This window comes from Salmo trutta, chromosome 9, assembly GCF_901001165.1.
Source record: "Salmo trutta chromosome 9, fSalTru1.1, whole genome shotgun sequence".
In the NCBI taxonomy this organism is placed as follows: domain Eukaryota; kingdom Metazoa; phylum Chordata; class Actinopteri; order Salmoniformes; family Salmonidae; genus Salmo; species Salmo trutta.
In genome coordinates this window covers 5,207,230-5,783,945 of record NC_042965.1, presented here as the reverse complement: position 1 = coordinate 5,783,945, position 576,716 = coordinate 5,207,230, and the positions used below count along the sequence as shown (strand labels likewise).

Below are 576,716 nucleotides of genomic sequence, written 5' to 3'. Positions count from 1 at the left end.
ACATGAAAGTGTCAGGGATATGGAAGGCAATTAATTGCATCTCAAACTGACGTCACCTCAAGGAGGCTGGAACGGGCTGCAGAGGATGTGCTCAATTAGAGCTCTCTCAACATTTTACCCAGGATGCTGAGGGGAATGTCAATATACAGGAGTCCACACAGCAGAGAAAGAGAGCAGACGAATCAGGGATTTAACGTTAAATGATGGATGCGCAGAGTGATGCAACTGAAACCTCTCAAGGATAGAAGGCATCAGCACTGAAGTAAATTAAAATGTGTAAATAGATATTGTGAGTCAGTGAGACATTCAACAAGTTCCCAACTTCAAAATATTTCTCACCCCCTGCATTTGTCACGTCCTGACCATAGAAAGCTTTTATTTTCTATGGTAGAGTAGGTCAAGGCATGACAGGGGGTTTTGTCTAGTTTACATTTTCTATGTTGTGTGGTTCTAGTTTCTGTTTTTCTATGTTGTTGTTTTTTTGGGATGATCTCCAATTAGAGGCAGCTGGTCATCATTGTCTCTAATTGGGGATCATATTTAAGCTGTTGTTTTTCCCACTAGGTTTTGTGGGAGATTATTTTGAGTTAGTGTACGTTGCACCTCTTCGTCACGGTTTGTTGTTTTGTTTATTAGTTTATTTTGTATGTCTTGCATAGTTTCACAGTTTTAATAAAATGCGACTTGGTCTCCTTCATCGTACGACAAATGTGACAGCATTCAGAAAGTATTCAGACCCCTTGACTTTTTCCACATTTTGTTAAATTACAGACTTATTCTAAAATGGATTAAATCGTTTTTTTCCTCATCAATCTACACACAATACCACATTATGACAAAGTAGATTTATTAAAATGTTTAAGTATTCAGAACCTTTACTCAGTACATTGTTGAATCACCTTAGGCAGCGATTACAGACTCAAGTCTTCTTGGGCTCTGGACCCTGCCTGGGCCACTTAAGGACATTCAGAGACGTGTCCCGAAGCCGCTCCTGAGTTGTCTTGGCTGTGTGCTTGGGGTTGTTGTCCTATTGCAAGGTGAACCTTCACCCCAGTCTGAGGTCCTGAGCACTCTGGAGCAGGTTCTCATCAAGGATCTCTCTATACTTTGCTCCGTTCATATTTCCCTCGATCCTGACTAGTCTCCCAGTCCCTGCCGCTGAAAAACATCACCACAGCTAACACCACAATGCCTCACCGTAGGGATAGTGCCAGGTTTCCTCCAGACGTGGTGCTTGGCATTCAGGCCAAAGATTTCAATCTTGGTTTCATCAGACCAGAGAAGCTTGTTTCTCATGGTCAGAGTCCTTTAGGTGCCTTTTGGCAAACTCTGTGCGGGCTTTCATGTGCCTTTTACTGAGGAGTGGCTTCCATCTGGCCACTCTACCATAAAGGCTTGATTAGTTGAGTGCTGCAGAGATGGTTGTCTTTCTGGAAGGTTCTCCCATCTCCACAGAGGAACTGTGGAGCTCTGTCAGAGTGACCATCGTGTTCTTGGTCACCTCACTGACCTAGGCCCTTCTCCCCAGATTGTTCAGTTTTGCCAGGCAGCCAGCTCTAGGAAGAGTCATGGTGATTCCAAGCTTCTTCCATTTAAGAATGAAGGAGGCCACTGTGTTGTTGGGGACCTTCAATGCTGCAGCCAATTTTTGGTACACTTCCCCAGATCTGTGCCTCAACACAATCCTGTCTCTGTGCTCTACGGAAAATTCCTTCAACCTCATGGCTTGGTTTTTGCTCTGACATGCACTGTCAACTGTGGGACCTTAAGTAGACAGGTGTGTTCCTTTCCAAATCATGCCCAATCAATTGAATTTACCACATGTGGACTCCAATCAAGTTGTAGAAACATCTCAAGGATAATCAATGGAAACAGGACGCACCTAACTTCAATTTCGAGTCTCATAGCAAAGGGTCTGAATACTTATGTAAATAAGGTATTTCATTATTCATTTTTTATTATTATTCATGACAATGTCAAAGAAACCTGTTTCCACTTTGTCATTATGGGGTATTGTGTGTAGATTCTTAAAATAAAGTGGTGATCCTAACTAACCTAAGACAGGGCATTTTTACTCTGATTAAATGTCAGGAATTGTGAAAAACTGAGTTTAAATGTATTTTGCTAAGGTGTATGTAAACTTCCAACTTCAACTGTACGTTGTAATATTTTTGAGTGGAGCATTAGTCTGCCTATTACCTGGTATTTGTATCAGGAGCCAATGTTTTCACCCCATTGAGTCTTTCTCAGTGGTTTATTGGGAAAATCTCAGGAACAATTGCATGGGTGTTTTAAGTAAGTTTTAATAAGAAAATAGTATAGTCTCCAGCACACCTCCAGAGCAAGAGAATGAGTGCATTTTTCAACATGACATGTCACTGCTGGAGATACTGTAGATGTGGGTAATGCCACTTTGAATTGTAGATTAAACATGTAATATGTTCACATTGTAGTCTGTTTGTTCCATTAACTCTATCTTGAATTGAAATGACCACATTCCCCTACTATAAAGTCAACCATACTAGATAGTGATTCCCAGCAGTGTTACAGAGTTCATGTTTACTTTTAAGCTGTGTTTGTGTATGAAATGAACAAGAGCTAATAGCCAGTTATTACCTCAGAACAAAGATCATTAGTTGGATGATTACTGCTTGGGCTCCCGAGTGGCGCAGCGGTCTATGGCACTGCATCTCTGTGCAAGTGGAGTCACTACTGTCCCAGGTTTGAATCCAGGCTGTATCACATCTGGCTGTGATTGGGAGTCCCATAGGGCGGTGCACAATTGGCCCAGCGTCGTCCAGGGGTTGGCTGGGTTAGGCCGTCATTGTAAATAAGAATTTGTCTTAACTGACTTGCCTAGTTAAATAAAGGCTAAATAAATTAAAAATTAAAAATTAATACTGGGCTTCAGAGAGACAGAGTATCTTTTGTAGTACAATTTCATTAAGATCTTATCTAGGATTAATTAAGCATCTCGCTCACTCTCGGCGAGTTTGCTCGGTCACCCACTTCTGTCACTGCTGAGAGAGAGACAAAGAGACAAAAATATGTTATTAAAAGTGTCAATCACGTTTTAAAAACTGATAATGTCCCCTGCGGGAGTAATGTCAATGGTCACCTAGTGCCGTCAGAGCCAATATTCATTAGCAGACTGTCACTATTGGAGGAGAGTGGGAGGGCTGGATTAATAATTCAAAAACAGAGTTATTCACAGGCTTGAAGGCAGACAGATTGAGTTTGTTTACCTCCAAAATATCCTCCACAGAAGCTGCCACTGAGCACACACCTGGGGGAGAAGCCATTCTGCTGCTGCTGCCTCCACACAAAGACACTGGGAGTGTAGGGTAAAGCCAACCCTCTGGGTCCCCTGTAGGTCCCTGGAGCAGGGTAGTAACATGCTGGCTGCCCCAGAGGGCGGCACTGGGCTAACTGGCAGTAACGGATGGGCCTGCAGGGCCCGGGAGACAGCCACCAGCAGAGCAGGCCTGAATTTGTGGCAGTAGAGGGGAGTTGGGGTGTTGAGGGCGGCGGGATGAGATGAAACTGTAGGTGAAAGGAGATGGGATGGTAGAGGTAATGTTGTAATGTGAGGGGATACGGTGATAGGGGGGTATATGGCCCAGAGTTTTACTTAGTCAGGTCATGTGGTCAGCAAAACCTCTTGGCTGATCCTAGTGATGTTGGAACAATTGTAACTTTCTGGAGATTTAAGAGTTCCTTTTTTTTAACTGTGTTTTTTTTTTTTTTGCTGTATGTTTTATGTTATATGAATATGTTTCTAAACACTTCTACATTAATGTGGATGCTACCATGATTATGGATAATCCTGAACGAATTGTGAATAATGATGAGCAAAAAGGTTACAGAGGCATAAATATCGTAACCCCCCCCAAAAATGATAACCTCCCCTGTTATTGTAATGGTGAGAGGTTAGCATGTCTTGTGAGTCTGATATTTGTGTGTCTGTAACTTTCCCATTCATCATTATTCACAATTCATTCAGGATTATCAGTAATCGTGGTAGCATCAACATTAATGTGTCTAGAAACATATTATATTCTTATTTACAATAAAAGTGACTCCAAAATAACACAATACATTATTTACCATTAATTTACATCGGGAACAAAATAATCTGAAACACAACCAAAACAAACAGCAAATACAGTAATATGGGAAGAAATATATATATTTTTACTACTTTAATACACATAAGTGAATTTGTCCCAATACTTTTGGTCCCCTAAAATGGGGGTACGATGTAGAAAAATTGCTGCAATTTCTAAACTGTTCACCCGATATGGATGAAAATACCCTCAAATTAGAACTAACAGTCTGTACTTCAACATCATAGTCATGTATCATTTCAAATCCGAAGTGCTGGGGTATAGAGCCAAAACAAAAACAAAAATGGACACTATCCTACTACTTTTGGAGCTCACTGTATATGAAGAGCTCTGTCTGGTGAAATTAGGGAAAGGCTTTTTATGCAGAGTAATGACAGATGCTATGGTGCTGTGTTTTTGCATTCACTTTTGATCTTTAACATCTCTTATTCTCTGTCTGTTGGTTTTGAATTATTACTTGGGTAGTATACTGTATTTCTAACAAAGCCATTCCAGAATCAAGGAGTAAGCACTTTTCAGCTAGCACTAGACACAGTCCAATGTGGTTTGAGTTCAAACAGTCTTTTCCTCTGTTGTATATTATTTTTATGACTTATTTCAGGCTTTGATTCTTTGGTAGCTTAAAATCCGTCAGAGGTCTCTCTTGTGTTGAGCAGACAGACTGTGCAGCACAAGTCTCAGCACACAACCACACAATATCACACATCAAGAACCCATAGGCCTACTGTGAGAGAACAACACAACCACATGTTTAACCCAAACAAATCCATTCACACTGGAATGCACCTATACAGTAGATTCACCATCCACCCTCTGTCTCAACCAGTCATAGGTGTGTGGCTTGACTTGAATGTAAATAAATAAAAAGCGCCAAAATAAGGAATGCTGCAGAGATCAATTCATTATTGAAATATTAAGTGTGGTGGAAGAATCCAACTTCCTTTATGGGCATGTATAAAAGTGTCATGCCAGCATTGCAGCGAGAGACTTGATTGATCTGCCAGAAGCTGCAAGGTGTTGTGCTGCATAGAGACATGTTCGTCAGTCATTGCTCAAGCCAGGCGAAAAGTCCTGCACTGTGTTTGCAGGCCCACCCTCAGTCTGAAATGTTAAAGGGGCAGTGCTGAGGAGAAATCCACACCAAAATATATATAAATATATATATGATTTTCCTGTTTTCTTTTTCTTTTCAAACTATGAGTTTGAAATAACACTGCAATTGTGATAATGCCCTTTTAGTGTAAGAGTTCTTAAGAAAAACTGCTGGAATTTCAGCCTGTTCAGGCTGAATGGAGTTTTTGGCCCACAGCAATACGTCACAATCTGATAGGATTATGCTGACCAATGACCATTCCTCTTTTATTTTGCACATGTATCCTCCTACTCCTAGAACGAGACAGTGGCTTTTGTCACATAACACGTCCTGCCCTAGGCTACTAATGTTGCCGTCAATATTTTAATAATGACAGCTCTTTGTATTACTCATATTTTCATCAAAGTGAAGCTACAGCATTTTCAATAATGTGTTGCCTTAAATTCAGCTGGTTAATGCCGAATGAAAATTGTTTCACTTTGTCTTCTGCCATTAATCATTAATAGCTACATACACAGGTAAGAGACTGTTACAGTTAAAATTGCAAGCTAGCTACATGTGGATATATTTTTTGTTCAACTGTGTCATAAAGTTATTTGCTTTGGTAACTTTACTGTTAGCTAGATAACTACCTACCCAGCTGCATACTGGTAACTAGCTAGCTAGATAACTAGCTAGCTAGCTGAACGGCAGCTGCATAGCAGACGTTACTTTTGGGTTAATGGTGATTGCTCATGTGTTAGCTAGCTAAGATGATCATCTTTGATGTAATTGTCAGGTTTTCATGTGTAGCCTAACTGCCAAAAACATTAACTTTGGTTTAAATTGTTACTGGAGCCCATGTTGAGTCAGTGGTACAAACTGGTTGTTAGTTAATTTGGCTAGCTAGCTAGCTTGGATTTCTCCAGTCAACTAGGTTTCTAGCTAGATGAATACTGTATGTATACTGAAAAAATATATAAATTTACCATGATACAATTTCAAAGATTTTACTGAGTTACAGTTAATAAAAGAAAATCAGTAAATTGAAATAAATTCCTAACATTTTGGGCTCATATTTTCACATAAAAATGTGTTTTGTGGCAAACTGTTGCGGTACATTTGCGGCAACTTGTAAACTTCTTGCAAACAATTCTGGAAAACTTGTGACGAACATTCTTTTTGATGCAAATTAGATCAGGTTTTTGTTTATTGTGTTGGGGCTAGGGGGCAGTTTTGAGAATTTTGAAAAAAATATGTGCCCATATTTAACTGCCACCTACACCAACTCAGAAACTAGGATATGCATATTATTACCAGATTTGGATAGAAAACACTCTGAATTTTCTAAAACTGTTTGAATGGTGTCTGTAAGTATAACAAAACTCATATGGCAGGCAAAAACCTGAGAAAAAAAAATAATTTTGTGGCTGTACTATTTTTTTTGAGTCATTGTTTAATAGATAATACAGTGAGAAAGGATTCATTTCGCAACTCCTACGGCTTCCACTAGATGTCAGCGATCTTTATAAAGTTGTTTGAAGCGTCTATGATGAACAGAGACCGGATGACAAGGAAGAGAAGTTGACCTCCCTGGGATGTCGTCACTTCATTATTGGCCGCACCTGCGCAATCTTGTGACGCGAGACATTTTTCAAAAACGTTTTTCTAGACACAGGAGAGGTCGGGTTGAAACATTACTGATGTTTCACGTTAAAAATGGCTCTAAAGATTGATGCTAAACAACGTTTGACATGTTTGAACGAACGTAAATAGATAATTTTTTTTCAACTTTTTTTACTTTTCGCCGTGACTTCCCACCCCCCCGCGCTACTTTTTAGTAGCCACCGAAGCCTAACAACTTGGAGTTATTTGGACATCAATTATGAACTTTGTCAAAAGAAACCACATTTGTTGTGGACCTGGGATTCCTGGAAGTGCCAATGGATGAAAATAATCAAAGGTAATGGATTATTGACAATAGTATTATTGATTTTACATGGTTACAAGATGATGCTAACCTATATAGCCTAGCCTATTGTTCTTAGCACAGCACCCGGTTTATTGCTTATTTTGAAATCTGGCAAGACAGTAGCATTTACGAAATGTTAAACTATAATTATTTGAATGACAATATTATAATTTACCAATGTTTTCGAATAGTAATTTTGTAAATTGTAACGTTGTTCACCGGAAGCATTTCAGAGAAGAAAAAAATCTGAATTTCACCGCTACTGTAAAATGCTGTTTTTGGATATAAATATGAACTTGATGGAACAAAAAAATGCATGTATTGTGTAACATAATGTCCTAGGAGTGTCATCTGAGGAAGATTGTCAAAGGTTAGTGCATAATTTTAGCTGGTTATCTGTTTTTGTTGACACCTGTCTTTGAATTGACAAAACATTACACACAGCTATTTTCAATGTACTCTCCTAACATAACCTAACTTTATGCTTTCGCCGTAAAGCCTCTTTGAAATCGGACAATGTGGTTGGATTTAGGAGATGTTTATCTTTCAAATGGTGAGAAATAGTTGATTGTTTGAGAAATTGAAATTATTAGATTCTTGCAGTTTTGAATTTCCCGCCATGGTCACTTGACAATGAATCCCATTACCGGGATAAGATCCCCAAGAGGTTTTAAACAACATTGAAATGTATCTGCATAAACCAAATCGTATAACTTTAAATGACCTTACTTCAGAGAAAAAAAATGAAACATACAAAATGAAGTAAATATATGAAACAACATGTATTCAATGTCTTTAATGGATCAAAATAAATCAAATACAACTTGAAATCATCAGCATGGTAATGAAGAAAATAGCAAAGACTGGATATTTCCCAAATAAATTGTTTATTTAATATTGTTATGTAGCTACAACATGTACATGAGAGAAATGTGAACACTATGGGGATGTTGACATTAGGCTGTTTAAAGGGACAACTACATAATAATTTCCATGAGCCAAGTGACACTGAGCAATAGATTAACCAATGGAATTTCAAAAGATCATTAACAACATTACAAAAAATAAAACAACAAAAACTAAAATCAAATGCAGTTCAGAAATATTGCCTTTTTGAGTGAACTTTGGTGTTGGCAGCACTGTGGAATTCCTTTGTCCAAAGCTTGTTGAATGCATGCACTGAAACTATCAGAAAACAAAATTAAATTAGGATACTGAAAACAATTACTGAAAATAATTTATATTTGTAGAAATTGAGTTATGCCTAATATGGCAATTCATATAATTTTTCCAAAATGAATGTTGGGTTAAAAATAACCCAACTTGGATAATTTCGACAACCCAGTGCTGGGTCAATATTGGTCAAACAGAGCATTGGCCTAATTCAACCCAGCGGGTTTGGGTTGCTGCTTCTAACCCAGCGCCTTGGGTTGAGCTCTTGACCCAACCGCTGGGTAAACTATACTATATTGCTTAAGACAACCAAGTGTGTAGAGTTGTGACATAAACCCAGCACATTGGGTTGGAAGATTTGCAGAGCATCCTAACTTCAATTTTGCTTGACTATTTTTGCCTTCTCTACCATCCCACCCTCTCCCTTTCCTACACACACAACCAAGATACATTTAAACTCAGTTTTTCACAATTCCTGACATTTAATCCTAAGATTCCCTGTTGTAGGTCAGTTAGGATCACCACTTTATTTTAAGAATGAGAAATGTCAGAATAATAGTAGAGAGAATGATTTATTTCAGCTTTTATTTCTTTCATCACATTCACAGTGGGTCAGAAGTTTACATATACACTCAATTAATATTTAGTAGCATTGCCTTTAAATTGTTTAAGTTGGGTCAAATGATTCTAGTTGCCTTCCACAAGCTTCCCACAATAAGTTGGGTGAATTTTGGCCCATTCCTCCTGACAGAGCTGATGTAACTTGCTCGCACACACTTTTTCAGTTCTGCCCAAACATTTTCCATGGGATTGAGGTCAGAGCTTTGTGATGGCCACTCCAATACCTTGACTTTGTTGTCCTCTTGCTTCTAGGTGTTCCGCCAGCGGAACCCCTAGCCAACAGCCAATGGAATAGCAGGGCGCGAAATACAAAACATCAAAAATTGAATAATTCAAATTTCTCAAACATACGACTATTTTACACCATTTGAAAGATACACTTCTCCTTAATCACACCACATTGTCCAATTTCAAAAAGGCTTTACGGTGAAAGCAAAACATTAGATTATGTTAGGACATAATAAGCCTACCACCCCAGCAAAAAAACAACAACACAGCCATTTTCCAAGCAAGGGTAGCTGTCCAAAAGCTGAAAACGAGCTAAAATTATGCACGATCTTTGACGATCTTCATCAGATGACACTCCTAGGACATTATGTTAGACAATACATGCATTTTTTGTTCATCAAGTTCATATTTATATTAAAAAAAAAACATTTTACATTGGCGCGTGATGTTCAGAAAATGTATTCACCCCAAAATTTGGGCACATCAATTTACATTTCATAAACGTTGACAAAATATATAACAATTAATTAAAGAATTATAGATAAACTACTCCTTTACGCAACCGCTTTGTCAGATTTCAAAATAACTTTACGGAGAAAGCACCTTGTTCAATATTCTGAGTACTGAGCCACATCATCAATCCAAGCTATACAGTTAGCCGTCCAGCCACGGCATCCACAAGACTCTGAAATATGTTTAAAATATTTTTTTACCTTTGCTGACCTTTGGCTGAATGCACTCGGAAGGACTCCCACTTCCACAAGAAATGTTAATTTGTTCGATAAAGTCCATCATTTATATCGAAATAAATCCGTTTTGTTGGCGCGTCCAGATCACCATTCCAAAATGCATAAAGCGCATCTATCCACCGTCGACGAAAAGTTATAAAGTTCCCTCAGCGTTTGTAGAAACATGTCAAACCATGTTCACAATCAATCTTTAGGGTGTTTTTAACGTAGAATTACGATAATATTAAAGCCGGACAATAGCACATTCATTACAGAAGAAAAAGAAAATGGCTAACTTTCTTGACCGCGCATGAGGTAATGAAGTGACCCCAGCCAGAACACTTACTGTTCCGGGTATTAATCAATCAAATTGCATTGTAGAAGCATTGTAGAAGCCTCAAACAAGGTTCTAATGACTGTTGACATCTAGTGGAAGCCTTAGGAAGTGCAATATGACACCTTTGTACCTGTTTCCTGCAGCATCTTCACAAGATAATTTGCTGTTGTTCTGGGATTGGTTTGCACTTTTCGCAACAAAGTACGTTCATCTCTAGGAGACAGAACATTGTCTCTTTCCTGAGCGGTATGACGGCTGCATGGTCCCATGGTGTTTATACTTGCTTACTATTGTTTGTACAGATGAACGTGGTACCTTCAGGCATTTGGAAATTGCTCCCAAGGATGAACCAGACTTGTGTAGGTCAACCATTTTTTTTCTGAGGTCTTGGCTGATTTCTTTTGATTTTCCCATGATCTCAAGCAAAGAGGCACTGAGTTTGATGGTAGGCCTTGAAATACATCCACTGGTACACCTCCAATTGACTCAAATTATGGCAAATATCCTATCAGAAGCTTCTAAAGCCATGACATCATTTTCTGGAATTTTCCAAGCTGTAACTGGGAAATATACACATTCAGAGAAACAGGTTGTTGTTGTGCTGCTGTGGTAGTTACATTACAAATTATTAAGGAATTCGACATTACTGTTCTTGAAGTACCCACGGACAATTTTACCTGGAAAGAACATATAAATATTGTTACATTATTCAACATTTTTGAGGTTACTGTACTGCAAAGTCTCTCTCTTTGGTAACAAAGGGATTCTCAACTTTCATTTTGGCATAGTGGGGAAAGGAGTTTGGTATTTACGACCGTCATAAACCTGTGGTGGGGGAGAGAGAGTGGGCTATGATCCTCACACAAAAGGGGCACATCATGACACACCCTTTATGACAGCTTTGCACACTCTTGGCATTCTCTCAACCAGCTTCATGAGGTGGCATGCATTTCAATTAACATGTGCGCCTTGTTAAAAGTTAATGTGTTTGAGCCAATCAGTTGTGCTGTGACAAGGTAGGGGTGGTATACAGAAGATAGCCCTAAATTCATTAGAGTTTACTGCACGTCAGATTGCAGCCCAAATAACTGCTTCACAGAGTCCAAGAAACAGACACATCTCAACATCAATTGTTCAGAGGAGACTGTGTGAATCAGGACTTCATGGACGAATTGCTGCAAAGAAACCACCACTAAAGGACACCAATAAGAAGAAGAGACTTGCTTGTGCCAAGAAACACGAGCAATGGACATCAGACCGGTGGAAATCTGTCCTTTGGTCTGATGAGTCCAAATTTGAGATTTCTGGTTCCAACTGGCATGTCTTTGTCAGACGCAGAGTAGGTGTCCATGCAAAGTGAAGCATGGAGGTGTGATGGTGTGGGGGTGCTTTGCTGGTGACACTGGTGATTTATTTAGAATTCAAGGCACACTTAACCAGAATGGCTACCACAGCATTCTGCAGTGACATGCCATCCCATCTGATGTGCTTAGTTGGACTATAATTTGATTTTCAACAGCATATGGACCCAAAACACCTCCAGGCTGTGTAAGGGCTATTTGACCAAGGAGAGTAATGGAGTGCTGCATCAGATGACCTGACCTCCACAATGTCACGTTGGCATAAATGATTCGGGAGACAGGCGCAGGAATGCGTAATAGTTTTTTTTATTATACCCAAATTACGGAGTGCCTTGTAAAGGCACGGGGGCGAAGACCAAACAAACACGTAACAAAACACAGGGTAGAAACCCAAACCAAAAGAGCGAGGAGTACCTCGAATAAATAACATACGCACACAATGATTAACTCACGGGACGAGACCCGTGACCATCTGTGCAATCCACTAAGGCATGAAAGCCAAAACATACAGCACAGGTACTCACACACACCAACGGATATTGTAACAATAATCGACACCACCATGGTGAACAAAGGGCACATATACACAAATACAATCAGTGGGATTAGGGGCCAGGTGTGCGCAATGAAAGTTTCAGAGGGATCCGTGACACACAATCACCCAACCTTAACCTCAACCTAACTGAGATGGTTTGGGATGAGTTGGGCCGCAGAGTGAAGGAAAAGCAGACAACAAGTGCTCAGCATATGTGGGAACTTCCTCAAGACTGTTGGAAAAGCATTACAGCTGAAGCTGGTTGAGAGAATGCCAAGAGTGTGCAAAGCTGTCATCAAGGCAAAGGGTGGCTACTTCGAAAAATCTAAAATAACACTTCAACAATTTTGTGGTTAGTCCATGATTCCATTTGTGTTATTTCATAGTTTTGATGTCTTCACTATAATTCTACAATGTAGAAAACAGTAAAAATAAAAAATAAACCTTTGAATGAGTAGGTGTGTCCAAACTTTTGACTGGTACTGTAAGCTCCCTGAGCTTTCTTGCAGTATATCTCCTTGATATTGGACACTTCTTAACTTGTTTCTTCTGATACATTTTTTTACTGTCTTTTTATATATACACTACCGTTCAAAAGTTTGTGTTCACTTAGAAATGTCCTTATTTTTTAAAGAAAAGCACATTTTCTGTCCATTGAAATAACATCAAATTGATCAGAAATACAGTCTAGACATTGTTAATGTTGTAATTGACTAATGTAGCTGTAAATGGCAGATTTTTTATGGAATATCTACATAGGCGTACAGAGGCACATTATCAGCAACCATCACTCCTGTGTTCCAATGGCACGTTGTGTTAGTTAACTTCTTACATCTACACGTTCCGCTAGCGGAACGTCTGCTCCAATATCCAATGATGGGCGGGGCGCGAAATTCAAACTCCTCTAAATCCGAAAACTTACACTTTTCAAACATATGACTATGTTACAGCTATTTAAAGACAAGACTCTCCTTTATCTAACCAAACTGTCCGATTTCAAAAAGGCTTTACAGCGAAAGCAAAACATTAGATTATGTCAGCAGAGTACCCAGCCAGGAATAATCACACAGCCATTTTTCAAGCTAGCATATCATGTCACATAAACCCAAACCATATCTAAATGCAGCACTAACCTTTGATGATCTTCATCAGATGACACACCTAGGACATTGTGTTATACAATACATGCATGTCTGTTCAATCAAGTTCATATTTATATCAAAAACCAGCTTTTTACATTAGCATGTGACGTTCAGAACTAGCATTCCCACCGAACACTTCCGGTGATTTTACTAAATTACTCACGATAAACGTTCACAAAAAGCATAACAATTATTTTAAGAATTATAGATACAGAACTCCTCTATGCACTCGATATGTCCGATTTTAAAATAGCTTTTCGGATGAAGCACATTTTGCAATAATGTAAGTACATAGCCCGGCGTTACAGGGCTAGCTATTTAGACACCCACCCAGTGTAGCCTTCACCAAAATCACATTTCCTATAAGAAAAATGTTCTTACCTTGCTTGTTCTTCATCAGAATACACTGCCAGGACTTCTACTTCAATAACAAATGTAGGTTTGGTCCCAAATAATCCATCGTTATATCCAAACAGCGACGTTTTGTTCGTGCGTTCTAGACACTATCCCAACGCTAAATCTCGGCCACGAGCATGACGCAAAATATGACAAAAAATTTCGAAATATTCCATTACCGTACTTCGAAGCATGTCAACCGCTGTTTAAAACCAATATTTATGCAATTTATCTCGTAGAGAAGCGATAATATTCCGACCGGGAATCTGCCTGTCTGTAAACTGAGGAAAAAACCAAAAGCCGGGGGCGGGGCGTGTCACGCGCCTAAGGCTTAGTCCATTGACTGACCACTCAGCATTTGCTCTCGTGTGCTTCAGCCAGGGCTTTGAATGACATCATTCCTGTTTTTCCCGGGCTGTGAGACTCCATTGTTGACGTGAGAATTGTCACGTAAGAGCAGAGATCCTTTGTAAACGACAGAGATAATAAAGAAGGGCAAGAAATGTTCAGACAGGGTACTTCCTGAACAGAAGCATCTCAGGTTTTTGCCTGCCATAGGAGTTCTGTTATACTCACAGACACCATTCAAACAGTTTCAGAAACTTTGGAGTGTTTTCTCTCCAAAGCTAATAATTATATGCATATTCCAGTTTCTGGGCAGGACTAATAATCAGATTAAATCGGGTACGTTTTTTATCCAGCCGTGAAATTACTGCCCCCTAGATGTAACAGGCTAATCCAAGTTTATTATTTTGAAAGGTTAATTAATTGATCATTAGAAAACCCTTTTACAAGTATGTTAGCACATCTGAAAACTGTTGTGCTAATTAAAGAAGCAATAAAACTGGCCTTCTTTAGACTAGTTGAGTATCAGGGGCATCAGCGTTTGTGGCCAGAAACAGACTTTCTTCTGAAACTCGTCAGTTTATTATTGTTCTGAGAAATGAAGGCTATTCCATGCGAGAAATTGCCAAGAAACTGAAGATCTCATACAACGCTGTGTACTACTCCCTTCACAGAACAGTGCAAACTGGCGCTAACCAGAATAGAAAGAGTAGTGGGAGGCCCCAGTGCACAACTGAGCAAGAGGACAAGTACATTAGAGTGTCTAGTTTGAGAAACAGACACCTCATAAGTCCTCAACTGGCAGCAGAAAAAGCCATATCTCAGACTGGCCAATAAAAAGAAAATATTAAGATGGACAAAAGAACACAGACACTTGACAGAGGAACTCCGCCTATACATTTTGTTATATTCCGTGACAACACTTCATAAAGCTAGTGTCATGAGCATGGTCGAGATGCTAACATTAGCTAGCTACAGGGGATGAAGATCCGGGTGCCTTGTGAGAATTCGTTGGTGAGTGGGTAACCCACTTCGACCATCTGTCCTATTGACAAATGTGCAATCATTGGAGAATAAACTGGATGAGCTCTGTTTGAGACAATCCTACCAAAGGAACAAAAACTGTAATATCTTATGTTTTACAGAGTCTGAATGACAACATGGATAATGTACCTTTGGATGGGTTTTCCATGCATCGGCAAGACAGAACAGCTACCTCTGATAAGACAAGGGGTCGGGGTTTATGTTTATTTGTCAATAACAGCTGGTGCCCAAAATCTAATATTAAAGAAGTCTCGAGGCTTTGCTCACCAGTGGTAGAGTATCGCATGATAAGCTGTAGACCACACTATTTAACAATCTATATTTTTTTTGTAGCTGTCTATTTACCACCACAAACTAATATTGGCACTAACATTACACTGAACAAGCTGTATAAGGCCATAAGCAAACAAGAAAATGCTCATCCAGAAGCGGTGCTCCTAGTGTCCGAGGACTTTAATGCATTCAAACTTAAATTCGTTTTACCTCATTTCTACCAGCATGTCACATGTGCAAACAGAAAAAAAACTCTAGACCACCTTTACTCCACACACAGAGTAAGTAGCACAGACTGGAATATGTTCCGGGATTCATTCAATGGCCTTGAGAAATATATCACATCAATCAATGGCTTCATCAATAAGTGCATCAATGGTGTCATTATCACAGTGACTGTACGTACATACCCCAAACAGAATCCATGGATTACAGGCAACATCCGCTCTGAGCTAAAGGGTAGAGCATTCAAGAAGCAGGACCCTAACCCGGACGCTTATAAGAAATCCCACTATGCCCTCTGCTGAACCATCAAAGAGGCAAAGCGTCATTACGGGACCAAGATTGAAGACTCCAGCCACCCTAGTCATAGACTTTTCTCTCTGCAACCGCACGGCAAGCGGTACCGGACTGCCAAGACTAGGTCCAATAGGCTCCTTAACAGCTTCTACCCCCAAGCCATAAGACTGCTGAACAATTAATTAAATGGCCACCCGGACTATTTACACTGACCCTCTCCCCCATTTGTTTTTACACTGCTACCATTCGCTGTTTATTATCTATGTATAGTCACATTACCCCTACCTACATGTACATATTCCCTCAGTTACCTCGACTAACCTGTACCCCCACATATTGCCTCGGTACCGGTACCCCTTGTATATATAGCCTCATTATTGTTATTTTATCGTGTTACTTTTTTAAACTTTAATTTATTTAGTAAATATTTATTTTCCTTAAAACTGCATTGTTGGTTAAGGACTTGTAAGTAAGCATTTCACAGTAAGATGATACCTGTTGTATTTGGAGCATGTGAGAAATAATATTTGATTTCATTTCATTAGCAAAAAGAGGATCAGGGAAAGAAATTATATTTTGGAATTCTTTTTATGAAGTAGTTATTAGACAAATAGTGATTTAAAATGTTATTAAAAAGACTGCATGGGGGCTTTAAACAGAAATTAGGGAAAATATTTGAGTCAGGGCCTCACCTTTGCACGTGTCAAAAGAGTGAAGTCAGGGCCTCACCTTTGTACGTGTCAAGACAGTAAAGTCATGGCCTCACCTTTGTGCATGTTAAAAGAGTGTAGTCAGGTCCTCACCTTTGTATGTGTCAAAAGAGTGGAGTCAGGGCCTCAATGTTGTACCTGTCAAAAGAGTGGAGTCAGGGCCTCACATTTGTGCGTGTCAAGAGTGGAGTCAGGACCTCACCTTTTTGCGTGTCAAAAGAGTGGAGTCAGGGCCTTACCATTGTAAGTGTCAACAGAGTGGAGTCAGGGCCTCACCTTTGTTCGTGTCAAAAGAGTGGAGTCAGGGCCTCACCTTTGTGCGTGTCAAAAGAGTGAAGTCAGGGCCTCACCTTTTTGCGTGTCAAGACAGTAAAGTCATGGCCTCACCTTTGTGCATGTTAAAAGAGTGGAGTCAGGTCCTCACCTTTGTATGTATCAAAAGAATAGAGTCAGGGCCTCACCTTTGTATGTGTCAACAGAGTGGAATCAGGGCCTCACCTTTGTACCTGTCAAAAGAGTGGTCAGGGCCTCACCTTTTGTTTGTGTCAAAAGAGTGGAGTCAGGGCCTCAATGTTGTACCTGTCAAAAGAGTGGAGTCAGGGCCTCACATTTGTGCGTGTCAAGAGTGGAGTCAGGGCCTCACCTTTTTGCATGTCAAAAGAGTGGAGTCGGCCTTACCATTGTAAGTGTCAACAGAGTGGAATCAGGGCCTCACCTTTGTTCGTGTCAAAAGAGTGGAGTCAGGGCCTCACCTTTGTATGTGTAAAAAGAGTGGAGTCAGGGCCTCCCCTTTGTATGTGTAAAAGAAGTGGAGTCAGGGCCTCACCTTTGTACGTGTCAAAGAGTGGAGTCAGGGCCTCACCTTTGTACGTGTCAAAGAGTGGAGTCGGGGCCTTACCTTTGTAAATGTCAACAGCGTAGAATCAGGGTCTCAATGTTGTATGTGTCAAAAGAGTGGAGTCAGGGCCTCAGCTTTTTGCGTGTCAAAAGAGTGGAGTCAGGGCCTTACCTTTGTAAGTGTCAACAGTGTGGAATCAGGGTCTCAACGTTGTATGTGTCAAAAGAGTGGAGTGAGGGCCTCACCTTTGTTCCTGTCAAAAGAGTGGAGTCAGGGCCTTACCTTTGTACGTGTCAAATAAGATGAGTTTGATGGAACCCAGGCATCTTACAGGCATTGTGCCAAGCAAAGTGGAGACTATACCTACTATAACTGATTCTGGATTTGTCTGAACTAGGGGCTTGCGAGTGGTCAGTGAGGGAGCCTTCAACTGCAGCTCCTCTCTCCTCTCCCTCTACCACACACTCCCTCCCAGCTTCATTAGAATTATTCTACTCCAGGTGTCTTAATCTACTGATAAGGCAAAGCTCCTAATCCGTCAAAACAGATCTCAGGGCTAACAGTTTCCTTTACCGTTGAGGAATCAGCTTTTGCCCCACATTTTTTTCTTCCTTTTGCTCTAAAACGTTGACTTTGCTCTTTTGTAAATACTGATCTGTGTAGAATAAAATATACTGTTCTGACAGAATGCCTGGTTATGTCTTTTTCTCTTAAATTATTTTGGTGGTGGTGGTCGGGGTGTGTGTACTGTGAACACTTCTAACTTCAATGTATCATAATGATATTTGAAGCATATTGTGTGATCTTGCTAACACTAGCCGGTAGCTTTATCCGGCTACCCGGATAAAGCACTAAACAAACTTCAGTTAGTGCTAAATACGGCTGCTAGAATCCTGACTAGAACCCCAAAATTTGATCATATTACTCCAGTGCTAGCCTCCCTACACTGGCTTCCTGTTAAGGCAAGGGCTGATTTCAAGGTTTTACTGCTAACCTACAAAGCATTACATGGGCTTGCTCCTACCTATCTTTCCGATTTGGTCCTGCCGTACATACCTACACGTACGCTACGGTCACAAGACGCAGGCCTCCTAATTGTCCCTAGAATTTCTAAGCAAACGGCTGGAGGTAGGGCTTTCTCCTATAGAGCTCAATTTTTATGGAATGGTCTGCCTACCCATGTGAGAGACGCAGACTCAGTCTCAACCTTTAAGTCTTCACTGAAGACTTATCTCTTCAGTAGGTCCTATGATTAAGTATAGTCTGGCCCAGGAGTGTGAAGGTGAACGGAAAGGCTGGAGCAACGAACCGCCCTTGCTGTCTCTGCCTTGCCGGTTCCCCTCTTTCCACTGGGATTCTCTGCCTCTAACCTTATTACAGGGGTTGAGTCACTGACTTACTGGTGTTCTTCCATGCCGTCCATGGGAGGGGTGCGTCACTTGAGTGGGTTGAGTCACTGACGTGATCTTCCTGTCTGGGTTGGCGCCCCCCCCTTGGGTTGTGCCATGGCGGAGATTTTTGTGGGCTATACTCGGCCTTGTCTTCGGACGGTAAGTTGGTGGTTGTAGACATCCCTCTAGTGGTGTGGGGGCTGTGCTTTGGCAAAGTGGGTGGGGTTATATCCTGCCTGTTTGGCCCTGTCCGGGGGTATCATCGGATGGGGCCACAGTGTCTTCTGATCCCTCCTGTCTCAGCCTCCAGTATTTATGCTGCAGTAGTTTATGTGTCGGGGGGCTAGGGTCAGTCTGTTACATTTGGAGTATTCTCTTGTCTTATCCGGTGTCCTGTGTGAATTTAAATATGCTCTCTCTAATTCTCTCTTTCTCTCTTTCTCTCGGAGGACCTGAGCCCTAGGACCATGCCTCGGGACTACCTGGCATGATGACTCCTTGCTGTCCCCAGTCCACCTGGCCATGCTGCTGCTCCAGTTTCAACTGTTCTGCCTGCGGCTACGGAACCCTGACCTGTTCACCGGACGTGCTTGTTGCACCCTCGACAACTACTATGATGATTATTATTTGACCATGCTGGTCATTTATCAACATTTTAACATCTTGACCATGTTCTGTTATAATATCCACCCGGCACAGCCAGAAGAGGACTGGCCACCCCTCATAGCCTGGTTCCTCTCTAGGTTTCTTCCTAGGTTTTTGGCCTTTCTAGGGAGTTTTTCCTAGGGAGTTTTTCCTAGCCACCGTGCTTCTTTCACATGCATTGCTTGCTGTTTGGGGTTTTAGGCTGGGTTTCTGTGCAGCACTTTGAGATTTCAGCTGATATTCGAAGGGCTATATAAATAAATTTGATTTAGTGTCAATGCTACTCTCATTTTGAATGCAATATGTGACAGCAGACCTCAATGAATGACAGCGCACATTGGGATATCTGACAACTGTAGGTAAAATATTCAGTTTCTTATTTGCTAACAAAGAAAATATCTGCCTTTGCTACACGGTTCGCCATTTTGGGCTCCAGTTACCCCAATTCAGCCACACAATACTCAAATGTATTCTGTGAACGTACTGAAAAATGTTCAGTGGAAAACAAATAGATCCATGCAATAGTTACTCTGTAGTACAATAACACAAACCAACACCTTTGTTACTCTGATTAAGGCCATTATAGGAAAACCTTCCTACAATTTATACTGAGCCATAAGTCAATCAGGGATCCTTATACAGTACACTGGTAGCAAGGCACAAGGAGAGACCCAAATGCTGACACAGGAGGCAGATGGTTGGAGTCTTACAATGTTTATTAATCCAAAGGGGTAGGCAAGAGAATGGTCGTGGACAGGCAAAAAGGTCAAAACCAGATCAGAGTCCAGAAGGTACAAAGTGGCAGACAGGCTCGTGGTCAAGGCAGGCAGAATGGTCAGGCAGGCGGGTACAAAGTCCAGAAACAAGCAAGGATCAAAACCAGGAGGACTAGTAAAAGGAGACCGCAAAAAGCTGGAGAACGGGGAAAAACCTCTGGTTGACTTGGAATTATACAGGACGAACTGGCACAGAGAGACAGGAAACACGGGGATAAATACACTGGGGAAAACAAGTGACACCTGGAGGGGTTGGAGACAATAACGAGGACAGGTGAAACTGATGAGGGTGTGACAGCTGGAGCAACTTGTTCCGCAGGCCATGAACCCTGGCAGAGCAGCTGTCTATACCGAGATTCATAATGAACCTCTGAATTACCTCGAAGGTATACTTCAAGCCCTTTAGATAGTCAATGTTCAGGGCATAAAGAAGATCCATCATCACATGAATGGGTTGGTGACGACCCTCAGCTCAAGCAGGATGCTGTGCTCCTCCAAGATCACAGAAACATTGATGATATCCTTGAAGAATGCATCTTCTCCATTTTCAGTCACGATGACTATTCCAATGTCTACTCCCTTTGTGGTCTGCTTTTTTGGACAGACAGGATAATGTAACAGGACAATACAAAATAACCAATAACTAATGTGTGCACACACAAAGCCAATGTTGATATCATAAATCTTATTCACTTATGAATTGACTTAGGTATTGGACACCAAACAACCCACTGGGAACAAACTGGTGGAATCAACGTTGTTTCAATGTAATTTGTCAACTTACTGTGATGTGGAATCTACGTTAAAATACACTCGATTTCAAAAAATGTTAGATTTTCAACGTTATATCCACTTTTAGAAAATAACAGTAGACTGGACAGAATCTCTAACTGGAGAGTTGATCTATCTAAAGCTGTTAATTCGGTTTCCCAGCCTGGGTTTTAAACAAGCCCACCACTGCTTAGCTTTGATATTTGTCACTGACTACTACCAATGTGCTATCATGAGAATTAATATTGATAGATCTCTTAATAACTAAATATATTCACTGTTGCTATCAAAGTCATTCCAAGGGGTAGTTTTAGCAGAGCAAATGAAATGTAACCATACTTTATAAATCCAACCCAATCTGCAGTAGCATAATTGGTGCTTGAGTCTGCGACTTAAAAATTGGTTACATGTCTGGGATAGGGTTAAACGAAAGTTTAGGCATGAATTCCAAATGGATAAGGTTAAGGTTTGATAAAGGCTTAAATTGTATATTATTTTAAATGAGTGTCTAGCAGTGGGATTGAACACACAACACCTCGGAGCCAGAGTCTGTGGCTTAAAAATTGGTTACAAGTTAGGGATAGGGTTCAATTTAAAGCTGCATTATGTAACTTTTTGGGCAACTGGACCAAATTCACATAGAAATCTGAGTTATAGATCTGTCATTCTCATTGAAATCAAATCTAAGAAGCGATAGATCTGTTTTATGTGTGCTATTTCTGTGCTTCTTGTGCTGAACATTCGTTTTTGCATCTTTTACATTCGGTTTTGTTCACCAACTTCAAACAGCTGAAAACACAATATTTTTGGTTATGGAAAATATATTCCACAGCGGTTTAGATGGTGTGGCTTAAACGGTTAAGGTGGGCATTAAGGTTTGGGAAAGGCTTAAAATAAAGTAAAATAAAAAACGAGTATCTAGCACCCGGATTGAACACGTAACCTTCAGAGCCGGAGTCTGCGGCTTAAAAATTTGTTACAGGTTAGGGATAGGATTAAACTTAAATTTAGGCATTAATTCCAAGATCAGACAGTTTACCACTCATACAGCCACTGTACGCCCAGCCTCGACACTGCCATAGACCTAGAATAGGACAACAGACCGTATTGGAACATGCACGCACGCACACACACACACACACACAAATCCCCTTCTAGCTGTTTTCCTATTGGCTACGATTCTGTAACAGAGAGTGTTAGCTAGCAAGCTGAGCTGCAGTAGGTTCCCAAAGCGGCGGCCACATGCGATGTTCACACTTGGCTCTCTACTTTTGTGTGCTGTATAGGTGGAATGCATACAAGACTTCAAATTATATTGGTCACATGCACCGAATACAACAGGTAGACCTTACAGTGGAATTCTTACTTACGAACCCATAACCAACAATGCAGTGCAAATAAGAATAAGAAATAAAAGTAACAAGTATTTAAAGCAGTAAAATAACAATAACGAGACTATATACAGGGGGTACCGGTACAGAGTCAGTGTGCGGGGGCACCGGTTAGTCGAGATAATTGAGGTAATATGTAAATGTTGGTAGAGTTATTAAAGTGACTATCTATTCATAGATGATAACAACAACAGAGAGAAGCAGCGCTGTAAAAGGGGGGGGGGGCATTGCAAATAATCTTGGTTGCCATTGATTAGATGTTCAGGAGTCTTATGGCTTGGGGGTAGAAGCTGTTTAGAAGCGTCTTGGACCTAGACTTGGCGCTCCGGTAGCGCTTACCATAGCAGAGAGAACAGTCTATGACTAGGGTGGCTGGAGTCTTTGACAATTTTTAGGGCCTTCCTCTGACACCGCCTGGTACAGAGGTCCTGGATGGCAGGAAGCTTTGCCCCAGTGAAGTACTGGGCCTATACGCAGTACTCTCTGTAGTGCCTTGCGATCGGAGGATGAGCAGTTGCCATACCAGGCAGTGATGCAACCAGTCAGGATGCTAACGATGGTGCAGCTGTAGAACCTTTTGAGGATCTGAGGCACCCTCCAGGTGTCGCTTATTTTCCCTGGTGTATTTAACCCTCTCCAGATGTCACTTATTTTCCCTGGTGTATTTATCCCTGTGTTTCCTGTCTCTCTGTGACAGTCTGTCTTGTATGTCTTTCAAGTCAACAAGCGTGTTGTTTTCCCGTACTCCTGCTTTCTGTTCTCATTTGCTAGTCCTCCCGGTTTTGACCCTTGCCTGTTTTCTGGACTCCGTACCCACCTGCCTGACCATTCTGCCTGCCCTGACCTTGAGCCTGCCTGCCACTCTGTACCTCCTGGACTCTGAGCTGGTTTTGACCTTTTGCCTTTCCACAAACATTCTCTTGCTTACCCCTTTTGGATGGATTAATAAATACCAAAGACTCAAATCATCTGCCTCCCGTGGTTGCATCTGGGTCTCGCCTTGTGCCATTATATTCTTAGAAGGCCGCCAGCCCGCCCCTTTTTTCCACCTTCTCTTCACGCAAATGATGGGGATCTGGGACTGTTCCCGGGAAAGCAGTATGTCATTCACGTCGGGCTCGTCGGACTCGTTAAAGGAAAAAAAGTACTCTGCCAGATCGTGGTGAGTAGTCGCAGTTCTGATGTCCAGAAGTTTTTTTTGCTCATAAGAGATGGTAGCAGCAACATTATGTACAAAATAAGTTAACAAATCAAAATTGTATTTGTAACATACACATAGTGTCACGCCCTAGGGTGTGATGTGGGTGGGCATTCTATGTTGTTTATTTCTTTTTTTTTGCCAGTATGGTTCCTAATCAGAGGCAGCTGTCTATCGTTGTCTCTGATTGGGAATCAAACTTAGGCAGCCCTTTTTCCACCTGTGATTGTGGGATCTTGTTTTTGTGTAGCTGCCTGTGAGCTGCCCCAGTACGTCACGTTTCGTTTTTCTCCTGTTTTGTTGAGTTTCATTTTCATTAAAAGATGTGGAATTCCATACACGCTGCACCTTGGTTTATTTATGATCGGGAGTTTGAAGATAGCGACCGTGAGTTAGCAGATGTTAATGCGAGTGTAGCGAAATGCTTGTGCTTCTAGTTCTGACAGTGCCGTAATATCTAACAATTCCCCAACAAGTACCTAATACACACAAATGTAAAAGGGTGAATGAGTATGTATATGGAGGAGCAATGGCTAAGTGGCATAGGCAAGGTGCAATAGGTGTCATAAAATACATGTGATATGAGTAATGTAAACATTAGTAAAGTGGCATTATTTAGAGGGCATTGTATAAAGTGACTAGTGATCCATTTATTAAAGTTGCCAGGGATTGGTTTTCAATGTAGGCAGCAGCCTCTGAGTTAGTGATTGCTGTTTAGCCTGTTAGGGCTAGGGGGCAGTATTTACATGGCCGGATAAAAAACGTACCCGATTTAAACTGGTTATTACTACTGCCCAGAAACTAGAATATGCATATAATTATTGGCTTTGGATAGAACACACCCTAAAGTTTCTAAAACTGTTTGAATGGTGTCTGTGAGTATAACAGAACTCATATGGCAGGCAAAAACCTGAGAAGATTCCAAACAGGAAGTACCCTCTCTGACCATTCCTTGGGCTTCTTGGCTCTGTTTAAAGAAAATTTAGGATCTTTGCTGTAACGTGACACTTCCTACGGCTCCCATAGGCTCTCAGAACCCGGGAAAAAGCTGAATGATGTAATTCCAGCCGCTGGCTGAAAAACTTTAGCGCGTTTGGATGGTGGTTGATCAGAGGGCCATCAGACTGAGGCTCGTGCTCGAGGGGATCCCATGTTTTTACTTTCTCTCTCTTTGAACGTGAACACGCTTTCCCGGTCGGAATATTATCGCTTTTTTTACGAGAAAAATGGCATAAAAATTGATTTTAAACAGCGGTTGACATGCTTCGAAGTACGGTAATGGAATATTTAGAATTTTTTTGTCACAAAACGCGTCGGGCGCATAACCCTTATTTACCCTTTCGGATAGTGTCTTGAACGCACGAACAAAACGCCGCTATTTGGATATAACTATGGATTATTTGGGACCAAACCAACATTTGTTATTGAAGTAGAAGTCCTGGGAGTGCATTCTGACGAAGAACAGCAAAGGTAATAACATTTTTCTTATAGTAAATCTGACTTTGGTGAGTGCTAAACTTGCTGGGTGTCTAAATGGCTAGCCCTGTGATGTCGGGCTATCTACTGAGAATATTGCAAAATGTGCTTTCACCGAAAAGCTATTTTAAAATCGGACATATCGAGTGCATAGAGGAGTTCTGTATCTATAATTATTGTTATGTTTTTTGTGAGCGTTTATCGTGAGTAATTTAGTAAATTCACCGGAAGTTTGCGGGGGGTATGCTAGTTCTGAACGTCACATGCTATTGTAAAAAGCTGTTTTTTGATATGAACTTGATTGAACAGATGTTCAGCACTAGCATACCCACCGCAAACTTCCAGTGAATTTACTAAATTACTCATGATTAACGTTCACAAAATACATAACAATTATTTTAAGAATTATAGATACAGAACTCCTTTATGCAATCGCGGTGTCAGATTTTAAAATAGCTTTTCGGCGAAAGCACATTTTGCAATATTCTGAGTAGATAGCCCGGCCATCACGGCTAGCTATTTTGACACCCACCAAATTTGGCCCTCACCAAACTCAGATTTACTATAAGAAAAATTGGATTACCTTTGCTGTTCTTCGTCAGAATGCACTCCCAGGACTTCTACTTCAACAACAAATGTTGTTTTGGTTCCAAATAATCCATAGTTATATTCAAATAGCTCTGTTTTGTTTGTGCGTTCAGGTCAGTATCCGAAGGGTGACGCGCGAGTGCATTTTGTGACAAAAAAATGCAAAATATTCCATTACCGTACTTCGAAGCATGTCAAACGCTGTTTAAAATCCATTTTTATGCTATTTTTCTCGTAAAATAGAGATATTATTCCAACCGGGCAATGTTGTATTCATTCAAAGACTGAAAGAAAAACATGGTGTCATCTCAAGGACGCGCATCTCCAGTGTCATTGTTCCCTGCCTGACCACTCACAAAAACTCCTGCTGTTTTTCGCCCAGAGACTGCAGAGACGTCATTTCACTTTCTGGCGCCTTCTGAGAGCCAATGGAAGCCTTAGAAAATTTGACGTTACAGCAGAGATGCTGTATTTTTGATAGAGATGCCACAGAAGGAGAACAAATTATCAGACAGGGCACTTCCTGTATGGAATCTTCTCAGGTTTTGGCCTGCCATATGAGTTCTGTTATACTCACAGACACCATTCAAACAGTTTTAGAAACTTTAGAGTGTTTTCTATCCAAATCTACTAATTATATGCATATTCTCGTTTCTGGGCAAGAGTAGTAACCAGTTTAAATCGGGTACGTTTTTTATCCGGCCGTGCAAATACTGCCCCCTAGCCCCAACAGGTTAACATAAGACTTGAATGGACATTATTGAATTGTAATGCATGTGTTTCAATATATAATGTTTGAATTGTTGGTTTGCTGAAGGAAATGTGCAGATCTTACAATTCCAGGAAATGTTTTGTAATTGGTTCTACTGTGCCACTTGACGGAAGGTCCTGCTTAAAAAGAAGGTTCAACGTCGGACCTTACAGGTGTTGGGGGGGAAAAAAGTAAAACATGCAGCCAGCTAGTTATTAGGGATGGGCATGATCATGTGACATAGCATAACTAGAAAAGTACTGCTCCCTTCTCCCAAAGGAGGTCCCAAAGTCTGGTAAAGAACTCCAATTGATTATCAAAATAATTCATACTTTCAGATTAATTAAACATATTTACCTTTTATGTTTTTCCCGACTAAAAAGGTTAACTGGTTAATTATACTGAACAAAAATATAAATGCAACAATTTCAACAATTTTACTGAGTTACATAAGGAAATCAGTCAATTGAAATTAATTAATTCGACCCTAATCTGTGACCGACGGGCTCGATTCGTTTTTATGTAGCAAAATTTGAAATAGTGTTTTATACATTGGATAAAAGTAGAGAATCAGAGCTAGAAAATGGTATATCATACATTACAGTTGAGGAACAATGGGAAAGTATTTCTGCTTTGGAGGTTGAGAGAATTTTGAGAAAATGACCCTTGAATATTTTTATTACACCTACTGGAGAGCTCTTCTTTGTCTACACCCATTCAGCAGCATTCACACCCTCTTTCGCCTTAGTAGTGTACTTTAAAAAAAATATATATTTCACCTTTATTTAACCAGGTAGGCAAGTTGCGAACAAGTTCTCATTTACAATTGCGACCTGGCCAAGATGAAGCAATGCAGTTCGACAACATACAACAACACAGAGTCACTCAAACATACAGTCAATAATACAGTATAAAAATAAGTCTATATACAATGTGAGCAAATGAGGTGAGATAAGTGAGGTAAAGGCAAAAAAGGCCATGGTGGCAAAGTAAATACAATATAGCAAGTAAAAACACTGGAATGGTAGATTTTGTAGTAGAAGAGAGTGCAAAGTAGAAATAGAAATAATGGGGTGCAAAGGAGCAAAATAAATAAAATAAATAAATACAGCAGGGGAAGGGGTAGTTGTTTGGGCTAAATTATAGATGGGCTATGTACAGGTGCAGTGATCTGTGAGCTGCTCTGACAGCTGCTGCTTAAAGCTAGTGAGGGAGATAAGTGTTTCTAGTTTCAGAGATTTTTGTAGTTCGTTCCAGTCATTGGCAGCAGAGAACTGGAAGGAGAGACGGCCAAAGGAGGAATTGGCTTTGGGGATGACCAGAGAGATATACCTGCTGGAGCGCGTGCTACAGGTGGGTGCTGCTATGGTGACCAGTGAGCGGAGATAAGGGGGGACTTTACCTAGCAGGGTCTTGTAGATGACCTGGAGCCAGTGGGTTTGGCAACGATTATGAAGTGAAGGCCAGCCAACAAGTGCATACAGGTCGCAGTGGTGGGTAGTATATGGGGCTTTGGTGACAAAACGGATGGCACTGTGATAGGCTGCATCCAGTTTGTTGAGTAGGGTATTGGAGGCTATTTTGTAAATGACGTCACCGAAGTCGAGGATTGGTAGGATGGTCAGTTTTACGAGGGTATGTTTGGCAGCATGAGTGAAGGATGCTTTGTTGCGAAATAGGAAGCCAATTCTAGATTTAACTTTGGATTGGTGATGTTTGATGTGAGTCTGGAAGGAGAGTTTACAGTCTAACCAGACACCTAGGTATTTGTAGTTGTCCACATATTCTAAGTCAGAACCGTCCAGAGTAGTGATGCTGGACAGGCGGGCAGGTAGCGATCGGTTGAAGAGCATGCATTTAGTTTTACTTGTATTTAGGAGCAGTTGGAGGCCACGGAAGGAGAGTTGTATGGCATTGAAGCTCGTCTGGAGGGTTGTTAACGCAATGTCCAAAGAAGGGCCAGAAGTATACAGAATGGTGTTGTCTGCGTAGAGGTGGATCAGAGACTCACCAGCAGCAAGAGCAACATCATTGATATAAACAGAGAAAAGAGTTGGCCCAAGAATTGAACCCTGTGGCACCCCCATAGAGACTGCCAGAGGTCCGGACAACAGGCCCTCCGATTTGACACACTGAACTCTATCAGAGAAATAGTTGGTGAACCAGGCGATGCAATCATTTGAGAAACCAAGGCTATATTATATACTAAACAACCAAAGATTTCAAGACTAAAGTCTGGTTTAAACTATGTCTTTTGACATATCTGTAGACAGTTATCGCAGTGACATCATGAACATTCTATTGTCGTCCGACATCAAACTGATCGTTATGAAAAACTATAAACACACAATGACAAGCTGCATGACAGCCAGCTGGTCCAAAATCACATAATATGTTCATTTTAACACGAATAAACCCATCAATTTAAAAATGAATTTAGTATGTCAATCTAGCATACCAGACAACTAAAATAAACTTTCTAGCTTGTTAGCTAGAAACGAGAAGTTAACATGAAGTTAGCTGGCTAGCTAGGTCAAATAATGACTATATCATATAGCTGACAATGTCTTAAATTGTATTAACTTTCCCAAAATAATGAACTCACAACAAGTTCATTATTTACAGGCTTACGGTTGTGAGTGTGACAAAATAAAAGCAGGGCATTCTACCGGACAATTTTAGAACGTGTACACTGTCTCATTGACCTAACCATATATCCTAATTTAACTTTGGTGCAGGTCAAGTTATTCTTCACATTAACGTCTCTGGTAAACACACTATATCAAATCAATTCTTAGTATATTTGTCACATGCACAGGATACAGAAGGTGTAAATGGTACAGTGAAATGGTTACTTGCATAGTGGAATCTATTATTTAGCCTTCTGTGTGTTCTCTTTTGTACTCCCTCCGCATAGTTGCAATCAAACGCCAGAATTTTCTCCATCTCCTTAGCTATTATACTATGCGTCCACCGGACATTCCACGGATTTCAAAACTCGATCCTCCAGAAAGTGGAGAACATTAAGCAACACTTTTTCGTGATATCTTTTAATAAAGCTGCGTTAGAATGGATTTCCTACTGTACACATACTGAGCAGCTCATGTTATAGACAGAAGTGTGCTACATGGCAGACCAGTCCGAACGGCATGTTCCCCACAATAGGCTTTATTACAGACAGAAATACCCGTCAGTTTCATCAGCTTTCCGAGTGGCTGGTCTCAGACGATCCCGTAGATGAAGAAGCCGGGTGTGGAGATCCTGGGCTGGCATGGTTACACATGGACTGCGGTTGTGAGGCCGATTTGGCTTATGGTAGAGAAATTAACATTCAGTTCTCTGGCAACAGCTCTGGTGGACATTGCTGCAGTCAGAATGCCATTTGCACTCTCCCTCAAAACGTGAGACATCTGTGGCATTGTGTTGTGTGAAAAAACTGCACATTTTAGAGAGGCCTTTTATTGTCCCCAGCACAAGGTGGCTCAGTTGGTAGAGCATGGTGTTTGCAATGCCAGGGTTGTGGGTTCGATTCCCACGTGTAACCAGTACGGGGGAAAAAATGTATGAAATGTATTCACTCCTGTAAGTCGCTCTGGATAACAGTGTCTGCTAAATGACGCAAATGCAAATGTGTAATGAGCATGCTGTTAAATCAGCTTCTTGATATACCACACCAGTCAGGTGGATGGATTGTCTTAAAGGAGAAATGCTCACTAACCGGGATGTAAACACAGAATTTGAGAGAAATACGTTTTTTGTGCATATGGAAAATGTCTGGGATATTTTTATTTCAGCTTATGAAACATGGGACCAACACTTTACATGTTGCATTTATATTTTTGTTCAGTGTACTTAGAATATTTAAGTCGGCATAAATAAACATGTTAAAGTATCTTAGTTTCAATAGCCATGTAGAACATACTTTTACATTATTTATATTACTTAAATAGTTTGTATAAATAACTTGAAGAAATACAATTGAAAAGGAAAATAATTGTTTACTGAACATGTATTATGTTCCTTTATTATTTAGAGTACAAATAGCAAACACATAGTAAATAATTCAGTTTACAACCAATATTTAAATCTGAAATGGTTACCCTTACATAAATTCTAATATTGGCTATTGTCACGACTTCCGCCGAAGTCGGTCCCTCTCCTTGTTCGGGCGGCGGTCAACGTCACCGGGCTTCTAGCCATCGCCGCTCCACCTTTCATTTTCCATTTGTTTTGTCTTGTTTTCCTGCACACCTGTTTTACTTTTCCTCATAATTATTATGTGTATTTAGCCCTCTGTTCCCTCCATGTCTGTGTGGGTTATTGTTTATTGTCAGGTTGGCACGCTTCCGGCTGGTTTGCGTCAGGTTTTGTTTTACACCCATGCTTTGTGGCAGCTGGTACTTTGTACTTGGTTATTGTACTTTGTGCTGCCTCACTTGTTGTTTGGGCATGTGTTTTTGTGATGCGGTTGCGTTCTGTTCAAATAATTGCCTCAGTAAAGTGCTTTGTCCACTCATCTCTGCTCTCCTGCACCTGAGTTCCTTGCACCGGCTACACCCATCACTGACAGCTATATACTGTATTCACAAGAATGACTATCGAGGACTGAAATATGCAAAATACTGCCTCTTCAATGGACAAGTGTCTCACAAACGTCTTGTAATACAATGTAGTGGGCATGTTGACTTCATTGACATTGTGAATTTCTCATCAACAATGGAACATTTTCCTTAAAAAAAGAAAAATAAGTAACTTTGTCGTGGTAGACAACCCTTTTTAGACCTCTTAAACAACAAACTGGTGTGACTAACAATTTTACTGAAAATGTTAACTTGAGAAATTATTAAATCACAATAATGTGTACAACACACAGGCGGTCTAATATTGCAACTGAATCTCATATCGAACATTTAGAAAATGGTCGTTGTAAACTGGTATTTTACACTTGGCCAAGTTGTTTTTATGAGAGTTCTGGTGCTTTATTTAGGTCTGAAATATCTGGACCAATTAGATTGCGAAGTAGCAGTTTTATCTACAGAATCGAATGTTTGTCTTGATTAATGTGATTAAATCAGTGTGCAGTCATTATGGACTTCAGAACTTAAAGCTGCAGTATGTTACTTTTTAGGCGACTCGACCAAATTCACATATAAAAGGGAGTTATACTGTACATATTTTATTCTCATTGAAAGCAAGTCTAAGAAGCGGTTGTCCTATGTGCACAATTTCGAATAAGTTTTGTTTTAGCATTTCTTACTTTCGGTTTTGTACACCTACAGTGGTTCGTCCTTTAAAGTTGTATCATACTGCAGCACACCTTGCGAGCTGCTGCAGCATTCTATGGCACGTTATTTAAATGTTAGCCATTTTCACGTGAATGCAAGTTAGTACTAGTTTGACCACCAGAGGGCATCTTTGAGAAGCATTTGATAGTCTCCCATATTGGCATTACAAGATAATTTAAAATTGTTTTTGTAATAGCATATTACATGGGATTGATTTGAAGAAATTTGGCTTATTACATTGTATTAATATTATTGTGTTTCTATTCCAAGAAACGAAACCCTCAGGGTTTCCGTTAGGATGGAATGGAAAATATGGCTGTACAAAGTGACGGTCGGGAATAGGCTTCAGCATAAGAGGATTGGCGGATTCTAAATTGTTTGCCTTCCTTAGACAACTTTGTTCTAATATTTCTGTAAGTCAGTGATATTTATTCCCATAGTAATTAATTATGGATCCATAACTAAACCAACATCTGCATTTTGAAAGAGTATTTTTAAAGCATAAAGATGTTGATGAAGAAAAACAGTACTGTGCAGTATATGCTTTTACATTTGGATAATAAATCATTTTGAAGGTATAAGCCACCTGCATTTGTTTATTAGGCTACCCTTTAGTCTGACAAGTAAACATACTGTAGTAAACATGGGAAAGCTAATTCCTTACATAAGGGAGAGCAGGCCAAATCTGTACGAGAGAATGCGGGCACACAGGAGACCGGGGTTCAATTCCCCGACGGGGAGGAAGGAGTAGGCGGTCCTTGTAAATAAGAATTTGTTCTTAACTGATTCCATATGTATTATTTCATGGTTGTGATGTCTTTGCTATTATTCTACAATGTAGAAAATAGCAAAAATAAAGAGAAAGTACAGTAATGGGCTATTTAGCTTGTCGTGTCTTTGGCTATGCCGGATTAAGTGATATGACATGCTAACTTATAAAATTATTTCTCTGTAATTAATATTACCTGATTAAGCTAATCATGTAAATGTAATTAACTAAAAAGTCAGGGCACCACGGAAGAATGTTTATAGAGCTGTTATCTTCCGAATAAACTCTTAAAATACTTAGTAATATTTTACATCGATAGCAGTCAATATTAACCCTTATCTTATTTTCAGTCTCATAATGAAAGTTGTAAATTCTTGGTTATCTTCACGAACCCTGGCTAACAAGTTGAATCAGCAATACAAAATTGGGTTTAATTATTTATTTACTAAATACCTAAACTAATCACACAGAATTACAAATACACAGAATACAATGATGTCATACAGAATTCACCCCTGGTGAACGGAACCTGTATGAAAGCTGGTTACACAAAGGAAAAAGGGTGAATTCTGTATGACATCATTGTATTCTGTGTATTTGTAATTCTGTGTGATTAGTTTAGGTATTTAGTAAATAAATAATTAAACCCAATTTTGTATTGCTGATTCAACTTGTTAGCCAGGGTTCGTGAAGATAATGAAAGTTGTAAATTCTTGGTTATGAGACTGAAAATAAGATAAGGTGATGTAAAATATTACTAAGTATTTTAAGAGTTTATTCGGAAGATAACAGCTCTATAAACGTTCTTCCGTGGTGCCCCGACTTTTTAGTTAATTACATTTACATGATTAGCTTAATCAGGTAATATTAATTACAGAGAAATCATTTTATAAGTTAGCATGTCATATCACTTAATCCGGCATAGCCAAAGACACGACAAGCTAAAGAATCCCAGTGCCGTGTGGGCAGGCGGGGCACGCAGGTGTCACGTCCTGACCCTTGTAAGATGTCATTTTCTATAGTAGAGTAGGTCATGGCATGACAGGGGATGTTTTTGGGTGGTTTTCTTATCTGTTTCTATGTGGTTTTTCTAGGTTGGGGTTGTTGGATGGTCTCCAATTAGAGGCAGCCGGTCCTCGTTAGAGATCATATTTAAGTAGGGTTTTTTTTTACTTGTGTTTGTGGGTTGTTAATTTTTGAGAATTGTTATTTCTCTCTGCGTCACGGTTTGTTGTTTTGTTATTGGTGTATTGCAAACGTTTCACGGTAATAATAAATATGTGGAACTACAACAATTCTGAGCTATGGTCCGATCCTTTTGACAGCCGAGACATCGGGAGACCGGGGAGGAAGGAGCAGGCTGCCCTTGTAAATAAGAATTTGTTATTAATTGACTTGCCTAGTTAAATAAAGGTTACACTAAGAGCATAACATTTCTGCACCCTCATTTTCTAATTATAGTCTAACCAATACCCAAATGGAGATTCAGTGACAATGAAATCTCATTGATTGATCAAGACCAGTCACAATGATTGTCTCATAGCAGCACGATACGATGCCGAAATCTTACTGCTTAAAAATCGTATTGATTCAAATCCTAATGCTTCTAACTTCAATATGCTTTTTAAATAAAAAGACCTACATCATTTTTAACAGCACGTTACGCAACACTAGTGAAACTCATTTCGCCTATGGTAGGCCTACAGTATATCGAAAAATATTTTTTTACAATGACATGACTCTCCACCAATAATTACAATTTGAGGATTGGAGGATTCTAAATTCATATCTAAGGGATATTTTCTGTTTAGGATCTGTGAGGAAATCTAAGGGGCTTTTTTATAATTCTAAATGAATATATAATAATCGCTTTGTTTAAAAAGTAACAATATTTTGGAGGTTTCGTTTTCATTTAACCTAGAGTGAGCGAGGAAAAAGGCATTTCTTGAACATGGGGTGAGACATTCTCACTAATTTGTAAATAAAGCCGCCAATAATTACATTTAGAGGATTGGAGGATTCTAAATTAATTTCTAAGGGGCATTTTTCATTAGGATCTGTGAGAATATCTAAGGGGCTTTTATATAATTCTAAATGAATTAATAATAAATCACTTTGTTTAAAAAGTAATGATATTTCGGAGATATCGTTTTCATCATGTAAATCATGTAGCGCAGTGTGTCATGTACGCGGATTTATTTTTTCCGGTACATGTGTCTTATATCAGCTGAAAGCTTACATTCTTTTTAATCTAACAACATTGTCCAATTTACAGTAGCTATTACTGTGAAAAAAATGCCATGCTATTGTTTGAGGAGAGCTCAAAACACCTTTTTCACCGCGACAGGTTTGATACATTCACATCTAAAGGTGAAAAATGTACTTAAATTCTGAAATCTTGCTCTGATTTGTCATCCTAATGGTCCCAGAGATAGCATGTAGTTTTGTTAGATAAAATCCTTTTTCATATCCTGAAAAGCTCCATATATCATGCACAATCAATTTTGTATTTCCACTCATTCAGCTTGCAAAGAAAGGAATCTGTGAAAAGCTAAATGTTTCAATCAGTCAAATTATGTTCATTTTTATTCCTCAGACACCCTATAATGTAACCAGACTTTACTATATTGTTCTGAATTTAGTATATCCAATAGGACACCAATTTTAGCAAGGGAGCAACGCCATCATGGCACGCCGATGACACGGGCGGTGTTCACTTTAGTGACTAACTTTGTCAAATGAGCACCAATTATGTTCCAACCAGGCTAGCTAGATAGCCAATGAGCTTGGCTTTATGAGAGTATGTGGAAACCCCGTATCTGTCGCACAATCGTCCAGCTAATGTTGCGCGCCAGGAGGCTAATTACTTTTAGACATTCATGCAAGAATATGGCAAAGTCAACATATAATACACATTGGGCACCCGACTGGCACAGTCGTCTAACACACAGCAGTACATGGTTTGAATCCAGGCTGCATCACATCCGGCCATGATTGGGAGTCCCATAGGGAGGCTCACAATTGGCCCAGCGTCGTCCGGGTTTAGCCGGGATAGGCGTCAATGTAAATAAGAATTTGTACTGACTTGCCTAATTAAATAAAGGTTTATTAAAAATATATAACAATAATAACTGGTACACAACCTTCACCAGTTTTCTCCACTCAATATAATTTATGTTTATAGATGGGTTGTTAATTTGATGTATTTCTAAAATAAAGGTTCAATATAATAAGTAATAAACTTGAGTCCTGACTTTTTTTTGTGGTAAAGACTGACTTCAAAGAGACAACATTCACGTCCTCCATCTCCCACTTAGTCTGACTGCTGCTCTCTCTGGCTCCACAACAAACCCCCGCCCGGCCATCTAGAGGTGTGAATTCCCAGACAGCTTACAAGTAGAAGATGGTAAGTGCTTTACAGCTGAAAGGGACTTGGGACCAGCAGCACAATACTGTGTAGGGGGTGTGCATTAAGTACAGCCATTGTAAATAATATGTACTTTTTTTTGTTTTTACTTTGTTTGTGGTATTAGATCAGTGTTGGCTGCTAACTTGGCCCTTTCACCTATGTGTTTGGAGACATTGGATCAGCATTCTTGTCGGGAAAGCTAATGATCCAAAATGTTTGACATTCCTGGGAGTGTGTAAACTTGTATTTTTTATTAGCATAGCATTTTTGTATGTTTTCAATACTTATGTTCTTGAAAATGTATCAATTCGGCCACTTGGGTACATTTGGGCAAATCGTGAAGGACACCTCGGTGACTTCATACTGAATGACATGTAGTTTGCTCATTCTTCAAGTTATCAGTCTGAAACTTTGCACATACACTGTTGCCCTCCTGTGGACACCATCTAAATTAAATCCAGCTTTATGGCTAAATCTGACCTTTCGCTTGCATTTCAGAGATAATAATACAACTCAAATATTTGAGTGTCATTTTAGGTGAAAATGTAAAAAAAACAGGGCTGATCCCTAATTAACAGAGTGAGTGAAGAAAAAGACAATCATTGGACATGGGGTGAGACGATCTCACTAATTTGTAAATAAAGCCAGTTTGTTATTTAGAATAATTTATTTCTGGAAAAACCTAATTTGAATATTTAGCAGACATCACTTGCTTAAATTCAATCAACACTTACTATATCTTAAGAATATTATGGAATATAAAATTAACATTTTCATTTCTCCATGCTTGTCTCAGAGCAGCGAAACGGTGCTGAAATAGATGTCCACAGAGGGAAAGGCCATATATATATATATATATATAAAACGATATTTTGGAGATTATATATATATTGAGCGATTGTACTCTGAATAAAGGCTAAAATTATATTTCTGAAGTCCAAAATATAGCCCTGCTAATAGCCATAATGTCCTATAGTTTCGACCCAATGATTCGTCTGACAAACTACCGAACATCGCATCCTGCAGGCCCAGGCATGGATCAAAGCTGGCGAGACATTCAATGACGTCATCTTCACAGACGAATCAACCTTGGCCCTTGAGCAATTTGCTCAAAATTGCTACAGAAAAAAGGAAGAAGATCAAGCAAGCCGAGTCCCAAGCATCCGCTCAATGTGTCCATGTGTGGGGAGCAATTTCTCACCAGGGACCAGGCCCATGTTTGATTTTGATGGTAAGTTTCGCTATTTACAAAGCAAAAGGTACATAAAATATTGTACCCAACACCTCAGACTTATGTGTTCCACAATAATTCACTCTTGCCTCCTTTTTCAGGTATCGTGGCTTGAGATTTCTTTGAGGAAGAAATCATCAAGAGATATGCTGGACCCTATGTCACAGAGGTGTTTCTGGGACCACGTTGTTTCTTTCAAGGTAGGATTATAGCAATATTTTGTTTCGTTTGGCCTATTTATATGTATATTTTCTATTAGTGTACCTAATGTTGGCTGTTAGGCTAAATGTATTTTTTTCTTCTCCAAATGCAGACAATGACCCAAAACACACTGCCACCTGGGTTTGCATTGCAAATGAAGGCATAAACTGGGTCAAGATGCCAGCAGAGTAAGTCGACCTTCATGTATTAAAATAAAGGATAAATAAATAAAAGGCCTACAACACCTACGGTAGGCCTACAGTATATCTACAAATATTTGTTTAATCTCTCCTGATTTAAACCCAGTCGAACCTGTTTGGCATCAACTGAAAACATTAATCCGTAACTCTGTCAAGTCAACAAGCAAAGATTAACTGGTCAAGGCCATCAAGATATTTTGTCTATAGAAATTGCTGATGCAATGAGTACATTGATCATCTCAGCAAGGTTTTACCTGTGGTCGTGGAGCTGGGTGGAAGTGCGACTAAAATGTAGTTTAAATAAACATCCACATTTGAATATATATTTTTTCTCGTTATTTTATTAACGAAAGCATAATGATGTTGATGAAGAAATACTGTACTGCTGTTTTGAGTTGTACTGCTGTTTTGAAATGTAACACTTTAGAGTACTTAAGCATCGAATACATTGGAAGATGAGGGATTTTCACAACAGTAGCCGGGCTATAAAAAGTCTATTGTCCTGGTAATAGGAAACATTTGCATGATGGGCTACACCTGCTATAGTACTACAGTACACTTTTGAAAAACAAGTGTGTGAAAACCTGTTTTTAAAATGGCTCCAGTTGTCCATCACTACTGTAAATAAAAACACAGCATCTTATTTACATTCTTTATTGAAACCACAATGTCACAAATAATTTGTATCTACCTTTCCAATTACTTTTAGAGTTTAGGATTTACAAGTGTGCGCTTTTCATTATTAGTTACAATGTTTTAGTTCAAACATGAAGACTTTTTTCTTTGAAATGATTGTTTTATGTAGGATGCTACATTTTTGACCAGTTGCAATTGTAAGTAGGCCTAATAAAAAAAATCCTACTTCTATGGGGCTTATCTCAGCCAATTAAGTTATTTTATATAGGTCTAGGTGTCGAAGAAATAGACTCCAATTAAGCCCTCTTGTTGTTTGTAAAGTCAAATGAAGATTATTGATGAAATTAATTGCTCGACTGGTGTAGGCTTTCTCCATCAGTTGGTGCGCAAAACTTGCATAACAAGTTAGCTATATTTTTAGCACCAGCCACTGTTCACCTCCTATTGATTGCGTGGAGGTTGCCACCAGTTTTTTAAATGGTAACCGTTATTTAACTAGGCAAGTCAGATAAGAACAAATTCTTATTTACAATGACGGCCTACCCCGGCCAAACCCGTATGACGCTGGACCAATTGTGCACCGCCCTATGGCACTCCCAATCACGGACGGATGTGATACAGCCTGTATTCGAAGCAGGGACTGTAGTAAAGCCTCTTGCACCAAGATGCAGTGCCTTAGACCGTTGCGCCACTCGGGAACCACGACCAATATATATTTCTGTGGAGATGTGGATACAAATGATTTGTTGTAAGCACTGCATCTTGGTGCAAGAGGCTTTACTACAAGGGGCATTCACACACAGCTCAAGTTGGTGGGGGTTTTCACACCTAGCTCAGCTATTAGACAATTCTTTAGTAAAGGTTGAATAATTTATTGTTCAGCTAATAGCCCATCCTAGAAATGATAATAGCAGAATTCACAGCCTGCTACGCTTGTGGAAAACGAATAATAATACTTTTTCCACTTGTCAAAGATTCCACTTGTCAAAGATTCCAATTGATTAAGTGTTTTTATTCACAATCAGCTCCAACCCCAATTAATAGATTTGGGCACAGTCGATAGTGTGCTGGACTTCAGGCTAGAATGTTGAGTGTTCGAAACCTGCTCCCTACTTGTTTCATTACATTATTATGCCGGTCTCAGAGCAAATAGCCTGGATTGTCACTCCCATCTCATTCCTCGCCCTCTTCCACACATCATTCTCCGCCTGAGTGACTTGCATGTGGGCGTGCTCGCAGGATATGGCAGCATCTTTGGTTGTGCGTCAAGAATTCAGCATAGCAAGTTTGTATGAAGGTCTGGTTATTCACAGGTAAATAGTAATATGCTCTAAACCGCTCTGGTGAAAACTTTGCTGCCCCAGTTTTCAATCGTCCACATGGCTGGAAGAACCTCCTTAGATTAATGCAGATGAAGGGAGTTAGGTGTAGTGTACAGTTTTTTTGTATATGTGAATTACAAATCAGCCTTCACTTAAATCATGTTTCTAGTCTATTGCATAGTTACAATGTGTAATAATTGATGTCCCAGGAACAGGAGTGGTAAACACTGAAGTGTATAATTGTAATACATACACGCAGACACAGCATCATTCAAAGAATGGAGTTTGATACACCTGGTATTGGATATGACTGAAAAAAACGTAAGTGATTTTCGTAAATCAACTTTATGACCAAAAAATATGCACAATCGTTTGTCTGTACATTAACTAACATATTTCTCTCCATCGTAAAGTTTTTGCTTGACTCATTATGACGTTATTACTAACATTTGATTCCACCGTAATGTTTTGTCAGCTATCTTTGCTGATGAAAGTCACCAGCGATGGGTGGCTCGCGTCAAATTCGTCATTGGAACCACTCGATATGATTGGTCATACAAAAACCTTGGGACCCAAATGCATGATGAGTGCTCTAACTCCCCCTTGCGGTGGTCTGGAGCAATGAAGCCGTGACGCTGGGTACCTCTAAGTCCTGCGGAATAAGCTCGCAACTTTTAACTTCTTATGGGTATATGGGATGCTACCGTCCCATCCTGCCAACATCCGGTGAAATTGCAGAGCGCAAAATTCAAAAACAGAAATACTCATAATAAAAATTCATAAAACATACAAGTGTTATACATCAGTTTAAAGATTAACTTCTTGTTAATCCAACAGCGGTGTCAGATTTCAAGAAGGCTTTACGGCGCAAGCATATCATGCGATTATCTGAGGACAGTGCCCAGCACACACAACATTAAACAGTTACCAGGTCAAGCATTGGAGTTACAAAAGTCAGAAATAGCGATAGAATTAATCACTTACCTTTGATTTTCATATGGTTGCACTCAAAAGACTCCCAGTTTCACAATAAATGTTCGTTTTGTTTGATAAAGTCCCACTTTATATCCAAAAACCTCATTTTGTTCAGTAATCCAATGGCTCAAAGGCAGTCACAACATGCAAACAGTATTGAAAAATCCAAATAGTATTGGTGAAGTTCGTAGAAACATGTCAAACAATGTTTATAATCAATCCTCAGGTTGTTTTTAGTAATAATAAATCGATACTATTTCAACCGGACAATAGCGTCGTCAATATAAAAGAAAAACAAAGGCGCGCTCTTGGTCGTGCGCAGAAAACAGGTCTGGGGACTTCCCAGGGTCCACTCAGTCAAAGTGGTCTTACTCCCTAATTTTTCAGAATACAAGCCTGAAACAATATCTAAAGACTGACATCTAGTGGAAGCCATAGGAAGTGCAATTTGAGTCCTAAGTCATGGGATACTCTATAGGCAGTCAATGGAAAACTACAAACATAAAAATATCCCACTTCCTGGATGGATTTCTCAGGTTTTTGCCTGCCATATCAGTTCTGTTATACACAGACATTATTTTAACAGTTTTGGAAACGTTAGTGTTTTCTATCCAAATCTACCAATTATATGCATATCCTAGCTTCTGGGCCTGAGTAGCAGGCAATTTACTTTGGGCACGCTTTTCATCTAGAGGTGAAAATAGTGCCCCCTACCCTAGTGAGGTTGAAGGAGGAACCACTGTACTTCTAACAGCTCTAAATACAATATCTTTGTTTATGGAAAATATATTTCACAACGGTTTAGATGTTACAATGATTCTCTACACAATGAATGCTTCTTTTGTAAAAAATTTACATTTTTGCAACCAGATGGCTGAGCGATTTCTACATATCACACCTTTAAACATGTTTAGGATTTAACACCAAGAAATTGAAGAATTCAGTTGAGTGACAAAAAACAACATTCATAAAAAAAAAATACAAGAAATATGCAGCACATGCAACATGTGTCCCAACAATTTCTGTTCCTCTATGGAGAGGAATATGTTGACAAGTTACAAAGACCCTATTGTCTTTGAGTGGTTCTGACTCAGCTTTCCCAACTCGTTTATAGCTGGTTTTTCAATGAAAGGAGCTTTGGTTCAGTCTGTCACCATCGATGTTCAGCAACACTTTTTGTGTGATGTCAAATGTGTTCTTCATGCATTTTGTGTATTCCTTTTGGCGCGAGTACAGTAGTCCATATAAACACAAGAGCATCAGGCCAGCATAAAAAAATCCTCCATCACTACCTTCTCTTCAAAGACCACGCAGATTATTCCAGGATGGAATGAAAAAGCATGTGAGTCTTCCTCAATGACGGAGATGATGGCCGCTGGACTCTTGAAGACTATAATATTATCGTATTAATGTTTCAGCAGCACTTTCAACCTCCAGGCTGGTGGGGTACGCTTATATTTGTACATCACTACAGCCATACCATCAAGAATATTGTGTTTTTGGTTAATGTCATACGATTCCCAAGCAGCTCCGCAGCTTCGCTGCCCTCCCTGAGAGCAGACACAACATTGTGTGAAAATCTGGTCACCACAAACACGTCTGGCCAACCAGTTTGCCTTCAGGGTGTCAATAATTTCAAAAAATATTACATGTTCCCGAAGAGTTGCAAGTCAATCTAAGGTCCGAGTTTAGTACTTTGACCAACTTAACAGTACCCAAGTACTTCAGTTCATCAATGGTGTTCAGACTAAATAGCTGGATACCAAAATCAGGGTCCTCAAAGTGGACAATGATACTTTCACGCAGTACAGCATTCAGCTGTGGGACAGAATCTGGACCGCACGGAAGCGTCAATCTCTCAAGATCAAGTAAGATCACCCGCAGTTTAAATGGTTTGCTGAAAGACTCTGCCATAACTCCGTAACAAAAGAACAGGGGAACAAAGGTTCCAACAATTGGCTATATTATAATTCACATACAGTTCTCACAATGTTATTGATAAACTTTGACAACAAGTATTGAAATTAGGCACACAAACTGTTTCAAGTCATAAGTTTGTTACTTACTCGTAATCAGCAGTATGAAGCACGTAGGTTTGACACGGAGACGTCCATTCACCCTGGAGGCAGTCAGGGGCATAAGATCATGGAGATTAGATGGTGTGTTTACAACATACTGTGTGAATCATTTGTCTTCAACTTGTAGGAACGTATGTATCGATGTACCATGCAGAGGTGGAAAAAGTATTCAATTGTCATATGAGTAAAAGTAAAGATGTTTATTAATAGAAAATGACTCAAATAAAAGTGAAATTCACCCAGTAAAATACTACTTGAGGAAAAGTCTAAAAGTATTTAGTTTTAAATATACTTAACCTGTTAGGGCTAGTGGGCAGTATTTACACAGCCGGATAAAAAACATACCCGATTTAATCTGTTTACTACTCCTACCCAGTAACTAGAATATGCATATAATTATTGACATTGGATAGAAAGCACCCTAAAGTTTCTAAAACTGTCTGAATGGTGTCTGTGAGTATAACAGAACTCATATGGCAGGCAAAAACCTGAGAAGATTCCTTAAAGGAAGTGCCCTCTCTGACAAGATCTTGTTCTTCTTGTCTCTGTTTATTGAAGACTGAGGATCTTTGCTGTAACGTGACACTTCCTACGGCTCCCATAGGCTCTCAGAGCCCGGGAAAAAGCTGAATGATGTCACTCCAGCCCCAGGCTGAAACACATTTGCGCTTTTGGCAAGTGGCCGATAAGAGGATAATGGGCTTAGGCGCGTGCACGAGTCGATCCCGTGCTTTATTTTCTTTCGTCTATTTACCTAAACGCAGATTCCCGGTCGGAATATTATCGCTTTTTTAACGAGAAAAATGGCATAAAAATTGATTTTAAACAGCGGTTGACATGCTTCGAAGTACGGTAATGGAATAATTCGAATTTTTTTGTCACGAAATGCGCCGTGCTCGTAACCCTTATTTACCATTTCGGATAGTGTCTTGAACGCACAAACAAAACGCCGCTGTTTGAACATAACTATGGATTATTTGGGACCAAACCAACATTTGTTATTGAAGTAGAAGTCCTGGGAGTGCATTCTGACGAAGAACAGCAAAGGTAATCAAACTTTTCTAATAGCAAATCGGAGTTTGGTGAAGGCTAAACTTGCTGGGTGTCTAAATAGCTAGCCCTGTGATGCCGGGCTATCTACTTAGAATATTGCAAAATGTGCTTTCACCAAAAAGCTATTTTAAAATCGGACATATCGAGTGCATAAAGGAGTTCTGTATCTATAATTCTTAAAATAATTGTTATGCTTTTTGTGAACGTTTATCGTGAGTAATTTAGTAAATTGTTAGTAAATTCGCCGGAAGTTTGCGGGGGGTATGCTAGTTCTGAACGTCACATGCTAATGTAAAAAGCTGTTTTTTGATATAAATATGAACTTGATTGAACAAAACATGTATGTATTGTATAACATAATGTCCTAGGTGTGTCATCTGATGAAGATCATCAAAGGTTAGTGCTGCATTTAGCTGTCTTCTGGGTTTATGTGACATTATATGCTAGCTTGAAAAATGGGTGTCTGATTATTTCTGGCTGGGTACTCTGCTGACATAATCTAATGTTTTGCTTTCTTTGTAAAGCCTTTTTGAAATCGGACAGTGTGGTTAGATTAACGAGAGTCTTGTCTTTAAAATGCTGTAAAATAGTCATATGTTTGAGAAATTGAAGTAATAGCATTTCTTAAGGTATTTGAATAACGCGCCACAGGATTCCACTGGCTGTTACGTAGGTGGGATGATTTGGTGCAACCTACCTAAGTATAAAAGTAAATGGAATAGCTAAAATATACTTAAGTGTCATAAGTAAAAGTATAAATCATTTCAAATGACTTATTAAGCAAACCAGACGGCATAATTTTCTTGTTTTATTTCATTTATGGATAGCCTGGGCACACTCCAACATTCAGACATAATTTTCAAATGAAGCATTTGTTTTTAGCGAGTCCGCCAGATCAGAGACAGTAAGGATGACCAGGGATGTTCTCTTGATAAGTACGTGAATTGAACCATTTCCTGTCAAAATTGAATGAGTTCTTTTGGGTGTCAGGGAAAATGTATGGAGTAATAAGTACATTACTTTTTTTAGGGAAGTAGGGGTGGCAGGTAGCCTAGTGGTTAGACCATTGGACTAGTAACTGAAAGGTTGAAAGATTGAATCCTCGAGCTGACAAGGCAAAAATCTGTCATTCTGCCCCTGAACAAGGCAGTTAACCCACTGTTCCTAAGTCGCCATTAAAAATAAAAATGTGTCCATTGCCATGCTCACTGGCAACGTTCTTATCCCTTGCTTGCTGGCCAACTAGCTACTGCTAACAAAGTCAGGACCTTTATAGGCAGAATAACCAACCTTGTCTCAGAGTATTTCATATTCTGTCCGCAAATCCAGAACATTTTACATTTCGTAAAGTATTTGTAGATGTCCATCTCCCATTTCATGTTAAATGTTACAAATTACAATTCATAATATATGTTATGAATATTCAAAACGTACAATGTGTTACAAATTTGCAAAACGTACAATATTTTATGAATTTGCAAAACATATGACATGTTACAAATTCTAGCTAGCCGGCTAACGTTATCTAGGCTAGTGGTTAAGGTTAGGGTTATGTTTAGAAATTAGGTAAGAGAAAGGGTTAGCTAACATGCTAAGTAGGTGTAAAGTTTCTAAAAAGTGGTAAGTAGTTGAAAAGTTGCTAATAAACTAAAATGCTAAAGGATCTCCGTGATGAGATTCAATCTCGCAAACTTTGTGTTGCTAGACGTTCGCGTTATACCATACTAAATCATATCATACTAATTTTAGTGTCCCGGATGTACTTTCACAACATCTAGTCTGAGACCAACAGCAAAGTAGCTGCATTAGCGTTTGTTTAAGCTGTTTTCTATTTACATTTATTTGGAAACATCTAATGAATGATGATACCTGATTGTACCTGGCATAGATAGAAAACTTTCTCGTCAGGACACTTAAAACTGTTCAATATGAGGAGATGGCATTGCATATCAAACACTAGGCTAGAAGCTAGCTAAATAGTTTGTTGCTAGCAAACCTGCCAGTATGACAACCAAATTTTAAAATATCAATTGCTGGAAACAGATGGTCAAACTAGAAACAGGTGGGACGATTTGACAGCATAGCACCACTTGCGTCATGACTGCAACAGTAGGGCTCTGAGGAATTTAAATCTCTGGAAAAGCAAATCTATAATGGAAGTTTTGCCTTGTAAAATCTGCATTTACATTGTATCCAATTTTGGTTTGTGTGGTTGTTGGTTTAGCTTTCTGTAACTTTGTAGCAAGTGGTCCTTCTGTGTATAAGCATATTGGGTCACAATTTCATGCTGTCCCGATTATCTTTTCCAACTGTCCCGTTATCTGGTTTTAATGCCCAATCTAGAATGCCATTCTAGACAATCAGAAACTAGTATTCAATAATGCCAGGTGATAAATGTTAATATTGTAGCGTTATCAGTTATTACACAATTGGAGCAGAGAATGTGCAATTCATCTAGTAGTGCAATTACACTACTAGATGAAGGTTATTCCACAGGTGTAATTACCCAGGAGCAAGCGACTTAACGTGAAGTAACATTTTTAATTACTTTGTAGTTACAATGTAACAACCTTTGCAGAAAATAGGCTAAAAATAAGGAGAAAGGGTATATGTTTACAGTTTGACATTTCTTTAATGGAATTGACAAAGATTCATATTCAAACCATTCAAATTCAATTACCCATTTCAGACGCAAAGCAACAACTAATTTAGTTAGCTATTAACCCATAAGAGTCTAAGCCCTGTCTATGCCAGCGGAGGAGGCGGTTCTACTAAGCTATATGGAATATTTTTATGAAGGTCATACCAAGAATCATTTAGCTATTTGATATAGAATTTTACGACCCCTTGAAGTATCAAAAAAAAAAAATATATATATATATATATATATATATATATATATTTGCATAACAAATATTTTGGGCCTTACTGCTATTAGTCCATACAAATGCATTGAATAACAGATTCCCTACATGGAACAACAAACAGTTCAAACATAAAAAAATCTAAAGGGAGTTTGTTCTAAAGAGTCTGTCCTATATCTGAGAGAGACATAAGAAAGTTCAGGAAACTATTTTTTTTTTTTACATGTTTTTAACCCCTTATTTTTGGCACTAACCAGTCTCCATATACAGTGCATTCGAAAAATATTCAGACCCCTTGACTTGTTCCACATTATGTTACGTTACAGCCTTATTCTAAAATTGATTTAAATGACTTGCCTAGTTAAAGGTAAAGAAAAAAAGGTAAAAGTTGGCAAATATATAAATAGTAATGTACAGATTCCCCAAAAAACGACTTAAGTAGTACTTTAAAGTATTTTTACTTAAGTACTTTACTCCACTGGAATTCTGAAAACTGAAACACCCTCAAATGTTGAATAGTTGCTCTTTCGAGACCCTTGATTCCTTTTTGAAATAAGTTGTTTATTCAAGCAAGTTATTGGCTGCTCATAAAGCTGAATAAAATCTTGCAACCATTCAAATGTCTATGTTATTGTAATACTTAAAATGACTGTTGGACGTGCAGCGGTTCTGGATTGGGCCTTGAACATGTTCCTGAAATGTTTTCCCCCTTTGCATACTAACGACTGCAAACTTCACTTCCCCAATTCAGAGTCGCCCCAACCTTGCTGTGGAAGTGTAAACTCTGCCATTTCTCCTGCCATTCAAAAGGCAATCTTCTCAAGCATTACTGATTAATGTATCATTAGCACTCAAGAATTAATCCGTTGCCATGTTTGGATAAAAGTTGCATCTGCACCCTTGGCTCTCTCAATTCCCTGAAAATGTATTTGTCAAGAGTCCATGCAGAGTTTCATCAGAGGCCAGCTGGTGAGCTACATCTGGCCTTCCACTGCCTAAAATGTGCTTTTACACAACCATTTGATGAGAAAGACATGTTTTCTCATTTTATAGGACATTTGAAAAATCACGAAATGTTACAGGGTCCAATTAAAGACTCACGATTTAAAACAAATGTCTACTCAACATTCAACTAACATAAATCGGGAGACCATCTGCATTTAAGCTCAACTGATTTCAATGATATGGTTGTGAGACACAGAAGTGAGTCCCAAGACTAGGTAATACCAACAATGATTTGTCAAGTGATGAGTGTGAAAGCACTGCTTCATTGAAATGACAACTGCAGCCAGCAAAACTTGGCTTCTTACCTTTTGAAACCAGTCGGTTCTTCATGTGTCACAGAGTGCAACTCAATAAATATTAGTCAACTTTGAAATACTAGTCAAACCACTTCTCAAAGAAATAGTTTCGCAAATTCTGGAGAAAAATATATAAATGAAATAGTGAATGGCATAGAAGACAATTAGTTTCTTCACAGTTGCACATCCAAAGATTTGACAACAGAAATACCAAGGAATTATTGCTTTGATAAAACAATCCATATGGTGAAGCCAGTTGAATACAGGCCAGAAGGCAAAAAACATTTGACCATGTACTGTGCATTCGGAAAGTATTCAGAGACCTTGACTTTTTTCACATTTTGTTCAATTACAGCCTTATTCTAAAATGGATTAAATAGTTTTTTCCCCCAATCAATCTACACGCAATACCCCATAAAGACAATGTAAAAACAGGTTTTTAGACATTTTTTAAAATATATATATAAATATATATATATAAACGGAAATATAACGTTTACATAAGTATTCAGACCCTTTACTCAGTACTTTGTTAAAGCACCTTTGACAGCGATTACAGCCTAGAGTCTTCTTGGGTATGACGCTACAACCTTTGCACACCTGTATTTGGGGAGTGTCTCCTATTCTTCTCTGCAGATCCTCTCATGCTCCATCAGGTTGAATGGGGAGTGTCACTGCACAGCTATTTTCAGGGCTCTCCAGACATGTTCGATTGGGTTCAAGTCTGGCTCTGGCTGGGCCACTCAAGGACATTTAGAGATGTGTCCCGAAGACACTCCTGCGTTGCCTTGGCTGTGTGCTTAGGGTCATTGTTCTGTTGGAAAGTGAACCTTTGCCCCAGTCTGAGGTGCTGAGCGCTCTGGATCAGGTTTTCATCAAGAGTCTCTCTGTACTTTTCTCCGTTCAACTTTCACTCAATCCTGACTAGTCTCCCATTCCCTGCCGCTGAAAAACATCCACACAACATGATGCTGCCATCACCATGCTTCACTGTAGGGATGGTGCCAGGTTTCCTCCAGATGTGACACTTGGCATTAAGGCCAAAGAGTTCAATCTTGGTTTCATCTGAACAGAAAATCTTGTTTCTCATGTTCTGAGAGTGCTTGAGGTGCCTTTTGGCCAACTCCAAGCGGGCTGTCATGTGCCTTTTAATGAGAACTGGCTTCCACCTGGCAACTCTGCCATAAAGGCCTGACTGGTGGAGAGCCGCAGAGATGGTTGTCCTTCTGGAAGGTTCACCCATCTCCACAAAGGAACTCTGGAGCTCTGTCAGAGTGACCATTGGGTTCTTGGTCATCTCCCTGACAAGAGTGTTGATGGTTGCAAACTTTTTCCATTTAAGAATTATGGAGGCCACTGTGTTGTTGGGGACCCTCAATGCTGCAGACATCTTTTGGCACCCTTCCCCAGATTGTGCCTCGACACAATCCTGTCTCGGAGCTCTACGGACAATTCCTTCAACCTCATGGCTTTGTTTTTGCTCTGACATACACTGTCAACTGTGAGACCTTATATAGACAGGTGTGTGTGCCTTTCCAAAACATGTCCAATCAATTTAATTTACCACAGGTGGACTCCAATCAAGTCCAATCAAACATCTCAAGGATAATCAATGGAATCAGGATGCACCTGAGCTCAATTTCGAGTCGAATAGCAAAGAATCTGAATATTTATGTAAATAAGGTATTTTATTTATTCATATTTAATACATTTGCTGAAATGCCTAAAAACATGTTTTCACTTTGTCACTATAGGGTATTGTGTGTAGATTGATGAGGAAAATGTTTTATTTAATCCATTTTAGAATAAGGCTGTAAAATAACAAAATGCAGAAAAAGTAAAGTGGTCAAAATACGTTCCCAATGCACTGTATGTCTCCATCCGCTAGATGCTGTTGCAGAAGCTGCTTAAAAAGTAATGTTTTACAGGAAGCAATGAAAACATCTGGACTGTCAAATGGCCAATATGCCTCATATTGTGAAGGATAATTTTGTAAGGAGAATGGACTGCTGGCTTGTGAGGATTTAAAGCGAGCTATTCAAATGTTTGCTGAACCCACTTGGGTAAAAAAAAAGAAACATAATATGTGGTGTTTACTGTACTATCTCAAATATTTCCAACATCCAACAAATATGGTTCATATTTGGATACAATAAAGGTGGTCTTGCTATGCAATTGAAATTACATTAAGACTTTGGATATGTCAAGGTTTTTGGGCAACTTACGAATGACCTGAAAATGATGGAAAAGGATATCTACAGTTGAATTCGGTAGTTTACATACACCTTAGCCAAATACATTTAGACTCAGTTTTTCACAATTCCTGACATTTAATCCTAGTAAAAATTCCCTATCTTAGGTCAGTTAGGATCACCACTTCATTTTAAGAATGTGAAATAATAGAATAATACTAGAGAGAATGATTTATTTCAGCTTTTATTTCTTTCATCACGTTCACAGTGGGTCAAAAGTTTACATACACTCAATTAGTATTTGGTAGCATTGCCTTTAAATTGTTTAACTTGGGTCAAATGTTTTGGGTTGCCTTCCACAAGCTTCCCACAATAAGTTGGGTGAATTTTGGCCCATTCCTCCTGACAGAGCTGGTGTAACTGAGTCAGGTTTGTAGGCCTCCTTGCTCACACACACGCGAGTTCTGCCCCACAAACGCTCTATAGGATTGAGGTCATGGCTTTGTTATGGCCACTCCAGTACCTTGACTTTGTTGTCCTTAAGTCATTTTGACACAACTTTGGAAGAATGCTTGGGGTCATTGTCCAATTGGAAGACCCATTTGTGACCAAGCTTTAACTTCCTGACTGATGTCTTGAGATGTTACTTCAATATATCCACATCATTTTCCTGCCTCATGATGCCATCTATTTTGTGAAGTGCACCAGTCTCTCCTGCAGAAAAGATCCCCCACAACATGATGCTGCCGTGCTTCACAGTTGGGATGGTGTTCTTTGACTTGCAAGCCTCCCCCCTTTTCCGCCAAACATAACGATGGTCATTATGGCCCAAAAGTTATATTTTTGTTTTATCAGACCAGAGGATATTTCTACAAAAAGTGTGATCTTTGTCCCCATGTGCAGTTGCAAACCGTAGTCTGGCTTTTTTATGGTGGTTTTTGGAGCAGTAGCTTCTTCCTTGCTGAGCGGCCTTTCAGGTTATGTCGATATAGGACTCGTTTTACTGTGGATATAGATACTTTTGTAACTGTTTCCTCCAGCATCTTCACAAGGACCTTTGCTGTTGTTCTGGGATTGATTTGCACTTTTTGCACCAAAGTACGTTCATCTCTAGGAGACGGAATGCGTCTCCTTCCTGAGTAGTATGACGGCTGCGTGGTCCCATGGTGATTATATGTGAGTACTATTGTTTGTGAAGATGCACTTGATACCTTCAGGCATTTGGAAATTGCTCCCAAGGATGAACCAGACTTGTGGAGGTCTCCAATTATTTTCTGAGGTCTTGGCTGATTTCTTTTGATTTTCCCTTGATGTCAAGCAAAGAGGCACTGAGTTTGAAGGTAGGCCTTGAAATACATCCAGAGATACACCTACAATTGACTCAAATGATATCAGTTAGCCTATCAGAAGCTTCTAAATCCATTACATAATTTTCTTGAATTTTCCAAGCTGGTAAAAGGCACAGTCAATTTAGTGTATGTTAACTTCTGACCCACTGGAATTGTGATACAGTGAAATACGACTTCAACTGTATGTTTAATCTTTTGGAGAATGTGTGCATGGGACTAAGTTCTGTGTTGTGGCTGATACTTTGGCTGCAGATGGACTTGGAGGGTTTAAAGAGAGGTTTAGTGGAAATACTATTGCAGGTTTTGTCTTGAATATAAGGAGGACATTCAAACACATGCAGTTCTGAAGATTATGGTGTGAATAGTGCTTGTGTTTTTTCACAGCAACTGCAGTACTTTTTCAGTAAGTGGATTTCCTCCGGACATCTTTTACAATTTACTGGAAGGTGTTGTGGTGGTAGAGTTGGCATTGTACCTACAACAACTGATGAAAAAGCATAAGGAATCTTTTTGGATTTGAAAGACCTTGTGCAACTTTTGTCCCATGTTTACTCAACATGTATACAGTACTGGAGTTAAACAATGTCAGACTATAGACAACTACTGTAGAGGGTATTTCCTGATTTACGCATACATCCAAAGCACCATTTCATTGAACATTGTTTCAACCCACTTGTGCATGTCTGGGTCATCAGATTTGAAGGAAAGCACAAAGTTTTCAAGAAGATTGTACAAGATGCACAAAACATGAAGAAAGTATTTTTGATCATGATTTTACAAGCAGCTCAGGATTTCATACAGGGAATAACTGACAGCATCACAGTGAACAGTACGTTGCATGTTGTCGTAGACAACATACATTTTGTCAATGGCATGTTTGTGTAAACTGAACCGTACGGGGGCTTACCCTAATTCAAGTAAATTATAAACATTGTACTGATCAGGAATCAAAATCTACTCATATCCAAAGACTGTCAATCATGGTACCAGTGGTGTAAATTACTTAAGTAAAATTATTTTGGTTGTTTTTGGGGATATCTGTACTTTACTATTTATATGGGCAACTTTTACTTCAATAAATTCCTAAATTAAAATAATGTACTTTTTACTCCATACATTTTCCTTGACACCCAAAAGTTTGACAGGAAGGTGGTCCAATTCAAACACTTATCAAGAAAACATCTCTGGTCATTTTTACTGCCTCTGATCTGGCGGACTTGCTAAACACAAATGCTTTGTTTGTAAATTATGTCTGAATGTTGGAGTGCTGGCTATCCATAAATAAAATAAAACAAGAAAATTGTGCCGTCTGGTTTGGTTACGCGGCGTGAACACAGGGGAACCCAAGAGCGGACTCAGATGCGGAGGCAGGGATGAATGAACCAAAATGTTTATTGTACACAAAGAGATATGGAGTGCAGCTCAGATGAGTTGCAGAAAAACCTGAAGTGTAGAGTGAGGTTGGAGTTGACTGAGTTGAACAGGGTAAACTGGTCCTGAGGGGAATCCAAGGTGGTGAGTGAAATCCAGAGCAAGGTGGTAGGGTGGTGAGAAGTGGTACAGGAGACAGGAGCCAGAGACAGAGCTGTAACTGCAATGAGAGGACAAAATGGTGTGAGGCAGGGAAACAAGCACAGCAGAGCAACATGATCTTGATAATGAACAAATGGCTAGGATAATAACTGACTGAGCAGAGATTACAATCTGGCAGAGTGGATGTGGCAGGAATGAGTATTTGTAGAGTTCTTGATTATGGAACAAGTTGCAGCTGATAGGGATCTGCTCTGACTCCAGCACACCTGTCTCCAACCACACAATTAAACAGAGAGGGAGAGAAAGAGAGTACAGTGGGAGAACTGCAGGGCAAGAAGTCACCGGACGAACACCAGAGGGCATAGCCAGAGCAGATGTGACAGGTTGCTTAACATAAGGAATTTGAAATGATTTATGCTTTTACTTTTAATGTTTTAGTAAACCCATTCAAAACTTTTAGACTTTTACTGTATTTTACTGGGTGAATTTCACCTTTACTCCAGTAATTTTCTATTAAGAGGTATCTTTACTTTTACTCAAGTATGACAATTGAGTGCTATACCGCTGCTTCAGAATTCGGATAAAAAAAATATATATATTTTTTGTGCGTTAATTTCCAGATTTAAAAAATAACGCACTTCAAATGCAGATGATATCAAATAGCCAAACGTTGAGAGATTAGCTAGCTAGCTCTGATAAATTGATAGTCGATGTATGATGTGGTTGAGAGGTGACTAGTGTGTAGCTTCGATATCACATAAAATGCAATTGCACACAACATTGTTCTGTGTAATTGCGGGCTATTCTTTGGGTGCTGAAATCAGTATTTTAAATTAAAATAAAATGTTATGTGATGTTGGAGCTCCATTCCACCAACACTAGTCTTTGCTTCGTAAATTGTTGAGTTTAATCGGCTAAGTTATTGAGGAACCACTTGTCAAAAATGGTGTAATTGTCCTTTAATGCAAATCATTTATGACCATTGCTTTAGCCAAACAAATCACAGTTTCAAAGAATAGCTAGCTAGCTATCAGCTTAGCTAAACCTTTTCTTAAAACATGTAAAATGTTGCTTCATTGCAGAATACAGACAACATTAGGTAGCTAGCTAGTAACCATTTTCATTTAACATTACAAATAGCAACTAAGTTAGCTAGCTACCTGGGACCCAGCCCGCTAAACTGCCTCGTAAATGTGTGGCAAGCAAGCTAGCTAATGCAACTAGCCAGTCATATTAGATAGTTGACTCAAAGAGAGAGAAAGACAATAGTTTTGCAATTGTAAACAAATACATTTTTTCAAAAATGAATGAGAAGCAAGAGAGAGTGAGAGAGAGATGTTCTATTTTTTTCCTCTCTCACTTGCAGCTATCAAGTTTAGCATACTCAAACACGCGGCTCAAACAGAGAAGGATGCTATGTTAACTAGATGGCTATTGTTTATCCAACACCGGAACTTTTCCAAGTCAAGGTAAGCTTTTGATTTGATTAATTTATTGCCACCGGGTTACCACAGATATAACTGCTAACTGCTTGCTGACTGTACACTGTTTTGCATGATTGTAGCAGGTTTGCTAACACATTCGTTCTAGTAGCTATGCTGACTATGACGTTAGCTAATATGGTAACAATGATGTAGGCTGTGTGTAGCATTTAGCGGTTATGATATGAAGGCTTGGATTTTTTTGCCTGGTCACAGACAGCTGATGTGTTGTGCACTGAAGTCCACAAGCGAAGGGAAAAGGTGAGAGGAAGAGAGCAAGAAGGAATTATACAATGATCAAAGTGATCATGCTGTTTGTATGTGGCTGCTATGAAAGTGAACTGTGTTTGCGTGTGATCAGGGGTGTATTCACTCTGAAGATTCTGTTGAAAAACTTCTTCAACAGAATTTTTCCAATAGAAACTTGTGTTGTTGCAACTGATGGACTAATGATTACACCCTAGATGCAGGCAAGAGTGTGAAATCCGGTACTGAATGTGTCACTGTCTGTCATCTTGATTACTCACATTTTTCTCTCGACCTGTTCTCCTATGTTATACATTTTGATTAATAGGCTAGGTTGTAGCAACCTTGTGATGGGTATAGGGAACATTTGAGTATCATGATGTAGCCTAAACCTATTGATGTCACATTGAGCTGGGTGAATGGAATATGAATGACAGTCATCCAATATGCTGTAATAGAAATAAGGCCATGCTCATGAAAAAAATATTCGTCCTCCCTCGTCTTAAACGTCACCGACCACCACTAAGTGACACTGACAGCACAGCCAGCTGAGACACACTGTCTGAGAGCAGAGGAGGAAAGAGGAGAACTGGAGAGGGCAGGAAAGGAGATGGGCAGAAGGGGAGAGGGCAGGAGAGAAGATTAGGGTAAGAGGAGGCTGAGACTGAATTAGGCTTAGTAGCCCCCTTTCCAGAACACAGGGCTGATCAGGGCCATCCATGTTGCTCATTATTCATGCCATTGCATTTCCCCTAAAATGTAATTAATTTGGCTCCCTTTTCATCTTTCTGCCTCCAGAGATGATTTGTCAGCCGGTGTGTGGTCTAATATTAAACAATAGTGCCATCGACCCCGTGTTACATGTTGAAATTGGCCCTGCAAGCACCAGTTAGCCCTGCTGTTGAAAACTGGCTAGTGTGTCCCTCTCTGCTGTCTTTCCCATGCAACCACCAGACAGCATGCTGATACCACGCATCTGATGTGCCTCAAGCAACATTCACCAGAGCAGTGCTGTTAATCCCTATATGCCCAGAGGAGCACCTTTCCTCCCAAGAGGGCCTGCATAGCCTGCCTCAATGCCCTCCAATCAACAGCACAGCATTATACCACAGCAGCACGTAGATTTTTAGCCTTAAACAGCCCTCCAGGGGAGAAACCAATGCAGCACATGCATCAGGAAGCATCATAGTTTCACAGCTAACTTTGCCAACTAGCTAGGCTAATGACATATGATGAACAAAAATATAAACGCAACATGCAACAATTTCAAAGATTTTACTGAGTTACAGTTCACATCTGGAAATCAGGCAATTGAAATACATTCATTAGGCCCTAATCAATGGATTTCACATGACTGGGCAGGGGCGCAGACACGGATGGCTCCCACCTTCTGAGGAACCAGGCCCAGCCAATCAGAATGAGTGTTTGCTCACAAAAGGGCTTTAATAGAGACGGAAATACTCCTCAGTTTCATCAGCTGTCCAGGTGGCTGGTCTCAGACGATACCGCAGGTGAAGACGCAGGATTTGGAGGTCCCGGGCTGGCGTGGTTACACGTGGCCTGTGGTTGTGAGGCTGGTTGAAAGTACTGCCAAATTCTCTAAAATGATGGTGGAGGCAGCTTATGGTAGAGAAATTAACATTCAATTATCTGGAAACAGCTCTGGTAGACATTCCTGCTCTCAGCATGTCAATTGCATACTCCCTCAAAACTTGAGAGATCTGTGGCATTGTGTTGTGTGATAAAACTGCACATTTCAGAGTTGCCTTTTATTGTCTCTATCACAAGGTGCATCTGTGTAATGATCATGCTGTTTGATCAGCTCCTTGATATGCCACACCTGTCAGGTGGATGGATTTCTTGGCAAAATAGAAATGCTCACTAAAGGGATGTATACAAATGTGTGCACTACCTTTGAGAGAAATAAGCTTTTTATGCGTGTTAAACATTTCGGTGATCTTTCATTTCAGCTCATGAAACATGGGACCAACACTTTTGTCGTGTCTTTGAGATCATTAAATGGAAGACTGTTATTTTATTAAATCAATTATCTGTAATTATTATTATGTGATTAAACTAATCATGTAAATGTAATTAACTAGGAAGTCTGGGCACCAAGGAAAGTTTCAGATTACAAAAATAAAATTTTCCTAATATAACTTCTGTTATTTTAATATCTGATCAATTAGTCTTCTAATTAATTAATTATTCTTTACCTCACGTTAGTCTCATTCCAAACGTCGCAAATTGTTAGTTATCTGCACGAACCCAGCCTTTACTATGAATCATCCATACACCAATTGTCTTAATTTATTTACTAACTAGCTAAATAATCACAGAAATGCATCACCAAATAACAGCTATGGTTACAAGGAAATGATAGGGGAGGTTCCCTAGTGGGCTAAGCCGATATGATGGCTTGGTGGACAAAGGGAAATAGGTGTGGACTGAGAACAGGCGGGAAAGAACAGAGGGCTCACTACACACAGTACTACAATAATTATATTAATTGAAATGCTAATCCTTTGCACATGAATGCTCACTCATTCTGGAATAATTGCAATCAATATATATATTTACGCCCAGTGTGTCGTCGTGATCTCTGTTAGAATCGTCAGTCTTTCTGTTGGAGAGTCAGTTCATCATCATCTCTCTCTCTGCTTCCCGGAAGTTCAAAGTCTTTCGTGGTTAGAATCGATACTTCAGAGTACCATTCAAAAATGTTCTCATAGATAGATGCTTCGGCGGTTGTCGGTCTTTTCATCCCAGGTTGACATAAATTCTAACTGCAGTAATTATTATCTAAGATTTGCTCTTATTCTGCAGGGATCGATTGTCTCAGAGTTTAACCATTTCCAGGCGTATAGCCAATGCTCCACGCGGTATGGTTAGGAATTCAACAACAATTACAACCTTAGCTTATACTGAGGTTTTTGTGATCTGAAGAGGATTTCGTCAGAAGGGGTTTTTATTCGTAACAATAGAAAAGGCGGGTCTATGACGCCAGATCATGTCTGTGCTCACGGGGACGGGTCAATGACTTAGTTAAACTTTAAAGGGAATACAATTCTCTCACATTAAAGGTTTAATATCACAATACATCATTTGACAAATAAACTCAGCAAAAAAAGAAATGTCCCTTTTTCAGGACCCTGTCTTTCAAAGATAATTTGTAAAAAATCCAAACAACTTAACAGATCTTCATTGTAAAGGGTTTAAACATTGTTTCCCATGCTTGTTCACTGAACCATAAACAATTAATGAACATGCACCTGTGGAACGGTCGTTAAGACACTAACAGCTTACAGATGGTAGGCAATTAAGGTCATAGTTATGAAAACTTAGGACACTAAAGAGGCCTTTCTACTGACTCTGAAAAACAGCAAACGAAAGAAGCCCAAGGTCACTGCTCATCTGTGTGAATGTACCTTAGGCATGCTGTACGGAGGCATGAGGACTGCAGATGTGGCCAGGGCAATAAATTGCAATGTCCGTACTGTGAGATGCCTAAGACAGTGCTACAGGGAGACAGGACAGGCAGCTGATCGTCCTCGCAGTGGCAGATCACGTGTAAATACACCTGCACAGGATCGGTACATCCAAACAAACATCACACCTGCGGGACAGGTACAGGATGTCAACAACAACTGCACGAGTTACACCAGGAACGCCCAATCCCTCGATCAGTGCTCAGACTGTCCGCAATAGCCTGAGAGAGGCTGGACTGACGGCTTATAGGCCTGTTGTAAGGCAGGTCCTCATCAGACATCACCGGCAACAACGTTGCCTATGGGCACAAACCCACCGTCGCTGGACCAGACAGGACTGGCAAAAAGTGCTCTTCACTGACGAGTCACGGTTTTGTCTCACAAGGGGTGATGATCGGATTCACGTTTATCATCAAAGGAATGAGCGTTACACCGAGGCCTGTGCTCTGGAGCGGGATCGATTTGGAGGTGGAGGATCTCTCATGGTCTGGGGCGGTGTGTCACAGCATCATCGGACTGAGCTTGTTGTCATTGCAGGCAATCTCAACGCTGTGCGTTACAGGGAAGACATCCTCCTCCTTCTTGTGGTACCCTTCCTGCAGGCTTATTCTGACATGACCCTCCAGCATGACAATGCCACCAGCCATACTGCTCATTCTGTGTGTGATTTACTGCAAGACAGGAATGTCAGTGTTCTGCCATGGCCAGCGAAGAGCCCGGATCACAATCCCATTGAACACATATGGGACCCCCCTTTGTTCAGTGACACATTGTTCCATTTCTGTTAGTCACATATCTGTGGAACTTGTTCAGTTTGTCTGTTGTTGAATCTTGTTATGTTCATAGAAATATTTACACATGTTAAGTTTGCTGAAAATAAACTCAGTTGACAGTGAGAGGACGTTTCTATTTTGCTGAGTTTAGTTTCATCTTTACTTATTCATTTTATACAATAATTAGATGCAAACCCCATAATTGAGAAATGTACACATTCAGATATATAGTTTTGTGTGTTTCCTGTCCTGTCTGAGGTCACCAAATGAAAAACAGTCATCATACCCATCCCTTAAGTGTGCACAGACCATTCCCACCTTCTCACAAGTGGACATTTTATATCAAATTCCCATTTTGGGGATTTAGGAGTTCACCATGTGAAATTCTTTGTTCTCTCTATGTGTCTCTCTTTCTGCATGGCCAGGGGGAGAGAGTCTCCGCCAGGAATTTATGACCTGAATTATCAGAACCTGGGTGTAGGAGAGAGAGGGAGAGAGGGGGATGCCACGATCTATACCCAGAAAGGGCCACGTCATGACACTTAGCATTGTTATGCAACATGAACATATAATGTTAGAAATGGTCAGTGGGATAAAATGGCCAGTGGTGAACTATGTAAAACTGATGTAATATTGCTTTTCATTTTGTGATGTCATTAAAAACTGTATAGTTATTTAAGTGTCAGCCATTGTTTCCAGAATGACGCAATTCACAACAATCTGCCACCATCTACCACAAACGGTCGTGGCATAAGCTCAAAACCTTTAAAGGAAAAACCACTGTATAAGAGAATATATCTCCTATATACTGTGCATAAGTAAGTAACCATGCTCCGAGTGAGGTCGGAGAGTGTGTCAGACAGACAGAGCCGTCCCCTTTGGCCAGAGTGCATAAAAAGCCTTGGTAACGAAATTAACATTAGACCAGAAAAGCATGGAGCAGTAGCTACAAGTTTGAAATGGTTGGAACTTTGAACCTCACCACAAGGTGAAAAAATAAACTCACCTTTTTTTAGACCAGGAAAGCCCACGTTTAAAGTGGTTTAAATCCTGACTATCAACACAAGGAGGAAGAGGCGACAAACTCTCCTCTCAGACAATCACTGGTACGGCTGATTAGCTGTCCTAAGTCAGATATCAAGGAAAGCGAATCAGAGAGGGACCAACCTACTATGCTTCAAACCATCCCATCCTATTACGAGTCTCAAATCACCATATTCTCCAACTATCATCACCAATGGGAATCATCGACACGGCTGGCTGTCTTCCAGAGTGAACAACAGTAGAAGAGGGAGGTCCGGACCCTTACAAGCGTGCCGCTGAAAGGCCAACCCACCTCCTTCCTAAGAAGGCCTGGTTCCGACAGAGATAGACCCCGAACAAGGGCACTCACAAGTAAATACATTCATGATATCTTATTCCAAACAGGCGGTGGTTCATGTGCAAAGTATTTGATTAATGGAGAATATGTATAGAATGTGTCCTTTTTCTCTGTCTCTATCTTTTTCCCCCTCTCCATCTCTGTGTAATAAGCCGTCATAGTGTCAGTCCGCTGGGGACTTTCTTCTCATGTATTAAGTGTGTATGTTATCCTGTTTTCTCATTTTAGTTAGCAAGTAAATAAATAATAAAACCAATTGAATCATGATCAAGGCTGGGGTTTTTGCAAATGCATGAGGTCATGCCTGTTCAGAATGATGATATGATTAAATAAGATGAATGTTTGTCGATGAAATAGATATATACCTTATAGAGTTTAATTCGGGAGATGGTAGCTCTTTAAAACAAACTCTTCCGTGGTGCCCGAAATACTAATGAGTTAATTGTTACATGATTAATTTAATCGAGTAACAATTAAACATAGTTAGTGGATTAAAAACAGTCATCAGAATAATCAAAGTAAAGTCACAACAATCAATTTATTTTGAATTCAAGGCACACTTAACCAGCACGTTCTGATGGAGTGCTGCATCAGATGACCTGACCTCTACAATCACCCGACCTCAACCCAATTGAGATGTTTGGGATGAGTTGGGCCGCAGAGTGAAGGAAAAGCAGCCAACATGTGCTCAACATATGTGGGAACTCCTTCAAGACTGTTGGAAAAGCATTCTAGGTGAAGCTGGTTGAGAGAATGCCAAGAGTGTGCAAAAGCTGTTATCAAGGCAAAGGGTGGCTACTTTGAATAATATAAAATATCAAATATTACACATTTTTTTGGTTACTATATGATTCCATATCTGTTATTTCATAATAGTGAAGACATCAAAACTATTCTACAATGTAGAAAATAGTAACAATAGAGAAAAACCCTGGAATGTGTAGGTGTTTTCAAACTTTTGACTAGTACTGTATATATTTTCCAAACTGAAACCAAAGTGACCTCAAAAAGCACTTATCGCTCAGCACTAGAAGGTCTATTTTGTAATAGCCTTTAAATGATGTGCTTGGGAAAGCAAGATGAGCACAAAACTACGTTCATATTTTCATCGCACACACCTCAGGAAAGCAATGGGTGCGTTGTGGGAAAAGATGACGCATTACATGGTTTTGTTATTTTGTTCAGAATGCAGAAAAGGAGGCACTTCAACTCTCAGAAAAAACGCTGTATATCTCAAACTGGCAACATGCACCCAATTCTATAAACTCTATGTTGAAGATAGTTAGTCAATGGACTTAGTTTACCTTGGAAGATTGTATCACCTTCAACACCAAATATGAGATGAAAGGAGTATTGTGTAAACATTTCCAAAACATTGACCGTAGAAAGGCAGACACAGCAGAAAATAAGCAATATACAGAGTAATCATGATTCAATATGTGGAGAAATGGGTTGAACCACCAGAATCACACTGATACTGTATGTCGACAAAAGTCTAACAAAAAATGTACCTGAAGCCACTACACTCAGAGATAGATATCAGCAGACCCTGCCTTGGGTTATGTCACATCCATAGCCTCAAAGACGTACAGCAGAAGCTTGCATTGAGATTGTCAGCCAGGTGAGCTGTGAGCGGTTTTGACAGGTTTTCTCACGAGCCTCCTCGGGCCACCGGCCGAGCGGGGTGGTAGAATTTACCAGCCAATTTCTCAGGGCCCAATACCCTGTGTGCTGAGGGACCAAGCATTTCACTGCTGATCACAGAGACCCAGCCCAGCAGCAATGCTTGACACGTGAATATACGATCCAGGAGCAGCGCTGCTCATGTATTGAGGCAAATTATAGCTCTCGGAGGCTGTGACGCGGAACATTTGCTTGACAAATTGTTCCTAGGTCACCCCAAAGGAACAGGAAGGAGAGGCCAGACTAGGAGAGAACCTCTGGAAATACATGGCTGTTCCCAGAAATGAAGGACTGCTGCTGCTATTTTCGTCTTGCCTTTGTCTTCTGCTGCCTGTTGTTTGTACACTTAGCAATTGCTTTGAGTTTGTGTGTGGCTTTGAACAAATGTGTCATCGATGGGAAGTGAATAAAAGATGAAGAGGTTACAAAATGGTGTGTGGGGGGGGGGGGGGTTGGTGGATATACAGTTACACAAGCCTTGCACAGTCTTCAACATTTTCTGCCTTATAATTAAATCTCAAAAGGGAATAAATTGTATTTGTTTTTATGTACCTATAACAATATTTTGAAGATAAATACACAACGCAGAGGATGAGAGGACGAGAGTACTAAACTAAATATAGCACTAATGGTCAATAGGGAATTGTCAATGTAAATAGTTGGTCTTCAGTTCAACAGCTGTTTAGAATATGTGGAATTTCACTCCTGAACTCAGAGCTACGTGTGCTACGGTCTGTACATTGAGTCAGGAGCAGGATACTTGTTAATTGGCCATTGGTCCAGTTTTACTGCAAAGACTTCTGATTGGTCAACCTCAGACTAGGGCGGGGGGTTATAAATGGCATCCTGTTCCTTTGTTCGGTGGAGAAAAGGACAGGGGAGACTGAACATCTACCTCCCAGCATAACATGTTGATTTGTCCTTCTCAAATAAACCAATTTTTCTACCCCTGATTTGCTTTGGAGTTTGTGTTATTGAAGAATAACATCAATTGCTAAGACTACCGATCTACACAACCTACTCCAGATTTTTAAAGTGAAAGAATATCATAGAAAATCTTCCAAATTAATAAAAAATATAAACAGTCTTGATTGCAAATTGCTTCACAACCCAGAGTTAGCACTTGGTGGAAGCACCTTTAGGCAGCCATTACAGCTGTGAATCATTTTGAATAAGATTCTACCAACTTTGCACAACTCTTAGGGCAACATTTATCTAATGTTTTTGTCAGAATTGCTCAAGTTCAGTAAATGTGTTTGGGAGTCATTGAAACCTTGTCTCTGATTTCCAAGTAAATGTAAGTCATAACTGAGACTGGACCACTCAAGACCACTCAACACCTCCTGGAAACCTCCTAGCACAAAACATTTTGTAATTGTCTGGCTGAAAATAAAACTCTATCCCAGGGTTAGGTTTTCAGAAGCCTAAGGAAGGTTTTCCTCAAACTTTTTACCAACAGAGGCCTGCCGAGTGGTGCAGCAGTATAAGGCACTGCATTGCAGTGCTAGCTGCGTGACTACAGATCCTGGTTCAATACCAGGCTGTGTCACAGCCGCCCGCGACCGTAAGGGAGGATTTGCACTGCTGGGATGTCCTTGTCCCATCGCACTCTAGTGACTCCGGTGGCGGGCTGGGCTCATGCACGCTGACACGGTTGCCAGGTGTCTGGTGTTTCCTCTGACTCATTAGTGCAGCTGGCTTCTGGGTTAAGAATGCATTGTTGTTTTTTGGGGGACTCACGGCTCTCGACCTTCACTTCTCCATATGGGAGTTGCAGGGACAAGACCTTAACTGACGAAATTGGGGAGAAAAAAGGGGTAAAAATAAAAAAGAGCATTAACTCTGAGTTGTGAAAACACGCAGTAAAAAAATACATATTTTTTTATTTTCCATAATTTGTATTTTACTTTGGAAATGTGGAGTAGGTTGTTAAGGCAGAAAATGTGAAGACTGTGCAAGGGATGTGTAGACTTTCAGTAGGCACTGTAGGAGAGGATTCAATCGATTGTAAAATGTAGATATGCAAAATGGTTGCAAATTGACATAAAGCCCCAAATCATCTGGTCTTTCAAACTTAAATGTGGCTTCTTGATATATTCACATAATGGAAATACACAATATACTTTATTCAAAAGTGTGTGGACACCCCTTCAAATTAGTGGATTCGGCTATTTCAGCCACACCCATTGCTGACAAGTGTATACAATCGAGCACACAGCAATGCAATCTCCATAGACAAACATTGGCAGTAGAATGGCCTTACAGAAAAGCTCAGTGACATTTAAGGTGGCCCTGTCATAGGATCCCACCTTTCCAACAAGTCAGTTTGTCAAATGTCTGCCCTGCTCGAGCTGCCCCGGTCAACTGTAAATGCTATTATTGTGAAGTGGAAACGTCTAGGAGCAACAACAACTGCCTCTGGAAGCAATGTCAGCACAAGAACTGTTGTCACTTAAATAATGTGTCATATGTACAGTTGAAGTCGGAATTTTACATACACCTCAGTTTTTCACAATTCCTGACAATTAATCCTAGTAAAAATTCCCTGTCTTAGGCCAGTTAGGATCACCACTTTACTTAAAGAATGGGAAATGTCAGAATAATGGTAAAGAAATTATTGATTTCAGCTTTTCTTTATTTCATCACATTCCCAGTGGGTCAGAAGTTTGCATACACTCAATTAGTGCTTGGTAGCATTATCTTTAAATTGCTTAACTTATGTCAAATGTTTCGGGTAACCTTCCACAAGCTTCCCACAATAAGTTGGGTGAATTTTGTCCCATTCCTCCTGACAGAGCAGGTGTAGCTGAGTCAGGATTGTAGGCCTCCTTGCTCGCACACACTTTTTCAGTTCTGCCCACAAATTTTCTAAATGATTGAGGTCAGGGCTTGTGTTGGCCACTCCAAAACCTGGTCTTTGTTATCCTTAAGCCATTTTGCCACAACTTTGGAAGTATGCTTGGGGTCATTGTCCATTTGGAAGACCCATTTGTGACCAAGCTTTAACTTCCTGTCTGATGTCTTGAGATGTTGCTTCAATATATCCACATAATTTTCCTTCCTCATGATGCTACATATTTTGTGAAGTGCACCAGTCCCTCCTGCAGCAAAGCACACAAACAACATGATGCTGCCACCTCAGTGCTTCATGGTTGGGATGGTGTTCTTCGGCTTGCAGGCATCCCCCTTTTTCCTCCAAACATAATGATGGTCATTATGGCCAAACAGTTCTATTTTTGTTTCATCAGACCAGAGGACATTTCTCCAAAAAGTACGATCTTTGTCCCCATGTGCAGTTACAAACTGTAGTCTGGCTTTTTTATAGTGGTTTTGGAGCAGTGGCTTCTTCCTTGCTGAGCGGCCTATCAGGTTATGTCGATATAGGACTCATTTTACTGTAGACATAGATAATTTTCTACCTGTTTCCTCCAGCAACTTCACAAGATCCTTTGCTGTTGTTCTGGGATTGATTTGCACTTTTCGCACCAAAGTACGTTCATCTCCAGGAGACAGAACGCGTCTCCTTCCAGAGCGGTTTGACGGCTGCGTGGTCCCATGGTGTTTATTATTGCGTATTATTGATTGTACAGATGAACATGGTACCTTCAGGCATTTGGAAATTGCTCCCAAGGAGGAACCAGACTTGTGGAGGTCTTGGCTGATTTCTTTAGATTTTCTGAGAGGCACTGAGTTTGAAGGTAGGCCTTGAAATACATCCACAGGTACACCACCAATTGATTCAAATTATGTTAATTAGCCTATCAGAAGTTTCTAAAGCCATGACATAATTTTCTGGAATTTTCCAAGCTGTTTAATAAAGGCACAGTCAACTTAGTGTATGCAAACTTCTGACCCACTGCAACAGTCAACTTAGTGTATGTAAACTTCTAACCCACTGGAATTGTGATACAGTGAATTATAAGTGAAATAATCTGTCTGTAAACAATTGTTGGAAAAATGACTTGTGTCATGCACAAAGTAGATGTCCTAACCGATTTGCCAAAACTAGTTTGTTAACAAGAAATGTGTTGAGGGGTTGAAAAATTAGATTTAATGTCTCCAACCTAAGTGTATGTAAACTTCCGACTTCAACTGTATGTACTGTATTCTATACTATCTACTGTATTTTAGTCTATGCCGCTCTGACATTGCTCATCCATATATTTATATATTCTTAATTCCATTCCTTTACTTAGATTTGTGTGTATTAGGAATTTGTTGAGAAATTGTAAGATATTACATGTTAGATATTGCTCTCTTCCATTGGACTCTGGAGCAGTGGATATGTGTTCTCTGGAGTGATGAATCACGCCTCACCATCTGCCAGTCCGACAAACAAATCTAGGTTTGGCTGATGCCGGAGAATGCGTAGTGCCAACTGTAAAGTTTGGTGGAGGAGGAATAATGGCCTGTGGCTGTTTTTCATGGTGTAAATTATTTTGGAATGAGATGTTTGACGAGCAGGTGTCCACATACTTTTGCCAGTTAAGTCTACTTTGCAGTTAAAATTTAATTGTGACGGTTTTGGGGAACCCACATCCACTTGCTGGCTACACACAGACAAACGATTGCACCACACAGACGGACAGGGGCAATATTGCTGGGAATTAATTGGCAGATCGTGTTAGGTTTGGCTTTTTAAGCCAATAGTGGCTAAACAGGGGTGGGATAATGTAAATGTTGCGTTGATTAGATAGTAGCTGGGAGCTGATACTTGTGATATTTGTTTATGCCAGTGTGCGGTTGATCACTTAAAAATTGCACGTACTTTCAGAATTGTTTGGTGAGCTACTCATAGGTGGGCTTCGTACAACTGGTAGTTCGCGATTGAATGATGAAAGATATCTTCACTCACAATCCTGTTGAGTGGAGATACTCATCATGCTGGTCATATGCTTATGGCCAGGATTTAAATCAATGCAGATTAACAAGCTTCACACTGATAAAGTACATTTAAGTAGATATTTAAAGGTGATTTCGCAGTGGATGTTGGCTCAAACATAAGTCACATTTATGAAGTAAATTGCATTGGAATGTTTGAATCTTTGTTGGTTTGAGTCCCAGACAGTGTTTTAATGCGTATTTGTATGTTATGGGCAAATACACAGTAATATTTTCAGATTTGTACATGAAAATGTCTCAGTGGCTTCCCAGCAAACCGGGAATATTAGCTAAGATTTGCATGAAGTTCTAGATAGGGTTTTATCTAACATTAAGATGATAACGTCCCAAAAACATTCAAAGAACTTTCGAAGAATTCAAAGAATGCTTTTGATAGCAACATTTTTGTGTTTTGGAAACATATCTCTTGTAATTTACCCACAACCTAATTAAATGCTCTGGGAACCTTTACAGAACTCACAAAGGTGGTTCTGTCAACATTCTTGCAACATCAAAATAATGTTTTGTGCACCCTGATACAAACATTGTCTGAATGTCAGCACAACTGGACAGTTTTAGTGTTTTGGGAACCTTTCTTGTCATATCCCAACAATGTTCCAACAACCTAAAAACACTTTATGGGAACCTTTAATGAAAATATTAAATGTGCTCTGGGAAAGTTCTTGTAACATCAGGTAAATGTTTTTTGCACCCGAAAATAAACATTCTATAATCATCAGCACGACTGGACAGTTTTTGTGTTAAAATAACATTTGCCAGGACCTAACGAATGTTCTGGGAACTTTCACAGAATATATTTTGGTTTGCTGGGTTGTGACACAATGTAGAATAATGACTTCAGACTGTGCTCAGGAACTTTGCCTCTCGTAAATGAGACACTGTTGTTTCCTTTTTGCCTTAATTTACATCCTCTTCCCCTGAGGCATGGGGGAGGTACAGCAGAAGCTGTGACAACAGTATTTTGTTGAGGTGGCACTGTCATAGGATGCCACCTTTCCAAAAAGTCAGTTTGTCAAATGTATGCCCTGCAAAAGCTGCTCCGGTCAGCTGTAAGTGCTGTGAAATGGAAACATCTAGGACCAACAATGGTTCAGCCGCAAAGTGGTAGGCCACACAAGGTCACAGAATGGGACCACTGAGTGCTGAAGCGCATAGCGCGTAGAAATTGTTTATCCTCGGTTGCAACACTCACTACTGAGTTCCAAACTGCCTCTGGAAGAAACGTCAGCACACATGTAGTGTACGTTTCCAAGGAAGACATCTGTTTTTGGGAAATGCTGGGTTATCGCATATCTGGTCGCAAAATTTCCTGTCATGGATACCCGGAGTCAAAGTCACTCATATAGACAGAGGCGTGTTATATGGCAGACCAATCCAAACTGATCTCTCGGCATGTCTAGCCCACTCATTATCTCAGCCAATCATGCCTAGCGGGAAGGCTGCTGGCTTTTTCTATGGCTAAACCAACTAGGCTCGTAATTTAACAGTTTTATTTGTTTTTACAGATGATATTCAAGTTTGCTACTAAGGCACATGAAAGTTCTGATATCCAAGAAGGCATTTCCGCCACAAAAAACGCATTTTGATTAAAAAAAAACTACATTCAAACAGCTCTCCTGTGAAGTAGTGACCCACGACATACGCCTAGTTCCTGAAACGGGTCACATATACACAGACACGGTGACTGAGTTTCTCAAGAAGTGTATAGGCGATGTTATTCCCACTGTGACTATTAAAACCTACCCAAACCAGAAACCGTGGAAAGACGGCAGCATTCGCACAAAACTGAAAGCGTGAACCACCACATTTAACTTTGGCAAGGTGACTGGGAATATGGTTGAATACAAAAAGTGTAGTTATTCCCTCCGTAAGGCAATCAAAAGTAAAAACGTAAGTACAGAGAAAAGTGGAGTCACAAACAATGGTTCAGACATGAGATGTACAGTACCACTCAAAAGTTTGGACACACCTACTCATTCCAGGGTTTTCTTTATTTTTTACTATTTTCTACATTGTAGAATAAAAGGGAAGACATCAAAACAATGAAATAACACATATGGAATCATGTGGTGTCCAAAAAAGTTTTACAGGAACAATAGTGGACACCTTGAAGCAAGTGGGGACAGCTGATTGAAGTAGGGAGAGATTGATTATGTTCGTAAACACTCCAGCCAGCTTGTCTGCGCATGTTCTGGGGCTAAGGATGCCGTCTGGGCCGGCAGCCCTGTGAGGGTTAATGTGTTTAAATGTCTTACATCGGCCACGGAGAACGAGAGCCCACAGTCCTTGGGAGCGGGCCGTGTTGGTGGTATTGTGTTATCCTCAAAGCGGGTGAAGAAGGTGTTAAGCTTGTACGGAAGCAAGATGTCTGTGTCAGAGTATTACAGCTGTGAGCGTGTATTGACCTATTTTGGAACACTAATGTGGAGCTTACTGACATAGATTGAAAGCATTACCATGTTGATTTCAATGATTGCACATAAAGGAAGATAGTTCCTACATGATTGAGTGCTTGCTTTGTTTTCTAAGAAAACAGTTTTGAAATTGTTTGATGTTAAAACAATTATTATTTAAATTCATTATCGCAGGTCCTTTTGCATTGGATGTATAATCTGAAACAGGGATATGTTCCGGGTAGCCTCTGAGAAAAACATTGACACGTGACCGACCGGCTGAAATCTGTCTTATGTAGCAAAAGTTGAAATTGTGTTTTTTACATTGGATAAAAGTAGAGACTCAGAGCTACAAAATGGTATATCATACACTACAGTTGAGGAACAATGGTAAAGTAATTCTGATTTGAAAGTTGATAAACGTGGAAACTCACTTTTGAGAAATGGCCTTTGAATGTTTTGGTACTACTACTTTAGAGCCCTTCTTTGTCTACACGCATTCAGCATCATTCACACCCTGTTAAGCTTTAGCCCTTCCATCTCTTTCAGGGTTGATCCGAGCGTTCTGTACTAAAAACAGCAGTTAAGTACCCAAACTAACTTGCTAGCTACTGAACTAGGTCTTTCCTTGCAGCACTGGACCACACAACTGGACAATAATCAAGATTAGACAAAACTAGAGCCTGCAGAACTTGCTTTTTGGAGTGTGGTGTCAAAAAAGCAGAGCAACTCTTTATTACGGCCAGACCTCTCCCCATCTTACATTTTTGTCATTTAGCAGACACTCTTATCCAGAGCGACTTACAGGGTTGAGTGAATGCATACATTTCATGCATTTTTTTTATACTGTCCCCCCGTGGGAATTGAACCCACAACCCTGGTGTTGCACACACCATGCTGGTGTTGCAAACACCATGCGCCACCAACTGAGCCACAGGGAAGGATCTTTACAACCACTCAATATATATGTTTTGACCATGACAGATTACAGTTTAAGGTAATGCCAAGTAATTTAGCCCCCTTAACTTATTCAACAGCCACACCATTCATTACCAGATTCAGCTGAGGTCTAGAACTTAAGGAATGATTTGTACCAAATACAATGCTCTTAGTTTTAGAGATGTTCAGGACCAGTTTATTACTGGCCACCCATTCCAACACAGACTGCAAGTCTTTGTTAAGTGTTGAAGTGACTTCATTAGCTGTTGTTGCTGATGCGTATATGGTTTAACTTGTTAAGGATAGGGGGCAGTATTTTCACGGCCGGAAAAAACGTACCCGAATTAATCAGGTTATTACTCCTGCCCAGAAACTAGAATATGCATATAATTAGTACCTTTGGATAGAAAACACTCCAAAGTTTCTAAAACTTTTTGAATGGTGTCTGTGAGTATAACAGAACTCAAATGGCAGGCCAAAACCTGAGAAGATTCTGTACAGGAAGTACCCTCTCTGACCATTTCTTGGCCTTCTTTGTCATCTCTATCCAAAACAGAGGATCTCTGCTGTAACGTGGCACTTTCTAAGGCTCCCATAGGCTCTCAGAAGGCGCCAGAACGTTGAATGATGACTCTGCAGTCTCTGGCTGAAAAACAGTAGCGCATTTGGGTAGTGGTCGATCTGAGAACAATGAGGGCGCACGGGTGCACGTGATGAATCTATTTTACATTTTCAGTCTTTGAACGAAAACAACGACTCCCGGTCAGAATATTATCGCTATTTTTTTAGAAAAATCGCATAAAAATTGATTTTAAACAGCGTTTGACATGCTTCGAAGTACGAATCGCGCCGGTGCGTCACCCTTCGTTACCCTTCGGATAGTGTCTTGAACGCACGAACAAAACGCCGCTATTTGGATTTAACTATGGATTATTTCGAACTAAACCAACATTTGTTGTTGAAGTAGAAGTCCTGGTAGTGCATTCTGACGAAGAACAGCAAAGGTAATCCAATTTTTCTAATAGTAAATCTGAGTTTGGTGAGTACCAAACTTGGTGGGTGTCAAAATAGCTAGCCCGTGATGGCCGGGCTATCTACTCAGAATATTGCAAAATGTGCTTCCACCGAAAAGCTATTTTAAAATCAGACACCGCGATTGCATAAAGGAGTTCTGTATCTATAATTCTTAAAATAATTGTTATGTTTTTTGTGAACGTTTATCGTGAGTAATTTAGTAAATTCACCGGAAGTGTTCGGTGGGAATGCTAGTCACATGCTAGTCACATGCTAATGTAAAAAGCTGGTTTTTGATATAAATATGAACTTGATTGAACAAAACATGCATGTATTGTATAACATAATGTCCTAGGATTGTCATCTGATGAAGATAATCAAAGGTTAGTGCTGCATTTAGCTGTGGTTTTGGTTTATGTGACATTATATGCTAGCTTGAAAATGGGTGTCTGATTATTTCTGGCTGGGTACTCAGCTGACATAATCTAATGTTTTGCTGTCGTTGTAAAGCCTTTTTGAAATCGGACAGTGTGGTTAGATTAACGAGAGTCTTGTCTTTAAAATGCTGTAAAATAGTCATATGTTTGAGAAATTGAAGTAATAGCATTTCTAAGGTATTTGAATAACGCGCCACGGGATTCCACTGGCTGTTGAGTAGGTGGGACGTCCAACTGGCCCAGAGAGGTTAACGACTATGGGCTAGGTGCGTTCAAGACACTATCCGAAGTGTAAAGAAGGGTGATGTGCACGACGCATTTCGTGACAAAAAAATTCTAAATATTCCATTACCGTACTTCGAAGCATGTCAACCGCTGTTTAAAATCAATTTTTATGCCATTTTTCTCGTAAAAAAGCGATAATATTCCGACCCGGAAAGCGTGTTTACGTTCAAAGAGAGAGAAAGTAAAAGCATGGGATCCCCACATGCACGAGCCTCAGTCTGATGGCCCTCTGATCGACCACCATCCAAACGCGCTAAAGTTTTTCAGCCAGCGGCTGGAATTACATCATTCAGCTTTTTCCCGGGTTCTGAGAGCCTACGGGAGCCGTAGGAAGTGTCACGTTACAGCAAAGATCCTAAATTTTCTTTAAACAGAGCCAAGAAGCCCAAGGAATGGTCAGAGAGGGTACTTCCTGTTTGGAATCTTCTCAGGTTTTTGCCTGCCATATGAGTTCTGTTATACTCACAGACACCATTCAAACAGTTTTAGAAACTTTAGGGTGTTTTCTATCCAAAGCCAATAATTATATGCATATTCTAGTTTCTGGGCAGTAGTAATAACCAGATTAAATCGGGTACGTTTTTTATCCGGCTGTGTAAATACTGCCCCCTATCCATAACAGGTTAACACCACGGCAGTCCTACAATCTAAGCTAGATGCCCTCAATCTCACGCAAATGATCAAGGAACCCACCAGGTACAACCCTAAATCCATAGATATGGACACCCTCATGTGCCCTGGACACCATATGTGAATTGATTTCCCCCCATCTCTCTTCAGAGTTCGTTCTGTTAGGTGAACTAAACTGGGATTTGCTGCTCCAATATCCAATGATGGGCGTGGCGCGAAATACAAACTCCTCTAAAATCCGAAAACTTCCATTTTTCAACAATATGACTATTTTACACCATTTTAAAGACAAGACTCTCCTTTATCTAACCACACTGTCCGATTTCAAAAAGGCTTTACAGCGAAAGCAAAACATTAGATTATGTCAGCAGAGTACCCAGCCAGAAATAATCAGACACCCATTTTTCAAGCTAGCATATAATGTCACAAAAAACAAAACCACAGCTAAATGCAGCACTAACCTTTGATGATCTTCATCAGATGACAACCCTAGGACATTATGTAATGCAATGCATGCATGTTTTGTTCAATCAAGTTCATATTTATATCAAAAACCAGCTTTTTTACATTAGCATGTGACATTCAGAACCAGCATACCCCCGCAAACTTCCGGTGAATTTACTAAATTACTCACGATAAACGTTCACAAAAAACATAACAATTATTTTAAGAATTATAGATACAGAACTCCTCTATGCACTCGATATGTCCGATTTTAAAATAGCTTTTCGGATGAAGCACATTTTGCAATATTCTAAGTACATAGCCCAGCCATCACGGGCTAGCTATTTAGACACCCGGCAAGTTTAGCCTTCACCAAAATCATATTTACTATAAGAAAAATGGTCTTACCTTTGCTGTTCTTCGTCAGAATGCACTACCAGGACTTCTACTTCAACAACAAATGTTGGATAATATTCCGACCGGGAGTCATTGTATCCGTTCAAAGACGATAGAATAAAAACATGGGGTCGTCTCGTGCACGAGCATGAGTCCCATTGTCCGCTGATAGACCACTTAGCAAATGCGCTAAAGCTTTTCAGCCAGGGCTTGGAATTACGTCATTCAGCTTTTTGCCGCCTTCTGAGAGCCCATGGGAGCCGTAGGAAGTGTCACGTAACAGCAGAGATCCCCTGTATTGGATAGAGATGATCAAGGAGGGCAAAAAATGGTCAGAGAGGGCGCTTCCTGTTTGGAATCTTCTCAGGTTTTGGCCTGTCAAATGAGTTCTGTTATACTCACAGACACCATTCAAACAGTTTTAGAAACTTTGGAGTGTTTTCTATCCAAAGCTAATAATTATATGCATATTCTAGTTTCTGGGTAGGAGTAATAATCAGATTAAATCGGGTAAGTTTTTATCCGGCCGTGAAAATACTGCCCCCTATCCATAACAGGTTAACACCACGGCAGTCCTACAATCTAAGCTAGATGCCCTCAATCTCACGCAAATGATCAAGGAACCCACCAGGTACAACCCTAAATCCATAGATATGGACACCCTCATAGATATTATCCTGACAAACCTACCCTCCAAATACACCTCTGCTGTTTTCAATCAGGATCTCAGTGATCACTGCCTCAATGCCTGCATCCGGTATGGGTCCGCGGTCAAACGACCACCCCTCATCACTGTCAAACGCTCTCTAAAACTTCTGTTAGCAGGCCTTTCTAATCGACCTGGCCCAGGTATCCTGGAAGGATATTGACCTCATCCCGTCAGTAGAGGTTGCCTGGTTGTTCTTTAAAAGTAATTTCCTCACCATCTTAAATAAGCATGCCCCTTTCAGAAATGTTGTAGAACTAAGAACAGATATAACCCTTGGTTCACTCCAGACCTGACTGCCCTCGACCAGCACAAAAATATCCTGTGGCGGACTACACTAGCATCGAATAGTCCCTGCGATATGCAACTTTTCAGGGAAGTCAGGAACCAATACACGCAGTCATTTAGGAGAGCAAAGGCTAGCTTTTTCAAACAGAAATTTGCATCCTGTAGCTCTAATTCCAAAAGGTTTTGGGATACTGTAAAGTCCATGGAGAATAAGAGGACCTCCTCCCAGTTGCCCACTGCACCGAGGCTAGGAAACACTGTCAACACCAATAAATCCACAATAAATGAGAATTTCAATAAGCATTTCTCTACGGCTGGCCATGCTTTCCTCCTGGCTACCCCAACCCCGGCCAACAGCTCCATATCCCCCGCAGCTACTTGCCCAAGTCTCCCTAGCTTATTTTTCAGCCAAATCCAGATAGCTGATGTTCTGAAAGAGCTGCAAAACATGGACCCGTACAAATCAGCTGGGCTAGACAATCTGGACCCTCTCTTTCAAAAAATTTCTGCCGCCATTTTTGCAACCCCTATTACCAGCCTGTTCAACCTCTCTTTCCTATCATCCGAGATTCCTAAAGATTGGAAAGCTGCTGTGGTCATCCCCCTCTTCAAAGGGGGTGACACTCTAGACCCAAACTTTTACAGACCTATATCCATCCTGCCCTGCCTTTCTAAAGTCTTCGAAAGCAAAGTTAACAAACAGATCACTGACCATTTCGAATAACACCGTACCTTCTCCGCTGTGCAATCCGGTTCCGATCTGGTCATGGGTGCACCTCAGCCACACTCAAGGTAGTCAACGATATCATAACTGCCATCGATAAACGACAGTACTGTGCAGCTGTCTTCATCGACCTGGCCCAGGCTTTTGACTCTGTCAATTGCCGTATTCTTATCAGCAGACTCAACAGCCTTGGTTTTTCAAATGACTGCCTTGCCTGGTTCACCAACTACTTCTCAGATAGAGTTCAGTTTGTCAAATCGGAGGGCCTGTTGTCCGGACCTCTGGTAGTCTCTATGGGGGTACCACAGGGTTCAATTCTCGAGCTGATTCTTTTCTCTATATATATCGACGATGTCGCTCTTGCTGCGGGTGATTCCATGATCCACCTCTATGCAGACGACACCATTCTGTATACATCTGGCCCTTCTTTGCACACTGTGTTAACAAACCTCCAAACGAGCTTCAATGGCATACAACTCTCCTTCCCTGGCCTCCAACTGCTCTTAAACACTATTAAAACTAAATGCATGCTCTTCAACCGATTGCTGCCTGCACCCACACGCCCAACAAGTATCACTACTCTGGACGGTTCTGACTTAGAATATGTGGACAACTACAAATATCTAGGTGTCTGGCTAGACTGTAAACTCACATATTAAGTTTCTCCAATCCAAAATTTAATCTAGAATCAGCTTCCTATTTTGCAACAAAGCCTCCTTCACTCACGCTGCCAAACATACCCTCGTAAAACTGACTATCCTACCGATCCTCGACCTTGGCGATGCCAATTACAAAATAGCCTCCAACACTCTACTTAGCAAATTAGATGCAGTCTATCACAGTGCCATCCGTTTTGTCACCAAAGCCCCATATACCACCCACCACTGCGACCTGTATGCTCTCGTCGGCTGGCCCTTGCTACATTTTCGTCGCCAGACCCACTGGCTCCAGGTCATCTATAAGTCTTTGCTAGGTAAAGCACCTCCTTATTTCAACTCACTGGTCACCATAACAACACCCACCCGTAGCACGTGCTCCAGCAGGTGTATTTCACTGGTCATTCCCAAAGCCATCACCTCCTTTGGCCACCTTTCCTTCCAGTTCTCTGTTGCCAATGACTAGAACGAATTGCAAAAATCACTGAAGTTGGAGACTTATATCTCCCTCACTAACTTTAAGCATCAGCTATCTGAGCAGCTTACCGATTGCTGCAGCTGTACACAGACCATCTGTAAATAGCCCATCTAACTACCTACCTCATCCCCATATTGTTTTTATTTACTTTTTGCACACCAGTATTTCAACTTGCACATCATCATCTACACATCTATCACTCCAGTGTTAATTTGCTAAATTGTAATTAGTTCGCTACTATGGCCTACTTATTGCCTTACCTCCTTACTCCATTTGCACACACTGTATATAGATTTTTCTATTGTGTTATTGACTGTACTTTTGTTTATCCCACGTGTAACTCTGTGTTGTTTGTGTCACACTACTTTGCTTTTTCTTGGCCAGGTCGCAGTTGTAAATAAGAACTTGTTCTCAACTGGCCTACCTGGTTAAATAATGGTGAAATAAAAGACCCGTCCTTGGTCTTCAGGATACCTGGAAAGAGACAAGCAGTCCCAGCAACTGATGCCACCTGCATCGCGGGATCCAAACTAAGAAGCTAGCTAGCTACCAAGAACCTTCCAATGATATCATGTATGTGCACATTCGACTTTCCATACCAAACCCAATACCTTTGCAATGCAGCCTCCAAACACAACATCTTAGGAAACAATGATTATATTTTGTCAAATGAAAGAGAATGACAAAGGAAGTAACATATTTTTTTGTTGCCATATCACCTTTAGCCATTTTTAACCCAGCTGGTGGTGAATGGAATCCTATTGGCTCCCACTGTGTTGACAGGGGGCTATCATGTACTGCAATGATACAATAATCCCACATAACTGCTGCATCTGACATTTTCCATGGCTGCTGTCCATACTCACCCTCCCTTTGATATATGGGTGGACCACTGCAACGCCCATTAAGAGAGATAATAACCACACCACACACATTTAAAAGGTCAAAGGTCAGGAGCAGATCCAACGGTGCTGGATCGATTTCCAACTCCTCAGGGCGGAGGAAGTCACCCTTGCACAGTTCATTTGCCCGCCTCAGAATTCATGATATGAGTGATTATGATCTCGCCCTGTTTCAATGGAGGTTGAATAAAATCCAAACCTGGCTTTGTAAGTTCTAACAAAATATAATAAATAGTACATTACTGTTATTATCGATCAGAATAGAGGCAAAGCAGTGACATGACTCAATTTAACATTATCTTCCTCAATTTAGTCATCGAGGTAGATTTGATGAATCTTAGTTGTACCGCAGTGTCTTCAGAAAATGTTAATTAATGTATTAATAGAGTAAATGTTTTCATTGTGTGAAGACAAAGATATAAATAAATTCCTGACGAAAAGTTAGAAAAGCAGTGTATTTGGACTGTGTCTGGTTCATGGACTGAGGCAAGTCGCAGGTGTTCTTCAAAAGTCTGTTCAGCCTTTCCCTGGTGAGACTCAGATGTTAAACTCATGCAGCAAGATACAATCGTCTACCAACAGAGCCTTAAAACCATGTTCCAAACATATACAAAAGAAAAACAAAACAACAAAACCCTTGGACAGCCAGTCATGCATAAACAAGCCTGTAATAAATTATGCACTATTCATTAATAATTAAACCAAGACTGAATTGAAGGTGAGGGCAAAGCAAGTTCTAAAAATAATAATAAAGGGAATGAAATTTTCACAGTCTTGGCCAATCCACTAACCCAAATTAACCTTTATGGGCACACAAATGATTTCCTGTCACAGCTAGCCAACAACATTGCACAGATCAGATTAGGTACACAGTTATCTTCACGCCTGCACTCCCACAGATCTACAGTTTTTAAGTGGGCATACACAAAAGCGAAACAAATGAAAACAAATCACCATAAGAGCTGAATCAACATTAGAGAATTATAATAATAACACATAATTGGGATGATAAATCAAATGATCTAGCACCTACATTAAATTAAATAACACTTTAGAGGAAATTAGTTACTAGCCCTAAGAAAACATTTACAGTAATAATATAGTTATTTCTCTTTATAACTTACCATTTTTTTTGAACTGTCAAAAACAACAATCATCAGATTTCAAGTTTGGACCTATGGGATAGGATAGAGAAGCAAACTAACCATTGTCTGGTTGAAAGAGAGAAGACTCCAACAAAGAATTGGAGGGTATTCTCAAGAGCATAGACTTGACATTTTACGAGAACGCATGAACATAAAAAAATGTGTCATTTAGCAGACACTCTTATCAAGAGCGACTTACAGGAGCAATATAGATAAATGCCTTGCTCATGTGCAAATTGTCAAATTTTCCACCTAGTCGGCTCAGGGATTCAAACCAGCGACCTTTCGGTTACTGGCTCAAAGCTCTTAACTGCTAGGCTACCTGGTCAATGTTTCCCAAAAGCATCTTAAAAGGCTATGTTCATTGTAAGAACCTTCGTAGAGGCATCGTTAAATCTCAGAGCTGTTTCACAAAACTATTGCTACAAGTTAAACTTTGAAACAGTCGTTATTTACCGATTTCCTCAGATCACTCGTAGAACAGATAAGTGCATCGTTAGAGATATTTTTTTCTCAACCATTTGACTCATGCAGTGCGACACATCTCCTTCACGTAGAGTTGATCTGGGTGTTGATTGTGGCCTGTGGAATGTTGTCCCACTACTCTTCAATGGCTGTGCAAAGTTGCTGGATATTGGCGGGAACTGGAACACGCTGTCATACACGTTGATCCAGAACATCCCAAATGTGCTCAATGGGTGACTGGTGAGTATGCAGGCCATGGAAGAACATGGACATTTTCAGATTCCAGGAATTGTGTATCAATCCTTGTGACATGGAGCTTTGCATTATCATGATGAAACATGAGGTGATTGCGGCGAATGAATGGTACGACAATGGGCCTCAGGATCTCGTCACGGTATCTCTGTTCACAACGTTGACATAAGCAAACCGCTCGTCCACACGATGCCATACACGTGGTTTGCGGTTTTGAGGCTGGCAGGACGTACTGCCAAATTCTCTAAAATGACATCAGAGGTGGATTATGGTAGAGAAATGAACAGTCAATTCTCTGGCAACAGCTCTGGTGGCTATTCCTGCAGTCAGCATGCTAATTGCAGGGCCCTTCTAAACTTGAGACATCTGTGGCACTGTATTCTGTGACAAAACTGCACATTTTATTTTATTTCCCCAGTAAAAGGTGCACCTGTGTAATGATCATGCTGTTTAATCAGCTAACAGAAATCGAATAATGTGTCCCTGAACAAAGGGGGGGGGTCAAAATCAAAAGTAACAGTCAGTATCTGGTGTCGCCACCAGCTGCATTAAGTACTGCAGTGCATCTCCTCCTCATGGACTGCACCAGATTTGCCAGTTCTGGCTGTGAGATGTTACCCCACTCTTCCACCAAGGCACCTGCCAGTTCCTGGACATTTCTGGGTTGGAATGGCCCTAGCCCCCACCCTCTGATCCAACAGGTCCCAGACGTGCTCAATGGGATTGAGATCCGGGCTCTTTGATGGCCATGGCATGACACTAACATTCCTGTCTTGCAGGAAATCACGCACAGAACGAGCAGTATGGCTGGTGGCATTGTCATGCTGGAGGTTCATGTCAGGATAAGCCTGCAGGAAGGGTACCACATGAGGGAGGAGGATGTCTTCCCTGTAATGCACAGCATTGAGATTGCCTGCAATGACAACAAGCTCAGTCCGATGATGCTGTGACACACCGCCCCAGACCATGACAGACCCTCCACCTCCAAATCGATCCCGCTCCAGAGTACAGGCCTCGGTGTAACGCTCATTCCTTTGACGATAAACGCAAATCCGACCATCACCCCTGGTGAGACAAAACCGCGACTTGTCAGTGAAGAGCACTTTTTGCCAGTCCTGTCTGGTCCAGCGACGGTGGGTTAGTGCCAATAGGCGACGTTGTTGCCGGTGATGTCTGGTGAGGACCTGCCTTACAACAGGCCTAAAATCCCTCAGTCCAGCCTCTCTCAGCCTATTGCGGACAGTCAGCACTGATCGAGGGATTGTGCGTTCCTGGTGTAACTCGTGCAGTTGTTGTTGCCATCCTGTACCTGTCCCGCAGGTGTGATGTTCGGATGTACCGATCCTATGCAGGTGTTACACGTGATCTGCCACTGTGAGGATGATCAGCTGTCCATCCTGTCTCACTGTACCGCTGTCTTTGGCGTCTCACTGTACGGATATTTCAATTTATTCCCTTGCCACATCTGCAGTCCTCATGCCTCCTTGCAGCATGACTAAGGCACATTCATGCAGATGAGCAGGGACCCTGGGCATCTTTCTTTTGGTGTTTTTCAGAGACAGTAGAAAGGCCTCTTCAGTGTCCTAAGTTTTCATAACCTTGACCTTAATTGACTACCATCTGTAAGCTGTTAGTGTATTCACAACCGTTCCACAGGTGCATGTTCAATAATTGTTTATGGTTCATTGAACAAATCAAATCAAATGTATTTTTTAGCCCTTCTTACATCAGCTGATATCTCAAAGTGCTGTACAAAAACTCAGCCTAAAACCCCAAACAGCAAGCAATGCAGGTGTAGAAGCACGGTGGCTAGGAACAACTCCCTAGAAAGGCCAAAACCTAGGAAGAAACCTAGAGAGGAACCCGGCTATGAGGGGTGGCCAGTCCTCTTCTGGCTGTGCCGGGTGGAGATTATAACAGCACATGGCCAAGATGTTCAAATGTTCATAAATGACCAGCATGGTCAAATAATAATAATCATAGTAGTTGTCGAGGGTGCAACAAGTCAGAAACTCAAGAGTAAGTGTCAGTTGGCTTTTTCATAGCCGATCTTTGAGAGTATCTCTACCGCTCCTGCTGTCTCTAGAGAGTTGAAATGAGCAGGTCTGGGACAGGTAGCAAGTCCGGTGAACAGGTCAGGGTTCCAGCAGGTCTGGGACAGCAGGTCTGGGACAGGTAGCACGTCCGGTGAACAAGTCAGGGTTCCATAGCCGCAGGCAGAACAGTTGAAACTGGAGCAGCAGCACGGCCAGGTGGACTGGGGACAGCAAGGAGTCATCATGCCAGGTAGTCCTGAGGCATGGTCCTAGGGCTCAGGTCCTCCGAGAGAGAGAAAAAAAGAAAGAGAGAATTAGAGAGAGCATATTTAAATTCACACAGGACAACGGATAAGACAAGAGAAATACTCCAGATCTAACAGACTGACCCTAGCCCCCCGACACAAACTACTGCAGCATAAATACTGGAGGCTGAGACAGGAGGGGTCAGGAGAAACTGTGGCCCCATCCGATGAAAACCCCAGACAGGGCCAAACAGGCAGGATATAACCCCACCCACTTTGCCAAAGCACAGCCCCCACACCACTGTAAGGATATCTCCAACCACCAACTTACCATCGTGAGACAAGGCCGAGTATAGCCCACAAAGATCTCCGCCACGGCACAACCCAAGGGGGGGCGCCAACCCAGACATGAAGACCACGTCAGTGACTCAACCCACTCAAGTGACACACCCCACCTAGGGACGGCATGGAAGAACACCAGTAAGCCAGTGACTCAGCCCCTGTAATAGGGTTAGAGGCAGATAATCCCAGTGGAGAGAGGGGAACCGGCCAGGCAGAGACAGCAATGGCGGTTCGTTGCTCCAGCCTTTCCGTTCACCTTCACACCCCTGGGCCAGACTACACTTAATCATAGGACCTACTGAAGAGATGTGTCTTCAGTAAAGACTTAAAGGTTGAGACTGAGTCTGCGTCTCTCACATGGGTAGGCAGACCATTCAATAAAAATGGAGCTCTATAGGAGATAGCCCTGCCTCCAGCTGTTTGCTTAGAAATTCTAGGGACAATTAGGAGGCCCGTGTCTTGTGACCGTAGCGTACGTGTAGGTATGTACGGCAGGACCAAATCGGAAAGATAGGTAGGAGCAAGCCCATTTAATGCTTTGTAGGTTAGCAGTAAAACCTTGAACTCAGCCCTTGCCTTAACAGGAAGCCAGTGTAGTGAGGCTACCACTGGAGTAATATGATCACATTTTTTGGTTCTAGTCAGGATTCTAGCAGCCGTATTTAGCACTAACTGAAGTTTATTTAGTGCTTTATCCGGGTAGCCGGAAAGTAGAGCATGGCAATAGTCCAACCTAGAAGTAACAAAAGCATAGATTCATTTTTCTGCATAATTTTTGGACAGAAAGTTTCTGATTTTTGCAATGTTACGTAGATGGAAAAAAGCTGTCCTTGAAAGAGTCACAGAGATGAACTGATATCTTTCCGACAGATAAGATCTAAACCAGGCCAGACCAGGACAAGCATGGGAAACAGTGTTTAAACCCTTTACAATGAAGATCTGTGAAGTTATTTTGATTTTTCATGAATTATCTTTGAAAGACAGAGTCCTGAAAAAGGGACATTTCTTTTTTATCTGAGTTTATTTTTTGTTCACCATAGATAGCCTTTCGTATAGGCTACATAGGCCTGTATACAGTGCATTCAGAAAGTATTCAGACCATTTCACTTTTTCCACATCTTAAGTTACAGCCTTATTCTAAAATGGATTAATAAAAAATAAAACATCTAATCTATCTACAAACACTACCCCAAAATGACAAAGCGGAAACAGGTTTAAAGACACATTTATGCCCTGTAAGTATTCAGACCATTTACTCAGTACTTTGTTGAATCAGAGTTGGTAGCGATTACATTCTTGAGACTTCTTGGTTATGACGCTACAAGCTTCACACACCTGTATTTGGGGGTTTATCCCATTCTCTGCAGATCCACTCAAGCTCTGTCAGGTTGGATGGGGAGCGTTGCTGCACAGCTATGTTCGATCGGGTTCAAGTCCGGGTTCTGGCTGGGCCACTCAAGGACATTCAGAGACTTGTCCCCGAACGCTACTGCTGCATTGTCTTGGCTGTGTCCGTAGAGTTGTTGTGCTGTTGTAAGGTGAACATTCGCCCCAGTCTGAGGTCCTGAGTGGTCTGGAGCAGGTTTTCATCAACGATCTCTCCATAGATCCTGACTAGTCTCCCAGTCCCTGCCGCTTTTAAAAACATCCCCACCACCGTAAGGATGGTGCCAGGATTCCGGCAGACATGATACTTGGCATTCAGGCCAAATAGTTCAATCTTGGTTTCATCAGACCAGAGAATCTTTTTTCTCATGGTCTGAGAGTCTTTAAGGTGCTTTTTGGCAAAGTCCAAGTGCGCTCTCAAGTGCCTTTTACTGAGGAGTGGCCACTCTACCACTCTACCATAAAGGTCTGCTTTGTGGAGTGCTGCTGAGGTGGTTGTCCTTCTGGAAGGTTCTCCCAACTCCACAGAGGAATTTTGGAGCTCTGTCAGAGTGACCATTGGGTTCTTGGTCACCTCCATGACCAAGGCCCTTCTCTGCTGAGTGTTCAGTTTGGCCGGGCAGCCAGCTCTAGGATGAGTCTTGGGGATTCCAAACTTTTTGTTTTCAATTTGCAAAAGATTCAAAGAAATCTGTTTTCACTTTGTCATTATGGGGTATTGTGTGTAGATTGATGAGGAATTGTTTTTATTTAATACATTCTTGAATAAGGCTATACTGTGGTAAATGTAAAGAGGTCTGAATACTTTCCGAAGGCACTGTAATTAAATAACAATGAAAATATTTTCATGTTCATTCAGTTGAGTTCTATTTTGCTAATAGGCTACTGTCTAATTGTTTTGTCTCGATATATTTCATGATTTGTAACAACATGCAATGATGTGCCAAATCTTTGCAGCCTTAGGTGATAGTATATATTCATAGGAGCTGATCTATTGTCAGTATTGTGGAATAATTGTAATGTTAAGGTAAGATTTAAATGGAGAAATCTGATCCTACAGCAGTGCCACCTTTCTTTCGATCCTATCAGTATCGCCACTATGTCTCATCAACTCACTTAGCGAACGTTCTCTCTGCGTGGTATTTTGGGAAACATCTTTGGCCGTTGTAGGAAAGATGCATCATTAAAACACTCGTAAGCCTAAGTTCCATCGCTTTGATTAACCGGGCCCTGGGCTATTCACAGACATGTCCAACTCCTTGCTTCAGGGTAAGTTAAGACACTTCCTTATATAGAAATAGGATCACTGCTGTTGATTTATGTTTTATTTGGAGAGGTCTTGCTCTGTGAAGATGACACATAGATAGACCTCATTTAAACCCAATTTGTATGTGTGAGTACATGTATGTTTTTTCAGTTCAAGTTTGAGAGTATACAGGAATATACACTGAGTATATGTGAATCACCACCTTGATTCGGTCTACATGTAGCAACGTTTGAATTTGTGTTTTTTACATTGGATAAAAGTAGAAACAGAGCTACACATGGTGTACATACACTGCATTTGAGGAAACAATGGGAAAGTAATTATGCTTTGAAAGTTGATCAACTTGTAAATTCACTTTTGAGATAACCGTCTTTCAATGTTTTGTACCACTTTTGGAAAGCCCTTCTTTGTCTACACCCTCTTAAGCCTTAGCCACACCCATATCTTTAAGGGTTGATCTGTGCGTTCTGTACTAACTTGCCAGTCAGCTACTTCCAGACATCTAAGAGAGAGAGAGAGAGAACAGCTCACTGAACATTTTTTTATTTATTTATTTCACCTTTATTTAACCAGGTAGGCAAGTTGAGAACAAGTTCTCATTTACAATTGCGACCTGGCCAAGATAAAGCAAAGCAGTTCGACAACATACAACAACACAGAGTTACACATGGAGTAAAACAACATACAATCAATGATGCAGTAGAAAAAAATAAGACTATATACAATGTGAGCAAATGATGTGAGATAAGGGAGGTAAAGGCAAAAAAATGCCATGGTGGCAAAGTAAATAAAGTATAGCAAGAAAAACACTGGAATGGTAGATTTGTAGTTTGAAGAAAGTTCAAAGTTAAAATATAAATAATATGGTGCAAAGGAGCAAAATAAATAAAATAAATAAATACAGTAGGGGAAGAGGTAGTAGTTTGGGCTAAATTATAGATGGGCTATGTACAGGTGCAGTGATCTGTGAGCTGCTCTGACAGCTGGTGCTTAAAGCTAGTGAGGGAGATAAGTGTTTCCAGTTTCAGAGATTTTTGTAGTTCGTTCCAGTCATTGGCAGCAGAGAACTGGAAGGAGAGACGACCAAAGGAGGAGTTGGCTTTAGGGGTGACCAGAGAGATATACCTGCTGGAGCGCGTGCTACAGGTGGGTGCTGCTATGGTGACCAGTGAGCGGAGATAAGGGGGGACTTTACCTAGCAGGGTCTTGTAGATGACCTGGAGCCAATGTGTTTTGCGACGATTATGAAGCGAAGGCCAGCCAACGAGAGCGTACAGGTCGCAGTGGTGGGTAGTATATGGGGCTTTGGTGACAAAACGGATGGCACTGTGATAGACTGCATCCAGCTTGTTGAGTAGGGTATTGGAGGCTATTTTGTAAATGACATCGCCAAAGTCGAGGATTGGTAGGATGGTCAGTTTTACGAGGGTATGTTTGGCAGCATGAGTGAAGGATGCTTTGTTGCGAAATAGGAAGCCAATTCTAGATTTCACTTTGGATTGGAGATGATTGATGTGAGTCTGGAAGGAGAGTTTACAGTCTAACCAGACACCTAGGTATTTGTAGTTGTCCACAAATTCTAAGTTCGAACCGTCCAGAGAAGTTATGCTGGACGGGCGGGCAGGTGCAGGCAGCGATCGGTTGAAGAGCATGCATTTAGTTTTACTTGTGTTTAGGAGCAGTTGGAGACCACGGAAGGAGAGTTGAATGGCATTGAAGCTCGTCTGGAGGGTTGTTAACACAGTGTCCAAAGAAGGGCCAGAAGTATACAGAATGGTGTCGTCTGCGTAGAGGTGGATCAGAGATTCACCAGCAGCAAGAGCGACATCATTTATGTATGCAGAGAAAAGAGTTGGCCCAAGAATTGAACCCTGTGGTACCCCCATAGAGACTGCCAGAGGTCCAGACAGTAGGCCCTCCGATTTGACACACTGAACTCTGTCAGAGAAGTAGTTGGTGAACCAGGCGACGCAATCGTTTGAGAAACCAAGGCTACTGAGTCTGCCGATGAGGATGTGGTGATTAACAGAGTCAAAAGCTTTGGCCAGGTCAATGAATACGGCAGCAGAGTATTGTTTCTTATCGATGGCGGTTACGATGTCGTTTCGGACCTTGAGCGTGGCTGAGGTGCACCCATGACCAGCTCTGAAACCAGATTGCATAGCGGAGAGGGTGCGGTGGGATTCGAAATAGTCGGTAATCTGTTTGTTGACTTGGCTTTCGAAGACCTTAGAAAGGCAGGGTAGGATGGATATAGGTTGGTAGCAATTTGGGTCAAGAGTGTCACCTCCTTTGAAGAGGGGGATGACAGCAGCTGCTTTCCAATCTATGGGAATCTCAGACGACACGAAAGAGAGGTTGAACAGGCTAGTAATAGGGGTTGCAATAATTTCGGCAGATCATTTTAGAAAGAAAGGGTCCAGATTGTCAAGCCCAGCTGATTTGTAGGGTTCCAGATTTTGCAGCTCTTTCAGAACATCAGCTGAATGGATTTGGGAGAAGGAGAAATGGGGGAGGCTTGGGCGAGTAGCTGTGGGGGGTGCAGTGCTGTTGAATGCAGTAGGGGTAGTTAGGTGGAAAGCATGGCCAGCCGTAGAAAAATGCTTATTGAAATTCTCAATTATAGTGGGCTTATCGGTGGTGACAGAGTTTCCTATCCTCAGTGCAGTGGGCAGTTGGGAGGAGGTGTTCTTATTCTCCATGGACTTTACAATGTCCCAGAACTTTTTAGAGTTGGAGTTGCACGAAGCAAATTTCTGTTTGAAAAATCTAGCCTTGGCGTTTCTAACTGCCTGTGTGTATTGGTTTCTAACTTCCCTAAAAAGTTGCATATCACGGGGGCAGTTCGATGCTAATGCAGAACGCCATAGGATATTTTTGTGTTGGTTAAGGGCAGCCAGGTCTGGGGAGAACCAAGGGCTATATCTGTTCCTGGTTCTAAATTTCTTGAAAGGGGCATGCTTATTTAAGATGGAGAGGAAGGCATTTTTTTAAAATAACCAGGCATCCTCTACTGACGGGATGAGGTCAATATCCTTCCAGGATACCAGGGCCAGGTCGATTAGAAAGGCTTGCTCGTTGAAATGTTTCAGGGAGCGTTTGACAGTGATGAGTGGAGGTCGTTTGACCGCTGACCCATTACGGGTGAAGGCAATGAGGCAGTGATCGCTGAGATCTTGGTTGAAAACAGCAGAGGTGTATTTAGAGGGCACGTTGGTTAGGATGATATCTATGAGGGTGCCAGTGTTTGCGGCTTTGGGGTTGTACCTGGTGGGTTCATTAATAATTTGTGTGAGATTGAGGGCATCAAGCTTGGATTGTAGAATGGCTGGGGTGTTAAGCATGTCCCAGTTTAGGTCACCTAGTAGCACGAGCTCTGAAGATAGATGGGGGGCAATCAGTTCACATATGGTGTCCAGAGCACAGCTAGGGGCCGAGGGGGGTCTATAGCAGGCGGCAACGGTGAGAGACTTGTTTTTGGAGAGGTGGATTTTTAAAAGTAGAAGTTCAAATTGTTTGGGTACAGACCTGGATAGCAGGACAGAACTCTGCAGGCTATCTCTGCAGTAGATTGCAACACCGCCCCCTTTGGTCGTTCTATCTTGTCTGAAAACGTTGTAGTTAGGGATGAAGATTTCACAGTTTTTGGTGGACTTCCTAAGCCAAGATTCAGACACAGCTAGGACATCCGGGTTGGCAGAGTGTGCTAAAGCAGTGAATAAAACAAACTTAGGGAGGAGGCTTCTAATGTTAACATGCATGAAACCAAGGTTATTACGGTTACAGAAGTCATCAAAAGAGAGCGCCTGGGGAGTAGGAGTGGAGCCAGGCACTGCAGGGCCTGGATTCACCTCTACATCCCCAGAGGAGCAGAGAAGAATAAGTATGAGGGTACGGCTAAAAGCTATAAGAATTGGTCGTCTGTGACGTCCAGAATAGAGAGAAAAAGGAGCAGGTTTCTGGGGGCGATATAATAGCTTCAAGGTATAATGTACAGACAAAGGTATGGTGGGATGTGAGTACAGAGGAGGTAAACCTAGGTATTTAGTGATTATGAGAGAGATATTGTCTCTAGAAACATCATTGAAACCAGAAGATGTCATAGCATGTGTGGGTGGAGGAACTGAGAGGTTGGATAAGGTATAATGAGCAGGGCTAGAGGCTCTACAGTGAAATAAGCCAATAAACACTAACCAGAACAGCAATGGACAATGCATATTGACATTAAGGAGAGGCATGCTTAGCCGAGTGATCAAAGGGTCCAGTGAGATTCAGACAGCTAGCCGGGCCATAGGTAGCAAGCTGGTGGAAGATGGGAGGGAGGTCTGTTTTTAGCCACCTCGTGCGTTTCCGTCTGTGGGTTAGTGGGGTTCCGTGTGGAAGGGGGGACCTGTCCAAGTTGGCAAAATAGTTAGTTATAGTGGCCCAAGAAAAGTGTCCGATAGACCTATTCAGATCGCAGCCGAAAAGACAGCTAACGATTAGCCGGCCGCAGATGGGCGATCAGGTTACGTCGCGACGGAGGGGCCAGTTGGATAACTCCCTCGGGCAGATAACGTCGGTGGTCCAGTCGTGAAGACCCGATGGGGCTCCGCGTCGGCAGTAAAACGGGTCAGGATAGGTGAGTTGTAGCCCAGGAGACACTTCAGCTGGCTAGCTCAGGAATAGCCCAGGAGTGGCTGACGGAACTCTTCAGCTGGCTAGCTCCGTAATAATGTGTGTTAATTCCGTGACCGATGTTGCCAATAGTCACTCAGGTAGCAGCTAGTTACCCGCCCTAGCAGAGCTGGATTGGCTATTTTATCCAGAGCGTTGGTGACTGCAACTGTGCTGTCAGATTGTCTCAAAATTCAGAGCATTTCGCGTTCAGAACGCACACTGGATGCTCTGGCCAATAAGTAGGGTTGTTCCGAAAGCTCTGACCTCACAACGACAGTCAAGCAACAAGCTAACTGGCTAACATTGGCTAGCTACTTCCAGACACATAATGAGAGAACACCCCACTCTGACCATCTTACTCCCCCTAGCAGAGCTGGTTAGGCAGTTTTCATGTTATCCAGAGCCTTGTTGACTGTAACAGTGCTGCTGGCAACAACTGAATTGTGTTTACTGACACCGGACATATTTAACCGGTGTTGAGCGTTCAAAAAATCATTAGTTATTCTGTGGTCTGGCACACTTGGACGAGTCTTTTGTTAAGAAATGTATCTAGATAGCTAGCTAGTTAAACAATGTATCCCAATGCATGACGTAACATAAGTTAGAGAGCCAGACAGCTAATGTTAGCTAGCTAGCTAACAGCACACTAACTTGAAATGAAAATACTTTGTCAAAATTAGAGAGGAGTCTTTTGTTAAGACATGTAGCTAGCTAAACAATGGACCATAATCACAACTCATGACGTTACTACCCTGCATTAATCTGCAGGTAGCTAACCAACCAGGTTCTATCGCAATAACTAGTCAAGCAAATGTGTCTGAAATACGAAGAATAAGATCATACACAACGTTAGCTAGAGACCCAGCCAGCTAATGTTAGCTAGCTAACAGTACACTTGAAATGAAACCACTTTCTGTCAAAATTAGAAACGTGTACTTCCAAATCAACTGTAATATCAATACCATTGTAAAGCACAATTTCTCCCCTTTCCAACTAAATCAATGACGAGACCTTCATGATGCCCATCTCTGCATGATTCAAGAAGGTAATGAGCTCCGTCAGGTCTTTTTAAAAATGGCGGGTGGGGAAGCTAAACCTATTGCGTGATAGTGAGAAGAAGAGATGTCGTGTGGGGAAACTGCTTTTTTTACTCGATCTGTTAAACATATCACCTTATCGCCTCTAAAATGTAAATAAAACACTATACAGAGTTTATATAATGTGTCATTACATGCCTATTTGAAGGTTTGCGTCGAATTTGAGTCGGGTTTTTAGGGTGGTGCTAAAGTGATCTTCATAAGTAAACAGCAGCTTTTGAGAGTCATGACAGCTTGCAGTGATGATGCAAAAAATGACTAGGTATCCCCGCTTACCCTGTCCTTGTCCCTTTCTTGTTTTTAAACGGTGAGAGAAGTGCTACACCTCTTGGAGAGAGGCTATAAGACAGCATTAGATGCTTTATGCGTGCTGCACGTTTCAAGATGTAACGTACAGCGTCGGAAGGGTCAGGTTTTTTTTACTTTTCTCCAATGCTATAGAGCCATTACAATGTCAATCAACGCTTGAATAGAAACGTAGTTCACACCCCAGAGTTTGATGTCAACACAGTCGCTACAGTCCCATTAGTTTTCTTTGCAGCCTCGCTTGAATGTCGCGGTTGCGCACATTTGAACGGAATGAGGTTAGCTTACTAGCTAGACTATCTTACCAGTAAACATCATGCTTGGAAGCGTCTCCTGTCTGATGCCATGCATGGTTTCCCTTAATTTGACGATGTAATCCAGACTGGTGTTTTCTCCATCTCCTAAACTATCATACTCGAATTCCACTGATTTTAAAACTGGAAGTGGAGAGCATACACATAACGTTAGCTAGCGAGCCAGCCAGCTAACATTAGCTAGCTAACAGTACACTTTAACTTGACATTAGGTTTACGCAGTTTTACTGTGTGATACATTTCAAAGAAAGCCACCGTTTGACACGATTACCTAGACATACTGACCAGCTCCAATCCAAACTGATCTCTCGACATGTTCAGCCCACTCATTATCTCAGCCAATTATGGCTAGCGGGAAGGTTGCCGCTTTTTCTGTGGCTAAACCAAATAGGCTCATAATTTAACAATGTTATTCGCATTTACAGATGGCATACAAGCTTGATATTTAGCCACATGAAAGTTCACAAGTTCGAGAAGGCATTTCTTCCAAGAAACGCATTTTAATAAAACAATATTTTTTACATTCAAACAGCTCTCCTGTGAAGTCGTGACTTCCGATATATGCCTAGTTTCCTGAATCAGGTCACATATTGACATTGACTGACCACAGGGGAGTCAGGGGGTGGGGGGGTGCAACTCAATTTTAAGGTTTATGTTGTAAGAAAGTGCCCCATTTAACTGTGCCAATGGACTACTCCTTGGCCCGACTGAGTAATGCTAACCACTCAGTTTCATGGTGGCACGTGTCCCTTGTGAATTAGCTGTGAATCAGGAGCTCTGATTGGCTATGTTCAACCGTGTATTTACTGTTGGCTTCCATGACAGTCTTACTCTCTCCTTTTCTCTGTGATAGGAGCTTGGTCGGATCTGTCATTTAGGCTACTTCATAACCATATCTGTGATGAGATGGGCCTGGAGCTGATCTACTGGCACACACCTCAGAAAGGACAAAAGGTGATTACTAATAAGACAGGACATCACAAGTGTGTAGTAATAGAATCAGAATCACCTTTATTCGCCAAATGCAAATACAGGAATTTGACTCAGTGAAATAGTTCTGCCACAATAAACAGATTTTACAGAGACAATAAACTGAAAATACGGACAAAATAACACCACCCTTTCAATACATGTCACTCATCAACTCTACCTCATTTCTTTTTATTTTTTATTTTATTTTACAAATGGAGGACAGGAGAGTGGCTTTGATCATGGAGTCTTCTGACTGAAAGACAGGTTGATACTGATGTCTGAAATGGGAAAGACCTTGTGCTCAGCATTAAAATTATACAAGACACAGCTGTTACTTTTTATTGTATTTTTTTATTGTTTCAATTGAAAGTTGTAAAAAAGATTTGTTTATAATATCTACATAAGTTCACCAATTGCATTGTTCTCATATTACTCTGTAGGCTACTCGGTATGAGAAGAGTGCCATCCTCCTGCATCTCACTTCTGCCTGTAGTTACAGTGGCTTGCGAAAGTATTCACCCACTTGGCATTTTTCCTATTTTGTTGCCTTACAACCTGGAATTAAAATATATTTTACTGAAAAACAGTAGCGCATTTGGATAGTGGTCGATCTGAGAACAATGAGACTGGGGGCGTGTGCACGAGAAGACTCCATGTTTTTATTTTTTCGTCTTTGAACAAAAACAGGGTTTCCCGGTCTGAATATTATCGCTTTTTTACGAGAAAAATAGCATAAAAATTGATTTTAAACAGTATTTGACATGCTTCGAAGTACAGTAATGGAATATTTTGTCACGAAACGCACCGGGCGCGTCACCCTTCTTTACCCTTCGGATAGTGTCTTGAACGCACGAACAAAACGCCGCTATTTGGATATAACTATGGATTATTTGGAACCAAACCAACATTTGTTATTGAAGTACAAGTCCTGGGAGTGCATTCTGACGAAGAACAGCAAAGGTAATCCAATTTTTCTTATAGTAAATCGGAGTTTGGTGAGCACCAAACTTGGTGGGAGTCAAAATAGCTAGCCATGATGGCCAGGCTATCTACTCAGAATATTGCAAAATGTGCTTTCACCGAAAAGCTATTTTAAAATCGGACATAGCGATTGCATAAAGGAGTTCTGTATCTATAATTCTTAAAATAATTGTTATGTTTTTTGTGAACGTTTATCGTGAGTAATTTAGTAAATTCACCGGAAGTGTTCGGTGGGAATGCTAGTTCTGAACGTCACATGCTAATTTAAAAAGCTGTTTTTGATATAAATATGAACTTGATTGAACAAAACATGCATGTATTGTATAACATAATGTCCTAGGAGTGTCATCTGATGAAGATCATCAAAGGTTAGTGCTGCATTTAGCTGTGGTTTTGTTTTTTGTGACATTATATGCTAGCTTGAAAAATGGGTGTCTGATTATTTCTGGCTGGGTACTCTGCTGACATAATCTAATGTTTTGCTTTCGCTGTAAAGCCTTTTTGAAATCGGACAGTGTGGTTAGATAAAGGAGAGTCTTGTCGTTAAAATGGTGTAAAATAGTCATATGTTTGAAAAATGGAAGTTTTTCGATTGTTGAGGAATTTGTAATTCGCGCCACGCCTATCATTGGATATTGGAGCAGGTGTTCGTGCACGTGCATCTCAGTGTCATTGTTCTCAGATGGACCACTCACAAAAACCCCTGCTGTTTTTCGCCCAGAGAATGGAGAGCTCTCATTCCACTTTCTGGCGCCTTCCTAGAGCCAATGGAAGCCTTAGAAAATGTCACGTTACAGCAGAGATGCTGTATTTTTGATAGAGATGCCCTAGAAGGAGAACAAATTGTCAGACAGGGCACTTCCTGTATAGAATCTTCTCAGGTTTTGGCCTGCCATATGAGTTATGTTATACTCACAGACACCATTCAAACAGTTTTAGAAACTTTAGAGTGTTTGCTATCCAAATCTACTAATTATATGCATATTCTAGTTTCTGTAGTAACCAGATTAAATCGGGTACGTTTTTTATCCGGCCGTGAAAATACTGCCCCTATCCCAAACAGGTTAAAGAACAATTATGTCAGATCAGTTGTTGTTTTGGGATCTCTTTCAGGATGGTATAACATAACTGTATCTCTGAATGTGTATATTTCCAAGTTGTCAGGTTTACATCCAAATGATTTTATAGGATTAAATATGAAACTATTTGTGCGAAGATGAAATGTGATCTTTCATGTCAAGTTTATCCAGTCAGTAACCACGCCTATGTGAACACAGACATTATGCCAAATGTAATGGAACACCCTTTTTCACCAAGTGTTTGAAAGGAACCGCTGAAGAACTCTCTATAGACCAGTTACGTGCAGCGCCAGCTGAATACATTGAAAGACTAAAGACCAAGCAGGAAGACTGTGTTGAACCGGACATCACGAATGGTTAGACTCCACTAGACCAGTATACATGCAGTGCGAGCTGAATTCGTCACAATAGGTCAGGAATTCTCGACAAGTGAAGAAGATGAAGACTACACAGTCACTGTCTGCAGCTGCATATGTAATATAGTCTAGGAAACTTGACTGGGTAAAATAACATTTCCCTATCGAACGAGCAGTGGTTAGTGTCAGAGGCACAAACTAAAAGGTTGTGCCCTTTGTACGAGTTGTTAGCAGCCGCATTGTTAGTAAATTGGTTGTAACCTTTCAACCCAATTTCCTGGTGTTTCCACTTCAAAACTCTCCGTGGCTGTCGTGTCCTGCCCTTCACCATTGCGTCCACGTGTGGCAATCGTTCCAGTACCTGCGAACTAAGACGAGGATATCTTTTGGCGATATCACACTGTTTCACCATTTGGAATCACCGGATCAATGGCGGGACAGACGCCGTTAGCTGCATTTTAAGGGGTTTCAGTCCCCCTCAAAGCGGAAAATGTATAATTGAAAGCAGTCCACTCTGAACATTGATGCTTTCTTTCCTGAGACGGCCGTTGTTCATGCGAACGACAAGAGAAGTTAATTTTCGCTACAGTATTGCATGACTCCAAGGAGGAGGGAAGTTGCTCACTCACAGAGACTGCTGGCTTAAAACAATTAAAAGAAAAGTCATTCAGGTTTGCTGATTGAATGTGACGAGATATCGTAATATCTGCTTGAGTCAGATTCTGCCCCAAGAGGTTTCAAAACGTATTTTTCCAAAGAGGTCCTGTCGACAGATACTCCTTGTGGATGACTGTGTTGCAGCCAGCATTAGGAGAAGACAGTGTGGACAGTGGAGACGGCACGGTTGCTTGTGTGATGAGATTTCCTCCGTGGTCAAAATAGAAGATCTGTTAAGAGAAGTACAGAAGCGGCAAAAATTTGAGATGGAAGAAAAATGTAAGTCGCCATGACTAGGCGTGGAATTGATGGAGAACAGGTCTGCCGAAATTAGCGATGAGGTCAAATAACCTCTCTCACTCAAAACACAAGCGGCGCCCACCCGATCAAAGAACAAACAAACCAAATTCAGCGATAAACACAGATAAAAATGTCGTAACACATGAGGTAAACAACTTTGCAATAACCAATTCCACTCAAACTCTAATAAGTCGATCTGTTTTCATCATGAACACAAATAGTTTTGTTTATTTTATTTTTATTTCCCCTTTATTTAACCAGGTAGGTTAGTTGAGAAACAAGTTCTCATTTACAACTGCGACCTGGCCAAGATAAAGCAAAGCAGTGCAACACAAACAACAACACAGAGTCACACATGGAATAAACAAACATACAGTCAATAATAAAATAGAAAAAGTCTATATACAGTGTGTGCAAATGAGGTAGGATAAGGGAGGTAAGGCAATAAATAGGCCATAGTGGTGAAATAATTACAATATAGCAATTAAACACTGGAGTGATATATGTGCAGAAGATGAGTGTGCAAGTAGAGATACTGGTGTGCAAAGGAGAAAAATAAATAAAATGAATAAAAGTATGGGGATGAGGTAGTTGGATGGGCTATTATTGATGGGCTATCTACAGGTACATCACGCCGTTGTGAACAATCACTCAACTTTGTGGGGAATATGACCACAGAACGCAACTATGAAAGTCGCTGAACCTATGATGCGCTAATTGTTTCGGGCTCAACAATATCGCTCAGCTCTCAGACCTAGTTCAATGATCTCAAAAGGGCTGTGAACCCAGCTAAATGTTGGTTAAAAGCAGAACGATGCGACACTAAACTTTGTGGACACAATTCTTGCATAGGTTGCAATGAGCACATATTATGTGTGCAAAATTATTTTTTGAAGGTTGTATTGATTATGATGAGCTAAGCTAATTCCAGCTATGTGTGGAGCCATGTTTGTTGACATACAATGCATTCTGGGTGTCACGTAATCGTCTGTCGGACCAAAGATGTTATAACAAAATGAGGTGAGTAAGGGTTCACTCATTTTTGAGAACTTCCAGAAGTGAATGGTGGGTTGTGAATGATTGTAGATGACACACTCCCTTCAAGATGCATACTATAAACACACCAAACTCATCTTGTCTTCATCTTGTCTTCTCTTATTATCTTTGTTTTCTTTGAGAAAAAAAGCATGGCAGCGTGCAGAAACTACCCATCGTCAGATTACTTTCAATTTCTAGAAGTGTTTTACTCAATTATTTCGATCAATGGTGAGCTCACCCGTGAAGAGATTAATTAAAATAGTAATTGCTATTAGCCATTAATATTGTAGTTTCTGTCAGCCGAGAGTTATAAAAATATGACCGCTTGTGTTACGTCAATCTTTCCTCAGTTAGCGCTAGGACAAATGTAGCCTACATTTTTTTGATTTGGATGATTGTGTTATTCTTTAGATACTTCTGTGAATGTCTGATCATTGCATTCAAAAATAAACTGCTCACATTCATTGTAACAACTGTGTTTGTGCAAAATGTTTCTGAAAAAACAGTGTGGCCAGCTCAAATGCTGATTGTTGCGTCATTCGAAACAGGACCTTCTAAATAAGAGTTCTAAATAAGTGTTCTAATCACACCAGTTTAATCTTACACTACAGGGACCACTGTAGAATGATCACACCCATGTGTTGGTACATGTGAAAAGGTTAACTGATTGTCTTTGGTCTGCAGCTTTTGGACTAGAACATTATTGCTTTGACGTTCATCAAAACTGCTTGATGTTAACTCGTCAGATTTATCTAGTTTGGCGTGGATTTCATCATATTTATTTGGGGCAAAATCGAGTTGTCCCTGTAGAAGACGATTTTGTTCCTGTAGAAAACGATTTTATTCAATAGTTTGTGCTCGTTCTTTGTCATAAGGTTGTTTCGTTCTCAAACGCAGTTCCTCGGCTGGCAGTATCTTTGGCTTTTGTCATTCATTTCCTGGTTTTCTCCACCTGTCCCTTCATCACAACCGTTTCTTGCTTGTGCTTCTGCTGTGCACTGCGGTACTGGACCGATGTCAATCACTGCTAGCGTCCATACTTCAGGGCTAAACTGGAGAGAACCTTTACAAGGCCTGGTTCTGATGGTTTATTTTGGAGTGTGTTTGTTGCTTATGACATTGTGATCTAACATTCTCAGCCAGCCATTGAAATCAGTGGTAGGATGATTTAAAAAAAAAAAATTGTGGGGGGGGGGGGGGGGGTGGTTTGTCCTCGGGGTTTCGCCTGCCATTTCAGTTCTGTTATACTCACAGACATTATTTTAACAGTTTTGGAAACTTTGGAGTGTTTTCTATCCAAATCTACCAATTATATGCATATCCTATCTGGGCCTGAGTAGCAGGCAGTTTACTTTGGGCACGCTTTTCATCCGGACGTAAAAATACCGGCCACCAATCCCAAAGAAGTTAACAAAAACACTTTCAACATTTTTCATAATACATGCACTACGCATAGTATGGAACATTCATATATGTAGTGGGTATACTTTCCAAGTTACAGAATTACCTTTAACACTTTTAATAACATCACAAAGTTTGAGTTTATTTTATTTTATTTTTACAGGGACAGTGCACATTAATCAACGTTTCAGTAAAAGTGCCGGTTTTAGCCAGCCGGCTAATTTTCAACCGCAGTCCCTGGGCAGGTTATTAAAAACAATTACAATATAAGTAGCAAACAAATTTACATTCGTATTCTTATAGCTCGCCTGTGACCATTCCCCATGTTCTACATTAGAAATATTGTTCCAGTATTCAATTTTTAACACGTTAGAGTTTCAGCGAGAAAAAGGTCTGTTGAGACAAAACACATTCCTTTGGTGAATTTGGAGAGTGCAAATGCTGGGCTCCCTTGATTTACAACAGGATTGTTAACCCCCACTACAGATTCCTTCCCCCTCTACAGGTGAGAGGGGGTCTGATCAAAGGTATTCATTGCAAACCTGATCTGACCTATTTTGAATTCTCATTGCAGGTCAAGACATATAGCTGAAATTTCATGGACAGTTTGGAAATACACTGAAAAGTTATTTAAAGCTCTTTTGTTAGAGAATCATATCCCTGAAATTAGAAGAAGGCTGGGACTAAGTAACAGAACAGTACAGATGTTGACTCATGTGGCAAATCTAGCCACAACAAATAACATTGATAATAGCTAATGACAATAATTAGATTGTTAAATAATGTGTATTAAGATGAAAAGGTAATTGTGTATGAGGGAAAGATGATGTTCATGTTTTAATTCCACCTGTAGCTAGCTAGTTACTGTAGCCTGCACATCTTCCTTTTTTCACAGCTGTCACAAATCCTGCTGTGCTCCAGCAACCTTGATGTTGTTGTAAAACTACATTTGCTTTCGTTTTGTAAAAAAACATCTGTGTTTTGGCAAGTTGTTGGTATTATAATATACATTTTTTTTATATCTGGACATGGGCCAATTTGTACAACTCAGTGGTGTTTAACGTTGTCTAAATAAAAATAAATCCTTCATACATCTGTGCTCTCAATTGCCCATATTTATTGGAGACCCTTTGAATCGTAACGTTATGTGATTCTCAACTCATCCTGTGGAATAAGGACATTCATAACTGTTTAATAACACCTCAAATTAATGTCACTTTGGTCTATAATGGCATATGATATAGTTCTGACGCCCATCATTACATTCAATGTAAAAATGTGAGATAACACCCTGAAATATAATCTGGTTTATAGACTCTTATTAACCATGTAGTCACTGGCGTAACACAGTTTGTCTGGACCTCTGCAAGAACCGGGGCTTACTAGGGATTGTTTCATTATGCAGTGTATTTGTCACATCCTGACCATAGAAAGTTGTTGATTTCTATGGTAGAGTAGGCCAGGGCGTGACAGGTTTTTTTTTCTAGGTTAGATTTTCTATGTTGGGTTGATCTAGTTTTTGTATTTCTATGTTGGATTGTTTGGGATGATCTCCAATTAGAGGCAGCTGGTCCTCGTTGTCTCTAATTGGAGATCATACTTAAGTAGGGTTTTTTCCACCGGGGTTTGTGGGAGATTAATTTTGAGTTGTGTATGTTTCACCTCTGCGTCACGGTTTGTTGCTTTGTTTATTCAGTTTATTTATGTATTGCATAGTTTCACAGAGTAAATAAAATGTGGAACGACACACACGCTGCACTTTGGTTAGCTTCTTCCTACGACAACGTGACAGTATTATCTATAGCTATATACCTAATTTAGCTGCTATTTAAAACGTTTGATAAAAATGACACATTGAATAGTTTAACAATGAGGAAAAAAGTAGTCGGCTTGAGGATAAATTCAGCCACTATTTATAGTTGAACTCAGCAGGTTTTGTCTGGCTTAATAGCCCACACAAACAGGCTGCAATATTCAAGGTGAATTCAAATCAAATTAAATCCAATTTAAGAGACTCCCCTGTTGTCCTGAAGTATTTTTTGTGTGCAAATGTTTTCACCACAGCCTGTAGGTACAGGTTTGCAGCCCAACTGTTTTCTATACTGAATATTGCTAACCCAGACACAATTTCTTTCCTGAGACATTGTGCATTATACAGTACAGTGGTTCGTCCTTTAAAAGTTGCAGCGTACTGCGGCGCAGCTTGCATGGTGCTGCAAAATTCTATTGCACGTTATTTAAGTGTGAACCACTGGTGCCATTAATGCTAGTTACTGCTATTTTGACCACCAGAGGGTATCTTTGAGAAGCATTTGATAGCCTTCAATAGTAGCTGTACTAGAGAATTTTAAAAAAAAAATTGTGTAAGAACATAGTAAATGGGACTGATTTTAAGAAATGTTGCTTCATTAATTTGATTAATATTATGGTGTTGGGCTATTTAGCTAAAGAATCCCCGTGTCATGCAGGCACGTGGGAGACCGGGGTTCAATTCCCCGATGTGGAGGAAGGAGAAGGCTGTCCTTGTAAGTAAGAATGTGTTCTTAACTGATTACATGTGTTATTTCATAGTTGTGATGTATTCATTATTATTCTACAATGTAGAAAATAGTAAAAGTAAAAAATAAAACCTTGAATGAGTAGGTGTGTCCAAACTTGTGACTGGTTCTTGGTTATTTCCATTGCACTGCACACAATTTAAAAAGTTTGTCTTGAATGATTCCTTCCAAGATATACCAGAGATAAGGGACTGTTGATATTGCAGCCAAACATCGCAAACAGATTTCTTTGTTAAAGCCCTCAAGAACTGTTGTCTGCTAAAGATGATAATCCGTTTGCATCTGCCAATTTATTGAATGTCCAATATCCAGGCAACCTGTCCCCAGAGATTCCTATAAAGTTAATCTATTTCTGTAACGTGTTGAGGCTGGCAACTAAGAAGAATGAAAGACTCAAAGATTTTACAGAACTGCTGTATTTAAAGCACAGCTCTTCTGCCCAGTTTCCCTGATGTTGCTACAGCAATCAAGCTGTTTTTACCACCCTTATAACTGTCGCTTCAACGAAGAGATCGTTTTCTACACTAAAACTCAAAGAACTACCAAAGATGCACTAGGCTCTAGGTCTGATTTGCGCTTTTGAACACCTGAGTAAGATCCACTTATTGGACTGGCGCCATCGCAGCCTTGACCAAGGCATTTGTTCACTGATATCTCCTTATGCTTTCTATCAGTACATTTTTTCATTTTAACTTTTTCAGTCACATTCCTGAAGCCCATGAAACAAACACTTAACTTCATAGTACGTACATATGGAAATTAGTTTTATGAATTACTCTTTGAGGACCTGCCCAAACACCAACCACCCTGCCCAGCCTCACCTTGTGTGGGCTGCAGGGGTGTCCGGTACGCCACTGCATGTAATAACATATTACAGAAGTTTTCATGCAGACTTTGTAATAGCAGTTGTTATAACAGTTGACATTAGAGCATATGACAACAGGATGAACAGTCATCTATAACACGCATTATAAGATCGTATACGGTTAGTCAACTTTTAAAAACTTCTTATGACAGATTGACACGTTATATAGCTGTTATAAAGGCTCAAAATTATGAAAAAGTGATGAAAATTTGAAAAAACCTGATATAAAGATGAATGCAGTAACATAAGTAGAGTAAGATCACTCATTTAAATAACCTTGATTAAAATAGTGGAGTGCTTCATTAATCTTCATGTCATTCCCAAGGATAAATGGGAGAAGTAATTAGAGCTAATAGGAAATTCATTTCTTCCCAATTTCCCAGGGTTTTTCTTCACTATCTGTTCTGATGGAAAAGAATGGCACAAAAATAGTTCCTGCTACCTAGGTGGCATAATTGATGAAGATAGCGTTTCTCATTAAAATGTTCCCATTGAGTTTGAATTTCAGATCCAAAGCTGCTTACAACAGAATTTGCATTTGTTTTGAGTCTTTTCTTGAAAACAACTTCAACCATTTTACGTTGACCAGCTATTAACCCACTATTTCCCTATTGTATGAGCATCAGTCATCTGACAGAAAAATATATGACTCCTCCATTATTGGGGTAAAGCACCACTTAAGCATTACACAACTCATATGATGTAAGGGGGTTTTCATATACAGTACAGTACTAACTTGAAGCACATTGCTAATGGTATTATGTAAAGTATCACAAACATCTGCTTATGCTTGTCATAGTCTTTGTCTTAGATATTCAAGTCCATAAATTCATGGTTATTCTCAAACCACCTGCACATTCTCACAACCTCCAAATACTTCCTTTAATCACCAGGGTCTTAAGTACATTTGAAAACTCCAGAAAATGAAAATGTACTCAGGTAAGCCTTAACGATCCTGATTGGCCTCTAGCACAAGAAGAAAACCACAGGCTAAGTTAATTTGAGATTTTAATGGGGCCGAAGGAGAAGGCTTTCGTTTTACGATCCAGGAACCAATTTCGAATATTTTTTCACGTTATTTATAACTTATTTTGTACATAATGTTTCTGCCACTGTGTCTTATGACCGAAAAGAGCTTCTAGATATCAGGACAGTGATTACCTACTGGAGGAATACATTTTCTTCAACGAGTCAGACAGGAAGGATTTTCTTCAGTCGCCCGACAAGGCCCTAATCCCGTCATTCACAGGAGAAAGAGACGGAGGTATCAAGGATAAAGGTCCGGGTGCCTCGTAAGGATCCGTCGCCGAGAGGGTAATCTACCTTTTCCATCAGTCCTATTAGCCAACATACAATCAATCGATAATAAAATAGACAAACTACGATCACATATATCCTACCAACGGGACATTAAAACTGTAAAATCGAATGTTTCACCGAGTCGTAGCTGAACGTCGACATGAAAAACACTTTTACGCTTTTTCAGCAAGATAGAACAGTGGCCTCTGGTAAGACAAAGGGTGGCGGTCCATGTATATTTGTAAACAACAGCTGGTGCATAAATCTAAGGAAGTTTCGAGGTTTTGCTCACCTGAGGTACACTATCTCATGATAAGCTGTAGACCACACTATTTATCAAGAGAGTTTTCATCAGTATTTTTCGTAGCTGTCTATATACCACTACAAACCGATGCTGGCACTAAGATTGCACTCAATGAGCTGTACATGGCCATAAGCAAACAGGACAACGCTCATCCAGAGGCGGCATTCCTAGGGTACATGGAGTTTTATGCAGGAAAACTCATATCCGTTTTACCTAATCTCGACCAGCATGTTAAATGTGCAACCAGAGGGGAAAAACAACAACTCTAGACCACCTTTACTCCACACAGAGAGATGTGTACAAAGCTCTTTGGAAAATCTGACTATAATTCTATCCTCCTGATTCCTGCTTACAAGCAACAACTAAATCAGGAAGCACCAGTGACATGGTCAAAAAGAAAGTGTTCAGATGAAGAAGATGCTAACCTACAGGACTGTTTTGCTAGCACTTTCTGGATTATGTTCTGGGATAGTGCAGATGGCATTAAGGAGTACACCACATCAGTCACTGACTTCATCAACAAGTGCATAGGTGAAGTCGTCCCAACAGTGACCATATGTACAGTTGAAGTCAGAAGTTTACACACACTTGGGTTGGAGTCATTCAAACTCATTTTTCAATCGTTCTACACATTTCTTGTTAACAAACTACAGTTTTGGCAAATCGGTTTGGACATCTACTTTGTGCATGACACAAGTAATTTTTCCAACAATTGTTTACAGACAGATTATTTCACTTATAGTTCACTATATCACAATTCCATTTGGTCAGAAGTTTACATACACTATGTTGACTGTGCCTTTAGACAGCTTGGAAAATTCCAGAAAATGATGTAATGGTTTTAGAAGCTTCTGATTGACATCATTTGAGTCAATTGGAGGTGAACCTGTGGATGTATTTCAAGGCCTTCCTTCAAACTCAGTGCCCCTTTGCTTGACATCATGAGAAAATCAAAAGAAATCAGCCATGTCCTCAGAAGAAAAATGTAGACCTCCACAAGCCTGGTTCATCCTTGTGAGCAATTTACAAATGCCTGAAGGTACCACGTTCATCTGTACAAACAATAGTACACATGTATAAACACCATGGGACCACGCAGCCATTAAACCGCTCTGGAAGGAGACGGTTTCTGTCTCCTGGAGATGAACATACTTTTGTGCGAAAAGTGAAAATCAATCCCAGAACAACAGCAAAGGACCTTGTGAAGTTGCTGGAGGAAACAGGTACAAAAGTATCTATATCCACAGTAAAACGAGTCCTGTATCGACATAACCTGAAAGGCCGCTCAGCAAGGAAGAATCCACTGCTCCAAAACCACCATAAAAAAAGCCAGACTACGGTTTGTAACTGCACATGGGGACAAAGATCGTACTTTTTGGAGAAATGTCTGATGGTCTGATGAAACAAAAATAGAACTGTTTGGCCATTATGACCATGGTTATGTTTGGAGGAAAAAAGCCTGCAAGCCGGCCTGCAAGCCCAACAACACCATCCCATCCGTGAAGCACGGGGGTGGCAGCATCATGTTGTGGGGGTGCTTTGCTGCAGGAGGGACTGGTGCACTTCACAAAATAGATGACATCATGAGGCATGAAAATTGTATGGATATATTGAAGCAACATCTCAAGACATCAGTCAGGAATTTAAAGCTTGGTCGCAAATGAGTCTTCCAGATGGACAATGACCCCAAGCATACTTCCGAAGTTGTGGAAAAATGGTTAAAGGACACCAAAGTCAAGGTATTGGAGTGGCCATCACAAAGCCCAGACCTCAATCCCATAGAACATTTGTGGGCAGAACTGAAAAAGCATGTGCGAGCAAGGAGGCCTACAAACTTGACTCAGTTACACCAACTCTGTCAGGAGGAATTGGCCAAAATTCACCCAACTTATTGTGGGAAGCTTGTGGAAGGCTACCCGAAATGTTTGACCTAAGTTAAATAATTAAAAGCAATGCTACCAAATACTAATTGAGCGTATGTCAACTTCTGACCCACTGGGAATGTGATGAAAGAAGTAAAAGCTGAAATAAATCATTCTCTGTACTTTTATTCTGACATTTCACATTCTGAAAATAAAGTGGTGATTCTAACTGACCTAAGATAGGGAATTTTTACTAGGATTAAATGTCAGGAATTGTGAAAAACGGAGTTTACATATACTTGGCTAAGGTCTATGGAAAATTCCGACATCAACTGTATATACCCCAACCAGAAGCCATGGATCACAGGCAACATCCGCACTAAGCTAAAGGGTAGAGCTGCCTCTTTCAAGGAGCGGGCCTCTAACCCGGAAGCTTATAAGAAATCCCACTATGCCCTACGATGAACCATCAAACAGGCAACGCGTCAATACAGGACTAAGATTGAAACATACCACACGGGCTAGTACCCTCGTTGGATGTGGCAGGGCTTGCAAACTATGACAGACTACAAAGGGAAGCACAGCCACGAGCTATCCAATGGCACCAATCAAGCTAAATAACTTATATGTTTGCTTCGAAGCTAGTAACACTGAAGCATGCATGAGAATATCAGCTGTTCTGGACGACTGTGTGATCACGCTCTCCGTTGCCGATTTGAGTACGACCTTTAAACAGGTCAACATTCACAGACTGATTACCAGGACATGTACTCCGAGCATGCGCTGACCAACTGGCAAGTGTCTTCACTGACATTTTCAACATGTCCCTGACTGATTCTGTAATACCATCATGTTTCAATCAGACCACCATAGTCCCTGTGCTCAAGAACACTAAGGTAACCTTCCTAAATGACTACCAACCCGTAGCACTCACTTCTGTAGCCACGAAGTGCTTTGAAAGGCTGTTAGTGGCCCACATTAACCTCTTATGGCTAGGGGGCAGTATTTTCACGGCTGGATAAAAAACGTACCCGATTTAATCTGATTATTAGTCCTGCCCAGAAACTAGAATATGCATATAATTATTAGCTTTGGGGAGAAAACACTCCACAGTTTCTGAAACTGTTTGAATGGTGTCTGTGAGTATAACAGAACTCCTATGGCAGGCAAAAACCTGAGATGCTTCTGTTCAGGAAGTACCCTGTCAGACCTTTTATTTTCTTTCTTTGACATCTCTTCCAAAAACTAAGGATCTCTGCTGTTACGTGACACTTCCCACATCTCCAATGGAGTCTCAGAGCCCGGGAAAAACAGGAATGACGTAATTCAAAGCCCTGGCTGAAACAAAGGAGAGCAAAAGCTAAGTGGTCACTCAGTGGACTAAGCCTTACGCTCGCGACCCGCCCCGCCCCCGGCTTTCGGTTTTTCCCTCAGTATACACACAGGCAGATTCCCGGTCGGAATATTATCGCTTTCCTACGAGATAAATTGCATAAAAATTGGTTTTAAACAGCGGTTGACATGCTTCGAAGTACGGTAATGGAATATTTAGAATTTTTTTGTCACATTCTGCGTCATACTCGTGGCCGAGATTTAGCGTTGGGATAGTGTCTAGAACGCACAAACAAAACGTCTTGATGGAACATAACGATGGATTATTTGGGACCAAACCTACATTTGTTATTGAAGTAGAAGTCCTGGGACTGCATTCTGACGAAGAACAAGCAAGGTAAGAACATTTTTCTTATAGGAAATGTGATTTTGGTGAAGGCTAAACTGGTTGGGTGTCTAAATAGCTAGCCCGTGATGGCTGGGCTATGTACTTAGATTATTGCAAAATGTGCTTCATCCGAAAAGCTATTTTAAAATCGGACATATCGAGTGCATAGAGGAGTTCTGTATCTATAATTCTTAAAATAATTGTTATGCTTTTTGTGAACATTTATCGTGAGTAATTTAGTAAAATCACCGGAAGTGTTCGGTGGGAATGCTAGTTCTGAACGTCACATGCTAATGTAAAAAGCTGGTTTTTGATATAAATATGAACTTGATTGAACAGACATGCATGTATTGTATAACATAATGTCCTAGGTGTGTCATCTGATGAAGATCATAAAAGGTTAGTGCTGCATTTAGCTGTGGTTTGGGTTTATGTGACATGATATGCTAGCTTGAAAAATGGGTGTCTGATTATTTCTGCCTGGGTACTCTGCTGACATAATCTAATGTTTTGCTTTCGCTGTAAAGCCTTTTTGAAATCGGACAGTGTGGTTAGATAAAGGAGAGTCTTGTCTTTAAATAGCTGTAAAATAGTCATATGTTTGAAAAGTGGACGTTTTCGGATTTTAGAGGAGTTTGTATTTCGCGCCCCGCCCATCATTGGATATTGGAGCAGACGTTCGGCTAGCGGAACGTGTAGATGTAAGTTAACTTCTTGGGGCTATGTGGGACGTTTGCGTGCCACCCGTGGCGCACCCTATCAACAGCAGGTGCATTTCAAGAGCGGCAAATTTGAAACCAAATAAATGTCAAAATTCAAATTTCTCAAACATACAACTAACTTACAGCCTTTGAAAGATAAACATATCCTTAATCTAACCACGTTGTCCGATTTCAAAAAGGTTTTACGGGAAAAGCATAAAGTTAGGTTATGTTAGGAGAGTACATTGATAATAGCTGTGTGTAATGCATTGTCCATTCAAAGACAGGCGTCACCAAAACCATAAAATCAGCTAAAATTATGCACTAACCTTTTACAATCTCCATCAGATGACACTCCTAGGACATTATGTTAGACAATGCATGCATTTTTAGTTCTATCAAGTTCATATTTATATCTAAAAACAGCGTTTTACTATGGCGTTGATGTTCAGGAAATCGTTTCCCTCAAATACCGGCAGTCAAGTCATGACAACAAAATAATTAATTAATATTAGAAAACATTGGTAAAATATTATATTGTCATTCAATGAATTATAGATTTACATCTCTTGAACGCAATGGACTTGCCAGATTTAAAATGAACCTTACTGGGTAATCACACTTTGCAATAATCTGAGCACTGCGCCCAGAAAAATACGCATTGCGATACAGACTAACCGCCATGTTGGAGAGATCTAAAATCGAAAATACTATGTAAATAATCCATTACCTTTGATTCTCTTCATCAGATGTCACTTCCAAAGAATCCCAGGTCCATAACGAATGTAGTTTTGTTCAAAAAAGCTCATCATTTATGTCCAAAAACCTCCGTGTTGTAAGCACATGATTTAAGCCAGCCGGACTTCACTTCACATCACGAACGGAAAAAATATATTTATGTTCGTTCAAACATGTCAAACGTTGTATCGCATAAATCATTAGGGCCTTTTTTAACCAGAACATGAATAAAATTCAAGGCGGACCATTGGGTTCTCTTTTAAAACGTTTCGGAATGAGAGTACCCACCATCAACTCGCGCGCAAGGTCTCTAATGGGCCATCACAGTTCCAAGGCTCTTATTCGGTCAGATCTCACTGTAGAAGACTCAAAACACTTTGTAAAGGCTGGGGACATCTTGTGGAAGCAATAGGAAGTGCCAAAACATTCCTCACCCCCTTTGTTTTTCAATGGTATAGGCTTAAAGTCAATTCAACACATCAGGTATCCACTTCCTGTCAGAATCTGTTTCAGGGTTTTGCCTGCCAAATGAGTTCTGTTATACTCACAGACACCATTCAAACAGTTTTTGAAACTTTAGGGTGTTTTCTATCCATATATAATAAGAATATGCATATTGTAGTTACTGGGTAGGATTAGTAACCAGATTAAATCGGGTACATTTTTTTATCCAGCCATGAAAATACTGCCCCCTATACCCTAACAGGTTAAATAAAGTCCACCTGTGTGCAATCTAAGTGTCACATGATCTCAGTATATATATATACAGACCTGTTCTGAAAGGTCCCAGAGTCTGAAACAGCAATAAGCAAGGGGCACCACCAAGCAAGCGGCAGCATGAAGACCATGGAGCTCTCCAAACAGGTCAGGGACAAAGATGTGGAGAAGTATGGTTTAGGGTTGGGATATAAATATCCGAAACTTTGAACATCCCACAGAGCACCATTAAATCCATTATTAATAAATTGAAAGAACATGGCACCACAACAAACCTGCCAAGAGAGGGCCGACACCAAAACTCACTGAACAGGCAAGGAGGGCATTAATCAGAGAGGCAACAAAGAGACCAAAGATAACCCTGAAGGAGCTGCAAAGCTCCACAGGAGAGATTGGAGTATCTGTCCATAGGACCACTTTAAGCCGTACACTCAACAGAGCTGGGCTTTACGGAAGAGTGGCCAGAAAAAAGTAATTGCTTTAAGAAAAAATAAGCAAACACGTTTGGTGTTCGCCAAAAGGCATGTGGGAGACTCACCAAACATATGGAAGAAGGTACTCGGTCAGATGAGACTAAAAGTGAGCTTTTTGGCCATCAAGGAAAATGCTATTTCTGGCGCAAACCCAACACCTCTCATCACCCCAAGAACACCATCCACAGTGAAGCATGGTGGTGGCAGCATCACACTGTGGGGAAGTTTTTCATCCGCAGGGACTGGGAAACTGGTCAGAATTGAAGGAATGATGGATGGCACTAAATACAGGGAAACTCTTGATGGAAACCTGTATCAGTCTTCCAGAGATTTGAGACATGGACGGAGGTTCACCTTCCAGCAGGACAATGACCCTAAGCGGTTTAAGGGGAAACATTTAGATGCCTACTCAAAGCCCAGACCTCAATCCAATTGAGAATCTGTGGAATGACTTACATTGAGGCAAAAAAGTATTTGATCCCCTGCTGATTTTGTACGTTTGCCCACTGACAAAGAAATTATCAGTCAATAATTTTAATGGTAGGTTTAATTGAACAGTGAGAGACAGAATAACAACAAAAACATCCAGAAAAAAGCATGTCAAAAATGTTATAAATTGATTTGCATTTTAATGAGGGAAATAAGTATTTGACCCCCTCTCAATCAGAAAGATTTCTGGCTCCAAGGTGTCTTTTATACAGGTAACGAGCTGAGATTAGGAGCACATTCTTAAAGGGAGTGCTCCTAATCTCAGTTTGTTACCTGTAAAAAAGACACCTGTCCACAGAAGCAATCACTCAATCAGATTACAAACTCTCCACCATGGCCAAGACCAAAGAGCTCCCCAAGGATGTCAGGGACAAGATTGTAGACCTACACAAGGCTGGAATGGGCTACAAGACCATCGCCAAGCAGCTTGGTGAGAAGGTGACAACAGTTGGTGCGATTATTCGCAAATGGAAGAAACACAAAATAACTGTCATTCTCCCTGGGGCTCCATGCAAGATCTCACCTCGTGGAGTTGCAATGATCATGAGAACGGTGAGGAATCAGCCCAGAACTACACGGGAGGATCTTGTCAATGATCTCAAGGCAGCTGGGACCATAGTCACCAAGAAAACAATTGGTAACACACTACGCTGTGAAGGACTGAAATCCTGCAGCTCCCGCAAGATCCCCCTGCTCAAGAAAGCACATATACATGCCCGTCTGAAGTTGCCAATGAACATCTGAATGATTCAGAGGACAACTGGGTGAAAGTGTTGTGGTCAGATGAGACCAAAATGGAGCTCTTTGGCATCAACTCAACTCGCCGTGGTTGGAGGAGGAGGAATGCTGCGTATGACCGCAATAACTCCATCCCCACCGTCAAACATGGAGGTGGAAACATTATGCTTTGGGGGTGTTTTTCTGCTAAGGGGACAGGACAACTTCACCGCATCAAAGGGATGATGGACAGGGCCATGTACCATCAAATCTTGGGTGAGAACCTCCTTCCCTCAGCCAGGGCATTGAAAATGGGTCATGGATGGGTATTCCAGCATGACAATGACCCAAAACACACGGCCAAGGCAACAAAGGAGTGGCTCAAGAAGAAGCACATTAAGGTCCTGGAGTGGCCTCGGCAGTCTCCAGACCTTAATCCCATAGAAAGTCTGTGAAGGGAGCTGAAGGTTCGAGTTGCCAAACGTCAGCCTCGAAACCTTAATGACTTGGAGAAGATCTGCAAAGAGGAGTGGGACAAAGTCCCTCCTGAGATGTGTGCAAACCTGGTGGCCAACTACAAGAAACGTCTGCCCTCTGTGATTGCCAACAAGGGTTTTGCCACCAAGTACTAAGTCATGATTTGCAGAGGGTTTAAGGTTTAAGATCCAAATCACGTTCTGCGCATGTGTTATTTACACACATGAACGTTTCTCTCTTTACTCACCCTCTTCTGAACCTTAAAGCAACTTGATCAATATGATGATGTAGTGGCAGCCTATCGATGGGTTGGTTGCTTAGCAACAAAACTGACGTGTGCACAACTATGGAGACAAAAAAGACAGGGTTTGCTTAGGCTGTTGACATGTTAACTATATTTTGTCTCCAAATGTTTATTGAAAACATAAATACATTTGCACAATGAGCACTTGTTGGCTCTCAAATACATTGTTACAGTTGATGGTTACTATTGCACTTATATTATGACCTTGCAAACATCCAGTGTTGTCAGAGAGAAAAAAATAAACAATGCTCAATTATCCAAATGATCACAAAAATATCCAACAGGAGTTTCACTCCTCCTTATCCCAGGAATGACCAGGCCACTTTGCCTTACAGAGTGGAGATGGAACCAGACTCATTAATACATTCGACACTCTCATTGCCCCCCATACAAAAACTCCTCACCTGCTTAATGTGGACCAGCCGCTCCCATCTTATCATTGGTTTTTAGGAGCATACTAACCCACGTGGGTGATTGTAAGATGGACGAGGTCCACACATCTGTCCAGTTTGTGGCAGTAATGCTCTTTAAAGTTGACTGCCAACTGCCATATACTGTACAATCCACAGAAGAAGAAGAAGAAAAAACAGCACGCTAGCTAAATGTCCATAAATAGATGATATGTGTTTCGACCTGTCCCCAAGTTAATATATCTGGTTCACAGTTGGTTTTGGTATTTTAACCTGCGTGTCATGAAAGCATCTGGTAGGGATAGACAAAATCAACATGCGTACAATGGCGCAAGCGGACGCACGTGCACGTCAATGAAAAAAATATAGAAACATTTTGATTGTAGAATTTATTACTCAGCATTGATGCAATAAAGCTGTCAGTCTGATCGAGGCGTAACTGTCGTCCTGAAATATAAAAATAACATGAAATTGCTAAACAACCTGTTTGTCTTGTTTATGTTTGCAATATCCTACTGTTACAACAGACAAATAACTAAGTTTGTTCCAAATGTTTTGTGTACAAGTGGCATTTGAGTCACAGATTGACTGAGCACTGAGCAGCAGCTGACAGGAGGTAATGCTAGTGGATCTCACATGAGAATAAATCTCCATATTCTTTGCAACATAAAGTTGGGTTCCAGAAAATCCGAAACCGCAGCCACTCCATGTATTATCTGCTTGACTGTGAGCTTTGTTGAATGTATGACATGGCCTTTCTCTCAGTTGCCTGCAGAGCTCTCTCCTTGGTATGTGTGAGTGTTACTTTGTGTGTGTGTTACTTTGTATGTGTTACTGTGGGCTGGGGGATGCACACGCACGTGTGTATGTGTGTATAGGGGAGCTTTAGACAGTTTCATAGTTGATGGGGTTCTTTTTTGCACACTCTGCAATATGCTGATGCAGTTTTTCCACCTTGCTCACATAACTGCACATTGAGATCACACTCTAAAGCTGACTCTGAAGTTCTAGGAGGACATGATTCTGCAGTGGGATGATAATCAGACTAGTTAAAACTCCTGTAGGTTTAAGCCCTTAGATCGCAATATCTACTAAGCTAACATATGGAATTCTTTTAAGATGGTCATAAAACATTTCATTTACCCATTTGATTTTAGGACCAGTGTAGGTAAAGAAAATAATTAAAATAATAATAATAATATTAATAATAATATATATATATGTATATATATATGTATATATATATATATATATATATACACAGAACAAAAATACAAACACAGCATGTAAAGTGTTGGTCCTATGTTTCATGAGCTGAAATAAAATGTTCTATAAGCACAAAAAGCTTATTTCTCTCAAATTCGTGTTTACATCCCTGTTAGTGGGCATTTCTCCTTTGCCAAGATAATCCATCCACCTGACAGGTGTGGCATATTAAGTAGCTAATTCAACAGCATGATTATTGCACAGGTCACTCTAAAATGTGCAGTTTTGTCACGCAACACAATGCCACAGACGTCTCAAGTTTTGAGGGAGTGTGCAATTGGCATGCCAACTGCAGGAATGTCCACCAGAGCTGTTGCCAGAGAATTCAATGTGAGTCCTCTACCATAAATCGCCTCCAACATTGTTTTAGAGCATTTGGCAGAACATCCAAGAGGACTCACAACAGCAGAGCACATGTAACCACGCCAGCCCAGGATCTCCACATCCGGCTTCATCACCTGCAGGATCGTCTTCGACTAGCCACCCAGACAGCTGATGAAATTGTGGTTTTGCACAACTGAAGAATTTCTGCACAAACTGTCAGAAACTTTCTCAGGTCAAACTCATCTGTGTGCTTGTTGTCTGAACCAGGGCCTTGACCTGACTGCAGTTTAGCATTGTAACTGACTTCAGTGGGCAAATGCTCACCTTCGATGGCCACTGGCATGCTGGAGAAGTGTACTCTTCACAGATGAATCCCGGTTTCAACTGTACCGGGCAGATGGCAGAAGTTGTGTATGGTGTCGCTTGGGTGAGCGATTTGCTGTCAACATTGTGAACAGAGTGCCCCATGGTGGCGGTGGGGTTATGCTATAGGCAGGCATAAGCTACGGACAACAAACACAATTGCATTTTAACAATGACAATTTGAATGCACAGAGATACCGCAACAAGATCCTGAGGTCAATTATTGTGTCATTCATCCGCCGCCATCACCTCATGTTTCAGCACGGCTCTGTGCCGTGTTGCAAGGATCTGTACACAATTTCTGGAAGCAAAAAATGTCCCAGTTCTTTCATGGCCTACATACTCACCAGACATGTCACCCATTGAGCATGTTTGGGATGCTCTGGATCAGCGTGCATGACAGCATGTTCCAGTTCCCACCAATATCCAGTAACTTCGCACTGTCATTGAAAAGTAATAGGACAACCTTCCACAGGCCACAATCAACATCCTAATTAACTCTATGCGAAGGAGATGTGTCACGCTTCATGAGGCAAATGGTGATCACACCAGATACTGCCTGGTTTTCTAATCCATGCCCATACCTTTTTTTAAGGTGACCAACATCTGAATTCCAAGTAATGTGAAATCTAAAGATTAGGGTAAAGATGTATTTAAATTGACTGATTTCCTTATATGAACTGGAACACAGTAAAATCTTTGCAAATGTTGCATGTTACGTTTCATATTTCTGTTCAATGTACATGGAGGTGGGGTAAAAGTGACAAGGTAGACAGGATAGATAACAAACTGAGTAGCAGCAGCATATGTGAAGAGTGTGAATGAGAGTCAATGTGGTCTGTGTGTGTGTGAGGGGGGGGGGGGGTAGATTCCAGGGAGTGTGCATTGAGCCAGTGCAAGAGAGTCAGTGCTAAAAAATAAAAGGGTGTTTGCAAATAGTCCGGGTAGCCATTTGACTAACTGTTCAGCAGTCTTATGGTGTTGATGTGAGCCATGACCAGCCTTTCAAAGCATTTCATGGCTACAGAGTGCTACGGGGTGATAGTAATTTAGACCGGTTACCTTGGCGTTCATGGGAATGGGAACTATGGTGGTCTGCTTGAAACATGTAGGTATTACAGACTGGGTCAGGGAGAGGTTGAAAATGTCAGTGAGGACACTTGCCAACTGGTCAGCACATGCTCTGAGGACGTGTCCTGGTAATCCGTCTGGCCCTGCGGCCTTGTGAATGTTAATCTGTTTAAATGTCACATCAGCAACGGAGAGCGTGATCACATAGTCATCTGGAACAGCTGGTGCTCTCATGCATGGTTCAGTGTTGCTTGCCTTGAAGCCAGCATAGAAGTTGTTTAGCTCGTCTGGTAGGCTCGCATCACTGGTCAGCTCGTGGCTGGGTTCCCTTTGTAATCCATAGTAGTTTGCAAGTCCTGTCACATCTGACGAGCACCAGAGCTGGGGTAGTAGGATTCAATATTAGCTCTGTATTTTTTTTTTGGGGGGGGGGGTTTCTTTGTTGATTATTCAACAACAGAACAATACAATACAGCAAGAGTAAGTACTACAACAAAAGTCAATTGAACCCTCCTCACCCTTCCCCCCAAAATAAATGTAAAACAATATTACAAAAGAAAAATAATAAATAAATATAACAATTATAATAATAGTAATATCACTATTACTGACTATGTAAGACAAAAGACAAGAGACCAACACAAAGAAATACAAACAGTACATTACAGAGAGACAAAATGTACATCGATCTACAAGCCCACATCCACCAACCCCAATGGAAGAGCTTCAATATGGTAATGGTAGGGTTGCCATATTTTCACAAAGTAGTTTAATTCATTTCTTAAAGCATAGGTAATCTTCTCCATAGGAATACACTTATTCATTACAAAGAGTCCTCGAGTAATTTGGAGACGGGAATCTGATTTCCATGTCAATGCAACACATGTTTTTGCAGTGGCAAGGGCAATTTCTGTAAATTTTAAATTTAAGTTATTCTTCAAATTCACGTTTGTAAAGTTAACCAGAAGACATATTTCAGGGTCAAGTGGAAAAGGGACCTCCGGCCACGGTATCACAAACATCATGTCAGAAGGCTTGTAATTTAGTATACTGCCAAGTAGAAGAAAAAAAGTGCCTTCTGCATTTCCACATCTAAAACACATATCAGATATTTCAGGGTTATATCTATTTGACTTCTGAGTTGTCAGATAGAGTTGGTGGAGGAAGTTTTAATGTATAATTCTGTATCTAGAGTTGATGGTTGCTGATACACTATCTTGACATAGGTCCGAACATAGCCCATCATCAATTGTAATATTAAAATCAGGTTCCCATCGCTCTTTTGACTTATGTACATCTGGTTTTGGGCATTGTTGCATCAGCAATGAGTTCACTCAAGGTATAAATCTAAATGAGCCATGGTTTTTATGGAGTAGAGGGTCAAACTTTTCGGGTAGCCTTCCACAAGCTTCCCACAATAAGTTGGTGAATTTTGGGCCATTCCTCCTGACAGAGCTGTTTGTAGGCCTCCTTGCTCGCACATGCTTTTTCACACATTTTATATAGGATTGAGGTCAGGGCTTTGTGATGGCCACTCCAATACCTTGACTTTGTTATCCTTAAGCCATTTTGCCACAACTTTGGAAGTATGCTTGGGGTCACTGTTCATTTGGAAGACCCATTTGCGACCAAGCTTTAACTTCCTGACTGATGTCTTGAGATATTGCTTCAATATATCCACATCATTTTCCATCCTCATGATGCCATCTATTTTGTGAAGTGCACCAGTTCCTCCTGCAGCAAAGCACCCCCACAACATGAAGCTGCCACCCCCGTGCTACAAGGTTGGGATGGTGTTCTTCGGCTTGCAAGCCTCCCCCTTTTCCTCCAAACATAACAATGGTCATTATGGCCAAACAGTTCTATTTTTGTTTCATCAGACCAGAGGACATTTCTCCAAAAAGTACAATCTTTGTACCCACGTGCAGTTACAAACCGTAGTCTGGCTTTTTTATGGTGGTTTTGGAGCAGTGGATTCTTCCTTGCTGAGCGGCCTTTCAGGTTATGTCGATATAGGACTCGTTTTGCTGTGGATATAGATGCTTTTGTACCTGTTTCCTCCAGCATCTTCACACGGTCATTTGCTGTTATTCTGGGATTGATTTGCACTTTTCGCACCAAAGACAGAACCCGTCTCCTTCCAGAGCGGTTTGACGGCTGCGTGGTCCCATGGTGTTTATACTTGCATACTATTGTTTGTACAGATGAACATGGTACCTTCAGGCATTTGGAAATTGCTCCCAAGGATGAACCAGGCTTGTGGAGGTCTACAATTCTTTTCTGAGGTCTTGGCTGATGATTTCTTTTGATTTTCCCATGATGTCAAGCAAAGGGGCACTGAGTTTGAAGGTCGGCCTTGAAATACATCCACAGGTACACCTCCAATTGACTCATATGATGTCAATTAGCCTATCAGAAGCTTCTAAGCCATGACATCATTTTCTTGAATTTTCCAAGCAGCTTGAAGGCACAGTCAACTTAGTGTATGTAAACTTCTGACCCACTGGAATTGTGATACAGTGAGTTAAAAGTGAAATAATCTGTCTGTAAACAATTGTTGGAAAATGACTTGTATCATGCACAAAGTAGATGTCCTAACCGACTTGCCAAACTATAGTTTGTTAACAAGAAATTTGTGGAGTGGTTGAAAAACAAGTTTTCATAACTCCAACCTAAGTGTATGTAAACTTCCGACTTCAACTGTACATCTCCGACTTCAAATGTACATCATCTTAAGCAGAAAGTTCATCTTAATATAGTTATTTCTCCCAAATAATGCATTCCCCCATCTATTCAAGTCATCCACCATCTTCAGAACCAAAACAAGTTAAGATTGTACACATCTTAAGTAATTATCAACTGTGATTCCTAGGTATTTGAACCACTGTGGCAACCCTCTGAAGGGACCTGTCTGAGGGACCTGTCTGTTAAAAGATGCTATAATCAAAGCAAGTCATTGGAAGGATTTCACTTTTGTCCATGTTGACTGATGTCCATGTTGACTGAACCTGATATAGAGCTGCATGTATCCAAAAGCATCTGTAGTTTTGAGAGAGATCAGGTCAGAGAGGAACAAAATAATGTTGTCTGTTGAATAATGAGATCTTTTGCATTACCTGGCTCTTTATGCCAGGATCAGTTCTTATGGCCTCAGGGTTTCTATACCTAGCACAATAAGGAGCAGGGAAAAGTGAACAGCCCTGTCTACTACCTCTAAAGAGTGGGAAAGTGGCTAACATCATGCCATTGGTGGTGATCTTGGCTTGAGGTTTATGGTAAAAAGTCTTAAACCAGTTGATAAACGACGGACCAAAGTTAAACTTACCTAGTATGGCCACTCCAGCCTATCAAAGGCTTTTTCAGCTTCTAGAGGTACTGCTATATTTGGATCACTCCTCAGATTGGCCATGTGAATTACATTAAATAATGTAGACAAATTATTGGTGAAGGATCTTTTCTGTTTGAAGCCCGCTTGATTGGTGTTGATCAGGTTTGGAAAATATTGTCCTAATCTATTAGCCATCACCTTAGAAATCGATTTATAGTCAGCCTTGAGGAGTGAGATCCGGCTATAGGAAGAGCATTGTAGAGGATCTTTATTTATCTTATTTATAACTGTTACAATAGCTGTGAAAGAGGACTCTGGTAGGCTCTTTGTCTCAGCAGCAAAATTTAGAACATCCATCAATAGAGGAATAAGCAAATCCTTAAACTCCTTATAAAGCTCTGGGGGAAAGGCATTGTCTCCTGGTGATTTGCCGGATTGTACAGAGGAAATCGCCTTTTCGATGTATGTTTTTGTAAAGGGGCGATATACTTTGTTTTGGTCTTCCTGTGTGAGGTGTGGAAGTTCAATAATAGACAGATTGTGTATAACTTAGACTATTATTGCTTACATTTGTTGTGAGGCACTTGACCGTGCCAAGACCTTGTTCCTTTTCTCCTCCAATTCATAATATCTTTGCCTATTCTAAGAGTAGCCTTTTCAGTTTTGTAAGTACTTAGGGTATTACATTTTAGTTTTTTATTCACCAATGAGTGGTATGACATATTTTTGGTGTTCCTTTTCTAGTAATAGGATGTTGTTCTGTAATTCATTCAATTCAGCAATGTATTTATTTTTTTGACCTTTGGTATAGGAAATTATTTGACCCCTAAGAAAGGCTTTTGTATCCCAGAGTACAACACTATTTGGAGAGGAGGGACAGTTTGTTTCACAGAAAAACTTAATTTGGTCTCTGATAAATTGACAAAATTATGCCTGTTTCAAAAGAGTTGGGTTTAGGCGCCATGTATAGGTCCCTTGCACTCTATCCGGCATCCAAACAGAAAGTATGAGGGGAGAATGATCTGAGATAGTTCTGGATAAATAATCAGTTTCTACAACTCAATGGGTTAACTGTTCTGACAGGAGTAAATAATCAATCCGAGGATGAGAGTTATGAGGGCAGGAGTAGAATGAGTAATCCCTGTCTTGGGGGTGCAGCTGGGTTCCTCAAATTCAAGTCTTGCATAAATTATGAAGTGCATTTTGCTGACTTACGCTTTGAACACACCAACTGCGTAATTGCATCAATGCTGCATAACATTTTGCGCAGCTATACTGCTGCAGGTATCTTTTGCAGATGGTGCATGCGTTTGGACAGATGGAGGAGAGAATCAGGTTCGCAGTATCCTCAAAACCGTGTCTTTTTGACACATCTGTTGACAGCTACAGGGACATGAACACAAAAAAATGCTGCTTGGAGACAAGTGTCCACAATAGTAGGATTGCCAGGTCAGTTTAGTAGTGAGCTTGTGCTAGATGTGGCTAGTTAGCTAGCTAGCTAACCTAGCTTGCTAACCAAGCCAATGAGGTGTGTGTGTGTGTGTGTGTGTGTGTGTGTGTGTGTGTGTGTGTGTGTGTGTGTGTGTGTGTGTGTGTGTGTGTGTGTGTGTGTGTGTGTGTGTGTGTGTGAGTGAAACAAATAGTAATATAAATTATGCTAGTTGCTACCCCTGATAACTTGCCCAAATAATCATGTTTGAAAGAGTGTGAGTGTGTATGTCAGATAAATGGTAGATACTACTGTACCCCTGATAATTTGGTTAGATGTCTGTGTGTACAGTAGATGACATGTCCATGATACCTATCTAAAAACTATAGTTATGCTAGGTGATGGTTTTTCTTATCTTCATGTCTCTGTAGAAGAAGACTGTAGGAGGAAGTGGAGAGGACTCAGGAACAGGTATCAGAGAAAGAGAAGGGCAAAGAAAGAGAAGAGGTCTGGGTCAGCAGCTTCAGGCCAGCAGCCTTGGTACTTCTGCCACATTCTTTCTTTTCTGGATCCATTTATTGTGCCTAGGGCAACGAGTGGCAATTTTACAGCCAGAAACCTTTACGTCATCCACAAGTGTGGGCACCACCGGTGCATCAAGACCCTCTACGTCATTTACAAGTGAGACCACCACCTCCACCGGTGCAGCGAGAACCTCTATGTCATCTACTAGTGCGACCATCACCGGTGCAACGAGACCCTCTACAACGTCTACATCATCCACAAGTATGACCACCACTGGTGCAGCCATGGAAGATGATGAAATGGAGGAAGCACCTCTGGATCTATGACCACCTGAGATTATTATGACCCTCACGGAAGTGACCACTGAGGACCTTGTTGAATAGGATGTGGCCATGGAGACAAACGAGGAGAGATACATGGAGAGAAACGAAGAGGAACAACGTCACACCAGGCGCCATCAGAGGTACCAGCCCCCAGATCCACTCAACTCATTTCAGCAGACTCCTCCAAGCCGTCGAGAGGAATGCAGCCCAACCTGATGCCTCACAGGAAGGAAGATGAAGAGACCCTCTTTGCCATGAGCCTGGTCCCAACCCTGAAGAGGCTACCTCAGCAAAGAAAAGCAGCAGCTGCTTTTCGATGCCGAGTTCAATGGTATGTTTTTTTTCTCCACAACACAGGTAGTGTCATAAGTATTGCGACAGTGAAGTAGGTCATTTTTACAGTATACTCATGTAGGCTAATTGGTATTTCAGATCAAATGATTAATATGAGGCAAATGTACAGCTGTTGTTTCTGGGTTAGAAAATATCCTAAAACAGTTTGCTGTCTAAATATTTGTATGTCATATTCATCTTTTTATCTGAAATACAAATTCCATGAGTAAACAGCAATAATTACCAACTTTACAACACTGTTCCAATATTTTTGCCACTAACTACACTATACAAGCAATATTTAGTTAACATAAATCTCACCTTTTATGGTGTTATATTATGTAATGCTATATGTGTTGTTTTTCTCTTCCCTTCCAGAAATGGAGTCAATTTAGCCGAGCAGCTCACAGGAAGGACAGGAAGAGGAGAGTTGTCTGGTTGTTGTTCTGACCTTCTCCTTCAATGGGTTTTGAGCAGGAGGTGAGGAGAGAGGACGTGAGGAATCAAGGAAATGCACCTGAGATTTTCCAACTGTCTTCAACTGAGATTTTCTAACTGTCCTTATTCCGCTTACTATGTCCTTGTTAGTAGTTTCTCAATACTTAGGATAGCATTCATTATTAGTTGTACATTACTTAGGAGAGCATTCATTATTAGTTGTACATAGATTGCATGAAAATTGACTGAATTGAAACTGACACACCGGATAATTCAGATTCTCTTGTTCTTTTACAAAACTAAAGGTGAAATGTGCGTTTACCTGTATTGTGACTACACATTCACTTTAGTTTTTTCAGACACACCCACCTCTCCTCCACTCCTCTCTGTGCCTCAGATCTCCAGTGCCCTGCCCTCTCTATGGCCATGTCTGAAGTTCTCCTACTACATCTAGGCTTTATGAGTTGTCCCTGTATCTGTCTGCAGTTGTGCTAAAAATGCATGCTCTTGTTGTTCTCTTACAGATTACAGGTTACACCTTAATTTTGGGATTTTTACACACACATACATGCACACACACACACACACACACACCTCTTTCAATAGTTTTAATTTTTTTGTAACATTTTTACAACACACATACCTGTCATGTTCTTTCCTGCACTTGAATACTTATTAAATTATAATGTTTTCATAGTCAGTTGTTTCATTTGTTTATTAATATCTCGTTTAGACTTCATCTGCTTATTTCTTCCCCACACCTTTGCAGATCTAAGTCAAGATGAAAGTAAAAACATTATCTTCCTAATAGTTTTTTTTTTACACCTGCATTTTGTCAGACCCGTGAAGATGGTGGTAAACTGTACTATTTTTATGGACCCTAGCTTACCTTTTCCCATTGTTATCATACTAACTGTATGTTGTTTAAACTTAATTAGAGGTCCTGCTCACCTGATGTACCATGCCAGGTGTGTAATACTGATGTTAATGGGAGAGGGAAGGGGTTAAGGTGTGGTCTTTACTCCCAAATTTCACTTAGATATAACTTCCAAATTAAGAGAGACAAGGAGATATAAAATAATCAGGGAAAAAATGCTATTTTATGGACAATGGTGGATAGTTATTCAATTATCCTTGGTGTCTGGGGTCTCTAAAAAAGAGCCGTTTCACTCCACGGCATACTGCCATGGGACTTCACCTGCTGGCGATGAGAAGCAGGTGGTCAGCTTCTCCCTCACCTAGAGTGCCTGTCTGGGGGCGTTGTTGACACCTGCCCTGGTGACATCAGGTAGGTGACCATTTGGCATGCCCGTCTCCATCCGGAGCAGCTCCTGGAATGACCTCTGCAAGTAGTTGTGGAGAACACATGTGGCCTTCACGCAGGCATCAACATTTATTGGGCTGAGACCAAGCACTCTCCGATACATTCTCCACTGGGCTGCCAGAATCCCAAAGGTGTATTCAACATCTAACCTTGCCCTGGATAGTTGTTTGTTAAAGATCCTTACAGGCTTTGGCAATGGCAGCTGGCGTCCAGTGTAGGACCTCATGAGGTTGTGTCTCAAGGGAAGGCCTCGTTGCCGACAAAGATGTGGAGAACGGGTCCCAGGTCATCAGCCTCAGGGAGTGATGCAGGTGGTGGAATCTCCAATGTGCCATTCTGAAGTGCCTGGCTGAAGGCAGAGTCCCGGAGGGTCCTGCCATCACTTCCCTTGCCGTAAGCACCAACATCAACGACACGGAAACAACAGAAGGCATCTACAACAGCCAGGAGTACAGCTGAATATGTACCCTTGTAGTTGTAGAATTGTGAACCCGAGCACAGTGGAGCCTGGATTACTACATGTTTCCCGTCAATGGATCCAAGACAGTTGAGAATATTCCACCTCTCCAGGAACTCAGCAGCAATGGCCCTCCTTGGGGACAGGCATGTATTCACCAAGCAGACAGTCCCAAATGGCGTGTGCCACAGAGGGGAACATGCCTGCCACTGTGGACCGTCCAACTCCGAAGCTGAATCCGGTGGTCCTGTAGGAGTCCCCTGTCGCCAAGAATCTGAAATATAATTCAAAATAAAAATCAATATTGTGTGTAACTTGAAATTCCACCCACAAATTCTATCTACTCATATACCTACCTCATTACAGTTTATTATGCTCTACTAATTATATTGTAATACTCATCAACCATCATTAACAATGCATTTACATTTACATTTAAGTCATTTAGCAGACGCTCTTATCCAGAGCGACTTACAAATTGGTGCATTCACCTTATGATATCCAGTGGAACAATCACTTTACAATAGTGCATCTAAATCTTTTAAGGGGGGGGGTTAGAAGGATTACTTTATCCTATCCCAGGTATTCCTTAAAGAGGTGGGGTTTCAGGTGTCTCCGGAAGGTGGTGATTGACTCCGCTGTCCTGGCGTCGTGAGGGAGCTTGTTCCACCATTGGGGTGCCAGAGCAGCGAACAGTTTGGACTGGGCTGAGCGGGAACCGTGCTTCCTCAGAGGTAGGGGGGCCAGCAGGCCAGAGGTGGATGAACGCAGTGCCCTTGTTTGGGTGTAGGGCCTGATCAGAGCCTGAAGGTATGGAGGTGCCGTTCCCCTCACAGCTCCGTAGGCAAGCACCATGGTCTTGTAGCGGATGCGAGCTTCAACTGGAAGCCAGTGGAGAGAGCGGAGGAGCGGGGTGACGTGAGAGAACTTGGGAAGGTTGAACACCAGACAGGCTGCGGCGTTCTGGATGAGTTGTAGGGGTTTAATGGCACAGGCAGGGAGCCCAGCCAACAGCGAGTTGCAGTAATCCAGACGGGAGATGACAAGTGCCTGGATTAGGACCTGCGTCGCTTCCTGTGTGAGGCAGGGTCGTACTCTGCGAATGTTGTAGAGCATGAACCTACAGGATCGGGTCACCGCCTTGATGTTAGCTGAGAACGACAGGGTGTTGTCCAGGATCACGCCAAGGTTCTTAGCACTCTGGGATGCCTTGAAACAGTACAATTCAGTCTATGTATGTATCAATAAACTGTAGCCCAGGCCAACTCTACTCTTATAAAAAAAGGTGCTATCTAGAACCTAAAAGGGTTCTCCGGCTGTCCCCATAGGATAAGCCTTTGAAGAACCCTTTTTGGTTCCAGGTAGTACCCTTTTTGGTTCCAAGTAGAACCCTATTCAGTTCCATGTATAACCTTTTCCCCAAAGGGTTCTACCTGGAACCAAAAAGAGTTCTCCTATGGGGAAAGCAGAAGGACACTTTTGGAACCCTTTTTTCTAAGAGTGTAAGTGATTGCAATAAGAATATAATGAATGACTCACTGACTGTCTTGAACAACAAGGGGTCCTGGAGAAGATGAGCCTACCTTCATCAAAGCAGAAGTCACCCCAACTTTCTTTTCATTTGGTAACATTGCATCATTAAAAAAGGATTTTAAACCAACTTTGGGAAAAGTTATAATCCTATTGAACATTCTGTAAAAGTACATCTCATGTCACATAGGGGCTATTAACTAGAGAGCCCTTTAGCTAGTTAAGTTGCACATAAAATATATCTAATATCAATCAATTACGGTATTAAAAAGGCTTTATAAATTCACTAGAATTTAGCTTACCGGAGACAAATCGCCAGGTGTTCAACTGCCTACTGTCTGCTAATTTGACTATTTATTATTGCATTTCGCTCCGAAACTATGCATTTTGGAGGCAAATTATATTATAGGCTCTCACAATAATTTTTTAGATGTCATCGAATAAATAATATTTAAGCTAATTGGTAAATGAATAAAATATGTAAAGAAATTATGCAATCAAACTGTTTTTATTATGTAATCCCACTTTTTTTACTGGATATGTGTGCAACAAAAACATAACATTCACATTTTGCTACTTTCTGTCAAGTCTACGCATACAATTTGATGCATACGTTTCATAAATCGAACGTAGCAGCACACATTCAGACCTCCACATTTTGTTACATTTCAGCCTTATTCTGAAAAGTATTAAAAACAAATCCTCATCAATCTACACACAATACCCCATAATGACAAAATGAAAACTGTTTTTTAGAAATGTTTGAAAATGTATAAAAAATAAAGAACAGAAATATCTTGGTTAGATAATAATTCAGACCCTTTGCGATGAGACTCAAGAATTGAGCTCAGGTGCATCCTGTTGAAATTGATCATCCTTGAGATGTTTCTACAACTTGGAGTCCACCTGTGGTATATTCAATTGATTGAACATGATTTGGAAAAGCACACCCCTGTCTATATAAGGTCCCACAGTTGACAGTGCATGTCAGAGCAAAAACATACGCTCCCAGCATCACTATTCCTAAATTCAACTACTGACATGAAGGAAAATGTGAAATTAACAAAAATCGATCATTCTTCACCCATCCTTATATGATACAAGTTAAAAACAAAACCAATAAAGGGTGTCCTGATCCCAACACACATACTAAAAGAGGGAGCAAAATAAAAGTATCAGATATCAAGTCTTAGCCATACAAAAAGGTCTAACATTAGCAAATCACATTGATGCCTCTGAGCACCATGCCTGTCCAAAATAACAATGTAAAAAAAGTATCTGGTGAAAACAAATAGTTTGTTTACATGGATATTGGGATCTTACCACATTCATATGTCCTCAGCAAGTAAGCCATAGTATAATCCAGCAAATCAGTCATGTAGTAAGGCAGGCTAGTGGGACACAGCCCAGCTAGCAAAGAAGTCAGCCTGATCCACTAGCCAATGTCCTGAGCCAGTCGTCTGCAGTCCGCGGAGAAAAGTTGCAACTTATTTGGCCGTTTTGAAGAATCTTCTCTGTCTACCATGGATGATTATCATTGTTGCAGGTTGAAGCAGCACAAAGGGAATGTTGGAGGTAATTTCTTATTTCACTTGATCGAATACCTTCCTGCTTTTGACCATCCCAGGACTCATGTCTGGAAAGAATGTAATCGCCTCCCCGTTGTGTAGAATCCCTACCTTCTCCTTGAAATGTTTAGCCGCGGTTCGGATAACTTTTTGTCTGTCCTGGTACCTCAGGAACTGGATGAGGAAGGGTTGTGGGTTCTGATTAGGGGATGGGCGAGGGGCCTGTGTGCCCGTTCAATGACCAGGGACTCAGTAAAATGTTATTTGCACAGTAGGGAGGGGATAACGGCAGCAGAAAAATGAATTGGGTCTGTCCACTCACAGCCCTAGCGGAGATCGATGATTCTAACATTGCTTTGCCTACTGTAGTTTTCCAAATGGTCAACCTTATTCATCAGGTATTTGTTGTTTTGCGCAAAGCAAAGTTAAATAAAGGCAAAATAAAATATTAGCAAGAGCACATTATAGCATATAAATAGGCTTGGGGTACTTGTTAAATGTTGGGTCCTAGAGTGAATGTACACTGAGTGTACAAAATATTAAGAACACCTCATGCTCTTTTTGAAGCAAGACAAAAAAATATTTAAGTGCCTTTGAAGGGGGGTATGGTAGTAGTTGCCAGGCACACCGGATTGTGTCATGAACTGCAACCCTGCTGGGATTTTCACACTTAACAATTTCCCCTGTGTATCAAGAACGGTCCACCACCCAAAGGACATCCAGCCAACTTGACACAAATGCGGGAAGCATTCGAGTCAACATGGGCCAGCATCCCTGTGGAACGCTTTCAAAACCTTTTAGAGTCCACGTCCCAATGAAATGAGGCTGTTCTGAGGGCCAAAGGGGGTGCAACTCAATATTAGGTAGGTGTTTGGTATACTCAGAGTATAACAGTATTTCTCTAAGCCAGGTATACTCAGACCATGAACCCAACTGGATCGAGGTCCTGTACAGTAGAATAGAGTACGAGAGCCAACAACCCTAAATCTGTGATAACTTCTGAATACGTAGGATTCTTTAGTGTAATATTGATCCAGAATGAATTTGTTGTTGATGTGCCTGAATACTGTTCTGTGTTCATAAGAAATACAAAACACTGAAGTCTATCTTTGTCACGCCAGGGTCCAGAGTAACGCCGAGGTCCTTCACATTTTTATTTGAGACAACTGTACAACCATCAAGATTAATTGTCAGATCGAACAGAAGATCTCTTTGTTTCTTGGGACCTACAACTAGCATCTCTGTTTTGTCCGAGTTTAAAAGTAGAACATTTGACACAATCCACTTCCTTATGTCTGAAACACAGGCTTCCAGGGAGCGCAATTTTGGGGCTTCACCATGATTCATCGAAATGTACAGTTGTGTGTCGTCTGCATAGCAGAGAAAGTTAACATTATGTTTACGAATGACATCACCAAGAGGTAAAATATATAGTGAAAACAATAGTGGTCTTAAAACTGAACCTTGAGGAACACGGGAATTTACAGTTGATTTGTCACAGCACAAACCATCCACAGAGACAAACTGATATTTTTCCGACAGATAAGATCTGAACCAGGCCAGAACTTGTCTGTGTAGATCAATTTGGGTTTCCAATCTCTCCAAAAGAATGTGGTGATTGATGGTATCAACAGCAATGGTGAGGTCTAGGAACACGGGGACAGATGCAGAGCCTCAGTCTGACGCCAATTAAAGGTAATTTACCACCTTCACAAGTGCAGTCTTAGTGCTATTATTGGGTCTAAAACCAGACTGAAGAGTTTTGTGTACATTGTTTGTCTTCAGGAAGGCAGTGAGTTGCTGTGAAACAGCTTTATCAAAAAATGTTGAGAGGAATGGGAGATTCGATATAGGCCAATAGTTTTTTATATTATCAAGGATCAAGGTTTGGCTTTTTCAAGAGAGGCTATATTACTGCCACTTTTAGTGAGTTTGGTACACATCCGGTGGAAAGAAAGCCGCTTATTATGTTCAACATAGGAGGGCTAAGCACTGGAAGCAGCACTTTCAGTAGTTTAGTTGGAATAGGGTACAGTATGCAGCTTGACGGTTTAGAGGCCATGATTATTTTCATCAATGTGTCAAGAGATATAGAATTTAAAAAATGTGAGTGTCTCCCTTGATCCTAGGTCCTGGCAGTGTTGTACAGACTCAGGACAACTGAGCTTTGGAGGAAAACGCAGATTTAAAGAGGAGTCCGTAATTTGCTTTCTAATGATCATGATCTTTTCATCAAAGAAGTTAATGAATTTATCACTGCTGAAGTGAAAGCCATCCTCTAGGGGAATGCTACTCTTTAGTTAACTTTGCGACAGTATCAAAAATACATTTTGTATTGTTCTTATTTTCCTCAATTAAGTTGGAAAAATAGGATGATCGAGCAGCAGTGAGGGCTCTTCGATACGGTACTGTCTTTCCAAGCTATTCGGAAGACTTCCAGTTTGGTGTAGCGCCATTCCATTCCAATTTTCTGGAAGCTTGCTTCAGACCTCGGGTATTTTCTGTATACCAGGGAGCTAGTTTCTTATGACACATGTTTTTTGTTTTTAAGGGTGTCACTGCATCTAGGGTATTATGCAAGGTTGAATTGAGTTCTTCAGTTAGGTGGTTAACTAATGTTTGTACTCTGATGCCCATGGGTAGATGGAGGGAGTCTGGAAGGGCATCTAGGAATCTTTGGTTTGTCCGAGAGTTTACAGCATGCTTTTGATGATCCTTGGTTGGGGTCTGAGAAGATTATTTGTTGTGATTGCAAGCGTAATGAAATGGTTGTCTGATAGTCCAGGATTATGAGTAAAAACATTAAGATCCACAACATTTATTCCACGGGACAAAACTATGTCCAGAGTATGACTGTGGCAATGAGTAGGTCTGGAAACATGTTGGACAAAACCCACTGAGTCGATGATGGCTCCGAAAGCCTTTTGGAGTGGGTCTGTGGACTTTTCCATGTGAATGTTAAAGTCACCAAAAATGTGAATATTATCTGTCATGACTACAAGGTACGATAGGAATTTAGGGAACTCAGTGAGGAACGCTGTATACGGCCCAGGAGGCCTGTAAACAGTAGCTATAAAAAGTGATTGAGTAGACTGCATAGATTATGACTAGAAGCTCAAAAGACGAAAACACAATTGTTGCATGGGGGATATGGTTACTAGTGTAACCAGGAGGTGAGGCCACATTGAACACAGTATATTCATCAGGATTAAGCCATGTTTCAGTCAGGCCAATCACATCAAGATTATGATCAGTGATTAGTTCATTGACTATAACTGCCTTGGAAGTGAGGGATCTAACATTAAGTAGCCCTATTTTGAGATATGACAATCTCTTTCAATAATGACAGGAATGGAGGTCTTTATTCCAGTGAGATTGCTAGAGCGAACACCGCCATGTGTAGTGTTGCCCAACCTAGATCAAGGCACAGACACGGTCTCAATGGGGATAACTGAGCTGACTACACTGACTGTGCTAGTGGCAGACTCCACTAAGCTGGCAGGCTGGCTAACAGCCTGCTGCCTGGCCTGCATCTCATTGTGGAGCTAAGGGAGTTAGAGCCCTGTCTATGTTTGTAGATAAGATGAGAGCACCCCTCCAGCTGGGATGGAGTCCGTCACTCCTCAGCAAGCCAGGGCTTACCAATGGGGTTCCCGGGAAACCGGGGTGACGGCGCTGCTACCAGCCGGGTTACTGGGGGGCTGGGAGGTTACCGACGTGGTAGGCTGCCTAGTAGACAACCCACGGAATTGCTCCCGCAGAGGGTCCAATGCTTGGTCGTGACGTTCGACCACGGCCCGGAACCCTTCCATCAGACTGCGAACTAACTCCTCGTCCCTACCAATGGTGGCTCCTTGGGAGGAGATGGCGTAGCGGAGCTGGTCCAAGTCTGCTGTGCCAGTCATGGCCAGTTCATACTATCACGTTTAAGGTAAGACCCAAATGCAGACAATGTTTATTACAGCAACAGGCGCAGACGACAGAGAAGTGGGGCAAAGGTACAGGACAGCAGGCAGGCTTAGGTCAGGCAGAGGTCGGTAATCCAGAGTAGTGGTGTTTGTCCTCTGTTGCCCCTTACCCTCTGTATACTTCCTACCTTTCCTGTGTCTAGAATTAAACCATGTCTTACAGCACTTTGTCTCCTGTTTCCAGGCCCACCCTTCTCCCCCATCTTCTTGACGGCTAACCGGCGTACATGGTGAGACGTCTCCTGAAGGTTCGACCTTGGGGCAGGGGATTCCAGTACCTGGTTGACTGGGAGGGTTATGGCCCGGAGGAGAGGGGGTACAGTCACGACCTGATCTGTTTCACCTGTCTTTGTGCTTGTCTCCACACCCCTCCAGGTGTCGCCCATCTTCCCCATTATCCCCTGTGTATTTATACCTGTGTTCTGTTTGTCTGTTGCCAGTTGTTTTTTTTCGTCAAGCCTACCAGATATTTTCCCTCTGCTCCTGTTTTCTAGTTTTCACTGTTTCGACCTTTCTGCCCGCCCTGAACCTGAGCCTGCCTGCAGTCTTGTACCTTTACCCCAGTACTCTGGATTATCGACCCCTGCCTGCCTTGATCTGTCGTTTGCCTGCCCCTGTTGCTGTAATAAACATTGTTACTTCCACAGTCTGCATTTGGGTCTTACCTTAAACGTGATATATTACTGTGTTATCTGATAGTAGACTTAATCTAGGTGAGCATTGTTTCAACAACTGGCATTCATGCATGTATTTTAATGTTATGATCATATAAAGGTTTATCATATTTGTTTTGAGTATTGATTTAACAGTATAGAATAAGTCCCTTTAGTAAAATGGTAATATTATAAGTCAATGCAATCCTTTTTTCAGTCTGTACAGAAATATATTTACTTAGTGGCTTTGGCAATCCCCCTTTTTTGCTTTCTAATACCCTTTCATGTGAAAGTAAATCATGAAATACAGTTTGGAATAACCTACTCAACGGTTTTTCTTTATTTTTTATATTTTCCACATTGTAGAATAATAGTGAAAACATCAAAATTATGAAATAACACAAACAAATAAAAATAAACTCAGCAAAAAAATATATCCAAAAATATACTTTCACAGATCTTCATTGTAAAGTGTTTAAACACTGTTTCCCATGCTTGTTCAATGAACCATAAACATTTAATGAACATGCACCTGTCTATCTGCTGTTAAGACACTAACAGCTTACAGACGGTAGGCAATTAAGGTCAGTTATGAAAACTTATGACATTAAAGAGGCCTTTCTACTGACTCTGAAAAACACCAAAAGAAAGATGCCCAGGGTCACTGCTCATCTGTGTGAACATGCCTTAGTCATGCTGCAAGGAGGCATGAGGACGGCAGATGTGGCCAGGGCAATAAATTGCAATGTCCGTACTGTGAGACGCCTAAGACAGCGCTACAGGGAGACAGGACGGACAGCTGATCGTCGTCGCAGTGGCAGACCACGTGTATCAACACCTGCACAGGATCAGTACAGGAGGAGATGCACTGCAGTACTTAATGCAACTGGTGGCCATACCAGATGCTGACTGTTACTTTTTGACCCCCTTTGTTCAGGGACACATTTATTTCATTTTTGTTAGTTACATGTCTGTGGAACTTGTTCAGTTTATGTCTGAGTTGTTGAATCTTGTTATGTTCATACAAATATTTACACATGTTAAGTTTGTTTGAGTTTATGTGTTTTAGATTCCTCTAAGTAGCCACCCTTTGCCTTGATGACAGCATTGTACACTCTTGGCATAATCTCTACCATGTTCACCTAAGGCTTTTCCCAAAAGTCTTGAAGGAGTTCTCACATATGCTGAGCACTTGTTGGCTGCTTTTCCTTCACTCTGCGGTCCAAGTCATCCAAAACCATCTCAGTTGGGTTGAGGTTGGGTGATGCAGCACTCCATCACTCTCCTTGGTCAAATAGCCCTTACACAGCCTGGAGGTGTGTTTTGGGTCATTGTCCTGTTGAAAAATAAATGATTGACCCACTAAGAGCAAATCAGATGGGATGGCATATCGCTGCAGAATTCTGTGCTAGCCATACTGGCTAAGTGTGCCTTGTATTCTAAATAAATCGCAGACAGTGTCACCATGACACCTCCTCCGTGCTTCACGGTGGGAACCACCCATGCAGAGCTCCTCCGTTCACCTACTCTGCGTCTCACATATACACGGCGGTTGGAACCAAAAATCTCAGATTTCCACTGGTCTAATGTCCATTGCTCATATTTCTTCTTCTTATTGGTGTCTTTTAGTAGGAATTTCTTTGCAGCAATTCGACCATTAAAGGCTGATTCACGCATTCTACTCTGAAAAGTTGATGTTAAGATGTATCTGTTACTTGAACTCTATGGAGCATTTTCTGTGGAGCTTTTTCTGTGAAGCATTTTCTTCATGTCTTAAAGTAATGATGGACTGTTGTTTCTCTTTGCTTATTTGAGCTGTTCTTGCCATAATATGAACTTGGTATTTTACCAAATAGGGCTATCATCTATATAATTTCCACAAATAATTTCCACAAATTAACTTAACAAGGCAAACCTGTTCATTGAAATGCATTCCAGGTGACTACCTCATGAAGCTGGGGAGTGTCCAAGCTGTCATCAAGGCAAAGGGTGGCTACTTTGAAGAATCTAAAATATATTTTGATTTGTTTCACACTTTTTTTGTTACAACATGATTCCATATGTGCTATTTCATAGTTTTGATGTATTCATTATTATTATACAATGTAGGAAATAGTCAAAATAAAGAAAACCCGTGAATGAGTAGGTGTGTCCAAACTTTTGACTTGTACTGCATATCACTACAGATTTTCATCTTCCTACATCTAATTTGCTGTGCATATATTTAAATGCCATGTAGGCAAATACTGTATCCTACTGTTCGACTCTGTTTTGTGTGATGTCTTTCAAAATTATTTATTTCTCTGTGACATCGTGTAGGCTGTTGTAACGGTTGTCTTCATAAATGGACCAAGGCGCAGCAGGTATGTGAATACTCATGGTTTTTTATTACCAAAAAAGAGTAAAGCATCCACTTGAAAAAACAATAAAGGTGACAACAGTAACAGTTTTACAGGCTATAAACGCAGTGCAAAAACAACCACCCACAAACCCCAGTGACAAACATACTCCTACATATATGACTCCCAATCAGGAACAACGATCCCAAGCTGTTCCTGATCAGGAGTCACAAGACACACAGAACAATCAAACACACACACAAGACTGCCACGTCCTGACCCCCAAACTAATACAACAGCTCCATCTGCTGGTCAGGACGTGACAGCTGTATGTAAATACTTTCTTTATTCTGAATATTGTTTCAATAATGTCAGAACCCGAATCACCTTTATTCGTCAAGTACTGCCAGAAATAGACAATATACAATTAGAATACAGACACAAGTCCACATAGACATCATACAGAATATACAACATTGGAAGAGTAAACATAAAACATAAACTTCTTGAATATAGGCTGATTACAGTGGGAATATATCATTTACAGATGGGATATACCTATATAAGCAGAGGGGGGGATACTGTCGTGGAGAATATATATAGTGTTGTGCGGAGGTGTACATAGTACAAATGTAATATAGTGCAGATTTATGTTAGAGGTGCTGTAATTGGCTCAATGCAAAGCCACTTAATCCCTATGAGCTCGATGGCCGGTTGATGAGGGCAGTGGCGATTCTAGCTTGTATGACTCCCTGGATGAACCCCCCTCAGCATCAGCATGTAGTCAACCTACCCCCGCCCCCTCCCCATCTCGTACTTCTGAGTGGGAGACCATCCCAGGCAGTAGCCTGCCTAGCTCACAAACTAGAATCAGCGAGCCCACTCCGACAAGGTTAATTGACCTACAGTCCCACACGGTGACATGATATCATTGACGTGATGTGCAAATGAGCGATAGAAAACCGATCGTGCAAATCTCACCATTCGGAATATAAATATATATATCTATTTTTTGGTGCAGGCGCCCCATGCAGCCCCCGGCAAGATGCCTAAATTTGCCACTGGATGAGGGCCACAGCAATGGGGAAGAAACTGTTCAGGTGGCGGTTGGTTTTGGTCATGATTTCCCTAAATCGTCTCTCAGAGGGGTGTTTTGGAAAAAAGATGGGGTGGGCAGGGTCGGCGGTGATCTCACTTGCACCGTTCCTTGTCCTGGAGGTGTGCAGGTCCTTGCGCTGCAGTTTGCCCTTGCAGTGGACAGACGCAGACCCAAACCAGATGGGGATAGAAGAGGTGAGGACAGACACAATGATGGATGTTTAGAACCAAACCTGAATTGTCAGAGAGAGATTGAGTTTCCTCAAATGACACAGATAGTACATCCTCTCTTGAGCCTTCTTGGTTACCACTGTGATGTTATCCTTCCACTTGAGGTTGTGGGAGATGATGCTCCCTAGGAATTTGAATGACTTGGCCATGCAGAGCCATCAATCTTGAGGGGGGGAGATAGTGGGGTGCATTTCCTGAATTTAATCACCATCTCCACAGTTTTGACTGGGTTAAGTTCCAAGTTGTTAAGACTGCATCAGGCCACCAAGCTCTCAACCTCTCCACTCTACTTGGACTCGTCGCTTTCGGAGATGAGTCTGACCAAGGTGTTGTTATCAGCAAACTTAAGTAGTTTGACAGATGCGTCATTGGAGGTGCAGGCATTAGTTTAGTGTGAATGGAGGAGGGGGTAGAGCATGCAACTCTGCCCCACCCCAGTGTTGAGAAACAGGGAGTCTGAAAGAGGTTTTCACAGCTTAACGTGCTTTGTCCTGTTGGTCAGGAAGCCGGTAATCCACCAGCAGATGGAGTCAGATGGCTTGTGCTGTAGCAGGTCCGGAATGAGTGTGTTGAAGACTCAGCTAAAGTCCACAAACAATACCCTCGCATATATAAATACGACTTCCTCAATACTGTACGTAGACTTAATCCAATAAAAATGTTACATATAGTAGTGTATTATTTTATCTGCTGTACTTTGTACAATGAGACATTGTTTACCACAAAGATTACAGCATCATCTTGAAAACCTGTTTGTAGCTACCACACTCCAACTAAAAAGATCACAATTAAATGTCACCGTTTCACTTGGTCTAATGACTGTTACTGAGCTTGCTGAATGTGAAAATGTACGAAAGAATATAGCTGGGGAATAAAACACTATGAGATGACCCAACTCGACCATTTGCTAAGTATAACATTAAATATATCTGTACAAAACCATCAATGACACACTAAGAGCATTTGGGAAAAACACTACCAGTGACTACTGAGATACATCTGAAAACCTTGGCTCACAACATTGTTTCCAGAATATCTCCATAAAAAAAACTGCCATTTTAAGACCAAATAAAATATTCTAATTTAAATTAGCCAGATTACAGTGTTCTAATGAATCACATCTATGCCAAAAATATACTCTATAGGACTGATTAGCTAAAAGCGCTGGGAGAAAAATAAATATTCTCAAAACAGAACACCGAATTCTGCATTGAGGAACCCTGAAAACCTGCATGAATGTGAAAATCCCTAATTTCTCCCTCAAACATGACCTAATTCTTTACACCCTATCTTAAAATTCAATTTCATGTCTCCTTTGTGTGTAGGGAAAAGGGTTGTATACTGAACAAAAATATAAACTCAACATGTAAAGAGTTTGTCCCATGTTTCATGAGCTGAAATAAAAGATCCCAGAAGCGTTCATATGCACAAAAAGCGTATTTTGCTCCAGTTTTGTGCACACATTTGTTTACATCCCTGTTAGTGAGCATTTTTCCTGGGCCAAGATAATCCATCCACCTGACAGGTGTGGCATAGCAAGAATCTGATTAAACAGCATGTGCATTACACAGGTACACCTTGTGATAGGGAAAATAAAAGGCCACTCTAACATGTGCAGTTTTGTCACACAACACAATTCCACAGATGTGTCAAGTTTTGAGGGACTGTGCAATTGGCATGCTGACTGCAGGAATGTCGACCAGAGCTGCTGCCAGAGAATGTAATGTTAATTGTTCTACCATAAGCTGCCTCCAACGTTGTTGTAGAGAATTTGTCAGTACGTCCAATTGGCTTCACAACCGCAGACCACGTGTAACCACACCAGCCCAGGACCTCCACATCCAGCTTCTTCACCTGCGGGATCGTCAGAGCACCCACCCGGACAGCTGATGAAACTGTGGGTTTCCTGATGTCAACGTTGTGAACAGCGTGCCCGATGGTGAGCAAACACAATTGCATTTGTTGATGGCTATGTGATGGCAATATTTGTCCGCCGTCATCAACTCAAGTTTCAGCATGATAATGCACGGCCCCATGTCACAAGGATCTGTACACAATTTCTAGAAGCTGAAAAAGTCCCAGTTCTTCCATGGCCTGCATACTCACCAGACATGTCACCCATTGAGCATGTTTGGGATGCTCTGGATCAATGTGTACAACAGTGTTTGCCAATTCCCGTCCAATACCCAGCAACTTTTGCCCAGTGGTTTTTGTCTCCTTTTGACCGTTTCAATTGATAACAATCAAGGTAAGGTACATAGTTGTTAAACAGACAATATTTGATATTGAAATAAAAAGAAGCATTAGGGACAGATTTAGAGCACGCATCCTTCTAAACACCACAGACATAGGAAAGACAAATTCAGGGATTTTCTGATTGATGCTAAGATTTCAGTGAAATACTGGGATTTCATGATTTTGTGGGAAAGTTCTCTCTTAATGGCTCTGCATGGTCAATCCATTTTCTGAAATGGCCCTACAGTATTTACTGTGATGGCTCCGCAATTGCTTCAAACCCTCCATACGAAGCCTCCTTTTCAGATCAAGCATAAATTGGCATTTAAAGTGATACTTTGCAAGTGCAGTGTGTGAGAGCTTCTTTACTTCAAGTTCTCTGTAACAACCCATGCACTATCTATATAATACTAACTTCAGTGTAGATATTAGAGGTGAGAAAATACAATTATAATTCCCATAAAATGTCTTATTATCTTTGTTTAAGGCCGAGACTATCAATGAAACAAAACAAAAACAAAAATATGAGGGAGAGTAATATTATGAAAAAAATAAGTATATGATTGATTCTCAGTGCAGTCATTAGACAATGCCCAAACCTGAGCTGGAGCTGATGAGGCATAATACCAGGCCCAGGATCTGAAGTGAAATGTTTTTTTCCTGCCAGCATGGACGTCTCCTTTTTCATACGTGTGCATTCCAGTCCCTAAACTTCAAACCAGACTGGAGGGTGTTTGGATGCTTAGCTTGAAATGCAAAATACTGTGGCAAGACAACAGTAAGCAATAAACATGCTAAATTAAGAGTTTGTAGCAACCACTTCTCTGTGTCCAAAAATAGCACCACATCAAAAAGGCTTAACATTCTGTAAAGCTCAAGAACAGAGAGAGAAGTAAGTGGGCAAGGCAGATGGCGCAGGGAAGAGGAGGATGAGCCACGTAGTTTTCTCTTTTCCGCCCATAAATACTACAGGGTGTTTTGATTGGAATATTTTCATTGCCCCTCAATTTAAACTGAGTTAATTTGTAAGAGAGAGAGGGAGATTGAGAGCGAGCGAGAAAGAGATGAGTAGACTATGAAAGAATCAGGAGTAAGAGAGTGGGGGGGGAAGTGGGAAAAAAGAATGGAGAGAGGGCATAATGGGATAATAGAAGGGAGCGTACATAACTTGATTGGCGGAAACTAAAAAGGAGAGAGAGAGAAAACGGACGTTAATGAGATTTCCCTCACCTCTGCCAGTGTGTGTGCGTGTGTTTGTGTGCGGATCATCTCACAAAACATAAATCTATATCGAAATGTAAAGATTTCCAATGAGTATGCTATCACAGTGATGTGATTCAATGGTTTTCTAAACATAGAATTGGTGACACATTCCCAGTATGTCAAATTTAGATGGCATCCAGAGTGTAATTATCAAATTCATCCATGTTGAAGCTATTGATTGAAAAATCCAATCTTAATCATTATTGTTATATAACGTTCTTCACATACTGTAGTGGCTGGTTTACTCTAGGTCATTGGTTACCAACATTTTTCGGTTACTGTACCACCAACTGAATTTTCCTCTGCCCGGAGTACCCCTGAAGAACCCCCTCATTTGCATATTACCAGTAGGCCTACGGTCTCATGAGTCTTCTCATGTACCCATGCGGATAAGCCAAGTACCCCCAGGGTGTAGGTAATACATCATTGAGCTCACATTAGTCATTGTACATTAAAATATCAAGACAAAACATAATTGACTCCCCCACATCGTGTGCTTACATGGAAGTATCCCATCACAGGGCTATGAATCACCATCCCCCAACCGAAGCTTCCTTCCAGGCAAAACTGGCATTAATATTGCATTTTCCACCTTTACATCAGACCATTCATCATGTGTCAGGTAACTGCACACACAGTCTCACATTTACCATACTTGTAATGCTGCTGAGGCAGACACACAGGAAACAGAGACACTGTCTGATCCTGTGATATTACCCCCCCCCCCCCCCCCACAGTATAATGACAAGTTCACGGCCATGTTCCGATGCATCTTAATGTGTCTTACATGTCTGGGCTTTTCTAACATCTGGTGTTACACTTGATGGTGGGCAGACATGATGCAGACATCTTTTTATTATGCTTTAGGTTGGGTGGTGTGAAAGGTTTTTCATGGAGATGAGAGTTGCAGGGCTGCTAGAACGGACTGTTCTAAGACCAGAGGGATGTCAGAGGCACAGCAGAGAGGTTTGCAGTGGATGGACAGGATCTCTAAACCATGTAAAAGATGGACAGTACTTATTACTGAGAAGGCTTGCACTTCTACTTCACTTCTACTGATCCCTTCCTCAGAGTTTTGAGTGACATGTTCATACTGTATGGCTGATGGTTGGGTGCAGTTCAGTCGATTAAGTTTTTACATTACATTTACATTTTACATTTACGTCATTTAGCAGGCGCTCGTATCCAGAGCGACTTACAAATTGGTGCATTCACCTTATGATATCCAGTGGAACAACCACTTTACAATAGTACATCTATATCTTATTTTTTTGTGGGGGGGGTTAGAAGGATTACTTTATCCTATCCCAGGTATTCCTTAAAGAGGTGGGGTTTCAGGTGTCTCCGGAAGGTGGTGATTGACTCCGCTGTCCTGGCGTCGTGAGGGAGCTTGTTCCACCATTGGGGTGCCAGAGCAGCGAACAGTTTTGACTGGGCTGAGCGGGAACTGTGCTTCCGCAGAGCTAGGGAGGTGAGCAGGCCAGAGGTGGATGAACGCAGTGCCCTTCTTTGGGTGTAGGGACTGATCAGTGCCGTTCCCATCACAGCTCGGTAGGCAAGCACCTACGGAGCTGTAGAGTGCATTGCATCATTGTACCTCCATGGGGGTTCACGACTCTCGTGGCCTCTACCTCACCTTGACCACAGGGGTTCAAATGAGCATCATTAGACCCCGTTGTTACTGTCATAAACCCAGTGAGACAATCCCAATAAAATAGACACATGTAGAGACACCCCAGCCATTAGATTAGAACTTCACTCCTGTTCATTGCCTAACGTAAAAAAAAAAATGTTTAAATGGATATTGAATTCACTCCCCTGGAGATGTTTTATGAAAGAATCTTAGCTGGAAAATCGAAGCGCTTATCAAATAGTTGCCATGGCTGGCAGCTGCTCAGGAAATTAGTTTAGGCATGACCTCATAGATTCCCATACCTCCACCACATGGCTGATAGAGAGATGGGGAGAAAGTGAAATTGTGAAAAAAATATAGCTAAAGAGAGAGAGGGTAGAGAAGGAGACAAAGAAAGATATGGGGGAGGGCTGAAAGTATGGATGCAGGGTAGTGTTCCTGATATACTGACTAAGGCAGGTTTTCCCAAACTGGGTACACCAAGGGGTGCACGTTTTGTTTTTATGCCCTAGCACTACACAGCTGATTCAAATAATCAAAGCTTGATGATGAGTTTATTATTTTAATCAGCTGTGTAGAGCTAGGGCAAAAAACAAAATGTGCACCTCTTGGGGTCCCCAGGACTGAGTTTGGGAAATTCTGGGCTAATGTAAGATGTCAAAGCAAACACTGTATCTATGAAGTTGAGGGTCACTAAACTTCTTATTTTACTTCCTCTCACTGCAAGCTCACTGACCAGCTGTATCCTCAAGGGTGTGAGAGGTGTTCAAATGGATTTCATTTCGCTTTTACCAGGCCTCCTCACTCCATTCCTGTACTCCCTCATTCCTCTAGAGTGGACTTCCAGAGCCCCTCTGAGTCATTCCTCCAACAGAAAGAAAGACAGTAATAAAGGTTTAGAATCCTTCAGGGCTTGGCTTTCATTTCACACATGTCCAAAGCAGCTGACTCTAGGTCAGTCTGACTTGTTTAAAGCACATAAAAAAAATAAAGTGTTGAACCCCTCAGGACGGCCCACATCAATCATCTCTAAATGATTGAAGTGGATAAAACACCCCACAGTGAACCTAACACTTGAAGTCCTCTAATTTAAACGGAATCACACATGTTAGATATATTGTATATCTACCATAGAGTTCAGTGCAGTGTAGAACAGTCCAGTGTGTGGGGTTTTGTACATAGTGTCGTGACGTTGTATTAGTTAATGTGACGACTGTTGCTCATCGAATGATTAACGGTTTATAATTACGTGATTAAATGAATTAAGCAATGAATCAAGCAATTATTAACTCATTAACCTGGGGCACCATGGGAACATTGTTTTGATTGAGTTTCTATTTCCCAAATTAACTCAAAGGATATCAGAATATCGATTACAACAGTCGCTAAATTAATCAATTTCCTCTACAGTCTCATAATCTGAAAGTCGTATAATCCGGGAATCTGCACGGACCCGGGCTTTACCACTGAATTTACCACACCAATCTTAGTTGATTATTTATTTACTAGCAAGCTAAAATGATGATAAAAATGCACATACACAAAACACAATCTAGCTATTGATTAGGACTTAGTATAACGGGCCAACACACTATGGCGCTTGTTACCCAAAATGGGGATTTTAAAGAGAGAGAAATAAAGGAAGTACACGAGAGAAATATACATTTGGGTTCATTTGTCAGCCATGCTTATTTAAAATTAGCCTTGCCCCGAACTGCCACTCTTATGGGTCAGAATATAATGATGTAATTACGTGTTGGAGTTCTCAGGTGGGAAGCTCCGCGTGGGTCGTTTAGGCTTCTAAATGACGCAGTTCTCCGGCGCAACTCTCTGGTTGTCCTCACGATGTCAGTGTCCTTCTTGGCTAAGTGGTCTGATCCTCACCCTTGATCGGAAAGGGGTCTTCTGAGGACAGACAGCTCTGTAGCTCAGAGCTCACAGCTTCGGCTCGAATGGTGTCGATACCACGATTCAATGGAGAGTGGAGGCTGGGTGGTTCGGCTTGAATTCACCGCTTAGACACAGCTACTCGTCCGTAGCTCGTGTAGAAAAATATTTCTTTGTCTTCCACCTTGTGTTTCGTTTTGGGGTTCGTCGACTTTGTTAGACCTTAGCTGCAGCTTGGGGTCAATAGTCTTCTATGTTAATTCTTCACTCTCCTGTCTTATACCCTCGGGTCAGAAGTGGGTGTAACAGCCTTTAGGGCAATTCTCTGGGCGGACCAAGTAAAGGGGGCAAGGCTTAGATTTGGCTAAAAATCCGATTTTAGACACTAACTTCACATTTCATCTTTATGGAAACATTCTGTTTGATTTGGATATTTTCCAAACAGCGTACAATGTATAAACATCAGGCATATACTGGGAAAACTCTTAAAGGTACAATGTTTTCATAATAACGTCATCTCTTAACCTTTAAAAACAAATACAAAAGTTACATACATTTTAATATTCCACTTTTCGTCATAACCACCATTGTGGCTGACGGAAACCATTGTTCCAAAGTCCCTTTATTGCATGTTTAATGTTCTGAGGCCAGTTCTCCATTGTTAGGACAAAGGAATTTCTCTGTATTATGGGCATGAGGTGTCATAAAACCCCCACATCTTCAGACCCCTAGATCTCTCCTCCTCTGTTGGGGGTTTTGGGAGATAATCTGTAGGGTGGTGGTCTCCTGTACCCTGACCTGATCAGGGCAGTCATGACAGTCCCCCTCTGGTAGGTTCAACTTGGAATGATTTTGCATGTTGCAACCCACTATAAGAATGACCATCGGATGTCCTGGTCTGTGGATCATCAGAGCAGCCCCCCCCCCCCTTTAGTGGTTCCCCTGGTAGGCTTTCCGCAAGCTGTGGATCACCACCAGAATGGATCAAGGAGGTCTGGCAGTGGCTCTGTGTTCCGGCCCGTCTTCCGGTTATCCCGGTTAGTGGACCTAGGCAGTAACTTGGCAGACGTTAATAACGCACAACACTCAGGCAATACATCATTACATTTCCTCCCCAAACGAGCGGTGTCTTGGCTCTAAGGCTTCCTAAGTGTCAAAGGTAATGAAACGAAAAATTGGAATAAAAACATAAAAGTATACAAAATATGTCTACCACACCTTAATCATCTAATATGGACTATGTTCTATATATGTCCAAGGCCTTGGCTAAATAGCTCTATCATGGCATTGTCTCTAATGTCATGTCTAGGTTGATCCTACTTGCAGGTGGGTAGTTAAGGCACTTGGAAAAACTTGGCCCCTGAAGGTCAAAGCTTACATTAGGGACATTACTGGGCTGACCTAGCGAGTTCGGGAGAGGAGGCTGGGACTGGGCCCTGTAAGAGGGTTTCCGGATCCATTGCCACCTTTCCAAAAATCGGGATCGCTTCCGTCCCACGGGTGATCCTAGTATAAGACCTCATTAGGTCTTCCATTGCACGTGTGCGCCTGTGTACGTAGTAGGTGCACACGCCAAGGGAAATGAGACCAAGGATCATGGTAACAGTCAGGATACTGTCCGGCACCGTCCAAGAGCGGGCGACAGACCAATCTTTTGGTCTGTAGTCAGTCGGGTCGACTAACAGTGCCTCATCCAGTACGCTAAGATCGACAGTCATGGGTCCCTCGTACTGGATTTGGTATTGAATGGCTTGTGGTAACTCAAGGGAACGTTTAGCAAAAGCGTCCGGCATTTCAATCTCTGTGTCTATCCGGTCGTCGGGAAGGTGGTATAGAGCGAGGTCGTCTACGTGAATAATCGCCCCCTCTGGTACCGTAACAAAAACAGTCTGGTTGGGGAGGTTCAATTGGGTGATGGAGTCATGGCGTTCGTAAGTCATAGTGGCGGACGCGAACGGTGTGTTGACCAACCATCGGTTCCCTACCTCCTCCACTTGTGTGGTGGTGGCCCCATCCCTGGCTGTTAGTTTGGCTCTACAGCGTTCTTCGCTGGTGATAGCTTTAATACCACAAAGACGCTCAGTGTTATCCCTGACAAATGGTTTGCTAGGACAAAGGTAGTGGACATCTTTGGTTAGAGTACACATTAGCAGGTTAGGGGTGAGATAGAAATCTGGGTTGTTTTCCTGGTAAGCTACAACTGGGGGCGTGGCAATCTTTACGTGGGTACTGTCGCGCCAAAATCCTACATTGAGAACCGTTTTCAATCTATAGATATTCTCCAGTTCAACAACCGGCAGCGTCAGTAGAAAACCCACTTCATTACGATCAACGTGTATTGGGATGGCCGACCCCAGACTATAGGCCAAATGTGATTGTAACGGCCTTAGTGTGGTTGAAGTAGCTGAGGTCAATATGTCGTGCACCATTGAGAGGGGCACTAGATATGAGGGGATTCTATTCATGGCCAAGTGGTCCATAGAAGAGCTAACTTCACGGAGAAAATCCTCCAGTAACAATCGAACCAATTGGACATGGGCATAGTCATGGTTCATGACCTCTGCTAGCTTTCCTACAGACAGGATAGTTTTGTTCAGGAGAGTAGCGTGTGTGTTGACCACCAGAATAGTGTCCTGGAGAGACTTTCCCACATGTTGCAACCTAAGGGCCTGTGCCTTCATCTGCTGCTGGATAAGTGGCATCTCTTCAGTAATCTCCCTAACATTCCTCTTGACTGTGGCTAGACTGACTGCGTTGACGGCAGTGGTACCTAGGGCAAATAGTGACCCTACGGCTGCCCCTATCGATAGTAGCGCCCCGACGAATCGTTTTTCTCGCCTGGGCTCAGCTAGTTCTGACTGGGTTACTGTGAACTTTTGGAGTTGGGCCAAAATATTGGCAGTGTCTAGCTGGGCGTGCTTAATTGCCTGGCTGGTCCAGTCAGCCCCGGCCCAACTCAAATGCGCCGCAGGTGGAATGTGTTGGCGGTACACATTCTCTGCATCTAGGCGGACATATACCCTCTGCGTGTGTACTCTGCAGTTAGTTATGAGGAGTCCTGGATCGTCGCGGAGAACGATTCCCGTAGGGGGTCCGTTCGTGATTACGTCTGCTGGGTTGGTTTTGACCAGGGCGCAGAGTGTCAGGATCATCCCAAGGAACTCCATCCTACAGAAACGCATAATCAGAGATTGTTGGATTATTTCAGTTATTTGTATTCGTAAACAAAAAATTGTTTTGACAACTATTTTTCTGTTTTTCTTATTTTTAATCAGTACAGCGCAGGACGATATCACTAGTGACAACAGATGTATATCTGGTAGCTGGGAAGAGAATAAAAGATATTAGGTGCAACGTACTGGTCTCCTGGAAGGGATCAGCTGAGGGTACTTAAGAATTTTCTTAGTACCTCTGGGTTTTTGCTAGGGTTTTTATCTATTCGGTGCTGGCTAGCACCCCTTCTATTCCCATGGGGGGAGTGTAGAACTTGATTTGGTTCCGGTGGACCCACTTTAATGTGGCGGTTCGTCGACCTTTGCTGATTTTGATCTGGTAAGCTACAGGTGATAGCTTCACCACAATCTCGTGTGGCCCCGTCCAGTGGGGCAGGAACTTTGTTGCGACGCCCGCGGGTTTGGTGTATATGTAGTACCACACCTTATCTCCGACCTCGAACACCTGGTGTGAGGCTTTTTTGTCGTAATAGGTCTTGTCACCTTCTGCACTTCTTTCCAATTGTCCTTGAGCGTACGCAAAGGTAGTCTGGAGATGGTTCCGCAAGTCGGTCACGTATTGATGAGCCGTGTAGGCGGTGGCTGCGGCGACATCTCCCGGTTGGTACAGGAGATGCAGTGGAAGGGTCATTTGCCGGCCCGTCATCATCTCAAAGGGTGTCATTCCCGTAGACTTGTTGCGTGTGGCTCTGATTGCCATCAGTACCAATGGGAGTTTGAGGTCCCAATCTTTGTGGTTGGCTGACACATATTTCCTCAAGATTCTGACAATTGATTGGTTGCTCCTTTCTACCCCCCCCGAGCTCCTAGGGTGGCACGCGATGTGGAGTTTAGCTTTGACTCCCAGGAGCTTCCACAGTTCGGTCATTACAGCTGCCGAAAAGTGGGTTCCTCTGTCGCTGTCCACGGTTTCTCCTGGCAGGCCGAAACGACTGAAAACGTGGTTTAGCAAAAGAACGGCAGTGGTTTCCGCTGTGTCATTGGTCGCCGGCAGGCACTCCACCCACTTTGTGAATGCGCAAGTCACTGTGAGGAGGTACTTGTTGCCTCTGGCAGACCTGGCAACTGGGCCGACCCAGTCGATCTGGATCGAGCTCCAGGGGTAAGACACACCCTTGCGTTGCAGCGGTGCTCTGTGAAGTGGCTTGGTGGGTTGAAACTGGCAGCAAACTAGACACCCCCTCACGTATCGTGCCACGTCTTGTTCCATGTGAGGCCAGTGGGCCACCTGTCGCAATGTTTCACATGTAGCCTTGACCCCCCTATGGCCTCCACATGGCTCGTCGTGGGCATGAGCTATCATTATCCCCCTCTGTGTTTTAGGAACCACCCACCTTCGAGCGGTGTCGGTTTCTGAAACATACACCAATAGGTCATCTACAAGTGTGAGGTGCTGTTTAGTTGCGTACAGCGAACGCAAGTCGTGTGAACCTGCCAAAGCCAGTTCGGACACTGGGTGGTTGACAGGATCCGACAGGAATGCCATCAAAGTGGCGAGGGACTCATCTTGGTGTTGCATTGCTACCAAGTCGCCATTCATGAATGAATGCGTTAGCAACACATTATGTTTGTGCGACGACGTTTTCCGTGGTGCTACATGGCTACGCGTTACCGCAGACACCATAGCTTCCTCAGTGGGTTTTTCGTCTCGAGCAGCAAACACCCAAGGGGTGCCGTGAATTGCACCAGATTTCGCCATGCTGTCAGCATGGTCGTTGCCAAGTTTGTCACGACCAGGTGATTTGGAGTGTCCCTTGACTTTCTTCCAATACACCTGTATGTCGTGTTTGGTGATGAGGTCATCACAAGCTAGAATGAGCTCTTTGTTTTTCACCTCTTTACCACTTGAAGTAGTCATGTGCTTTTGTTTCCAAAACGGCAAGTGGCATAAGAAGGTGAGTCTCGCGTAGTTAGAGTCGGTGCAGATCGCCAGTTCTGCCAATCCGTGTTTCACCGCTGTTTGCAGGGTGATCAGCACGCCAGCCACTTCTGCAAACTGGCTGGTCTTGTTGCCAAGCTGAAATTGAAGTGGTTTGCACGGAATGTCGTTGTGCCATACCAATCCCACCCCAGCTTGCAAGTGGTCTAGATGGCGGTAAGAACAGCCATCTACAAATGCCATCGGCATGTCGAGACACACGTTCTCTTCGAAATAGTGATGGTTCGAAGGCAATGGCGGAGCGATGTCACGCGGGGGTGGTCCGGAGTCGGTTTCATCGTCACCACAGTGTTGACACACCGCCAAAGCACTGCCCGAAGGCAGGTTCTTTGCTTTTGCGTAGTTGATTACTACATCATGGCTCTGCAGCGTCATGAGCCAAGCCGCTATCCTGCTGTTGTGTACAGCACCCTCACGGATTCGTTGGCTTTTCAGAAAAGTCACAGGCTGGTGACATGTTTCTATGATCACCTTTTGTCCGCCGACATAACTGGTGAAGTGTTTGATCGCCCAGACTGTCGACAGCAGCACTTTTTCGCAGTCTGAGTATTTGTGTTCGGCGGGGTTGAGTGTTTTGCTCGCGTAAGCAACCACACGTTTGTCTTGGTCGTATTTTTGGTACAACCCAGCGCTCAGGCAGTGCTCTGAGAAACCGACTTCCAAAAAGAATGTCTTGTCTTTGTTGGGGAATACCAGGCAGGGTGCCTCGCAAAGCAGGTTTTTCAAGGAAGCCACCGCTTCGTTGTGAGTGACATCCCAAATGAATGGGGTGTCTTTCTGAAGAAGGTGAGTCAACGGTTTTGACAAGTCGGCGTAGTTTTCGATGAATTGACGGGAGTAATTACATACTCCCAAGAAGCTGCGCACCTCGTGAAGGTTTGTAGGTGTTTTGATGTTGCGGACTGCTTGGATTCGGTTAGACTGTGGCAGGATGCCCTCGGCACCCACCAGAAGCCCAACGTAGTTTACCTTGGTCCTGCACCATTGTCCTTTCATGATGGCCAACTTAGCCCCTGCAGTCCCGAGTTGGGTGAGAACGTGGTCCATTTCATTGAGGTGATGTGACCAAGTCTCACTTCTCATGAGAACGTTGTCCACGTAAATTATCGTCCCCCTAGAGGCTGCGTCTGGCATCGCCTTGTGCAGGAAGATGTTGAACTCTGAGGGGGAGTTCGCATACCCGAATGGGCAACGATTGAACGTGAAGAGCTTGTTCGAGAAAGAGAAAGCCAACTTGTGTTGGTCACGCGGGTCGACTGTCATGGTCCAGAAACCATTTGCCACGTCGACGGTGGAGAAGTACTTGGCGTTTGCCACCTTTGGCAACTCTTGGTCGAGCTGTGTCATTGGCCAACGAGACAACGGAACCAGTTTGTTGAGTTGTCTATAGTCAATGGTAAGACGCCATTTACCCGTTGGTTTCAGAACGGGCCACACGGGAGCGCTGTACGTACTGTTACATTCCCTGATTATCCGTTTAGCTAATAAGGAATCGATAATCTCTTGTACTGCTGCGTATGCTGCGAGCGGGATTTTGTATTGTCTAACGAACATAGGAGTTGCTCCGGGTGGCGTAGGAATACGCACCACATGGATACTCGTAACCCCGCAATCCAGCGAGTCTGTCGACCAGATCTCACTGTGTTTGTTAAACAATTCTCTCAACTGATGGCGTTCAGTGTCATTGACAAGAGCATCAGCCTCCGATAGTAGTTGTATTACCTGTGCATGGAAACCAGGATATGGTTCGGCGACATTGTACAGGTCTTCATCGGGTGGTGACGGCATGTCACTTTTGGAAGAGTCATCGGTTGTTACCTCACAAGAGTGTACTTCGCATGCAGGAGGAGACGCAATATCATCCTCCGTGACGATGGAGTATATTAACAGGTTGCTGTCAGGATCGACATCCAGCCGGAATGCCGATGTGTCGTCCAGTGGCAATACAGGAGTTAGTGCTATTGCTTTTGACTGACAAGTAAACAGCGTACCTCCCTCGCCATCTAGGTCTAGGGAGGACGGAAGAGGCCCAATCACAGGAACAACTAGTTCAAAATCATGGAAGGCGTAATCGATCAATGTTCCTAGCTGAGTGTGCCGAGGAATGGAAATATCCGCTTGAGTCAGATTTTGTACCAGGAGGTAAGTGGATCTAGCGGTTAGTTCCAACAGTGGGTTACCATTGATAGTTAGCCCCAAGTCGAATAGTTTTGGAGAGGGTTGGAAGAACGCAGTGGTGCCTTCCATCCGGTATCCGGGCGCCAGGTTCAGTCTTACAGAAACCTCTGTGGTTCTTGCCGGTATCAACATGGCGGACTCAGTTATCGTCTTGCAAGCTTCAGGAATAGTCTGCCCGGAAGCCATTCGCACCGGGTCGAAAGACAAGGCATGTTGGTTTGGCTGCGCCAAAGACCAAAGAACTTGGTGTATGGTATCAAGTTTAACACCCAATCTTACCAAAATGTCCGCTCCCACATAGACTGTATGTGGGAGGTCCGCGACAACCAGTAGGTAGTGGGATAATTCCTTGGTTCCAATGCGGATCGATAGCGCACACACCCCTATTGCGGTGAGTGTTGTCTGGGGAGTCGTTCCCAGTGGAAATCTAAACGTTTTCGGCACAAGGGGATGGCAGTTAGCCGTTTTCGAAATTTCGTTGAACATTTCCAAACTGATTGCGGATTTTTCTGACCAGGTGGCCAGCCTGGTATCCTCAGCCATAGTGCCGTTTAGGCACACGCCCCCTATCAGAGGAGGGCGGTAAGTGTCGGCTGGTGAATCACCCAAGCCGCACAAGAAAACCACATGTTCGGTTAAGTTCCGAGTCGAACTCACATTGTCCTTTGCCACAAATGGCGGGCTCATGGCCAAGTTCACAGGGTTTGCGTCAGATGCTGACGTCGGACCCACGTCGTTGCACAATGTAAGGCAGGTAGCCTTGGAAGAATGCGGCGAAGTCAACGGAGTAGGCATAGGTATTTGTGACCAGATTTGATTGGTTTTCCAATCCATTAGTGGTACCAAACGGTCAATTAAATCACTCCCAATCAGCATTCGTTCGATTTCGATGCTAGTCACATACACGGGGTGTATCAGTGACACGCTTTCGAAGTTGAGTTTAAGTAGGAGACGTTTGGTTAGGGGCGAGGTAGCTTGAGTGAAACCTCGAAGATTCGTATCGCAATGTTCCGTTTTCAACCAACGTTTTGTTGGGTCCACTGCCCTTTTTAGTTCATCCAGCAAGGTTTCGGATATGAGGGAAATTGTTGAACCCGAATCTATCAGAGCGTGACAGGTCACACAGTCCTCCAAGACTGTTCTAAGGTATGGCCTGTTCGAGTTGGTTTTTCTCGTCATATCCCCAACAAAATGGAGTGGGTTGGGAGAACGGAGCGGTTTGTAATCTGCGTCGATTTCCAAGACAGATAAGTCACCTACGTGACCCAGTGGGTCCTCTATCGGAATGGTAGAGGAATCATCTGTTGCAAAGCTGCTTATCTCGTGCATCTCCACCTCCGTGTCCCAGTCTGTAGACAAAACCTGCGGGCTTGTGTCTAGAACGGGCAGTACCTGGACAGGGATTCGAGTGGGGGCGGGGGTAATGGAAATGTTTGCGTCCTCTTGAATTGCATGAATTTCGGCGGACTCAGTTTCCAACGATTTTACGCCTAGTCATGAGGATTTATCCTTGTCCTCTTTCTCAAATTTCTTACGATGCAGTACATCTTTTATCAGAGCTTCTATATCATTTCGGTTAGCGTTTAAATCATTGTTGAACACTTTGTTGCCCTTGTTACGCTTGTTACCCTTGTGTCCTGACCCTTTGTGAGAGTTAGGCGGAGGGGCATGTCGGCTAGGTTGATCTCTACGGGACCTGTTAGATTGGGGACGTTCATCGTAGCTATTGTTACGGCGGTGGTTGTCGGGGTGGTGGTTACTTGGTAGCCACCCCCTTTGATCGTCCTCTTTTACAGCATATGTCCCTGATGCAGCCCCTTCTAATTCGAGTGATGGTTCCCGCCTAAGCTCGAAAGTCGAGGTGTCCGGGCTCTTAGCCCGGCTTGCTTTTGATGCTTCAAAAGCAGTGCTTGCCAGCTCTCGGAGCGTCGAGATTGGCAACCCGACGTGGGCAGTAGGGCCCAAGTAGTTAATGAAGTTGGGAGACATGTTTGACAGAAAAAGTTGTTTGAACGGTAATAGGTCTTCCATTCCTGTTTCAGTGAGCATGCCAAAGTAAGCTGAACGAAGCCGGTGATAGTAGGCTTGTGGGTGTTCATTTCGAGCTTGTCTGATATTGTTAGCCAACGAACTACCGTGTTTGCGAGTCGCAGAACCACTGAATTCTATTTTCAAAACCGTGGCAAGTTTAGCATAGTCGTTTTGCACGTGTTGCTCTTGTAGACGGATGAACCTTGTCACGTGTCTGTTGGACGTTCGCTTCAAAAGATAGAGCCTGTCTGCATTCGTAGCGTTTGGGTAGCCATCCAAGGCGTCCTCTATGTCGGCTAAGAATGTCTCAGTGTCGTTTGGCTTTCCCGGAACGGGGTCGAAGAGGCGGAAGTTTTTGACGATTTTGTCAAGGCGATCCCCGCCAAGTGCGCGGGGAGCATCTGCACTCTCCCGTGGAGAATTGTCGGCCGAGAGGCCAAGAGGAAAAGTCAAGCTGTGGTTGTGTTGGCGAGGAGGCCCCAATTCACTGTGGGCCGAATGGCCAAGAGAAAGAGGCTGAAATCTCCTGTCATCTACATTCCCTCGTTCTCTTAGCTCCGGATGTGAGCTAGGTTGCTTGGTTTGGTTGTCCCGCGATAGCGCGTGACTGTTCTGGAGTTCCTCCAGATGATACCTAAGGGTGGTGTTATGCTGCATCGCAGAGTCCACCTGGGAGTTGAGGGTGTTTATTTTCGACACGTAGGTGTCGCCCTTTTTTCGCTCGGCCTCATACTTATCTGTCATGGTTTGCAGGGAGAGGTCGCGAGTGTGGAGTGAGAGATCCAGTGATGCGATGTCCTCCTTTTGTTTAGAGGTCACATTTTCCAACATTCTCACCTGGTCTTTCTCATCCTTCATTAAATCAGCGACTTCAATGAGTTCTGCTGTTTTGTCCTCCAACTTGGTCATTGTGTTCATTAACTGATCGTCTTTGGTCTGCAGCTTTTGGAATAGAGCATTATTGCTTTGAGTGGTTTCATTCACAACCGTTTGTAGGGCATCAATTTGCTCGCCCCGTTTTCTAACTAGCTCTTCCGATTCATCTAGTTTTGCGTGGACTTCATCGTATTTAGTTTTGGCTAAACCGAGTTGTTCTTTTAGAATACGGACTTGGTCAAGAGTTTGTTCGCGTTCTTTGTTATAAGTGTTAGACAGATCTTCCAATTTATCTGTTCTCACACACAGTTCCTCAGCTAGCAGTAGCTTATCTTTTTCGGCTTTCGATGCCAGCTCCCTGGTTCTCTCCACCTGTACCTTGAACTCCCCAGCTTCCTGCTCGTGCCCCTGCTGGGCACTGAGGTACTGGTGCACTGTCCATCTCTGCTGGTGGGCATAGTTGAGGGCTAAACTGGAGAGAACCTTCACAAGGCCTCCGCCTGATGGTCTATTTTGAAGAGCGTCTGTCGCAATGTCTGCATTTTTCTCGCTTATGGCATTGAAATCTAACATTTTCAGCCCCTCGGCATAGTTAGGATTTGCATCGTTGCTGAGGTCCGCGATCAATCTTTCCGTGGGTGAAGGTCCACTGATTAGAGGGGAAATGGGTGGAAACCCATCTGATGGATTGCTCATTATTATGATTGTCAGTTATTTCAATTTACGTAATGTTTGGGGTTTTTAGTTGGAGGCTGCAAACACGATTTAACTCAGTTTGTAAACGTCAGTGAATCATCAAGACTGGGTCAGTAATGTGAGTTGGTTATTACTGAACTTGCCAAAACAGGTTTAATTGATTAAATCGATTTTAATGATAAATCTAACCTGTATCGGCTATTTGGGAATTTTAATTTTAATTCACCTGAAAGGGTTGCTATCTCTAAGTTAACGTTGAAAAGTTTAACTATGTCTCATTGGTTAGTACACATTAGTTTGCGTATTATTCCAATAACCAACCTGGGCGGTAGTGTAGCAATTTAACGTATATTAAATTGAACGAGACAATGATATCCAATCAGTTGCGACTGGTTAGATATCGTACAGCATAACCTGAATTATTTAAAAAAAAAAATTACTGATGATTCTTCACCACCGGAGGTCACTGTTAACACAAGCTAAAATCGACAGGGTACCAGTGAAAATAGAATTTTACAATACTGTTAAAAAGTCTACCTAAACACCATTAAGCTGGTAAAACAGCTTTAATCTATTAATCAATTTGAATGATTAGTCAACCCCGTATAGGCTAAAGGAATTAGCTTTAATTAACCTGAAGTAATTGCTATATCTAAGTTAACATTGAAAAGTTTAACTGTGTCTCATTGGTTAGAACACATTAGTTTGCGTATTATTCCAATAACCAACCTGAACGGTAGTGTAGCAATTTAATGTATATTAAATTGAACGAGACAATGATATCCAATCAGTTGAGACTGGTTAGATATCGTACAGCATAACCTGAATTATTTAAAAATAATTACTGGTGATTCTTCACCACCGGAGGTCACTGTTAACACAAGCTAAAATCGACAGGGTACCAGTGAAAATAGAATTTTACAAAACTGTTAAAAAGTCTACCTAAACACCATTAAGCTGGTAAAACAGCTTTAATCTATTAATCAATTTGAATGATTAGTCAACCCTGTATAGGCTAAAGGAATTAGCTTTAATTAACCTGAAATAGTTGCTATATCTAAGTTAACGTGGAACAGTTTAACAATGTCTCATTGGTTATGGCACATTCGTGTGTGTATTATTCCCCTAACCAACCTGCACAGGTAGTGTAGCAATTTAATGTATATTAAATTGAACGAGACAGTGATATCCAATCAGTTGAGACTGGTTAGATATCGTACAGCGTAACCTGACTTATTTCACGAAAAAAAGACTGGCGTTTCTTCGCCAGAGGTTACGGATAGCCCAAGCTGAGATCACACAGGATTCCCGTCTAACGCGGGAATTCACTATGAACAAAGAGGAAAACAAAAATGGCGGCTCCCCTTTGTTAGCTTAGCATCTGGCGCAATGCTTAGCTTTCCTTGCGCAGGGTTTCCTCCTCGCCGCACAAGGGATGTTCCCTCCAACAAGGGAACAGGTTTACTTGGTGACGTCTCACATTCAACCCTTAACCTCTCCCCGTTACCCAACGCGAGAGGTAGAGAGATAATAACTTCGCTTCGGTCAAACGAATATATCTACTCTAATTTCCGTAATGGCTGGCTCATATGTCCTCTGCTCTAGGAATTACTTATGACCAAGTCAGATCACTCCTGAAAGCGATCGACAGAAATAACACTACGTTAGGCCCAACTAGTATTATTTCTCAGAATGCCTGCATCGGCTGGTACATATGCCCTAGCTCGTAGCATTCAGTAGACCCCCTTCACACTGGCTTTGGTCAGATATACAACAGGGGTCGTTCTCTCCCGACCAGTATCTGGGTGAAATGGAACGACACACACACTTCTCTCCCGCACTAGTCCTGCCTATAGCTATTAATGGAATGTATATATATTGCTACACAATTGATATGGAATAACACAACAGTGCGGCCTAGTCCTATCTTAGATTCCTCACAGGGGGCACCATATGTCGTGACGTTGTATTAGTTAATGTGACGACTGTTGCTCATCGAATGATTAACGGTTTATAATTACGTGATTAAATGAATTAAGCAATGAATCAAGCAATTATTAACTCATTAACCTGGGGCACCATGGGAACATTGTTTTGATTGAGTTTCTATTTCCCAAATTAACTCAAAGGATATCAAAATATCGATTACAACAGTCGCTAAATTAATCAATTTCCTCTACAGTCTCATAATCTGAAAGTCGTATAATCCGGGAATCTGCACGGACCCGGGCTTTACCACTGAATTTACCACACCAATCTTAGTTGATTATTTATTTACTAGCAAGCTAAAATGATGATAAAAATGCACATACACAAAACACAGTCTAGCTATTGATTAGGACTTAGTATAACGGGCCAACACACTATGGCGCTTGTTACCCAAAATGGGGATTTTAAAGAGAGAGAAATAAAGGAAGTACACGAGAGAAATATACATTTGGGTTCATTTGTCAGCCATGCTTATTTAAAATTAGCCTTGCCCCGAACTGCCGCTCTTATGGGTCAGAATATAATGATGTAATTACGTGTTGGAGTTCTCAGGTGGGAAGCTCCGCGTGGGTCGTTTAGGCTTCTAAATGACGCAGTTCTCCGGCGCAACTCTCTGGTTGTCCTCACGATGTCAGTGTCCTTCTTGGCTAAGTGGTCTGATCCTCACCCTTGATCGGAAAGGGGTCTTCTGAGGACAGACAGCTCTGTAGCTCAGAGCTCACAGCTTCGGCTCGAATGGTGTCGATACCACGATTCAATGGAGAGTGGAGGCTGGGTGGTTCGGCTTGAATTCAACCGCTTAGACACAGCTACTCGTCCGTAGCTCGTGTAGAAAAATATTTCTTTGTCTTCAACCTTGTGTTTCGTTTTGGGGTTCGTCGACTTTGTTAGACCTTAGCTGCAGCTTGGGGTCAATAGTCTTCTATGTTAATTCTTCACTCTCCTGTCTTATACCCTCGGGTCAGAAGTGGGTGTAACAGCCTTTAGGGCAATTCTCTGGGCGGACCAAGTAAAGGGGGCAAGGCTTAGATTTGGCTAAAAATCCGATTTTAGACACTAACTTCACATTTCATCTTTATGGAAACATTCTGTTTGATTTGGATATTTTCCAAACAGCGTACAATGTATAAACATCAGGCATATACTGGGAAAACTCTTAAAGGTACAATGTTTTCATAATAACGTCATCTCTTAACCTTTAAAAACAAATACAAAAGTTACATACATTTTAATATTCCACTTTTCGTCATAACCACCATTGTGGCTGACGGAAACCATTGTTCCAAAGTCCCTTTATTGCATGTTTAATGTTCTGAGGCCAGTTCTCCATTGTTAGGACAAAGGAATTTCTCTGTATTATGGGCATGAGGTGTCATAAAACCCCCACATCTTCAGACCCCTAGATCTCTCCTCCTCTGTTGGGGGTTTTGGGAGATAATCTGTAGGGTGGTGGTCTCCTGTACCCTGACCTGATCAGGACAGTCGTGACAATAGCTAGTTAAACTCTATTACTCATACACTGTAATGGAGTTGCCATGAATTTGCCATTATCTTACAGGCAGCTCTGTGGCGAATAAAAATAAAATGTAATTATTGTACACCTGTAATGACACAAAGAACAATAAAGTAAAATGTACTGTATGAATGAATAAAATTTATTGAGGGGAGGGATTGTGTTTCACAGTATTTTACTGTAATTAAAAGAGATTAGTGCAAGCTGGTTGGATGCTAGGTAAAGTGTTTATACATTACAGGATATTATGTATAGTTTGTATTTCATATTACTTCCACTTTTAGAGGTCTTAACAAAGGCTTCCTAACTGGCAATGACCAAAGGGCAAAAAAGACCAAAAGGACATGGCAAAATGATCAACCGTTTAAGGTTAAAGACTTGCTGCCACACCAATATTTCCCCAATATGTTTTACATTTCATAGGGAACTTTAACTGAAGTTCAGTTGGTACAGCATTCTCACTCACGGGTGCAACAAATATAGCCTCTTACAAGGCACACCTCAAAATATGTCAATGAACCAGAAACAACAATACCATGCACCCACTAGTGATCAAAAGGTTTTTGTGCTCAAAAGATACTGTATGGTACTGAATTCTGTGGGGAGGCATTCAAGTACCATTTGAAATACAGCAATTTTCCAACAATGCACCATAATTTACAGTATGCTGCAATAACAAGTTTCAGAGTTATTTTTATTGTTGATCATACCTGAATTTACCGTATATGTAACGCGTCGTTTGTAGAGGACCAAGACGCAACAGGGAAGTGTATACTCATCTTCTCTTTTTAATATATAAGAAGGAGAAACAAAATAAACACGTATACAATTAACAGAACCACTAACCGTTCTGTCAGGTGACAAGCACAAAACTGAATACAACTATCCACAATACAAACACACCCCTAATTATAGGACCTTCAATCAGAGGCAACGATAGACAGCTGTCTCCAACTGGAGGCCCCAACACCAATTAACTAAACATAAAAATACAAATGACTAGACAGAACACAGAAATAAACTAACATAGAACAATAACCAAAACCCTGGACTAATAAATCAAATACCCCTCTCTACATGGACACATACACACAACCACTCTGAACCACATAAAACAAATACCCCCTGCCACGTCCTGACCAAACTAAACACTAACAAATCACACCTTTACAGGTCAAAATTACAGTATTCTGTTACAGTGTACACATTCTGACAAACTGGCAGTCGGTCTAACCACTTGATAGCCATTTATTTTCAGATTTTTCTCCTCTATTGGGATATCACAAGAGGTCATGAACTAATCATAACCAGCCTTGAGGCCAACTGGGAATGTTGTTTAATTCCAAAGCATAATACACAGATTCAGACACCATACTAGTTTGACTGTATTACACACAATAGAGTCACTGTGACATGAATATGATCCGCCACTATAGGGATGGATACACTAACAGTGAATTCAAAGATAATGCTTTCAAAGACAAATAAATTGCTCTATCTGAAAGGAGAGCCATAGCGTGTTGAGGAGAAAATGCAAGGTCAGGCTGAAACCCATTGACTGCATTATTATTTGCACTTTTAGATTTGAATTGATTGCATGCTGTGCTTGGACTCGGAGGCTCTCTAAGGCAACACGCTGCGCTCCAATAACTAGAAGGTGGTGGTACTCAGACACCAGAGATGACACACAGAGAAGAAGCAAAACAGAGCTGATTGCTGTGCATTCATATATGTCCATTTCGCTGCAGCCTCATGTTTATAAGGATTCATTTTCCTCAAAGTAACTAGGTTTGAAGTATCAAAGGGATATTTCACACTGGACAAAAACTTTGTCAGACCCTTTTTGATACCCTGGGGGTATCTTGAAGTCGGGGTGTTCAGAGAATGGAACATCAAATTAAGACTTGGACATGAGACATCATACTGAGCCACAGTGGCTTGCGAAAGTATTCACCCCCTTGGCATTTCTCATATTTTGTTGCCTTACAACCTGGAATTAAAATAGATTTTGGGGGGATTTGTATCACTTGATTTACACAACATGCCTACCACTTTGAAGATGCAACATTTTTTTTATTGTGAAACAAACAAGAAATAAGACAACAAAACAGAAAACTTGAGAGTGCATAACTGTTCATCCCCCCAAAGTCAAAACTTTGTTGAGAAACCTTTTGCAGCAATTACAGCTGCAGGTCTCTTGGGGTATGTCTCTATAAGCTTGGCACATCTAGCCATTGGGATGTTTGCCCATTCTTCAAGGCAAAACTACTCTACCTCCTTCAAGTTGGATGGGTTCCGCTGGTGTACAGCAATCTTTAAGTCATACCACAGATTCTCATTTGGATTGATGTCTGAGCTTTGACTAGGCCATTCCAAGACATTTAAATGTTACCCCTTAAACCACTCGAGTGTTGCTTTAGCAGTATGCTTAGGGTCATTGTCCTACTGGAAGGTGAACATCCCTGCCGGTCTCAAATCTCTGGAAGACTGAAACAGGTTTCCCTCAAGAATTTCCCTGTATTTAGCGCCATCCATCATTCCTTCAATTCTGACCAGTTTCGCAGTCCCTGCCGATGAAAAACATGGTGTTGGATGGTGTTCTCGGGGTGTTGAGGTGTTGGGTTTGCGCCAGACATAGCATTTTCCTTGATGGCCAGAAAGCTCAATTTCAGTCTTATCTGACCAGTGTACCTTCTTCCATATGTTTGGGGAGTCTCACAAATGCCTTTTGGCGAACACCAAACGTGTTTGCTTATTATTTTCTTGAAGCAATGGCTATTTTCTGGCCACTCTTCTGTAAAGCCCAGCTCTGTTGAGTGTACGGCTTAAAGTGGTTCTATGGACAGATACACCAATCTCCGCTGTGGAGCTTTGCAGCTCCTTCAGGGTTATCTCTGATCAATGCCCTCCTTGCCTTGTCCGTGAGTTTTGGTGGGCGGCCCTCTCTTGGCAGGTTTGTTGTGGTGCCATATTCTTTCCATTTTTTAATAATGGATTTAATGGTGCTCTGTGGGATGTTCAAAGTTTTTTATATTTTTTTGTAACCCAACCCTGATCTGTACTTGTCCACAACTTTGTCCCTGACTTTTTTGGCAAGCTCCTTGGTCTTCATGGTGCCGCTTACTTGGTGGGGCCCCTTGCTTAGAGGTGTTGCAGACTCTGGGGCCTTTCAAAACAGGTGTATATATTGAGATCATGTGGCAGATCATGTGACACTTAGATAGCACACAGGTGGATTTTATTTAACAAATGATGTGTCTTCTGAAGGTAATTGGTTGTACCAGATCTTATTTAGGGGCTTCATAGCAAAGGGGGTGAATACATATGCCACACCACTTTTCCTTTTAGAATTCTTTAGAATATTTTGAAACAAGTAATTTTTTTCATTTCACTTCACCAATTTTGCCTTCTTTGTGTATGTCCATTACATGAAATGCAACAAAATAGGAAAAACGCCAAGGGAGATGAATACTTTTGCAAGGCACTGTAAGCAGGAAGTGGCTTTAATCTGGTTCAGGCATTAAACAACCTCAATTAGTTCACATTACATACAGGAATTTATAGACACATGTAAGGCATTTCTAATCCATCATGAACATCCCATTCGCATCCTTACCGACCTGGGCAGAAAATAACATTTTTTAAATACTGAATATTGTTTACATAGAGTTTCAACTAAAAGGCTATTTATTCTTTGATATTGAAATACAAGTCTCAGGAAAACACATCATATTTGAAAGTATTTCCATTATGTCTCAGAAAACCAAATCATATTTGAAGGTATTTGAATATACTGTCTGCACGGAATTGGAAACCCCCCAAAAAAATTTGGTTGATGGCTGCCAAATATTTGATGAAGAACCAAAAATGAATACATTTAGTTGAATTAACCCTAATGTTAAGTGTTACGGAGAATGCTACAAGTAACAAAATTAAGTGTCAATGCCCAAACTGCCTTCTTCAATCAACTACAGCCAAGGTAGGTTTAAAATCATGTTAGTTTATGTTCTGAGTACACTATCCATTTAAATATGGTATATTGTATGTTTGAAAAAAATAACACTTACTCTCAGATGGACAGGGGTTCAAAGTTGTTTTTGCTAAGCATCCAACTCGCTCTTTGCAATGTTTGAAAATGGCTTTGAATTACTCTGTAGTACTCTTCAGGTATCGTAAAATGAATTTCAAACTGTTCAGTGGCATCTTGAAAGATTCATACAGTAGTTGAGCGTCACTACTTATTTATACTTATCTGTACAAAATGTAATTGGTTAATTAGTTTGACTTGATTATGTAAACCTGGGGCAATGGACATTCAGGGTAATGGACATTTACAGAATGTTCAGATATAAATGTATTGTATAGATCAAATATGACTGTCAGATAGATTGGACTAGTACAGGAGTTTGTGTGTATATTTATATCTTCAACATGCAGTTCAAGACATATCCCTGCCATTAGTCGAAGACGGCCAATCCAATAGTTTCAGAAAAGTGGTCATTGAGATCTGTATTCAAATAGTTGTAGTCACCTCCAAAGTAACGATTAAATAAAAATATTTTGGGGGGGGGTATCTTTACTTTACTTGACTATTTCTATTTTTGACAGGTTTGACTTTTACGTAACTACATTCCAAAAGAAAATAATGTACTAAAAAAATAATAATGTATTTTTACTCCCTACATTTTCCCTGACACCAAGAGCACTCGTTACACTTTGAATGCTTAGCAGGTCAGGAATATGGTCCAATTCACACACTTATCAAGAGAACTTCCCTGTTCATCCCCACTGCCTCTGATCTGGCGGACTCACTAAACACACATGCTTCATTTGTAAATTATGTCTGTGTTGGAGAGTGCCCCTGTCTATCTGAGAGAAAGAAGCTGTTTTTCAATCTCAAGCCATGAGACTGTTAAGTATATTTCAAACCAAATACTTTTAGACATTTCTATGCAGGTATCTTTACTTTTACTCAAGGATGACAATGGTTACATTTCCCACCCCTATTTGTTAGTCAAACAACATCCATGAAAAGTCTAGACTTTCTTTTCCATATTCATATTAAACTGAGTGTACACCCCTTCCTAATAGTAAGGTGCCACCCCCCTTTTGGCCTCAGAACAGCCTCTATTCGTCGGGGCATGGACTCTACAAAGTGTCGAAAGTGTTCCACCGGGATCCTGGCCCATGTTGACTCCAATGCTTCCCACAGTTGTGTCAAGTTGGCTGGATGTCCTTTGGGTGGTGGACCATTTTTGATACACACGTGAAACTGTTGAGCATGAAAAACCCAGCAGCGTTGCAGTTCATTACACAAAACGGTGCACCTGGCACCTACTACCATACCCAGTTTAAAGGAACTTAAATATTTTGTCTTGCCCATTCAACCTCTGAATGAGACACATACACAATCCATGTCTCTCAATTTTCTCAAGGCTTAAAAATCCTTCTTCAGTACTGGATCAGTGTCCTGAAATCGGGACAGTTGCTGCTCAATATGCGATATTTGACCAGAAGTGCATTGTAAACAACAGCCAACTTTCCGGGACATAGACATTTCTTACATAGCTCAGGATATGCATATTATTGATACCATTTGAAAGGAAACACTTTGATGTTTGTGGAAATGTGAAATGAATGTAGCAGAATATAACACATTAGATCTGGTAAAAGATAACACAGTGTATTATTTTTTGTACCCTCATCTTTGAAATGCAAGAGAAAGGAAATAATGTATTATTCCAGCCCTGGTGCAATGTAGATTTTGGCCACTAGATGGCAGCAGTGTATGTGCAACGTTTAATACTGATCCAATGAACCATTGCATGTCTACTCTAAATATTGTATCAAGACTGCCCAAATGTGCCTAATTGGTTTATTAATGAATTTTCAAGTTCAAACAATAGCGTGGCATTCTTTCACTGTAATAGCTACTGTAAATTGGACAGTGCAGTTAGATTAAGAAAAATGTATGTTTTCTGCCCATATCAGATATGTCTATGTCTTGGGAAATGTTTTTGTTACTTACAAAATCATAGTAATCACATTAGCCTATGTTAGCTCAACCATCCCGTGGGTTTGACACCGATCCCGTAGAGGTGTTAAGAATGATAATGTAATTGCTAAAATATACTTAAGTATCAAAAGTAAAAGTATAAATAATTTCAAATAACTTTTATTAAGCAAATCAGATGGCATCATTCTTTTTGTAATCAAATCCAATTTTATTGGTCACATACACGTGTTTAGCAGATGTTATTACGGGTGTAGCTAAAGACTTGTGCTTCAGACAGTGCCGCAATATCTAACAAGTAATATCGAACAATTTCACGACAAATACCTAACACACACAAATCTAAGTAAAGCAATGGAATATATAAATATATGGACGAGCAATGTCAGAGTGGCATAGACTAAGATACAGTAGATAGTATAGAATAAAGTATATACATATGATATGAGTAATGCAAGATACAGTTGAAGTCGGAAGTTTACATACACTTAGGTTGGAGTCATTAAAACTTGTTTTTCAACCACTCCACAGATTTCTTGTTAAACTCTAGTTTTGGCAAGTCAGCTAGGACATCTACTTTGTGCATGACACAAGTCATTTTTCCAACAATTGTTTGCAGACAGATTATTTCACTGCATCACAATTCCAGTGGGTGAGAAGTTTACATGAACTAAGTTGACTGTGCCTTTAAACAGGTTGGAAAATTCCAGAAAATTATATCATGGCTTCAGAAGCTTCTGATAGGCTAACTGACATAATTTGAGACAATTGTAGGTGTACCTGTGGATGTATTTCAAGGCCTACCTTCAAACTCAGTGTATCTTTGCTTGACATCATGGGAAATCAAAAGAAATCAGCCAAGAACTCAGAAAATAAATTGTAGACCTCCACAAGTCTGGTACATCCTTGGGAACAATTTCCAAATGCTTGAAGGTACCACATTCATCTGTACAAACAATAGTATGCAAGTATAAACACCATGGGACCATGCAGCCGTCATGCCACTCAGGAAGGAGACGCGTTCTGTCTCCTAGAGATGAACGTACGTTGGTGCGAAAAGTGCAAATCAATCCCAGAACAACAGCAAAGGACCTTGTGAAGATGCTGGAGGAAACCGGTACAAAAGTATCTATATCCACAGTAAAATGAGTCCTATATCGACATAACCTGAAAGGCCGCTCAGCAATGAAGAAGCCACTGCTCCAAAACCGCCATAAAAAACCAAGACTACGGTTTGCAACTGCACGTGGGGACAAAGATCGTACTTTTTGGAGAAGTGTCCTCTGGTCTGATGAAACAAATATAGAACTGTTCGGCCATAATGACCATCGTTATGTTTGGAGGAGAATGGGGAATGCTTGCAAGCCGAAGAACACCATACCACCACTGAAGCACGGGGGTGGCAGCATCATGCTGTGGGGGTGCTTTGCTGCAGGAGGGACTGATGCACTTCACAAAATAGATGATGTTATGAGGATGGAAAATTGTGTGGATATATTGAAGAAACATCTCAAGACATCAGTCAGGAAGTAAAAGCTTGGTCACAAATGGGTCTTCCAAATGGAAAACAACCCCAAGCATACTTTCAAAATTGTGGCAAAATGGCTTACGGACAACAAAGTCCAGCTATTGGAGTGGCCATCACAAAGCCCTGACCTCAATCCCATTGAAAATTTGTGGGCAGAACTGAAAAAGTGTGTGCGAGCAAGGAGGCCTACAAACCTGACTCAGTTACACTAGCTCTGTCAGGAGGAATGGGCCAAAATTCACCCAACTTATTGTGGGAGGCTTGTGGAAGGCTTCCCAAAACATTTGACCCAAGTTAACAATTTAAAGGCAATGCTACCAATTCCTAATTGAGTTTATGTAAACTTCTGACCCACTGGGAATGTGATGAAAGAAATAAAAGCTGAAATAAATAATTCTCTCTACTATTATTCTGACTTTTCACGTTCTTAAAATTAAGTGGTGATCCTAACTGACCTAAAACAGGACACTTTCTACTTTGATTAAATGTCAGGAATTGTGAAAAACTGAGTTTAAATGTAGTTGGCTAAGGTGTATGTAAACCTCCGACTTCAACTGTATGTAAACTTTATAGAAACGTCTTAAGGATCGGACCCTTTTTTCAATTTTTACCTTAAATGACATACCCAAATCCAGCTGCCTGTCGCTCAGGATATGCATATTATTGATACCATTTAAAAGGAAACACGTTGAAGTATGTGAAAATGTTAAATTAATGTAGTGGAATATAACACAATAGATCTGGTGAAAGATAATACAATTTTTGTACAATCATCTTTGAAATGGAAGAGAAATGCCATAATGTATTTATCCAACCCAAGCACAATTTCAATCTTTTCCACTAGATGGCAGCAGTGTTTGTGCAAAGTTCTAGACTGATCCAATGAACTATTGTATTTCTGTTAAAAATTTTGTATCAACACTGCCCAAATGTGCCTAATTGGTTGTTAATAACTTTAAGTTCATAACTGTGCACTCTCCTCAAACAATAGCATGCTAAATAATGTACTTACATTCAGTAATCTTGCTCTGATTTGTCATCCTGAGGGTCCCAGAGATAAAAAGTTGCCTAGTTTTGTTTAATAAAATCATATTTTATATCCAAACATGATCCATGTTGTATAAAGCATTTCGCATGAATTCAGACTCTTTCAACAAAACTATTTATGAAATCTAATCGGCTAAACCTTGGCTCACCTGGTCAAGTTCGGTTCTGTGCAATCCTCATACCCTCTAGAAGGCAACCAAACTTTGTTTCATCACTCTACATTACGTATTGGCTACACAACACGTCAATTAGCCCATGAAGGTCAGCCACCATTCCTCACTAATGAGACGGGCGGTGTTCACTTGATTGACAGTGTCTTGGTCCAATGACCACCTATCGTTTTGAAATATAGCCAGCTAGATAGCCAATGAGCTTGGCTTTCCATGAGTATGTGATCGCCCATTGTAGGACAAACGGCCATTACACTTGAGATGTGCATAAGACGATTATTCTCAATTGAAAATCTGCACAACGCAGGGAAGTTCCCTTTACGAAGTGCTTCTCTTTCTTCTACAAACGTTTCTCAAAACAGAATAAGTACAACATGGCTACTAACAGTACAAAAGTTAAATTGTACTTCAAGTATACACATTTGGATGAGATTATTGAAGAAATTGGACAGTGACACAAAACAATGGATGATGAGTTCAGTGTTCAATAAAGATTTTTGGAAGAAGATACTTTTAGATCAGTAAGTAAAATACATTTTTGCTTCTCATACTAATGTAGTTGTTTAAATGGTTGCATATTCATTTGAGATGTTTTTCTTTGATTCCTATATATACAGTATAATATATAGACCTGAGGCATACATTGTATTAGCGTAGCCAGTGGTGGAAAAAGTACCCAATTGTCATACTTGAGTAAAAGTGTTGATACATTTTTATAGAAAGTTACTCAAAAGTGAAAGGTCCCAGCTAACAAACTACTTGAGTAAAAGTCTAAAAGTATTTGGTTCTAAATATACTTAAGTGTCAAAAGTAAAAGTATAACTCATTTCAAATGTATTATATTAAGCAAAGGAGATGGCACGCTTTTCTTGTTTTAAAAATTAACGGAAAGCCATGGGCACACTACAACACACAGACAATAATTTACAAATTATGCATTTGTGTTTAGTGAGTCCATCAGATCAGAGGCAGTAGGGATGGCTATGTATTATCTTGATGCGTGAATTGGGGTATGTACGCACATTCAGCAGACGATACAGATGAACACAAGCCTACACCTGACCATGTGAAATGAAATAGTTGGCCCTAAACAGAGAATACACAGTGGCAGAATACCTGACCACTGTGTCTGACCAAAAATTAAGCAAAGCTTTGACTATGTACAGACTCAGTGAGCATAGCCTTGCTATTGAGAGAGGCTGCTGTAGGCAGACCTGGCTCTCAAGAGACGACAGGCTACATGAACACTGCCCACAAAACGAGGTGGAAACTGAGCTGCATTTCCTAACCTCCTGCCAAATGTATGACCATGGGTGAAATGCCACAGTGTGCCATCACAGCAGCAAGATGTGTGACCTCTTGCCACAAGAAAAGGGCAACTGGGTAAAAACAAACATTATAACTCATATTTATGTTTACTTATTTCCCCTTTTGTACTTTAACTATTTGTACATTGTTACAACACTATATATAGCCATAATATGACATTTCAAATGTCTCTATTCCTTTGGAACTTTTGTTAGTGTAATGTTTACTATTTTTTTGTTTAATTCACTTTTGTTTTATCTATTTCACTTGCTTTGGCAATGTAAACAAATGTTTCCCATGCCATTAAAGCTCTTTGAATTGAATTGAAAACTTGGTCCGTCAGAGAAAATGGCCTTTCTTCCATAGAAAAGCATTAAGCCCCCGTGGACTGCGATTGAGCTAGCTAACCATCCTTGCACACAAACCATCGTGACCTTATAGGGAAGTGGCTTAATTCATCCTCAACATGGTCCTTCATTCTCTCTCTTACACAAAGAGTTTCCCCAGGAGGCCGTACATTGAATTTCAGATTCCTGCGATTACAGGCTGTGACTTAATTGGTGGTCTTAGGGGCAGTTTTGAAGGGTTAAAAAAGTTAAAGTAAATCGGCCCAAAGGATTTTTGACCGCCATTGAACACAATGGTCTTGCAGTACTATGGAAGGGGAAGGAGGGATATTGAGGGATGGGGGGAGTGAGGGAGGGGAGAGCGAGAGAAATGGGGTGTAGGGAAAGAGAGGAGCGAGAGAGAATTATTAAGAGAAGAGAGATAGAGGAAGGTAGAGAGTGAGAGAGAAGGATTGAGAAAGAGGGGGAGAGGTTGTAGGAGGTGAAGGAGATAGAAAAGGAGGGAAGAAAAAGGGAGGAGAGAGAGCGGGAGGAGAGGGGGTATAGATAGAGAAAGAGAGGGGGGAGGAAAGGAGAGGGAGGACAGTGAGAGAGAAATAAGAGAGAGATAAAAGAGAGAGAGATAAATAAGAGAGAGATAAAAGAGAGAAAAATAAGAGAGGGGGAGAGAAATATTAAAGAGAGGTAGAAATAAAAGAGAGAGGGAGGGAGAGAGTGGGAGAGAGGGTGCAGGGGGTGAGAGATAAAATAAGGGGGATAAAGAAGAGGTGGAGAGCGACAGAGGGAGGCAGTTGAGTTAATTTTGACAATTGATAATATTAAATTAAATTAAACATATGAATTGTGTTTGCCAATGCTATTTAGTAAAATTATCATGTGGTTTATTAGACCCCTGTATTCGACTCCTGTATTTTTTTAAACACACATTCAAAGATTGTTGAAAACAGGAAGAGGATGTCAGCAAACCCAAACTCATTAATCACACATTTTCAGTACTAATTGTGTATACAAAATGGGAAATTACAAGAATGAAAATATTGTTGACCTCTAAAGCATAATTTTGGAATGAGGAAATTCTTAAAACAAATGTTTTTTTATAATTTCAGGAACTCTTGAAAAAAAATATGCTCATTGAGTTGCCCATTAATGGAATGGTGTATATAGTCAAAGCCAGCTATTATGGACAATGGAGAAATATTGAATAATATAACAATCTTTTCATATTCCTTTCTGTATTTACTGTCTGCAAGTTATCTTCAATATGTTTCACATTATCATTCAGTACATGTCATTTTACAGCAGGGGTGTTAAACTCCTTCCATGGAGTGCCTACTGTCTGCAAGTTTAGTTTTTTTCCTTTTAATTAAGCCCTAAACAACAAGGTGTGGGGAGTTATTTACTAACTAGTGACCTTAATTCATCAATCAAGTACAAGGAGTTAGAACCCGCAGACACTCAGCCCTCCATGGAATGAGTTTGACACCTGTCTTTACAGGTTTTATGAGCATATGAACAGTAAACAGATACATTTACATATAGTTGAATATTCATATTTTGACACAAAATGTGTAATATTTTATTCATATTTGATAAAAGTCCTCATTTAACTAGGCCTGTCTTCCATTATAAGTCACTGAAGCAGACATAATGTTAATTAGTGTATAATTTTAGATGATTTAAAAAGTCTATGCACATTTTTGTACAAAATGAGTTTACCCTAATTGGTTAACTCAAACTACTGGATGAGATGTTTGTGATGCATTATCTATAAAATGTTAAGCCATGCAAATACAAATTATTCATGTATAGCCTATATGAATGGTAAATCCACATAGTTTTATGTTTTGAGATGTAACTTACACTTACCAAATCTCACTTAGGGCCCCAAAAATGCTAGAATTGGCACTTCCTAAGCCTCTCAGGATTCCTCAGAATTGTGCAATTAACAGCTGCTGTCACTAAAAATATCTCCCCGGGAGAGCATGCTCCCGGACACCCATAACCCCCTCCTAACATAGCACACCATTTGTTAACATTTAACAATTAAACCCCTGCATATAGCCATAAAAACCATAAAAACAGAAAGCAAGCAGGACCTCATAGGGTAAGAGTTGAATACCACTGCCCTAGAGATACCAAAAAATCTAATTTAACAACATTTTGAAGATAGTTCCACAAATAAGTTGCAAGAAAACTAAAAGCTGATTTACCTAACTCAGGAGAGACTGAAGGAATTTCCAGACTTAGCCATCCCTGAGACCGGGTGTGGTAACTCATATCTAAAGTTGAGTAATTATGTTATGACTTGTGATGTGATATCAAGAAACAGTTGATATTAGACTTGTTAATGTTTATGCGCCTGCAACTGTTTTATTATCATTGTGTCATCGATTTAAGGGAAATGCGTTGTTCAAGATTGCGCCGGAGGGGAGAGCTGCCGTCTTGTCGGCTCTTAACCAACCATGCTATTTTGTTTGTTTTTCGCATTGTTTGAAACTTGTTTTGTACATAATGTTGCTGCTACCATCTCTTATGACCGAAAAGAGCTTCTGGACATCAGAATTGGGATTACTCACCGCAAATTGGCTGAGGAGTTATTTTTCACCGAGTTGGTCGCAAGGGATATACTACAGACACCCGACCAGGCCCAGATCCCCGTGATTCGCTGGAAAAGGAAACAGGTTTCGCGGAAAGAGAGCAGGATGCCTTGTGAGGATCAGGAGACGAGTGTATAATCTGCCCTTGCCTTCTGTTTTGCTAGCTAATGTTCAATCGCTGGAAAATAAATGGGATGAACTGAAAGCACGTATACCCTACCAACAGGATAATAAAAACGTTGTTTTCTCATGTTTCACCGAGTCATGGCAGAACGACGACATTAAGAACATACAGCTGGCGGGTTATACACTCTATCGGCAGAACAGCACAGGGTGGGGGCCTATGCATATTTGTAAACAATAGCTGGTGCACAACACAGTGCCTTGCAAAAGTATTCATCCCCCTTGGCGTTTTTCCTATTTTGTTGCATTACAACCTGTAATTTATATTGATTTTATTTGGATTTCATGTAATGGACATACACAAAATAGGCCAAATTGCTGAAGTGAAATGAAAAAAATAACTTGTTTAAAAAAATTAAAAACTAAGTGGTGCGTGCATATGTATTCACCCCCTTTGCTATGAAGCCCCTAAATAAAATATTGTGCAACCAATTACCTTCAGAAGTTACATAATTAGTTACATAAAGTCCACCTGTGTGCTATCTAAGTGTCACATGATCTGTCACATGATCTCAGTATATATACACCTGTTCTGAAAGGCCCCAGAGTCTGCAACACCTCTGAGCAAGGGGCACCACCAAGCAAGCGGCACCATGAAGACCAAGGAGCTTGCCAAAAAGGTCAGGGATAAACTTGTGGAGAAGTACAGATCAGGGTTGGGTTATGAAAAAATATAAAAAACTTTGAACATCCAACGGAGCACCATTAAATCCACTATTAAAAAATGCAAAGAATATGGCACCACAACAAACCTGCCAAGAGAGGACCGCCCACCAAAACTCACGGACAAGGCAAGGAGGGCATTGATCAGAGATAACCCTGAAGGAGCTGCAAAGCTCCACAGCGGAGATTGGTGTATCTGTCCATAGGACCACTTTAAGCCGTACACTCAACAGAGCTGAGCTTTACAGAAGAGTGGCCAGAAAATAGCCATTGCTTCAAGAAAATAATAAGCAAACACATTTGGTGTTCACCAAAAGGCATACGCGAGACTCCCCAAACATTTGGAAGAAGGTACTCTGGTCAGATGAGACTGAAATTGAGCTTTTTGGCCATCAAGGAAAATGCTATGTCTGGCGCAAACCCAACACATCTCAGCATGCCAAGAATACCATCCCCACAGTGAAGCATGGTGGTGGCAGTATCATGCTGTGGGGATGTTTTCATCAGCAGGGAATTGAAGGAATGATGGATGGTGCTAAGTACAGGGAAATTCTTGAGGGAAACCTGTTTCGGTCTTCCAGAGATTTGAGACTGGGATGGAGGTTCAACTTCCTGCAGGACAATGACCCTAAGCATACTGCTAAAGCAACGCTCGAGTGGTTTAAGGGGAAACATTTTAATGTATTGGAATGGCCTAGTCAAAGCCCAGACCTCAATCCAAATGAGAATCTGTGGTATGACTTAAAGATTGCTGTACTCCAGCAGAACTCATCCAACTTGAAGGAGGTGGAGCAGTTTTGCCTTGAAGAATGGGCAAAAATCCCAGTGGCTAGATGTGCCAAGCTTATAGAGACATACCCCAAGAGACTTGCAGCTGCAATTGCTGACTTTGGGGTGAATAGTTATGCACTCTCAAGTTTTCTGTTTTGTTGTCTTATTTTTTGTTTCTTTCAAAATAAAAATATTTTGCATCTTGAAAGTGGTAGGCATGTTGTGTAAATCAAATGATAGCAACACACCAAACAATCTATTTTAATTCCAGGTTGTAAGGCAACAAAATAGGAAAAATGCCACCTTCTCTGTGGCTCTCTCATCTCCTGTAGCTCCAATGCCTGGTCTCGTCAACTAAGTCTACCACCAGCTCCTCTGTCAGAAACAACGTGAAGCACTCTGCCTCAGAGGGAGATGGCAAGGGGCTTAGCACTCCAGGCTGGGACTCATCAAATCCAACAGCAGTGCCAAGATGGGTGAAATGGCCGGCAGCCTTCCAGCTACCGCAGACCTACCGTACTTCTCCCACTGTTGGTCTGCCTCCATCACCACCAGCATCTTCAGAGGGACCTGGGACTTTGTCTGTGGGCAAGGGTTCATTAAATTCAGGGTTCTCAGTGGCTACAAGGTTGGGGGGTAGCTCCTCACTGTCAGTGTCAGAATCTGATTCCTCACTGTCATACTCAGAATCATTGTCAGAATATACAAAAGCCTCCAGAAGTTCCGCATTTGTGAGTTGTCTCCTTTTAAAAGACATTGCTAATGCTACATCTTAGCCCACAAGCTACATACTGTACATAAACAACAACAATGAATGGCTACAAGTGAGTGTCAGAGGTGACGTGATTGATTGCTGGTGTGGTGATACTGAGCATTTTTCTCCACAGATGGTTTGTTTACATAGCAGCTTAGGATAATTAATGTAGGAGGTTCAGCGAATGGGGTTGTAGGTTAGGAAAAGGGTTAGGGTTAGGCTCAGCTACAATGCTACAGTTGTCAACGTGTTGTCCCCGACTTGACCACTAGATACAGCTGTTGTAGGCCTATCTACTCCATATAGACACAATGGCAGAAACATAAACAAACTATCTGTGGAGACAAATCAACACTATCTTGACACAGGCACTGGCCACTTCTATCAATAAATCCCTATCAGAAAACGTCTTTAAATACTGGTAAAAAAAATGATCCATTACAATTCTTGTATAGATTGTAACTATGACGTGTAAAATTATATTTTGAAGATTGTACTGATTATGATGAGCTAATGCTATGCCTGCTATGTGTGGAGGTATGTTTGTTTACATAATTCAATGGGTTCTGGGTATCACGTAAACATATGTCAGACCAAAGGTATTATTGCAAAATGAGTTGAAGGGATGGTTCACAAATTTTTTGAGAAATGAATGATGGTAGATGACACACACCCTTCGCCTTCAACATGCATACTGCAAACAGACCTGACTCACTTGTCACCTCTTCATATCGTTGGTTGATGTTGAAAAACAAACATGGCGGCGCAAACAAACTCTACCCACCATCGGATTACATTCGACTTTTACTTCAAAAGTGTTTTCAATGATTTCAGTCACTGGTAAACTCACCCGGGATGTGATGAATTGTAAATAGTAATTGCTATTAGCAAATTAATATCATGTTTTCTATCTATCAGCTAAATTTGACCGATTGTGTTAGCTCACACTCAGAGCTTGGATTAATACAGTATATATTAATCTGATTCGGATTAGAATTTTGTTATGCTTCTGTGAATGTCTGTACATTGAGGACATGTTTCTGTAAAAACTGTGGGTAGCTCAAACGCTGACTGTTGCGTCAATCATAACTAGACATTCTAATGAAGGGTTCTAATCAAACTGATTTGAGTCTACGCTGCATGGACCACTGTAGAATGATCACACCTGTGTGTTCGTGCGAGTCAAAGGGTTTAAAAGAATAATGTGCAAATATTGTACAATCCAGGTGTGCAAAGCTCTTAGAGACTTACCCAGAAAGACTCTAAGCTGTAATCACTGCCAAAGGTTATTTCAACATGTTTTGAGTCAGCTTTGTGAATAATTATGTATTTTGAATATTTAATTTTAATTTTCAATTATTCTGCAAAATTGTTTTAAAACGTTTTATCACTTTGTTGTTACGGAGCATCGTAACGACAAATCAACAATAGGTCCACAGACGACGCAATTGCCATCACACTGCACACTGGCCTAACCCATCTGGACAAGAGGGATACCTATGTAAGAATGCTGTTCATCTATGACAGCTCAGCATTTAACACCATAGTACCCTCCAAACTCGTCATTAAGCTCGAGACCCTGGGTCTCGACCCCGCCCTGTGCAACTGGTTCCTGGACATCCTGACGGGCCGCCCCCAGGTGGTGAGGGTAGGTAACAACATCTCCACCCCGCTGATCCTCAACACTGGGTCCCCACAAGGGTGCGTTCTCAGCCCTCTTCTGTACTCCCTGTTTACCCACGACTGCGTGGCCATGCACGCATCCAACTCAATCATCAAGTTTGCAGACGACATTACAGTGGTAGGCTTGAATACCAACAACGACGAGACGGCCTACAGGGAGGAGGTGAGGGCCCTCGGAGTGTGGTGTCAGGAAAATAACCTCGCACTCAATGTCAACAAAACAAAAGAGATGATCGTGGACTTCAGGAAACACCAGAGGGAGCAGCCCCCTATCTACATTGACGGGACAGTAGTGGAGAGGGTGGAGAGTTTTAAGTTCCTCGGCGTACACATCACGGACAAACTGAAATGGTCCACCCACACAGACAGCGTGGTGAAGAAGGCGCAGCAGCGCCTCTTCAACCTCAGGAGGCTGAAGAAATTTGTCTTGTCACCAAAAACACTCACAAACTTTTACAGATGCACAATCAAGAGCATCCTGTTGGGCTGTATCACCGCCTGGTACGGCAGCTGCTCTGCCCATAACCGGAAGGCTCTCCAGAGGGTAGTGAGGTCTGCACAACGCATCACCGGGTGCAGACTACCTGCCCTCCAGGACACCTACAACACCCGATGTCACAGGAAGGCCAAAAAGATCATCAAGGACAGCAACCACCCGAGCCACTCCCTGTTCACCCCGCTAACATCCAGAAGGCGAGGTCAGTACAGGTGCATCAAAGCTGGAACTGAGAGACTGAAAAACAGCTTCTATCTCAAGGCCATCAGACTGTTAAACAGCCATCACTAACATTGAGTGGCTGCTGCCAACATACTGACTCAACTCAAGCCACTTTAATAATGGGAAAATTGATGTAATCACTTGCCACTTTATATTATTTATATTAGATAATGTTTACATAACCTACATTATTCATCTCATATGTATATACTGTATGCCATACCATCTACTGCATCTTGCCATCTTGATGTAATTAGATGTATCACTAGCCACTTTAAACAACGCCACTTTATATAATGTTTTCATAACCTACATTACTCATCTCATATGTATATACTGTATGCCATACCATCTACTGCATCTTGCCATCTTGATGTAATTAGATGTATCACTAGCCACCTTAAACAATGCTGCTTTATATGTTTTCATACCCTACAATACTCATCTCATATGTATATACTGTACTCCATAACATCTATTACATCTTGCCTATGCCGTTCGGCCATCACTCATTTATATATTTGTATGTACATATTCGTATTCATTCCTTTACACTTGTGTGTACAAGGTAGTTGTTGTGGAATTGTTAGATATTACTGCATGGTTGGAACTAGAAGCACAAGCGTTTCGCTACACTTGCATTAACACCTGCTAACCATGTGTATGTGACAAATACATTTTATTTTATTTTGATTTGATTTGCATAGATCGGTGATTTTTATTTTTATTTTATCCATTTTTAATTAAGGCAGTAAATGTGGAATAAGTCTATGGGTAGTTATCAGTTTTGAGCAGTTTGATTAAGTGATTCTAAATGATATTGTTAACAAATGACAAAAATCATATCAAAAGGAAAGTGATTATTTCATTTTTAAAGCAGACGTATCTAAACTGAAAGACTGATTTGGTGCAGTGATCAAGTGACTTTGTGAATGTATTTGAAGTACTCAGTCAATTGAAAATGTGCTTAGAGTTTGAAACATGAGCCATTTCATGATCTGAATGTCACGTTGGTATAAAGGATTCGGGAGACAGGCACAGGAATGCGTAATAGGGGGTTTTATTTCCCAAATTACAGCGTGCCGTGTAAAGGCACGGGGACGAAGACCAAACAAACACGTACACAAAACACAGGGTAGAAACCCAAACAAAAGAGTGAGGAGTACCTTGAATAAATACACAATCGCACAATGATTATCACACGGGATGAGACCCGTAATCATCTGCACAATATACGTGGCACGAAAGCCAAAAGAACATAGCACAGGTACTCACAAGACCAGCGGACATAGGAACAATAATCGGCCAGACAGTGGTGAACAAAGGGCACACTTATACAATTTATAATCAATGGGAATAGGGACCAGGTGTGCGAGGGACAGTTCCGGAGGGCTCCGTGACACTGATTCGATTTTCTGTGCTTAATGTTGTGAAGATGTTCCACATACTTGTAAAAATTGCACCAAAGTGATAGATTTTTTGTTTTACATATTTGGCTAGTAAATGAAACATTGTGGAAGTAGGAGAATAAAATAATCCAATCAACACACCCAGCTAACAATCCACCCCAGACTGACACCTACCCTATTGTCTTGCTGCTGCTACAACCAAAAAGCTTGACCATTTGGTCGGATCAAAGAGCAGGACACCCTTTCAAATAGATATATCCTCTCAGCCTTGATTGCCTAAACTAATCAAAGACTAACAACACACACACACCACCCCTTCCAGATTAAAGTAATCAGATCATGGCGACCCCACAGCTATAATATGTTGTAACACACCAAGGAGACTAATAAATCATGAGGTGTAATTGACCTATTATAAAATTCAGAACCCCAGACACGCCCCCCTCATAAATCACGAGGTGTGATTAACCTTTTGACAGATTAAACCGTACATCAACTACTTTTGTTTAATTGGGTGTGCTCACGTAGCCTAATAGTCTATTTTCATTATAAGGATAGTTGCCATGAAGGGGGAAATACTACTGTTAGTAAAGCACCATGGATTGTTAATTAATATTTGCCATTATGCACAGATTTTCACTAAGCTACTGTATGTAGGCTATGCAAGTTGTTCGCCTTGGCTACACAACAGAATGTTGTATCGAATTTGGATGGCAGACCGACAGGGACTCAACCCTAATTCTCTTTGCAGTCAGTGACAGTGCAAGATAGTTTTTTGATTGTGCTCATAATGCACCATGGCCGTTAGAAGAGTGCATGCCTATAGTCTGAAGTTGCCAGGGGGAAACTTGGCGTGTGTGTGTGTGTGTACGTGTGTGCATGTGTGCGTAACCACGGGCATGTGTGTATCCTTTAGAATTGACTGCATTGTGGTCTCTGATATTTTAAACATTGTGTGGAACATATGTGAAACATACGGTGGAAATAAGTAGCACAAGTGTGCAATTAACTGTGGTAAAGCTGCAGAACCAAACTATTAATTTGCATTTGTTTGTTTTCTTCATTTACACCCCCCAAGGTTGCTGGTTTCTATGGATACCGCCGTGGGCGGTGAGCGGAGCTTTTACCTGCTTAGGTCCTGGAGATGCTTAAAGAGAGGGTTTGGTTCACATCTCCATTATTGTAAACATTTACAGGTAACTGCCAAAATAATGGAAACTTTTGAGTAAATGAGGGATACGAAACATATTGAAAGTAGGTGCTTCCACGCAGTTGTGGTTCCTGAGGTAATTAACATCCCATCACACTTATGCTCGTGTATAACAATGCTGGCCAAGCCATTATTTTGGCCATTATTTTGACTACCATGGCTTTAGGATGACAATGTCCCCTTCCACAGGGCACGAGTGGTCTCTGAATGGTTTGTTGAGTATGCAAATGATGTAAACCATATGCCATGGCCTTCTCAGTCACTAGATCTCAACCCAATTTAACACTTATGGGATATTCTACTCATTTTCTCGTTTTCTACTCATTTCTCATGGAAGAATGGTGTTGCATACTCCAATAGCGTTCCAGACACTTGTAGAATTTATGCCAAGGTGCATTGAAGATGTTCTGGTTTATAGTGACTAGAGGTCGACCGATTAATTGGAATTCAAGTTTTCATAACAATCGGTAATCGGTATTTTTGGCCACCAATTTGCCGATTTTTATAAATATTTTTTTTTAATGTTCTTTTTTTTATTATTATTTTTACAACCCTTTATTTAACTAGGCAAGTCAGTTAAAGAACACATTCTTATTTTCAATGACGGCCTAGGAACGGTGGGTTAACTGCCTTGTTCAGGGGCAGAACGACAGATTTTTACCTTGTCAGCCTGGGGATGCAACCTTATGTTAACTAGCCCAACGCTCCAACCACCTGCTTTACATTGCCAAGGTAAGTTGCTATCTAGCATTAAACGTATCTTATAAAAAAACAATCAATCAATCATAAACACTAGTTAACTACACATGGTTGATGATATTACTAGTTTATCTAGCCTGTCCTGCTTTGCATATAATCGATGTGGTGCACATTCGCGAAAAAGGACTGTCTTTGCTCCGACGTGTACCTAACCATAAACATCAATGTCTTTCTTAAAATCAATACAGGGGTATATATTTTTAAACCTGCATATTTAGTTAATATTGCCTGCTGACATGAATTTCTTTTAACTAGGGAAAATTTGTCACTTCTCTTGCAAACAGAGTCAGGGTATATGCAGCAGTTTGGGACGCCTGGCTTGTTGCGAACTGTGAAGACTATTTCTTCCTAACAAAGACAGCAAACTTCTCCAAACGGGGATGATTTAACAAAAGCGCATTTGCGGGAAAAAAGCACAATCGTTGCACGACTGTACCTAACCATAAACATCAATGCCTTTCTTAAAATCAATACACAGAAGTATATATTTTTAAACCTGCATACTTAGCTAAAAGAAATCCAGGTTAGCAGGCAATATTAACCAGGTGAAATTGTGTCAGTTCTCTTGCGTTCGTTGCACGCAGAATCAGGGTATACGGAATCTGGCTCGTTGCGAACTAATTTGCCAGAATTTTACGGAACTATGAAATAACATTGTAGGTTGTGCAATGTAACAGGAATATTTAGACTTATGGATGCCACCGTTAGATAAAATACGGAACGGTTCCGTATGTCACTGAAAGAATAATGTTTTCGAGATGATAGTTTCCGGATTTGACCATATTAATGACCTAAGGTTTATTATATTATAGTTAAGTCTATGATTTGATATTTGATAGAGCAGTCTGACTGAGCGGTGGTAGGCAGCAGCAGGCTCGTAACAGTCAAAGGTATATGGTTTAGAGAGAAATAGTCAACGCGTCATAATTCCTGTAATAACTTGCGGTTGACCTTGAAAGCGGTTCCTTTGTTATTTTACCGTTCATGTCTTCCATAGAGAATGTCTTGATCTACTTCAAATAAGGTCTGTGTTTTGTGCTTAAACCGCCTCGGCGTTTTGATACCCGTGTAAATCTCACTAGGTAACGTTTGTCAAAATCTTTTCATAAATCCACTCTACAAAAAAAAAATTCTTCACTTATATTGATCAGAGTTTTAACCTATGGATATCTACACAGTTATAAAATTGGCAAGATGGTGTAAACCTAAACCAAACACAGACCTTATTTTAAGTGAATCTAAAAATATCCTATGGAATAAATGAAGGAACCGCTTTTCAGATTTTGCTAGAAGGTGTCATGGGAATTATGACTCGCACTTTGGTAGTCAATTCTTACCATGCCCATTATTAAAATAGGATTTTCTGCATATAGAAATTACAGTTTTTGTTTTCAGCATTCATCACAGGTAACTTAAACTCTATTTTTATTATTCAAACAGTTGAGAGTATTTGTCTCCTAAGCAGACTCTTCAGAATCGTTGTCACTTCAGAGCTGTGTGTGTGTGTGTGTGTGTGTGTGTGTGTGTGTATATATATATACATATAAAAAAAAGCATAATAATAATAATCGGCCGATTAATCGGCACCGGCGTTTTTGGCCCCAATAATCAGTATCGGTATCGGCGTTGAAAAATCATAATCGGTCGACCTCTAATAGTGACCCAATGCCTTATTAAGACACATTATGTTGGTTTTTCCTTTATTTTGGCAGTCACCTGTACTGAACACTGCTAATATACTACATATGGAGTTGTGTTCAAGTCTCTGTAATGTACAGTATATTAAATGAGCTACTTGTGACCAATGGGTTGTTTCTGTGCTGTACATACTGTATAAATATGTAGGATCTTCATTTGAGCCAGTTTGCTACAGCAGGAAAATAATTCTGCAGCAACAGGAAATGTGAATTATAATGTGGATTATAGTTAATGGACGTTTTTGAAAGGGTTGATTTCGTTAGGGCAAATCAAGTCTGACATTTCAAAGTGGAAATGACAAACTTAAAAAGCCTTTTAAAAAATAAAATACATTACAAGTTTTCCTGGTGTGCAGGAAAATTCTCCAGCAAAAAAAAGAGTGATCAGATTAAGATCCTACATCTGTACAGGTGGGTTCTTGTATGTATTTAAAATGCTGCTCTGATATAAGACACAATAAGTAAGGGAATGGATCTGCATAATGTGGGTTTGGGATTCTGGGGATTAATTAAGTAATTTATATATACATTTTGGTATTTATTAGAATACAACTTGATGTGAACTGTTTTAATAGAAGGACTGCATTGAACGCTCCACATAATAATCTTGACACTTAATCTGTGTAGATGCAGAGAGCGAGTGCCATCCTGACGATTGATCTATACCATCACAGTTGTATTCTCTGCCCTGACGAGGGAGTGACAATTTCAACGGAAGGGGAGTAAGTGTGTCAATGCATGAAACACTGCCAGCAGTTCGAGGTTATTTACCTGAGCGTGGCTGTGTGGCCACAATCCATTTATTGCTCTGGAAGTCTCTTATTCTCAGAGATCCTTGTGGTACAACTAAGATGGTGGACAACATCAACCCCAGTTCTCGGAGACACACACTGAGCGTGGCGAGTGCCCTCTGTTGGACACGGAAAGGTACCGGCGGAAAGACTTGATTTGGTCTTTCGATAGTGTAGCCCGAAAAAATAGAGAATGTAGCTTGACACCTAGATATTCCATTCTCTAAATGGGCACCAAAAAGCTCTTGAACCCTAACTTGGCAAGGTGTTTAAGAAAATGGACCTGTCCATAATGGGGCTTTAGAATTGACTGCATTGTGGTCTCTGATATTTTAAACATTGTGTGGAACATAAAAAACATACGGTGGAAATAAGTAGCACAAGTGTGCAACTAACTGAGGTAAAGCTGCAGAACCAAACTATTAATCTGCATTTGTTTGTTTACCCCCCCCCCAGGGTAACCCTCTGCTACTTCAACCTATGTGGGTTGAGGTTGCGGGATTGGTTCCTCACCCATAGGCTGTGAGGGCGACAGGGTCAGCAAAGAAAGTATTTTACGCAGCCTTTGCTTGAAGGTGGACTTGAGAAAGCCCCTACAGTGCACATAGGACTCTGTATTAGCAAGTGCTGATCTAGCGTGCTCTGACCCCACTGTACACAAAGAGTGTCTGTCCTTGCCTGATAGCATAGCCCCACACGGACACGGGTGTGCTGGCAGTAGGGCAGTAGCAAGCCCCATGCTTGGTTCGACCTGTGTAGGGGTAGCAGGCTCCATGGCAAAGATAAAAAGTTTCCTAGAGGGAAGTGTGATCTAATTAGCGTTCGCTTCCTAGCTAATAAGCTAGCTAAACTAAGCAAAAAAAAGAAACGTCCCTTTTTCAGGACCCTGTCATTTACAGATAATTTGTAAAAATCCAAATAACTTCACAGATCTTCATTGTAAAGGGTTTAAACACTGTTTCCCATGCTTGTTCAATGAACCATAAACAATTAATGAACATGCACCTGTGGAACGGTCGTTAAGACACTAATAGCTTACAGACGGTAAGTTATGAAAATGTTGGACACTAAAGAGGCCTTTCTACTGACTTTGAAAAACACAAAAAGAAAGATGCCTCGGGTCCCTGCTCATCTGCGTGAACGTGCCTTAAGCATGCTGCAAGGAGGGATGAGGACTGCAGATGTGGCCAGGGCAATACATTGCAATGTCTGTACTGTGAGATGCCTAAGACAGAGCTACAGGGAGACAGGATGGACAGCTGATCGTCCTCGCAGTGGCAGACCACGTGCAATAACACCTGCTCAGGATCGGTACATCAGAACATCAAACCTGCGGGACAGGTACAGGATGGCAAAAACAACTGCCTGAGTTACACTAGGAACGCACATACCCACCATCAGTGCTCAGACTGTCTGCAATAGGCTGAGAGAGGCTGGATTGAGGGCTTGTAGGCCTGTTGTAAGGCAGGTCCTCACCAGACACCACCGGCAACAACGTCGCCTATGGGCACAAACTCACCATTGCTGGACCAGACAGGACTTGCAAAAAGTGCTCTTCACTGACGAGTCGCAGTTTTGTCTCACCAGGGGTGATGGTCAGATTCGCATTTATCTTAGAAGAAATGAGCATTACACCGAGGCCTGTACTCTGGAGCGGGATTGATTTGGAGGTGGAGGGTCCGTCATGGTCTGGGCGGTGTGTCACAGCATCATCGGACTGAGCTTGTTGTCATTGCAGGCAATCTCAATGCTGTGCGTTACAGGGAAGACATATTTCTCCCTCATGTGGTACCCTTCCTGCAGGCTCATCCTGACATGACCCTCCAGCATGACAATGCCACCAGCCATACTGCTCCTTCTGTGCGTGATTTCCTGCAAGACAGGAATGTCAGTGTTCTGCCATGGCCAGCGAAGAGCCCGCATCTCAATCCCATTGAGCACGTCTGGGACCTGTTGGATTGGAGGGCGAGGGCTAGAGCCATTCCCCCCAGAAATGTCCGGGAACTTGCAGGTGTCTTGGTGGAAGAGTGGGGTAACATCTCATAACAAGAACTGGCAAATCTGGTGTAGTCCATGAGGAGGAGATGCACTGCAGTACTTAATGCAGCTGGTGGCCACAGTAGATACTGACCCCCCCCCCCCTTTGTTCAGGGACACAAGAGCTAGCAATTTTATCCTTCCGGTGAAAAAGCTAGTTTTTTGTATCTAGCGTTGTTGTGAGTTACCTGGGTTAGCTAAGCCTTATGGCGAGAGCTAGCCCTTTATTGTGTCATTAGCTAGCTCTCCAGACGAGAGACAGGAACTAGCAATATTACTGCGTTGCAGGTAGTAATTCTGGTGTGGTTAGCTTGCTTTACAGTGAGTAAGCCAGGTGAGCTTAGCCCTTGCTGCCTGAGCTAGCCCTTGCTGTGTGAGCTTTTTAGCATAGTTAGCGAGCTTTGCAGCTAGCTAGCCAGGTATCTAAAGCCTTGCGGCGAGGGAAAACAAAGTCTTGATAGATAGCCATGTGACGCTAGCTACAATGGACACTGAAGAGTAGAAAATTAATTCTTCTCGAATCATAACTTTCCTTTTGGTCAGTACTCAACACTATCGACAGGAGCTGAGGTCCTACGTTCAGCAGCGTTAATCTCACGGTTCCCCTGAGAACAGCTCAGTAGGAAGACAGGAATCGTGTCGTGCTGAGAGCTTCAGTGAGTAGTCTCTTCCGCAAGGAAAAGAGACAAGAATGACCAGTTGGCTGGCGAGTGGCTAACAATATTGAGGAGAGGGGCTCACCTCATTCGTCATTTGACCTCGTTCTCCCACAGACACTGGGTGATTGGATTCTTTGTGCCAGTTATCCACCCGTAGGCGTATCCCATAAGTGGCACATCAAAATGAGTATTAGAAATATAACAAGCCTCTTCTTTCCATTACTGATAAAGCCCTTTGTCTGAAATGAAGGTTGCAAGAAAAAACACTGTGCCTTTGTCCTCAAGGAGGACAATATATGTTGTCAAAAACATTTCTGACTATGATGGCCTGAAAGTTCTACATTTGTCTTTTATGGCTTTGGATACAATTGTCCATATCTACACAACTCATAGGTCTTAACTCCTGACTGCTTTCACGGTAAGCTTCCCTTACTCTTTAAATCAAAACATTTCCAGAATGTTTGACCCTACTGAAATCTATCCAATTCAATATCAATATCATTCTGCAGACAATTGTACTGCACAAAGCAGCTGTCAGAGCAGCTTACCAATCACTGCACCTGTACATAGGCCATCTGTAAATAGCCCAACTACCTCATCCCCACATTATATTTTTTTTCTCCTTTGCAACCCAGTATCTCTACTTGCACATTTATCTTCTGCACATCTATCACTCCAGTGTTTAATTGCTAAATTGTAATTATTTCACCACTATGACCTATTTATTGCCTTACCTCCCTAATCTCTAATCTTACTACATTTGCACACACAGTATATAGACTTTTCTATTGTTTTATTGACTGTGCGTTTGTTTATCCCATGTGTAACTCTGTGTTGTTTGTGTCGTACTGCTTTGCTCTATCTTGGCCAGGTCGCAGTTGTAAATGAGAAATTGTTCTCAACTTGCCTACCTGGTTAAATGAAGGTGAAATAAAAAAGAAAAAAAGAAGAAGAATCTGTTTCCCCTCCATGTCCTGGGTGTCATTGATGTCCAACTTGTCATCTGATACATCACAGTAACTGGGTTGTGGAAAATGTGCACTGCCAAATGTGTCTTTCCGAAATAGTCCTCCTGTAAGTCACATTTATTTTCTCTCCCTTTAATTTTTTCTCTCCCAATCACTGAATCAGGTACAACATGTAGTTAGGCTTTCATTAAAGTATCTGAAGCGCTGGAGCTATCCTTGAAAGAAAACCACAGGTTTCCCCTTACCCCTGTAGAGCTGTTTACCACTGACCAGCACAGGTTGCGTGATTAAATCAATTCAAAAACCAACATATACACACACACACGCCATCTTACCCTGAAAAACACGTTTCAGTTTTATCAGCAATACTGCGGTGTATGGTCACATTCAATATTACATTGTACATGAATAGATTCACCACGCACATCTATCTCTGACTAAGGTTTAAAGGGAGGCTATTAGTCTGGTAGGATTGCTGAACATTGATGAACTCAACAAAATATAATCTGTTTTAACCTAAACTAAAGGCTGTGATACACAAGTCGTATTATTTTATTGATTGACTGAGCTTGAAGCTGTCCACTAGGACAATGTAAGCACTTTCTTCAAGGCCATGACTACAGAGTTCGATAGGAAGACAGGTCCAATGGCCTTTTATTCAATTCACTGGGCTGCACATTAGCGTGGTTGTCTAAAATTCTAAACACATTGAGTTGAGAATTTCAGACTACCACAAGTATGAGGTCTTTTTCCTGGCCGTCGTGTGAATAAAGGATGATTCCATGATTGGTTTGGCTGGGTCGAGGAATGTTCACCGTCGGGGTGGTCAGCAGCTTCAAACAGAGTGACTCATATGAGTGGGCACTTCCTCTACGCAAGGACATTACTACTTCCCTCTGCCATTTGAAAATACCAAATCAATGGCTAATGTCTGTGTGACTCAAGTGTACCACAAGGTTACTGTAGAAGGGTCTTGCTTTTCAGATTGTTAACTATATGGACGTGGAAGAATTGACAAAGCAAATCGATAGGTCCTGATACAAACAAATGAAATCAAGCTTACTTCTATTCCCTGAAAGTACGAGAAAATAACACTTCATGTTTTAATCATCAGACCTTTAAGTGCATTTAAATCGACATTATAGTGCATCTAAACAGCTTCCTTGCTTTGGACTGAATTGATAACCTCGTCTCAAGAAGGGGGATCCTCTGTTCTCTCCCGTCATTGATGATCATCAGGGTGGGGGAGGAGGAGGCGGGGGTGTATATGTTCATAACTCACACTGTTGTGCTGTAAATCTGTGGGTGCACCGCATATATAGTCCTCCCAGCCCATTCCCACAGTGTTGATATATGGTCTTGTGATGCTGAGTCGAGCAGGTCTTCAGATATGTGCAATGCTGAGACCAGGGCCGTATTGTGATGGCCTGGCTCGCCCCATATTAAAAGCCACACCCCAGGGCTACGATGCAGTGTGAGGGGCCCACCATCACCATGGGTATGCCATACTGTACCTGTACAGCGTGAGCAATGCAGGTGTGACTTTAATCAACAACAATTACCCAAAGAAATGTTAGTACGCCAAAACCTGAAATTATGCCAAAACAAGAGCGAGATGGGGCCATGAAAGGGAAGTCCTGCTTAAATGCCCAAACAGAAAGTAAACAATGTTTTTGAGGAATAGAGGTGTATAGGAGGCAAGTTATTCCAATCAGTCCATTAAAATGACACCCCGCCAGGCGTCCCTCTGAGGAGGAAACTGTCTGTGGTTGAGTTTACTGAAGCCTTGAAGAGAAACTGAAAGACAAACATTTATTTCCCTGACTTCAAGATGTTGGTCGATAGTCACTTATCACATTTGTTGTGTATTACTTGAGGTAGAATAACTTTCTCGAGCATTGACAAGGATTGTATCGGATTACTCTCAAAGAAACACAAACTTTTGATGACATGCAGTATTATACTGCAAGCTCAAATGTGTGAATATAATTATTTTAGTTTTGTCTCGTCACGTATGTGCATATGGCTGGTTTAAAATCAGTATCCTAGTCAATTAAGCAGAGTTTGTGTAGATTCAACAACATATTTTCTCTCTCAGACGCCTGCAAGCCAATTTCAAAACAGTACACTTTTTCAAAGCAAATATGGAACGTGTTATGCAGATCACAGAAACACACCATAGACACATCATTCTTGCAAAAAACTGTCTACCAATCTATTATGCATTCAGAACGAACTGACAAAAAGCTTCAGAGCGTAACGTCAGCTAACCATAGTGGACTTAGTCAGCAAACTCAGCCAGATGTAATTTCCAACCACAGTTTGAATTGAAAACGCAGGTTTTTGGATCTCCCAATACAGGCCAAGTGTTTCAAGAGGCCGCCAACAACTTCCCTTGGCTGCATGTGCAGTGGAAACAGATGGGAAGGGGCGTTCAGTGGCAAAGCGCCGTGATTATGGTCACACGGTGGTGACTTACGGAAAATGTTCCTCATAGCAACACAAGTCCCCATGGCTCACATTTGCATTGTTCTTTAGAATGTTCCTCACCTAAAATGTTGTGCATTTACTATAGGCCTACACATTTCCGATTAGATCTATAAATGCCCATATGATGCAGTCATTACAGGATAATCTATTTAACATATTCATTATTGCAATGTGTTTCAGCGATACACTTCCTTTTCTATATTTGTCAAATATGGCTAATATTCCACCACAACTACAAAACATTAACATAGTTTCGCAAATCACTGTAAATAGAGCTTCTTTTAGCTTATCTCTTAGCACATGTACAGTGTTAGCGCTGCCGCAATAACATAATAATGACAGCAGAATAAAAATAAAAAAATAGAGCCAAAGAACAACACTGAGGGTGACCACATGTCCCAGATTGTGCGGGACAGTCCTGTATTTTGGCCATTTCTCCCACTTTCCACAACCAAACAATCATGTCCTGCATTTTATCAACAAATTCAAACACCACTAATTTAGAAAAAAAATGTGGGGCTTAATGAAAATATATACAGTTGAAGTCGGACGTTTTCATACACTTAGGTTGGAGTCATTAAAACTAATTTTTCAAATTTATTGTTAACAAACTATAGTTTTGACAAGTCGGTTAGGATATCTACTGTGTGCATGACACAAGTAATTTTTACAATAATTGTTTACAGACAGATTATTTCACATATAATTCCCTGTATCACAATTCAAGTGGGTCAGAAGTTTACATAGAAGTTGACTGTGCCTTTAAACAGCTTGGAAAATTCCAGAAAATAATGTCATGGCTTTGGAAGCTTCTGTTGGAGATGTACCAGTGGATGTATTTCAAGGCCTACCTTCAAACTCAGCGCCTCTTTGCTTGACATCAAGGGAAATTCAAATGAAATCAGCCAAGACCTCAAAAAAAGAATTGGAGACCTCCACAAGTCTGGTTCATCCTTGGGAGCAATTTTCAAATGCTTGAAGGTACCACGTTCATCTGTACAAACATTAGTACGCAAGTATAAACACCATGAGACCACGCAGCCGTCATACCACTCAGGAAGGAGACGTGTTCTGTCTCCTAGACATGAACATACTTTGGTGTGAGAAGTGCAAATCAATCCCAGAACAACAGCAAAGGATCTTGTGAAGATGCTGCAGGAAACAGGTACAAAAGTATCTATATCCACAGTAAAAGGAGTCCTATATCAACATAACCTGATAGGCCGATCAGCAAGGAAGAAGCCACTGCTCCAAAACCGCCATAAAAAAGCCAGACTACGGTTTGCAACTGCACGTGGGGACAAAGATCGTACCTCTTGGAGAAATGTCCTATGGTTTGATGAAACAAAAATAGAACTGTTTGGCCATAATGACCATCGTTATGTTTGGAGGAGAAAGGGGGAGGCTTGCAAGCCGAAGAACACCATTGCAACCGTGATGCACGGGGGTGGCAGCATCATGTTGTGGGGGTGCTTTGCTGCAGGAGGGACTGGTGCACTTCACAAAATAGATGGCTTAATGAGGAAGGAAAATTATGTGGCTATATTGAAGCAACTTCTCCACATCAGTCAAGGAGTTAAAGCTTGGTCGCAAATGGGTCTTCCAAATGGAAAACAACCCCAAGCATACTTTCAAAATTGTGGCAAAATGGCTTAAGGACAACAAAGACAAGGTATTGGAGTGGCCATCACAAAGCCCTGACCTCAATCCTATAGACAATTTGAGGGCAGAACTGAAAAAGTGTGTGCGAGCAAGGAGGCCTACAAACCTCACTCAGTTACACCAGCTCTGTCAGGAGGAATGGGCCAAAATTCACCAAACGTATTGAGCCAACTGAGAAAGAGGACAAGTACATTAGATTGTCGAGTTTGATAAACAAACACCTCACAAGTCCTCAACTAGCAGCTTCATTAAATAGTACCCGCAAAACACCAGTCTCAACGTCAACATTGAAGAGGTGACTCCGGGATGCTGGCCTTCTAGGCAGAGTTGCAAAGAAAAAGCCATATCTCAGACTGGCAAATAAAAACAATAGATTAAGATGGGCAAAAGAACACAGACACTGGACAGAGGAACTCTGCCTAGAAGGTCAGAATCCCGGAGTCGCCTCTTCACTGTTGACGTTGACTGGTGTTTTGCGGGTACTGTTTAATGAAATTGCCATTTGAGGTCTTCTGAGATACTTCAAAATAGCCACCCTTTGCCTTGTTGAAAGCTTTGCACAAATGGCATTTTCTCAACCAGCATCACCTGGAATGTCTTTCTAACAGCCTTGAAGGAGCTCCCACATATGTTGAGCACTTGTTGGCTGCTTTTCCTTCACTCTGCGGTCCAACTCATCCCAAACCATCTCAATTGGGTTGAGGTCAGGTGATAGTGGAGGCCAGCTTATCTAATGCAGTAATCCATCATTCTCCTTCTTGGTCAAATAGCCCTTACACAGCCTGGAGGTGTATTGGGTCATTGTCCTGTTGGAAAACAAATGATAGTCCCACTAAGCCCAAACCAGATGGGATTGCGTATCGCTGCAGAATGATGTGGTAGCCAGGCTGGTTAAGTGTGCCTTGAATTCTAAATAAATCACAGACAGTGTCACCAGCAAAGCACCACCACATCATCACTCCTCCATGCTGCACAGTGGGAACCACACATGTGGATATCATCCGTTCACCAACTCTGCGTCTCACAAAGACACAGCGGTTGGAACCAGAAATCTCAAATTTGGACTCATCAGACTAAAGGACACATTTCCACTTGTCTAATGTCCATTGCTCGTGTTTATTGGCCAAAGCAAGTCTCTTCTTATTATTGATGTCCTTCAAGAGTGGTTTCTTTGAAGCAATACAACCATGAAGGCCTGATTCACGTAGACTCCTCTGAACAGTTGATGTTTAGATGTGTCTGTTACTTCCAATCTGTGAAGCATTTATTTGGGCTGCAATTTCTGACGCTGGTAACTGTAATGAATTTATTCCATATTGATTAGTTAGTATTCTACATAACATAACCAAATATAATAGTATAGTATAACGTTTCTGTTCCACAAAAAATACCACCTAATTTTGGGATGGTCAGCTGAATAGTCAAAAATAATTATATTGCGGCCCAAACTCAACAGCGTGCGCCACTAGGCAGAACGTGCTTAAATTGTAGCAAAATATACTGTAGGAAGGCTATAACTTTGAGAATCTATGACATTAAAAAGAATTATCATGCGGCCAAAACTCAACCGCGGGTGCCACTAGACAGAATGTGCTTTAATTGAAACAAAATATAGGAAGACTATATAGTTAACACAATCTGCTCTAATTTGCTCAAGAAACTGTAATTCAAGAAAATCTAAATGCATATTCCCATGAAACTGATTGAGATCAAATGATTGGCATGTAGACCTAGTTTGGACATTTCACTGGTAAAACGTGTTAGGTATATGCCTAACTTGGTGTTTGAGGGTAGAAAATGTTCTTGAGACAGGCCTATATGTGGGCATAGCCAGATGTTGCAATTGGGGGGGGGCATTCAGGTAGGCTACACTGTCCTGCGAATGTCCCGCAAAATCATCCTCTTGTCCCGCATTTGAGTATTTTAAATGTGGTCACCATAACAACCCAATGTGCACAAATGTCAGTTCAGCGTTTCATTTTGATTTACATTTGGTTGAGTTGTCAGCTAACGTGAATTCAACGTGAAATCTACAACAAAAATTTCACAATCATTATATTTAGGTTAAAAGTTGTGTGAAAAAAAAGACAACATTTACATTGATTACTTTTTTCAAATCCAATCAGTTTTCCATGTGGGTTTAACGTCATTAAATTGAATTTTTTGGTTGAAATGCCAGTGGGAAGGCTGAAGCCAGCAGTATCAATGGGCAGGGACTAACTGGAGAAAAGAACACAGGAATGAGGATGCCAGCCCAGGGAACATAACACTGCTCTGTGTCCCAATGCAGAGAGGGTAAGAAAAATAAGACAATGCAATATTCTCTTTCAAATTAATTCAGTGTCTCTGCTCCAAGAGGATTTAATTTGGTCCTACATGCCTCCCTTACACTCACAATCTGTCCATTGTCCGCTCTGTCTCTCCCCCTATTTCTCTCCAATCCCTCCCATTCGATATTTCTCCTTTCCCTCCCTCTCTTTCCCTCTCCTCATTTCTCTCATTCTCTATCTTTCCCCATCCTTCACTGCATTCTCTCTCTCTCGTTCTCTCTTTCTCTCTCTTCTCTCTGTCCCTCTGGCCTTTGGTAGACTGGTTTTGGTAGTGCATGTGGCAGAGGGAGAGAAGGAGGCCTTGAACAGAATTCAAGGGCCCTGATTTGGAAGGAGAGCACAAGGACCTGCAGACACGAGAGATAAAACAGACAGTGAGAGCATATGAAAAACCTCTTCCCCCTTGAGAGAGAGAAGGGGAGGGAGGGAGAGAGAGGGGGGGTACATTCACCTCCATCTGTAATTCATATGTAGAATAACCTCTATATATTGGTCCAGTTTCAGGTCAAACAAAAGATGAATGCAGAAAGACAATGTTTTCAGTCTGTATTCATTCATACCTCTTGACCTCATTACATTTTGAATTGGAGCTGAAAAGATAATTGAGCCAGGTAATTTTGGGAACAGAGGCAGGCTAAATCTATGTCTCACTTCAGTACAATTGTCTATTGTTATTGTACTACAGTAAAAACTCACATTATATGCAGAGCAAGCATAGCTTTTTCTGGTATCAGAAACAGCAATGTAAGAGACAAATGTGGGAAGGTCATTACTTTTTCTAGCTGGTTGCTAATCCTAACGTGGTCCCAGTAGCCCAAATGAGGATGGATAGTGAGGTGAGGGAGAATAAATGATCTGGGTTCAGTCTATATCTGGGTCTAGTGGATACAAGGTCAATGGCATAGTCCACGGCGGGCAGGGAGATGGGTCAACGTATCAGTTTATTGGTGCAGCAAATGGAGTCCTTGCAGTGAAGACAGAGTAAGAAGAAAAGGAGGAGAGTTGAGGGGATACATTATAGTACAATACGTAAAATTCAAACTATATATTAAGCTACAACGTTTCAGATCTGCATTTCAAATACTAGAAAAACTATTTGAATTACTTTGAGTATTTGAGTCAAATACTTTATTAGAAGCAATCTGCACAGGAATCGGCAACAGCAAGTGAAGAACGGCCCACCAGTCAAAAGATCACTTACGGTTGAGCTGGAGAGCAGTCATTCTCAAAGTCCAAACCACCATCAGGGATCCTAGCTACTGCTCAGGACTGGCAGCTGACAGCAGACCTGGAGGAGCAGCTAAAGTTCCCGCAGCACATTGTCAAGACAGAAAAAAAGGATTCCAAAAGGGTTCTTCGGCTATCCCCATAAGAGAACCCTTTAAGGTTCCAGATAGCACCTTTGTTTCTAAGACTGTGGTCTCAGAGTCCACAAAGACCATCATTTTTCTGGAGCTGACAGTCTTTGGGAAGATCATCTGGAGGAGGTGTACCAGAGGGAGAGAGCCAAGTATGAGGGACAGGTCATTGACTGCCGGAAGCAGGGTTGGTAAGGTGAATGCCTATCCAGGTGGGCTGCAGCAGTTTTGCTTGATAATCCCTCTGTAGAGCCTATAGCACACTCAGCATCAATGGAGCGAAGAGGAGGAGCGCCATCAAAAACACCATTGAGGCAGCTGAAAATAACTCAAGATGGTTCTGGATCAAAAGAGGAGAGCCATGGGGAGCAGCGTAACGCCACCTGGACACAAGTTGGTGTCTGATCAACCTTGGCTGGATCGCCTGGGAGAGGGTGTCTGATGTTGAAAGACTTGAAACACCCTATGACGCCAGGTAACATCACTGATGATTTGTCCAGGGACATAAAGAGATGTATTCATTCAATCAATAACGATGCAGTGTACCTCACTAACAGTTTGTATATCGGGGAATGTTCCATTTTGTTACATTACAGCCTTATTCTAAAATTGATAAAATCAATTTTTTCCTCATCAATCTACACAAAATACTCCGTAATGACAATGTGAAAAAAGTTTTTTTTACATTTTTTCACATTTATTAAAAATAACAAACAGAAATACCTTGTTTACATAAGTTTTCAGACCGTTTGCTTTGAGACTCGAAATTGAGCTCTGGTGCATCCTGTTTCCATCGATCATCATTGAGATGTTTCTACAACTTGACTGGAGTCCACCTGTGGTAAATTCAATTGATTGGACATGATTTGGAAAGGCACACACCAGTCAATACAAGGTTACACAGTTGACAGTGCATGTCAGAGCAAAAACCAAGCCATGAGGTCGAAGGAATTGTCGTAGAGCTCAGAGACAGGATTGTGTCGAGGCACAGATCTGGGGAAGGGTACCAAAACATTTCTGCACCATTGAAGGTCCCCAAAAAACCTGTGGCCTCCATCATTCTTAAATGGAAGAAGTTTGAAACCACAAAGACTCTTCCTCGAACTGGCTGCCCGGCCAAACTGAGCAATCGGAGGACAAGAGCCTGGGTCAGGGAGATGACCAAGAACCCGATGGTCACTCTGACAGAGCTCCAGAGTTCCTCTGTGGAGATGTGAGAACATTCCAGAAGGACAACCATGTCTGCAGCACTCCACCAATCAGGCCTTTATGGTAGAGTAGCCAGACGGAAGCCACTCTTCAGTAAAAGGCACATGGCAGCCCGCTTGGAGTTTGCCAAAAGGCACCTAAAGGACTCTCAGACCATAAAAAACAAGATTCTCTGGTCTGATGAAACCAAGATTGAACTCTTTTGCCTGAATGCCAAGCGTTACATCTGGAGGAAACTTCCCTATGGTGAAGCATGGTGGTGGCAGCATCATGCTGTGGGGATGTTTTTCAGTGGCAGGGACTGGGAGACTAATCAGGATAGAGGGAAAGATGAACAGAGCAAAGTACAGAGAGATCCTTGATGAAAACCTGTTCAGAGCGCTCAGGACATCAGACTGGGGCGAAGGTTCACCTTCGAACAGGACAACGACTCTAAGCACACAGCCAAGACAATGCATGAGTGGCTTCGGGACAAGTCTGAGTCTCCTTGAGTGGCCCAGTCAGAGCCTGGACTTGAACCTGATCTAACATCTCTGGAGAGACATTAAAATAGCTGTGCAGAATATATCATAGTATCAGAAATTGCTGTCTGTCTATATTTTAGTTCCAAAAAATTACTTTGTTACTGCGTTTTGCCTTTGTAGAGCAGCATGCTTGTCCCAATGTTGGGATATGTAAAAAACACATTTAGTGGTTTTGTAAATAATAATGTCAAGTCAGTTAAGAACAAATTCTTATTTACAATGACGCCTACCACGACCAAACCCTAACCCGGAAGGCGCTGCGTCAATTTTGTGCCACCCTATGGGACTCCAAATCACGGCCGGTTGTGATGCAGCCTGGAATCAAACCAGGGTCTGTAATGACGCCTCTAGCACTGAGATGCAGTGCCTTAGACCGGGAGCAGCGGACAACATCTAATGGTTAAATTAACCCATGTTTGGGTAATCCAACATTGGGTTATCATGCAACCCAACTGGCTGGGTCAAAATAACCCAGCATGTGATCAGTCCAATGTTTATCCAATTCTGGGTCATCAAATAACCCAAATTGGGTTGTTTTTAACCCCACATTTTTTGGAGTTTACAAATTGGAGCTGGGAGCAGCTAAACTCAGGGACCTGGTTTTCATCAGTGAGCATAGCCCTCTTTCCCAGAGGTCCGGTGGAAGAAAAGAGAACGGGTAGAAGAGTGGCTGATAAAATGTAGGTCTACACCCTGTGTTTGACGGTGTTATGTATTGGCAGTATCAGCACGTGTGGGGAGGAGCAGGGGTTTGTCTTTATCAGTGAGACAGCGCCCCAGTCGGATAACTGTGACAGACCGTGTAGCTTACTGCGCGCTCCTCAACCGCCAGGGTTTGTACACACACATTCGTACACACACTGCCTGACACTCACGTGCACTCTCAGTGAAACCGTCTCCCCGGGACCGCACGCACAATCTCTCGTCTATCACAGCGCATCGCGCACCACTGCGGTAAGACGGGAAGGCAGGCAGCGGAGCCCTGACACTCACTTGTTTCAACACTCGGCATTCCAGGTAGTGCGTCTGCGACTCTCCGGAAAATAAGAGGACTTACCTCCACCAATCGAGGAGGAGGTATAAAACCACTAGGCTAATGCCACTCAGAGACTAGCCATACTGCTCGTGAAAAGTTATTCATCTTCTTGATTTCCCCACATTGGAAGTGAAACCTGCTATTTGAAAGAGGATGAGACCGTTACTCGTATCCATCGTCCTCTGCTTGAGCGCTTCTGTCCCACATTTTGTGAAAGGTGAGTAGAGGAGAGCAATTACTGGTTATGGATGAGGATTGTCGAGAGGAGGTAGGCAAAGGTTTAAGCCTGAATGGTTTACTGTAAATCAAATGACAGATTATCTGGGGCGATAATAAACATTTTACTTCCTATCAAAGTGTAATATTTTAATACGGAAGGTGGCAAAATACTTTAAATATGCACTGCTCGTCATGTTATGCAATTGGCAAACACAGTAGACATATACAGTGAGTGTTAACTGAGTTATTTTGGGATTTGCCAGTAGTGTATGGCATTTTATGGAGATGATAATACCGATTTTAATGAGTAAGCACACTAGCCTTCCCAATTGAAATACTGTGTCAACTATAGGCTAAGGCTCTCAAATTCTGTCTATATGACATTACTCTCCATGTTAGTCTACTGGGGTGGCTGGACCTACATTTCTAACTAATCACAGGACTTCAGATGTTCTTTTTAGTCGCCTTTTATCAAGTGCACTACAAAACGACTCCGTAGCCTATACGAGCGCAATTGATGGATAGAGCAGGATATACCAGAGCCGCATTCGAATTTAATCCAGTGGAGTAGAATTATGTAACATGTGAATTGCCTCGAAAGTTTAAAGATTGGCGAATATATTTGCTCTAGATCATTTAAACCGAAACTATTAAACTCGTGTTTAATTAAATAGAAGTACACTAATGATATGTTCATAGTGCACATATGTCGTTCCCAAGGCCTAATCCTTTTGTTTAAGATTAAACTCTATAGCATAGTTTTATGCGTTGCGTTCCCACATATAATTAAGGCAACAGAAGCCAGAAAATGACAAATGTCTCGAGCAGATCAAAATGTGGACGCTATTAAGCAAAGAAGGATGGAACGAGATGTAATCTTGCTCAACAATGTCAGAGAATGACAAACCGTTGCTTCTTCTTCCCATTATTACATTAGTTGCAATGCGGAACCCATATTACCCATGACATCATAAAACATCTCGAGGCAATTCCGCCTGGGATTCCATTGAGCAGGCTACCAATATGACTGTTGCATGTTAAACTCTGCTGAGTTGGATTAGGTCAAAGATTGTGGATACATGATGATAGTTCACTCAAGCCATTTACCATAAAAAAGGTCAGTTCCGGTCTACTTAACTGGGTGTGTCTCCCATAGACACCAATGCAATAGTGGCTATGTCGTGCTGCTGCTCCAATTTCAACTGTTCTGCCTGTGGCTATGCTGGACGTGCTACCTTGTCCCGGACCTGCTGTTTTCGACTGACGTTTACTCCTGAGGTGCTGACCTGTTGCACCCTCTACAACAACTGTGATTATTATTATTTGACCCTGCTGGTCATCTATGAACGTTTGAACATCTTGGCCATGTACTGTTATAATCTCCACCCGGCACAGCCGGAAGAGGACTGGACACCCCTCAGAGCCTGGTTCCTCTCTAGGTTTCTTCCTAGGTTCCTGCCTTTCTAGGGAGTTTTCCCTTGTCTTCTACATCTGCATTGCTTGCTGTTTGGGGTTTTAGGCTGGGTTTCTGTATAGCACTTTGTGACATCAGCTGATGTAAAAAGGCCTTTATAAATACATGTGATTGATTTGGTCTGGTCTACTTAGTTCATTGACTTTCATTGAACCATTAAATAATACAGAAAAACATAATAGCCAGTGGGGTGTCCTCTTCCGTCTCTGATTAGGCTAATGTTAAGTGACTGCAGTTTGTAGAATGCAAATGACTAATCAACATTGAGAGATTATGATTGAGAAATCAACAGTTATCCCGTGCAATTATGGTGACCATAGAATATTTCATATTGCATAATGTTTTACACTGAGTAATTTTTACTTGATTGGCCTGCCAATTACCCTTCTTTGATATGTTCAACTGTTACTGAAGAGCAGTATCGGATTTAGGTATAGGCGACATGTGCAGCCGCCTAGGGCGGCATCAGGCCGGGGGCGGCACGGGGCACCCGCACAAAAAAATTCGGAATGGTGACATTTGCGCGGTCGGTTTTCTATAGCTCATTTGCACGTATGATATCATGTCACCGTGTGGGACTGTGTGTCAATTAACCTTTTCGGAGTGGGCGCCCTGATTCTAGTTTGTGAACTAGGCAGGCTACTGCCTGGGAAGGTCTCCCACTCAGAAGTACGAGATGGGGAGGGGGCGGGTTAGGTTGACCACAGATCTCCCCACTGGAAGCCCGAGGTAGGGTGAGCGGGGGAATCTATCGAATAGCACACCTCTAACTTTGTACATTACCAATGCAATTAGTAAAATCAGTCACAGTATGACCAAATAAACCACAACTCATTCATAAACTGTGAATATAAAGTTTCACAGACATATTGTTGCATTTTTTTCTGGTTTGTGTAAAATCGTTAAGAATAATATAAAACCAGTCTGCACACCACCAAGGTGAATTGGTTTAGTCTTGACTCTTGGTTGACAGTATTGGGGGATGGGTAATGTATTGATGCTCGAGTGCCAAATCAACAAATTTGTTTCTATTTGTCTTTGTTACTTCTTTTTGATATTTATGAGTCTTATTTTTGTATATGTTTTTATATGTATATAGTTTTAAATGTTATGAATATTTATTTGTGTGGTTCCAAATATCTGAATAAAAATGACAGTTAGCGCATGTCACGTTGGCATAAATGATACGGGAGACAGGCACAGGAATGCAATTATTATTTTTTTTATTAAACCCAAATTACGGCATGCTTTGAAAAGGCACGGGGACAAAGACCAAACAAACACGTAATAAAACACAGGGTAGAAACCCAAAACAAAAGAGCGAGGAGTACCTTAAATAAATAACACGGTACGAGACCCGTAATCATCTGCGCAATCCACAATGGCACGAAAGCCAAAACACACAGCACAGGTACTCACACGCACCAACAGACATTGTAACAATAATCGACTGCCCAATGGAAACCAAAGGGTACATATATACAAATACAATCAGTGGGAATAGGGGCCAGGTGTGCGTAATGAAAGTTCTGGAGGGATCCGTGACAGTGCAGAATGGTGTTTTTTGGGGGGGAGGGCTGAAGAGAGGGTTCGCCACAGGAGCCATACAAGCTAGAACCGCCACTGCTGAAGAGTGTAATGAGGACAGTGAGTTGAAGCATCACACAACATTAAGCCCACTGTAAATTAGTGAATGGAATGGCATCAAACACCACTTGGCCCCTTAGTTCCAGTGAAGGGAAATCTTAACACTACAGCATACAATGACATTCTAGACGATTCTGTGCTTCCAACTTTGTGGCAACAGTTTGGGGAAGGCCCTTTCCTTCAGCATGACAATGCCCCCGTGCACTAAGAAAGGACCATACAGAAATGATTTTTCGAGATTGTTGTGGAAGAAATTGACTGGACTGCATGGAGCCCTAACCTCAACCCCATCGAACACCTTTGGGATGAATTGGAATGCCGACTGCGAGCTAGGCCTAATTGTCCAACATCTGTGCCCAACCTCACTAATGCTCTTGTGGATGAATGGAAGCAAGTACCTGCAACAATGTTCCAAAATCTAGTGGAAAGCCTTCCCAGAAGAGTGGAGTCTGTTATAGCAGCAAAGGGCCGACCAACTCCATATTAATGCCCATGATTTTAGAAGTAGATGTTCGACAAATGTGTCCACATACTTTTGGTAATGTAGTGTAGGTGTCTGTTGTGTGTTTGTGTGTGTGCGAGAGAGCAGAAGGGTAAGTATATTTCATCGAATATCAGTGGTCTATTTGTCAATCTGCGAAGAAATCATTATACAACTCAAGAACCCTTCAATTTACCCATCAGTCCTGTGGATTGGAAATTAGTTCTGAGTCATGAGATTGTGTGATATTGACGATGACTGTTGATTTAACCTAGCAGATTGTCTTCGGATAATGGGGTGCTTGAATTGAGATGGGAGGGCAGGAGATGTTAGCTTCGTGTAACTTTAATTCTGAAAAGCTATAAGGTCGATTTGTCATAACATGATTATGAAGCTTTATCAAGCAATGTACATTGTGTAATTCACTTAGATGTCCCCAAAAATTACCAACCATACCTGGGTAATACTGTATGTGACCTGTCATAGCGATGTGGCTAGTGCACTAGTGTGATAACCCTGGAGGTGTCTATTAGAGCAGACTTACAAGTAATGTCAAGGCTATGGGTAACTGGTGAAAGGAGTCAGGCGCAGGAGAGCTGAGATGCGTGGACAAGGTATTTAATTCAAGAAAACACCAGTATAAACACAACACTATGGTGCTGGAAAAATACCGGTACCACGAAAATAAACGGGTGTAATAACAAAACCCGATAACAATAAACCAACCATCAGATACAGCCTTACAATAAAACAAACACGCACACAAACATGGGGGAAACAGAGGGTTAAATAATGAACATGTAATTGGGGAATAGAAACCAGGTGTGTAGAAAACAAAGACAAAACAAATGGAAAATGAAAAGTGGATCGGCGATGGCTAGAAAGCCGGTGACGTCGACCGCCAAACGCCGCCCGAAACAGGAGAGGGACAGACCTCAGCGGAAGTCGTGACAAGTAAATTGTACTCATTTGACCATAATTGCATTAGGATATCCAAAACCTCAAATCACTTTAAAAATAAATTACTGATATTTGTACAAGATGGTCTGTGGTATTTCTTTAAGAACAACAGACAGAGCATTATATATTTTATATATGCAGTGTCTGTGAATACTAAAATATCATTTAAATTCTTGAATTGTCCTTGGTTAGCATTGAATTAGACATTTTGAAGTCAATTGAAACTGATTGCCTCAAAGGAAATATGAAAAAGCTGCCCCCACAAGAAAAGAGACAATAGATATTGGTTTTCGTTTACCAAGCAATTGCATATTAGTAATCCATGCGAGGCTTAAATGAATGCAGATGATAGCAATCTATCTGAAAGCCCATTACATATGTACACCATTCCCTGTTGAAAGTTAATAGCTTATGTTTAGGTCACTTTTAATAACACAGACTTGCAATCTAACTCATTGACCTTCACTATCGCTGTAAATGGCATTGTCTTCAATCAAAGGCGAGGTCAAACTATGAGATCATCAGACACGATAACGGTGACAATCCTGGGTGCTGATCGCACGATAACCCATGCGTACAGAAATGCAACATAGACACTGGGGCAAAACAGGAATTAATCTTTGCATAATACCCTCTGCTCTTGATGAAGTGTCATTGCATGTACAACTCATTGTTGTCTTTTTTCCCTTGGATGAATTTTTATTGCGTTATTCATTGGCAGGTTGACATTTATTGCGATGAGTCTTGTCCCTGAGGCAGAACTGAGTGATTTCCGTTGGATGGGCCAGCTGCAAAGTCAAAATATTGGCAATATTGTAAAACGTCATGAAAACAACAATGTGCTTTTTGGTCTTAATTTAAGGTTAGGTTAGGCATTAGGGTTAGCAGTGTGGTTAAGATCAGGGTTAAGGTTAGGTTTAAGTTTAAAATTGAATGTATGATTTTGTGGCTGGGCCAGCTAGTGGCCACTCTGCAGAGCTGCTTACAAAACAAGATTCATGATGAAAAACGCTAACCTGCTATTCATTGTCAGTGCAGATACTGTTTAATCGTATTAATTTTCAGAGCAGAGTTCATTTTTCTCATGCTCTGACATGCTGTTGACCGTGGTGGTATTTGTCTTTGCTGTGAAATTGTCTGTTTTGTCCTCCATGACTTTCACGCCCGACTTAGGGCTGGGCGATACAGCAAAAATATAATATTACAATTTTGGTTCAAGTGGGTCGCAACGCGGTAATCACTTCCGTCGATATTATGTTGAAATCAATGGAACAAGGGACAAACATTTGAGGTGTAGCACTGTTTAAAGGGGAAATCTGCAGATGCTACATACATTTTTATACTTTTACATTTATGATATACAGTATACCCATTGATTCTTGAAGAATATAACTTATAGATGCCTCATAAGCTTAGTTCAACTGTACCACATGAGAACCCAAAATATATGCTTGTTTTACTCCTTTGTTTGTAAACTAAGTAAATATAAACAAACACTGTTTCGCCTCAAAACATGGCTAAAACTATCATTTTGATATCATGGATGGTCAGTCCTTGTATCCATAGCTCTGTCCATGAGTTTGAGAGTGGTTGCATTTCTCTAGCCATATCCCTCAGCCTTCAATCAAAATAGTGGCAGGGTCTGCTTTGTTATTGTTTGAACTGCAGATTGCTGCTTTAAACTGACACTATTCAAAGTCCACACGGAAACTTGGAATAGCCTATAGATGAGAAGGATTGTATTTATATTTTGGAATGTTGGATGTTCATTTCGGGAGGCTGCCATCAAGGAAAAGGAAACAAACCAAATCAAGATGCGGCATAGGATATCAACAGTGATATCAATGGTTTGCTGCCATTTATGTGATAGTTTGACTCTCAAATCAGTGTATTGGAGTGTGGCAACTTTTATAGAGAAACCGCCCTGAATTTTGCCATTTGAGTTTGAAAATTAACTCTGCATTGTAAGTCTTGTGCACCCCAGTGTGTGACAAAATGAACAGTACAAAACCAAAGATATTGATCTGTTTTAAGCAATCGATCTTATGTCATCGGGATAACTGTAAACTTTTATACCAACATCTCCAATCTGAGATAAAAGGGATGTGCAATTCACTCAATTTTATGGGGTGAAAATGCAAGTTTGTGTAAGGTAGTAACACAAAGTGTCCAGATTAGGGAAATTAGTGCAATACAAAATAATTTAATTAAGCAAAAGAATTCAATACGTCAATTTGAGATGTTGCCCAGTCACCAAATTTGACATCTATTTTGCACTCATTTAACCACTTAGAGAGTAAAAAAAATGCTCTACAACACAATTTAATCGGGCGTTCGAGACTTGAACCTCCATAGTGTTTGTGCAGCAGCCTGAACGTTTGACGTCCCTACCATCAGTGACCTAAATAGGGCCTTATAAAATGTGTTCCATTTTTGCGTAATTCCAATAATTTTTCTGGCAAATTCCATTTTCTTGGTTGTGTTTTTCCAGGTTTCGGAATGTTCCCAGATTTTTCTGATATTCTCTCTCAAAATCACACTTTTTTTTAATTATTGAAAAACAACTACATTGGATGTTCTAAGGCCACAACAATGCTTAAACAACATCAGGAAACCACTTTTGAGGTCTTGGAGTAAATTTAACAATTCCTTAATTTTTTTGATGTAGTTACCCTTTAATTCAAGCCATAATGCATTTAAACCGGAATGCATTTAGTACTGTTGTTTGTTTAGTGGTGTTTCTGTAGCACACGTGATGAAGTATGCAAAACAAATTACTAATTTACTGATGAAATGATAATATCATTCTGCCAGGTAGGCATTTGATGGCAAATGTTTTTGGGAAAGCTTTTCCATCTACCAGGAGATGTTTATCATTAACAGAAGTGGTAGACATACTCGCACCTCACACAGAAGTAATGGGGCATTCCCGTACTGTTGTTTCTTCAGAAAGTTGCATAAAAATACAAATTGCTGATGCATTCTGTCATGTCTTATTATAAACTTGGGCAAATTAATACATTTTCTGATAAGTTCATTACCTTCAGTTGATTTCCCACTAAGTCCAATATATTTTTTAAAATATTGTTGAATTCCGTTTCACTGTCTAGATTCTGTGATTCAGTCAACGCTCTCCGTATTGCAGATTTTATAGGGTCCTACCTAAATCTATAATATATGTTGTCCTATTTGAAATAGCATCATATGTAACAACATACAGTAAAATGTCAATAATTATTCAACCCCTTTGTTATGACAAGCCTAAATAAGTTCAGGAGTAAATATGTGCATAAGAAGTCACATAATAAGTTTCATGGACTCACTCTGTGAGCAAAAAAAGTGTTTAACATGATTTTTGAATGACTACCACCTCTCTGTACCACACACATACCATTATCTGTAAGGTCCCTCGGTCGGGCAGTGAATTTTAAACACAGATTCAACCACAAAGATCAGGGAGGTTTTCCAATGCCTCACAAAGAAGAATACCTATTGGTAGATGGGTAAAAAAAGGAGACATGAAATATCCCTTTCACCATGGTGAAGTTATTAATTACACATTGGATGGTGTATCAATACACACAGTGTACAAAGATACAGGTGTCCTTCCTAACACATTACCCGGAGAGGAAGAAAACTGCTTAGAAATTTCACCATGAGGCCAATGGTGACATTAAAACAGTTATATAGTTTAATGGCTGTGATAGGCGAAAACTGAGGATGGCTCAACAATATTATAGTTAAAGAAGGAAGCCTGTACAGAAAATATTTTTTTCCAAAACATGCATCCTGTTTGCGATAAGGCACTAAAGTAAAATGCAAAAAATGTGGCTAAGAAACTAACTTTATGTCCTGAATACAAATCAAGATACTGTGTTTTTTGTTCTCATAATTATTATTATTTTTTAATTGATTTATTCTTCTACTTTAACATTAGAGTATTTTGTGTAAATTGTTGAAAAAAAACAACAATTAAATCGATTTTAATTCCACCTCCCCGTGGGACAGTTGAGCTAACGTGTGCTAATATGATTAGCATGAGGTTGTAAGTAACAAGAACATTTCCCAGGACATAGACATGTCTTATATGGGCAGAAATCTTAAATTCTTGTTAATCTAACTACACTATCCAATTTATAGTAGCTATTACAATGAAAAAATAGCATGCTATTGTTTGAGGAGAGTGCACAACAACAAAAAACCTTTATCACATCAACTGGTTTGATGCATTCACCTCTGAAGGTAAATAATATACTTACATTCAGTAATCTTGCTCTGATTTGTCATCCTGAGGGTCCCAGAGATAATATGCAGCAGATTTTTGTTTGATAAAACCTATTTTTATATGAAATGCAGGAACTGGGTTCTACAGTTTGAACCCCTGCTGTGTCTGCCCCCACATCTAGATGTGTGAAGGTTAGTGTCTTTTCTGTAGGGAAGATAATTAGCCATAATTTATGACATTCCTGGGAGTGTGTAAACTCAATTTTTTTATTACCAGATAATTGTTGTATGTTCTCTGTAGTTATGTACTTGAAAATGTATCAATTCAGCAATTCGGCACATTTGGGCAGACATTTTAAACAGTAATGCAATGGTTCATTGGTTCAGTCTAAAACTTTGTACACATACTGCTGCTGTCTAGTGGCCAAAATCCAAAGTAATATAATGGATTTTCTCTTGCATTTCAAAGTTTCTTTCTTTGTATTATCTTTTACCAGATGTAATGTGTTATATTCTCCTACATTCATTTCGCATTACCACAAACTAAAAAGTGTTTCCTTTCAAATGGTATCAATGTCCCTGCTTTAGGTCCTGAGCTATAGGCAGTTAGATTTGGGTATGTCATTTTAGGCAAAAATTGAAAAAAAGGTCAGATCCTTATCCTCTCTGGGCAAATACTCAATAGCCAGTTGAATCCCGTGGCGCGTTATTCAAATACCTTAGAAATGCTATTACTTCAATTTCTCAAACATATTACTATTTTACAGCATTTTAAAGACAAGACTCTCGTTAATCTAACCACACTGTCCGATTTCAAAAAGGCTTTACAATGAAAGCAAAACATTAGATTATGTCAGCAGAGTACCCAGCCAGAAATAATCAGACACCCATTTTTCAAGCTAGCATATAATGTCACATAAACCCAAACCACAGCTAAATGCAGCACTAACCTTTGATGATCTTCATCAGATGACAACCCTAGGACATTATGTTATACAATACATGCATGTCTGCTCAATCAAGTTCTTATTTATATCAAAAACCAGCTTTTTACATTAGCAGGTGACTAGCATGTGACTAGCATTCCCACCGAACACTTCCGGTGAATTTACTAAATTACTCACGATTAACGTTCACAAAAAACATAACAATTATTTTAAGAATTATAGATACAGAACTCCTCTATGCACTCGATATGTCCGATTTTAAAATAGCTTTTCGGTGAAAGCACATTTTGCAATATTCTAAGTAGATAGCCCGGCATCACAGGGCTAGCTATTTAGACACCCAGCAAGTTTAGCTTTCACCAAAGTCAGATTTACTATAAGAAAAATGTTATTACCTTTGCTGTCTTCGTCAGAATGCACTCCCGGGACTTCTACTTCAATAACAAATGTTGGTTTGGTCCCAAATAATCCATAGTTATGTTCAAACAGCAGTGTTTTGTTCGTGCGTTCAAGACACTATCCGAAGGGTAAATAAGGGTTACGAGCATGGCGCATTTCGTGACCAAAAAATTCTAAATATTCCATTACCGTACTTCGAAGCATGTCAACCGCTGTTTAAAATCAATTTTTATGGCACTTTTCTCGTAAAAAAGCGATAATATTCCGACCGGCAAAGCCTGTTTACATTCAACGAGAGAGAAATTAAAAGCATGCTATCCCCTCATGCACGAGCCTCGTCTAATGGCCCTCTGATAGAGCACTTGCCAAACGCGCTAGTGTGTTTCAGCCTGGGCCTTGAATTACGTCATTCAGCGTTTTCCCGGGTTCTGAGAGCCTATGGGAGCCGTAGGAAGTGTCACGTTACAGAAAAGATCCTCAGTCTTCAATAAAAAAAGCCAAGATGGACAACAACTTGTCAGACAGGCAACTTCCTGGTCAGAGTCTTCTCAGGTTTTTGCCTGCCGCATTTCGTGACAAAAGATTTCTAAATATTTCATTACCGTACTTCGAAGCATGTCAACCGCTGTTTAAAATCAATTTTATGCCATTTTTCTCGTAAAAAAGCGATAATATTCCGACCGGGAATCTGCAATTAGGTAAACAGACGAAAAAATATATATCACGGGCTCGAATCGGGCACGCGCCTAAGCCCTTTGTCCTCTGATCGGCCACTTGGCAAAGGCGATAATGTGTTTCAGCCTGGGGCTGCCTCCATATCGTTCAGCTTTTTCCCGGGCTCTGAGAGCCTATGGGAGCCGTAGGAAGTGTCACGTTACAGCTAAGATCCTGACTCTTCAATAAACAGAGACAAGAAGAACGACACCTTGTCAGACAGGCCACTTCCTGCATGAAATCTTCTCAGGTTTTTGCCTGCCATATGAGTTCTGTTATACTCACAGACACGATTCAAACAGTTTTAGAAACTTTAGGGTGTTTTCTATCCAAAGCCAATAATTATATGCATATTCTAGTTACTGGGCAGGAGTAGTAACCAGATTAAATCGGGTACGTTTTTTATCCGGCCGTGTAAATACTGCCCCTTATCCCCAACAGGTTAAAGGTTTTAAAGGATGTGAAGTGCAGGCTGGTTTGTCGAGGGTGGCAGAGAGTGTAAAATCACGACACGTAATCAATCAGTGGCCGTGTTATTTTTTAAATACTTTTTTTACCCTTTTCTATCCCTTACCCTTACCTTAACAACTGGGACAGCTTAACCTAACCTCACCCTACGACTTACCCTAACCCTGGCCACTCGCAATATACTTAATGGCTCGGCCAGTCATCTCCTTAGCATTCTAATAATGGTAATATTTCAGTCCAAAAAGGGTCCTGGAAGCTGGACATAGGCATGTGTAGTGATAGAGCCATTACGATAGAGCCCTCTGATCCAGTAAAACAGATATTCGATTGTTCCATTTGGGGTGTCAGTCTGTGTTACAGTAAGTGTGCTTAAACTTTGCAACAAAGAACTCAGTAGCCCATTCGTTTAGAGATTTGGAATTCATGAGACCCGTGGCTTGGATTACGAAGAAATGATGACTTAACTGCTAAAATACATTTACGTCATTTAGCAGACGCTCTTATCCAGAGCGACTTACAAATTGGTGCATTCACCTTATGATATCCAGTGGAACAACCACTTTACGAAAGTACATCTATATATTTTTTGGGGGGGAGGGTAGGGGGAGGGTTAGAAGGATTACTTAATCCTATCCCAGGTATTCCTTAAAGAGGTGGGGTTTCAGGTGTCTACGGAAGGTGGTGATCGACTCCGCTGTCCTGGCGTCATGAGGGAGCTTGTTCCACCATTGGGGTGCCAGAGCAGCGAACAGTTTTGACATGGCTGAGCGGGAACTGTGCTTCCGCAGAGGTAGGGAGGCGAGCAGGCCAGAGGTGGACGAACACAGTGCCCTTCTTTGGGTGTAGGGACTGATCAGAGCCTGAAGGTACGGAGGTGCCATTCCCCTCACAGCACCGTAGTCAAGCACCATGGTCTTGTAGCAGATGCGAGCTTCAACTGGAAGCGGAGGAGCGGGGTGACGTGAGAGAACTTGGAAAGGTTGAACACCAGACGGGCTGCGGCATTCTGGATGAGTTGTAGGGGTTTAATGGCACAGGCAGGGAGCCCCGTCAACAGCGAGTTGCAGTAATCCAGACGGGAGATGACAAGTGCCTGGATTTTGACCTGCGCCGCTTCCTGTGTGAGGCAGGGTCGTACTCTGCGAATGTTGTAGAGCATGAACCTACAGGATCGGGTCACCGCCTTGATGTTAGCAGAGAACGACAGGGTGTTGTCCAGGGTCACGCCAAGGCTCTTAGCACTCTGGGAGGAGGACACAATGGAGTTGTCAACCATGATGGCGAGATCATGGAACGGGCAGTCCTTCCCCGGGAGAAAGAGCAGCTCCGTCTTGCCGAGGTTCAGCTTGAGGTGGTGATCCGTCATCCACACTGATATGTCTGCCAGACATACAGAGTTGCGATTTGCCTCCTGGTTATCAGAAGGGGGAAAGGAGAAGATTAATTGTGTGTCGTCTGCGTAGCAATGATAGGAGAGACCATGTGAGGATATGACAGAGCCAAGTGACTTGGTGTATAGCGAGAATAGGAGAGGGCCTAGAACTGAGCCCTGGGGGACACCAGTGGTGAGAGCACGTGGTGCGGAGATGGATTCTCGCCACGCCACCTGGTAGGAGCGACCTGTCAAGTAGGACGCAATCCAAGAGTGAGCCGCGCCGGAGATGCCCAACTCGGAGAGGATGGAGAGGAGGTTCTGATGGTTCACAGTATCAAAGGCAGCAGATGGGTCTAGAAGGATGAGAGCAGAGGAGAGAGAGTTAGTTTTAGCAATGCGGAGAGCCTCCGTGACACAGAGAAGAGCAGTCTCAGTTGAATGACCAGTCTTGAAACCTGACTGATTTGGATCAAGAAGGTCATTCTGAGAGAGATAGCAAGTGAGCTAGCCAAGGACGGCATGCTCAAGAGTTTGGAGAGAAAAGAAAGAAGGGATACTGGTCTGTAGTTGTTGACATCGGAGGGATCGAGTGTAGGTTTTTTGAGAAGGGGTGCAACTCTCGCTCTCTTGAAGACGGAAGGGACGTAGCCAGCGGTCAAATTGATGAGTTGATGAGCGAGGTGAGGTAAGGGAGAAGGTCTCCGGAAATGGTCTGGAGAAGAGAGGAGGGGATAGGGTCAAGCGGGCAGGTTGTTGGGCGGCCGGCCGTCACAAGTCGCAAGATTTCATCTGGAGAGAGAGGGGAGAAAGAGGTCAAAGCATAGGGTAGGGCAATGTGAGCAGGACCAGCGGTGTCGTTTGACTTAACAAACGAGGATCGGATGTCGTCAACCTTCATTTCAAAATGGTTGACAAAGTCATCTGCAGAGAGGGAGGAGGATTCAGGAGGGAGGAGAAGGTGGCAAAGAGCTTCCTAGGGTTAGAGGCAGATGCTTGGAATTTAGAGTGGTAGAAAGTGGCTTTAGCAGCAGAAACAGAGGAAGAAAATGTGGAGAGGAGGGAGTGAAAAGATGCCAGGTCCGCAGGGAGGCTAGTTTTCCTCCATTTCCGCTCGGCTGCCCGGAGCCCTGTTCTGTGAGCTCGCAATGAGTCGTCAAGCCACAGAGCAGGAGGGGAGGACCGAGCCGGCCGGGAGGACAGGGGACATAGAGAGTCAAAGGATGCAGAAAGGGAGGAGAGGAGGGTTGAGGAGGCAGAATCAGGAGATTGGTTGGAGAAGGATTGAGCAGAGGGAAGAGACGATAGGATGGAAGAGGAGAGAGTAGCAGGAGAGAGGGAGCGAAGGTTGCGACAGTGCAATACCATCTGAGTAGTGGCAGAGTGAGTAGTGTTGGAGGAGAGCGAGAGGGAAAAGGATACAAGGTAGTGGTCGGAGACTTGAAGGGGAGTTGCAGTGAGATTCGTAGAAGCACAGCATCTAGTAAAGATGAGGACAAGCGTATTGCCTGCCTTGTGAGTAGGGGGGACGGTGAGAGGGTGAGGTCAAAAGAGGAGAGGAGTGGAAAGAAGGAGACAGAGAGAAATGAGTCAAAGGTAGACGTAGGGAGGTTAACCTGTCTGGGAAACATGGGACGTTTGCGTACCACCCTAGTCAACAGCCAGTGGAATCGCGTCGCGCGAAATACAAATACCTCAAAAATGCTATAACTTCTATTTCTCAATCATATTACTAGCAAAACATTAGATTATGTTGGGAGAGTACCCTGCCAAAAATAATCACACTGCCATTTTCAAAGCAACTAGCATGCATCACAAATAGCCAAAACACAGCTAAATGCAGCACTAACCTTTGACAATCTTCACCAGATGACACTCCTAGGACATCATGTTACACAATACATGCATGTTTTGTTCGATAAAGTTCATATTTATATATAAAAACAGCATTTTACATCGCGCATGACGTTCAGAAAATATTTTCCCTCAAATGCTTCCGGTGGATCAGCGCTTCAATTTACAAAATTACTATTCGAAAACATTGGTAAAATATAATATTGTCATTCAAAGAATTATAGATTAACATCTCGTGAATGCAACCGCATTGCCAGATTTAAAAATAACTTTACTGGGAAATCACACTTTGCAATAAACGAGGTGCTATGCTCAGAAAAATAGGCTAGGCGATACAGGTTAGCGCCATCTTGGACTCATCTAAAATCAAATATACTATTGTAAATATTCACTTACCTTTGATTATCTTCATCAGAAGGCACTTCCAGGAATCCCAGGTCCACAACAAATGTAGTTTTGTTCGAAAAAGTTAATAATTTGTGTCCCAATAACTCCTTCTTGTTAGCGCGTTCTGAAGGCTAATCATAATGTACGAAGCGCGCTGGACTTGTCCTCACGAATGTGCAAAAAAAATGTATTTACGTTTGTTCAAACATGTCAAACGTTGTATAACATAAATCTTTAGGGCCTTTTTCAACCAGAACTTCAATAATATTCAAGGCGGACGATTGCATTGTCTTACTAAACGTTTCGGAACGAGAGAGTACCCACGGGCATGCGCATCATAGTAGTAATGGCCCTCCCTCTATGACAAACTTTCCAGGCCTCTCGTTCGGTCAGTTTTTACTGGAGAAGATTCAAACCACTTTGTAAAGACTGTTGACATCTAGTGGAAGCCTTAGGAAGTGCTAAATGAATCCTAACTCACGGTGTGTTTCATAGGCAAAGGGTTTCCACAAATCAGATTTCCACTACCTGTTAGGATTTGTCTCAGGGTTTTGACTGCCATATGAGTTCTGTTATACTCACAGACACCATTCACACACCATTCACTGTTTTAGAAACGTTAGAGTGTTTTCTATCCAAATCTACTAATTATATGCATATTCTCGTTTCTGGGTAAGAGTATAAACCAGTTTAAATCGGGTACGTTTTTTTATACGGCCGTGAAAATACTGCCCCCTATCCCCAACAAGTTAAAGTCACCCAGAATTGTGGAGGGTGAGCCATCCTCAGGAAAGGAACTTATCAAGGCGGCAAGCTCATTGATGAACGCTCCAAGGGAACCTGGAGGGCGATAAATGATAAGGATGTTAATTAACTTGAATGGGCTAGTGACTGTGACAGCATGGAATTCAAAGGAGGAGATATACAGATGGGTCGGGGGAGAAAGAGAGAATGTCCAGTTGGGAGAGATGTGGATTCCAGTGCCACCAACCCGCTGACCAGATGCTCTCGGGGTATGCGAGAACACGTGGTCAGACGAGGAGAGAGCAGTAGGAGTAGCAGTGTTTTCTGTGGTAATCCATGTTTCCGTCAGCGCCAAGAAGTCGAGGGACTGGAGGGTATCGTAGGCTGAGATGAACTCTGCCTTGTTGGCCGCAGACCGGCAGTTCCGGAGACCTGGGACTGGGACCACCAGGTTAGAGTGGCAGCGGCCATGCGGTGTGAAGGGTTTGTGTGGCCTGTGCAGAGGAGAGAACAGGGATAGACAGACACATAGTTGACAGGCTACAGGAGAGGCTACGCTAATGCAAAGGAGATTGGAATGAAAATTAACTAAACAACTGGGGAAGCGAGAGAGCAGGGCCTCCCTCACTAACCATTCACTGAAACACTCAAATATAACTTTTCCAACTTCCACTTTAGAAATTATAATTGATGTAAACTACAGTGGTTCAACGTTTCCAGGAATAGGCTCAAACTTAGTTTATTCAGCTATATAACCTTGTACAGTATTCTTCCGTGAAACCCACCCAGTGCACCGTGTCCTATGACGCCGTAGCTAACTAGCATGCTAGCATCCAATAACACACGGTTACAACAAACTACCAATGGATCATTCGTGTCCGTGTCTAGGTCCTTTCATAACGCAGAAGTAATTAAACGTTGGCTAGCTAACACAAAGTCAGTCCTGCTAGCTACACAAGTGGACTACACAACTCGAAAGTTCAGAAAGTTAAGCTTACGTTGCAAAAATCTTATTGACTAAAAATGATACAGTTTTGCTAGATTTCTTGGCTCTAACATGTCACATATTAACACATACATATTTTACCATGTAGAAAAAATACTAAAGTCTGCGGGAAGTTACATTTCTCAGTTACTTAGTTTACTTCTCCAAACAATTGGAATTGGACATCCAAAAGTGTCTTTCCTGAAGATAAAAATACTTTGTATATGTGTCAAGGGGTAATCAAGTCATCTGGATGCTATTGTCCTTGGTAAGGTTTTGAAATAGCGGGTCAAATCCAGTAGCATCGGCTGGCAATGATCCACAAATATCCACATTATGACTAGCTTTTCCAAGTGTTTCTGTACCAGAATTATGATTATTGATGCTTTGGGATCTTCAGGCCTATAAGTAAGCTTGTTATTGTCATGTTACCTGGTAATCCTTCATAACTCTCTAACAACAGGGCAATACAATGATGATAATACTTTGCACTTCCCTGCAAACTAAGTAAGTGGTATAAGGTGTTAAGTAAATGTTTCCATTCATGTGTTTAAAAGGGTAGTTATCACTTAAATAATGTTTCTCGATAAGAGAATGTTATGTGACCACAATGCCTAGACCAAATCAGAGGCCAATAGGTTTCCTAAGGTTTCCAGCGAGTTAGAAACGTAGAATAAAAGATATTCTTTGAGACTCTTTGTGAGATTAAAGTTGGACAGACATTGTAAGGAGATTATGGATCCAGGAATTGAACAGAGGGATGACGCAGAGAGCTTTGGATGTGATTTATCTTTTATCTGTTCACAACAAACCAGAGCCAGATGCTTTATGTTTTTGGCCCTTTAAGGTCTATTAGGATCATGCTTTATTTTATTTGTATTGTTCCGGCCACGATATTATCCACGTTTTATCACGGATTTGGTGAAGGAGTGTTCCTCAAATCATATCAAATTTTATTGGTCACATACACATCTTTCGCAGATGTTATTGCGGGTGTAGCGAAATGCTTGTGTTATTAGCTCCAACAGTGCAGTACTGTCTAACAATTCACAACAATACACACAAGTTTTAATGTAAAATAATGCAATCAAGAAATCTATAAATATTAGATTGAGCAATATCGGAGTGACATTGACTAAAATACAGTAGAATAGAATTCAGTATATACATATGAGATGAGTAAAGCAGTATGTTAACATTATTCAAACATTATTAAAGTCACTAGTGTTCCATTAATAAAGTGGCCAGTTATTCCAAGTTGATGTATAAAGGGCAGCAGCCTCTAAGGTGCAAGGGTTGAGTAACCGGGTGGAAGCTGGCTAGTGATGGCTATTCAACAGTCTGATGGCCTTGAGATAGAAGCTGTTTTTCAGTCTCTCGGTCCCAGCTTTGATGCATCTGTTCTGACCTCGCCGTCTGGATGATAGCAGGGTGAATAGACCGTGGCTCGGATGTCATTGGTGATCTTTTTGGCCATCCTGTGACATCGGGTGCTGTAGGTGTCCTTGAGGGCAGGTAGTTTGCCCCCAGTGATGCGTTGGGCAGACCGGGGTGGAGGTGGTTTAAGGTATTTCCTCCGATATACCCCAGGAGATAGGGGAAGCTCATTTTAATTCTGGAGGGGTGCACTCCAAATCATGGACTTCTTTGCACTTTTGTTCTCCTGCAGCATAAATACAGTGCATTCGGAAAGTTTTCAGACCCCTTTACTTTTTCCACATTTTGTTACATTACAGCCTTATTCCAAAATGGATTAAATCGTTTTTTCCCCTCATAAATCTACACATAAATACCTCATAATGACAAAGCAAAAAGTTTTTTTTTTTTTTACATATGTAAAAAAAAAAAAATACACTGAATTATCACATTTAGATACGTTTTCAGACCCTTTACTCAGTACTTTGTTGAGGCACCTTTGGCAGTGATTACAACAGAGTTTTCTTGGCTATGACGCTACAAGCTTGGCACACCTGTATTTGGGGAGTTTCTCCCATTCTTCTCTGCAGATCTACTCAAGCTCTGTCAGGTTGGATGGGGAGCGTTGCTGCACAGCTATTTTCAAATCTCTCCAGAGATGTTTGATCGGGTCCGGGCTCTGGCTGGGCCACTCAAGGGCATTCAGAGACTTGTCCTGAAGCTACTCCTGTGTTGTCTTGGCTGTGTGCTTAGGGTTGTTGTCCTGTTGGAAGGGGAACCTTCACTCCAGTCTGAGGTCCTGAGCACTCCGGAGCAGGTTTTCATCAAGTATCTCTGTGTACTTTGCTCCGTTCATATTTTCCTCTATCCTGATTGGTCTCCCAGTCCCTGCCACTGAAAAACATCCCCACAGCATGATGCTGCCACCACCGTGCTTCAGCTTAGAGATGGTGCCAGGTTTCCTCCAGACATGACATTTGGCATTCAGGCCAAAGAGTTCAACATTGGTTTCATCAGACCAGAGAATCTTGTTGATCATGGTCTGAGAGTCCTTTAGGTGCCTTTTGGCAAACTCCAAGTGGGTTGTCATTTGCCTTTTACCGAGGAGTGGCTTCCGTCTGACCACTCTAGAATTAAGGCCTAATTGGTGGGGTGCTGCAGAGATGGTTGTCCTTCTGGAAGGTTCTCCCATCTCCACAGAGGAACTCTGGAGCTCTGTCAGAGTGACCATCAGGTTCTTGGTCACCTCCCTGACCAAGGCCCTTCTCCCCCATTTTGGCTGGGTGGCCAGCTCTAGGAAGAGTCTTTGTGGTTCCAAACTTCTGCCATTCAAGAATGATGGAGGCCACTGTCTTCTTGTGGAATTTCAATGCTGCACACATGTTTTGGTACCCTTCCCCAGATCTGTGCCTCGATAACAATCCTGTCTCGGAGCTCTATGGACAATTCCTTTGACCTCATGGCTTGGTTTTTGCTCTGACATGCACTGTCAACTGTGGGACCTTATATCGTGGTTAGTGCGTTGGACTAGTAACCGAAAGGTTGCAAGATCGAATCCACGAGCTGACAAGACAAAAATCTGTCTTTCTGCCCCTGAACAAGGCAGTTAACCCACTGTTCCTAGGCCGTCATTGAAAATAAGAATTTGTTCTTAACTGACTTGCCTAGTTAAATAAAGGTAAAATAAAAATAATAAAATAATAATAAATTGAGACAGGTGTGTGCCTTTCCAAATCATGTCCAATCAATAGAATTTACCACAGGTGGACTCCAATCAAGTAGTATAAACATCTCAATGAGGATCAATGGAAACAGGATGCCGCTGAGCTCAATTTCTAGTCTCATAGCATTTGCATAAAATTCTAAAAACCTGTTTTCGCTTTGTCATTATGGCATATTGTGTGTAGATTGATGAGGAAAAATTTTATTTAATCAATTTTAGGATAAGACTGTAACCTAATAAAATGTGGAAAATTGGTCTGAATACTTTCCGAATGCACTGCAACAATGCTAAGCAACAATGCTAACTAACTTTGTGGAAACATAAATAAATGTAGAGGCATAGTAATTCAAACTATATTCAACACACTCTCTCTTCAGAGCAATATATTTTTTTACTTTAACCAAAAAGCTAGTTGGCATGTTTGATTGAACAGGGACCTTAGTTTCTTTGAGGCTTTGGGTCTAACGACCACTGAAAACCATGTGATTTATTGAAGAGGTACTTTACCCTGCAGAGGTGAGCTCTCTGCTTGATATACTCTACTTGTCAATCCAGCACTTCTGGGTCATCTTTGGTACCCAAATATTGTTCATTTGCTCTGTTGTAGAACCTGATTAAAAAAAAGTGTGTTTTTATTGATGGTTGTGTCATTACATTTGCACATTAATGTATGTTTTTATGATCACATTAGCATAGACTGTACACAATGTCTCTTGGAATGTGGATTGGCATGCAAATGAGACTGTGTGTGCATTCACGTGGGAGTGAGAGCCATCCTCTTCTTTAGCATTGGCTAAATATTTTGGATGACGGATGTCGCAGACTTCTTACTCTGCTGCTGCACCTTTCCCTCTACTCTACTTCTCAGCATATGTCTATATCCTTACCTCTCCCTACTCCCTCTCTCTCCCTCTATTCCCACCCCTCCATCTCTCCCTCCATACCTTCTTTCCCCCCCTCTTCCTATATCCCCTCTGCTCGTCTCTGCCTTTTTCTCTCTCCCGCCCTCTTTCTCTCTGTCCTTCTCCCTATATCATCTCTGTCTTGCGCTCTCTCTCTCTCTCTCTCTCTCTGTACCTTAGCCAACACTCCCAGTGTGATGTTGTTAGTCACATTAAGTGCATCAGACACAGGCAATATCCCAGGATTTGTTCATCCCTGTGCATTTCATCCCATTCTCAGACATCACCATGCGCTGTTAACTTTTATTTGTGTGTGTGTGTGTGTGTGTGTGTATGTATGTGTGTGTAGTGCAGGGATCCAACTGTTAATTTGTGTGTGTGTACAGTACAAGTGTGTTTGTCAATGTGTGTGTATGTGTGTTTGTGAATACCAACTGTTTTTTAACTCTGAAGCTTTGAGAGGTAACCTAGAAATGTCATCGCTAAAATAATAAATTATTTCAAGAATTGTTCCTCCTATGTTTCGCTCACGAAGCTACTGTATGACTGTATATCCAAAAGCTTCAGTCATCCCACCAATCCCACCCTCTGATAGGTTTCACCATACAGCCTAATAAAGACTATTAGCCTTCTCTCTATATGTAAACGTTTGTCTTTTTTGGTTTTATCAATAATGATAACGCCTATTGGACCTTATTGGAATAATACTATTGCGTATGAGTATGTGAGCAAGTGTGTGTGTCGGTAAGAGGAGCTCAGACAAGGCAATAGCCAAATGTGATTTGTTATTTGTTTTTTGGGGGGGGGTAACAGATTATCCCAGAAAAATCTTGAGTGAGAACAAAGGTGCGATTTAGTTAAGTGAAATATCTCCAGTCCAGCTGTTTTAGATTACCATTGGTGTGTTGGCTCAGACAGAGAGCAGCTCAAATACAAAGCACAGGATGTGTGGAAGGTCCCTGCAACTGGTGTGCGTTGCGTTGCAGTCCCTCTCTCCAATCTTAAAAACATCAACACGAGAGGAGGAGAGGTTAAGGAGGGTAAAAACTGATGGTTAGTGGAAACATGCTCACCCCTTCTTCTCTGGAGGCAGAGCATTGATCAAATAGGGCAAGGGTTACAGTCTCTTGCATCAGTACAGTGATTAAGAGGAATGCTTCAATTCGGAAGAGAGTTTGGGTTTGGGGAATGAGGAGATTTTTGTTATCGCCTATTTTTCCCTTTGATACGTTTCCCTGCTGCTTCCAAAGCACCTGCTCTCACTCCCCCTCTCCGATGATTTAGATGGTTCATTGTAGAATCTGGTGGTTTTCAAAGGTCATGTTGTTTTTTATTGTAAAGGTTTTCTATGTAGATCATATGTCTAACACTGCAGTGCACATGTATGTTGGAAGAATGTGAAAGTGGAATGTTCATAGAATGTGGAATGGAGCATTAAATCTTATCTTGCACAGGGATGTGGTCTGTTGGGAGAGAGAGTGTGTGCATGTGATGCGTGTGTGTATGTCGAGAGAGAGAGAGAGCGAGAGAGGGAGAGAGAGTGGGTGCATGTGATGCGTGTTTGTATGTCGAGAGAAAGAGAGAGAGTGTAAATCACATCAGACAGGTGGGCTTTGCCACCTGGGTTTCTTTTCTATATTTCTCCATATTGGTTAAATTTCGCATTTGCATCCAGTGTTGAATATAATGGAAAACACCTAACAATAATTCCACGAAAATGTTGGGTATCTGTGTCTAGCTGTTCTTTTTGAAATAACATTGTTATGTTACTTAGTGGAGGAGTCGTAATACCTAGTCTGGAAAAAAGTTAACCATTGAAAAACAGATACTTTTCCCCCTTTAGTTTGCATGGTATATTAAAATAGCATGAACCAATACATTTCTTGTTCATTTGAAAGGTTTTTATTCTGAATACATTTTCAGTATGTGTGTGTTTTAACGTGTTGGTCATTGTATAGTAAATCAGCTTGCACTATCGGCCTGTTTTGTAACTGCACAAGGACTTCTACTATACCAGGAGACTGAGCTATACCAGGGGACTGAGCTAACATTTATTTTATCACGGCACAATATGTTTGGCAGAACTTCTTCACAGTTACAGTGGAAGGCTAAAGGTTGATGACACTCTATCTTTAGCACCCTTGCTACCATTTCGTTGTCAACTTCAATCGCCAAGGCAGCCCACGTATGCAGGACTTGAGCTGCCATGCAATACTGTAGTAGAGTACATTTGAGTTGTTCACCTTGGCCCCCTTGCAAGCAGGACCTTGGTGATCTAAGCTGGCAGGATGCCAGGGTTAATCAGGGAGAGTTGTGTGTACACATTGGGCATCCCCACCATAGCTGTTGGTCCTAGGCTGCTGGCCAGCCCAGCATGTAATCCATGGATCATGATGTGGGGTTCAGCTGCTTATTTAATGAAATCGTATGCCCTTGAACCCCTCTGAGATTTGAATAAAAATTTATGTTTTTAGGTTGACGTACCATAGGCCTACAACAAGTGAGACACAATGAAAAAAGCTAGGCATTGAAAGGTTTGTATCAATGTTTCAGAAGCTGCTTCAAATCACTCAAGTTTCTCAACAGCCCCAGATCCAACATTCACAACCAATTGAAGACATAAAATAAAAAACATACAAAAATATTGTCTGCAACGGACATTTAGATATTGTAGATATATTTATTCCTTTTGTGTAGGCGATCTGACTGACAAAATAATGTAATGTGGACTTTGGGTGGAAGTGGAATTTGTCTGTTGGTTGTCAGTGTTCCTTTATCCGGTGTGATCGTGATACATGTTCCTCACACTCCCTCCACTGAGTAACAGCCTCTTTGATCAGTGCTCAGGGTGCCCTCCCTCAACATGTTGATATAACATTGAACATATATCACAACTGTCAGTCTTATGTTTTTCACCATGCGTAATATGAGGTAGGCTATGTATTGTACAACAGCACAATAATACATTTTTATTCAGGTATGTTATTTGAACTTGGGCTCAAAAGCCTATGTGTATGCATAAGCTCTAATATGCTGATGGTCGTTATCAAGTTGGGTACTACCAAAGCATGTCCAGAGTGCATAAAAGGAGATTACCGTGACTTAACTGTCACGTGGAATTTTACTGTGGTCATGACTTATGACTGCTGAGGTGGCGGTAATATGGTTTCCGCAACAGCCCTAAGCCCATAGCTTGATAAAAACCTGTTGGTTTCTGATAGATTTCAACAACCATACACATTTAAAACAGAGTGTAGAAAATGACTTCTGCTGTTGAAGGGTAAAGCTCACTACTGTGACACCTGAGCTGGAGCAACAGATAGAGAGGAAGTGGAAAGGTGGGAGGCAGCGTGATGGGATCTATATGGCGCATCTGCAACATTGATCAAATCAAATTTCATTGGTCACATACACATGGTTAGCAGATGTTAATGCGAGAGTAGTGAAATGCTTGTGCTTCTAGTTCCAACAGTGCAGTAATATCTAACAATTCCCCAACAACGATCTATTACACACAAATCTAACAAGTAATCTAACAACTACCTAATACACACAAATATAAAGGGGTGAATGAGAATATGCACATATAAGTATATGGATGAGCGATGGACGAGCGGCATAGGCAAGGTGCAGTAGATTGTATAAAATACAGTCTATACATGTGATATGAGTAATGTAAGCTATGTAAACCTTATTAACGTGGCATTGTTTAATATGACTAGTGATCCATTTATTTGAGTGTCCAGTGATTGGGTCTCAGTGTAGGCAGCAGCCTCTCTGAGTTAATGATGGCTATTTAACAGTCTGATGGCCTTGAGATAGAACCTGTTCTTCAATCTTTCGGTCCCAGCTTTGATGCACCTGTACTGACCTTGTCCTCTGGATGATAGCGGTGTGAACAGGCAGTGGCTCCGTTGGTTGTTGTCCTAGATTATATTTTTGGCCTTCCTGTGACACTGGGTGCTGTAGGTGTCATGAAGGGCAAGTAGTTTGCCCCCGGTGATGCGTTGTGCAGACTGCACCACCCTCTGGAGAGCATTGCGGTTGAGTGTGGTGCAGTTGCCGTATCAGGCTGTGATACAGCAGGACAGGATGCTCTCGATTGTGCATCTGTAAAAGTTTGTCAGGGTGTTTTGGTGAGAGGACAAATTTCTTCAGCCTCCTGAGGTTGAAGAAGCGCTGTTGCGCCTTCAACACACTGTCTGTGTGGGTGGATCGTTTCCGTTTGTCTGTGATGTGTACACCCAGGAACTTAAAACTTTCCACCTTCTCCACTACTGTCTCGTTGATGTGGATAGGGGGGTGCTCCCTCTGCTGTTTCCTGAAGTCCACGATCATCTCCTTTGTTTTGTTGACATTGAGTGAGAGGTTGTTTTCCTGACACCACACTCTGAGTGCCCTCACTTCCTCCCTGTAGGCTGTCTCGTCGTCGTTGGTGATCAACCCTACTACTGTTGTGTTGTCTGCAAACTTGATGATTGAGTTGGAGGCATGCATGGCCACGCAGTCATGGGTGAACAGGAAGTACAGGAGAGGGCTGAGCACACACCCTTGTGGGGCCCCAGTGTTGAGGGTAAGCGAAGTGGAGACGTTGTTTCCTACCTTCCCCACCTGGGGGGCGTGCCCAGTTGCACAGGGAGGGGTTGAGACCCAGGTCCTCCAGCTTGATGATGAGCTTGGAAGGCTCTATAGTGTTGAATGCTGAGCTGTAGTCAGTGAACAGCATACTTACATAGCTATTATTTTTGCCCAGATGGAATAGGACAATGTGCATTGTGATGGTGACTGCGTCATCTGTGGACCTGTTGGGGCGGTATGCAAACTGAAGTGGGTCTAGGGTGGCCGGTAAGGTGGCGGTGACATGATCCTTGACTAGTCTCTCAAAGCACTTCATGATGACAGAAGTGAGTGCTACTGGGCGGTAGTCATTTAGCTCAGTTATCTTTGCCTTCTTGGGTACAGGAACAATGTGAGCCATCTTGAAGCATGTGGGGACAACAGGCTGGGATAGGGAGCCATTCAATATGTCTGTAAACACACCAGCCAGTTGGTCTGCACATGCTCTGAGGATGCGGCTCGGGATGCCGTCTGGGCCAGCAGCCTTGCGAGGGTTAACTATTTTAAATGTTTTACTCAAGTCAGCCACTGAGATGGAGAGGGGGGGACGCAGTCTTTATTAGCGATCCGCGATGGTGGCACTGTATTATCCTCAAAGCGGGTGTTTAGTTCGTCTGGAAGCGTGACGTTTGTATCCGTGACGTGGCTGTTTTTATTTTTGTAGTCCGTGATTTCCTGTAGACCCTGACACATACGTTTTGTGTCTGAGCCATTGATTTGCGTCTCCACCTTGTCCCTGTACCGGCATTTTGCTTGTTTGATTTCCTTGCGGAGAGAATAACTACACTGTTTATATTCAGCCATATCTCCAGACCTCTTTCCCTGCATCAAAGTCAAAAGCAGGACAGAAACAGGCACTCCGAATATGGATTCCCTTGTTCATGCGTGGTGCAGACGGACCAGTTCATCACTGAGGTCGAGTTCCCAGTCATCCGGACTATCAGCAGGGCCTCTATGCACAGTCACATGACTCTATCCTAACACACCCACCATATGCTGCCGCTAATATTGATTTTTTTCCCCCTACTGCTCAGCCACTTTACCTTTTATTGTATGCCTACCTTGTTCTTTGGCGTACAGTATATTATTTTCTTCTTTCTCTACTGTGATACTTTGTTCTGTTTTTATATTGACACTTCCTATTTTTATATTGCTACTATGCAAATATGCAAGTAACAATTCCACTGTGCTGTTTACACCTTCTGTATCCCGTGCATGTGACAAATAAACTTAGATTTTATTTGATATAGTCTGTGCTTACCAGAGATGGTATTGTGAAGAACAACATGACCTGCACCAAAGTCTGATTAGGATATAAGGACTAGATAGGGTATTTTAACCTGGAGTTTTTCCTTAGAGTAGGCTACTACTTTTACCACTTTTAGTCTTGAAATCTTTGGTTGTTTACTACACTACTCACTCTGTTTAGCACATGGCCTCACATTTGAATCCTTAAATAGATGGGTGGGGCTACGGCTAAGAGTGTGTGAATGATGCTGAATGGGTGTAGACAAAGAAGACCTCTCCAGTAGGTTTATCAAAACATTCAAGGGCCATTTTCTCAAAAGTGGGGTTACTTTCAAAGCAGAATTACTTTGCCGTTGTTCCTCCTGCAGTTTATGATATAGAATTTTCTAGCTCTGAGTCTCTACTCTTATCCAATGTAAAAAAATGCAATTTCAAATGTTGCTATATAAGACAGAATCAAGATTGTCAGTCATATTTGGTGCCAATATCGAAGCCGTACACTGGAAAGAGGTATCTGCTATTAGCTTTTTTTTCTTTACCATTAAATCATGTTTTTCTAATGAGACATCTGTCTTTGACACAAAACATTCCTGTCTTTGGACACAAAACAAAATACATTCTCTTACCCAGCATGCACATTGACAGCTGAATTGTGATTTATTTCTGCCTTCACAGCTCTCAGTTTGTGTTCTGGATTTCCCTGTCAGTCCTTGTTGAAAATTTTACTTCACAGGGTATTGGGAATTAGTCATCTCAAAGTGGTCTGTTTTTTAGGACACCTGTTTTATTCATCAGGCAAAGAATAATATTAATGAGTCAACCAATAAAACCTGGAGAGTGTTCTTCAATGGGAGCTTCTCTAAATTCAGATATATACAGTGTGGTGTCCCTCAGGGCAGTTCACTTGGACCGTAACTATTCTCTATTTTTACAAATTATTTGCCACTGGTCTTACACGAAGCTCGAATGCCTATGTATTCGGATGATTCCACACTACATGTCAGCACCCAAAGCCAGTAAGCTCACTGAAATTCTAAATGTGGAGTTACAGTCAGTATCAGAAGGGATGATTATTAATAAACTGGTCTTAAATACATCAAACTAAAAGCATTGTATTTTGTTCAAAACATTCTCTAAGACATAAACGCCAACTGGAATTGTGTATAAAGGGGTTGACCATTTTGCCAGTTGAGGAAGCTAAATTCCTAGGTATAACATTGGAGAGTCAATTATCATGGTCAAGTCATATTGTCAAAGTTATTTTGAAGATTGGGGAGGGGTATTGCTGTTATAAAAAATATGTTCTTCATTTGATACAAAAATCAACTGTATTAGTTGTTCAGGCTCTGGACTTGTCCCATCTTGATTACTGTCCGGTAATATGGTCAAGTGCACCAATGAAAGCAAAGATGCTGTTGGCTCCAAAAAGAGCAGCACGCATTCACCCCTAACTGCACATAAAGAACTAACATAGACAACATGCATGCGAGTCTTTCCTGGTTGAGGGTTGATGAGAGATTAACTGCTTCTCTTCTAGTTTTTATGAGAAGTATCACTGTAGTGAAGTTTGAGATTGTCTGCATAATCAAGTAACATTCAGTTCAGACACCCATACATAAAGTTGAAGTCGGAAGTTTACATACACTTAGGTTGGAATCATTAATCTTTCAACCACTCCACACTTTTCTTGTTAACAAACTATAGTTTTGGCAAGTTGGTTAGGACATCTATAATGTGCATGACGCAAGTTATTTTTCTAACAATTGTTTACAGACAGATTATTTCACTTAATCACAATTCCAGTGGGTCAGAAGTTTACATACACTAAGTTGACTGCCTTTAAACAGCTTGGAAAATTCCAAAAAATGATGTCATGGCTTTAGAAGCTTCCGATAGGCTAATTGACATAATTTGAGTCAATTGGAGGTGTACCTGTAGATGTATTTCAAGGCCTACCTTCCAACTCAGTGCCTCTTTGCTTGACATCATGGGAAAATCAAAAGAAATCAGCCTCCGAAAAAAATTGTGGACCACCACAAGTCTGGTTCATCCTTGGGAGCAAATTCCAAATGCCTGAAGGTACCACGTTCATCTGTACAAACAATAGTACGCAAGTATAAACACCATGGGACCACGCAGTCGTCATACCGCTCAGGAAGGAGACGTGTTCTGTCTCCTAGAGATGAACGTACTTTGGTGCGAAAAGTGCAAATCAATCCCAGAACAACAGCAAAGGACCTTGTGAAGATGCTGGAGGAAACAGGTAAAAAAGTATTGATATCCACAGTAAAATGAGTCCTATATCAACATAACCTGAAAGGCCGCTCAGCAAGGAAGAAGCCACTGCTCCAAAACCGCCATTAAAAAGCCAGACTATGGTTTGCAACTGCACATGGGGACAAAGATCATACTTTTTGGAGAAATGTCCTCTGGTCTGATGATACAAAAATAGAACTGTTTGGCCATAATGACCATCGTTATGTTTGGAGGAAAAAGGGGGAGACTTGCAAGCCGAAGGGCACCATCCCAACCGTGAAGCACGGGGGTGGTAGTATTGTATTGTGGGGGTACTTTGCTGCAGGAAGGACTGGTGCACTTCACAAAATAGATGGCATCATGAAGACGGAAAATTATGTGGATATATTGAAGCAACATCTCAAGACATCAGTCAGGAAGTTGAAGCTTGGTCACAAATGGGTGTTCCAAATGGACAATGACCCTAAGCATACATCAAAAGTTGTGGAAAAATGGCTTAAGGACAACAAAGTCAAGGTATTGGAGTGGCCATCACAAAGCCCTGACCTCAATCCCATAGAAAAATTATGGGCAGAACTGATAAAGCACGTGCGAGAAAGGAGGCCTACAAACCTGATTCAGTTACAACAGCTCTGTCAAGAGGAATGGGCCAAAATTCACCCAACTTATTTTGGGAAGCTTATGGAAGGCTACCCAAAACATTTGGCCCAAGTTAAACAATTTAAAGGCAATGCAACAAAATACACTCAATTTGTATGTACTTCTGACGCACTGGGAATGTGATGAAATAAATAAAAGCTGAAATAAATAATTTTCTCTGTACTATTATTCTGACATTTCACATTCTGAAAATAAGGTGGTGATCCTAACTGACTTAAGACAGGGAATTTTTACTAGGATTATTTTATTTCACCTTTATTTAACCAGGTTGGCCAGTTGAGAACAAGTTCTCATTTACATCTGCTACCGGCCAGGATAAAGCAAAGAGACCCAAACAACATAGAGTTACACATGGAATAAGCAAACGTACAGTCAATAACACAATAGAAACAAATCTATATACAGTGTGTGCAAATGAGGTAAGATTAGGGAGGTAAGGCAATAAATAGGCCGTAGTGGTGAGGCAATTACAATTTAGCAATTAAACACTGGAGTGATAGAGTTGCAGAAGATGAATGTGCAAGTAGAGGTAATGGGATGCAAAGGAGAAAAAAAATAAGAATATGGGGATGAGGTAGTTACAGATGGGCTATGTACAGGTGCAATGATCTGTGAGCTGCTTAAAATTAGAGAGGGAGATAAGACTCCAGCCTCAGTGATTTTTGCAATTTGTTCCAGTCATTGGCAGCAGAGAACTGGAAGGAAAGGTGGCCAAAGGAGGAATAGGCTTTGTGGGTGACCAGTGAAATATGCCTGCTGGAGCGCATGCTACGGGTGTGTGCTGCTATGATGACCAGTGAGCTGAGGTAATGTGGGGCTTTACCTAGTAAAGACTTATAGATGACCTGGAGCCAGTGGGTTTGGCAACGAATTTGAAGCGAGGGCCAGCCAACGAGAGCATACAGGTCGCAGTGGTGGGTGGTATATGGGGCTTTGGTGACAAAACGGATGGCACTGTGATAGACTGCATCCAATTTGCTGAGTAGAGTGTAGGAGGCTATTTTGTAAATTGCATCGCCGATGTCAAGGATCGGTAGGGTAGTCCGTTTTACGAGGGTATGTTTGGCAGCATGAGTGAAGGATGCTTTGTTGTGAAATAGGAAGCCGATTCTTGATTTAATTTTGGATTGGTGATGCTTAATGTGAGTCGGAAGGAGAGTTTACAGTCTAACCAGACACCTAGGTATTTATAGTTGTCCACATATTCAAAGTCAGAACCGTCCAGAGTAGTGATGCTGGACGGGCAGGCAGGTGGGGGCAGCGATCATTTGAAGAGCATGCATTTAGCTTTACTTGCATTTTAGAGCAGTTGGAGGCCACGGAAGGAGAGTTGTATGTTATTGAAGCTCGTCTGGAGGTTAGTTAACACAGTGTCCAAAGAGGGGCCAGAAGTATACAAAATGTTGTCGTCTGCAAGAGCGACATCCTTGATGTATACAGAGAAAAGATTTGGCCCAAGAATTGAACCCTGTGGCACCCCCATAGAGACTGCCAGAGGTCCGGACAACAGGCCCTCTGATTTGACATAATGAACTCTGAGAAGTAGTTGGTGAACCAGGCGAGGCAGTCATTTGAGAAACCAAGTCTGTTGAGTCTGCCGATAAGAATGTGGTGATTGACTGAGTCAAAAGCCTTGGCCAGGTCGATGAGTACAGCTGCACGGTATTGTCTTTTGATGGTGGTTATGATATCGTTTATTAAGACCTTGAGCATGGCTGAGGTGCACCCATGACCAGCTCGGAAACCAGATTGCATAGCTGAGAAGGTATGGTTGGATTCTAAATGGTCGGTGATCTGTTTGTTAATTTGGCTTTCGAAGTCTTTAGAAGGGCAGGGCAGGATGGGTATAGGTCTATAACAGTTTGGGTCTAGAGTGTCTCCCCCTTTGCAGAGGGGGATGACCGTGACAGCGTTCCAATCTTTGGGAATCTCAGACGATATGAGAGGTTGAACAGGCTAGTAATAAGGGTTGCAACAATTGCGGCAGATCATTTTAGAAAGAGAGGGTCCAGATGGTCTAGCCCAGCTGATTTGTAGGGGTCCAGGTTTTGCAACTCCTACAGAACATCAGCTATCTGGATTTGGGTGAAGGAGAAATGGGGGAGGTTTGGGCAAGTTGCTTTGGGGGGTGCAGGCCTGTTGACTGGTGTAGGGGTAGCCAGGTGCAAAGCATGGCCAACCGTATAAAAATGCTTATTAAAATCCTCAATTATCGTGGATTTATTGGTGGCGACAGTGTTTCCAAGCCTCAGTGCCGTGGGCAGCTGGGAGGAGGTGCTCTTATTCTCCATGGACTGTACAGTGTCCAGGAACTTTTTGGAGTTTGTGCTACAAGATTCAAATTTCCATTTGAAAAAGCTAGCCTTTGCTTTCCTAACTGCCTGTGTTTATTGGTTCCCTGAAAAGTTGCATATCGCAGGGGCTATTCGATGCTAATGCTGTACGCCACAGGATGTTTTTGTGCTGGTCAAGGGCAGTCAGGTCAGGAGTGAACCAAGGGCTATATCAGTTCCTGGTTAAAAGAAATGTTGAATTGGGCATGCTTATTTAAGATGGTGAGGAAAGCACTTTTAAAGAATAACCAGGCATCCTCTACTGACAGAATGAGGTCAATATCCTTCCAGGATACCCGGGCCAGGTCGATTAGAAAGGCATGCTCGCTGAAGTGTTTTAGGGAGCGTTTGACAGTCAAGAGGGGTGGTCGTTTGACCGCAGACCCATAACGGACGCAGGCAATGAGGCAGTTATCGCTGAGATCCTGGTTGAAGACAGCAGAGGTGTATTTAGAGGGCAGGTTGGTCAGGATGATATCTATGAGGGTGCCCGTGTATACAGATTTGGGTTTGTACCTGGTAGGTTCATTGATAATTTGTGTGAGATTGAGGGCATCTATCTTAGATTGTAGGACGGCCGGGGTGTTACCATGTCCCAGTTTAGGTCACCTAACAGTACGAACTCTGAAGATAGATGGGGGCAATTAATTCACATATAGTGTCCAGGGCACAGCTGGGGGCAGAAGGTGGTCTATAACAAGCGGCAACGGCAAGAGACTTGTTTTTTGGAAAGGTGGATTTTTAGAAGTAAAAGCTCAAATTGTTTGGGCACAGACCTGGATAGTATGACAGAACTCTGCAGGCTGTCTCTGCATTAGATTGCAGCTCCACCACCTTTGACAGGTCTATCTTGTCGGAAAATGTTATAGTTAGGAATGGAAATTTCAGGATTTTTGGTAGCCTTCCTAAGCCAGTATTCAGACACGGCTAGGACATCCGTGTTGGCAGAGTGTGCTAAAGCAGTGAGTAAAACAAACTTAGGGAGGAGGCTTCTAATGTTAACATGCATGAAACCAAGGCTTTTACGGTTACAGAAGTCAACAAATGAGATCGCCTGGGGAATGGGAGTGGAGCTAGGTGCTGCAGGGCCTGGATTAACCTTTACATCACCAGAGGAACAGAGGGGGAGTAGGAAAAGGGTACGGCTAAAGGCTATGAGAACTGGTCGTCTAGTGCATTCGGAACAGAGAGTAAAAGAACAGGTTTCTGGGCGCGGAAGAATAGACTCAAGGCATAATGTTCAGACAAGGGTATGGTAGGATGTGAATACAGTGGAGGTAAACCTAGGCATTGAGTGACGATGACAGAGGTTTTGTCTCTAGAGACATCATTTAGACCAGGTGAGGTCACCGCATGTGTGGGAGGTGAAACAAACGGGCTAGCTATGTATGGCATATTGAGCAGGGCTGGGGTCTCTAAAGTGAAATAAGACAATTATCACTAACCAAAACAGCAATGGACAAGACATATTGACATCAGGAAGAGGCATGCATAGCCCAGTGATCATAGGGACCAGTGGGAGGCAAGAAGGAGACAAGGCAATTCAGACAGCTAGAGGGCCGGGGTCCAGGCCAATTGGCAAAATATGAATTGTAGCCCAAGGAGTGGCTGATGGACCTCTTCAGCTAGCCGGGAGATGGGCCTAGCACGAGGCTAGTTCCAGGCTCACTGGTGCTTGCTTCGGGACAGAGACGTTAGCCTGGGGGTAGCCACTCGGATAGCAGCTAGCTAGCTGCGATGATCCAGGTGAGAAGGTTCAGAGCTTGTGGTAGGAAACCGGAGATGTGGAGAAAAGGCAGTCCGGTATGCTCTGGGTTGAATTGCGCTGTGCAGACTGGCAGGAGTTGATCAGGCTAAGGTTAGCTGATGACCGCTAGCAGTGGCTGACTATTAGCTAGTTGGCTGGCTAGCTTCTGTTGGGGGTTCCGGTTCTAAAGTATAGAAAATAGCAGATCCATACCACATTGGGTGAGGCGGATTGCAGGATAGTATGTTGAAACTGAGGTAAAAAAAATAAAGATAATATATATGAAATAAATGTCAGGAATTGTGAGTTTAAATGTATTTGGCTAAGGTGTATGTAAACTTCCGACTTCAACTGTCGGAATGGGGACGATGCCCAAAACAAACACGTATATATAAACACAGGGATGTAACCCAAACAAAAGAGCGAGGTTAAACCTCTAATAAATACTTTGGACAATTACAATACACGGGACGAGACACATAATAACGAGTACACAATACATGCAGCACGAAAGTCTAAAAAAAGTACAGGTACTCATAAGACCAACGGACATGGGAACAATAACCGACAAGACAATGTTGAACAGAGGGCACATAAATACAATTACTAATCAGGGGAATTGTAATCAGGTGTGCGTAATGAGACAGTTCAGTGACGCGTAAAGGCTGGTGACTTAGACCTCCAGAACTGGTGCACAGAATGAGCAGCAGTACCGGGGGAATCCTTGACAATACCCCACAATACATGCCACCAGTGGTGTGGTCCAAAATGAATTCACAGCAACGCACAGTATTATACAGACTCATGATCACATGGAACTCCCTCCCATCTCAAATTACTAAAGCAAACAGCAAAATTACATTTAAAAAAAGTTTAAACAACTACTCACGGAATGGCGGGGACACACACACAAACATTTTTTTATTATTTGTATTATTATTATCTGTATATTTTTGCGGGGGTATACCATGGTGTTTTAAATTTGTGTGACTGTCCTTGTCTATCAGTGTATGTCTTTTGTTACTTCTTATGTTTTGTGTTTTTTATGGACCCCTGGAAGAATAGCTACTGCCTCTGCCAAACCTAATGGGGATCCAAATAAACACATTTAATTAACAATTTCACAGAAATGCCTCAATGTACTGTTAAATATTCATTTATTTTCTTGATCTCTGACACTGTTCTAAAAATATATATATAATGCTATACCCTAATCGCCTTGCACCTTTCCTTAATCCACCACGCCCCCATACAGAATTTGCATGCCCCACATTCATCACCATGTATTCAATGCAGATGTCCATTTAATTTAATGGCATGTTTTATGAATCTTATTAACTGTGCCCCGAGAATGTATCAGGGCGATCTTGTCTTGGGAAGTGATAGGAACCTCCAGGTTTCTAATGAGTCTAGCAGCAGTAGGCTCTCCTGGCTCGGCTTGGGCCTGAAGTAGGGCATCAGTAATGAGATAGTAGAGACAGGAGCAATCACATCACTGAGTGTTTGATGTGGTCAGCTCTGGGATCTGAGCGATGGATCAGTAACCTGGATGACTGGGTTGAAACGGTTGTCATGTAACAAGCTCTCTGCAGTAACTATTGAATGGGATGTGGGGCTCCTTCTATCTCGTCAATAATGCTGACTACTAGTGTTTAGGATCATTCGATCCAATTTGAGATGTGATTTTCTTATTACAGACATTAGCTGTACTCAAACAAAGTGGATGATTCATCCAAGTAAAAGTGATCAGGATTGTATATTTCAAATGTATTATTGGGCTGAATATGATTATAGTGGGATTGTATGTTGGTAATGAATGGGTAGCAGGGAATGTCAAAGCTGTCATCCTAGCAGACCTTGGTTCCACCCCCATTCAGTGGCAGGGGTAAACCACAATGCCTTGGTGTTGGCACCAGCAGCAGAAAGTGTGATGAAGTGAGATAGTCAAAGGAAACACACTGCTACTTACAGAACCTCAAGCTGTAACACTGTGCAGGGTTTAGATACACCATATGCCTGACTGGCATTTGAGATCCACGAGAGGCACTTCGGCGTTAACGTCAGCTGGGTAACATTGTCAGCTAGAAGCTTCTTGGACCCCCTTGAGACTTGTCTATATTTGTGTGAAGTGTGGCTTGATTAGCTTTTGGTATTTCATGCTATTTGGCACTGCCATATTTTGAATTCAAGAGACAAACAGACAAGAACACAAGCAAATTGCGGCATATGTTATTACATAACTTTATTATCTATTCAATTGGACATGTGGTAGGCACTATAGAGTTTTGCAATTTGCCTGTGCAATTAGACAATATTTAATATTTCTCAACAAGTTCAGTTTAATAAAGTGGGATGAAGAGCTGAAGTAAACATTCAAATAACCTTGAGGGCTTTTACCACATGCATTAAGTATGTGGACACCCTTTGACATTAGTGGATTCGACTATTTCATCCACACCTGTTGCTGACAGGTTTATAAAATTGAGTACAATGCCATGCAATCTCCATAGGACACTGTCATAGGATGCCACCTTTCCAACAAGTCAGTTCATCAAATGTCTGCCCTGCTCGTGCTGTTATTGTAAAGTGGAAACTTCTCATCCACGAAGTGGTAGGCCAGACAAGCTCATAGAATGGGACCGCAGAGTGCTAGTGCGTAAAAAAACAACTGTCCTCAGTTGCAACACTCACTGCCGAGTTTCAAACTGCCTCTGGAAGCAGCGTCAGCAAAAGAACTGTTCATCGGGAGCTTCATGAAATGGGTTTCAATGTCCGAGCAGCCGCACACAAGCCTAATATCACCAAGCGTCAGCTAGAGTGGTGTAAAGTTAGCCGCCATTTTACTCTGGAGCAGTGGAAACGCGTGCTCTGGATTGATGAATTACACTTCAACATCTGGCAGTCCGATGAACGAATCTGGGTTTGGCGGAAGCCAGGACAACGCTACCTGCTTCAATGCATAGTGCCAACTGTAACATTTGGTGGATGAGGAATAATGGTCTGGGGATGTTTTTCATGGTTCGGCTAGCCCCCTTAGCTCCAGTGAAGGGAAATCTTAAAGCTACAGCATACAATGACATTTTAGATGATTCTGTGCTTCCAACTTTGTGGCAACAGTTTGGGGAAGGCCCTTTTCTCTTTCAGCATGACAATGCCCCTGGGCACAAAAGTGAGGTCTATACAGAAATGGTTTGTCAGTGTGGAAGAGCTTGACTGGCCTGCACAGAGCCCTGACCTCAACCCCATCAAACACCTTTGGGATGAATTGGAACGCCGACTGCAAGCCAGGCCTAATCGCCCAACATCCAATATCAGTTCCCAACCTCATGAATGCTCTGGTGGCTGAATGGTAGCATGTCCCAACATCTAGTGGAAAGCCTTCCCAGAATAGTGGAGGCTGTTATAGCAGCAAAGGGGGGACCAACTTCATATTAATGTCCATGATTTTGGAATGAGATGTTTGACGAGCAGGTGTCCACATACATTTGGTTTTGTAGTGTATTACACAACATTGGACTTTTCTAGATGTTGGTAGATGTAACCATGATTTACCTAGGCAACAGGTTGAGTTTGTAAAAAGCCCTGGTCCATGCTACAATTTAGTCTGTAAACCCCTGAACCCTACAGGCCCTGAGCAGAGTGCATTATGGTTGCCCCTCACCCATGATGAGGTGAAGTAGGATCTCTTCCTGAGACGGATGCCCTCTGTGTTCCCCTACAGGGCTTAGAGCTGGGCTAGCAGGGTAGGCAGTGCACAGTAATGAGGGCTATAAAAGTTAGAACATGGACCAGATTATTTAACATTGAAAAATACCTTTACTCCCACAGGGAAAAAAGCTGGGTGGAAAACTTTATTCAAAACAAAAAAATTATATGTAGTAAGTCTGAGTTTGACCACACTTATTTTGGCCAATATGGGGTTCCCGGAACTTTCTTACCACAAACAGTTTGAAAGCAATTTTGATTAAATCTCAGTATTGAGGAAATTAAGTGGTGGAGGTTGTCTTATGTGGATAGAAGCACTTGAATAGCTAAGTCAGACCAGGAGGCGGCGTACTGTTGGCCTCTGGCTGGGTTGGAAAGACCCTCAGTTCCTTTGAATGGTTTGGAAGGAGACATGGAGATTTATGTGACTGCTGAATCAGGTCTTTAGACAGAGAACCTAAAGTGAAGAGCGCATGTTTAAGTTCAAGCAATAATTATGTTTGGGAGAAGCCACCTACCTCACAGCGACCGAAGCACAACCACACCATGGTGATTATGGCTCTGGTTCGTCCCAAACCATGGTCACCGTGACTGTGACTGTAGTGATTTGGGATGCGTACGCAAAGGGCTGACATCATGTATATGAATGTCGGGTAAGCAAACGGTATAGTAGATGGAACATTGGCTGAGTTCAGGTCCAACATCATATAATTCAAAGTAACCTCTCAAAGTTGACATGATATTGTGATCCTTTGGCTTTCATCACATGCTGTATGTGTCATGCTATTAGTTTTGTTTATTTGAATTGATTTCATCACTGTCTGAACTTCCTCACAGCTTCGCTGCAGCTTGGATCCCATCAGCTCAGCAGAAGTATTTTACCCCGCAGGGGGCAAGTTTAAAGGACGCCTTCAGCGATTTACTTGATTCCCAGCACCACCAAAGACCTCACTCATCTTCAAACCCCTAGCATGCTAGCAGCAGAGCAGATCCATCTCTCAGGGCTGCGTCCTCCCCAAAGCAATCAATCTATTTGGAGCTGAACGGCCGGCCTGTTCCCTGACATTGCTACCTGCTACGGCTTTCACAGCGTTTGTGATGCTCTCTTTTATTCTCTCTTTTTATGTCCTCTTGTCGTCTGCTCAATTTCTTTTCTCTTTGTATTGTTTTAGAGCTGCCTTTCTTTCAGAACATATTCTTACTGTTGGCTTGTTAAGATCACAATGTCTGTCTTTCATGTTTGCCTGTGGTGCTTTGATTCTTCCTGCATACTTTTGTTGCATTTCTTCTCACTGTTCTTTCTCTTACCCATGACCAAACAAGCTAATTAACTTTAGCCACTGCATCCAGATGAGAGTGTCTTAGGCTTTTCTTTGATTAGAATCAAATATGTTCTAATCATTTGCCATGTGTTCAAAAAGCCTCATTGTACTTTTTTCACCTTCTTGTGATTTTCTGCCATTTGGTGAACCGACATGAAATGCAAGGATATAGGCCTTTTGCAATGTTAAATACTGCGGTTGGAACCTAACATTTCAAATTTGGAATCATTAGACCAAAGGACAGATTTTCACTGGTCTAATGTCCATTGCTCGACCAAGCAAGTAAGTCTCTTCTTCTTATTGGTGTCCTTTAGTAGTGGTTTCTTTGCAGCAATTCGACCATGGAGGCCTGATTCACGCAGTCTCTTCTGAACGGTTGATGTTGAGATGTGTCTGTTACTTGAACTCTGTGAAGCATTTATTTGGGCTGAAAAATAAATGCTTCACAGAGTTAGCTCCTGTGGAGTCCCAAGAAAAGCTAGACTAAAATAGCTTGTTGGAAATCTTTTTTTTTAGCATTTGTTGTACTAATATGCTATTCAAACAGGGATGCAAGCTTGCTCTTGTTTTCTAAATGTTAAATACAGCAGCCATAATAACTCACAGGGAGTTTGAAAGAAGAAAGACATTGTTTGGTTTTGATTGATTATGGGTCTAAATAACAGCTATAACCTATGTTCCCTGAAATGTTTTGGGGCACTGAGGAAACTTGAACATTGTTAGAATTTGGAGCAACATTTACAGTGAACACTTAGGCTGTACCCTTACAGTTTTAAACCGTGCCAATAGACTATTGTGGCTATTTGAGCATAATGTAGGCCTACAAGCAAAACCAATGCAGCAAATACCATAAATCCTCTACAGGATCGGTGGGTCCCCCACGAGACAGTTGAGCTAACGTAGGCTAATGTCATTATCAGGAGGTTGTAAGTAACAAGAACATTTCCCAGGACATAGACATATCTGATGTTGGCAGAAAGCTTAAATACTTGTTAGTCTAACTGCACTGTACAATTTACAGTAGCTATTACAGTGAAAGAATACCATGAGAGTGCACAGTTATGAACTTGAAAATGTATTAATAAACCAATTAGGCACATTTGGGCAGTCTTGATACAACATGTTGAACAGAAATGCAATGGTTCAAAGTTTGTCTAAAACTTTGCACATACACTGCTACCATCTAGTGGCCAAAATCTAAATTTCAGCTGGGCTGGAATAATACATTATGGCCTTTTTCTTGCATTTCAAATATGATGGTACAAAAAAAACATGTTTTTTTCATTGTATTATCTTTTACAATATCTAGTGTTATATTCTTTCTCCTACATTACTGTAACGCTTGCAGTAGTGGGTGTGGAGTCAGGCGCAGGAAACAGGAGTAGTTGCTAACGGGCTTTTAATGAATTTCACCGTAAAAGAAAAGTACACCCACGAAAACACAACTGGGTTTGATCCAACAAACACAAGGATCCTATAACATGTACCACTGCATAAACAACAGACGACAACAGAAAGTAAGCCCGCACACAGAACAGGTGGGGAAACGGGCTTAAATACTAAACTAAACACTAATCATACACAGGTGCAAACAATCAAGACAAAACCAACAGAAAAGGGAAAAAGGGATTGGTGGCAGCTAGTAGGCCGGTGACGACGACCGCCGAGCCCCACCCGAACAGGGAGAGGAGTCACCCTCGGCAGGAGTCGTGACAATTACTTCCACATTTCCACAAACTTCTAAGTGTTTCCTTTCAAATGGTATCAGGAATATGCATATCCTTGCTTCAGGTCCTGAGCTACAGGCAGTCAAATTTGGGTATGTCATTTTAGGCTAAAATTGAAAAAAAGGGGCAGATCCTTAAAGGATAACATTTTCACATGGGAATAGCTTTTGATTTATATGATATAGCCTATAGTGGACTATATGTGGTGTTCAATGCAGGCCTACATTGCATGAGACTTTTAAAAACATTTTACATTATGAAAAGCTTGCCATTAATGCATGACTTGGTCTGTAACACCAGGGGCCAAATAGGTGACTGTAAATGCTATTGTGTTGTATTCGCAAGAAACCACTTTACAAAATACAATGAATTATTATTACCATACAGAAAATTAGACAATGTAGGCTACCCCTCTGCCTATTGGTTTATTTGCATATTCAAGCCTGTCTCAAAATACAACCCTTCCCTTTTAATTAAGACAAGCTTTATACCTGACTGGCTTTTCAAAGACAGTTTGAAATGTAGCCTTCACGTTTTGTGCTCTTGTAGAAAACAGTAACTCCCCATTTGCTGATCTATACCTATCTATAACTGGGCTAATAACTCGCTAACGAGCAAAGAATATCAACAAATGTGCACAAGCGAGGCTCTGATCTGAAATCTCGCAGATGATTGAAAGACTATCAGTGAAGTTCAACCTCTTACGTCTCTGCTTTAGAATGACACTTCCGGTTTTGGTAGGAAATGCCAGGTTACCTGGGTTTTGGCAGGAAATACCAGGTTACCTTGGAGAAAAGTGATTTATTCTCGGGATGGAATATTTTTTACATGCCAGGAACATTTTAAACCGTAATAGTGACTACACACATGGATCCACTTTAGAGGAGGGTGTTTAAGAGCAGTGTGTAAAGATTATCAAACATCAGAGCAAAGCTAGGCCAATTAGAATGAGTCATGCCCGCAAACTTTGACTTTGAAGATGGAGTAGCGTTCTGTGCATATTACCAACCCAATAGAAGCTTGTGACCAGTCTGACACCAACTCACTCTCTGAACTGGTTTGAGTTCTAATCAGACTTGGGGTTCCAATTCTCCCTCATTAGATTATTTTGCCAAAAAAAAGACTCACAGGGAATTTGCCGTGTCAAGGCTTTTATTAAGTAATTCTAAGGACTCAAGCTACTCAAAATACTTCATTAAAGTATCATCAGTACTGCTGGCTGATCCAGCTGTCTGACCATTTTAATGAGCAGAGGGTTGTTCTCTAACCCCATGGGACCCTGTGTTCTTGTCTCCCCGTATCTTGCAGGGGAAGTTTACGAGCCTGATCCCTGCGAGAATGGGGCTGCCTGCCTCAATGTTCTGGCCGACGAATCCTTCGCATGTGAGTGTTGTACTGGTTTTTCAGGACCTAAACTTGTCTTAGTAGTGTGGAGGTTGGTAAGTGAGATCAGAAACACTTGCTGAAATGACACAGGTGTCCTCTGTGATTGTGTGTGCATGAGCACACTACCGGTCAAAAGTTTTAGAACACATACTCATTCAAGGGTTTTACTTTATTTTTACTATTTTCTACATTGTAGAAAAAGTCTTAAACAAATTAAAATATATTTTATATTTGAGATTCTTCAAATTGCCACTCTGCCTTGATGACAGCTTTGCACACTCTTGGCATTCTCTCAACCAGCTTCACCTTAAATGCTTTTCCAACAGTCTTGAAGGAGTTCCCACATATGCTGAGCACTTGTTGGCTGCTTTTCTTTCACTCTGCGGTCCAACTCTTCCCAAACCATCTCAATTTTGTTGAGGTCGGGGATTGTGGGGCCAGGTCATCTGATGTAGCACTCCATCACTCTCCTTCTTGGTACAATAGCCCTTACACAGCCTGGAGGTGTGTTGGGTCATTGTCCTGTTGAAAACAAATGATAGTCCCACTAAGCCCAAGCCAGATGGGATGGCGCATCACTTCAGAATGCTGTGGTAACCATGCTGGTTAAGTGTGTCTTGAATTATAAATAAATCACAGACAGTGTCACCAGCAAAGCACCCCCACACCATAACACCTCCTTCTCCAAATCAAATCAAACCATGCTTTGCAGTGGGAAATACACATGCAGATATCATCCCTTCACCCACACCGTGTCTCACAAAGGCACAGCGGTTGAGGTAACTCTGGGTCTTCCATTCCTGGCGGTTGATGTAGAAACTAGTAAAAAATAAATAAAAACTCTTGAATGTGTAGGTGATCTAAAACTTTTGACCGGTAGTGTATATCAAAACCCATCATGGCTCCGTGCTTTGTTGGTGTTTATGGATTGAAGGCTTGGGTTGCGCGTCTACAGTATGGTGTCAATGGTATCATATTTAACGGTTTCGCAAGTGGCGAGGTGTGCTCTGTTTGAATTGTTAAGATCATGTCCCATCTGGCGTGTGGCAGCTTGTCTCCTTGACTTTTGCTGTGCCCACCCTTCCCCATCATCCCTGCCTGCTCTCCTCATGGCAGTGAGACCCTTAATCCCAATTTACATGCTTCAGTCATCTGTACATGCCCATCCTAGAGATATAACATTTTCCTGCAAATGTTCCTCTCTCCTGCTCTATTTTGTGCTACCTCTTTTTTGCCACCCTTCCTCTGCATCCCTCTCACTCACGCCATCTCTCTCTCTCCCTCCCATGTGTATGTGCTTTATGTTTTATATACACATATGGCTATAAAAGTCATGAAAAATGTAAATGCGTGAAGCTAGGTCTTTGACAAAACCACATGTTAATCAGAATGCAACTACTGGGACTTTTAGAGAAGTGGAGAGCAGCAGCTGACTGGCATTTGCATATTATAACAGCTTTTACAAGACATTTTTGCAATCAATGCAATATTGCCTTTTCTCTGTTCTCTACTTATGTGGAATATTCCGCAAAGTGCATTTGGAAACACACAATAAATCCATTGTGGAAAGTTTTTTCAGAATACTGCTGAACAGCACAATAGCTACTGTATGACATTTGGAGTCTGCCTTGTCCTTAACTCTCTGGGAAGCTCTGTAGCATCTGACAGATTCAAATCAAATCAAATCCAATTGTATTAGTCACATGCGCCGAATTCAACAGGTGTAGACCTTACAGTGAAATGCTTACTTAAGAGCCCCTAACCAACAGTGCCTTTTCAAAAACAAATACAGATAAGAATAAGAGATAAAAGTAATAAGTAATTAAAGTGCAGCAGTAAAAAATAACAATATACAAAGGGGGGTGCTGGTACAGAGTCAATGTGCGGGGGCACTGGTTAGTTGAGGTAGTATGTACATGTAGGTAGAGTTATTAAAGTGACTATGCATAGATGACAGCAGAGAGTGGCAGGGGTGTGGAGGGGTGGTGTGAGGGAGGGCAATACAAATAATCTGGGCAGCCATTTGACTAGATGTTCAGGAGATTTATGGCTTGGGGGTAGAAGCCTCTTGGACCTAGACTTGGTGCTTTGGTACCGCTTGCCGTGTGGTAGTAGAGAGAACAGTCTATGGCTAGGGTCTTTGACAATTTTTAGGGCCTTCCTCTGACACCGCCTGGTATAGAGGTCCTGGATGGCAAATCAAATCAAATCAAATCAAATGTATTTATATAGCCCTTCTGACATCAGCTGATATCGCAAAGTGCTGTACAGAAACCCAGCCTAAATCCCCAAACAGCAAGCAATGCAGGTGTAGAAGCACGGTGGCTAGGAAAAACTCCCTAGAAAGGCCAAAACCTTGGAAGAAATCTAGAGAGGAACCAGGCTATGAGGGGTGGCCAGTCCTCTTCTGGCTGTGCCGGGTGGAGATTATAACAGCACATGGCCAAGATGTTCAAATGTTCATAAATGACCAGCATGGTCAAATAATAATTATCATAGTAGTTGTCGAGGGTGCAACAAGTCAGCAACTCAAGAGTAAGTGTCAGTTGGCTTTTTCATAGCTGATCTTTGAGAGTATCTCTACCGCTCCTGCTGTCTCTAGAGAGTTGAAAACAGCAGGTCTGGCACAGGTAGCACGTCCGGTGAACAGGTCAGGGTTCCAGCAGGTCTGGGACAGGTAGCACGTCCGGTGAACAAACTAACATGGTCCAAGCACACCAAGACAGTCGTGAAACGGGCACGACAAAACCTATTCCTGGCAGGAAGCTTGGCCCCAGTGATGTACTGGGCCGTTCGCACTACCCTCTGTAGTGCCTTGCGGTCGGAGGCCGAGCAGTCGCCATACCAGGCAGTGATGCAACCAGTCAGGATGCTCTCGATGGTGCAGCTGTACAACTTTTTGAGGATCTGAGGATTCATGCCAAATCTTTTCAGTCTCCTGAGGGGGAATAGGTATTGTCGTGCCCGCTTCACGACTGTCTTGGTGTGCTTGGACCATGTTAGTTTGTTTGTGATGTGGACACCAAGGAACTTGAAGCTCTCAACCTGCTCCACTGCAGCCCCGTCGATGAGAATGGGGGCGTGCTCGGTCCCCTTTTTCCTGTAGTCCACAATCATCTCCTTTGTCTTGATCACGTTGAGGGAGAGGTTGTTGTCCTGGCACCACACGGCCAGGCCTCTGACTTCCTCCCTATAGGCTGCCTCGTTGTTGTCTGTGATCAGGCCTACCACTGTTGTGTCATCGGCAAATTTAATGATGGTATTGGAGTCGTGCCTGGCCGTGCAGTCATGAGTGAACAGGGAGATTCTTAGCTCTGCCTGGAAGAAATGTGAGCTTTGAGACCTTGACATCTCATCCACATAACAGATTGGGCTTGTAGGAGACTGTATTTGATGCACCAGAACAAAAACTTAAGAATGATATGTTAAAACACGGTGGGGGTGAATAAGCTCTGCTGTGCCTGTGACAAAGGATCTCCAATTCCTCTTAGTGTGCATGTTTATTTGTCCTCTATCATTTATCATCTGTAATTTTCTTCCGAAATGTACAAAGATTTGAAATGATTCAATCACAAAATGGATGTATCCCATTGCATTAAATGATGCGTCAATTTCTGTTGCAATTCATCTCTCATACGGTGCTTACACCATGAGGTAGCACAGCCATATCACACTGAATGTGGATACAAACACAATTGTTTTACTGCCATGTGTAGATGGGATGTTCCTCATTAAATTCACCTCAGGTAACTTTGCAAGCAGCTGCTCCGACATGATCTTTATGTGGAACGGACAGTGCTATTGAGCACCTCCAAGCTGACACGCGATTGGTTTCTCACGGAGACACTTCAAAGCAGATGTAGAAAACGTATTGATTGAAAGTAGAAGACCGATGATCTTTCACAATCAGTAAGTGGATGTGTGACTATTGGCCTGAGATGAAATGGTGAAAGCATTCTTCTAGTCTGTCAGACAAATGTTTTTTCTTTGACCTTTTCTTATGCTCAGAAGACCAATTTGATGCTCAATATTACATTTGGTCTTTTGACACATTTGAAAATGTTATTTTTACATGCAAATCATTATAATTTGGTTGCAAGATGTTTAAAAGACGTAATGCATCCCTAATATGAGGCAGATGAGTAGTAACAGAGACTCAAAGCTCATTCTAAAGAGTGCAGTATGTTTATTCTTTTACTAATGCTACATGTCAACGTAGCAGCTAGTGGTTTTTGGATGGCTTTACCCATCACTTCTACAGTGCTGACAAGACTGGAAAATGGAAAGGATGAAGACAGGACTAGAGAAAGAAACAGAGGGCCATTGTTTCTTATTCTACTGGGTACAGCGAGGAAGCATCAAACAACCTTGCGTGTGTGATTGAGTGTGTGCAGGCGTGTAACTTGTGGGGGGGACAGCGGGGTCATGACCTTCCCCTATATTAGAGACAGACTAATTTAACCCCCTCAATAATAGACCATGATGAACTTGTTGGATTGGAAATCATTTCCCCACCGTAGCTACTGGCTTTCTGTGTTTTTACAGTACACAGTACTACTAATTCATAATTTTATGATTGGATCCCCCCTAGCCACAAATTCTGCTTTTGGTTTGGCATGTTCCTCAGAGGCTGTGGCTTGTGAAGTAAAAGTTGTGCATGGCTTGTAAGGAGATGGAGCAATAGCTCCTATCTTTCTCTCTCCCGCCTCTTTTTTTAGAAACCCTTCATTCTGTGAGATATCATAAAAAATAAAGAAGTACAGTCACATTTAACATGGTAAATTCATAATCATAAATAAGAATTATATAGAAAATAATATTTTTCAAATTGATAAGGTTTCTATTGCGAAGTGAAAAGATGTGCATCTCATGTGAGCACTATTTCTCTAAACAAGTGGAAATTGGTAATGGTTATATTGGGCTAAATTTTGTGAGTTCAAAGACAATGTTGGTAGTATTATAAACTTTAATTAAACTGGTTTTCTAATAGGTTAAATAATTAGAGAAGGGCTGTTTCTCTGAACCTCAGGCACTAGGCATTGAGCCTAGTGCCATCAAGCCTGTTTCTCTCCCCAAACAGAAACAGCCTGCCTGTCTCACAGACTCTCACCAGCAGCATTCACCTATCCTTATGTACAGTATGTTTAGAAAACACATGTTATTGCTCACTCCTCATGCTAATGCTTAAAGCACTCCTCATGTTAATAGTCACCCTAAGAATACTTCCAGAACCACATTTATGATTTATTTTAGTTGAGAAGATCAACATAAAAAATTGACAGAGATGCATAGCAGTAACCTGGTTTATTCATCCTTTGTGATTTTTTTCATCTTGATTTCAATATGGAAGGGAAAAGGTACTGGTGTTTGTATGTACTGTTTCTTGATGAATTAAAGGTATTCTTATACCATATTTTTGTTTAACAATAGTAGCAGTTCATTGAATTCATCCCCCATGATGAAAGGCGGGGCATGACTGAAAACATTTGTGAAGCACTGATCTAGCTAATGTTTAGCATAAATACAGATGGGCAACCCATAGCTTATTGTATGCTGCATCAGTTGGAATACAGGTGTTAATGCTTATTGCTAAATAACACACCATCCTTATAATATGGACTATTATGTTGTTCATTTTGCAAAGGAAAATTATACTCTAATGGTCTCACCATCATTTTATCTCAATTAATTTTGGAGTAGAAAAGTCACTAAGGCTGCGTTCAGTATGAAGAAAGGTAACGCAACGTTCAACTAAACAGAAACAGTGCTGTTCTGAGTGACCAGTTGAAAAACTGGGAGGGGTTAGGTTGTGGGTTCAAAATGCACCGCTGCCCTTCAAGCTTCAAGCCACACCCCGCCACCCCCACCAAACGGAGCAAACGTAGGCTACCTCTGTTCAAGAACATTGAAGAACGTTTTGGGGAAACTTGATGTTCATTTCAAGCCATTGCGCAACGTAGCAATGTTCAATTAAACTGAACGCACCCCAAAACTGACTTAATCACAGTCAATCTACTACCAACAACAGTTTAAAGTAATAGCAACATTATTTGTATTTCAGTTGTGGTTGGGATATATTGAAAACATTTTCAGGAAAGATTTGGATGTATTTTACCTTCAAAATGCACCAGAAACAACAATTTCACAGCTATTTCTTAACATTTTCATATGTGAGTTCCAAATATCTCTATCGGTCACCCCAGCATGAGTTGTTTTATGGACGTGATGTCAGAATGCACTCTGTTCCAAACTGTGATTATTAGGCAACAGGACAGTTAACATGCGCTGCCTGCTAATTATCTATAGGCTGTGTTTCAACTTGTCAATTTCAAATTATTTTCTAACAAGTTATATTTTCAAACAACAGTTTAATTTGAGGTGTGTTCCACCTCCTCATTAATTTACATAGATGTAGCCCATTTCAGCATTACAGACAATTTATGTTTGAGGCTTTACTGAGATGGACAAACTTCTCTCTTCGAGCACCAGCCCATGCACTTCACCAATGTTTGCACAGATCAAGTATGCAGATATTTGTGCAGTCTTGCACGAATTGGAACATTTTCTGGTTGGTGCTCGCATTGCTTTGTTGTTTTCCTTACAAATAATAACTTTGGACATGTGTGCGTTCCTATCAAAGTAATCTCCATATTTTCTGTATATCGTGTTGTCGTTTCTACTGTAGGCGCATACAGTATGTATGTGTGTGTATATATATATATATATATATATATATATATATGTGTGTATGGATGGAGAATAATGTATTTCCAGTTTTAACAGTACTGGTGACAAATAATGCATTCCGATTATTGCATAGATTGTAATGTACACTCATGATGGGTGTAAAATACTTTTTTGAAGGTTGTACTGATTATAATTAGCTAATGCTATGTGTATGTATGGCGCCATGTTTATTGACATTATAGAATGCATTCTGGGTGTCACGTAAACATCTGTCAGACCAAAGATGTTATAATAAGGTGAAGGAATGGTTCACTCTTCTTTCTGGTAAACTTCCAGAAGTGAATGAAGGGAAGTGAATGATCGTAGACGACACAAAACACGCATACTATAAACAGACCAAACTCATCTTGTCTCCTCTTATTATTTTTGGTTGATGCGAAAAAACAAACATGGTGGCGTGCACAAACTACCCATCATCGGATTACTTTCAATTTCTAGAAAGTGTTTTACTCAATTATTTTGATCAGTGGTGAGCTCAACTATGATGTGATTAATTATAAATAGTAATTGCTATTAGCTAATTCATATAGCAGTTTCTGTCAGCCGAGAGTTATAAAAATATGACCGCTTGTGTTACTTCAATCTGTCCTCAGTCACCTCTTTCAATGCTAGGACAAATATAGCCTACGTTTTCCAGTTTGGATGTTATGTGTTATGCTGTAGCTACTTCTGTGAATGTTTGAACATTGCATCCAAAAATAAACTGGTCACATTCTGGACATAAATTTGTAAGGACTGTGTTTGTGCAAAATATTTCTGTGTAAAAACTGTGTGGCCAGCTCAAATGCTCTGAATAAGCGCTCTAATCACACCGGTTTGAGCGTATGCTGCAGGGACAACTGTGGAATGATCACACCCGTTTGTATGTGTGAAAAGGTAAAAAAATATCTCCTGAGGGGCATGCCCCCAGACTCACCTAAAAGGGTGTTGACCCCGGAACCCATTGACCCTGACCACCCAATATTTGTATTTGTGACCCACTAGTTAGATTCAGTCCTATGTAGCAACATTTGAAATTGTGTTTTTTACATTGGATAAAATCGAGACTCAGAGCTAGAAAATGGTATATCATACAATGCAGTTGAGGAACAATGGGAAAGCAATTCTGCTTTGAAAGTTGATCAACTTGTTTACCCCATCAAAATGGCCCTTGAATGTTTTGGTACACCTACTGGAGAGCTTTTCTTTGTCTACACCTATTCAGCATCGTTCACACCCTCTTAAGCCTTAGCCCCACCCATCTCTTTAAAGATTCACATGTGAGGCCATGTGCTAAACAGAGTGAATAAGGTAATGTAGTAAACATCCAAAGATTAGTAAACAACCAAATATTTCTAAAAGTGGTTATAGTAGAAGTTAAAAAAACACTTTATATAGGCCTATATCCTAGTCCGACTTTCGTGCAGGTTAGGTTATTTTTCACATTACGGTCACTGATAAACAAAAAATATCAATGTTTATTTGTCACATGCACAGGATACAGAAGGTGTAAATGGTACAGTGAAATTGTTACTTGCATGGTGAAGGTTTATGTTTTGACATGTAGCTAGCTTGCTAAACAATTAACCATAATCCCAACTGATAATACCATGCATGAATCTGCAGGTCTATAGGAGAAAGCCCTGCCTCCAGCTGTTTGCTTAGAAATTCTAGGGACAATAAGGAGGCCTGCGTCTTGTGACCGTAGCGTACATGTAGGTATGTACGGCAGGACCAAATCAGAAAGATAGGTCAGAGCAAGCCCATGTAATTCTTTGTAGGTTAGCAGTAAATCCTTGAAATCAGCCCTAGCCATAACAGGAAGCCAGTTTAGAGAGGCTAGCACTGGAGTAATATGATCACATTTTTTGGTTCAAGTCAAGATTCTAGCAGCCATGTTTAGCACTATCTGAAGTTTATTTAGTGCTTTATCCGGGTAGCCGGAAAGTAGAGCATTGCAGTAGTCTAAACCAGAAGTGACAAAAGCATGGATACATTTTCTGCATAATTTTTGGACAGAAAGTTTCAGATTTTTGCAATGTTACGTCGATGGAAAAACAGCTGTCCTTGAAACAGTCTTGATTGTTCATCAAAAGAGAGATCAGGGTTCAGAGTAACGCGAAGATCCTTCACATTTTTATTTGAGACAACTGTACAACCATCAAGATTAATTGTCAGATCCAATAGAAGATCTCTTTGTTTCTTGGGACCTAGAACTAGCATCTCTGTTTTGTCTGAGTATAAAAGTAAAACATTTGCCGCCATCCACTTCCTTATGTCTGAAACACAGGCTTCCAGGGAGGGCAATTTTGGGGCTACACCATGTTTCGTAAAAATGTACAGCTGTGTATCGTCTGCATAGCAGTGAAAGTTAACATTATGTTTCCGAATGACATTCCAAAGAGGTAAAATATATAGTGAAAACAATAATGGTCCTAAAACAGAACCTTGAGGAACACCAACATTTACAGTTGATTTGTCAGAGGACAAACCATCCACAGAGACAAACTGATGTCTTTCAGACAGTTAAAATTTAAACCAGGCCAGAACTTGTCCTTGTAAACAAATTTGGGTTTCCAATCTCTCCAAAATAATGTGGTGATTGATGGTATCAAAAGCAGCACAAAGGTCTAGGAGCCCAAGGACAGATGCAGAGCCTTGGTCTGGCACCATTAAAAGGTAATTTACCACCTTTAAGAGTGCAGTCTCAGTGCTATGATGGGGTCTAAAACCAGACTGAAGGATTTTGTATACATTGTTTGTCTTCAGGAAGGCAGTGAGTTACTGCACAACAGCTTTTTCTCAAATTTTTGAGAGGAATGTGATATTCGATATAGGCCGATAGTTTTTATATTTTCTGGGTCAAGGTTTGGCTTTTTCAAGAGTGGCTTTATTACTGCCAATTTTAGTGAGTTTGGTACACAGGAGGCGTTTATTATGTTCAACATAGGAGGGCCAAGCACAGGAAGCAGCACTTTCAGTAGTTTAGTTGGAATAGGGTCCAGTATGCAGCTTGAAGTTTTAGAGGCCATGACTATTTTCATCAGTGTGTCAAGAGATAAAATATTAACCACTTGAGAATCTCCCTTGATCCTAGGTCCTGGCAGTGTTTTGCGAACTCAGGAAAACTGAGCATTGGAGAAATATGCAGATTTACAGAGGAGTCCGTAATTTGCTTTCTAATGATCATGATCCTTTTCGTCAAAGAAGTTCATTAATTTATTACTGCTGAAGTAAAAGTAATCCTCTTTTGGGGAATGCTGCTTTTTATTTAGCTTTCTTACAGTATGAAAAACACATTTTGGATTGTTCTTATTCTCCTCAAATAAGTTGGAAAAATAGGATGATCGAGCAGCAGTGAGGGCTCTTCGATACTGCATGGTACTGTCTTTCCAAGCTAATCGGAAGACTTCCAGTTTGGTGTAGTGCCATTTCCATTCCAATTTTATGGAAGCTTGCTTCAGGGCTCGGGTATTTTCTATAAACCAGGGAGCTAGTTTCTTATGACAAATGTTTTGTTTTTAGGGGTGCGACTGCATCTAGGGTTTTACGCAAGGTTTCATTTTGTTCCTAAGTTAGGTGGTTAACCAATTTTTGTACTCTGACGTCCTTGGGTAGGTGGAGGGAGTCTGGAAGGGCATCTAGGATTCTTGGGGTTGTCCGAGAATTTATAGCACAGCTTTTCATGATTCTTGGTTGGGGTCTGAGCAGATTATTTGTTGCGATTGCAAATGTAATAAAATTGTGGTCCGCTAGTCCAGGATTATGAGGAACAACATTAAGATCCACAATATTTATTCCACGGGACAAAACTAGGTCCAGAGTATGACTGTGGCAGTGAGTAGGTCCAGAGACATGTTGGACTCGAAAGCCTTTTGGAATGGGTCTGTGGACTTTTCCATGTGAATATTAAAGTCACCAAACATTTGAATATTATCTGCCATGACTACAAGGTCCGATAGGAATTCAGGGAACTCAGTGAAGAACGCTGTATACGGCCCAGGAGGCCTGTAACCAGTAGCTATAAAAAGTGATTGACTAGGCTGCATAGATTTCATTACTAGAAGCTCAAAAGATGAAAATGCTGTAATTTTTGTAAATGTAAATTTGCTATCGTAAATGTTAGCAACACCTCTGCCTTTGCAGGATGCGTGGGGATATGGTCTCTTTTGTAACCTGGAGGAGAGGCCTCATTTAACACAGTAAATTCATCAGGTTTAAGCCAAGTTTGTCATGCCAATCACATCAAGATTATGATCAGTGATTAGTTCATTGACTAAAACTGCCTTGGAAGTGAGTGATCTAACATTAAGTAGCCCTATTTTGAGATATGACAATCTCTTTCAATAACGACAGGAATGGAGGTCTTTATTCCAGTGAGATTGCTAGAGCGAACACCGCCATGTTTAGTTTTGCCCATCCTAGATCGAGTCACGGCCTCAATGGGAAGAGCTGAGCTGACTACACTGACTATGCTAGTGGCAGACTCCACTAAGCTGGCAGGCTGGCTAACAGCCTGCTGCCTGGCCTGCACCCTATCTCATTGTGGAGCTAGAGGTGTTAGAGCCCTGTCTATGTACGTAGATAAGATGAGAGCATCCCTCCAGCTAGGATGGAGTCCGTCACTCCTCAGCAGGCCAGGCTAGGTCCAGTTTGTGGGTGAGTCACAGAAAGAGGGCCAATTATCTACAAATTCTATCTTTTTGGAGAGTCAGAAAACAGTGTTCAACCAGCGATTTAGGTGTGCGACTGCTGTAGAGCTCATCACTCCCCCTAACTGGGAGGGGGCTAGAGACAATTACTCGGTGACAACACATCTTTCTAGCTGATTTACACGCTGAAGATATGTTGCACTTGGTGACCTCTGACTGTTTCATCCTAACATCGTTGGTGCCAATGTGCATAACAATATCCCTATACTCTCTACACTCACCAGTTTTAGCCTTAGCCAGCACCATCTTCAGATTAGCCTTAACGTTGGTAGCGCTGCCCCCTGATAAACAGTGTATGGTCACTGGTACATTCTTTTTAAGTCTAATATCGCGGGTAATAGAGTCGCCAATGACTAGGGTTTTCAATTTGTCAGAGCTAATGGTGGGAGGCTTCGGCATTTCAGACCCCGTAATGGGTGGAGGAGAGACCAGAGAAGGCTCAGTCCCTGACTCGCTGCCTAATTGGTAAAACCGTTAGAAAGTTTCTGTTGGCTGAATGACCGACACCGGTTAAGCATTCCTACAGCATTTCCTTCCAGAAGCCATTAGAAATTGTCCGGCTGCGGGGACTGTGCGAGGGGATTTATACTACTATGTGTACTTATTGGTGGCACTGACGCTGTTTCATCCTTTCCTCAACTTAAAGTACCCTTGCCTAACGATTGTTTCTGAAGCTGGGCTTGCAGCACGCCTATCCTCACCATAAGGCGATCGTTCTCCTGTATATTATGAGTACAGTGACTGCAACTAGAAGGCATAATGCTAATGTTACTACTTAGCTTCGGCTGGTGGAGGTCGTGTAAAACCATGTCCAGATAAAGCATCCGGGGTGAAAAAGTTGAATGAACCAACTGGGCTTGTTATTAAGGCACATGAAAGTGGTCCTAAAAAAGAAAAAGTTTACCTTCTAATGGCTCTCCTATGAAGTAGTGACCCGAGTCACTTATGTTTGTAAAAAAACAAGCCAAATCACAAAAGTGTCTGAACCCTTTTATAACACTCCATTTACAGAAAAAAGATTTACTTCAGAAATTGGAAAATTCTCTTTTAAAGGGCGAAGACAAATATAGCGTAATGCGTTGGCACCCAGGTGCTAACGTGTCTCTCTCCTCAGTGAATGAATAACATCAATGGATGAATCGGCAATAGAAACCAGATATAAACTGGTAATTGTGCACATGACTTCAATTTAATTTCAATTAACTGAATCATGAGAATGAAGAGGGTCACTGAATTGTAATAATTGTGGCAGCAGCCTGTCCTGCTCTTGCTCTTCCCCATGCACACAACAGCTCACACCCGGAGAAATACACCTCTTTTTCCTTTCTACTTTGTCAGAAGAAGATGTAACTGGTCTGTATTACTTACTATAACTCTAGTACTAATCAAATCAACAAATCAAATTTATCAAATGTATTACACTGTTTTTACTGTAAGAGAAATTAAAATTGGTGAGACCTACGTGTTGCAGTGTGCCTTTGCAGAATAATGCAAAACATATCCTTGACTAACTTTTCCTGGATATATTTTCATGAATATTTCCATTTGTTTATGCATTATTTTCACAGACATACCTTTATGCAATGCATTCTTTACAATTGGTTATGCACCGTTTATTAAACATATTTATCAAATGTTGGAACTTACCTTTACTGCAAATCATTTGACCTCTTATGAATCTACAAATACAATGTATCAAATGTATTGCACTGTAATGTTTTTATTGTAAGGCAGTGAACACTATTCATAATAAGGGTCACAAGGAGAAAATCGGACCTCTCTGAAATGAAAATAGATGGCTCTCCCTTCAGCAAAATATATTTTAACTAAACCTTCCACGAATGCTTGAAAAAAAACAAGTTAGCCTCCCCTGTACCCAAAATAATATACTGAACAAAAATATAATGTTTCATGAGTCGAAATAAAAGATCTGATAAATTTTCCATAATCACAAAAAGCGTATTTCTCTAAAATGTTGTTCACAAATTTGTTTACATCCCTTTTAGTGAAAAATGTTCCTTTGCCAAGATAATCCATCCACCTGACAGGCGTGGCATATCAAGAAGCTTAAACAGCACCTTGTGCTGGGGACAATAAAAGGCCACTCTAAACTGTGCACACAACACAATGCCATAGATGTCTCAAGTATTGAGGGAGCGTACAATTGAGATGCTGACTGAAGGAATGTCCACCAGAGCTGTTGCCATAGAATGCAATTTGAATGCACAGAGATACCGAGACAAGATGCTGAGGCCCATTGTTGTGCCTTTAAACTGCCGTCATCACCTAATGTTTCAGCATGATAATGCACAGCCCCATGTCGTAAGGAACTTTACACAATTCCTTTAAGCTGTAAATGTCCCAGTTCTTCCATGGCTTGCATACACACCAATAATGTTACCCATTGAGCGTGTTTGGGATGCTCTGGATCAACATGTACGACAGCGTGTTCCAGTTCCTGCCAATATCCAACAACTTCACACAGCCATTGAGGGGGAGTGGGACAACATTCCACAGGCCACAATCAACAGCCTGATCAACTTTATGCGAAGGAGATGTGTCAGGCTGCATGAGGCAAATGGTGGTCACACAAGATCCACACACCTATCTTCTAAAAAAGATATCTGTATTCCCAGTCATGTGGAATCCAAAGATTAGGGCCTAACGAAGGTATTTCAATTGACTGATTTCCTTATGAACAGCAACTTAGTTAAATCTTTGAAATTGTTGCATGTTGTGTTTTATTTTTTTTGTTCAGCGTAATTAAAACAAAGTGGATAGCAGAGAACATGTCTACCGTTTACCCTCACTTCTTGGACAGACCAGAGCCTTAGTTTAGAAACTGTTCTTTGTCCTGTAACCATTACATGGCAACGCAGGAATTTTAATAGCGCACAGGGCTGCGGGCCAGAAGGTTGTGGGTTCGCAGACCACCGTGGATAAGAGTAGAGTGGAAAGATCTCCTACTGACGCTGAAAAAATGTAAGCTTTAACTGCTGGCTACTCCTCTTCCATGGCTGAACCTTTAATGCATTGGCTAAATCAGGGTCACACAGTGTTTCTTGGTAGTCTTAAACAAATCTACTTTCAAACAAAAGTATACACCTCACACACATGGTTATGGGCTTAAAAGAAGTCACCTTTACCATGTAAGATATAGGTGCGACCTAGTCATTCATTTTAAATGTTCTATTGACATACTGTCTTGCAAAGTTCTTATCCGTTCCTTGCTAGATAGCCAACTACAGCTAACTTACAGTCACGTCAAACAGTGCAGCCAGAATGACAACAGTAGCTGCAATTGCATTTGTTTAAGCTGTTTTCTAGTGACATGTATTTGGATACAACTGTAACAATGAGCTAATGAGGCGCAATTTCACCTGGAATTGAATATGTGCTCTCTTGTCAGGGAACTGTTCTTCAGAGGAGCTATCCAAAAACAAAGCTAATACAATCACTTCAAACTGAAACGGGAAAGACTGCAAACTAGCTGCACTTTGTTTCATTTTTTGAATATATCCATAAAGGTGATTCATGATTTTCACTGGCTGAGAAACGCTGCCTGCCTGTCTGTCTTGTGCCAACTCCCAACACATTCATTACTATGGGACAGCTGTAGATCGAATTTGAATATTGAAACAATGTTACAACAGACAGCAAGGTTAATACAAATCTCTGCTGTTGAAAACTAAATGTTAGTCTAATAGAAATGTGAGATAATGTCTAGATGCTTTTTATAGCGGAGATCAAGTTTATAAATTGCCGGCCTGCGCTGATGAGACAGTGGGGATTGCACAGTCAGATGGAATAGAGTAACTAGGCATTTTAACGTCCTCTTTTTAGCCAGTGATAACTTGTGGAATAGACACTGGCTGGAATGCAGTTTTAGCCAATCAGCATTCAGGATTTGAACTAACCGCTGTATAAAACTCTGATAAATACATCATGGGCAAGAAACATTCTGTTTTATTAAATCAATTATAGGTGTAGCAAGCTATTAAAGTTGACCTCCGGTCCTCCTTGTCATCTTTGTGCTCACCTTCTCAAACTGAACAGAACATAGGCTATAGGCTAAATATTTTCGGAAGAAGCCTTTGACTCTCCTCCTGAACTGCCACTGTAGGTCTACACAGCACAGCCATTGGTTAGGTAGCATACACAAACATTTTTAATCAGTAAGAGCAGAGCAGGCTGGGGCTCAGGGTTGGAATGTCCTTTGCGGTGTGTAATGCCGCATAGTTTTATTTACACCATGCCATCTTAGAAATACTGTAAATATAGGCTGGTAGTTAAGAGTAACATTTTCTATGTTGTGTGGATCGTGGAGATTATTTATTTATTTGTAGAACAACATAATTATACTCAATAGTGAACCATTATATTTTCTTACAGGACTAAAAGGCCAATAGGCCTACTGTGGCATATTGTACTTTTTTTAAGAAACAATGTCTGAACTGGGAAGACATGTGATAAGGAGAGAAATATCTTATTATTTGGATGTTGTTATCTTAACCAAAGAAACCGATGCAAAGTGCTTTCTTTTTTAATAACATTTTAATTGTCCATCACTGACTTGCATGTGGTATTCATTAAAAGTTGGTTTTCAATCACTTTATTTTTGCAGAAGAGTAACCTCGACGTAGGCATAATTTGACTTAGTAATTGTCTGCAATTAAACGTTAACTACTGTAAATCATCGTAATTGACTTAGGCTACATTTTCAGCCGAATAAGTTGTAATATGTCGTTTTCTTCCATATATCTTTTTCATATTTCGATTTTGTTGTTCCTGATTGGCTGTTCTTTCATTGGAGCGGAAGTAGTGAACTTGACCACTTTCCATGCCTTTTCCGTTGTCTAATATCAAGCCAGTTTAACAACGTCAGATCAGCTGGTCTACTAGTTTTATTCCTCAGTTTTTTTATTGTAATCAAGCTTAGTTTATCCTGCAGGTGCATGTAATCTCATGTTAGTGGCATTTTAAGAAATCCAATGGTAACCTGCAGGAGCAAGTAAAATTCTGCCAAAATTATCTATTATGTTGAGAAGATAGTCGAGTGACCGCTCTAACAATGGAAATACATGTCATCAAAGATGGAAGGCAGGCGGGAGGAGGCCAGATCCGGTGGGACCATTCTAGATATGCTTATGAACAACAGACACAACACTGATGTAAAGTTGTTGTTTTTTCAAGTTGCAGAGATGCCACGTGTGTCCATTCATATCAGTGCATTTGTAACAACCTGACAATTACAAACTTCTATTCGATCAAATAAGCCTCATGTAGCATATTAGCAGTTACAATTTTTGCTGACTAAATTCGATACTCTCTCACTGACCTCCATACAAAAATCCCTCACTTCCTGGTCTTAATTTCGTGGACAGATTTTGGGCGGAGTAAACCCTCTCTCTTTGCCTCTTCCTCCATGGTTCTGCCTGTTTGTTTCAAACAAGCCGTTATGTCTAAGGAGTGTTCAGATGGTGTGAGTTGAGCTCCAAGTAAAACATGGACTAAAATCAAGAGTACATACTGCTCCTACACAAGAACAACACGAAGTTCACAGAAAGAAAAAAACTCATGAAACAGCATGTCCGGACATTTACGGTCATCTTTACTAAAAAGAATCAGGCACAACATTATCCTTGCAAGTCTTCACACAACGACATTAAGTAGATCCATGGTAATAATAATATAACACTTGTTGGATTAAGAAACACTTTCATTATCTAGCTCACGCTCTGTATTCTTCACTTTTACCTAAGCCCCTGTCTTCTAGAGAGAGCCTTATAACCAGACAATATATGAGTTATAATTATCATGTTTTTTACCTATGTTTCTAATCACTTTGATCCAATAAGAGGTTCTCCATACTTGAATCATTAACCAATGGGTCTGCGAAAAGGCACTAGTGATGACTTAAACAAATGGTTCCACTCCTCTTTCCCTGAAATGGTATTGCCCGTGTCATGATAAGATTTCCATGGAACAGATAGGCTTAATCTGAATGACAACCAGGAGGAAGTAATAACCATCCATAATGCAAACAGGTACCAGCCGAGCAGCCCAGCACAGGCCGGATATGACCCCAAGGTGTTCTGAGGAGATAGAGGGAACCATGCATTGAGAACACGTACAAAACTCCACAGAGGTCTGTGGGTGGATGTGTTAGAATAATCACGAGTTGCATTTGCCCAACAATGGGGCCATGAAAAAGACAACATGGTTGCCATAGTGTAAACACAATCCGCACCTACACACCGTGGAACAATCAAGGGGTAAATGAGCAAGTCATGTGTGGTTGTAGATAAACTCAGCAAAAAAATAAACGTCCCTTTTTCAGGACACTGTCTTTCAAAGATAATTTGTAAAAATACAAATAACTTCACAGATCTTCATTGTAAAGGGCTTAAACACTGTTTCCCATGCTTGTTCAATGACCCATAAACAATTAATGAACATGCACCTGTGGAACGGTCGTTAAGACAGCAACAGCTTACAGACGGTAGGCAATTAAGGTCACAGTTATGAAAACTTAGGATACTAAAGAGGCCTTTCTACTGACTCTGAAAAACAACAAAAGAAAGATGCCCAGGGTCCCTGCTCATCTGTGTGAGCGTGCCTTAGGCATGTTGAAAGGAGGCATGAGGACTGCAGATGTGGCCAGGGCAATAAATTGCAATCTCCGTACTGTGTGACACCTAAGACAGCTCTACAGGAAGACAGGACGGACAGCTGATTGTCCTCGCAGTGGCAGACCCCCTGTAACAACACCTGCACAGGATCGGTACATCCGAACATCACACCTGCGAGACAGGTACAGGATGGCAACAACAACTGGCCGAGTTACACCAGGAACGCACAATCCCTCCATCAGTGCTGAGACTGTCCGCAACAGGCTGAGAGAGGCTGGACTGAGGGCTTGTAGGCCTGTTGTAAGGCAGGTCCTCACCAGACATCACCAGCAACCTTGTCGTCTATGGGCACAAACCCACCGTCGCTGGACCAGACAGGACTGGCAAAAAGCTCTCTTCACTGACGAGTCACAGTTTTGTCTCACCAGGGATGATGGTTGGATTCACATTTATCATCGAAGGAATGAGTGTTACACCAATGCATGTACTCTGGAGCTGGATCGATTTGGAGGTGGAGGGTCCGTCATCGTCTGGGGGGTGTGTCACAGCATCACCAAACTGAGCTTGTTGTTATTGCAGGCAATCTCAACATTGTGCGTTACAGGGAAGACATCCTCCTCCCTCATGTGGCACCCTTCCTGCAGGCTCATCCTAACATGACCCTCCAGCATGACAAGGAATGTCAGTGTTCTGCCATGACCAGCGAAGAGCCCAGATCCCAATCCTATTGAGCACGTCTGGGACCTGTTGGATTGGAGGGTGAGGGCTAGGGCCATCCCCCCTGAAATGTCATAACATAACTATTAACATAACTATTATTTTTTTTTTCCCCCATATCCCCGGATTCGTACTGCAAACTCTGAACATTTTCATCTGGATCTTCGCAACTAGCTAACCGCAATCCCGGTTGACTACTCCTGGCTAGCGTTTCCATCCCGGAGCAAGCACCAATTAGCCTGAAGCTAGCCCGGCCAGGGCTCCTGTGCTACCACCGAAGCCCACTCCTGGGCTACAATATCCGGACCCCTTCTACTGCCGTTATGGGGCACGGAACCCCGCTGATCCTCTACGTCTGGAATACCGACATAATCTGCCCGAGGATTCCAACAGGCCCCTCAGGTGCGACGTCCGCTGAAGGCCCATTCTGCTAACCGCGGCCTACTAGCTACCTAGAGCTACTTGGAACCCTACTAATTCCACGACTGGTCTATCGACGTCACCTCACGAAAAGGCAAAAACAGACTTAACCCCATCGTGACGTCCCCCAAAGGCTAACTTGCTAGCCCCGGTCTGTTAACTGCTAGCCCCGGTCTGCCAACTGCTTGCTTGCTAACCCGGTCTGCTAACTGCTAGCTTGCCAGCCCCGGTCTCCTAACTGCTAGCTTCTTTAGCCTCGGCTACTAACTGTCAGCTTGTTAGCATCGGCCTGCTAACTGTCTGAATCGCCGTGTCCCCAGTCAGCCTAACCAATCACTGGACCCATATGTTCACTTGGCTACGCATGCCTCTCTCTAATATCAATATGCCTCGTCCATTACTGTCCTGGTTGGTGATTACTGTCTTAGTTCACTGTACAGCCTCTAGCCCTGCTCAATATGCCTTAACCAACCATGTTGTTACACCTCCTACATATGCGATGACATCACCTGGTTTGAACGTCTCTAGAGACTATATCTCTCTCATCATTACTCAATGCCTAGGTTTACCTCCAATGTACTCACATCCTACCTCACCTTTGTCTGTACACTATGCCTTGATTCTATGCTATCGTGCCCAGAAACCTGCTCCTTTTACTCTCTGTTCCGAACGTGCTAGACGGCCAGTTCGTATAGCCTTTAGCCGTACCCTTATCCTACTTCTCCTCTGTTCCTCTGGTGATGTGGAGGTTAATCAAGGTCCTGCAGTGCCTAGCTCCACTCCCACTCCCCAGGTGCTCTCATTTGTTGACTTCTGAACCGTAAAAGCCTTGGTTTCATGCATGTTAACATTAGAAGCCTACTCCCTAAGTTGGTTTTACTCACTACTTTTGCACACTCTGTCAACACGAATGTCCTGGCCGTGTCTGAATCCTGGCTTAGGAAAACCACCAAAACCCCTGAAATCTCCATCGCTAACTGTAACATTTTCCACCAAGATGGGGGGGTGTGGCAATCTACTGCAAAGATAGCCTGCAGAGTTCTGTATTACTATCCAAGTCTGTCTACTTCTAAAAATTCACCTTTCCAGAAACAAGTCTCTCACTGTTGCAACTTGCTATAGACCACCCTCTGCACCCTCGATACCATAAGTGAATTGATTGCCCCCCATCTATCTTCTGAGCTTGTGCTACTAGGTGACCTAAACTGGGACATGCTTAAAACCTGTTGGGGATCGAGGGTAACCTAATCCCTGTGACGGGATTGCTAGCAAGGCGGGAAATTCAAAACATCAAAAATCTAATAATTTCAATTTCTCAATCAACTATTTTACACCATTTAAAAGATAAACATCTCCTTAATCTAACCACTTTGTCCGATTTTCAAAGAGGCTTTACGGCGAAAGCATAAAGTTAGATTATGTTAGGACAGTACATAGCCAAAAAAGTACAAACATCCATTTTCAATTCAAGGACAGGCGTCACCAAAAGCAGAAAACCAGCTAAAATGATGCACTAACCTTTGACAATCTTCATAAGATGACACTCCTAGGACATTATGTTAGACAATACATGCATTTTTGTTCTATCAAGTTCATATTTATATCCAAAAACAGCATTTTACATCGGCGCATGTCATTGAGAAAATGTATCTCCCCCAAAACTGCCAGTGAATTTACAAAAATACTCATTATAAAACGTGGATAAAATATTCAAAGAATTATAGATTAATATCTCGTGAAAGCAACCGCATTGACAGATTTCAAAATAACTTTACTGGGAAAGCACACTTTGCAATAATCTGACTACTGCGCTCAGAAAAATACACTAGGCTATACAGTTAGCCGGCATGTTGGAGTCATCTAACATCATAAATAACATTAGAACTATTCCCTTACCTTTAATAATCTTCATCAGAAGGCACTTCCAGGAATCCCAGGTCCACAACAAATGTTGTTTCTTTCGACAAAGTTCATAATTTATGTCCAAATAACTCCAAGTTGTTCCATGTTGTTAGCGCGTTCAGTAGGCTACTCAAAATGTAGGGCGGGGGAGAGAAAAGTCACGACGAAAAGTCAACAAAAAAAATCTATTTACGTTCGTTCAAACATGTCAAACGTTGTTTAGCATCAATCTTTTGGTCCATTTTTTACGTGAAACATCAGTAATATTTCAACCAGACCTCTCCTGTGTCTTGAAACACGTTTTGAAAAATGTCTCGCCTCACATGAAGGCGCATGTGCGCGCAATAATGAAGTGAAGACATCCCAGGGACGTCAACTTCCCTGCATTCTCATTCGGTCTCTGTTCATCATAGATGCTTCAAACAACTTTATAAAGATTGTTGACATCTAGTGGAAGCCGTAGGAAGTGCAAAATGAATCCTTTGTCACTGTGTGTTCTATTGGCAATGACTCGAAAACCGTCTTCTCAGGTTTTTGCCTGCCATATGAGTTCTGTTATACTTACAGACACCATTCAAACAGTTTTTTGAGAATTCAGTGTTTTCTATCCAAATCTGTTAACCTGTTAGGGTATAGGGGGCAGTATTTTCACGGCTGGATAAAAAAATTTACCCGATTTAATCTGGTTACTAATCCTACCCAGTAACTACAATATGCATATACTTATTATATATGGATAGAAAACACCCTAAAGTTTCAAAAACTTTTTGAATGGTGTCTGTGAGTATAACAGAACTCATTTGGCAGGCAAAACCCTGAGACAGATTCTGACAGGAAGTGGATACCTGATGTGTTGAATTGACTTTAAGCCTATACCATTGAAAAACAAAGGGGCTGAGGAATGTTTTGGCACTTCCTATTGCTTCCACAAGATGTCCCCAGCCTTTACAAAGTGTTTTGAGTCTTCCACAGTGAGATCTGACTGAAGAAGAGCCTTGGAACGTGATGGCCCATTAGACACCTGGCGTGCGAGTTGATGGTGGGTACTCTCATTCCGAAACGTTTTAAAAGAGAACCCAATGGTCCGCCTTGAATTTTATTCATGTTCTGGTTAAAAAAGGCCCTAATGATTTATGCGATACAACGTTTGACATGTTTGAACGAACGTAAATATATTTTTTCTGTTCTTGAAGTGAAGTGAAGTCCGGCTGGCTTAGATCATGTGCTACAACACGGAGGTTTTTGGACATAAATGATGAGCTTTTTTGAACAAAACTACATTCGTTATGGACCTGGGATTCTTTGGAAGTGACATCTGATGAAGAGAATCAAAGGTAATGGATTATTTACATAGTATTTCGATTTTAGATCTCTCCAACATGGCGGTTAGTCTGTATCGCAATGCGTATTTTTCTGGCGCAGTGCTCAGATTATTGCAAAGTGTGATTTCCCAGTAAGGTTAATTTTAAATCTGGCAAGTCCATTGCGTTCAAGAGATGTAAATCTATAATTCTTTGAATGACAATATAATATTTTACCAATGTTTTCTAATATTAATTAATTATTTTGTTGTCATGCCTTGACTGCCGGTATTGGAGGGAAACGATTTCCTGAACATCAACGCCATAGTAAAACGCTGTTTTTAGATACAAATATGAACTTGATAGAACTAAAAATGCATGCATTGTCTAACATAATGTCCTAGGAGTGTCATCTGATGGAGATTGTAAAAGGTTAGTGCATAATTTTAGCTGATTTTATGGTTTTGGTGACGCCTGTCTTTGAATCGACAATGCATTACACACAGCTATTATCAATGTACTCTCCTAACATAACCTAACTTTATGCTTTCCCCGTAAAACCTTTTTGAAATCGGACAACGTGGTTAGATTAAGAAGATGTTTATCTTTCAAAGGCTGTAAGTTAGTTGTATGTTTGAGAAATTTGAATTTTGACATTTATTTGGTTTCAAATTTGCCGCTCTTGAAATGCACCTGCTGTTTACATTTACATTTACATTTAAGTCATTTAGCAGACGCTCTTATCCAGAGCGACTTACAAATTGGTGCATTCACCTATAATATCCAGTAGAACAAACACTTTACAATAGTGCATCTAAATCCTTTAAAGGGGGGGGGGGTTAGAAGGATTACTTTATCCTATCCCAGGTATTCCTTAAAGAGGTGGGGTTTCAGGTGTCTCCGGAAGGTGGTGATTGACTCCGCTGTCCTGGCATCGTGAGGGAGATTGTTCCACCATTGGGTTGCCAGAGCGGCGAACAGTTTTGACTGGGCTGAGCGGGAACTGTGCTTCCTCAGAGGTAGGGAGGCGAGCAGGCCAGAGGTGGATGAACGCAGTGCCCTTGTTTGGGTGTAGGGCCTGATCAGAGCCTGAAGGTACGGAGGTGCCGTTCCCCTCACAGCTCCGTAGGCAAGCACCATGGTCTTGTAGCGGATGCGAGCTTCAACTGGAAGCCAGTGGAGAGAGCGGAGGAGCGGGGTGACGTGAGAGAACTTGGGAAGGTTGAACACCAGACGGGCTGCGGCGTTCTGGATGAGTTGTAGGGGTTTGATGGCACAGGCAGGGAGCCCAGCCAACAGCGAGTTGCAGTAATCCAGACGGGAGATGACAAGTGCCTGGATTAGGACCTGCGCCGCTTCCTGTGTGAGGCAGGGTCGTACTCTGCGAATGTTGTAGAGCATGAACCTACAGGATCGGGTCACCGCCTTGATGTTAGTGGAGAACGACAGGGTGTTGTCCAGGATCACGCCAAGGTTCTTAGCACTCTGGGAGGAGGACACAAGGGAGTTGTCAACCGTGATGGCGAGATCATGGAACGGGCAGTCCTTCCCCGGGAGGAAGAGCAGCTCCGTCTTGCCGAGGTTCAGCTTGAGGTGGTGATCCGTCATCCACACTGATATGTCTGCCAGACATGCAGAGATGCGATTCGCCACCTGGTTGTCAGAAGGGGGAAAGGAGAAGATTAATTGTGTGTCGTCTGCATAGCAATGATAGGAGAGACCGTGTGAGGATATGACAGAGCCAAGTGACTTGGTGTATAGCGAGAATAGGAGAGGGCCTAGAACAGAGCCCTGGGGGACACCAGTGGTGAGAGCACGTGGTGCGGAGACAGCTTCTCGCCACGCCACCTGGTAGGAGCGACCTGTCAGGTAGGACGCAATCCAAGCGTGGGCCGCGCCGGAGATGCCCAGTTCGGAGAGGGTGGAGAGGAGGATCTGATGGTTCACAGTATCAAAGGCAGCAGATAGGTCTAGAAGGATGAGAGCAGAGGAGAGAGAGTTAGCTTTAGCAGTGCGGAGAGCCTCCGTGACACAGAGAAGAGCAGTCTCAGTTGAATGCCCAGTCTTGAAACCTGACTGATTAGGATCAAGAAGGTCGTTCTGAGAGAGATAGCAGGAGAGCTGGCCAAGGACGGCACGTTCAAGAGTTTTGGAGAGAAAAGAAAGAAGGGATACTGGTCTGTAGTTGTTGACATCGGAGGGATTGAGTGTAGGTTTTTTCAGAAGGGGTGCAACTCTCGCTCTCTTGAAGACGGAAGGGACGTAGCCAGCGGTCAAGGATGAGTTGATGAGCGAGGTGAGGTAGGGGAGAAGGTCTCCGGAAATGGTCTGGAGAAGAGAGGAGGGGATAGGGTCAAGTGGGCAGGTTGTTGGGCGGCCGGCCGTCACAAGACGCGAGATTTCATCTGGAGAGAGAGGGGAGAAAGAGGTCAAAGAACAGGGTAGGGCAGTGTGAGCAGGACCAGCGGTGTCGCTTGACTTAGCAAACGAGGATCGGATGTCGTCAACCTTCTTTTCAAATGGTTGACGAAGTCATCCGCAGTGAGGGATGAGGGGGGGGGGGGGGGGGGAGGGGGAGGAGGATTCAGGAGGGAGGAGAAGGTAGCAAAAAGCTTCCTAGGGTTAGAGGCAGATGCTTGGAATTTAGAGTGGTAGAAAGTGGCTTTAGCAGGAGAGACAGAAGAGGAAAATGTAGAGAGGAGGGGAGTGAAAGGATGCGAGGTCCGCAGGGAGGCGAGTTTTCCTCCATTTCCGCTCGGCTGCCCGGAGCCCTGTTCTGTGAGCTCGCAGTGAGTCGTCGAGCCACGGAGCAGGAGGGGAGGACCGAGCCGGCCTGGAGGATAGGGGACAGAGAAAATCAAAGGATGCAGAGAGGGAGGAGAGGAGGGTTGAGGAGGCAAAATCAGGAGATAGGTTGGAGAAGGTTTGAGCAGAGGGAAGAGATGATAGGATGGAAGAGGAGAGAGTAGCAGGAGAGAGAGAGCGAAGGTTGGGACGGCGCAATACCATCCGAGTAGGGGCAGAGTGAGAAGTTTTGATGAGAGCGAGAGGGAAAAGGATACAAGGTAGTGGTCGGAGACTTGGAGAGGAGTTGCAATGAGATTAGTGGAAGAACAGCATCTAGTAAAGATGAGGTCAAGCGTATTGCCTGCCTTGTGAGTAGGGGGGAAGGTGAGAGGGTGAGGTCAAAAGAGGAGAGGAGTGGAAAGAAGGAGGCAGAGAGGAATGAGTCGAAGGTAGACGTGGGGAGGTTAAAGTCACCCAGAACTGTGAGAGGTGAGCCATCCTCAGGGAAGGAACTTATCAAGGCGTCAAGCTCATTGATGAACTCTCCAAGGGAACCTGGAGGGCGATAAATGATGAGGATGTTAAGCTTGAAAGGGCTGGTAACTGTGACAGCATGGAATTCAAATGAGGAGATAGACAGATGGGTCAGGGGAGAAAGAGAGAATGTCCACTTGGGAGAGATGAGGATTCCAGTGCCACCACCCCGCTGGCTCGATGCTCTAGGGGTATGCGAGAACACGTGGCCAGACGAGGAGAGAGCAGTAGGAGTAGCAGTGTTATCTGTGGTGATCCATGTTTCCGTCAGCGCCAGGAAGTCTAGGGACTGGAGGGTAGCATAGGCTGAGATGAACTCTGCCTTGTTGGCCGCAGACAGGCAGTTCCAGAGGCTGCCGGAGACCTGGAACTCCACGTGGGTCGTGCGCGCTGGGACCACCAGGTTAGAGTGGCAGCGGCCACGCGGTGTGAAGCGTTTGTATGGCCTGTGCAGAGTGGAGAGAACCGGGATCGACAGACACATAGTTGACAAGCTACAGAAGAGGCTACGCTAATGCAAAGGAGATTGGAATGACAAGTGGACTACACGTCTCGAATGTTCAGAAAGTTAAGCTTACGTTGCAGAAAATCTATTGACTAAAATGACGAAAATGATACAGTACTGCTGGCTGGTGGAGTAGGCTAGCTAGCAGTGGCTGCGTTGTTGACTTTGTTTGACCGTGTAGCTGGCTAGGTGTAGCTGGCTAGGTGACCTCGATAGTTTCAGTACTACACCTTGTCATGATACAAAAGCAACTTTGTAGCTAGCTAACATAACACTAATCAAGACGTTCCTTTGTAATGTATTTTAGTTTCTACAGTGTTACTAGTTGGCTGGGTTAGGAAAAATGGCGTCGCGGGGGACGGCAATAGCTGGCTAGCTAACCTCGGTAATTACTAAACTACACAATTATCAAGCTATGACAAAGACAACTATGTAGCTAGCTAGCCAACACTGCACTAGTCAAATCGTTCCGTTGTAAAGTATTGGTATCTACAGCGCTGCTAGTCGGTAACGGTTGGCTAGCTGTTGGCTAGCTAGCTAGCAGTGGATTAATGATGACTAGGTGTGTTGACTACGTCTGGCGTCGCGGCTGGCTACTTACTAATAATTACTCTAAACTACACAATTATCTTAGATGCAAAGACAACTAAGTAGCTGGCTCACTAACACTACACTAGTCAAGTCGTTCCGTTGTAATGTAATAGATAGTGCAGCTAGTCGGTGGAAGTTGGCTGGTTGGCTAGCTAGCAGTGTTGACTAGCTAGCTAGCAGTGATGACTACGTTAGGAGGACGAAGATAGCTAACTTCGATAATTACTCTAAGCTACACGATTATCTTTGATACAAAGACGGCTATGTAGCTAGCTAAGAAAAGAAAAGAATTGCTCGGATCAAACAAATCAAACCGTTGTAATGTAGTGAAGTGTAATATTACCTGTGGAGTGAAGCGTAGTGCGACTGCTCGCTCCAAACCGGAAGTTAGGGCTGTTGATAGGGTGCGCCACGGGTGGCACGCTAACGTCCCACATAGCCCGAAGAAGTTAATAATATGCATATCCTATCTTCTGAGTTGGTGTAGGAGGCAGTTAAAAATGGGCACATATTTTTTTCAAAATTCTCAATACTGCCCCCTAGCCCCAACAGGTTACACCCCAGCCATCCTACAATCTAAGCTTGATGCCCTCAATCTCACACAAATTATCAATGAACCTACCAGGTACAACCCCAAATCCGTAAACACGGGCACCCTCATAGATGTCATCTTAACTAACTCGCCCTCTAAATACACCTCTGCTGTTTTCAATCAAGATCTCAGCAATCACTGCCTCATTGCCTGCATCCGTAATTGGTCTGCGACCAAACAACCACCCAGCATCACTGTCAAACGCTCCCTAAAACAATTCTGCGAGCAGGCCTTTCTAATTGACCTGGCCGGGGTATCCTGGACTGACATTGACCTCATCCTGTCAGTAGATGATGCCTGGCTATTCTTTAAAAGTGCCTTCCTCAACATCTTAAATAAGCATGCCCCACTCAAAAAATGTAGGAATAGTCCTTGGTTGACTCCAGACCTGTCTGCCCTTGACCAGCACAAAAACATAATGTGGCGTTCTGCATTAGCATTGAATAGCCCCCGTGATATGCAACTTTTCAGGGAAGTTAGGAACAAATATACACAGGCAGTTAGAAAAGCTAAGGCTAGCTTTTTCAAACAGAAATTTGCATCCTGTAATACTAACTCAAAAGTTCTGGGACACTGTAAAGTCCATGGAGAATAAGAGCACCTCCTCCCAGCTGCCCACTGCTCTGGGCAGCTACCACCGATAAATCCACTATAATTGAGAATTTCAATAAGCATTTCTCTACGGCTGGCCATGCTTTCCACCTGGCTACCCCTACCCCGGTCAACTGCCCGGCACCCTCCACAGCAACCCGTCAAAGCCCCCACCATTTCTCCTTCACCCAAATCCAGATAGCTGATGTTCTGAAATAGCTGCAAAATCTGGACCCATACAAATCAGCCGGGCTAGACAATCTGGACCCTCTCTTTCTAAAATTATCTGCCCGAAATTGTTGCAACCCCTATTACTAGCCTGTTCAACCTCTCTTTCGTATCATCTGAGATTCCCAAAGATTGGAAAGCTGCCGCGGTCATCCCCCTCTTCAAAGGGGTTGACATTCTAGACCCGAACTGCTACAGACCTATATCTATTCTACCCTGTCTTTCTAAGGTCTTCGAAAGCCAAGTTAACAAACAGATCACTCACCGTACCTTCTCCGATATGCAGTCTGGTTTCAGAGCTCGTCATGGGTGCACCTCAGCCACACTCAAGGTCCTAAACGACATCATAACCGCCATCGATAAGAGACATTACTGTGCAGCCATATTCATCGACCTGGCCAAGGCTTTTGACTCTGTCAATCACCACATTCTTATTGGCAGACTCGACAACCTTGGTTTCTCAAATGATTACCTCGCCTGGTTTACCAACTACTTCTCTGATAGAGTTCAGTGTGTCAAATCGGAGGGCCTGTTGTCCGGACCTCTGGCAGTCTCTATGGGTGTGCCACAGGGTTCAATTCTTGGGCCGACTCTCTTCTCTGTATACATCAACGATGTTGCTCTTGCTGGTGATTCTCTGATCCACCTCTACGCAGATGACACCATTCTGTATACTTCTGGCCCCTCTTTGGACACTGTGTTAACTAACCTCCAGACGAGCTTCAATGCCATACAACTCTCCTTCCGTGGCCTCCAACTGCTCTTAACCTCTTACATCTAGATGTTCCGCTAGCGGAACACCGCTCCAATATCCAATGATAGGGCGTTGCGCAAATTACAAACACGTCAGAAATCCAAAAACTTCAATTTTCAAACATATGACCATTTTAAAGACAAGACTCTCCTTATCTAACCACATTGTCCGATTTCAAAAAGGCTTTACAACGAAAGCAAAACATTAGATTATGTCAGGAGAGTACCCAGCCAGAAATAATCAGGCACCCATTTTTCAAGCTAACATATAATGTCACAAAAACCAAAACCACAGCTAAATGCAGCACTAACCTTTGATGATCTTAATCAGATGACACTCCTAGGACATTATGTTATACAATACATGGATGTTTTGTTCAATCAAGTTCATATTTATATAAAAAAACAGCTTTTTACATTAGCATGTGACGTTCAGAACTAGCATACCCACCGAAACTTCCGGTGAATTTACTAAATTACTCACGATAAACGTTCACAAAAAACATAACAATTATTTTAAGAATTATAGATACAGAACTCCTTTATGCAATCGCGGGTGTCAGATTTTAAAATAACTTTTCGGTGAAAGCACATTTTGCAATATTCTGAGTAGATAGCTAGCCGCGATGGCCGGGCAATTTTGACACCCACCAAGTTTGGCACTCACCAAACTCAGATTTACTATAAGAAAAATTGGATTACCTTTGCTGTTCTTTGTCAGAATGCACTCCCAGGACTTCTAGTTTACACCCAATGTTGTTTTGGTTCCAAATAATCCATAGTTATATCCAGTTATATCCAAATTTGTTCTTGCGTTCAAGACACTATCCGAAGGGTGACGCGCCGGCGCATATCGTGACAAAAAAATTACAAATATTCCATTACCGTACTTCGAAGCATGTCAAACGCTGTTTAAAATCATGCGATTTTTCTCGTAAAATAGCAATAATATTCCGACCGGGAGACGTCGTTTTCGTTCAAAGACTGAAAATGTAAAATGGACTCTTCACGTGCATGCGCGCACCCGTTTCATTGTTCTCAGATCGACCACTATCCAAATGCGCTACTGTTTTTCAGCCAGGGACTGCAGAGTCATCATTCCCCGTTCTGGTGCCTTCTGAGAGCCTATGGGAGCCTTAGAAAATGTCATGTTACCGCAGAGATCCTCTATTTTCCATAAAGAGGCTATAGAAGACCAAGAAATGGTCAGAGAGGGCACTTCCTGTATGCAATCTTCTCAGGTTTTGGCCTGCCATATGAGTTCTGTTATACTCACAGACACCATTCAAACAGTTTTAGAAACTTTAGGGTGTTTTCTATCCAAATCAAACAATTATATGCATATTCTAGTTTCTGGGCAGGAGTAATAACCAGATTAAATCGGGTACGTTTTTTATCCGGTCGTGAAAATACTGCCCCATATCCTAAACAGGTTAAAAGCAAGTAAAACTAAATGCATGCTATTCAATCGATCACTGCCCGCACCTGCTCGCCTGTCCTGCATCACTACTCTGGACGGCTCTGACTTAGAATACATGGACAGCTACAAAAAAAGCTGCTTTTTAGGTCCCAGATACATCACAAATGGTCCTTTTGTTCAATAATGTCCTTCTTTATATCCATAAAAACTCAGTTTAGCTGGCACGCTTCAGTCAATAATCCACCCAGTTTCCCACCATCAAAATGCATACAAAATGAATCCGAAACGTTACTAATAAACTTTTCCAAACAAGTCAAACAATGTTTATAATCAAACCTTAGCTACCCTAATACGTAAATAAACGATACAATTTAAGACACAGAATCGTTATTGTCTTTACCGGAGAAAAATACCAAAGAACGCGCTCTCATTCACGCGCTTGGAAACACTACAGCCAAAATGGGAGCCACCTAGAAAAACTACAATTTCTGGCAAATTTTTTCCAAAAACCAGCCTGAAACTCTTTCTAAAAGACTGTTGACATCTAGTGGAAGCCCTAGGAACTGCAATCTGGGAGGACTTCGCCTTATAATGAAAGTGACAGCCATTGAAAATAGTGGTAGGCTGAATTATTTTTTTGTTTGGAATGGTTTGTCCTTGGGGTTTCGCCTGCCATATCAGTTCTGTTATACTCACATATTTTAACAGTTTTAGAAACTTTAGAGTGTTTTCTATCCAAATCTACCAATTATATGCACTTTGGGCACGCTTTTCATCCGGACGTGAAAATACTGCCCCCTACCCAAGAGAGGTTAACAAGGTGGTCAAGCGTTGTTTTTGTCCAAGAGACCCATTTCCGGTCCAGCGACCATGATAAACTAAAGAGAGGATGGGTAGACCAAATATTTCATTCCAACTTTGGTGCTAAGGCACCCCGTTTGTCTCTTCCAAAGTAATGGCAGATACTAATGGCAGATACATTATAGTGATGGGGAAATTGTTTAGCACACAGGTTGTTCTGGCTAACAACTATGGTCCTTTTTCTCTGACTTCATCGCAACACTTCCCAACCTTAACTCTCATCATTTGACATTGGGCGGAGATTTCAATTGTGTATTGCATCCAAGTCTAGACAGATCCAGACCAAAGCCCATCAACCTAATTTCAAAATCAGGCGCAGTAATCAACTCATTTCTGGAATTCTTCTATTTGTCTGATCCATGGAGGAGGAGCAATCCCACTGCTAAACAGTATTCCAGTTCACCGCTTATAGTCTTGGATGAACTTTTTCCTGCTGGACAATAGAATTCTTTATTTTGTAACTCATAGCCAATATCACAGCATCATTATCTCAGACCATAGCCCTGTCCAGATAGATATCCGCTTTCCAGACAGTACTGTGTCACAACGCGCGTGGTGACTTGACCAACTACTACTATCCTGTAATGCCTTTAAAAAATACATATCAACTCACATTGGATGTCTTTTTACACATCAACTGCACCCCTGACGTGTCTCACTCTGTGTGGGAGTCGATAAAAGCATATCTAAAGAGCCAAATTATTTCATACACAGTGTATTACAACAGTGCACCAAACACTATCTCAACTCAATATCGATGTGGACAACAGATAGGCCTCTTCTCCGACTCCTGAACCCTACAAAGAGAGACTGCTACACCAATCAGAATTTGACAATCTTTCTACCAAACAAACAGAACAAAACTTCTATGAACACGGAGAGAAAGCTGGCAAGTTGTTATCTCACCAGCTTCGACAGTCCGCTGCGAGCAGCACCATACCTGAAATCTGTGTTGCAGCTGATTTTAACTTCTACCAATCCCAAAGATACCAACAATCAATTTAAGCAATTCTATTCTGCTCTTTAGTCATCAGAGGCTCATCCTGACATCTCATATGCATGCATTTCTTGTTACGCTCGTCGTAAAGATTGGACCAAGGTGCAGCGTGGTAGGCGAACATTTTACTTTTATTTAAAATGAACGTAAAGTTCTCCATGCTACACAGCAACTATGCAAAAACAAGATCCCACAAACTAAGGTGGGAAAAAGGCTGCCTAAGTATGATCGCCAATCAGAGACAACGATAGACAGCTGCCTCTAATTGGGAACCATACCCGGCAAACAAAGAAATAGAAAAACTAGAATGCCCACCCAAATCACACCCTGACCTAACCAAATAGAGAAATAAAAAGGCTCTCTAAGGTCAGGGCGTGACATTTCTAGAAAATCTGGACATCCCCTGTCTCAATTCAGATGAACAAACCAACATGGATGCTTCAATAAGTGATGAAGCTACTCTGGCAATACAGTCCATGCAGAGCGGTAAAGCCCCAGGGCCTGATGGCTTCCCTATTGAATTTTATAAAGCATTCTCCTCTAAATTATCCCCTATCCTCAGCTCCATGTACAATGAAATCCTTTCTAGTCAGTAACTGCCACAGACACTTACCCAGGTGACTATTTCGGTTTTGCTTAAAAAAGACAATAATCCCCTAGACTGTGGCTCATACCGCCCTGTAAGCCTTTTGTGCTACGATTATAAAATTCTCACTATTGTCCTCTCGCGCCGTTAAGAGACAGTGATGCCTAATATAATTAACTCTGACCAAACCGGATTAATCTCAGGTAGGCAATCTTTCTATAATATGCGCCGGCTATTTAATGTCCTTTATTCTGCCCACTCAACTCTACAGCCAGAAGTTGTCATCTCTCTTGATGCTGAAAAGGCTTTCGAACGGGTTGAGTGAGAATATCTATTTACAGTACTAGAGAGATTTGGGTTTGGCCCGACATTCCTTTCCTGGATTAAGATTTTTTTACTCGTCCCCAGTGGTTTCTGTTCACAACAACGTTACCTCCAGCTACTTCCCTCTCCACAGGGGCGATGCTGTTTATCCCCTTTCCTATTTGATATGGCTATTGAGCCTCTTGCTATCACCCTGCGGACGGAGGAGAATATTTTGGGAATATTGAGGGGAAACATAACTCACAAGGTGTACTTATATGCAGACAATATTTTATACATCTCTAACCCTGTGGAGTCTATACCCTATCTCTTGGACATGCTACAAGGTTTTGGGGCATTCTCTGGTTATAAGTTAAACCTAACAAAAAGTGTGCTCCTCCTCATTAATCAGTTAGCAGAAGAAATTGGGTATGCCAATTTCCCATTTAAGGTGGAGCATCAGGTCTTTACCTATTTGGGAATAAAGATCACACACTCGTTTAAGGCTCTGTTTAAACATAACTTCAAAACACTCATGAAGTCTTGCTTAGTGCGCTCCAGAAGGTGGTCGTCTCTTCCCATTGCATTAATTACGTTGAGATGACTGTAAAACCTAGGTTTTTGTACTTATTCCAAATTATTGCAATTTTTCTGCCAAAGTCGATGTTCAAACAACTATACAGCTACATTTGCAACTTCATTTGGAATAAGTCAAATCCACGAATGAGAAAGGTATATCTGGAGAGACCTAAGCCCACAGGCGGGCTGGGACTTCCCTATTTTTTACACTACTACTGGTCAGCAAATATATCTAACTGTGTTAATTAGGTTTCTACATTTGAAAAATAAGGATGGCCCAAGTTGGGCCATCATGGAGTTACGGTCAAGCCTTCCAACTTCCCCGGTCTCGCTCCTGTACTCCCCAAGGCCATGAACCTTGGCACCCATGTTTTGAACCCCATTGTAAAGATTTCCCTTAAAATCTGGTCCCAATTCCGAAGTAATTTTAAATGTAAACAAGCAGCTTATCATTAACATCTAATCATCTCTTCTCAGCGTAATAGATTGACACGGCATTCCAGTTCTGGCACAGGAACGGTCTGGTGTTTTTTTGTGACCTATTTGTTGATAACACATTCAATACTCTGAGGGTTGACCATAATATTGCCAATACCCACTTTAGATACCCGCAAACTTGCAGCTTTGCCAAAAAAAAAATCCCTTAATTTCCACTCGAGCCTACTAAGTGTCCAGTCGAGAGGTGCTTAGTTCTTAACCCGTATATGAAGGGCACAATCTCCAGATACTACATAATACAGAAAATTAATCCACCTTCCTTTGCAAATACAAAATCTGCATGGGAGCAAGAGACAAGCCGTTTTCACCAACAGTGATTTCCCATGATTTATACTCATTCAATGAAGGGGCAATTAAAGAATATAGAAACATGCTTACTGGTAGTTCTGAATAATCATAATCAAATCACTTGTAGTCAGATTCCTTGAACAATCATTGTCTCAGTAGGAAATAATGTGGTAAATACCAGGCAGAACAGCATGTAGCTAGCAGTGGATCAGTGTGATAACAGCTTCTGGATGGCCTCGGACTCATAAAAGAACCACATGACTAGTTTCACAGCCCTACTGACACCCTGAGAATCAGCCAGAGGAGAGAGCTCTGAGATTCTGCCCAGAGGTAGTAGATAGGGGGGACCACACTGATGTTGGACCATCTCACATCAATCAGACCTGGCTCACGTACAGTACTTTTAAACACTTGAGATGCGCTTGCTTGCCTGGTACAATATAACAAACTCTGTCCACCCTGCACACTTTTCATAAGTATAACCAGTTAACTGTAGAGTGCATTTTAAACGGACCGGTGGTACAGTCTGGCATAACAATTGACTAGTGATTTATAAAGCAGGGCAACAAAGACCTCGATGATTAACTAATGCATTATATAATGACTGATCAAATCCTTGGGCATTGAGAGCTCACAGTGATGTTTGAACAATGCTGAGCAGTGATGTTGAGGGGTAATGCATATCACTCCTGCTGTGTACCCCCCGGCCCAACGACAAGGTCACAACCAGTCTGTGTAATTGATCTTATCTCCATTTATCAGTGTGGCATCAGGAGTGACAGTGCTGTCACAAATAATGCTGGCAGCCCAGACACCATTCTCAGAGGTTGACAAATCCTGTTTGTGTCTGTCAAGTGGCCTAGTGATGAATCTAGGACGCTAGAACTTGGGTTGGATATTTTGTGGATCTGTGTGTTTAACGTTCCAGAAGACCAACTGACGTGATGAATGGGTGTCTGTAATAACATTGGTTGGTTTTGCAGTGAGTACACTATTTTTTATAATAAAAAGCTATATAATGCATCCATATAGCTGTCTACTGTCACGGTTGTCGTAGGAAGAGGTGGACCAAAGTGCAGCGTGTCGTTCCACATTTTATTTTCAGCGTGAAACTATGCAATACAAACAATTAACTGATCTAACAAAAACAAACTGTGACGCAGAGGTGAAACATACACTACTAAGAACAATCTCCCACAAACCCAGGTGGGACAAACACCAACTTAAATATGACCTCCAATTAGAGACGATGACCAGCTGCCTCTAATTGGAGATCTCAAACAAAGCCCAACATAGAAATACAAAACTAGAACATAACATAGAACTAGAAAACCTCCGTCATGCCCTGACCTACTCTACCATAGAAAATAACAGCTTACCATGGTCAGGACGTGACATCTACTAATCATTGACAGATGTAACGTGGTGAATGTGCATGAAATAATATTACTTGAATTGTATGCTTTGCTTTTAGTGTGCCAGAAATATAACAAAAAGTGTTCAGTATATAGAGAGAAACAGATGTATATTAAATATTCATAATTGGAGATGGAGGCTTGTCAGACTGACTAACCTCCCCTCATGTGGTACTATGATTGATGTACGCAGGAAAAGACTGAACTTCTCAATTTGTTTGGTTTGACTAGTGTATGCATTCCCGAGAATGGACTTCCCATGGAGCCATTCACAGTAGGTAAAGAATTACATCAAACCATGACATTCCCAGTATAATTTGAGGAAATAGTGAGTGACAAATACGGGCACAACTCAAGAAAAACAGAAAGTATCTATTGATTAGAGTAGATCTGGTTGTGATAGTCATCCAATCACAGTCACTTGTTCCTTTCTCAAACACCTGTAATTTGACAAACAGATCAGCCAATTAGTGAGGCATCCAGAGGAATACAATGTTTTGGCAAATGACGAAGATGGTTGAGTGGTAAAAAAAAAGGATGCCTTGTGAGTGGTAAGCTAATATAATTATTTATTAGAACTTTCATGTGACAGAATCTTCAAGGGCAACTGTATTGCTGGATTTAATGAGAAGAAAAGACAGACTTCCGTTTCTCCCTCTCTCGCTTACACGCTCTGAGAAACAACTGCTCATCTCGCCTAGATATCACTCCTCCCTTTGTTCTATAACATAACAATCGGTGAGACTTAGTGGGTGGGCTGAGCAGTGAAGTGACTGAGAATCAACAGCTGGAAGTCATGTGGAATCTAGAAGCAGAGGAGTCATGCCCATAGGGGACACAAGCAGATTTGTCCTGTTGCAAAACATTGTTGTTTCTCTGTAATACTACTAGACATCTAGCAAATTTTATTAAGTTGGCTTTAGCTAGCCCCGATAGGTCCCCAATCTCCCAACCTTATATCTAGCTACCAAAAAGCCATTTTAGGCTATCAATAAAGTTAGAGTAGTAAGCTTGTCTCAACATATTAGCTTATCTCACCATCTTAGCTTGCATGCCTGCTAGCAAAGTTGGTAGACCTAGAAAAAACATGCTTCTCTGCTAAAATCTGGGTAAAAGATTGAAAGGAATATGAGTCTTACTCAGTACATTTCGTAATTGCCTACTTTTCAAAAACAAAAAAATAACCAGTCAGGATACAGACGGCTCAAGAGGCGTGCTTAGATATTCAAAAAAAATAAACATATACATAACATTAAGCATAATAATTATGGCTCTAGAATGCAAACCTCCCCTAGCCATCCTCACATACTGTGCATAACGCCACTCAGGAGGTAAAGAGGTGACAACACTCCTCTTCCGTTCTCTGTTAAGACAGTGATAACATCTTACACTTTCAGAAATGTGAAATTGGGTTTAACACGAGAACTGCTGGGCCTTTCAGCATAAGCATCTCCTAGAGAATGTTGTCAGCCTTCCCCACTAGTATACTGGTACGCACGCCTCTCGGAAGAGGGAACGCAACACCCTGCTACAACTCAACGTGGTGTGAAAGAGGTATGGGACTGTAGGTGTGAGTAGGATGACAAGGATGACAAAAGGCAGAGAATTCCATTTACAGGTCATTTATTCCGTCGCACGCTAATTTTTGGGGAAAATGGGCTGGACGGAACCAAAGAAAAGAAAGTAAATATCAAAGCCCCCTCTCCTACCTTACCTGCCTACCCACTACTTACCTAACTAACACCACCTGGTGCATTAACCAAAATACAGGGGATGGTCCGCCCAGGTCTTACCTAGTGTGCATAGACAGTAAACTACTATGGGTTATGTATGCCCGCGGGCCTCTTGCCTAAGCACTCCCTAGGTGCCTTCCCCTTACCCCCTGGGAACAAATGAAACATAACAAATGTAACAATTCCAATAATCAAAAACACAGTTCTATTGGCACACACATACCTCAAATCAGCAGCTACACGATACTTAAGAAAACTCTGAACACAGAATTTAACAATCAGCTCCCCAGCCACAATCAACACAGGACACACTCATGTCTGTTAGCAACAACCAACATAATAGCCATCAGCCTCCTCTCTCAGCAATCATCCGGTTCTCTTCTGAGTAACAGAACTGGGGCTTATATAGCTTCAGAAGGAGTTGGTAATTTGAGACAGCTGCGTCCTGACGAGGGGGCGGGGTCAGCTCTCCAATCATCAATGGGGGCCGACCAATCAGCTGCTTGGAGAGAATTTCAGGAAGCCATTTCCTGAAATACATAGATGAAAATACACAAACCACAACACAGAAACTGGGGAACGTAACACATACACATAATATCTACTGTTTTGTTATCAACTTAAATAAATAACGAAAAAATGTTTCTGATTGAATGTAGTCTTAAGAATATTTTGTTTATTTTGAATACCTGTGTATAGTATATTTTGAAGTACATAAAATGTATGTAAGGATATGTTTTATACTACAAAGGAATTGTTTTTCTTACAATGTAATACATTGGATACATTTTATTTGTAGATCAGATTAGTTACAGTTACAGCTTATTTTGACAATGTAAAATAAAAGTGGTTATCAACCAGTAAGGCGCACATGTTAAATTATTTCCCATTAAGTTAGGCCTAAGCACCAATGTTTGATAAATAGCCTAGTGCAATTGTATGCAATAAACAATTGTATGTATAGACAGTGCATAAACAACAAGTAGACTAGAGTTATAATAAGTAATACAGTCCAGTTAAAGCTTCTTTTGACAAAGTAGAAAGGAAAAAGCGGCGCAGGTTAAATGCGCTCTCATCGCTATTTTCCACCCAAACTGTGCCATCCCTCCCAGACTCCTGTTTCACCGTGTCGTTTGGGTCACCCTCTCAGTTGGCCCTGTTCTGGTTTTTCTGTGGCGAGGCTCAGAGCTGGAGGCTTTCAAAGTCAACATCAGAATCAGATGTGGACCCATTGTCATCAGCAATGTCGGTATCAGGCTCAATATCCAATCCTACATCCAATTCCAGCTCATCTAAATTCTGCAGTATCTTGCAATGCTGTCAGTGCGTCCATTTGTTTGGTTTGGCTTGCCATTGTGAACTACACACATTTTACTCAATGTCTGATTTTTAATTCTCACTGAAGGGAGATTGTATACCATTTCTAGCCTGTCATAACAAAACAGTTAGACTGCCTGCAAATACATGTTTGTGAAAATATAAAAACATAGAGTAGGATATGTTTAGTATTTTATTTATTTTTGAAATGGATACAACTTTACAGAATGGGTACCTGGAGGAAAATGGGGGAGGGTCATGCTTTTTTAATTTTAGTCAACGGGAGTTTAGTATTTGTAAAATCCAGTCCAGGGAAGGGTCATGTAATTTGCAATTGATAACATTTATATATATATATATATATATATATATTTATATGTTTTAGAATGAGTTGCTTATAAGGGTACATATTGATGTGTGCCCAATGCTGCCCCTCGTTTCTGATTCTCCACTGGATGCAAATATCAAGTGCGCCTATTGGCTATTTAGTGTGGTCTCAATCAAATGATCCTATAGGCTACAAAGTGCATGCTCAGAGAAGAATAGAGCAGAGTTATACTGTATATATATATATATATATATATATACATACATACACACAATTTGTGCAACTTTAAATCATTTTTATTAGAATACAATATCATTTGATTCAAAATACAACACAATCACGATTTAGTTTCAAATGTCACGTGTAGCCTACAGTTCAGGAATATTTCCATTTACCCTCTTCATAAGAAATGACCACATTTTATTTTAAAAGTTAAATCATTAATGAATTACATAAATTGGATACAAAATTATCCTACCCCATAATTTCTTCCATTCATAAAGTGTTCAGGGTATGGCTCATTGCCATAGTAGATTTGCGGTGGTAAACGAGAAAATTGTTAAAGACTTTATTTCAGTTGTACAGAATGATTGTCAAATAGGATGATTTAACAAAGTCTGCTCAAGAAGCAAGATTAAAATGTCCCTATGATAATACCCACCAGAGGGCGAAATCGTCTTGAAAATGTTTGGTTGCAATCAGGACTAAAAGATAACCCCAACATCAACGCTATGGTGGGGTAAAATGGTGGTGGATGATGGTTGCAATTGAGATCAGTTGTGCAGGTGATTTGAGACCATATTGATGATTTAATCAGATATCAGCTGGTGATAATCTAGTGGCCATCAGTGGTTGCAATTGGCCAAACATTTTCAAACAATGCACAGTTGAAGTCAGAAGTTGACTGACTAATGTCTTGATATGTTGCTTAAATTTATTCACATAATCTTTCTACCTCATGATGCCATCTATTTTGTAAGTACACCAGTCGCTCCTGCAGCTAAGCACCCACCAAAACATGATGCTGCCACCCCCATGCTTCAGGGTTGGGATGGTGTTCTTCGGCTTGCAAGCCTCCCCGTTTTTCCTCCAAACGTAATGATGGTCATTATGGCCAAACAGTTCTATTTTTGTTTCATCAGACCAGAGGACATTTCTCCAAAAAGAACGATCTTTGTCCCCATGTGCAGTTGCAAACCATAGTCAAACCGACTTGACAAAACTATAGTTTTTTAACAAGAAATTTGTGGAGTGGCTGAAAAACTAGTTAAGACTATGTTTATGTACATTTCTGACTTCAACTGTATTTATTTTCCTCAGAAAACATATGCAACAATTGGCACGAGAACAGATCAGTTGTGCAGATATCCACTGAAAACATCTTCACTAAGCTGCATCCAAATTGAAGTTTACACTCTTAGAGAAAAGGGTTCCGAAATGGTTATTCAGCTGTCCCCATAGGAGAACCCTTTTTGGTTCCAGGTAGAACTATTTTGTGTTCCATATAGAACCCTTTGTGGAAAGTGTTCCATGTGGAACTCAAAAGGGTTCTACCTGGAACCAAAAAGGGTTCTTCAAAAGGGTTCTCCTATGGGGACAGCCATAGAACCCTCTTAGGTTCTAGATTTTTTTTTCTCTCAAAGATTGTATGAAACAAGTGTTAGGCCTAATATTCAGCTCTTTTGCATAATGTTAATTATATTTCCATAACCCAGCACACATAATGATAGCACATTGGTTTAGTGCACACAGTGGTTGAAAGGAAGTGAGAAACAATTAAAGACGAATAGAAACAAAATACAATGCAAAGAAAAGCACAATAGACCCATGAGTGTGCAGTTGAAGGGAGTCTGATCTGGAGCGAGACACAGCCAGATGTCTCAGATCACGCAGCCTTAAATCACTCTGACATAGACTGTTGTGTTTTATAGGAGAAGTTGACCAGAATGTCTGGTACAGCGAAAACAACTGTACTGCAGGACGCCAAAGCACACATAATATGTTCAGCAGGAGAAAATAGTTTGGGATGGTGAAGCATCTTAAAATGGTTGCTAAGAACTATTTTCGTATAATTTTATTTATTTATCAGAAACTATCTTAAAGATCAGTTTGCTTTAATACTGACCTATGATTATTGCAGTTTTGATCAGTCTTGACATTTATACTTTCTATTTTTATCTGGCAACTTATTAAGTATAATACTGCTTCTAACATGTCATTAATGCACTGCTACTGTTTGGGATTTTACTGTGTTGAACATATTGGATTTGTCAGTAATTAAACATGCTATATGTGGATCTACAGACTCACATTGAATCTGATTACATATTTCAGTTTGTCTGTCCTGAATACCATTCTGTACAGAAAGGCAGTATCCTTCCATCTACTTTCTGAGTACTCCTATGTTACTATTACATCTGTCAGTACTTTTTCAATTTGCTGTTGTTCAGCAACTCTAAAGCAACTCCTCAACAGCACTTTCCAAGCAGGCAACATCTGCTGTGGCTTACTGACACGTGCCACTCTGCCACAATAAAATAGGCTGGGTCGCCTCTCCTTCCTTGCTTATTTAAAAAAAAATATGTATATAGACACAGACACACAAGCAATAGAACTGCACTTTGAAGTTACTGCCAACTTGTCACAAAATAAGCCCTAGACTACAATTGTAGTGGAAGAGGCAAATCTCACCACATCCATTTAATTAGAAAACTGTGCAATTTGAAACCGTTTAGAGGGTGAAGATTTTGACAGGATACAATAATTGCAAGTTGTATGACTGATAATGCAAGAGTCATGTTATTTTCTCTTAAGCGTTTGCAAATTGTAAGAAAAGTGAGGTTGGAACTTTTCCCACTATGGTCAAGCCTTTGAGTAGTTTTATAATGTTGTCAGCATTGCTTGAGTTTATTTATATTGTGGTGCTAGGGAAATGACAACTAAACTCTTATGCAAATCTTATTTCATGGAATTGTGTAGTGTAAAATGTCTTGCTGTAAGCCATTTTTACCAAACAACGTAACAAAAAACATAGTATTTATCAACAATATGCAGAAATGTTTGGAGGCATTGGGAAAATAAAATAGAACAATAGTTAATTTGAGCATTTGTTAGTTCTCCAATTTAAATGTATAGGGCTGTAGTAATGAATGCTTGTTATGCCCCCAGTCCAAATTGTATTGAGCTGAGCAAAGTCAACAACATGTTTTTCTTGGCAAGCCACAATAAAATAACATTATAGAGAATAATTCATCCTCATCCAACTAGCTCCAACAACAGCATACTGTATGAATGATCATACATAGATGTACTCATGCACGCACAAATGCACACACAGACATACAGTTGAAGTCGGAAGATTACATACACCTTAGCCAAATACATTTAAACTCAGTTTTTCACAATTCTTGACATTTAATCCGAATAAAAATTCCCTGTTTAAGGTCAGTTAGGATCACCACTTTATTTTAAGAATGTGAAATGTCAGAATAATAGTAGAGAGAATGATTTATTTCAGCTTTTATTTCTTTCATCACATTCCCAGTGGGTCAGAAGTTTACATACACTCAATTAGTATTGGGTAACATTGCCTTTAAATTGTTTAACTTGGCTGAAACATTTCAGGAAGACTTCCACAAGCTTCCCACAATAAGTTGGGTGAATTTTGGCACATTCCTCTTGACAGAGCTGGTGTAACTGAGTCAGGTTTGTAGGCCTCCTTGCTCGCACACACTTTTTCAGTTCTGCCCACAAATGTTCTTTCGGATGAGGTCAGGGCTTTGTGATGGCCACTCCAATACCTTTACTTTGTTGTCCTTAAGCCATTTTTCACAACTTTAGAAGTATGCTTGGGGTCATTGTCCATTTGGAAGACCCATTTGCGACCAAGCTTTAACTTCCTGACTGATGTCTTGAGATGTTGCTTCAATTTATCCACATAATTTTCCTCCCTCATGATACCATCTATTTTGTGAAGTGCATCAGTCCTTCCTGAAGCAAAGTACCCCCACAACATGATGCTGCCACCCCCGTGCTTCAGGGTTGCGATGGTTTTCTTCGGCTTGCAAGCCTCCCCCTTTTTCCTCCAAACATAATGATGGTCATAATGGCCAAACAGTTCTATTTTTGTTTCATCAGACCAGAGGACATTTCTCCAAAAAGTACGAACTTTGTCCCCATGTGCAGTTGCAAACCGTAGTCTGGCTTTTTTATGGCGGTTTTGGAGCAGTGGCTTCTTCCTTGCTGTCGATATAGGACTCGTTTTACTGTGGATATAGATACTTTTGTACCTGTTTCCTCCAGCATCTTCACAAGGTCCTTTGCTGTTGTTCTGGGATTGATTCACACTTTTCGCACCAAAGTACGTTCATCTCTAGGAGACAGAACGCATCTCCTTCCTAAGCGGTATGACGGCTGCGTGGTCCCATGGTGTTTATTCTTGCATACTATTGTTTGTACAGATGAACGTGGTACCTTCAGGCATTTGGAAATTGCTCCCAAGGATGAACCAGACTTGTGGAGGTCTACAACATTTTTTTCTGAGGTCTTAGCTGATTTCTTTTGATTTTCCCATGATGTCAAGCAAAGAGGCACTGAGTTTGAAGGTAGGCATTGAAATACATCCACAGGTACACCTCCAATTGACTCAAATGATGTCAATTATCCTATCAGAAGCTTCTAGCCATGACATAATTTTCTGGAATTTTCCAAGCTGTTTAAAGGGACAGTCAACTTTGTGTATGCAAACTTCTGACCCACTGGAATTGTGATGCAGTGAATTATAAGTGAAATAATCTCTGTAAACAATTGTTGGAAAGATTGTGTCATGCACGAAGTAGATTTCCTAACCGACTTGCCAAAACTATAGTTTGTTACAACAAATTTGTGGAGTGGTTGAAAAAGAGTTTTAATGACTCCGACCTAAGTATATGTAAACTTCCGACTTCAACTGTATGTCTGGATCGCTGGCCATGTTTTTGTGTTTGCTGTCCAGGACAATTCCTCAGTGTTGGTGGGCTAGTTGCAGCCAAAGATAACCTTGGGCTTACCGTCATCTTTGGAACACACATTTGACATAGGAGTTTAAATTGGCCTGGACAATATATCATTGGAATAGCCCATTTCTGTCTGTCTCTCTGGGTGTGGGTGTGCGTAAGTGTGTGCACGTACTGTATGTGCGTGTATGGTGTAGACCAACAGTGAAATGCTTACTTAGGGGCCTTGTATAGGTTTTCATGGATGTTCATTCAAATGTGTGTGTTTTGTGGCAACCCTCAGCTAACAGATGAGCTGTCATAATACGGTAATCACACTATGACACTGTCCAGATGATAAACGTTAGAGGAGCCAGGAGTTTTTCCTGAAATGCTCAACAGGCTTTGAAAACACATGAAGTGTCTTTATATTCCATTAATTTTGTCCTCCAAGAATGGCTGAATATGTCCAATCTGTCACTGATTTCATGCCCCTTGCTTGGAATTAAATGTTATTTACAATGGAGAGAGTGATAAGGAGACTAGATACAGAGATATAATGTATACAAATGGCAAAATTATGAAAAATAGATGACAAAATTCTTAACTTGGTTGAAAACCAATTAGTTATTTGTTCAATACTATAGCCTACTAACTCGACTCGAGTATAAAGGCAAAATGTCTATACAATTGACAGTAGGCCTAGCAATAGAATACACTCACACATCTGAGTATATCTGTCAGAGCTAGTAACTATAGGCCTAATAGCTCCTCATGAATAAGGAGAATGGGCATGTGGACGAAAGGACCTGTCCTAACCTGGCATAAACCATTCACAACATGTCGTCGATAATACACCGCCTAACTTTTCAATGAACAGACTGATAATAGGTTACACTTCACAGGCAAAGCTATTGCACACTTGACATAACAATGGCCAACAATTAATATGTTCATCAAAACAAAGACATGATTTGCATCAACATTAGTGTTTCTGGTAAACAATAAAAACACAACCCTTAATGCAGGGCCAGCCCTAGGCATAAGCAACATAAGTGACTGCTTAGGCCCCGCAAACAATGTTTGCAGCTGCAATGTGTGGAATGGAGGGAAATGTTGCGACATCATCACAACTTTGAATACTGAGGTCAGCATAGCCCTGATTTTTCTCCCTCTCTCTCTCTCCCTCTCCCCAATTTTCTTTATTGGCATGACATAACACTGTACATATTGCCAAAGCTTAAAAATAAGCATGTGCTTATAGCAATAAGCATACCCTTCTCAATGGCAAGGATGTGCTTTGTCAAGGTTTGTCTATAGTTTTGATCAGTAACCATGGTCAAATTGTTTGCCACGGTGTACTGTCGATTTAGGGCCAGATAGCACTGCATTTTGTTTTGTGCTTGAGCATGTGTTTCCCAATAAGTAATGTAGTTTTGTTTTGACTGTGTTGTAATTTGTTTTGATCTGATTGATTGGATGGCCTGGTCCTGAGGCTTCAGTGTGTTAGAAGAACAGGTTTGTGAACTCAACCCCAGGACCAGCTGGATGAGGGGATTATTTTCTTTGCTCAGCTCTTGGTATTGCAGGGCTTGGTAATAATATGAGAGGGGGTCATTATTTTAGATGTTTCCAAAACGTAATTGCTATTTTTTTTGTGGATATTAGCCCTACTCTGTGCTGCATGCATTGTTTGTAGATTTACTCTGGACATAGGAGAATCTTACAGAACTCTGCATGCAGTTTTTGTCAAATTAGGTAATTCAATTAGAATTTGTTTTTTAATGGCGTAGAATTCCCTGCGTGCTTTGTCTCTCAGTTAATTCACTGCATCATTAGTCATAGACTGGTCTCTCTGCTACCACATGGCAAGCGTTACCGGAGCGCCAAGTCTAGGTCCAAGAGGCTTCTAAACAGCTTCTACCCCCAAGCCATAAGACTACTGAACATCTCATGAAATGGCTACCCAGACTATTTGCATTGCCGCCCCCCCTCTTTTACGCTGCTGCTACTCTCTGTTATTGTCTATCCATAAGTCACTTTAATAACTCTACCTACACTACCGGTCAAATCTTTGGGATCACTTAGAAATGTCCTTGTTTTTGAAAGAAAAGCATCCCGGAGTTGCCTCTTCACTGTTGACGTTGAGACGGGTGTTTTGTGGGTTCTATTTAATGAAGCTGCCAGTTGAGGACTTGTGAGGCATGTGTTTCTCAAACTAAACACTAATGTACTTGTCCTCTTGCTCAGTTGTGCACCGGGGCCTCCCACTCCTCTTTCTATTCTGGTTAGAGGCAGTTTGCACTGTTCTGTGAAGGGAGTAGTACACATCATTGCATGAGATCTTCAGTTTCTTGGCAATTCCTCGCATGGAATATCTTTCATTTCTCAGAACAAGTATAGACAGACGAGTTTCAGAAGAAAGTTCTTTGTTTATGGCCATTATGAGCCTGTAATCTATCCCACAAATGCTGATGCTCCAGATACTCAACTAGTCTGAAGAAGGTCAGTGTTTTTGCTTCTTTAATCAGAACAACAGTTTTCAGCTGTGCAAACATAATTGCAAAAGGGTTTTCTAATGATCAATTAGCCTTTTAAAATTATACACTTGAATTAGCTAACACAACGTGTCATTGGAACACAGGAGTGATGGTTGCTGGTAATGGGTCTCTATGCCTATGTAGATATTCCATTCAAAATCAGCCATTTCCAGCTACAGTAGTCATTTACAACATTAACAATGTCTACACTGTATTTCTGATCAATTTGATATAATTTTAATGGACAAAAAAGTAGCTTTTCTTTCAAAAACAAGAACATTTCTAAGTGACCCCAAACTTTTAAACAGCTGTGTATATACATATTCCTATTAATTGAACAAGTAAACTTTCAGTACAATAGGTGTGTGTGTGTGTGTGTGTGTGTGTGTGTGTGTGTGTGTGTGTGTGTGTGTGTTTAGTGCAGATGTATTGGAGGAGCAGTTTAGTCTCACTCAACCCTACAAAGTTATCCTGTCCTCTGATGACCAATCTGAACTGGTCCTGCTGTTGGGCCCTGTGGAGTGGAGGGGGCCAGGCCTGGGCCGGGGGGCTTCCTCTCTGGTCTGGTAGAGGTGGTGGTCTGGTGCGGGGTAGTAGGCTGGGCCCGGTCCAGTCTGGCTGAGCTGATCTAGGTGGTGATGCACTGGTGGTGTGTGGGTTCTGTGGGGTACGCTGGGTCTGGTGGGGCATTGAGGGGGCCTGGGGCTCCTTGGTGGTGCAGTGTTCTGGTAGGGGTCTCTGAGGATGGCCACTGCAGTGGCCTTTACCAGAATAGTGGGTTTACGGTGTGGTGCTGGGGTACACAGGGCCTGTGTACTAGGAGGGGTGTTTGGGGGGTTTTCGGGAGGGGCAGAGAGCTTCTCTCTGTAGTATTTGTCCCTATTTGAGCCTCCTTGTTGACTGGGGGTAAAGGGTGGTCGGTATCGGGGGGTGTAGGTGAGGGTTGGTCACTGGGGCTGTTCTCTATGCTGCAGCACCCTCTTGATGACAGACAACTAATATGCCATCTCCTCCTTTACCTGCACTAGCTCTCTCCTCATGGTGGCCTTTACCTCCTCAAGCGCTGTGGGAAGGCTCTCTCTCAGCTGCTGGACAGAGTTCTTCAGCTGTGTCCTGTACTGGTTGATCTGGTTCTGTGAAGTGCTGTGTCTGGGCTGGAGGTGGTTTAGCTTGGGTGCTGCTCAACAGGATAGACCTGTTGTGTGGGTCTGGGCCTGGGTTCCTGCAGTTGGAGTTCCTGAGGTGAGGGGAGAGGTCAGAGTGCTGTTCTTGTCCTTTTTTTCTCTGTTATATTTCCTAGGGTGAGGAAGTCTTGTACCAAAGAGCTGAGTGCAGCCTCACTGCCCTGGACCATGACAGTGCCGTTCTGGTACATTTTTACCATCAAACTTATTTTCCTGGTTCTTTTCGTTGTCCTCCTTTGTTATATAGCTGAAATGCCTGGTGTGGTCTGTGTAAAATAACAGGTTTGTAACAGTCCATTTGTGTGAGCAGTCGGTAAACAAAGTTTAGAAACATCACTACAGACCCTGGTTTGATTCCAGGCTGTATCACAACCGGCTGGGACTTGGAGTCCCATAGGGCAGCACACAATTGGCACAGCGTCATCCGGGTTAGGGTTTGGCCAAGGTAGGCCATCATTGTAAATAAGAATTTGTTCTTAACCTTTTGAGGATAGGGGGCAGTATTGAGAATTTTGGAAAAAATATGTTCCCATTTTTAACTGCCTCCTACACCAACTCAGAAGCTAGAATATGCATATTATTGTTCAGGTTTGGATAGAAAACACTCTGAATTTTTTAAAACTGTTTGAATGGTGTCTGTGAGTATAACAGAACTCCTATGGCAGGCAAAAACCTGACAAGGTTTCAAGCAGGAAGTACCCTGTCTGACAAGGAGTCGTGCGTCTTGTATCTTTTTATTGAAAAGTAAGGATCTTAGCTGTAACGTGACAATTCCCAGGGCTCCAATAGGCTCTCAGAGCCCGGGAAATAACTGAAGGTTTACGAGGGAGCCTCAGGCTGAAACACATTATCGCCTTTTGTAAGTGGCTGCTCAGAGGACCTTTGAATGAGGCGCGTGCACGAGTCGCTCCTGAGGATAAATTTTATTCGGCTGTTTAGGCTCAATGCATACTCCCGGTCGGAATATTATCACTTATCTACGAGATAAATGGCATAAAAATTGGTTTTAAACAGCGGTTGACATGCTTCGAAGTACGGTAATGGAATATTTAGACATTTTTGACACGCCAATGCGCCATGTACGACACCGTGAAGAAGCATTCTGATAGTGTCTAGAACTCACGAACAAAACGTCGCTGTTTGGATATAACGATGGATTATTTGGGACCAAACCTACATTTGTTATTGAAGTAGAAGTCCTGGCAGTGTATTCTGACGAAGAACAAGCAAGGTAAGAACATTTTTCTTATAGGAAATGTGATTTTGGTGAAGGCTAAACTTGCCGGGTATCTAAATAGCTAGCCCTGTGATGCCGGGCTATGTACTTAGATTATTGCAAAATGTGCTTCATCCGAAAAGCTATTTTAAAATCGGACATATCGAGTGCATAGAGGAGTAATGTATCTATAATTCTTAAAATAATTGTTATGCTTTTTGTGAACGTTTATCGTGAGTAATTTAGCAAACTGTTAGTAAATTCCCCGGAAGTTTGCGGGGGTTATGCTTTTTCTGAACGTCACATGCTAATGTAAAAAGCTGGTTTTTGATATAAATATGAACTTGATTGAACAGACATGCATGTATTGTATAACACAATGTCCTAGGTGTGTCATCTGATGAAGATCATAAAAGGTTAGTGCTGCATTTAGCTGTGGTTTGGGTTTATGTGACATGATATGCTAGCTTGAAAAATGGGTGTCTGATTTTTTTCTGGCTGGGCACTCTGCTGACATAATCTAATGTTTTGCTTTCGTTGTAAAGCCTTTTTGAAATCGGACAGTGTGGTTAGATAAAGGAGAGTCTTGTCTGTAAAATAGTTTGTATTTCGCGCCACGCCCATCATTGGATATTGGAGCAGGTGTTCCGCTAGCGGAACGTCTAAAGTTGCAGCGTACTGCGGCGCAGCTTGCATGGTACCGAAGAATTCTATGGCACGTTATTTAAGTGTGAACCACTGGTACCATTTATGCTTGTTAGTGCTAGTTTGACCACCCGAGAGCATCTTTGAGAAGTTTTTGATAGCCTTCAATAATGGCTGTACTAGAGAATGCGGGCATGTGGGAGACCAGGGGTTCAATTCCCCAATGGGGTAGGAAAGAGTAGGCTGTCCTTGTAAATAAGAATTTGTTCCTAACTGATTCCATATGTGTTATTTCACTGTTGTGATGTCTTCGCTATTATTCTACAATGTAGAAAATAGTAAAAAATAAAGAAAAATCCTAGAATGAGTATGTATTTCCAAACTTTTGACTGGTACTTGCATAATTAATTTGATTAATATTATGGAGTTTCTATTCTAAGAAAAATGAAAAACCCTCTGGGTTTCCATTAGGATGGAACGGAAAATATGGCGCTGTACAACATGACAGTCGGGAGTACAGTACTGGGCTATTTAGCTAAAGAATCCCTGTGTTGTGTGGGCACGCATGAGACCGGGGGTCAATTCAGTAAAAATAAAAATGTCATTGAATTATCAAGAACAGTCCCCATGCTTGTCTCAGAGCAGTGCGAAACAGTGCTAAAATAGTTGCAGAGTATTGCTTCAAATCCAATTGCTTCTAACTTCAATCTGCTCTTTATTAAATAAATAAGATCTACACCACTTTTAACAGCATATTACTCAACACTAGTGAGACTCATGTTGACTACGGTAGGCCTACATTATATGACGTGACTCTCCGCCAATAATTACATATAGAGATATTTTTGTAATTCAGTGATTTTTATTCCTATAGTAATTTGTTATGTAAATAAATAAACACTGGGCTATTTAGCCAAAGTATCAAAATACAGAGAGGTGTTGGTAAAGGTATATTGTCCTTTTTCGGTTGTGCAAACCCACAGTTTCATCAGCTGTCTGGGTGACTGGTCTCAGATGATCCCGCAGGTGACAAAGATTTATGTGGGGGTCCTGGACTGGCGTGGTTACACCTGGCCTGCAGTTGTGAGGCCAGTTGGACGTACTGCCAAATTCTCCAAAACAACGTTGGAGGTTTCTTAAATTATCTGTCAACAGCTCTGGTGGACATTCCTGCAGTCAGCATGCCAATTGTACGCTCCTTCAAAACTTGTGGCATTGTGTTGTGTGACAAAACTGCCCATTTTAGAGTAGTCTTTTATTGTCCCCAGCACAAGATGCCCATGTGTAATGATCATGCTGTTTAATCAGCTTTTTGACATGCCACAGGTGGATGGATTATTTTGGCAAATAAGAAATAATAATGTGAACTACTTTGTGCACAGCATTTGAGAGAAACAAGCTTTTGGTTTATATGGAACATTTCAGGGTTCTTTTATATTGAGCTTATGAAACCAACACTTCACATGCTGCGTTTTATTTTTGTTAAATATATAATGAGCCTTGCTGATCAGCGGGCAACGGCCAGCCGGTCATGCAAACTCGCATTCAAATGCGCACCGGCCATTGCGAGGGTATACTGTGGCTTGCGAAAGTATTCACCCTCCTTGGAATTTTTCCTATTTCGTTGCCTTACAACCTGGAATTAAAATAGATTTTTTGGGGGGGTTTGTATCATTTGATTTAAACAACATGCCTACCAAATATTTTTTCTTGTGAAACAAACCAGAAATAAGACACTTTAAAAAAAAAATCTTTAGCGTGCATAACTATTCACCCCCCCAAATCAATACTTTGTTGTCACGCCCTGACCTTAGATTGCCGTTTATTTTCCCTATTTTGGTTAGGTCAGGGTGTGATTTGGGTGGGCATTCTAGATTTTGTATTTCTATGTTCATTTTTATGTTTTCTATTTCTTTGTGTTGAGCCGAGTATGGTTCCTAATCAGAGGCAGCTGTTTATCGTTGTCTTTGATTTAGGAATCATACTTAGGCAGCCCTTTTTCTACTTTCAGTTGTGGGATCTTGTTTTTGCACAGCTCTGTAAAGCCTGCAGAACGTGACGTTCGTGTTTCTTTGTTTGTTGTTTTTGTATAGTGTTCTGAGTATAATAATAAATATTTATCATGAGCACTCAACACGCTGCACCTTGGTCTACTCCTTATGACGATCGTCACATTTGTAGAGCCATCTTTTGCAACAAATACAGCTGCAAGTCTCTTGGGGTATGTCTCTATAAGCTTGGCACATCTAGCCACTGGGATTTTTGTCCATTCTTCAAGGCAAAACTGCTCCCGCTCCTTCAAGTTGGATGGGTTCCGCTGGTGTACAGCAATAATTAAGTCATACCACAGATTCACAATTGGATTGGCATCTGGGCTTTGACTAGGCCATTCCAAGACATATTAATGTTTCCCGTTAAACCACCCGAGTGTTGCTTTAGCAGTATGCTTAGGGTGATTGTTGTGCTAGAAGGTGAATCTCTGTCCCAGTCAAATCTCTGGAAGACTGAAACAGGTTTCCCTCAAGAATTTCCCTGTATTTAGCGCCATCCTTCATTCCTTCAATTCTGACCAGTTTCCCAGTCCCTGCCGATGGAAAAACGTCACCACCATGCTTCACTGTGGGGATGGTGTTCTATGGATGATGAGAGGAGTTGGGTTTGCACCAGACATAGTGTTTTCCTTGATGGCCAAAAAGCTACATTTTAGTCTCATCTGACCAGATTACCTTCTTCCATATGTTTGGGGAGTCTCCCACATGCCTTTTGGTGAACATCAAACGTGTTTTCTTTTTTTTCTTTTAAGCAATGGCTTTTTTTTGGCCCCTCTTCCATAAAGCCCAGCTCTTTGGAGAGTACGGCTTAAAGTGGTCCTATGGACAGATACTCCAATCTCCACTGTGGAGTTTTGGAGCTCCTTCAGGGTTATCTTTGCTCTCTTTGTTGCCTCTCTGATTAATGTCGTCCTTGCCTGGTCCGTGAGTTTTGGTTGGCGGCCCTCTCTTGGCAGGTTTGTTGTGGTGCCATATTCTTAAAAATTTTTAATAATGGATTTAATGGTGCTCCGTGGGATGTTCAAAGTTTCGTATATTTTTTTATACCCCAACCCTGATCTGTACTTCTCCACAACTTTGTCCCTGACCTGTTTGGAGAGCTCCTTGGTCTTCATGGTGCCACTTGTTTAGTGGTATTGCAGACTCTGGGGCCTTTCAGAACATGTGTATATATACTGAGATCATGTGACACTTAGATTGCACACAGGTGGACTTTATCTAAGTAATTATGTGACTTCTGAAGGTAATTGGTTGCACAGGATCTTATTTAGGGGCTTCATAGCACAAGGGTTGAATACTTATGCACGCACAAATGTTTTGAGACAAGTCATTCTTTTAATTTCACTTCACCAATTTGGACTATTTTGTGTATGTCCATTACATGAAATCCAAACAAATTACAGGTTGTAATGCAACAAAATAGGAAAATTGCCAAGGGTGAGGAATACTTTTGCAAGACACTGTAGATCTATATGTCTCATGGGTATTAGCCTACAACTGCAAAGTTATTTTAGGACATTACATTTACTTGTGGATGAATACATACAGTTGAAGTCGGAAGTTTACATACACTTAGGTTGGAGTCATTAAACTCGTTTTTTCAACCACTTCACAATTTCTTGTTAACAAACTAAAATCAAAATCAAATCAAATCAAATTTATTTATATAGCCCTTCGTACATCAGCTGAAATCTCAAAGTGCTGTACAGAAACCCAGCCTAAAACCCCAAACAGCAAGCAATGCATGTGAAAGAAGCACGGTGGCTAGCAAAACTCCCTAGGAAAAGCTCCCTAGAAAGGCAAAAAACCTAGGAAGAAACCTAGAGAGGAACCAGGCTATGAGGGGTGGCCAGTCCTCTTCTGGCTGTGCCGGGTGGATATTAGAACATGGTCAAGATGTTGAAATGTTCATAAATGACCAGCATGGTCAAATAATAATAATCATAGTAGTTGTCGAGGGTGCAACAAGCACGTCCGGTGAACAGGTCAGGGTTCCATAGCCGCAGGCAGAACAGTTGAAACTGGAGCAGCAGCATGGCCAGGTGGCCTGGGGACAGCAAGGAGTCATCATGCCAGGTAGTCCTGAGGCATGGTCCTAGGGCTCAGGTCCTCCGAGAGAAAGAAAGAAAGACAGAAAGAGAGAATTAGAGAGAGCATATATACATTCACACAGGACACCGGATAAGACAAGAGAAATACTCCAGATGTAACAGACTGACCAGCATAAATACTGGAGGCTGAGACAGGAGGGATCAGAAGACACTGTGGCCCCATCCGATGATACCCCCGGACAGGGCCAAACAGGCAGGATATAACCCCACCCACTTTGCCAAAGCACAGCCCCCACACCACTAGAGGGATGTCTACAACCACCAACTTACCGTCCTAAGACAAGGCCGAGTATAGCCCACAAAGATCTCCGCCATGGCACAACCCAAGGGGGGGGGGCGCCAACCCAGATAGGAAGACCACGTCAGTGACTCAACCCACTCAAGTGACGCACCCCTCCCATGGACGGCATGGAAGAACACCAGTAAGCCAGTGACTCAGCCCCTGTAATAGGGTTAGAGGCAGAGAATCCCAGTGGAAAGAGGGGAACCGGCAAGGCAGAGACAGCAAGGGCGGTTCGTTGCTCCAGCCTTTCCGTTCACCTTCACACTCCCGGGCCAGACTATACTTAATCATAGGACCTACTGAAGAGATAAGTCTTCAGTAAAGACTTAAAGGTTAAGACTGAGTCTGCGTCTCTCACATGGGTAGGCAGACCATTCCATAAAAATGGAGCTCTATAGGAGAAAGCCCAACCTCCAGCCGTTTGCTTAGAAATTCTAGGGACAATTAGGAGGCCTGCGTCTTGTGTAGGTATGTACGGCAGGACCAAATCGGAAAGATAGGTAGGAGCAAGCCCATGTAATGCTTTGTAGGTTAGCAGTAAAACCTTGAAACTATAGTTTTGGCAAGTCGGTTAGGACATCTACTTTATGCATGACAAGTAATATTTCCAACAATTGTTTACAGACAGATTATTTCACTTATAATTCACTGTATCACAATTCCAGTGGGTCAGAAGTTTATATACACTAAGTTGACTGTGCCTTTAAACAGCTTGGAAAATTCCAGAAAATGATGTCATGGCTTTAGAAGCTTCTGATTGGCTAACTGACATCATTTGAGTCAATTGGAGGTGTACCTGTGGATGTTGTCATGACTTCGGCTCCTCTCCTATTCAGGCGGCGTTCGGCGGTCGACGTCACCGGCTTTCTAGCCATCGCCGCTCCATTTTTCCATTGTTCCATTTGTTTTGTCTTGTTCCCTGCACACCTGGTTTTCATTCCCTAATCAGACTGCATGTATTTATTCCTCTGTTCCCCTCCATGTCTTTGTGTGAAATTGTAATTGTTACGTGTTTCGTGTGTACGTGCTAGACTGGGGTTTTTCCCGTATTTTCCGTGGTATTTTCACAAAGGTTGTCTATTGTAACATTTGCTCATTTTGTTTGGACTGTTTCGCGCGTTGCACTTTATCCTTTGGCTGGAGGTTTTGACGCAGTGGCGTCTGTCTGTTTTGTTGCCTCTACCCAAATAAAGTGTGCGCCTGTTCACAACTCTCTGCTCTCCTGCACCTGATTTCTCCACCAGTAGCACTCACCATGACAGATGTATTTCAAGGCCTACCTTCAAACTCAGTGCTTCTTTGCTTGACATCATGGGGAAATCAAAAGAAATCAGCCAAGACCTCAGAAAAAATCTGTAGACCTCCACACGTCTGGTTCATCCTTGGGAGCAATTTCCAAACACCTGAAGGTACCACGTTCATCTGTACAAACAATAGTATGCAAGTATAAACACCATGGGACCACGCAGCCATCATACCGCTGAGGAAGGAGACGCGTTGTCTCCTAGAGATGAACGTACTTTTGTGCGAGAAGTGCAAATCAATCCCAGAACAACAGCAAAGGACCTTGTGAAGATGCTAGAGTAAACAAATACATAAGTATTTATATCCACAGTAAAACGAGTCCTATATTGACATAACCTGAAAGGCTGCACAGCAAGGAAGAAGCCACTGCTCCAAAACTGCCATAAAAAGCCAGACTACTGTTTGCAACTAGACATGGGGACAAAGATTGTACTTTTTAAAGAAATGTCCTCCGGTCTGATGAAACAAAAATAGAACTGTGTGGCCATAATGACCATTGTTATGTTTGGAGGAAAAAGGGGGAGGCTTGCAAGCCAAAGAATACCATCCCAACCGTGAAGCACTGGGGTGGCAGCATCATGTTGTGAGGGTGCTTTGCTGCAGGAGGGACTGGTGTACTTCACAAAATAGATGGCATCATGAGGTAGGAAAATTATGTATATATATATATTAAAGCAACATCTCAAGACATCAGTCAGGAAGTTAAAGCTTGGTTGCAAATGGGTCTTCCAAATGGAAATGACCCCAAGTATACTGCCAAAGTTGTGGCAAAATGGCTTAAGGACAACCAAGTAAATGTATTGGAGTGGCCCTCACAAAGCCCTGACCTCAATCCTATAGAACATTTGTGGGCAGAACTAAAAAAGCATGTGCGAGCAAGGAGGCCTACAAACCTGAATCAGTTACACCAGCTCTGTCAGGAGAAATGGGCCAAAATTCACTCAACGTATTGTAGAAGCTTGTAGAAGGCTACCCAAAACGTTTTACCCAATTCAAACAATTTAAAGGCAATGCTACCAAATGCTAATTGAGTGTATGTAAACTTCTGACCTGCTGTGAATGTGATGAAAGAAATATAAGCTGAAATAAATCATTCTCTCTACTATTATTCTGACATTTCACATTCTTGAAATAAATTGGTGATCCTAACTGACCTAAGACAGGGAATTTTTACTATGATTAAATGTCAGGAATTGTGAAAAACTGAGTTTAATTGTAGTTGGCTAAGGTATATGTCAACTTCAACTGTACCTAGTAGCACTGGGTATTACATTTAAAGTTAGCAATCTATTTAGTTCATGTGTTTCCACTTCCTCAGGTGTTGACCCCCAAATTATTTAGCCTATGATATTAGTTAGTGCACATAAAGATGTATGTTATTTTGACAGTAATATATAGCAACTATAGTCTAATTGTCAACCCAAAATTAGGTGGTAAGTTTATGGCGCGCACAATGATGTGGTTTGGTGTGGATAACACACCAGAGTCAAACTCTTGTCCCAGTCTGCCCTTTGCAATATTAGTCTAATGTATGTATTTTGTCATATTGCAGGCACTCTTATCCAGAGCGACTTACAGTAGTGAGTGCATACATTTTCGTTCATACTGGTCCCGCGTGGGAATCTAACCCATATACTGAGATCATGTGACACCTAGATTGCACACAGTTGGACTTTATTTAACTAATTATTTGACTTCTGAAGGTAATTGGTTGTACCAGATCTTATTTAGGGGCTTTATAGCAAAGGGGGTGAATACATACGCCCGCACTATTTTTCCATTTCACATTTTTGTATTTAAAAATGAAAAAAAAAAAATGTAATTTCACTTCACCAAATTGAACAATTTTGTGTATGTCCATTACATGAAATCCAAATAAAAATCAATTTATATTACAGGTTGTAATGCAGCAAAATAGGAAAAATGCCAAGGGAATGAAAACATTTGCAAGGCACTGTAACCTAGTGTTTGTCCCTCATCCAATTGAGTTCATTGCAAATGCAAAACATTCAGTGTTCATGATGGAGTTACACCATTAAATCCTTTCTAATTACCTCACAATTATATATCTTTCTCTCTTTCTCTCCTTTCTCCCTTCCTCCCCTTTTCCCTCCCTCTATCTCTACAGCAGCAGATGGTGAGGAGGAGACGACTTCAGCAGGTAGGATATTTCTACACTTGGTATCTTGTGTTCCCCTCATTTGTGTGTGTGTTCTACCTATCAGCAGTAAAATCATATGACATGTCATGTATCCTTTCAACCACTTTCTTACTCTCTCACTCCCCCCCCCCCCCCCCCACACACACACACACACAGTGCCGTAACACTAACTCCCATTTAAGGTAATATATAATGTGGTGCAACAAGACACACACACACACACAGAACCATGTAGATTTCAAGACTTTATCCCACCCTTCTCCTTCCTCATTGACTGCTGTGACTCCTGCTGCATTGATTGATTGATCATGCCTAGTCAGCACTCTTAGGTTGACTGATCTCCAATTGTCTTTCTTTTTTTGTTAAGTTCTCTTTTTACCCCTTTTTTTATAAGCTTAGATCATCACTTTTAGTGCCTCTCTTTTCATTGAACCAATCAGACTTCTGCTGTTCTCCCTTGCAACAGCAAATTTCACCTAACATTTTAATTGTTTGTCATAGAACGAGAACTCAAAACAACTGCCAAAAATCTAAACAAGTCAACAACATTTGATCACGCACATATGAATGAAAGAATTACACTCATGTTATCCTATTTCTTATTGAGTCATCTGTAATTGAGCCAAGTTGATAGTAGTGATTCTTCCATTAGATAACCTTCTTAGAGTCCTCATCTATAAAAAAAAGCCTCAATAGGAATTCTACAAAAAAAATCTAACTTGAAAATAGTTATGAATCAGGGTAGTTAGTTAGTGGAGAACTTTCCATCCCTGTAGAAAGTCCGTATCTTAGCTTAGCTCTGGTTAGTGTACTTCCATAAGCACTCTTCCCCAAGGGGCTGGCTAATGATATTTAATTCACTTACTATTAGCATACGGTGCACAGCAGGGTTAAGATCAGCATAGTGGATTATCATAAAAGCCCTCCATTATCATAAAAGCCCTCAGAAAGCATGTTTAGCAATCACATGCAATTTCCAGTTACCCAGAAAGTAAGGAGCTTCTCAGAATAAACTTTTTAGAAGCTCTGTATGAATTTCATGGAACAGTTAACAAAAGGAAGAATGACTGAAATATTCTTTGTCATTTTAGATGGAAAAGCCATATGAATATCACATGATCTTATGTGAAGTTACAGTTTTTTTCAATTGCTAACATGCATTGGTCAAAACTGAAGTCACATTGTCAAAACTATTCACACAATCAGCGAAACAGAAGTGTATGTGGACCAAACAGTGAATCATTTTTCATTGCTTTCACACAAAATACATTCAATGACCACATTCTCCGAAATCAATGAACTCTTTTCTCATTCATACTCCATCACCTGCAAAACTATATATTTGCAGCACATGTTTTCAAATGCTAACACACTGTTTCCGAAACTGTTAAAAACACATTCAAAACAGAATGATGGCTAATGTCGTGCATTTCTGCAGTAACCAGATTGAAACATATAGAAAAGTGGACACAATTATTGACCATGTTGGTCTCTCTTTGAGAGAAGCCGGTTTAAGGGTGCAACCAAATCTGCAGCGTTCAACAGTAGCATCAATAGTACAAATTATCCGGCAAAACAACAGGTGAGATGTGCATCCTTCAATGATAATTTAACTACACATTACAGTACAATACAGTATGTTCACATTTTTACATGTACTGACATTTTGAAATATATTTATTGTTTTGTGTTTTTCAGTAGAATCCAAAGGTTGCTCCCACAGGAGAGTGAGGCAGAATATTATCAGATGCGCAGGAAATTGCCATTGTTGACATGGTAATTGGCAACAATGCAATAAAACTGCGGGAAATTCGGGACAGAGTGCTGGCAGACGATATCACTTTTGGGAATGTGAATACGGTCAGCACAACGACAATTGCCAGAGTCCTAGAAAAACATAAATAAGGATGAAGCAGTTGTACAATGTACCCTTTAAGAGAAATGGTGAACTTGTGAAAGAGCTCTGGTATCAATATGTCCAGGTAAGATGTCTGTTCAATAACCAAACAGGGTACATACACCTTATGCATAATGTAAAGTACTGTAAAACTGTGGATTTACTATATTTTAGAGAGTAATGGAGAAGAAAGCCAGACAAACTGAATATACCTTCATCTTTGTGGATGAAGCTGGATTCAACCTGGCAAAAACACGTCACAGGGGAAGAAATGTGATTGGACAGAGAGCAACCATGGATGTCCCAGGCCAGAGAGGATCTAACATCACAATGTGTGCAGCGCTGTCCAATGATGGTTTACTGTTACACAAACCACTTATTGGCCCCCACAATACAGAGAGGCTCATTTATTTTCTGGATGACCTGCATAATCAACTTGTGCCAGCAGAGGAGAGAGGGGCAAGAAACTCCCCTACCTTTGTTGTTGTGTGGGATAATGTGGCATTCCACCACTCTGCTGTAGTCACAGACTGGTTTGCTGCACATCCCAGGATGTCAGTACTATTCCTGCCTCCATACTCCCCCTTCCTAAACCCCATAGAAGAGTTTTTCTCTGCGTGGAGGTGGAAGGTTTATGACAATCATCCACATGACCAGATGTCCTTACTGGATGCCATGAAAGCGGGTGTGGAGACACTTCTCCTGAAGACTGCCAGGGTTGGATTAGACATTCCAGAAGATACTTTCCAAGATGCATCACCAGAGAAGACATACGATGAGATGTTGATGAGAACTTGTGGCCAAATGCAGGAGAGAGGCAGAACTAGAACCCTCACAGTACTGTAAAGTATGAGTGATTATACTACACATGTTGTTGATGTTTTTTTTTATTAGTATTTTTGCAGCCCTGGAATTTCAGGAATTTGTTTTTTGTTTCAACTTTTTATTTTTCACAAGTAAATTACTATATGCAAAGATATAGGAAAATAAAGGCTATTGAAGCAAATTGCTGTTTTTCTGATTCATTCTTGTTACATATACTTTAGCACAGTCAATAAAGTGAAAGGGTGTTATTCTTATTCTACAATGAAATACTGATTTATGTGCAAAATCCTTCAAACTTCATTTACGTCATTTAGCAGACGCTCTTATCCAGAGCGACTTCAAAGAGAAAAGTTGATCATTTATGTAATGCTCCCTGTTAGTGTTTTTTAGGTCAGTGTGTTATGAGTGACAATGTATGCTTTCTGAGTGAGAGTTGTTGCCAGTGTTATGGTCAAACAAGCTTATTTTGAGACATGTATGAAGTGTTTTGGTTTTGGAGGTGAGATTAACGGTTTGGCCAAGATGCATGTTGGTAATGCAGACTATGTGAAGAGTTTTGAAAAAATGGCTTCAGTATTGACCGATGTGATAACATATGACAAAATATACTGCTCAAAAAAATAAAGGGAACACTTAAACAAGACAATGTAACTCCAAGTCAATCACACTTCTGTGAAATCAAACTGTCCACTTAAGAAGCAACACTGATTGACAATAAATGTCACATGCTGTTGTGCAAATGGAATAGACAACAGGTGGAAATTATAGGCAATTAGCAAGACACCCCCAATAAAGGAGTGGTTCTGCAGGTGGTGACCACAGACCACTTCTCAGTTCCTATGCTTCCTGGCTGATGTTTTGGTCACTTTTGAATGCTGGCGGTGCTTTCACTCTAGTGGTAGCATGAGACGGAGTCTACAACCCACACAAGTGGCTCAGGTAGTGCAGTTCATCCAGGATGACACATCAATGCGAGCTGTGGCAAGAAGGTTTGCTGTGTCTGTCAGCGTAGTGTCCAGAGCATGGAGGCGCTACCAGGAGACAGGCCAGTACATCAGGAGACGTGGAGGAGGCCTTAGGAGGGCAACAACCCAGCAGCAGGACCGCTACCTCCGCCTTTGTGCAAGGAGGAGCAGGAGGAGCACTGCCAGAGTCCTGCAAAATGACCTCCAGCAGGCCACAAATGTGCATTTGTCTGCTCAAACGGTCAGAAACAGACTCCATGAGGGTGGTATGAGGGCCCGACGTCCACAGGTGGGGGTTGTGCTTACAGCCCAACACCGTGCAGAACGTATGGCATTTGCCAGAGAAACACCAAGATTGGCAAATTCGCCACTGGCGCCCTGTGCTCTTCACAGATGAAAGCAGGTTCACACTGAGCACATGTGACAGACGTGACAGAGTCTGGAGACGCCGTGGAGTTCTGCTGCCTGCAACATTCTCCAGCATGACCGGTTTGGCGGTGAGTCAGTCATGGTGTGGGGTGGCATATCTTTGGGGGCCGCACAGCCCTCCATGTGCTCGCCAGAGGTAGCCTGACTGCCATTAGGTACCGAGATGAGATCCTCAGACCCCTTGTGAGACCATATGCTGGTGCGGTTGGCCCTGGATTCCTCCTAATGCAAGACAATGCTAGACCTCATGTGGCTGGAGTGTGTCAGCAGTTCCTACAAGAGGAAGGCATCGATGCTATGGACTGGCCCACCCGTTCCCCAGACCTGAATCCAATTGAGCACATCTGGGACATCATGTCTCGCTCCATCCACCAACGCCACGTTGCACCACAGACTGTCCAGGAGTTGGCGGATGCTTTAGTCCAGGTCTGGGAGGAGATCCCTCAGGAGACCATCCGCCACCTCATCAGGAGCATGCCCAGGCGTTGTAGGGAGGTCATACAGGCACGTGGAGGCCACACACTACTGAGCCTCATTTTGACTTGTTTAAAGGACATTACATCAAAGTTGGATCAGCCTGTAGTGTGGTTTTCCACTTTAATTTTGAGTGTGACTCCAAATCCAGACCTTCATGGGTTGATAAATTGGATTTCCATTGATTATTTTTGTGTGATTTTGTTGTCAGCACATTCAACTATGTAAAGAAAAAAGTATTTAATAAGATTATTTCATTCATTCAGATCTAGGATGTGTTATTTTAGTGTTCCCTTAATTTTTTTGAGCAGTGTATAAAAGCAACACGTGCTAACATGAAACTACACATGTGAAAACATTTGAGAATGTGAAAACATGATCTCATGTGAAATAAATGTGACAACATTAGGATGCACATTTTTTACATGTGATACCATGAAACTAAATGTAATAACATTTGAAAGGTTTTCACATGCAAAACTGTAAATACTGTAAACATATTTAATCAATATTATTACATTTGACATGAGATTTGAACTCATAACCACTAGATGTGGGGTACACTGATCATTCTGCTGTGCCACAAAGTCTGTAGCATTCTCGGAAGTCCCCTGCAGATTCATTAACTTTAATACTTCTCTGCACTTAGCAAAAGAGTGCCATCTGCACTGCTATTTTAGTTTCAGCAATTTGTATAGTTGTCTAATGTTGGTGGGGCATATTATTCTGTTTTAATGTTACTCCTGAATCACTATGATAAATATAATAGTTGTTCTTGAGTGTATTTTTAACAAAGTTGAGATTTACTTTGAAGTCCAAAGGGTAGGAATACAGGTGTAGTCAGTTATTGACACAGACATGGTGGTGTAGCAGGAAGCTCTGAATGCTGTGAACCAAGAGGTTGTAACTTCAAATCCCAGGTGAGGACATATTCAATAGTATTTACTGTATAAATAAACATACACAATGTAATCAAGTGTGTCAAATACGTGAGTTGTAAAGACTGCATGAAGTTCCGGGGACATCCTAATGACTCATTTTTGGTTGCAGGACATCACCTGTGAAACCTCATGTGCAAACGATCCACATGTGAAGTGCTACAAAACCACATGTTTTAACATGTGAAGTTGTGTTTTTTCGGTAAGGGTTAAGCAAGTTCAGTGTTATCTCGGTTGTTGTTGTTTCTGGTTGTAATGGGACTACTTTGGGTATACAGGAACTACACATCTCTTAGATATCACCCTGATGTTAATAGTTAGATGGATGATCCTATGTATTGTTGGGGTCAATTCCATTTCACTTCCAGTCAGTTTTATTTGGAATTGTTCAATTGGAATGCAACTGAATTCCTGAATCCATGCATTTAGATGGATTTGACATATTCAACTGTGGCCAACATACTGCATTGCTGGCTCTCTAGAAAACAGCCTTTATATTTTCATGTTCATGTCCTGTGTAAGTCTTCTAAATCCCATCTCCTTCTTTACATGGTTACAATGATTTTCCTCTTTCTTGTTCAAGTATACAGCTTAACTTAATCTGGGACTGTTCATATTTTTGACATGTTGTTTGATATTTTTTAGGGATAAAGCCTCTGTTTTTTTCCATAGCAAAATAAATCTTCTCCGTGTGGCATTCCATATCACAAGCTCTTTGAGTTTGCGAATGAAAAAATGTAAACAATGTGTAAGACAAAACACATGCAGTATAGGGTGATGCCATTTCAGTTTCTCCCTCACGCATGCACAAACATGCTCACAAGCAGGCAGACACACACTTCTCTGCTTAGTAGTCTCCACCTGGAATTTTTACTATTATTTTTATTTAACCTTTATTTTACAAGACAAGTCAGTTAAGAACAAATTCTTATTTTGCAATGACGGCCTACCCTGGCAAATCCCTCCCCTAACCTGGACGACGCTGGGCCAATTGAGTGCCGCCCTATGGGACTCCCGATGACAGCCGGTTCAGATACAGCCCAGGATTGGACCAGGGTCTGTAGTGACACCTCTAGCACTGATATGCAGTGTCTTAGACCGCTGTACCACTCGGGAGCCATGAGTAGATGATATAGTGCGTTCGGAAAGTATTCAGACCCCTTGACTTTTTCCATATTTTTTTTTATCTACACCCAATACCCCATAATGACAAAGCAAAAACAGGTTTTTATTACAAATACAAACCTGAAATATCACATTTACATAAGTATTCAGACCCTTTACTCAGTACTTTGTTGAAGCACCTTTGGCAGTGATTACAGCCTAGAGTCTTCTTGGTTATGACGCTACAAGCTCCCATTTATTCTCTGCAGATCCTTTCAAGCTTTGTCAGGTTGGTGGGGAGCGTCGCTGAACAGCTATTTGCAGGTCTCTCCAGAGATGTCCGATCGGGTTCCAGTCCGGGCTCTGGATGGGCCACTCAAGGACATTCAGAGACTTGTCCCGAAGCCACTTCTGCGTTGTCTTGGCTGTGCGCTTAGGGTTGTTGTCCTGTTGGAAGGTGAACCTTTGCCCCAGTCTGAGGTCCTGAGAGCTCTGAAGCAGGTTTTCATCAAGGAACTCTCTGTTCATCTTTCCCTTGATCCTGACTAGTCTCCCAGTCCCTGCTGCTGAAAAACATCCACACAGCATGATGCTGCCACCACCATACTTCACCGTATGGATGGTACAAGGTTTCCTCCAGACGTGACGCTTGGCATTTAGGCCAAAGAGTTGATTCTTGGTTTCATCAGACCAGATAATCTTGTTTATCATGGTCTGAGAGTCCATTAGGTGCCTTTTGGCAAACCAAGTGAGCTGTCATGTGCCTTTTACTGAGGAGTGGCTTCCGTCTGGCCACTCTACCATAAAAGCCTGATTGGTGGAGTGCTGCAGAGATGGTTGTCCTTCTAGAAGGTTCTCCCATCTCCACAGAGAAACGCTGGAGTTCTGTCAGAGTGACCATCGGGTTCTTGGTCACCTCCCTGACCAAGGCCCTTCTCCCACGATGGCTCGGTTTGGCCGAGCGGCCAGCTCTAGACTGTGTCTTAGTGGTTCCAAACTTCTTCCATTCTTATGTAATAAGGAATTTCAGTTTTTTAAATTGAATACATTAGCAAAAATTTCTAAAAACCTGTTTTTGCTTCGTCATTATTGGGTATTGTGTGTAGATTGATGAGTATTTTTTTAACTTAATCCATTTTAGAATAAGGCTGTAATGTAACTGTGGAAAAAGCAAAGGTGTCTGAATACTTTACGAATGCACTGTATGTGCTGTTTGTAGACATTTCTCAAATATAGAAGATATGTAAGTGTGACATCAATGGAACACGGCCTTCATTTGACTCTGTTCCCCAACACCAGTCAGGACGTATCACACAGGAATCAGACAATGTTTGCTGTTTGATAGGGTCAGGTTTTAAACTACACATTTTAGTTGTGTTCATACACAGTGTACAAAACATTAGGAAAACATTAGGAGTGTACTTGGTAAATGTAGATGAAGGGGAGGAGACAGGTTAAAGAAGGATCGTTATGCCTTGAGACAGTTGAGACATGTATTGTGTATGTGCCATTCAGAGGGTGATTGGGCAAGACAAAATATTTAAGTGCCTATGAATGTGGTATGTTAGTAGGTGACAGGCACATCAGTTTGAGTGTGTCAAGAACCGCAACGCTGCTGGGTTTTTCACACTCAACAGTTTCCCGTGTGTATGAAGAATGGTCCACCACCCAAAGGAAATCCAGCTAACTTGACACAACTGTGGGAGGCATTGGAGTCAACATGAGCCAGCATCCCTGTGGAATGCTTTCGACACCTTGTAAAGTCCATGCCCTGACGAATTGAAGCTGTTCTGAGGGCAAAAGGGAGTGCATCTCAATATTAGGAAGGTCAAATCAAATCAAATTTTATTAGTCACATGCGGCAAAAACAATAGGTGTAGTCCTTACAGTGAAACGCTTACTTACGAGCCCCTAACCAACAATGCAGTTTAAAAAAAATATGGTTAAGAATAATACATAAAACTAACAAGTAATTAAAGAGCAGCAGTAAAATAACAATAGCAATACTATATTTAGGGGGGTACCGGTACAGAGTCAGTGTGCGGGGCACCGGTTAGTTGTACATGAAGGTAGCAGCGGCGTAAAAGAGGGGTGGACAATTCAAATAATCTGGGTAGCCATTTGATTAGGTGTTCAGGAGTCTTATGGTTTGGGGTAGAAGCTGTTTAGAAGCCTCTTTGACCTAGACTTGGCGCTCCGATACCGCTTGCCGTGTGGTAGCAGAGAGAACAGTCTATTACTAGGGTGACTGGAGTACTTTTTTTAGGGCCTTCCTCTTGCGTAGAGGTCCTGGATGGCAGGAAGCTTGGCCCTAGTGATGTACTGGGCCGTTCGCACTACCCTCTGTAGTGCCTTGCGGTCGGAGGTGGAGCAGTTGCAATACCAGGCAGTGATGCAACCAGTCCGGATGCGCTCGATGGTGCAATTGTAGAACCTTTTGAGGATCTGAGGACCCATGCCTAATCTTTTCAGTCTCCTGAGGGGAATAGTTTTTTTTCATGCCCTCGTCACGACTGTCTTGGTGTGCTTGGACCATGTTAGTTTGTTGGTGATGTGGACACCAAGCAACTTGAAGGTGCCTGTAACGGTCGTTGTATGGAGTAGACCAAGGCGCAGCGGGTTGGGTGCTCATATTTACTTTTATTGAGACACGTAACAAAACAAGAAAACGAACAAACGAACGCACAGTATTGCAGGCTAAACACAGCTATGCAAAAACAACTTCCCACAAACGACAGGTGAAAAAGGGCTACCTGAGTATGACTCCCAATCAGCAACAACGATGTACAGCTGTTCCTGATTGAGAGCCATACCAGGCCAACACAAAGAAATATACAACATAGAAAAACCATAGAAATACAAAACATAGAACAAAACCACAAAACCCCGACAACACAAAACAAACACACCCCTGCCACGCCCTGACCAAACTACAATGACAAATAACCCCTTATACTGGTCAGGACGTGACAGTACCCCCCCCCCCCCCAAAGGTGCAGACCCTGGATGCACCTGAAACAAAACCCAACAAACCTAATACCCACAAAAAAAATCCCAAAACTACATGGGAGGGAACAGAGGGTGGCCACCGTCACCGACGGTGCTTCTGCAACACCCCCCTCCTTCCCAATACTCCCCCCTACGGAGGTGGCTCAGGAGCGAGACGCAGACCCCGCTCCACCCCTGGCTCACCCCACTTACCTGACGTCTCTAGAGCGAGGTCCCTCTCCGTCGACCCCAGACTTGGGACCCTCGCAACGGGCGACTCTGGCTGATTCGTACTGTAGAGCGACTCTGGCTGCGCCGACTCCGGACTGTAGGGCGACTCTGGCTGCGACAGTTCCGGACTGTAGGGTGACTCTGGCTGCGCCGGTTCCGGACTGTAGTGCGACTCTGGCTGCGACGGTTCTGGACTGTAGGGCGACTCTGGCTGCGCCGGTTCCGGACTGTAGGGCGACTCTGGCTCAGGGCTGAGGAGTGTCTCGGCAGGCTCCGGACTGTGGGCCGTCTCGGCTGGCTCCGGACTGTGGGCCGTCTCGGCTGGCTCCGGACTGTGGGCCGTCTCGGCTGGCTCCGGACTGTGGGCCGTCTTGGCTGGCTCCGGACTGTGGGCCGTCTCTGCAGGCTCTGGACTGTGGGCCGTCTCTGCAGGCTCCGGACTGTGGGCCGTCTCTGCAGGCTCCAAACTGTGGGCCATCTCTAGACGGGGCACTGTCGCCGGACGCTCTGGACGGGACACTGTTGCCGGACACTCTGGACGGGGCACTGTTGCCGGACACTCTGGACGGGGCACTGTTGCCGGACACTCTGGACGGGGCACTGTTGCCGGACACTCTGGACGGGGCACTGTTGCCGGAAGCTCTGGGCGAGGTACTGTTGCCGGACACTCTGGACGGGGCACTGTTGCCGGACACTCTGGACGGGCCACTGTTGCCGGAAGCTCTGGGCGAGGTACTGTTGCCGGAAGCTCTGGACGGGGACTGCGCACTGAAAGCCTGATGCGTGGGGCTGGCTTAGGAGGCGCCAGCCTAAGGACATGCACCACAGGGCTAGTGCGAGGAGCAGGAGCAGGACGAGCTGGACTGGGCTGACGCACTGGAGGCCTGGTGCGTGGGGCTGGTAGTGGAGGTACCAGACTGGAGACATGCACCCCAAGGCTAGTGCGAGGAGCAGGAACAGGACGGGTTGGACTGGGCTGACGCACTGGAGGCCTGGTGTGTGAGGCTGGTAGTGGAGGTACCAGACTGGAGACACGCACCCCAAGGCTAGTGCGAGGAGCGGGAACAGGATACACTGGGCCGTGGAAACGCACTGGCGGTCTCGAGTGCAGGACTGGCACCACCCGTACTGGCTGGGTGCCCGCTTACCCCTGGCAAATGCGGGACGCTGGCACCGAGCACACCGGCCTGTGAATGCTCGGCCTCGACGCCGTGTGCATCACCCCATAGCATGGGGCCTGACCAGTATCACGCTGCCTCCGGTAAGCACGGGGAGTTGGCTTGGGGCTCAACCCTGGCCCAGCCAAACTACCCGTGTGCCCCCCCAAAAAAGATTCTTGGGGCTGCCTCTCACACTATCCAATCGGCGCGTAAAATGTCTCATAACGTCGCCGTTTCGCCTTGGCTGCCTCTATCTCCTCCGGTGGGCGACAGCATTCACCAGGCTGGTGCCATGGTCCAGCCCCGTCCAGAATGTCCTCCCATGTCCATGATTCCTTGTAGTCCACATAGTTCCTCTGCTGCTCCTTCCCCCGCTGCTTGGTCCGTTGGTGGTGGGAAGTTCTGTAACGGTCGTCGTATGGAGTAGACCAAGGCACAGCGGGTTGAGTGCTCATATTTACTTTTATTGAAACACGTAACAAAACAAGAAAACGAATGAACGCACAGTATTGCAGGCCAAACACAGCAAAAACAACTTCCCACAAACGACAGGTGAAAAAGGGCTACCTAAGTATGACTCCCAATCAGCAACAACGATGTACAGCTGTTCCTGATTGAGAGCCATACCAGGCCAACACAAAGAAATATACAACATATAAAAACCCTAGAAATACAAAACATAGAACAAAACCCCAAAACCCCAACAACACAAAACAAACACACCCCTGCCACGCCCTGACCAAACTACAATGACAAATAACCCCTTATACTGGTCAGGACGTGACAGTGCCCCTAATGTTTTGTACACAGTGTATATAAATAAGTGGAGAGAATCCTGTGCTTGTAAAAAAACGAAATGGTGCCTTACCCCATGGTGAAAGAGAAACTGGATAAATGTACAGTATATGTTTACGGCCTACCTTAGGTCCTACAAAACCACATAAAGATTTAGTATTGCTAAAGTTTTAATATGAAGCCGTGATTAATAAAACCAGGTTTGACACATTTGCGTAACAATCCCCTTTATTTTAAGAAATGATCTGCAATTTTATGAACATCAAGTCTTGTCACTTCTCTTTATTGGATACAAAATGCACATTACTTTAATTTACGACACTACCCCTTTGCTGGTTTTAATTAATGATGAATTTGATAAGGATTTTTAATATGTGGTAAGGGAGCATCCATTCTTTCACCATAAACTTGTGTAATACATTAATAATGTATCTACGGCTCTTTTGGTAAATGTGAAGTAGAGTTGCAGGTTTAATGGACACTGATCGGCCATTATGTAACAACATACTAGGCTTTCGGGGGAAAGTGGCACTTAATATATGAGCCTTGTGCAGCATTTCTGTGCTTCACATCAACTCTGAGACCTGGCCCACTCAGACTATGACGTGCTAAAACTTCCTCACCATTACGGTGCATTCAGCATGCTTTCTTGCACATTGCGAGCTGCTTACAGTATGCATAATGGTGCTCCTAAAATAGCCATTCTCTTTCGATCTGCAAAGATTCTGTACTATTCCACATGAATTTTCATCCTGTTGGAAATTCAAGTGTGAGAGGAAGACCCTGTACGCACTAACACTACAGTCCCTCTAGGATGTTGCATGATTTTTTGTGATATTTGTGGACCAAAATGCTTCATTTTACTGCAGCAATTCTGACATTCTGCATGGCAATATGCAATGATTTTGTCCAATTTGTTGCGAAAATGTGCTGACGAGGGAAAACGTTTGTTGACGTGTGGCTTGATTGAATCATATTATGCGGTAAATTTGCAGTGATTGGTTGAAATTGCGAGCCATCTTTTTGTATTACAGTGATTGGTCAGTTTTATGCGATAGTATTGCAATGATTTGACGCTTTTATGTGGAAATAGTGCAGTGATTTGTAAAATTTGCAAGCCCTTCCATAATATGCAGGTAATTGTAGATTTTGCAAAACAAATAATATTGCAGAATCCTGGATGGAATGAATGCTAATTTTGCCTTATTGCAGATTTTTTCACATAATCGCAGTATGATCCTCTCCGTGCAATCTGCTACACTATTTAAAACAGTCTTTGAACATGTTGCTGATGTTGAACAGATCACTCGTGCACACATAATTATGTGCTGATTTATTTCTAATGCATGTGGTGTCAGAAGCAGTGCTAACATGAAGCCTGGTCCTTATTAATAATTAACTGTTAAGAAAGTAGCCATGTCTGTGTGCTGCACAGATGTAAGTCAGCTGGGGCTTATTCTGTGAATATTAAGATCTCTATTAGGGTAAGCTTGTGTGGATCCATTCCCTGTTCATATTGGATGAAAGAAAATGGAAAACATCACAAACTTAAAAATTCCTTGATGAATTTGGGTCCACTTCGGATGACAAAAATACACTTTTAACATATTTTGATTTTAATGTTACATCTACATTCTACACACATGGTACTTTTTTCAGTTTTTATTTTACAGTAATTACATAGCAAGAATAAAGTAATTTGATATTTTGATATAAATCATGTTCTGTCAACTATTATACAACCCATCAGCTACAACCCATCAGCTACTCTCAGTCCATCCCACCTATCTCTGTAAACTGCCCTCTTATGATTTCAATGTGCTATGTACTGTAACTGTGGTATTTCAAATAAGTTCTGAACCTGTCTAATCGCATAGTATCTACAGATTGTAAGTTAAAAATATATTATAATGCTGATTGATTTGATATGGTTTTCAAAATCTTCCAACAGTGCTATTTGTAGGGTTAATTTTAGATGTTTCAGCCATTCCTGAGCTTGAGACAAGAAACAAGATACAAGATACATAGGGGCAATACCAAAATAAGTGATCTAATGATTCTGTCTCTTCATAGCAACATCTGCAGAGCTGAGACAGTTGTATGCGCCATAAACGTAACATTCTGTTTGTGGCAAGAATTTTGTATAATCATTTAAATTGAAAAACTCAACGTTTTGAATCAAGGTCTGTTTTGTATATAAGTTCATAAACCATGTACCACGGAATCAGCACATCAAAAATGTCGTCCCATATATTTTCCAACCTGTATAGTGCTGCCGTCAACATTTAGTTTTTTTAAAACTGATTAAAAAAAAATGTATGACATTTTTTTGTTGTTGCCAATTTTGGTCTTTATTAATAAAGGGCAAACAAACAACTTCCCTACCTTATCCCACTTGCCTCCTCTATTTTTGCGGTAATGCTGCAATCAGTTGGTTGTAATTTTGGATAGAGCAAACATTTCCTTATACATTATGTTTGTTAACTGCACATGTGACATAACTCCATCTTACCTATTCATAATATCATTAAAAAAGATAATTGCTTTAAAAAAAATCTGTAAAGAAGTTTTTTTTAATCAATTAGTATATTTGAATTTAACCTTATTATTTGTTGTAATATTTGTTGTCTTATTTGGAGGATGAAACTGGAATTGCAACCAGCTATGTATGGCTTGTTTTAGAAATATATTTTGATATTGGTTCCATTTTCAGTTCTGGATAAAGGGAAACATAATTTTTTTAACAAGGGATGAACGATTCTTACTAATCTACTGGAGAACAAGTTTGGGTTTAAGTATAACTTGTGTATGACTGATGCTCTTAGTGAGAGGTGTAATGCTTTAATATTGAATCATTTTAGCCAAATTGTTTGGTGTAGGCAGGGCCAGTAAATAGGTAAAATGTGATATGACAAAAAAATCATCAGCATGATTTTTTTCTCTCAAATAGGACAGGTCTTTCCATGGTAGCAAGATCATATCTATTTTTGCTAACTTCTTTAGGGATATGAATACCAAGTATTTCCACTTCTCCGTCAGACTATTTTATTGGTAAACTACATGGTAACGTAAAAGTTGTATTTTGTAGCAATCTAATACGTAGTATGGTAAATTTATCATAGTTCGGATGTAATCCAGAGGGGTTAGAAAGTGTATCTAAATCCTCTATGAGGCTGTGCAGGAATCCAGATTACGGATTTAAGAGGACATTTGCGTCGTCAGTGTACAATGACATCTTTGTTTTTAAGCCTTGGATTTCTAGCCCCTTTATATTATTGTTGGATCTGATTTTAATAGCTAACATTTCATTGGCCATAATAAATAATAATGCTGACAGTGGACAACCTTGTTATACTCATCTTGACAGGATAATACTTTCTGAGAAGTAGACATTATTTATTAATTTAGAGCTGGGGTTTTGATACATAACTTTAACCCATTGTATAGGAGATTCTCCAAAATGAAAATAGTCCAGGCATTTATATATATATTTTAGTCGTACTTTATGAAAAACTTTTTCAAAATCTGCTATAAATACCAGACATGGTTTCCTAGACTCTATTGTTTCAAGTACTTTTCTTACATTATCTCCAATGTAAAAAACCTGTCTGATCAGGATGAATAATATCTGACAACACCTTTTTAATTCTATGTGCTATGCATTTTGCTAGGATCTTTTCATCACAACACTGAAGTGTAAGGGGCTTCCAGTTGTTTAGATAGACTGGATTTGAATACTTACCACCTGGGTCCTGTTTCAGTAACAGTGATTTCAAACCTTCTTGCTGAGTAACTGATGTTTACCATTTTTATATGAGTGGTTAAAACATGCTAATAGTGAATCTTTAAGTAGATCAAAACGTTTTTGATATACCTCAACTGGTATGCCATCCAGCCATGGAGTTTTCCCTGGCTGAAAGACTTTAATTGCATCAAGAAGTTCCTCTGCTATTTGGCGCTCACACAAGTCTTTCTGTACCGTTGTTAATGTTACACTATTATTAGTGGAAAAATGGAAATAGAAAATATGCTTAAAGTACTTTGCTTCCTCTTTCAAAATATAATTAGGTACATCATGGATGACTCCTTCATTTGTAACACGTTTCTGTAAATTATTTTTGGAAGCATTTCTAGGTTGAAGGTTCAAAAAGAATTTGGTGCATTCTTCACAATTTTCCATCCAATTTGCTTTTTTACAATACATGACACTAGATCGTTCCCGAATAAGTTCCTCCATTTATTTTTGTTTTTCCTCTAACTTATTCTGTGCCTCTATGGTATAGTATTTATTGCTATACATCTGTACTGTTATTTCTTCTATTTACTTTGTAAATATTAACTATTTTGACAAATTGTTTTTGTTTTAAAGATTAATATTGAATTGCATGACCTCTAAAGGCACACTAAGTGTCCCATACAATATGGGGATCTGCTGTACCTATGTTAAGCAGGAAAATAAAATGTTATAAAATCCTTTGTGTTGGTTAAAAACAGCTTTCATCTAGTAGGCTTTGAAAAAATGTCCAATATCCTTGCACAGCCTCCAGTGGGTCTCCCCATCCTGGTCAGTCCTGTGCCTCCTCCACGGACCAGGCCTCCAGGGGGTCTCCCCATCCTGGTCAAGCCTGTGCCTCCTCCACGGACCAGGCCTCCAGTGGGTCTCCCCAGCCTGGTGAGTCCAGTGCCTGCGCCCAGAGCCAGGCCTCCTTCATGTCTCCCCAGCCTGGTGAGTCCTGGGCCAGAGCCGCCAGAGCCGCCAGAGCCGCCCGCCAGTCCGGAGCTGCCAGAGCCGCCTGCCAGTCCGGAGCCGCCTGTCCGGAGCCGCCGGACCCGCCCGCCAGCCTGGAGCCGCCAGGGTTGCCCGCCAGCCGGGCGCAGCCAGGGTCGCCCGCCAGCTGGGCGCAGCCAGGGACGCCCGCAGCCAGGGACACCCGCCAGCCGGGCGCAGCCAGGGTCGCCCGCCAGCCGGGCACAGCCAGGGTCGCCCGCCTGCCGGGCGCAGCCATGGACGCCCGCCAGCCGGGCGCAGCCAGGTTCGCCCGCCAGCCGGGCGCAGTCAGAATCGCCCGACAGCCGGGCGCAGCCAGGGTCGCCCACCAGTCCTCCGGCTCAGCTAGGGGCGCCACTAAGTGGCTGAAGCCAAGGGTGGAGCGGGGTCCACGTCCCGCACCCGAGCCGCCGCCGTAGGAAGGCCCACCCGGACCCTCCCCTTCAGAGTCAGGTTTTGCGGCCGGAGTCCTCACCTTTGGGAGGGGGAGTACTATAACGCCCTGGCCATAGAAAGGGTTTCTTTGTTCGTTATTTTGGTTAGGCCAGGGTGTTACATTGGGTGGGCGTTCTATGTTCTTTTTACTAGGTTGGTTTGTTTCGTTGCTGTAGTTTGTTGTTGCTGATTGGGAGTCACACATAAGTAGCCTGTTTTTTCCTTTGGGGTTTCTGGCTGATTGTTTTCTGTTTCGTTCATTTTTGACCAGACAGGACTGTTTGCTGTCGTTGCTATCGAGTGTTTTGTTTGTAGTGGTTCATTTACATTAAATATTTAAAATGAATACACATCCTCCGCTGCACCTTGGTTTTCTTACGACGACAGCCCTTATAGCGGTATGACGGCTGCGTGGTCCCATGGTGTTTATACTTGCGTACTATTGTTTATACAGATAAACGTGGTACCTTCAGGTGTTTGGAAATTGCTCCCAAGGATGAACCAGACTTGTGGAGGTCTACAACATTTTTTCTGAGGTCTTGGCTGATTTCTTGTAATTTACTCATGATGTCAAGCAAAGAGGCACTGAGTTTGAAGGTAGGCCTTGAAATACATCCACAGGTACACCTCCAATTGCCTCAAATTATGTCAATTACACTTTCAGAAGCTTCTAAAGCCATGACATAATTTTCAGAAATGTTCCAAGCTGTTTAAAGGCACAGTCAACTTAGTGTATGTAAACTTCTGACCAACTGGAATTGTTACAGTGAATTATAAGTGAAATAACCTGTCTGTAAACAATTGTTGGAAAAAATTACTTGTGTCATGCACAAAGTAGATGTCCTATCCGACTTGCGAAAACCATAGATTGTTAACATGTGGAGACGTTGAAAAATGAGTTTTAATGACTCCAACCTAAGTGTATGTAAACTTCCGACCTCAAATGTATATTTCACTGGTCATCCCCATAGCCAACACCTCCTTTGGCCGCCTTTCAGCTCGCTGCTCTTTCAGATCATCATTTATCTGGTTTTGGGTGAAGGAGACGCAGGGGGGGCTTGGGCAAGTTGCTGCGGGGGGTGCAGAGCTGTTGGCCTGGGTGGGGGTAGCCAGATGGAAAGCATGGCCAGCCGTAGCAAAATGCTTATTAAATGTTTGATTATCGTAGATTTATCGGTGGTGCGAGTGTTTCCTAGCCTCAGTGCAGTTTGCAGCTGGGGGGAGGTGCTCTTATTCTCAATGGGCTTTACAGTGTCCCGAAACGTTTTGGAATTAGTGCTACAGGATGCACGTTTTTGTTTGAAAAACTGACTGTTCCTTACTTCCCTGAAAAGTTGCATATATATGCAAATATATTCATCAAGGCAAAGGGTGGCGACTTTGAAGAATCTCAAATATACCATATATTTTGATTTGTTGAACAATTTTTTGGTTACTACATGATTCCATAGTTTTGATGTCTTCACCGTTATTCCACAATGTAGAAAATTAAGAAAAACCCTGGAATGAGTAGGTGTGTCCATACTTGACTGGTACTGTATGTATGTATGTATGTATGTATGTATGTATGTATGTATGTATGTATTTATATTTACAAAAACATATATGGGGATTGGAAATGATGCAGACAATTACATTGATGGAAGCTTCAATCTTTCTGCAATATTAAAGCTGATCTACACCCTAAAAATAAAATAAAGATCAACATGTCTGACCCCATGGAAAAGTACTAGTTTAATATGTACTTTCTTAAACCAGTTACTGTTGGCTTTACCAACTTAATTTAACCTACCATTAGATTGAACGAGTGTTAATTTACCAGCCGCGAGCAGGTGGATTCAACCAACCCTGGCGACCATAGGCCTAACCGATTGTCGATGTGCATTGGAGCAATATTGAATCCTTTACAGGTTATATCTTATCGTAACCTTGTTAAACTAGTCAATAATTATCTCTATTAATACTATTAGTTCTGATTCACATCCGCTAGGAGAGTATGTAACGGAGACGCAGGGAGTCAGGAAGTAGGTGCAGTTGGGGAGTTTAATATAAACAACCACGTAACGATACAAAAACAAGGAATGTGTCTTAACATCGAAATAGAGACAGAAATGCCTGATGGGAAATAACAACATAGTGCTATATATAGAGGGAGTAATCAGGGAAGTTAAAAGGCTCAGGTGTGCCTGATGATGAGGTGCAGGTGGCAGGACTGGAGGTTAGTAAACCGGCGACGTCGAACGCTGGAGGGGAGGAGCAAGAGTAGACTGACACTTCCATACATTCATCTTAGATCAAAAAGAAGAATAGGCCTAAATACCAAACCATTCATTTAACATTTTAATGCCAGTGCAATCATGTAAAACAGTCTGCCAATAATCACTTGTTGTAACGGCTTGTCTGTGGTGTGGCGGAAAGAAGCGCAGGAAGCAGCGAACACTGTGTGGTAATTTTAATAAAACCACATGTACAAAATAAAAGGTCTCCCAGCAACAAGGAAAATACAATCGACAAGCACAGTCGAACAAAACGCAGTCGACACACAGAAGGACAATCCCGCACAATAGGGAGCGGGCCAGCTGAACTAAATAGCCCTCTTAATTGACTAACTCAGGGCAGGTGAGAAAACATAAAAAAAGGGAAAAACAAAAAGGGAATCGGTGGTAGCTAATAGGCCGGTGACGACGACCGCCGAGCGCCACCCGAGCAGGAGGGGGCGCCACCGTCGGTAGGAATCGTGACACTTGTTTTCGTTTGCATAGTTCAAGAGTCCAGATGCAGTCAAAAAGAGTTTATAGGACTGTAAAGGCACCTCGACCGTTATGTATGGTTCAAGGCCTAGTAGTCTGATGGAGCCAAAAGGGTACAACAGTTATTTTCAAAATGTTGATGATAATAAAAAAGAAAATGAGTGGTAATGTGTAGTGTGGCATAATGCTGTGTATTGGGAACTAGCTTAGCAAGCCAGAATCACTCACAGCCACATAGTAACCTTTGAGTTCCTGAAGAGCTGTTTTTTTATGTACAGCTTATGTAATACTAAGGGCAAATTCTGGTTGTCTGCTCTATGTTTTTGAAAATGGGATAAAGGATACGTCATCTCTCTATTATTTCATGGGGGAGTTGTTTGTTGATAGAGAATGGTGTGCCCTTCAACTCCCTACCCCTTTTCTACACAGTCACCTTCATCTTGTAATGCGACAGTCTAGCAACAATGGGGTTCTAGGGAACCCTTCGGCCAAAATGATGCGCCCTTTGGAAATCAATCTTATCTACCTGTTCGTTGGTCATTTTAAGATTATGTTTCATGAAATCCTTCAACTTTTCTTCAGTTGCCAGATAGTTCTCATTTTCATTATCTTTAACTCCTATAATGACTATTTTTTTCTCATGCTTCTGCATTTTAAATATCACTCGTTGATTGTAGGTAGTCTACTGTCGCTTTCAAACTTTGGTTTTCATACCTAATTTCTTCCATTATTTTGTTGCTGTAATCCAGTCCTACCTTGAGGACCTCAACTCCGAGCAATAGATCAAGCTTTTTTAGCTGTATGTTCATGCTTGCCAGCAATGCATTGTCCTTTTTAGACATTGTTGTAACCACCTCCTCTTCCATTGTTTTGTTTGATTGTTTGGAAGGACATTTGTCCTCTGTTTTTCGCTGGATGCAGTAATCCGTCTTGGTCTCTTTGATTTACTTGATTGATGTTCAAACATATCAGAATTTGGATCTGTAAAAAGTTTTCTATGTTATCCAGAATGTTATCCAGAAGCTAAATTCTTAGATGTTAAGATATATTCATGGGACGAGTTGTGCCTACCATGCCGCCACCTGCCACATAATTTTCCCCCGAATTCCACAAAAAACGGTATATGGATCTACCTAGAACCCTCTATTTGTTGTTGCTTTTCTTCCCGTACATTCTTTCGTTTGAGAAATGTGCTTGATGGATTTCCATGCAGTCATATGAGTTTGACTCGTTCACAAAATCTTTGTCGAATGAAGCACAGGCTTCGTTCCATTCCATTACGAGCTGGGAAAACAAGATTAATGAATTGCCAATAATAAGTGAATCAGTGAATGCCTTACTATCTTATGGAGAGACCTATGCCAGCGTACTTTCGTTGACCACCCCAGTCTGGAACAGTTCACCTGATTGGCTCAGGCCTTATTTGGTCTGATTGGCTCAGATTGTCAGAACAGGAAGTACTTTCCATGGCATTTAGTCTGATCTTACTGCTCTTCCCTTCTCTTCCTCTTCTGTCAACGTCTTGAGAGGTGAACTTTGTCTTGACCCCCCTGAGAGATATATTTAACATGCCGGAGTCTCAAACCATTCCATCTTACGTCTTTGACGATCCTTTAGACTGTCTGATTTTGGAAGTGCATTTGGCTGTCATTGTCAAATGTCAATGCGTCTGATCCATTTTGTCATGACAGGGTGCAAGAACACATAAAAATAGAAAGGTAAAGAGGAAAGGACTTACTAAAAACATCAAGGGATGTAGCCTGCTGAGAAGGCTGCTGTCCCTTTGTGGATCCATGCCAGTTGCTATCAGAGTGCACTGTAAAGGGTGGGTGCAGTAACCATGAGCTTGTAAACCAGGGAAACCAAATGGCTGATGAAACAGTGTTAAATAAAAGGAAGTTACATAATCAGGGCAATGTTATATCCCTCTACCAGCTCACCAAGTATACGTATTGAGCAGATGCTCTCTATTGGAAAATACTTAATTTACCAGCCATGAATGCATGCACGTGGCAAAGACACAAATGGCATTTTATTGCTTATGTCTGTAAATTGACTATGCGGTGATGCTGAAAAAAAATGTTTTTCCCGCACCACAGATGGCTATATCGGTCCGCTAATACAGGACTAGTAAAGGCCCAGTGCACTATATTAGTGATTTTTTTTGTTGCGTGTAAATCTTGATGGGGCAAATAAAATAAAAAAGTGGCATACATGCCAGCAAAGCCACTACACTACACAACACAACATTCAACAATACATGAATTGCACTATAACGGTGATCATGTACGGCAAAATGCCTACACTCAAATACCGTTATTCAGCTTAATGGTGCATGGTCTGTATGAGTTGACTGAAGAGTTTAGATTGCAGTATTTAATGTACGTGGTTTATATACGCTGTCAAATTAAATTTAACTTTGTAAATATGCAATCCCTTCGGCATCGGAATGAGCTAAAAGCTGCACTGTAGGATTTAGGGGCTTTACTGTACCCGACACACCGAAAATGTCAACCTTTGGTGATTGATCTAAGAGGAAACAGGACACTTTTGTCTGTTTAACCACTGGTCAGGTTTTCACCGTTGATTGATTGGGCTCTCTTTGCAGCCCGAAAGGAAATTGTGGCACCCGCGCAGGCCGTAATGCGGCCCACATCAATCACGGCCCATGGGCTAGCTCATACAAGACTACAGCGGCTGACATTTACACAGCAAAGCCCCCAACCTCTTATCAACACACACACCAACAGCAAAGAGAACAACGTCGTAGGACAAAGACTGTTTCATCAGGTTGACGTCTCAAAGGACCCTGTGCAAATATAGACAGCCACTTTTCTCTCCCTCCCTCTCTCACTCTCTCTCTCTTTACCGCTTTCTCGCCGATGTGGCTGCACTTTGAGAAGGGATGCATTCTCTATTAGAGAGGCTGTCTGTGTTCCTTTGTGCCGTTATAGATCGTCACGTCAAAACAGTTGTGACACCTGTCACCCTCTCCCCCTCAGAGAGCGGGGCCTTTGTGAAAGCTATTATAATTTCCTCTGTTCAACTAATTAGCCACCAGTCTCATTATTACTGATACAGGGCCGAGGCGGAATGGGCTTGACTGTGTCACCCTCATTTGAAATTCATATCCAATGGCGGGCTACTGCAAGCAACACATAGTAATAAGCTAGGCTCTGTTCATTCTAAAGGCTAATTCTCCCCTGGATTTAGATGATGCCGTGGCAGGGCCAGCTCTAGCCTTTTGGTGGCCCTAAGCAATATTTGGTTGGGGGGCCTCCCACCTTGCAAGACAACATTTTAATGGCCCACTTCTTGACAGCGGAGAGCATTGCAATTCTACACATTTTGCCATGTAGTGTAGAGAAAATGTTGCATCTTTAAAGGCCCAGCCTTCAGAAAGTATTCATACCCTTTTAGTTATTCACTCATCTACACACAGTACCCCACAATGACAAAGTGAAAACATGTTTTTAGAAGAAAAAAAACTATTCTGATTTATTGAAAATTAAGTACAGAAATATCTTGTCCATTTGCCAACCAGTATACCAGCAATATGAGAGAAGTTTTGGAACAGATCTCTCTCCATGCTCACTCCACGTGGACTTCTGTTTCACTCCTGAGAGAAAAAGGCAGTTGATAACTTCAACTGGATGCTGTACACCGGTTGCTGGCTCAGACTCAGGTCTCTCGATAGAAGTGGTGCATGACAGTGCCGTAGTGAACGCCATTTCTTCAGCCGGTTAGAGGGGGTTTTGAGGTCCACACCAATTAGGCAAATTATCCTTTCCATGCATGTAGATACCATCTCTACCATTACCTCGAGAAAGGACAGATCAGAATAACAATTCAGTTCAGTTCATTTCTGATTCAAGAAATCCAGGCAAGCATTCAAGCATTCTAGGGTTACATCAAGCAGTTTAGTCTCCTCAACTTGCTCAATTGCCACATTATTCATTACAATATTTAGATGAGGTTTAAAGTTTAGCGAATGATTTGTCCTAAATACAATGCTTTAATTTTTTTATATGTTGTATATTTAGCTAGCCACCAATATTTACTAGCCACCAATTCTAAAACTGACTGCAACTCTTTGTTAAGTGTTCCAGTGATTTCACTACTGTGGTAGCTGAGATGTACTATGTTCAGTCATAAGTGTACATAGACACACGGGCTTTACTCAAGGCTATAGGAAAGGTCATTAGTAAAAAATATACAAAAGTAAGGGCTAAGACCTTGAGGTATAACAAACTCTACCTGGTTTATGTTAGAGAGGCTTTCATTAACCACTTCACGTCCAATGTCACATATACGTAACAGTTTCTTTAAACACCTAGTAATGTATCTGTACGTGATCAAAACATAAAATGGCACTACTTTCCACTTTCTTCTAGATGAGATCCTAATAAACACTTTTGCCACCAACTGGTGCCCAATCTTTATAATTACCAAACCAGAAATTGTCAGTCTAAATGGCATACCTTTGCAGCTTGTCAACACTGCAGTTCTGCTTCTCCAAAACAGTCTTGCACATTCTCACAAAGGTGAGTTTCTGAAATGCAACGCATGCTAAATACTTATTAGATGTCCAGAGATGCCTGACAAAATTTTCAAAGAAAAATATAAATTCAGCGAAATATAGCCACTCCAAAAATTCACGTTGAGTATATTTAACATCAGGTGTAAAGTGATGCAAACCACACCTTTTATTATGCTTTATATAATTTACAATGATATTGTTTATATATCATGTCAAGGAATGAAAAATGACATTCAGAATCTGGATCTATTTATTATGCATTTGGGTGTTAACTGCCTATGGTCCCCTATTTTCATGTGCAAAAAAGTGAGCCTTTACTGAAGTCAAATGGACCAAATCACCCTCTAGTGGCCTCATGGGTGGAATGTTTTTAATATTTTTCATAATTATTAAACATTTTCTTTTTTTTTACCACGGAAATTTGTTTTTTCTATTTCAAATGGTTTTATTGTATTTCAATTTTATGTCATGTATATGAAGTATAATATTGGGATGCAACCTCAAAATGTTATACATTTCACTATATCTGACATGGTACAGGTGTCTTCTTTTTTTAAGCCCATAACCATGTATGTGAGGTGTATACTTTTGTTTCAAAGTAGATTTGTTTAAGATTACCAAGAAACACTCTGTGTGACCCCAATTTAGCCCCCTGCAGTTACAATTTTATATATCTAATAGACACCAATGAGACTCGGCAGTGATATGCAATGTGCTTGTATGGTTTGCAATGCATTTTCAGACTGGTTGAACAATGACCATTTTCTCAAAAGTTTTGTGTGTTAATATTTGCATGAAGTAGGCACTGTGTGTATACTCTGGCTGACTGTTTTTCGTACATGGAATGCGTGGAATCTTTGCAATGCAGAAATGCAAAAATAATGACACACTGAAGATAAACAACGTGTGCAATATAATGTATATGATGCTGCTTTTATAACTTGGGTTTCAGAAATATTGAGTTAGCTTTCATGATGAATGTTTATATGAAATAATATTGTTAAAATTGTGTGGTTTGCACCCCTTTTTGCCCGATATACGTAACATTGCATAACACTGCTTCATTTTCATGCATGGAAAATTGGGTCCGGGTTGAAGAACACCCTCTGTGTTCTATTGTATAGGTTAATCTCGATCCACGATATGCCAGAGGATGTAAAGCCATAACACACAGAGAGTGTTCACATTTTCAGCAGCAGACTATGATCGATCATGTCAAAAGCTGCACTGAAGTCAAACAAAATAGCTCCCACAATCTTCTTACTATAAATTTCTTTCAGCCAATCATCTGTCATTTGTGTCAGTGCCGTACATGTTGAGAGCCCTTCCCTGTTAGCATGCTGAAAGTCAATTGCTAATTTGTTTAATGTGAACTAGCATATTATCTGGTCAAACCATTTTTTATACCCAAAAGTTAACTGATGGTTGATAGCAGGCTGTTTGGTCGGCTGTTTGAACCAGTGAAGGGAGTTTTGCTAATCTTGGGTAGCGGAATTACTTTTGTTTCCCTTCAGGCCTGAGGGCATAAACTTTTCTATAGGCTTAGATTGAAGAGATGGCAAATAGGAGTGGCAATATAGTACGCTACCGTCCACAGTAATTTTCCATCCAAGTACCAGGTGGTTTGTCATTATTGAAAGACAACGATATATTTTTTCACCTCTTCTGATATCTGATTGGAAGCTAACTTTACAGCTATACTAATGATCAACAACAACAATCCAAACAACTCAGATGCTTATTAAAGGGTCTTAGATTCATTGTTCTTTATTTTTTTGTTTCCTACTGTGGTGAGATACACTCTCTCTTTCTTTTTTCTTTTTTTGAGCAAGGCCTTTCAGGCGATGATCTCTCTCTGATCATGCTCAGAAAAATGCTTTGTTAATCTCAGTATTGCCTTGTAATTTAAGCTTTATGTCTTGTTTGTGAATCCATTCATTTTACAAAATAATTAAACACACTTGTATTTAGAATTTTATTTTCAGACATTTCTTCATTGCCTATTACTGTAACTCAACAATGGCGTTCTTGCATATTGCTAAATAATCTTTATGGAGTCAGATAAACATTTTAATAGGATAATTGTGTAGTCGTATTACGAGTCACATGTGAAGTATCTGTAATATACAGAATTACTGCCCACTACATGTGTCTCTCATAACAATATGATAATTTATGCACACATATGAAGTTTCACAGTTATTTTTTTTGTCATGTTTAAATTTGCTAATCTTGCCAATGAAAACAACATTAAAGTATTTGGCAATATCAGAAGGTTTTTTGATGAAAGAGGCATCTGATTCAATGAAGGATGGAGCAGAGTTAGCTTTTTGCCTAAAATTTCATTTAAGGTGCTCCAAAGCTTTTTACTATTATCCTTTATATAATTTACTGGGAAGCTTATCAGAGGTAGACATGACAGTGATATTTACATTTGAGCTGATGTGCAGGGTGAACTTCTCACAGTGGGCTTCCTACAAGGAAAAACTGTCTCAGTGCTAAGAGTGTAATTCAGGTTTATAGGCACATGATTACTGCTGACAATAGCTGTCGTATCGACAGTGGTATTCAGGGGAGTTAGAGGAACATAAATTAGTTTGCTTACGTTGACCGTACTACCATCTCTACGGGAGTTGATATGCTTTCCATGTCCTCCTGTATGTTGCTGATTATGAAAGGTAGGACTGGAGCACAATACACGCAGGCCGTCAGGCTCCAAACCGTTTCATAAAAAAGTATCTGATCTTGTAGATTGTTTCTTATTTAGGAACACATTTAGGAATCATTAAAACATTGCTTTGGAGAACTTTTTCACACTAAATACATTGTTGAATAAAAAATACATTGGTTTGATTAATCCTGAAGCTTGCCATTCAGTTTTTCAATCCATTAAATATTGGAAGGGGAGAAAACTGTAATAGTAAAGGTTGACCAATAGTCCTATAAATACACCCTAATCCCAGTGATGTAAAGTAGTTAATAAAACATACTTTAAAGTATTACTTAAAATGTGTTAGGAATAGGGGGCAGTATTTTCACGTTCGGAAGAAAAGCATGCCCAGAGTAAACTGCCTGCTACTCGGGCCCAGAGTCAAATATTTGCATATTATTAGTATATTTGGATAGAAAACACTCTAAAGTTTCTAAAACTGTTTGAACGATGTCTGTGAGTATAACAGAACTCATATGGCAGGCAAAAACCTGAGAAAAATCCAACCAGGAAGTGGGAAATCTGAGGGTTGTAGTTATTCTATCTAATCCCTATCCAAACTACAGTGTCTGTGGGGTCATATTGCACTTCCTAAGGCTTCCACTAGATGTCAACAGTCTATAGAACCTTGTTTCATGCTTCTACTGTTACTGGGCAGAGAATAAGAGCTGTCTAAACCAGTGGACTGCCTGAGACCAAGGAGTTGTTTACTGCGTGAGCACACAGGTGCGCCGTTCCTACTTTTTCCTCTGTAATGAATACGCTATTGTCCGGTGGGAATATTATCAAATATTTATGTTAAAAAGAACGTAAGGATTGATTGTAAACATCGTTTGACATGTTTCTACGAATGGTAATGGCACATTTTGACTTTTCGTCTCTGGTTTTTCGCTTGTGCATTTTGCCTTTGGATAGTGATCTGAACGCGCAAATAAAAGGAGGTATTTGGACATAAATATGGAGTTTTTCGAACAAAACAAACATTTCTTGTGGAAGTCCTGGGAGTGCATTCCGACGAAGATCAGCAAAGGTAAGTGAAGATTTATAATACTATTTCTGAGTTTAGTTGACTCCAGAACTTGGCGGGTAACTGTATAGCTTGCTATGATGGCTGAGCTCTGTACTCAGAATATTGAACAATGTGCTCTCGCCGTAAAGCTATTTTGAAATCTGACACAGCGGTTGCATTAAGGAGAAGTGAATCTATAATTCTTTCAATAACTGTTGTAAAGTTTATCAACGTTTATGATGAGTATTTTTGTAAATTGATGTGCTCATTCAGCGGAAGTTTTGGAGGCAATACATTTTCTGAACATCACGCGCCAATGTAAAGTGGGGTTTTTGGATATAAATATGAACTTTATCGAACAAAACATACATGTATTGTGTAACATTGAGTCCTGGGAGTGTTATCTGATGAAGATCGTCAAAGGTTAGTGATTCATTTTAGCTGTATTTCTGGTTTTTGTGATGCCTCTCCTTGCTTGGAAAATGGCTGTGTGGTTTTTCTTGTCAAGTTGATGTCCTAACATAATCTAATGTTATGCTTTCGCCATACAGTCTTTAACTTCCTTAGGACCGGCGGGACGAATTCGTCCCACCTACGTAACAGCCAGTTGAATCCTGTGGCGCGATTTTCAAATACCTTTGAAATGCTATTACTTCAATTTCTCAAACATATGACTATTTTACAGCTATTTAAAGACAAGACTCTCGTTAATCTAACCACACTGTCCGATTTCAAAAAGGCTTTACAACGAAAGCAAAACATTAGATTATGTCAGCAGAGTACCCAGCCAGAAATAATCAGACACCCATTTATCAAGCTAGCATATAATGTCACAAAAACCCAGAAGACAGCTAAATGCAGCACTAACCTTTGATGATCTTCATCAGATGACACACCTAGGACATTAGGTTATACAATACATGCATGTTTTGTTCAATCAAGTTCATATTTATATCAAAAAACTGCTTTTTACATTAGCATGTGACGTTCAGAACTAGCATACCCCCGCAAACTTCCGATGAATTTACTAACAATTTACTAAATTACTCACGATAAACGTTCACAAAAAGCATAACAATTATTTTAAGAATTATAGATACATTACTCCTCTATGCACTCGATATGTCCGATTTTAAAATAGCTTTTCGGTGAAAGCACATTTTGCAAAATTTTAAGTAGATAGCCCGGCATCACAGGGCTAGCTATTTAGACACCCAGCAAGTTTAGCCTTCACCAAAGTCAGATTTTCTATTAGAAAAGTTTGATTACCTTTCCTGTTCTTCGTCAGAATGCACTCCCAGGGCTTCTACTTCAATAACAAATGTAGGTTTGGTCCAAAATAATCCATAGTTATGTTCCAACAGCGACGTTTTGTTCGTGCGTTCTAGACACTATCCCAGTGGTAAATAACGGTCGTGCGCACGGCGCATTTCGTGACAAAATATTTCTAAATATTTCATTACCGTACTTCGAAGCATGTCAACCGCTGTTTAAAATCATTTTTTATGCCATTTTTCTCGTAAAAATGCGATAATATTCCGACCGGGAATCTGCAATTAGGTAAACAGCCGGAAGAAAATACAGCACGGGGTCGACTCGGGCACGCGCCTAATTCCTTTGTCCTCTGATCGGCCACTTGGCAAAGGCGATAATGTGTTTCAGCCAGAGGCTGCCTTGATATCTTTCAGCTTTTTCCCGGGCTCTGAGAGCCTATTGGAGCCGTAGGAAGTGTCACGTTACAGCTAAGATCCTCACTCTTTAATAAACAGAGACAAGAAGAACGACTCCTTGTCAGACAGGCCACTTCCTGCATGAAATCTTCTCAGGTTTTTGCCTGCCATATGAGTTCTGTTATACTCAGACACCATTCAAACAGTTTTAGAAACTTTAGGGTGTTTTCTATCCAAAGCCAACAGGTTAATGAAATTGAACAATGTGTCATAAAAATTGCCGTGTTGAATTGACCAAACTGCAGCGGGTATGTGGATACTCATTCTTTTAATGAAATACGCAAAGCATCCACAGAAAAAACAAACAATAAACGATACTCACGACACGAACAGTGTGGCATGCTAAACAAGCAGTGCTCACTAACAATTACCCACAAACACACAGACAAACACACCCTACTAATATAGGACTCCCAATCAAAGGCAACACAACACACCTGCCTTCAATTGGGAGTCCACCCCAATTAACTATACATAGAACAACCCAACCTAGACAGAACATAGACACACATACAAAACACAACTCCCTCTGCCACGCCCTGACCAAAACTTATACACTTACTCCGTCTGCTGGCCAGGACGTGACATTACCTCCCCCCTAAAGGTGCAGACCCTGAATGCACCTTCAAAAGAAAAACACAGAAAACCAAAAACAAACCGAAAAATCCCCATAACTACAGGGAGGGAAGGGAGGGTGGCTGCCATCAACGACGGCACTGTGCTACACCCTCCCTCCCCAACCCACCTATCCTGGAGGTGGCTCCGGTGCGGGACGTGGACCTCGCTCCACCTTCGGCGTCGCCCACTTCGGTGGCGCCGATAGCTGCGCCGGGCAGACGGGCGACTCGGGCTGACCCTGGCAGACGGACCACTCTGGCTGGGCCGGAGGACATGCGGGCCACTCGGGCTGGGCCGGAGGACAGGCGGGCCACTCGGGCTGGGCCGGAGGACAGGCGGGCCACTCGGGCTGGGCCGGAGGACAGGCGGGCCACTCGGGCTGGGCCGGAGGACAGGCGGGCCACTCGGGCTGGGCCGGAGGACAGGCGAGGCACTCGGTCTGGGCCGGAGGACAGGCGGGCCACTCGGGCTGGGCCGGAGGACAGGCGGGCCACTCGGGCTGGGCCGGAGGACAGGCGGGCCACTCGGGCTGGGCCGGAGGACAGACGGGGCACCCTGGCAGATCCGGGCAGGCAGGCCACTCTGGCAGATCCGGGCAGTCGGGCCACTCTGGCAGACCCGGGCAGTCGGGCCACTCTGGCAGACCCGGGCAGTCGGGTCACTCTGGCAGACCCGGAGGACAGGCGGGGAACCCTGGCAGATCCGGGCAGACAGGCCACTCTGGCAGCTCCGGGCAGTCGGGCCACTCTGGCAGCTCCGGGCAGTCGGGCCACTCTGGCAGCTCCGGGCAGTCGGGCCACTCTGGCAGCTCCGGGCAGTCGGGCCACTCTGGCAGCTCCGGGCAGTCCGGCCACTCTGGCAGCTCCGGGCAGTCGGGCCACTCTGGCAGCTCCGGGCAGTCGGGCCACTCTGGCAGCTCCGGGCAGTCGGGCCACTCTGGCAGCTCCGGGCAGTCGGGCCGCTCTGGCAGCTCCGGGCAGATGGGCCGCTCTGGCGGCTCCTTACTAGCGGGCGGCTCTGGCGGCTCCTGACTGGCGGGCGGCTCTGGCGGCTGCTGACTTGCGGGCAGCTCTGGCGACTCTTGACTGGCGGGCAGCTCTGGCAACTCTTGACTGGCGGGCAGCTCTGGGGACTCTTGACTGGCGGGCAGCTCTGGCGACTCTTGACTGGCGGGCAGCTCTGGCGACTCTTGACTGGCGGGCAGCTCTGGCGACTCTTGACTGGCGGGCAGCTCTGGCGACTCTTGACTGGCGGGCAGCTCTGGCGTCTCTTGACTGGCGGGCAGCTCTGGTGACTCTTGACTGGCGGGCAGCTCTGGTGACTCTTGACTGGCAAGGCTGGGCTGACGCACTAGACGCCTGATGCGTGGGGCTGGTACTGGACGTGCCAGCCTGGAGACACGCACCTCCATGCTAGTGCGTATTGCGGGAAACACCGGACCATAGAGGCACACTGGCGGTCTTGAGCGCAGGGTTGGCATCACCCCTTCCGGCTCGATGCTCACCTCGCCCTGGCACATGCGGGGCGCTGGTACAGGGCGGACTGGGCTGTGCGTACGTATAGACGAGATGGTGCGTACCTCAGCGAAACATGGCGCCCTCCACCTCATACACACCTCCCTGTAATCACGAGTAGCTGGCTTACGGCTCTTCCTAGGCCTAGCCAAACTACCCGTGTGCCCCCCCCAAAAAAAATCTTGGGGGTGCCTCTCCGGCTTCCTCGCCAGCGCGTTCATGGCTTGATAACGCTGCTTCTAAGCCTTCGCTTCCTCGATCTCCTCCCGTGGGCGACGGTATTCCCCAGCCTGATGCCAAGGTCCAGCCCCGTCCAAAATCTCCTCCCAAGTCCATTTCTCAGCGTGCCGCTCCTCTCTCCGCTGCTTGGTCTTGTTGTGGTGGGTAATTCTGTCATAAAAATTGCCGTGTTGAATTGACCAAACTGCAGCGGGTATGTGGACACTCATTCTTTTAATGAAATACGCAACGCATCCACAGAAAAAACAAACAATAAACAATACTCACGACACGAACAGTGTGGCAGGCTAAACAAGCAGTGCTCACAAACAATTACCCACAAACACACAGACAAATACACCCTACTAATATAGGACTCCCAATCAAAGGCAACACAACACACCTGCCTTCAATTGGGAGTCCACCCCAATTAACTATACATAGAACAACCCAACCTAGACAGAACATAGACACACATACAAAACACAACTCCCTCTGCCACGCCCTGACCAAAACTTATACACTTACTCCCTCTGCTGGTCAGGACGTGACACAATATGTTTGGATTAACGAGAAGTTTATCTTTAAAATGGTGTAAAATAGTTGATTGTTTGAGAAAATTGAATTATGAGATTTTTGCTGTTTTGTATTTCGCGCCCTGCTATTACATTGGCTGTTGGTGAGGGGTTAGGCTAGCAGAACTCCTGTCCATAGTGTTTTGGGGTATCTCTACTTTACTTTACTATTTATATTTTTGACACGTTGTACTTTTACTTCACTACATTCCTAAAGAAAATAATGTACTTTTTACATTTTCCCTATCCCCCAAAAGTACTTGATACATTTTGAATACTTAGCAGAACAGGAAAATGGTCCAACTCACACACTTATCAAGAGAACATCCCTGGTCATCCCTGCTGATGATCTGGTGGACTCACTAAACACACATTCTTCATTTATAAATTATGTTTGAGTGGTGGAGTTTGCCCCTATCTAACAGTAAATTAAAAAAATGAGAAAATGGTGCCGTCTGGTTTGCATAATATAAGGAATTTGAAATGATTTATACTTTATACTATTTTAGAAATTACATTTACTATTGAAACCTAGGTATATTTTAAACCACATACTTTTAGACTTTTACCCAAGTAGTATTTCACTGGGTGACTTTCACTTTTACTTGAGTCATTTTCTATTAAGGTATCTTTTATTTTTTAAGTATGACAATTGGGTACTTTTCCACCACTGCCTAATCCTTGCTGATCATGGAACAGATATCGCAAAGGTCCAGTCGTAGTAAACTATATGCCAGGCTCCAGGATTAAACTGCCAGGCTTGGTCTGCGTTCCATGATGATTCCATGAAGTGGGCGACAGTACATGTCCCAGATTATTGAACAACTTGTAATATGTTAAGTATTCCCACTATTGCTTGCACCCTTAGGATGACTATTAATTAATATTTAACATTATAAAAAAAAGATTAAGAAGAGAAATCTGGGCTGAATTTAAAACTTTATACAGTGCAAAGGTTAAATTTAGCCAGAATGCACGGATTTGGCTTGTCATCTCATTTGGCTTGTATCTCCAAGATTAATCCCTGCAAATTATTAGGCCAAACAGTTTAAATTCTGCATAACGACACATAATTTCATATACTTAACCTCTCTAGGGTAGGTGGCACCAAATCGTCCCACCTACGTAACAGCCAGTGGAATCCTGTGGCGCGTTATTCAAATACCTTAGAAATGCTATTACTTCAATTTCTCAAACATATGACTATTTTACAGCATTTTAAAGACAAGACTCTCGTTAATCTAACCACACTGTCCGATTTCAAAAAGGCTTTACAACGAAAGCAAAACATTAGATTATGTCAGCAGAGTACCCAGCCAGAAATAATCAGACACCCATTTTTCAAGCTAGCATATAATGTAACAAAAACCCAGAAGACAGCTAAATGCTGTACTAACTTTTGTTGTTCTTCATCAGATGACACACCTAGGACATTATGTTATACAATACATGCATGTTTTGTTCAATCAAGTTCATATTTATATCAAAAAACAGCTTTTTACAATAGCATGTGACGTTCAGAACTAGCATACCACCTGGCAAACTTCCGGCGAATTTACTAACAATTTACTAAATTACTCACGATAAACGTTCACAAAAAGCATAACAATTATTTTAAGAATTATAGATACAGAACTCCTCTATGCACTCGATATGTCCGATTTTAAAATAGCTTTTTGGTGAAAGCACATTTTGCAATATTCTAAGTAGATAGCCCGGCATCACAGGGCTAGCTATTTAGACACCCAGCAAGTTTAGCCTTCACCAAACTCCGATTTACTATTAGAAAAGTTTGATTACCTTTGGTGTTCTTCGTCAGAATGCACTCCCAGGACTTCTACTTCAATAACAAATGTTGGTTTGGTCCCAAATAATCCATTGTTATATCCAAACAGCGGCGTTTTGTTCATGCGTTCAAGACACTATCCGAAAGGGTAAATAAGGGTTACGAGCACGGCACATTTCGTGACAAAAAAATTCTAAATATTCCATTACCGTACTTCGAAGCATGTCAACCGCTGTTTAAAATCAATTTTTATGCCATTTTTCTCGTAAAAAAGCGATAATATTCCGACCGGGAATCTGCGTTTAGGTAAATAGACTAAAGAAAATAAAGCACAGGGTCGACTCGGCACGCGCCAAAGCCAATTATCCTGTTATCGACCACTTGCCAAAAGCGCAAATGTGTTTCAGCCTGGGGCTGCCTCGATATCATTCAGCTTTTTCCCGGGCTCTGAGAGCCTATGGGAGCCGTAGGAAGTGTCACGTTACAGCAAAGATCCTCAGTCTTCAATAAACAGAGACAAGAAGAACAAGATCTTGTCAGAGAGGGCACTTCCTGTAAGGAATCTTCTCAGGTTTTTGCCTGCCATATGAGTTCTGTTATACTCACAGACACCATTGAAACAGTTTTAGAAACTTTAGGGTGTTTTCTATCCAAAGCCAATAATTATATGCATATTCTAGTTACTGGGTAGGAGTAGTAACCAGATTAAATCGGGTACGTTTTTTATCCGGCCGTGTAAATACTGCCCCCTAGCCCTAACAGGTTAACTTCTTGGGGCTATGTGGGACGTTAGCGTGCCACCCGTGGCGCACCCTATCAACAGCAGGTGCATTTCAAGAGCGGCAAATTTGAAACCAAATAAATGTCAAAATTCAAGTTTTTCAAACATACAACTATCTGGCACCCTTTGAAAGATAAACATCTCCTTAATCTAACCACGTTTTCCGATTTCAAAAAGGTTTTACGGCGAAAGCATAAAGTTAGGTTATGTTAGGAGAGTACATTGACAATAGCTGTGTGTATTGTATTGTCAATTCAAAGACAGGTGTCACCAAAACCATAAAATCAGCTAAAATTATGCACTAACCTTTTACAATCTCCATCAGATGACACTCCTAGGACATTATGTTAGACAATGCATGCATTTTTAGTTCTATCAAGTTCATATTTATATCTAAAAACAGTGTTTTACTATGGCGTTGATGTTCAGGAAATCGTTTCCCTCCAATACCGGCAGTCAAGTCATCACAACAAAATAATTAATTAATATTAGAAAACATTGGTAAAATATTATATTGTCATTCAAAGAATTATAGATTTACATCTCTTGAACGCAATGGACTTGCCAGATTTAAAATTAACCTTACTGGGAAATCACACTTTGCAATAATCTGAGCACTGCGCCCAGAAAAATACACATTGCGATACAGACTAACCGCCATGTTGGAGAGATCTAAAATCGAAAATACTATGTAAATAATCCATTACCTTTGATTCTCTTCATCAGATGTCACTTCCAAAGAATCCCAGGTCCATAACGAATGTAGTTTTGTTCAAAAAAGCTCATCATTTATGTCCAAAAACCTCCGTGTTGTAGCACATGATCTAAGCCAGCCGGACTTCACTTCACTTCAAGAACGGAAAAAATATATTTTCGTTCGTTCAAACATGTCAAACGTTGTATCGCATAAATCATTAGGGCCTTTTTTAACCAGAACATGAATAAAATTCAAGGCGGACCATTGGGTTCTCTTTTAAAACGTTTCAGAATGAGAGTACCCACCATCAACTCGCACGCCAGGTGTCTAATGGGCCATCGCCGTTCCAACGCTCTTCTTCAGTCAGATCTCACTGTAGAAGACTCAAAACACTTTGTAAAGGCTGGGGACATCTTGTGGAAGCAATAGGAAGTGCCAAAATATTCCTCCTTCCCTTTGTTTTTCAATGGTATAGGCTTAAAGTCAATTCAACACATCAGGTATCCACTTCCTGTCAGAATCTGTCTCAGGGTTTTGCCTGCCAAATGAGTTCTGTTATACTCACAGACACCATTCAAACAGTTTTTGAAACTTTAGGGTGTTTTCTATCCATATATAATAAGTATATGCATATTTTAGTTACTGGGTAGGATTAGTAACCAGATTAAATCGGGTACATTTTTTTATCCAGCCGTGAAAATACTGCCCCCTATACCCTAACAGGTTAACTGTGGGCACACATATCCTACCTGTCATCCTTCTGAAACTGGATCTTGGACTTCCTGATGGGCCACCACCAGGTGGTAAGGGTAGAGAACAACACATCTGAAATGCTGATCCTCAAAACCAGGGCCCCTCAGGGATGCATGCTTAGTCCCCTCCTGTACTCTTTGTTCACCCATGACTGCATGGCCAAGCACGACTCCAACACAATCATTAAGCTTGCTGACGACACAACAGTGGTAGGCCCGATCACCAACAAAGATGAGACAGCCTATAGGGACGAGGTCAGAGACCTGGCAGTGTGGTGCCAGGACAACAACCTCTCCCTCAATGTGAGCAAGAAAAAGGAGATGATAGTGGACTACAGGAAAAGGAGGGCCAAACAGGCCCCCATTAACATCGACAGGGCTGTAGTGGAGCGGGTTGAGAGTTTCAAGTTATTTGGTGTCCACATCACCAACAAACTATCATGGTCTGAACACACCAAGACAGTCGTGAAGAGGGCACGACAACACCTTGTCCCCCTCAGGAGACTGAAAAGATTTGGCATGCGTTCCCAGATCCTCAAAAAGTTCCACAGCTGCACCATCGAGAGCATCCTGATCGGTTTCCTCACTGCCTGGTATGGAAACTGCTCGGCATCCGACCGTAAGGCGCTACAGAGGGTAATGTGTACGGCCCAATACATTACTGAGGCCAATCTTTCTGCCATCCAGGACCTATATACTAGGTGGTGTCAGAGGAAGGCCCAAAATATTGTCAAAGACTCCAGTTACCCAAATCATAGACTGTTCTCTCTGCTACCGCACAGAAAGCGGTACCGGAGCGCCAAGTCTATGTCCAAAAGGCTCCTGAACAGCTTCTACCCTCAAGCTATAAGACTGCTGAACAATTAATCAAATGGCCACCTGGACTAGTTACATTAACCCCCCTTTGTTTTTACACTACTGCTACTCAATGTTTATTATCTATGCATAGTCACTTTACTCCAACCTACAAACTACCTCGACTAGCCTGTATCCCCACACATTGACTCGGTACCGGTACCCCCTGTATATAGCCTCATTATTGTTATGTAACGTTATTGTGTTACTTTTTTGTTTTTACTTTAGTTTATTTAGTAAATATTTTCTTAACTTGAACTGCATTGTTGATTAAGGGCTTGTAAGTAAGCATTTCACGACAAGGTCTACACCTGTTGTGTTCGGCACATGTAACAAATAAAAGTTGATTTGATTTGCTTCAGTTTGCTGCCCTATGACTGGTTTCACATTTGTGGCCCATCACCTCAATTCAGTCTTATGTAGCATCATTTGAAATTGTGTTACATTGGATAAAAGTACATACTTAGAGCTACAAAATGGTTTGTCATACACTGCAGTTGAGGAACAATGGTTAAGTAATTCTGTTTTGAAAATTGATCAACTTGTAACAGCACTTTTGAGAACATGGTCCTTGATTGTTTTGGAACACCGACTGGAGAGCTCTTCTTTGTCTTGACCCATTCAGCATCGTTCACACCCTCTTAAGCCCCACCCTTCTCTTTAATGATTCACATGTGAGGCCATGTGCTAAACAGAGTAAGGTAGTGTAAAAAACAACGAACGATTTCAAGACTTAAGTGCTGAAAGTAGTAGCAAAAGTAGTTGTAAAAAATACACTTTATCTAGTCCTCGGCCTATATCCTATTCTGACTTTGGGGCAGATCATGCTGTTATTCACATTGACGTCTCTGCTAAACACACACTATAACAAATACAATCTAAGTTTGTTTGTCACGTGCACAGGATACAGAAGGTGTAAACAGTACAATGAAATGGTAACTTGCACATTTGCAGAGTAGCAAAATGCTATAACCACCCCAAGCCATATCTAGCTAAGTGGATGGGCCACTATTGTCTAGACATGTACACATGTTGATGAAATACAATATATGGCCGTAATCACACTCAGACATACCTGGTCAATCTGATGGGTTATGTAATCATCTGGCGAAGTGGAGTCTTTTGTTAAGACATGTAGCTAGCTAGCTATACGATGAACCATATTTCCAGCCTATACAGTGAGGGAAAAAAGTATTTGATCCCCTGCTGATTTTGTACATCTGCCCACTGACAAAGAAATGATCAGTCTATAAATTTAATGGAAGGTTTATTTGACCAGTGAGAGACAGAATAACGACAAAAAAATCCAGAAAAACGCATGTCAAAAATGTTATAAATTGATTTGCATTTTAATGAGGGAAATAAGTATTTGACCCCCTCTCAGAAAGATTTCTGGCTCACAGGTGTCTTTTATACAGGTAACGAGCTGAGATTAGGAGCACACTCTTAAAGGGAGTGCTCCTAATCTCAGTTTGTTACCTGTATAAAAGACACCTGTCCACAAAAGCAATCAATCAATCAGATTCCAAACTCTCCACCATGGCAAAGACCAAAGAGCTCTCCAAGGATGTCAGGGACAAGATTGTAGACCTACACAAGGCTGGAATGGGCTACAAGACCATCGCCAAGCAGCTTGGTGAGAAGGTGACAACAGTTGGTGCGATTATTCGCAAATGGAAGAAACACAAAATAACTGTCAATCTCCCTCGGCCTAGGGCTCCATACAAGATCTCACCTCGTGGAGTTGCAATGATCATGAGAACAGTGAGGAATCAGCCCAGAACTACACGGGAGGATCTTGTCAATGATCTCAAGGCAGCTGGGACCATATTCACCAAGAAAACAATTGGTAACACACTACGCCGTGAAGGACTGAAATCCTGCAGCGCCCGCAAGGTCCCTCTGCTCAAGAAAGCACATATACATACCTGTCTGAAGTTTGCCAATGAACGTATGAATGATTCAGAGGACAACTGGTGAAAGTGTTGTGGTCAGATGAGACCAAAATGGAGCTCTTTGGCATCCGCTCAACTCGCCGTGTTTGGAGGAGGAGGACTGCTGCCTATGACCCCAAGAACAGGACAGGACAACTTCACCGCATCAAAGGGACGATGGACGGGGCCATGTGCCATCAAATCTTGGGTGAGAACCTCCTTCCCTCAGCCAGGGCATTGAAAATGGGTCGTGGATGGGTATTCCAGCATGACAATGACCCAAAACACACGGCCAAGGCAACAAAGGCTGTGGCTCAAGAAGAAGCACATTAAGGTCCTGGAGTGGCCTACCCAGTCTCCAGACCTTAATCTCATTGAAAATCTGTGGAGGGAGCTGAAGGTTCGAGTTGCCAAACGTCAGCCTTGAAACCTTAATGACTTGGAGAAGATCTGCAAAGAGGAGTGGGACAAAATCCCTCCTGAGATGTGTGCAAACCTGGTGGCCAACTACAAGAAATGTCTGACCTCTGTGATTGCCAACAAGGGTTTTGCCACCAAGTACTAAGTCATGTTTTGCAGAGGGGTCAAATACTTATTTCCCTCATTAAAATGCAAATCATTTTATAACATTTTTGACATGCGTTTTTCTGAATTGTTTTGTTGTTATTCTGTCTCTCACTGTTCAAATAAACCTACCATTAAAATTATAGACTGGTCATTTATTTGTCAGTGGGAAAACGTACAAAATCAGCAGGGGATCAAATACTTTTTTCCCTCACTGTAGCTACAGTACAAATGGGTTGTCATAACTAGCCAGCATGCATTAAATTAATTTGTAGTATGAATCTGCAGGTAGTTAAAGCTAACCAACTAGGTTCAATGTTAGCTAGCTAGCTAACATTAGGCTATAAATAGCAATGCAAATGGAAAATCATATTACTACGTATATGTGTACACGTAATGTTAGCTAGCGAGCCAGCAAGCTAACATGTTCTAGCTTGCTAATAGTACGCTTTAACTTGCAATAAAAACAACTTCTTACAATATTAGAAATGTATAATATCTGATAATGTAGCTAGACTCTTACCCGTATTCATGGGTGAATGGTTGTTTGGCCTTTTGTGTCAAGTCACACCAGTTCACACTGACTGTGTGCAGTCCATCACAACTTTTTCCCACTGATCTTTGTTGATTACGTCTGCAAAATCCCGAGCAACAATGTTGTTGAGAGCGATAGCAACACTTTTGCAGTTCTCCATGGCTAACGTTATATCTTTCAAAAAATCTGCAGTGGCAAGGATTATCTACACATACTGAGCAGCTCATGTTATAGACAGAAGCATGCTACATGGCTTCAGGACCGTTCTATAACATGCCATTTACATCAGAAATAGAGATTTGGTTGTAAAAAATCTAACTTCTTATAATGACAAAACACCATTTGACAATGTTGACCCTGTTTTGTCTCCTTCCATTTGTTTTGTTCTACACTCAGGACCTTGCCATCCGAACCCATGCCACAACAGAGGAATATGTGAAATCAGTGAAACCTACAGAGGCGACACGTTCATAGGTTACGTCTGCAAGTGCCCTACCGGCTTCAACGGGATCCACTGCCAACACAGTAAGTTGGATGATCGTCATTATACTTCATAGATACCCTTGATAACATTTCTAGGAAATAAATTCAAATTAAGAAAGAGAAAAGTAGAGATCTTAGAGAAACATACACATTCTGCCCTTCAAAAAAATACTTGCCACTGGTTAATACTAGAACCACTAAAGCAGTAATTTTGACTGCTCATGATTTTTGACTCACACCCCCCTCTGTCCTTGACTTTTCCTAAATAAGTCTATATAACACACTGCCATTGTTAGAATCTTAATATTGCAAACAGAACTGGAGTTAAAACCAGTTTTAGGGGGTATGTCATTTCTTTGAATGGTTTTCCCCGTTGCGCCGCCTTCTCCCAAAAGTAGGGCCTGCTCCACTCCTTCTTACGACAGTTTAAAGTGCAGAGACCAGTTGATAATCCCCCAACAATTGCCTCAAAACTGAACCAAAACTAATTGCACACATACAGTACCAGTCAAAAGTTTGGAAACACCTATTCATTCAAGGGTTTTTCTTTATTTTTACTATTTTCTACATTGCAGAATAATTGTGAAGACGTCAAATCTATGAAATAACACATATGGAATTATGTAGTAACCAAAAAAGTGTTAAACATATCAAAATATATTTTATATTTGAGATTTTTCAAAGTAGCCACCCTTTGCCTTGATGACAGCTTTGCAAACTCTTGGCGTTCTCTCAACCAGCTTCATGAGGTAGTCACCTGGAATGCATTTCAATTAACAGGTGTGCCTTGTCAACCTTTTTACACATACCAACAAATGGGTGTGATCATTCTACAGTGGTCCCTGGAGCATACGCTCAAACCAGTGTGATTAGAATGCTTATTTAGAACGTCCAGTTTTGATTGACGCAATAATCAGCATTTGAGCTGGCCATACTGTTTTTTCACTGAAATATTTTGCAAAAACACAGTCCTTACAAAGTTATGTCCAGAATGTGACCAGTTTATTTTTGGATGCAATGTTCAGAAATTCACAGATGTAGCTACAGCATAACAAACTACAGCAAACTACAGCAACTACAGCTACAGCATAACAAACAAAATGTAGGCTACATTTCTCCTAGCGCTAACTGAGGAAAGATTGATCTAACAAAGAAGGTGATATTTTATAACTCTCGGCTGACAGAAACTACATTATGAATGAGCTAATAGCAATTACTATTTCTAATTAATCACATCACGGATGAGCTCACCATCGACCGAAATAATTGAGTAAAACACTTTCTAGAAATTGAAAGTAATCCGACGATGGGTAGTTTGTGCGCACCGCCATGTTTTTTTTTGTTGCATCAACCAAAGATAATAAGAGGAGACAAGATGAGTTTGGTCTGTTTATAGTATGTATGTTGAAGGGGATGTGTTGTCTACGATCATTCACTTCCCTTCATTCACTTCCAGAAATTTACCCAAAAGATGAGTGAACCATTCTTCACCTCATTATAACCACTTTGGTCTGACAGACGTTTGCGTGACACCCAGAATGCATTGTATAATGTCAACAAACATGGCGCCACACATAGCTGGCAAATAGCTTAGCATTAGCTAATTATAATCAGTACAACATTCAAAAAAGTATTTTACACACATCATGGGTGTCCATTAAAATCTATGCAGTAACCAGAATGCATTATTTGTCACCAGAACTTGAAAACATGTGAATAAAACTGTAAATACATTATGCTCTAAACAGACATGCGCCTACAGTAGAAACGACAACACGATATACAGAAAATAATGAACTTACGTTAATAGGAATGAACACATGTCCAATGTTATTATTTGTAAGGAAAACAACAAGGAAGGCAATGCGAGCGCCAGCCAGAAAATGTTCCAAATCGTGCAGGACTGCGCAACTGTCTGCATACTTGATCTGCTCAAACACTGGTGAAGTGCGTGGGCTCTCCTCGAAGAGAGAAGTTTGTGCGGCTCAGTAAAGCCTCAAACATAAATTGTCCACAATGCTGAAATGGGCTACTTCTATGTGAATTAATGAGGAGGCGGAACACACCTAAATCCAAACTGTTGTTAGAAAATAATTGGAAATTGACAAATTGAAACATAGCCTATAGATAATTAGCTGGCAGCGCGTGTTAACTGTCCTATTGTGTCACATCCTGACCAGTAAAAGGGGTTATTTGTCATTGTAGTTTGGTCAGGGCGTGGCAGGGGGTGTTTGTTTTGTGTGTTTCGGGGTTTTTGGTTTATGCTCTAGGTTATCCATTTCTATGTGTTTATCTAGATTTTCTATTTCTATGATAGTTTTGTCAATGACCTCCAATTAGAGGCAGCTGGTTGTTGTTGTCTCTAATTGGAGGCCATATTTAGTTGTGTTTGTTTTCACTTGTGTTTGTGGGTGGTTGTTCCTAGTATAGTCTGTGCGCCTTATTGTTTAAGTGTCTTCTCTTTAATAAAGTAAAGAAGATGATCAATATATCCGCTGCATTTTGGTCCACTCCTTACGACGCCCGTGACATAATGAGCAATAATCACATTTTGGAACAGTGAGTGCACTCTGACGTCACATGCATAAAACAACTCACGCTGGGGCGACCATTAGAGATATTTGGAACTCACGTATGAAAAGGTTAAAAGTAAATTTGTGGAATGTCTTTCCTTCTTATTGCGTTTCAGCCAATCAGTTGTGTTGTGACAGTATATGGATGGTATACAGAAGGTATCCCTATTTGATAAAATAAAAAAGTCCATATTATGTCAAGAACAGCTCAAATTAGTAAAGAGAAACTACAGTCCATCATTACTTTAAAACATGAAGGTAAGTCAATCCGGAAAATTTCTAAAACCATCAAGAGCTATGATGAAACTGGCTCTCATGTGGACAGCCACAGGAAAGGAAGACCCAGAGTTACCTCTGCTGCAGAGGATAAGTTCATTAGTGTTACCAGCCTGAGAAATTGCAGCCCAGAGTTCAAGTAATGGAGACATCTCAACATCAACTGTTCAGAGGAGACTGCGTGAATCAGGACTTCATGGTCAAATTGCTGCAAAGAAACCACTACTAAAGGACACCGATAAGAAGAAAATACTTGCTTGGGCCAAGAAACATGTGCAATGGACATTAGACCAGTGGAAATCTGTCCTTTGGTCTGATGAGTCCAAATTTTAGATTTTTGGTTCCAACTGCCGTGTCTTTGTGAGACGCAGAGTAGGTGAACGGATGATCTCCGCATGTGTGGTTTGCACCGTGAAGCATGGAGGAGGAGGTGTGATGGTGTGGGGGTGCTTTGCTGATGACACAGGTCTGTCATTTATTTAGAATTCAAGGCATAGTTAACCAGCATGGCTACCACAGCATTCTGCAGTGATATGCCATCCCATGTGGTTTGCCCTTAGTGGGACTACCATTTGTTTTTCAACAGGACAATGACCCAACACACCTCCAAGCTGTGTAAAGGCTATTTGACCAAGAAGGAGATTGTGTTGTGGTGTCTTCACTATTATTCTACAATATAGAAAATAGTAAAAAATTAAGAAAAACCCTTGATTGAGTAGGTGTGTCCAAACTTTTGACTGGTACTGCATAACAAAAGCTGAAATAAATAAATTAAAGTATGATGGGGAGAATGGGTGAGTTGATGAGCGAGCGTAAGCAAAATAAGCATAATTATGTAATTACCAAATGTGAATGAAGAACATGGAGGGCCATTCTATTCTATTGATTCATTCTAATTGTAGTCTTAATCTTAAAGTGGTACTGTATGTACCCTATGTCAGTTCACCGAATAAAAGCAGTCTCATCAGTCTACTATGGCCTACTTGGAGTAGGCTACACAGCGAGTGCGTGCATAATTGTAAATGCTGAACTGCTTTCAATCTCTGGGGAAATATCCACATCGCGCAGCAGGCATGAGTGTCGGAGAATGTGGTGATCAGGCTTGGGGAACCTTACATTGGCAAGGGGAGCAATGTCCCCATGGATAATTTCTTCACTTCACTGTCATTGGTGAAAAAGTTGCTTGCAAAGAAAACAAGTCTGACAGGTGTTGTGCCGCAAATCTCCCCCTTGCCAGAATTCTCCCGAACCCTTTGCTTTCTTCATTGCTGCGACTTGATTGCTAGTTGAGATTTCTGCTCTTCACTCCGTTGTCTGTTAAGCCTACATTTCACTGATCTTACAGTATAAAATATACTAATTACACTGTTAAAATGTTGCAGTCAAAAAGCTTGAAGGGGGGGTCTAGTGTTAAATGCTCACCTGTCATGTCAATTGGAGAGGTTAGAGAAAACAAATGATAGCTTTTATATAAAAATTGATGATGCTAATAAGGTTGATCGATGTCAGCCTTTGTCCTATCGTGATTATTGTACTCGTAAAACATAGTATAGTATAAACCAGTGGTTCCTTAACGTTTTTGGTTACTGTACCACCAGCTGCATTTTTCTCTGCCCGGAGTACCCCTAAAGTGCCTCCTCATGTACATTCTACCATTAGGCTTGTGGTCTCAAAATCAAATAAAATTTGATTGGTCACATACACATGGTTAGCAGATGTTAATGCGAGTGTAGCGAAATGCTTGTGCTTCTAGTTCTGACCATGCAGTAATATCTAACAAGTAATTTAACAATTTCACAACAACTACCTAATACACACAAGTGTAAGGAATGAATAAGAATATGTACATATAAATATATGGATGAGCGATGGCCGAACAGCATAGGCAAGATGCAGTAGATGGTATGAGTACAGTATATACATATGAGATGAGTAATGTAGAGTATGTAAACATTATATAAAGTGGCATTGTTTAAAGTGACTAGTGATACATTTATTACATCCAATTTTTTATTATTAAAGTGGCTAGAGATTTGAGTCAGTATGTTGGCAGCAGCCACTCAATGTTAGTGATGGCTATTTAACAGTCTGATGGCCTTGAGATAGAAGCTGTTTTTCAGTCTCTCGGTCCCAGCTTTGATGAACCTGTACTGACCTTGCCTTCTGGATGATAGCGGGGTGAACAGGCAGTGGCTCAGGTGGTTGTTGTCCTTGATGATCTTTTTGGCCTTCCTGTGACATCGGGTGGTGTAGGTGTCTTGGAGGGCAGGTAGTTTGCCCCCGGTGATGCGTTGTGCAGACCTCACTACCCTCTGGAGAGCCTTGTGGTTGTGGGCGGAGTAGTTGCCGTACCAGGCGGCGATACAGCTCAACAGGATGCTCTCGATTGTGCATCTGTAAAAGTTTGTGAGTGTTTTTGGTGAGAAGCCAAATTTCTTCACCCTCCTGAGGTTGAAGAGGCGCTGTGGCTCCTTCTTCACCATGCTGTCTGTGTGGGTGGATCATTTAAATTTGTCCGTGATGTGTACGCCGAGGAACTTAAAACTTTACACCTTCTCCACTACTGTCCCGTCGATGTGGATAGCGGGGTACGTCTCATGAGTCTTCTTAACCATTGTGTGTGTTCATGTTTTTGTTATTCATCCAGTGTTCGCAGATCTGATGGACCAGCAAAATTATTGCGTTTTTAAAACAATACAGTCATAACAATTTACGTAAAAAAGTAATACTTACATGTTATCATATCAATTACAACCAATATAGATGGCATACATGGTTAGTATTTGCCATTTCCCTCTGATAGAACACATATAGATAGACAAATATCTATTATATTCAAGACATGGGTGCAATAAATCATGTTTACCATGAACAAATATTAATGAAACAAGGTTTTCATCACTATTGATGTTTACTGCTTTGAACTGAACAAATTGGAAGGACAAATGTTACAGTATTTTATGGAAATGATAAATGATCCCCATTGAACACAATGGAAAGAGTGGTCTTCTCTGGAGCTTCCCTCTGTTCCAATCTGGGTTCAACGCCATCCTGATGACAAACGAGTTGTACGCCAAAATGTCCAAAATGTTGAAGAATATCAGAAGTGGCCAGCATAGGGTTCTCCTTTTACAGCTGTAGCCTGTCACCAGTTTGTCTAAATTGTCCACCCCTCCTTTTGTGGCATTGTAATCAATTATGGTTTCTGGTTTTTGATGTTTCTGGCCACAGATTCTCCCATCCCTGTGCAGCGTACTCATGAGTACCACATTTTTGCCTTTAGGACACTAGGGACACACGTAGGACACTAGGGACGTGTCGGCTGTGAACACAAACTTAGAGGAATTGATAGGCCTGTTCTGTGTGTTCAACAGCTGAGGTGGGAACTCTGGCTTGTTTTTTCGTACTGTTCCTACCATCGTCAGCTTCCTCTTGAGGAGCTCCTGTCCCAGCTTGTGCGAAGAAAAAAAGTTAGCGCATGTGATGTTGTGGCCACAGAGTCCCTGTGTCAAATCCAGGACAACCCACATCCCTTGGTTCTTCTCAGAGGCCCCTCCATCTGGCTTCCCCATAAACACTTGCAAGTTCCACGCATACAGAATGATGAAGCAGCTTCACAGGCAGCCCAGATCTTGATTCCATATTTTGCGGGTTTAGACAGTATGTACTGCCTGAAGGGGCAGCGGCCCCTAAATGGCATAAGCTGCTCATCAACAGTAACGTTGGGCCCAGGGTTGTAAAACAGGGGAAGGCGGTCCACCCGCTTGTCCCACACTGACCTGATTTCAGCTAGCTTGTCTCTCTGACGCCAAGCTGGTCTGGTGTAATAATGTGGAAGTTTTCCAGAGATATTGTTGCATGGAAAAGTTCTCTGCCAGTTTCTGCATCCCATAGCGATTCTGTAGATTCCCCATTGGATCTGAAAACACCAGCAAGGATAAGAACCCCAAAATATGCATGTAAAAACACGCCTTCCCTCCAAATTAGTGCAGTCCAGAATGATTTAGTGGATGGTGTCTGGGATGAAGAGTTCAAAATAAGACTTTATGTCCTGCACATGAGTAATCGCCAGAAAATGAGCCAAGGCCAATGAGTATCAGGTTGAAATTTTTTTTAAATCATTTTTCTTTTAGTAAACATTAAAAATGGGTCCCGCAGACCCGAATACCACACAAGCGTTAAGTACCTCCTGTGCAGAGGCCAAGTAACCCCCTTCTGCCAAAGTCGATGCCCCTCCTTGTTCGAGTGGTCCTCGTCAGTCGACGTCACCGGTCTTCCAGCTATCACTGATCCATTTTTCATTATCCATTGGTTTTGTCTTGTTTTCACACACACCTGGTTTCAATCCCATTCCTTACCTGTTGTGTATTTAACCCTCTGTTTCCCCTCATGTCCGAGATTGTTTGTATGCTATTTTTGTGTCGTGTATTTTGTAGTAGTGAGCTACGGGTATTGTTGCCCATGTTATTTGATGTACATTTTGGTTTTGGAGTTCGTTGTTTGTTTATTATTTTATTAAACAACTCCAGCAATACCAAGTTGGTTTCTCCTGCGCCTGACTTCCCTGCCACCTACACACACGGCGTTGACACAGAGGTCCTAGTACCCCTGGTTGGGAACCACTGGTATAAACAATGGTATCGCCCCCATATTGGCCAAACAAAAATATAACATTTAAAAAACAACAATAACTAAAAAAAAAAACTGTCGGACTACTGCGCGAAATTGCATGCTAGAACTGAACGAATCATGATAAAATCTAATGTTGTTGAAAGCCCTTGCAGAGGCTAAGTGTAGGCAAATATTTTGTAATATTCCTTTCTGGTGGAGCTTCAGCGTGGAACAGGTGTGTGTGTTTTTGTATCTGTATGGCGTGCACGTGATGGAGCAAATTGACAGTCAACTGATGAGGATTGGGCTGTCTTGCCATAGTGAGTTTGTTTATGAATCATGAGCTGAAAATATGCAAAGTCTACAGCCTTCAGAAATGGATAATAATTGCTTTATTTGCATCAACCTCCTCTCTTAATTTTGTTTGTTCAATCTCTCATAAAACTGTGATTGAGAATAGCCTACAGTATGCCTAGGTCTTTGGCTACTTTCATTCTTGTTATTTTTGAAAGCAGCACCTTCTTAGGCTATTTTAATATGTGGGAAATAGGTTACTCTTCATAACTTTAATTTGTCTTTAAGCTTGATGATAGGTCTAGCAGGAGGACTGGCCATTTGGTTTTCACATGAAGGGATTTTTCTGGGCCTCACGGGAACATTTCCTTCTTGATAAGATTAAACTTGATTTAACTTAACATTCCATTTTTCTATAGGCTATTGATATTGTTTGTTCCCTCATATTATTAGTCAATTCAAACTTTTTGAGATGGAACTCCGTTAAATTAATCCATTGTATGATCAGGAGAAAGCCATGCATAAAACTATGAAAGTGTAGCCTAGCCCAAAGTCATATTAATAGCCTATAGAATGGAGAGAAAAGGTAATATAACCTGTTTTTAAAACAGCTAGACACAAGGTAGATAAGGAGTGTCTGTTATATAAAGAAATGAATACACCACATGACCAAAAGTATGTGGACACCTGCTCGGAAAACATTGCATTAAAAAATCATGGGCATTAATATGGAGTTAGTCTTGCCTTTGCTGCTATAACAGCCTCCACTGTTCTGTGAAGGCTTTGCACAAGATGTTGTAACATTGCTGTGGGGACTTGCTTCCATTCAGTCACAAGAGCATTAGTGAGGTTGAGCACTGATGTTGGGCGATTAAGCCTAGCTCACAGTCGGTGTTCCAATTCATCCCAAAGTTGTTCGATGGGGTGAAGGTCAGGGCTCTGTACAGGCAAGTCAAGTTCTTCCACACAGGTCTCGACAAACCATTTCTGTATGGACCTCGCTTTGTGCATGGGGACATTGTCATACTGAAACAGGAAAGGGCCTTCCCCAAACTGTTTCCACAAATTTGGAATAACAGAATCATCTAGAATGTCATTGTATGCTGTAGCATTAAGATTTCCCTTCACTGGAACCAAGGGGCCTAGCCCGAACCATGAAAAACAGCCCCAGACCATTATTTTTCCTCCAACAAATGTTACAGTTGGCACTATGCATTGGGGCAGGTAGCGCTCTCCTGGCATCAGCCAAACCCAGATTTGTCTGTTGGACAGCCAGATGGTGAAGCGTGATTCATCACTCCAGAGAACGCGTTTCCACTGCTCCATACTCCAATGGCGGCAAGCTTTACACCACTCCAGCCAATGCTTGTTATTGCGCATGGTGATCTTAGGCTTGTGTGTGGCTGCTCGGCCATAGAAACCCATTTCATGAAGCTCCCGATGAACAGTTATTGTACTGACTTTGCTTCCAGAGACAGTTTGGAACCGAGGACAGACAATTTTTATGGGCTACGTGCTTCAGCACTCGGTGGTCCCATTCTGTGAGCTTGTGTGGCCTACCACGTCACGGCTGAGCTGTTGCTGTTCCTAGACATTTCCACTTCACAATAACAGCACTTACAGTTGACTGGGGCAGCTCTTGCAGGGCAGAAATGTGATTAACTGACTTGTTGGAAAGGTGTCATGACGGTGCCACGTTGAATGTAACTGAACTCTTCTGTAAAGCCATTCTACTGTCAATGTTTGTCTATGGAGATTGCATGGCAGTGTGCTCAATTTTATATACCTGTCAGCAACGGGTGTGGATGAAATAGCCGAATCCACTAATTTGAAGGGGTGTCCACATACTTTTGTATACATAGTCTATGTTTAGGCTATAAGGCCCATGCATCCGACAGAGAGACAGAGATACAATATTTTCTGACTGGACATTTTACACTGCTTTGGTGGAATTCTCCGCTCTGTCTAGCCTACATTCATCTCTTGCGTTCTGTGTATAATATACTTGTTGAAATAGGCTTTATCAAATAGGAATAGGCAAATTACTCAAAATTTCACTGGTGTGCTGCCCTGCTGTGTCCGGTCTGAATCCATTCTTCAGCTTACTGCACGGCGCCAGTCAAGTTCAAATAGGCTAAACCATCGTCTGTCACATCACGATGTCATCAACATCGACAATGGCTGTCAATCATCGTTGATAGACTGTACTATGGTAATATCGCACAACCCTAAAGGTGTGTTTCAAGCAAAGCTGTGTTTAACTTGAAAGCAAAATGATAGGACAGTATGTCAGGTATATAAAAGAAAAGTGCTGAATTTGCTTACCTTTGTAGAGTATACACTTAAAAAGGTCAGTGTTAGATAATGTGTGTTTTTACACCCAATTAAGTATTACCTTCTATAGGAGTTGGTATTACTGCATCTTGTGTGTGTGTGCGTATGAGTTTGTGTGTGGACATTTCCTTAAAAGCAAGTTAAATTAAAAAGTTTGATTATTAAGCTTTACATTGTATTGACAAATCCCCACACTGAAACGTGCTTTTGAGTCTTTTCTTCTGAATGTTGGCCATTTTATTGGATGAATCAAAGCACAAACACCCGCTGTTTAGAAGAAACAAAAGGAACCAATCATGAATATATCCCAGAACAATGCTGTGCGTTATTCCATTCAAAATACATTCATCTTTGTTTTTATATTGCATAAAACCACCAAAAAGACATGGCAACGATGTGTATAGATCAACATGAGAGCAACATGTAGTCATAGCTACAAGGTGATCTTTTGACAGCGTGAAAAAAATTAAGCTATTGTCAAAACAAATAGTGATTCCACTGCATATCTCTTGGGAGAGGGGGTTGGGTAGAGGGAAAGAGAGAGAGGGTGAGAGAAGGTGAAAGAGAGAGTTATTCTAAAGAAGATGCATCTGGCTCATACTTTAGCCTTTCCTCACTTAAAGCAAGGATAAACAAGACCCAAAAGATAAACAGAGATGTTCTGGAGGAAATTTTTTTTCCTCCCTGTTTTTGAAATGAAACAGAAAGAGAGAATTCGAAATGCAGCTTTATGGCTGTCTAAAGGGAAAGGAGGGACAGTGGAGATTGACATCAGTCTTTTACATCTCCTATGTTTTGCTGTTGATTTTAGGCTCTTTCACATCTGAAAATAATTCCAGTTACTTTACATAATAAATGTGTAGAATTATTTATTAATGGACTTCTTGCTCTCCCTTTTTGGGTGATACACACAATAGCTGTTCGTATGTACTCTAAAATGTTGCAAAATGCTACCCATATTTGAACTTAACCAATAGTTTATTTTCTTCATATTGAAAAGTACCTAAATAAAACACAATGAGACATTGTAATTTATTGTTCTACAGAAAGGCCTGATGAGGACCGTATCGCCCATGTGCATTTGTTCTACTGCTGTCCTTTGTGAGATCAAGTATAAGGGCAAAGTTATTTGACTGAGTGACAGCACCACATTTAATCATGACTTTGTCAACATTTGTCACATGCATATGGCCCAGGGCTGATTTCAGAATGAGCAAGACATTAGCATGTGAGTCATAATTCAGTTATTGTTTCCCATTAAGCCCTGAGGGCGAAAAGCAATTTGATATGGCCTGAATACGTACTAATGTATGCCAATTTTCTTTTCACCCATTACAGTCTAATTATAAAAAAATCTGTATCTGAAGACATTATTAAACAAAATCTAGATTCTGGATAATTTGAGCAATTAAATGATAAAGGCATGGCCATATTTGTTCTCTCAGAATGACAGTTTAGCTGACTTCATTGTGGTGTGGGTGGGCTTTTAATTGCTGATGAGCTTAATGGAAAATATACTATTTAGTTGATCAGATTTTTATCGGTGAGGAACAAACTCGGGTTGAATGGCTGCCTGCATGCCATTGAATCCAGTAGAAACCAGAATGACAAGTAGGGAGAAGGAGCGAGAGATGTTTGCAAATTGAAAACTGGTTAAACCTGAATATTGTCCTTCTTGACACCATTGCACTGCTTCTTTTGCTTCAAAACAAATCACAAGTCAGAGAAAGTCACTAGAGTACTTTACCATTCCATTTACTACTATTCTAACCACAGTCTGTTCACCAAGCCTCATTTTCTAATCTGTAGGTATGGCCATCTCTTGCTCTTGGATTCTGATTTAACATGTACTACATATAATATGCATGTTATCAGTACTGCATATGCTGTTTCCAATACTCTGGCATGAGTGTGTGCAGCAGAGATACCCAAGCCTTTGCTGTTTGCTTTAACTAATCACTTTGCTGTTCGCTTTACCTGCTCACCCAGACCCAAATCCAATTTGACACCTTTGAGCATTATCCAGTGTTGCACACCATATGGTTTAGAGCTGGTTTATGAAGCACAGATAGAAATTACATGCCATGAACAGCTCAGTAAAAATGACATTTTTTAAGTCTTTATTGATGGACAGGCCTACAGCTCAGTAAAAAAAATGTATGCTGAGGTATTCAGGAGATAAGGTTGAGGTGTTGAGATTTCAGAGCATAGACTGTCCATTTCAGACACCTCAGCAACATATTCACATACAGGATAGGTTTGTACAATCATGGTCTGCGACTGAAGCACATTTTGTAGGCTCTGCAATTTCATGAAGGAAAAATAGTAAGGTGTGTTTTTCACATCTGGTAATCCAGGGGCTACATGAGATGTCTCAAAAATAAATCAGAAATGTAGCTAATGGTGGCTATTCAGCAGCCTGATGGTCTGGGGTTAGAAATTATTGGCCAGTCTTTTAGTTTTCAGCATTATGCCACCCGCGTCTGAGTAATGGAAACAGGGAGAACAGGCCATGGCTCAGATGGCTGAGGTCCCTGATGTTCTTCTTGGCCTTCCTTCGACACCTGGTGTTGTAGGTGACCTGGAGGACAGGCAGTGTACATTTGGCTGCATGTATCAACCTCTGAAGAGCCTTGCGGTCCTTGGCGGTGGAGTTGCCATACCAGGCTGTGATGCAGCCCGATCTATGATTAGGGGCAACTCTGTTTGGGGTAATGGGGTCCAGAGGAGGTGAAACACACTACAGGACAGTTTGGGCCGGAGAGCATCCAGGAGAGAGAAGTCAGCGCAGCATCAGGTGTTCCTCATGGGGCTCTATAACAGACCTCCTACATTCTGATTTGTCAGCTCTTCTCACCCCTAGGACAAGCATAGAAACAAAAATAATAGAATGAGAGACAGAGAGCACCAGGTCTGTTGGTAAAAAGACAGGGGACATATCAACCTAATTCATGCATGTGTGTGTGTGTGTGTGTACTTACCTCACTAAAGGTCTTCATTTACACTCAATGAGCTCTTGGAAGAATGGGGCATGGTAGGGATTGAGAACAAACAGCTGGCTTCCTCTGGGCCGCCTTGTCATGCACTTTGTTCCATCTTCAGGATTCATCATCTTTGGTTGATTCAGACCTACAGCATATATGTCAGATTATTTTACCAGACTCACAACATTTTCCTTTCTAGCTGTGCCACCAAATGTTTGCAAATTAATAGTAAAGTGAACACGTTTAGTTAATACTGTAACATTACGGAATAACGTTTTTAAAATTCAACAAATGGTTAGTGGGAGAGGCAATATGGACAATCCTGGCCTACAAAACTATGATTTATGTCACGCAGATGAGAGCCAAGTGAACAGAATCACACAGGGTTGTGACAGCTAAGGAGAATACTCTGTCCCTGTGGTTTTCCCATTCATGCTCTCCCGATCGAGTAGAATGTATCACGGTGACATATCAATATTAGTTATTTCTTGCGTAGGCTGCTATCCTTCTTGAAAAACTGTATAATCTTGGGAGGGGAAATTTTGCCACGTTACTAGTTTCCCCGCCGACACTGTGATATGCTACAGCTGACCAGTGGCACTGCACCTTAGGTCGGCAGGCACCACAATACAATATGGTGCACTGGTCATTCGCATCAGGTTTAGCCGCTCACGAGTAAGGCCCATGTGTAAAATGCGGCCAGTCAATCCGAAAAAATATGGGTCATTTTAACTGCTAGAAACAAGCCATTTTCTCTGGTCACAAATCTGCACTCAGTGTATTCTCTATGGCGCTCAGAGGCTGCGACACAGTCTATATTCACAATGTTCTCTGAGGGATGTTTTTCTAGGTCTCACAGCTAGATATCTACGAGCAACTTAGAGCAGACCGAAGTGGCTTTTGTCAACTTGAGCTAGCTAGCTAGCTAGCTTGCAAATGTTAGCCAACTATCTAGCTAGGTTAGCTAAGGAAACATGTTGTAATTCAACATTGACTAGCAATAAATATGCTTATAAACAAGGCAAGGTACCTACCCAGCAGCTACTGAAAATATTCTTCCACTTCACAGCCACTTCAAGAAAAAATTTACTGAAATAGTCTGTGCCTCATGTATCTCACACAACAGCTTGTTGGTGCCTGAAACATATCATTTGAATCTACAATAGGTATAAGCTATTACTGTAAATAAATACAGTATGTTAGAGTAATTTTTACAGGAGGCTTCCAAATTACAGTTAACCATATTTTTCAGTATTTTACCCATAATGCAGTTCTGTCTACAGCATGAATGCTATAAAACACAGTTATGGTATTATACTGTGCATCCTACAGTGTTTTACTGTTGAAATTACAGAAAAGTATGCAGTGTACTGTAGTTCTTTCTAATAAAATGTGAATCCTGTGAACATTTGGTTTTGTTACACTAGTGATTCTCTGATTCAGAACACAATTGGACATCTGGTCCTTGAAATGATGGAAGGTTTTGACTTTCATCAATATAAAATTGACAATCATTTTGGACACAGTGCCAAAACAAAGACTGGGAATCCCTGGATTGTGAAGATTATATTATGTGAGTGAAAGTGTATTGTTTGAAATCCCTTGGGACAGATGGATGCACCCTTGTTTATCCAGCCTCTCCTAGGTAAAATGGGGTCAGTGCACAGTCTGTCTGCTGTGAAAATACATGGGAAATGTAAACAATGTATTGTAGAAAAGCTTAACTTCATCAAATAAAACAGAGAAATAATGCACTTGATAGTCCTTGAATCAGGACGTTGTATTGCACACACAGTCGGTAAAATCAACCTATTTTCTGGCATGCATACATGCAGTAAATAGATCAATGCAACACAGACAGTGGGGGAAAGAACAACAACATATTCAAAAAATCTGATCTTACAAGGTATATATTCATCAAATCCGTCTTGATTTTTGTATTCTAACAGGCCCACAATGTGGTTACTAATATCCAATTAGTATATACTGTATATGGCTGTTTTCACTGCATAATATTTAGAAATAGTCCTTTTTGCATTTGAAAAAATTACTGCTAAATGCTAACTCTCGTTATTATGAGCTGGTAGCATAGCTAGCCATATACTGTAGAAATCAGTGGTGGTACTTGAAGCATTTTTTCAGTGTAATGCAGTTGATTGGTGACAATGACATTAAAATATTTTTTACCCCCAATTATTGTGAAATACACATACACAAGAGCCTAAATGTAAGCTAATTTTGATGGGGGACAATGAGGATATTCGGAATCTTTCCCTCATTGGGGACGTGTGAGTGGCATTGCCATTGCAGGTGTCACCACGTGGTCTATGAAAGGCACAGCAACTCTCTGGCGGTTTGGCTTATTCTTAACACTGTTATTATCACAGGTCTTATTTTGAGAGAAAGTGCCTCTACACTGTGATTACTCAAATGATGCGCTGTCTTGTTCCTGTGGCGACAGGGGGCCGACTGGCAGACCACAGTATTGGGAAAATGGCCAATTATAGTAATGAAGTGTCACAAATGCGATTGGGAGTGATCACCTCTGTGGCTGTAGGGATTAAGCGTGTCCTGGACACACATACGATATCTTCAGTCTACCAAGGTCAGACACATCATTTTTTTTACCGTTTTTTTTCCCGGTAACGTTTTTGCAGCATCATATTTTTTTGCTTTCTCTGTGTTGCTTCTGTCTTTTTTGGAGGGTTAATGTGGCACGATACAACTAGTTGTCTTGGGGCTTTCAACTCATCCAGTGGACAACATTGGTGGTACTGTAAAGCACCCTCTGTTGACTCCGTTGTAGAATTGCCAGCAGCAATCAGAGGGCCAGTTTTAGTCACTTAAGCAACGAGACATTTCCTTTTCAAAACATGAGACCTATCCTGTCAGAAAGAGATTATAAAGTAGGCTTACCGGTAATTAAAAAATCACACCATCATTATAACAGGCAGTCATTATCAATGCTCTCACTATGATCTAAGGGTACTCTATTATCCTCTCACTGATGTAGAAGAAGGTTAAAGCACATCAGCTCAGTATGAGTAAACAGTGAAGCAGTTCACTGTGCGCCTATTGATGTCTTCAACACTCTCCTCTTGAAATAGGATAACGTAGGCAGAGAGGACACAGAATCAGAGCCAGCGGGGAAAGGCTTTGCGGTGATATGTACAGCGTTCCCGAGCCGGCTCCATGGAAAGCAAGGTTAAACGTGGCTTCTTCTCAGAGTGGGCTGGGCCGGTGCTTCAGCTCCATCCCTTTATTCCTGGGCCAGAAGTCTCTGAGAGTATTTCATCTCCCTTTATTATCAATAAGCAGTCTTTGCCCTCTTTTTTTCAACCCCTGCCAGCAGGACATGATTGATTGGTGCTAAACGTAGGAAAGACACTGCTCCATATTTGATCATGATATTGACAGGTGCTATCATGTCTTGTTAGCTCTGCCACCTATTCGGCTCCATGTTCCGGGGTAATCACCTCGTGTTTATGGTGTGGTCTAATGTGAGCCATTACTGTAAGTCAATACACCTGGGCAACATCAGAGCAGCCTTTCATCTGCACAGCCGACAGAGATGCTAGCTCCACATCTGGGCATACTCTTGCGCTCTCCAATTAGGCCTGTATTATGAAAATGTTTTTGATATGGTGCTGGAGAGGAGCTATGGTACCGCAATTTCTGTTTTTCTCTCTTTAGCACACACAGTCACTCACAGTCGAACACACACACACGCACACATAGAGGGAGAAAGCATACACACCTTTCACACTCACCAATTCACTTATATTCATGACACATATACGCACACACAGGGAGAAAGCAAACAAATTTTGCACTCGAACCAATACATTTATATTCACCTCACAGCATCCCGTTTTCATGAAATGCTTTCAGTGACTTTGATCCACTTCTCCTCCATTTGTTGTGCTCTATCTACTGCTTAAGAGTGTGCGCTGATTTTATAAACACAGCAGCAGTCCATTTACAGACTGAGAGGCATGGTGTGTGTGTGTGTGTGTGTGTGTGCGTGTGCGTGTGTGTGCGTGTGCGTGTGTGTGTGTGTGTGTGTTTTTGTTTAGCTATCCTTGTGGGTATTAGAAATCTTCACAAGGAGAGTAAAACAATGAAAAGGCAGACAAGTGGAGGCATTTTTCCAGTCCCCACGAGGAAAAATGCTATTTTAGGTTTATGGGTTAGGGTTAGGGTTAGAATTAGGGTTAAGGCTAGAACAAACGTTAGGGTTAGGTGTTAGGGTTAGGAGTTATGGTAGTTATGGCTGTGTAAAAAACTGATAGTGAATGTTTTGAAGCCAAGAATACTTACTAGCTACAGAATTACTTGCACAATCACTGTCTTAGTCTTCATCATAGTTAAAGTTAGCAATGGATGTGCAACCAGTCAAGAAGAGAGAAAAAAGAGCACCTTAGATATCATTCAAAGGAGTGCAAGTAAGATTATTGGCAAGTGCCCAGTGGTGGAAAAAGTACCCAAATGTCATGCTTGAGTAAAAGTAAAGATACCTTAATAGAAAATTACTCAAGTAAAAGTCACCCAGTAAAATACTAATTGAGTAAAAGTCTAAAAGTATTTATTTTTCAATATACTTAAGTATCAAAATTAAATGTAATTGCTAAAATATACTTAAATATCAAAAGTAAAAGTAAAAGTATAAATAATTCCTTATATTAAGCAAAGCAGCTGGCCACATTTTCTAGTTTTTATTTATTTACGGATAGCCAGGGGCACGCTCCAACTCACCCATATTTTACAAATGAAGAAAGTGTTTAGTGAGTGCCAGATCAGAGGCAGTAGGGATGACCAGAGATGTTCTCTTTATAAGTGTGTAAATTAGACCATATTCCTGTCCTGAGAAGCATTCAAAATGTGTCAGGGAAAATGTATGGAGTTAAAAGTACATACTTTTCTTTAGGAATGTATTGAAGTAAAAATAAAAGTTGTCAAACATATTAATAGTAAAGTAAAGTACAGATGCCCAGAAAAACCTACTTAACCCTTGTATAGTCTTAATATTCTGTCCTGTTCTGTTCTGTCCTTGTCCTAAGGGTGAAAAATGACCCACCCTCACAACACCCCAAAAATAAAGCAGCTTAATTGAATTTTAAAACCCAAATATATTTTGCATGAGAAACAATCTGTCATTCATCACAAACTTTGTGAATATCTGGGATTTCCCTCTTCACAATGCAGAAAGACTGCATTTAATCCGTGAACACCACTCGTTTTTATTACAACACACCTGTCTTAATTGTTTTCTTTATAATTATTGCTAAAGGTACTGCATAGGTGTAAACATACATTTTTAGCAAGAGATAGCTAAGAAAGTAGCATAAATGTGCAGAAAGTAGTTGTGAATGCATTTTATTGAAGGGAAACAACTTTTTTGGTTACGTACTGATGCAGTTGAAGTCGGAAGTTTACATACACCTTATCCAAATACATTTAAACTAAGTTTTTTTTACAATTCCTGACATTTAATCAGAGCAAATATGCCCTGTCTTAGGTCAGTTAGGATCACCACTTTATTTTAAGAATGTGAAATGTCAGAATGATAGTAGAGAGAATGATTTATTTCAGCTTTTACTACTTTCATCACATTCCCAGTGGGTCAAAAGTTTACATACACTCAGTGTCACTGTGCTCAAGGAAGCAGGAGGGTCGAAGTCAGGCGCAGGAGACACAAGTCCGTGAACACACGTAATTGAATAAATAATCCACACGTTGCCAAGAAAACAGGTAAGGCAGGGCAAAGCAACACAAATGCCCAAATAACAGCCCGGCGTGCAGTGTAGGGACGCAGCCCAAAACAAATAAACTAGACCAACAGAAAATAAAAGAGGATCGGTGGCAGCTAGTAGGCCGGCGACGACGACCGTCGAGCGCCGCCCGGGCAAGGAGGGGCGCCACCTTCCGTCGATGTTGTGACACTCAGTTAGTATTTGGCAGCACTGCCTTTAAATTGCTTAACTTGGGTCAAACATTTTGGGTAGCCTTCCACAAGCTTCCCAATTAAGGAATTTTCCTTTCCTCATGATGCCATCTATTTTGTGAAGTGCACCAGTCTCTCCTGCAGCAAAGCACCCCCACAACATGATGCTGCCACCCCTGTGCTTCACGGCTGGGATGGTGTTTTTCGGCTTGCAAGCCTCCCCCTTTTTCCTCCAAACATAATGATGGTCATTATGGCCAAACAGTTCTACTTTTGTTTCATCAGACCAGAGGACATTTCTCCAAAAAGTATGATTTTTGTCCCCATGTGCAGTTGCAAACCGTAGTCTGGCTTTTTTATGGAGGTTTTGGAGCAGTGGCTTCTTCCTTGCTGAGCGGCCTTTCAGGTTATGTCGATATAGGACTCATTTTGCTGTGGGTATAGACACTTTTTTACCTGTTATCTCCAGCATCTTCACAAGGTCCTTTGCTGTTGTTCTGGGATGGATTTGCACTTTTCGCACCAAAGTACGTTCATCTCTAGGAGACAGAATGTGTCTCCTTCTTGAGCGGTATGATGGCTGCGTGGTCCCATGGTGTTTATACTCGTGTACTATTGTTTGTACAGATGAACGTGGTACCTTCAGGCATTTAAATACTTCTCCCAAGGATGAACCAGACTTGTGGAGGTCCACATTTTTTTTCTGAGGTCTTGGCTGATTTATTTTGATTTCCCCATGATGTCAAGCAAAGAGGCACTGAGTTTGAAGGTAGGCCTCAACATACATCCACAGGTACACCTCCAATTGACTCAAATGATGTCAATTAGCCTATCAGAAGCTTTTAAAGCCATGACATCATTTTCTGGAATTTTCCAAGCTGTTTGAAGGCACAGTCAACTTAGTGTATGTAAACTTCTGACCCAATGGAGTTGTGATATAGTGAATTATAAGTGAAATATTCTGTCTGTAAACAATTGTTGGAAAAATGACTTGTGTCATGAACAAAGTAGATGTCCTAACCGACTTGCCAAAACTTTAGTTTGGTAACAAGACATTTGTGGAGTCTATGTAAACTTCCGACATCAACTGTATATTATTACATACTATACAATGAGGAAGTTAGCTTCAAAATACTAGTCTTCTCCTATTTTTTTTTACCATTGCCCCCACACACAAGGTGTATAAACAACAAATATAAATAAGAATAAGATAAGATATTATATACAAAACGAGAAGAACATAAATCAATCAACTCTAATTAGCACATGTGTGTGTGTGCATGGACTTTGCAGATGTATTTCTCACATGTGCAGCACATAGTATTTGTTTTACAGTCCTTCTTTGGGGGGCAGAATTGGCATCTCCTCCTCTTGCCTGCCCCAGCTGCAGCGTCAGGTGGATCAGGACAAGATTCAGCCCCCTGAACAGCTTTCACAAGCGCTGCAGAGGTGCCTTTCCCAACGGCTCCAGGAACACCCTCCTCTTGTTCCGCTTATCAGGCATTCAGGTAGGGTTGATCTTGTTCCATATCACAAAGGCATTGTATGAGGACACATCAATGATGTTATGGAAGATGACCAGGGGCTAGCGGGCAGTCATCCTCCTGCAGCTGTAAGTTCCATTTACCTTGTCCATGTTGTCCACGCCTCTTTTGTTGTAGTTGTAGTCCAGGATGATGGCTGGTTTGCTGTCCTCACAATCACTGATATCTGCAGTTTTGTGCAGTGTGCTCAGGAGGACCACATTCTTGTTCCTCTTTGGGAGGTAAGAAACTAGAGTGGTGGTGGGGGTGCAGGCAAACTTTGATGAGAAGACCTCTCTCCCCCTTGTTGCGCAGAGGGCAGGGGGAGCTCAGGCTTGTTCTTTCTAACTGTGCCAACCATGGTGATCTTTCTCTTCAGGAGCTGTTGGCTGAGTTCAATCAGTAGCACACAATCTCAATTTCCCATTGTTTGTGTGTGTGTGTGTGTGTGTGTGTCAATGAAATTTATTTTCAATCAAATTTATTTATAAAGCCCTTTTTACATCAGCCGATGTAAAAAAGTGCTGCACAGAAACCCACCCTAAAACCCCAAACAGCAAGCAATGCAGATGTAGAAGCACGGTGTGTATGTGTGTCTTTGTGGTTTTTGTGATGTGTAAATTATTTTTTAACTGCCGGGTCAAAAATGACCCTAAGACAATATTTGTACCCTGGTGGTGTACAGCTTTCATGGAAATATGAACAAAGGCGATGTTTCACTTTTTGTAATGTTGGGGTCACTCTATGAAAAGTAATCAAATTTAAAATAAAAAAATATCATTTAGGGGGTTTTCTCTGCTGTTAAACATAATGGTGGGTCATTTTTTTTACCCTTAAGACAACACAAGGGTGAAGTAGTACTTGAAAGTAGTTTTACTCAAGTACTTTACACCACTGCAACTGCCCGCACACCACCCCTGGCAAACTAGCTTGCAAATGTGAGTACTTTCAGCTTAGATGTCTTTAACTTCATCACAGTGGTTATGGGCCATGAAAGTGTGTTAAGACTTTGTTTGGTGCTATCATGGCAGAGAGGGAGAGAGATGCCACAAACCAACAGGTAAGGTAGTGAGAAGTGCCTCTCCAAGCCTATAGAGTTCATAGACTGATGATCTCTCATGGTGTGAATCAATCTGAGTAACCATATACAGTAGGATCTCTGATGAAATCATAGCATCTTATTTCTAGAGGGTATATTGGATGTTTTAACTTTATTCAAGAGAGAGGCAGCCAGGATGATATTTCTTTTGGATAATTGTGTAGAGCGGAGATTGATTAATTTCAACAACAAAATAATGTTTTTTTTTTTTTAACTATGTAGGTTGCCGGTTATTTTTACAGTATAATAACTGTATTATATGTTTAAAATATGATGTTATGTTTTAAACCATACTGCATGTAGAGCAGCAGTATTAGCAACCTGACATAGGGGAAGTGAGGAAATGAATCATACAGTAACAGAGAAAGAGTACAAAATGGTTGTTTAATTGAATATGTCCACATTAACAGTCACTCTGGTATTCAGTACGGTATAAATGGCCATGGCCTTAAGACTGATTGAACTGCACCAGAGTAAATACCCCTCTGCAAGGCCCCCCTTAGCCTTGTAAATTTGCCCATTTGGAAGTTAAGATGTGTCTATATCCTTTTCTCAAATGTCACTAGAAATGAGCATTTAAAACCAGTTCTTCCTAAACAAATGTGTCCCAATGTCAGTCTCTCCTACGCCCTTGGGTGTGCCTGTCACTGCCTTGCAGGAAGGGATTTTTTTTAGAGGCAGAGAAATGGCGTGACGGCCAATCAACTGTCATTATACAACCTTTGTCCTCTCCCTGGCCAGAGATACATGGAGTTTAAACCACCCAGAGATTATATATATATATATATATATATATATATATATATATATATAAATATATATATATATATAAATATATAATGAGAGAGAGTGTGAGAGAGAGTGAGAGAGAGCAAAAGAGAGCGAGTGAGAGAGAGAGATATATAGGGCTGTGGTTTCCATTCACTCTCTGAGACAGACCAGTTATCTCCATGTTCAGTTCAGATGTTGTATTGTTAATTTCCAGTTACAGTCAGGGGTCGAACACACACAGCCTATATGCATTTAGCATTGATTCTGATTTGTGAGACCAATGTTGAACAGTCCTTACCACAGGTGTTTCCTGCTTAAGTTTCTGCCTTTAGACGGGGATGAGCAAGATAGAAGTGTAATCTAATTTGCTCGATGGGCGGGCGGGGGGAGGGCCTTGTTGCCGTCCCGGAAGGGAGAGTAACAATGGTCAATCGTGTTCTCTCCGTATAGAGAACAGGAGATGTGTTGATAGAATTTTCAGTGTTTCCCTCAGATGTCCTTTATTAAAGTCTCCAGCTACAATTAATCCAGCCTCAGACACTCCAGTCATCTCCAGACACTCTCCCATCATCCTCCACAAACCCACAGCAAACCCACCACTCTTGGTCTGCGGACAAAGACCTCATTTGAACAAAAAAACTCACAAAAACAAGAAAAATAAAGGTTGATCGGTCTTCCATCAGGGAGTAAAAGATGAAGAATAACAAAACTAACCTCAGAGAACCAGTCAATGTGGAATGGTATGTCTGCTTTTGCCAACCTCCTCACAAACCAAACCCGGGCAGTATTCCTCCTGTCATATGTGTCAGATGTTAGCTCCCTGTGTGCTTAACCCGTCTGTTTTCAGTCACAGAACAGAGGCATGTCACAGAACCCAGGGGGAAGTATCTCATGGTTCTCAAAACTAAGGAGAGATTCAGTATGGCCTGGTTTCTCCATGTCATGTGTTGTAGCTTGACAGAGAGCATGGAGTTGCATTGGAGCTGAAGTCCCCAGGTAATACAGGTCACAGAAGCTTAAATTTACAGATATTGGATCTTGATTTGATCATTTTGTTCCTTAGAATTTTCCTGTACTGCAGCAAATGCAGATCAGCTTCGGGATTTACATAAATTCAATCAAAACCCAACTAACACATGATTATATTAAGAGTATTACACTTTCATGTAGCCTACTTTTGGCCAGCCTAACTGCTGATTTAGCAACATTATGGACTAAACGTTCAAAACCTTTTGATGCAGGATTATTTTACTATAGATTCTACATCTGTATGTTATTGGTATGCTTCTTGCTTTTTAACAAAGTTCTGTGGCGAGACAAACAAAAAAAATTGTAACATTTTCCTTAGATAGGAAATGTCCTCAAACTTTAATCACATTGAGTTAGCCTTTGAGACTAACTGTGGCACCAGACAAGGAAAATTATTTGATTTACTTAAGCAGAGAAAATAAATGTTGGTTTTGATCCCTCTTCCACAAATGTTATCCGTAATCATGGTAGCATCACATTAATGTAGACGTGTTTAGAAACATTGTATTCCTATTTACAAATCAAAGTGATTCCAAAATGACATAATACATTATTCACGATTAATTTCTATTGGGCACAATATAATCTGAAACACAACCACAACGAACTGCAAATGTCACGTCTGCTCCCGCTCTCCCCGCCTGGTGCGCGAGGGCGCCAGGCTGTCCTGCATCACGCACTCCGGCCATCATTAACTTCTTGAGGCTACCTGGGACGTTAGCGTGCCACCTGTGGCGCACCCTATCAACAGCAGGTGCATTTCAAGAGCGGCAAATTTGAAACCAAATAAATGTACAAATTCAAATTTCTCAAACATACAACTAACTTACAGCCTTTGAAAGATAAACATCTTCTTAATCTAACCACGTTTACCGATTTCAAAAAGGTTTTACGGGGAAAGCATAAAGTTAGGTTATGTTAGGAGAGTACATTGACAATAGCTGTGTGCAATGCATTGTCGATTCAAAGACATGCCTCACCAAAACCATACAATCAGCTAAAATTATGCACTAACCTTTTACAATCTCCATCAGATGACACTCCTAGGACATTTTGTTAGACAATGCATGCATTTTTAGTTCTATCAAGTTCATATTTATATCTAAAAACAGTGTTTTACTATGGCGTTGATGTTCAGGAAATCGTTTCCCTCCAATACCGGCAGTCAAGTCATGACGACAAAATAATTAATTAATATTAGAAAACATTGCTAAAATATTATATTGTCATTCAAAGAATTATAGATTTACATCTCTTGAACGCAATGGACTTGTCAGATTTTAAATTAACCTTACTGGGAGATCACACTTTGCAATAATCTGAGCACTGCGCCAGACAAATACGCATCGCGATACAGACTAACCGCCATGTTGGAGGAATCTAAAATCGAAAATACTATATAAATAATCCATTACCTTTGATTCTCTTCATCAGATGTCACTTCCAAAGAGTCCCAGGTCCATAACGAATGTATTTTTGTTCAAAAAAGCTCATCATTTATGTCGAAAAACCTCCGTGTTGTAGCGCATGATCTAAGCCAGCCGGACTTCACTTCACTTCAAGAACGGAAAAAATATATTTCCGTTCGTTCAAACATGTCAAACGTTGTATCGCATAAATCATTAGGGCCTTTTTTAACCAGAACATGAATAAAATTCAAGGCGGACCATTGGGTTTTCTTTTAAAACGTTTCGGAATGAGAGTACCCACCATCAAATCGCGCGCCAGGGTGAATGATGGACCATCACGTTCCATGGCTCTTATTCGGTCAGATCTCACTGTAGAACACTCAAAACACTTTGTAAAGGCTGGGGACATCTTGTGGAAGCAATAGGAAGTGCCAGAATATAATTCACCCCCTTTGTTTTTCAATGGCATAGGCTCAAAGTCAATTCAACACATCAGGTATCCACTTCCTGTCAGAATCTGTCTCAGGGTTTTGCCTGCCAAATGAGTTCTGTTATACTCACAGACACCATTCAAACAGTTTTTGAAACTTTAGGGTGTTTTCTATCCATATATAATAAGTATATGCATATTGTAGTTACTGGGTAGGTGTAGGAGGCATTTAAAAATGGGCACATCTTTTTTCAAAAAATTCTCAATACTGCCCCCTATACCCTAACAGGTTAATTACGCACATCTGCCTTCCCTCCTCACTCGCATCAGCGATATTGGATTCACCTGGACTCACTCATCACCTGTTTATTACCTCCCCTATATGTGTCAGTTCCCCTGCTCTGTTCCCTGCTGATGCATTTCATTGTTTTTGTGTTTGTTACCCTTGTGCTGACGCTGTTCCTGTCTCGTTCCATGTTCGTTCCTTTTTAAATGTTTGACTCCCCGTACCTGCTTCGTCTCTCCATTCCATGTGACAGCAAATGCCTCCAAAAAGTTTGTAGAGTCATTGTAAGCTAGGAGTATGGGGCCAAATACTAAACATTTGACTTTATTTATAAGCATCTTTAGGGGTGTCAATAATTTTGACCCCTACCATTTTGAGAAAAAAAAGTATTACTTGTTAAACAAAATCTCTTTCTCTTAGAAATGGTATTAGTATAAAATAATATAATTTCTCTTTTGTTTTAGCATACAATAAAACTCAGTATTTGAATTATTTATTTTATACCGTCATTGTTGCTCATCTTTATTAAGGGTTTAAATAATTTTGGACCCCAAAAATGTTTTATTTAGACAGAAACCTATTTCATTATGCTCCTTGGTTAGAGGCCATCCATTTCAGCAAACAATATTTTACATTCTATAATGATTTGAGTGTGTTAATGAAGACACCTCTGATTGGATATAATAAGCTGGGAGCTAAGTTGTAATGGAGTTTGGTTGAATGTGGTTCAATACTCCAAATCCAAATCACTATCCCCCAGCAATGGCAATGGATTATTCACCATTAGCCTAGGTGGATGGAATTTACATAGCTAGAAAATAACCAGAAAAACTAAATGGCAGGCAAGAACTTGGGTTACAGCATTGGGTTTTCTACTGTGACTGTGTAATCCATTAATGATGCTCTTTGTTGTGTTGCCCTTTTGTTGTTATAATGTTATTATATTGTGTGTGTGTGTGTGTGTGTGTGTGTGTGTGTGTGTGTGTGTGTGTGTGTGTGTGTGTGTGTGTGTGTGTGTGTGTGTGTGTGTGTGTGTGTTTGTTTGTGTGTGTTTGTGGCTGTCTGTCTCTGTCTGTGACTGTGTCTGTTCATGTGTGGGTGAAAGGTCCAGACAGAAATCAGTGTTATGCTTCAAATGTCAATTTGCCCCCTCGTATCCCGCTGGCCATTTCTCAGGCCCAAGAGGAGTTGACCTTATCTAAGATTTGTCAGAATACAAGCTGGGGAAACAAGCTGGAATCAATGCGCTTAGGGGGGTCTGGGAGTCCTGCCTCAGACACAGATGTCTTGCTCAGTCTCTCTCTCTACACCCTTAGCCCCACAGACCTTTCCATCTCTGGGTAGGGTCATTGACTGAGCGACACGATATGCCTCCACATCCAGCACTCATGAGAGACTGAGCTTAGCTGTCAGTCAAATGATTGCTTGTCTCAGCTGAGGGAGAGGGAGAAAATAGAAGACATAAAGAGAGATAAACAGGGGGAACTGAGGTAAGGAGAGCGAGAGAGAGAGAGTGAGGGATAGTGGCAATGAGAGAATAGTAGAGACAGAGCTGGTAGTGAACAAAGCCAACAAAGGTGAGAGGAGGAACAACAGAGATACACACATCAAAGTTTTAGTTTAGACAGAGTACAGGGACTGGTGATGTAATTAGTAGCCTGCGAACCAAAGAGAGAAATAAAAACTCAATAACATATCCTCTACGGGCTAAGGGGCAGCATTGAGAATTTTCGAAAAAATATGTGCCCATTTTTAACTGCCTCCTACACCAACTCAGAAGCTAGGATATGCATATTATTAACACATTCGGATAGAAAACACTCTGAATTTTCTAAAACAGTTTGAATGGTGTCTGTAAGTATAACAAAAATCATATTGCAGGCAAAAACCTGTGAAAAATAGATTTTAAAAAATGTGAATTTTGTGACTGTACTATTTAGTGTCATTGTTTTATAGATACCACAGTGAGAAAGGATTCATTTCGCAACTCCTACAGCTTCCACTAGATGTCAACGATCTTTATAAAGTTGTTTGAAGCGTCTATGATGAACAGAGAGCAAATTAGAATGCAGGGAAGTTGACATGTCGTCACTTCATTTTTTCACGCCTGCGCATAAATCTGAGAAGAGTGAATTTGTCATAATCGTTTTTCTAGACACAGAATAGGTCGTGTGAAAATATTACTGATGTTTACTGATGTTTCACGTTAAAAATGGACCAAAAGATTGATGCTAAACAACGTTTGACATGTTTGAACGAACGTAAATAGATTATTTACTAGGTTTTTTTAGCTTTTCGGCGTGATTTTACACCCCCCCCACCCAGCCTACTGAACGCTAACTACTTGGTGTTATTTGGACATAAATTATGAACTTTGTCAAAAGAAACCACATTTGTTCTGGACCTGGGATTCCTGGCAGTGCCTTCTGATGGAGATAATCAAAGGTAAGGGGATATTTACAATGTTATTATGATATTAGATGCTGCTAACCTGTATAGCCTAGCCTATTGTTCTTAGCATAGTACCCCGTTTATTGCAAAATGTGATTTCCCAGTAAAGTTATTTTGAGATCTGGCCATTCGGTAGCAATTACGAGATGATAATATATTATTCTTTGAATGACAATATTATAATTTACCAATGTTTTCGAATAGTAATTCCGTGATTTGTAACGCTGGATTCACTGGGAGCATTCGAGCCGAAAAAAAAGTCTGAATTTCACCGCGACTGTAAATGCTGTTTTTGGATATAAATATGAACTTGATGGAACTAAAAATGCATGTATTGTATAACATAATGTCCTATGAGTGTCATCTGATGCAGATTGTCAAAGGTAAGTGCATAATTCTAGCTGGTTTTCTGTCTCTGTTGACGCCCTTCTTTGAATTGGCTAAACATTACACACAGCTATTGTCAATGTACTCTCCTAACATAACCTAACTTTATGCATTCTCCGTAAAGCCTCTTTGAAAATCGGACAACGTGGTTAGATTTAGGAGATGTGTATCTTTCAAATGGAGGAAAATAGTTGATTATTTGAATATTTGAAATGATTAGACTCTTGCAGTTCTGAATTCCCCGCCATGGTCACATGACAATGAATCCCAATACCGGGCAGGGATCCCCAACAGGATATGAGAGAATCGGGCCAAAACTGACCCTGAACCAATTTGTTCCAGTTGTGGTGTTATTATATTTAGCTGCCCTGCTTCCCTCTCTGTTTGTGTGCACTTATTTGCCTGGTTTATCTTTCCTGTGGAGGAGTCGCCAGGATCGAGTGGTTATCGAGCTTAATTGTGCGGACATACTTGGACTGTGCTGTCTCCCCGGCCTCTACAGTAGGCAGGGGCAGCCCCACTGGCTCACCGCCAAGCAGCACAAATAGAGACACATTCCCAAATCCCAGGTGACAGTTGCACTTACAACAGGATTTACCCTGGGTGTTAAGCTATCACCAACAGCCTAAACACTACAAGCAAATGTTCAGGTCGAACAGCCAAATACTTATTAATTCTGGGTGGTCGGTTATGGGGCCAAAACCATACTATTCCTAATTGTTCAGCACAGCTGTAAGAGTGTACTTCATCACCAATAAGAAAGTAGACAGGTTGGCAAAGGGAAATATGGCAAGAGAGAACAAGCAAGAGAAGACAGAATACTCTGACTATCATATAGTGCTGGGAAAGATTTAGTAACTTTTACTTAATCATTCATTTGACTACAAACCAAATGGATGTACCTCAAACAAAGCAGAATATTCCATGTTCCCAGGCCAGTTTTGCCTGTTGAACATTTATCTAGAGGTGTAATTAGTTGCATTTCTACTTAAGTAAAATGTAATTAAAGTAACAGTACTTCTAATTGAGTAGGATACTTCGGTAACACTTTATTTGGATAGTTAATCTGTAGATGTTCTACATACTATCAGTAACATTTCAACTAACTATCTACTAACCCTAACCCTTATCCTAACCCTAAACTTAACCCATACCCTAGCCCTAACCTTTGCCCTTACCCTAACCCTTATTCTAAACCTAACCCTAACCATAACCTTAGCAAGCAGTTGCTAATCAACAGATAGTTTGTTGATAGTATGACCATCTGTAGAGCATCTACAGACTTGTACTTTGTGCACTACATCATCACACACTGATTTTTATCTGAAACAAGTCATTTTGGTGAAAACACATCACAGCTGGGAAAATATGTATACTTTCTTTATGAGGATTTTAGAATATTTGCATGACGATCTGTTGCCAATTGGATAGAAACCTAGCTACTGACAAGCGAAAATGTAGCTAACAATATTACAGAGCTAGCATAAACATGGGATGCATAAATGGTGCACGCTGTAGAAATTCCTCATTGTAGGTTCGGAGCTCTCCACATCAGCTGCATCACATCTTGTTCCAGGACTACCACCATACCCTGTTCCAGGTGAACCTTACTTACCTCCAGGACAAAGCATGCCTTATCCATTACAAGCAGCACCAGGCTTCCATCCAGGCTTAGGCGTGCCCTATCCCAAGCGGGAGGTGCTGGTCGAGGGTATGGACCCACATGGTGCTAGTTCAGGTTATGGAGGTGCAGGTGCTGGAGCAGGCTGTGGAAGGATGGGCGCTGGAGCGGGGTGCAGAACCATGGGTGCTAGAGCAGGGTGTGGAACCATGGAAGGTGAACCAGTGTGCGGTACCACAGGCGCTGGAGCAGGTTGCGAAATCACAGGAGCTGGAGCCGCAGGTGCCAGTCCAGGGTATGTAGCCACAGGTGCTGGAGCAGGCTGTGGAAGCAAGGCCGCTGGAACAGGACACGGAACCACAGAAGCTGGAGCTCGATCGAGAACCACAGGACCTGTATCTGCGTAGAGCACCACGGGAGCTGGAGCTGGCTGCGGAAGCATGGGTGTGGTGATGAGTGCCTCTGGTACGTTTTTTATCCGGCCGTGCAAATACTGCCCCCTACCCTAGAGAGGTTAAGAACCGTAACCCGCTACCACACATTTCCTCGGCCTTCGAGCCGCTCCAGGGGGTCACTGTGTTTTCCAAGCTGGATCTACTCAACGCCTACCACCTGGTGCGGATACGAGAGGGGGACGAGTGGAAGACCGCCTTCAACATGGCCAGCGGCCACTATGAGTATCTAGTCATGCCTTTTGGCCTCACCAACACCCAGCTGTTTTCCAGGCTCTGGTAAATTATGTTCTCCATGACATGTTGAACCGGTTTGTCTTTGTCTACATTGATGACATCCTCATCTTTGTTCACTCCCCCCAAGAACATGTGTTCCACGTCCGGCAGGTTCTTCAACGCCTTCTGGAGAATCAGCTGTTTGTGAAGGAGGAGAAGTGCGAGTTCCATCGCTCCACCATCCCTTTTCTGGGTTACAGTTTCCTCCCTGTCTGCACTCACCTCTACCAAGGTTCGGTTCATGTGGTCCTCTGCTGCTGACCAGGCGTTCCGGGACCTCAAACACAGCTTCACCACTGCTCTTGTCTTGGTTCATCCTGACCCTTCCCGTCAGTTTGTGGTGGAGGCCGATGCTTTGTATGTTGGAGTGGGGGCTGTCCTGTCACAACATTCTGCCCTGGACCTTAAGCTGCATCGCTACCTTTTCTTCTCCCACCGCCTCAACGCCACGGAGAGGAACTACGATGTGGGGAATTGAGATCTTCTCGCGGTGAAGATGGCGTTGGAGGAATGGAGGCACTGGCTGAAGGGGCGGAACATCCGTTCATTGTGTGGACCGACCACAAAAACCTGTAATATCCTTGCATCGCCAAGCACCTTAACTCCAGGCTAGCGAGATGGGCCCTGCTGTTTACCTTGTTCAACTTTTACCTCTCTTACTGGCCGGAGTCCAAGAATGTCAAGCTGGATGCCCAGTCTTACCACTATAGCCCCACGGTTACGACCCCGGAGCCCGAGACCAACCTTCCCACCTCGTGCCTGGAGACGGCACTCAGCTGGGGTATAGGGAAACAGGTCTGGGAGGCGCAGCACCCACTTCATTCCTCTCCCCAAACTACCCCGCGGCCAAGGAGATGGCCCAGCTCATGGTGCAGCACGTCTTTCGGATCCATTGACTGCCCGTGGACATGGTCTCTGACCGGGGTCCTCAGTTCTCGTCCCGGTTCTGGAAGGCATTCTGCACCCTCATTGGGTCGTTGGCCAGCCTGTCCTCTGGGTTCCACCCCCAGTCCAATGGCCAATCGAAGCGAGCCAACAAGGACCACGAGACTACTCTGCACTGCCTGGTTTCCGCCAACCCCACTACCTGGAGCTAGCAGCTTGTGTGGGTGGCATACACCTACAACACCCTTCCCTGCTCTGCCACAGGCCTATTGCCATATGAGTGTTCCCTGGGGTATCAGCCATCAGACCCCAGCTCCCCGGTATCATCTTGGGCAGAAGGTATGGCAGAAGGTATATCCACCCGGGATCTGCCTCTCCGGGTGGAATCCCGCAAACTTTCCCCCCGGTTTATCTGCCCATTTCCCATCTCTAAAATAATTAGCCCCTCTGATATTTGTCTTCTGTTGCCCCGTACCCTTCGTACACACCCCACTTTTCACTTTTCATGTGTTAAAAATAACTTTACTGGGTAATCACACTTTGCGATAAAAGGGGATGCGATACTCAGAAAATAGGCTAGCAATACAGGTCAGCGCCATCTTGGAACAATCGCATATCAAATCTAGTCTTGTATACTATTGTCAATAATCCCTTACCTTTGATTATCTTCATCAGAAAGCACTTCCAAGAATCCCAGGTCCACAACAAATGTATTTTCGTTCAAAAAAGTTAATCCTTTATGTTCCAATAGCTTGTTCTTGTTAGCGCGTTCAGAAGGCTGCACCAAAAGCCCGTTGTGCGCGGAACTCCTCTTTCGAAAAAATGCATTTATTTTTTATTTAGGTTCGTTCAAACATGTCAAACGTTGTATAACATAAATCTTTAGGGCCTTTTTCAACCAGAGCTCCAATCAGATTCAAGGGGGATGATTGCATTGTCTTTCAAAACGTTTCGAAAGGGGAGGGTAGCCAGGGGCGCCGGCGTCATAATGGTGATGGCCCTCTCCATGTGACCACTTTCCACAGTGTCTCATTCAGTCAGTTTTCACAGTAGAAGGCTCAAATCACTTTGTAAAGACTGGGGACATCTAGTGGAAGCAATAGGAAGTGATCAATGAACCATTGCTCACTGTGTGATTTACTGGCAAAGTGATGAAGTTGAGTCCGCAATTCAGAATTCCACATCCTGTTACGATCTGTCTCGGGGTTTTGACTGCCATATGAGTTCTGTTATACTCACAGACACCATTCAAACAGTTTTAGAAACTTTAGGGTGTTTTCTATCCACAAGTATTAATTATATGCATATCCTAGCTTCTGAGTTTGAGTAGGAGGCCGTTTAAAATGGGCACACATTTTTTTCAAAAATCGCTGTAGCGCCCCCTATCCTAGGCGACCGTCAAGATGGAGCTGCTCTTCCTCCCGGGGAAGGACTGCCCATTCCATGATCTCGCCATCACGGTTGACAACTCCCTTGTGTCCTCCTCCCAGAGTGCTAAGAACCTTGGCGTGATCCTGGACAACACCCTGTCGTTCTCCACTAACATCAAGGCGGTGACCCGATCCTGTAGGTTCATGCTCTACAACATTCGCAGAGTACGACCCTGCCTCACACAGGAAGCGACGCAGGTCCTAATCCAGGCACTTGTCATCTCCCGTCTGGATTACTGCAACTCGCTGTTGGCTGGGCTCCCTGCCTGTGCCATTAAACCCCTACAACTCATCCAGAACGCCGCAGCCCGTCTGGTGTTCAACCTTCCCAAGTTCTCTCACGTCACCCCGCTCCTCCGCTCTCTCCACTGGCTTCCAGTTGAAGCTCGCATCCGCTACAAGACCATGGTGCTTGCCTACGGAGCTGTGAGGGGAACGGCACCTCCATACCTTCAGGCTCTGATCAGGCCCTACACCCAAACAAGGGCACTGCGTTCATCCACCTCTGGCCTGCTGGCCCCCCTACCTCTGAGGAAGCACGGTTCCCGCTCAGCCCAGTCCAAACTGTTCGCTGCTCTGGCACCCCAATGGTGGAACAAGCTCCCTCACGACTCCAGGACAGCGGAGTCAATCACCACCTTCCGGAGACACCTGAAACCCCACCTCTTTAAGGAATATCTGGGATAGGATAAAGTAATCCTTCTAACCCCCCCCCCCTTAAAAGATTTAGATGCACTATTGTAAAGTGGTTGTTCCACTGGATATCATAAGGTGAATGCACCAATTTGTAAGTCGCTCTGGATAAGAGCGTCTGCTAAATGACTTAAATGTAAATGTAAATGTCAAGAGGATAAAAGTGGTGTAGGTCTTATTTATTTTAAAATAATATTGAAATTAAAAGCAATAGGATTTGAAGCAATAGCCTACCGGCGTGTGGTCACTTATTTCAGCACCGTTTCGCACTGCTCTGGGACAAGCATGGTCTTGATAAGTCATGGAGATTTTATTTTCACTGAATCTCCATTTGGGTATTGGTTAGACTACAATTAGGGTGTGTAAATGTAATGCTCTTAGTACTGTAGTCTACTCTCGACCATCACGTTGTACAGTGCCATATTTTGCTAACGGAAACCTTGAGGGTTTAGTTTTTCATTTTTCTTGGAATAGAAACACCATAATATTAATGAAATAATTAATTAAGCAACGTTCCTTAAAATCAATCCCATATACTATGTTCTTACAAGACAGGTTTTAAATTCTCTAGTACAGCCAATATTGAAGACTATCAAATGTTTTGCAAAGATATTCTCTGGTGGTCAAACTAGCACTAACTAGCATTAATGGTAACAATGGCTGACAATTAAATAACGTCCCATAGAATTCTGCTGCAGCCCACAAGGTGTGCTGCAGTATGACGCAACCTTTACAGGAATAACCACTGTAGGTGTCAGGGAAAATGTATGGAGTAAAAAGTACATTCTTTTCTTTAGGAATGTAGTGGAGTAAAATTAAAAGTTGTCAAACATATCAATAGTAAAGTAAAGTACAGATACCCTAAAAAGTGACTTAAGTAGTACTTCAAAGTATTTTACTTAAGTACTTTACACCACTGGGTACAATGGTGAATATTAGGACTTGGGGCTGACACGTCCATGGAAATGTAAGCTCCCCTCTATGGTGTGCTCTCCCTCGTCCTCCTCCTTTCCTACTGCTTCCTCCTCTCCCTCCTCCTCTTCCTCTTCTCCCTCTTCCTCCTCCTCTCCATGGTCCTCTTCCTCTCATCTTCCTCTCCTTACACTTTCCTCTCCCTCCTCTTCACTCTCCTCATCCTCTCTCCCTCCACTACTCTCCTCTCGCTCCACTCCTTTCTAGTCCATCCACATCTTTATCCCTCCAATCATTTCTAACTCCACTTCCTCCCTGACTTTTGCTGCTGAACCCTGACTCTCCACATCACTTCCCTCACTTTCACTGACCTAGAGGAACAGAGTAACAGAGGGAGAGGAGAGGCACAACAACTGGGATACAATTGTGGTCTGGAACATAATCTCGCTCTCTCCCTCTCACAAGTCTGTCTCGTCCTTCCTCTGTTTATTTTTTTATTACGGTATCTTTACTTTTCATCAAGTGTTACAATTGTGTACTTTTTCCACCACTGTCAAGAAGGACTTGCTCAGAATTTATTCCCCAGAGCAACCACTGCAGCATTCTAATTTGTCATGACAACATCAATATTGAAGTCTATATAAACCATATATTTTCAGTTCATTATGAATCCAGCGAGATCTTGCTGGATATCGTCCAGGTTTAAACATATGTCGCTTTGGCTTTTCCAGTGGTATTTTGTTGCCTTAGATGTTAGAGTCATGTAGATGGATTTAACTTGCACAGCCTAATAATGCTGCAAATACTCTGAACCAGGAATGTCAGTGCTTTGGTGGCAAAGCGTTAACGGTTTTCTGACAGTTGGTTAGCAATGGAAATCATTTCTCACCGTTACTTATTAGACATAATTAATTTGATGGCGTGAAGGCAAATGTCCACAAAGATCGTGAGATGCTTGGCAACAGATGACTCGAATGCAGAACTAGGCAGAGCTTGAGAGTGGAGTATTTGTCAGGTTTTGAACCAAACCCAGGGATTGGTGGAGGGCTGTAGATTGTCTTGAAGACAGATCAATTTCTTACTGAGCTGTGTTTCCTAGATTCTATCTGGAAGAGGTAGAGGTCCAAGCTGACAAGGTCTTGGTGCTGGGAGCACTAAGATAGTTGGTACAGTTCCCGTAAGGGTCACTTGTACTGAACAGCCAACAATCTTTGGATAGGAATGTCTGCCAAATGACCATATAAAGCACTGAAGGTGTTTGGACTTTACTGTTTTTATTTATTCATTTGTTGTTGAATTTTAACAGTGGATGAGCGGGTATAATTTTCTTTAGCTTTCCAACAGTGTCACCCCACCCAATTTCTCTGACCTTATCTCTTCCTCATCCCTCTCAACTGCTGTGCTTACTCTTTGAAGGCCTTTCTTAGAACATCTCAATGGTGTTAAGTGCACCAGTCGTGGATCAGACCCTCTAGTTCTGGCACAGATTAAAATTCCTTTCACACGTCTCCTACATGCTCACTCTCTGAGTTTAAGATTACTCTCTCAGAGCACTCCTCACAATGTTATTTGTCTAGGGAGTTGAGGGCTCTTCACATCTCCCCAGAATCCCAGGCATACAGCCCTCTGGTGTCTCCATCTCTCCCATGGATGCTTTGCTTCTTACATGACTCCATTAGCCCCAGCGCTCTAAGATGCCTTTTCAACAGTCACCATGCACAGTGTGCCTCTGAACAGCTCCCCGCAAACCTAATCCCACTTCAATACGTGTGTCCTTTCAATACACTGCTCTTAATCCCTCATTCACCACTAAATGTGTCATCATGTCCCTCAGTGGGGATCTCATACTGTACAGTACATGGCATTCACAATACAGCAACAGGGAAGCTGGGTAAGCTGTACAGTACCTTCAGAAAGTATTCAGACCCCTTGACTTTTTCCACATTTTGTTAAATTACAGCCTTATTAAAAAAATACGAAGAAAAAAATACGAAGCAATCTACACACAATACCCCATATTGACAAATCGAAAACAGGTTTTTTGAATATTTTGCAAATCTATTGAAAATAAAAACAGAAATAACTAATTTACATAAGTATTCAGACCCTTTGCTATAAGACTCGAAATTGAGCTCAAGTGCATCCTGTTTCCATTGATTGTCCTTGAGATGTTTCTACAACGTGATTTTAGTCCACCAGTGGTAAATCCAGTTGATTGGACATGATTTTGAAAGGCACACACCTGTCTATATAAGGTCCCACAGTTTACAGTGCATGTCAGAGTAAAAAAAACAAGTCATGAGGTTGAAGGAATTGTCTGAGCAATCTTGGGAGAAGAGCCTTGGTCAGAGAGGTGACAATGGGCACTCTGACAGCTCTAGAGTTCCTCTGTGGAGATGGGAGAACCTTCCAGAAGTTCAACCATCTCTGCAGCCCTCCACCAATCAGACTCTCAGGACCTCAGACAGGGGCGAAGGTTCACCTTCCAACAGGACAACGACCCTAAGCACACAGCCACGACACACAGCCATGGCTTCGGGACAAGTCTCTGAATGTTCTTGAGTGGCGCAGCCAGAGGCTGGACTTGAACCTGATCGAACATCTCTGGAGAGACCTGAAAATAGCTGTGCAGCAACACTCCCCATCAACCTGACGTAAAAAAATAACTGTTTTTGCTTTATCATTATTGGGTTTTGTGTGTAGAGTGATGAAAAAAAAAATAATTTAATCAATTTTAGAATAATGCTGTAACGTAACAAAATGTGGAAAAAGTCAAGGGGTCTGAATAGTTTCCAAAGGCACTGTATATTGGGGTGATGTTCAAGCCATTGCTTTATCAGAGAAACACTCACAATGCTGAGCTGTGAGATCTATATGTAATTGTGACTGAAAATGACCCAAGCCTGGTTTGAGTGCCATAAATGCATTTTCAAGGATGCATGAATGGACTGTACAGACAGAGATGTGGTCCCACTGGTTTCCTCGTATGACTGTATCAACCCCTGATTCTAATCCTGACTAACAATAATCCACTGCATGGGGCCTGAGAAAGACACACACAGACTGACATATTTAGATGGACAGCTCTGTGATATGAGTGTTAGAGATGGGCCATGCCCCGGCCTTGTCTGTCGACAGACATGAACAGGACACATTTCACCTCACAGGCAACCAGCACCCATCACATGAACAACACTCAAGGCTGCAGTATACACCCATATTTAAGTAGTGGCAACTCTAAAGAAGTGTCCACACTTGTGAATTAAAGCTGACTGTTTCCTGTCCGTGCAGTTCACACAGCTAATGGGATTTCACCCTGAGGTCTGACATGATTTACTCTAGTCAAATAATTTCCTTTCTGAAAATAGCCTTAAATTAATAGCTCAACAGAACAAGAAGAGAACTGGTACTTCACACCGAGCTCTGTGTATGCAGGCTCATGTGTGTTAGTTTTAGGTGTGTGTGTGTGTGTAGGTGTGTGTGTGTGTGTGTGTGTGTGTGTGTGTGTGTGTGTGTGTGTGAGAGAGAGAGCTACTTCTGGAGTATTCATTTTATTAATTCCAGTTTATTTCAGCTACTCTTAATATAGTCCTCACTCTCAACTTTCAACCCACTAAGGTGGGTAAGACGAGGGGGGGTGGTCTGTGCATATTTGTAAACAACAGCTGGTGCACGAAATCTAAGGAAGTCTCTAGATTTTGCTCGCCTGAAGTAGAGTAAATTGTGATAAATTGCAGGCCACACTACTTGCCTAGAGAGTTTTCAGCTATACTTTTTGTGGCTGTTTATTTACCACCACAGACGGATGCTGGCACTAAGACCGCATTCAGTCAGCTGTATAAGGAAATAAGCAAACAGGAAACCACTCACCCAGAGGCGGCGCCCCTAGTGGCTTGAGACTTCAATGCAGGGAAACAAATCAGTTCTACAAAATTTCCATCAACATGTTAAAAGTGCAACCAGAGGGAAAGAAATTCTAGATCACCTGTACTGCACACAGAGATGCATACAAAGCTCTCGCTCGCCATCCATTTGGTAAATCCGACCACAACTCTATCCTCCTGATTACTGCTTACAAGCTAAAATTAAAGGAGGAAGCACCAGTGACTCAGTCTATAAAAAAGCGGTCAGATGAAGCAGATGCAAAACTACAGGACTGTTTTGCTATCACAGACTGGAACATGTTCCGGGATTCTTCCGATGGCATTGAGGAGTACACCACATCAGACACTGGCTTTATCAATAACTGCATCGAGGACGTTGTCCCCACAGTGACTGTACGTACATACCCCAACCAGAAGCCATGGATTACAGGCAACATTCGCACTGAGCTAAAGGGTAGAGCTGCCTCTTTCAAGGTGCGGGACTCTAACCCGGAAGCTTACAAGAAATCCTGCCATGCCCTGCAACAAACCATCAAACAGGCAAAGCGTCAATACAGGGATAAGATTGAATCATACTACACCGGCGCTGACGCTCGTCTTATGTGGCAGGGCTTGCAAACTATTACAGACTACAAAGGGAAGCACAGCCGTGAGCTGCCCAGTGACACGAGCCTATCAGACGAGCTAAATCACTTCTATGCTTGCTTCGAGGCAAGCAACACTGAGGCATGCATGAGAGCATCAGCTGTTCCGGACGACTGAGTGATCACACTCTCCGTAGCCGACATGAGTAAGACCTTTAAACAGGTCAACATACACAAGGCTGCGGGGCCAGATGGATTACCAGGACATGTGCTCCGGGCATGTGTTGACCAACTGGAAGGTGTCTTCACTGACATTTTCAACATGTTCCTGATTGAGTCTGTAATACCAACATGTCTCAAGCAGACCACCATAGGTTGCCTTTGTGTTCTTGGGCACAGGGACTGCCTAAATGACTACAGACCCGTAGCACTCACATCAGTAGCCATGAAGTGTTTTGTAAGGTTTGTAATGGTTCACATCAACACCATTATCCCAGAAACCCTAGACCCACTCCAATTTGCATACCGCTCAAACAGATCCACGATGCAATTTCTATTGCACTCTATACTGCCCATTCCCACCTGGACAAAAGGAACACTTATGTGAGAATGCTATTCATTGACTACAGCTCAGCGTTCAACACCATTGTACCCTCAAAGCTCATCACTAAGCTAAGGATCCTGGGACTAAACACCTCCCTCTGCAACTGGATCCTGGACTTCCTGACGGGCCGCCCCCAGGTGGTGAGGGTAGGTAGCAACACATCTGCCACGCTAATCCTCAACACTGAAGCTCCCCAGGGGTGCGTGCTCAATTCACTCCTGTACTCCCTGTTCACCCACGACTGCATGGCCAGGCATGACTCCAACACCATCATTAAGTTTGCAGATGAAAAAAAAAGTGGTAGTCCTGATCACCGACAACAACAAGACAGCCGGAATAACAACCTATCCCTCAACGTAACCAAGACTAAGGAGATTATTGTGGACTACAGGAAAAGGAGGACTGAGCACACCCCCATTCTCATTGACAGGGCTGTAGTGGAGCAGGTTGAGAGCTTCAAGTTCCTTGGTGTCCACATCAATAACAAACTAGAATGGTCCAAACACACCAAGACAGTTGTGAAGAGTGCACGACAAAGCCTATTTCCCCTCAGGAAACTAAAAAGATTTGGCATGGGTCCTGAGATCCTCAAAAGGTCCTACAGCTGCAACATCGAGAGCATCCTGATCGTTTGCATCACTGCCTGGTACGGAATTTCTCGGCCTCTGACCGTAAGACACTACAGAGGGTAGTGCGCATGGCCCAGTACATCACTGGGGCTAAACTGCCTGCCATCCAGGACCTCTACACCAGGCGGTGTCAGAGGAAGGCCCTAAAAATTGTCAAAGACCCCAGCCACCCCAGTCATAGACTGTTCTCTCTACTACCGCATGGCAAGCGGTACCAGAGTGCCAAGTCTAGGACAAAAAGGCTTCTCAACAGTTTTTACCCCCAAGCCATAAGACTCCTGAACAGGTAATCAAATGGCTACCCGGACTATTTGCATTGTGTGCCTTCACCCCAACCCCTCTTTTTACGCTGCTGCTACTCTCTGTTTGTCATATATGCATAGTCACTTTAACTTTACATTCATGTACATACTACCTCAATTGGGCCGACCAACCAGTGCTCCTGCACATTGGCTAACCGGGCAATCTGCGTTGTGTCCCACCCACAACCGCCAACCCCTCTTTTACGCTACTGCTACTCTCTGTTCATCATATATGCATAGTCACTTTAACCATATCTACATGTACATACTACCTCAATCAGCCTGATTAACCGGTGTCTGTATGTAGCCTCGCTACTTCTATAGCCTCGCTACTGTGTTTTGCCTTTTTTTTCTGTTGTTTTTATTTCTTTACTTACCTATTGTTCACCTACTACCTTTTTTTGCACTATTGGTTAGAGCCTGTAAGTAAGCATTTCACTGTAAGGTCTACACCTGTTGTATTCAGCGCATGTGACAAATAAACTGTGATTTGATTTGATTTGTCTTTCCTTAAAAGATGATGTGAGATCATGGTTATTGTATTCTGCTTTGCACTGTAATCTCTAAACTGACAGGAACGAGTGAAAATATTCACAAAGAAACAAAAACAAGACTAGGGTTGAACCACTGAAGTGGTGAGAGGACAAGCACTAGAGGCAGCTGAACACAGAACTGTAGGGAAGTATCATCCTCCATCTGCATTCTGACCTAAAGACAGTAAATCATGACCATAAGGAACCACCTAATGGTAAAATATAATTCCATTTCTATCCCCCTATCAGGAATACCTATAATCAATGGCTGCAATCTTTCCCACACCAAAGTGTGCTGTAGTATGACTGATAAGCTAATGATATATGTTCCTCTGTTCGACAGATTGAGATGTCTGTCTGTGTCCAACACGAGGGTAGCCGCGGCAGCTCAACCTAGAAATCTGTTTTCATTTCCCACATGGATTTATATCAGGCATCTGTGAAGAGATATATATATATATATTTCAACATCAAATAGAACATCAGCTTGAAGGGTCATAGTGGGTCTTCAAGCTGATTTTCTATTTGATGATGAAATATATATATATATATATATATATATATAATCTTGACTAGAGGGAACACCCTGACCCCTCTCAAGTAGAATGATTGCTATATAAACTCAGCAAAAAAAGAAACGCCCTCTCGCTGTCAACTGCGTTTATTTTCAGCAAACTTAACATGTGTAAATATTTCTATGAACATAACAAGATTCTACAACTAAGACATAAACTGAACAAGTTCCACAGACGTGTGACTAACATAAATGGAATAATGTGTCCCTGAACAAAGGGGGGGTCAAAATCAAAAGTAACAGTCAGTATCTGGTGTGGCCATCAGCTGAATTAAGTACTGCAGTGCATCTCCTCCTCATGGACTGCACCAGATTTGCCAGTTCTTGCTGAGAGATGTTACCCCACTCTTCCACCAAGGCACCTGCAAGTTCCTGGACATTTCTGGGGGGAATGGCCCTAGTCCTCAACCTCCGATCCAACAGGTCTCAGACGTGCTCAATGGGATTGAGATCCGGGCTCTTTGCTGGCCATGGCAGAACACTGACAATCCTGACTTGCAGGATATCACGCACAGACCTAACAGTATGGCTGATGGCATTGTCATGCTGGAGGGTCATGTCAGGATGAGCCTGCAGGGAGGGTACCACATGAGGGAGGAGGATGTCTTCCCTGTACCGCCCCAGACCATGACGGACCCTCCACCTCCAAATTGATCCCGCTTCAGAGTACAGGCCTCGGTGTAACGCTCATTCCTTTGACGATAAACGCAAATCCGACCATCACCCCTGGTGAGACAAAACCGCGACTCATCAGTGAAGAGCAATTTTGCCAGTCCTGTCTGGTCCAGCGATAGTGGGTTTGTGCCCATAGGTGACGTTGTTGCCGGTGATGTCTGGTGAGGACCTGCCTTACAACAGGCCGACAAGCCCTCAGTCCAGCATCTCTCAGCCTATTGCGGATAGTCTGAGCACTGACAAAGTGATTGTGCATTCCTGGTGTAACTCGGGCAGTTGTTGTTGCCATCCTGTACCTGTCCCGCAGGTGTGATGTTCAGAAGTACCGATCCTGTGCAGGTGTTGTTACACGTGGTTTGCCACTGCAAGGACGATCAGCTGTCTGTCCTGTCTCCCTGTAGCGCTGTCTTAGGTGTCTCACAGTACGGACATTGCAATTTATTGCCCTGGCCACATCTGCAGTCCTTGTGCCTCCTTGCAGCATGCCTAAGGCACGTTCACACAGATGAGCATGGACCCTATTGTTAAAGGCCAGGATAATCTTCTCCCCTTAGGCCTGGCAAGTCTGAGAGTAAGATACTGTACTAAAAACAGACAGGTGGATTTTTAGCAACACCAAAATGCAATCATAACTTCGAGTAGGTGGTAGTTGTGATGCAGGGGCAGCGCCTGTGAGGAGATTACCTTTCATTCTGCTAATTAAGTTTGGGGTGTTTACAAATATGACAGGACTACGAGCTATTAATGGCCATTTATTTGAATGAGGGTCACTCGACTGTGCTCTTTATCAGGCTTACTGACAGTCTGTAGAATATGTGTAAGCCACGTGTCACCTCGGAAACCCCTTCGATGGGAAACGCAAATATTATACTAAGTACAATTAAGTCACCCAGCTAAAGATGCACAGTGGTGGATTACTGTTCTGGTAGGGATCTGTTCAAAGGTTTCGTTTGGAGTCATTGTGACTCTCTCAATTGTAAAGCTAATTCCCATTCCCTGGGATTTGGTATAGTCCCTCGGATGTATTAGCCTACGAGATGGTGCTGACTATGGCTGTAGTGCATAGCATGGCTGCAGTGTAGCAGTGCTGTAGTGTAGGATGGCTGCGGGTCAGCAGGGCTGTAATGTAGCAGGGCTGTAGTGTAGTAGTGCTGCAATGTAACATGGCTGTAGTTTAGGAGTGTTGTACTGTAGCATTGATGTAGTGTAACAGGGCTGTATTGTAGCATGGCTGTAGTGTAGCAGGGCTGTAGTGTAGCATGGCTGTAGTGTAGCATGGCTGCAGTGTAACATGGCTGTAGTGTAGCAGGGCTGTAGTGTAACATGACTGTAGTGTAGCAGGGCTACAGTGTAGCATGGCTGCAGTGTAACATGGCTGTAGTGTAGCAGGGCTGCAGTGTAGCAGGGCTGCAGTGTAACATGGCTGTAGTTTAGGAGTGTTGTACTGTAGCATTGATGTAGTGTAACAGGGCTGTATTGTAGCATGGCTGTAGTGTAGCAGGGCTGTAGTGTAGCATGGCTGTAGTGTAGCATGGCTGCAGTGTAACATGGCTGCAGTGTAGCAGGGCTGTAGTGTAACATGACTGTAGTTTAGCAGGGCTACAGTGTAGCATGGCTGCAGTGTAACATGGCTGTAGTGTAGCAGGGCTGCAGTGTAGCAGGGCTGCAGTGTAACATGGCTGTAGTGTAGCAGGGCTGCAGTGTAGCAGGGCTGTAGTGTAACATGGCTGTAGTGTAGCAGGGCTGCAGTGTAGCAGGGCTGCAGTTTAGGAGTGTTGTAGTGTAGCATTGCTGTAGTGTAACATGGCTGTACTGTAGCAGGGCTGTAGTGTAGCAGAGCTGTCATGTAGCAGGGCTGTAGTGCAGCAGGGCTGTAGTGTAGCATGGCTGTAGTGCAGCAGGGCTGTGGTGTTGCATGGCTGTGGTATAACAGGGCTGTAGTTTAGCAGTTCTGTAGTGTAGCAGGGCTGTAGTGTAGCAGGAGTGTTGCAGGGCTGTAGTGTAGCATGGCTGTGGTGTAGCAGGGCTGTAGTGTAGCAGGAGTGTTGAAGTGCTGTAGTGTAGCAGGGCTGTAGTGTAGCAGGGCTGTAGTGTAGCATTGTTGTAGTGTAGCAGGGCTGTAGCGTAGCATGGCTGTAGTGTATCAGGGCTGTAGTGTAGCAGGAGTGTTGAAGTGCTGTAGTGTAGCAGGGCTGTAGTGTAGCAGGGCTGTAGTGTAGCAGGGCTGTAGTTTAGCAGGGCTGTAGTGTAGCAGGGCTGTAGTTTAGCAGGGCTGTAGTGTAGCAGGGCTGTAGTGTAGCAGGGCTGTAGTGTAGCATTGCTGTAGTGTAGCAGGGCTGTAGTGTAGCATGGCTGTAGTGTAGCATGGCTGTGGTGTAACAGTGTTGTAGTATAGCAGGGCTGTAGTTTAGCAGTGCTGTAGTGTAGCAGGGCTGTAGTGTAGCAGTGATGTAGTGTAGCAGTGCTGTAGTGTTGCAGTGTTGTAGTGTAGCAGGGCTGTTGTGTAGCAGGGCTGTAGTGTAGCAGGAGTGTAGCAGGGCTGTAGTGTAGCAGTGCTGTAGTGTAGCAGGGCTGTAGTGTAGCATGGCTGTGGTGTAACAGTGTTGTAGTATAGCAGGGCTGTAGTTTAGCAGTGCTGTAGTGTAGCAGGGCTGTAGTGTAGCATGGCTGTAGTGTAGCAGGAGTGTAGAAGTGCTGTAGTGTAGCAGGGCTGTAGTGTAGCATGGCTGTAGTGTAGCAGGGCTGTAGTGTAGCAGGAGTGTAGAAGTGCTGTAGTGTAGCAGGGCTGTAGTTTAGAAGGGCTGTTGTGTAGCAGGGCTGTAGTTTAGCAGTGCTGTAGTGTAGCAGGGCTGTAGTGTAGCAGGAGTGTAGTAGGGCTGTAGTGTAGCGGTGCTGTAGTGTAGCAGGGCTGTAGTGTAGCATGGCTGTGGTGTAACAGTGTTGTAGTATAGCAGGGCTGTAGTTTAGCAGTGCTGTAGTGTAGCAGGGATGTAGTGTAGCAGTAATGTAGTGTAGCAGTGCTGTAGTGTAGCAGGGCTGTAGTGTAGCAGGGCTGTAGTGTAGCAGGAGTGTAGAAGTGCTGTAGTGTAGCAGTGCTGTAGTGTAGCAGGAGTGTAGAAGTGCTGTAGTGTAGCATGTCTGTACTGTAGCAAGGCTGTAGTGGAGCAGGGCTGTAGTGTAGCATTGCTGTATTGTATTATGGCTGTAGTGTATTATGGCTGTAGTGTATCAAGGCTGTAGTTTAGGAAGGCTGTCGTGTAGAATGGCTGTAGTGTAGCAGTGCTGTAGTGTAGAATTGCTGTAGTGTAGCATTGCTGTAGTGTAGAATGGCTGTAGTGGAGCAGGGCTGTAGTGTAGCATTGCTGTATTGTATTATGGCTGTAGTGTAGCAGGGCTGTAGTGTAGCATGGCTGTAGTGTAGCAGAGGTGTAGCTGTAGCAGATGCAGTCTCAGTAGGGGTCAGTGCAGCCCAAAAGAGAGGGCAGCTCTGTCCCCTTAACTCCACACCACAGGCATATTCCTGTTCCTTGGACACGCTGCAGCCAATTTAGCACTCGCTGCAAGTGTCCTTCCTGCCATAGAGTGCTATTCATCGCTCTCATTATCGTCCGACTGAGACACGTTTTGTAAAGAACAGGACGGGGGAGGGAGCAGGGATTGAGTCATCATGCTCGTCCAATCAGAATGGGCCCCAGGTCTAACTATAGACTAAGGTGTTGTTGGGGGCCGGATGAAAGGGGAATTGTGGGATGAGTAAGGGTTTGCGAAGTGCAGAGAGCTTAGTGGCAGGGGCAAGCTGGCATGCATTATTACTGGTTCATCCAAACCCTATTGCAAATTATATGATTTAGGTTTTAGTGCTTAAACATCTAATTAGCACTATGATTTAGAATGGACCATACTGAAATTGAAATACTATGTAAATTGTGTAATTGAAAAATTACATAACATAACATTTAATTTTACCATCAAGAAGACTCCCCTTATGCTCTAGCCGTAGTAGTAGCTAAGTCAAGAAACTGATATGCTTATGCAAATGCCAGGGAATGCACAGGGCAGTCTGGACACTGTTTTTGAGGGAGAAGAGTCAGTGGAGGACATAGAGAACCTTGATACGCTCTACTCCCAAATACACACACACACACACACACGCACACACATCCTTAACCTGATAGCCTCCCCCTCTGTCCCTCCTCACCCATCCTTCCTGATGTTGACAGCGTGAAAACCGCCTGATGTGCTCTGAACACCAAATCAGGTTAATTCTCTGCTCTGCCGTCTCCTCTGTGCAAGAACGCTTCGCTTATCTCACTCAGACAAACGCCTCAGGATCATCTGAATTTTCACTCTCTCCCTCACTCAGCTCAGTAAAATTACAAAAATGGTAAAACTTGCATAATGGTACATTATATGATGAAGATGTTGAAATCACTGATCGTTTGGAATATTCACAAGGTTATGTTGTGTTTTTCTCACTTTGTACATAATCAAATCAAATCACATTTTATTGGTCACATACACATCGTTAGCAGATGTTAATGCGAGTGTAGCGAAATGCTTGTGCGTCTAGTTCCAACAGTACAGTAATATCTAACAAGTAATCTAACAATTCCACAACTACCTTATACACACAAATGTAAAGGGATGGAATATGAATATGTACATATATATATATGGATGAGCGATGGCCGAGCAGCATAGGCAAGATGCAATATATGGTATAAATTACAGTATATACATACGAGATGAGTAATGTAAGATATGTAAACATTATTAATGTGCCATTATTTAAAGTGACTAGTGATACATTTACTAAAGTGGCCAATGATTTGAGTCTGTATGCAGGCAGCAGCCTCTCTGTGTTAGTGATGGATGTTTAACAGTCTGATGGCCTTGAGATAGAAGCTGTTTTTCAGTCTCTCGGTCCCAGCTTTGATGCACCTGTACTGACCTCGCATTCTGGATGGTAGGGGGTGAACAGGCAATGGCTCGGGTGGTTGTTGTCCTTGATTATCTTTTTGGCCTTCCTGTGACATCGGGTGCTGTAGGTGTCCTGGGGGGCAGGTAGTTTGCCGCCGGTGATGCATTGTGCAGACCGCACCACCCTCTGGAGAGCCTTGCGGTTGATGGCGGTGCAGTTGCCATACCAGGCAGTGATACAGCCCAACAGGATGCTCTCAATTGTGCATCTTTAAAAGTTTGCGAGGGTTTTAGGTGACAAGCTAAATTTCTTCAGCCTCCTGAGGTTGAAGACGCGCTGTTGCGCCTTCTTCACCACATTGTCTGTGTGGGTGAACCATTTCAGTTTGTCCATGATGTGTACGCCGAGGAACTTTCCACCTTCTCCACTACTGTCCCGTTGATGTGGATAGGGGTGTGCTCCCTCTGCTGTTTCCTAAAATCCACGATAATCTCCTTTGTTTTGTTGACGTTGAGTGAGAGGTTGTTTACCTGACACCACACTCCGAGTGCCCTCATCTCCTCCCTGTAGGCTGTCTCGTCATTGTTGGTGATCAAGCCCACTACTGTTGTGTCGTCTGCAAACTTGATGATTGAGTTGTAGGTGTGCATGGCCACGCAGTCATGGGTGAACAGGGAGTACAAGAGGGGGCTGAGCATGCACCCTTGTGAGGCCCCAGTGTTGAGGATCAGCTCAGTGGAGATGTTGTTTCCTACCTTCACCACCTGGGGGCGGCCCGTCAGAAACTCCAGGACCCAATTGCACAGAGTGGGGTTGAGACCCAGGGCCTTAAGCTTAAAATGATGAGCTTGGAGGGTGCTATCGTGTTGAATGCTGAGCTGTAGTCAATGAACAGCATTCTTACATAGGTATTCCTCTTGTCCAGATCGGATAGGGCAATGTGCAATTGCATAGTCTGTCGAACTGTTGGGGCGGTATGCAAACTGAAGTGAGTCAAGGGTGGCAGGTAAGGTGGAGGTGATATGATCCTTGACTAGTCTCTCAAAGCACTTCATGATGACAGAAGTGAGTGCTACTGAGCGATAGTCATTTAGTTCAGTTATCTTTGCCTTATTTGGTACAGGAACAATGGTGGCTATCTTGAAGCATGTGGGGACAGCAGACTGGGATAGGGAGCGATTGAATATGGCCATAAACACACCAGCCAGCTGGTCTGCACATGCTCTGAGGACGTGGCTAGGGATGCCGTCTGGGATGCCGTCTGTGCCCTTGAAAATATCTGTAGAGTAAAATAGGGAAAAATAGACGAATACAGTAGATGAAAACATGTTTGAAGCACATCATCCAACCCTGCTTAATAGTGATTGCACATAATCATTCTAATCAAATGACCTTAGCAAATTGAACCATTTGGCAATGTGCAGAGCATTACATTATTATATGTTAATGACAGAATCAAATGCAAAGAGGCTGCCTTGGACTTGTCTCAGTTCCTACGTTTTTGGCCCTGTGCCTGTGGATGTGTCTGTGGTGTAGCGAGATAGAACAGGGGAATGTTTGTAGAACTGACCTGTGGACTAGCACATGCCCGTCTCTCGCTTGGCGGATTAACTGCATTCCCCCAGGTAATCCGATCTCTCTCACCTGATTTGCCAACTACACAGCGCTTTAAAGTCTCACTTTTCCACCTCTGACCTTCCGGGGGTTGCTGGCTTCTCACAAAGGACCAAATCATTGCTCAGGCTGTGTTTGTCTCGCTGTGTTATAGGCTGCTGTTATAGGCTGCTGCAGGCAATCGGAATGGCTCAGTCGTTTAAAGTGGTGGCCGTGAACTAGACAAAGGGAGAGGAGACCTTTAGATGGGTTACACTGAGAGCAGCTCGGTTTACTCAGGCACAGGTTGTTCACTGGATTGACTGTTATACCCCCTATGGTATCTGAGGTGTCATACATGTGTATTCTGCCTGTTATGGTTCTATTGATGCCAGTGATGTATAAAAGTCCTGTGCTATACTACTAATAACATTTATTTATGGGATACATATAGATTAAGTTGATCTGCATGGTGAATGCAATATACTCAAGATGCCTAAATGACCTCATAAAGGGAAGTTGAGAGAGAAAAATACAACAAATTATGTCTGTGAGATCCCACATCTGGACACAGGCAGGTGACAACCATATTAAATACCAGAGTGTCCCAGTCAGCCAATTAGATACTTTGCTGTATGTTCAGCTCTGAATGGAATCACTGATTTACGTTTGCAATATGCATTAGACTCACTTTGGTATGAGTAGACCCTCTTTGATCATTCATACTGTTTTCTCACGCAATTATATTTTCAAAAGCTTGAATAGCTTAATGATGATTGGCTGTTGTTGTTGTCAATAATGCAGACACTAGTCATAGTTTGTCAGGTTAATAGTTCTTAACGAGATCGTTCGGCCCCTCTAGGTTGAATTAATTAAAACATAATCTCCCTTGATTGCGACAGCCTCTCGCTATCAAGATGGCGTCCCTTCGACAAGTGCTTGTTTGTTCATTTGGGCGCTAATAATGTTTTAGTCAGTGGGGTACTGAGTCTCTAACCGGGTGTTTTCATTTCAATCACGCTGCCTTTCGCATGCAAGGATAATTACTTGTGATTGTCCTCTGGTGACACCATATAGCACAGTTACAGCCAAGGTCTCCAAAGAGAAGAGATGGAGGTAAACAAGAAATGTGCTGTTTCACGTTGGCAGCGTTACAGGGTTTCTTTGGATTCCTTTCAAACTAATCTTATCACACTTGCGTCACTTTGCCAGCGTCTCCAATTGACACCAATGATTAGCAACAGTTCCTTCAAAATAATTCACACCCCTTGGCTTTTTCCACATGTTCTTGTGTTACAGCCTGAATTTAAAGGTGCGATATGCAGAAATTGCTACTCAATTTCCTGGTTGCTAAAATTCTAATAGTTCACCTAATTTCAGTTTGTGACAAAACAAGTAATCTATAGTGTAGAGAATTGTTGTACTGTTTATACTGCTTTGAAATGTCTTTTCAATAACCAAAAATATTGTATTTTCAGCTGTTTGAAGCTGGTGTACAAAACTTAAAGAACAAGATGCAAAAATAAAACGTAAGAACGGGAAGCATACAAACAGTGCATGTAGAACAGATCTACCACTTCAATGAGAATGACATATCTATAACTTACATTTCTATGTGAATTTGTTCGGCCGCCCAAAAAGTTGCATATTGCAGATTTTGATTTTTGGTCAATGGCCCACACACAATGTTCCATAATGTCACAGTGGAATTAAATATTCAACCCTTTTGCTATGGCAAGCCTAAGTAAGTTCAGGAGTAAGAATTTGTTTAACAACTCACATAATAATATGCATGAACTCACTCTGTATGCAATAATAGTGTTTATACCACAGCGTTGTGGAATGCTCGTTTCTGATTGGCTAGAAGGGTATTCTAATATGGACATTAAAACCAGATAATGGGACAATTGGAAAAGATATTGGGACACCTTGCATTCATGACGCAATAAGAGCGTACACATGCAGACCGTACTTGCTACAAAGTTGCAGAAAGCTAAACCTACAACTACACAAACCGAATTTGGATTCAGTGTAAATGCAGGTCCAACGAGGAAAAAAGTTAGCTAGATTTGTTTTTTTTCAGAGAAAATTTTTATTGGAGCATCTGAAGACCTAACGTGGTGAGTGATGTACATTAATTTCTCTGGTCCCTACTGTTGCAGTAAGTGGTGTTATGCTGTCAAAATCCTCCCACATTTCTAGTTTGTCCAGCTGTTTTCAGCAACTGATTTCGGTTGTCATATTGGCAGGTTTGCAAGCAACAAACTATTTAGCTAGCTGCTAGCCTAGAGTTTGATATGCAATGTGATCTCCTCGTAATGAACAGTGTCGAGTGTCCTGACGAGAAGGTAAACTTCTCTTGCTATGCCAGGAGAAATCGGGAATTATCTGCTCATTGTTATGGATGTATCCAAATGAATGGCAATAGAAAAAAACGACTTTGCTGTTATTCTGGCTGCAAGAGGTTGTGACTGTGTTAGCCGTAGCTAACTGGCTAGCTAGCTAGCTAGCTAGCAAGCGACGGATAGTAACTTTGCCAGCGAGCATGGCAATGGAACATAAAGAACAAACGACTGGGTCGCGTCCATAAATATCGAACTAATCGAATGAACGACTGGGTCGTGTCATTAGCATCCAAAATATGAATAAGTATGAATTTTCTTATAATGATGACAATATAAACAAACCAAAAAAGTATTTCTACAGGTAAACGTATACTTTCATATTGTTTTCTTTGACAACTGTGGTATAAGCGGGATAAACGCCTCCTATCTGTACATTACTTTTCAGAAAAATGAACCCAGCAAAGAGATTCATCTCCGCCTAGTTCCTCTGTGTCGTCTATTATTTCCAGAACGGAGGCATTTATCCCTTACTTAAAATTATTTTTGAATGACTACATCATCTCTGTACCCCACACATACAAGTATCAGTAAGGTCCCGCAGTCTAGCAGAGAATTTAAAACATAGATTCAACCACAAAGACCAGGGAGGTTTTCAATGCCAAAATAGGGCACCTATTTGATTGGTAAAAAACAGACATTAAATATCCCTTTGATCGTTATTAGTTACACTTTGGATGGTGTATCAATACACCCAGTCACTACAAAGATGCAGACATTCTTCCTTACTCAGTTACTGGAGAGGAAGGAAAACGCTGCTCAGGGATTTCACTATGGTGACTTTTTAAACAGTTATACAATTTAATGGAGAAACAGAGGATGGATCAACAACGTTGTAGTTACTCCACAATACGAACCTAATTGACAGAGTGAAAATTAGAAAATATTCTATATCAATGCACCCTGTTTTCAACAAGGCACTAAAGTGGGGCAAATCTAACACAACACATCACTGAGTAACTGCCTCCTTATTTTCAAGCATGGTAGTGGCTGCATCATAGTATGGGTACGCTTGACATCGGCAAAGACTGTCTTTTCCAGGATGAAATGAAACAGATTTGAGCTAATCACAGGCAAAAAAACTGACACTGGGAGAGGAATTCACCTTTCAGCAGGACAATAACCTACAACACAAAGCCAAATCTACACTGGAGTTGCTTACCAAGAAGATAGTGAATGTTCCTGAGTAGCCAAGTTACAGTTTTGACTTAAAACACCTTGACAGAGCTTGAATCATTTTCCAAAAAATAATGAGTAAGTGTTGCACAGTACAGGTATGCAAAGCTCTTATGAGACTTACACAAGAAGACTCACAGCTGTAATCGCTGCCAAAGGTGTTTTCCCCTGTTCAGAGAAATTAGTCATTTAACTTGTTCGGTTCATGTCACATTATACATATTGACATTACCAGGTTCTGACCACTAGATGGTGCTGTTCCTGCTATTAGTTTGATATTACATATTGAAGGGATAATTCATCCAAATGTTAAAATTACAAATTGGTTTCCTTACCCTATAAGCAGTCTATGGATACCAATGCATGCTTTGGTTTTGTTTACCTGGTTACGGTTTCAAATGCAAACTTTTTAGCATTTTTGGTACAAATCCAGTGCAAGTCAATGATACCTATATTAGCATGTTTGCACTTCATGTCCAAATTATATTATGTAACTTCATTGAGTTAATCAATATTTTTATACTTTATAATGACATGAATCGCAAAAAATGCTAATATAGGTACCATTACATTGGATTTGTTCCAAAAAGTTAGCATTTGAAACAGTGGCCATGGATTGCTGTCATCATTTCTACATAAAGTCTACGTATAGAAACCAATATGTCATTTTGGAATTTGGGTGAACTATCCTTTTAACGTTGAGGGGAAAATAATCTTTACACTTGTCCTACCTAATAGCAGGAACAGCCCAATCTAGTGTTCAGAACCTGGTTATACCAGGATGTATTATGTGACATAAACCTAAAATCTTCAATGACTAATTTCTCTGAAAGGTAAAAAAAAAAACATCACCAAATTTGCTGGGAATACATTACATAGTACGAAGAAACAATACTTCAATACTGCTCCATACTACTTGTCAGACATAGAAAACTGATACTGTATACTGGTTCTTGGTTTAGGTTGGCATGGGGTCTGGGGGGTCCATTGGTGGCTTTTTCATTTATTTTGGGATTCCTCATGTCCTACTCATTGGTAGAAAAAGTTTGTTCCAAATGTGATGCTGGGTACTGTATTTATTGAATATTACATGCATTCTATCAATTCAAATGGCCAATGTGGGTTCAATCAATTAGCTTAATTTCGCAGAAATCTAATTATATTGCAACAAAATAATTTCACAGCAATGCTAGTCTAAAGAAATGATTTTAGAACAATCTGAGATGGTTGGTGTCAATATCCTCTTTCTTGTGCTTATTTGAGGTGTATCGACCCATACTCTACTGTGTGTCTCAGCTCTGGCAGCTCAGCTCTTAGAAGTCTGAGCAGTCAGGTCTGTTTCATGTCTCTCCATCCCATCCTCACTCCCAAAGTTTAAAGAGGGGAGTATGTCACCTCTTAAGTGTTATCAAAGAGTTGTGAACCCTGAGGTGTGATTTGATCAGCCTAATTTGTGCTCCAGCTTAGAAGAACTCCACAACCCCCTACTTACCTAAACAAGGCCAATACCAATGACTCTCTGTAGAGGCAGTGGTGAAAGTCCGTCTTTCTCACTTTGGACATACAGTATGATCCAGATGATGATATGCTCCTCAAAATATAATGTTCTTTCCTTTGTTTCCCAGCGGGATGCATGTTCTAGCAGATTCTGCTCAGTTATGGATAACTTTTCCTGATTTATTCCACTGCTTGACTTCTTACCACCGTCAGGTTGAGAAAGTTGATCCCCGCAAGGATGTTCTCGCCGTAATTACACACATCATATGAGTGGTGGGCTACTTTGGTACTCTGTAGGTCTACATGTGCTCCTTAAAAATAACGGTGGATATATTGCAAGTGTGCATATATGATGTCTGGAACATTGTCAAGGTAGCACATGAAAACGTTACATACCACAATGGACATAGGGCTTACCTATGTGGTTGTGAAGTTCCTCAACTTTCAGAACGCAGTATTGCATGCGTTTTTCAACAGTCACGCTGCTAACATTCAGAAATAGACAGAAAACCCTAATTTGGAGTTTTGATTGTATGCTGTGAACTTGGACAAATGCCATCAGCTGATTTGAGGTAATGCGTGTGATTATGGATATGTCAGATCCTGCACTTAGATGTTGAAGACAACATCTCAGAAAGATGAAGCATCCAAACAGGCTTATATTTTAATCATATTTGAGTTCTTAAGCTTGCAGAGTATGTTCCATATTCATGAAGTCAGTGTGTATATTCTCTGAAGAGTAGGGGCATGCTTTAGAGTGGGATTAAGTGTCTTAGTACTCACTTTACTAGAGGGGGCAATAATGGGTATATTGCCAAATTTCATTCATGCCAAGTTATGGTTCTTTTCAAAATCAGATGCAACCTTATACTTGTGTTCATGAGGCTGTCAGAATGTCATAAAATAGGTTCCTTTGTGAGATAGTACAGTATATCACAAAACATATCCTATTCTCAGCAGGACACATGTTATTCTTAGCAGGACTTGGCCCCATACACCAAACAACATCCGTAACAGATTCCAGACATAGAAAACCGAGACTGTGGACAAATGTTGATTTTTGAAAGGAAAACACAGTTTGCTGATTTCGATCTGCCCCAAAAGAACATGATGACTGACTTTGATCACTGTTGAAGACGCATTCCTTACATTCCTTTAACACTTATTGTAACCTACTTTCTTCACATTGCATTGCTAATCTCTACATGAGGATTGGTTTAGTAGCCTGCTATATGTGTTTGTTGAGAGTCCCAAACCTAAATTGGTGTGTAGCATTAACGGTCGATCCCAGGAAACCATTTGATTTATTAGATTCAGGAAACCAGCCCGCCTGTCTCAGTGAAAGCATCTTGTGGGAGACAGAATCAACTAACAAATGGATCAAATTCAATACATACTCCCCATCAATGCATGCTAATGAGAATGATGTCCTGCTAATTGCCAACATGTGTGCTTCAAAGAAGTTAATGTGCCTCTTTTCTGTTTTCTTGGCTCTTGCAGATGTTAACGAATGCGAGAAAGAACCGTGTAAAAATGGGGGCATCTGCACAGATCTGGTTGCCAACTACTCTTGTGAATGCCCTGGGGAGTACATGGGAAGGAACTGCCAATACAGTAAGTGCTGTGTCTTTCATGATCACCCTTGCCTGGCTCTTCTGCGTACAACTGATGACGTTGGTAGCTTGTGCTGGCAAACAGGGCAAGAACATTATTTTATTTCGTGAGGACTTTAGAACGATCCCATTATACCTATCTCCATCTCTCTATCCATCTTTCTGTATCTAAATCCCCAAGCGTCTTTGTATGTGTGCTGTGGAGATTGTTGTCAGGATTCAGGGTTGTTCAAGATGAGACTGACTTTGACAAAAGCTCCTACATGATTGCAGACAATCAATGAGGAAGATGTTGCAAGAGACACACACACATGCATACATATTCTTAACCTTACCCAGACATCACCAGACATATTCCCTGTGTAGGAACAGGCACAATCTCTTATAGTTACAGCAATGTGCTAGTTTTGAGTAGTCTGGTGGGAGCTGAACTGAATATTTTATAACTCAGACATTGGAGCAACTTGTGGCACCGTCTAGCAGAGATTTTGTAAAAGAGAGGGAAAAGATGTTGCCAGAGAATGTACAATATGCAGTCAAGTACAGCTGCGGTGGTTAAGTATTAAAGATGTCATTGAAAACGATAAGTCCATACACATTTGTGCATATAATTTACCTGTAGAGTGCAATCTTCTATTATTGGATCCATATCTTACAGTATGATCATATAGTACATCATGTCACAATGTGTGGCTATGAGGAATGTTTGGGCTTTAGTTTGATACATCTTGCCATGACATCACAACCGACACATGGATAAACCACTCACCCAAAAAATGTATGACAAAGTCTTTCCCAGAAAGGTCATACTGAAGCATAGTTAATGCTTTCCTGGAAGAAGACTAATAATTTCCTTCATTTCCTGTCTCTTATTTTGTGGCAAGTCAAATAAGTGAAGTCACTCATTAACAATTATCCGGCATATCCCCCTTAGCATTGCTTATTCATAGCAACCCCTTCATATCAGTTATCAGAACACAGTTATGCAACCACAGTTATGAGTTCAGAGATGAGTACCTACTTATTTGATAAGCATCAATATTGGAAATATGGCACCACAGTTGATACCATTTCCACCAGTAATGTTTGGTCTCTTTGACGCATTCAGAGCTCAGTTCTGATTTCTGATCAGTATTTTTTTTATTTTGAATGATTACGCACTGATTCAGGAGCAGACAAAATTACTTTTTTTAACAGGCAAGGGTTGGGAGCCTTGAACTGTTTTTCAACCTGGCTTCTGTGCTTCACCACAGCCGTTGCTGTGAAGAAAGTTGTTTGAGGGATTAATTGAAGTCTGCACATGCCAGATAGCAGAGTCCTTTTCCAACAGAGGGAAATATCACTACAAAGTGCCTCCGCATTTACAGTCTGTAAACAATTTAATCTAGATATGCTCCAGAAAATCATCATAATGTCCTTATGTTTGTATTTTGTAAAGGCCCCAAGTGTGAAGGTTCTTTTTTACCTTATCATCATGACATTTTCAATGTCTGAACAATTTCTATGGAGCAATAACTTTTGTGTTGTAGAACATTGTTCTTGTGCACTGCAACCCATTGAAATTGGAAATAAATGTCATTGTTGCTATAGATATTTTGTCTGAATAATGGTTGGCAGTAGAAAACTCAAACAATGTCTGTGAACTGTTTCATAAAACACATCATGGAAATCCATGGAAAGTTCGATTTTACCATCTAATACCATGTCAAGTCCTGAACAATTCTGGTATTGTGATACACAGGAGGCTGCTGAGGGGAGAACGGCTCATAATAATGGCCGGAACGGCGCAAATGTAATAGCATCAAACACGTGGAAACCATGTATTTCATGTATTTGATACCCTACCACTAATTCCGCTCCAGCCATTGCCACAAGCCCGTTCTCCACAATTAATGTGCCACCAACCTCCTGTGATTGTGAAGCATGCTGAAAGGAAATCCAGAACAAACTGTTTGAAATGCATATAATGCATGTGAATATACCAATCCATAAATCAGTGGCAAAACACAAGGGCTTGTAATTCTAAATCTATCAGGCAATCTTCATCTGTTGAAAAGTAATTATTGGAAATGAACAGTGATACTTGTCTGCGATTTGACAGCACACATTTACTCATGCCAATGTCATGGGGCAACCAGAGTGTCAGCCAATGTATTCCTTCAACCCGACCACGGCAGCTTTCATCGAGTTCAAACCCTGTCTTTGATTTGGATGAAAACTGGAGATCAGACGAAGACTGGAGGTAGACAAAGACCTACTAAATGCTAGTCAGAGCTGTATGGAGGAGAGAGAAAGTAGCCTACTCTAGATGGTTATTTGCTTATTTCCATGGCTGCACAGAATGAGAGGACTGCTCACTGTCTCTCATCATCTTCAAAAGTGGCTTGTTTTTCCAAACCCTGGAGCTTATTGGCTCAAAGTAACCTTGTTTGTTAGTTTGGCCATTTCTGGATATTGAGTCCGGTTTATTCTCACTGTTAGCACCCTGCTGTGATTGTCTCTGTGTAGCCTCAGGCTAATAGCTATATCACCAAGCAACTGTTACTGCCTCTAAATATTTTTGGGGATGTCTTGAGTGTGTCATTCAATAGGGCCAGGGGTGGTTTATCTCAAGCAAAATGAGTGTAAGTGAGTTAAAGGACTGCCATGAGGATTGGTAAGAGTTCAGTATGGACTTAATCACGCTAGTGAATGCCCACTGGTATAGTGTGTGTACATGCATAGGTGTGTGTGTGTTTCTGTGTGTGTGTACATCAAGTCAGTGGGTATTCACAGTAAATGAGTAAAACATAATTCTGTGTGTGTGCAATCTTTCTTTTTACGAATCCACATATCAGAATGTGTTTGCTATTCTCTCCCCATTCCTCCAGTCTTTCTTCTCCTGAGTATTTGTTGCAATTACGTTCATTTCAGTGTGGCTCTAATTTGTTGCTGCTGTAGGTAGGCCTTGTGGGAGATGGATTCAGCTGTCACATGATAGCGACGGTGACATTAGTGACGTGTGCTGTCGGAGGGGCTGATGTATGCACAGGGGGCAGCAGGCCGAGGCCTAGGGCTGCCAACCACAGCTGCTCTGCTCTGACGGATGCACGGCTGGCAGACAGCTCATTAAAGATGCGCCTTCATCCCGACAAGGTGATCATTGTCACAGAGTTGCGTTAGTGTTGTTATAGTGTTGCTTCTACAGGATTGATAAAGTGTTAGAGCATTTGCTAAGGCTTAGTTGCTACAGTGTTTTTCAGTGTTATAGAATGGCTTCCCTGGCAATAGAGTTGGGGAGTGGGATGGAGCGGTAAACTGAACTAGATTTCTGGACAGGCATTATATGATAAGGACATGGTTCAATGTACATGATGCTGCTAGAGATTCCCTGACAAGAGTGTTTTACATATGTACCCTTTCAAAACAAATTGAATGTCCTTGATTGAGTGATTGTGTGGTAGGAGAGAGCAATAGATAGGTAGTGAGACTTTCGAACAAACTGTTTAGCATTTATGTTTACAGGTGTAAACTATGTTTAGTCAAGAAGATACTTTGTCATATAGTGTATGTGGACACCTGCTCATTGAACATCTCATTCCAAAATCATAGGCATTAATATGGAGTTCATCCCCCGTTTGTTGCTATAACAGCCTCCACTCTTCTGGGAAGGCTTTCCACTAGATGTTGGAACATTGCTGTGGGAACTTGCTTCCATTCAGCCACAAGAGCATTTATGAGGTCGGGCACTAATGTTGGGCAATTAGGCCTGGCTCGCAGTCGGCGTTCCAATTTATCCCAAAGGTGTTCGAAGGGGTTGAGGTCAGGTCTCTGTTCAGGCCAGTCAAGTTCTTCCACACTGATCTCGACCAAAAATGTCTGTATGGACCTCACTTTGTGCACAGAGGCATTGTAATGCTGGAACAGGAAAGGACCTTCCCCAAACTGTTGCCACAAAGTTTGAATCACAGAATTGTCTAGAATGTTACTGTATGTTGTAGCGTTAAGATTTCCCTTCACTTGAACTAAGGAGCCTGAACAATGAAAAACAGCCCTAGACCATTATTCATCCTCCACCAAGCTTTACGGTTGGCACTATGCATTCGGGCAGGTAGTCTTCTCCTGGCATTGGCCAAACCCAGATTCGTCTGTCGGACTGCCACTGCTTCAGAGTCCAATGGCTGCGAGCTTCACACCACTCCAGCTGACTCTTGGCTTTGCGCATGGTGATCTTAGGCTTGTGTACGGCTGCTCGGCCATGGAAACCCATTTCATGAAGCTCACGACGAACAGTTATCATACTGACGTTGCTTCCAGAGGCAGTTTGGAACTTGGTAGCAAGTGTTGCAACCGAGGACAGGCGATTTGTACGCGCTGAGCTTCAGCACTCAGTGGTCCCGTTCTGTGAGCTTTTGTGGCCAACCACTTCGCGGCTGAGCCATTGTTGTTCCTAGACGTTTCGACTTCACAAAAACAGCACTTACAGTTAACCGGGGCAGCTCTAGCATGGTTGAAATTTGACAAACTGACTTGTTAGAAAAGTGTCATCTACGACGGCGCCACGTTGAAAGTCACTGTAAGGCCATTCTACTGCCAATGTTTCTCTATGGAGATTTCATGGATGTGTGCTCGATATTATACACCTGTAAGCAACGGGTGTGGCTGAAATTGCTGAATCCACTCATTTAAATAGGTGTAAACATATACGTGTATATATATAGTTTAGTTCGCATCAAGCATCACACCAATTTACCGTTGTACTTTGAAAATATCACACAAATGAATGATATGGTGTTGATAAATGGTTGCACGGATTTTTCTCAGTGTAGCTTCATGACAAACACACAGTATACCTTAAAATATTCAATGTCAGATATGACAAAGTGCCCTATTATAATCAAAACATTAGATAAGTTAAATTGTGCATCTGTGGTCACAAAACTGACTCTGATATCCAGTATTGAAATGGCATTTAAATTAGATTTCTCATGATTACATTGCATGTAACTTACATTAGCTATACATTAGGACTAATAACAAATTCCAGGTGCCGATATTAAGTCATACAATGAGGGAAAATCAGAGTACGAGAAGTCAGAAATGCAATAATGAAAGAAATAAGCCTCATAAAACAAGTTATTTGTAGTGAAGATGAAATAACAAAATAAAGAGAGTGACGAGAAAAAAAACAAGGCATATTGTTTTGACATTATTGAACTCTGAGTCAGGAACGCAGCTCCGGAAAAGAATCAATCCTTGTGAAAACTCATCATGAAAATACAGTAGGTGTCATAAGTTTATCCTGTGATGTGCTTTTCTTTGATTCCACCCAAACCGTATTTTGATTGAGGAATGAAAGGATGAAGAAAAATACAGAATTCTATTATATTCTCTGGTCTGGCATAACACGATTTAGATGGTTTCTGCCAAGTACCACCGAAAGGCAGCCTTTGGTAAACATTAGTATTCATTGCCAACCTGCAAATGGAATTGGGATTATATGTCAACACAATGGTACTATGGCAATGCTTAGCCATCACTTTAATACTAATGTTTGATAAGACAGCAAATATATTTCTTCTCCCCAAAGAAAGTTGGGTTATTTTGAAACAACCCTTTTCCATCAATATTTTTCTGATAGTAGAAGCAGAGGACCAGGCAAAGCTGACAAGAGCAAAGATGTAGGTTGAGATTCCAGACTTAAGCAAGCACAAAGGCCTTTTGGGGAGACAGACATCTCCCACTTGCCACTATACTCATATCTGCTTTTACAATGAATTGACATTCTGGCGGGCCAGGTGAAGTTCTTAACATAGTGCAACTAATATACAGCAGGTAGAGATATGACCATATTGTACATAATATACTGTCTTCTCAGATGTTTGAGGATGAGTGCAATACAGACATGGCTGCTGTCCTCAAGGCTGCAACACACACACACACACTCCCTTAGGACAATCCTCGGACATCACCGGCACCCTGCTCGCCCAGCTACGTTGTTACAGCAGCTGGATCTGCTCTTGGTGTTGTTTTTAAATGTTGCCATTGTGTCTCCCAATGTGTTGTCACATGGTGAGAGTGGTCTCCTTGCTTTCCAGGCTACACAGGTTCACAGTGTTTGCCCAAAAGGTGAAGGTCACATCACAAACTTTGATGACTGGTGCTGCAGGCTAACCCTGTGGGGTAGTGTTTCGTGACACATCCTATTGGCTAGGGGAAGCACTGCCCAAGGCTAGTCTTCTAAAAAGTGGACAGTTTTGTCAACATGCTGACCAAAGTCAGTAGACATCAGTTAGGCATACTTACTGTGACCAATTTAGTATATCTTATCTCACGTAAGTGTTAAACTAAGATACACTGCTCAAAAAAATAAAGGGAACACTTAAACAACACAATGTAACTCCAAGACAATCACACTTCTGTGAAATCAAACTGTCCACTTAGGAAGCAACACTGATTGACAATACATTTCACATGCTGTTGTGCAAATGGAATAGACAACAGGTGGAAATTATAGACAATAAGCAAGACACCCCCAATAAAGGAGTGGTTCTGCAGGTGGAGACCACTTCTCAGTTCCTATGCTTCCTGGCTGATGTTTTGGTCACTTTTGAATGCTGGCGGTGCTTTCACTCTAGTGGTAGCATGAGACGGAGTCTACAACCCACACAAGTGGCTCAGGTAGTGCAGCTTATCCAGGATGGCACATCAATGCGAGCTGTGGCAAGAAGGTTTGCTGTGTCTGTCAGCGTAGTGTCCAGAGCATGGAGGCGCTACCAGGAGACAGGCCAGTACATCAGGAGACGTGGAGGAGGCCGTAGGAGGGCAACAACCCAGCAGCAGGACCGCTACCTCCGCCTTTGCAAGGAGGAACAGGAGGAGCACTGCCAGAGCCCTGCAAAATGACCTCCAGCAGGCCACAAATGTGCATGTGTCTGCTCAAACGGTCAGAAACAGACTCCATGAGGGTGGTATGAGGGCCCGACGTCCACAGGTGGGGGTTGTGCTTACAGCCCAACACCGTGCAGGACGTTTGGCATTTGCCAGAGAACACCAATATTGGCAAAATCGCCACTGGCGCCCTGTGCTCTTCACAGATGAAAGCAGGTTCACACTGGTCTGAAGACGCCATGGAGAACGTTCTGCTGCCTGCAACATCCTCCAGCATGACCGGTTTGGCGGTGGGTCAGTCATGGTGTGGGATGGCATTTCTTTGGGGGGCCGCACAGCCCTCCATGTGCTCGCCAGAGGTAGCCTGACTGCCATTAGGTACCGAGATGAGATCCTCAGACCCCTTGTGAGACCATATGCTTGTGCGGTTGGCCCTGGGTTCCTCCTAATGCAAGACAATGCTAGACCTCATGTGGCTGGAGTGTGTCAGCAGTTCCTGCAAGAGGAAGGCATTGATGCTATGGACTGGCCCGCCCGTTCCCCAGACCTGAATCCAATTGAGCACATCTGGGACATCATGTCTCGCTCCATCCACCAACGCCACGTTGCACCACAGACTGTCCAGGAGTTGGCGGATGCTTTAGTCCAGGTCTGGGAGGAGATCCCTCAGGAGACCCTCCGCCACCTCATCAGGAGCATGCCCAGGCGTTGTAGGGAGGTCATACAGGCACGTGGAGGCCACACACACTACTGAGCCTCATTTTGACTTGTTTTAAGGACATTACATCAAAGTTGGATCAGTCTGTAGTGTGGTTTTCCACTTTAATTTTGAGTGTGACTCCAAATCCAGACCTCCATGGGTTGATAAATTGGATTTCCATTGATTATTTTTGTGTGGTTTTGTTGTCAGTACATTCAACTATGTAAAGAAAAAATGGATTTAGTAAGATTATTTCTTTCATTCAGATCTAGGATGTGTTTTAGTGTTCCCTTTATTTTTTTGAGCAGTGTATATTGTTGTGTGTCATAAACTGTCTGCATGCTATGACAGAAGCTGGGGTTTGGATGGTTTGGGTCCGTGGGTGGCCTGGCGGTTGGGAACGTTGGACCGGTGGCCGAGAGGTCGCTAGTTCGGGTCCCCAATTTGGTTGGGTGGGGATCTGTCGATTTGCCTTTGAGCGGGGCGCTTGACCCTGATTGCTCATGTGGGTCGCTCAGGATGGGGTTGTCTGTTAAATGACTGGAAGTAAATGTTGAGGGGCTTCACTGCAGGTGCAATGTGTGTTTTAAAATTCAATAAAAATAAATCAATAAATAGAACATTTGATGACTAAGTCGGGCAGTATTTGCTGTTGATGTGCATAGTCCTTTTTAAACATCAGAGACTCACATTGCTCTGATATAATATCCAGCTCAGTTTTAAATGATCTCCTAACTGCAATAGAAGTTCCGAGAATACTAGCTACTGTGGCCAACTATTGGCAGCAGAACATCTGAAGAGAGAAGACCGCTTTGGAATAAATATCCGCACCAAGCTTTTCTAGGGTAGATAGAACAACTAAATCAGTCAACAACATTGTTTTAGCCACTAATAATGGACTGTATCTGGCATAGGCAAAGATAAAAAAAAATAAGAAAAAGGTTAACCTTATATGTTACCTGTTGAATGGAAAAAGCTGGAATACTTTCTAATTAGTACAAATTAAAACAATGTTTCATTGTTTCTTTGTTATTAGCCACTCAGGCAACAATATTTTTAACCCTGTGACTTCCTTTAAAAATGCAAACGTTTAAGTGTGGTTTCTCCCAAGTCCATGTGATATTCATGTTGGTCATGCCTGCATGAAAACGTATGTGTTAGCCAGAGAGGGATGGGTGTTTAGGGGATGCTTAGTTGTTGCTAGCTTTTAACTTACCCAGGTTTACAAATTTATCCTCAATCAGAAGTGCTATGTCAGTTAAAGAATACTTATCTGTAATTATATGCAATTATGTGAAGTGGGTGCCTGATGGAAAGTATTCATTACAAACTAAGCATACGAAGCAGGTCTGAAAGCACAAGACACCTTTATGCTTGAGCCTAGCTCAACGTCAACGACATGCTGGTTTGTTCGCCTAAGGAGAGTGCCATAGTTAGCTACTCAGCAGTGTGTTTGCCCAGCGAGGCTGTTAGTTGGGAACGCTCAAGGACGTTGTTTACAGGGGCCTAAAATATGCTTTGCAAAGCAGTGTCATAACAGCCTTGTTAATGCCCCACTGAGCAAAACACTCTAATGGCATTAAAATTACATTTTGTTTGTCACATGCTTCGTAAACAACAGGTGAAGACTAACAGTGAAATTCTTACTTACAGGCCCCTTCCAACATTGCAGAAAGAAAAATGGAAAAAAAATAGAATGATATCACGAGGAATACATACACAATGAGTAACAATAACTTGGTTATATACACGGGGTACCTATACAGAGTCGATGTGCAGGGGTATGAGGTAATTGAGGTAGATGTGTACAAGTGGGTAGGGGTAAAGTGACTAGGCAACGGGATAGCTAATAAGCAGTGGCAGCAGCATAGGTGATGAGTCAAAAGAGTTAGTGCAAAGGTGGGTACAGAGGAAGCTGTGGAAGAGGAAGCTGCCCCCTTTTACCTTTTCAAGTCCTCACAGTGGTCCTCTTAACCTGAAACACAAGGGTGGATGGTTGAGATGCAGCTCATTGAATTGGTCTATTTTGAAAAGAGAATGACATTTTGTTTTTATTCGGTAAGTCAGAAGATTGTCAATCTCGTATTATCTACTTGCATTGACTTTATAAAGTGTCCATAATTTGTTGTGGAGTTGAAATGAATGAAGACTCATGTCTATAGCACAACTACTTTTCTCCAGATAGCACCAATAGATCCAAAAACGGACAGTTATTATTGCTACATGGTCATTCCAAATCCTTCCATTCCCATGGATATCAGATATCACTCTAATTGACCACAGCGTGAGGTAGGTGAAATCTAATAAACTGTTGTGTGATTTGAGAACAAACCAGATGTCTTTGCACACAGACTAGCTATTATAGTAAGTCTTATCTAGGATAGTAGGTGCTAAACACCTGCCATTTGAGGGCTGTTGTGCAGCTATCAAAACAATTGCTGTTAATGCTTCCACTTAAAAGTACTGATGGAAGAGCAGCCAGAATTTGCCATATCTTGGCAAAAGGTTACTCACTGGGATGGGCATGTGACATATCTACCTCTCTTTATAATGAGACTTTCTAGGAATTGTTTGATTATGGTAAATTACACCATTGACAAGGTGCACATTATAGCGGGGGCACAACAAAAATAAGCACTCCAAGTTCAGCACAAAAGGCCTTTTATCTTTGAAGGCTTTGGCAGAGTTTCAAATCCACAAATGTGGCTGTTAAAAGGCTGCTATTGTAACTGGAGATGCTGCTTAGCAGTTCCTAAGTAGGAAGAAATAAGGCCTGGAAAAAAAGTTGAGTGCTCTGAAAAGGATTTTAACACTTTGGATGATTTCATTAGAGCCGTATTTGTGTCATGCCTCTCCACTTTAGCTCTGCAGCCTTGAAGGTAAAAACTGTTGCAGTCTGTTGACTGTGTTGATTATGTTGTCCAGACAGAATAGTCGGAGCTCCTTTGGAGCCAGTTTGAGGGCCCTCTTTTTGGTGGAGGACTTGGAGAAAAGACCCATGGCTCCTGTGCATGTGGATGGCCCTGTAATCACGGGCTGCGATGAGAGAGGGCTGTGTCATAGTGGAAACATTGAGGATGTCTTGGCTATGAACTGGAGCAGCGAGAAAAGTTTGACGAACACAAGTCAAAGTGACCTGTCTCTTAACGACATCAAGGACAGGATTTCCGTGAGAGAGAGCAGCAATAAAGATATAATTTCAGTTAGCGGAGGGAAAGACACAGTGTCAATGATTGAGACTCTGCCTGATGTAACGGAGGGGAGCCCAACCAAGGAATACATCTTGTTCATCTCTGAGACAGAGATGGACTACAACAGAAAATCATGGACAGAGGAAGGAACAATGAAAAGCAGCACTGTTGTAGAGAACCGGACTGTGGATGATGAGATTAGTCTGATGAAGAAAGAATGCTGCCCCTTTGGTACACAGCTATACATATCTGTCTTGTTGCATATAGTAATATGTATGTCTGTAACTCACTGGACAGATATGTGTGAAAAGTATGGTTGCATACATATTTCATCCTTCATCTAACCTCATACATATGTCTGTCCTCTCAGAATGCTCTGGACCACTGGGCATGGAGGGGGGCATCATCTCCAACCAGCAGATAACAGCCTCGTCCACCCACCGTGCTCTGTTCGGCCTGCAGAAATGGTACCCCTACTTTGCCCGGCTCAACAAGAAGGGCCTGGTCAACGCCTGGACGGCTGCCGAGAACGACAGATGGCCCTGGATCCAGGTAAGACAGACACCGGCCGGGAGACACGAGTCACTCAGGTTACTAGACAGAGATGAATGTGTCCACAAAAAACGTCGCACCAGAGAGAATGTTGATCTGATAAGAGTGTGTACATCTGAATATTGGCGTCAATGCAGTATTAACTGGAGTTTAGGAAGTTGTGAATTATCACTCACTGTCTGAAATGTATCTGTTTGGAGAGTTGAAGGGACTTTGGTCCTAATTGAGGTCCTTTACAGTTAATTAGTGTTTCAGTTGACTGATTGGGTTAACTGGCTAATTAAACTGAACACTGGACAAAAAAGCTGTTGGTTCTGCTCCTGTGTGTATTACCAGTGATGTTACGTTTGATACCAGAGCTCCGAGGTATGCGTCGAAATCGCTACGCAGCTAACTTCAAAGCAGTGTGCAGATGTGGGTATCGCTTTTCAGAAGTACGTCATCAATGACGTCCAAAGCTTCGTTTGATCACGTGCTTTTTCAAACCATGTGTTACAAAATGCAAGATCCCACAGATTTTGCTGTGGTGCTGGTGCTTTCTTCAATTCCAAGCTGCTTTCAAACACTGACCTCTACTGCACACCGTACATTACAAATATAGGTAGGATGTTGTTCAAAAAGTTTCACCTGACCGGTAGCTTAGCAGGTAGAGTAAGGAACTATGGAACATTCAGGGACGTGACGGTATGTGGTCGATTCGCTATGAAAGCACGCTATTTCGAAGTTTTTTTTATGTGAAATGACACTTTCTGCACTATTGTTCAAATATTTTGTTTTATTTAGTATAGTATAATAAGCTTCTGTCTTTAGCATCCTAAATAATGCCATAGCTTCAGTTTTTGAAAAATATTCAACTTGAATGCAAAAAAGGGAAAGGTGATGTAAGCTGCGAACCTGGTATTCCAACTGATTATAGCCTACTAAAGCCAACAACTTACCGCTGCACCACAGTTTTGCTTAAAACAGTGGAGAAAAAAAACCGTCTCTAATCAAACGCTGCTATTTATGGCTGACCAGCAGATGTGCCTTGTGAACAAATAATGAAGCTCAGAGAAATGAAACGTTTTTCAGTACAATTAAGTGAGCGCACCGTCTTCAGAAAGCCTCAGTTTCCCATCACTATGTATTACCAGTGGGGTTGCTAGAGTGAATCACAGCACGTATGTGATACACCTCTGAAGTTTTTAGTAAAATACAAATACATACCCTTCACTCAGACATACACACTTCTCCAACGTTTGTCTCAGAGGGGCCAGTTCAGAAATCTCCACTCTTCAAAAAAAAAAAAGCTGCTACAACCTAAAAGGGTTTATTTGGCTGTCCCCATAGGAGAACGCTTTGGATAACCCTTTTTGGATCCAGGTAGAACACTTTTTGGTTCTGAACCTGGTATTCCAACTGATTGTAGGCTACTAAAGCCAACAACTTACTGCTGCACCACAGAGTTTTACTTAGTTTTGCTTTTTTATAAGAGTGTAAGGGTCTGTTTAGTTGGAATTGTATTAGCAACAATGGGTACATTACACTGTGGGGATATTGAAAGCAGTTAGTGATAGGAACTCCCATTGTCTCTTACACAATAGAACTGTGCTATATATTTTTTCACCTGTTATTTCAAATCAAATCAGTTCGTGTGATACCTTGTGCCGTTGGCTCTGGAACCCAGTGTAAATCTTTCCGGGGAATCTCTGACATTGAGCACATAAATGAGGACCCGAAGATGGTGTGATGAAATTGAATTAGGCCCGAAGTACAGTGAGAGGCTGTAACTGGCAACACTGTGTTCATTCCTAACAGGTTAAACAACAAACACTATCAGGGGTTGCTCACAGAAACAGAGCCAGGCGGAAGAGAGAGAGGCGGAAGACAGAGAGAGAGAACGTGTCAAAGAGCAAGAGGAGGGGAGGGTGTAGAGAAAGAATGATCCAACTACATCATCTGAGGGGAGAGGCAGAGTGAGAGAAGACAGAGACATGTGGAAGGGAAAGGTGAGAGAAACAGAGAGCAAGAGAAAAGCAACCAAGTGCGTGTAGTGTATAAGGAAAATCAGATATGAATCACTGAGGCGGTTTGGTTGGCTTTAATGACGCCACGTGGGATGATGATGTGGATTCTGGGAGCGCTCTGGGTTTCAGGAGAGGGACTTCTTGGTAATTGGGACGTGAGTAGAGAGGTATAGACTTCTCTCAGCGCTATGGAGTTTTAGGCTCGTGGACGGTGTGTTCTGAAAGTGTGTGTGTGAGTGCCTGTGTATGTGCTTGTTTTCTCATCTGAAATCAGTTTGAGGGTTAGAGCTAGCAGCCCTGTCGTTGTTCAGGTATAACACCCCTGCTCTGCGTGTCTGTCTGTTCCTCATGTGGATCTATAGTTCTCAATACTTCCTGGCTCTGCCCCCAGCCCTGTAATACTGAAGACCAAATCAATCATTCAGACAATGTCATACTTTTAATAATACTGAAATAGCGTACATGTACCCTACAGTATGTGTGGCTATACACTTCCATGACATAGACTGACTAGGTGAATCCAGGTGAAAGCTATGATCCCTTATTGACGTCACTTACTAAATCCACTTCATCAGTGTAGATGAAGGGGAGGAAACAGGTTAAATGATTTTTAAGCCTTGAGACAATTGACACATGGATTGTATATGTGTACCATTCAGAGGGTGAATGGGCCAGACAAAAAATATAAGTGCCATTGAACAGTTATGGTAGTATGTGCCAGGCGCACCGGTTTGAGTGTGTCAAGAACTGAAACGCTGCTGGGTTTTTCACACTCAACAGTTTCCCGTGTGTATGAAGAATGGTCCACCACCCAAAGGACATCCAGCGAACTTGACACAACTGTGGGAGGCATTGGAGTCAACATGGGCAAGCATCCCTGTGGAACGCTCAATACCTTGTAGTCAATGCCCCGACGAATGAGGCTGTTCTGAGGCCAAAGGTCGTGCAAATCAATATTAGGAAGGTGTTCCTAATGTTTCATGCCCTCAGTGTATCTTGAAGTACAATAGTTAACGTAGGTGCAGCAAAAACTCTTACTGGGATTATCATATCTCATTATAGTATGAACAAATGTGAACAACAACAATTAAATGAAGTATTAATATGATCAGTCATGTTTACAGTTCAGTGCTGACTTCCTCTACACACTAAGATTTAAACTACTGCCTAGAAACAGCGTTCACATTCTCAACATGAGGTGTCTACTAAGTCAGCTGGACTAATCAGCCTGGCATGAAAGCGTGTTCTTAATTCTGACAGGAACACAGTACTTTCTGACTCTGAAGACTGTGTGCCGGAATTACTACAGCCTGTGTGAATGACGCAGTGTCAGCGCTAAGGGTGAATTAATCAAATTATACAATTGAATAATATATATCAATATACACGTAGGACCTAATATAGACCCCCCCCTAAAAAAAATGGCCTACTTTTTTTTAAGTAGGCCATTACCACTTTAAGAATAATAAAAAATATTGATATTGAATAATTTTTACATTCTAAAATATGTGAGAATAATTTGGACATTGCCTGACTTAGATTGGATGCATGCATGCCAATTTCTCTGTAGCCTATATTGCCGACGCAGGCACACATAATAAAGCCATGAATAGCGGTAGCCTTAATCTCACCTTTTGAATCTCAGCATCGCTCTCTCACAAAAACTGAACAAAAATGTAATCTCATATTATTATAAGGGAGCGGGAATTGGCTACAATAATTATAAGAACTTTTCAAGCACCAAATTGAGGAAATGTTCTGAGTTTCAAGGTAGACCTATTCCAGTACTTGAATTTCTCAACTCCAAATTGAAGTTTGAATAGACTACTTCAGACCCCTTGTTTTGTTTCAAGTTGCAGGTGTAACATGGAAGACAAATTATTTGTCATGTCATTTCAGTACCAGATAATATTGTAAATAAGCCTCCAAGGCTTTGAATTTTTTTTGCCATTATATCCTAAATAATTAATAGGAATAGTAGTGGGTTTTGTGCAATAGTCTATCTTACACAATTGCACACACTAAACTTGGTGTCCGATCCGAGGCACACAAACATAAGAGAACATGAACATTACCTTGATGCTTTCTCTGTTAAATCTAACGAGACTCTGCTGTAAAGCAAGCAGACAACAACAGGTGATCAACCTCAATTCTCTAGGATTATTAGATCCAATATGGATCCAGGCACAATTGTCTTCACGAATGGAAATTTCTCGGGAACCCCTTTATTTTCCAGTACTTGGTCTGTTGTTGCATTGCATTTGCTGTCACAACATCTGTTCATCACTTGACTGTCATTCAGAAAATGTCTTTGTGGATCAGATGATAATGTGTGAAAATATAAACTGCAAAAAAAAGAAACGACCCTGTCTTTCGAAGATAATTCGTAAAAATCCAAATAACTTCACAGATCTTCATTGTAAAGGGTTTAAACACTGTTTCCCATGCTTGTTCAATGAACCATAAACAATTAATGAACATGCACCTGTGGAACGGTCGTTAAGATACTAACAGCTTACAGATGGTAGGCAATTAAGGTCACAGTTATGACAACGTAGGACACTAAAAGAGGCCTTTCTACTGACTCTGAAAAACACCAAAAGAAAGATGACCAGGGTCCCTGCTCATCTGCGTGAATGTGCCTTAGGCATGCTGCAAGGAGGCATGAGGACTGCAGATGTGGCCAGGGCAATAAATTGCAATGTCCGTACTGTGAGACGCCTAAGACAGGGCTACAGGGAGACAGGACGGACAGCTGATCGTCCTCGCAATGGCAGACCACGTGTAACAACACCTGCACAGGATCGGTACAGCGGAACATCTCACCTGCGGGACAGGTACAGGATGGCAACCATAACTGCCCGAGTTACACCTCCATCAGTGTTCAGACTGTCTTATAGGCCTGTTGTAAGGCAGGTCCTCACCAGACATCACCGGCAACAATGTCGCCTATGGGCACAAACCCACCGTCGCTGGACCAGACAGGACTGGCAAAAAGTGCTCTTCACTGACGAGTCGCGGTTTTGTCTCACCAGGGGTGATGGTCAAATTCATCATCGATGAAATGAGCATTACACCGAGGCCTGTACTCTGGAGTTGGATCGATTTGGAGGTGGAGGGTCTGTCATGGTCTGTCACAGCATCATCAGACTGAGCTTGTTGTCATTGCAGGCAATCTCAACGCTGTGCGTTACAGGGAAGACATCCTCCTCCTCATGTGGTACCCTTCCTGCAGACTCATCCTGACATGACCCTCCAGCATGACAATGCCACCGGCACGTCTGGGACCTGTTGGATCGGAGAGTGAGGGCTAGGGCCATTCCCCACAGAAATGTCTGGGAACTTGGAGGAAGAGTGGGGTAACATATCACAGCAAGAACTGGTAAATCTGGTGCAGTCCATGAGCAGGAGATGCACTGCAGTACTTACTGCAGCTGGTGGCCACACCAGATACTGACTGTTACTTTTGATTTTGACCCCCCCCCCTTGTTCAGAGACACATTATTCCATTTCTGTTAGTCGCATATTTGTGGAACTTGTTCAGTTTATGTCTTAGTTGTTGAATCTTGTTATGTTCGTAGAAATATTTACACATGTTAAGTTTGCTGAAAATAAACGCAGTTGACAGTGAGAAGTCGTTTCTTTTTTTACTGATCAGTACTGATCACCTTGAGGTTTTTGGCATCTGGAGCGTTCTGTCATGAAACAGGTGATTTGTGTGATATAAGTGAACCGACTCTATGCAGAATAGTCCTCAAAGTCTGCAATGGTATATATGAATTGAAAGACAATTACAGCAAGTTCCCCGATGCTGCTGCCCAAGCCAACTACAAGATAGAGTTCTATGAATATGGGAACTTCCCTGGAGTCATTGTCTGTATAGATGTATGTCATATTCCTATCAAGTGTCTCTCTACAGCAGATGCTGAGGAGTACAGGGATTGTAAAAACTGGTTCGCAATAAATAAACAACATTGTTGCACGTTGGAATGGTGCAAATCATGAGTAATGCACAGACAAACTTCTTGTTCACCCCCTTTCTTCATGCAATAGGACCTGAGCAATGATGGTACAACCAAGCTCATATCCACACCAGATGTGTAGTGGAGCGCATATTTGGTGTATGGAAGAGTTGATTCCAGTGTCTCAGAAAAACATTGCGCCTTCAACCAAGAAGATGCTGCGTTGTCATAATTGCAACAGCAGTGCTTCACAATTGCCTCAAACACCATGGCTGCCCAGATCATCGGATTGAAGATGAGGATGACCCAGGTGACCCAGATGTACCCAGACATTGGTACTGGTGCTGCTTCATGTTTCTCTTAACCTCTTTCGTAACCAACTCAACATAAAAGATTTGCATCTTCATATCATGCTCTTCTTTTAAATATATTAGTTTGAGCTCATTAAATTCCATGGCCAGTTTTTCATGCATGCTCAGCCTCTTTGTCTTTGTCCTCTGGCCTGGGTTAGTGACCCAATCTACCCTCCTGGCTGCTGCACATGTGGCAAGCTGACCTTCAGCCGGTCTTATCCCCTCCATGCTATGGTGATCATCTGTCTCTACAATAATGATTGCATTGCTGCATTAGAGAACATTATTTCTTTAAGAGTTGAGTTCATTACATAATTGTATTATGGGTGTTCAAGAGATGACTGACAACATTACATATTCCCTGCAGTCCTGGGATGGCACATGTGGAGTGAATGTGTCCTACCAAATGAGAATTGGAACGGTGCCCCAGTTGAACTGTCCAAATGGTCATCTTCAGGGATACCTTCCAGGAGTTGCTGTCTATAAATTATCAAAGTCAACGAGTCCCCCAACTCATCTGCCACCAGTATTGAAATGCTCCCTACCAGCAACAGCATGTCTTCTTTAAGTTACATTTCATGGTTTTCCACAGGACTTAAGGAAGACAATATAGAAAGTATATTAAGAATTATGTTTGATATGGTTTGTTACATTTCTGACACAAATACATTTAGGCTCCACTGTGTTGTGTTGCACAAGAAAACTAACATTTCAAAGTGACTCTGATTTGTAAAAGTGGGCTACAGTATCTTACCTTTTTGTTTACTTTTTCATTTGAGTTGAATTCATTACAAATTGTAGTCCGGACATTATTTTTCTGTTGATGAATAATGCTGTTTTTTCTCAGTAATTGGGTTCACATTAAGATGTTTTTTTCAAAGTCATTGAAATTAGTTGAAAAAAAAAATGTTTTACCTCTATCAATTGTTTGGTTAAGGTGACTTAGTCCAATTCGACAAAATGCTTATTTATTGGTGTCCCTTCTTAGGGATTCACCTAAATTACATACCCAAATCTACCTGCCCGTAGCTCAGGCCCTGAAGTAAGGATATGCATATTCTTGGCACCGTTTCAAAGGAAACACTTTGATGTTTGGGAAAATGTGAATTGAATGTAGGAGAATATAACACAATAGATCTGGTAGAAGAAAATACAAAGAAATAGCCAACCTTTTTTCCACCATCTTTCAAATGCAAGAGAAGGTCACTGTTATAGCCATCACTCTGGTTGTAATTCAGATAGTGTCCACAATATGGCAGCAGTGTATGTGCAAAGTTTCAGATTGATAACTTGGAGTATGACTGATCCCAAGGTACATTTGGGCAAATCGTGAAGGAGACATTCGCATTCATATTCCATTTTTTCTGCAAGAATATCGTCAAATATACTTGGACTATGATTTAGCTTTCCAAGTATTAATAGCCATATAAGTTCAACATTTGTAAAACAACCAGTTTTCATAACTTCAAAACTCTGAATATCCTTATAATTTTTGTCCAAAATGAAAAGGCATGCTGTCGTACAAGGTTAGAAGCTACATTTTACAACATATACATAGTTTACATGTACTCCCGTAAAGCCCAGCTAATTGGCTATATAGCTAGTTTTGTTTGACCCCGATTGGTGCTTTATTTGACAAAGATACAGTCATTCAAGTGATGGACGCCCGCGTCATCGGCGTTCCATAAAGGCGTTGCTCTCTGACCAAATAGGGTGTCCTATAGGATATACTACACCCCTAATGAAATAGTCTTGCTACCTTCTAGGATCTCTGAGGAATAGATACAGACGTGATTTCACTCATTGAAACAACATTTGGGGTGAGATTTTCATATTCCTTTCTTTGCAAATTAAACAAGTGGAAATACAAAATCTATCGTGCATGCTATATGGACCTTTTTAAGATATGAAAAAAGGATTTTATGTAACAAAACAGCACTTCATGTTATCTCTGGGACCTTTTGGAATATGAATCAAAGCAAGATTTCAGATTTCTCCAATACAAAATTAAATCTAGAATCGGCTTACTATTTCGCAACAAAGCATCCTTCACTCATGCTGCCAAATATACCCTCATAAAACTGACTATCCTACCAATCCTTGACTTCGGCGATGTCATTTACAAAATAGCCTCCAACACTCTACTCAGCAAATTGGATGCAGTCTATCACAGTGCCATCCGTTTTGTCACCAAAGCCCCATATACTACCCACCACTGCGACCTGTATTTTCTTGTTGGCTGGCCCTCGCTTCATATTTGTCGCCAAACCCACTGGCTCCAGGTCATCTATAAGTCTTTGCTAGGTAAAGCCCCGCCTTATCTCAGCTCACTGGTCACCATAGCAGCACCCACCCATAACACGCGCTCCAGCAGAAAATTTCACTGGTCACCCCCAAAGCCAATTCTTCCTTTGGCCGCCTTTCCTTCCAGTTCTCTGCTGCCAATGACTGGAACGAACTGCAAAAATCACTGAAGCTGGAGAGACACAGATCATTGCACCTGTACATAGCCCACCCAACTTCCTCATCCCCATTTTTTTTTTTCTCCTTTGCCCCCCCAGTATCTCTACTTGCACATTCATCTTCTGCACATCTATCGCCCTAGTGTTTAATTGCTAAATTGTAATTTTTTCGCCGCTATGGCCTATTTATTGCCTTACCTCCCTAATCTTACCTCATTTGCACACACTGTATATAGACTTTTCTATTGTATTATTGACTATACGTTTGTTTATTCCATTTGTAACTCTGTGTTGCTGTTTGTCGCACTGCTTTGCTTATCTTGGACAGTTCGCAGTTGTAAATGAGAACTTGTTCTTAACTGGCCTACCTGGTTAAATAAAGGTTAAAAAAAATGTAAGTACACATGTCACCTTCAGAGGTGAATTTATCAAATCTATCCCGATGAAAAAAATGTTTTGTTGTTAGGAGCTCTCCTCAAACAATAGCATGCCATTTTTTCGCAGTAATGGCTACTGTAAATTGGACAGTGCAGTTATATTAACAAGAATTTAGCTTTCAGCCAATATAAGACTATGTACTGACATTTGTTGTTACTCTAAAATCTGCGATCTTGACATAACGAGCTGCATGATTTACAACTGTCCCGTTGATGGAACGCTGATCCTTAAGAGGATCCTCAGGTCAACACCAAATGCACAATGTTAATCTAATTAGGCTTTACAAAGATTAACTGGTTTGTTCTTATTTATCTTTGACTGGGACTCCCTAGTCTAGTACTAGTTAATCTAAAGATCAGTAACATCTCAGAAAGCCTTTAAAAAAAATCTGGATTAATTCAAGTAGAATTAGCCTTATCCTGACATAAATTAAACTCTGTCCAGGAAATCACCCCCAAATACACATCCAAAAAGTATTATGCATAATTATTGAAGAACCACATGACAGTATCGATTTAGGTTTTAAGTATCAAGGTAAGGTGACTATTTTGGTTAGAAGCATAAAATTGAGCATAAACTGTTTAGGAGACATAAGGAGACACAAAATGTTGAGTAGTTACACTACATTTCAGAGATCTTTATACAACAACCTTTCAGCTAGATTCTTACAGGGTTCACATTCAATGTCTAATTTAACTGATTCATTCTTAATATACGATTACAATTTACAGTGCCATAAATGCAAAGACAGAAAAGTTTTGTCACACGAATTTGGACAAATCTGTCAAGACACAACCATGATAAAGGGTTAAGTTATAGGTTTTAAATCAACTAGTGAATTTCATTGAATATAGCTATGATCCCCCTTGTATCTTAATGTAATGACATTAAAAACATTTGCAGATTATTATCAATGACTTATGAACTGCTGTAACAAGTTGTCCAGTGTAGGAAATCCTCACTGGTACCCTAGTTTATAGAAAGAACCATATACCGTTTGCAGATGGGTGTCGGTGGATGCAATACATGTTGAATAGTTCTGTTTTATGAAAAGGGGTGGGTTTGTTTGGAGTACATATTTACACTATACAGTTTGTGTGTGAACTGTGAACCAATTTACACTCAAGTGAGGTCCCAATAAGCAGTAGCACAGGACTACAATTTGAAGAGTAGCCAAGATGGGTGCCAGATAAAGGCCCTCAACCCTTTCCCATCTCAGAGACCCTCAACTGGGCCATCTCTTCCAGACCTACCCCCTTCCTCTCGTGCGTCCATGGAGCGCATGCTGAGCTCCTCCCTGTCACTGCCGAATTGAGATCATGATTGGGAAAATTATCCTCATGTGATGCCGTGTTATTTTGATATACAGCCGGGGGAATTAAGGGCCTTTTATGTCAGTCTGCTCACACTGAATCGATTTCCTCAAACTGACAAACACCACTGAGCAGTATCGTGGCAGATGTTCTCAACAGTGCCACACTGACATGGAATGGCAGCTTGGACAAAGGCATCAGTATTAGGTGGGGTGACTGAGGTGTGTTTGTAAGTGGTCATTATCAGTGTGAAGGATCATGCCAATTACCTGAGCGCTGGCCTTTTAGTTACTGTAGCCTAATTAGAGAGAATATGCTACTGTTGTTCTCCAGAATATGAGATAAACAAGAAATGGAGAATAAGTGGGGGTTAATTGTGGCTTTGGTTGCATTGAGGATGCTGCGTAAAAGACGTTGTCAAGGAGACTTGATATTGGAGTTACTGTAGCCTGCGAGTAAAGAAGTACGTGGTCATGATGCATTCTCATGCTCCAGTGCAGAATTTAAGTTAGGCCCAAAAAAGTGTTGCTTTTTTATTATCATGAACAGGGGCCTTTTCGGTTTTCACAGTAGGATGTCGCTCATTCTTGTGGAACAGAGATCATTTGTGTTTTCCCCTCATTTCACCCAGGGTGTTAGGTGTGGTATCATCCGTGAGGAAATAGCAGTTGCCAAATGTACACTAATATTATTTTGACGCAATGTAAATGCATAAGAGTACTCTGAGATTGATCTGAGACTCATCGCTCTGTGAGTGTAGGGTGTGTTAAGAAAACAGAAAGCCTTAAGTGAGTGTCTGTCTGTCTGTTCATGATGCCGTTGACCTCAACAAGCATTTCCTGGAGTTTGCTAAAAGGCATTGGCACTTGGAATGTAACTGGTGCTATGGTCAGATGACATGAAAATAGAGCTCTTTGGACAAGCACACCAGTGGTAGGTTTGCAGAAAAGTACCTCACACCTACTGTGAAAGATGGTGGTGCGTCTTTGATGTTATAAGGCCATTTTGCTTCCACTGGTTTAAGGTCAACGGCATCATGAACATTACCAAATACAATGACAATTTACATTTAAATAATTGAGCAAACACTCGTATATTAGGCCTTGCTCAAGGGCACATCGACAGATTGCTCACCTTGTCGGCTTGGGGATTCAAACCAGCAACCTTTCGGTCACTGGGTCAACACACTTAAAGGAAAACTCAAAGTATATTTTGGTATTTGTTTCATTAGTGCATTGTTGATATAGTCCCAAAATGTTTTGCATGTCAGCAATCACATTTTCAAGATATATAACTTTCAAAATACAGAAAATGTGATTGCTGACATGCAAAACATGTTGGGACTATATCAACAATGCAGTAATGAAACAAATAACAAAATCTATATTTTGGGTGGAATTTTACTTTAACCGCTGTGCTACCTGCCACTAGGCTACCTACCAGGACATTTTAGCCCAAAACCTGGTTGCCTCTGCCAGGAGGCTAAAACTTGGCCGCAAGCGAATCTTCCAGCAAGACAAAAACCCCAAGCACACATCAAAATCCACTTGGGCTGATCCCATTTAGTCGACTGGTCGATTATTTGGTCGATAGTCTGACGGTCAACCGAGATTTCTTTAGTCGAGCACGTAGTAAAAAAAAGAATGGGCGTACAACACACCTGTCTGATTCGCACCTGTCTGAGTGGACTAATCCATTCTGGACGCCATGGGGATGGCACAGTCCATCGGTCTAAGACATGTGCGACTGAAATTGTAGCCTATATGGTTATATTACATAAGAACAATGGTGCAACACTAATAAAAATAACATTTCATAACATGCGCTTTCCTCTACGTTGATAGCAGTTGCTGTCTGCGGATCTGAAATATCAGTGTGCTGTTGAATTGCTGCCTTTTCCTAGACCATGTTGCTGTGTGCATAATAGCAAAGTTACCCACCATATTGGTGTTGAGAACAATGCGGCGGAAGCAGCAGTGGAGTTAGGAGACAAAAAAACATCCCTTGCCTTAATTGTCTAAGAATAGTAAGGAGAGAGGAAACCCCAACTTAATTAGGTCTATAATCAACAGCCTAACTGTTAAATCTGCCTGGCTTTATAAATCATTCATATCAATTTAGCTAGAGAAATATGACAGATCCTGTTTGAGTGTTTGTTTAATAGCATACTGATTCCATGAGCACCAAGCCTCAAGCAACCACAACGTCTGATAAACAATTTCACAAATTTGGCTGTTTTTAATCTTTGCTATGCTGGAATAAAGGCTTTACACTTTGCTTTATTAGAACAGCCTCTCTGATATTACTTATAATTTATTTTGTGTTTACACTGTTACAAATTGTCAGAAAAAAATAATTTTATAATAATAACCCTCCTTTTTCTTGATCTTCTTATTGCTGTTGTTGTTATTATTATTATGATAATCATTATAATAAGTACAGTCATTATCATTTGGCTTAGTATAGCAGCCTTGTATAACCACCATCAAGCTGTAGGCCTAATAGCACATCCTGTTTAGTCTTAATACTGTAACTTAGGCCTACAAGAGTAAGATGGCGCCGACAGACATGCCAGCTGTGCTTCTAGCTCCTAAGCAACTTTGAGATATTTTTTATTTGTTCGTTTTGACATTATTTCCCCAGAATGTTTTTTGTGTTATTACATACAGCTGGAAATAACTTTTGGATGTCAGAGCAGCGGTAACTTACCAGCATTCCGACCATAAATACGACATTCCCGAATTGGATCCTATGTTCGTACCCCTCAAGGCAATTGAAATAATCCCAAAGGCTGATCCAAGATGCCGCCGGCAGAGAAGAGGTATTCTGAGTGACTTCTAGTCCGACTCAGGAGGCATGCACACATCCACCACTTCTGAGTATATTACTCGCTAACGTTCAGTCCCTGGACAATAAAGTAGACAAGCTCAGGGTGAGGATCTCCTTCCAGAGAGACATCAGGGACTGTAACATACAGCCAGCTGGGTTCTCATTACATCACACAGTCCAAAAAAAGTGGTCAGATGAAGCAGATGCTAAGCTATAGGACTGTTTTTCTAGCACAGACTGGAATATGTTCCGGGATTCTTCCGATGGCATTGAGGAGTACCCCGCATCAGTCACTGGCTTCATCAATAAGTGCATTGATGACGTAGTCGCCACAGTGACCGTACGTACATACCCCCAACCAGAAGCCATTGATTACAGGCAACATCTGCACTGAGCTAAAGGGTAGAGCTGCCACTTTCAAGGGGCAGGACTCTAACCCAGAAGCTTATAAGATATCCCACTATGTCCCCTGATGAACCATCAAACAGGCAAAGTGTCAATACAGGACTACACCGCAGGGCTTGCAAACTTTAACAGACTACAAAGGGAAGCACAGCCAAGAGCTGCCGAGTGACACAGGCCTACCAGATGAGCTAAATTACTTCTCTGCTCGCTTCGAGGCAGCTTCATTAAATAGTACCCGCAAAACACCAGTCTCAACGTCAACAGTGAAGAGGCGACTCTGGGATGTTGGCCTTCTAGGCAGAGTTTCTCTGTCCAGAGTCTGTGTTCTTTTGACCATCTTAATCTTTTCTTTTCATTGGCCAGTCAATGAAGGCCAGCATCCCGGAGTCGCCTCTTCACTGTTGACTTTGAGACTGGTGTTTTGCAGGTACTATTTAATGAAGCTACCAGTTGAGGACTTGTGAGGCATCTGTTTCTCAAACTAGACACACTAATGTACTTGTCTTCTTGCTCAGTTGTGCACCGGGGCCTCCCACTCCTCTTTATATTCTGGTTAGAGCCAGTTTGCGCTGTTCTGTGAAGGGAGTAGTACACAGCGTTGTACGAGATCTACAGTTTCTTGGCAATTTCTCACATGGAATAGCCATCATTTCTCAGAACAAGAATAGACTGAGAAGTTTCAGAAGAAAGTTCTTTGCTTCTGGCCATTTTGAGCCTGTAATCGAACCCACAATTGCTGATGCTCAACTAGTCTAAAGAAGGCTAGTTTTATTGCCTCTTTAATCAGGACAACAGTTTTGAGCTGTGCTAACATAATTGCAAAAGGGTTTTCTAATGATCAATTAGCCTTTTAAAATGATAAACTTGGATTAGCTAACACAACGTGCCATTGGAACACAGGAGTGATGGTTGCTGATCATGGGCCTCTGTAAGCCTATGTAGATGTTCCATAAAAAAATCTGCCTTTTCCAGCAACAATGGTCATTTACAACATTAAACGGTAGCGTCCCACCTGGCCAACATCAGGTGAAATGGAAGAGCGTGATTTTCAAAGTACAGAATTATAAATATTTCACTTTCATAAAATCACAAGTGTAATGCATTAAAATAAAGCTTAACTTCTTGTTAATCCAGCCACTGTGTCAGATTTCAAAAAGGCTTTACGGCGAAAGCACACCATGCAATTATCTGAGGACAGCGCCCCGCAAACAAACACATGAAAAACATATTTCAACCAGGCAGGTGCACCACGAAAGTCAGAAATGGCGACATAAAAAAGGCCTTTCCTTTGATCTTCTTCTGTTGGCACTCCAAAAGGTCCCAGATACATCACAAATTGTCCTTTTGTTCGATAATGTCCTTCTTTATATCCATAAAAACTTATGTTTAGTTTTAGTTTCAGTTTAGCTGGCGCTCTTCAGTCAATAATCCACCCAGTTTCCCTCCATCAAAATGCATACAAAATGAATCCCAAACGTTACTAATAAACTTTTCCAAACAAGTCAAACAAGGTTTATAATCAAACCTTAGGTACCCTAATACGTAAATAAATGATACAATATAAGACGGAGAATCGTTATTGTCTTTACCGGAGAAAAATACCAAAGAACGCACTCTCTTCCACACACTTGGAAACACTACAGCCAAAATGGGAGCCACCTAGAAAAACGACATTTTGTGGCTCATTTTTCCAAAAACTAGCCTGAAACTCTTTCTAAAGACTGTTGACATCTAGTGGAAGCCCTAGGTACTGTAATCTGGGAGGAATTTGCCTTATAATAAAAGTGGCAGCCATTGAAAACAGTGGTAGACTGACATTTTTTGGGGGGATGGTTTGTCCTTGGGATTTTGCCTGCCATATCAGTTCTGTTATACTCACAGACATATTTTTAACCGTTTTAGAAACTTTTGAGTGTTTTCTATCCAAATCTACCAAGTATATGCATATCCTAGCTTCTGGGCCTGAGTAACAGGCAGTTTACTTTGGGCACGCTTTTCATTCGGACGGGAAAATATTGCCCCCTTCAAGAGAGGTTAACAATGTCTACACTGTATTTCTGATCAATTTGATGTTTTAATGGGCAAAAACTGTGCTTTACGTTCAAAAACAAGGACATTTCTAAGTGACCCCAAACTTTTGAACAGTACTGCATATGGAAAAATACACCATTTTTGAATTTAAACCAATCGGCCGACCAAGATTTTTTTTGTCGGGGATAGCCCGACAAAAAGTCTCTGGACTGGAACCCCTTTGGTTTGTAGTTTGAATTGGAAAGGCCAGTTCATAAGCGCAGAGAAAAGATATCAAGGATCTTGAAATATTTGGTTTAAGATCCCTCCCAATGTGTTCTACAATCTCATTTAAAAAAATAAAGCCTGTCATTATACACACAAGGGGAGGAAGCTGGAGTATTGAAAACAAGGGTTCAGTCATTTTGACAACTATTATTTAGAGATTTTTTTTTATTACTTAAAATCTCTTAATCTGACCAATTGTGTTAGTTTATACAACGGGTGTGTCTAATCCTGAATGCTTATTGGTTAAAACCATATTCCACCAGATGTCTATTCCACAAGTTGCCACCGGCTAAATATGACGTTAAAATGCCTATTTACTATGTTCCATCTGACTGAGCAATCCACTGTCTCATCAGCACAGCCAGGCAACTTATAAACTTGATCTCCACTATAAAAATCTAGACATTATCTAATTTATTTTAGATGTGACTAAGTTAGCCATAGCAAGGGATAAGAACGTTGTCAGCCAGTATGACAATGGAACATTTAAAATGCACGATTGGGTTGCGTCCATAGATAGAGAACAGAAAGACTGGGTCGCGTATCTAGCAACCCTAGATTTGTGTCGGAAATGTATCTTGTGGAAGGATGAAATAGTAGTATGAATAAATGTAATAATAATAATGTTTTTAATGAAAATATGTCAATCCTTATTTGAAAATGTTGGCAACCTGTTGTATTAAAGTGATAATGCCCTCGAAGCCGGTGTTGGGAGGATATATTGGCACGGTTTGCTGGCCCTCGACTTCATCTCAGGCTTAACAACACCTGTGCCAATATATTCTCCAAACATCGACTTCTCTGGCATTATCACATAAATAAAACAATATAATATCCCGAAAACACACACAAACAAGGTTTTTGATTTCTGTTTTTATTCCTTTTTTTCCCCACAGATTAACCTACAGAGGAGGATGCGGGTCACAGGACTGATTACCCAGGGTGCAAAGCGTATCGGCAGCCCAGAGTACGTCAAGTCTTACAAAGTGGCCTCCAGTGACGATGGCAAGACCTGGAGGACATACAAAGTCAAGGGCACAGATGAGGACATGGTGAGAAACACACATGCACATTATTTATCATTTGTTTTACACACACGCCTGCACGCACGGACGCAGCAACTGGAGGCCACGCACCAAGTCAAGGGCAGAGTGGAGGACATGATGAGGTGGCTTTTTAATTAGCCAGCTCACACTGACAGTATCTTCCTGACACTTACCCCCCTCTTCTTTTATGACTTTTAGATGGATTTTGTATACTATTTGAAGCCTTTTTTATTCTCTGATTTGTTGTTACTCTAAAAACTCTAAAACTAATGAAGCATGCAGAACATTGGGGTGAGAGACTGAACTCAAAACCCAGTTGTTAATTTTCTTGCCTGAGATCTTTATTAAGAGGTAGCTCTGACTGTAAGAGCGTGCTAGCCAGAGCGTAGACTCAGTGATGCTCTGACCCGTAGGGACCACCCTTTTGAGTCCTGAATTCATCTAGAGACAGCTGCATTCCTAACAAACACACACAAACACTCCTTCACCTCAGAGTCTAGTTGTCCTCGGATCCGTCCGGATGGGAAAGTCCCAGGTTAATTTCGGAACGGGTCTGTTTTTGGACTCGTTCCGAAATTAACCTGGGGCTTTCCCATCCGGACGGATCCGAGGACAACTAGACCCGTTCCATATATGCCTGATCGGATCCAGACCCGGTTTGATCCGAGTGAGCGAAGCAGCAGTAAAGTCCATTTTTAAGCTACTTTAGAAACCGGAGCTGATAATGCGCGAGGGAGAGGAGGAAAAGAGAGGTGATGCTCCAGCAGGGGCTGTGCTGTGTGTGTAGGCTACTGTGAGTGTGAGCGAGTGACAGGGAACAGCAACCAACCAAGCCGACTTGCGCTATAGTAGATTAATAGCTGCCACAGCTGGGTTATCATCACGTAGTAGGTGCCTGTCTTGACTGCATCAAACTGGGAGAAGCTAGTTAAGATAGCTAGCTTGCTAGGCTAATTGAGGCTGCATGCGCTTTCTCATCCTACAATTACGAACAACGCCATTCAAAATATAAAGAAGCAGTTTACCTGTTGGCTCTTGGTTGTTGTAGCCTATATTTAGCCTATAATTTTAGTTCCATCTTCCGTTGATTAGATGTCTCCTAACTTTAGTTCCACACGGAGTCTCATTACTGTATCCTATTACCGCTTTGTTGACTTAGGATTGGCCAACAACAACAAAAAGCTACACGCGCCACTCTCATGAAAAGCAAAGGATAGCAGTATAAATGATACAATATATTTATCTCTTTACTGCAGCAGCTGCATTCTGATCTGAATGGGTTCTTCGGACAAGTCAGTTAAAATTACACATACCTGCTACGTGTATTTTGAAATCTGGATCCGTACAGGTGGATCCGTGAAGACTTCTACTTTTTGAAACACTATATAAGTTCTTTCTGGGGTAGTTTTTTTAAAAGTCTATACGGTATGACAGCGTAATTGCTTATAAATAACCAGCTTATTTTTCTTAGAATTCTAGCTAATTGACCTTGAATGGCAACAATTTGTTGAGGGGTGAGTAGACACTAGAGACACTGCGAGAGACTCTTACATTGACAGATAAACAAATTTCTCCCCCCTTCTAATCCCCTTTTAACCCTTTGTCTCTCATATAATTTCCCTACTCAGATATTCCGTGGAAATGTGGAGAACAATGCTCCCTCTGCCAACTCCTTCACCCCTCCCATTGAAGCACAGTATGTGCGCATCTACCCCCAGGTCTGTAGGAGACACTGCACCCTGCGCATGGAGCTGCTCGGCTGTGAGCTCACAGGTGGGTCCCAGTTCTATAAAGTCTTGACCGTAGACATTATGGGTTCAAACACAATCATGACTAGTGGTTCAAACAGGTGGCTCGCCATGTAGCTGTAGGTAGAAGTTGCCATTTTAGATCAGAATCTAGGAAGTAGGACAGAAGGACAGTTTCTGCGTTGCTCAATAATTACAATAGTGGGCACCATTGATATAATAAAATGGTGTATTTAGTTTTTTTTGCATTTGTAAAAAGGACTGTGTCCAGTAACGAGTTTGTTTCTCCAGGCTGCTCTGAGCCCATGGGGATGAAGTCTGGCCACATCCAGGACTACCAGGTCACAGCGTCCAGCCTCTTCAGAACACTCAACATGGACATGTTCACCTGGGAGCCCGGCAAGGCCCGTCTTGACAAACAGGGCAAGGTCAATGCCTGGACGTCTGGACACAGTGACCAATCCCAGTGGCTACAGGTAGGAGGCTACCCCCCTTCTTCCCTTGTCTAAGGAAACATAGGAACATGAGTTTCTTCCTGGGCCACATGACCAGGAAAAACAGAGGACTGTAGTAATAGCCTGTCCACATGGTCATGAAAAACTCCTGGCCCAAATGAATTACTTCTTTTTTGGGGCAGAAACTTGCATAAAGGAACTTATGACATACTGTATATATTCAGTGCTTCTGGTCCATGAAGGGATCAAATCAAATCCATTTTTATTTGTTGCATGCTTCATAAACAATGCCGAGAGGAAAAAATATAGTAATAATAAGAACTCAAGGAATAAGTACACAATGAGTAAGGGACAGATTTCAATTTACTTAGGGGGAGGGGTGGTCCAAAATAGAGGTTTGTCAAACTTATTGTTTTTATATGTATATTATCGTACAGTGTACAACTAAGCCTATAGGCCTATGCATGCAATGCACTCATACATTGAGTGCTCAAATCTCTGACAGCCGAACCTTGAGGTAGACAATTATTGTTTTAGGAAAGTAGCCTATAAAGTTTTACATATGCTACACGTTGAAACCCAAAGAATAGTGTTTTTGTCAGTTGTTATAGGATGTTCATTTGGCCAATATCCCTAAGTTATTGATGGTGCTGGCTAAGCCAGGTCGGATCTGAAGGCATATGGATGTCTAGTGAATTACTCAAATGTCCGGTAAATTAAAATCTTCATGGTCCCGTTGTCTGGCACCAAATTTCCCTGAAGAAAACTAAAATGCACAAATAGGTTTTACGTTGATTTTAGAACATTCACATGAAAATCTGTCGCCAATTGGATGGAAACCTAGCTATAGACTCTCCTAAAAACTCTGCCAAGTGTGCTAGCCCAGTGTCATTTTGATCATGACTGCACATCATCGTTCACTAGCAGCACCAAACATCTAAATAATAAGCTACAGACCAGCCAAACAAACTTGAAAGATTTGTACTCCCCCCTCATGCTCATCTGGAGGTTGAGTATTTTTTTTGTGTATATCTGAGGTGTGTTTATCTCTGCAGTTGTATACAGTACCAGTCAAAAGTTTGGGCACACCTACTCATTCAAGGGTTTTTCTTTATTTCTACTATTTTGTAGAATTTTGTAGAATAATAGTGAATACATCAAAACTACAGCATGAATTAACACATATGGAATCATGTAGTACCGTAAATTCCGGACTATAAGCCGCAACTTTTTTCCCAGGCTTTGAACCTCGCGGCTTAAACAATGATGCGGCTAATATATGGATTTTTCCCGCTTTCAATTTTATTTTTATTTTTTAAAAACACATTCTGTGATGTGCTCAGTTTTTTGGCGGCATGAAGCTTTCATTAGACCAATGAAATTGCCGAACGGGTTAAGGTCAAACAACTTTTTTGTTTACTGTTTAGATCAAATCGGGCGCTCTCAAACTTCCCATCATTCTGACTAAGGTAGTCATTTCGTCACCCTCATCATGGCAAAGACACGGAGAAATGCATATGATGCAGCTTTCAAGTTGAAGGCGATTGATCTGGCTGTTAGAAAAGGAAATAGAGCTGCTGCACGGGAGCTTGGTCTTAACGAGTCGATGATAAGACGTTGGAAACAGCAGCGTGAGGAATTGACTCAGTGGAAAAAGACAACTAAAGCTTACTGCTAATTTTTTATTTTTTGTTACAAGCCGTGTTTCGTTAAAGCCTATTGATTTTTGTTACAAGCCGTGTTTCGTTAAAGCCTGTGTAAAGTTCATTTGTTTCAATGTACCGGTAGGCACCTGCGGCTTATAGACATGTGCGGCTTATTTATTTTCAAAATATTATAATTTTTTTAATTCAGTGGGTGCGGCTTATATTCAGGTGCGCTTAATAGTCCGGAAATTACGGTAACCAAAAAAAGCGTTAAACAAATCAAAATATAATTCTTCACAGTAGCCACCCTTTGCCTAGATGACAGCTTTGCACACTCTTGGCATTCTCTCAACCAGCTTAATGAGGAATGTTTTTCCAACAGTCTTGAAGGAGTTCCCACATATGCTTAGCACTTGTTGGCTGCTTTTCCTTCACTCTGCGGTCCAACTGATCCCAAACCATCTTAATTGGGTTGAGCTCGGGTGATTGTGGAGGCCAAGTCATCTGATGTAGCACTCCATCACTCTCCTTGGTCAAATAGCCCATACACAGCCTGGAGATGCGCAGATCATCCGTTCACCTACTTTGCATCTCACAAAGACACGGCGGTTGGAACCAAAAATCACAGATTTTGGACTCATCAGACCAAAGGACAGATTTCTACCGGCTAATGTCAATTGATTGTGTTTCTTGGCCCAAGCAAGTCTCTTCTTATTGGTGTCCTTTAGTAGTGGTTTCTTTGCAACATTTCGACCATGAAGGCCTGATTCATGCAGTCTGCTCTGAACAGTTGATGTTGAGATGGAACCATCTTCGTAAATGTTCACGATGGTGGAAAACCCTCATCATATCAAGCATCTTAAACAAATCTCGCAACCTGAAGCTAAAGACAGGCAGAAAGTAGTTTACTTATGGAAATGCATAAGAACAAACAGATTTGGTGACATTTGCGTTGTTCTGAATTCAATAACCTAAAATTTACACTTAGGAGTCTGGACTATACTCTACTGAAAAGAATCATATGGCTTTCAAATAAACTCGCCCGTAGACTTCCTTTTTCAATGCGTACCCATGCAGGGATGTTCCACTCAGGGCCTGTTCGATCTGACATAGAACAAGACTTAGCTTAAGACATTTTCTCATGCGAAACGCTGGAGAAAAACTTGTCCGGTTGGAAAATGTAACCCATATGGCCTTCACTCATATCAATCACACCATTAAAACAATCAGGTGCATTACAAAGAATGGCATTGATGGTTTTGTCATTTGTCCCTAGACATGAAGGACACAATACACCTATAATTGGAGCAGGAGACATTTTTACTGTAGTTTTCTGTGATTTATCTCCCGAGGTTTCTTGTCACTCGTAGTGTTCACAGGACAAGACTGACTCAGGCAGACCAACCGGAAATTACTTTTTCCAGTTCATTCTACAAGGGGTCACAATCTCATTACACAGCAGCTCCATAAGTTCACTAACAAAAATTCTCAACTGTTTCAACTGTTCAAACAGTTAAAACTCAGGCCTCCCCAGAAAATACTTTTACTTCAAACATATTTTACTTCAAACACATTTCCTTAATTTCAACAAGGTCACAACACATCAATCACCATGCAATTACTTTTTATTTCAAATGTGTTTTACTTCAAATAAACAGCTGCACTATCAAGTTACATAATCACACACTAAATATCATGAGAACATCCGGAGAGGATGTCATTAACAGGTCAACCACAGGACACAGGAAAACTCAATCACTTTTGACAGAAACTGTTTACTATATTTTTTCTCATATGTTACAAAACACCAAACAGTTTAATGACATTTGGCGATTGTAAAAGTTAGCACACGGAGGAGTTTAGTGCCAAGCCTTTGATACTGGGCAAGCCTACAAGGTAGGAAGTAGGACTGTCCCCGTTTTGGTCGACCGAGAGATATCTGTTCTTTCCACCAATCAAATGTTAAAACGTGTATATTTCCATATGTCTTTTAACTTCTTAGGGATAGCCCTCTTTTTTTCAATTTTCACCTAAAATGACATACCCAAGTCTAACTGCCTGAAGCTCAAGCCCTGAAGCAAGGATATGAATATTCTTGGTACCATTTGAAAGGAAACACTTTCAAGTTTGTGGAAATGTGAATTGAATGTAGGAGAATATAACACAATAGATCTGGTAGAAGAAAATACAAAGGAAAAAACAACAATTTTTTTGTACCACCATCTTTGAAATGCAACAGAAAGGTCCCAGTTCTAGCCACCACTTTGGTTGTAATTCTGATGGTGTCCACAATATGGCAGCAGTGTATGTGCAAAGTCTCAGATGGATAACTTGACGAATGAGCGAACTACATGACAGTTAGTGTGAAGTCACCCAGGCACCTTTGGGCAAGTCGTGAGGGATACATTTGCATTCATATTCCATTTTTCTGCAAGAATATCGTCAAATCTGTATACTTGGATTTTGATTTAGTTTTTCCAGTATTAGTAGCCATATTATAAGTTCAACATTTGCAAAACAACCAGATTTTATATCTTCATAACTCTGAATATTCTTATAATTGTTGTCCAAAAGGAAAAGGCATGCTGTCGTACAAGGTTAGAAGCTACATTTTGCGACAGATACAGGGTTTCCGGATACTACCGTGAAGCCCAGCTCATTGGCTATCTAGCTAGCTTTACTTGACCCCGATTGGTGCTTATTTGACAAAGTTAGTCATTCAAGTGAAGACCGCCCGTGTCATTCGGCGTGCCATGAAGGCGTCGCTCTCTGACCAAATATGGTGTCCTAAAGGATATACTACATCCCTAATGAAATAGTGAAGCCTTGTTACCTTCTAGGATCTCTGAGGAATAGATACGAACGTGATTTGACTCGTTCAAACGACATTTAGGGTGACATTTTCACAGATTCCTTTCTTTGCAAATTAAACGAGTGGAAATACAAAATCAATTGTGCATGCTATATGGACTTTTTTAAGATATGAAAAAGGATTTTATCTAACAAAACGACACTTCATGTTATCTCTGGGACCCTTTGGATGTTAAACCAGAGCAAGATTTCAGAATGTAAGTACAAATTTCACCTTCAGAGGTGAATTTATCAATTAAGTAGATAATAAAGATAATTGGGCCTGATGTGACTGTTTTTAGTCTTTGCAGTAATAAAGGCTTTACTTTTCTGTTGTTGCTTAGAACAGACTCTATGGTACACTTATCATTTATATAATGTTGTTTACACTGTTCCAAACGGTCAGATGTTTTTTTATATTGTAATCTTCTACAACTAAGTCAAATGTCTTCCATATTGGACTTCCCCTTTTCCTCCTGAGCAACCAGTAAACATTCCCCCATTTCAAATACATTTTTCACATCCTCCGCATCCATTATGTTCTCACATGTATAACGGTGTTGGAATTTGTTATAACACATTTCTTGATGTGATGAAACGCTATAGGTCAGGCCCTGTTGGTCACGTGCATGCGATCCATACATGTGTCACTTAAAGAGAGCAAGGGTTGAGGGAATAAGGAATGATTTTCCTAAACAAATGAGGGATCTCAGTAAAATAACTTTTCAGTGAAAGAAAAAACATGGCTGTAATTCTGTTGCTGCTTCAGCGTCACGGACAGCGTGATAAACACTTTTGCTATGGTATGGTCCCAGAGAGCGAAAGAGCGAGAGAGCGAGAGAGAACGTGTGCGCAGGCACTCGCTGTCTTTCACAGTTGGGCTCCCTCTTGAGTAATTTGGGTCTTAATTATTTCATCAAACAGTGTGTTTAAAGTATCAGACATGCTCAGTACATATACAGTTTTTTTATTATAAAGAAGGCCAATTGTATTGCTTCTTTATCAGAACAACAGTTTTCAGCTGTGCTAATATAATTGCAAAAGGGTTTTCTAATGATCAATTAGCCTTTAAAAATTATAAACTTGGATAACACAACATGCCATTCGAATACAGGAGTGATGGTTGCTGATAATGGGTTAGTCCACTCAGCAATGGATTAGTCCACTGAGACAGGCGCAAATCAGATGGGTGTCCTGTGCACCATGAAAAAATGTATATCTTTGAGACTGCTCAACTAAAATCTCAGCTGACCAAAATGAGATCGGACCTAGTAGGCAGGGATGAATTTTCTGTTTGTTGAGATTGCCACGGTCCATTATTGTGATTTTGAACAAACAAGCCATTTTATTTTAATGCCTTTAGTCGACATGCTTTGTCACTAGGTTGTTTGGTGCATTGGCACAGAAGCATGTTGGTGGAACATACTTTGAATATATTTTCACGAGGGTCATCTATACATTGGGTACCAGTACCGAGTCGATGTGCAGAGGTATGAGGTAATTGAGGTTGATACAGTTGTCAGAAGTTTACATACACCTAAGCCAAATACATTTAAACTCAGTTTTTCACAATTCCTGACATTTAATCCTAATTCAAATTCCCTGTCTTAGGTCAGTTAGGATCACCACTTTATTTTAAGAATGTGAAATGTCAGAATAATAAGAGAGAGAATGTTTTATTTCATTCATCACATTCCCAGTGGGTCAGAAGTTTACATACACTCAATTAGTATTTGGTAGCATTGCCTTTAAATTGTTTAACTTGGGTCAAACATTTTGGGTAGCCTTCCAGAAGCTTCCCACAATAAATTGGGTGAATTTTGGCCCATTCCTCCTGAAAGAGCTGGTGTAACTGAGTCAGGTTTGTAGGCCTCCTTGCTCGCAAACGCTTTTTCAGTTCTGCCCACACATTTTCTATGGGATTGAGGTCAGGGCTTTGTGATGGCCACTCCAATACCTTGAATTTGTTGTCCTTAAGCCATTTTGCCACAACTTTGGAAGTAAGCTTGGGGTCATTGTCCATTTGGAAGACCCATTTGCGACCAAGCTTGAACTTCTGTCTTGAGATGTTGCTTCTATACAGTAGGGGAAAAAAGTATTTGATCCCCGCTGATTTTGTACGTTTGCCCACTTACAAAGAAATGATCAGTCTATAATTTTAATGGTAGGTTTATATGAACAGTGAGAGACAGACTAACAACAAAGAAATCCAGAAAAACGCATGTCAAAAATGTTATAAATTGATTTGCATTTTAATGAGGGAAATAAGTATTTGACCCCTCTGCAAAACATGACTTAGTACTTGGTGGCAAAACCCTTGCTGGCAATCACAGAGGTCAGACGTTTCTTGTAGTTGGCCACCAGGTTTGCACACATCTCAGGAGGGATTTTGTCCCACTCCTCTTTGCCGATCTTCTCCAAGTCATTAAGGTTTCAAGGCTGACATTTAGCATCTCGAACCTTCAGCTCCCTCCACAGATATTCTATGGGATTAAGGTCTGGAGACTGGCTAGGCCACTCCAGGACCTTAATGTGCTTCTTCTTGAGCCACTCCTTTGTTGTCTTGGCCGTGTGTTTTGGGTCATTGTCATGCTAGAATACCCATCCACGACCCATTTTCAATGCCCTGGCTGAGGGAAGGAGGTTCTCACCCAAGACTTGAGAGTACATGGCCCCGTCAAATGATGCGGTGAAGTTCTCCTGTCCCCTTAGCAGAAAAACACCCCCAAAGCATAATGTTTCCACCTCCATGTTTGACGGTGGAGATGGTGTTCTTGGGGTCATAGGCAGCATTCCTCCTCCTCCAAACACGGTGAGTTGAGTTGATGCCAAAGAGCTCCATTTTGGTCTCATCTGACCACAACACTTTCACCAGTTGTCCTCTGAATCATTTGGATGTTCATTGGCAAACTTCAGTCGGGCATATATATGTATTCTTCAGCAAGTGGACCTTGTGGGCGCTGCAGGATTTCAGTCCTTCCTAAAATGCAAATCAATTTATAACATTTTTGCAACGTCACCCCACAGACACTGTAGTTTCGATAGAGAATCAAAAGAACTACAATTCTCAGACTTTCCACTTCCTGCTTGGATTTTTCTCAGGTTTTTGCCTGCCATATGAGTTCTGTTATACTCACAGACACCATTCAAACAGTTTTAGAAACTTCAGAGTGTTTTCTATCCAAGTCGACTAATGTTATGCATATTCTAGTTTCTGGGCCAGAGTAGTAACCTGTTTAAATTGGGTACGTTTTTCATCCGGCCGTGAAAATACTGCCCCCTACACCCCAACAGGTTAACTCTATGAAATAAAACAACCATTTGGTTCATAAATATAACAATCTTGTAATCCTGTTAACAAAAAGTCCAGGATTCAGCTGAAGAGGGAGGTGTTTACTGAAGTGCAATAGAGATTGTGTCATCTGTGGGGCGGAATGTGAATTGGAGTGGGTCCATGGTCATGGCTCACATTCTGTTGATGTGAGCCATGACCAGCCTTTCAATGTATTTCATGGCTACAGATGTGAGTGCTATTTAGACATGTTACATTGGGGTCTGCTTGAAATATATAGGTATTACAGCCTGAGTCAGAGAAAGGTTGAAAATGTTGTTGAAGACACTTGCCAGCTGGTCAGCGAATGATCTGAGTAATCTGTCCTGGTAATCTGTTTGGCCCCGCGGCCTGGTGAATGTTTATCTGTTAAAAGATTTTACTTACATTGGCTACGGAGAGCAAGATCACAGAGGCAGCTGGATCAGCTGCTGCTCTCTTGCATGGTTCAGTGTTACTTGCTACAAAGCGAGCATAGAAGGAATTTAGCTTGTCTGATAGGCACTGGGCAGCTGGTGTCTGGGTTTCCCTTTGTAATCCGTGATAATTTGCAAGACCTGCCACGTCTGACGAGTGTCAGAGCCGGCGTAGTACCCACAATTTGATTTTTCAAGCATCATGTCCCTCCTAACTTATCCATCAGAATCTCATAACCCAAATTCAAAAACCTTTTCCGTAACTACTCCTGAAGGCAACACCCACAACTCTTGCGCTGTGCCTGTGACTCTGTCCTCCTCTCCTTCTCTAGTCCTGTTATCTTTGGCTTCTAATAGGACATTTTAATTGTATGTGTCCACATAACTGAGTATGTGACTAGCCTTGTGAAACTGTCCTATTATCATCTCCTGTTCTATCATCCTGTGTTATAAACCAGCTTTCATCTGCGTCCTTGTATAGATATTGTCCCGGCCAAGAACAGGAAATTCAGACTGTCTACTGTGCTGTGTAACACTGTTATTCTCTATGAGCTTAGAAATAAAGAATCTTGGTTTGACTTGGACTCCAGCAGATCCTTATATATCCACCACAGGCTGCAGTCTTTTGCTGTCACACTTCAGCCATGTGTCATCCTAATTGTGGTCATTAAGGTAACTGATTGTCTCCGATGACTCCAGACAGGGTATTAAGCAAAGACTCAGCACTCAACTGTTGCTTATACACTTAGTAAACAAAACATTAGGAACACCTTCCCAAAATTGAGCTTCACCCCCTTTTGTCCTCAGAACATGGGCTCTACAAGGTGTTCAAAGCGCTACACAGGGATGTTGGTCCATATTGACTCCAATGCTTCCCACAGTCAAGATGGCTGGATGTCATTTGGGTGGTGGACCATTCTTGATACACATGGGAAACTGTTGAGCGTGAAAAACTTAGCAGAGTTACAGTTCTTGACACACTCAAACCGGTGTGTCTGGCCCCTACTACCATATCCTGTTCAAAGGCACTTAAATATTTTGTCTTGTCCATTCACCCTCTGAATGGCACACATACAGAATCAATGTCGCAATTCTCTCCTTATTGTATTGTAGTGCCATAGTCAACTTATGATAATGAAAGGTTCCAGGGCAGGAGACAAGACAGGTAGTTAGACTGGCCCCAGACAGACCATGAAGCTCAGTTGAATTTATTGCTGTGGATAGAGGGAAATTTGTCGTTTGATGTTATATGCTGTGCCTACAGGAGCAGGGAAAGGCAATGGAGGAAGCTGTAAAATCAATGACTTACTAGACCTTTAGCAAGGAAAAGAAATGGAAACATTGATGTTTCCAACTCACATTAGCGTGTATGTCATAGGAAGTATTGATGTACGTATGGGAACAATGATGTGTTTGTGTGTGTAGTATAGTGTATGAATATGTGTATGAATGGATGTATATATGCGTGATGATGCCTGGTACTGACAGTTCAGTTTCTTTTCTGCACCAGTTGTCATGGTGAATAATTGATTCCCAGTGACATTACTGGATGACTTTAAACTTCATAGATTAACGGAATTAATCAGACTTAATGACAAATTAAGTTATTCAAATGACTCAACACAACTGCAGTGCAGGAGCGGCAAAAAATATATACTTTACTGAGTGCAAACACGACAGAGTAGATTTTGTCTGGCAAGAGACTGAACCTGCTCTCATCTGACTAACGAACCAGTCATTGTAACGAAATGTTGATATTGTGACCTACAGTACCAGTCTAAAGTTTGGACACACCTACTCATTCAAGGGTTTTTCTTTATTTTTACTATTTTCTACATTGTAGAACAGTAGTGAAGACATAAAAACGATGAAAGTAGCCAGCCTTTGCCTTGACGACAGCTTTGCACACTCTTGGAAATCTCTCAACCAGCTTCATGAGGAATGCTTTTCTAACAGTATTGAAGGAGTTCCGACATCTGCTGAGTTCTTGTTGGCTGCTTTTCTGCTTTTCTTTCACTCTGACGTCGGGTGATTGTGGAGGCCAGGTCATCTGATGCGGCACTCCATCACTCTCCTTCTTGGTCAAATAGCCCTTATACAGCCTGGAGGTGTTTTGGGTCATTTTCCTGTTAACTTCCCTGGGCTAGGTCCCACCCTAGTCAACAGCCAGTGGAATCGCGTGGCGCGAAATACAAATACCTCAAATGCTATAACTTAATTTCTCAAAAATATGACTTTTACACCATTTTAAAGACAAGACTCTCGTTAATCTAACCACATTGTTAATCTACAATTCTCCTTGATGTAACCACATTGTCCGATTTCAAAAAGACTTTACAGCGAAAGCAAGACATTAGATTATGTCAGAGTACCCTGACAAAAATAATCACACAGCCATTTTCAAAGCAAGCATATATGTCACAAAAACCAAAACCACAGCTAAATGCAGCACTAACCTTTGATCTTCATCAGATGACACTCCTAGGACATTGTTATACAATACATGCATGTTTTGTTCAATCAAGTTCATATTTATATCAAAAACCAGCTTTTTACATTAGCATGTGATGTTCAGAACTAGCATACCCACCAAAAACTTCCAGTGAATTTACTAAATGACTCATGATAAACGTTCACAAAATACACAATTATTTTAAGAATTATAGATACAGAACTCCTTTATGCAATTGCGGTATCAGATTTTAAAATAGCTTTTCGGCGGTAGCACATTTCGCAATATTCTGAGTACATAGCTCGGCCATCACGGCTAGCTATTTTGACACCCACCAAGTTTGGGACTCACTAAACTCAGAATTACTATTAGAAAAATTGGATTACCTTTGCTGTTCTTCGTCAGAATGCACTCCTAGGACTTCTACTTGAACAACAAATGTTGTTTTGGTTCCAAATAATTCATAGTTATATTGAAATAGCTCCGTTTTGTTCGTGCATTCAGGTCACTATCCGAAGGGTGACGTGCGAGCGCATTTCGTGACAAAAAATGTCAAAATATTCCATTACCGTACTTCGAAGCATGTCAAACGCTGTTTAAAATCATTTTTGATGCTATTTTTCTCGTAAAATAGCGATAATATTCCAACCGGGCAACGTTGTATTCATTCAAAGGCTGAAAGAAAAAAATTGAGAATTCTCTGAACGCGCATCTCAGTCTCACTGTCCCCAGGCTGACCACTCACAAACAGAGCTGTTGTACCTTGCCCAGAGACAGCTGACACCCCATTCCACTTTCTGGCGGCTTTAGAGAGCCAATGGGAGCCTTAGAAAGTGTCACGTTACTGCACAGATGCTGTATTTTCGATAGAGATGCAACAGAAGGACAACAAATTGTCAGACAGGGCACTTCCTGTATGGAATCTTCTCAGGTTTTGGCCTGCCATATGAGTTATGTTATACTCACAGACACCATTCAAACAGTTTTAAAAACTTTAGAGTGTTTTCTATCCAAATCGTCTAATTATATGCATATTCTCATTTCTGGGCAAGAGAAGTAACCAGTTTAAAATCGGGTACGTTTTTTTATCCAGCCATGCAAATACTGCCCCCTAGCCCCAACAGGTTAAAAAACAAATGATAGTCCCACTAAGCGCAAACCAGATGGGATGACATATCGCTGCTGAATGCTGTGGTAGCCATGTTGGTTTAGTGTGCCTTGAACTGTAAATCAATCAGTGTCACCAGCAAAGCACCCCCATGCCATCACACCACCTCCTACATGCTTCATGGTGGGAACCACACATGCGGAGATCATCAGTTCACCTACTCTGCGTCTCACAAAGACACAGCGGATGGAACCAAAAATCTCAGATTTGGACTCATCAGACCAAAGGACAGTTTTCCACCGGTCTAATGTCCATTGCTCATGTGTCTTGGCCCAAGCAAGTCTCTTCTTATTAATGGTGTCCATTAGTAGTGGTTTCTTTGCAGCAATTCGACCATGATGGCCCGATTCATGAAGTCTCCTCTGAACAGTTGATGTTGAGATGTGTCTGTTACTGGAACTCCGAAGCATTTATTTGGGCTGCAATATCTGAGGCTGGTAAATCTAATGAACTTATCCTCTGCAGCAGGGGTAACTCTGGGTCTTTTCCTGTGGCGGTCCTCATGAAAGCCAGTTTCATCATAACGCTTGATGGTTTTTGTGACTGCACGTGAAACTTTCAATGTTCTTTACAATTTCTGGATTGACTGACCTTCATGTCTTAAAGTAATGATGGACTGTCATTTCTCTTTGCTTATGTGAGCTGTTCTTGCCATAAATTTTACATTTTAGTCATTTAGCAGATGCTCTTATCCAGAGCGACTTACAGTAGTGAATGCATACATTTCATACATTTTTTTGTACTTGGTCTTTTACCAAATAGGGCTGTCTTCTGTATACAACCCCTACCTTGTTACAACACAACTGATTGGCTCAAATGCATTAAGAATGAAATAAATTTAACAAGGCAAACCTGTAAATTGAAATGCATTCCAGTTGACTACCTCATGAAGCTGGTTGAGATAATGCCAATAGTGTGCAAAGCTGTCATCAAGGCAAAGGGTGGCTACTTTGAATATTCTCAAATATAAAATATATTTTCATTTGGTTAACAGTTGTTTGGTTACTACATGATTCCATATGTGTTATTTCATAGTTTTGATGTCTTCACTATTATTCTACAATGTAGAAAATAGTAAAAATAATGAAAAACCCTTGAATGAGTAGGTGTGTCCAACATTTTGACTGGCACTGTGTGTGTTTTTATCTTGAGGAGACCAAACATGCCAAACAAATGTTGTGCATGGTATGGGTGAGCCAGATGGTTGACTTACCTTGTGACTTTCAAATCGCCTTTACTGTAGCTATTGAGTTAGTTCGCTGTAGCCTAGTTCCGTTGTTTTCCCATGTGAACTACCTACTTTACGATGATGATGCAAATGTTCAACATTCATTGACTCTCCTGATACCATTGTTGAATGTTCTACATTGATAGTAGTTGAAATTAGATAATAATGCTGAAAAAATGACACAAACAAAAGCTGAAAATTATGTTTTCATTCAGTCAACCATTTTATTTTTTCGGTAGAGTGCCAAACAGTACAGAAACTTGATTAGTGCACGTGTTTCTTTTTTCTTCTCTTCATCAGTCTATATTGTTCTATTCTGGGTCGCCATTCATTTCTTCAGGAAAGCCCCTGTCACTCCAGGCATGGCATTCCTTTGACACCTCCGAATGTCTTGACTTTTCCTCTTAATGAGTGCATAGTGACCTATCACATTTCCCTGCAGCATCTTAGGGAACCTCTGGGCACATGTGCAGGATAAAGTTCTTAACGTTGTTTGGCAGTGCCCACTTGCCCCTGCCGCCGTCCAAGTTGGTTGTCTGGCACCAACACTGATACTTCTCAAGGAGATACGAGACCACGGAAGAGCAGCACAGAGTTCCTATGGATCTCTCCCTTACTCACTTGGCACTGGAAGTTGTGTTCCTCTGGAGTTAACCCATCAGGTAGTGGGTTGTGACTGCATTGTGGTGATCCCAATAGGATCTCAGAGGGGTGTGGCTGTGGCGCTGCCTCTTTCTTGTGACCAGGGAAGAAGAGGGACGTCTGGGCATTTTGTTGGTGCCCATGGGGTTTGTATCTGCTGTAGGGTGGTCTTAGGGATGGGTTGTGGCCTGAATCCCTCTACCTTGCAACATGGGAGGAAGGTCTTTGTGGAGAAGGTGTAAGTGGCTTGAGGAATGCTGGGGAGAACGGTGCTGTTATTCCCTCTAAGGGGTCAGAAGGAATCTTGGTGATGGGCTGTGGTCCTTGCTTCTCCTTAGGACCAGGGAGTCAGGTCTCTGTGGGGAAGATGGATGTGGCTTCAGAGCTGCTGGGGAGCATTGGGTTCAGCCTTGCCTAATTTCAGTTTATGTGACAAAACAAGCAATGGGTGGAGGATATATACCATCTAGAGAATCATTGTACCATCTAAATCCCTGTGAAATATATTTTCAATATCCAACAATATTGTATTTTCAGCTGTTTGAAGCTGTTGTACAAAAACGAAAGTAAAAAAACATGAAGACGAAACATAAGCATGGGATGCATAGAAATATCACACATAGAAAAGGTATGCCGCTTCTTAGTCTTGCTTTCCATGAGAATGACATATCTATATCTCACATTTCTATGTGAATTTGGTCAGATCGCCAAAAAGTTACATATTGCAGCTTTAAATATCATACAGTTAGGTACTAAATGGGATACAAAGCATGTTTAATATATTTATAGTAAGTTAAGTAAATGTAAAGTAGGCTAGTATCTATCTTAAATAGAAGTTAAGTTGGATAAACAGCAAAAAGAAAATACAAAATTAATAAAAAGAGGAAAAGATGATCATGTGTGGTTGGAGTCAGTTATGCTTGGCTTGGTGTGGTTATGTTAAGAATAGGGGGTTGTGTTGGTTCAATGTAGGTTTCAGTCTAGGTTTCAGTCTGACTTTGACATCTGCAGCACTGCAGCATGGTTGATAGTGGTGTTTCTATAGCCCATTTGTGCTTCTTGTATGGTTCTCTTGTGTGATTGCTCGATTCAAGTATGTCTGTCCTATTTTTTTATTTTACCTTTATTTATACAGGTTTTTTCTCATTGAGATAATATCTCTTTTCCAAGAGAGACCTGGTCCAATAGCAGCAGGGGGAACAACGTTTCAGACAAAACAACTTACATACACTAACACAACATTAAACAAAACTATAAACACATACAGTACAACAATTTCATATTACATTAAAAACACAAACATCTTGACTAAAAACAGCTGGCCTAAAAACAATTACACTCTTCTATGATATATACATCAATCAAGTGTTTAAACTCCATCAACGAAACTAGATCATCACATTTTATTGCTTGTCTTTCTGTGATTGTGTTGACTGCAGCTATGTTGTAGATGTACATTAACATTGGAGTTATTTAGCAAAAGCTCTTATCCAAAGCAACTTACAGTAGTGAATGCATACATTTCATTTCATGCATTTAAAAAAAAAATATATATTTTTGTACTGGCCCCCGGTGGGAATCAAACCCACAACCCTGGCGTTGCACACACCATGCTGGCATTGCAAACACCATGCTCTACCAACCGAGCCACAGGGAAGACTATTGAGTGTTGACTAAGGAGATAATCTGTATGCCAGTTTTATTGCTTGGTTCTGTATTAGTTGTGATAAAATGAACATTAACTTTTTATTTATCGGTTAAAGTTCCCGTCTTTCCCCTTAAAGGTGTTAGGGGTGTGGCTATAAGTGGCCCCTAATTTGCATATGAACAGATTAACCTAAAGAATGTATCACAACAGCTCTCACATTAGCCCTCACAACAGATAGCCCATGCCTAGGATGAGTGTTAAATTGTCCCTACCTACCCTACTGGTGTGGCTGTAGTGAGAGAATGCACTGTAAGCACATTCCATTAGAAGGTGTGGGGTGTGTCCTACACTTTATAAGACAGTATATTGGCAACATGCAACAAAGCATTTGGGAGAGTAAAATAGGGTCAGCTGTCTTGATTTATTTCCCCAATGAAAGAAGTTGTCTTGACATTAAACATGACAGGGAAAAGGGTGTAGTCCCTGAGCAAACATTAGGATTGTTGACATTAGAATTCCTAAAACTATGAATATGAAAAGAATAACAGTATGGCTGTTACAAGATGGGGAGGTGATCTAAGAGAGTGGTGAACCTTGTGTTTGTTCCAATAGAACAAGACAGCCTGTGAACAATCAGTCTTACTGATAGGGCTGGAGACATTGGTTTATCTAATGACAAGCACCCATAAACTAATGCAGACAAGTGTCTCTTTGTTCAAATGCATTGGCTTCCTAGTTCTACTCTTGTATGTCTTCAATACAGAGATCCTCAGATTTTGTTTGCCTCCAAGTTTGTTTCTGCACATCCACTATTAACTACTCTCAAAATTACTGAGCCAGCAAAAAGTCTGACAGGCAGGCCTCTGCAAAACCTGACGGTGAAAACCATGAACTTCTTTCAGACTTACTCCCCTGTTTTAATCCTAATTATGATATTAAATAGCTTTTTTCATGTTCCACTGCTTCCTGTCCTCACTGATTTGTCTACCAAATAAGTTTGGTTTTACTGTTGAAGACCCTCAGTTTTCTAGTTGGATGTGTCTGATGTGCCTGTAAAGATAGAACAGAGCTACAGCTCTTGTCTGTCCATATCTCAAAGGGTGTATGGAGTGGCATTGAGTTATATATGTATTTTTTAGGGGAGATGAAAGCCAGGCATAGTTGTAGTTCATGGACAGCGTTAGAATAATGGACAGACACTGGGATAAAATGATTAGATGAAGGGATAGAAAATAGAAGATAAAACAACATTAAAGTGTACATGTTTTCATATTTTCTGATCTGTTTAGTCTTACAACTTTTGGCCAGAATAAAATAAGGTTTATGGTATAATTAAGCACCTCAAAAGCATTTAATCTTATTTCTCACCCCCATGTATAGGTAATTGCCAAAATAAAGGATATACCAACATAAAGTGTCTGAATAGGGCTCTGATGCTGCTGATGGTCATTAGTAGCCTACCAAATTTGCTAACTCTCTGGGACTCCTCATTATATTACCTCAATTACCTCGACTAACCTGTGCCCCCGCACATTGACTCTGTACTGGTATCCCCTGTATATAGCCTCGTTCCTGTTATTTTATTGTTGCTCTTTAATTACTTGTTATTTTTCCATTTTCTTCTGTTAATGGAACATTTGCGCTTATAGCCTACTTCCGTGTGCACATTGCTGTGCTTATAATGTGAAGAAATAGCCTCATATTTTATCAACATTTTAAGCAAAACGTTCTCATCTGTTGCATCAGGCTCATTGCTTAAAACAGTTTTTTTTAATTCCAGTGGTTGTATTAATTTGGGATCTATCGTATCCCACAACTGTCTCGGACTGTGTATGTAATATGTATTTCTCGCAAAGAATAGAAGAGGTCAACTTTTGGTTGACACTTGTTGGTCTATGGGGAATAGTAGAATGACTAGTGTGTGCTTTTGCTGTTCGTAAAGCCTACTCATCTTGTTGGATGACGAAAAGTAAATGTGGACAGTTCTTCCAATATCTTCAATATGCACCTCGGAATTGGATAAGGATGCAGTTGCACTTGTAGCCTGAGAGAAAGACCCATATCAGGTGACTGAGAGCCATGTGAGTGAGAGGTGCTTCGGCATACAGCGGGGAGAAGGGAATTGTAATTATTATATTCAGCCCAAGGGCAAAACAGCCACTGTCTTCAAAACACATGGACTTTTTTTATGGCCACACAAAGGGGATGCAGCTGGGAAATTCGGAGGCATTATCAAGTGCTTGTCAAATTGTGAATGAAAGACTGAAGTGTATGTCTAGCCTGTGCAAAAAAAAACAAAGCAGAGATCACACATTTCATGCATTTTCATGCATTTTTTGTCAGATCATGCAGCCTTAGAATGTATTAAGACACTAACAGCTTACAGACGGTAGGCAATTAAGGTCACAGTTATGAAAACTTAAAGAGGCCTTTCTACTGACTCTGAAAAACACCAAAAGAAAGATGCCCAGAGTCCCTGCTCATCTGCGTGAATGTGCCCTAGGCATGCTGCAAGGAGGCATGAGGACTGCAGATGTGGCCAGGGCAATAAATTGCAATGTCTGTACTGAGACGCCTAAGACAGTGCTACAGGGAGACAGGACGGACAGCTGATCGTCCTCGCAGTGGCAGACCACATGTAACAACACCTGCACAGGATCGGTACATCCGAACATCACACCTGCCGGACAGGTACAGGATGGCAACAACAACTGCCTGAGTTACACCAGGAATGAACAATCCCTCCGTCAGTGCTCAGACTGTCCGCAATAGGCTGAGAGTGGCTGGACTGAGGGCTTATAGGCCTGTTGTAAGGCAGGTCCTCACCAGACATCACCGGCAACAAACGTTGCAAACCCACCGTCGCTGGACCAGACAGGACTGGCAAAAAGCGCTCTTCACTGAGTCACGGTTTTGTCTCACCAGGGGTGATGGTCAGATTTGTGTTTATCGTCGAAATAATGTGTTACACTGAGGCCTGTACTCTGGAGGGGGATCGAGGTGGAGGGTCCGTCATGGTCTGGGGCGGTGTGTCACAGCATCATCGGACTGAGCTTGTTGTCATTGCAGGCAATCTCAACGCTGTGCGTTACAGGGAAGACATCCTCCTCCCTCATGTACCCTTCCTACAGGCTCATCCTGACATGACCCTCCAGCATAGCAATGCCACCAGGCATAGTGCTCGTTCTGTGTGTGATTTCCTACAAGACAGGAATGTCCGTGTTCTGCCATGGCAAGTGAAGAGCCCGGATCTCAATCCCATTGAGCACGTCTGGGACCTGTTGTATCGGAGGGTGAGGACTAGGGCCATTCCCCCCCAGAAATGTCCAGAAAATTGCAGGTGCCTTTGTGGAAGAGTGGGGTAACATCTCAGAGCAAGAACTGTCATATCTGGTGCAGTCCATGAGGAGGTACGTAATGCTGTACGTAATGCAGCTGGTGGCCACACCAGATACTGACTGTTACTTTTGATTTTGACCCCCCTTTGTTCAGGGACATATTATTCAATTTTTGTTAGTCACATGTATGTGGAACTTGTTCAGTTTCTCAGTTACTGAATCTTATGTTCATACAAATATTTACACATGTTAACCTGTTAGGGTATAGGGGGCAGTATTTTCACGGCTGGATAAAAAAATGTACCCGATTTAATCTGGTTACTAATCCTACCCAGTAACTACAATATGCATATACTTATTATATATGGATAGAAAACACCCTAAAGTTTCAAAAACTGTTTGAATGGTGTCTGTGAGTATAACAGAACTCATTTGGCAGGCAAAACCCTGAGACAGATTCTGACAGGAAATGGATACCTGATGTGTTGAATTGACTTTAAGCCTATACCATTGAAAAACAAAGGGGGTGAGGAATGTTTTGGCACTTCCTATTGCTTCCACAAGATGTCCCCAGCCTTTACAAAGTGTTTTGAGTCTTCTACAGTGAGATCTGACCGAATAAGAGCCTTGGAACTGTGATGGCCCATTAGACACCTTGCGCGCGAGTTGATGGTGGGTACTCTCATTCCGAAGCGTTTTAAAAGAGAACCCAATGGTCCGCCTTGAATTTTATTCATGTTCTGGTTAAAAAAGGCCCTAATGATTTATGCGATACAACGTTTGACATGTTTGAACGAACGTAAATATATTTTTTCCGTTCGTGAAGTGAAGTCCGGCTGGCTTAGATCATGTGCTAACAACACGGAGGTTTTTGGACATAAATGATGAGCTTTTTTGAACAAAACTACATTCGTTATGGACCTGGGATTCTTTGGAAGTGACATCTGATGAAGAGAATCAAAGGTAATGGATTATTTACATAGTATTTTCGATTTTAGATCTCTCCAACATGGCGGTTAGTCTGTATCGCAATGCGTATTTTTCTGGGCGCAATCTAGCAGCCGTATTTAGCACTAACTGAAGTTTGTTTAGTGCTTTATCCGGGTAGCCGGAAAGTAGAGCATTGCAGTAGTCGAGCCTAGAAGTAACAAAAGCATGGATTAATTTTTCTGCGTCATTTTTGGACAGAAAGTTTCTGATTTTTGCAATGTTACGTAGATGGAAAAAAGCTGTCCTTGAAGCAGTCTTGATATGTTCTTCAAAAGAGAGATCAGGGTCCAGAGTAACGCCGAGGTCCTTCACAGTTTTATTTGAGACGACTGTACAACCATCCAGATTAATTGTCAGATTCAACAGAAGATCTCTTTGTTTCTTGGGACCTAGGACAAGCATCTCTGTTTTGTCCGAGTTTAAAAGTAGAAAATTTGCAGCCATCCACTTCCTTATGTCTGAAACACAGGCTTCTAGCGAGGGCAATTTTGGGGCTTCACCATGTTTCATTGAAATGTACAGCTGTGTGTCGTCCGCATAGCAGTGAAATTTAACATTATGTTTTCGAATGACATCCCCAAGAGGTAACATATATAGTGAAAACAATAGTGGTCCTAGAACGGAACCTTGAGGAACACCGAAATTTACAATTGATTTGTCAGAGGACGAACCATTCACAGAGACAAACTGATATCTTTCCGACAGATAAGATCTAAACCAGGCCAGAACTTGTCCATGTAGACCAATTTGGGTTTCCAATCTCTCCAAAAGAATGTGGTGATCGATGGTATCAAAAGCGGCACTAAGATCTAGGTGCGCCACGGGTGGCACGCTAACGTCCCACATAGCCCCAAGAAGTTAAGTTTGCTGAAATGAAATGCGGTTGACAGTGAGAGGACATTTTATTTTGTTGAGTTTATATAGATGCAGTAGGCCAAGGTATGAGAGTCAGACGCACACACCACACAAGGGTTAAAACCTGTTGGGGCTACGGGTTAGCAATGAACCCTGAGACGGGATTGCTAGCAAGGCTGGAAATTCAAAACATCAAAAATCTAATAATTTCAATTTCTCAAACAATCAACTATTTTACACCATTTAAAAGATAAACATCTCCTTAATCTAACCACATTGTTCGATTTTCAAAGAGGCTTTACGGCAAAAGCATAAAGTTAGATTATGTTAGGACAGTACATAGCCACAAAAGTACAAACATCCATTTTCAATTCAAGGTCAGGCGTCACCAAAAGCAGAAACCAGCTAAAATTATGCACCAACCTTTGACAATCTCCATCAGATGACACTCCTAGGACATTATGTTATACAATACATGCATTTTTTGTTCCATCAAGTTCATATTTATATCCAAAAACAGCATTTTACAGTAGCGGTGAAATTCAGATTTTTTTCTTCTCTGAAATGCTTCCGGTGAACAACGTTACAATTTTCAAAATTACTATACGAAAACATTGGTAAATTATAATATTGTCATTCAAATAATTATAGTTTAACATTTCGTAAATGCTACTGTATTGCCAGATTTCAAAATAACTTTACTGGGAAATCACAAGTTGCAATAAACCGGGTGCTGTGCTAAGAACAATAGGCTAGGCTATATAGGTTAGCATCATCTTGTAACCATGTAATATCAATAATACTATTGTCAATTATCCCTTACCTTTGATTATCTTCATCCATTGGCACTTCCAGGAATCCCAGGTCCACAACAAATGTGGTTTCTTTTGACAAAGTTCATAATTGATGTCCAAATAACTCCAAGTTGTTCCATGTTGTTAGCGCTTCGGTTCAAACATGTCAAACGTTGTTTAGCATCAATCTTTAGAGCCATTTTTAACGTGAAACATCGGTAATGTTTCAACCCGACCTCACCTATGTCTAGAAAAACGTTTTTTTTAAATGTCTCGTGTCTCATGATAGCGCAGGTGCAGGCAATAATGGAAGTGACGACATCCCAGGGACGTCAACTTCACTGCATTCTTATTTGCTCTCTGTTCATCATAGACGCTTCAAACAACTTTATAAAGATCGCTGACATCTAGTGGAAGCCGTAGGAGTTGCGAAATGAATCCTTTCTCACTGTGGTATCTAATAAACGATGACTCTAAATAGTACAGTCACAAAATTCTCATTTTTTTTAATCTATTTTTCTCAGGTTTTTGCCTGCAATATGAGTTTTGTTATACTTACAGACACCATTCAAACTGTTTTAGAAAATTCAGAGTGTTTTCTATCCGAATGTGTTAATAATATGCATATCCTAGCTTCTGAGTTGGTGTAGGAGGCAGTTAAAAATGGGCACATATTTTTTTCAAAATTCTCAATTCTGCCCCCTAGCCCGTAGAGGCTTAAACATCAAAACATATAGCCCAACATTTGTATCATAACTAAAGTTACATGAATGACTCTACTTTGTTAACCGATCCAGACAGAACAGAACAACATGTGCTCACTTTCTCAAATCGTTTGGAGAAAATATCATTTTTATTTTATTCAGCTGTTCAATTGTATTCTTCATACTATAAAATAATCAAAAATAATGCCATGGAATTCTAAGCAGATCATGTCTGCTAAATTAAGTAGTGTAGCCCACAGCCAGATGGCATAGCCAGATCAGGGCCTAACATAAGGACAATGGAGAGTATTCTTTTCTGTTCTTCTGAAATACATAGGAGGTTCCCGCAACACATTGTGTAGTTTCACACACTACAAAGGGTAAAGAGTGTGGCCACATTTTCTTCATATCATATTTCTTTAGACCTGTCTAAAATAAATAATGGATTTATTGTGATGGTGTAGGCTATATTGCATGGATTTATTAGACTTTTTAAAATGTAGATGTTACAATGGTCTGCATCAGTGGCTTGCAGGCTATGCGTGGAAGCAAGGACATTCTAAATGTTGTTTAGGTTAATTAACGATCAATTACCAAACCCAATCGAGTCGGTTGAGATTTGGTCACACACACACACACACACACACACACACACACACACACACACACACACACACACACACACACACACACACACACACACACACACACACACACACACACACACACACACACACACACACACACACACACACACACTTTACCCCCTATGCTCCTTTGAGACCCCTCTTTTAAAGTCACAGATCTCTTCCAGCCATAGTAGCCAAAATAATGGGCAACTGGGCATTTTTTTACATAACCCTTAACATGATGGGGTGTTATTTGCTTAATTAATTCAGCATCCACACCTGTGTGGGAGCACCTGGTTTCAATTTAAGTTGTGTCCCTTGTGGCGAAATCCTGCACGGAGCCTTCACTGTGCGCTGACACTTTAAAAACGCGTAAGCAGTCAGGAAGGAGGAAATAAAGCTGGCTCTTCTGGCTCTGTGTGAGAGCTCACTGTTGGCGCGGAAGTTTTAAGTGTGTGCCACTCTTTGCAGAAGTCTTATTTTCAGCATGCTTAGTTTGTAAAGTTTTGAAGTCGATTGCCGTTGTTACCGCTCAATGTTGGGTTTGGAATCTGTGGGACCGCTCTTGTCATTGATCACATGGATTAGTAGCAACTGTTAGGTTCTAAATAAACAGAGTAAAACCATGTTTATTCACCCACTGGGTCAAACAGCTGCAAAGACAAAGAGGTAGGGGTATTTCAACAGGGATATTTCAAGTTTAGAGGGTAGTACCCACCCAACATTGTTGCGAAGCTTTTACAAACAACTCAACCAATCAACAGGTGTATCGGACAGACAGACGAGTGCAACTGCAAGCCTGGATTTTTCAGCTAAGACGAAAGCCTTCTCTCACCTCGCCCTCTCTCCCCCTTTCACTCCACCTGCACGCTATGGTATGTTCAGTACTGCTGGACAATTATTGCTTTAGGGATGTATTTTTGACGGTGTGCATTTTAGATTTGTTTATTATTTTGGATGATGATTATTATTATTATTATTATTATTATTGAATTAGATTGGGACATTTTTAAGGCCTTTTTTGTTTTGTCTACACCCACACAACTTCATACACCCATTCAATCTCCCCTCTGGGAATTAATACAGATTTTTGCAAATAAGTTGTTGATGACTGGATTATTTATTGTTGGTTGCTTATTAGTCACTCAAATCCTTATTATTGTATGATGAATTATTGGTTTGGTTACCCCTGTGCTGTGACGTGTGTCTTATCCTTTCTCTCCACTGGCTATCTGGCAAACAGGCTACACTCTAGCCCTTTCACACATACCATCACACGGTTGTGATCATTCTACAGTGGTCCTTGTAGCGTATGATCACACCGGTGTGATTAGAACGCTCATTTAAAGTGCTTATTTAGAACGGCCAGTTTCGAGTGATGCAACAATCAGCATTTGAGCTGGCCACACTTTTTTTTTCAGAAACATTGTGCACAAACACGGTCCTTACAAAGTTATGTCCAGAATGTGAGCAGTTCATTTTTGGATACAATGTTCAGACATTCACAGAAGTATCTACAGCATAACACAATCATCCAAACCTGACAAATGTAGGCTACATTTGTCCTAGCGCTAACTGAGGAATGATTGACGTAACAGAAGTGGTCATATTTGTATAACTCTCGCTGTCAAACTACAGTATGAATTAGCTAATAGAAATGACTATTTATAATTAATCATATCACGGGTGAGCTCACCATTGATAGAAGTAATTGAGAAAAACACTTTCTAGAAATCGAACGTATTCCGACGATGATTAGTTTCTCGGCGCGCCGCCATACTTTTTTTCCTCACAGAAACCAAAAATAATAAGAGAAGACAAGATGAGTTTGGTCTGTTTATAGTATGCATGTTGAAGGGGTGTGTCTACCATCATTCACATCACACCATTCACTTCCTGAAGTTCTCAAGAAATGAGTGAACCCTTACTAACCTCATTTTGTTATAGCATCTTTGGTACGACAGACGATTACGTGAAACCCAGAATGCATTGTATGTCAAAAACATGGCTCCACACACACAGCTGGAATTAGCTTAGCTCATCATAATCAGTACAACCTTCAAAAAAGTATTTTACACACATAATATGCCCATTACAATCTATGTAAGAATCAGAATGCATGATTTTTCACCAGTATTTGAAAAACGTTTAAATAAAACAGTAAATATATCAATAATTACCACACAAAATTTTCTGATAGTGATTTATTGATACAAATGGCGCATGCAGGCAGTCAATCACGTAACCTCTCACTCCCACTCTGAGCCATTCAGTGTTGTTGTTTATGTATGTACAGTTGAAGTCGGAAGTTTACATACACCTTAGCCAAATACATTTAAACTCAGTGTTTCACAATTACTGACATTTAATCCTAGTAAAAAAATCCTGTCTTAGGTCAGTTAGGATCAGCACTTTATTTTAAGAATGTGAAATGTCAGAATAATAGTAGAGAATTATTTATTTCAGCTTTTATTTCTTTCATCACATTCCCAGTGGGTCAGAAGTTTACATACACTCAATTAGTATTTGGTAGCATTGCCTTTAAATTGTTTAACTTGGGTCAAACGTTTCAGGTAGCCTTCCTCAAGCTTCCCACAATAAGTTGGGTGAATTTTGGCCCATTCCTCCTGACAGAGCTGGTGTAACTGAGTCAGGTTTGGAGGCCTCCTTGCTCGCACACGCATTTTCAGTTCGGCCCACAAATTTTCTATAGGATTGAGGTCTGCGATTTGTGATGGCCACTCCAATACCTTGACTTTGTTGTCCTTAAACCATTTTGCCACAACTTTGGAAGGATGATTGGCGTCATTGTCCATTTTGAAGACCCATTTGCGACCAAGCTTTGACTTCCTGACTGATGTCTTGAGATATTGCTTCAATATATCCTCATAATTTTCCTTCCTCATGATGCCATCTATTTTGTGAAGTGCACCAGTCCCTCCTGCAGCAAGGCACCCCCACAACATGATGCTGCCACCCCCATGCTTCACTTTTGAGATGGTGTTCTTCGGCTTGCAACCCTCACCCTTTTTCCTCCAAACATAAGGATGGTCATTATGGCCAAACAGTTCTATTTTTGTTTCATCAGACCAGAGGACATTGCTCCAAAAAGTACAATATTTTTCCCCATGTGCAGTTGCAAACTGTAGTCTGGCTTTTTATGGTGGTTTTGGAGTAGTGGCTTCTTCCCTGCTGAGCGGCCTTTCAGGTTATGTCCATATAGGACTCGTTTTACTGTGGATATAGATACTTTTGTACCTGTTTCCTCCAGCATCTTCACAAGGTCCTTTGCTGTTGTTCTGGGATTGATTCTTACTTTTCACACCAAAGTACGTTCATCTCCAGAAGACAGCATGCGTCTCCTTCCTGAGCGGTATGACGGCTGCGTGGTCCCATGGTGTTAATACTTGCGTACTATTGTTAGTACAGACGAACGTGGTACCTTCAGGCGTTTGGAAATTGCTCCCAAGGATGAACCAGACTTGTGAAGGTCAAATTTTTTTTTCTGATGTCTTGGCTGATTTCTTTTGATATACAATGATGTCAAGCAACGAGGCACTGAGTTTGAAGGTAGACCTTGAAATCCATCCATAGGTATACCTCCAATTGACTCAAATGATGACAATTAGCCTATCAGAAGCTTCTAAAGCCATGACATCATTATCTGGAATTTTCCAAGCTGTTTAAAGGCACAGTCAACTTAGTGTATGTAAACTTCTGACCCACTGGAATTGTGATGCAGTGAATTATAAGTGAAATAATCTGTAACAATTGTTGGAAAAATGACTTGTGTCATGCACAAAGTAGATGTCCTAACCGACTTGCCAAAACTATAGTTTGTTAACAAGACATTTGTGGAGTGGTTGAAAAATGAGTTTTAATGACTCCAACCTAAGTGTATGTAAACTTCCGCCTTCAAATGTAGCTAGTGAGCTAAGCTGTAGCATTAGCAATGTCTTTCAAAAGAAGACAACTCACAAATTTGGAAATTGTGAAGATTTTTTTTAAATTCTGACTATGAGTCTGAAAGTCAGGAATCAGATTCTGACAGTGAACGTGAGGAGCTGCCCCCCAGCCATTGTGAACCCTGAATCTGAGTACCCCTTGTCCACTGACAAAGTCCCAGTTCCTTTTGAAGATGCTGGTGGTGATGGAGGCAGACCGACAGTGGATGAAGTACAGGAGTTCTGTGGTAGCTGGAAGGCTGACAGCCATTACACCCCTCCTGGCCCTGCTGTTTGCTTTGAGTCCCAGTCTAGAGTGCAACGCCCCTTACCATTTCCATCTGAGGCAGAGTGCTTCAAGTTCTTTCTGACAGAGGAGCTGGTGGGAGACAGAGACCAATCGCTATGCCTTGGAGCTACAGGAGAAGAGAGAGCCAGGAGTGGGGGGGACAACCACAATTAGTGAAATGTATACCTTCCTGGTGACAGTCCTTCTCATGGGGATAGTAAAGAATAACTCCCTAAGAGAACACTGGAGCACAAATCCTATGTTTGCAACTCTCTTCTTTGTCACCCTCTTTTCCCAAGACCGCTTCCTAGTTCTGCTGCGATGACTGCATTTCCTCAACAATGCTACTGCCATCCTAAATGACCCGTTATACAAATTATGAAATGTCAACAGCTGGCAGTAAAGTGGCATGACAAACGAGACGTCCATGTCCTCTCCACTGTCCATACAGCAACCATGTCGGCCACAGGGAAGGTGGCCCACCTGACGGGAGAGAGAAAAATCAAACCAGACTGCGTGCTTAACTCTAACCTCAAAATGGGGGCAGTGGATAAGGCGGACATGATAAACAGCTTTGTGGAGGGCACTCAGAAAACAACCAAGTGGTATAAGAAGATATGTTTCCATCTGATCAACACAGCCCTCAATGGCCACATAGTTCACCGCCAACCAACAGGTGAGATGATTACTAAACAAGGGATTTAAGAAATTGGACATACAGTTCACATACAGAAACTATTCACATAATATGGCACTTTGATAGAAATGCAGTCTGGATTTGAACCAGGGTGTCTGTAGTGACACCTCTAGCACAGATACTGTGCTTTAGACAGCTGCGCCACTTGGGAGTTGTAAGGCCAGGGTAGCTTCAAAATACAGCAAGCCAATTCTTCTGACGCAATTAGCATTGTTTTACAGAGCAAATAGAAGAATGTAGCTAGCTACACAAGAACGATTGAATATAACACCATGAAGGTTATGAAATGAGTAACGTTACCTTGCATGTCAGCGGCTATAAAGAATATACACAAATATATCATGCTCCATACACACAGTGAGCTACAGTAAAGTTGTATAACGTGACATACAGAAACTATTATAAAGTAACAAGGCACTTACTTTGATAGAAACGCAGTCTGGATTTGAACCTGGGTGTCTGTAGTGACGCCTCTAGCACTGAGACGCTGTGCCTTAGACAGCTGCGCCACTTGGGAGTCATAAGCCAGGGTAGCTTCAGAATACAACACATGCTAATACTTCTCTAATGCAATTAGCATTATTTTACAGAGCTAATAGAAGAATGTAGCTAGCTAGCCTAAGCATTGAGTATAACACCAGAAAGGCTATGAAATGATGAACGTTACCTCGAGTGTCCGCGGTTATAAGGAATATGCACAAAAACATTATACTCCAGTAGAAACGGCATAACATGACATGCAGAAACTATTATAACGTAATAAGGCACTTACTTTCATAGAAACGCGCACATTTCCAAAGTTGTTATTGGTAACAAAAACAACTATGACTGTGATGCAGACAACAGACGGAAAATGTGAACACGTGTGTGTGTGTGTGTGTGTGTGTCGAGAGATGAGCAAATGACTGCATAATTGAACTGCACAAACAATTGGGAAGTGCTTGGGGAATTTTGTCTGGGTCAGAAATGTCAAAAAGATTTATTGGTTCCGCAAAAGTAAAAATGACTACTTTTATGTGAATGAATGAGGCTGAACACACCTCAATTCAAACTGTTATTACAAAATAAAAAACTTCTTAGAAAATAATTTGAAATTGACAAGTTGAAAACAGCCTACAAATAAAAACAGACTGTGTGCCTTGGTTTGAGGGCAGCACAGATTAAATGTACTGTACTGTTGCATAACAATCACATTCCGGAATGGAGAGAACGTTCTAACATCACGTGCATAAAAAAAACTCACACTGGGGCGACCGTTCGAGATATTTGAAACTCACGCATGAAAAGGCTAGGCAGTCTCTTCTGTGTGTGTGTGTGTCTGCAAGCAGTACTCTATCCTACACTTTTCCTTTCGACAGGGTTAATAATATGATTGTGTAATGGAGTTGGAGAGTACTGTCTCTTATCCCAGGCTTCTGGCTCGCCTATAACCTCTCCACCATTACCCTCCCCTCAACTTCTTCCTGTTACCATGCCCAAACAAACTGGGAGAGGTGTCTCTGTGCTCACTGGACAAATGGAACAACAATGGACACACCAACAATAGTTTGACAATGCAGGAGAATGGCATTCGCAAGCTCAGTGAAAGTGTGGAGGCTCAACAGAAAGATGGGCAGCTGAGGTTGGCTCATCTCCCTCTGTCACGTCCTGACCAGCAGATGGAGCTAGTGTTTTAGTTTTGGGGTCAGGACGTGGCATGTTTGTTTTGGGAATGTTTGTGTGGATGATTGGGACTTCCAATTGAAGGCAGGTGTGTATAGTTGCCTTTGATTGGAAGTCCTATATAGGTGTGTGTGTTTTTCTTTGGGGTTGTGGGTGGTTGTTTTTACACTGCGTTTTGTATGCCTGTAAGACTGTCACTGTGGTGTTTATTGTTTTTTCAGTGGATGCTCTACTCCTTTTTTGAAAATTAAAATATGAGTATCCACACTTCCGCTGCGCCTTGGTCCTCCTTACAACAGCACGAAGTATTCGGTGACACCCTCACATTGTATAAGAATCGGAGACAGGCGCAGGAATACGTAATAGGGTTTTTTATTACTCCACCCAAAATATAACATGTCATGAAAAAGGCACGGGGACGAGCCCAAACAAACACGTATATAAAATACACAGGGATGTAACCCAAACAAATGTGTGAGGTTTAAACCTCTAAAGATTACACGGGACGAGACCCGTAATAACACTAAACGGGACGAGACCCGAAGTAACAAGTGCACGTAGCACAAAAGCCGAAACAACACAGCACAGGTACTCACAAGACCAACTGACATGGGAACAATAACCGACAAGGACAATGGGGAACAGAGGCCACATATATAACATACTAATCAGGGGGAATGGGAACCAGGTGTGCATAATGAGACAAGACAGTCCGGGGTTGGTGGTAATGAATCCAGTTCAGTGATGCCTAGAAAGCCGGTGACATAGACCTCTAGAGCTGGTGCATGGAATGAGACACAGTACCGGGGAATCCGTGACAGTACACCACCGGCCTCGGGGATGACCACAGGGGCACAGTGCGGGTCGGTCAGGGCGCCGACGATGAAAATCCCCAGTCAGCGAAGCATCCAGGATGTCCACAGCAGGAACCCAGCACCGCTCCTCTGGGCCGTGCCCCTCCCAGTCGATAAGGAACTGGAGAATCCCCGCCCTACGCCTTGAATGTAGAACTTCACAAACAGAGTATGCTAGACTTCCCTCGATGTCCAGAGGAGGAGGCCACAGCGAGGAGACCAGGCACCAGTGGCCTGACGAGAGACACATGAAACGTCGGGTTCATGCAGGGAGTTGCAAACGGTACGTTACCTCATTAACCTTCCTCAGGACTTGAAACGGATCCACAAACCGCGGGCGCAGCTTCCGGCAGGGCAGGCAGAGGGACAGGTTCTGATTGGAGAGCCAGACACGGTCGCCTGGAAAGAAAACAGCCGCCTCACTCTGCGGTGGCGGTAGGCTTGTCCTTATGCCGATGCATGGCCTGCTGGAGATGAGTGTGCGCAGTGATCCAGGTCTCCTCAGTGTGCTGAAACCACTCATCCACCACAGGGGCCTCAGGCTGGCTCGGATGCCAAGGTGCCAGGGCCGGGTGATACCCCAACACACACTGGAAAGGAGTGAGGTTAGTGGAGGAGGGAATTCTGCACGTACTCAGCCCAAGGTAGAAAAATCTAACTACTCCCCTGGCCGGTCCTGACAGTAACACCTCAGGAACCTGCCCGCTTCCTGATTGACCATCTACACCTGCCCATTAGCTTGAGGACGGTAACCGGAAGTGAGACCGACCGTGACCCTCAGGCATTCCATGAATGCTTTCCATATGCGTGAGGTGAACTGAGGACCATGATCTGACAAAATGTCCTCCAGGATCCCGTTGTGCCGGAAGATGGGCGTAAAAAGAGCCTCCGCGGTTTGCATGGCCAACGGGAGCTCAGGCAGAGGAAGGAGGCGACAAGTTTTGGGAAACAACGAACGGTGGTGTTCCCCTGGGAGGGGGGGAAGGTTAGTGACAAAGTCCACCGAGAGGTGAGACCAGGGTCGTTGTGGCACTGACAGGGGAAGGAGCTTTCCATAAGGGAGGTGTCTGGGCTAAGGGGTAAAGTATAGCTGAACTTGACAGTTCATTTATTCAGAGTTTGACAATCAGTGCAGAGGCGCAGCCCCACATCTCTCTTTTTAACAAAAAAGAAACTTGCGGAGGCTGGTGACGTAGAGGGGCGTATAAAACCCTGTTGGAGACTTTCCAGTTCGTAGATCTCAATGGCCTCGGTCTCAGCATAGGAGAATGGATTGACTTGTCCTCTCGGGAGGGCTGCGTCAGACAGCAGGTCAACGGCACATTCCCAGGGGCGATGAGGAGGCAGGCGTGTAGCATGGGTCTTAGAGAAAACCCGGTGCAGATCCTGGCATTCCTCCGGTAAATCCACTTGAGGGTCACCGTCCGGACTTTCCACCGTTGATGTTGACAGAGTCTGTGAGACACCTCCCCTGACACTCCTGGGTGGGAGGAGGAGAATTCCCTGGCTTGTCACCTCCTCACTTATCTGTGGATAGAGGGCAGGTCGAGGAGAAATGACCCCTCTATCCACAATAGGAACAGAGGCCCAGATACCACCACCTCCTACGCTCTGCCAACGTGCAGAGCCCACCTCCATCGGCTCGGGCCACGGAACAGGTGTAGTCATGGACTCCGGATTCCGCTCAGGTCTTTGTCGGGCCCACAGGAGGTTGTTCAACCGGATCACCATGCTGATGAGCTGATCGAGTGACAGGTTGTCACCACTGCAGGGAAAGTCCAGCTGTACCTTCTCCCGCAGTCCGCTGCGGAACACAGTGACCAGAGCCAACTCGTTCCGTCCAGTGGAGGCCACGATGGTCCGGAACTCTAGGGCAAACTAGAGTTCTGACGGTCCTAGATCCCTGGCGTAGTCGGAGTAGACGCTCACCCCTCGGCCCTCCACAGGATGATCAAATACCGAGTGGAAGAGGAGAGTGAATCGCTCATAGGACTCGACCTTGGGTCCGCCCATTTCCCAGACCACGGCACCCCAATCCAGGGCCCGTCAGGACAGTGCCGAGATGACGGTGGGTGGTAATGAATCCAGTTCAGTGACGCCTATCAAAGCCGGTGACGTACACCTCCGGAGCTGGTGCACAGCATGAGCAGCAGTATCGGGGGAATCCATGACAATCTCCGTCAAATGGAGGAAAAACAAAAACAAACTGTTCAGAGAAAGAAATATTTGCATGATTATCTAATGCAGGATGTTCAAGGGAAAATGCAAAGTTTAAAAACACTCATAGAAACTATCCATCTAGCCATGACCTATCTTGAGGAAGAACTAAAACAGAGAACAGATGAGTCAGCCTCTGTTGTGAAGGAAGTGTGTTCTCACCTGAAGGAACTCTCACACAGGGGAAATACAATTTCTGATTCAACAATCTCAAAAGGAGACATCTAATGAGATGGAAAAAGCACAGAAGGCCACAGACCTTGAACTGGAGGAGCTACACCAGGAGGTAATGCAGTGCTTTCCCTTCTGGGCAAATGTTCTGTACCTCCCTCAGTGTTTACCTCTGGCACTGGCTCTGCCAGTAAAGGAATAAGAATAGGTAGCACAAGGAAAATCCCTTTGAAGACACTGTTAAAAAACAGAACTCCCGTTGCACCAAGACTCCTTGCCTCTGTCATGCCTCCTCTAGAGAGCTTCCTCCCTATCAAGCTATTTTTTCCCACTTTTGGCAGCTCAGAAGATGATGTAGATCTGTTGCTTTTCCTATCTAAATGTAATGATTTCCTTTCTTTATTGAACAAGCACCATTCGCCAGAGTAGCATGTTCTCTTTGATTAGAGCAGAGACTGTGCGTAAAGAGAATCCCGCATAGTCGCAGAAGCTTTAGCGCGCGGGAAGAAAGGTCCTGAAAAGTCGGATCGATAGCCACTCCGTTGAGTGATTTTTCACAAAGGTAGTTCAATTTTGTCAATAGAGCATATTAACTTTTGCTGTTTAAAAAAATACTTATTTTCTAAGCTTTGTCAGAAGACAAAATTAGAAAAAAATTATTTTTTCAAACAGCAACAGTGTCTAGTGTCTGAAAGCAACAAAAGAGTGTCCATTGTCATTTTAACATAATGCAACCTGTCTGTATCCTGCCTGGTAACCACAACCTGCCATTCACACCTATAAACAACCTGTATGGTCATCTGTGCACAAGCACCATTCCCCTGACCACCTAGCCATTCACCTGTACGTGACGCCTCAACTTTAACCCTGCACCTCTTAAAGTAATTGTTCACTTTTAGAAGTTAATATTCTATCAACTAATAACCAAATAATATTGTTGACTCACCCTGTACTCATATTTTTGGCCAAAGCATAAGCAGCTCGTTACCTGTATAAAAGACACCTGGGAGCCAGAAATCTTTCTCATTGAGAGGGTGTCAAATACTTATTTCCGTCATTAAAATGCAAATCATTTTATAACATTTTTGACATGCGTTTTTCTGGATTTTTTTGTTGTTATTCTGTCTCTCACTGTTCAAATAAACCTACCATTAAAATTATAGACTGATCATTTCTTTGTCAGTGAGCAAACGTACAAAATCAGCAGGGGATCAAATACTTTTTCCCCACGCTGTAGCTGATAACACATGGAGACAATTAAGCTAGAACAATTGATCTAGAACCATTGTGAGAAGGGACAGAGTGTAACGATTGGCGTCGGGTGATGAGGAACTGGACCAAAACGCAGCTGGGAGCGAACACATGTTTATTCTTTTACACCGAAATAAACACGTACAAAACAAAGAAAGTACCGATACGTTAGCTGCTCAAAATCAGAGACAACAACCCACAAACATCGTGGGGGGAAAAGGAACTTAAATGTGATTCCCAATCAGACATAACTAGCGACAGCTGTCTGATTGGAAATCACCCCCGAGCCCAACATAGAAATAAACCACAAAGAAAGGCTATAACAAAACATAGAAAATAAAGCATAGAAATACCACACCCTGACCAAAATAGCAGAGTTCCCCTGGTCAGGGCGTGACAGTACCCCCCCTCCAACGGTGCGTACTCCCGGCGCACCAACCTAAAGTCTATTAGGGGGGGGACCCGGGTGGGCGCCTCACCCTCGGTGGAGGCTCTGGCCCCGGGCGTGTTTCTCCCCCTGCCTCCTCCCTAGCCCTACCCCTCTGGGCCACGGTGGAGCGGCATGCTCATGCTCCGGAGCGGAGCCTCCGACCAGAACAGGACTGGTCACCGGTGGACCGGACACAGGCCTTGCCGGACTGTGGACACGCGCCGTGGGCCTGGTGCGGGGAACAGGGACGGGCCGGACAGGACCGGGGACACGCACCACCAACCTGGTGCGGGGAGCAGGGACGGGCCGGACTGGCCTGGGGACACGCACCACCAACCTGGTGCGGGGAGCAGGGACGGGCCGGACTGGACTGGGGACACGCACCACCGGCTTGGTGCGGGGAGCCGGGATGGGCCGGACAGGACTGTGGACACGCACCACTAACCTGGTGTGGGGAGCAGGAATGGGCCGGACAGGACTGGGGACACGCACCACTAACCTGGTGTGGGGAGCAGGAATGGGCCGGACAGGACTGGGGACACGCACCACTAACCTGGTGCGGGGAGCAGGGACGGGCCGGACTGGACTGGGGACACGCACCACTGGCTTGGTGCGGGGAGTAGGAATGGGCCGGACAGGACTGTGGACACGCACCACTAACCTGGTGCGGGGAGCAGGGACGGGCCGGACAGGACCGTGGACACGCACCACTAACCTGGTGCGGGGAGCAGGAATGGGCCGGACAGGACTGGGGACACGCACCACTAACCTGGTGCGGGGAGCAGGGACGGGCCGGACTGGACTGGGGACGTCTGGCAGCTCGGGACAGTCTGGGCAGTCTGGCCACTCCGGCAGTTCAGCGCAGTCTGGCCACTCCGGCAGTTCAGCGCAGTCTGGCCACTCCGGCGACTGTTGACTGGCGGGCAGCTCCGGCGACTGTTGACTGGCGGGCAGCTCCGACGACTGTTGACTGGCGGGCAGCTCCGACGACTGTTGACTGGCGGGCAGCTCCGACGACTGTTGACTGGCGGGCAGCTCCGACGACTGTTGACTGGCGGGCAGCTCCGACGACTGTTGACTGGCGGGCAGCTCTGACGACTGTCGACAGGCGGACAGCTCTGACGACTGTTGACTGGCGAGGCTGGGTTCACGCACTTGAAGCCTGGTGCGTGGTGCTGGTACCGGATATATAGGACCATGGAGGCTTACTGGCGGTCTCGAGCTTAACCCTGGCATCGCCCTTTCTGGCTGAATGCCTACTACCCCCTGGTAACTGCGGGGCGCTGGTATAGCGCGTACTGGCCTAAAAACACTTGGCCTCGCCATAACACCCATTACCCCGAAGCGTAAGCCCTGTCCATTAACTGGCCTCCCAGAAACAGTCCGGGGATTTGGCCTGGGGCTCCAAACTTGCCCCGCAAAACGCCCCTTGTGCCCCCCCCAAAAACATTCTTGGGGAGGCCTCTCGAGTTTCCTCAACTCCTCGTTCCTCTGCTGCTTGGTCCTGGTTTGGTGGGTTGTTCTGTATTTTGGCTTGTGTTCATGCTCTAGTGCGTGGTTTTGCGCCGACTGTTTTCTGTCCCCTGTGTTTGGGGCACATTGTTTTGTGTGCGCTCTGGATCGCTGTTGGGGTGGCTTGTGTTTCGCCGTTGTGCTCATTAAAAGCCACTACCCTGTATCGCTGCTTCCTGCGCTTGATTCCTCACCCACTACGCCCAAGCTTGACAGAAATCACATACCCACAACGTAATGGAGTCAGCAGGAGCTTCAGCGCCAGCCATGTCCATGGAGGAAACCGTGGACCAACACTCTACCCTGCTCCACTGGCTGGGGAACGCCATGGATCAGGTGTTGCCGCGCCTGGAGAGCTGGGACCGACGCGCTCTCGGCCCCCCGAACGCGGCAGTCCAACAGCCTGCGCCCCCTCCAGCACCCACAGCCCCCAGTGCCAGTGGGGTGAAACAAGTTCCCCCCAGGGAGTACGATGGAACGGCCGCTGGGTGTAAGGGCTTCTTACTCCAGTTGGAGTTATACCTGGCGACCGTTCGTCCTCCTCCCTCGGGGGAGGAGAGCGTCAGCGTCCTCGTCTCCTGTCTCACGGGTAAGGCCCTGGAATGGGCAAACGCCGTGTGGGACAGTCCGGACTCAGCCAGGGACAACTACCCAGAGTTCACCCGCCGCTTTCGGGCAGTATTCGATCATCCCCCGGAGGGGAGAGCGGCGGGTGAGCGGCTGTTTCACCTGAGGCAGGAGACGAGGAGCGCGCAGGATTTCGCTCTCGAGTTCCGGACCATGGCCGCGGGAGCAGGGTGGAATGAGAGGGCCCTTATAGATCACTACCGTTGTAGTTTGAGGGAGGACGTCCGCCGGGAATTAGCCTGTCGGGACACGACCCACACACTGGACCAACTGGTGGATCTGTCCATCCGACTGGACAATCTGCTGGCCGCCCACGGACGTCCGACCCGGGCCCTGCTCATTCCACCCTCCAGCCCTCCTGCTCCCACACCTATGGAGATAGGGGGGGCAGCAGCCAGGAAGACTGGAGGGGGAGGTCGCTCCTGCAACTCATGTGGTCGCAGAGGGCACACTGTGGAACGGTGCTGGGGAGACTCCCCTAGGAGTCCAGACGGCAGGCAGAGCGCTCCTTTGACACCTCAGGTGAGTCAGCACCAGCCTCACCCAGAGCCCCCTGTACGTCACATGTATGTGTCAGTGTCTTTTCCTTGTTTCTCCCCTCACTCCCGGTTTAAGGCGCTAGTCGATTCAGGCGCAGCAGGGAGTTTTATGGACCGTGGGGTCGCGGCTAAGTTAGGGATTCCCCTGGTCCAGTTGGACCAACCCTTCCCCGTGCACGCCCTAGACAGTCGACCACTAGGGTCAGGGCTGGTCAGGGAGGTCACTGTACCTCTGGTCATGGTAATGCGGGGGGGTCATGAGGAGCGGATTAGTCTTTTCCTCATCGATTCCCCAGCGTTTCCAGTGGTTCTAGGGATTCCCTGGCTAGCCACTCACAACCCTAAGATTTCGTGGGGACAGAGGGCTCTTAAGGGGTGGTCAAATGAGTGCTCGGGCAGGTGCATAGGAGTTTCCATCGGTGCGACTACGGTGGAGAGTCCAGACCAAGTCTCCACCGTGCGCATTCCCTCAGAGTATGCCGATTTGGCTATCGCCTTCAGTAAAACGATTGGCGTCGGGTGATGAGGAACTGGACCAAAACGCAGCTGGGAGCGAACACATGTTTATTCTTTTACACCGAAATAAACACGTACAAAACAAAGAAAGTACCGATACGTTAGCTGCTCAAAATCAAAGAGACAACAACCCACAAACATCGTGGGGGGAAAAGGAACTTAAATGTGATTCCCAATCAGACATAACTAGCGACAGCTGTCTGATTGGAAATCACCCCCGAGCCCAACATAGAAATAAACCACAAAGAAAGGCTATAACAAAACATAGAAAATAAACAATAGAAATACCACACCCTGACCAAAATAGCAGAGTTCCCCTGGTCAGGGCGTGACACAGAGGGGAATGGAATGGATTGAATTGTAATTAATATTCCATTGCCCCCATCCTATTCTCTCACATAATCTTTTGGATAACACATAAACCAAAGGTTTACTGCAATTAACTGCAGAGAAGAGACCGTTCTTTTCTGTAATGTTTTACCTGCATGGCTGTGTTTTGATGCTCCCTGGCCTGCCAGTTATTGTAAATGAGCAACTTTTTTTAGATTATATAAATGAATTCCAAGTTACATTTTAATGACAACTATTACTTTAATTTGTTTAACACAACATATACAGTGAGGGAAAAAAGTATTTGATCCCCTGCTGATTTTGTACGTTTGCCCACTGACAAAGAAATGATCAGTCTATAATTTTAATGGTAGGTTTATTTGAACAGTGAGAGACAGAATAACAACAAAAAAAGCCTTGTGTAGGTCTACAATCTTGTCCCTGACATCCTTGGAGAGCTCTTTGGTCTTGGCCATGGTGGAGAGTTTGGAATCTGATTGATTGATTGCTTCTGTGGACAGGTGTCTTTTATACAGGTAACAAGCTGAGATTAGGAGCACTCATTTTAAGAGTGTGCTCCTAATCTCAGCTCGTTACCTGTATAAAAGAAACCTGGGAGCCAGAAATCTTTCTGATTGAGAGGGGGTCAAATACTTATTTCCTTCATTAAAATGCAAATCAATTTATAACATTTTTGACATGTGTTTTTCTGGATTTGTTTGTTGTTATTCTGTCTCTCACTGTTCAAATAAACCTGCCATTAAAATTATAGACTGATCATTTCTTTGTCAGTGGGCAAACGTACAAAATCAGCAAGGGATCAAATACTTTTTTCCCTCACTGTAATATCTTAACAAACTATCTATTTTGGTATATATCTACTTATTCTATTCACGCCTTGTGGGATAAGCGATACACATCAGAAGCCTGAACTAAAATCTTTCAAGATGTTTCCAAGACGGAAGCTGGAAGCTGGAAGCTGTCGAAGCAAGCTTTCTAGCGTTCCAGCTGGCATAAGCTGATTAGATAATTATGCACATTAACATGTCCATATAGCAAAGGAAAATGCCAGAGACGGTGCTTTTCAAGTTTCACAAGGTCCCTGCTACAGCACGGAATACATATGGAACATCTGGCAGTGCTACTGTTAGAACAGTATTAAGACGTTGGCTGATTATGCTAAACAGTCCTCAGAAAAGAGATTAACAAAGGAGGAACGGAGTTCTTAAAATCTGCCTCTTAACTTCTGATAGTCTGTTTGTTTGAATGTAAACTGGGCATTATGCTGGACTGGTGTCATTATTCATAATGCACCTTTCCGTTTGGTCTTAGTCGTTGGGTCCATGTACCTAATAGCATTAGACAGACGACAGAATGCTTTCTAGTTTGTTATTCAAACTGATATACACTAAATTGCTAACTTTTGACATTTTTATGTACTAAATGTCTTGAGTCAAGTTGCTTGGGAAGAGTGAAAGGTTATGAAAGCATTCCCCTCTCCAAATCACCCCTTCAGATAGTTTGGTGATGGAGTGGTGATCGAGTTTAGCAGTGTTGCCACCCAAGAGCAGCATCTCATAAAATTATATTATCCTATTTGTCTACCCAAATTCCCTTATTCTCGATGTACCCCACCACTGCTTTCCACTGCTTTTCTTTGTACTGCTACTTTACTCTGTACAACTACCTTAACTGGTCATATAGCCTATTGAGGAACCCAGTAGTGAGTGTTGAAATCATTGTTGTTACAAAGTGATTGTGCAGAATGCTTGGAGCTGTGGGAATGCATGCCTCTCATCTCCACGGGAAGCTAAACATCGCCATCACTCAATCTCCATAAAACACTGGGATGCACTGCTATGACAACACACACACAAAAAACTGTACAACACCATTATCTTTGAGATCTTGACCTAAGTGATGTGTCTGTATTAGACTAACAGCGGACTGTGTAGACCATGATAAGCATCTAATCCTAGTTAAGGATACTGGGATATGTATTTTCTCAGTCACACACCTTTCAGAACCCCCCACCCTTTCTCAAAAATATTCCTAAGTACGCGTAAAATAGTACTTAATTAAACAGATACAGCGACAGGTGCTGCTTCCTATTTAGTTCTAAGTGAGGAACCAGAGGAGTTTAAGCAAATTGCTTTCACCTCGGGAAACCAGGTTTAAGCCCCTTTACACAGCCTCTCTTATAAGCTTACATATCCCCATGGCACAGGCAAAGAGATGAAATATGGCCTGTAAGCACAGCTCTGGTGGTGCAGTGTCATCTTTTAACTCTGCAAGGAAGATTAAACGCTTTACAAGCCCACTTTGAATGTCCCAGAGAGCCCTATGAGAGGTAGTTAAAATCTTGGTTCATGTTGTGGAGATATGACGTAATTTCTTAGCCATACATACCCGTGGCATCCCTGATGTGCACTGGCTTCTTAAAATATATAGATTGGATACTGTGTTGGGGTGACTTCACTGGGATAGCTTGTTAAATTACAGCGGGGGGTACTCCCAAGCCTCTCCCCTATAAGGCAGGATTGATGATAAGGCTCATTCTTACATCTTTTCTTTGAAGTAGACCGGATCTGTAGAGCTCGCTTCATACAGACAAGACAATATTTTAGAACAAAACACTGCCTCTTGTGCTATCACTCTAGTGCTTTGGGCAGTGATGTGTGGTGAGGTCGGTGGCTGGGTTGGGACTAGCTATTATCAAAGCCAGATTTACTTACAAATAAACCCAGGTTCACCATACAACGGGGGCACCCGAGTGGTGCAGCGGTCTAAGACATGGCATCCCAGTGCTAGAGGTGTCACTACAGACCCTGGTTCGATTCCAGGCAGTATCACAACCGGCTGTGATTGGGAGTACCATAGGGCGGCCACAATTGGCCCAGCGTCATCCGGGTTAGGGTTTGGCTGGGGTAGGCCGTCATTGTAAATAAGAATTTGTTCTTAACTGGCTTGCCTAGTTAAATAAAGGTAAAATACAAAGATCCATCAACCATAGTGACATAACCTATTAACCGAAATTGAAAAACAATTTTCACCATATATAAATTCCAGTGCAGCCAAGATACACAAGAGAGAGCCTCCGATGGCGGCTGATTTCATATCATCTGACAAAATGATTCACTGCTGAACTCAGCTCAGCCATTGACCGATGTAGCTTCCAGAGTTACAACCAATAGGTGGCACTAAAATACCAATAATGGGCACATTTCATCTGAATATTTTGCAACACAAACTACATAGCCCTTCACAATAGATTTACAATTCTTCCAATGCACCATGTGCAGAGCCCACAAACACACACAGAATAGTATTATTATGTGAAATATTATTACACACACACATATATAATAAAATAGGATATAATGACATTTCCAAATAAAAACAAAAATTGAAATTATTGAAGAATGCAGTTCAAACATGAAAAAAGTGTCAAAATGAAATTATAGCTTGATAAATCAAACGCATCAAAAGGATGTTGTCTATTTCTATGTTCATTCAACAGTAGGCTAACCCGCAAATTGCAAAGAAAACACTTTTAGTTCAATTAAATTAAGTCCATTCGTCTGTCTTTCAGGGTGAACCTCTCGGTGATCAAACTGATCATAGAAAGTGTCATACTCATGTTGCCAGGCATCCACGACTTTCATTGTGTCACTGATATGTGCAAAGAAGAACCCCATGTCCATTATTTTTTTCTCCAGAACACGAAAGAGTACATCAGTTTCGTTGAAAATCTCCCCATAGACCATCAGCAGAAAGCCGGTTGATGCCTTTGACAGCCAGATATCCTAGCCAGAGGCCATCAGCAGGGTTTCATTTTCCCGATCTGATGATTTTCTGTCCCTTCCTCTGATGGTCAGGAAACGCAGGTGTTGGTTATTATCCCAAGTTTACCTTGGAAATCCAACTTGGAAAATTGTTTTAGGTGCAGCATAGTGTTCATTTGTCAGGTTGTTTTTGCTAGCTAGCTTCGTTGAGTTCAAGCGATGAGAACGCCAAATTATGTAGACATGCCCGAATGTGCAGAGCTTACCCCAGACTTACTCACACAACATGTTTAGGCAATACACGTGTACGATTTGAAATTTGCTCAATGTAATGAATGAAACTAGGTAAAGCAGCAAGGTCTATGCTTACCCTGTCCATCTGGAGTCAGGAATGGCTACACGCGTGAACTATTTGAATGGATGGGACAGAAGGCATGCATACCCTGGTTCCTTTCCTGAGGAAAAGCACCAGGGTGCCATTTTATAGCAAACTTTGAGATTTTGAGTATAAAAAAACAGCAGAATCAGTGAAATTCTACATTTTTTATTTGGCTTTTCATAACAGCTTTTTTAAAGCCCTGCCTACCCTGCCTACCCTGACTGCATGTGACTGGCTTTGAGTTGTTTGAGTGAAACAACTGGCATAACAAAACTCCAGTAATCAGGAAGAACCACCTGCACAATGCCTGGGTCGTCATGCTACTTCAGTTCTGTTGTATCCATTTATTCTGGTCTCAACAATCTGCAAAGGTTATAAACAAGCTATAAAGTAATCTAATTTCACCTGCTCGTTTGTCATCCCTCGGCCCCTTCGGTTTCACAGTTAATTATCTCCAGTGCAGTGATAAATATGTGGTGCGTGTCTGTGACATCTTGATAATTATACCAAGCTCTGATGACGGGGAGTGGGGGTGAGAGAACTTCTGCCTGAAACTTTGAGAGAGAACCAGTTCGGTCTGTGTGTAATTGGTTTCTGATAATACTAAACACAGCGTACTGCCTTAGTCACACATCAGTGAGTCTCCACGCTAATGTAGTAGCAACAACCCCAACAGATGTAGGATATTAATTTGAGCCATTTTGCTACAGCAGGAAAATAATCGAACAACAACAAGAAATGTGAATTATTACATGGATCATAATTAAGGCTGTGGCTGCGAATACAGTTTACCGCTCTGCCCCTCCGGAAACCTCTTTCTCAAAGCTAAGGATCCGGATCACATTCCCTTCCCTTCATGTTTCTCTCTTTACTCACCCTCTTCTGAACCATGATGATGTAGCCTATGCTTTTGCCTCATATTTCTGAACAGATTAAATAAATACAAAACACAACACTTTAAACTAACATTCCAAAAAATTTATATTATGAAGGCTACAACCTTCTCTTTCTGTTGTAACCAATGACTGTGGTTGTAACTGTGGATATTTCAGATGCACAAGCAGGAATCAGTCCCTATATTAATTGCATCGGAGCAAAAACAATCAGCTTTTTGTGTGATGTAGACTAATCTTTGTAGTTGCTGTCATATCGTAGCCACTAACCAGAGTTCCTGAAAAAATAACTTCTACTTTGACTGCCTGCTTAGACAATGTTTGCAATAATGGTGCAAAAATAATATGAATTAGAGTGCGTGTGTGTGTCTTGCTTGTATTTGATATGCTGCCTAGATAGCTGCATGTAACTCCCCACTTGAGGTTTGCACTGTGGCAAAAACATTTATTTTAACCACACACAGGCCCTAAATAGCTATTTTGCTTCTCAATGATCATGCAAGTGTCACACAAGTAGGCTAGTTAGCTTTTCCACCTCTGGGCAGCCAAATGTTGTAGGCAGCCGAGTGTGTCTCTGGACCGGTAACCAGAGTCTGACAATGGGCAAATTAATTTTGCATCGCCCAGTGCCCCAACATGTAAATAGCTGCAGTACCCTAACTCCGCTCCTGAAAGAAATGGCATGAAAGTGGGCTTATGCCTTCTTCAGGATCGGTGGGTCCCCCACGGGACGGTTGTGCTAGCGTAGGTTAATGCGATTAGCATGAGGTTGTAAGAAACAAGACAATTTTCCAGGACATAGACATAGCTGATATTGGCAGAAAGCTTAAATTCTTGTTAATCTAACTGCACTATCCAATTTACAGTAGCTATTACAGTGAAAGAATACCATGCTATTGTTTGAGGAGTGCACAGTTTTGAAAAGTTATTAATAAACAAATAAGCAGTCTTGATACACAATTTAGAACAGAAATGCAATGGTTTATTGGATCAGTCTAAAACTTTGCACCTACACTGCTGCCATCTAGTGGCCAAAATCTAATTTGCACCTGGGCTGGAATTATACATTATGGCCTTTCTCTTGCATTTCAAAGATGATGGTACAAAAAAAATGGTTATTTTTTTCTTTGTATTATCTTTTACCAGATCTAATGTGTTATATTCTCCGACATTCCTTTCGCATTTCCACAAACTTCAAAGTGTTTCCTTTCAAATGGTATCAAGAATATGCATATCTTTGCTTCAGGGCCTGAGCTACTAGCAGGTAGATTTGGGTATGACATTTTAGGTGAAAATTGAAAAAAAGGGGAAGATCCTTAGCCTACGGAGGCAGGGATTGCAATAGTTTGAAACATGTCGACCATGTCTTTTGTGTACATGATGACATTTTTGGCTAAACTAGAAATATTTATCAAGTGGGGGATTGGGGGAAGTGGCAGCGGCACACTGCGCAGCAGCTACCTATAGACAGTGGAGTGAGCTCAGCTACCGTACATAAACAAATCTGAAAAGAGGGGAAACGTAGTCTTCAAATACACTACAAGTGTTTAATTGTCCTGCGACACGATGATGAAATTAAGATCCTACATCTGTAGCTAATGTGTTGGCTAATTTCTGCATTACCAATGAGGAGAGTTAAACTTCACACACCAGTCAGAGTTATACTTAAACTACATCTTTAATAATAAGAGCTTTGCAAAAGCAATTGACTTTCAATTATGTGCCATCTCTAATGAACCATTGAAAGTGACAACACAAAAGTACAAAGATATTTTATAGCCAAGATACACCCCTCTCAACGTACATGACGAACCACAGATCTTAGGAACAGTTCACAAAGGGACTTTATATTTGAGAAAGGAGTATCCCTTAGCCAGATAACATTCGCTGTAAATTATTGTTCAGTTTGGTCCCTATAACGAGGTTCTAATCATGTTCCTGGTACTTCATAGTACAAAAACACCAACTCATACAATGGCATATATCAATTGTCAACTCTAGATACTCCCATCTCAAGTAAACCCCCTCTTGATCCACTCCTGGACAAGCTCACTGAGGGGAGTGAGTCTCTAGGTCATACACTATCCCAAGATAAGTGCAACATCAGAGGGGACATACAATGGTTCCAGACAATGCCATACTCCTTCCCCCAATGGCAAAGGAGGGAGTGACTTGCGCACAGACATTGTGGAGACAAGTAATTGGTTCCCCATTAATCACGCAATCCCTTCACATGGTTTAACAGATATATTCACACATGAAGACAATGTTCCATCCGGTCCTCTTCCCTTTCTGATATTCTGCATAGCACCAGGGATATGTGAAAGACAAGCCTGACCTCTCACCTCTCCGGGCCCTAAGTGACTGAGCCCCAGCTGAGGGAAGAAGTCAGGATTCCAACACCAGAGTCCAAAGGGATACATTCTGATTCATCTGCCACACTGAACAACTGCCCTGCTGGATATTTTCTCATCTAGCGGCTGGACTGTGTGCCTGTCAGAGTAATGTGATTCATCATGGAGTAAGGGATCAAAGGCCGCCCTGTCATAATTGTCCAAGTGCAAAGGGATCTGGTCCAGCAGGGAAATGGACGGTAAAACTGCTTCAAAACAAGGGAATGATTGGATCACTGATGGATTCTCCATTACTGCTGAGATTGATGCATTGAGAGGAACGTTTATGATTGTTGTGCTTTTAAAACGTAATGTGGGTGAAAGCATAGGTACAATATGTCATTAATCGCGTATCGTTAGCAGTACATTTACCCAAAATCCAGAAACTCCCAAGTGATTTCATACAGTATATTTAAACTAGTTCAGTGGAATTTACCCTCTCCCCCTTGCTTTCCCTGTAGTGCTGTACTGAAATGGCTGAAAAAACGGGTCATATGACTAGTGACTTTGCTGGATGCAGGCCTCGCTCTGCTCCGTTATCAGTGAATTCATGATTCAGAAATCCGCAAAGTGTGGACAAATTCATTGTTTTATTGAAAGTGTACAACCGAATGAGCTATTTTCGTCAAAGTACTATAGGTTTTGAATCAGGAAATGTGTACTTCTCCACCTAAAACATTTGCGATTATTTGATATCATTAATTTATAGCCGACTGCCACAGCAGCGGAGATGGGTAACAACTGCGCATTCTCGGCAGAGAAGTGAAGACAACAGTAAACAACAACCTACAAATAAAAAAATAAGTTTGACAACAAAATACTACTATTGGAGGGGTGCCGATGGTGTCATTAAACCATATTTATTTGAGCCTGAGCATTCAGACGAAGAATTGAGGCAAATTGAGCTTCAGGTGGCCACCGCAGATCTAGTCACTGAAGCCGTATTACTGCTGGACCACAGCCCCAACCCATCCATGGATCAACACAGACTGGTGGTGCAGTTGTGGCAATTGGTCTCCAATGCCATGAATGAGGAATGTTTCTGTTGCAGAGAATTTTGAATACAGTGACTACAAATCTTACAGAAATGGAGGAACGTAATGATGATGAGGAGCAGTTAGCTTGCAGTTAGCCCACATAAACTCTGGTGTCCTGGGAAAAAAATGTGTATTCCAAAAACGGATTGGCGACACAACCCTGTTCCAGCTAGGCCAAATTGGCAGTTATCTAACGAGTAAGTAGCCGAGCTAAACTCTGGTGGAAAAAGTACTCAATTGTCATAGTTGAGTAAAAGTAAAGATACCTTAATAGAACATTACTCAAGAAAAAGTGAGTCACCCAGTAAAATACTACTGGGTGAAAAGTCAAAGTATATGGTTTTATGTATACTTGTGTCAAAAATAAATGTAATTGCTAAAATATACTTAAGTATCAAAAGTAAAGTATACATCATTTTAACATTCCTTATATTAAGCAAACCAGATGGCACAAATTTTTTAAATAATTAGTATTTACAGAAAGTTTGGAGTATGCCCCTGGTTAAGACATCATTAGGGATGACCAGGGATGTTATCTTGAGAAGTATGTGAATTGGACCATTTTCCTGTCCTGCTAAGATTTCAAAATGTAATCAGTCATTTTGGGTGTCAGAGAAAATGTATGGAGAAAAAAGTACATTATTTTCTTTTAGGAATGTGGTGGAGTAAAAGTATAAATATAAATAGTAAAGTACAGATACCCCCAAAAACTATTTACGTAGTACTTTAAAGTATTTTTACTTTAGTACTTTACACCACTGGCTAAACGTTACTTTATTGAAATATCACTTATCATAACACTCTATGACCGGGACCGTTAGTGGGTTTTATGTTTTCACATTAGCCCAAAACACTACATAGCTTATGTGCCCCCCATAGGGTACATATGTTAACCCGTACAGCACCTAGGTCTATATGTCTACATGATATGGTGAAATGGTAATAACGCAATAAATTATCCAACGAGACACTGGGCCAACGGAAGGGCGGAAGTGGCCGCGGGCACGCGCACCGACGAGATGCCGTACCTGACGGGGTAAGAAGACACGACTACCAGAGGCAGAGGGGACAGTTCACACGGTCCCAGAACCCATGAGTGTTTTTTATTTAATTTATCAAGCGAGATATTGAGCTGAGACGCAAAGAAAATTCAAGGAGAGGGGGTACAGAAATGGTCAGATTAATACTGCCATTGAGAAAATTCAAAAACAAAACGAGATATGACCTTTTTCAAGGTCAGTCTTGCAAAAATAAGCATCCTTGCGTTCTAACTATCCGCTATTCAAAGTGCTCTGAACAAATTAAGGGAACCGTTCACAAACATTGGCACATTCTAAGATCTGATGATAGTATCGGTAATGTGTTTTCGGACCTTCCCTTGATCGTATTCTCGCGGGGCAGAAACCTCAGAGATCAATTGGTAGACTCTGATTTACTACCCCAAGATATCCCTGCACAACGTGTATTTGCGCCCCTACTGGATGGAAACTACACATGTAATGGCTGTGCTCTATGCAATGGCACTTATAAATGTAGACCCTTCAAACACCCACAAACAGGGAAACAGATCCCAATCGAAGGTGTTATCACGTGCTCCACTAAGGCAGTTATTTATCTTATTTTTTACCACAAGGACAAGTTATATGTGGGTATAACAAAGCGCGAATTAGAAGTATGTATTTTGGAGCATCGTAGCAGCACCATTAAGGTGCAAAAACTCAACTTACCCAGTTGCGGCCCACTTTCTGGAAGAACCACTCAATTTCGTCTTTACGTTATATTGGCATCGAACTTGTCACCCTCCCTAGGAGAGGGGGTGACCTCGACAATTTGTTGTTAAAACGAGAGGCTGCCTGGATCTTTAATTTAAAGACCCTTGCTCCCTTCGGTCTCAACGTAGACTTTGATCTGAAGCCGTTCTTGTGATTATTGTGCTTTTGCTATTGTAAATGTTTGTAGGCTATGTAACCAAATTGTTTATATGATAGTACGCTATCCATTTATGTTTTTTGTATGCTATTTTAATATGAGAATTAACCAATTATATCAGGCCACAACCGGCCATGATTACAGACCCCTGTGTGTGTCTTTTGACACTATATAAATGAGTCATCCCGCAGTGTTTGTCATTATACCCTGATGAAGACAGCTTGTCTGTCGAAATGTTGGACATAAATATTTTTGCATCTGAGCTCCTGGAGTGTGCGGCTCGCCTTTATTTTTTTACGTGTTCTACTCTGCTAGCCAGCACCTCGACTAAATAGGTGTGTGTTTCTTTCGCCTGTAAATAACGCAATAAAAACATAATAAGAACATTAAGAATCAGGCGAACATACCGCACGCTTGCTTTGTTGCTTTCTCTTCTCAAACGAGCCTTTGTATTTTGGCACTGCACCAGCTCCAGTCCATGGAAATACAGTAGCAACAGCTGTATCCTTTGGTATCCTTCTGGTTTCTGTCCTCATGAGTTCAGATTGCATATCTCGTTCATATACATCGTTATGAACACACATGCAGTGATGCAAGGTTGCCTGCTTGAGTATTTACATCGTATTAACTACACTGAACAAAAATATAAACGCAGCATGTTAGGTGTTGGTCCCATGTTTCATGAGGTGAAATAAAATATCCCAGGAATGTTCCATATGCACAAAAAGCTTATTTCTCTAAAATGTTTTGCACAAATTTGTTTACATCCGTGTTAGTAAACATTTCTCCTTTGCCAAGATAATCCATCCACCTGACAGGTGTGGCATATCAATAAGTTGATTAAACAGCATGAGCATTACCCAGTTGCACCTTGTGCTGGAGACTTTAAAAGGCCCCTCTAAAATGTGCAGATTTGTCACACAACACAATTCCACAGATGTCTCAAGTTTGAGGGATCGTACAATTGGCATGCTGACTGCAGGAATGTCCACCAGAGCTGTTGCTAGATAATTTACTGTTCATTTCTCTACCATAAGCCGCCTCCAATATCATTTTAGAGCATTTGACTGTATGTCCAACCTACCTCACAACCACAGACCTCATGTAAACATGCCAGCCCAGGACCTTCACATCCGGCTTCTTCTACTGTGGGATCGTCTGAGACCAGCCACTGGCCAGCTGATGAAACTGTGGGTTTGCACAACCAAAGAAATTCTGCTCAAACTGTCAGAAACCATCTCAGGGAAGCTCATCAGTGTGCTCGTCATTCTCGCCAGGGTCTTGACCTGACTACTGTTCTGTGTCGTAACAGACTTCAGTGGGCAAATGCTCAACTTTGATGGCCACTGGCATGCTGGAGAAGTGTGCTCTTCACGGATTAATTGCAGTTTCAACTGTACCAGCCAGATGGCAGTTGTATGGGCGAGCGGTTTGCTGATGTCAACGTTGTGAACAGAGTGCATCATGGTACAATTGCATTTTATTGATGGCAATTTCAATGCTCAGAGATACTGTGGCGAGATCCTGGAGCACATTGTCGCGCCATTCATCCGCTACCATCACCTCATGTTTCAGCATAATAATGCACGGCACCATGTCGCAATAATCTGTACACATTCTTGAAAGCTGAAAATGTCCCAGTTCTTCCATGGCCTTTATACTCATCAGACATATCACCCATTGAGCATGTTTGGGATGCTCTGGATCGATGTGTACGACAGCATGTTCCAGTTCCTGCCAATATTAAGCAACTTCACACAGCCATGGAAGAGGATTGGGATAATATTGCACAGGCTACAATCAACAGCCTGATTAACTCTATGCAATGGAAATATGTCGCGCTGCGTGAGGCAAATGGTGGTCACATCAGATACGGACTGCTTTACTGATCCACACCCCTTCCTTTCTGATCCACGTATTCCCAGTCATGTGCAATCAATAGATTAGGGCCTTATTTATTTCAATTGACATATTTCCTGATATGAAAAGTTAGCTTTGAAATTGTTGCATGTTGCGTTTATATATGTGTTCAGTGTATTTAAAATTGCTACTTACTATCTTCTGCATCTCTTCATATCTTTTATCGGAAAACAGTGATATTTTTTGGCATTCTTCCCTTAATTTATTGTGCAGCCAGGGAGTGCAGCCAGGGACCGAAGACCAGCTTGCTCTTGTTGTCATCTCTTTTTCCACTTTAAGTAACTAACTTTACCTGCGATATTAATCTATCAACTTTCCCCCCAGCTCCTTCTCCCCCTCAAATGTTTTTTATTTGTGAGATCAAGCTCCATATAAGGGCATATCGTGACGTTTCTACGTAGCAGGGTCTCTCCCACAAGGGCACACGTGCAGTTGTTACACAACTCCACTGCCGTGGCAGTCGGCTGCATATAAAAATTATATAAAATAATCACAAATGTTTTAGGTGGAAAAGTACACATTTCCTGACTCAAAACGGATAGTACGTTTGACAAAAATAACTAATTCGTCCATATGTTTTTAATAAAATGACAACAAATCATTAATCATGAATTCACTGACAATGAAGCAGAGAGCGGCCTGGATCCAGCAACGTCACGAGTCACGTGACACTTTTCTTCCCATCTGTTTCAGTACAGCACTACAGGGAGAGAGAGGGGGAGAGGGCAAACACTACTGAACTAGTTTTAATGTCTAATTTAATCACTTGGGTGTTGAATGTTTGGACTAAGTCAAATTGCAATGTAATAGGGTTGAATACCTGTGACCGGATACTGAGATTTCCCAACCAAACTCCTTCCCATTTTACATAATTATTTTGGAGTTAAAATGCAAAAAATGCACGTATGAGTAGCTGCAGGAAGTGGACATACCAACTGTCTGGCTTCAGATATTAGACCAGTCATCAAAACGCTAGCAGCCACATCAACATAAAATTTCCTATTTAAAACATCACTTACTTGCATGACTTCTTTAAATTACATTGATGACTAATACGTACAGGCTACACACAAACTCTCCACGCAGTTGGTCCCGAATCTCCGCTTTTGCTTACCTATGTATTTAGCAAGCATCAGATATGCCACAATAAGCGGATTATCATTAAGTAAAAGCCGCCACAACGTTTCTAATTCCCCTGACAGCCAGATGCAAGGGGAGAGAAAAAGACTGCCTGACATCTTTCAGTCAAAGGTAGGCTCAAACTAAAGTAATTTTCACTAGGCTGTAATAACTTAATCAAATTTTACCAGTGTGCCAACAGTGCTTCATAGGTCTATATTAAAGCTAGGATATATCAATGAAATAGTGTTGTGACAGAGAACCTTGAGTTGATAAAATTTCAACAAATACAACAAGAACCCATTTCCTGTGTATATTTATCAATTTACAGTGCTATAATGATATCAGTTGAAATTTTTCTGGTATTATATGCTTTTAAATAGCATTTTCGGTTTGAACGGGAATACCCGGGAGGGGCTTGCAATTTTCTTGGGAAGGAGAAATGTTTGATGATAATCTAAGTATTCAACCTTAGCAGATAATGTAAATTGAATGAGATTATTTTATGCAGATAAGTTGAGTTTGGAAGCTGCAGGCTATTTAGCATGTTTGGACGGTCTTTTCTCTTTACTTATTTGAGTTGTTCTTGCCAAAATATGGACTTGGTCTTTCACCAAATAGGGCCAACTTCTTTATACCACCCCCACCTTGTCACAACACTACTGATTGGCTCAAATGCCTGAAAAGGGAAAGAAATTCCATAAATTAACTTAACAAGGCACACCTGTTTTTTAAAATGCATTCCAGGTGACTACCGCATGAAGCTGGTTGAGATAATGCCAATAGTGTGCAAAGCTGTCATCAAGGCAAAGGGTGGCTACATTGAAGAATCTCAAATATAAAATAAATTAGGATTTTGGTTAATACATGATTCTATATGTGTTATTTTATAGTTTTGATGTCTTCACTATTATTCTACATGTAGAAAATAGTAAAAAATATCGAAAAACCTGAATGAGTAGGTTTAACTTTTGACTGATACTGTATTTTTTGTCAATGTTTTGGCGTCAATAGTTGGAAGATTTGCAGAGTTAATTGAAAATAATGCATTGTTGATTAGTCTTTTTTCATTAATTATGCTATGTTCTCTTGAACCATATGGTCTATCCACAAGAAACTAATGGACAATATAGACAGAGATATAAGACATTTATACTATATAAGAATACATTTTTTAAAAAGTTATTCCAGTATAAAGTTCAAAAATTACACTAGATTGTCATATATTTTCTGTTAATTACCCAAATTGCGGAAGATTCTAGTAAATTTGAGTCTTTTAAGGCAGCAGTGTTTTTCGAACTAATTCAAGTAAAAGTTAGTAAAAGGGAGCTGAGTGGCTAATGGGGAAAAAATACATAGCGCTGCATGTATTTCACACGTGAAATATTGGAAGGAACACTAGCCAACATTAAAGGTAGGCTCTCATATCCTTTGTTACTTTGGAATTTCATACAATTCAACTCTACTTCCTAGTATTCTGCTTCCTCTAGTCTAGACTATTCTGAAATGACCCTAAACCTTTTGCAGATAGTGTTTCCAGTAAGCTAGCTCTTTTCAAATGCATGATCCTGATAATTAATCTGCTGCAATGGTCCCTAACACATGAGGGACGCTGACAAACCCCAAGGTAGGCTTGTGAAGAAGAGGGAAACGGGGACATTAATTAGAAGTAATGGTAGATCAATTCCTGCTCCGTTCCTATTCACGTGTATTTGCGGTAATCAAAGAGGGGCTTTATGGTTACTCGGCTTCTGCAAGGCAATGCTTCCCTAATAAAATTGGTGCAATACTAATCTGACAACAAACTCAATGTCTCTATGCCAATAGAATAAGCTGGATGTTTGTTTCTATCTATGCTGGAGAACTGTTCTATTGCCTTCCTGTTGGCACTCATAAGGATTTTCCCTGTTGACACAGTAGTGTTTATGCAGTACACAGCTCATAGATGAAGCACGTCTCTCTTCTAAGGAGTGAGAAGATCTATGAGAGAGTAAAAAGGAAATCTGCTATGAAAGGATTTAAGAGGGATTTTGATTGTCTGGGAGAAAGAGACACTGGTGTTTTGATTATGACATGCATGGGGAAAAACTGGAAAGCAACAAGTCATTGGGGACTTTGAAGGGTGATCTGTCCTCCATATCCTTCAGGATGAGCCCACTGAAGGCATCTAGTCATGTATTCTCAGGCAGTCAGCAGAGTCCTCTTCAGCCTTACTATTGCTATCACCAGCCTTCCCTGTTGATCTAGTCCAAAGTATTAATGATGGCGTTTCGTCCCCGCAGTCTCAGGAACCATGAGTGTTTAAAATTCTAAATCAGTTTAAATGCATTCTTCATTTGCGGTGCTGCTCGGCATTTCATTTTTTTTATTTAACCTTTATTTTGACAGGGAGTCAATACTGAGACCAAGTTCTCTTTTCCAGATAAGCCCTGTTTAGCACAACAATACACATCAAAATGAAATACACATTAAACTACACATCCATTTACACATTAAAATACATGTTATTGTACACAACAATGTATGAAAAGCAAAACATAATCATAAAAAAGACACATTCTTCACTAAAGGTCCCTTAACAGATGTCTGAAATGCCCATTTTAAAGTTCAAAAAACAAAAATCAGATCTACCCAACTCAGTGGAGATTGAAGTGATCTCCGAAGTTAGCCATCCCTGAGACTGGTCTAGTATCTTATGTCTATATGTAGCTATCTAACATTGTTGATGTCATTAATAGTGGGGTATACTGGGAGGGCTACAGCTGCAGGACTATGGACACATTGAAACCCAATAAGGTCAGTGAAATGATGGCATATCACCATGCCAGAGCAGCTAAGAAGGATCCCATCTAGTGCCGTTCGATGACATCTTTACCCCCGACAGAGTGATACCAAGACTGATCCATAGGGAGAAAAATAAGCAAAGGAAATACTCATCTAATGCCTAATTAATAGTTTATATCACCCTTGCTACTAGGTAGATGGATTCATTTCAGCTTGCTATTGAAAAATAAAAGGAACAGGGCACACCAGTCATAGACAGGTGTTATGGGCGTTATACACAGCACATGTTTCCTTAATTCAGTATACAGGGCAATCGTTCTCTTTACTGACTCAGCATGGCACACTGTGTGTGTGTGTGTGCGTGTGTTGTTATTTGTCTTATTTCTACACACGCATAAGGGGATCAATAGGAACAGCACCTGCAGCCAAGTTGCCTTGCTGAACTAATTGAAGAAACAGAGTGTTACAGAGACAGTCTCCAGGTGGTTCCCAATGCAAATCAGAGAGAAGCACATAACCATTTAGCCACAGCTGTGATATTTGATGAAGATGGCAAATATGAAATGTGTGCGCTTGCATTTGCACACACATCTCCATAAAATAACTATCCCAAAACAAGTTAATCTCTATGTGAACAGAAAAGGCTTCCACTCTTAATGTGCAGGTGATAGGTTATGTGATGCACAAAAGATGCTGCTGAATGTGGTGGCATGTGGGCAGGTGCAAAACAGCAATGTTGGCCTTCACGCCTACAGGAGGAAGCTGTTGTAGAGGGATGACTTATTGGTGAGTGCTGCCTACTCATTTGAAGTATATTTGTCATTGTTAAACAACTTGAATTGTCCTAATGGTCCTGTCTTTGTAGCTATGTTTCAATTTTTACTGGTCAAGCCACAACTGAGCCTGCCAAATGAAACCTTTAGACCCTTTTTTTACGCTAGCACCTCTATTTCAGTCTCAGTAAAGTTTTGATTTCTTTGCTTTTTGTTTGGTTGAACCGTTGTATTTTATGGTACGGTGTTGTGTATTCCCCATGGGCTTTAAAGGGATGAATTTGACCATATATGGTTAAATAGGGGTGTTTCAAAATGCAAATAGCCAAGGCTGTGCATGAGCACTCTTGCCTGAGAACAGTTGGTATTTATCAATTATTTTCTTCTACCGGTCTGCGTATGACTCATAGGATTGTTTGATAAATCACACCTTTTCTATGCATACGAACATTCAAAATGTTGTCCATAAGTAGTATTTTAGAAAGTTTTCTACACAATGATTACCTTAGAGGCAACTTAAACAAATTTGAAAAACACATCTGATGCTAATTTCATTAAAGCGTTATAGGCAGAGCGTCATTTTAATCCAGTCTGATATGGCCCTTACTTTGCTCTATTTTATGCACTTTCCCTGCAGCTAGCATGCTAATTCAATTAAACTCCAAATTAAGTTACTGTGGGGACACTAGATCCATCTGCCTCCCTGTTTCAATGGAATGCTTTGTATTGTCCCCATTCCATCTTTAAATAAACAGCCCTCCTTTGAACCTGGACAATGCTATACCTCTTCTATTTCATCTTATCTTCTAGCGCACGTCGGCCACATCGCACTGTTTCTTTTTTCTCTCAGCTGATGTTGGGTGATTGAATCTTTTTTGATCTGAATTATTGATTCATGAGTTTCCAGCAGAGTTTGCCTTAATCTGAGGGATCTGGAGGAATGTAGAGATTGAAGGCGCCTCGACTCAAATCAGGGCCGCCCAGATTGTCTTGTATGTGTTCTGCATGTGTATCTGGCTGTTTCATGTCTAAACCAAACTCCCACTCCAATAAATACTGTATCCATGTGCTCATCTCATTGCTTGACTTCTTTTTTTTTTTATCAGAGATTCTTATTGAAAATACAAAAGTAGATTGACCTTGTCAGTCACATATATGATGATACAGCTACTATGATTCATTTGGAGCGGCCCATTGTAAGTAAGAGAGCAACACAGTAGAAAACTGATTATTGACTCGTGACATATGAGTGGTGTTCACAGTTTGTGTTTGTGAGCAGACCTTTTTCATAATTAGGTAATCGTCTCACAGATGCCTTGTGTGCATGGGTGTGTGCATGTGTGCATGCCAGTAGCGGTGCATGAGTAAAATCACTGGGGAAGCCAAGCCAGGAAATAAAAGCCCTTTTACAAACTATGTGTAGTGATAATTGCATTGTTTGCTCTATAACCTATTATTCCATATGCCTTGCCATCATGATATATAGGCCTAAGGCCGAGACAATAAGACACAGTGGCAGAATCAATTCAACCACACCTTTGTTTCATCACAAAACCGGAGAGCAACATCTGTCCGGTGAAGTCCACAAAGCATATTGCATGTAGCAAACAGTTACACGGCCTTCAATTTGGTCAAGCAAGTTAATGTTTCCAAAATTTCCGGACTACTAAACAACCATTAATTTAGAACCACAGAGTTTCCACAAGTCGAAAAGAAGTCTCCACTATTCCAACACAATTTCAGCTTCAGAAAATCACATTTTACATATTAGCAGACACTCTCATCCAGCGCGACTTAAAATAGTGAGTGCATACATTTTCATACTTGTTTGTACAGTTCCCCGGTGGGAATCGGAACCACAACCCTGGCGTTGCAAGTGCCATGCTCTACCAACTGAGCTTCACCTATGCTTAGTCTAACAGTGAGAACTAAATTATACCCAAAATGATTTATTCCAATCAAAGTAAGCTAAATCTGATGTAGCTGTCCATGGAACTGGTGTGTGTGTGTACGCGCAAGTAGAAAATGCATGTTGACTCACCCTACTTGTAGAGAAACTCCTATGACATCCTCCTCACAATGTATGAATTTATGCTTGGATCAGAATCGCCGTTGTAATCATTGGCCAGTACGGAGAATTAAGTAAAACCAGGAGTCCCCAAATCCTTTTCTCCATCTATGGCTAATTTAGGAAAGGGAAGATTTTTGCCAGCTATATAGCCAGCCACCCGACGACAACTACACAACGAGATGGAAAAATTCAAGTTGGTTTTTGTAAATTATGTTTTGCGTAATGTGATTGGTGTGAAGCCAAATCCAAACTGGCATCCATTGACACTTTTTTTCCCACTCAGTTTAGCTCAATGCAGATTGGCTATTATTATTTAAATGTTTTATCAAGGGATGCCAAATGCTCACTGACTTCCCTTGTATTCAATGCTACGGGCAGCAACAATGGCATACTCTTTTTGACCAAACAGCATTATATCGATGGGTTACACATAAAAAGAAAGAGGGGCGCTGTTTCGCTCGCTCAGATGCTTTCTGCGGTGAGAAACATTCAGCCTCTTGCGAATATAAGGACAAATATGAAACACAGAGAGACAAGAGATAAACATTTATTTTTTTCTTGGTAAACTCTTGGGGGATTTCCATAACTCTCCACTAGTACATGCATGCCTGTGTGTGTGTGTTTGCGTTTGTGCATGCTTGATTCAAATACTGTTCATATATAGTTGAAGTCGGAAGTTTACATAAACTTAGGTTGGAGTCATTAAAACTCGTTTTTCAACCACTCCACAAATTTCTTGTTAACAAACTATAGTTTTGGCAAGTTGGTTAGGACATCTACTTTGTGCATGACACAAGTAATTGTTTATAGACAGATCATTTCACTTATAATTCACTATATCACAATTTCAGTGGGTCAGAAGTTTAAATACACTACGTTGACTGTGCCTTTAAAGAGGTTGGAAAATTCCAGAAAATGATGTCATGGCTTTAGAAGCTTCTGATAGGCTAATTGAAATCATTTGAGTCAATTGGAGGTGTACCTGTGGATGTATTTTAAGGCCTTCCTTCCAGCTCAGTGCTTCTTTGCTTGACATCATGGGAAAATCAAAAGAAATCAGCCGAGAACTCAAAAAAAAATTGTAGACCTCCACAAGTCTGGTTCATCCTTGGGAGCAATTTCCAAACGCCTGCAGGTACCACGTTGATCTGTACAAACAATAGTATGCAAGTATAAACACCATGGGACCACGCAGCCGTCATACCGCTCAGGAAGGAGACGCGTTCTGTCCCCTAGAGATGAACGTACTTTGGTGGGAAAAGTGCAAATCAATCCCAGAACAACAGCAAAGGACCTTGTGAAGATGCTGGAGGAAACAGGTACAAAACTATTTATATCCACAGTAAAACGAGTCCTATATTGACATAACCTGAAAGGCCGCTCAGCAAGGAAGAAGCCATTGCTCCAAAACCGCCATAAAAAAACAGACTATGGTATGCAACTGCACATGGGGGAAAATATTGTACTTTTTGGAGATATGTCCTCTGGTCTGATGAAATGAAAATAGAACTGTTCGGCCATAATGACCATCATTATGTTTAGAGGAAAAAGGGGGATGCTTGCAAGCCGAAGAACACCATTCCAACCGTGAAGCACAGTGGTGGCAGCATCATGTTGTGGGGGTGTTTTGCTGCAGGAGGGACTGGTGCACTTCACTAAATAGATGGCAACATGAGGAAAATTGTGGATATATTGAAGCAACATCTCAAGACATCAGTCAGGAAGTTAAAGCTTGGTTGCAAATGGGTCTTCCAAATGGACAATGACCCCAAGCATACTTCCAAAGTTGTGGCAAAATGGCTTAAGGACAACAAAGTCAAGGTATTGGAGTCACAAAGCCCTGACCTCAATCCTATAGAAAATGTGTGGGCAGTACTGAAGAAGCGTGTGCAAGCAAGGTGGCCTACAAACCTGACTCAGTTACACCAGCTCTGTCTGGAGGAATCTGACAAAATTCACCCAACTTATTGTGGGAAGCTTGTGGAAGGCTACCCAAAATATTTGACCCAAGTTAAACAATTTAAAGGCAATGCTACCAAATACTAATTGAGTGTATGTAAACTTCTGACTCACTGGGAATGTGATGAAAGAAATAAAAGCTGAAATAAAAATCATTCTCCCTACTATTATTCTGACATTTCACATTCTTAAAATAACTGGTGATCCTAACTGACCTAAAACAGGGAATTTTTACAAGGATTAAATGTCAGGAATTGTGAAAAACTGAGTTTAAATGTATTTGGCTAAGGTGTATGTAAACTTCCGTCTTCAACTGTGTGTATTTATATATCTCAATCTTTTTTTTACCGAACTTACCCTTGAAGTGGTAATAGTAGAATGCACAAGGTGCAATTTCAAATTGGTTAGTGAATCATCAGTTTCCTTCTTGACATGTCAGTCATTGCAGACCAGAAAGCTATTTATTACTCGTCAGAAATGTCCAGATCAACTAGCCCATGTCATGTCGTTTTTTTAGCCCAAAGATTTTGTTGTAATGTTTGAGTCACTCAAATATCACATGAACACACACAAGACATGGCAAATGTGTAGAATTGCTGAAAATTAGCTTTAAACGGATGTCTTCTCTGCACCCCTTGACAAAATGTGTAGATTTGCAGTAAATAAGCTTTAACACTGCAAAATGTTCTCTCCACCATCAAGAGGGGTGTAAACAGTGCTTGCTCCTCAATGCTGGAAAGGGGGCCTGAGTGTAATACTTTGATCCCCTGATTTAGCAGACACTCTTAGCCAGTGCAATTAGGGTAAAGTGCATTGCTCAAGGGCACATTGACAATTTTTGACCTAGTCAGCTCATGGATTCAAACCAGCAACCTTTCAGTTATGGGCCCAATGGCTTGACCACTAGGCTATCTGTCAATTGAATATGTGGAATGACTGCTTTGATAAACATCATGAGAAAGTGCTGCTGCTGAGACTGCAGGGAATGCAGTTATTTTTAACATCACCAAGTATACTAGAAGAAAACAGAACACAGACAAACTACTCTGCACCTGATCTGAAAGTGTTAACCCTGCCACCCGCTAAATCCAACGTGAATGCTGTTCATGGGAATCACAGTGGATGTAATTCCCAGCGTCCTCTCTGCTGTGGTAAGACCATGGATGCGTCCCAATAATCGATATAGAGAAACTTCTTTTCATCCTGCACCAATCCAATGCTTTTAGATTTGTGGGAAAGAGTGAACGAGTGCACACTTCAAGAGAAAGGAGGTATTATTGGGATGCACCCCACGGATTGTCACGTGTGGATCAGAGTGCCTCTCTCCTCTCCAACAGATATCGGACACGACACAATGAATCAATGGAGGCTTTCCACACTGTTATACCTTTTAAATGATCTGTCGGCATGGTTGATTTTCTGGCCGTTTTCTTCCCCCATTTGATTTGAGTTAAGTAGACAAGCAGAGCCTATTTCCACCCCATCGATAGATACATAGTATGGCATTTTTATTCCACAAGGATGTTTAAATTAGATGAAATTTAACATTTTCTATTAACTGGATTTGACTAAGCTTTTTTGGGGGAAATTGATTGTCCTCCATAAATGTGTTTTTATAATCTCTTTGTAATATATATCATCTCTTAATTTTTGGCATGCAGGTGAATTTATGCTTGTCTTCTTCTTAAGCACTTAGCTTGGGCCTACAGGTTTAAATTGTGTATGGGAAAAAAGGCTCCCACTAAATGAAAAGCTGCAAAGTTTTTTCAACTGTATGTGCTGTGTCAAATTCAGAGAGCAGTTTTCTCTCTTACAGTAGCCTCTCCTCACAGGCACTCAACAGTTTTACACTGCCATGTTTTTGATTTTTTTCCCCTCAAATGTCAAAGTTTAACAAACAAAATAGTTATTCTGGAAAAATATGGAAACGGGGTTATTTATGCAAGTGTGCTTTACTCAGGGGAAGAAAGGAGGGAGGGTAGGAGGAAGTGATGTTACGAAACCGATGAACTAGCCTATCAATATTGATGCAATCGCTTTGTCTAGTTGTCCTAGGCCTAGTTACACGGTCTGTTACCTGAATGATTGTGTGCATTTATGTGAGAACCGTGTTTGAGGACCGTGTTGGATGACCAACCAGGAGACAGCAATTTACGAATTCTGGTCCCGCTACCACTTGACCTCTTGGACGGCCAGTCCAAGTGGATTATTATTTGTTAAGATGGTGAAGAAACATAAATATGTACAAAAAGGAAAAACACAAGGCATTTCAAAACTAAAACCTAAAAAACTAACGAAAGGCCTCATGGCCAGGAAACAAACCCAGCAGCCTCATGGCTTGCCAGCTGGGATACTGACTGACAATCACCCTAATTGGCAGCACCAGTGGGGTATACTACGATGGAAGCTAGATCTACTCAGGATTTTATAAAGCTAGTCAGCTTCAGTCAGCTTCAAATTCCAGTTTAGGCTTCATCCATACTACGAAGGTGGATATTGATCATGCAGCTGCCGCTAAGTCAAACAGGCTTTCAACTGTGCGTGCATGTCACACATGGCTAGTCGAGCTATTCATTGAGACAATGCCACATTTTCATTTTAGCTGAAATCAACATGAAAGAAAAGTTATCTTGCAATTTCAGCAGGTTATGGCGTGTTAGAAGTGCCGTCTTTTATTACTTATCGTTAATGCCGTCTTTGATGTGCTTTGGTGCGCTTATCAATGCACAAGCACCTTTCTTCCCACTCCTCTCGATAATAGAATTGTATTAAGTTTTACAAAAGTTTTACTGTGCTTGAACTTTCAAAATGCATCCTGTCAAAATGTGTAATGTGATAGACATTTTCATTTAACTGTTTTTAACACACACAAAAAAAACATTTGATTCATAAAATATTGAATCAGTCGTCTTCCTCAAAAAAAGGGGATGATGACGCAATCTTTGCAAGAGGGATGGATTCACTGTTACTGTAATGCTAAAGACTACCAGTCTGGTTTAAAGATGCACACTTTTATTAGCTCACTTTGGACCAGTCTTACCAGCAGGGGAAGCTGTCAACAATATTTCTTCATAATTTTTTTAAACATAGCCAAGTGTTTCTACTCAACACTTGACATTACTTTTTTCCAAAAGTGGATTCAGTACACGCCACAACTGCAACTGTCATTAGACCTTTGCTCTAGGAGGGCAAGGTGACGTGGAACATTTAAAAGCATTTCGCTCTGGTCGATAGCAGAGTGAGCAGGAAGTGCTGTTTTTGCATGTTTGGCATTTAGCTCATCCTGGCAGTGGCTGGCTGGTCTCACGCTGATACAGCCAGTACAGAGACTTTTTAGTTTGTGACCGTATCTCCGCTGTGAGTTAGGCCCCAAGGTAACAGAGGTGTCCACACTTCTAACTGGACAGAACCCACATTCCGCCATGTCAGTGCTCAGCAGACGCCTTATGTGATTTGACATCTCGCCACCTCAAGTGGAAACGGTAGTCATGAAAGGAGTTGGGATTGTGTGTGTGCATGCGTGTGCTTTAGGTGTTTCACTCTTATATTCTCACGCGGTGTCTCCCAGTTGGGCAGGCCTGAGTGCTGCCTGGAGTTAGAATCAAGACTGTGAATATCCAATCAACAGGCTTAAGGCTCGACATGACCACATGTTCAAAAGGCTTTCCCAGAGCATGTGGTTTGACCTGTTAAATTCTTTAAGGTGGTATTCTAGAACATGCTTGGTTCTTTTTCTAACTGATGCAAGGGTACTGATAGGTCTGGATCTGTATTGCCTCAAACAGTTGGCATATTGAAACGTGCACTTTTTTTTTCTCCCATCATAATGATGCATCTCAAAAGCATTATGTTTGCATGTCTCGATACTGTGATGTTTTATTCAAATACAGGGCCCCCCTGCTAAGATACAATAAGATACATTTCTATCCAGTTTTCTGAGCACAGATGCCACGTTCGGAAAAACCATGGGATTTGACCTATTCCTTCTCACACCTCTGCTTTAAGCTTTAATGATGGCGGCCCCATCGTGGGATTGATGGGCCGTCATATCATCCTGTTGAGTCCATATACCTGTGTGAGCTGTACTTACAGTACACTACCCCGGCTCCTGCCGTTTGCCCTGTGTACACCACACACACACACACACACACACACACACACACACACACACACACACACACACACACACACACACACACTTCCAGCAGTCTAGAAATTGGGTGAGGTTATATGAGAAGTGTAGATTAAATGAGTCTTCAACACATACAATTAAATTAGCTCAGCTAGAGGGAGCTGGGTGCTATGTATGTATACAGTGTGGAGTAGTAGAGGGGATAATTGTATTCCTTTACAGCAGCCTCACACTCTTTTCACCCCTCTGACAAAACCAGCACTTCAAATATGGACATGGGCGTTACACGCAAACTCTCATCTCAATGAGTAGATGGGGGGGTTTCTCTCTCCTCTTTTTGAGTTTATTTTCTCTTTCCCTATTTGTCCCGCAGAAACACATGCATGTGTCGCCTTGAAGCACCATGCAGGGATAATTAATTCTGCCAAATGTTATGAATGTTTCCACTGATGGGGGAAACAGACGGTGATGGAGGAGAACGGGATGGGGTGAGCGAGGAGGAGGGGGGTTGGGACTCTTTGAGGTGTTGTTTGTATCGACTTCCACTCACCCGAGGAGAAGGAGTGAGAGAAAGAAAGGAATGCTGTGATATATTTTTTGTGCCTGTGTGTCACGAGGATCCAGAGGTTGCCGCTAAGACTTCAAAGCCCCCGGTGTGCCAGGGTTAAGTGTGTTGGAAGGTGGGTTTTTGGGGACGCTTGGCTCTAACAAGCTTATCTCGCCCTTTAAATCAGTTTGGGGCATCAAAGTGTTGGGAGCTGACTGTGCCAGGGGCGGTCGTCTTTTTTGACTGCTACCTATGACCGCAAATACAGGTTCCCCTTCAAGCGTGCCTTTGTTTTGGTGGCAGACTCGACAGGTTGGCCAGAATGAGACTACCTCTACGCTGTGCTCTGCTTGGAGGGTAATCGAGCCTCACAATGCAATGTGTCATTCCTTTTCCCTGAAGCAGCAACAGCCTCTCCCATTCCTTTAGTGTCCCTTCATGCATAAGGCAGTTTGCAATTACTGTAATTATAAAAGAGAGGTTATTTAAAGCCCCATTTTTATGTCCCCCCCTCCCAAAACAGACATGAACACTTCATTAAACAAAGGGGTGAAGCATCTGTACAGGACCGGTTTTGAAGGAGGTATCTCTGTTTTAATAGAAAACAATGTAAGCCAATGTGTATGATTACCTACATGACATCATGGTAAAGTGCCCTTGTACCAAGATTTTAAATTAGGACCATAGCTGTTCAACTAACATACTGCCTCAGAGAGCCAACCCTTTTTATGTTGTTTTCAGAACCCCAAGAGCTGGCTGCTTACTCCATATCACATAACTCTTGTTCTATAAGAGCACAGAAAGATTGACAGCAAGCCGTGTCTTTGGCTCCCTATAAGTTAGGGACCCAGGCCTGAGCCTGCCTGCTCCTCCAAACAGATGTCTACAGTGAAAACCTCTTTGAATCCCTGGAGAAAGTCTGTCAGAACAGGACTGAAGACCAGCTCAGGAGCAATCTCCTGGCCTCATGACAGATGTTGTGGAGATGTGGGCTCATGTGCACCACGTGCCATAGTGAGGCATGTTTGTGTGCTGTGTTTGTGCATGTAATGCTTTATGATATGTTGTAATGTGTTGCAATGCATAGTAATATAATGTATGGGATGATGTACAGTAACATTAGAGTCAGGCGAGGGTCTTGAGAACATGAGAGAGCGAGAAGCCTCTGTGTTTTGGCCCACATTTACCACGTTCTGTATAGCAGGCTTGGGTTCAATTCTGAATTGAGTTGTAAATTGTTCTTTGATTCCAATTTAGATCTTGAATTTGTATTGGCCACACCCCACAGGGAATTGAATTTGATTTAAAGAAAGTAGATTTTAATTAAGTTCCATGAAATTCAAATGGCTTATTTATTCTACACATCACTACTGTATACACATGTTTATTTTTACATTGTGTATGGTTACCAATACTCTCATAAATATTGTAAGAACATGTTGTGGGTTGTCTGTAATAATTTATAATTGTTTTACTGCAGATCAAACACTGCAATATGAAAGGGAGCAATCTAACATTTGATGACAATCTTTGAGTTATAATCCAACTAATATTTGAAATGGTATGTATAATCTTTGCGGTAATAAGTGGCAGATCCTTTGATGAAAGATTTGTCAAATGAATGAGACTTTCATGTATCAGTTGAATTGCTTTGAATGAAATTATACTTCCTTCAATTCAAATTCATTTCAAATTCTGCTTCCTGTGGGGTGTGGCCAATTAAAATTCATGGGTTGAGTTTAATTAAATTCAGAAATGTAGGATGATATATGGGCTCCTGTGTATTGTAAATCTCTCTCTCTCTCTCTCTCTCTCTCCTCTCTCTCTCCGCCCCATGAAGGGGATTGGTGTGCATGGATCTAGCAAGACAGTTACTGTACCGTCATGGTGTTATTGACATTGAGCCAAATCAAAAGCAGACTTCTGGATCATTTGTGGTTATGGTTTCAAACTATGTCATGGTTGCCATGTTGTGTGTAAAACATTCCCTGATGCCAGTCATGCGTTTTATATTCATGAGCTATGAATGAAGCCTTTGATCCTCAAGCCATGAATTTAAGTGACCTTTTTGTTAACATGTGAAAGGGATTCAAAGGATGTTACAGTATCTTCGACAGAATGGACAATTTGTGTTTTTCACCCGGGTTCCTCTTTGGGATGCAGCCTGGGATGATTAGGCATTCTACATGCACATATTGGGTTGTTTTTCTCTTCTGATTCAAAGCTATGCTGATTCATGCTCAATTATAAAAGATGAACCAAAAACGCTCATAATTCTGCTCAGACATCTCGCTTGATCTCCATAAATGCACAGTTTTATGCTCCACGGAAACCCATCTCATCATGCACTGCTCTCAGGTTCTTCCACTTTAGGTTCAAATTATTTGTAATTTTCTGCAGTATGAATTCCCATACATTACTCATTGAGCATAATTAACAGAGAATAAATATAGGGAAGCTAACCCTGACAATCCATTGACTTCATTGCATGGAATCCTGCATGGGCTTGGTAATAGTGAAGCCGATAGTAACGGTGCATTCTGTACACGCTAGTTAGAAACCTGCACTGTTGTGTTAGCTCTAAATAATTGAACTTGGCGAGAACTGAGCATCTCTGACACTTTCGTTTAGCTGAGTCGGAGGTGATAAAGGAAAGTTTTTCTCTGTTTCTATCCCTCTCCCTCACCCACCACACTCTCTCTGTCTCTCTCAGGTTGACATGCTCCTGCCTACTAAAGTCACCGGCATCATCACCCAGGGGGCCAAGGACTTTGGCCATGTCCAGTTCGTCGGCTCCTACAAGGTGGCCTACAGCAACGATGGAGAGAGGTGGCTCGTATATCAAGATGAAAAACAGAGGAAGGACAAGGTGAGCCATCCTCACTCCATTAACAGTACTGCTTAACATGTAACCCAAACCCTGCATGCCATCAGTAGTGGAAGGAACAGTATCCACCAAAACTCAAGCATAATATTAGTAGATGTAAAAGGCCAACACTATTTTGATATGCAGTAAAATCCCAAATGAATACAAATAGAAATGTTAATTTTGCAACCAAGAATTGAATCCAATTGAATGAAAAAGTGAGTGATTGGGAAAAGCACAGCGAGGAGAAAAAAGACAATAAATGCTAAAACAAACAATCAAACACAAAACAACAATTGACAGAATGAATGGAGAAATGTATTGTGCTGCTTATCGTTGTCAAGCTCGGACCCAGTCTCATCGCTCATCGTTAGCACTGCATCTTCCCATCTCAGTCTCCAGCACAGCTTGCTGAGGCCTCTCTCTGACTTTCTCTTGGCTCCTGGATCAGATAAGGGCACGTTGTCTAGCAGTCCTGGTCGGCATGCTGCCTGAAATTGTGTTTACGGTCCTTCACCAGAGTACATGTGACCATTCCAATCGCCCACGCCAGCTAACGGAAAGGGAAGGAGGCTGTGACAACACTCTGCTGTCAGGAGAGCAGCAGCACTACTGGGCCTGTTCTTTTAGAGGAGACCTGTTTACTTTGCTACTCTCGCTGGGTTGTTTAACGATAAGGATTTCCTGGAGCTTTTGCTGATGATGGTCAGAGCAGGGCTAACCTGGGAGGAAACACACCTACACATACACCTAAACACACACACACACAGATCTCTTGATTTATGCAAGCCTTTAAAGCACACTGGCAGCTTTCATTCTCTCTTTAACAGGCTATAGTGAACTAGATTCTCCCAGAAGCATGAATCCACAAAATTAGCATATGACAAGTGATCAAATTAGTTTAATACAGTAAATTGCTGTCTCTTTTCATATGTGGAGCAGGGTGAAGATAAAGATTCTAATATATACAGTGTCTTCGGAAAGTATTCAGTCCCCTTTACTTTTTCCACATTTTGTTACGTTACAGCCTTATTCTAAAATGGATTAAATCGGGGGGGGGGGGGGGGGTTTCAATCTACACACAATACCCCATCATGACAAAACAAAATCCAAGTGTTGAAAACACTTTTGGCAGCGATTACAGCCTTGAGTCTTCTTGGGTATGACGCTACAAACTTGGCACACCTGTATTTGGGGAGTTTCTAACATTCCTCTCTGCAGATGCTCTCAAGCTCTGTCAGGTTGGATGGGGAGCATTGCTGCACAGCCATTTTCAGGTCTCTCCAGAGATGATTCAATCAGTTTCAAGTCCAGGCTCTGGCTGGGCCACTCAAGGACATTCAGAGGCTTGTCCCAAAGCCACTCCTGTGTTGACTTGGCTGTGTGCTTAGGGTCGTTGTCCTGTTGGAAGGTGTACGTTCGCCCAGTCTAGGTCCTGAGCACTCTGAAGCAGGTTTTCATCAAAGATCTTTCTATACTTTGCTCCGTTCATCTTTCCCTCGATCCTGACTAGTCTCCCATTCCCTGCCGCTGAAAAACATCCCCACAGGATGATGTTGCCACCACTATACTTACATGTCGCTTGGCATTCAGGCCAATAATGTAATTCTCTGGTCTGATGACACCAATAAACTTGTTTCCCGTAGTCTGATAGTCTTTAGGTGCCTCTTGGCAAACTCCAAGCAGAATGTCATGTGCCTTTTACAGAGGATTGGCTTCTGTCTGGCCACTCTACCATAAAGGCCTGATTGGTGAAGTGTGGCAGAGATGGTTGTCCTTCAGGAAGGTTCTCCAGTCTCCACAGAGGAACTCTGGAGCTCTGTCAGAGTGACCATCGGGTTCTTTGTCACCTCCCTGACCAAGGCTCTTCTCCTCCGATTACTCAGTTTGGCAGGGCGGCCAGCTCTAGGAAGAGTCTTAGTGAGTCCAAAGGTCTTCCGTTTAAGAATGATGGAGGCCACTGTGTTCTTGGGGACCTTCAATGCTACAAAAAAATATTGTACCCTTCCTCAGTTCTGTGCCTGAACACAATCCTGTCTCTGACAATTCCTTTGACCTCATAGACAGGTGTGTGCCTTTCGAAATGATGTTGAATCTGTTGAATTTACCACAGGTGGACTCCATTCAAGTTGTAGAAAAATCTCAAGGATGATCAATGGAAACAGGATGCACCTGAGCTCAATTTTGAGTCTCATAGCAAAGGGTCTGAATACTTATGTAAATAAGGTATTTCTGTTTTACATTTTTTATACATTTGCTAACATTTCTAAACTTTGTTTTGTCATTATAGTGTATTGTGTGTAGATTGATGAGGAAAATGTTTCATTTAATACATTTTAGAAATAAGACTAACGTAATAAAATGTGGAATAAGTCAAGGGGTCTGAATACTTTCCGAAGTCACTGTATATATGATGGTGGCTTGTTACGACACATATCACCCTCCAATGGGCACACATCAATTTATGCCAACATGTACAAATACATCTTCAGTTTAGCGGCCCATACCTGAAAACACTTCTCCATCCGCCGCTCAAATGCCTCGCTTGAGGAGTTTATAATTTCAACCACAAGATGATCTTTGGATGTGGGCCAACGCTTACTGAGTGTGAGTTTCAGCCAAGCAATCTCAATTTTAAGTACTGGAAGAATTCCAAACGTTTGGCAATCCTGGCAGGGCCGAGAGAAAAGTGATAAAATATACGCTGTCAAGATCATAGCAACCTTCGTGTTGAAATCTATAGTCTCAAATCTCAGGATTTGTGGCCATAAAAGAGTACAGACTGAGAATACAGTGATACTATAATGATGCTATTCATAGGTAGTAAAACAATAAAATATGCAATCCACAAACAAAGCATCCTATCAAAACATCCTATGTCCTATTATCCTTACTCAGGTTCTACTGCATATTTTAGAGCAAGGCCTGGGGGGATATTAATCAGTGTGTCCCAGCACAGAGCTGCGAGGAGCTTTCCAGATATAGGACTTTTCAAGGTGTTTCCGCCTCTCAGTCGAGTGGAGCAGGTGATTAATGCTAGAGGACACATTAGGCTTCCGGACTCCAGAGACTTTTCCTGTCACGCCACAGTCTCGGAGAGGTTGGCCTGGGCTAAGAGTCCTGTCTCTGTCGTCTGTCTGTGTCTCTGCCTCTGTCCATAGATTCAAGCATGAGTGTCTGTGAGAGAGAAAATCTGAAGTACAGTGTTTGTGTGTGTGTACAGTATGTGTGTGTTTTTATGTGCACATTCATGCATGCATGTTTGCGCGCAAGACCGAGAGAGTGTGTACATTTGTGTGTGGGTCTCTGTCTGTGTGGCTGGGCACAGCATTGTACATATTCTCCTCAGGTCTCTCCCCTCCTGAGCCTGAGTGTGGCAGAGACTGCAGGCAGTTAGAACTAGATTGAGAGAGGAGAGGCCTCTGTCAGCATATAGATACCCATGGACACTATAACAATTTATTTATTTTATTTTAACTTTATTTAACTAGGCAAATCAGTTAAGAGCAAATTCTTATTTTACAATGACAGCCTTCCCTGGCCAAACCCTCCCCTAACCCGGACGACACTGTGCCAATTGTGTGCCACACTATGGGACTCACGATCACAGATGGTTGTGATACAGCCCGGTATCACACCAGGGTCTGTAGTGATGCCTCTAGCACTGAGATGCAGTGCCTTACACCGCTGTGCCACTCGGGAGCAAACCAGGGACACGCAAGCTGTCACTCACTTATATGTTGCATGTAGTTATAGAAATACTGTTTATTAAAGTTTGGACACACTTACTCATTCAAGGGTTTTTGTTTATTTTTACTATTTTCTACATCTTAGAATAATAGTGAAGACATCAAAACTATGAAATGACACTTATGGAATCGTGTAGTAACTGAAAAAGTGTTAATCCCGTTAATTTAATCAAATGCTTTTTTTGTGTAATTGGTTTAAAATGTTCAAATACGTATCACATTACACATTTAGCAATGACATAATGCATTTGAAACTTCATGCAGAGTAAAACTTTCGTATGACTTAATACAATTATTTTATCGATAGGAGTGTGGAAAAAGTGCTTGTTAATTGACAAGCATACCAAAGACAGCATTAACGATACGTAATAAAATAAATCACTTCTTATATGCCATAGCCTGTTGAATTTGCAAGACGACTTTGATTTTGTTTATTTCGGCACAAATGAAAATGTGCCACTGGCTCACCCATGGATTGATGTTTCAGCATTTTCTCAATGAAGAGTTTGGCGTTCGACTAGCCACGTGCAACATGAATGCGCAGTCCACAACCCAGCTCGAGCAGGCTTGAGTATGCGGCAATTGCACGATCAATATCCACCTTCGTAACATTAATGAAGACTGAGCTGGATTGTGAAGCTAACTGAAGCTGGCTAGCTTTAGAAAACCCAGAGTCGATCTTGCTTGCATCGTAGTGCACCTCTTTGGGCTTTGTCCTGACCACGTGATCGGACTGGGAAAAACTGTGGGCCCTAATGACAGGTTTTATATGCCCTACTCACCATGCTCAGTTAGAACTGCAGTAATTCTAGAACTCTCAGCAGCAGACTCTCATGATATGAGAGCTATTGCTGGTCATACGCAGGGCCCCAGAAAAGCCATTGAGACGTCACCCTCCCTAGAGGGGGAATAAGCTCCGTTTGTATTAGCGATTTGTGGAATAATTTGGGAATTGAGCAGCCTGAAGTGGCTTTCAGTGGGAGGATAATGCAGGCATTCTCACTGCTCTCTTGTTTCAGTAAGGAGCAGGATTCTTTGAGTGGAAATGCACTGCGGCTTGTTCAAGTGTCATTACTTCACGCAAATCCTTTGCACGATGAAGCAGAACATGTCAATCTATATCACAAATGGAATGTTTCACTTTTCAGACCTACCAAACGTACAGTACATACCAGTTAGAGTAACATCATAATTTAATATCCCTGGTGTTGGGGACCATCAGAATGCATTTTGTAAGAAACGTTTTTGCTCACTGGTGGGTGCTCCAGGAACAGGACTGAGAGAGCCTACTTTCCATTGAAAGGGTTCTGGTTGAACGTTTTCTAGGGGTCATAGTTGGCTAATTTCAACCACTCAATGGCAGAATGTTTTCAGCACCTGCTGGGGTCCGGCCCACTGGTTTACATTTCACATAATGACGATGACGAGTCCCATTACATCCCAATTAAATAGTCATAATCACACTTGTTTAATTGAAATGATCATGGACTTTAGTTAAGCTGTCCCAATAGGTACATATATCCCATATTGCATATCATTCTACTGTCGATTAACCACACTTAGGCACAAGGCTTCTAACTATCAACAACACAGTATACATCCCAATACGTCCAGTATGCTTGTTTATATTGGAATATTTCATGCTTGCACGTTTAACTACATATCAACGATAGGATTGATAATTTGCTTCTGGGCCGTTGTTTTGCATATTGCCTGTCTATTGGGTCTTGTTGGATACTATGGCACTAAGAATGGTCTGCCGTGAGGCAATGGATTAAAGGTCGCTAACTCCGCTGCCATGTGTTTTCCAAGGCCAAAAGCACAGGTCGTGACCATACCTCCTAGCATTATGGAAATGTACCATCAGAATTATGTAGCCTACACAGCATGTCCATCACTCTTCGTCTTCTTCTAACCTTAGCTCTTTCTATCCTTTCTAATCTCACTTCTGTGCATCATGAGGCTCACAAACACTAACAAGCTTGCTGAGATATGTGTGGGTGTTCAAGATCACCATTCATTTAATCTCATTCCCACTGTCCTTCCTTTCGCAGGTGTTCCAAGGAAACTTTGACAATGACACGCACAGAAAGAATGTGATAGATCCGCCCATCTACGCCCGATTTGTCCGGATCCTTCCATGGTCGTGGTACGGAAGGATCACTTTGCGTGCAGAGTTACTGGGATGCACAGAGGAAGAGTGACCACCCTTCCCCCTCATCTGTCCACCTATCCCCCTCTCCCCCCTTTAATACTGGATCATCTATCCCAGATTCAGTGTTTCAATATAAACTGTGCAACCTGTAAAAATAAATCATTTTCCAATGGATTTTTCAAGAATATGTGTTTGGTTATGGTGGGTTGCTGTTTGATTTTAAACTTGCCCTTGTCCTGGTTTTGTCCCTTTTTGTTTTCTTATTTTTGTGGTCAATGTCTTTTTATTCCTCTCCAGATTTTTTCCCCATCATGTTTGGAATGAACTTGGGTAACATATTTGATGGGAGGGAGCTGGAGTGTGGAGAGGGGAATCACACTGTGGTTTAAACATATTGCCCTGGAAGCTATTGTACAGTGTCACTTTTTAACAAAGAAAATGTGAAACCTGTCTATCATGCTTCATTGGACATTGTTAACCCCACTGAAACTTATTACGGAACTATCCCAAAAATCAATTAACTTTCACAACTAAATACTACAGTGACAGATAGATATATATTTACTTTTGATTATAACACCTCTTCAAGCTAGGCTTTTAACATTACTGACACTGACATTGTAGTGCAAATAAAATACAATAACAATGCTCAATGCTGTTGTATAAAATGTAAAACACTAAGTAATTGCATGGTGCATAAATTATATTAAAAGTTTATTATGACATAATTTATAACTCCTTCCCTAAGAGCAATTGCTTTGGTGTAGGTATCTATTCTAACGTGCATTTCTAAATAGTTCTGATACACACTGCAAAATCTTAAAAGTGATCTAGTGGGCGAATAACAAGGACAAAAGTGGCACTGCAGTATAGATACAGAGGTTGATGGGCTGGCTGATTGAAGTGTCCAAATACTCTTGAATTTTCTATCTTTAATTTATTTAAATCTAATTAGCATTTACATTTTGTGTTTGAAAGATATCTTCTTGGAATTGTCACATTTATAGAATTGTATACATTGTTTAGTTTTTTGTTAATTTTCTTTGCTTTTGTTTCCTTATGCCCAATCCTCCTTCTGCCTTTACAATATCATTTTTAATCAATGTGAAAAGCTCAGGATAGAAGTCACCCATCCATACCCACACAAAGAGTAAGCCCTCCTTTGAATAATAATATTTGACAATATTTTATGTGTACAGACATTACCATGCTAATGAAATAAATCAAATTATATAAAAAAATCTATCACACAAATTATATTAACAGAATCACACGAAAAGCTTTCTATTCATGCGTTTTCAAAAGAATATAAATACATGTAAGAACTTTGAATATTTAAAATATCTGTACAATGAACATTATCAGTTGTTGTTACAGTATGTCACTGTATTTCAGTGTTGCATTTGAAAGTATCATGACATGCATCATGAAAGTCTAATATTTCTTAGATCCATGGACACAGCATAAGCATCATGCCATGCAACTCACTTTTTATAATGGATGTATTTGGCTGTGCATAATGGTTTTTATTTAATTTTTTAATATCTTGGCTTTTGATCAAGCTATTTATGAGTATATCTTGTCAAGAAGTTTCTGTGTCCATAACGTTGTCTTCTTGATTGATCATTCTAGATCGCTGTCTGTGTGCGCTTTTCACACAACGGGATTGTTACTAACCAATGGAGATGTCAGCATGACATATGAGGAGGGATACAGTATCAAATATGTCCATGTCCACAGGCACATTTAGTTATAACATTATGTTACAGTTCTTTTACCTTGCACTCACCATTGGTGCATTGTAAAACTTTTGCTAACTGGTGAAGGGGAACCAATAAGTCAATTTTGTGTTTCTGTGTCTACTCAGTCTGAGTATCAAGCGCTATATAGAAAAGTGTACCAATGATATGCTAATTAGTCCACGCCTGCAGAAGAGAGAGTCAGAAACTACGACTGTGTACAGCTGAGAAAGGATTCTGCTTTTTCGGTCTTTCCGTTTGACCAATAAAAAAGATGTCTGTGATTCAAATGGCTTGCCTTCTTTTTGCTCGCAAAGGTGTCACATTACCCTACTTTAATAATATAATGCTCTTCTCTTGTTCTCTGTGGTCATGCTCTACTTTCTCACAGCATCTAATTTCACGTGGATGTGCTGCAGTGTGTCGTCTTCATTGATTTACCTTAGGCTGCCATGCTTAGTTGCTTTGTAGCACATTCAACTTCATTTTATTGGCTGTGGCAGGAGATCAAAACATGATTCGAAGGCCAAATGGGGATATGCATTGTCCAGAAATGATTGAATTATATGTGAGCGGTTATGGGGAGATACAGTGCCTTCAGAAAGTATTCACACCCTTTGACATTTTCCACATTTTGTTCTGTTACAAATTGGGATTAAAAAGTATTAGTCTTTTTTTTCTATGATCAACACAAACTACTCTGTCAAAGTGGAAAACATTGTTTTAAGATTTATGAAAAATAAAACACTCATATATATTGATTAGATAAGTATTCAACCACCTGAGTCCATATACAGTTGAAGTTTGAGGCTTACATACACTTAGATTGGAGTCATTAAAACTCATTTTTCAACCACTCCACAAATTTTTTGTTAACAAACTATAGTTTTGGCAAGTCAGTTAGGGCATTTTTTTTACATTTTAGTCATTTTTAGCAGACGCTCTTATCCAGAGCAACTTACAATAGTGAATGCATACATATCATGCATTTTTTTTCTTCTGGCCCCCCATGGGAATTGAACCCACAACCCTGGCGTTGCACACACCATGCTGGCGTTGCAAACACCATGCTCTACCAACTGAGCCACAGGGAAGACATCTACTTCGTGCATGACAAGTCATTTTTCCAACAATTGTTTACAGACAGATTATTTCACTTATAATTCACTGTATCACAATTCCAGTGGGTCAGAAGTTTACATACACTAAGTTGACTGTGCCTTTAAACAGCTTGGAAAATTCCAGAAAACGTCATGGCTTTAGAAGCTTTAGTTAGGCTAATTGACATCAAAAATTGTAGACCTCCACAAGTCTGGTTCATCCTTGGGAGACATTTCTAAATGCCTGAAGGTACCACGTTCATCTGTACAAACAATAGTACGCAAGTTTAAACACCATGGGACCACGCAGCCGTCATACCTCTCAGGAAGGATGCGCGTTCTGTCTCCTAGAGTCAAACGTACTTTGGTGCGAAAAGTGCAAATCAATCCCAGAACAACAGCAAAAGACCTTGTGAAGATGCTGGAGGAAACAGGTACAAAGTTTCTATATCCACTGTAAAACCAGTCCTATATCGACATAACCTGAAAGCCCGCTCAGCAAGGAAGAAGCCACTGCTCCAAAACCGCCATAAAAAAGCCAGACTATAGTTTGCAACTGTACGTGGGGACAAAGATCGTACTTTTTGGAGAAATGTCCTCTGGACTGATGAAGCAAAAATAGAACTGTTTGGCCATAACGACCATCGTTATGTTTGGAGGAAAAAGGGGAGTGATTGCATGCCGGAGAACACCATACCAGCGTGAAGCACTGCGGTGGCAGCATCATGTTGTGGGGGTGCTTTCCTGCAGGAGGAACTGGTGCACTTCACAAAATAGATGGCATCACGAGGGAGGAAAATTATGTGGATATTTTGAAGCAACATCTCAAGACATCAGTCAGGAAGTTAAAGCTTGGTCACAAATGAGTCTTCCAAATCAACAATGACCCCAAGCATACTTCCAAAGATGTGGAAAATGGCTTAAGGACAACAAAGTCAAGGTATTGGAGTGGCCATCACAAAGCCCTGACCTCAATCCTATAGACAATTTGTGGGCAGAACTAAAAAAGTGTGTGCGAGCAAGGAGGCCTAAGAACCTGACTCAGTTACACCAGCTCTGTCAGGAGGAATGGGCCAAAATTCACCCAACTTATTGTGGGAAGCTTGTGGAAGGCTACCTGAAACGTTTGACCCAAGTTGAACAATTTAAAGGCAATGCTACCAAATACTAATTGAGTGTATGTAAACTTCTGACCCACTGGGAATGTGATCTTAACTGACCTAAAACAGGGAATTTTTATTAGGATTAAATGTCAGGAATTGTGGAAAACTGATTTTAATGTATTTGTCTAAGGTGTATGTAAACTTCCGACTTCAACTGTACACATACACACACACACACACACACACACACACACACACACACACACACACACACACACACACTCGGGACTCCGATACTCCTCATCCTAAAATGTCAATATTTCTTAATTACATTCTTTAACTTTTTAGATTTCTGTGTATTGTTGTGTATTATTAGATATTACTGCACTGTTGGAGCTAGGAACAAGCATTTTGCTACACCTTCAATTACATCTGCTCAACGTGTATGCGACAAATAAAATTTGATTTGATTTCAAGTGAATATCCAACTACTCAATGACAACTGTGTGGAGTTTAGAGTTTGTGACAACAACTATGTGAGCTTATTACAGTATTATAGACACTATGTCATGGGTTTTTCTATGATCTTCTGTGTAGAAGAACCCCTTATCTTCTATCACAGAGCAAAACAGACTACATCTCAGATTACATGCTCATCTTTTCGTAGTGGGGTAATATTAGCTCAGCCCCTTTTAATCGCACAAGCTAATGGTTTGTATCAGTGGATACAGAAGAAATAGACAAACTCAATGCAAAACCCAGAAGTCAAACACACAATGTTTCATTAAGAGTTGTTAGAAGCACTAAATCACAGTGCAAGTTCAAAGGATAAAATCTATATTGATATTTTAACAATTTCTCTGCAAATCTTTTCCCAATGGGAAAGCTGGTTTCTCTCTTGTTGGTCAACTCATGACTACAGAGTAAACCCACAGACTTTCTAGACGTAATGCCCTTTCCCACCATAGACAACAAAATAGGATATGTAAAGTAAACAGCAGAATGCACTGTTCCTGTAATATATCATGTTCTTTATCTGGGGGACATCGGCCAGCTCTTAGACAGCAAATTGGTTGTATATGCGTGACCTTGAGGGAAAGGTCAGCCTAATATAATGCATACATCCACTATGTTGGGAGTCTGGTCTCCTCTCTAACATATAGGATAGCTGTGTGTTGCCTAGTCAAGTCACACTGCTCCCAGATACATCTGGTGCTCACGGTAGATCTGACCTAAATAAGATACAGGAGAGGAGTTTTGTTGGCGATCTTTGAAGCTTTTTGGTCACATACTTGACCCACTTCAATGTTCCATAGGTAACTGGAATGCCAAATAACATTAGCAACAATTTCATTAGAGAAGCGAATGCCGCACTCAAGATTGGCCTAGTTCTGCCAAAGACTCCCCACAGACTACACAAACAAGATAACGAGAAAGTTTTTGTACCGTACGTGAAATCCATGCGCCCTCAATCGTGAGTGTGACAAGCATACAGCCATGCCGACAAATTAGGTAAGTGTTTACGACAACAATCTGCTATAAATAACTAGCATTGGCTTCTTAGGTAATTCAGTCCCTTCTTGGAAAACTGCTGACAAGGTCCTTTGATGGTTCGCATATCAAATGTTCCTCAATTATTTGACTGAATAGTTGTTTGTCCTCACACGCTTAATATACAAAATGAGTTTACTGTATGGTCCTGAGTTTACTGTATGAATGAAAGCATATTATAATCCGTTTTGCGATTTTAACTTTATTAGAGACAACCTATATTAAACAATGTTATACAAAATAAGGGCTCTAGATATAAAAGAGAAGTTTAATCTGATCTCTAGAATAGCATCTGTATACATGTTAAATTGCAGCTGATCTAATTCCATAGGGCTATTAAATTAAAATGTTATAGGTGGCACTCTGCATGGAAGCTAGATACCTGCATTCAATTTTACTGGTAGCTCTGTTCTATTGTCTGGTTTGAAAAAGGCTCTGAAACATAACATTATGACTATAACTACTGTTCCCTGAAGGTGGGAAGCGAGGTACAACATCACTTTGGGGAGTTGCGCTCTAGCGACTTCGACTGAAGAACTACAATCGCGCTGACAAGGCCAATGAAAACTGTGCTTCGCTGGAAGCAGGTGATAACTTTGAGGCTTGGATTCCTACCTTAATTCAGTACCGCTCTTCAATGACCCCAGAACCGGCGACGCTGGGACAAACAGGTGTTGTTCCTCGTTTCCTTCTTCGGGGAACAGTAGTCAAAATATAACTTTCCCTTTGAGTTGGTATTCTCGGTACAATACATCACAATAGGGAACTGCAATCCAGCCCCAAGCCGAACCAAACGAATACCAAATGAAACATCCTATGGCAGACCACCCAGACATACCCACAAATATTGGTAGTCTAGGCAGCACGCAGTTTGTGCAATACCCAATTACACACTCCTGTCCCAGCCTTAAGCACACTGTGGGATCTTTGTGGGCTATACTCGGCCTTGTCTCAGGATGGTAAGTTGGTGGTTGAAGAAATCCCTCTAGTGGTGTGGGGGCTGTGCTTTGACAAAGTGGGTGAGGTTATATCCTGCCTGTTTGGCCCCGTCGGACGGGGCCACAGTGCCTCCCAACCCCTCCTGTCTCAGCCTCCAGTATTTATGCTGCAGTGGTTTATGTGTCGGGGGGCTAGGGTCAGTATGTTATATCTGGAGTATTTCTCCTGTCTTATCCAGGTGTCCTGTGTGAATTTAAGTCTGCTCTCTCTAATTCTCTCTCTATTTTTCTTTCTTTCTTTTTCTTTCTTTCTCTCTGTCGGAGGACCTGAGCCCTAGGACCATGCCTCAGGACTACCTGGCCTGATGACTTCTTGCTGCCCCCATTCCACCTGGCCGTGCTGCTGCTCCAGTTTCAACTGTTCTGCCTGCGGCTATGGAACCCTGACCTGTTCACCGGACGGGCTACCTGTCCCAGACCTGCTGTTTTCAACTCTCTGGAGACAGCAGGAGCGGTAGAGATACTCAAATACTCGAATAATACTAGAATTATCGGCTATGAAAAGCCAACTGACATTTACCCCTGAGGTGCTGACCTGTTGCACCCTCGACAACAACTGTGATTATTATTATTTGACCCTGCTGGTCATCTATGAACATTTGAACATCTTGGCCATGTTCTGTTATAATCTCCACCCGGCACAGCCAGAAGAGGACTGGCCACCCCTCATAGCCTGGTTCCTCTCTAGGTTTCTTCCTAGGTTCTGGCCTTTCTAGGGAGTTTTTTCTAGTCACCGTGCTTCTACACCTGCATTGCTTGCAGTTTGGAGTTTTAGGCTGGGTTTCTGTACAGCACTTTGTTACATCAGCTGATGTAAGAAGGCCTTTATAAATACATTTGATTGATTGATTGTGGGCCACACTGGGAGCAGTGACATCCAAGCAATAAAACCTCACAAAAGTGTGTGGTGATGCCCAACTCACCTCTGCACAAAAATCTCCAATACAAACAGCCCTTACACAGCCTGGAGATGTGTTTTGAGTAATCGTCCTGTTGAAAAACAAATGATAGTCCCACTAAGCGCAAACCAGATGGGATGGCGTAATTCTGCGTAATGCTGTGGGAACCATGCTGGTTAAGTGTGCCTTGAATTCTAAATAAATCACTGGCAGTGTCACCAGCAAAGCACCGCCGCACAAACATTTATCTATGCAGGTCTCAACCACTACCCTGAGAACACTTGATTCAGTATATCATGCTGCCCTCAGGTTCATTACAAATCAAAAACGTCTAACACATCATTGTGATCTCTCCAGCGCTTTTGGCTGGTCGTCCTTGACCTTGCGTAGGCTTAAACACTGATATACATTGATTTAAAAGGCTATACTAGCTAAAATGCAATTTTGTCTCTGTTCTTTTTTAATCAGGTCGGTAAATTAATATCAATTGTGTCATTTGCTTTTAACAGTACCAAGATTAGAACAGGTCATGGTAGAAATTGTTTTAGGTGCTCAGCTTTGTGGTCCTGGAATTCGGAAAGCATTCAGACTGCTTGACTCTTTCCACATTTTGTTACGTTACAGCCTTATTATAAAATCGATAAGACTGTTTTTTTCTTCATCAATCTACACGCAATACCCCATAGTGACAACAAAAAATATCACAATTAGATAGTTGTTCAGACCCTTTACTCAGTACTTTGTTGAAGCACCTTTGGCAGCGATTACAACATCGAGTCTTCTTGGGTATGACGCTACACTCTTGGCACACCTGTATTCGGGGAGTTTCTTTCGTTCTTATCTGTAGATCCTCTCATACTCTGTCAGGTTGGATGGGGAGTGTTGCTGCACAGCTATTTTCAGGTCTCTACAGAGATGTTCAATTAGTTTCAAGTTCAGGCTCTGGCTGGGCCACTCAAGGACATTCAGAGACTTGTCCCAAAGCAACTTCTGCATTGTCTTGGCTGTGTGCTTAGGGTCAACCCTTCAACCCAGTCTGAGGTTCTGAAAGCTCTGGAGCAGGTTTTCGTCAAGGATTTCTCTGCACATTGCTCCTTTCATCCTTGCCTTGATCCTGAAGAGTCTCCCAGTCCCTGCCAATGAAAAACATCCCCATAGCATGATGCTGCAACCACCATGCTTCACCGTAGGGATGGTGCCAGGTTTCCTCCAGATGTGACGCTTGGCATTCAGGCCAAAGAGTTCTATTTTGGTTTCATCAGACCACAGAATTTTGTTTATCATGGTCTGAGAGTCTTTAGGTGCCTCTTGTCAAACTCCAAGCGGGCTGTCATCTGCCATTGACTGAGGATTGGCTTCCGTCTGGCCACTCTACCATAAAGGCCTGATTGGTGGAGTGCTGCAGAGATGGTTGTCCTTCTGCAAGGTTTTACCATCTCCACAGAGGAACTCTAGAGCTCTGTCAGAGTGATCATCTTGTTCTTGGTTACCTCCCTGACAACAACCTTTCTCCTCCGATTGCTCATTTTGGCCGGGCGGCCAGCTCTAGGAAGAGTATTTGTGCTTCCAAACTACTTCCATTTAAGAATGATGGAGGCCACTGTGTTCTTGGGGACCTTCAATGCTGCAGACATTTCATGGTACCCTTCCCCAGATCTGTTCCTCTACACAATCCTGTCTCAGAGATCTATGGACAATTCCTTCGACCTCATGGCTTGGTTTTTGCTCTGACATGCACTGTCAACTGAGGGACCTTATATAGGCAGGTGTGCCTTTCCAAATCATTTCCAATCAATTGCATTTACTACAGCTGGACGCCAATCACATTGTAAAAACATCTCAAGGATGATCACTTGAAACAGGACTCACCTGAGCTCAATTTCGAGTCTCATAGCCAAGGCTCTGGATACTTATGTAAATAAGATGTTTCTTATTTTATTTTTATATGTCATTATGTGGTGTTGTGTGTGGATTGCTGGGGAAAATGTTTTATTTAACACATTTTAGAATAAGGCTGCAATGTAACAAAATGTGGAAAAAGTCAAGGGGTCTGAATACTTTCCAATAACAATTGTATATACACACTACATGACCAAAAGCATATGGACACCTGCTCGTTGAACATCTCATTCCAAAATCATTGGCATTAATATGGAGTTGGTCCCCACTTTGCTGCTATAATACTCTTCTGGGAAGGCTTTCCACTAGATATTGAAACATAGCTGCGGGGACTTGCTTCCATCCAGCCACAAGAGCATTAATAAGGTCGGGCACTGATGTTGGGCGTTTAGGCCAATAAATCCCAAAGGTGTTCGATGGGCTTGAGGTCAGGGCTCTTTGCATGCCCGTCAAGTTCTTCCACACCGATCTCAACAAACCATTTCTGTATGGACCTCACCTTGTGCACAGATAAATTGTCATGCTGAAACACGAAAGGGCCTTCCACAATCTGTTGCCACAAAGTTGGATGTACAGAATCGTCTAGAACTTCATTGTATGCTGTAGTGTTAAGATTTCCTTTCACTGGAACTAAGTGACATAAACCATGAAAAAAACACCCAGACCATTATTCCTCCACCACCAAAACCTACAGTTGGCACTATGCATTGGAGCAGGTAGCGTTCACCTGGCATCTGCCAAACCCGGATTCGTCCATTGGACTGCCAGATGGTGAAGCGTGATTCATCACTCCAGAGAACGTGTTTCCACTGCTCCACAGTCCAATGGCGGCGAGCTTTACACCACTCCAGCTGACGCTTGGCATTGCGCATGGTGATCTTAGGCTTCTGTGCGGCTGCTCCCATGGAAACCCATGAAGCTCCCGACAAAGACTTATTATGCTGACGTTGCTTCCAGAGGCAGTTTGGAACTCAGTAGTGAGTTTTGTAATCGAGGACAGATCATTTTTATGTGCTACGTGCTTCAGCACTCATTGGTTCCGTTCTGTGAGCTTCTGAGCCCTACCACTTCACGGCTGAGCCGTTGTTGCTCCTCGACGTTTCCACTTCCAAATAACAGCACTTATAGTTTACCGGGGCAGCTCTAGCAGAGCAAAAGTTTGACAAACTGACTTGTTGGAAAGGTGGCATCCTATGACGGTGCCATGTTGAAAGTGACTGAGCTATTCAGTAATGCCATTCTATCACCAATATTTGTCTATGGAGATTGCACGGCTGTGTGCTGTGGGCAGACCGCACCACCCTCTGAGAGCCCTGCGGTTGCAAACGGTGCAGTTGCCGTATACAGCATTAACAGGATGTTCTCAATATTGCATCTGTAAACATTTGTGAGGGTGTTGAGCCTTCTTCACCACACTGTCTATTTTGGTTGACCATTTCAGATTGTCAGTAATGTGTACGCCGAGGAACTTGAAGCTTCTCACCTTCTCCGCTGTGGCCCCATCGATGTGGATGGGGCGTGCTCCCTCTGCTGTTTCCTGAAGTCCACGATCGGCTCCTTTGTTTTCTGAACGTTGAGGTTATTTTCCTGGCACCACTCCACCAGGGTCTCGTCGTTGATCATTTTCCACTGAGCAAACAATTTCTGTACTTACAGCATTCTTACAAATACATTTTTTAACAGGTTTTTGCTTGGCGGGCCATTTCATGAATGCAACTGTTTATGTCAAACTAGTGGAAAAAAAACAGATTTTTGCTGTGGTCCCTGGGACTGATGAAGTTAATTAGTATTGCTAAAGGCATGACTGTTACAATCATGGTCTTCACTGTGGATTTGACTTTCACTTGACCAGATTCAAGGGATTTCTTGGAACTAATCCTATGACATTAACACAGCATGCCAGCACAGAAATGGTCTCTGAAATTGTCTCTGAAAAAAAGCATTCTGTAATAGCAATTAAAAGTCACAATGTTGAGCTTCACCTTGGACTCGTATGTCCTCTTGTACAAATATTTTCTCTCTGAGTGTCTGAGTCCAGAGGGAATATTCCTTTGGCAAGTCTTAATATGATGAAATTACCAGCCAAGTAGAGTTGTTGAAATCACTGCCAACATCAGAGGATCAGTATGATGAGTAAAGGTTTTAATTGAATATGTTAGGAGCAACTCTAATCCAGTATTTGATGAAAGAGTTTACCAGGCCTGGGTTGTTTGGTTAAGCATGAAGACCTATTTGGACACACGAGTGAAATACTTTCAAATTCTCAAGGTGCACTTTATGTAACGGATAATTGTCAACGTCCTGTACATTACCTTGGAAATAATGGACGACACAGCGGGAGCAGAACGGAGGCATTTATCCCACTTACACCACAGTTGCCAAAGAAAACAATTCTCAAGCACAAATTTATCAGTATATACAGATATATTATATATTTTTTAAGCAAATGTATACTTCTCATCTTTTGGTTGCAAGAGACGTGACCCAGTTGTTCATTCGTTTAGTTCTATATTTATAGGCGCGACCCAGTTGTTCGTTCTATATGTTCAGTTACCATGCTCGCTGACAGTAAAGTCACACTGACAATTATTCTTCATCCAGAGCTCTGGCACCATATCATAGATGTTGCACCATTGCATGCTATGTGTTTGACTATGTGTTTGACTACATTGACCAATTGGAATGACCGCAGAGGACTGTGTCCAACTGTGTATATTTTACTGGCAGAAAAATGGAACCAGAGGTGAATTCCTTGAGGTCCCATGTGGTTCAGCTGGTAGAGTATTGCGCTTGCAATGCCAGGGTTGTGGGTTGATTCCATTGGGGGACCAGTATGAAAATGTTTACACTCACTACTGTAAGTTGCTCTGGATAAGACAGTCTGCTAAATGACTAAAATGTAGATATAGCTACATATGGTAAAACAATTATTGAGGACTTGGTAACCAATGACAAGTTATGGTAAATCAAGACTTACTTGTCATATTATATGCCTAAATGATTACAATGTGATAGGATTGGCCTTATTGTCATGGGTGTCGTAGGGTAGAGACCAAGACGCAGCGTGAAAATGTATACGCATCTTTTTTTTTTATTGGTGAAGAAGGAAAACACATAAACGTATACAAAACAAAAACGAACTTGACAGTCTCGTCAGGCAGACAGCTAAACAAGAACAATCTCCCACAAAAACCCATGAAAAACAAACTCCTAATTATAGGACCCTCAATCAGAGGCAACAATAACCAGCTGCCTCCAATTGAAGGTCCAACCCCAATAAACTAAACATAGAAATACAAAAGACTAGATAGAACATAGAAATATACTAACATAGAACAATGACTAACAAACCCCGGACTAATAAATCAAATACCCGTCTACCTAAACACATACACAAAACACACCCTGAACCACATAAAACAAACACCCCCTGCCACGTCCTGACCAAACTACAATAACAAATAACCCCTATACTGGTCAGGACGTGCACTTATGCCATTTGTATTACATTGTTATGATCAGAACGTGCATGATTATTCCTGAAAGGTTTTTCTTTGTTATAAAATAATGAGACTATACACATTACATAATCTGGTGAAGATGTAGGAGATAACATTAAAAAAAGAGAACAATTATGTGTGGGTTGAAGTGCAGGCAAGCATGAAAGCAGTTACATCCACAACAATAACAGTGGTTTGATTAGAGGGTTAAACAAGGGTTAAGTGAGAAGCTATACAATAGAGAGAGAAATCAATGTGCATCCACACGTGGCCCTTGTCGAGACAGCCCTGGTATTTTCGTCAGAGCTCACAGGTATGCAAATTGCCTTTTGTCAATACGTTAAACTCGAGAGCAAATGGCTCACCTGACGGCACCATACAACAGGGAACTTTTAATACGTTTGAAACAATAACAGGCAGCTGTGTGTGCGTGTGTGTGTGTGTGTGTGTGTGTGTGTGTGTGTGTGTGTGTGTGTGTGTGTGTGTGTGTGTGTGTGTGTGTGGTTACTTGCATTGGTACAAGAGCACACATCATTCTCTAGTATTAATTGAGTCTATAGTGTGGGCAAAACGTAAATGTGTTCTGATTAAATAAAGGAATTGAGAATTCAAATATAACTTTGTGCTAGCCTAACTACTGTCAGCTGGCAATCAAGCATTTCTCTGCTCTGACATACTTAATGTACTAAGCAAAACTTAAAGTGACAAATTGAAGAAAAAACGAAGAAGAAATTGTCAGAGAAAAGTGCATAAAGATGAAGAGAGACATGGGAACAAGAAGACAGTATTAAAGGTGACAAACAGCAATAGAGTGACACGCAGGAGAGTGGAGTAACCAATGAGAATGATAAGAGAGATCAGAGCCAGACAGAGAAAGAGAGAAGGGAAAAGCTGGACAGAAAGTGAAAGACTGTGGTTCCCTGTAGCAAGAGAGAGAGGGAGCGACAAGGCCAGAGTGAGGGTGTGACCGAGAAATGGCTCCCTCTATGCTGTTACAGCATGGTGACAAGAAATCAGCAAAGACCATGAAAGATGCATGAGCGAGGTTCTGGTGAGCTCCGATTCCTTGTCAAGAGGAACTAGAAATACCAAGAGCCTGAGAAAGTCATCTCTAAGCTCCCTGTACACTTTTCAAAAAAGAGTGAGAATGGAAATATTGTCCCGGCCACACTGTAGGCTATGCTTAAAGAGTGGTAAGAAATGTTTGAAAGCTGCAGTGTCCCAGGGGTCTCTCTCTCCTGTTGCTTGCCTTAATGTCAGTATTTCACGGATTCTGCCGACTTAACTTTCTCTTTTTATGCCAAACTTTTGTGCAGTAGCCTCATTCAAACCCCTCGGCTGAGAAAATGCTACTGGAATTTCTGAACAGAGGCCTCTAAAATAAAACGTAGGCAGAGCTATAATATTTAAACTATTAGTATTTTTTTTTTACATTGAAAATATTCTGACATCCACACTGTACGCAATATACATTTGGAAAGGGAGATAAATAGAAATATGGAAGTTGATTGAAATGCCATGCTGTCTCATTGTGACATTCTGTCTAAGCCGGCTAGATGGGTTTCAAGGCCTACATTGATTAGAATGATTACATTTCACTGCTATGAAGAAAGGTCTGTTCCAATTGTCATCAGATATGGTTTACTATTTTGACCTCAGATGGCATTCAAAGACTTACTTTACATCTTTGACCCCTGAGCTAAAATGCAAAATGCATAAGAGTAAGAGGGAACTTAAAGGGACTCTCTCTCTCTCTAAATTCATTGGCATGGGAAACATACACTCACATAAGGTCAAAAATAATAGACATTTCAAATGTCATTATGCCTATGTACAGTGTTGTAACAACGTGCAAATAGTTAATTTACAAAAGGGAAAATAAATAAACATGAATATGGGTTGTATTTACAATGGTGTTTGTTCTTCACTGGTTGCCCTTTTTTGTGGCAACAGCTCACAAATCTTGCTACTGTGATGGCACACTGTGATATTTAAACCAGTAGATATGGGTTTATTTTTTAATTCTTTGTGGATCTGTGTAATCTGAGGGAAATAGGTGTCTCTAGGGCCAAATAGCATTCCAGTGTGCTCAGTTTTTTGGTCAATTCTTTCCAATGTGTCAAGTAATTATCTTTTTGTTTTCTCATGATTTGGTTGGGTCAATTGTGTTCTGTCCTGGGGCTCTGTGGGGTTTGATTGTGTTTGTGAACATAGCCCCAGGACCAGCTTGCTTATAGGACTCTTCTCCAGGTTCATCTCTCTGTAGGTGATGGCTTTGTTATGGAAGGTTAGGGAATCGCTTCCTTTTAGGTGGTTGTAGAATTTAACGGGTCTTTTCTGGATTTTGATAATTAGCGGGTGTTGGCCTAATTCTGCTCTAGATGCATTATTTGTTTTTTTAAACTAGGTTGTACACGGGATATTTTTGCAGAATTCTGCATGCAGGAATTCTACATTTGGTGTTTGTCCCATTTTGTGAATTCTTGGTTGGTGAGCAGACCCCAGACCTCACAACCACAAAGGGCAATGGGTTTCTGTAACTGATTCAAGTATTTTTAGCCAGATCCTAACTGGTAAATTGAATTTTATTTTCCTTTTGATGGCATAAAAGGCCCTTCTTGCCTTGTCTCTCAGCTCATTCACAGCTTTGTGGAAGTTACCTTTGGTGCTGATGTTTAGACCGAGGTATGTATCATTTTATGTGTGCTCTAGGGCCACAGTGTCTAGAAGGAATTTGTATTTGTGCTCCTGGTGACTGGATCTTTTTTGGAACACCATTATTTACTGTCAGGGCCCAGTTCTGGCAGAATCAGTGCAGAAGATCTAGGTGCTGCTGTAGGCCCTCCTTGGTTGGTGACAGAAGCACCAGATCATCAGCAAAAAGTAGACATTTGACTTCAGATTCTAGTAGGGTGAGGCCGAGTGCTGCAGACTGTTCTGGTGCCCTCGCCAATTCGTTGATGTGTATGTTGAAGAGGGTGGGGCTTAAGCTGCACCCCTGTCTCACCCCACGGCCATGTGGAAAGAAATGTCTGTGATTTTTGCCAATGTTAACCACACACTTATTGTTTGTGTACATGGATTTTACAATGTTGTATGTTTTTCCCCAAACACCACTTTCCGTCAATTTGTATAGCAGACCCTCATGCCAAATTGAGTCAAAGGCTTTTTTTAAATCAACAAAGCATCAGAAGAGTTTGCCTTTGTTTTGGTTTGTTTGTTTGTCAATTAGGGTGTGCAGGGTGAATACATGGTCTGTCGTACGGTAATTTGGTAAAAAGCCAATATTACATTTGCTCAGTACATTGTTTTCACTGAGAAAATGTATGAGTCTGCTCTTAATGATAATGCATAGGATTTTCCCAAGGTTGTTGTTGACGCATATCCCACAGTAGTTATTGGGTTCAAATTTGTCTCCACCTTTGTGGATTGAGATGATCAGTCTTTGGTTCGAAATATTGGGGAAAATGCCAGAGCTAAGGGTGATGTTAAGGAGTTTCACTATAGCCAATTGGAATTTGTTGTCTACATATTTTATAATTTCATTGAGGATACCATCAACACCACAGGCCTTGTTGGGTTGGAGGGTTTGTATTTTGTCCTGTAGTTCATTCAATGTAACTGGAGAATCCAGTGCATTCTGGTAGACTTTAATAGTTGATTCTAAGATTTGTATTTGATCATGTACAGTTGAAGTCGGAAGTTTACATACACCTTAGCCAAATACATTTTAACTCAGTTTTCCACAATTCCTAACTTTTGATTCTCGTAAAAATTCCCTGTCTTAGATCAGTTCGGTGTAACTGAGTCAGGTTTGTAGGCCTCCTTGCTCGCACACGCTTTTGCAGTTCTGCCCACAAATTGTCTATAGGGTTGAGGTCAGGGCTTTGTGGTGGCCACTCCAATACCTTGACTTTGTTGTCCTTAAGCCATTTTGCCACAACTTTGGAAGTATGCTTAGGGTCATTGTCCATTTGGAAGACCCATTTGCGACCAAGCTTTTACTTCCTGACTGATGTCTTGAGATGTTGCTTCAATATACCCACGTAATTTTCCTCCCTCATGATGCCATCCATTTGTGAAGTGCACCATTCCCTGCTGCAGCAAAGCACCCCCACAACATGATGCTGCCACCCCAGTGCTTCACGGCTGGGATGGTGTTCTTCGGCTTGCAAGCATCCCCTTTTTTCCTCCAAACATAATGATGGTCATTATGGCCAAACTGTTTTATTTTTGTTTCATCAGACCAGAGGACATTTCTCCAAAAAGTACGATATTTTTTCCATGTGCAGTTACAAACCATAGTCTGGCTTTTTTATGGTGGTTTTGGAGCAGTGGCTTCTTCGTTGCTGAGCGGTCTTTCAGGTTACGACGATATTGGACTCGTTTTACTGTAGATATGAATACTTTTGTACCTGTTTCCTCCAGCATCTTCACAAGGTCCTTTGCTGCTGTTCTGGGATTGAGTTGCACTTTTCGCACCAAAGTATGTTCATCTCTAGGAGACAGAAAGCGTCTCCTTCCTGAGCGGTATGACGGCTGCGTGGTCCCATGGTGTTTATACTTGCGTACTATTGTTTGTTCAGATGAACGTGGTACCTTCATGCATTTGGAAATTGCTCACAAGGATGAACCAGACTTGTGGAGGTCTACCATTTTTTTCTGAGGTGTTGGCTGATTTCTTTTGATTGTCCCATGATGTCAAGCAACGAGGCACTGAGTTTGAAGGTAGGCCTTGAAATACATTCACAGGTACACTTCCAATTGACTCAAATTATGTCAATTAGCCTCTCAGAAGCTTCTAAAGCCATGACATCATTTTCTGGATTTTTCCAAGCTGTTTAAAGGCACAGTCAACTTAGTGTATGTAAACTTCTGACCCACCGAAATTGTGAAATAATCTGTTTGTAAACAATTGTTGGAAAAATGACTTGTGCCATGCGCAAAGTAGATGTCCTAACCGACTTGCCAAAACTAGAGTTTAACAAGAAATTTGTGGAGTGATTGAAAAACGGGTTTTAATGACGCCAACCTAACTGTTTGCAAACTTCCAAATTCAACTTTACATATGAAATGGGTGATGCAATATGTAAGAACAATTTAAAGTGACTAAGATACCGTAGAATAGTGTGGAGTGCAGTTTAAACATATGAGATGAGTAATGCAAGGTAAGGAGACACTATTAAACTGGCTAGTGATCCATTCCTAAAAGTGGCCAATGATTCCTAATCTATGTCTATAGGCAGCCGCCTCTAATGTGCTAGTGATGGCTGTTTAGCAGTCTGATGGCCTTGAGATAGAAACTGTTTTTCAGTCTCTTGGTGCCAGTTTTGATGCACCTGTACTGACCTCGCCTTCTGGATGATAAAGGGGTGAACAGGCAGTGGCTCAGATGGTTGATGTCCTTGATTATCCTTTTGGCCTTTTTGTGACATCGGGTGCTGTAGGTGTCCTGGAGGGAGTGCAGTTTGCCCCGGTAATGCCGATAGGCAGACCGTACAACCCTCTGGAGAGCCTTGCGGTTGCAGGTGGTACAGTTGCCGTACCAGGCGGTAATACAGCCTGACAGGATGCTTTCAATTGTGCATCTGTCAAATTTGAGTGTTTTAGGTCATAAGCCACATTTCTTTAGCCTCCTGAGGTTGAAGAGGCTCTGTTATGCCTTCTTCACCACACTATTTGTGTGGGTGGTCCATTTCAGTTTGTCAGTGATGTGTATGCCAAGGAACTTGAAGCTTTCCACGTTCTCCACTGTGGTCCCGTTTGTGTAGATAGGGGGGTTGTAAATGAATTCTGCCCTATGTTTATACAAGTGAACCACAGGAAACTTCTTTGATCAGAGGTTAGTTTGTTTAATAAGGATTGCAAGCCAGATTGCAACCCGGAGTATACACTTACAGTAATTTGCAAGTAACACACTCAGCACAATTTAACTCAGCACAAAAGATGATGTTTTCCCTTTTTATCCCCTACTGAGGATCACCCCGCCCAGGGTGATGACCCTTAACTTTAATACCATATAAGCTCATAATTAATAGTTGCTAATACAAAGATTTCTCTGCTACGCGCTCATTGTTATTTGAAGTTAGTTTCCCAATCCTTCTTCCTCCTATTGTTATCATGTGCTAGCAGAAGTAAGACTGGAACATAGTATCAACAGGAACTGAAAGTATAGTTTCAACACACAGACAGACATTTTGTAGAGTTGACCTCTTCATGCACTTAAAGTTTCTACCACTGATTCTTAATCTCAAGCTAAAGCAAAACATTAATCATTGTACTTTTGTAATTACAGGTGCTCCTATAATGTACAGATATTATAAAATTCATTTCAGGGTGCACCCTCTACTGTTTCCTGAAGCCCACGATCATCACCTTTGTTTTGTTGACGTTGATTGAGAGGTTGTTTTCCAGACTTGCCACTTCCTGCTTGGAATCTTCTCAGGTTTTTGCCTGCCATATGAGTTCTGTTATACTCACAGACACCATTCAAACAGTTTTAGAAACTTCAGAGAGTTTTCCATCCAAATCTACTAATAATATGCATATTCTCATTTCTGGGCAAGAGTAGTAACCAGTTTAAATCGGGTACGTTTTTTATCCGGCCGTGAAAATACTGCCCCCTAGCCCCAATAGGTTAATCTAACCACATTGTCCGATTTCAAAAAGGCTTTACAGCGAAAGCAAAACATTAGATTATGTTAGGAGAGTACATAGCCCAAAATAATCACACAGCTATTTTCCAAGCAAGCATATATGTCACAGAAACCCAAAACACAGCTAAATGAAGCACTAACCTTTGATGATCTTCATCAGATGACACCCCTATGACATTATGTTATACAATATGTGCATGTTTTGTTCAATCAAGTTCATATTTATATCAAAAAACTGCTTTTTACATTGGCGTGTGATGTTCAGAAAATGTATCCCCACCGAAAACTTCCGGTGAATTTACTAAATTACTCATCGTAAACGTTGACAAAATACATAACAATTATTTTAAGAATTATAGATACAGAACTCCTTTATGCAATTGCTATGTCAGATTTTAAAATAGCTTTTCGGCGAAAGCACATTTTGCAATATTCTGAGTACATAGCTCAAGCCATCACGGCTAGCTATTTTGACACCCGCCAACTTCGGGACACAATAATCTCAGAATTAGTATTAGAAGAATTGTATTACCTTTGTTGATCTTCGTCAGAATGCACTCCCAGGACTGCTACTTCCACAAGAAATGTTGTTTTTGTTCCAAATAATCCATAGTTATGTCCAAATACCTCAGTTTTGTTCGTGCGTTCAGGCCACTATCCAAAGGGTAATGCGCGAGCGCATTTCGAGACAAAAAAATTTGAAATGTTCCGTTACCGTACTTAGAAGCACGTCAAACGCTGTTTAAAATAAATTTTTGATGGTATTTTTCGCGTAAAATAGCAATAATATTCCAACCGGACAATAGTGTATTCATTCAAAGAGGAAAAGAAAAAAACAGCGAGGTCTCGTGAACGCGCATAACCTATCTCTTAGTCACCAGGCAGACCACTGACAAACTAAGCTCATATTATCTGCCCAGAGACAGGAGATGCCTCAATCCACTTTCTAAAGGCTTTAGAGAGCCAATGGAAGCCTTAGAAAGTGCTACGTAACCCCAGAGATACTGTAGTTTCGATAGAGAACCAAAAGAAGAACTACAAATGCTGAGACTTGCCACTTCCTGCTTGGAATCTTCTCAGGTTTTTGCCTGCCATATGAGTTCTGTTATACTCACAGACACCATTCAAACAGTTTTAGAAACTTCAAAGAGTTGTCCATCCAAATCTACTAATAATATGCATATTCTCGTTTCTGGGCAAGAGTAGTAACCAGTTTAAATCGGGTACGTTTTTTATCCGGCCGTGAAAATACTGCCCCCTAGCCCAGACAGGTTAAAGTCACCCAGAACTGTGATGGGTGAGCCATCCTCAGGAAAGGAACTTATCAAGGCGTCAAGCTCATTGATGAACTCTCCAAGGGAACCTCGAGGGCGATAAATGATAAAGGTGTTAAGCTTGAATGGGCTAGTGACTGTGACAGCATGGAATTCAAAGGAGGAGATGGACAGATGGGTCAGGGGAGAAAGTGAGAATGTCCAGTTGGGAGAGATGTGGATTCCAGTGCCACCACCCCGCTGACCAGATGCTCTCGGGGTATTCGAGAACACGTGGTCAGACGAGGAGAGAGCAGTAGGAGTAGCAGTGTTTTCTGTGGTAATCCATGTTTCCGTCAGCGCCAAGAAGTCGAGGGACTGGAGGGTAGCATAGGCTGAGATGAGCTCTGCCTTGTTAGCCGCAGACCGGCAGTTCCAGAGGCTGCTGGAGACCTGGAACTCCACGTGGGTCATGCGTGCTCAGACCACCAGGTTAGAGTGGCAGCAGCCACGCGGTGTGAAGCGTTTGTATGGGCTGTGCAGAGAGGAGAGAACAGGCATAGACAGACACATAGTTGACAGGCTACAGAAGAGGCTTCGCTAATGCAAAGGCGATTGGAATGAAAATTAACTAAACAACTGGGGAAGCGAGAGAGCTGGGCCTCACTCACAAACCTTTCACTGAAACACTCAAATATAACTCTTCCAACTTCCACTTTAGAAATTATAATTGATGTAAACTACAGTGGTTCAATGTTTCCAGGAATAGGCTCAAACTTAGTTTATTCAGCTAGATAACTTGGTACAGTATTCTTCTGTGAAACCCACCCAGTGCACCGTATCCTATGACGCCGTAGCTAACTAGCATGCTAGCATCCAATAACATATGGTTAGCACCAATACTTGGATACAAAAAACTACCAATTGATCATTTGTGTCCATGTCTAGTTCCTTTCATAATGCAGAAGTAATTAAACGTTGGCTAGCTAACACAAAGTCAGTCCTGCTAGCTACACAAGTGGACTACACATCTCGAATTTTCAGAAAGTTAAGTCTACGTTGCAAAAATCTTATTGACTAAAATGATAGAGTACTGCTAGCTAGTAAAGTTGGCTAGCTAGCAGTGGCTGAGTTGTTGACTTTGTTTGAAAATGTAGCTGGCTAGCTAACCTCGATAGTTTCTCTGTACTACACCTTTATCTTTGATACAAAGACAACTATGTAGCTAGCTAACATTACACTAATCAAATCATTCCATTGTAATGTATTTAGTTTCTACAGTACTGCTAGTTGGTAAAGTTGGCTAGCTAGCAGTGGCTGTGGTGTTGACTTTGTTTGGAAAACGGCGTTGCTGCGAACGAATATAGCTGGCTAGCTAACCTTGTTAGTTTCTCTGAACTACACCTTTATTTTTGATACAAAGACAGCAAAGACAACTATGTAGCTAGCCAACATTACACTAATCAAATCATTCCGTAATGTATTACGTTTCTACAGTACTGCTAGTTGGTAAAGTTGGCAAGCTAGCAGTGGCTGTGGCGTTGACTTTGTTTGTTTGGAAAACGGTATCGCTGCTAACGAATATAGCTGGCTAGCAAATCTAGCTGGCTAGCTAACCTCGATAGTTTCTCTAAACTACACCTTTATCTTTGAACTACACCTTTATCTTTGATATGAAGACAGCAAAGACAACTATGTAGCTAGCTAACATTACACTAATCAAATCGTTCTGTTGTAATGTAGGTATCAACCTCAGTCCAACGGGCAGGTGGAGAGGATGAAACAGGAGCTGGGGAGGTCACTGAGGAGACTGTCAGGACCGGCAGGGTGAGTGGGCATGCTTCCTTCCCTGGGCAGAGTACGCCCAGAACTTCCTACGTTACTCCTCCACTGGCTTGACCCCCTTCCAGTGTGTTTTGGTTTTCCAGCCGGCTCTGGCCCTGTGGATCCCGGGCCAGACCATGGCTCCTGTAGTAGATGAGGGGTTCCGGCGTGCGGAGGAGGTGTGGAGCGTCGCGCACGTGACACTCTAGCGCACCATTCTTCGTCAGAAGGAACAGGCAGACCGCCACCGCAGTGACACCCCTACGTTCCATCCTGGGAATCGCACTTGGCTCTCAACCAGGAACCTCCCACTCCGCCTGCCCTGCAAAAAACTGAGCCCCCAGTTTGTGGGGCTGTTCAAGGTTCTCCGGTGGGTCAATGAGGTTACATACAGGTTACAACTACTCAGTCACTATCGTATCTCACCCTCTTCATGTCTCCCTTCTCAGGCCGGTGGAACCTGGTCCCCTAGCTGATACTGTGCCTCACGACACACCTCCACCCAACCGGGGGGGTCTGATCACTGCTTGACACCCGATGTTGTGGGGGTCGGCTCCAGTATCTGGTGGACTGGGATGGATATGGCCCAGTGGATTGGTGTTGGGTTCCAGTGGAATTCTGGACTCCAACATCATCCGTGATTTCCACCTTTCCACCCAGACCAAAACGCTCCTCGCCCTCGGGGTTATTCCTCTGGTCAGCGTTGTCCTGCGGCAGAGGGGATGTACCATCACATCTTCTCCTGCTCCTCCCCTCCGGCATACGACATTGGCGGAACACTAACCACCGGTCCTGGGATTCATCATTACTCACACCTGGCACTCATCATTACACGCACCTGTTAATCATTGATTCACACCTGGACTTCATAATTTCCTCCCCTTTTTGTCACTCGCTTATGTTCACTCACCAGTTGGTATTGTTCTTGTGTACCAGCTTGTAGCCACATGGAATTGTCCTGTTCCTGGTTTTATTTTATTAAACATTGCACCTGCTTCCCAACTCACAGCTCCATTATTACAGGAGTCAAGTCTTTCCCGGGTATTTTACAGCTTGTTTCCAGCATAAATCATTGAGGACATATTTAACATTTACATTTAAGTCATTTAGCAGACCAAAGCGCTTTTATATAACAGCTAACAGCTTAAGCTTTTTTGCAATTTTTCTTTCATAAAAGGTCAAATTGACATGGCGGTACTGTAGGCTATTGTAACGCCCTGGCCATAGAGAGGGTTTTTTTGTTCTTTATTTTGGTTAGGCCAGGGTGTTACATTGGGTGGGCGTTCTATGTTCCTTTTTCTATGTTTTTGTATTTCTTTGTTTTGGGCCGTGTGTGGCTCCCAATCAGGCACAGCTGAAGTTCGTTGTTGCTGATTGGGAGTCAAACATAAGGAGCATGTTTTTCCTTTGGGTTTTGTGGGTAATTGTTTGTCTAGTGTTTTCTGTCTTGTGTAGAGTTAATCCTGACAGGACTGTTTTGCTGTCGTCTTTTGTTTAGTTTTGTAGTGTTCTCTTTTTCATTAAAACTCTAATGAGGAACACATCCTCCGCTGCACCTTGGTCTAATTCTGACGACAGCCGTTACAGCTATTTAAAGAGTGCATGGTGGGTGTAGGAATTAGACAACAAATGTATGGATAGACAGTACAGCCTAGTTTTGTCTATGAAACAGGTATGCCTACCTCTTTCTTAAGAAGAAGTAGGCTCCAACACAAAGCCCTCTTGTTAGTTAATGAATTAGGCCTACGAGAATTTGCCTACTTTCCGCACTATGAACTGTCCATTTCTGATTAAGTGTGCTGTCGTGGCTCCCACTTCAAATTTCAGCACCACAATGTAAGTTACTCGAATCTGGTTTATTGTGAGATCAATAACTCAGATAAATATCATGGGCAAGAAAAACATTTATTTTTATAAAAGTCAATTATAGAAGCACACTATCAAAGATGACCTATAGTCACGCTTCTCAGCTTGGTGCTCTCCTTCTCAAACTGAACAGAACGTAGGCTAGTCCGTTTGCAAGATATTGGATTTTTGGGAATCGACCTGAACAGAATAATTTGACTTTCATCCTGAACTGCCACTGTAGAGCTACACAGCATAGCACTGGTTAAGCAGCAAACATGTTTTGATCAGCAAGAGCAGAGCAGGCCGGGGCTCAGGGTTGGAATATCCATTGCAGCGTGTCATGCAGCCTAGTTTAATTTACACCATTCCCAGCAGCGCAAAAGGAAGGAAGGAAGTGAATTTTCTTAGTAATATATCTGTGCTTCTCTGAGCATGTACTTCGTAGCTTATAGGCTAGAGAACACTTGATTGAGACCGCAGTTAATATTGCGTGTCAAGCAGATAATCTGAGATGAGGGGTGGCATCTGTCATACATCAATATACACTGTATAGCCCAATAAATAACTAATTCTGAAACACTGAGACATATTGACATTTCATCAATTATAAAATTACATGACTAGATAAAAAACAAACTCCCCTTGACTGAAATTGAAAAAGCATGATCCTCACCCGTTTTCCTCCAGGTAACAATTTCTGTATATTAGTTAGGCCCACTGCATTAACCCTTACATGCCTGAGACAATTAACATAAACAACCTATTAAAGTTATTAATATTTAATTCCCAGGTATATTGTAGATACTGCTGCTTGTTATTATATATCTTCAGAAATTATAAGTGAATGTACCATCACTTCCCATATGCAGAAGATTAATCTTCTAAACACTCAGGGCAACTTTCAATTAAATGTACACTGTAGCTAATTTGTCTACGATCAAATAAAATTTGAATTTTGTATACTTTCAGTTTTATTTTTTGATGTCCTTGGGTTTGGCCGTAGCTAATCTTACAATCAGAGTAGACAAATGAATTGCTTGCTCTGTTAATGGACCCGTGATATTTATCCAATACATCTAACCTACAGATGTAGGATCTTAAATTTTATCACCTTTGTTACTGAAAATGTTCCTGCACCGCAGGAAATGCAGATCTTCAGGATTTACATACATGCTCTGAAAACCCACAGTTGTACTGTATTAATAGTATTGCACTTTTCATGTACCCTTATTTTGGCCAGATAATAGCCTTACCACCGATCAAGCAACATTATGGACTAAACGTTCAAATGCTGTTGTTGCAGGATTATTTTGCTGTTATAATACATGACAAATTAGTTGTATGCAACTGTAGTCAAGTTTTTAAAAATCAAATCAAATCAAATTGTATTTGTCACATGCGCCGAATACAAGTGTAGACCATACCGTGAAATGCTTACTTTCAAGCCTTAACCAACAATGCAGTTGAAGAAATAGAATAAGGATTGGACCCTTTTTTCCCTCATTTTCACCTAAAATGACATAACCAAATCTAACTGCCTGTAGCTCAGGACCTGAAGCAAGGATATGCATATTCTTGAAATCATTTGAAAGGAAACACTTTGAAGTTTGTGGATATGTGAAATTAATGGAGGAGAATATAACACATAATACAGTGAAAAAAACATGCATTTTTTTTGTACCATCTTTAAAATGCAAGAGATAGTAATTTATTATTCCAGCCCAGGTGCAATTTAGATGTTGGCCACTAGATGGCAGCAGTGTGTGTACAAAGTAATAGACTGATCCAATGAACCATTGCATATCTGTTCAAAATGTTGTATCAAGACTGCCCAAATGTGCCTATTAATAACTTTTCAAGTTCATAACTGTGCACTCTCCTCAAACAATAGTATGGTACTTTAAATTGGGCAGTGTAGTTAGATTAACAAGAATTTAAGCTTTCTGCCTATATCAGATATGTCAATGTCCTGGGAAATGTTCTTGTTACTTACAACCTCATGCTAATGTAATGGCTGTCAAATGGAGTAGACCAAGGCGCAGCGTGGTTAGTGCTCATCATGAATTTATTTGATCTGACCACTGAAACGACAGCCAAACAGTTCTGTCAGATAAGATATACTAAACAGAAATAAACCACCCACAAAACCCAAAGGAAAAACAGGCTACCTAAGTATGGCTCCCAATCAGCGACAACGATGTACAGCTGTCCCTGATTGAGAGCCATACCATGCCAAAACAAAGAAATACAAAACATAGAAAAAAATGACATAGAATGCCCACCTTAGTCACACCCTGGTCTAACCAAAATAGAGAATAAAACCCTCTCTATGGCCAGGGCGTGACAGCTAATCGCATTAGCCTATGTTATCTGAACCGTCCCAAGGGGGACCCACCAATCCTGTAGAGGTTTTTTAAGAAAATATTTACTAAATAAACTAAAGTGGAAAAACATAATCCAATCAAAAAGTAACAAGAAAATTACATAATAACGAGGCTATATACAGGGGTTACCGGTACCACAGGTTAGTCGAGATAATTTGTAAAGTGACTATGCATATATAAACAGCGAATAGAAGCAGTGTAAAAACAAAAAGGCCCTTCCTCTGACACCGCCAAGTATACAGGTCCTGGATGTCAGGAAGCTTGGCCCCAATGATGTACTGGGCCATACACACTACCCTCTGTAGCACCTTGCAGTTGGATACCAAGCATTTGCCATAAATATCAGTGATGCAGACACAAAAGATGCTCTCAATAGTGCAGCTGTAGAATTATTTGTTTATTAAGGGGCCATGCCAAATATTTTCAGCAACCTGAGGAGGAATTGTCATATTCTTCACAACTGTGTTGGTGTGTGTGGACCATGATAATTCCTTAGTGTTGTGGACACCAAGGAACTTGAAGCTCTCGACGTAATGAAAGCACTTGTGCTGATTATAGACACTTAATAGCGTGTTTTTAAGTTTCAAAAGATTGCGACCTCCCGCCCTTTGCCCCACAATGGTTTGATCCACTGCCCCCCCTCCCCTCTTTTCTATCATCAGTTTATTCCAAGATCAGCATGCAGCTGTAGTGCTTCGAAGTCCCTGTGATAAGGTTAGCGATAAACTGAACTCCAAACTGAACAGAACTACACTCTCTTCTACAATTGTCTTAAATATCTTTAATGGTCTCGTTGCAAAAGCTAAATTGTTGCTACGGGACTTTGAAGCACCTGTGTGCCGATCTTGGAGTAAACTTACGATAGCAAAGACTATAGCAAACACCACAGAAACGGAATTGGTGCTTGCTAGCTCAGCAAATTCATATATTGTTGAAAGCCAATATAAAACGAAAGCATAAACTATATTAAAATTACAAAAGGTTTCAGCATACGTTGTGTAAATGGTGAACTCCTACAGCTGTCAACCCGTGTCACTGCAATCCGTTTCACATTTGCTAGCTGACTAGCTAGCCACCTTGTAGATCGAAGCCCATTATAGAATGATGATCTCCTACTGTAAATAACCTGTACACTGTGTGTGTAGCCAGCCAGCCAGATAGAAAAAAGATAAAAAAGATGGACATCAGAACATTTTTCAGTACACCAAAACGCTTGGTAAGAAACCTAGTAGCCTAATATCTCATATACTAGTTGATAAAATGTTAATAAGAAAGAAGTGAAATACTAATGGAAATGTTTCAAATGTGTCATTAGGCATAGCAGGCAACAGATGGCACACAGACAGCAGAGCTGGGGACAGATAGGCAGGGACAGACTGACAGAGACAGGGAGTCTCAGGTAAGTTTGAGTCTTTGTTTGGCAACATTAGGGAAAGTTCTCTCTTTTTTGGACATGTAAAATAGGGACATAATTGGACAATGCCATGGATACCCCCACTCTCAACTTAAACTGGTGACTGAACTAAGATTTTTTAAGGCAATGGTATTGCTGTTGTGATTAATTGTGTAGTTTTGGGTACCGGTAGTTAGGAGTATGGCAAACACCTTATTTATTTTCTAGAAGACAGACTGAGTCAGTGAGGGTGGTGAAAGGGAAAGAGCCACGGAGAGAGACTTCAGAGGACAGTGTCACAGCCACGGCAGGACCAGGTGTCAACCTTGTTGCCAGCAGCACCAGTATAGGGGACAGTGGCACAGCATTGTCCAGTTACCTCAGTGATGATACAAAACCATATCAGCCACACCCACAATTTATAGAACCGCAAACTCTTGCCAACAATGTGTTGACATTTCAAGAGAAATGGTTTCGCGATTTCCCCTGGCTACATTATAATCCATCAATATAAGGAGTGTTGTTTTTTCACTGTAGCCAAGGGTTTTCAAGCCAGCCATTATTTGGCCAAAGAGCAGATGCTGCCTTCATTAGTGCAGGATTTAGGAACTGGAGAAAAGCCATTGAAAGATTCACAGCACATCAAAACTGCCAAACCCACCGCCACTTTGTAACTGTAACAGCACACCAACTAAATCCAATCAGTGTCCAGTTATCCAGCACGTGGGGTAAACAGCAGGAGGACGCAAGGCATTGCTTGATGAAAATTGTTAGTTCAGTGCGGCATGTAGTCAGACAGGGACAAGCCTTTAGAGGCGCCACGGATGACAGTGGGAATTTATACCAGCTTTTGAAACTTAAGGCAAAAGTGGATGATCCTATTTTACTGAAGTGGTTAACAGAGTGTACCATAATGTACACAGGCCTCAAAGCACAGAAATAAATTCTGAACATCATGGCCAATACAGTCATTCGAAGCATTGCAGCTGAGATTAAGTCTCTTCCGATTGTACAATTTTCAGTAATTGTTGATGGTACTCAAGATGTCTGGTGCTGAACAGGAGAGTGTCTGCCTGCGTTATGTTGACCATGACCTTGTCCCTCACGAGGAGTTTATTGGGATATACAGGGTGTAGGACACAACAGGCGAGGGCATTACGAAAGTGGCAACTGACGTGTTGTTTATTTGCCCATGTCTGGCTTACATGGGCAGAGTTATGATGGTGCCTCGAACATGGCAGGAAAATACACAGGTGCACAGGCAATTGTGAGGAGGCAGCAGCCATTAGCCCTCTATGTGCATTGTGTAAATCTGATTACACAGGCTGCCTGCTCAGCCTCCCCACTGATCCGGGATTCCCATTCTTGGGTCCATCAGTTAGGTGTCCTCGATGTCCAGTCAGGAAAGTTTAAGAGCAGGTTTGAATTAATTGCCACGCCCAAAGATACACATCTGACCACCCTGAAACCTCTATGTCCAACAAGGTGGACTGTGCGGAAGAGCTGTGCTAGGGCAGTATGAGCAGGTACTAAGCAGCCTAGAGAAGATGGCAAAAACTGCATCGAAGACACCTTCAACTGCCAGTGGCTTATTTGAGCACTTCATCAAACGCAAGACAATGTTGGGTCTCACACTTGCCTCTGCTGTTCTTGGAGAGCTTGAATGCCTAAACATTTCACTGCAGAAGAAAACTAAGATTGTCTCTGGTATGCAGGCTGCAGTCGACTGTGTGCGGTCATCTCTTAGGGGCAAGAGAAATGACAAAAGCTACCTTGCACTGTATGAGAAAGCAACAACATTGATTGACTCCATTGAATCCATTAAGTCACAGTGTTGGATGGTGTGGAGGTTCAGTTTGGCGACCGTTTTGACCAGGACAGTCTAAACATCCTGCAAAAGTTGGAAAGAGCGCTTCTCACGGGGGAGTTGGATGAGTCTCTAGATCAGTACCCTGAGCTGAACATAGATTATCTTTCAGTGCAGTTGCCTCTCTTTCACAACAAATACCCCTGTAGCAGCAGTGGAGAGGCAGCAGAGGTCCTCAGGAGGCTTCCAGTGGAGGTGCGTGGGTTGACCAAGTTGAGGTGCTGATCAGAATTTTGTTTGCCAGTGTCTTCATGTGAGGCTGAGAGGAGTTTCAGTGCACTCCACAGGTTAAAGACTTGGTTACGGGCCAGCATGGGCCAAGAGAGACTGAATGGCGTAGTTGTCTGTAATGTACATAAAGACAGGCTGGACAGTCTCAAGAGGGAAAATATCTGCCAGCAATTTGTTAGATCCATTGAAACCCGCAAACATATGTTTGGTTCTTTTGTTCAGTTGTGTGTGTAGCAGTGGTTCTCAACCTTTTTCGGGTACTGGAACCCCTGCATATTTTGGGCAAAGCTGGCAAGGTTTTGAGTGGTTCTCAGGGACCTCCACCCCACTATATTATATGTAAAGTTACTGGAATCCTTACATTCATTGTCCTTTTTTATTTCACGGACACCTTGCAATTACACCAGGGACCCCTGGGGGTCCACGGAACCCTGTTTGAGAACCCATGGTGTATAGTATGATATTTGTTCTTTTGTTTAGTAGTTTTCAGTTTTTAGTACATGACAGTACACTTACTAATTATTTATTTTGTTTGAAATTGCATACTTTGTGTGCCATACTTGTCCATAGCTGTTGTTTGAAGAGTTGATACACTGACTTAACAATAAATACGTATTTTAGAAGGACATTTTGGTTGATTTATTTGGGTTATTCATTGAAGTAGTTATTTCGCTTTTAGAACTGTACTTATTTTGAGCTTTTTGTTCTTGTAAAGCTATTGTAGTAGACTCAGGCCAGTTGCAGTTATTTAATGACTATATAAATGTATCAGAAAAAGTCAAATTAAAAAGGTCAATTCAATACTGAGACCAACTTTGCGAGGGTTCTCAGTGGAGATTATTTTAGATGAGATTGCATCATGTTCATTGTATTTATGAAAACTACAACCATACACAGTGTACAGTACCATTGCCACCTACTGGCCTTCCTTGGTATTGCTGGTTTTAAATACATACTGGACTGATAAGGAACACTGCTATAACTAGTAGTATTATGACGATTTAAACATTTGAACAAGTTGGGACAACCCTTCAGTTAACTACCTACCAATTATCCAGTAGTAGTAATTATGGTTCCTCAATATACATTTAACATATTACAATGTAGGCTATGTGTTACAGCACTACTTTTGGTGTCCCCCTCAGGAATTGCTCTTGATAAAATTGCATGTACTTGTGCCCTCCAAAGTTGATATCAGATTTTCGACCCTGATTCTGCTCGTTAACTAAACTTCTTATGGGTCGTCCCACCTGGCCAACATCCGGTGAAATTGCAGAGTGCGAAATTCAAACTACAGTATTATAAATATTTAACTTTCATAAAATCACAAGTGCAATACATCAAAATAAAGCTTAACTTGTGTTAATCCAGCCGCTGTGTCTGATTTCAAAAAGGCTTTACGTCGAAAGCAAACGTGATTATCTGAGGACAGCGCCCCGCATACAAACACATGAAAAACATATTTCAACCAGGCAGGTGCGACACAAAAGTCAGAAATAGCGATATAATAAATGCCTTACCTTTGATGATCTTCTTCTGTTTGCACTCCAAAAGGTCCCAGTTACATCACAAATGGTCCTTTTGTTCGATAATGTCCTTCTTTATATCCATAAAAACTCAGTTTAGCTGGTGCGCTTCAGCCAATAATCCACCCAGTTTCCCTCCATCAAACTGCATACAAAATTAATCCCAAACGTTACCAATAAACTTTTCCAAACAAGTCAAACAACGTTTATAATCAAACCTTAGGTACCCTAGTACGTAAATAAACGATACAATTTAGGACGGACAATCATTAATGTCTTTACTGTCTTTACTTTAATGTCTTTACTGGAGAAAAATACCAAAGAACGCGCTCTCTTCCACGCGCTTGGAAACACTACAGCCAAAATGGGAGCCACCTAGAAAAACAAACATTTCTGGCTAATTTTTCAAAACACCAGCCTGAAATGCTTTCTAAAGACTGGTGATATCTAGTGGAAGCCCTAGGAACTGCAATCTGGGAGGACTTGGCCTTATAATAAAAGATATAGTCATTGAAAATAGTGGTAGGCTGAAATTGTTTGTTTTTTTGTGATGGTTTGTCCTCGGGGTTTCGCCTGCCATATCAGTTTTGTTATACTCACAGACATAATTTTAGAAACTTTAGAGTGTTTTCTATCCAAATCTACCAATTATATGCATATCCGAGCTTCTGGGCCTGAGTAACAGGCAGTTTACTTTGGGCACACTTTTCATCCGGATGTCAAAATACTGCCCCCTAGGTTAAAAAGGACTGTTCAACGTTGGTCTGACCAATCGGAATCTATGCTTCAAGATTGTTTTGATCACGTGGACTGGGAAATGTTCCAGGTCACCTCTGAGAATAATATCGATGTATACACTGATTTGGTGATGGTGTTCATCAGAAAGTGCATAGAAGATGTTGTTCCCACTGTGATGGTTAGAACCAAAAACTGTGGATAGGTGTCAGCATTCACAAAAAACTTAAAGTGCAAACCACTTCATTTAACTATAGCACGGTAATGGGGAACATGGGCATATACCAAATGAAAAGCTACGTCCTCTGTAAGGCAATCAAAGGAGCAAAATGACAGTACAGGGACAAAGGGGAGTCACAATTCAATGGCACAGACACGAGATAATCCATACAATCATGGATTATAAAAAGAAAACAAGCCACTTCGCAGACACCGATGCCTCGCTCCCTGATGAGCTATACACCTTCGCCCACTTCAAGGAAAACAACATCGAGCCGCCAACGTGGGCCCCCGACGCTGTGTGCTCTCGTTCGCCATGGCCGTGGTGAGTAAGTTATTTAAGCATGTTAAGCCCAGATTGCATCCCAAGCCAGGCCCTCACAGCATGTACAGATCAGCTGGCTGGAGTGTTTACGAGCATATGCAATCTCTCCATATCCCAGTCTGCTGTCCCCACTTGCTTCAAGATGTACACCATTGTTCATGTACCCAAGAAAGTGAAGGTAACTGTATTCATTTACTATCGCCACGTAGCACTTACTTCTGTCAATCAGAAGTGACTTGAGAGGCTCGTTAATTCTTCAGCGTTTCAACGCCTTTTCGGGAGTGTGGGGGGGTTCTATGTTGACACATGGAATTGTTTTAAGATGCTCATAATATGGGTAATTTAGCTATTTGATATTGAATTTTAGGATGCATTTAGGTATAAAAAGAAATATATGGCCTCCCGAGTGGCGCGGTGGTCTATGGCGTTGCATCGCGGTGTTGCGGCGTCAATACAGCCTGGGGTTCGATGTTTGGTTTTAAATATCAAAAGTAAATATACCAAAAGTAAATTTATAAATCATTTCAAATTCGTTATGTTAAGCAAACCAGACGGCACCATTACATTTTTTATTTAGAGATAGCCAGGGGCACACTCCAACATTCAGACATCATTTGCAAACGAAGCATGTGTATTTAGGGAGTTTGCCAGATCAGAGGCAATAGGGATGACCAGGGATGTTCGCTTGATAAGTGCGTGAACTGGACCATTTTCCTGTCCTGCTAAGCATTCAAAATGTAAGGAGTGCTTTTGTGTGTCAAGGATAATGTATGGAGCAAAAAGTACATTTTTTCATTAGGAATGTTGTGAAGTAAAAGTTGTCGAAAATATAAATAGAAAAGTAAAGTACAGAAACCCCAAATAACTCCTTAAGTAGTACTTTAAAGTATTTCTACTTAAGTACTTTACACCACTGTACGGCGGGAACTAATTGTTTACACTTACCCAGTTGTCTCATATTCATGAAGAGGAGAGAACAACGGTAGAGGGAAGGGAACTTCCCTGAATGAAACACATATCCAGTCTTCTCCGGTCTACACAAGTGCCTAGCCATGGGGGGCAGGGATTAGGGTTTGTTTCTGGACAGGGCCATAGTGAACTATATCAAGTACTGAACCTTTCTCCTGATAGGGTTTTGTATTCATGGGACTTGAAAAAAAATATATTGTTATCTTGAACATGGTTTCTTTCTTATACATGTTCACATAGGTATTCCTCTTGAGATAACCTCTATGTAAGAATGCTGTTCATGCTGCTCATCGATTACAGCTCAGCATTTAACACCGTTCTATCCCATAGTACCCTCCAAACTCGTCATTAAGCTTGAGACCCTGGGTCTCGACCCCGCCCTGTGCAACTGGGTCCTGGACTTCCTGACGGGCCGCCCCCAGGTGGTGAGGGTAGGTAACAACATCTCCACCCCGCTGATCCTCAACACTGGGTCCCCACAAGGGTGTGTTCTTAGCCCTCTTCTGTACTCCCTGTTCACATTTACATTTACATTTAAGTCATTTAGCAGACGCTCTTATCCAGAGCGACTTACAAATCACCTTAAGATATCCCCATGACTGCGTGGCCATGCACGCCTCCAACTCAATCATCAACTTTGCAGACGACACTACAGTGGTAGGCTTGATTACCAATAATGACGAGACGTCCTACAGGGAGGAGGTGAGGGCCCTCGGAGTGTGGTGTCAGGAAAATAACCTCACACTCAATGTCATCAAAACAAAGGAGATGATCGTGGACTTCAGGAAACAGCAGAGGGAGCAGCCCCCTATCTACATTGACGGGACAGTAGTGGAGAAGGTGGAGAGTTTTAAGTTCCTAGGCGTACACATCACGGACAAACTGAAATGGTCCACCCACACAGACAGCGTGGTGAAGAAGGCGCAGCAGCGCCTCTTCAACCTCAGGAGGCTGAAGAAATTCGGCTTGTCACCAAAAACGCTCAGAAACGTTTACAGATGCACAATCGAGAGCATCCTGTCGGGTTGTATCACCGCCTGGTACGGCAGCTGCTCCGCCCATAACCGGAAGGCTCTCCAGAGGGTAGTGAGGTCTGCACAATGCATCACCGGGTGCAAACTACCTGCCCTCCTGGACACCTACACCACCCAATGTCACAGGAAGGCACAAAAGATCATCAAGGACCACAACCACCCGAGCCACTGCCTGTTCACCCCGCTATCATCCAGAAGGCGAGGTCAGTACAGGTGCATCAAAGCGGGGACCGAGAGACTGAAAAACAGCTTCTAACTCAAGGCCATCAGACTGTTAAACAGCCATCACTAACATTGAGTGGCTGCTGCCAACATACTGACTCAACTCCACCCACTTTAATAATGGTAAAATTGATGTAATCAATTTATCACTAGCCACTTTATATTATATAATGTTTACTTACCCTACATTACTCATCTCTTATGTATATGCTGTACGCTATACCATCTACTGCATCTTGCCATCTGATGTAATTAAATGTATCACTAGCTACTTTAAACAATGCCACTTTATGTAATGTTCTCATACCCTACATTGTTCATCTCATATGTGTATATACTGTACGCTATACCATCTACTGCATCTTGCCATCTTGATGTAATGTATCACTAGCCACTTTACGTCACTTCATATAATGTTTTCATACCCTGCATTGCTCATCTCATATGTATATACTGTAATCTATACCATCTATGCATCTTGCCTATGCCGTTCGGCCATCACTCGTTTATATATTTTTATGTACATATTCGTATTCATTCCTTTACACTTGTGTGTATAAGGTAGTTGTTGTGAAATTGTTAGCTTATGTTACTTGTTAGATATAACTGCATGGTCGGAACTAGAAGCACAAGCATTTCGCTACACTTGCATTAACACCTGCTAATCATGTGTATGGGACAAATACATTTGATTTGATTTGAAGTAGACAAAGAATTACTAAATACGTCAGTTTGATGTACAGTATGTACCATTCTGTGGATCACTTTTGGTTCCAGTCCATACCACCTTGTTATCCAGTTAATGTGTTATTCATTAATAGTACATAGCAACACAGTTGGATTCACGTGAATGAAATTGAAGATAAACTTTAAGGGTTTGCTAACAGTGCATAGCTTTCCATTTATGTTGTAATTTCAACCAAGCTTGAGTGTAAGTACTTTAAAAAGACTGACAGTTATTGATGAGTCAGTGAAGAAGATATCTTAGGGAACTGTCAGTTTAAAGGGTGATTGGTGAAAATGAAATTTATATTAAACTATTTACAAAACTGTGTCAGAAATGTGGTCATAATTCGGCATCTTCCAAGTAAAAGTTTGACTAGATGGTGGAAAATATGTACAGTGGGGGAAAAAAGTATTTGATCCCCTGCTGATTTTGTACGTTTGCCCACTTACAAAGAAATGGTCAGTCTATAAATTTAATGGTAGGTTTATTTGAACAGTGAGAGACAGAATAACAACAAAAAAATTCAGAAAAACGCATGTCATAAATGTTATAAAATGATTTGCATTTTAATGAGGGAAATAAGTATTTGACCCCTCTGCAAAACATGACTTAGTACTTGGTGGCAAAACCCCTGTTGGCAATCACAGAGGTCAGACGTTTCTTGTAGTTGGCCACCAGGTTTGCACACATTTCAGGAGGGATTTTGACCCACTCCTCTTTGGCAGATCTTCTCCAAGTCATTAAGGTTTCGAGGCTGACATTTGGCAACTCGAACCTTCAGCACCCTCCACAGATATTCTATGGGATTCAGGTCTGGAGACAGGCTAGGCCACTCCAGGACCTTAATGTGCTTCTTCTTGAGCCACTCCTTTGTTGCCTTGGCCGTGTGTTTTGGGTCATTGTCATGCTGGAATACCCATCCACGACCCATTTTCAATGCCCTGGCTGAGGGAAGGAGGCTCTCACCTAAGATTTGACAGTACATGGCCCCGTCAAATGATGCGGTGAAGTTGTCCTGTCCCCTTAGCAGAAAAACACCCACAAAGCATAATGTTTCCACCTCCATGTTTGACGGTGGAGATGGTGTTCTTGGGGTCATAGGCAGCATTCCTCCTCCTCCAAACACGCGAGTTGAGTTGATGCCAAAGAGCTCCATTTTCGTCTCATCTGACCACAACACTTTCACTCAGTTGTCCTCTGAATCATTCAGATGTTCATTGGCAAACTTTAGACGGGCATATATATGTATTCTTGAGCAGGGGGACCTTACGGGCGCTGCAGGATTTCAGTCCTTCATGGCGTAGTGTGTTACCAATTGTTTTCTTGGTGACTATGGTCCCAGCTGCCTTGAGATCATTGACAAGATCCTCCCGTGTAGTTCTGGGCTGATTCCTCACCGTTCTCATGATCATTGCAACCCCATGAGGTGAGATCTTGCATGGAGCCCCAGGCCGAGGGATATTGACAGTTCTTTTGTGTTTCTTCCATTTGCGAATAATCGCACCAAATGTTGTCACCTTCTCACCAAGCTGCTTGGCGATGGTCTTGTAGCCCATTCCAGCCTTGTGTAGGTCTACAATCTTGTCCCTGACATCATTGGAGAGCTCTTTGGTCTTGGCCATGGTGGAGAGTTTGGAATCTGATTGATTGATTGCTTCTGTGGACAGGTGTATTTTTTACAGGTAACAAGCTGCGGTTAGGAGCACTCCCTTTAAGAGTGTGTTCCTAATCTTAGCTCGTTACCTGTATAAAAGACACCTGGGAGCCAGAAATCTTTTTGCTTGAGAGGGTGTCAGATACTTATTTCCCTCATTAAAATGCGAATCATTTTATAACATTTTTGACATGCGTTTTTCTGGATTCTTTTGTTGTTATTCTGTCTCTCACTGTTCAAATAAACCTACCATTAAAATTATAAACTGATAATTTCTTTGTCAGTGGGCAAACGTACAAAATCAGCAGGGGATCAAATACTTTTTTCCCCCACTGTATACATTCCATGTGTATAGGCATTAATATACATTTCCATCCCACTCAGAAATGTATATTAAATTTGATATGGCAAAGATCTGAAAAAACTTACATCAAAGCCCACAAGATTGGAGAAATGTAAGACTTTATCCATGCAAAAAACATGTCCTCCTTTAAGTTAGTATACAGAATGTCTTAATAAGGAAATATACACATGAAGTCCATGATATAGGCATTCATTTACTTTTTTCTCCCACTCTGAAATTTCCTTTAGATTTGTGATGGCAAAGCTCACAACAAATTGACATCAAAGTCCAACAAGTAAGTATAGAAAAACAGCATTTCACTCCAGAAAGCATTTCAACCCATCCGCCGTCTCATCTCCTCCAATGAAGACTCCATGTCATGAAAGTTTAATGACCAAACATTTGCAGAGTCCTCTGAAGTATCAAAAATATAAATGAATGTGACTTGAATATCAAAAGAGGATGGAAGGAGATGATACAATAAAATAAGTGCGTGTTTATTACTTTAACGCTCAGGTGTGTAAGAAAGATGGAGAGACCGAGATATTAAATTGGAACTGACAGCATTTTAGCCACACGAAATCTTAAATTAAAAGCTGTTCAAATGCACCCCATGCAGAATATGACACAAAAAAAGAAAATCTGACAAGCGAGCAGTTAGATATGGTCATTTTCACGTTTTCATAAATTCTTAGAATGTTTGGGAATTACGTATACAAAGGTATTTGTGAAAATACTATTGCAGTATAGAGTTGGAAAGTGACCGAGCTTTTGGACAATCAATAGACATTGCAGTAAATAAAACCTAATAAAAACATCAGTCTCGTCCAAGATGGAGTCTACACAGACTGATGCGCTACGGACAATCAGAGCTACAGTTGGCCTGTCATGACTTCCGCCGAAGTCGGCTCCTCTCCTTGTTCGGGCGGCGCTCGGCGGTCGGCGTTGCCGGTCTTCTAGCCATCATCGATCCACTTTTCATTTCCATCTGTTTTGTCTTGTTTTTCCTCACACCTGGTTTCAATTCCCTCAATTACTTGTGTATTTAACCCTCTGTTCCACCCATGTCTTTGTGTGGGATTGTTTATTGTAGTGCTTGTGCATGTTCCCCGTGAGCGCACAACAGGTTATTTTGTGCCCATTTATCTTGTTGTTCTGTATGCTGTTGGTTTTGCTTAATATATCTCCGGTTATTACCCAGTTCTGCTCTCCTGTGCCTGACTTCTCTGCTGCCATATACGCACCCCGCTACATGGCCTTTATAAAAACAAGCCATTTGCCACACGGTATTGCCATCATTCACTTTGAACTGGTCTGTGTGTTTACAGGCAGTTGAAACAGCGCGACTTTAGATCAACTGAACGCATTCGCCAAAAGCAAAATACACATGAATGTATTTCTGAAAATATGTAAAGAACACAGGAGTTCTCTTACATTTGGGAACCTTACAGTCCTATTGATCAAACAACCATGATAAGGTAGGCTCTCTCTCCCTCAGTTATGCACATGAACAACAGCTAATGCTAGCCAGAGCAAGATGAGCTAAAATCTAACGGGAACATTAGATAAACACTAAAACCTTTTTAGCTAGTTGGCTGTCAAAATTGCACTGATAAACGATGGGAATTATAGCCTACTCATCCTTCTGCAGCTTGCCCCAACCAAGCAACCACGCTAACTGGGCTAAAGTTGGCTAGCTTGCTAGCTAGCTACTTCCAGACACAAATGTGAGAACACTGATCATTTTACTCACCATAGCAGAGCTGGTTAGGCAGTTTACATGTTATCTAGAGTGTTTGTGAATAACTATTACTTTTTTGCCTACGTTAACCTGTTGGGGATAGGGGGCAGTATTTGCACGGCCGGATAAAAAACGTACCCGATTTAATCTGGTTACTACTCCTGCCCAGTAACTAGAATATGCATATAATTGTTTGATTTGGATAGAAAACACCCTAAAGTTTCTAAAACTGTTTGAATGGTGTCTGTGAGTATAACAGAACTCATTTGGCAGGCCAAAACCTGAGAAGATTCCAAACAGGAAGTGCTCTCTCTGACTATTTATTGGCCTTCTTGATCATCTCTAACCAAAACAGGGGATCTCTGGCATAACGTGACTTTTTCTAACGCTCCCATAGGCTCTCAGAAGGCGCCAGAACGATGAATGGTGGCTTTGCAGGCCATGGATGAAAAACATTAGCGCATTTGGATAGTGGTCAATCTGAAGACAATGAGACTGGAGGCGCGTGCAGGAGCCGACACCATGTTTACTTTCTCTCTCTTTGAACGAAAACAACGACTCCGGTCAGAATATTATCGCCTTTTTACGAGAAAAATTGCATAAAAATTTATTTTAAACAGTGTTTGACATGCTTCGAAGTACGGTAATGGAATATTTTCAAATTTTTTGTCACGAAACGCGTCGGGCGCATCACCCTTCTTTACCCTTCGGATAGTGTCTTGAACGCACGAACAAAACGCCGCTATTTGCATATAACTATGGATTATTTGGAACCAAACCAACATTTGTTATTGAAGTAGAAGCCCTGGGAGTGCATTCTGATGAAGAACAGCAAAGGTAATCAAACTTTTCTAATAGTAAATCGGAGTTTGGTGAGTACCACACTTGGTGGGTGTCAAAATAGCTAGCCTGTGATGGCCGGGCTATCTACTCAGAATATTGCAAAATGTGCTTTCACCGAAAAGCTATTTTAAAATCGGACATAGCGAGTGCATAAAGGAGGTCTGTATCTATAATTCTTAAAATAATTGTTATGTTTTTTGTGAACGTTTATCGTGAGTAATTTAGTAAATTCACCGGAAGTGTTCGGTGGGAATGCTAGTCACATGCTAGTCACATGCTAATGTAAAAAGCTGTTTTTTGATATAAATATGAACTTGATTGAACAAAACATGCATGTATTGTATAACATAATGTCCTAGGATTGTCATCTGATGAAGATCATCAAAGGTTAGTGCTGCATTTAGCTGTGGTTTGGGTTTATGTGACATTATATGCTAGCTTGTAAAATGGGTGTCTGATTATTTCTGGCTGGGTACTCTGCTGACATAATCTAATGTTTTGTTTTCATTGTAAAGCCTTTTTGAAATCGGACAGTGTGGTTAGATTAACGAGAATCTTGTCTTTAAAATGGTGTCAAATAGTCATATGTTTGAGAAATTGAAGTAATAGCATTTCTAAGGTATTTGAATATCGCGCCATGGGATTACACTGGCTGTTGAGTAGGTGGGACGCAAGCGGCCCAGAGAGGTTAACTGACACCGCACACCTTCAGCGGGTGTTGCATGTTCGTATATTCATCAGTTATTTTGCGCTCTGGCACACTCAGACGAGAGTGCTCTGAAATCGGAATAGATAGCCAGAATGAATTTGCGAATGGAAGAGATATGGAAGAGAATGAATTTGCGAATGGAAGAGATATGTTAGCGCATCTATTTCTGTTAGCGCATCAAGTTCTTGCTATCTAATCACATGACACCTGCATCTTTAGCTGTGTATAGCAACCAAAAAACAATATGCGAAAAACAATATGGGGGGAAAAAAGTCAGTCACTCACCCACTCCTCCAATGGCATGGCATGTCATCCTCCTAGCATTTAGCCAACTAGCTATTTAGCTAACGTTAGACTCCGTGTTTATAACTTGCTTCATAAATAGATGCGCTAACCTATAAGCCACGTTATGACTGATACGCTAACCTATAAGCCACGTTGTGATCATTGCCCTTGCTAGTTTGATTGTATTGACATTCTCAGCCTATGTTACATTTGTCCATTTCTGCCCAAAATATTGAGTAATTGAAACTGAAACAATGTACCAGGCCAACTGTGATTGTCACAACGTCTACGGAAGGTGGCGCCTCTCCCCGTTCGGGCGGCGCTCGGCGGTCGTCGTCGCCGGCCTATTAGCTGCCACCGATCTCCTTTTCATTTTCATTTGGTGATGTCTGTTTTGTGTTAGCACCTGTTTTGAATTAGTTTCTTAGTGGGGGTATTTAGTCTGTCTGTTTAGGTTTAGGGTTGTGAGGGATTATTTGTGTCTGCTATCATAGGGTTGGGGATTGGTTCATTGTGCATACGGGTTTCCTGGGCTGTGTCCCGACTCGGTTTGGGTGTTTTTGCCTATTGTTGGATTCCTTGTTCCCTGCCTTGTGTTCGGCATTTTGGACTGGTGTCTATTAAACGTATTTTCACGTACCTTGGTCTCCTGCGCCTGACCCTCCTGCATTTATAGAGTACCTGACAGTGATTTACAACCTTATAGCAATATTTATTGGAATACAAAGAAATGTATTTGTGAATTACATTAATCATGCATTGAACTGCATCCGTATATTCTGCCAACGATGCCTTAGTGTACATCATGAAATATTGAGTCAAATATAACCTATTTTCAAAACCTCTTATAAAGTTGGCTAGTAGTATAAACTGGGATTTTGATATTTGTCACTGACATTATGATTGTCTGTTTGTTTCATATCTGCAAAGCAGTTCAAGTGGAACTGACAGCATTTTAAGTGTCTGTATAAAATTGGCTGCGGTGTGAGATCTCTATCCATCTCTTTTTCGCTGTAAAACTTCTCCTGCCAAATCTCACTCAGCTCCAGTTTAATTTCTCTCAGCAGAGAAAGAGCAATCAGGCCTGTGCAGAACAAGAGTAGCGTAGGGAGTGTGCTTGCTGGCCAATGTGATACAAAATGTTGCAAAGTAATATAAAAATGTACAAACTACAGTTCAGGTAAAGCATTAACCTTGTACTGCAGTGGGCTAAATCAGGGTCACACAGAGTGTGTCCTGGTAGTCTTAAACAAATACACCTCACACACATGGTTATGGGCTTCAAACAAAGACGACACCTGTACCATGTCAGATACAGAGTTAAAATGTATTACATTTTTAGTTAACATTACGCTTTATATACATCACAGAAGACTGAAATATAACAAAACTGCTCGACATAGAAACACTAGATTTTCAGCAGACTTTTAAAGTATTGTTAATTAATTTTGAAAAATATTAATAACATTCCACCCATGAGGCAACTAGGTCATTTGACTGCAGGAAAGGTTAGCTAGCTAGCTTGCTAGCAAAAAAGAGAGATTAAGTGTAGATAGTGAAATTAGTTCATCCCTAAATGTTGCACTTCTGTGTTTAGCAGAGTAACATTCTGTTCTATACAACAGGCACCAAATGTGAGAACTAATATTGTAGTTGCCTATATGCCATTTTCTTTTAGGCTACCCATCCTTCTGCTCTGCATGGCTGTAGAAGTGAAACCATGGCCAGACAGACACCTTAATCTACACATGGAGAACACTTGAGTATTTCATTGTATGTCATTGTCAAGTTTATAGAATTTAGGCTATACATTGATGCATGACAGTCAGACAATGTGATTAACTATTCACTAACTCCACCATTGTGTCTCTGTTTCAGGTGTCAGACGACAACAACAATTCAGCCTCACTTATGTTTGTCCCAAAAAATGCAGTGTACACATTAATTTGAATAGCTTATTGTGAAGGTAGGCCTATGTCACTGTAAATAACATCTTACTCACACACGGCCCAGAAAACTGACAGAAGATTCTGTTTCTAAACACAAAATGCAAATCATGTCAACGTCCATGATAGGTGAAGTAGAGTAGAGTCAGGACGAGGCTGGACAATCATGGGTGGCTTGACCCGGGTGTTGATGTACACAGCGGGTTCAGGTGTTTATGTACACAGCGGGTAGGATCCCGACAGCACTGTCTTGACTGTATATACAGAGGGAGAGAGAATCCCTGCCTGATTCTCAGTTCTCTGGGCTAAACTAAAAACAGCAAAACGGTAATGTATGGACAGGATACATGACAGACATAATGACATTTCAACAACCTATCTATGCATTGCATGTGTCTTACAGGACTGAGGACTCCCGGGCTATGTGATACAAACCAAGGACAGAGGCTGAGCAAGCAGCAATATTATAATATTGACATAAAGTGAGGATGTGGATGACATTATTCCCCCCAAAATATCACAGAATGGGTCCATGTTTTGTGCTCATTCAATGCCTGTTCTGATAATGTGTACATAACCAACTACAATTAAAGCTGAGCAAACAATGGAATGGAAAGTAAATTATTACAATGTACAGAAAACCCACATGTTCTGTTCATTTTAGTCTAACCATTCGCTCAGATCCTATCACACATTGACTACTGAGGGTTCGCAATTGACACATTGACATTTCAATTGTTATGGGGGTCCTCATCAGCACCACTAAAATTAGAACCATGTCGGTGCTTTAACGAGCCACCACTTCCTCCTCTCTTGGCTATAACCTATATTACAGTATACACAGTCTGTTACAAGAACACTGGTGGTAATTTTGCACTCCATACACATCAATAGTGTAATGTCCAGGGCCAGCGTTATGGGCGGGCCTTAGGGGGCCTGGCCCCCCCACCGTACTGCCTTGCCCATCCAAATAAAATATTGACATATTGATCATTTATTTGACCGAGACACGTGCCGACAGAAAGACGTATCAATCTCAGATAAATCATCAGAGCGAGTGCAACAGCGCCCCTCTCTCAGTATGTGTATCCAATGTATCTGAAGCTATCTGGACTAAAAGAGTATGGCATGTCATTCTCTTTTTTGACAGACCGTATCAGGGTTTTCTGTCTTTTTTGGTTACTACATGATGCCATATGTGTTATTTCCTAGTTTTGATGTCTTCACTATTATTATACAATGTAGAAAATAGTAAAAAGAAAGAAAAACCCTTGAATGAGTAGGTGTGTTCAAACTTTTGACTGGTACTGTATATTTTTTTATAAAAAACATCCTCACTGAGCTAAAGGCTAGAGCTGGACACTAATCCAAATGCCTATAAAAAAATCATGCTACGCCCTCCAATGAACCATCGAATGGCAAAGTGTCAATAGAGGACCAACATCGAATCCAACTGCACCAGCTCTGACACTGGTCGGATGTGGCAGGGCTTGCAAACTATCACGGATTAAAAAGGAAAACCCAGCCGCAAGCTGTTCAGTGATGCAAACCTGCCAGACGGGCTAAATGCCTTCAATGCTCGCTTTGAGCTAGCAACACTGAACCATGCATGAGAGCACTAGCTGTTCCGGACGACTGTGTGATTGTGCGCTCCGTAGCCGGTGTGAGTAAGACCTTTAAACAGGTTAACATTCACAAGGCCGCAGGGCCAGACGGAATTCACTGACATTTTAAACTTCTCCCTGACCCATTTTGTAATACCTGCATTACCTTCAGAAACTGTTTACCCCTTGACTTTTTCCACATTTTGTTGTGTTACAGCCTGAATTTAAAATGGATTAAATTGAGATTTTGTGTCACTAGGCTACACACAAAATACATTTCTATGAATTAATTAAATATGAAAAGCTGAAATGTCTTAAGCCAATATGTATTCACAACCTTTGTTATTTCAAGTCTAAATGAGTTCAGGAATAAAAATGAGATTAACAAGTCAATCATTTGCATGAAGTCACTGGGTGTAGTAATAGTGTTTCACATGATTTTTGACTGACTACCTCATCTCTGTACCTACAAGATCCCTCAGTCTAGCAGTGAATTTCAAACACACATTCAGCCACAAAGACCAGGAAGGTTTTACAATGCCTCGCAAAGAAGGGCACCTATTGGTAGATGGGTAAAAAATGAAAGCAGATATTAAATATCCCTTTGAGTATGGTGAAGTTATTCATTTCACTTTGGATGGTGTATCAATACAGCCAGTACATAGACAGGCGTTCTTCCTAACTCAGCTTCTAGAGAGGAAGAAAACTGCTCATTGATTTCACCATGGCAATGGTGACTTTAAAACATTTACAGAATTTTATGGCTGTGATAGGAGAAAACTGAGGATTAATCAACAACATTGTAGTTACTCCACAATACTAACCTAAATGACAGAGTGAAAAGAAGGAAGCTTGTATAGAATAAACATATTCCAAAACATGCATCCTGTTTGCAATAAGGCACTAAAGTAAAAATTCTAAAAATTTAGCAAATAAATGTACTTGAATGTATATCTTGAATACAAGATGTTATGTTTTGGGTAAATCTAACAAAACACATCATTGAGTACCACTGTCCATATTTTCAAGCATGATGATGACTGCATCATACACTGCTCCAAAAAATAAAGGGAATACTAAAATAACACATCCTAGTTCTGAATGAATGAAATAATCTTATTAATTACTTTTTTCTTTACATAGTTGAATGTGCTGACAACAAAATCACACAAAAATAATCAATGGAAATCCAATTTATCAACCCATGGAGGTCTGGATTTGGAGTCACACTCAAAATTAAAGTGGAAAACCACACTACAGGCTGATCCAACTTTGATGTAATGTCCTTAAAACAAGTCAAAATGAGGCTCAGTAGTGTGTGTGGCCTCCACGTGCCTGTATGACCTCCCTACAACGCCTGGGCATGCTCCTGATGAGGTGGCGGATGGTCTCCTGAGGGATCTCCTCCCAGACCTGGACTAAAGCATCCGCCAACTCCTGGACAGTCTGTGGTGCAACGTGGCGTTGGTGGATGGAGCGAGACATGATGTCCCAGATGTGCTCAATTGGATTCAGGTCTGGGGAACGGGCGGGCCAGTCCATAGCATCAATGCCTTCCTCTTGCAGGAACTGCTGACACACTCCAGCCACATGAGGTCTAGCATTGTCTTGCATTAGGAGGAACCCAGGGCCAACCGCACCAGCATATGGTCTCACAAGGGGTCTGAGGATCTCATCTCGGTACCTAATGGCAGTCAGGCTACCTCTGGCGAGCACATGGAGGGCTGTGTGGCCCCCCAAAGAAATGCCACCCCACACCATGACTGACCCACCGCCAAACCAGTCATGCTGGAGGATGTTGCAGGCAGCAGAACGTTCTCCACGGCGTCTCCAGACTCTGTCACGTCTGTCACATGTGCTCAGTGTGAACCTGCTTTCATCTGTAAAGAGCACAGGGCGCCAGTGGCGAATTTGCCAATCTTGGTGTTCTCTGGCAAATGCCAAATGTCCTGCACGGTGTTGGGCTGTAAGCACAACCCCCACCTGTGGACATCGGGCCCTCATACCACCCTCATGGAGTCTGTTTCTGACTGTTTGAGCAGACACATGCACATTTGTGGCCTGCTGGAGGTCATTTTGCAGGGCTCTGGCAGTGCTCCTTCTGCTCCTCCTTGCACAAAGGCGGAGGTAGCAGTCCTGCTGCTGGGTTGTTGCCCTCCTACGGCCTCCTCCACGTCTCCTGATGTACTGGCCTGTCTCCTGGTAGCGCCTCCATGCTCTGGACACTACGCTGACAGACACAGCAAGCCTTCTTGCCACAGCTCGCATTGATGTGCGATCCTGGATGAGCTGCACTACCTGAGCCACTTGTGTGGGTTGTAGACTCTGTCTCATGCTACCACTAGAGTGAAAGCACCGCCAGCATTCAAAAGTGACCAAAACATCAGCCAGGAAGCATAGGAACTGAGAAGTGGTCTGTGGTCACCACCTGCAGAACCACTCCTTTATTGGGGGTGTCTTGCTAATTGCCTATAATTTCCACCTGTTGTCTATTCCATTTGCACAACAGCATGTGAAATGTATTGTCAATCAGTGTTGCTTCCTAAGTGGACAGTTTGATTTCACAGAAGTGTGATTGACTTGGAGTTACATTGTGTTGTTTAAGTGTTCCCTTTATTTTTTTTGAGCAGTGTATTATGGGTTTGCTTTCATTGTAGAGCTAACAGGCAAAATCCTTGAGGAAAACTTCATTCAGTACGCTTTCTAATAGACACTGGGAGACATTCACCTTTCAGCAGGACAATAACCTAAAACACAAGGCCAAAGACAAACTGGAGTTGCTTACCAACATGACATTGAATGTTGAGTGGTGTAGTTACAATTTTAACTTAAATTGGCTTGAAAATCTATGGCAAGACTTGAAAAGGACTGTCTAGCAATGATCAACAACCAACTTGACAGAATTTGAAGAAGGCTAAAAGAATAATGTTCAAATATTGCACAATCCAGGTTTGCAAAGCTCTTTGAGACTTACCTAGAAAGACTCTCAAATATAAATCACTGCCAAAGGTGATTCTACACTCATAGGTGTAAATACTTATCTAAATGAGAATTCTGTATTTCATTTTTAATATGGGATATTGTGCATAGATGGGCGAGATTTTTTTTTGATGTAATACATTTTGCATTCAGGCCATAACACAACATAATGTGGAATAAGTCAAAAGACATGAATACTTTCTGAATGCACTATACATGTTTCAAGCAGACCACCATAGAACACCAAGGTAACCAGTCTAAATGACTATCGCTCTGTAGCACTCACGTGAAATGCTTTGAAAGGCTAGTCATGGCTCACATAAACACCATCTTCCCAGATACCCTGGACCCAGTCCAATTCGGGTACTGCCCCACCAGATCCACAGATGATGCAATATCTATTGCACTCCATACTGCCCTTTCCCGTCTGGACGAAAGGAACACCTAGGAGAGACTTATTTTCGTTGACTACAGCTCAGCGTTCAACATCATAGTGCCCTCCAAACTCATCACTAAACTAAGGACCATGGGATAAAACACCTCACTCTGTAACTGGATCCTGGACTTCCTGACGGGTCACCCCCAAGTGGTGAGGGTATGCAACAATACATCCGCCACGCTGACCCTCAACATGGGGTCCCCTCAGGGGTGCAAGCTTAGTCCCTTCCTTTACTCCCTGTTCACCCACGACTGAGCTGTGCTGCACGACTCCAACACCATCATTAAGTTTGGAGACAACACAGCAGTGGTAGGCCTGATCACTGACGATGATGACAATGTGGTGCCAGGACAACAACCTAGCCCACAACATCAGCAAGACAAAGGAGCTGATCTTACTTCCTCGGTGTCTACATCACTAAGGAATTATCAAGGTCCACACACACCAATTCAGTCATGAAGAGGGTACAACAACACCTCTTCCCCCTCAGGAGGCTGAAATTATTTGGCATTGGCCCTCAGTTTCTCAAAAGGTTCTACAGCTGCACCATTGAGATCATCTTGACTGGCTGCTGTCAAGGGTGTGTACAGGAGGCAAAGTCAGGTGCAGGAGAGCAGAGTGTAGTGAACAGGCGCACTTTAATTTCGTTCCACAAAATATAGCACATAAAAACAATAATGTGCCAAAAACACGGAACATGGCAAAAGTAAAGCGCCCGACAATAATCCACATCACAAACAAACAATTACACACAAAGACATGGAGGGGAAACAGAGGACTAAATACATGCAGTAATTATGGAATGAAAACCAGGTGTGTAATGGAACAAGACAAAACCAATGGAATATGAGAAATGGAGTGGCGATGGCTAGAAAGCCAGTGATGTCGATCGCCGAACGCCGCCCGAACAAGGAGAGGAGCTGACTTCGGTGGAAGTCGTGACAGCTGTAGCTTGGTATGGCAACTGCTTGGCATCTGACTATAAAGCGCTACAGAGATTAGTCCGTACAGGCCAGTACATCACTTGAGCCATTTCCCTGCAATCCAGGACCTCTTTACCAGGCAGTGTCAGAAGAATGCCCTGAAAATTGTCAGACTCTAGCCGCCCAAGTCATAGACTGTTCTCTCTGCTACTGCATGACAAGTGGTACTGATGCACCAAGTCTGGAACCAACAGGACCCTGATTAGCTTCTACCCTCAAGCCATACAAATATTAAATAGCTGAGCTACAAGCATGCCCCTGTGTCCCATGTAAGCATTTTCTGGTATCTCTCTGTGTGTGTCTGTGTGTGTGTGTCCGTGCGTGCTTGCTTGCATGTGCGTGTGTGCACTTTGCATGCGCTTGTGTGCGCGTCCGTGCGTGTGTATGAATGTGTGACAGTGAGGGAGAGAAAGAGTGGACAAAATTTGAAAACATAGATAGCAAAAATAACTTGTAGTGCAACAGCAAAGCAGATTTCTCCTTCCCCTCCTGCATAAGAACTTGGACGAGTTGGTGGTGACAAGATAATTTCAATAAAATAGTGTGGTGAGGAAAATAATGTACTTTGCCTGCCACCCTCAAAAAGCTGCCTCAGTGACCCAACACAAAAACATGGGCGATTAAAAACCCTGCTTCTGCTCTCCAAACACTGCATCTGTCTCTGGCAGCTGTCCTCACTCGTGTTCTCATCTGTGGAGGTCAGGCCACCCATGACCCCTGGGCTGGCCAGGTGCCCTCGGGCATGGGCCGCTTTGCCGCCAGTTGCTCAACCATCCGCTCAGATGAATGGTCTTGGCTGCTTCCAGGCTTTTGATCTATCTGCCCTGTTTTGTGAGAACAAGAAGCGCTCATGCCACTGCCAATTTTGTTCAACATCAAGCCTGCTCTGAAACAACGGCTGTTAAACTCCCCCGGGTTTCAGGTACAGGGAAGCCAGAGAGAACCCTTAACAGAACTGCATCAGTCTTTTCCAACCACAAGTAGGAATAATGCTGTTATAAACATTAAAATGGATTATTGTGCAATGTCCAAGTAAAAAAATGTATTTGACAATGGGTTAAGTCTCCAATGAGGGATTAATGATTTGGTCTCTCCCATCTCACCCTCTCTCCCTCAAATATATAGGGCCAATAAATCTTGGTACTAAAATATCTAATAATAGGAAGTGGTTGTTGTGTTGGGGTTGTCTGTTGTTCCTGTCAGTATCAGTTGGCAGGGCTCTTTATAGCAGCTGATCTACTGCTGGATTATTAATTGCTCTGTCACGACTTCCGCCGAAGTCAGCTCCTCTCCTTGTTCGGGCGGCGTTCGGCGGTCCACGTCACCGGCTTTCTAGCCATCGCCGCTCCATTTTTCATGTATCCATTTGTTTTGTCTCGTTCCCTGCACACCTAGTTTTCATTCCCCAATCAATCTACATGTATTTATTCCTCTGTTCCCCATCATGTCTTTGTGAAAGATTGTTTGTGTTACGTGTTTGTTGTTGACGCGCCAGACTGGTTTGTTTTTTCCGTGGTATTTCACAAAGATGTTTATTGTTAAACATAATTATTGTGACTGTTTTGCGCGTTTTGCACTTTTGCCTCAATAAAGTGTGCGCCTGTTCACAAATCTCTGCTCTCCTGCACCTGACTTCGCTACCAGTACGCACACACCTGATATGCACTCTGTGCTGTGCATATTGGCCTTCATGGCCTGCCAGTTCAGTGATGATGGAATTCAGTTGTAACCCTACAACGTCAAAATGCATAACTCATATTTGCCTTATAAGCAAGAATAGATTGTCCTAGATAGTGTTTGTTGACTTTTTGCATGGATCTTCAATTATTTTCACAGGAGAAATTGAAATTTGATTCCACCTTCTTTTAACTGCGGAAAATATCTAGAAATTGACATTTGTCTATTTATGTAGGTCTGTGTAATGATCGCAACATTTTAAACAAATCCTAATTCAAACTGTACTGATATTTTTGAACAAGCAATGTACCCTAGATCATTGAAAAAGCATTTATATTATTTGCCATTAATGGTCTTTTGCTAAGATGCATCATATTTAATCATTGCATATTACTGTGTGTCTATCCATCTCTAACAATTCATTTCTCTTCACTCCTCTGACCATCTAATCCACCTACTTTATGTAACCCATGAAACCGTGATAATGCTTTTTCGATTCCATTCCGTCCTTTGATGTCTCTCAAATAGCTCACGTTTTACAAGCCTTATAACTCACACATTATTGTATCCCCATATGGTGTGGAATGGTGACCTGAGTGGAAATCTATGGAATGGCAGTGGACTATATTACAATGACCACATTTGAAATTACACAACATAATTACAAATTTGAATATATCTAGCTGTGGTGAAAGCAAATTCTTAAATATCAAGATTAAAATGATTGTCACAGCCCAACATTATAACCCTGCCACACTCAATATATACACATTTGCATAGGGGGACAAAAGTGTCACAGAGTCTGTATTCGTGCGTATGTGCGCGTGCAGGCACGTGTGTGTATTGGGATGATTAGGTTGTGAATCATCAAAGCCACTAAACTAGGTGATCGTGAAACATAATTTACTTTTTATATGAGATATTTGCAGGGAGCGACTATTTCTACAAATTAAACTCAATATAACACAGATGAAATGTAATTAGGTAATTGCCAAAATGCTATGCAGTCTGTTGCAGGCACATATATTTGGGATTCATGGTACATATTTTCCTTTGTTTCACATGAAGTCTTTCCCCAAAACCTAACAACAGGAACGACCATCTGGAGCTGGCAGAGAAAAGATCAGAGAAAAGTTTGAAGATCCAGATAAGTTGACTGGGTCACACTTTATTTGAATAGTCTATCTGTAGATGCTCTACAGATAGTTTGTTGACAGTATGACCATCTGTTGATAAGCAACTGCTTGCTAAGGATACAGTTAGGGTAAGGTTTAGAATAAGGTTAAGGGTTAAGGTTAGAGTTAGGGCTTAGGTTAGTAGATAGATTGTTGAAATGTTATTGATAGTCTGTAGATTTTATTTGGGTAGAGAGACAGTGGTATTGTTGACTGCCTCTGGTTACAACCGACACACCCTCTCCCGTCACTGTCACATTAACCTAAAATAGGCTATTCCTATAGCCTATTAAGCCTGTGTTCCCAATAGCGAGGATGTAAAAGTAGATTTGGGGGTTAACATAGGTGGTTTAGCAGTAGAGGCAAACCCTCCACATAAAAAGCCTAAATATGGCCTCTTGATACCGACCTCCCTCTCCTGTATTCAGCCAGCCAACACAAATGGACTCTTTGCCTAGCGTTTGCAGCACTAAATGGCTATTTGTTGTTTTTGTACTATCTTCTGTGATCCAATGTTAAAACTGGGTGCAATAAGGATCATGTGTGCTCAGTTTTGTTCTTTAAACATTGAGCCAGGATTAAACACAAGTTAGCATTCCATTCACTGTGAACAGGTGTCGAATGCAGCTAATTTCCATTCCGTTTGAGACTGAATGCGAACTACATTTGGGGAGTATTTCTTAATTGTTACATTCTCTTAATTTAGGCAAGCTCAAGTTCATTCCAGAACTCGATCATTTTGTGGCCAACATTGTCTCCAGTGTGAAGTAATGTTTTTGAATAGCATCGCTTTAATGCTGGTACTGAAATGTGATACAGCGCAAAGCAACTCCTTTAAAATTTTCTCAGTGGGCCTCTTCTGCTGAATCAAAGGGGTGGAGGCCAGGTGATTATGGCTACTCAAAGTTGCATCTTTATCTTGTAGAATTGTTCTATAACTCAGTTGTGATTTCTAAGTTTTTAATATTGATAAGAAAATAACAGTATTACCTCTTTTACAAGTCTTATCATAACACTACTCTGGCCCTGAATTCTACCCATATCGGGTAGAAAAGACGCTGCTCAATATCAACAATCCTATCTTGTGATTTCCAGCGTGTAACCAGAGATTACATGTTGGAGATAAAAAAATAAAAAAATGCTTGAAAATTGCAATCAGATGGAACCGGGATAGGCTGAAGTGTCATTGTCCTGAGATGAGGCTAGGGACGTATCTTTAATTGAAAAGAGAAAGGAGGATAAAAACCTTTTCCAGAGATAAGCTGAGTGGGCGTTTTCATCTTCTTTCACCTATGTCCACTCATTTTCCCTCCTCCACCCTCATTATTTATTTATCTGCTGTTTTTGTCCAGACTGTATTTTGGTTTCTGTATTGTGTACTGAATTACAGTAAGCTACACTTATTTGATATTTTAGGGGACAGATATTTGACTAGAATGCTTGCCTATAGTGGCTCAGTCAAGCCGATATAGTAATGTCAGTCAGTGTGTGTCGTTCCTTGCTCGCATAACTAATCAACATTCAAAATTCACAGAGTTGGTATTTTTGTATTGTAATGACTCTTACCTAGGTACGCTCAATACAATCTCACCCAAGTCTAAAGCCTATTGGAGCAAGATTGCTTACGGTCTGAGTAACCCGAGTTGCACTACTGCTGTCCACTACAGTACGCTCAGTGACCAGTTACCCATCCACTGCTCTCACTGTACGCTCAGTGACCAGTTACCCTCTCACTACTCTCTTTATCAGAAAAGTAATTCCCTGACTTACTGTCACGGAATCATTGGTGCCAATGAGTGCACATACAGTATCATCCATCAGGCAAATTACAAAATATTAATCCTGGCCTAACGAGCTGTTCATGGTCTGTGGTATCGAGGCGGGCCACACGGCTTCGAGATGCGGTAATGAGGAGCGATGGCTGGGGCGAAAGGAGAGGCTGAGCAGGGGAGTGAAGGCTGCTAATTCTCCTCTTCGCCTGGAACGGGAGATAAGAGACAGATTGAGATTAACAATGTCCAGTCTATTTAAGCACTCAGAACAGCCGCTAACTTCCTTAATGGCACATCACAGAAGAGGGGGAGGGAGAGATCATGTGTAATGCACAGACCGGGAGCAATGCTTGTCATCCCTCAGAACATGTCTGTGTAGATATGTATCCTTTTTGTTCACTCTCTCTACGTCTCCTTCTGTACAGCCTCTCCATCCCTCTATTGTTCCTCCTCTCCATCACTCTTTAGTGACTAAATGTCAACACCTGGCTCCATGGAGACTCAATTCTCCTAGAGAGGTTTCAAAGGTCAGCTATTTTCACGTCGCCAAGGTTATACTGCAAGTATGTACCGGAAAGTATTTTTCTCCTTCAAAAATAGATAGAATATTGCTTTACATTCGTAGGTGGGGGATCAAGATAGCTCTTGATATCAGAAAGTGGGTAATGCAATGCAATCATTCATTAATTAATACCCAGGGTTGGGGAGTACCCAGGGTTGGGGAGTAACAGATTACATGTAATCTGTTAAAAGTAACTTATTACAACAACAAAAAAGGACGAATACGTTACATTACCAGCACACTGTAAATTCACTGATTTATATGATTGAGGGCAAATGCACCAATTTGTAAGTCGCTCTGGATAAGAGCGTCTGCTAAATTACTTAAATGTAATGTAAATGTAACACAATACTGGTGAAGTAGTTGTGCGACTAGAATGTTTATTTAATTTGACTGCACAGAACTTTTATTTTATTATTGACCTGAACAGCATAACATGTTTTAAGGTTTGTGATATTAGTTTTTGCAAGAAGTAAACCCAATGAGTTTGCAGCCGTTTGGCGATAAACATGACAGATGTCATCGACATGGGTAATGTGCTAAATGTCATTAGTAAAAAATGTCATTCAATGTGGTGGTCTTCAGTTGTCAAAGTTGATAGCTAGCTAACTTTTATCATTTTTACAAACAGTCGTCTGATGTTGGAAAATCTTAAAACGTAGAAAGAAGAAACACATCGTCGAATGTATCTTGGGTGGTTCGAGCCATGAATGCTGATTGGCTGCCAGCTGTGGTATATCAGACCGTATACCACGGGTATGACAAAATATTTATATTTACTGCTATAATTACATTGGTAACCAGTTTATAATACCATTTGTGGTATATGGCCAATATACCACAGCTAAGGGCTGTATCCTTGCACACCGCATTGCTTCATGCTAAGAACAGCCCATTGTATAATGGCCATATACCACACCTCCTCGTGCCTTATTGCTTAAGTATATACGTAGATTTACCAAGAAGTTAGTTTTCGAATCAACTGCTTTGAATCATTCAAATATCTTGGCGCTTAGCAAGTAAGTCAATCAGATGTCAGCTGAGCGTGAAAGTTCAGTTGCCTTGGCTGTTCATGAGGTACCAGAGAACCTGTTTAATCTCATAGAAGAGGGAAAGGACCTGAACATGAGTGCAGCTTGTCACGGTAAGTAAAATCTTTAAATGTATTCCTTTTATAATTATAGAATACTTCATTGAGGTTGTCAAATGTTTTAATATATAGAATTTTCTAAAACATGTCTTCAAAAACAAATTCGCTAGGTTAGATAGCTAACGTTAACTTAGCCAGTGCAGTGCACAGTAACGTTAGATAGCTCGCTAATTTGGTTCACTAACTTAAATGTGGCCGCTGCACTGGTGCAATCATTCTTTGCCATGAGGTTTGAATACAATTATTTGAGCCAGTTAGCTAGCTGTTCAAGGTGGTTAGCTAGCTAACGTTAGCTAATTTAGCACTAGCTAATGACTGCTGCGTGAGCACTGTTCTCGTCCTCTCGCACTGTGTGTGTTTGTAGCTGTTATTGCTCATCTTCACTTAATCCTCTGATTAAATCGAGTTGTTAGGCAATTTAACAAACATTAAGTGTGTGAATGTAGCAAGAAGAAGATGCATGGTCAGCAACTTCTTTCCTTATTGCCAGCATTCAGTATAACCATGTGCTCTGTCCCCTTCTTTCACATCCACAATAGAATGTACTCAATACAATTCAGAGCCGATCTTAGAAATATGAAAATGCAGAAACATTTTCTAAATGTTTGGGCATGCCAAATGTAAGCTAATGATTTGATAGTCAGTAAGGGAAATCATGACTAGTTTAGGACCTCTTACGACACCAATCCCGTTAGCGGGATCAACAGCCAGTGAAAAATCAGAGCGCCATATTCAAAACCACAATCTAATAATTTCTATTTCTCAAACATAGGACTATTTTACAGCATTTTATAGATACACTTCTCCTGAATCGAACCACGTTGTCCGATTTCAAAAAGGCTTTAAAGCGAAAGCAAAACATTAGATTATGTTAGGAGAGTACATCGACACAAATAATCACAAAGCCATTTTCCAAGCAACTAGCATGCATCACAAATACCCAAAACACAGCTAAATGCAGCACTAACCTTTGACAATCTTCATCAGATGACACTCCTAGGACATCATGTTACACAATACATGCATTTTTTGTTCGATAAAGTTCATATTTATATATAAAAACAGCATTTTACATGGGCGCGTGAGGTTCAGAAAATATTTTCCCTCAAATACTGCCGGTGAATCAGCGCCACAATTTATAAAAATACTTGTCATAAACGTGGATAAAATATTAAACTGTCATTCAAAGAATTATAGATGAACATCTCCTTTATGCAAACGTATGAAATATTTCAAAAAAGCTTCACGAGGAAAGCACTCTTTGCAATAATCTGAGTACTGAGCTCTGAAAAATACACTAGGCTATACAGATAGCCGCCATCTTGGAGTCATCTAAAATCATAAATTGCATTAGAAATATTCCCTTACCTTTGATGATCTTCATCAGAAGGCACTTCCAGGAATCCCAGGTCCACAACAAATGTTGTTTTGTTCGATAAAGTTCATAATTTATGTCCAAATAACTCCTTGTTGTTCGCGCGTTCAGTTCAGCTACTCCAAATGTAGAAAGCGTACGGACAATGTCACGACGAAAAGTTTTAAAAAGTTCTATTTACGTTCGTTCAAACATGTCAAACGTTGTAGAACATCAATCTTTAGGGCCTTTAGAACGTGAAGATTCAGTAACATTTCAACCGGACGGTTCCTGTGTCTTGAAAAACGTTTTGGAACGGAGGATCCACCCTCGTGAATGCGCGCCAATGAAGTGATGTCATTCCCTTGGTGACCAATTTCCCAGCCTTCTCATTCGGTCTCTGTTCATCGTAGACACTTCAAACAACTTTGTAAAGACTGTTGACATCTAGTGGAAGCCTTAGGAAGTGAACAATTATTACTACGTCACTGTGTATTCAATAGGATATGACTTGAGAGCCCATGCATCCAGATTTCCACTTCCTGGTAGGATTTCTCTCAGGTTTTTGCTTGCCACATGAGTTCTGTTATACTCACAGACACCATTCAAACGGTTTTAGAAACTTCAGAGAGTTTTCTATCCAAATCTACTAATAATATGCAAATCCTAGCTTCTGAGTTTGAGTAGGAGGCAGTTTAATATGGGCACATATTTTTTCCGAAATTGTCAATACTGCCCCCTATCCTTAAGAGGTTTTAATCTGTTGCATCTGATAATTGTCATATTTAAAACCACTCCACTTTTACCTTTCCACAGATTTGGCTCACCAACATTACTTCAACCACATGGCTGGGTCAAGCTACCAAGTGACTAAAGGTAAACCTGTGATAGAGAAATGTTCCACTGTAATCAATAATCTTGCATGTGTATTTAAAAACATGAATTATTTCACATTTAGCTAATTATTAAGTATTTCACATCCTTTGTATTTCTAACAACTAATTCATTGAGTTATTATTACAGTGCCATTGAAGAATGGGTTGGAACTGTAAGCTGTCTGCCGCCTAATCTCACTCCAGGACAGTATTACATTTGTTTGTAGCACAATCATTATTCTAGGGTCAGTCCACTTCCATGTCTCTAAAATGATTGTATCTGCACATTCCAGTCAACCATTGCCCTCTAAACGAAAGAGCGGAAACTTAAAGTGATCTCATCTAAGGTGAAAATTATAATAACGCACGTAGTACAATACTCTCAGCATCTTCATTGCACTGTGTTCTGCTATGATCATGTGTAGTGACAAATGTCTGTTTTTGCATGTTATCAGTTGGAATTGGAATTGGAATAGTTGGAATTTACTGGGGCTAAAGTTACTTTAAATTTGATCTTTTTCAAGCTTGCACCTCTGTTTCCAGTTGACACTCAGCACTAATTACTTGTGTGCACATTTATGGATAGATTGATTCCCTTTATTTCACATCTTCAGACTGAGTTTATTTTGAAAATATCCCTCATAAGTCTGTAGGAAAAATCTATAAAAAGACCTCCTTATTGTCACGTCCTGACCCTGGTATGAGGTCATTTTTCCCTAGTAGATTGGTCAGGGCGTGACAGGGGGGTGTTTTGTCTATGTGTTTTCTGTTTTCTATGTGGGTTGTATAGAGTTTCATTCTATGTTGTCATTTTCTATGTTGTGGCCAGGTATGGTTTCCAATCAGAGGCAGCTGTCTATCGTTGTCTCTGATTGGAAGCCATACTTAGGCAGCCTGTTTTTCATGGGGTTTTGTGGGTGGTTGTTTCCGTTTGGTCTAGTGTACCTGACGGGACTGTTGTTGGTCGTTTTGTTATTTTGTTGTTTAAGTGTATTCATTAACCTGTTGGGGCTAGGGGGCAGTATTTGCACTGCCGGATAAAAATCGTACCCGATTTAAACTGGTTACTACTCTTGCCCAGAAATGAGAATATGCATATAATTAGTAGATTTGGATAGAAAACACTCTAAAGTTTCTAAAACTGTTTGAATGTTGTCTGAGTATAACAGAACTCATATGGCAGGCCAAAACCTGAGAAGATTCCATACAGGAAGTGCCCTGTCTGACAATTTGTTGTCCTTCTGTTGCATCTCTATCAAAAATACAGCATATGTGCTGTAACGTGACACTTTCTAAGGCTTCCATTAGTTCTCTAAAGCTGTCAGAAAATGGAATGGGGTGTCTGCTGTCTCTGGGCAAAGTACAACAGCTCTGTTTGTGAGTGGTCAGCCTGGGGACAGTGAGACTGAGATGCGCGTTCACAAGAATTCCATTTTTTTTTCTTTCAGCCTTTGAATGAATACAACGTCGCCCGGTTGGAATATTATCGCTATTTTACGAGAAAAATAGCATAAAAATTGATTTTAAACAGCGTTTGCATACTGCAGATTTTAAAATAGCTTTTCGGCGAAAGCACATTTTGCAATATTCTGAGTAGATAGCCCGGCCATCACGGCTAGCTAATGTGACACCCACCAAGTTTGGCCCTCACCAAACTCAGATTTACTATAAGAAAAATTGGATTACCTTTGCTGTTCTTCGTCAGAATGCACTCCCAGGACTTCTACTTCAACAACAAATGTTGTTTTGGTTCCAAATAATCCATAGTTATATTCAAATAGCTCTGTTTTATTCGTGCGTTCAGGTCACAATCTGAAGGGTGACGCACGAGCGCATTCCGTGACAAAAAAATTCTAAATATTCCATTACCGTACTTCGAAGCATGTCAAACGCTGTTTAAAATCAATTTTTATGCGATTTTTCTCGTAAAACAGTGATAATATTCCAACCGGGCGACGTTGTATTCGTTCAAAGACTGAAGGAACAAAATGGAGAATTCACATGAACGTGCATCTCCAGTGTCACTGTCCCCAGGCAGGCCAGTAACAAACTCTGCTGCTGTTCTTTGCCCAGAGACTGCAGACATCTCATTACACTTTCTGGCGCCTTCTGAGAGCCAATGGAAGCCTTAGAAAATGTCACGTTACAGCACAGATGCTGTATTTTCGATAGAGAGGCTACAGAAGGCCAAGAAATAGTCAGAGAGGGTGCTTCCTGTTTGGAATCTTCTCAGGTTTTGGCCTGCCAAATGAGTTCTGTTATACTCACAGACACCATTCAAACAGTTTTAGAAACTTAGGAGTGTTTTCCATCCACAGCTAATAATTATATGCATATTCTAGTTTCTGGGCAGGAGTAATAATCAGATTAAATCGGGTACGTTTTTTATCCGGCCGTGAAAATACTGCAGCCTATCCATAACAACTTAAGTAAATTCACCGGAAGTTTGCAGTGGGTATGCTAGTTCTGAACATCACATGCTAATGTAAAAAGCTGGTTTTTGATATAAATATGAACTTCATTGAACAAAACATGCATGTATTGTATAACATAATGTCCTAGGAGTGTCATCTGGTGAAGATCAAAGGTTAGTGCTGCATCTAGCTGTGGTTTTGGTTTTTGGGACATATATGCATGCTTTGAAAATGGCTGTGTGATTATTTTTGGCAGGGTACTCTCCTGACATAATCTAATGTTTTGCTTTCGCTGTAAAGCCTTTTTGAAATCGGACAATGTGGTTAGAGTCTTGTCTTTTAAATGGTGTAAAATAGTCATATGTTTGAGAAATTGAAGTTATAGCATTTTTTGAGGTATTTGTATTTCGCGCCACGCGATTCCACTGGCTGTTGACTAGGTGGGATGCAAACGTCCCACCTTGTCCAGGGAGGTTAAGAATGATGGAGGGCACTGTGTTCTTCGGGACCTTCAATACTGCCTAACATTTTTTTGTACCCTTCCCCAGATCTGTGCCTCGACACAATCCTGTCTCGAAGCTCTACGGACAATTCCTTCCACATCATGGCTTGGTTGTTGATCTGACATGCACTGTCAACTGTGGGACCTTAGATAGACAGGTGTGTTCCTTTCCAAATCATGTCCAATCAATAAAATATACAACAGGTTGAGTCCAATCAAGTTGTTGAAATATCTCAAGGACGATCAATGGAAACAGGATGCACCTGAGCTCAATTTCGAGTCTCATAGCAAATGGTCTTAACCTGTTACAAAAATGTGTTTTGTTTTTGATTTGTTATTATTGTCACGGTTGTCGTCGGTGAAGGAGGACCAATACGCAGCAGGTACGTGTATGCTCATTTTGACTTTTATTTTACTATCAAAAGAACACTCCAAAACAACATAACACGAAAACGAACGAACAACAAACAGTCTGGCAAAGCCTAGGGCTGAACACAGAACAATCACCCACAAATCCCAAACACAAACACACCCTACTATATGAGACTCTCAATCAAAGGCAGATAGACAACACCTGCCTTCAACTGAGAGTCCCAACCCCAATTAACCAAACATAGACATACATTCACTAGACTCCCCATAGAAATACCTAAACATAAACCAACACCCGGAATTACTAAAACAAACACCCTTTTAACAAAACACACCACCCTGAACCACATAAAACAAATACCCTCTGTCACGCCCTGACCAAACTACAAAACAATTAACCTTATATACTGGCCAGGACGTGACAATTATGGGCTATTGTGTGTAGATTGATGAGGAAAAACATACATTTAATCCATTTTAAAATAAGGCTGTGACATAACAAAATGTGGAAAAAGTGAAGGGGTCTGAATACTTTCCAAATACACTGTATTTAAAGTGAAGAGCAACTTTTATAGTTAACTGTTAACATTTACCATATATTTACTTAGTGCTCATTACAAAGTGAAAATATCAACAAACAGAATTTTGCAACATGTAAAAATACTTAACATTTCTTACAAAAAATGTAAGATTATTATTGTTTTATTAATTAGATTAAACAAATATATTGGCCTACTGAATAACATAAAATGACTATTCCCGTGGGAAAATCTGTAGCCTATATCATGGTACTAAATCAGAAAACTGGGATTGTCTCTTTCTCCCCTCTTTAACATTACAAGTAGCTAGCTAACGATGGAAATCAACAACGTCAAGTCCGAGACCTTGTGGAAATCTGTGGTAGAGAAGAATGCATGACATTTTAGCTTAGCAACTCTACATTTCCCTACTAATACTAGTTATCATCATTATCATGTTTTCTATAGTTTAGTCCTAGCTAGTTGTTGTGTTATCTAGCTAGCAATTATATTGTTTGCTAACACCAGAAGGTTAGCTAGTGCTTTCAATGAAAAGGATCTAACGTTATTCATAAGTGTGTTGAAACAAGAAGCTAGCTAATGTTAGCTAACGTTAACGCGCTCGGTGTGTATCATGTAATACCCTTGGGCTATGGATACAGGATACCCTGAGAACAAGGGTCAGGAAAAATAAGACCAGAAATACTTTGATACTTGAAATACTTAATTTCTTAAAGTACTTCTGATGCGAGTAGCAACCATAGCAGCTATTTGCCAGCTTCATGTAGCTAGCTCATCAAAGTTAGAAACCTAGATAGCTAGCGTGCTAGTTAATGCAAAATATATCAAGAAATTGCATGGAAAGTCTATTCTGTAGGTGCTAACTGTCTAACTAACTAACTTACTTGGCAAGCCTACCAAAAATACCACCTAATGTTTGACTAGCTAGCTTGATAGCTAGCAAAGTTACCTATGCAAAATTGTCCCACAGAATATATGTATCCAATAAAGTAAAACAAAATCCATGGACAACTTAACCTTCTCTCTCCTTTGTTGATGTTTTTGTCTTGTCCTCAAAACTTTATTTCTTTCGCAGGATTCTCACTTAGATTTTGCACACTGACCTTCTCGATTCCGGTTCTTTGGGAACTGTCACATTTTGTCTGTGTCAACACAAATTGTGGGCACGTTTGAGAACATCATTTCGAGCATGTTTCACAGATGGGCAGATCTTGATGTGAGGCTTTCATGTCTGGGATAAATAAATAAGTGCACCAATGTATCCCATTCAAAAGTGAGAATGTTTTTCAACTGTGAAACCTTGCAAGGTTACATGATGGAATAAGAGTTTGTTTTATAACCATTTTAAGTGCTTTTATAAACCATTATTTAACCAAGCTTAATAGCAAATCTGGTTAAGTATGAAGGTATGTAGAAACTGGTTCACTTTTCCTATAGAAATCCCAGATCACTATTGTAGGCGTTAGCTAGCTAAGCTTGTGCGCAGAAGCTGTTGTGTCGCACCTAACGGCGCATGTGCATGCCGTCACAGTAAAGGCACACCTTCAACATGAACTTGTTTTAGACTAAAATGAAAACGTATCAGTTCGTCACTTTCATGAGGTTGGCGTAATAACATGTTCAGCTACTTAAGACATTAGCTCGAATCTAAAGGTTGTGCCTTTAGAAATCGAGAAAAATAACAAATAAGGAAGAATTTTTCACTTCTTTCATTGACTCCAAACCCGGGTCTTGTCACGTCCTGACCAGCAGAGGGAGTAATTGTATTAGTTTTGGTCAGGGCGTGGCAGAGGTCTTTGTGTTTTGGTATGTGTGTCTACGTTCTGTCTAGCTTTGGTTTTCTATGTAGAGTTAATTGGGGTGGGACTCCCAATTGAAGGCAGGTGTGTTGAGTTGCCTTTGATTGGGAGTCCTATATTAGTAGGGTGTGTTTGTCTGTGTGTTTGTGGGTAATTGTTTTTGCATTGCGTTTGTATGCCTGCAAACTGTTCCTGTCGTCGTGAGTATTGTTTATTGTTTTCCCTGTGGATGCTTTGCGTGTTTTTTTCATTAAAGAACGATGAGTATCCACATTCCCGCTGCGCCTTGGTCTTCTCTCCATGACGACACATGTGACAGGTCTGGTCTGCCAAGTCTGCTTCGCAAGTGTTCCCGGGCGTCTCGAGATGTTGGAACTGTCACGGTTGTCATAGGATGAAGGAGCGGACCAAAGCGCAGCGTGTGTGTCGTTCCACATTTTCTTTATTAAACTGTGAAAATATGCAATACATACAAATAAACTGAAATAACAACAACAACAAACCGTGACGAAGAGTTACAACATACACTTACTCAAAAACAATCTCCCACAAACCCAGGTGGGAAAAACAACTACTTAAGTATGATCTCCAATTAGATCTCTAATTGGAGATCATCCCAAAAAAGCCCAACATAGATATACAAAAACTAGAACATAACAACATAGAAAATCTAAACTAGAAAAAAAAACACTGTCACGCCCTGACCTACTCTACCATAGGAAATAACAGCTTTCTATGGTCAGGACGTGACAGGAACTCTGTGTTTAATAACTCTGTTAATAGGCTCACAATTTGGCAAGCACTGAATGACTATCTCACAATTTTAGCCATAATGATTTATTAATGGTTCCAAAAATGTTTAATTGATGATGGTTAATAAAGTAATTGACCCATTTTCAAGCTTTTCAAGATACTGTTGCTATCCAGGTCAAATGCACTGTTAAATTATTTTTTAAATATATTACGCTCATAAGCTCCCATGATTTTGAAAAGAAAGTTTGACCTGGGTCTAGACATCAGACACCAGAACCTTTCATTGCAGAGTTGTGTCAATGAGGTTGTGAGGATGGAGGTTTTCAATAGGCTGAAATATGGTGCGTTCAGATGCAATCGGACACTTGAATATTTGTCACAAGTATGGTAACAAGCATTTGTTGTTACACCTTTGCAATTACAGACTGCAAATACCACCAGTCACACGTCATTAGTACAGTATAACTATTATTGTGTAACAATACTTGTTACACTGACCCCTTAAAATTAATTTAGGACCCCTTAAAATTAAACGATTTTAGGATCTAAGAGGACATGGTTGGAAATGTCTCTATGATACTGTAACATAAGCCAACATGTCTTATCCTCATCCTCATGTGGTAACATGGTCCTGTGTTTCTCAGTTGGTAGAGCATTTAGCTTGCAACGTCAACAGTAGTGCATTCGATTCCCGCTGGGGACACCCAAACACAAAATGTACAGATTCCTTTTTAAACCTCAAATACACTACACTACACATTTTAAATGTCCTCTATCGCAGAAAAGTTATCCTGCAACAAGGTGATCAAATAAAGATCCTATATCTGTTTGCACGCATGACTGTAAAAAAATGTCTGCTAAATGGCATATATTGATTACATAATTATTTCATAGATCCTCATTATAAACACCTGCACTATGGTCAGATTCCCAACATTTCTGGGAATCTGATTCCATTATCTCTCTCTCAGTCTCTTGCTCTTTCTCTCGCTCTCTCTTTCCTCTCCCTCTTTCCTTGCGCTCTCGCTCTCTTTGTATCTCTCCTGCTTTATGTCTCACCTTGGATCTCTCTCTCTCTCTGCTTCTGTGTTAATTTCAGCCAACTGTCTCTCCCTGTATCTCTCTATTGTACTCAGTCTCTCTCTATTGTGAGTGCATCCCTCAGGAAGGGCAGGATTGTGGTCTACTCTGAGCTCACCGGACACCACTGCTTTTTTAACCTACATTATTGATTGCTCTGTAGCATGTCGAGCAGAAGACAGGAGACCCAGCCACTAACCCAGGATCAACTTCAAAAGACAAACTGGGTTTGAGTCCAAAAGCAGTGACAAAGAATTACAGTCCCAGTATCCATGACCAAAGCTAAAGACAAAAAGTCCAAAAGCATTTAGCTGTGTCAGACTGTGTTGGGTAGGAGCCATAGGTCCATAATCAATGGAAATTTGAGAGTCTGTGTAGTAGTAGTGTTACTGTCAGTGTATCTGGCCCTCATTTTGACATTGAACAATTCTGGAGCTGCTACCATAAAACCATATTACTCACATTACTGAGTATTGGTTTAAAAACCTGTCTTTTTGCAGCCTGGACCTCAGAGTTCCATTGGGGACGATGTAGAAGCACATTCAGGATCAGCGGTAAAGGAGAGACTGTGTTAGAGTCAGTGTGGCAGAAGTCTTGGGAACAGTGGCTCAGAAATGATTAGGTTAGAGTGAGAGGAGGAAAGCCATGGAGACTAACACACGCCGGCCACATTACCTTGCAAATTGAGTTAGACTTTTTGTTAATCATCTCTGAATGGGAGCCTGTCGCTCTATTTAACATCAATGATGCTCAGTGCAAGGGCCTAATCCCTATCAACACGTGTTAATGGAAAAAAGTATCACATAGTGTTTGGATCGAACTTCAAATAAAACACGAGGGTGGTTTTTAATTTCCAGATTGAAAACATGTGCTGTGGTGATAAAACAAACAAACATGGTGGCAGTGAGAGCATTGGGTTCTATCCGAACCAGCACTGACTACATCAGACATGTCTCTCTGTCTGCTCCCATACAAATCATATTACAAAAAACAGTCACTTATAAAACATCTAATTTGTGGAAACAAAACGCATAATTGAAGAGACTCTGGGGCATGTGCCTATACTCTATGGGGAATGGTTAACAAAAGGCCATTTGGGATCCAAGAAATATAATTCCGGTGCTATTGTTAAGGCTAGACTTTCTGTCACTGGCATGTTTGGGGCCAAGCATATTCTGGGCACTTTCTGAAGCTTCATAAATTGTCACACAGAAAGAAAGAGAGGGAGATGGGAGAAAGAGAGAGAGAGTGGCTCTTTGTAGCAAACAAATACATTAAACAAGAGTGCGTTAGGGGTAGAGAAAGAGAAAGAGAAGGCTGGAGATTGTGACAAATCATGACATGCAATAGAACCCAGACAATATGGGTTCCGTACTTGCAGTTACCCCCACACGGTACAGAAAAAGCTAAGTTGTTCCTCTCCTGAGGTGGAAAATGTGCTGTTCTGTCTACCTGCAGTATTTTATTCAGCATTTCCACTCTTTTCAGAGAACCTAACACCAGTAGGGTATGAGGCCCATGCTTTAGCAGTTTTCCTGTGCCAACGGGATCACCTGGAATGCCAAGCCAATTCATCTTTGACATTCTCTGGGTCGCAGAGGAGACAGGCATGGGCAGAATTCCATTACCTCAGAGTGAAATGAGTCACAAATTGGACAGGGAAAATAGGTCTATTGGAACAGGTACTGGGACACGGTGTTAAAAGACGTGCCTACATATCTGTTCCATCTGCAGACCTTGTCAAACTGGTGTCTATTCATGAACATAAGAGCTGCAGGTTATATTTTACTACATTGCTCAGGCAGTGTTTCCAAATATTTTTTTCAGTAGTGGTAGTGGTGGCAAAGTTAGCTTGTGGAGAAGGTCACTTCAGGTGACTTTTTAAAAGGACATTCAACTCCAAAATGAATGAAAATACAATTATGTTGAAACCATCTTACATATAGCTTTCCTTTAAAATCATCATAACCTTTAGCCCAACTGATAAAACATAGCAGCTTTAAATAAATAGGCAGAAGCCTGGGGTTTCCCATCTGCATTTAGCTCATTGAAAGAAAAACAAAAAGACTGAATGCATCAAATTATTTAGATGATGGTGACTGCTGGATAGATTGAGATGGTGAGTAATGGTAGTTGAGCATTTTAAGGATATTATTCTAATCAAATTATGTTTCTATAACTACAGGAGATGGTGGAGGTAGATTATATATTGTTTTCTTGGTTTTTGTGTAGCTAGCTACCAGAGTGCAGTTCTCTACCAGAATGGCTATCTAACGCTAACTACAATGTAGTGGATTTTTTGATGTGCCAAGTGTGCGAGATGTGCAGTCTGTGTTTGACTTTGTGAATTCTGAGATGTCTGCGTTTAACTTCATGGAGAGACGTGTTGCCCAAACCTTTGATTGTGATGCTGGAATGGAATGTATAGGCTATTTGTATTTATACCTAAGTCCCCTCCTGTTCTCTGATTAACCTTTGTGTCGTGTTCATGTTTTTGCTATTCAACCAATGTTCGCAAGTCTGATGGACTTGGGTTTTTAAAACAATACAGCCGTAACAATTTACGTAAAGATACTTAATACTTAGATGTTGACTTATATCAATTACAAGCAATATAGACAGCATACATGGTGTCATGTCCTGACCAGCAGAGGGTGTTGTTGTGTAGTTTTGGTCAGGATGTGGCAGAGTATGTCTGTGTATGTGAGTTCTGGGTGTTGTATTTCTATGTGGGTCTGTGTGGCTCCCAATCAGGGACAGCTGGTGATCGTTGTTCCTGATTGGGAGTCATATATTTAGGAGTATGTTTGTCACTTGGGTTTGTGTGTGGTTGTGCTAACACTGCTAGTCTTTTTGTTTGTAGTAAGCCTGTTAGCCTGTCGTGAGTTTCGTGGTTATTGTTTTCCTGTGTATACTTTGCTATATTATTCTTTACATTAAAAGATGAGTATCCACATTCTGCCTGCAGTTTGGTCCATTCAACACGGCTTCAACAATTATGACAGAACCACCCACCTAAACAAGACCAAGCAGCGGAAAAAGGAGAGGAACGCTGAGTACATGGACTATGGTGAGAAATGGACCTGGGAGGAGATCTTGGAGGGAAAAGGCTCCTACACTTGGGACGAGATCCAGGCTGGAAAGGATCGCCTTCCATGGGGACAGGTGGAAAGAGAGAGGGAGGAACGGCGAAAAGGCTGGTGAGGACCGGGAACGCTACCGGGGTACATGACTGGCAAGGAAGCCGGAGAGGCACCCCCGAGATTTTTTTTTTGGGGGGGCACACGGGTAGTTTGGCTAGACCAAGGAAGAGCCATAAGCCAGCTACCCGTGATTATGTGGAGGGCGCCGTGTTTTGCTGAGGTGCGCACTCTCACCCATACGCACGCACAGTCCGGTGCGCGCCATTCCAGCCCCTCGCAGATGCCGTGCTAGAGTTGGCATCCAGCCTGGTAGGAGGATGCCTGCGCAGCGCATCTGGTCGCCGATACGCCTCCTAGTACCAGGCTACCCTACTCCCGCTCTATGCACGGCAACCATCAGGCCCCTGCACAGCCCAGTTCGCCCTGTACCAGCACCCCGCTCGTACAGGGCTGCTAGTTCCATCCAGCCAGGACGGGTTGTGCAGGCGGTGCGGTCAAGGCCACCTGTGCGCCTCCATGGCCCAGTCTTTCCGGTTCCCGCCTCTTGTGCTATCCCGGAAGTGAGTACCTCCAGTATGGCACGACCAGTACCAGCAAGCCGGACCAAGCTTCCCATGAGTCGGCCTAGTCCTATTCAGTCTGTTCCCGCTCCTCGCACTAGCCCTAGGGTGCGTGTCTTCAGCCTGGTACCACCTCTACCAGCCCCACGCACCAGGCTTCCAGTGCGTTGGCCCAGCCTCAAGAGCCCAGCACCAGTGTGCAGTCCGGAGTATCCGGCACCAGTGTGCAGTCCAGAGTATCCGGCACCAGTGTGCAGTCCAGAGTATCCGGCACCAGTGTGCAGTCCAGAGTATCCGGCACCAGTGTGCAGTCCAGAGTATCCGGCACCTACGTGCAGTCCAGAGTATCCGGCACCTACGTGCAGTCCAGAGTATCCGGCACCTACGTGCAGTCCAGAGTATCCGGCACCTACGTGCAGTCCAGAGTATCCGGCACCAGTGTCTAGTCCGGAACCGAGGGGGTCTGCCTGCGACCCGGAACCGAGGGGGTCTGCCTGCGACCCGGAACCGAGGGGGTCTGCCTGCGACCCGGAACTGAGGAGGTCTGCCTGCGACCCGGAACCGAAGGGGTCTGCCTGCGACCCGGAACCGAGGGAGTCTGTCTGCGACCCGGAACCAAAGGAGTCTACCTACAACTCAGAACTGAATGTGATTAACTGTATATTGAATGAGTCTGCCTACAGCGTGGAAATGAGGGAACCTGCCCACGATCCACAACGGATTGAGTCTGTCTACAATCCGGAACCCAATGAGTCTGCCTACAACCTGGAGGGCAGGAGGCCGGAACCAGAGCCACCTCCAGGATAGGTGGGTTGGGGAGGGAGGGTGTAGCACAGTGCCGTCGTTGACGGCAGCCAGCCTCCCTTCCCTCCCTTATTGTTTAGGGGGTATTTGTTTTTGTTGTGGTTTTGGGGGTTTCTTTTAGGTGCTTTCGGGGTATGCACCTTTAGGGGGGGGGTACTGTCACGTCCTGACCAGCAGAGGGTGTTGTTGTGTAGTTTTGGTCAGGACGTGGCAGAGTATGTCTGTGTATGTGAGTTCTGGGTGTTGTATTTCTATGTGGGTCTGTGTGGCTCCTGATCAGGGACAGCTGGTGATCGTTGTTCCTGATTGGGAGTCATATATTTAGGAGTATGTTTGTCACTTGGGTTTGTGGGTAGTTGTGCTAACACTGCTAGTCTTTTTGTTTGTAGTAAGCCTGTTAGCCTGTCTTGAGTTTCGTGTTTATTGTTTTCCTGTGTATACTTTGCTTTAATTTATTATTCTTTACATTAAAAGATGAGTATCCATATTCCGCCTGCAGTTTGGTCCATTCAACACGGCTTCAACAATTATGACACATGGTTAATATTTGCCATTTGCCTCTGCTAGATCACATTTAGCAATAAAAGCGCTATCTTAAAAAAAATAAGACATGGGTGGAATAAATAATGTAATCTTGAACAAATATAAATTAAACAAGGTTTTAATCACTATTGATGTTTATTGCTTTGAATTGAAGAAATTGGAAGGACACATTTTACATGCAGTATTTTATGGAAATGATAAATGAGCCCCATTGAACCCAAATTAAGGCCATTACTACACACCACATGAGGGACAGAGTTTTACTGTGTATGTTCCAAATGTATTTCTTGCACTTGATGCATGTGTACTTTGTTTTCCTGTCCTTCTTGGGTCCACACACATCGTAGGTGTAACGTTCGTCGTTATAGAGGGACCAAGGCGCAGCGGAGGTTTGGTTCATCATCATTTTTATTAGAACGGTGAACCAGCAAAACAATAAACGATACCATGAACGAACAGCTTCACAGGCTACGAATAGCAATGCAAATACAATTCCCCACGAACAGCGTGGGGGAAAATGAACTTAAATGAGATCCCAATCAGAGACAACTAGCGACAGCTGTCTCTGATTGGGAAGACAGAAACCAACATAGAAATACTCCCCAATAGAGCCAACACAAGGCTCCAACGCAAAACAGAAAACAAACACAGGAAAACCACCCAACATAAACCACCCTGACCCAAAACACCCGAGTTCACCCGGTCAGGGCGTGACAGTACCCCCCCCTCAACGGTGCGTACTCCCGGCGCACCAAACTTAAGTCTATTAGGGGGGGGAATCCGGGTGGGCGCCTCACCCTCGGTGGAGGCTCTGGCCCCGGGCGTGTTCTCCCCCCCGCCTCCACCTTAGCCCTACCCCTCTGGCCCGGACTGGACCACTGTGGAGCGGCATGCCCAGGCTCTGGAGCGGAGCCGTCGCCCGGAACAGGATTGGGCACCGGTGGACCGGACCCGGGCCGTGCCGGACTGGGAACACGCACCACTGGTTTGGTGCGGGCAGCAGGGACGGGCCGGACAGGACTGGGGACACGCACCACTGACTTGGTGCGGGGAGCAGGGACGGGCCGGACAGGACTGGGGACACGCACCACTAACCTGGTGCGGGGAGCAGGAACGGGCCGGACAGGACTGGGGACACGCACCACTAACCTGGTGCGGGGAGCAGGAACGGGCCGGACAGGACTGGGGACACGCACCACTAACCTGGTGCGGGGAGCAGGAACGGGCCGGACAGGACTGGGGACACGCACCACTAACCTGGTGCGGGGAGCAGGGACGGGCCGGACAGGACTGGGGACACGCACCACTAACCTGGTGCGGGGAGCAGGGACGGGCCGGACAGGACTGGGGACACGCACCACTGACTTGGTGCGGGGAGCAGGGACGGGCCGGACAGGACTGGGGACACGCACCACTAACCTGGTGCGGGGAGCAGGAACGGGCCGGACAGGACTGGGGACACGCACCACTAACCTGGTGCGGGGAGCAGGGACGGGCCGGACAGGACTGGGGACACGCACCACTAACCTGGTGCGGGGAGCAGGGACGGACCGGACAGGACTGGGGACACGCACCACTAACCTGGTGCGGGGAGCAGGGACGGGCCGGACAGGACTGGGGACACGCACCACTGACTTGGTGCGGGGAGCAGGGACGGGCCGGACAGGACTGGGGACACGCACCACTAACCTGGTGCGGGGAGCAGGGACGGGCCAGACAGGACTGTGAACACGTACTGGTGCCCTGAAGCGTGGAGCCGGTTTAGCCACTCGTCCTGGCTGGATGCCCATCCTAGCACGGCATGTGCTGGGCATGTCCACCGGACGTACCGGGCTGTGCGGGCGCACTGGCGACACATCGCGCAACTCCGCTTCCCGTGGCCTGGAGCGGGGAGCAGGGACGGGCCGGACAGGACTGTGGACACGCACCGTGGGCTTGGTGCGGGGAGCAGGGACGGGCCAGACAGGACTGTGAACACGTATAGGTGACCTGTAGCGTGGAGCTGGTTTAGCCACTCGTCCCGGCTGGATTCCCATCTTAGCACGGCATGTGCTGGGTCTGTCCACCGGACGCACTGGGCTGTGCGGGCGCACTGGCGACACAGCGCGCAACTCCGCATACCAGGGCTCCTCCTCCAGATCTTCCCTCTGCAGGTCCTCAATCAACTGCCTCATCCTCGTCTCTTCCTCCGCCGTCATCCCCCACGAGAGCAGTGGTCTGGGCTCTTCCTCTGCCCTACCGGACCACCCCATTAGCCCCCCCCCAAAATTTTCTTGGGGCTGTTTTCCGGGCCTCCTCGACCGCCGCCTGCGACTCCGTCTACCGGCTGGCTTTTCCTCCTCGACCTGGGAGTCCGTCCGCCAGGGTCCTTTCCCCGACATGATCTCCTCGCAGGTCCAGAACTCCTTTCCCTCGCGAGCCCATCTCTCGCGCTCCTTTTCCTCCCGCTGCTTGGTCCTGGTTCGGTGGGGAATTCTGTAACGTTCGTCGTTATAGAGGGACCAAGGCGCAGCGGAGGTTTGGTTCATCATCATTTTTATTAGAACGGTGAACCAGCAAAACAATAAACGATACCATGAACGAACAGCTTCACAGGCTACGAATAGCAATGCAAATACAATTCCCCACGAACAGCGTGGGGGAAAATGAACTTAAATGAGATCCCAATCAGAGACAACTAGCGACAGCTGTCTCTGATTGGGAAGACAGAAACCAACATAGAAATACTCCCCAATAGAGCCAACACAAGGCTCCAACGCAAAACAGAAAACAAACACAGGAAAACCACCCAACATAAACCACCCTGACCCAAAACACCCGAGTTCACCCGGTCAGGGCGTGACAGTAGGGATTCTACTTGTTGGTACGTGCTGCAATCTAGAATGATGAAAACACAGGAACTTTACTAACATGTCACTCACATATATAGCCAAGGTAGGTAAGTCAGACACACACACATGCAACAACATAAATCACACATACTCTGGTATTGGAGTTGTTGGTTTTGTGGGTCGGGAGGATGGGGCACCAGCATCCTCCTCTTGAATCCTCATCACAATATCTGCAGAAGCTGGGGTCCTTGGGATATGTTGCCTCCTCTGGATTTGAGGTCTTACCAATGCCTTGCCCAGATCCTCGAGAAAGAGCTGTCTCCTCTGGAGTTTCCCTCTGTTCCAATCTGGGTTCAACGCCATCCAGATGACAAACCAGTTGAGATGTCCAAGATGTTGAAGAATATCACAAGTGGCCAGTGTAGGGTTAATATTTTGCATCTGTAGACAGTCACCAGCTTGTTTAAATTGTCCACCCCTCCATTTGTGGCATTGTAATCCATTCTAATTTCTGTTTTTTGATGTTCGTGGCCACAGATTCTCCCATCCCTATGCAGCGTACTCACGAATACCACATTATTGCCATTCTTTGGCACGTAGGACACTAGGGACGTGTCGGCCTTGAACACAAACTTAGAGGAATTGATAGGTCTGTTCCGTGTATTGAACAGCTGAGGTGGGAGGTCTGGCTTGTTTTTTCGCACTGTTCCAACCATCGTCATCTTCCACTTTAGGAGCTCCTGTCCCAGCTTGTGCGAAGTAAAAAAGTTATTGCATGTGATGTTGTGGCCACAAAGTCCCTGTGTCACGTCCAGGACAACCCGCATCCCTTGGTTATTCTCAGGGACTCCTTTATCCAGCTTCCCCATATACACTTGAAAGTTCCACGCATATGCTCAAGCAACATCACAGGCAGCCCAGCTTTTGATTCCATATTTTGTGGGTTTAGACGGTATGTACTGCCTGAAGGGGCAGCGGCCTCTAAATGCCATAAGCTGCTCATCAACAGTAATGTTGGGCCAAGGGAGTCCTCTAACTTGTCCCACACTGACCTGATTGCAGATAAATTGTCTCTGGCGCCAAGCTGGTCTGGTGTCTCGGTTATCGAAGTGGATAATCCTGGAAATAATGTGGAAGTTTTCCAGAGACATTGTTGCACGGAAAAGTTCTCTGCTAGTTTCTGCAGCCCACAGGGATTCTGTGGATTCACCAGTGGATCTGAAAGAACCCCAAAGTATGCATGTAAATGAGTTTGGTCCATCTCCCATCTCTCTCCAAAAACACGACTTCCCTCCAAATTAGTGCAGTCGAGAATGATTTTCTGCATGCTGTCTGGGATTAACAGTTCAAAAGAAGACTATGCCCTGTACATGAGTAACCGCCATCCGGGTCGGCCCTGCTTGCATCCTTATCACATTGGCAGCCATGCGGGGTGGCTCATTTCTTGGGCAAGAAGAACATACAATTTCATAATTTTTTGACATCTTATTTCTCCTCCTGTAAGCTGCTGATGAACTGGTTGCTGATGGGCTAGTCTTGGGGCTGGCTGCCGATTTTGGCAACACGCTTTGTTGTGTCCGAGTGATCCGTGCCTATACCGTGGGTCTCCCATCCTTCACGTTCTCGGGCTCCACTTGTGTCAAACATTTTAGAGACCTTCCTCTTGCCACAGAGACAACATTTTGCTGTTTTTAAGCAGTTTTCATACAATTCTACACATTTTGCAATGGGGCGGAAATACACTTTTACAGTTTTTAAGCTAATTCCCTGCATTTCCACACATTTTGGCTTGGGGCTGAGTTTTATAGCAAATTTACTGCAATTATATATATTTGCTATGGCTTTTACCATGTTGTTATGGTATCTGAGTGACTCAAACATTATAACAAATTTATGTGGGACCCATGCCATAGCATTTTCTTAATTTTAGATTCTCGATAACTGTCTAGTTTTTATTTTGATCATTGTTTGTTTTCAAAGATGTTCTTTTAAAAATATATATATAGGTCCATTATCTTTTCTACACATTTTATTTCTGGTTTTCGTCGTTTAAGTTTAAACTGAAAATGTTTTACCATCCTGAAAATGATTCTTATTATTATTTATCATATTGTTTGGAGTGGCAGCAACGACTAAATGAACATAAGGGAAACATTGGCTCAGAAGAGTCAAAGAAGCTTAAAAATAATTAAATGAAGGGGAATGAAAACCATGTAACCTAGACAGTGCAGCAGTCTAGATAGATCATTATCCAATCACTGCTTTATATCGCTAGACTAGACTTTGAATGACAAATTCCACTGGTACACGAGAAAAATACTACTTAACATTATGACCTATAATTTAATTAGATTGAATGCTATGGGAGGTGAATGGCGGAGTGTGATGGCATAGTGAGGAGAGGAATGGATTTTATCTTCAACCTTGAGGTTCTTTTATATCTGTGTATGTACGAGCAAGCATATCTGTGCGTGTCTGGTATATATTTTTGTCAGTGTGTTTTCATGATTATTTGTTTTTAATGGTGTGCCTTCTGATCTTCTCCCTAGTTGCCTTCTACAAAGGCTGCCTGGCCCCTCACAGCAAGACCACACTGAGCTAATCTAGGAAGGGAAGACAGAACACAGCCAATCCTACACATGGTAACAGGTGGGCCATGATAAGTATTAATGTTTGCTAATTGCCAGACGATAGCTTCACAGCATCTGAGGGGCTCAATAACACCGGGGGAGCAGGAGACGATACTGCCTGGCGCAAAGAGGGTGTTATGCTTGTTTTCATGCCCAATGGTGATCTGCACAGCATCCATACTCACAGCCCCACTTCCTGCTGATTGCCCCAGGGAAGCCCTTAAGTCAGGGCTGAATCCATGGCAGCCATCTTGGATGAGCCGAGATATTTACGTCCAAGCAGCACTCGATGTAGCCTGTTATGAGACACTGTAACAGCTGCCTCAGACCTATTGTATAGTATGACTGGTTATGGAAACTGGATGTTTTTATCAGGAAATGAACCAGATCGACATTGTGAGAATGAGCAATGTAAAAAACTTAAATTAAATTCCAAGATAATTCCTGCTACACTGGGAGCCTGGTGTAGAGGAATTCATACTGAACTCCATACAATTATACACATATACTATGTTTGAGAAAAACCCAGGCCTTGTGACACATGTGTTGGGTGTTATATTAATCATGTATTTATTTATTTGGATTCCCATTAGCTTTTGTGGAAGCAGCAGCTATTCTTCCTGGGGTCCACAAAAAAAACACAAAACATGACAAGTAACAAAACACTGATACACTGACAGACAAGAACAGTCACACACATGTAAAATACAACAACAACAAACAATACAACTAAACAAATAATTTGTGTATTAGTGTCTGTGTGTGTGTGTGTGTTTGTTTCTGTCTGTCCCCTCACAGTGCCTGCCGTTCCATGAGAAGTTGTTTAATCCATTTCTTAAAGGTAATTTTGCTGTTTGCTTAAGTAATTGGAGTGCCATGCGATCATGGCTCGGTATAATACTGTGAGTTGCCGTGAAACTTTAGGGGACTTGGGGACTGTGAAGAGACCTCTGGTGGCATGTCTTGTGGGGTATGTATGGGTGGCTGAGCGGAATGCTATTTAATTATGCAGACAATCTGGAATTTCCATTACAGTAATGCTTATCATAAAAAACTAGAAGCGAATCAGTTCATCTCTTATCAACCCTCATCCAGGAAAGACTGGGACACATGTTGTTGATGTTAGTTCTGTATGTGCAGTTAAGGGCAAGGCGTGCTACTCTGTTCTGCAGCTTTGCTAGGTCTTTCTTTGCTACACTTGTCTCATCTTGATTACTGTCTGCTAATATGGACAAGACCAGAGCCTGAACAACTAGTACAGTTGATGTGTCAAAAATGCAGAACAAATTTTTATAACAGCAATACCCCCATCATCACAACAACATTAACTACTCATTTAGAATTTCAGTGAGCTCACTGGCTTTGGGTTATGACATTTAGAAGGTGGAATCATCTGCATACATAGTCATTCTAGCTTTTGTAAGACCAGTGGCAAATCATTTGTAAAAATAGAGAAGAGTAATTTCCCAAGGCAACTGTCCTGAGGGACACCACACTGTATATATCTGATGTTAGAGAAGCTTCCATTGAAGAACACTCTGGGTTCTACTGGATAAACAACTCTCCAACCATGTAATGGAACCAAACTAATTGAGTTAGAGCCAGCAAAGGGGTTTGACTGTTTTTAGGCAGTGGAATTACTTTAGCTGCCTTCCACTCCTGTGGACACACACACTCCTTTAGGCTTTGGTTAAAGATATAGCAAATAGGGGTGGCAATACGGTCTGCAACCAGTCATAATAGCTTCCCATCAAGGTTGTCTACAGTATACCTGGTGGCTTATCATTATTCAGGGATAACTATAGTTTTTCCAACTCTCTCACACTAAGTTGGCCAAATTCTAAACAGCAATCCTTCTCTTTCATTATTAGATATTTTAAACAAAAATATGATATTCATTGTTCAATGTAATTTCAGTTCTGAATTTTTACACTAATGAAATAGTCATTGAAATGATTAGCAATATCAAAATGTTTTGTTATAAATGACACATTAACTTCAATGAATGATGGAGATGAATTATAGAGCTATCTGACCTGAGTCTGATAGTGCCCTAACATTATACATCGGGGTAGGGACTGTTTTTAATCCATAACTAGGGTATGGGCAGGACTCGGGTATCACAAAATGTATCACTAAAATTTTTAAGCGGAGCCATTTGCTTGTACTCTGCTGTGCAGTACAGTAATATACGACTAAGATCATAACATTATTTCAGAGGTGCTTCAACCTCGTCAAATATAAGACAGGAGAGATTATTTCAGAAAAAATAAATGTTCCTTGAGTTTTGTCAGAGTTCAGAGTGAAGAAAAGTAGCTAAGAGCTAACTGCTCTCATCCTTGAGCAGAGCAGCACATGCGGAGCCGTTGCTATGGATATTCATAGACTCAGAGCCGCCATGAGCAGAGTGCATGCAGAGGGAACAGTGTGCAGGAGAAAGAGAGGAGCAGGTAATTTATATACCAACAGAGGAAGTTATTTCTGATTTCTGCTTTCGGGCCTGGCCTGGCCTTAAATTTGGCAGAAGAAATTGGGCCTGGATAGGGTATGGGTAAGGCTTAAAAGAGAACAAGATGGCGCCGATAGAGATGGCAGATTCACTTCAAGTCCTTAAGAAACTGTGCAGTGTTTTGTTATTTTTTATATGTTATTTCTTCCATTGTTAGCTCAGAAAATCTTGGTGTTAGTACATATAGCCAGGAAGAACTATTGAATATCAGAGAGACGTCAACATGTGAGCACAACCAGCACTACCAGAATACGACTTTCCCAAAGCGAATCCTTTGTCTGCACCTCCCCAGGGCATTTGAACTGATTCCAGAGGCCGACCCAAAATAATGCCGTCGGAGGAGAGGGTGCCTGAGCGGTCTTCTAGTGGGCTTCGGATGACTGCACAACACCCACCGGTTCCGAGTATATTACACGCTAATGTCCAGTCCGTAGTTATTAACAAAGTTGACGAAATTTGGGCAAGAACTGCTTTCCAAAGAGATATTCGGGATTGTAACATACTCTGTTTCACAGAGACATGGCTGGCTGGGGACATGCTGTCGGAATCCGTACAGCCAACGAGATTTTCAATGCATCGCGCACACAGGAACAAACATCTCTCTGGTAAGAAGAAGGGTGGGGCTGTATGTTTCATGATTAACAACTCATGGTGTAATTATAACAACATACAATAACTCAAGTCCTTTTGTTCACCTGACCTAGAATTCCCCACAAACAAATGCAGACCGTATTATCTCTCAGAGAGAGATAGCAGCTGTTTTTCAATCTCAAGGCTATCAGATTGTTAAACAGCCACCACTAGCACAGAGAGGTGGCTGCCTACCTACAGACTTGATATCATTGGACACTTTAATAAATGGAACACTAGTCACTTTAATAATGCCACTTTAAGAATGTTTACATATCTCGTAATACTTATATCATATATATATATATATACTGTATATTGTTTCCTTCACTATCTATTCTTTACTATATATTGCATCTTAGCCGCTCTGTCACTGCTCAACCATATATTTGAAACGTATATATTCTCATCCCATTCCTTCACTAAATTGTGTGTAATAGTTTTTTTTTGTTGAATTTGCTGGTGACACTGTTAGTGATTTTTTTTTTATTCAAGGCACACTTAACCTGCATGGCTACCACAGCATTCTGCAGCTATACACCATCCCATCTGGTTTGCACTTAGTGGGACTATCATTTGTTTTTCAACAGGACAATGATCAAACACACCTCCACGCTGTGTAAGACCTATTTGCCAATTGCTCTCTCCCTCAAAATTTGAGACATATGTGGTAGTGTGTTGTGTGACAAAACTGCACATTTCAAAGTGGCTTTTTATTGTCCCCAGCATAAGGTGCACCTGTGTAATGATCATGTTTTTTAATAATCTTCTTGATATGCCACACCTGTTAGGTGGATGTAATCTAAGCAAAAAAAGAAATGTCCCTTTTTCAGGATACTGTCTTTCAAAGATAATTTGTAAAAATCCAAATAATGTCACAGATCTTCATTGTAAAGGGTTTAAACACTGTTTCCCATGCTTGTTCAATGAACCATAAACAATGAATTAACATGCACCTGTGGAACGGCCGTTAGACACTAACAGCTTACAGATGGTAGGCAATTAAGGCCACAGTTATGAAAACTTAGGACACTAAAGAGGCCTTTCCACGGACTCTGAAAAACACCAAAAGAAAGATGCCCAGGGTCCCTGCTCATCTGCGTGAACATGCCTTAGGCATGCTGCAAGTAGGCATGAGTACTGCAGATGTGGCCAGGGCAATAAATTGCAATGTCTGTACTGTGAGACGCCTACGACAGCGCTACAGGGAGACAGGAGGGACAGCTGATCGTCCTCGCAGTGGTAGACCACGTGTAACAAGACTTGCACAGGATCGGTACATCCGAACGCCACACCTGTGGGACAGGTACAGGCTGGCAACAACAACTGCCCGAGTTACACCAGGAACGCACAATCCCTCCATCAAGGCTCAAACTGTCCGCAATAGGCTGAGAGAGGCTGGACTGAGGGCTTGTAGGCCTGTTGTAAGGCAGGTACTCACCAGACATCACCGGCAACAATGTCGCCTATGGGCACAAACCCACCGTCGCTGGACCAGACAGGACTGGCAAAAAGTGCTCTTCACTGATGAGTCGCAGTTTTGTCTCACCAGGGGTGATGCTCGGATTCGCGTTTATCGTCGACGGAATAAGCGTTACACCGAGGCCTGTACTCTGGAGCGGGATCGAATTGGAGGTTGAGGGTCCGTCATGATCTGGGGCGGTGTGTCACAACATCATCGGACTGAGCTTGTTGTCATTGCAGGCAATCTCAACAACGTGCATTACTGGGAAGACATCCTCCTCCCTCATGTCGTACACTTCATGCAGGCTCATCCTGACATGACCCTCCAGCATGACAATGCCACCAGCCATACTAGTCGTTGTGTGTGTGATTTCCTGCAAGACAGGAACGTCAGTGTTCTGCCATGGACAGCGAAGAGCCCGGATCTCAATCCCATTGAGCACATCTGGGACCTGTTGAATTGGAGGGTGAGGGCTAGGGCCATTCCCCACATAAATGTCCGGGAACTTGCAGGTGCTTTGGTGGAAGAGTGGGGTAACATCTCACAGGAAGAACTGGAAAATCTGGTGCAGTCCATGAGGATTGAGATGCACTGCAGTACTTAATGTATCTGGTGGCCACAGCAGATACTGACTGTTACATTTGATTTTGACCCTCCCTTTGTTCAGGGACACGTTATTACATTTCTGTTAGTCACATGTCTGTGGAACTTGTTCAGTTTATGTCTCAGTTGTTGAATCTTGTTTTGTTCATACAAATATTTACACATGTCAAGTTTGCTGAAAATAAACACAGTTGACAGTGAGAGGACGTTTCTTTTTTTGCTGAGTTTAATATCTTGGATAAGGAGAAATGCGTACTAACAGAGATGCAAAAAATGAGTGCAACATGTTTGAGAGAAATAAGCTTTTTGTTGCGTATGGAACATTCATGGGATTTTTCATTTCAGCTCATGAAACATGGGACCAACACTTTACATGTTGCATTTGTATTTTGTTCAGTGTAGATGAAACTATACTGAAGAAATGACCAGTCAAAGTTTGGACACACCTCATTCACAGGTTTTTCATTTTTTTTGCTATTCTGTACATTGTAGAATAATAGTGAAGACATCAAATCTATAAAATAACACATATGCAATCATGTAGTAACCAAAAAAGTGTTAACAAATCAAAATATATTTGAGATTTTTGAAAGTAGCCACACTGTGCCTTGATGACAGCTTTGCACACTCTTGCCATTCTCTCAACCAGCTTCATGAGGTAGTCACCTGGAATGCATTTCAATTAGCCGGTGTGCCTTGTTAAAAGTTAATGTGCTTGAGCCAATCAGTTGCGTTGTGACAAGGTAGGGATGGTATACAGAAGATAGCCCTATTTGGTAAAAGACCAAGTCCATATTATGTCAAAAACAGCTCAAATTAGCAGAGAGAAATGACAGTCCACCATTACTTTAAGACATGAAGGTCAGTCAATCCAGAACATTTCAAGAAATCTGAAAGTTTCTTCAAGTATAGTGGCAAAATCCATCAAGTGCTATGATGAAACAGGCTCTCATGTGGATCACCACAGGAAAGGAAGACCCAGAGTTATCTCTGCTGCAGAGGATACGTTTATTGGAGTTACCAGCCTCAGAAATCGGCAATTAACTGCACCTCAGATTGCAGCCCAAATAATGGATGGAGACCAAGTTCTTATGGTCTGTCCAGATCACGAAAGGATGAAGTTCCCCTTCCAACCAGTGTCTCCACCCCTCAAGATCCCACTTAATTGCCAAGAGCTCCCAGTTGCATACATCGTAGTTGCATTACGCTGGCGAGAACCGCTTGGGGAGAAAGACAGTTTCTTGTCCCCCTCGTTCCGCTGTGAAAGGACCACCCCTGCTCCTGTTTCTGAGGTGTCCACCATAGGATCAGGATGCACAAGGATGGGTCCAGAGGTGTATTGTCTTTTGAGCTCCATGAATGCCCTGTCAGCGTCGCAGCTCCAGTACAAAAACCGATCTGGGACTTACGGGTTAGGACCGTGAGAGGCGCTACCACCACACCAAAGTTGCATATAAAATGCTTGAAAAAATTGGCAAACCCGAAGAACCGCTGGACCTGTTGAGTGTGGTGGGACGGAGCCAGTCAGCGACTGCCTCAATCTTTACAAGGTCCACTTGGATGCCCAGGGTAGAGATAATGTGACCCAGGAAGGAAACCTGGGAAACGTGGAACTCACACTTCTCTATCTTGACATATAGTTGGCGTCTCAGGACTTGGCGGACGTGTAGTATGTGTTCCAGAAGGGTCTTGGAGAATATCAAGATGTCTTCAAGGTAAACATAGACAAACCGATTCAACATATCCCTTAGGGTGTCATTGACCTATTATTGAAAGCCTAATGGTGAGTTCGATAATGTGAAGGGCAGGACTAAATACTCATAGTGGCCACTAGCGGTGTTAAAGGCAGTTTTCCACTCATCACCCTCCCCATTGTCACAAGAATGTAACTGTGGCGGATATCCAGTTTGGTGAAGAATTGGGCCCTTTGGACCAACTCCAATGTGGACATCAGGGGTAGTGGGTAACGATTCTTTATCGTAATCTGGTTCAGCCCTCTGTAGTCGATGCACGGACGCAGACCTCCATTCTTCTTACCCATGAAGTAGAAGCCTGCCCCAGCAGGGGATGTAGAGGGGCAAATGAAACCTGCCTCCAATGACTCCCAGATGTAATTGTCCATGACTGCTGCTTCAGGGATCGAGAGGGAGTACAGACAACCCGGGGAGGTGTAGCGCCGTGTAGGAGTTCTATGGCACAGCCGTAAGGATGATGAGGGAGAAGGGTGGTGGCCTGCCTCTTACTGAAGGCCTCCCGGAGGTTGGTATTCGGGACGGAGAGCGGAAAAGTCTTGGTCTTCAAGGGATGCAGGAGGACATGGCCAGGCTCTTGGTGGGGGTCTTAGACATTTAGTTTGGCAGTCCTTACCACATTTTAGTAGGTGTCCCGTGGACCAGGAAACTAGTGGGTTATGTAGTGCTAGCGAGAGATACCCTAGGATAAGGGGGTTCTTGGGAGCAGTGAACAACAGAAAACAAGAGTCTCAGAGTGGTTCACCCGAAACTGCAGTAGAATGGGCTTGATATTGCACCTGACCTGAGCCAATGGGGTGTCCATCGAGGGCTTGAATCTGCAGAGGGATGAGACATTTCACGCAGGGGATCTGTAACTCTCTGGCGAAGTCTTGATCAGTGAAATTATCTGCGGCCCCGGAATCCACAAAGGCTAGAATCTGGTGCCAATGGTTATTCTTGTGGAGGGTTGCGGGTAGTAACAGACGGTGACTGGATAGCCCTGTCCTGGCGAGCCCTGGCGTTTCCCGTCAGCTCTGGGCAGGTAGCACAGAGATGGCAGAGGCCTCCGCCGTAGAGGCAGCAGCCTTAGTGCATTCACCTGTCACGCTCCTGTGGGCTCAGACGTGCGCGACCCAGCTATATGGGATCATCCATGCTGGGCTCGGTGGGCTTGGGGTGATCAGGAAACCGGAATGCTGTAGTGGTGTCAAAAGGGCGCTGTCTCACCTGTTCCCAGATGTGGTTGTCCATCCTGATTGCCAGCATTATCAGGGACTCGAGATCCTCTCCCAGTTCCCGAGTGGCCAGTTCATCTTCGATGGAGTGACTCCGTATTCCACCCACTCTCGGTGGCGTGGGTGCGGAACACAATGGCGAAGTCAGCCACTGGTCTGGCCCCTTGGCGGAGGTTGAACACTCGGCTGGCCACTTCTCGTCCGCCGACTGGGTGGTCCAAGACTCGTCGCAGCTCGGCAGTGAAGGCTACTATGGCTCTGCA

At 41.9% G+C, this 576,716-nt stretch overlaps 1 protein-coding gene across 3 annotated transcripts; it reads left to right on the top strand.

Moving 5' to 3' along the window:
• Positions 1-192,695: 192,695 nt before the first annotated feature.
• Positions 192,696-494,244, top strand: LOC115199761 (EGF-like repeat and discoidin I-like domain-containing protein 3). 3 transcript variants are annotated; one of them, XM_029762171.1, is made up of 11 exons: positions 192,696-193,163; positions 234,786-234,860; positions 292,619-292,648; positions 333,623-333,751; positions 389,254-389,367; positions 400,498-400,679; positions 417,642-417,797; positions 419,420-419,564; positions 419,831-420,015; positions 486,159-486,314; positions 492,115-494,244. In XM_029762171.1, the coding sequence occupies exons 1-11, from the start codon at positions 193,100-193,102 to the stop codon at positions 492,262-492,264; spliced, it is 1,386 nt and encodes a 461-aa protein (XP_029618031.1). In that variant the 5' UTR covers positions 192,696-193,099; the 3' UTR covers positions 492,265-494,244. The 3 variants fall into 3 exon arrangements, with proteins under 3 accessions (XP_029618031.1, XP_029618030.1, XP_029618032.1); XM_029762170.1 differs by having other exon boundaries at positions 292,616-292,648; XM_029762172.1 differs by lacking the exon at positions 234,786-234,860 and having other exon boundaries at positions 292,616-292,648.
• The last annotated feature ends 82,472 nt before the right edge of the window (positions 494,245-576,716 follow it).

Coding starts and splice junctions, on each gene's coding strand:
- LOC115199761 (XM_029762170.1), top strand. CDS start 193,100: ATGAGACCGTTACTCGTATCCATCGTCCTCTGCTTGAGCGCTTCTGTC. Junction 193,164..234,785: donor TGTCCCACATTTTGTGAAAG/GTGAGTAGAGGA, acceptor CGTATCTTGCAG/GGGAAGTTTACGAGCCTGAT. Junction 419,565..419,830: donor GCTCGGCTGTGAGCTCACAG/GTGGGTCCCAGT, acceptor TTGTTTCTCCAG/GCTGCTCTGAGCCCATGGGG.